Raw genomic sequence first — 576,716 nt, 5'->3', positions numbered from 1 at the left:
CCAAAAGAGTTCTTGAACTGCCTGTGTCAGCCAGCTCCCACTGTGTGTGTGCAAACTACATTTTCAGTTTTGTTTTGTTTTGTTTTGTTGTGAGACAGGGTTTCTCTGTGTAGTTTTGGTGCCTGTCCTGGATCTGGCTCTGTAGCCCAGGCTGGCCTTGAACTCACAGAGATCCACCTGCCTCTGCCTCCCGAGTGCTGGGATTAAAGGTGTGCGCCACCACCGCCCGGCACACACTGCATTTTCCTCTCACTTTAGTAATCTACGCTTCCACTGCCACTACGCTCTGCTGGTCCTCAGTCCCCACTCGGGAAGCTAGGGGAAGAAGATCACTTCAGCCTGGCACTCCAAGAGCAGCCTGGGTAACACAGCAAAGTCACATCTGAAGGAACGGAGGCCATGAAGGTGGCTGGACCACGTGAGCAGCACAGGTGAGGAGGAGACTAGGCAATGAGAGTCCCTGGCAGCTGTGACAGCATTGCTACAGCTGGGCTCCAATACCACACAGGTTTGACTCAAACATCCTTAGCTGTTTCTTAAAGCTGCATTCCCTCTGGCTGATGACTTTATAGCAAGTCTCTTCTACACGCGACCTCAAATTGGCCATCTGCACAAGCCTGGTGTTGGCAATCACACGTTGGCTCTGAAGTCATCAACACGGTCTCCACCTTTGGTAAGTTTGCTTTCCCTTGTGTGGTAATATAAATGAGAATGCCCTCCCCCCGCCCCAATAGACTCATATATTAAAATGTTCGCTTCCCAAGTAGTGGAGCTGTTTGAGAAGGATTAGGAGGTGTGGCCTTGTTGGAAGAGGTGTGTCACTGGAGGTGGACATTGAGGTTTAAAAAGCTCATGCCAGGCTCAATGTCTCTCTCTCTCTCTCTCTCTCTGACTCAAACTTGCAGATCAGATGTGAGCTCTCAGCTACTGCCCTAGAGCTATGCCTGCCTGAAACCACACTCCCTGGCATGATGATCATGTGCCATGATGATCATGTGCCATGATGATTATGTTGATCACCTTCTGAAACTAAGCAAGCTCTTAATTAAATGTTTCCTTTAGAAGTTGCCTTGGTCATGGTATATCCTCACAGCAATAAATAGAACAGTAACAAAGATACCTTGGAAGGTTTAGAGTTATGCTTTTATCACCTCACATCGAGGCTACATCAACTCAGCTTATTCTACTGAGACCCAGGTCATCCTTTGACCCACTGCATCAATGACAATAAACTACAGGACCTGTGCCTTGGAAGTCACAGACACCCCAATGCCCTAGAAAGACAAGGGCATCCTGTGAGGAGACTGAAATACAACTAGATGTAGAAATCTTCTGTAAATATTCTGACCTTTCAGCAGTCCAAGAATGTCAATATCTTTGTTACAAAGAAACCGTTTTCCACATAGTAGGTCCCTAACACAATGCTCAGTAAGTTCCTTGAATACAAATATATAAGGTACTGTGGCCTCTTCCTGCAGTAGAAGCATTGTAACCCATGCTTTGAGTCACAGTGTAGTGGGAGATATTTCACAGCTTGCCCAGCCTAAGTAGCTATGTGCTTGGCCCTTATCATTTATGATCTGCTACACAAGAATATCCTATAGGACCAGTGACAATAGAATAATTATAATTTTAAAAACTGAAAGATTTAGGAGAATCTTCAGCATGTCATAGTCTTCTTGCTGAGGCCAATGGAGAGCCAGCCCTCTTCAGATGGGACACTTCTTCTCAACTATCCAGTCACTAACATATATCTAAGGCCTTGCCATCAATACCACAGGACCCACTGATTGATAAAGAAGCTCAAGATGGTTCTAGAACACATGCTGGTCTTAGCTCTAAGCCTATCCCAGAATGCCTGGGAAGGAAAACAATTACATGTGGGCAAAATGTTGCAGAGGACACCTTGTTTATGTTGCCTCACAGGAGAGAGAACCACAGGTGACTCTCTTCAAATGACAGAGATAAATAGTTTGGTTAGCTGTATGAGTCTTGGGGGAAAAAAAGTGTGGTGGCCTGAATAAGAATGGCCCCTATAGGCTCAGATATTTGAATGTTTGGTCACTAAGGAGTGAAGCTATTTGAAAGGATTATAAGGATTAGGAGGTGTGGCCTGGTTGGAGGAAGTATATAACTGGGAATGGGCTTTGAGGTTACAAAAGCCCATGCCAGACCAGACATGAAACGACAGACCAGACCATGCCAGAAACAGACATGTTTCTCTCTCTCTCTCTCTCTCTCTCTCTCTCTCTCTCTCTCTCTCTCTCTCTCTCCTCTCTCTGTCTCTCTGTGTCTCTCTCTTTCTCTGTCTCTCTCTGTGTGTGTGTGTGTGTGTGTGTGTGTGTGTGTGTGTGTGTGTAGATCAGGAGGCAGCTCTCAGCTACTGCTCCAGCAGCATGTGTGACACCATGCTCCCTGCAATAATAATGGACTAAGCCTTTGAAACTGTAAGCCAGCCTCCAATCAAATGCTTTTTTTCATAAGACTTGTCTTGGTCATGGTGTCTTTTCACAGCAATAAAACAGTGACTACGACAAAAAGAAGTAAGTAATTATCAACAAGAGAGGTTGAAGAAAAAAGTCTAAAGGCATACTATTCAAAAATATACTAAGAGAATGGAAGGACCAGCAAGATGGCTCAGAGGTGCTTGCCACCAAGCCTGACAACCTGAGTTCAATCTCCAGAATCTACATGGTAGAAGAAGAGAATACTTTCTCACAAGTTGTCCTTTGACCTCCAAACAAGCCATGCAACACACACACACACAATTATTTTAATAAGAGAATGCAGTTGCATTCAGTGGAAATCTCCATAATGAAAGCACTTGATAATTAGGTTATTAAGATCACCTATTATTTAAGATTTTTGCTCTTCCCTTTACTGAGCCAGTAAGAGGTCACAGGTATGATGCTCTAGTTTTCAAGGAGCAGAAACCGGAGCTGAAGCCCTAACAGGGCAACACGAACATGGCAGAAGTAGTCCAGATCAGATGCACAGGCTTTCATGCATCCTAAGAGAGACAGTTCTCTTTCAACTTTCAACAACCTTCCTTTGGGCTACACATTTGACCACAGTGCCTGCAGCCAGTTCTTTGTGCAATAACTGGTGTGTGCTAAACGAACATCTGCATCTCCAACATGGTACCCTACACTTGTCATTTAACCAGAAGAAAATGAACTGGGGAAAAATGAGAAAGGTCCCCTGCCCTTAGAACTCACTGGGCCACCCTCCTCCTACCCCTAAATAGCTGGCTTGGTTAAAGAAGACACACCGTGGAATGGTCTCCTAAAGACTCCGGAACTAGGTAACATCTACGTTGGACACATGGGCAGCTGCCCTACAGGGGATGTTGGGATGACTATTCTTGGTTATCAACTTGACTGCATCTGAAATTAACTGAAACCCACATGGCGGGCACACTTGTGAGGGATTTTTTTTTTCTTAATTGAATCATTTGAAATGGGAAGACCCACTTCTAATCTTTGAGGTAGGAAGATAGAACTTTAATAAAAATCTTTTGAAGACCCACCCTTAATCTAGGCCACACCTTCTGCTGATAGCCTATATAAAGGACATGGAAGAAAGAAGTTTGCTCTTTGCCTGCTTGCTCTCCCTAACAAGTTCATTCCTTTACTGGTAGTAAAGCCTACTTCTTTGGGATTCCAGCATATACTGAAGACCAGCTAAAGCCTCCAGCCTCATAGACCAAATAACTACTGGATTCATGGACCTTCCTTTGGTAGACAGCAATTGTTGGACTAGCTGACCTAGAGCTGTGAACCATTCTACTAAATCTAATAGACATACTTATCATTCTATAGATTCTGTTCCTCTAGAGAACCCTGACTAATCCAGATGCCATATTCTCTAAATAAGAGATGTACTAATTCCTCAGGAATCAGGACACCTGGGTCCAGTAGCAAAGGAAGTGAAAAACCAGCCTTTCTCTGTTAAATTTGTTTCCAGTATAATTTGCATTATCTCTAACTAGTTTATAGGTTTTATTAGTCAATGATAAAATATTTTATTTCCAGGGAGAAATAATTCCCTATCAAACTAAAAGTTAACTTTGCTACCTGGGACTTGTAGGTACCAGGATTAACACACATTTTTTTTTTCATATCACAATGGCTACAGTGATTATTTCAAAATGCAAAAAGAATAAAAAAAAAAGATATCTGCTACATAAGGGATATATATGGAATATCTGAACCCCTGCATTGATACCCAGAAAATACATGGAATATATTTTACATAAACATCACCACCAAATGATTGGACTCACCAAATGAGAAACTCACAGTGAAAAAGCACCTAGGAAGAAGGAAGGCCCAGGTTGGAACACCGCCTGGAGGCTCCTACTTTGATGCATGGCCTCCTTGTGTTTGTAGAGTTAGGGAGAAAGACCAATCCACCCAGTGATGACCTGGTGGGGCACTGCTATGGGCTATCAACACATGTCGTTGTCCTTGAAGGCCACATGGAAAAGGGTCTCTGCCTCTAGTAGAAACAGAGAGTATTCCTGTTTTATTCCAGTATTAATGAAGAATTGGGGCAGGAGGGACAGGAGCAGGAAGCATTTAGTTAAGTAGAAAAATAAGAAGGCAACGTAAGAGAAAAAACCATAAAAGACACCAACAAATAAGCTCTGATAAAGATAAATGTGGCCGGGCGGTGGTGGCGCACACCTTTAACCCCAGCACTCGGGAGGCAGAGCCAGGCGTATCTCTGTGAGTTCGAGGCCAGCCTGGGCTACCAAGTGAGTTCCAGGAAAGGCGCAAAGCTACACAGAGAAACCCTGTCTCGAAAAACCAAAAATAAATAAATAAATAAATAAAAAGATAAATGTGACTGGGCTGGAAAGATGGCTCAGTGGTTAAGAATACTTACTGCTTGCTCTGCAGAGGACCCAAGTTCAGTTCCCAGCACTGGTGTGGGTGGCTCACAACCACCTATGACTCCAGCTCCGGGGAGTCCAGTGCCCCCTTTTGGACTCTGAAGGCACTGCACTCACATGTACATACCCTCTACTACACATACACACAACACAGATAAACATAATTTTAAAATAAAGAACTACTTTTTGTTGTTGTTGTTTGGGTTTTTTTTTTTTGGTTTGTTTGTTTGTTTGTTTTCAAGACAGGGTTTCTCTGTGTAGCTTTGGAGCCTATCCTGGAATTTGCTCTGTAGACCAGGCTGGCTTCGAATTCACAGAGATTCACCTTGCTCTGCCTCCCGAGTGCTGGGATTAAAGGTGTGTGCCACCACCGCCCGGCTAAGAACTACTTTTAATGACAAACGTGACAACAATCGCTAAGGGCAAATATATTAAATTCATCTATTAAAAGATGGAGACTGTCAGGTTTCAGAAAAGTCCACGTACAATGTATTCATCCCAACAGTTACACCTGGAAGTTAAGAAACTTAAAGTAACTTTGTGGAAACATCAAGACAAGTAAATATTAACACAGCTCCATTGATAGTAAACAAACAGACTTGGAAACGAAAGGAATGTTTGGAAATAAAGACAGATGCTATATAATGATAAACATCATTTTAACATTTGCATTTGGGTGAAACAGTGAATAAATAAGTTGCCTCTAATATATAGTAATTTTAAACTTGTATGTACTTCATAATCAGTCATAGGAAGTATAATGTGTTTCAAAGAGAAATCAACAAACCCACCACTTACTGAGACTGGTACATCACACACAAAAAACCGGTGAATCAATCACACAAGAGCCATTGAGAGGGAGAGGCTGTAGTTCAGTCAGCAGTGTGTTTGTCTAACATGCACAACACTGACACCATGGGTCAGTGCCCAGCACAGCACAAAGTAGGCACAAACCTGTGATTCCAGGTTCTGAAGGTAGAACCCCAGCAACAAAAGCTCAAGATCCAGCTTCCACGCCTTCCCCACACTCACAAGCAGGCATCTCTGAGTTCACCAGCCTGGCAAATGAGTTCAGAAAGCAAACTAAAGAGAAACCTGTCAAAAAAAAAAAAAAAAAAAAAAAAAAAAAAAAAAAAAAAAAAAGCTCAAGATCATCTTTAGCTTCCTAGAGTTTGAGTCCAGCCTGGAATCATGAGACCCTGTCTCAAAAACAAAAACAGGATTACAAAAAAAAAAAAAAAAAAAGTAGTTTTTTGTAGCAAAATGTTCTAAATCTGACTAGGGTGAGTTTTACACAGTTCTTTTAATTTTCTAAAACTTTAAACTATATGTTTTAAGTGAATTTTATATTAAAAGATTATACTTCAACAAAGGTGCTAAAAATCAATTCAGCATGAATACGAGAAACATGTGAATCTACATATTAGCCTGCACCAGCCTATTAAGAAAAAACTCAACTTAAACACAAATGAACTATTTAGAAAGTTCTGCTTCACAGGGACCACCAAGTACATCTAAACTAATAAAGAACTGGTAACAGATAGATCATGTGTGCTAAATACAAATAAAATGAGAAAGTTAAAAGTGATTTTTAGGCCGGGCGGTGGTGGTGCTTGCCTTTAATCACAGGCAGATCTTTGTGAGTTCAAGGCCAGCCTGGTCTACAGAGTGAGACCCAAGACAGGCACCAAAACTACACAGAGAAACCCTGTCTCGAAAAAAATCAATAAAAGAAAAGAAAGAAAGAAGGAAAGAAAGAAAAAAAGAGAAGAGAGAAAGAAAGAAAAAGAAAGAAAGAAAGAAAGAAAGAAAGAAAGAAAGAAAGAAAGAAAGAAAGAAAGAAAGAAAAAGAAAATAATGATTTTTAAAAGAGATACGAATAAGAAAGGAAAAGTTGGGGCTGGAGAGATGGCTCCATGCTTAAGAGCACAGGCTGCTCTTCCAAAGGACCCAGGTTCAATTCCCAGCACCCATATGGCAGCTCACAATTGTCTGTAATTCCAGTTCCAGGAGATCCAACACCCTCACACAGACATACATGCAGGCAGAACACCAAGGTATATACAATAAAAATAAATAAGTCATTTTTAAAAGGTTAAAAATATAGGAAAGTTCCAGCTCTACTGACTTGCAGGTGCTAGGATCCTACACTTAAGACATCCGGATGACTCTACCACAAAGTGCTTAGAGCAGCAGTTTTGTACATACCAATATTGTACGTACTAAATGATCCCATTCTTAGTGTCACAACAACAAAAAGAACTAGGAAGAAGTCTAAGCAAGGAGGTGGAAGTCTTTTTAGAACAACACACATTTTAAGACATTGAAGACACTAGAAGATGGAATCATCTCTCTGTTCACTCATTCATTCTAAAGCTAATATAGTAAAACTGGCTAATGTACCAAAAACTATCTACAGATCCAATGCATTCAATTCCCATCAAAATTCCAATGACTTTCTTCACAGAAGTAGGAAAATATACAAACAAAACTAAAATTCATGCATAAGCACTTAAGACTCTTACTAGCCAAAGGCGTTCTGAGCAAAAGAGCAATGCTGGAGGAATCCCACACTAGATTCCAACTTATACTGGAGTTATAGCAACAAAACCACCATGGTACCAACTCAAAAACAGACACACACATCACAGGAATACAATGGAGGATCCAGAAGCAAACACATGCAGCCTGCCTGGCTTTCAACAAAGGTGCCAAAAATGTACACGGGAGAAATGACAGTGTCTTCAACAAATGGTGCTGGGCAAACTGAGTATCTCCATGTTAAAGAGTGAAACTCTCTAACTTTGCAAAGAAGCCAACTCAAAATGCAGCAAAACTGTTAATGTAAGACCTGAAACTCCAATGGTTGCAGAGGAAACACTTCAAGGTGTAGGCATAGCAAGGCTTCCTAAGAGATTTCACCAGGTCAGGAGAACCCCCAAGAGCAGACAGGGTGGGGGAGGGGTTGCATGGAAGTTAAAGCCTCTGCACAGCAAAGGAAAGGGTCAGCAGGATGAGGAGACAGCCTACAGCCTGGGAAGGGCAGAACTTGGCTGGGTACATACCAGAAGGAATTAATGTCTAGAATTTATAAGGAACTCAAATAGTTAACCCCTCCCAAAAAAAGAAAAAAACAAATAATACAAATCAGTAAATGGAAAAACAAATTGAAGAGACCATTCTCGAGTGAAGAAATACATAAATATATGAAAAAAATGTGAAGCATCCCTAACCAGCATGGAAACGCCAATCAACACTACCCTAGGAGGTGGTGTTGGGAAAATGACCCTGTAAAGAGTACTGGCTACTCTTCTGGAGGATCCAGGTTTGGTTCCCAGTACCCACATAGTGGTTCACAACCTGCAACTCCAAACTCAGGGAATCTGACACTCTTTTCTGGCCTGTGTGAGCACAGCCTACACACGGTATGCATACATGGATACAGGCAAAACACACATACACACAAAATAAAAATAGAAAACACACACACATACACACACACACTGAGATCCCACCTCACTCCACTCAAAATGGCTGTCAATGGGTGACTTAGTTTCTTGTCTATTGCTGTAAAGACACCATGACCAAGACAACTCAGAAAGTACTTAACTTGGGGGTTCACAGTTCCATAATGTGGAGAGCATGACAACAGACAGGCAGGCATGGTGCTGGAGCAGTAGCTGGGAGCTTATTTCAGATCCATGAGTACAGCAGAGTTAACAAGGAATGATGGGCTTTTGAAACCTCAAAGCCCACCCACACAGTGACACCTCCTCCAATAAGACCCCACCTCTTAGTCCTTCTCAAATAGTTCCACAAACTGGGGACCAAGTATTCAAATATATGAAGCAATGGGGGCCATTCTCCCATTCAAACCACCACAGTGGGAGTGTAAATTGATGCAACCACTGTAGAAATCAGGATGGAGTTCCTCAAAAAGCTCACAGGAAAGTAGGGCAATGTGGCTTACACGTACAATCCTCACAATTAGGAAGCTGAGGCAGAGTGACCACTACAAGTTCGAGACTTTGTCTCCAATTTTTTAATTAATTCAACTTACCATATGAACCAGTATCCCTTTCTTTGGCAGACACAGGAAGGAATCTATCAAGGTGCCAAGGGTTGTCTGTTACATATTTCCAACAGCTAAGCTATGGCATCTGCCTAACCATCCATCAACAGATGAATGGGTAAAAGAAATGTGGCACATATGCCCAATGGAGTTGCATTCAGCCATAAAAATGAAATTATTTCATTTGCAGAGAAGTATATGGAACTGGAGATCATGTGATGTGAAATAAACCAGACTCGCGAGACAAATGTTGTCTGGATTTTATCATATGCGGAATTTAGATTTAAAACAAAACACATCTGTATGTATTTACACATACATGCATGCCATTTATACGACATGAAGTAGAAGGAGGGGTAGTTGGGGGAAAGAAGGGCAGTGGGGAATGGGAGGAGAGAAAGCAGGAGTCACGTGGGCAGTGAGTGAGGACAGCACATGACATGACAGAAGGGAAGCCAGCATTCTGTACCAAGAGTATGTGCTGGTAATGAAAACATTTTCAAACGCTTTCCTGCAAGCCTAAAAATAAATCTAACTCATGGACTTAAAAAAAAGTTCCAAGACAAATGAGTTGATTTAGTACCGAAAGAGAATAGTACTTTTACATAAGAATCAACTGGGATAAACCACGGATGTGAAATGGAGAGGTGGGTGTTAAGTGTTCACATTTAGAACAGATGAAGGGGGCAGAGCTGAAGGGGCAGTGGGAGTTTTTAATCTTGGGAGAAAATAGGAATTAAATCTACTTCAAAACTTAGACACAATGGAAACTGTCTAGAAAGCACAATAGATGCTATATGAGAGAAACTCGTACAAGATCTGTGAGGAAAGCATTTAGTATCTGATGCTTCTTCAGCCTGTGTGATAGACCCCAATCAAGGAATCTGACAAATGTCAGGTTCACATGGTCTCATAGAGCAGTCCACCAAACAGTTAAAAGTCCATGATCCCAAAGTCACACCAACTTTTCCTAGAAGGAAGAAGAGGGATCAAGACCTCACAGTATTTCATGAAGCTAATATAACTGCAGTATAAAACTCAGACCCACACAGTGTGAGAAAGGAAAATTACAGACCAACCCCACTTACAAACCTAGGTTCCAATACTCTGAATGGAGTATGAGCCACTGAACTCAGCTGGAAATTAAAAAGAAACGTCAGTGAGCACAGTTTACTGGCTCATGGCAAAAAAAAAAGTTTAACATTTAAAAACTTCTGGCGAGCCGGGCGGTGGTGGCGCACGCCTTTAATCCCAGCACTCGAGAGGCATAGACAGACGGATCTCTGTGAGTTCGAGGCCAGCCTGGGCTACCAAGTGAGTTCCAGGAAAGGCGCAAAGCTACACAGAGAAACCCTGTCTCGAAAAACCAAAAAAAAAAAAAAAAAAAAAAAACTTCTGGCAATACAGATTAGAGAAAAAAGCCTCCTCAACAGATCTAGGCAAGCATTCAACACAATCCAACACTCACTCATGATATCTAGATATCTAGAAAGACCTAGAAAGCAAGGGAGAATCCCTGAACTTAATCACAAACTCTAACAAACCTAGACAGCAAACATGGGACTTGTGGGCAAAATAGGAAGAGAAGGTGGTAGAAAGTCCAAAGCAATTTCCCCTATTGCTCTTCTTGCTCAGAATTACACAGTCCAGGCTCATACATGAGGCACAGACATTTAGTGTAGGACAGGCCACTCCTTCCAGCTCCAGACCCCTGCCAATCGTTTTTAATGTGAATAAATAACCTGACACTATGGGCATACACCAGTCTCTAGAGGATTAATGAGTTGGTTTCTGCAGAAGAAAGCATTTCACACTAGGATGAAGTCAGCTCTCTAGCTTTACAAGGCCAAATGATGGGACTCGTGAAAGTCAACGCAAAGCCGAGGGGCAGAAGGCCACCAGTTCTCACAGGTGGCAGAGTGGCTTTTCAGGGGGCAAGCCTTTCTCGCCACATTTGAATCCTTCCATTTGACACTAATTCCACTCCCATCCTTCTATGTTGATCCACTGATCCCCTGGTTTCAAAGGTGAGCTTCCATATTGATCTACATGAAGATACTTCTTCAGCCTGTGTGATAGAACCCAATCGAAACCACTTAATCCAGCAGGTCTCAACTTGTGGGCCATTTGGGGGTCAAGCAATCCTTTCACAGATGCCACCTAAGATAATCAAAAAACACAGATAGGTACATTATGATTCATAACAGTAGAAAAATTAGTTACACAGTAACAACAAAATAACTTTATGGTTGGGGATCAGCACAGCATGGGAAACTGTATTAAGGGGTTGTTGCAGCATTAGGAAGGTTGGGAATCACTGACTTAACCCATGCTATACACTCTGCTCCACTTGGAGAGCCAGGCACTGGGGTCTCTACATACATTTCAGAAAAAGGCAAGGCCCCCCAAGATACCTGAGTGCTATTGTGTGGCTTCTTGGGGATGGTGCCATTTTCACAGGAGGACTCAGCACATGGCAGTGAGCTTTGCCTGGAGAGGTAGGTGATCAATATTTTGATTAATTGGTTGTCTCCACAGATAACAATCACAGTAATCCACAGTCTAAGGGTTTAAAATTTTTCCAGAGTCGTTTCCCTAGTGCGCTGCTCTTCCTTATGCCTGGCAGGCGCTGGTAAGCCAACGGGGGAGGTGGGGTGTGGCCCCTGTGGCTTCAGAGACCCGGAGCACAGAAGGCATAATTTGCCAGAGTATGCTCACAGTCCTTCTCAGCCTTCAGAACATCCCATCATGACCTGTAACACAACTCAGTGCACCTTGGACTGATGTGGGGAGAAGCATGCAGGAGAGCGAACAATATTTTTTTAAGAAATAGTTTTTTAAAAAAAATCAAGGAGAACTGCAGTTTCATGCTCTGGTCCCCTAGCCTGTGACTGTGGAGATCCTTGCAACGGTTCTTTCCTGTGATGTTGCCCTGATCAGCTTTCTTCCTTAGAGACATTACATAAATCAATACTCAGAAGACAGTTAACAGCATCAGCAGAAAAGAAGGTGGGGAGAAGAGAGGAGAGGGGGAGGGGAGGAGGAGAGGGGAGAGGGGAAGAGAGGGGAGAGGGGAGGGCAGGGCAGGGGAGGGGAGGGGACGGGAGGAGAGGGACAGAAGGAAGGGAAGCAGAGCACACCTCCTGGATTGCAGCAAGCCCTGGATTTTTAGAGTTCCCAAAAGAAAGAAAGCAGAGGACTGAGGAACTCAGGCTGCTGTGAGGACCTTCCTGTGTAGGTGACAGTCAGGGAGAGGTGAGGAAGGGGACAGAGGTGACAAAGCACTGCAAGGACCCAGAACCAGCTTCTCAGCAGGCTCGCCCTTGACTCCGACGCTGTCCCACGCAGCAGTGAGTTCCAGGCACGCAGACAGCTTGCTACCAGGGAACTCCACCATGGAAGCAGAGATGGTCTCACCACGTTTCCACTGAGACTTGGTCTAAAGGACTAGAAACTTCACCGGACATAGTTCCCATTCAGATTGCCTCAATTCTGATAACATTTGAAGAAGAATAAAAGACTATAAATCCCAATTTGTAAACAACCAGCAAGAAAAAATGTACTCATTGCATGACCCTATTTTCCAGAAAGATATGGACTTACGTATGAGTGAGCACGTACTGTTCATGTGTGTGGGCACATTTGGATACAGCACACTTGGAGACCAGAAGTGACCTTGTCACCCCTTATTTTTTAATTTTATTTATTTATCTATTTATTTTGGTTTTTTGAGACAGGGTTTCTCTGTATAGTTTTGGTGCCTGTCCTGGAACTCTGTAGACCAGGCTGGCCTCGAATTCAGAGATCCGCCTGGCTCTGCCTCCCAAGTGCTAGAATTAAAGGTGTGCGCCACCACTGCCCAGCCACCCCTTTATTTTTTAAGACAGAGTCTTTCATGGAACATGGAGCTTATCTGTTGGCCAAGTTGACTGGGAGCAAATATCAGGGGATCCCCTGCCTCTGCCTCCCCCAGCACTGGAATTGAGAGCGCACACTAACACACCTCGCTTTTTAACATAGGTTCTGGGGATCGAACTAAGATCTCCATTCTTGCATAGCAAACACTTCCCCAACCCAGCCACCTCTCCAGCCCCAAGACATGGACTCCTGTCTGACATTGTTTCAAAGTTAACTCTAAACACCCCTGCAATTTTTCCCCTACTGCTCATAAATCATGAAGGACTGCTCTACTGGCGACATCAATTACTGCTCTCATTCCAACTTTTTATTCTGATGAATCCAAGCTAAAGTCTGTTCAGAGTTTAGAGAGCCTTAATTCTTCCTATTCACCTCTTTGGGGAATCAGAACCCTTGGTGGAGAAACCTCTCCAGGAAGATAATGTCTGTGTGGGATAACCAGACACCAGGGTTAGCATGCACTGACTGGCTTTCTTCTGGAGCTAACTAACCTGTGACCCCGCCCTCTGCACCTCAAAGGTGAGTGATTTGATTAGAACTCTAAAAGCTAGAATCCAGGCTGAAGCCCCAGGTGCCAACAAAGGAATCAAGGAACGCATGAGCAGCCTGGCCACACAAACCAGCCACCTTGTGTGGAAACAAAATTGCACTGTTTACTGCCGGTTCCGAACTCTGGCCACAGTGTCCAACTCAGACTTTTTTTTTTTAATCTCTACTTGCCTACTTAGCACAAGACTCGTAAGAAAAAGAAGTAACCTAACTGTCCTGTTCCCCAAGCTCTTAAAGTCACGCCAAGGACATGAGAACAGCATGAGGATTGGGTGTCATCAAAAGTCCATGTGACTTGGCTCTCCTAAAACCAAACTAACAGTCTGAGGTTGACCTGAAGCCTTCCAGGGCACAAACAGGAGATTAGCACAATCTCCATTTGCACATGTATATGTGCTGAGAATTACAAAAGAGTCGTGACAGCTTCCTGTTGACTGATGAGCAATGTGTTAGGGGGTAAACCAATCATGTGGCTGCAGTACCTACAGATTCACAGGTGGGGCAACACCTGAGAACAGGACTGCTAATCTGCATCTTGGTGTTTGTTTACATTTCTCTCATCTGGGACTGGTCTAACCATATCTGTTAATTTTAACTTTTTATGTGTATTTTATGATAGTCACAGAATAGACTCTCTATATATCTACATATATTTGGTACATTTATAACACATCCAACTCAATTATTTTTCTATTTCTAGGTCATGTAATTCATCTGGTTTGTTCAAATTGTGGAAACCTCCCCGCAGCTGCTCAACAGAACCCATGCAGTTCAGATCTGTGTTGACCAAGCATCAATTTCCCCCAGGTATGTCTAATTTCTGGTAGAGACCTTCCCATCAGCATAAGACACCCCTACACCATTTATTCCCTGCACATTATCACAAGATCAAGTATCTCTTGTAAGTGTTACTTGCAGATTAACTGTCTCCCCAACCAGAATGGCTGAGGATTTGTCTTCCCTGGTGAGAAATGTGGAACCTTGCTACTTAAAGTAAGAAACAGATGGAGTAAAAATATGTCATTGGTATTGTTGGCCGGATGATGGATGGATGGATGGATGGATGGATGGATGGATGGATGGATGGATGGATGGGAGAGCAGGCAGGTAGATGGATGGATGAACAGAGGGACAGAAGGTAGGTGGTGGGTAGATGTATGGATGTATGGACAGATGGGTAGGTCAGTGGGTGGATGGATGGATGGATGGATGGATGGATGGATGGATGGATGGATGGGCAAGCAGGTAGGTGGATGGATGGATGGACAAAAGGACAGAAGGTAGGTGGTAGGTGGATGTATGGGTGTATGGACAGATGAGTGGGTGGATGGGTGGATGGGTGGGTGGATGGATAGATAGATGGATGGATGGATAGATGGATGGGTGGATAGGTGGATGGGTGGATGGAGGCTGGGGAAGGAACCCAGGGCTTTAAGCATGCAAAAAGAAAAATGCATTGTACCCTAAACTATACTCTCCACCCTCCAAGGATCCGTTTTCTTCGACAATTTTCATTAGTTTAGAGAAGGTGGCCTTCTGAACTTGGTCATCTAACAACTTGCCATGATCAGTGACAGCTTTGGGTGCAGGGACTCCCCGGTGGGGATCCAAATGAAGGGATGGGACCCAAACTGGTGCTGGGAGGGAGCAGATGGTTCTGCACCCATGCAGGCAGACATGACTGTCACCCAGCAGCCCAGGACCATGGAAGAAGGCTTCCTAGGGTCTTCCAAAGTTCATCTGCTGCCATCAAGGTCTTGAAAACCACTCTGAGTGTTTGGGGTTGTAGATCCTTCTTCTGACATTTTGGGGAGTCCCCCAATCTTGAGGGCCAGCTTTATAACCCTGCACTGGGATATCCCTTTCCTGAGTACCTAATTCTAGATTAAACCCGATCATCTAAATACACAGGTGTCCTCTATCATCCTGACCACCAGCCGCTCATTTAAGGAGTGCCAGGCACCCAGCCCCTACAGAGGGTCACAGTCAGGCAAAATGTCTCTGGGGTTTCAAAGGACTGTTCCTACTGTACAAAGGAGCCAGACTACACAGAGACAAAGCTTTGCAGCCCCACATTAAGCTGGGAGAATTTCAGCCAATTATTCTTTACGATATCAAGCTAGCTGGCTCTTTACAACTATTCTGCTCTTATAAAGAATAATACATCTTAGTTTTATAATCACACTTTTGTTGGCATCCCCAGTAACTGAAAATGAATCTGTATCTCTTCACAGGTGTCTTAAATTCCCATTTACAAGTGGAAAGGCTGACTGAAGGGCTCTGGCTGACATTACAGTTCTTACTTCAGATTTTTTTTTTTTAATCCACCATCATTTGAAATTGAAAGTTTCAAAAATAATGGCAAGATTTTATAGCCAGCCTCATGAATGTTATAAGGGGATAAGGGGCCACACCTTAAAACTTCATTTTTAACTTAAAAATACAAGCCACACATATTCAAGTGATTAGTTTTAATTCTTAGGAACATTTTTATTGTATTTTCCTGAATATTTTTACTCAAATTTTCCATTTCTGGCTTTTCCCACTGTGTGTCCAGCCTTTGACAAATCCTCTAAAGATCCTATGGATAATGGGGAGGGGTTGGTTATTGAGAGAGAAACTGTGGGAGAGAGACTGGAGGAGACAATAGGGGCTCATGCTGTGCTGAAAGCTTCCCTTCCGGGATGTTCTGGTTTTCCTCCTGTTGCTGTGATAAAACACTAACCAAAAGCAACTTAGGGGAAGAAAGGTTTATTTGTCTTACACTTCCAGGGCACAGTCCATCACCAAGGGAGGTCAGGCCAGGAACTCAAGCAAGGACTTGGAAGCAGAAACCGTGGAGGGACCCTGCTTGTTCTCAGGTCTCACATTCAGCCAGCTTTCCTACACAGCCTATGACCTCCTGTCTAGGGATGGTACCACCCACAGTGGGCTGGGCACACCAACATCAATCAACAGTTAAGACAATTTCCTACAGACAAGCCCACGGACCAATTAGATCTGTGCAGTCCCACAATTGATGACTCCCTTCTCTGGTAACTCTAGGCTGGGCCAAGCTGACAAGTAAAGCTAACTAGGGTGAGCAGACTTTTCCAGTCAGGATGTCAAGATGACCGGGGGATTAACCACACAGGCTTACACCATGTTGAGAGTCTGCTTTCTCTGGAGTTGGATTTATACTGGCCTCTTCTCTGGAGAGCCAATGTGCTTACTACAGACCATTCATGTCCTCTCTCCTTGCCCTAGCTGCATGGAATGACCATGCATGACTCTTAGCCTCATATGGACAGCCCTGTGACAGCCAGACCACCACCAATGTGCCACATGCTCTCCTCTCCCTGTCTCCTCCCCTCCCTCTGTCTCTTCTCCTTTGTCCTGAGCCTGGGCCCATCTTAGCAGGTGATATGGGAAGGAGGAGGTGGAGACACAGGCTGCTGCCCCTGGTGTCCTATACAACACTTGGGTGGAAGTCCTTCCTCTCTGAGTGCCGTGGCCTTACCCACTCGCTACCCTTCACAGTGTCTGTGCTATCCCCTCATGACCACACTGGAAGTCAGATGAGGAGGCCTGGGAGCAGGCATGCACACCCCCCACACCCCCAAAGCACAGAGAGCCTGTGTGCGTCCTTTCTGACCCCAGGTCTGCTTTGGTCTTCAGGTGAGACCATAGCAAAAGAAGCACTGGGAGGCTCAGTAGGGAACAGTGACCTTCCAGGGTGGATTCAGGCACAGGGCTTTGAAGCAACTCATAATAAGGACTTCAAACTAAAAATAAATCAAGACATTAAACCCGGCTTGGCAATGAATGTGTGTGTGGATCCCAGCACTCAGAAGGTGAGAGCAGGAAGATCACAGTTCAAGACCATCCTCTGAAAAATAGTTAAGTTGTGGGTAAGGGAGGAGGGGGGAGGGAGGGAGGGACCCATGGCCAAAGACTCAGCAGGAAACAGAAGCCAAACCAAGTACCACTGCACGTGGTTATTAACCTCCTTTCCTGGGGCGGGCAGAGAATGAGTGAGAGTTCATGCCCCAAGCTGCGGGCCCCTTTACGCATGCCATAATAATCCCCAAGTTTCCTTGCAGTTCCCAATCTCCTGCATCTCCTCTGCTGCGAAAGTCTACACACTTAATGCATGCTCAGAGTAAGTGTATGTGGGAGAAGTCCCTCACTGACCAGTTCTGAACTGAGTCCTTTTAAGGCCTTAGCGAATCATTACCGGAGAAAAGAGTGGTGTCACCAAGATGTCTGAGAGGAGGGCGGGCGGGCGGGCAGCTGTGCGACCGACCGGCAGGCGGCACCTAGACAGGTAGTCAGGTTTCTGCCCATGGAAAGGAAAGGAGTTTCGATTGGACCCGGTTCAACAGGACACGAGCCCGGAAGGACGGCTTTAGGCTTCTGATGTAAGACGTTATGTAAGTCAAACAAATGTGCCTGTCTTTCAGGAATGCCCCACACAAGCTGCATGAACCTGAGGGAGACAGCCAGGGGTGAGAATGTTTGTCCAAGCGGGGTTGGCTGTATGCCTGCCTTGCACAACCCTCCCTGGAATCCATTACCACACCCTGCCCCCAGCTCCCACTGCGCTCAGTGCAGGGCACTGACCCACATCAAAGTGGAGCCTGGCAGCCCTTGTGCCCCTGGTGTGACGGGGAAGCTCGCCTGCTGCGTGGAAGTGCACCTTGTCCCCACGCCCGTCTCTAACTCTTCCGAACATTTGGAAGGAAGAAATCCCAGGGAGGCTGAACAGAGGGAAAACTAAAAGAGAAAGACCTCCGCTGGTTAGCACCCCACTCTTAGCAGCAGCTCCTCAGCAGGACAAGGTAGCATGTGTCCTCATTTCAACACTCCAGAGGCAAAGCAAGAGGATCACGAGTTCTAGGTCAGCCTGGGCTACATCGTGAATTCTGGTCCAGAATCAGTCCTCCACTCCCTGAAAGCTGCTAATGGGCGTGCCTCCAAATCATCCTCACTCACTGGTGCTCTCTCTCTTCTCTCCTCTTTGGGCTTGTGTACTTAATAAACATACCTATTCAATACCAAAAATACGACTAATGTGCAAAACAAGGACTTTTTAAAGGTTTTATGGCATGGATTGTATTTATTTTATCACACCAAGACAAGCTGGAAGGATGATTTGGCTTTCACGTTCTTGGGGGACACTTTGAGACAAACATGATTGGATCTGAAACGGGGCAGGCAACAGCACCCCCAGAGCCAACTTCTTGATGAGTTCAAACAGTGCATGACAATTTATTATAATGTCCATTGCACTCAGTCTGAAAGTCAACAAAGATTGATAGCCACATAGACCATCTCAGTGTCATTTAAAGGTGGAGTTAGATTGATCTTAGATCTCCCACCAAGTGGGGAGGGCTTCTCAGTGAAGTTCCTCCCTTCTCCTCAGTGGCTGTTGCTTTTTTCCACCTGGGGACTGTGGCCACTGAGAGCAGCAGCAATTGTGAGCAGGGCATTAGGTGCTCAGTGGTGCCACCTGCACCCTTAACCCTCACCTCATTGTAGAGGTGGCATGTCCCCAGCTTCTAAGTGACAGGGTCACTCTGCCTGGCATCTGTGGCTGTTATTCACAAGACTCAGTTCCCGAAGCAAGCCACGGGTTTCACACTGCTTTTCTGTGTAAGTCGGCACAGACACTATTTCTGGGGTGTCTGTCCAGGAATCCATATTTCTTTCTTTCTCTAGGCTGCTGGCATGCATAGTGGTCACTCATCTTCTGGCCACATGTAGCTCAGCTTGGAGAGTGGTTTTCCTGAACAGTGGCCAGTTATGCCCCAAGGCAGCACTTAACGGAAGTAGGGGAAAGAGACGGACACACAGACAGTGTTCTCCCACTGAGCTACACTAGATGCGGCAGAAGCATTTGAAACCACAGCCTCTGTCTTCAAGCTCATCTTGAGTCAGAATCCCAGCTTACTCATGGCTCCCCTGGGTATTTGGAAAGATCATTCATCTTCTGAAACACCAGTTTCCTTATGGGCAAAGTGGGAATGATAATGCAAATTCCACAGTCCAGATCTGAAACAGAAGTCCTAACGGCTACAAAATCAGAAATTCCTGAGCACCTGCATGAGGGATCTTGGGGTCAGTTTTTCACCTGTCTTTGGTAGGCTGCAGCCAAAACACATACTGAATATATTCGATCAGAACGTATCCAGGCTACGTGTGCAAGATGAACACACAGGGCTGCTTGGGTTCAAGTCCCATCCCCAAGACACCTCATGATACATATTCATATGTGCCTAAATCTCAGGTAGAGGGAACCTCAAATTCAAAACACTGTTCTACCAAGCATTTCAGGTAAGAGATGTTCAGTCTCAGACACTTGCCTCTGAACTCAGGTAATCAGGTTTGGCGGCAAGCGCCTTCACCCGTGGAACCATCTCGATGGCTCTCAAATTTCTGATTGTTTACTTTGAAGATCTTACTTTCTTCCTCATCGTTGTATCGAAACCATTTTCCTGTGTAATTTTCTGAAAACATAGTGTTCCCTCACTCTCTTTACACAGAGACCCAGAAGCGCTTCAGGAAGTCTTCCTTGGCAGGAAACAGACACCATGTTCACTACTACCTGAGCAGCCTGCACATCCGAAGGCACACTCTTCCTGCCCCTGGTAATCAGGAATGATAGATTCCATGTTGGTCCTGACAGAAAGGTCTGGATTAGTCACGGGCTGAAGCTAGGCGCACTGAGGTACTGGGTTGCCTTGGGGAAATGTATGGACAAGCACAAGCTGTCTTTCCCTAGCAAGCCTTCCAAAGAGACTTGGAAGCATTTGTGTTAGAGATCAAAGTTAGACAGTTGCTTTTATTATTACAATTAAAAATATTTCACACTCCATCCGTACCAGGAAATTACACCAGGTCTGAGAACTTCAGATTACTCGGTTCCAACATACAGCATTTACATACTCTGCCATTGTGTTTGTGTGTGTGTGTGTGTGTGTGTGTGTGTGTGTGTGTGTGTGTGTATGTGTGTGCGTGCAGGCCAGAAGTCAGCATTAGCAATGAGTGACTTCCTCCATCATGGTGCACCTTACTTTTTGAGAAAGGCTGTCTCACTGAGCCTGGAGCTCACAGGTTCAGGCAGGCTGGCTGGTCAATGACTCCGGGGACCTGCCTCTCTCGGCTCCCCTTGTGCTGGGCTTACAGACTCACCCTACCAGGCACCGGGGACCCAAAGCCAGGTTTTTACACCTGCAGAACAAGCACTCTACCCACTGAGACACCTCCCCATCCCCAAGCCCCTTTCTATTCACAACAGAATAAACTGGAGCAGCCTTGGACTGTCCACAGCCATTGACCGCTTCCAGGGAAAAACACATGCAAATTACAAACCACCCTTTTTATCCTCTAACAATATTCTGTGAAATTTCATAAAAGTGGGGTAGTTTTCTTGGTATGGATAAATTGAAACAAACTGTTTAATCAAAAATAGTTACTTTTTGTTTTAAAATATGTTTAAATGAATTAATGAGGACAAGAGACAAAATAGCCTGGAGAGTACATTATTTAAATTTAAACAGCACCCTAATAAAGTAATTGTTTTTGAAAAGTTAAAAATCCTAAATAACTACAAATGTTCAATAATAGGAAATAATCATTATTAATATTATTAAATTATTAATTAATATCATTAAACTGTAAACATTAGATGCAGTCTCTAGTGGACATTTTAGTCACCCCGACCTTTATTAGGCATCACTGTAGATGCTTTCTCTACTTGTCTTCCGTTTCTTTCTCTATCTCCTTCCCCCTCTCCCTCCCCCTCCTCTCCCTCCCTCTCTTCAATCTGAATGCAAAACCCATAGGCGCTTCTGGCCATGACGGTACAGCTGAACCAATGTAGCCCTCTTCCTTCTAAAATTACCATAAAATTAACAAAATAGGGGCTGGAGAGATGGCTCCGCGGTTAAGAGCACTGACTGCTCCTCCAGAGGACCCGAGTTCAATTCCCAGCACCCACATGGCAGCTCACAACTGTCTGTAACTCCAAGATCTGATACCATCACACACACATACATACATGCAGGCAAAGCACCAATGCACATAAAATTAAAATAAATGAATTTTTTTTTTCAAAATTGAACAAAATAGTCGTTTCCAGGAATGGAGAACAGGCAGCCAAGACTACAATCCCTGTGGGAACAGAAACTCAACACTGGACTCCAAGGATGCCCAGCTCTCCGTCCTGGGGAATTTTCCTCCACGGGGTGAGCTCATTACTTCTGTGTCACTAGGGACCACACACCGCCGGGAACAACCCGAGGGAGGAGGGGCTCATTTGGCTCCCGGTTACAGAAGGCTCAGTCCATGGTTGTTTCACCCCACGCACTTGCACAGAGGATCATAGCGGCAGAATCAGTGGCTGAGGACAGCTGTTCCCACCACAGCAGACAGGAAACAAAGACAGGAAGTAGCCAGGGGTAACATTCTTAAATACTCTTCTCTGTCGCCACCTCTCAAAATTTCCTCAACTTCCCCAATGGCACCACTTGCTGGGGACCAAATACACAAAACAGGATTTCATGGGAGATGGTTCCAATTCAAACCCTAGCATAAGATGAACAGGAAAACCAACCAGTGCGTGGTATTGGGGCTGCTTTGAGAAAGCTGAGATCAGAACTCAGGACACCCAGAATGGCGGGAGCCTGCAGGGCAAGCCAACAACTGCACAGAAAGAGAGCCAGGGAGGCATGAGGGAGCCTGACGGGGTCTTTGGTTAGAGGCAGCCTGGGTACACAGCGGTGAGGTAACCTGAGGCTCAGCACTAGAAGCAGCTGGAGTGTGAGCACAGTTTCTAAGTCAGCCACGCACTGATGGAGGGTGCCCCGTGAGAGCAGCACACTGTGAGCAGCCCATAATCGCCCTAGTAACACATCTGAAACACTGAAGGGCTGCCTCCGGAAGTTCTGCTGCAAGCCTGCCCTAGCTCACCTAGAACCTGCCCGGGCAGGATTTGTGGGAAGACAGAGCTTGAGAGATGGTCTAACTGAACTGTCTGCTGATTCAGGAGTCATCCTTCCTTGCAGGAAGGTAGCAGCCCAGAACTTTGACGACAGAGCGTGAGATGACTTGGACAATAGATTTAACACACAAAATTTGAAGCAACTTTCATAAGTATGCTCAAAGAAATAAAATCATCTTCATGAGTGAGCTGGACACAAAGTATCCCCCAAAGCCTCATATGTTAAAGGTTTGATCCCCAACTTGGAGCTCTAATAATTGACAGGCAATTGCATCGTGAGAGCTCTGACCTAATCAATGGGTTTTGTTGTGTGATATTTTGTTTGTGTTCTGACAAATAAAGCTTGCCTGGAGATCAGAGGGCAGAGCTAGCCACTAGTTAACCATAGAGGCCAGGCAACAGTGGCATATACCTTTAATTCCAGCATTTGGGAAGAGGAAGCAGAAAGATCAGGAGTTCAAGGTCACCCTGCACTACACAAGACTGAACCAGTGTAAAAGAGAACCAGAGCTGGGCAGTGGTGGCACACATCTTTAATGCCAGCACTAGGGAGGTGGAGACAGGAATATAAGGCCAATGGAGACAGGCTCTCGGCCGCCCATTTAGTCTGAGGATTTGTAAAGGTAAGAAGTTTCTAGTGGCTGCTGCTCTGATTTTTCAGTTTTTACCCCAATATCTGACTCAGGGTTTTTATTAATAAGACTAATAAGGGTCACTCTTCTGGGTTTGTTCTCTGATGGATTTATAGTTTGATGTCATTACTGAAAAGCAGCAGGAACCAGGTGGCAGGGCCTAGTTGGAGGAAGCAAATCACTGAGTATATGTTATAGAAGAGCATATCTTGTCTAAGGATCTAGACCCTCTGTCATTCTGTTTCCTGGTTGCTCTGATGTGAGCAATCTCTTCCATACACACTCCTGCCACTATGGCATTATGTTTCAGGCACAAAGCTATGGATCCCATTGATCCTGGATAATGTAAATCTGATATGTATATATATATGAATACTATTCAACTCTGAAGAAAAAAAAATGAAATTACAAAATTTGCAAGAAAATTGATAGACTCAGAATATATAACATCAAGCAAAGTCACACAATCTCAGAAAGAAAAATAGCTGCCATTCTCCCTCATATACTGATCCTAGCCAAAAAAAGTGTACAAACATGTAATATATATGGATACCACATAACATGTAGCAGAGAGAATGAGAATGGATAAATGCTAGGTGATGAAGAAGGGTTGGATGCAGGTGATGAACACATGGGTCACAATGACACAAAGTTAATTGTTTCTCCAGTTTCAACTCTGTCATAGATTTTTTTGGGGGAAAGGAGGTTGTGGTGAATACATGCATAAAAATATAATTAATGGTGAAAGTGTAAAATCCCATGTGAAGTTCCACAGCTTCATAATGGCTCTTCTGACTGTATTGAAGTTCACTGAAATGTATAGACTTTGGGTCTGGCTAACCTCACTGGGTGGTGGTTTTACTTTCAAGTGCTTTACAATAAAGTTTCATTTTTAAAAAGTTGAAAAATGATGATTCAAAACTCCAATATTTACAGAAAGACAGTAATCTACAAGGAGCCCAATAAATCCAAGCAATATAAATACATAGAAAAACACACTATATCCAAGTGTCACAAACCAAAGCTGCAGAGAAAAACACACACATACACACACTAACAAGACAAAATTGTGGCTTACATCTCATCAGAAACAATGGAGTCCAGAAGACAATGGAACAGAACGGTACTAAAGGGAAGAGCCATTAACTCCCCATGCCCCAACACAATATCTAGCAAGCAGTATGCGTCCAGGGCTGGGGAGTTGGCTCAGTCAGTAAAGTGCTTACCACAAAAACATGGAGACTTGAGTTCTATCACCAGAAACCATGTAAAAATGCCAGGTGTAGTGGCATACACTTGGAACCCCAGTGCTGGGGAGGTGGGAACACTTGGCTGCCTGCTGCTCAATGGCCAAACATCCTAGCTACTCCATGAGTTCAAATCAAGAGAGATCCTGTCTCAAAAAAGAGTGGATAGCACTGAGGATCAACACATGGCTTCCACACACATGTACACACATGCACAGACATATGTATACAGCAGAAACTAGTCTGCATCAAGAACGAGATGAAGTAGATATCAGGTAAGGATGACAAGGTCTGCGAAAATAAAAACAACTAAAAAGCACTCAGCTGCCCTTCAGGCCAATAATGCATGATGGAAGCTTGAGCTGCAGGTAGAGAGGAAGAGGCCAGAAAGGGAAGTGACTGTCCCTTTAACAAGACTGCTTCGCCCCTTGTGATTTCCTTAGAAGGCAAACATTTGAAACATGTAAGGCAACCATTATAGCACATGAATAATGACCATTTACATAAATGAGAGGAGGGGATGGAGCAGAGTGCTGGGATTTAATGAGCTCCGATGAAGAAATGGATCAGCAGAGAATGGAGATGGGGTAAACAGAGCAAACAGGAAAGTGACGGACATTACCCCAATCCAGCAATAACCAAAGCAAAGGCAAGGAGACTGGAAACCCCAGTTTACAAGAGGACCAAAAAAAAAAAAAATGCTTCAGAGACATGCTGTCTAAAAAAGATACATTACATAGAAAGAAATATAATAGAAACAAAAAAAAAATGGGTGAAAATATCCAGTGCAAATAGTGAGTGTGGAGTTACTAATATCAAACCAGTAGATTTCTATTAAAAAATGAAGGCATTATATAAAAATTAATGAAGAAATCTATGAGAAAGACAACAACCCTAAATATGTATGGACCTGAAGACTGAACATTAAAATTTATTAGAGACCCAAAGTAAGACACAGACCATAGCAATCAGACATTTCAGCAGCCCCAAGGGGTGTCAAATCATCATGAATCCAGGCCACGTGAGACAGCTACTTGAGAAGTTAAAGCAGAAAGAACTCAAGTTCAAAGTCTGAGTAGGCTACATGGAGAGTTCAAGGCCATCCTAGAAAGTTTAGAGGACCTTGTCTCAGAGTTCTAAAGGATAAAGAAGGGCTTTGCACAGCCCAGCAGTAGAGCACTTGCCTAGAACACGTCAGCACAGATCCAATCCTCAGTGCCACAGATGAGAGGGGAAAGCCACAGCGTTCTAAACAACACAGTCAGATTTCCTAAGACATAGAGCTAGCAAATGCTGTAGATACACTACAGTGCTCACTCAGACCGCCGGCTGAGCCAGCGATAGGAGCCAACAGATTTCAAGGCATGCAAACCTTATGCCATATGTTCTCTGACTATAACATAAAAGAAAAATATAACATTGAGTCATGTGAGCAGGTAATATATAAAAAATATAACACTGAATCATGTGAGCAGGAAATATATAAAAAATATAACATTGAATCATGTGAGCAAGAAATATATAAAAAATTTAACATTGAGTCATGTGAGCAGAAATTTCTCCTAGGAGACACACACCAATGAGATTAGGATGGGACTCACTATGGAAGCCTGGCTGGCCCTGAGCAGCATGCCTTTGCCTCCCAAGTGCTGGCATTATAGGCATGTGCCACCAATCCAGGATATATTTTTAAATATACTTGAATCTTTAAAGCTATCATACCACAAAATGGGAAAAAAAATAATGAGGAAGTGGGGAGGAGGTGGCTGAGGAGCAATTGATGAGAAAGATAAAACAGGGAGCTGAAGATGACCTTTGCACTCTGTATTTCACAGTGGAGACACCCCATGATGGGAAGGACAGTGAAGACTGAAAATTCTTAAAATCTGTCATAGGTAAGTGCTTTGGAGAAACCCAGAAGATGTACCCATAAGAAAAAGAATGTAAACTGGGCAGTAGTGGGGTACCCCTTTAATGCCACACTTGGGAGACAAAGGCAGGTGGCAGATCTCTGAGTTTGAGGCCAGCCTGGTCTCCAAAGTGAGTTCCAGGACAGCCAGTGCTACATGGAGAAATCCTGTCTTGAAGGAGGAGGAGGAGGTATGAGGCTGGAAAGATGGTCCCATGGGTAAGGGTGCTTGCTGTACATGATTGAGGACCTGCGTTCAGATCCCAGCACCCACATTAAAAGGATGTGGTCATGCATCTGTAACAAGAGAGCCTCTGGGGTTTGCTGGCCACCAGGTCCAGGACAGCCCCTGTATCAAAGTGAGAAGGTAGAAAGTGATAAAGCAGGACACCCAGTGTCATCTGCACACTCATCATTCACCCCGCCACAGGTGTGCAAACACTACACACACACACACACACACTACATTAGAAAATTCTTTAAGTAAAAATATTCATCTGGAGAGAAATGTAAAGCTACTAAATTCCTTCAAGACTGATGATGGCCAGCTAAGCAAGAAAAATGCCAACTCCTCTGAGGCTTCTAGAATAACCATGAATAAGGACAAGGCCAACATACTCTACACCACTGCACATATCAGTGACCACTGAGTGCGAAACAAAATCCGAAGTCATTGAACCTTTCAGCTGTGTCCTTCACCTAGTCACAGAGTCACTGAGACAGCATTCAACTCCACGCAGTGGCTGAAGTCATGGGACCCTGACAACAGTTCTTATCAAGAATAGACCATAGTCCTCGGAAAGCAGTGTTTTCCTAGTAAGATGATTTTCAAAATAATAGTAATAAATTAGTTTGAAAAAATAAATAAAAATTTCCATTTGAAAATAAGTTCAGATTATTTTATTATTCTGCTTGGGAAAAACAATCAGACCTAGAAGAAGTGAGAGCAATTCAAAGCACATCTCTCTGTCCTTACCTGGATGCTCAGTGTTAACACTTCACTCTATTGGCACCCACTGATAGAGACATGGGCACTCAGGTGTGTCACACAGCTATCCATCGGTCACTAACAGTGTGGTGGTACTTCCATCAAATGTGCCGTCTGTGTCCCAGGCCTCTCTTGAGTCACGTGACCCTTTCTTCCAGTTCCCATCCTCAATTCCTATGGGTCTTCAGCAATCATAATTTTGAACATTTTCCTTGACTTTTCTTTGTCTCTGATGACAGTAGCATACATTCATTCTCTCTTAAACTGGAACATGCTTCATTTACAGTCATCCAAGCCTGCCTCATGTTTGAACTCAGACTGTATATTCCTGGCAGGAACTCAGAGGTGTTACATTCTTCCTAGGGTATGGTATCTGAACAAGGTATCTATTTGTTAATGATTTGTTTATTGTTTATGTGCATGTGTGGAGGCCTGTGTGAGTTTATGTGCATCGTGTGCATTTGAGAGTCCACAGGGGCCAGGTGAGGACGTCAGGTACCCACGAACTAGAGCTGCCAACTGCTGTGAGCTGCTGTGTGGATACTGGGGTCAGACCTCAGGCCTTATGCAAGAGCAGCACATGCTTTTAACTGCTGAGCCATCTCTCCAGCCCAAGGACGATATTTTTACAGTTAAAATCAAAACAAAAAGCCCAAGGTATTTTAGTAGTCTGAACATTTGACTTCAATATAAGCTCCTGGTAACTTAATATGCTTTTTCTAAATTAAGTATTTTTGTTAAATATTTCTTTGTGTTTGGGGTTTTGTTGTTGGTGTTGTTTGTTTGTTTGTTGTTGTTGTTGTTGTTTTTGAGTCAGGGGTTCTCTGTGTAGCCCTGGCTATCCTACAACTCACTCTGGAAACCAGAGATCCACCTGCCTCTGTCTCCCAAGTACTAGGATTAAAGGCATGCACCACCACTGCACAGCTTTGTTGGTTTGTTTTTAGAACAAGTAAGCCACCAATAATCTGTGCATGTTCGCTGGGCAGTAGTGGTACACGCCTTCAATCCCAGCACTCCAGAGGCAGATGCAGGTGGATGTCTGTGAGTCCAAGGACCAGCCTGGTCTGCAGAGAAAGTTCCAGGACAGGCAGGGCTACACAGAGAAACCCTGTCTCAAAAAAAAAAAAAATCTGTACATGTATTCTAAGGTTTCCTACTAATTATATTGTCTGTGATCTTGTGTTCTGGTTAAGCATTTACTCCAGGCTTGGGTAGATGAGTGAAATATCCATAACCTCATGTATAATATTCATTAAAACACTTAAAATGACTTTTCCAAAGTTCTCCTTGCATGTAAAATGTATTTGCAATGCAGTTACACCCCAAAATGAAATCCATCTCCTGTTTTAATCTGAACCACCACTGGATGGAATCAAGGCTGCTGCTGGTTTTTTGCACATTGTGAAAGCCACCATTAGGGAAGGCATGACTTCAGTCCTGGTCATCACACTCTGTATAGATTAATCCTAGAGGAAAGCATGCACCCTAGTAGCCTTTTGCAGTTCACTGGGCTCTTTTTTTTTTAAAAATGAGCATTTGTTTTCAATTTATCTATAAGCAATAGAAGAAAACCCGGCTGAAAGGCCAGCGGTTTTTATAGAGTTCGTTTTTGGAAGCCTGATAATTGTATAGCCTCATATATCTAAAATAATTCTAGAAAATTCAGGACTTGAGGCGGGGATTCCTACTTGTTGGATGAGTCAATGTTTACTTGACTTACGTAGTTCTTGGTGCCATTTGCCAAACATTTGGGATTTAGACATTGTAGAACCAGAGTTTTAATTACACATTAACCCTAAAAGTGCACATTATAACACTGCAGCATGCAGAGGCTATCAACCAATCACACTTTGAGATTGTCAGGACCCAGGCAAAGAAGAACGAGTTAACAATGTCAAAATATGAGAGTCAATGCTTGTGCACATGGCCCCATGGAATCACAGCCGCAGGCACACACAGGCATACAGGTGTGGGGATATTTTGTTACGAGACTCTGTCTCAGATCATTCCTCTAGAAGGAAAAAACGTAGGCAAGCAAAGCAAACACAAGAGAAATGTTACAAGATCTTGAAGGTGAACTATGCTTTTCTATGAGATGCCAGATCAGCCTCTTCGTGGATGTATACTGTAAATTCTTACCTCGATAACAGCGAAACAGATCCTGAAAGATGGCAGACAGGAGACTTTGTTCTGCAAACTCGTAAGCGAATTCCCGCTGGAGATGAGTTTGCTGCCTACATTGATCATTCTGTGCTATAGTTTGAGCAATTCATTCCTTGGATGAGAGTAAACTGATCCTTCAGTGCTGGCCGAGTCAGTAGCAGGAATTTGCACGCTAGCTTTCAAAAGCCCTAGAGAAGTATTCTTCCAGATCAGTTTTGATTAGTTATGCCCCCTTCCAGGTGTGTGACCTTTTGATCTCACAAGATATTGCCATCTGCCAAGGTCACATTTGAGAATCACAAAATTTTGCCAAAAAAAAAAAAAAAAACCCACAGAACCCCCACAACGCTGTTGGCTCCTTTACCTATCTTATATGTGGTACTGGGGAGTCGACGTCAGCTCCTTGAGTACTTTACTCCTGAGCAGCACTCTCATATTGTGTTAAGGGTATGATTTGGGGTTTGATTCATAGTTATCTAGAGGATCATGCAGCCCACAGTTGGGCATGCCTAGAAGAACAGACTTTTAGAATCCAAACTTTACTTTCATTTCAAAACAGAATCTAATTTTCTCCTAGTTGACTCTGAGTGGAACATTTAGGACAGGAAGAAGCCATTAGTATCTAGCTATTGGTGTGAGAGTCACAGAGACAGGCCACCTCCCTTCAACTGCCTGCTCCCTTGAGCTTTTGGGCCTTGGGCACATACACACAGTGGGGTCTCCCCTAGAACTGTGTTGCCGGTAAATGCGATAAACTCCATTGTTCTCATAAAGGATTACTTCACTGTGGTCATCAGTTTGGCTCAGCCTCTCTGGTGTTGATGGGAAGACAGGAAAACAGTCTTTGAGGTTTTGAACATTTTCCCCGAGGAGTCACTTAGGTATAAACATCACATACTTGAGTAAGAAAAAGGATTTCCTTCAAAACACAATTGACAGCCCAGGTGATGAGTGAAAGGGAATTTATCTGACCGCCGAGGAAAGAGAACTGTGGGCCTGCTGGAAGAGCCTCCGTCACATTTCTCTGCAAACCCAAGGACACCGCCTGCACCATCAAGCAGAAAGGCCAAGATGGGAGAGTCGGCCCGTCCTTGTCAACCTGTGGGGCTTTAGCAAGGGAAAGATTTGAAAGCTGCAAAGTCTCATGGGAGACTAAACCTAGCCTCCTGAAGTAATTACTGAATTGGCCCTCAACCCCCTCTTTGGTTCCACCCTCCCTCCTTAAACTTCTTTCACCTCTCTAAAGTGAGGCAAAGCCTGCATTTCCACAGCCTCGGCTTTCTCTGGGCTTCTAGAAGCAGTGGAAGCTTACTGCCTGGATATCAGACAAGTTCAAGTTCATTCACCGTGGGTAAACCCTTGACTCTGTTCAGTGTTCTCCTCCGAGCCCTACAATTCCTCTAGCAGAGGAGCATGGGAGATTGGATGGGTTTGCAATCTAGAGAGCTGGAATTTTACTATAGTTTTCTGTAGATAGAATTCTAAACCATCTTATTAAATAAGAAACACAGAGCCAAATAAAGAGTTAAAAGCCCAGAGATCAGAACAGTAGCCAAGAGCTAAGACCACCTTATCTTACCACTCACTGCTGTCCTTCCCCTGAGAGAAAGATCTTCTTCCTGTGTCCTGTCTTTTTATTGCCTTCTGTTCTGCCTTCTCATTGGTTCTAAACCCAACCACATGACTTTCTCGTTACTGCCTGTCTATACAGACCTCCAGGTCTCTATGGTTGGTACTGGGATTAAATGCATGTGTCACCATGTTGGCTGTGTCCTTGAACACACAGAGACTTTGCCTTCCGTGTGATCGGATTAAGGGCATGTGCAACCACCACCTGACTCCGGTTTATGTTTCGCTGTGACTTCTGATCTCCAGGCAACTTTATTAACATACAAATAAAATCACATTTCAGCACAAATAAGATATCACCATAGTTTTCTGTGCTCACATCTACTTTAACCAGGATAGCCACGGCCCCTGGTGCTAGCGTGAGCTTGAAGGGAGTGTGGATAAAGTGACTGCTCTGTAAGCTCACTCACAGAAAACACCAGCATCCCCTAGGTCCGCCCGCCACTGCTCCACCTGGGGAAAGCTCTCAGAGGCCACATCCCTCAGGTGATGGAGACTGTCTTGCAAGAGTGGAAGCTTCCTTTGATGTCTCTGCTTCTCTGATCTCTTCCTACCTGGTAGGAAGATGCTGTCCCCTCTTGTCCAGAGAACCCTTCCGCACCCTCCCTAATTTATCGATTGCTTATTGTGTGCCAGGGGCATTCACTGCAGTTGTTCCTGGAAGGCAAGTGAGGGGCTCATGGGGATGAGTCAGCAAACACCAGGGGCAGTGTCAGCATACTCCTACAGAGGCGACAGAACCCAGACGAGGGGGAGGCAGGGACTGCTCTGCCTTGGGCCTGGCCCCTCTCGCCACAAAGCCTCTTGGCCTTCCTAAGCTCAGGCCAGGGGTTCCTTCCACCAGAGCCCTCCCTGTGGCTCATCCCCAAGTTCCCTCCCTCTGCTGTCCAGCTTCAGGCTTCCTCTGCACCTCAGGAGCCTGTGAGCCTGTGACATCCTGTAGAAGCCCCAGCATACACACCCCACTTTCTATTTCCCATAAACACTGGTGGCTTTACCTTTGCAAAAACTCACTTCCTCCTGTCACCTGTGATGTGACTTCTTCCCTGATGCTTTCAAAACCAGTCCTCTGGCCCAAGCACAGCCGGCCTTCCGTGTTTGCTTCAGGAATACTGTACAGACTTCCGTCTTCACTTCTGCCCTCCTCCTTTCTCTCAGCCCCCCCCCACCCCCACCTCAGAGGCGGCGGTCCCTGGGACCCTACCTTCTTTTACTCTGCTTCCCAGCCTTCTCATTGTTTTCTGAGCTCACAAATGCAAGAACTACCTGAATCTGCACCACTCTGCAGCCTTACCGTGTCCGAGGCTTTTGCCGGCACTGTTACAATTTCAAATGTACCTGTCTAGTTTAGAATTCAAATGGCCATCCTAGCCCACACTGTGGGACATTTTCATCGAGATGAACCTAAGCCCTCAACGTGCATCCAAAACCATCTACTCCAGCTTCTCCCAGCCCTCCAGTCCGAAACCAGGGGTGATTCGTTAATCCTGTCTGGTGGCTAGCCGGGCGGTTTCCAAACTGTGCAACCTTCCTCTTCAGGATCATCCCCTTCACCCCAGTGAAGACCTAGATTGCACCTCCTCTCTTCTAACCAGTTTCTCTGCTCGCTCTGAGGACTCTCCACCCAGCTACCCCACCCAATCTGCATTCCCTGTGCATTTCCAAGGAGCGAGTCTTGCTGGATAATATCTCTACGCTGCCCAAAGAGCTTCAGTTGACTCTCCAAACCTGAGGGACAAAGACCTGGAGCTGACAGTCCACAGCCCGGCCACAGCCACAGTTCTCTCCCTCTGGCCCTGCTTGCCAATCAAACTGCTGTGCTGGCCATGTGCCCAACTATGCTAACAGATAACGCTTTGTCACCTGCTGCCTTGACACCTCTTCTGGCCAAATGTGGCCAAATCTATGAGGCTCGTCTCGTCTTGTCTCAGGTCTCATATGCTTCCAATTCTAGGTCACTCCCATTTTCAATGTCCTCAGTGGCATGCTTATTCAGATCCAGGAAGTCTAACAATTTGGAAGTTTACGCTGTGAAACAGGGCAACCATATCTAGTCACTGTGGTCATTTGGAGGACTTCAAGCTGTTTCCACTGCCGCCTCCTTGTGTTAATAACTTCTCAGTGAGGCGCCTATGACACAGGCATCTCGTATTTTCTATGCGGCTCTTTCTTCAGTGCCTGAGCCCTGTCAGCTAAGAAATTCAAGGACCTGCTCACCCTGGTGTCTGTAGCCTTCAAACACAATGTTCTCACCCCACCCCACCACCCCTTTTCAGACTTGCTTGTTGTTGTGTTTATTTTCTCATGGCCTTTAAAGTTTACCAAATTCCCAGGTCTGGGATGGTTTTCTGTCACCGAAGCCAGTGAAGCGTGGTATTGTTTGCCATCCGGAACATCCTCTGGTTCTCCTCAGAGGGGAATGAGAGAGAAAAGGGGAGCAGGTGCAGAAGGGTCTCTTCACAGGGTGCTGACCCTCAGCGGGAGCGTGACAGGCCTTTAAAATGGGATTAGACACCCAAACAAGAAAGGCCACACTCCCAATTTCCAGTGGAAATGCCAACACAGACAGAGCTGAACCTGGGGGACTCTCACACTCCCGCCCTCACCTCACTGATTTAAGAGGGGAAAAAAATGATAAATTCCAGTGACCTGTTTCTTTAAGAGCTCACGAAAGCAGCTACAGGAAACGAAGCCTGGCAGTGAGTGGCAAACCGGAGTCATCTCTTGAGAAAGTCCTTCTGCTGTGTTTCTTACCTTGCTACAGGAGGGGTTGGTGGGGGAAGACCCATAGATAGAAAGACACAAAGGAAACTCTGTGTCGTCTGCAGGCTCTCAACTTATTTTTAAAACGTGGTCCGTCTCACTATAAACCCAGCCTCTTCCTGCATGCGTTTTCCATCTGCCTCTCTATGACAGATGCCAGAAAAGCACTGTGGCTCCTTATCTGTGTCCTGTTCAAAGGCAGCGGACCAGGGGCACCTGGAAGAGGAACTCTCACCTGTGGCTTCAGAATCTACAGGGAGGGAATACTGGGTCCCCGACTGACTGAAAACCAAAGGTTACCCACTGAATTTCAGAACCAGTTCTGAGAATTCTCAGGTCTTCCCCTTACAGACATGTGTCTCTTCACCAGCATGACTGAGGTGAGTGCCCATCAGCACTGCGTCTAAGCACACCAGACCAATGGAGGTTTGTTTCCAATGTGAAGAATTCCAGAAGGAATGGGACATTCTAGAGACCTACATGAATAGTCATGTGAAAAAGTCCCAACAAAATATATGTTCGTAGGCTCAGATTTTAAAACATTAAGAATATATGAGATACATATTCTATATTAGTAAATTGTTAAAGTACTTGAACACTGACTGTGAAAAAGTATGTCGAGTTTGGCATGGTGGCACACATACCTGTAATCCTAGCACTTGGAAGACTGAGGCAAGAAGATCTTGAACTTGGAGCCAATTTTGAGCTATAGAATGAGTTCCAACCAACATGGGCTACAGAATAAGGCCCTGCTGGGAGAGTGGGGGATCAAGTCTACCACAGAGAAAGTAAAATCCCCTTACTGAAGAATGCTGACTACTTGGCACAGTGGGACACAGAGTTGGGGTCGGATCAGTGCGTCCAAATCTCACTCTTGAAACTGTCTGTCAGGCTGAAATGACAGAGTTATAGTCTTTTGTTCAAAGACATGTATCCCAGTCAGGGTTACTATTGCTGTAATGAAAGACCATGACCAAAGTAACTTGGAGAAGAGCGAGCATAATCCAGCTTACACTGCCAGGTAACAGCCCATCATTGAGGGGAGTCAGGACAGAAACTCAAACAGAGCCAGAACTCAAGCAGTGGTTCTCAGCCTTCCTAAGGCTGCAACCCTTTAATACAGTTCCTCATGTTGTGGTGATCTCAACCATACAATTATTTTCATTGCTACTTCATAACTGTAATTTTGCTACTGTTAAGAATCATAATGAAAATATCTGTATTTTCCAATGAGCTTAGGCGACCCCTGTGAAAGGGTCTTTTGAACCAAAGGTTGAAACCCACACGTTGAGAACCTCTGAACTAAAGGCAGGAGCTGATGCAGATACCATGAAGGAGTGTTGTTAACTGGCTTGTTCTCCATGGCTTGCTCAACCTGCTTTCTTATAGAACCCAGGACCACTAGCCCAGGGATGGCACCATCCCCATCAATCACTAACTACAAAGATGTCTTACAGGCTTGCCTACAACCTGATCTTAGGGAGGCTTTTCTTAATCGAGGCTCCCTCCTCTCCAATGACTCTAGCTTGTGTCAAGATGACATGGCCAACACAACATGCAAACATGCCAGTGGATATGGTACGTAATTGTCCTGAGTTTCAACCGGAAGGAAAAGTTACACAAAGCTAGCAGCCTGTGGCAAAACATATGCTTTTGTTACATGATTTGAAATCATACAAATCAATTCAAAGACAGCCAATACCTTAGTTAAAACCCAGGGACCAATCTGTTAACCGGGAAGAACCCCCACAGACTGAAGCACCCTACCACAGAGCTAGACAAAATACAACTTGGAACACGTTTTCTCCCATTCTAGCCTAGAGAATGAAGAATAAAGGTCTAACTTAAAATGGCTTTTCCGAGAGGCCAGTTGCAGAGTCCTGACTGTAGCAGAGACTTTTGGCTTAGCGATATGATCTTCAGAACAGATGTAAAGTAACACATAGAAACCCCAGACAGTACCAAGTGGACTCGGATTAAACTGAATTTGGAAAAATCTTCCGCAATTGAAATCCACAAGTCTAGAGAGTTTGTGTGAACTGCCACCTAAAACATTCTGATAGCAAAGTATGGCTTTGCTATTACCTTCAGATGCATGCCTCTCTGTGGACCTGTGACTGTGGGAAGTTTGTTGAGGACGAGATGTTAACCAAGCCGGAGCCGAGAGCTTTAGATGGTCATATTATATAAAGCAGTTAAAGTAAACATTCCTAATTGCAAGGACGCACTTTTCCTTCTTCCAGGAGGAGATAGGGACTTGAGTAGTAAACAGAAATGTACCCTGGGAGATAAGAAGAAAGGCTAGGAGAAGGTTAGATAACGTAGCCAGGACTCTCAGATCGGGAAAGAGAACCTTCCCTCCAGATACCACGACTAGCCATTTTTCTAATTTTAGAAGCAATGCATACTGAATATACAAAATTTGAAATATGCAAACTTGAAATCTTGCCTTCTGGTGCTTCCATTGTGCCTGTGTGTGTTTGTTCTTACAGGGAATTATTGTCTGAGGACTTTGCTTCCTTCCTAGGACCTTTTAGCCTATTTCCCATGATGCCTTTGGGATCAGAGCTTTACTGTGTTAGGGTTTCCAAACACCTGCAGTGTATTGCACCTTTGCAGTTAGTTACTGGGCCGCACCTCAAGCCACGAGTGTGGTCACCAATGCCATGGTAGGTGCTTTATTGCAGACATATTTGACTAGTATATACATATGCACTTTAAGAACAAAGAGGTATTGCCTTAGCCTTAAGGTCTTTGACTTCCGGTGGGATTGAAGTGTCTGCCAGTTGACAGTCCTGGGTCCCTTACTGCTGCAGTAGCCCGTGGTACCCTTCATAACTGACTAACCTTATACCAGTGATGCTTTCTTCAAATATTTTCCTATTTCATCATCTTCCTTATACTCTCAGACATATCTTCTAACACTTCATTGTATTTGCTACACTGTTTTATGTTTAGAAAGCCTCTCTCCATCTCAAAGGTTAGTTAAATACATATCTATTTCCATATATTTTTTTTTTTTTTGAGAGGGCTGTTTTTCTCCAATTACTACTGGGTGAGATGCCTCAATCAACTTACCCTTTACCTAAGGCTGTTTTCTGGTTTTGTTTTTGTTGTTGTTGTTTTGTTTTTGTTTTTCTGAGATAGGGTGTCATGGCAGGCTCAAATTTGCTATGTAGCCAGTGATAGCCTTGAACTCCTAAACTTCCTGCTTCTGCCTCAAGTACAGTTACTCTGCCATACTTGGCATCAAGGCATTTTTAAAGGCTGATGCTCCACCACTATATATAAGGAGCTTCTAAGGTTCTCTCTCTGTCTTTACTCCTGATCCAGTCTCACATTAATTTTTCTTGCTTCCCACAGAAAATTGTGAATTTTCTTACTTCTCGTGGAAAAATGTGTCCATAACCATTCTTCAGAAAAGTAAGATAATATGTTTAGACAAACTTCAGAAAACTTTGGTCAAGTTCCTTAGGAAGAGGAACTGCTTTTAGAAACACACTTGATCTGCACATTAATTTAAAAACAATCATCATGTCTTCAGTGTCCGTGTGTCCATCCAGAAGTAATCCAGAGTCTACACCAGTTTTTAGTTTATTTTTATTTTTTTGAGAGAAGGTCTTAGTATGTGACCCTGGCTGGCCTGGAACCTGCTCTGTACACCAGGCTGGCCTCGAACTTAAAAATCTGCCTACCTCTTCCTCTGAGTGCTGGGATTAAACGCAAGTGCCACCAAGCTTGGTAAATTTATTATTACTATCCATTCTTTTCATTGCTGGACCACGCCAAGTAGATGCTTTATCCCTGAGTCATGCCTCAGCCTTGTTACTATTTTTGGTTACATCTTTTCCTACATTATGCCTTTGTGGTGGCTATTCCTGCCAAGTTAGAAAGCTGCCAATTTTGAGATTGATCTATTGTCTGGCCACCTTTCTATATAAAGTGTTTTAAAGTTCACTTCCTTACTCTCAAAATATATAGCGAGAAATACATATATAAAATTAAAGTACCACTAAGTGATATATTTACATACAAGCATATACATATATAAAATCAAGGCACCACTAAGTTAAATGAGCTACAGAGGCAACCCCTGTCTGATTCCTGGTTCTCCCTCTATTCCATTGGTGAGTTTTATCTTGACTCTGGCTTCAGGTGGGCCTTCTTACCACTAAGGGCTCCTGACAGGATCAGGACAGAAACTTAAGTCAGTCAGTCTGTGATGTCAGGCAACATTCACTCCAAGATCTCCAACTGTACCACCTGAACAGGGGCAGGCCCAGGAATCCCACGTTTTTATGTAACTCCAGGTTTTTACATAACTGAGGCTAACCACATGCAAATGAGGCTCAGGACTGGCCTGGCAGGAAGGGAATTTCAGCACTTGGAAGCTCATCCGAAACACTGTGCCGGCTGCCCTCACTCTCCAAATCTGTGTTGGGTATCTTACAGTTAGCTAACTGAACATCCCAATCATATCTTTAGCCGCAGAGGTCCGCAGCCATCACACTAGTGAAGAGCCCACCTCTCCTTCCCACACCCCTGTCCCAGTCCACAGACACACTGGAAACACAGAACAGCCTTCCACAACCAGCTCTGTCTAGTTTCCTCTTTCTGGAGCCTTTCTCTCCTGGAAGTTGTGGTGTGGTAGTCTAGTCTGTGAAGACAGACTCCAGTAAGAGTCCAGGTCAGGCTGAGGTGGTCCAGGGACAGGCCCTGCAGTTGGGTGAGGATTCTGGGATAAGAACACTAGGAGGCAGGGGCTGGGAGCATCTTGGACCTGCAGACTCTTGGCCCCTGGGAAAGAGGAGGTCAGAGAAAGCAGAAGAGGCCCTCTGTGGTGGGGAGGCCACCAGGATAAGGCCTGCTGCCTGGGTCCAAGGGCCACCCTGGCAGTGGATGCTGTGTATTAGTGGTAGAGATTGGCCTCAACCCCTGCTTGTCTAATCCCAAGCCCATTCTTTTAAATTGTATGGCTTACCTGAAGTTTAGATGCATTTTAGAGGTATGGTGATTTCAAACACTGGGCTGTGGTGTTCTAGAAGGGATTTTGAACTTCTTTAAGTTAAAAAGAGAAAAATTTAGACTGTGTAGGAAGCCCTCCTCCTGGGCCTGCGGGATGGCTGTAGGGATCACTTAGTACCCAAGTCTGAAGGTCTGATGTAAGAACTTCTTCCCTGGGGAGACAAAAACAAAGACCCTTCCACAGAAGCTCCCAAGACAAATGCCTTAGTTAGGGTTTCTATTGCTCAATGACCATGCAACTCCATGACCAAAAGCAACTTGGGGAAAAAGGGGTTTATTCAGCTTACACTTCCACATCACACTTCAACACCGAAAGGAAGTCAGGACAGAACGCAAGCAGGGCAAGAGCCCAAGGCAGGAGCTGAAGCAGAGGCCATGGAGGAGAACTGCTTCCTGGCTTGGCCCCCATGGCTTGCTCAGCCTGTTTTCTTACAGAACCCAGGACCACCCGCCCAGGGATGGCACCACCCACAATGGGCTGGGCCCTCCCCCATCAGTCACTAATTAAGCAAATGTCCTAAAGCTGGATTTATGGAGGCATTTTCTCAATCGAGGTTTCCTCCTTTCAGATAACTCCAGCTTCTGTCAAATGGATAGAACTATCCAGCACAAGAAACAAAATGGCCTTCCCCCAAGGTTCCCCATAGAGGCATATGGGGCCTTCTTATGGAGAAGGAGTGACCCACATGCAGCTCACTGTTATATTTTTATTTATTACCTGCTCACATGATTCAATGTTATATTTTTTATATATTTCCTGCTCACATGATTCAATGTTACATTTTTTATATGTTTATTGCTCACATGATTCAATGTTATATTTTTTATATATTTCCTGCTCACATGATTCAATGTTATATTTTTTATATATTACCTGCTCACATGACTCAATGTTATATTTTTCTTTTATGTTATAGTCAGAGAACATATGGCATAAGGTTTGCATGCCTTGAAATCTGTTGGCTCCTATCGCTGGCTCAGCCGGCGGTCTGAGTGAGCACTGTAGTGTATCTACAGCATTTGCTAGCTCTATGTCTTAGGAAATCTGACTGTGTTGTTTAGAACGCTGTGGCTTTCCCCTCTCATCTGTGGCACTGAGGATTGGGTCTGTGCTGACGTGTTCTAGGCAAGTGCTCTACTGCTGGGCTGTGCAAAGCCCTTCCCTATCCTTTAGAACTCTGAGACAAGGTCCTCTAAACTTTCTAGGATGGCCTTGAACTCTCCATGTAGCCTACTCAGACTTTGAACTTGAGTTCTTTCTGCTTTAACTTCTCAAGTAGCTGTCTCACGTGGCCTGGATTCATGATGATTTGACACCCCTTGGGGCTGCTGAAATGTCTGATTGCTATGGTCTGTGTCTTACTTTGGGTCTCTAATAAATTTTAATGTTCAGTCTTCAGGTCCATACATATTTAGGGTTGTTGTCTTTCTCATAGATTTCTTCATTAATTTTTATATAATGCCTTCATTTTTTAATAGAAATCTACTGGTTTGATATTAGTAACTCCACACTCACTATTTGCACTGGATATTTTCACCCATTTTTTTTTGTTTCTATTATATTTCTTTCTATGTAATGTATCTTTTTTAGACAGCATGTCTCTGAAGCATTTTTTTTTTTTTTTTTGGTCCTCCTGTAAACTGGGGTTTCCAGTCTCCTTTGGTTATTGCTGGATTGGGGTAATGTCCGTCACTTTCCTGTTTGCTCTGTTTGCCCCATCTCTATTCTCTGCTGTTCCATTTCTTCATCGGGGCTCATTAAATCCCAGCACTCTGCTCCATCTCCTCCTCCCATTTATGTAAATGGTCATTATTCATGTGCTATAATGGTTGCCTTACATGTTTCAAATGTTTGCCTTCTAAGGAAATCACAAGGGGCGAAGCAGTCTTGTTAAAGGGACAGTCACTTCCCTTTCTGGCCTCTTCCTCTCTACCTGCAGTTCAAGCTTCCATCATGCATTGGCCTGAAGGGCAGCTGAGTGCTTTTTAGTTGTTTTTATTTTCGCAGACCTTGTCATCCTTACCTGATATCTACTTCATATGGAGGTTGCTCTCTTTCAAACTACCACACCATCCAAAGTGTCTTCATTACAGACTGAAGAGTTTAAAGGAAACAAGATAGCTCTGCCGTGATCCAGAATCTGGTATCTGTAACCTTTGCTGCACCTGCCAATATCCCACAGAAATCTACCCTGTCCCTACTGCAGGCCAGATAGTTCTCAGTACAGAACCAGAGTTGAGGGCTGTTTGGGAAGAAGAAAGAAGAAACAAACAGTAGAAAAACTCAGAACCATTTTCTGACTTTTTCAAAAAACTCAAATGCCAGGTCTGGAGAGATGGCTCCGTGGTTAAGAGCATTTGCTGCTCTTCTGGTGGATCCATCTTTGATTCTCAGCACCTGCAAGGTGGCTCACAACCTTCTGTAACTCCGGTTCCAGAGGATCTGGCACCCTCTCCTGGCCTCCATAGGCACTGCATGCACGTCGTGAAGGGATACACATAGGCAAAAAACACTAATACACAAAAGATAAAATATCCTTAAATGCCAGCACTCAGCATCACTCTTCTAGAAACACACAGCCTCTGCCTCTGCTAGTGAATGAGCAGCCAGACTGAAAGAGGAGAAACTCAAACACTCATGTCCGTCATGTGTTCATACCACTCAGTGGCATGTCAACATCCGTCTTCCCTGCCATTCCTAAACTGTGACACGACTCAAGCAATCAGCAAATAGCAAGTTTGCTTCAAACCGTTTATCTTGCTTGCTAATAAAACCTATCCTCATAAAAACAGTATCCATTACTTAAAGCACATGTCAGATAGATGATAGAAAGGTAAATGATAGACTGATTGATCAACAGATAATAAATAGACAGGAACACATATTTATGTTTCACTATATTCTCAAAATTATGTATCAATTTTTCATGTTTCATGTGAATTTTTAGAAGAAATATATTTATTCAATAAAACACAAGTGGAAAACCTGAAAAAAGGTAGAGAACAAAAATCATTTTTCTCTGTAACCTCCATCCATGTGTACCATTAATGAAATATCCATTCTTGAATGAGGTTAGAAGACAAGAAGGTTTGGGCAGTGGTGGCACATGCCTTTAATCCCAGCACTCAGGAGGCAGAGGTGGACAGATCTCTGTGAGTTCGAGGCCAGCCTACAAAGCAAGTTCAGGAAAGGTACAAAGCTACACAAAGAAACCCTGTCTCAAAAAAAAAGAAGAAGGAGAAGGAGAAGGAGAAGGAGAAGGAGAAGGAGAAGGAGAAGGAGAAGGAGAAGGAGAAGGAGAAGGAGAAGGAGAAGGAGAAGGAGAAGGAGAAGGAGAAGGAAGAAGAAGAGAAGAAGAAGAAGAAGAAGAAGAAGAAGAAGAAGAAGAAGAAGAAGAAGAAGAAGAAGAAGAAGAAGACAACAAGAAGGCTGGAGTTGTTCTGGAACCTTCTAGAACACTGCCCTGTCTGAAGCAAAGCTGGACCTACGAATTCACCCTTTCATCTTTAATTTCCTTTGTTCACAGGCTCTACAGCTGTCTCCCCTTATACCAGGCACCTCCCCCCACACAAGCCTGGAGACCAGAGACAGCCCCACACACCTAAGGTAAGGTAGGAAAGCCACATTCCTTTCAAGCCACCACAAGGGACAGGCCACTCATAGTAAAAATCATAACAAAAATACAGGATTGCACAGAAGCTTGGAGCCAAGATGACAGTTGACGCCCCCCCCCATTAGGAAATGTCAAGATGAAGATGTTAGTGGGCTGATCAAAGTTACACTCCTTGAACTTGATTATTACTGAATAGTGGACTCTGCACCTTTACAGTGAAACTCTACAGTGAAAGACCCAACCTTCCTGCTCTTCTCCTCTGCCAGGTCTCACAGACATCCCCATAAATTTGACATCATGAGTATCTATGGATTATTCTGAAAGACACAAAGTCACTGGTTCTTCCTTTTATCCAGGCAGCAGAGTCATCCTGGATATCATCTATAGTAAAAAGAAAAAAAAATTAAAGAAAAGAAAGATTTAAGAGTCATCTTTCAAAGTCTAAACATGCTCCCATTCTGTGGCTGTGTTCACATTTTACTTAGAAGAATAGGGACCATCTGGAAAATTGTTCTTGGAGAAATCCAATCGTCCTTTTGATTAATATTGTGATATGGAGCCATGCACAGTTTATGGTTTATTTGTGTGCTCTGTAACATCACTGAAATCCTAGTGTGAGCTCCTATCTCTCTGAAGGGCCTGCTAAGTAAACAGAAGGTGTTTAATAAGGACAAGTGCATTTTTAAATATGTCATTTGTTTTTACAGCCTGATTACTCTCACCCCGCATCTCCACCCCCACAGGCCCCCTAGGCCTGCATTGTTCTCGGTATCACAACAGCCCACACAAAGAAGCAACTGCCGCCCGCGGCAGTCAGGACACAGCCTGGCCCTATCTAATCAAGGGCAGAAGGTCACTTCCGAACTACTGGGCAATAAAAGATTATTTCCAGCGACAAAACAGAGAGGCCCTGTGGCGGGGCGAAGTGCAGGGAGGGGGGAGGGAGGAAGGGAGGGAGGGAAGGAAGGTAAAGGGGCCGATCCGCCAGAGGAAGCGCATTGACTCTGGGCAGCAGACGGGAACCATCTGCCTCCCTTCAGACCTATGCTGAAAACAAGAGAGAAAAACCCCTTTAAGGGGCCAGTGATTCTGGGCTGTGCGACTCAAACTTGAATAACATAAAACCAGCTTTCCCAGGCAGAGAAGAATGAGAGAGAGAGAGAGAGAGAGAGAGAGAGAGAGAGAGAGAGAGAGAGAGAGAGAGAGAGAGAGAGAGAGAGCACTTAGCAAAGGCTAATGTTGGGGAAGGATCAGATCAGTAAATAACATTTAGAAGAGGAGCAAACGGCTGCTGTTAGCTCTCATTTGAAGTCAACACTCCGTTAATGCACAAGCATGCACACGTGAGCACACGCACACTGTTTTTGAGGAATATTATTTTCTTTTTAAATAATAACTGTGTTGACGTCTTCCCAGGTCCCACCAGGAATCAGTGCTCATCCATCGCTCCCCTCCCCCATCTCCAGTCCCCCAGCTACCAGAGTCTTCTCACTTGGTATTATAAAGCACCTCGCACTCCTGGGCAGGCAAAGGAAGTGAAATGCCCTTAGGCATCAACTAGGGTAAGTGCTTTGGTCTGGGGAAAGATGGAACTGCAGCCCGTAAGTCCTGTTCTCGCCACCTCTCCTTCCGGTCTGTCCCAAGTGAAGTGTCCTCACTTCTGCAGGCTGTGTAATTACCAGCTGCAGTAACAAGTACCTAGGCTTGAGACCAGGGCTGGCCACAGGGCTGTAAACCAGAGACCCTAATTACAGTAATCCACAAGACAGGAAGCCTGGCCCTCTTCAGACTTTTCTGTTTCTCTTCTTGGGGGTGGGGGCATGGTGTTACAGGGAGCCCACCAGAGATGACCACTCAGACACAGTTTACAGCCAACTGAAAGCCTTTATTCCAGCCAGCTAGGACTACACTCAGGTATTCAGGGCCTAAGTGTAGCCCCAAGTGTCCATCCAGCACACAGGGGTTTGGAAGGCAGAAACCACATCCTGGCATCCTGCTCAGCAGCAGCTGCTTTGCACAAGCAAGCAGCTAAACAGAAGCTAAGATAAATGGTTAGCTTTGGGGTGTGGGTGGGGAGGGGGGGTAGGGGTGAAGGAGGTGGGGGAACAGGGGGGGGGGGGGGGGGTACAAGTAGGCAGTTTAACAGAAGCTTGATAACAGGGGCATCTTGATCTTGGGTTCCTAGAATAGAGTTGGGTAATTTTCCATGGGATTCTCCATCAAGGAGACCAAACTCTAGTTAAACCTGAAATGGACTCAACAAGAAAACAAGATGGAGCCCGGTGGTGGTGGTAGTGGTGGTGATGGTGGGGGCGGCAGCGGCAGCGGCACATGCCTTTAATCGCAGCACTTGGGAGACAGAGCCAGGCGGATCCCTGTGAGTTTGAGGCCAGCCTCGTCTACAGAGCGAGATCCAGGACAGCTAGGGCTGTTTCACAGAGAAACCCTGTCATTAAAAAGGAATACAAGGTGGAGGAAACTCTGTACTGTCTTGCCCTGTCACATTGGCACACCAGCAGGTAGGACACCAGGGAAGAACTATCTCTAAGCATCTTTTGGGGGGAAAATTAGGATTTGACTGGAATGTCCATCAGACCACCCAGCAGCCTTGCTAGGAAGGAATCAGCACTCAAATGTTGCTCTGAGGACAGCTACACCTTTGTACCCCTAGACCATGGTGGAAGAAGGCTGGATAGAAAAGACTTCGTTGGAGCAGGAAACAGAAGCAGAGACCAGAGCTTCCTTTCTGACTGTCATGGAAGAGATATGCGAAGAATAGTGAAGTTTTTTCTAAATGTCATCAACACATTCTACACACAGGAAGTGCCACTGCCCATCGATAGCTAAGCAACGACTATGGTGGGATTGCCAAGATGGGTCCATTTCATCAAGGAGTTTGTCTGTGGGCAAAAGGCAAGAAGCTCAGATAAGCCCAAGGCTGCCTGCTCCTAAATGCTCGGGGGACACTAGAGAAAACATTCTCAGACTCTGTCAGGTTACTTCAGGGACAGCTGAATTCCAAGATGAATGTCAAACACACTCTGGCCAAGAGTAAACGAAGTATCGGTCTGTCCTCACCAAGGCATGCGGAAGGACAGCTGGACTGGAGGCTCTGAACTAGAGCTGTGGTGGCTCACAACTGCCTGTAACTCCAGCTCCAGGGGCTCCAACACCCTCTTCTGGCCTCCTCAGAACCCTCCACACACGCACGAATAAAACAGTAAGATTTATTGTATTATTTTTGTGTCTGTGTGTGTCTGTGTAGGGGGTATATGGAGGAAGAAGAGAGAGCATCAGATCCCCTGGGGCTGGAGTTCACGGGGTTGTGAGTCACATGACATAAGGGTTGAGAACTGAACTCACATCTTCTGTAAGAGTAATACATGCTTTTAACCCCTGGCCATTTCTCTAGCCCTAAAATAAATATTCTTGGGCATATAAAAAAATATGAGATGCAGTGATGCACACTCAGAAGGTAGAGGTTGGAAGATTGCAAATTTGATGATAGCGCCAATGCATCCAAGACCCTGTCTCAGAATCAGTAAGGCAGCCAAAGAGCTCTTGTGTCCTAAGGGCCACACCAGACAGAGTCCCAAAGCAGTGTCTAAAGTGCAAGAATCTGTCTGGTCAGTGAATTTTGTCTTCTGAAATTCTTGAATTAGCCTGAATTTTGCCAGATTTCATACATTTAGTTTTAAGTCTGGGTGGTTTTTTTTTTTTTATTCAAATTTTTACAATATTTTTACTATTTCTTCTAGCCTGGCAGAAATCGTGGATCTCATTGGAAGCACAATGCAGCAGATGTATTGTCTGTCCAGAGGTGTGTGTACTGGCCTCTCGTGGCCTTCTGCTCCTGTTTCTGCCTTAGTAATGGTCGTTGTTCATGTTTTAGCCACTCAGAAACACCTTCTAGAAGACAGTGATGAAGCAAATCAAAGTGAATCCTAAACAGAAGTCCTTCATAAGATTAAACCAGAGATTTAAAAATCAGATGGCAGTTATTTGGCTCTGTAAGCTCGTGCCTATATAATAAAAACTAGAGTTACCTCCAGAATGAAGACTCCTAGTAACCCCCACAGCAAATATGAAAATAAACCCTATTTCGAAACCAGTCTTTGCTTTTCATGACTTCCGTTAAGTAACCATTGCTCCATTGCAAAATCACAGTAAGGCTTAATCTCCCGAGCCACAGGAAGGAAGTGACTTCCACACTAACCAGACACCTTCCCAGACCTGCCCGGTTTGTGGTTCTGGATCCAAATTTTGTGGCCACACATGAAGACTCTAAGACCAAACTCCACAGCCTCAAGAAGTAAAATTAACTTGACAAAAAGCTTGGAAAGCAGGAAGCCCACTGCCAAGGAAGACAAAAAAAAAAATTCATCCCAGTAAGTGGACAGCTGGAGCCATTGCATGCAAATAAACCTTCAGATCATCAGGTAGTTTTGAAAGTGAACCTGTGTCTTAGTGTCTAGTGGAGCCTTGCTAAGCCAGCCCACAGTCCTCTGCACTGCCCTCTGTAAGAGGCAGGTGCTGTGGGGAACGGAGGCTGGAGAAGTAAGGCCTTGGCTCAGAGGGCAGGAGCCCCCGTCAGTAACTCCAGATGCATGATGAAAGACAAAGAAGTGTCGATTATCAGAATCTTGTAACTTCAAGAAAAAATCAGCTATTCTGATTACTGAGTTGTATAGACAAGTTAGTTTTATTGCGCAATGATTTTATTTGCAAGTTCTTTATAATGGAGTTTTAATAAATTTTACAAAAGAAAAATCAGGTATGTTTGGGTACCTGGCGTACCCTGAGGGCACCAGCGAAGAAATGGTATCCAAGTGTTCCCTGTATGCCCATCACCCAGGGATAGAAGGCACCTGGAAATCAGTGCTATGGAAACAAAAGAGCCAGGACCTCCCAATGGCTCCCACATTTCCCCTGTACATTATGACATGAAGACAGAATGAGGAAACGCCGTGGACGGCTCCTGTGAAGCAGCCCTGTGATGGAAGGGCCGTGGCTGTCCTGGGTCATCCTGAGCAGGGAATCATAGTGAACAACAAGGAGGGACACTAACCCAGACACGATGAGGAGAAAGGCCCTACCTCTGCCTCGGCCTCACTGCAGTCACTCAGTAAGCTAGATCCAAGTTCTCTGAATAAGTTTAACACCTAGCTTGCTGGGCTTTGGGAAAATCAGTGGTCCCTTTTCAGTGTTGTGAGGCCAGTACCAGGATTAACACAAGTGTGGTGAATAAATACAAGCAGGTATTGTATATAGCTGTATAAATGCATATGCACACACATATGTATATGATCTGATTCAAGACACTGGTAATAGTCAGAACTAAGAGACACAGCCGCAGGCCATAGAATGCACCATACTACAGCACAAATTTACACCAGGAACCTGTACAAGACCTTTCCTGGTTATTGCTGCCTGGAAAGATCAGGCATTGCCTGGCTAATCATTCATTGCCATCAAGAACAGTTTCTCAGATTCAAAACCGTATTAAAGATCATAGGAGGGCATATAGCTTGGTGGTGGAGCACTGCCTAGCATGACTGAGGGCATATGTCTCCTCGGTATTTACAAAATGGAAAAAAAAAAAGATTATGTTGTTTAGTATTGATATCAATGAAAGAGACCTGAAGGGCAGAGGGATAGTTCCGTTGGTAAGTTCTTGCCTTGCAAGTATGACGGCCTGAGTTTGATCCCCTGAATCCACATACTAAAAGCCAGGCATAATGGTTTGCACCTATGATTCCAGGGTGGAGAAGTAAACGCAAGCGGGTCCTAAAATGCTGAGTTCTAAATCAGCTCGAGGCCCTGTCTCAAAAGAAAGGGGGGGGGGTTGCTGATAAGATGCACTGGCCACCAAGCCTACAGCCTAAGAAGCCAATAGAAGAAGCCCAACTCCTCTAAGTTGCCCTCTGACCTCACAGCACACACATGCCCACACACATTAACAAAATGAATGTATAAATGTACAGTTCATGAATTCATTTTAAAAAGCAAGGTGGATAGCACCCAGAGGAACCACACCCTCATTTCCTCACACGAACACACACAAACACGCACACATGCATGTACACACACATAGCAAATCCAAATTATTGCAACCTACCACTTGAATTCAACTTTGGTGGATTCATGCTTCCTCTCTCAGGACTGAGTTAGTGACTTTCACCCCATCATGTCTAATTACATAGGTTTCAAAGAGGGCTTCTGTAGAGCAGTGTGTGACGTGGCTGCTTCTGTAAGAAGGTTTTATGTTGTCATTGTCTTGTGTGTTTTTATGTACAGAGTCACACGTTGGTCGGGGAGACAGCTTGACTGGTAAAAGCACTAGTGACCCAAGTTTGATCCCTGAAACCCACATCCACAGTCGGATCCAGTGGTGCACATCTGCAACACCAGGTCTCCTAAGGTGAGATGGGAAGTGGAGATGGAGGTGGAGATGGAAGCCGAGGGCCAGCTACACACACACATAAATAAATAAATAAATAAATAAATAAATAAATAAATAAATAAATAAATAAATAAATAGTGATATGTAATGCTAATTTTTTCTTTTAAATCTTTTATTGGTTTTTGTGTATGGATGTTTTGCCTGCCTGTATGACTGTGCACCATGTACATGCAAGTGCCCACAGATAGGGGAGGACAGCAGCGTCGGATCCTCCAGGACTGGAGTTACAGATGGTTGTGAGCCACCATGTGGGAATTGAACCTAGGTCCTTTGGGAGAGCAGTCAGTGCTTTTAATGACTGAGCCATCTCTCCAGGCACATAATGCTAATTGTTAAAACTTCCCACATACTGAAGAAAAGAGTTGATCACACTGTTAAACACTGTAGATCCATAGGCCATAGACTCTGTGAGAGATCAAGCAGCCTTAGAGAGCTAAGCATAAAAAAACAGTAAACATAAAGGCCAAGTTAGTTGCGATTAGGAAGCAAGGTCTTTAGACGGCCCACTAGCTCTTCTGAGAGACAGGATTACATAATTCTTTTTTTTTTTTTAAAGATTTATTTATTATGTATACAGAAGAGGGTGTCAAATCTCATTACAGATGGTTGTGAGCCACCATGTGGGTGCTGGGAATTGAACTCAGGACCCCTGGAAGAGCAGTCAGTGCTCTTAACCTCTGAGCCATCTCTCCAGCCCCTACATAATTCTGTCCATCCTTAGATCACCTGTTTTAGCATTTCTCCTTCTTCAAGGAAGAGAGAAGAGAGGTGTATCTTTGGGTTCCTCACCACTGGGTTTTAATTCTCTTTTACAGCCTCAAGACCCCACCATGGTTGGAAGCTCCGTTTTCTCCAACTGGCTTACTGTGAGTATGAAACAGGAAAGTGATGGCCTGTCTGGAAGCCCTGGGGTGCTCTCTGCTTAAAACAGAAATTGGGTGAGCTCATTGTCACTTTGCAATACATTCATTTCTAGCAGGACAAAAACCTGTCTGTCTAACAGTAGAATTCATTAAATAAAGTTAAAATGGGGCTGTGGCTGCCTCCAAAGGGATTCTGCTGCTTTAGGAAATGAGGTTGTTGTTTCTGCCCCCATTGGAAACGAGGAACAATGCCATTGTTTCAGGACAAGACTGATAGCCCAAGGAGAGGTCACTTTGCTTACAGTTTTAAAAAAAAAATCCCTTCGTGTGTGAACAGAAGTAGCAGAGTTTGATCTCTAAGCATCACGGGGAGGAGAGAGCATCACATCATTTTGACAGTGATAACTTGATGTACGTGTGACCACAAAAGCAGTCAGAGCAGTTAAGGCATACAGACTATCTCTTGAGGCTTTACCACGATAAACCCGTGTTTGCTGTCTAAGTCCTATTTCGAATGGGTGCTTTCAGCAATCACTTCCTGTGTGACTGGAATGGGGGCTAATGGTGGTTTTCACTACAGTGATGAGGAAGCTGGTTGTGTAATCCCAAACTGGCTGCCCTGGGTAAAGTAATGATGGAGATAGCGTTTCCTAAGGAAGATTACTAATGTGGGTCACATAAACTGGGGGTCAGATGGAACAGCCCCTACCTAGGCTCTAACAGCTAAACCTGGGATCACATTTTTTTTAAAAAGTCATTTGGGGATTATTTCACGATAATCAATGGGAAATAGTTATAGTTTTTTTGGGGGGGGTTGTTTTCGTTTTTGTTTTAAGTAAAAATTGTACATTGTAGCTGGTGCTGTCACTTAGCTGACAGAAGTACTCAAAGCCAACTAGAAGCCCTGGGTTTGATCCCCCACCCTGAACAAACCGCAAGTGGCCACTCAGGTCTGTAATCTCAGCACCTGGGGTGGAGATTACAAGAGGAGAAGATCAAGGCAATCCACGGCTACACAGCAAGTTCAAGGCCAGCCCGGGACACATGAGATCCCAGCCTAGGGGCAGACAAACAGTATCGTCTTGCCACGGGGCTCTTACACCCTCACCACCAGCCCACATGCCCTGAGTTATCATTTATCATCACTATACACGTAGTTCTCCACCGATACCTGTGATTAGCTGAACGAGAACTGGAAAGGGGTACAACTGAGTTTCCACCTTCTCAACTGATTCATTAAGACCAAAGAGGAATAAGCACAAACTCCTATTTCCAGCGTGGCTCTTCTCCAAAAGTCCACCCTGCTCTGGACCGTATCTGGAGAGTGTGTGTAAGGGTTGCACAGTAACGGAGGGCCTGAGACCCAACAGGGAAGAATGCCTCTGTTCTGGAAGGCTCTGTGGGCTACAGAAGAGGCAAGGACAAATGGAAAGAGTATTCTGCTTGTCCGTTCCCATGTTGGGACGTAAAGGCCCTAGCAGACTGGTGAGACACATACCGGGTGACAGTCACATGAATAGAAACATGATCACAGCTCGTGAGGGTTTCTTTTCATCCTTTGTGCTTTTCTGTGTTTCCCCAAAATAACATCAGAGTCAACAGCATGTGCCTTTTACCAGCAGAGGGGACTGAAGTCTTCTGCTGTGGTTGTTGAGTGGGTCTCCTGACGAAGCTGCCTGTGGAACTCCCCAGGCTGGCACAGTGAGTGTGGACCACAGAGAAGCTGACATGAGCCCTCCACCTCTGTCCACCTCTGCTCTTAAAACACTGCTCTCCATGGTGTCCAAACACACTTGCAAGGAGCCGCTCCAGCTCTAAACAATCTATAAATCCTCTGCTGAAGCACCTGCATCTGCTCATCTTCTCTCAAGAGCTGATGGGTAAGGCCAGTTAGAAGTGGCCTGGGAGCTGGCAGTGGTGGCACCCTCCTTTAATCCCAGCACTCGGGAGGCAGAGGCAGGTGGATCTATGTGAGGCCAGTCTGGTCTACAGAGTGAGTTCCAGGACAGCCTGTCTCGGGGGTGGGAGGTTGGGGGGCTAGGGAGTGGGGGAGTACCCTGGAACAAGAGGGCTGCTCACTTCTAATTATGTTCACTACAAAATAAATTATGCCAGCATGGCAGACATGACCCAGTCTTGACATTTTACCAAAAATGTCACCTACACATTTCAAACGGGGGTTAGATTTAAATGGTGATTATTTTCTGAAATGAAGAGCTATATTTGCCCTAAGGCCCAGACTGTCATCCACCTCTTCCCCCACCCACCCCCCACCCCGGGTGCTGAGGCCATCCCTTCAGATCCCTCGTAGAGCTGACACCAGTGCTGCTGAAGGCTAGGTGAATGTGTTGGACCTCCAGTGTGGCCACACACCCTATACCTACCTACCTTGCCAAAAGCAGAGACATGATGTTTGGGGGAGACTGTCTACAAAATATTATTTACTCAGAACATTGCTACCCAATTACCACAAAGACACAAAAAAGGACGACAGTATTGGATAGTTGAATGAGATGGGATATTAAAAAATTAAAGCCACCATGACCAAACATTTATAAAACACAGAAAGTTACCCTGAGTAAATGTCAACCAGTTATGACAATTGTTCACCACCTAACCTCGGACCAAAACGCATGACTTAAGGGACAATTTCTTAGCTACCGTTCTGGCACATCTTACAAGCTTCCTTAGTTACCACATTTTTTTTCTATTTTTAATATATTATATTCTTAATATATATATTTCTAATATATATATATTTAAATTTTGTCATCTATGTGACCCAGACAATCGATGTCACCTTGCTAAGACAGCTCTTGTATGTATAAAACCGCCAGTGTCTAAATGGGGCGCCTAATGCAATCTACCTTTTATCAGCTATTAAAAAAATGCAAAGCAAACATTATCTACTGTTAATTACCTGTCAAGTCAGGCCTTAGCCCCTCCCCTGTTCCTAAGAGCCCTGAAGTGAAACCCAAAAGAAGCTCCCCATTGTTTTCCTCAGCGCAAGGGCCAGGAGCAAACAGGGCTCAAATTGCAGCCGTGAAAGGCACAGGAAATTGGTCTAGCACTAATCTGTACTCAACTATTCAAAGAAACAAAGCCCAAATTCCTGCAGAGAAAAAACTTCTGCAGAATTCCACCGACCTGTGCATAAGGCAAGTTGGTCATTAGGGTAGCCGACTCTCTTCCTGCTCTGAGTGCAGCCCATGCCGCTGTTTAAACTTCTTTCTGCACTTCCACTCCCCCCAGCCCCCACCCCATGATAAAACTATAATTAGACTCTTCCGGCTTAGTAATTTGGGCAGAGCTATGGCAGGAGGGGACAGTTTTACAAGATCAGCTGCTCACTGGAGCTAGCTGAGTTATGATAAACTAAAAGAATTAAAAAAAAAAAAAAACCTAAGGCAATTTAAACTTACCTTTGTATATTTGTGTTACACCCCCTATAATAACACTGATTCTAAGCCATAGGAGTGGAATGTGATATAAAAAAAAAAAAACTGCTCAGATTTTCTTTCAAATTTAAAAGTAAATTTGAACTCTTCGTAAAATCCGAACAGGAATAGGAATCATGTGTGTGCAGGTGCAAGGGTGTGTGCAGACGTGCATACCCACAAAGGCCAGAGGACACCCGATGGTGGTGTTTTAGGGGCCACCTTCACCACCTTTTCTGAGGCAGGCTCTCACCAGCCTGGAGCTCATCAAGTAAACTAGCCTGTCAGGCCAGGGAACCCCAGGAATCCACCTGCCTCCTCCATGCTGGAACTACAAGGGCAAGGCCATACTGCCACACCTGGGTTCTGGGGACTGAACCCCGGGTCCTCAGACTTGTAGAGCAAGCATGTGACTACTGACTGAGCCATCTTCCCGGCCCAGGGATTGTTTTTCCTACAGAGCTCCCTAACAGCACAAGTCCTGTGCTGAAGCCTCAGCAGCAACTCGGATCCACGCTCTTCACCTCCACAGCCTGCCAGCACCAGGAAGCCGGGTCTAGTCCCAGTGTTCTAGATCAAGGTGAAAACTGTTCGACTCCTATCAAACTGCCTTATCTCTAAGACTATGCCAACCCTGTGGCCCCCCATTAACTTGTAAGCATGTCGGAATGCTAAAACTTAGGGGAAATATGATCAATATGATAGTCCTCCTTATTCCGAGACGATCCCATCCTAGACCACAGGAGCTATCGACCTGGCAGATAGGGAGGGACCACCACAGACATTTGGAGATGTGATCTATCCCCAAAGTACAGTGTTGATAGTCCTAGTTTGCTTGATGAAATGGGTATGTGAGGAGCCCTACTCCATGTTCAGAAGCATGAGCCACAGTAAGCCAGCAGCTGAACCACTCAGATGACAGTGGCCATTCCCAAGATTCCGTGGTTCCCAGATGATACTTCAGCTCAGTATTCATCCCTCAAAGATACCTAGACCCTTCACAGGAAAGACCAAGCGGTTTGCTTCATGATCAACTCAGCCCAGGGAAAGGAAGTAGTGGATAGTTACTGGTAGTTTCAAGCCAGGCCCATGTAGGCAGGTCTCAGAGAGGGGTCCCAGGTGAGGTGCTCATAAAGCCACCACCAACGCCCTTAACTATCCTCCTCTGGGAACATTTGATGTGACCAATGATAGGACAAAAATTCTCTACAGCAGAAATTAGATAATATTAGAGTTCTGTTTATGTTTGTAAGATCAAGCTGACTTTAAGTTGGATGTATATCATATCAGAATATGAACTTATGAATGTAGCCAATAGGCTTCTGATCAGAAAAAAACAGGAATCAAGTTTGCCTTTTATGATTCAATTGTAAAATATAATAAAATTATCGGTGAATATGTATCGAATGCCTATCGTGAACCAAGTATCTGAGGGTACAGGAGGATCGTTCCTGTAATCCCAGACTGCTCCAGTACAGGTTGGAGACAGAATGTAAGTATTAAGGGACTGGAGAGATGGCTCTGTGGGTCAGGGCACTTGCTGTTCGTGCAGGAGAACCTCATTGTAAGCTTGGATCCCACCACCCACCCAAAGCGCACGTGCCTCTCTCGAACACATAAGTAAACACGAGAGTGATGAACAGTTTACAAAAGTAGCGAGTAATAAAGAACTGCTGGGCGAAACTGCTTTCTCATGATGTAGCTAAAACTTTTTTGTGCCCTGCCTACTCCTGCAGTAGCTCAGACCCAAGTAAACACACACAGACTTGTATTAATTAAAACTGCTTGACCATTAGCTCAGACTAACTCCTGACTAGCTCTTACACTTAAACTCAGCCCATTTCTGTTAATCTATATGTTGCTACATTTTCCAGGGCTTTACCTATGTGCCATTACATGCTGCTCCCTAGATGGTGGGCTGACGTCTCCTGACTCAGCCTTCCTCTTCCCAGAATTCTCCTTGTCTGTCTCCTGCCTATACTTCCTGTCTGGCTACTGGCCATTCAGCATTTTATTAAACCAGTGTACAAAAGCATTATCCCACAGCATCATGATTCCATCAGAGAGAGGCTTAGATTTAGCTATAAGCTAATAAGATTAAAGAGGCAGAGGTAGCCTCTGAGGACTGGATTTGAAGGTGTGTTATAGGGATTAGGAGTGAAACAATTCCAGTAGATTTATTTATGTGTCAGAGAAGGGGGAGAGAAAACAGAGAGCACAGACTGGGAGGCCCACGAGCCCAGCCACCTACACCGAGCAGGGCTGAGCAGGACAGGGCAGGAGGCAGAGAAAACAGCTGGTGGTGTGATGAACTGGAAAAGACTGACTTTAATACGGTTATTTGTCTTGCAGTCATGCCTTGAGCCGGGAACATCTCATGATAAATAACACAAGCTTTCCAAGCGTCACTCATCTCTTTCCACGGGGCACACATTTTCCAGAGGGTCAGAGGGACCCAAGGTTTGATTTGCACACAGCAGTACGGTTGCCTGTGCGTGTGTGTTTTCCGCTCAGTAACATCTGAGCAGCAGCCTGTCACAGAATCTCCTGGGCTACCCAGGCCTGTGGGTTGCATTAGTCATTTGTCCTGCCCTGGGGGTGGGGGTGACAGTTGCCTCTGGGATCTGTTTGTAGGGCACTAGCTCAGGGGAACTTCCTCACACTCAGTAGTAGAAAGGAATAAATGTTTGTTTTGAAAGGTAAGCCTGGGTGAGTAGGGAGGAGGGCTCCAGGGCAAATACTTTGAAAAAACTGCTTCTCAAGGAATGTTGGGGGTTCTTTTTTCAAGACAGGCAAGTTGGAACAGACTTTTTTTTTTCTTCAAGGACTCTGCCAGCTTTTCTTCTTTCCAGAATTTGCCTTCTTTTCCAATTCACACAAAGGACATCCCCCCTGAAGAGGATCCCTACCCCATTAAAACATCCACCTGAGACCATGCACCCACTCAGTGTGGTGGAACGAACTAGCCACTGACCGGGCTGGAAAGGGAGAGCTGACCCTCACACTTTGAGATCCATCACCCCGCTTTCTAATGATCACCCTCCAAATGGGGCTTTCCAGCTTTCTATGTGGGCCTCCACACTCCACCACAAAACTGGAGACACCCAGTTCCAGCCCAGCACCTACAAGCATTTCAAACTCAAAGAAAAAAGGGACCAGTTCTAAACCCCTAAATTATTTTGCTTTCAATTGTAGCACACACACACTCACACACACACACACACACACACACACACACACACACACACACACACTCCTGCATCCACTTACTATGCTACGCTGTACCCCTCTCAGGAACTGTCAATTAAGCTCCCAGATTCCAAGTATGGGCAGGTCTGTGCAATGAAATCAGCAGCCTGAGGGTGGAGCGCACATGCACGTGTGGAGGCCAGAGGTCAATGTTGGACGGCTTCCTCTGTAGCTCTCCCCATTATTTTGGGGGACAAAGTCTCTAGCTGAACTTGGAACTCACCAGTTCAGCTAGGTGGCCTGAGCAGCAAGCTCCAGAGAGTCAGCCATCTGCACCCCACACAGTGCTGGGGTTGCAGGCGCATGCTACCATTGGCTTTGACGTGGGTGCTGGGAATACAAACTCAAGTTCCCATATTTACCCAGCAGTCCCACAGAGCCCGAGCCTGGCCACAGCCCAGCACAGGCCTCAGAACAGTTGCTTCCCCACCCCCCACCCCACCCCACCCCACCCCCACCCCCGTGCATGCTCCTCCCCCTCAAACACACACACACACACACACACACACACACACACACACACACACACACCGTGTCCAGTGCACCCTTTCTGTCGGGTCTCTTTCCCACCAGCTGTTTGAACACTGAAGAAAGAATCCAAGTTAATTTTAAAGTCCCTCCCTGGTTTAAGTCTGAGTAGCTTCACATTGTCTCAGGCCTTGAACTGACAGCAGGATAAGGAAAGCCAGGACCCTGAAATACTGGTTTTTATGGTTCTCCAGTGGTGGGAAGTGCAGGGGCTGGGTGAGGCCAGTGGGGATGGGCTCCGGGGAAGGAGAGGGTTTTAGGAAACTGGGAGGGCATGGTGACTTGGAATGTTAAAATTCCAGGATTTGATTCTGACAACAGGGCTCACACACCACACTTTTTTTGAGTACGAGGCAGGGAACTCCAGAGTGCTGGGGTAGAAGAGTAAATTGATAATTTTGTTTCTGTTGGGGTTGGCAGCTCTCCTCTGCCTTCTTGCTTCCTGGCCACTGGATTACTTATTAACAGTTCTAGGAGAGTAGTTCAGTTCAGCAGAGCAGTGGGGAGACAAGTGTTGGCCTTCCCTCCTCCTTATTCCTTTCCAGAAATGCATCTCTGCTTACAGGGAGCAGCGGCACCAGATTCCGCCTCCGCCCCCCTCACCAGTCATCCCGGCTCAGCAGAGAACTCACCTCACTCCCCTTCCACCAGCAGCTGCTCAGCTTTCTCCATGGCTGCCTGAGGAAGCACCCTGAAACTCTACTCTGGTCCCATTGTTCTGGGAGTGGCTCTGACTTCCCACCGCATGGAGCTCACTTTCTGATCTGGCTGCTGCCAAACCTGGTTCAGGGTGTGTGTGTGTGTGTGTGTGTGTGTGTGTGTGTGTGTGTGTGTGTGTGTGTGTGTGTGTGTGTTGGAGAAAACACCTCCATCAGATTGCCTGTAGGCAAGTCCGTTCAGTTTGGCCCTAAGTCTTGGCTTGTTTCCTTACACCAAAGCTTTTAGGGGTGAGTCTAAAAGTCACTGAAACAATAAATATTTCCTGATTTGTGTGTGTGTGTGTGTGTGTGTGTGTGTGTGTGTGTGTGTGTGTGTGTGTGTGTGTGTGTGTGTCTGTGTGTCTGTGTGTCTGTGTCTGTGTGCACACATGTGCGTGCATGGCAGGTATGCTCACATATGTATGAGTGCACATGTGTGTCCGTGTATGTGGATGCCATCATCTGTCTCCCTCCAATCAGTGATGTGCACCCACCATGCCTTGCTTCCTACACAGGTTCTGGGGCTCAGATGCCGGTCCTTATGCTTGTGTGGCATGCACTTGACAGACTATGTCCTGCTCCCTACAAGTTCCTTCTCTACAGTAAGAACAAGCACCGATCTGGGTCCTAGGAGGTTGACTGCAGTTTTTTAGCGTCATTTCGACTTTCTCTTCTCTCCTACTGAATGATATTTCCAGCATCAAAGACCAAAACAAAACGAACAAAAAACCTGACCAAAGGCGAATAACAAAGACTAAGTGACAGTCAGTGTCAAGCAGGCTAGAAACCATGAATGAAGTAACCAGCCTGAGCTCTGGAGAGATGGCTGACACCACAGGGTCTCTCTCCTGGTGGGCAGAGGCCATTCCCAGCACCCCAGAAGAATCAACTGTTCTTCTCTTAGGGAATCAGGTTTGACTGAAGCTTTTACTACTAAGCTACAGCACTCAACCCCACATGGGAGGACGGAATTCAGATGTAGGTGCCACCCTCTGCTACCCTCAGACACCCTCAGTCACCTCCAGACACCCTCTGCCACCCTCTGCCACCCTCAGTCACCCTCTGCCACCCTCAGACACCCTCTGCCACCCTCAGTCACCCTCAGACACTCTCAGTCACCTACAGACACCCTCTGCCACCCTCAGACACCCTCTGCCACCCTCAGACACCCTCTGCCACCCTCAGTCACCCTCTGCCACCCTCAGACACCCTCTGCCACCCTCAGTCACCCTCAGACACTCTCAGTCACCTCCAGACACCCTCTGCCACCCTCAGACACCCTCTGCCACCCTCAGACACCCTCTGCCACCCTCAGTCACCCTCTGCCACCCTCAGACACCCTCTGCCACCCTCAGTCACCCTCAGACACTCTCAGTCACCTCCAGACACCCTCTGCCACCCCCAGACACCCTCTGCCACCCTCAGTCACCTCCAGACACCCTCTGCCACCCTCTGCCACCCTCAGACACCCTCAGTCACCTCCAGACACCCTCTGCCACCCTCTGCCACCCTCAGACACCCCCAGACACCCTCTGCCACCCCCAGACACCCTCAGTCACCCTCAGACACCCTCAGTCACCCTCTGCCACCCTCAGTCACCCCCAGACATCCTCTGCCACCCCCAGACACCCTCTGCCACCCTCAGCCACCCTCAGACACCCTCAGTCACCTCCAGACACCCTCTGCCACCCTCAGACACCCTCAGTCACCTCCAGACACCCTCTGCCACCCTAAGACACCCTCAGTCACCTCCAGACACCCTCTGCCACCCTCAGACACCCTCTGCCACCCCCAGACACCCTCTGCCACCCCAGACACCCTCTGCCACCCCAGACATCCTCTGCCACCCCCAGACATCCTCTGCCACCCCCAGCCACCCTCAGCCACCCTCAGCCACCCTCTGCCACCCTCAGACACCCTCAGTCACCTCCAGACACCCTCTGCCACCCTCAGACACCCTCAGTCACCTCCAGACACCCTCTGCCACCCTCAGACACCCTCAGACACCCTCTGCCACCCCCAGACACCCTCTGCCACCCTCAGACACCCTCTGCCACCCTCAGACATCCTCTGCCACCCCCAGACACCCTCTGCCACCCCCAGACACCCTCTGCCACCCCCAGACACCCTCTGCCACACTCTGCAGTGCAGAAATTTGAGAAACAGACCTTTTGCTGCCACCTATTCCTCGAGTGAACCTACTGTTCCACCAGTTTTCATGAAGGTATTCTCTCTGTTCAGTAAGGATTTTATGCACAGACCGTTTCCATAAATAAGGCACACTCTACTTGCCATACATTCTCCCTAGTTTACTCCTGAAGACGACAATTCTTTAAGAAATCACACATCTGGGGCTGGAGATAAAACTCAATACATTTGCCTAGCCTGGATGAAACCCTGGGCTCCACCCCCAACATACTTTCTCCAGCAGAGCTGTACCGCCTAAATCTCCCCAAACACCACCACCAACTGGGGCCCAGGGTTTGAATACCTGAGACTGTGGGGCATACTTCACATTCAAACTACCACATTACTGAACTTACAACCACCAGCTTTAAAGCAAGTTAAAGCAGGATGGAGAGGTGGCCCACTGGTTAGAAACACTTGGTCTTGTAGAGGACCTGAGTTTGGTTTCCAGCACTCATCATAACCATAACCAACTCCAGTTCCATTGGATGTGATGTCTTCTTCCAGCCTCTGAAGAGAACCAGGAGCAGGGATGTTAAACACACACACAGGCAAACCACTCATACACATACAATAAAACAAATAAGTCTAAAAATTTTTTTGTTGTTGTTTTTTGAGATAGGGTTTCTCTGTGTAGTTTTGGTTCCTGTCCTGGATCTCTGTAGAACTCACAGAGATCCGCCTGGCTCAGCCTCCCCAGCGCTGAAATTAAAAACGTGCGCCACCGCCGCCTGGCTAAAAATAATTTTTTAAAAAAATCAAAGCACCTATAACTTCCAAACAGGAGAACCAGCTTCCGGGCTTGCTCTTCCGTCTGCATTTCTGGCGCTCTGTTGCTTACACACTCTTCCAGATCCTCAGCCTCACCTTCCTCCTGCCGCTCCTCCTCCTCAGACTTCCTCAACACAAGCTGTGGCTGCCTGCCAGGATCCTGACTCAGAGCTGCTGGGTCCACAGCTGTCTTGGCTGCTTCTTCCTCCCAGTCCCCCTGTGCCGCCCTCACTGGAACCACCCAGTCTTCTGGCCAGGCATCGTCTCAACAAACCCTTGAGCACTGTCCAAACTACGGCCCCCCTCCCCATGTGGGGAGAGGTAGCACTTCTCACTGCCCTGGGAGGCGGGGGGTGGGGGGGATGTGTGTGTGGGGGGACACGACACTCTGCCTTGCTGCTCTCTAACCTGTGCCTCAGCAACATGGAAGGCCCCTGGCCCCTCAAACACTCCTGCTCCATGAGAGCTGAGGTGCCGCTCCTTTGGGTATCTGGCCAGATCCTGAAGTACCTGTCAACAGGTCCATGTCTTCTCATCTTTTCTACAGCCTTCCCCTCCTCCCTCTTCATCCATTTGTTCTTTCCTTTCCTCTTTCTTTGGTCTTGCCAAGTTACTCTTTAATTAGTTTATTATGCTACTGCTACTATTTATTGTTAGTCTTTATGAATTTGGTTGCCACAGCTTTTGACATCTATTACTAATTTCCATCTGCAAGTCTCGTCTTCAGATCCGTGGTGGCTATACCACGTACCTTCTCCCTGTTGGCTTTGTACTGCTCTGACACCTAAAATGTGGGTAGTTCCCCAAACTCTGTAAGCTAAAGACAGCTCAGTCTGGAGCGCACGCTTGCCTCTCATGCAGGATGCTCTGGGCAGAGAGTGGCAGCACACACTTGTAATCCCAGCACTTTGGAATTAAAGCAGAAAGATCAGACAGTCAAGGTCATCGACGGCCACAAGTAAGTTCCAGGTCAGGCTGGACTACAGGAGACTCTCTCTCTCAGAAAAAAAAACAACAAAAACAAAACAAAACAAAACAAAACAACAACAGAACACCTCTCAGCTTCCTATCTCTAGGACGATAAGCCTTCACTACCTCCCTTAACCCCAGGCCTTTCCCACAGCCTGCGCTGGCCACTCTCCCAGCATGCTTCATGATCACCTCAGTATCTCTCAAAGCGTCTTCCAATCCACCCACAATAAAATCACACCCATTCAACAGAGCCTCCATCTCCCCTTTGCCCAGGCCCCAAACGTGTGTATTATTCCTAGGGTCTCCATCGCAAACCCACATATAAACAGCCCCACAGCCCTGCAGCTTCCTGTTCTTGGTATTCTTGCATTTCCAGTTCCTTTCACAAGTTCTAGACACATTCCTGCAAGCTAACTCTGGGAAATTTGTAGACTGAATGGTAGACACGTGGGGGCTGTTTCTGAGTCAAAAGCCAAGGTTCCTCACAGAGATTCTGGGTGGAAGGGTTTGGCCATCAGGGATGCGGCTGGTGTTTGTCCTCTCAGATGACTGTAACACTAGCATCTTCGGCTGGCAAACCTAGAGCTGATTTCCTTCCATCCTTTATGTCTAGTTCTGGTGCTTGTCTTTCTCAAACCACCACTTAATCCCCTATTTTAACAAATCTGCTTGATTTTATTGTAATTAACCAGGAACATCCATCAAGCCCCCCATCTTCCAGGTCGGCCTCTCTCACCTTCCTTCCAGCCTTTTACCATGAAGACAAATTTAGAAAGCATGGCTGTGTTTACTCATTTTCAGTAAAGTTGATTTTGACTACTAGATCGTGACTCTAGGCAAACTGCCGCTGGCCCTGGGCCTCTTGCTCCTAAGATAAAGACTGGTTTAGCCGACCGTTCAGTTTCTTTCTACAGGAAAATTAAGATTCTGTGATGACTTTTTCAAATAGCTTAGATTATCAGCAAGTGGTGCTGCTAGGACATATTGCTAACGAGCTAGTTCAAAATAGTCCCGGCTTTCGACTGGCTTTTTCAGTTAGAATTATTAGCATGCCTAGTATGGAGTTACCTACCTGACTAATAACATCAGTTTAAGGATGCAGAAAAGGACCCTTGATGTAGTTTTTGATTACTGTTTTCCCAACACACTTAGATGAAACGGTAAAGACCCACCACCCGAGTTCACACCTATACACCAAGCTGCCATTGCTTCTTGCCAACGTATGAACCTGTCTGGTCTATGATCATCACAGAAGCCGTAACAGGACAAATACAGGCTCAGCTTGAAGCTAATTTTAATGTTACCGCATTAAAAATAACCATGGCAACAAAGCCATTTGTCACTTGTTCTGGACACCTGAGCAAACACCTGGGGAAGACGGGTCCATTTCTTAACTCACAGTCAAGTATATTAACAATGAAGCAAAGACTGATGAAAAGAAAGAGACAGTAAGGCGGCGTGCAGCCAGAAGGCAGTGACAGCTAGCTGCAAAATGAAGGGAAAAGGCTATACCGCATGGAAGCGTCCTGGTCAGTCTCCAGACATCACAAACGTGTACCTTCGGAAGCCAGGGCTTTGCTTATGTCAAATGAAGATAGCAGGCAACCTGAGTCAGTTCCAAAAGTGCCTGATCAAGTCATCCCAGAAGCCCTTTGACACAGTGCAGGTCCCTTTCCTGGAGAGTCTTCAGAAGAGGCTTGGCCTACGACCTAGACCTATGAGTTTTAAAATGTTTAACGGGCAACCTGTGTGCCCTGGTGACCCCACCCTGTGCACCGAAGCATGCCCCTGCCCATCCCCCATCAAACACACAGTAAAATGAAATCACCTTTGGAAGAGGTATACACCGGGATCTATCTGTAGCTTTAACGTTCTACTGTGCATGAATAGGGCCTGGCAACCAGGGCCTATGACAGTAACTGCAGGTACATCGATGGGCATTTTAACTGTACTATACTCATGGATTAGTGACGGTGGAGAACAGGTCTCGACTATCACTTAGCCAAAAGAATTTAGGTTTAAAAGATGCTTAAATTTTCTCATGCACCTAAAAAACAACACTGAAAAAAGCCCAGTGGGGAAGCCGAAGGCTCATCTAGACACCTCTGATTCAGTAACTGTATGTTCCAAAAGGAGTCGGGGGTTGTATAGTTTTATATAAAATCTGCCACAAACTTCATCACTTTATTTTTTAATGGAAAGGTAATTTCAAAATAAAATAATGCCTCTTGTTTTAATGTTTCTTGATAATTTTTTTTTTCCCCTCTAGACTCAGAAAGCAGAATTTTTCAATTGGGTATTTGTGTTCAACTCCAAATCAGGATTAAAAAAAAAAACCTAGGTGATTACTTTCATTTCCTTTCCCATTAAAGACCACTGCGTTTAGGTCACAACTAGAGTGTTCTATGGTGCGGTCTATATTTACAGATTCACCTTAGGCCCTCATAGAACGGAACTGGTCTGCTTTGGCTATTTCCCCTTCCTGCTGGGGGTTACATCTTATAAGCTTTGGTACAGGAAATCACTCAACTCAGAAATCCCACATGGCCTCTGCGATTCACAATTAAACTATATAAATACTAAGTCTTTAAAATTTAAAAATACACTAGAAATGAACCATTTGCTCCATACTGAGCCAGCACCATGAGTGGTTGGTACATCTATGATCCTAGCACACTGGGGGGTGAGGCAGGGGGGTTAGAAGCTCAAGGCTAGCCTGAGCTACATGTGTTTTGTTTGCCTTTCGTTTTGTTCTTTAAAGAGTCATCCAGCATGCCATGTGTTCCTGCTGAAGTAGAACGGCCAAGTGTAAGAATGAAAAGCTCGGGCCATGTGCCCAGCATGCCCTTCCCTGCCAACATCACCAAGTTCAGGGCAGTGGTCAGGGTTAGTTAGGTGCAGCTCAGGCCTCCAGAACTTACCAAGGGACAACATCACAGAGGAGGCTGTCCGGTCTATGAAGTGTCAGATCTGTGCTTTGCCAACCTGACAGACTTGTCAAGAGGGCCCAGCTGCTAACCTATGCCACTTCTGAGTAGACTGGCGTTTATAGAGAATGAACTCCAGACATGCAACAAGCCATCTACAGCTGGTATTAAAACCCTAGAGCATACAGCTGGTGCTAAAACCCTACTTACATACAGTATGCTTTCTCCTAAAAAGGTCTCAACTGCTTTCAGACTAAGCCAATGCTTCTCAATCTGGTTACAGCTCAAGTTGGAATTCCCACCAGGTCCTAACTACAGTCTTACAGGGACGGAAAAAGCCAGAGCTTTGAGCAGCCTGCTGCTGACATACTTCAGTAAAGCTCCAGCTCAGGAGAATACTAAACACTAAGACACCAGTGAAACGAATACTCAAGTTCATATTTTGAAGTACTACATATTTCAAAGTAGTCTTTAAACACAAACATTCATTTAAAATTTCCCCTTGGGGGCCGAGCTGAGAAAATATTTTAACTATAAAGTATCATGCCAAGCAGCAGCTTTAGTGACCTAACAGAAAACTACTTCAAGTTTCTCCAGAGTACACCTCGACTGATAACAGCAAAGCTTAGCTATGAAGAACACACAAGAAACCACATGACAGGAAGCTGGGTGGCTTCCAGTGCCCTGGGTTTGAATTACCACCATCCTCTTCTCAAAAGCAGACCAGGTCAGTGACCTGATGAGACAGGTCTACAAACAAAACCTAAGATGCAAAAGTCTATCAGACCTCACGACCCCAGGTCCATAGTCACTTTACTAGTCCCAGTAATAAGGCATCAAAATCTTGTTTTCCCACGTGAAGCTTCAGGCTTCCAGAACACAGAACGGAACTGGGTAGTGTCCATCGAAGGGAAAGGCTGCCACAGGAAGCTTCCTGAACAGCTCTGGGGCACATGAGCTTTCTTTGGCAATCCTAATTCCTAATTATGAAAGTTTGTTAAAATGACAGTTCCAGAGGCTCTTGGCATGTTTACATTACTAAATCATTTAAGCCCTACTGTTGGAAACTAATCTCTGAATGGCCATAGAGTTAAGATAAACACTTTATAAAAAACGTAGTTTTGCCTCATCTCAAGAAACTATCAACAAAACCCATACTTACAAAATAAAGCGGGGACATTAATCTTAAACAAACAAACAAACAAACCCCTTTACTTTACAAAGTAACTCACTTGAGTATTTGATGAAGCAATCCAGACCATAAAATTCTGACTAAAGGACTTTGCGGGAAACATTCCGTTTCAAACTTGAAGGCACCTGTGCCTGGGCTTTGAAACCTTCAAGTCTGAAAAGGTTAAATCAAGTTCCATTTGCACAGCAGTACAGGCTAAAAAACAAAACAAAACAAAACGATGAACTCGAGACAGTTTCATTAATTGATATATTTTCTGCATTGTAGTTAACATATATGTACTTTATGTACTTTCTTCGAGTCACCTTGTTTTTCAGGAAGTAGTGATATGTTATAATCAGACATGAGTATATTTCAACAGTCTTTTGCAATAAATATCATAAAATAATAGATTCGCATAATAAATATTCTTTACAATAAAAAAAGTTCAACAGACTTTTGTCTTAAAAATAGCCAGGATTCAACTTTGTGATTTATACATATAATATACAAAGAGTACCACAACTTGTGGTTAAGGCAATGAAAACACAGGAAGGATTGGAAATACCCAGCTGTTAAGAGTCAAGAGGGCAGTCAGAGGCCAAAAGCACCTTCCGGAGCTGTAGCTCTGAGAGGCCCAGGGGCGGATCAGACAGGAATTTCAACTACAGTTACCAACAGCCCTCGGTGAAGTGGGGGTGGGAAGGGAAGGAAGTCCTTCACAGACAGGGGCGCTAGAGGTGGAGCAAGGATTAGCCAACAGCATCTCTAATGTGAAGACCCACGCTGCAGAGTGAATCTAGAACTATGACCAAAAAGGGGTGGTAAGGAGGGATGACCCGTTGGCATCTCCAGAGTGCATTGTGGGGAGAATCCGAGGGCTGGAAGGGGAGGGCAGGGCAGTGAGCTGTTGCGGAGCGAACTGTGTTCTAAGAAGTAGACCCTCCCATTGGACTTGGGGATGGGAGGCTAAGATAGCTCTCATCAGAGGCAGATTAATATATAGCTTATTTAAGCACTTACATGGTTACTTTTTAATAAACCAAACCAAGTCCCTGATCCCACAGTACCCGACCCCAAACATCTCTCAGCCAAGTCTGGGCGTGCATACATCCTCACAGACACAGTGGGAAAGCTGATGCAGCACACAAAGGCTCCAGAGGCACTCCCAGCTCCCAGAACCCTTGAGGTGGGGTGGGAGCAAGCTGGGCGCAGTTTCACAGTTCACTCTGACTGAGGAGCATCAGAGACCGACGGGAAGAAATACCACGTTTCTTAACAGCCACAGTTTGGAAGCTGGACATTCGGGAGGTCTAATCCACCTCCAGAAATCATGACGGCTTGCCCTGAGCCCTGGAGGGACAGCTCTCCAGCTTACAATAGACAGTGTTGGAGTTTCTACACCGGCAGCCAGGGCGGTGGGTCCAGTCATAACAACCTCTGCACAGCTTCAGGCAGCCCTTGGCGGGAGGGTAGCAGAGCAAGCAGGGTAGGCATAAAGACAGAGCTCCCATGCATAGGTATCGGAAACAGCAGTGGGACTGTGAACAGGAGCACGGGTTATCTGAGTAAGAGCCCCCATCGTCATCATTGGAGCAGTGGTAGAAGATGCCCTTGACCAGGCACATGCAGGTCCCATATTCCACCATGCTCTCAGCCGAGCAAAGGCACTGGCGGTTGCAGGCCAGGCAGGAGGGCAGAGCCCGAGGGGCTGTACACTCTCCACACTTGCACTTGCCACACTGTTCGCAGATGAACTTGTGCTGGGTGGGGTCCTCTTTCAAGGAACCCTTCAAGTCATCCACAAGCAGCTGCTTGGGTTGGGTCCGGATGACCCTATCTGACCTATGACCGGGGATGGGCCTGGTGGGCGGAGACCTTCCCAACAGGCCCTGCTCAGAAGTTGCGCTGCTGCTGCCGCTGCTCCCTGAACTGGCTGCGCTTCCGGTGCTGGTCGACCTGCTCAACACCGAGCCCCTGGCATTGGCCGAGTGGCTGGCAGGTCGGTGCTCGTAGCTGTTGTTCACATTGGCTGGTATGATTTCATGAGTCCTTTCCTGCTTTTCGGGTCTTGGTGCAGTGCGAGGAGGCGGTCTTCTCACCACTGAAGGTCCCTCTGTGTATTCATTGCTGCCTCTGATGGCCTTGATCTGGTCCAGGGACAGAATCGCAGCAGGCTGAGTGTCCCTGTCACAGTCTACTCTGTGCCGCCCTTCCAGAGCCGGTGGCTGAATCACCACTAGCGAAGTGTGGCTGCCATGCTGACTTGGGGGATCCATGTGGAGTGATCTCCAATTCCGGCAGTCAGCGGAAACCTGGCATGCATCGGAAATCCTAAAGAAGGGTGAGAGAGAAAATAAATGAGAAAGCATTTGGGGGAGGGGGGCTCCCGTCAAGTAACAAATTGCCCAAACCACCTGGTAATGATCGCCTCCATCGGCTGATTTCAATGATGCAGAATCCTGGCAGGAGTCCAACTCCAAAAAAGATTGTAGAGGACCACATCACAGGAAGCAGGCAAGCAAAAGACCTCATGCCATAAAAATTAAAAGTTGCTCTCCAGCTTCTAAAAAGCAGAGGAAGTCATGTCTTCCTGTTTGCAAACCTAACAAATAATTAAAATGAAATATGCCTTCGAAGGGAGCATTCAGTGTGCACCCTGGAACTGTTCTCGGAGAGTTCACAATCAGTTCACTGGCAGTTCACGTAGGGAAAATGTCAGCTACTTTTCAAAGATTAAGAATGGCTTTAGTGCTGTGGCCTCTTGGCCATTTGTACGCTGTTAAGAGCTTTAGATTAATGAGAAAATTAATCAAGGCAATTTCCAAAACACTAAAGATATTCCAAGCTCATGTGGAATCTCAAATGGCCGTTTTCGGCAGAGTCAGGATCTAAAGCTCATCACCGATCTGTGAGATAAGAAAAAGAATCTACAAGGAATGAAGAAGGCTGAGGCTCTGGCTGTCTTCCTGGCACTGGGACACACACACACACACACACACACACACACACACACACAAACCTGGGGTTTAAGTTTCTTGAAAGGTTAAACAAGGCTCACTCACGTAACAAGAATAACTTTTATGCACAAGCATCAAGCCTATAGAGCAGGGAGAGGAACCCTGGTCTTTCTGCATTATCTTTATTTCCTTCCATTCATCTACACAGCAGACCTTGATTTTCAACAAGCCCTGAATCGACCTGCTTTTTGTGATAAAATACACTAATATCCTGAGACAACGAACATTATTTCCACGTCAAGGAATAATTTCCAATGTATAACGTATTCTTCCTAAAACAGATCAAACGCTGAACGTTTCCGTTTCTGGACAGTGGGCATGTAGGATATTTTTCACACAAATGTCCTCCAAACCCACAGAGGCATCCTAATTCAAGACGACACCCCTCTGCATTTTCCCAGTGCCAATAGAAAAAAAAGTCTCAAGCAAAAAGACAGCTTGCTATGGATGCTAACTAATGTTCCCAGACTACATATGTATTAGCTTCTTGGGGGCCCTCTAGTTTATTGTACCTTCTCCTCACACGAGAAAGATACGTGACAACAGGCTTTAGTGCCGAACGATACTGGAAAACGGCCAATCGTTACTCCCGTGCCATATCTATTTTTAAAAAATTTAAAACTCCAAAACGAAGACTTTAAATGTGCCAAGTCTCATCCACAAGAAAGGAAGACGTGGGAATGGCTTGAGTAATGAAACCCCCAGGCATGGCTTTAATTCGCATTTTACAGGGCATTCCCAAGCAAGTTCGCTCTGGCGGAGCACCTAGGCGCCCCACACCCGCCCAGGAAGAAGCCGGTGCGCGCAAACAGCACTGTGGGCAGCACCGCCGGGCGCTTGGGCCCCGCGCCGAGGCCTCAAGGGCACGGAGCCGCGGCGGGTCCGGCCGGGGAAAGTTATGAATGAAAACAGCTCGCGGGCGGGAGGAGGCAGCGCCCTCTCCCCGCGTCCCGAGGCACTGCGCTCGGAGCACAGGCAGGCGCTGGATCCCCAGCGCCATCGGGTGCCGCGCGCTTGGCACGGGCTGCGCGAGGACCGTCAGGATCGCCCGGTCCGCCCCGGCCCGCACCTGCCGCCCGCACTCACCTCGGCCTCCGCGGCGCCGGCCCAGGGCGCCGAGCGGGCGGGGTGCGCGCCGCATCAAGCGCGCCGGGGCGGCCGGGCGCTCATAGCCCGCGCTGCGGCCTCGGCGGCCCCCGGGCAGGGGCGCTTCTCCGCGGTTGGCGGCGGCCGAGGGCGGCTCCGGGACATCCGCCGGGTGCGCGCGGCGCCCGCTCCACAGCACCGTCCCGTCTCGGTCGTCAGGCGCGCGGCCCGGCGTCGTCCCGGGCGCTCGGGTCCCCGCAGGTCCGCGTCCCCGCAGTCGCCACGCCGGCTGCAGACGAGCAGAGACAGAAACACGTGAGTCCCTTGCCAGCCCGGGACGCTGTCCTACTCGCCGTGATGGATTGCCACGAGCCCGGGACACACGCGGCCGTGCACGTTTGGCCCCCCACGGAATACCCAGCAGTCAAAAGCGCGTCCGAGCGGCGCGTCTGCTGGAGGCAGACCCGCATTCGGGGACGGGAAAGTCAGGTCTGGCACCAGCGCCCGGCGGATCGGTCGCCAACAATGCGCACAGACACGCGGGTGCGCTGCGATGCCAGCCCGCGTCCGCACACGCGGAACTCGCTGCCCGGCTACGGGAAAGCGAAAGAAGCCAGCTCTCCAGCTGTAGGGCCGACCGCAGAGCGCCGGGCACCGAAGCTACAGCCAGGTCCGAAAACGTCCAGGTCCTTGAAAATCAAAAAGCACCATTCTCACCTGATCTCGCCAGGTCCTCGGAGAGAGGGCAGGCTCTTGCCTAGTGCAGAGCCTAGGGCCGGCCTTCCCGGCACATGCACGCCGCCCGCAGCAGCTCCTTAGCCCGCAGAGCTCTGGCTGCGGGGCCACCGCAAACTCCTGCGTGCTGAGCACTCGCGCGCGGGCTCCGCAGCATTTCAGCGTCGCCGCCACCTCCACCTCCACGCTGGGACCCGCCCCCGGTGATATCATGTGTCAATCACGCGGGCTGCGCGAAAACCCGGAGCAGGATTCTAGCGATCGTGGATGTGGACTTGGGGACATTAAAAAAAAAAAAAAAAGTTGCCTGCGAGCGCAACTGGGCAGGAACAGAAGAAGTTCCAGGGCCCCTGTTAGTCCGTGAGCTGTCAACCTCCAATTTTAGGGAACCGGTGGATTCAGCCCTAAAAGATTAGTTAAAAGAGTTGTGAAGAACATTAAAAAGCAAAGCAAAACAAAACAAACAAACAAACGAAAAAACAAAAAACCTTGTACACTACTCCACCGTGCCCCAGGAAGAGGGAAAATATGTGTGGATACAGAAAGATGGTAACGGCAAAGTTCAGAGCATATGAAATATGAAAGTTCCAGGAAGGACAGTCACTTTTGCAAATGCAATATAATGACACCACAGGGTGGGATTTCCTGCTATGGGATCTTAGTGATGGCTCCGTTTCGGTTTGTGATATGATCCCAAAAATTACATGAAAAAAAAAAAATCCCAAGTTCTTCCTGTTTTGTAATATTTGTATAATTTTGTCAAAAACAACAACTTTTTAAAAAATCAACTAAAAACCAAGTAAAATAAGCGTAACTCATGAAGAAGTTTTAATTTTAATCATATTTTGTCACAGGGTGGGGGAATGCTTTTTGCTGTTTTACAAACTGTGGGATTTTGGACATTTATTATCGGAAGATGTAGCTCAGGATGCAGTGAAAAGAACTGTATGTGGAACTAAAAATTCCATAGAGGGTTTTTTAAAATAGCCTAAGACCCCAAAAATTGTTAATAGGAAATATTTTCCCAGGGAACTGTATCAGGAATAGTATTTGATAAACAACAAAACTCCAGGGTCTAAAACATCCATGAATGTGAGTTTAGCTATTTTGGGCTCAAGGTAATTTTTTAAAGCCTTAACAATTAGCAGCGGGTTTTTAAAAACTGTTTTGTTGTTGTTGTTGTTGTGTGTGGTGGTGGTGGTGGTGGTGGTGTTTGCATATTTCATTTTCAAGAATTTAAGTGCTTTTAGAATTTACAGTTGTGTGTGTGTGGATGTGCATGTAAGAAATCCAGGACACTCCCTGCAAAGAGCACCATCAATAAGAAAGTCCACTAGAGGATAATAGAACATACTGGAACCAAAAAGCTGTCTGTTCACCCTTCATACTAGGACATGTGTTAAAGTCATATTTTCAAGTGTAAAGTTGGTGGGGATTTTGTATCTTGTCTATTTTTCCACAGATGATCAATGTATTGAGGCTGGACAGCAGCAGGTCTGTTTCTTGTGGCTGGACTGGAAGGGTCAAGTCAGAAATACAGCGTCATACCAGAATGTTATTATCCAGTTCTCCCCAGTTGTCTGCACAAATTTGGGAGAGAGGTCAGTTCACCAATGTGATAAAATAAGGACAGGGAGCAGTGAGCAGTTTTAATTACACAACACTTACAAAAATATAATTTCAAAGATTCCTATTAAAATACACTTGAGAGTATTTCAGCCAGAGATGTGCTAAAACAAATTTCCTAAGTTTAAAAAAAAAAAAATAATCCATGAAATGTTGTCGAGAACACTATCATCATGGGTCATGTTCTATTTCAAAATCAAATATGTTGCACAAAATTGGTTCTGCTTCTGTGCCTCCCCTGTGTACCTCTCCCATGTCACATTCCTAGTGAGGATCAAAGTGGCCTTGCCGCCTTGAATCTGGAAGACATTTAATGAAGTCTGCTTCACTTTTTACTCCTGCAGTCATACAATTTGAGAGAAATTATAAATTTTTAGCTCGCAACAGACTTTGCTTTTTATTTAGTAAACTTAATTGCAGTGAGTTAGTCTAGGAATAAAAAACTGGTGTAGGAAACGTTTCTGAAAAAGAGGAGATAAGGGTCAGTGGGGAAATGGCGTAATTTTTAGTTCCCTGTATTAGGATCTGTCTAAATAGAGTCGGATGGGAAGGGGGGCCCAGCTCGTTCTTCAGTGTCATGGGAAAACACAATTAGCCATCTCTTTTGTTGAAAGGGAATAAAGTGACAAACTCATCTGGCAAATGCTTCAGAAGTGCTGGTGACTTCAAAGAAATTAGAGTACTCAAAGACTTGTTGATTTATTTATTTGCCCAAATAAAAACATCAGAGCCATTGTGTGTGTGCGTCCAGGCTGGCAAGCAATACCTTCTACATTTCCTAGTATTTAGTCAGAAGTTACGTTATTAATGGTGAAATTAACTGTATTATCATTCATAGCCTTGCATCCTATTGAGAAACAAACTTGAAACCAAAACATCACAGAAGTTGACGCATTAGCAGACTCAAGTCCATTGATAAGGAGCCAGTAATGGGAATTTTCTTTCCTTTCCTTTTAGGGCAAAAATCACTATTACTGAGAGTTCTCAGAGAAGCTGCAAGGATGGGTCATGTTATTTTCAGCTTCCTTTTGTGAACAGCTTTTGTAGAAGACAGAAATAGACTAACCTAGTCTGTAAGATTTCCATAAACATCCCCCTCGTTTTCAGAAGCATAGTTCTCACCCTCTAATACTCTTCTCAGTTTTAAATTCTGCCAGTGGGAGAGATGAAGTCCTGCAGTGAAGTAAATGACACCGAATGCTCTAGACTCTTGGCCCCACCGTGTCCTTGGTCTCCAGTGATTTGGCTCTTCTGAGCTAGAGCCTCTCTCTTTATGTGCAGGCGCATCCAAGTGACAAGTGTTCACACAGACACGGCTCTCACGAGAGCCACTGTTCATACAGGAAGCGACTCTGCCTCAGTATAAAACAGGCGTTTTGTACCTAGCCAGCAGCACACAGAATCCTGATCCCTGGCCTGGCTCCCTCTTCGTTTTCTTAAGAAAGCAAAAGGAGCCATTTCTTCTGCTCTTCTGACTTGGAATGAGAAGCAAAGGGTCCTTAAAGTGGTGAATGTTTTTCTTCAATCCTGGTCAGCAACAGTCCTAATCTGAGTACTCCCACCACCTTCATCACTACAGGCGGGGAGCACTCCCCACCACCTTCATCATCACAGGTGGGGAGCACTCCCACCACCTTCATCTCTACAGGTGGGGAGCACTCCCCACCACCTTCATCTCTACAGGTGGGGAGCACTCCCACCACCTTCATCTCTACAGGTGGGGAGCACTCCCCATCACCATCATCACTCACAGGTGGGGAGCACTCCCCATCACCATCATCACCACAGGAGGGGAGCACTCCCCATCACCATCATCACCACAGGAGGGGAGCACTCCCCACCACTTTCATCACTACAGGAGGGGAGCACTCCCCACCACCTTCATCATCACAGGTGGGCATAAGAGCCTCATCTGGTTTAAACCTGAAACTGCACCCCTTCAAGACAGAACAGTAAGAAAACCAAATTATCTTTTCATTAAAACAAATGACTTGACACATCTCCTAGGGCTTGCCTACTTTAATGTTTGTTTCCTAATGAAACAACTGTCAGAAACCACAGTTTGTCCTGTATTTATGAAAAAGTAGCATATGGTAGGTCACTATAGGCAAAAGTCACAATAAGATTAATAATGTATACTTAGTTTCTTTACTTTGTAATTGTCAGGGCATTTAAAGTAATCCCATTAACAACAACAGAAAATTCAGATGATCACATACAAGCACATACCAAAGCCTAAGTTTTGACTGTATCCTCCTTCTGCTCCATGGTCTCACATCTCAGGTGTGTTCTGTCTACCCATAGGCCCTCTGTCCAGTATTTAGGCAGGTAGGAAGAATATTGTGTCCTGAAGCAAGCCAGATGGTGGATCCAGCTGGTAGAAGTCCCAACTCTGCCACACGTAGCTAAGTGATCTTTGGTTTCTCCTGAAGCTAATAAAAACACTGTGGACTAATGATGCCCTGATGCTCCAGATGGAGTCAAACACATACAAATGCTTTGCGAGCTGGGAAAAACCTGTATAAATAATTGGTTGGTGTTGTATCAACATACTGTATAAAGAAGAAATGTGAAGAGCCCCCTTCTCTGGAGTTTCATTCCTAAATAATAAGCTTAATTTACCTCATAACTTATTTCAGGGCAGTTGGATTTCATTTTTGTTCTAAGACAAACTTTTAGGTTTGACCGATTGCTTTGCTATATTTACATCTCTGTGTGTATATGTCCACATGTACACATGCGTATCTTGACTGGGATTTTGTGACAGTTGTCCATTAAAATTAGGTTAAGACATGTAACTTTGACATTTATCTGGAGGCTTTTTAGAGATTTAACTTTTACTTCCAGTTAAGACAATGAACATTATAAACATTAAAAATCATCCCAGGGGCTGAAAAGACAGCTCAGTGGTTATGAGTGTTGGCTCTTCTTCCAGAGGACCCAGGTTTGGTTCCCAGCACCCACGTTAAGTGGTTCACAACCTCTATAACTCCATCTCCAGGAGATCTGAAGCCCCTGGCCTCCCTGGGCACCTGCACTAATGTACAAACACCTCACATAGAAAAATACACATAAGCATAGGATTTAAAAATAGAAATAGAAAAATTTAAACCCTTACTATAAAATTTTCAACTCTTATATTATTAAGAGTATAAAAAACAAATAAATACCTTAAAAACAAGTTGAAAAGCTGTAAAAGTTGAAAATACAAAAAATTTGAAAAGCCTGAAGGAGTTTCTGCTTGTTGTCATAGTTTACTGTGGACTTTTCCAGCCTCTTAGAATGTTAGTTTTGGTCCTCCGTAACAAACATCAGGGTCAGCAGTAGATACAGTCCATCAATTATGGAAGCATTTTGGAATCCTGAGTTTTTGTGCTGATTTTGAAAACCGAAAGCAAAGGTCAGTGGGCGGTGCACTTCAGTGAGCAAAGACTCCTTGAAGCGCCACCTGTTGTTGGAAACAAGTCATTTCAAATTTCAGTGAGGATGGAAGGCTGGGGCTTGGACTCCAGTTTGGACAAAACAGCAGCAACAACAAAACAGTGCTTTTACAAATCACCGTATAACTCTGGGGGTTAGTCTTCAGTGAAGTTACAGAAATGCAGTCTGTATACACGGATTCTGCAGTTGAGGAATCCCTGTGAGACCCCGCATTCCCACGAAGTTACGAGATCGTATAAAGGAACTAAGTACATGTGAGAACTTGTAACTAACACATGAGAACCAACATAACCAAGAAGAGGACTTCCCTGAAAATGTACGCACTTTCTCCAACCATGACCTAATTATACAAAGCTTCCCTAGTTGGGAACTTAACCCAAACCTAGACCTACCTAGGAAAAGGAAACCTCAATGAATCTGCAGGTATTTTCTTGATGAATGACTGACGTGGGCAGGGCCAGGTCACTAGAAAAGTGGTCCTGGACTATTTAAGAAAGCAGAAGGAGCAAGCCAGTAAACTGTTCCTCCATGGCCTCTGCATCAGCTCCTGCCTCCAGGTTTCTGCCCTGGTCTCCCTGGGTGATGGACTACAAATTGAAAGATGAAATAAACCCTTTCTTCCCCAAGTTGCTTTTGGTCATAGTGTTTTATCACAGCAGTAGAAACCTAACTGAGACAAAGGCTTTCTTTACAATCCTGTAAGTATCAACTGGGCTGACATCACAGGCTCTTGAAAGACCGAGTACTTGCTATATGGGATGTTGTACGGACTGAATAACTTCAGTATTGAAGCACATCTCCTTCGGAGGCTGGGTTTGCGTTTTGTTAATGGATTCAATAGCATCAAGTATACTGAGTTACAAGTTCTCAGGCCGAGAAACAGTTTGGGAACACGTCAACAGAAAAATAACAAAATCTAGATTGTTATTTTGGTTACTCTAAATCAAACGAAGGCACTTTTGAGACACAGGGTTCCAAAATGCTTTCTGTGGGAGGTGAGAGGGCTCAGTGGGTAAAGGCACTTGCTGCCAAGCCTGAAGACCTGAGTTCAATCCCCAGGATCATAAGTATTAAGATCTCTCAAAAGATTAATAGAAGGAAAGAACCAACTCTCACAAGTTGTCCTCTGATCACACACACATGCACATACACATTGGCATGTAGATGTACACACACACACATACACACACACACACACACACACACACACACACACACACACACACACTGAATTTTAAAGTAATGACAGTGTCCTGAAGTAAGCATGCTGCACCCTGGAGGCCAGAAAGGGAGCTCAGATGCAGGTACCCTAGGGTTCATTTTATTTAAGGAACACCCCCCCCCCAAGGGCTCACTGACCAGTCAGCACAGGGTACCCAGCAAACTTGCCTAACGAGAGAACCTGTCTCTAACAGGGCACAGCTTCTGAGGAAGGAACCCTAAGCACACTTACATGCATGACACCTGCACACATACACACATCATAAAATTACTAATTAATTAATATACTCATCTGCTTATTTATCTAATGTGTATGGCTGCGTGTATGTCTATGCAGCATGATGTGCCTGGTACCCACAGGGAACAGAAGGCGTTAGGAGCTACAGGTGACTGTAAGCTTCCATGTGGTGTTCATCCATTAGTTCTGAGATGGCTCAGCAGTTAAGAGCACTGGCTGCTCTTCTACAGGACCCAGGTTCAGTCTCCTGTACCCACATGGTGGTTCACAACTGTCCATGATTCCAGTTCTAGGAGATCTGGTGCCATTTTCTAAGATATAACAGGGTACAAGTTACGTATTACTATAAAATAGAAAGCATTCTTGTAGGATGAAGGTCTTGAGCCTCATTGCAGAAACAAATAGGGCTTATGGAACAGGAAAAGAAAAGGACAACCCATTAGCAGGCTGTAGTCACTTTAGGACTGCAACCAGTCTGCCAGAGCAGCGTGAGGGCACCGGAAATCTCCTTTTGTAAGGTTGTAATTGTCAAAATTGGGTAAGTAAGCTAAGGACAAATTACATCAGAGTTTCGGTTGGGCTCTATCCCAAAGACAATGAAATTTTACTACAGTACAAGGGACTTAGCCTATGCAAGGGTCTCTTCCCAGAAAATTCATCTGACCACACCATTGCACCAAGAGGAGGCTGCTGTCCTGGGGCTGGCTTAGGGATGCCGCGGTAAGCCAAGTGGGCTGAAGGCGAGACTCCGGGGCAGCTGGGAGTGGCGGTGTCAAAGGAGGAAATTAACTGTCCCTTCCAAATGATGGCACGGCAGAAGGTTGAAGTCGTCCCCACAGGTCTTAGCAAAACCTAAAAGAAAAGGCAGGTTTACCTACCTTCGTCAGTCACACTAAGGGTCCTTACTGGAAGTCACCAGCCACAAAGGAGACTTGGACACACAGAGATGACTTGGCACTGGGGTCTTCAGGATGAAAAGGAGACTCTTCATCAAAGAGAAGGATACTGTTCGTCTCTTGCATCCAGCGTCAATGTCTGCAGGGAGATTGATGGTGATGAGAGCCCTAACGTTTGCAGCTATATCTACCTACTCCAGGAGTCACAGTTGAAGGTTTCAGGCTGTTACACTGCATGAGTCAAGCCCTGATGATGGTCTATTGGAGTTAATCAGGGCATCAAAATGATTACCCCACGTTCTCCGAGTCGGGGCATGAAGGTGTAGGAAGATATTCAGCCATAACATAACTCAAGCCCTACATTTATAGGAAATCAAAGTGAGATGGATACATATCTAGTAAATTAAGAGATGGTGCTGTGGTGAAACTCTTTTAAATTTTGTCATGTGACACAGAGTGCTTGTGAGGGGTCAGAGGACAGTTTGTGGATTGTCTCCCAGAGAAACGCCTTCTGCTGTGTGGATCCTAGGGCTCCATCTCAGGTTATCAGCCTGAGGAGCAAGCTTCTTTACCCACTGAGCCCCCTCTCTGCCTCCTAAATTTCTTTTTAAACTTTACAATTCACTGTCCACTTGTGCGGGAGGGGGATGGACCTTGCTCACTGGCTGGGTTCTGTGTGTGTGGCACTGTGCTCTAAGCACTGTGGCTACAAACACACAGACAAGCTCCTGGCCTGGAGGTGCAGCTCTGTTGGTACAGTGCTTGCTTGGCGTGTTCAAAGCCCTGGGTTCAAGCCCCCAGCATCACATAAACTCATAAACTTCCAGGTGGTCGGGCTTGCAATCCTAGTACTCAGACAGTGAAAGCAGGATGATCAGGAGTTCAAGGTTATCCTTGGCTACACAGTGAGTTCAAGGATAGCCTGAGCTACATGAGACCATATCTCAGATGAAGAAAGGGAAGTAAGATGTGAGGGGGAGACAAAAAGAGAGAAAACAAAACAAAACAAAAAAGAAAGCCAATCTATAACATACAGCTTCATCCCACAGCTGTTGATTTGAAGGGGGGCGGCAGTAGAGAGAATTAACTGGTCCAGGCAGAAAATTATACAGAGAATAAGCAACTACTGTATCAATCTGAACCTACCAAGTAGTATTCAGGAGGCAGGATAGGCTTCTTGGCTGATTCTTGCTCTGCCCTGGCTTCTCACACCAGTGCTCCCATAGGCAACATGGAACTGCTGAATGGGAGATGGTACCTACAACCCACCAAGGTTTTCAAGAATGCACACAGGAAGGAACAAGACCATGTTACCACTTACCACTGCAGAAACTTCACGTCAGGACTGAGAGCACCACTCCTGATCTCTGGGAGACAGGTTTGAAGAACTTGGAGCTAATGGCAGGAATACAGCTGGCCTGCAGCTATTTAGCGTGTGTGCTGGACGGACACCTAGAGTGGGTGTGGTGCTTAGAAAGAAAATGGCCCCCAAAGGGAGTGGCACTATTAGGAGGCGTGGTTTTGTTGGAGGAAATGTGTCCCTGTGGAGGCAGGCTTTGAAGTCTCATACATGCTCAAGCCACACCCAGTGTTTCAGACCACTTCCTGTTGCCTGCAAGTCAAGTCACTTGGCTACTTCTCCGGCACCTTGTCTGTCTGCATGTCTCACCGTGATGATAATGCACTAAACCTCTGAAAATGTAAAATGAGATGTTTTTCTTTGTAAGAATTACCATGGTCGTGGTGTCTTTTGACAACAATAGAAACCCTAAGACAGTGGGGCAGGAAAGAAGGGCTGTAATCAGGAAACAGAGAGAGAATACATGAATGATGTCACCTGTACATGAGTCTGTAAAAGCAGAATGTGTGTGTGTGTGTGTGTGTGTGTGTGTGTGTGTGTGTGTGTGTGTATATATATATATATATATATATATATATATATATATATATATATGCCATCATGATGTGAGGCAGGAATTAGCTGTGAGCATGCTCCACTCCACACTGCTGCTTGCTTTTATCTGTTATTGGGATCAATCATCTTCACCACAGTTATTTTACATGCAAGTATTTTATGTGCTGGTTTAATGAGGATAGTTTCTTCGGTTAGTAAATGTAGCTAGAGTTTTCCTGCCTTGCCCACAGTCAGGACAAATCTTTGTCACCCTCCAGTCCCCCAGCCGCTCAGACCCAACCAAGTAAACACAGAGACTTATATTGCTTACAAACTGTATGGCCGTGGCAGGCTTCTTGCTAACTGTTCTTATAGCTTAAATTAATCCATTTCCATAAATCTAGACCTTGCCACGTGGCTCGTGGCTTATTGGCATCTTCACATGCTGCTTGTCCTGGCAGTGGCTGGCAGTGACTCCTTCTGCCTTCCTGTTCTTTCTTTTCTCCTCTCTGTTAGTCCCGCCTATACTTCCTGCCTAGCCACTGGCCAATCTGTTTTATTTATTGACCAATCAGAGTAATTTGACATACAGACCATCCCACAGCAAGTAAATAAGCATTTGTGTTATTAAAAAATGTCACAAAGGACAAGAGCAAATGAATGTTGGGAGCATGATCTGTCCAACATGGATGCTTGGGAACCAAACTTGGATCTTCTTCAAGAGCAGTGTGCACTCTTAACTGTTGAGGTGTATCTCTCCAGCCCTTTGAAATGACTTCTAATGCTGGCTTAAGCACAGATTTTCACCATATATCATTGCTGTGTGTGGCTAAAAAGGAAACTGTAGGTAAAGAAGATTGATCAATGTCCCTACACACCCTTGCACTCAGAGTCTGGTTCATCTAGATTATCTCTAGGGCAGAGTATCAGGAGGCCATTGCATTATTACTTTTCTTCTTCTGGGTCAGGAATACCTGACCATAGAGTCTTAAGGGAGAGAAGGGTTGTCTTGACTCATGGTTTCTGGGGCATGTAGGCCATCATAGTGGGGAAGGAATGGTGTCACCAGCTGTCTGTGTGGCAGGAGTGTGGGGCTGAGACCTATTCACATGAGGGTTAACCAGGAACCAGGGCAGATATATTTTTAAAACCCAACCCTGAAGGGCTAGCGAGATGGCTCAGCAGTTAATAGCACTGGCTGCTCTTCCAGAGGACCCAGGTTCAATTCCAAGCACCCACATGGCAGTTCACAACTGTCTGTAACTCCAGTTCCAGGGGATCTGACACCTTCACACCAATGCACATAAAATAATATATATATATAACCAACCCCAATGAGCCAGGATCCACCTCCTAAAGAATCCATACCCTTCAAAATCAAACCACAAGTTCATATTTGGCCCAGACAGAGAGCTGGGCCACAATTCTGAGCAAAGGGGATTGTACACTGTTTCCTGGTTTTCTTTCCAAACCTCTAAGTTTTAATGTCAAGATGTCAGAAGGTTTTCAAATACCATCCTGAATTTATATCCCTCCCTCAAATGGTCCTTGGGCAGTGTCCCTGGTCAAACACAGTAAGGATGCAATGGTCCACACAGCCTGGATGAATGATCACACTTACAGACAGACAATAACAACTACCTTGCCACTCAGCCCTGATGACCAGGCAGCCACTGTCAAAGGGCCGAAATGAGGATGGTGCTGTGCACCTTGGCACTGAAGACACAATAACTGTTAGCGGCAGTGACTGGAGGAGTCTCCTCCCTCCTCAGACAGTGATGACTCAGATACCCATCAAGTGGCAGGGATAAGGGTGTGAGCCGTAGACAAAGCAAAGGGTGAGGAGGCAGGTGGTAGGAAGGAGAGGAGATGGAGGAAACAGATATTTGGGCTGTGGTGATAATCACAGGCCGCTCCCACCCTGAGGAGCCACCAGCAGCCAGTGCCCTGATGAGCTCAGACTCCTGAGCTGTCATGGCCACACCATGGACACAGATTTGGATTCCATGCAATTCCTTCCTCTCTTTTTACCATCTTGGCTTGGGGCCAGATTTGGTTCCTGATAACCAATAAGCCTGACAGACATCAAAGAATATGCCACCATTTATTTAAAGAATCCAATAGAAGTCTTTAAGAAGAGAAGCATCAAATTCCTTTTGTTGCTGGTGGATCTCCCTCTGACTCAAGATTTGATGGGCCTGATTTTCTAATGTCCTTAGGGGTACTTGCTTCCCAGAAATCCTGGTTGTTAGGCCACACACGACCCAGAGGGCTAAGTAACAAGGAGGGCTCTACAGGGATGCATGGGAAGGGGAAATAGAATCGATTTTGTGGGTGGACTGGAGGCAGGTGGGGATGGGAACAGGAGGGATCAGGTGGGGAGGGGAGTGTCTTAGTTTGGGTTCCCATTGCTGTGAAGAGACATCATGACCATGGCAACTCTTATAAAGGAAAGCATTTAATGGAGGCTGGCTTACAGTTCAGAGGTTTAGTCCATTATCATCCTAGCTGGACATGGTGCCCTGCAGGCAGACATGGTGCTGGAGAGGGAGCTGAGAGTTCTACATCTTGACTTGCAAGCAACAGGAAATGAACTGTGACACTGGGTGTGGATTGAGCAGAGGAGACCTCAAAGCCCACCCCCCACAGAGACACACTTCCTCCAACAAGACCACACCTCCTAATAGTGCCGCCCCCTTTCCATACTCTTTCCATCAACCACCGGGGGAATGGAGGGAAAGAGTAGTGGGAGAGATGATTGGAATTGGGGGGCATTTGGGGGACAATGTGAAAACTTAGTGCAGTGAAATCTTCCAGGAATCTACAAGGGTGACCCTAGCAAGGACTCCCAGTAAAGGAGAAAATGGATCCTGAACCAGCCATCCTCTGTAACCAGGCAAGACTTCCAGTGGTGGAAATAGATCACCAACCCAGCAACAAAACTTTTTCGACCTGTAATCTGTCCTGCCTGCAAGATGTGCTGGGGCAATGGTGGCACAGAACCTGTGGGAGTGGCCAACCAGTGATATCCTGAGGTCCACGCCATGAGAGGGAGCCCATGCTTGACACTGCCTGTGTGACCAGGAACAGGAGGCTGAATAGCTCAGGGACCTAGGGTAGAAAAAAAAATCAATGAAATGATTCCTAATGGTATTCTGCTACACTCATAGGTCAGTGCCTAGCCCAACTGACATCAGAGAGGCTTCCTCTGGTGGCTGATGGGAGCAGATGCAGAGACCCACAGCCAAACATGAAGCAGAGAAAGGCCTAAATTGGAGATCTTCATCAGGTCCCTCCCTTTGGAGCTCAGGGAACCCCACGGAAGAGGGGGAGGAAGAATTAAAGGAGCCAGAGGAGTCAAGACACCAGGAGAACATGGCCCACAGAATCAACTAAGCAGGGCTCATAGGGGCTCACAGGGACTGAAGTAGCAATTGTGGAGCCTGCATGGGTCTGTGCTGTGTCCTCTGCATAACAACTATACATTATGGTTGTTAGCTTGATATCTTGTGGGACTGCTGACAGTGGGAGCAGGGGCTGTCTCCGACTCTTTGCCTGCTCTTAGAACCCTTTTCTTCCTACTGGGTTGCCCTGGCTAACTTTAACATGAGGCTTTGCGCCTAGTCTTGTTGTATCTTGTTATGCCACGTTTGATATCCCTGGGAGGGCTGCTCTTTTCTGAAGGAAAAGGGAGGAAGAATGGAGGGAGAGGAAAGATGGAGGTGGAGAGGCTGGGAGAAGTGGAGGGAGGGAGGGGAAACTGTGGTTGGGCCATATTGCATGAGAGAAGAATTAAAAAAGAAAAAAAAAAAAGGAGATAGAGCCTAATAAGAGGAAGCAGGTGATCAGGGGCTGCTGCTTTCCTGTCTACCATCATGCAAACAGCCTCAACACACTCCTGTGGCTGTGACTGCTGCCATCATATCCTCCCAGCCTTGATGGACTGAAATCCCTCCGAGGCTGTGAGCTAAAACAAACCTTCCCTTCCCCAAGTCGTTTCAGTCGGTCAGTATTTTGATTACAGCAGTGCAAATGCTAACCAATGCAATCAGATACAGGAGATGGAAACCTAAACCATACATTAGAGACTGAGTGAGAGTGAGACTCCCAGAGGCAAATGATTTGCTTGTTGTGATGGCACATATTGATTATCAAATTGGATGTGATCTGGAATCACAGGGTGGCACTATTCTCTAGACTTGGGTCCTGGACGGAATGAAAAGGTGAGAGCTCTCTGCCTCGAGCTACAGATACAATGTAACCACTTGTTCCTTGCTGCCAGGACTTCCCTGCTGTGGTGGACTGAACCCTCAAACTGTGAGCCAGAATAAGCCCTTCTCTTTTAAGTTACTTTTGCCAGGACATTTCATCACAGCAACAGGAGAGAAAGGAAGACGCCAGCCCTCTTCCTGTTAGTGGATCCAGCCAGGAGAGCAATGTGCAGAGCCAAGCTAGCCATCTGAGAGCTGGGCAACGGCACTAATGCGCACAAGAAACCTACTTTGGTTTTTCACTAAAGTGTACACTACACAAAGCCCCGTCCTTGCGCCTTCCCCAGTCCTGTTTTTATGCATCTGTGACTGAGGAAATGTGTCTGGCATCATCTACAGCAGAGACCCTCCTTTCCCAGCTTTGTGTTCTCAACAGAAGCAAAGGCTAGGCATTGCCTTTGAAATGCTTTTCATTCCAGGATCTGCCAAACAACAAACATTTCCTGTTTCTAAGAGACTTAATGCTGAATAGTTGAATATTTATCAGGTAGAAATGCCTATTAAAAAGCAGAGCAAAGCAAGTGTCAGGGTGCAGGTGAGTGTGTATGTCTGTGAGTGCAGGTGAGTGTGTGTCTCTTGTGAGAGCAGGTGAGTGTGTGTCTTTGTGGGAGCAAATGGGTGTGTGTCTCTGTGGGAGCAGGTGAGCGTGTGTCTCTGTGGGATCAGGTGGGTGTATATCTCTGTGGGAGCAGGTGGGTGTGTGTCTCTTGTGAGAGCAGGTGAGTGTGTGTCTCTGAGGGAGCAAATGGGTGTGTGTCTCTGTGGGAGCAGGTGAGTGTGTGTCTCTGTGGGAGCAGGTGGGTGTGTGTCTCTGTGGGAGCAGGTGGGCGTGTGTCTCTGTGGGAGCAGGTGAGTGTGTGTCTCTGTGGGAGCAGGTGGATGTGTGTCTCTGTGGGAGCAGGTGGGTGTGTGTCTCTGTGGGAGCAGGTGGGTGTGTGTCTCTGTGGGAGCAGGTGGGTGTGTGTCTCTGTGGGAGCAGGTGGGTGTGTGTCTCTGTGGGAGCAGGTGGGTGTGTGTCTCTGTGGCTTTGGGTTCAGAGGTGAAGAAAGTGAGCATGGCAAGAAAGAAGGAAAGAGAGGCTGGAAGCAGTGAACAGTGTCCCGAGGAAAGGGCTCAATAAAACAAAATGCAGGTTTATGCAAAGTTTGCTGCCTCTGCAACAACTCCAGATCCCAGCTAACGCGAGGATTCGTGTTGTTGCCCGACTCTTACAGTCCCCCTAAGTTGCATCTTCTCCTATGAACTGTGAACTTCCTCTTCCAGAGCTGAATTATTGCCATTTCCTAAGTTGGCTCTGAAATAATGAGATTAATGAGATTTTTAAAGAGCTACATGGGTAATTTGATCCTGGGATAGGAGCTTTATTAATGAGGTGCCTCACTCTCAACGACAGTGCGCCATTCGATGGGTCTGTTTTTGTAAGAGCCTGTGCAAACATTACTAATTGGGTTCTCCCTCAGCTCGAAGAGACAGTCAACACCACGGGCATACATCACCGCAGCAATCCTCATCAGTGCATGTGAGTATGGGTGGGACAGTTCATTATGGAGAGTCTGCAGGGCTTGGTTTAAAAGATATGATTCATCTGTGATGAAGTCCTAAGAGACACACAGCACAAAATGGTTTTCTAATTCATGAACAGAGATGAACTTAGAAGCAACTGTTGAAAAGCTCACAATTTATCACCATTATCTGTTCAGATTCACAACACAATTTGATATTTCAGAAAGACTGTATGAGGGTTTATGAGATGGCTCATTGGCACCTACCACCATGCCTGACAAGCTGAGTTGAATCACCGGATCCCACAGGGTGGAAGGAGAGAACCAATTCCTGAAAGTTGTTCTCTGATCTACACACACACACACACACACACACACACACACACACATACACACACAGGTGGGGGAGGGGAGGGGAGGGGAGGAGGGGGCTATTGTACAATTGCCTTCCCCCCCAAATAAGTAAATGTAATTAAAAATAAAGTGAGAGTCTCTAAATAAACAAACAAACAAATAGAGACTATACGATTGTTCATCTGGCTATCCCAGCTCTCTGAAGTAAGCTGACTAAACCAGCATACTGAACTTCAGAACAAAAGCATAAGACAGTCACTGGGAATACATGCAACATGCATGTACTGGACACATGCTTATACCCAGAATTGTAAGTAGGCATAAATCGGTAACAAACCAATAACCAAATGTTTAAATGAACAAAAGACATAACACAGTATAAAGAATATACAAAAAGTGTTAAGGGGAGGATGTGGGAAGTCCCCCACAACCTCATGTGTTTGAACACTTGGTCGCTGCCTGGTGGTGGTGCTCTGGGAGGATTTTTTTTTTTTAAGTGTGACCTTGATGGCGGAAGTGGGTCTCTGGCCACGGTTGTATCTGCTTCTAAGTCCTGGCTAGCAGCTTCCAGTCAGAAAAGACATGGCAAATACATGCTGCCACCATGGTTTCCTCAATGTGTTAAACTACAAGTCCCTCCCCGATATTATCCACCCAAGTCAATCCTTCCTGTCTCATGTTACAAATAGTAATAAACTCACAAAAACCTGATCAATCGCATGTGTCCAGCAGATAAATGGAAATAAAGGATGCTATTTTATAATACTAGTCTTGCTAAAACTGCACAAGCCAGCCAGCCAAGAGACCACGAGGAAGAGGGAAGGTCAGAGTTCATATATACATATATTAGCTTCCTGTTACTTATTGAGTGTGTACATGTGTGATATGTCTGTGAATGTGCCCACACACACAAATAAAAAAATGTAATTTTAAAATGAAAAAGAAAATGGGTCCAACTTCTGTCTTATACTTTTCTAACTCAGCACTTGATAGAGTTTATAACACACACAAAATGAAAGACAACCTCTCCAACATTAAGGACTTCTAAAGTGCAGGAAGGAAGCTTTACAGGCCATGACCGTGGCCTGTGAGGCAGGCGAGGGTGCCAGCCTCAGAAATGGTCTAGCTTAGGAGAGGCTCATAGGGAAGGTGATCCAGAACCTTCTTACTGTCAGAGTGGAGGAGATAGAAAGGCCGGGAAAACCAAGGTGAAAACATGAAATTCAAACCTGCCACAGCCTGACTGAGGAAGCAGAAACAACTGCATCATTCTGAGCACCTGATGCTAACGCTCTTTGTTTGTTTGTTTGTCTGTTTATTTGTTGTTTTAAGGCAGGGTCTCACTCTGTAGACCAGGCTGGCCTTGAAAACAGAGACTCACCTGCCCCTGCCTCCTGAGTGCTGGGATAAATGGTATACACCACCAGGTGCAGCTGATGTTAACGTCTTAAGTCTCTCAACTCATTTGCCAAGAGAAGGTCTTCTTGTTTTTAAGTGTTGAAGCTCTGTGTGCTTGATTTTTTTCAGTAACAATTATCTGGCTCCAGGGCCAGCCTGTCTAGTCCCATCCTGCCTTACCATTCCATGTCCCTCTGTATGTGTGAAGACACACTCTCTCTTTCTCAATCTCTCTCTCTCTCTCTCTCTCTCTCTCTCTCTCTCTCTCTCTCTCTCTCTCTCTCTCTCTCTCTCTCTCACACACACACACACCCCACTGCTGAACTTCCGAGCTAATGTTTGTTCCCTCTACTCTCTTCCCTGAGGTTTTGACTGCCATGCTCCGTCTTGGGAACCCAAGAAGTGCTGTGAAATTCTGCAGGTGAAACCTGGTACTCTGCGGTGTCCTCCTCTGCCTTCAGCATGGCCGGTTCCTGGTTTGCCATCTTGCTTTTGGTTCTTTCATGATTTGCTCTGTTCACACTTGAAACATTGTGAACAGAGTTCGTATGTTCACAACCAAACCGTCCTTTCTCATGCCCTCTGGTTCTCTAAGTGACCCCATCACTCACTCATGCGGCTTCCTTTTTCCCTCTGATGGCGGCCACCTGCTGGCAGCCTGAACTTCACTTCTGAGCGGCAGACCCACGCAGTGAGTTCTGGCTCCGCCTGAACAGACTGGTAGGCAGCTCAGTAACTACAGGAGAGAACAAGTGAAGTAGCCTCCAATCTTCTCCCTTGCTCCTTGTTCTGGCAGCTCTGTTTCCTGTGCTTCTCTTGAGCCCCACCACACCCTGTCTCCTGGAGATCCCCATTCACTACAGACAGGGTGCTGCCCACATTCAAAAGGAGTCTTCCTACCTCAATTAAGTCTATTAAGAAGAAAAACAAACCCCAGGCTTTAAGCATTGTGGTGCACACCTTTAATCCCAGCACTTGGGAGACACTAGGAGACATCTCTGTGGGTTCCAGGGCAGCCTGGTCTACATAGCAAATTCAGGCCAGGCAGGGCTATGCAATGAGACCCTCTTTAAAAAGAAAAAGAAAGAGAAAGAAAGAAAGAAAGAAAGAAAGAAAGAAAGAAAGAAGGAAGGAAGAAAGGAAGGAAGGAAGGAAGGAAGGAAGGAAGGAAGGAAGAAAGAAAAGAAAAAACCCCTCACAGGCATACCCACAGACCAGCCTGCCCCAGGCAGTCCTTCACTGAGACTCTGTTCCCAGGCTGTGTCAAGTTAACAATGGTGTCCATCACACTAGACTGGCATGTATGGGGGTGTGCTTCCCAAACCCACATCTGCACATTCTTCTTAAATCTAAACATTCTTCAATCGTGTCGCACTGTGCACAGTGTCTGATCCCAATGCTGAACACAGCTGTGATCTAGGAACTGGGCCCTGCCCTCTCTCCAGCCACATCCTAACCCTCAGTGCTGTGGCTACCTGGAAGTCACTCCTTAGGTTTTTGTAACCTCTGAAGGTTTATGCATTATTCCTTTCTCAATTATGTGATGTTTTTCAATCACTCTGTACTTCTGTATACAATTGTAATTACTTATTAATACTTTGTTTAAGATTCTCCTTCCTAAAGCCAGGCGGTGGTGGCACACACCTTTAATCTCAGCAGTCTAGAGGCAGAGGCAGGCAGATTGCTATGAGTTTGAGGCCAGCTGGTCTACAGAGTGAGTTCTGGGACAGGCAGAGCTACACAGAGAAACCCTGTCTGGAAAAAAGATTCTCCTTCCTTTCTGATCTGTGTAGAGCTCCAGAATGCATGGATGCATCTGCTAATGTCCACAGTCCATCCCCAATGCAGGGCACCGACCTAGGGCTCAGTAAATGGGCTTGATAGCTCTCTTCCCCTCCTCTTCTCTCCTTAGGGAAAAACTTATGCACCACCAAAGTGGGAAAATTCAAATTATGTATCTTTTGTAGCAATCAATTCAACAAGCTCAAAATAAGGGTTGCTTTTTTATTCAAGCATATTTTTGTGCCTTACTTTTTTAGTGTGGGCTTATGTTCCCACCGGACAGAAAGAAGGGGAAGTTCAATGCAGTTTAGCTCACACACTGTCTGCTCATGTGTGAGCCACAAATAAAAAATATAATTAAAAATAGTAATAAATAAAGTGAAAACAGAGAGGCAGAAATGGGGCAAACCACAGCGTCATGTCTGGGTTCTGGATTTTCTCGAACAGGAAGAAGTAGACTTAACGCAGTGATTTACGTTGGCTGTTTCCTTTCAGAACAGAGACACATCACAGGAATAAATGCCCGAGAAAAATTTCCAATCAAACATTGCTAATCCCATTGATTGCTAGATTCAAAAAACCCAACAGTGGAGCCCTTTGTATTTCTTCTTTAATGAGTATTTGGCAAAACAATGTGGTGGAGAAGACGTCTCGCAGGCAGAGAATCCAACGCCACTTGCTTACAAAGCGACCATTGGGATGTGAAGTAACTGAACATCTGTTTTTAATCTTGGGTCAAAATTTCTTTTAATCCAGGATGTAATTAAACCCTTGTTCTGTACATAGATACTGATTTCACATATACAAGTCCCTAGATGTTTAATTATAAAATAGTTGTAATCATTTGCACAAATCAGTTCCCGTTTTGATGTCCTGGCATCAGGTTCGTGTGTCTTGGAAGGACATGCGCAGGCTGAGGTGGCAGGGGAGGGGAGGGGCTCATGCCCTGTGTCCTGTCTGGTTGTCTACCCTCAAGGCTGGCTTCCTGGGGTGCTGCTGCTGGGGGAGAATCCCCAACTCTCTGAACTCTATATCAGTGAGTTACATCCCTGGGTCTTTATTGCAAAGAAATCTCTTCAATTCTTTGTTAAAAGTACGATTACTTCTTTTAAACTATTAAGTATATGGCAACAAATATTTGCCTTAGGAACAACAACAGAAATACCTTTAGGCGGGAGCCAATAACCATTTATTTGTCCGAATTGCCCTGGATGACAGACCCTTCAACTGTAAGTCGACTTAATATCTTGAGTTCTTCCCAAAAGAAAAGTCTGAGACTGTTCCTCCCGACTTAGGTTTCTGTAAATCTGAAGTCACATAAAGGAGTACCTGCCTTCTCTTACTTCCCATGGGTTCCATAGTATCTATATCTATGTATCCTCTGTATCTATGCAAAGGCTGAGAACAGCGTGCTTATCACTAGGATGCTTATAGTGTCAATAAGCCAGCCTGTTCCCGTGACTGAAGAAACAGAAGGAAGAAATGGAAGCCAGTGTCTCAAGCTTCTTCACATGTTACCTCCGAAGCCTGAGCTCACAGGTGAAACTTCCATGAATGGCTCTCCATTTGAACATTCATAATGACATTACTTTCTACTACTGACTAGATTACCTTCATAAAAAGACTGCAGGACGAGAGCTCAGGAGGCTGCGGCAGAAAGACTGATGCAAGTTTGATACCAGCCTGGGCTACAGAGTGAGATATTTTGTCTTAAAATAAAAACAAAAACCCCTTTATATTCTAGGTTAAATACAGAACGCAGAACAAGAAATTCTTAATTAAAATGTTTAATTTTCAAGAGGTAAAGAGACCTGTATTTTATTGTGGGAAATCTGTCTCAGTGTGGCAGTCACTCTGAGACTGCCAATAAAGTTAAAGCTTGACTCAGAGGGCAGAGTTCATGTTCAGCTGGCCAGAATAAACCATAGAGGTTTTTGGCTGACCCAGATGAGGATAGAGAGACACAAGAAGGAATAGGGAGGGGCTTAGAAAGAATCCCCTTTTTGATCTGGGAAGGTGGAGAGGAGTGTCAGCTGATTGTTTTTCCATTGCTCTGTGGCTCTATCAGGTTTCTACTTTAATATCTGACTCCTGAGTTTTATTTATTAATAGAACAATGAACGTAGTCAATCTGGCAACCAGTACGGCCTTAGATCACACCAAGGGAGGCACTGGAGCCACCACCTTTCCCCCACCCTCCACCCCAAACCCTCCTGCCCTTTCTCATTGCATTCTCGTCGCAGCCATCTCCAGCCACTGCCCGGCCCTGGCCTCCAACACCACAGGTGGCTGGGCCCCAGTCAACAGGCCACAGCCAGCTGGCTCTGTCATTCACCACCCCCCATGCCCTTGCACACTGTGAGCTTTCAGCCTTGATGCTGCATGAGTAGGTGCCCTCAGCCCAGCCATGCACCACCTGCACCCTTTGCCCAGCCCTGTAGCACAGTGATAATTATTGGTGGGCTCCTTGCATCCCCCAGGTAGCCGCTGCTCATGGCCAGCAGCCTGGTGACCTCCCACACTGCATCCCAGCTGTACAGGGTTCTCCTACCTCTCTCCCAAGGTCTCTTTCTCAGGCAGCTCACTCTCCTTCCCCTAGCAGCACATGACCAGCTGCAGTAGCCCTTGGTCTGGCAGCACACCTAGCCTGGCTCTGGGCATTCTGCTGCACCTGCCCTCTCTGCCCACACAGCCAAGCATCGTCACTGCTCATCACTACAGCTGGCTACCCCTGCACAGCTCTGCCTATGCTGTCATTGTCAGCAGATCTGGTGAGACACCTGGGAATTCTTAAAGGGGCAATTAGGTTTTTTAAAAAAAGGTTTAATGCTGATCATAATTATTATCAGTTTGGTAATTCATGTTTTATCCTTTAAAAAGTGGTTTGATATCAGTGCCAAATATGAAAAATTGACTGATAAGATACAATCCTTAGAAAGACCTACTAATCAAACTTAAAAAAATATTCACGCCGGGCGGTGGTGGCGCACGCCTTTAATCCCAGCACTCGGGAGGCAGAGCCAGGCGGATCGCTGTGAGTTCGAGGCAGCCTGGCTACAAGTGACTCAGAAAGCGCAAAACTACGCAGAGAAACCCTGTCTCGAAAAACCAAAAAAAAAATATTCACACAGAAGAATTTAGAGCAGAACCTACAACACTATTGAATTATGAAACTGAAGAGGAGTGGCCCAAGGTTATTAGAAAACCAACCTTAATTCATCCAGTTACCATACAAGAACAACCAGCAGATGATAGGCACCCAAATGGGTATGCAGAAGTTAACTGGGATCCTGTAGAAATGTAATGTTTAAAGATTTAAGGAAGCAGTTGTTTCATATGGAAGCAGATGTTTTTGACGCAGATGTTAAATTTATGGGCAACTTGGAACAGAATTATCCCATAAGATCGGAAAGATTTAGCTAAAGCAAATTATTGAAACTGATCCTCAGTCACAATGGAAAACATGGTGGAGAGAGGAAGCTAGGGTCATAGAACAACAAAGCAGGGCTAGAGGTATTGAAATTTCCCAAGATCAACCTCTCAATGATATAAATGAGTGTTACAGATCTGGAGGGAAAGGTATCCTGACTATTCAGGAAATCAGGCTATGCCTGGAACTGCTTGGACAGCTCTGGAGGCTGGAGCTGCAATAGGACAGCTCAGCTCTGGAGGGAAATGTAGCCTGACTTGTTGGGAAGTCAGGCTATACCTGAAGCTGGGGTGTGGTGAGGGATGGTCTCCCCACAGGTTAAAGCAATCCTACTCTTCTCCTGGAGAGAGCCACTACAGTTGAGCTTTTTTCTGCATCCCCACCCCCAAGGGGTCTTCCCAGCAGAGCTCTGCTTCTTCTCTCTGACCCAAATGTTGCTTCTTCTGCTTCACTCTGCTAAAGGGAAAATCCCTGTAGAAATATAGTAATCTCCTCCCATTCCAGTGGAAAGTTGTTACTTTTTTCTGCTTCCCTGTGCTCAGTCCCCTAAGGGGCATCTCAGCAAGGTTCTTCTGTTCTGCTCCACCTTGCTCAGCCCCCCTAAGAAAACATCTTAGCAAGTTTTTTTTTTGTTGTTGTTGTTGTTTTTTTTTGTTTTTGTTTGTTTTTTTTGTTTGTTTGTTTGTTTCTGCTCAGTCCCCTAAGGGATGTCTCAGAGAGGATCTTCTGTTCTGTGCCGGTGAATGAAGATCTTCATTCAAGACTCTTTTGAGAAAGAGATTTATTTGGAAGGAGGAATTTAGGAAAGTGGATACCTCTGCCAGGGTGGGAAAGGACAGTCAACAACTGAACAGGCAGAGGGGTTATATAGGGCTTCTTAGGGGTGGAGTTTTTCCAGAAAGAAGATTTTCTGCTCAGGGATTGGCTAGTTTCATTGGTTGGGTGTAGAGATGGATCTAGTTTCAGGGCCAAACTGTATTTCTTTCACTGGCCCTTTTTAACTTTTTGGCTCTAATTCTAAGGCCAGGGTGTATTTCTTTCACTGGTTCTGATTCTAGAGACAAAGTGTGTTTCTTTGGCAATGGATTCCGGGTCAGGGCATGTTTCTTAGGTTCTGGGTTCAGGGCTAAAGTGTTTCTTTCACTGGCTATGGTTTCAGGGCCAGAGTAGATTTCTTTAGCTGGCCCCTTTTCCCTACAAATGAAGACCATTATGCTGGTTTGCAAAGACACTTTGGATTTGATGACCACAACTTGGCCTATGCTGTATAGCAGCTTTGAATGCTTAGGACAAGATTAAAGAGTCAGGAAAGAAGACTGAGTCATTTACTAAAATTATACGAGGCCCAAAGAAGCCTTCACTGATATTTTTTTTTTTTATAAAGATTGACTTCAGCTGTAAATAGAATGGTATCAGATCCAGAAGCTGGACAAATATTAATTGAATCTTTGGCTTTTGAAAATGCTAATTCAGAGTTCAAAAGGATGATTAGGCTTTTAAAGGCAAGATCAGTACCCATAGATGAATGGTTCCAAAATTCAATTGATATTGGATGGCACATTTATGATGATACTTTGATAGGAGAAGTGATTTCTAAAAGTTTTAAGAAAAATCAAAACATTGGATGTTCTAATTGTGGTAACAAGGTCATCTGAAAAGGGACTGTAGACAAGGCATTCCTAGAAACAATGTTTTTTTTTTTTCCTAGAGATAATCAAAACAGAAGGCTCAGGCCTTCTGGAATATGCAGAAGGTATGGCAAAGGCCAGCATTGGACTAATGAATGCCGATCAACAAGGGGCAGGCAAGGTAACCCTTTGCCATTGGGAAATGGCTTAGGGAGCCTCTTGCAGACCTCAGTGTCAAATTTGGTTCAATCATTCCCTGTCAGCATTAGGGAAACCCCTCCACAGAGCAATGAAAAGACTTAATGCCTGTTGTGAAAAACTACACTGCTATGGAGGACAGAACAACTTCAGTAGATAAACAAAAATTTTTAGGAGAAACCATAAAAAAAGTATTTTGGCAAACTATAAATGATCAAAGACCAAAACTAAAAATACAAATAAATGGAATTATAATTGAAAGTTTACTAGGCACAGGAGCAAATGTAACAATAATTTCACCAAATTGGCCCTTCAGGAGGTAAATATTTAGCTTCTAGGGATTGGAACTTTATCTTAGGTAAAACAAAGTACTAAGCTGGTCAAGCATAATGCCAGAAGGACAGATAGGGAAATTAAAGCCATATGTGGCTAACATAGCAATGAATTTATGGGGATGTGATTTGATAGAGCAATAGAAAACACAGATTAACATTTCTCCAATCACATACAAACCATAAAATAAAAAAAATGCTTTTGAGAGAAATATTAAGAGATATTATCAAGAACAGTCACCAGCTGTTCAGGTTGTACATAAACAAGGTACAACAGCTGTTGATCTTTCAAAGGTACCAACAGCTCTACTTTTAAAACAGTTAACTGACAATGCTGTCTGGGTGGAACATCAGAAAAATTGCAGGAACTAGAACAGCTGGTACAGGAGCAGCTAAATGCTCAACATATTGAAGAACTGACCAGTCCTTGGAATTCTCATTGTATTTCTCATTAAAAAGAAATCTGGAAAATGGAGAACAGTAACAGATTTGAGAGCTATCAATAAAGTGATCCAGCCAATGGGCTGTTTACAGCCTTGTTTGCCTGCCTTCTTTATTACCTAAAGGAGGATCTATTATAGTGATTGATTTAAAAGACTGGTCTTTTATTATACCTTTACAAAAACAGGATAGAGAAAATTTGCCTTTGCAGTGCCTACTTATAATAATTCCTAGACTGTTAAAAGGTATCAGTGGAAAGTTCTTCCACAAGGGATGTTAAACAGCCCCACATTGTATCAATATTTTGTACAACAGCCATTGGAAATAATTCCCAAACAATTTCCTCAATCTATAATTTACCATTATATGAATGATATCTTACTAGCTGATTTGGATGCAACTACCTTAAAAAAGTTTGAATAAGTTAAGAACATTTTTGCCTTGTTTGGGATTACAATGCTTCTGAAAAAAATACAAAGAGGAGATTCCATTAATTACCTAGGATGTAAGATAGCTTTACAAAAAAATTAAACCACAGAAAGTACAAATCAATAGAGATAAATTATAGACTCTTAATGATTTTCAAAAATTAGTGGGAGATAGTCACTGGCTATGGCCCACAATTGGATTGACAACTCAAGAGCTAAATAGTTTATTTCAAACCTTGCAAGGTGATAAGGACTTAAATAGTCCAAGAAAATTATCTGCTGATGCTGAGAGAGAATTGGCTCTTATAGAAAAGAAAGTATAGGATACCCACATGGATAGCTTTGATCCAGAGCTTGATTGTATTCTAGTTATTTTAACTTTTATGCATTCTCCTATGGGAATTCTAATGCAGAGAGAAGATAATATTTTAGAACAGATATTTTTTGATACACTAACACAGTAAAAATTAAAGACCTATGTAGGAAAGGTTTCTGAATTGATTCTGAAAGGAAAATTGAGACTTTGTCAATTAGCAGTAATAAACCCAACAGAAATTATTGGAGACTTTTACTAATACTGAAATTGTCTTGTTATGGGCAGAAAATGAACATTGGCAAAGAGTGTGCAATAATATCTTGGGAGAGATTAGTAATAAATAACACCAAAACAAGAGAGTTCAGTTTATAAAAAGAACTAATTGGATCCTTTCTCCCATTGTATGAGGAACACCAATTTCTGGAGCCCCTACATTCTATATTGATGCAAATAAATCAGGAAAGACAGGTTATAAGTCAGGAAAAACAAGTAAAGTGGCTCAAAGCCCTTATGGTTTAGCTAAAAGTCAGACTTATGTGCTATTCTCATGGTATTAATAGATTTTCCAGAACCTCTTAATATAGTTACTGACTCAATATACAGAAAGAGTTGTTTTACATATTGAAAACAGTGAACTTATTCCAGATGATTCAGAATTAACTTTGTTATTTATTCAATTACAAGAAATAATCAGAAATAATAATCATCCCTTATATCAGATCCCATATAGGGCTATCAGGCCCTCTAGCACAAGGTAATAACGAAATTGATCAGCTATTGGTAGGAAATATGCTAGAATTTCATAAGAAACACCATGTTAATAGCAAAGGTTTGAAGAAAGAGTTTTATATCACTTGGCAACAAGCCAAGGAAATTATTAGGAAAATGTCCTATTTGTTCCTTGTATAACCAAACTCTACAACCTGCAGGAAGTAACCCAAAGAGTACTCAAAGAAATGAAATTTGGCAAATCGATGTGTTTCATTTTGTGGAGTTTGGAAAATTAAAGTATGTACATCATACCATTGATACTTATTCAGGACTAAAATGGACAACTACTTTGAGTTCTGAAAAGGCTGATTCTTTAATTATACATTTATTAGAAGTTATGGCCATCATGGTAATACCTATATAATTAAGATGACAATGCTCCACCATATGTCTCTAGTAAAATGAAACAGGTTTTTTGCATATTACAACATAAAGCATATTACAGGTATACCACACAATCCTACAGGGCAAGAAGTTATAGAAAGATCTAATTGCACTCTAAAAGATATGCTCAATCAACAGAAATGAATAATAAAGACCCCCAGGAATAGATTACACAATGCTTTATTAACTTTAAATTTTCTAAATGCTAATGAGAAAGGAACGACAGCTGCAGAGAGACACTGGATAATAGAAAAAAAAAACTGCTGAATTAAATCAGCCTGTATATTTTAAAGATGTGATGACCTCAGAATGGAAACCAGGATGTATGTTATGTTGGGGATGAGGTTTTGCTTTTGTTTCCACAGGAAAAGAAAAGCTATGGATATCACTGAGATTGATAAAGATTAAATTTGAACAGGAGAGACCTCTTGATTAGAAGAGGTGATAGTTCATCAAAGAGCATGGCCATTCAAACTAAACTAACTTATAAGACTAATGAATGACTTTCATTTGATCAGATATAACCTGCCAAAAAGGGAAACTCTCCAAATTTAGGGTTGGGGCAGGGTTTTTTTTTTTTGTTTTGTTTTGTTTTTAATTTTTTAATTTTTTTTTTTTGTTTTTTGTTTTGTCCTTTTAGGAGAATGAAGACATCCAATTAAGGAATTTAAAGACCACTGGACAAATGAGACATATGAAGAAAAAAGATGAATCATCTAAAGAAAATGTCCCCAGAAAAAGAGTAAATTGGCCTATTGATACATCATATTTACAACAGGATAAAATTTCATAAATCTTTCCAAATGTTTGTTTCTGCTATTCTCTACAGACATATAAAGCAAATGGTCTTTTTGTAGTCCCAGTCCAATTAAAAATTAAAGCTGACTTTGAAGTTAGAGCATGGCTCTCTTTTTCTCTAAACCCAAGTATGCTTGTTAAAGTAAAATCCAAAGTCTCTGGTATGGGACATAAGAAAACCAAAATTAAGGGACTATTTTATTGTCACTAATCTCATAATCCTTTGGTTTTATTTTGACTCTTTAAAAGTTTTCTTAAGGTATAAATATCTCAAATAAGATAAATACATATATATTTAAACTTTCTGTTATGATATTAATTGTCATATAGAGTACTAATTCTAGAAATAGCCTTTATCTATTTCTAGAATTCTAGAATAGCCTCTATCTACAAGATTTCAGGCTTGAATCTGAAGCAGGTAATTAGGAATTAGGTTTGCGCAGCCTGAGTGTATTTAATAGATTGTGGTCCTTTAACCTCTCCGACATCTGCTATACATGACATTTAAAATGTTTAAGGTTTCTACATAACCATGACCATTCCTAATAATGATTTCTGAAGTCTCAAAGAGGATGATGGGGCCCCACAACGATGATTCCACCTCGATGGTGGTAATGCCACTAAGCTAACAAACACCACCCAAAGACCACCTTTGAACTACAAACTGCTCAGGCCAATTTCAAGGTGGTTAGCTAAGATGGTCCAACCCTGTAGACGATTCCAGTCAGGAATTCAGATAAGCCTTGCATTTTCCCATCATACCAAGACTGAACTACAGCCAGGTCTCCTCGGACTTGATCATAATCTCAATTTTCTCAGGGTCCCCCAAAGGTGACATTACCCCCAGATAACAGGAAGCAATTTTAAAAACATAATGCCCACATTCACAAGAAAGAGGTAGGGTGGGTGGTTTTTGGTTGTTCAGTGGATGTTTGTCATTGTTTAGGGGGTTAGTTGCAAGTTGTTATTGGTCATGATCAGGGAGGAAACTAAACAAAAGGGGTTAGACTCAGGGACTTCATTCTGAAAAGAAAAAAGGGGAGATATATGAATGATAGGATAAAAGGGTAGATTATTTTTAAACTAAAAAAATCAACTACTAGTCTTAAATATTTTACACTGGTATAGATTTTTGTATATTGATACAAATTTAAGGTTATTTTTGTTATATTACATATGTGTTTCTATTCTTGTTTAAGTTATTGCACCTATGCAGCTCATTTAAAAATGTAATGTAGAGTGTGTTTCCAAAATGGTGGCAGTGATGGATGTGGATACCCCCAGCGGCACCAACAGCAGCTCGGGCAAGAAGCACTTTGAACTGAAAAAGTGGAACGCAGTAGCCCTCCGGGCCTGGGATATTGTGGTTGATAGCTGTGCTATCTGCAGGAACCACATTATGAATCTTTGCATTGGATGTCAGGCCAACCAGGCATCTGCTACTTCCAAAGAGTGTACTGTCACATGGGGCATCTGTAATCATGCCTTTCATTTCCACTGCATCTCCCGATGGCTCAAAACGAGGCAGGTGTGTCCGCTGGACAACAGAGAGTGGGAATTCCAAAAGTATGGGCACTAGAAAAGACTCTCCCTAAAGCTTACCTGTTTGTTACTTGTGTGGTGACTTGCCTTCCTGTTACTTATAAATTAGATAGAGCCGTAGTTTTTTTCTTTCCTTTGTCTTGGGAGTTTGCTGTTCCCACAGCCATATTGTATGTTGTGTCAAATAAAGTTGCTAAGTTCGGAAAAAAAAAAAATAATAAAAAAAGTAATGTAAAGTTCTAGTCCTTGAAAGCGATTTAGAAATTAATTATGTTTAATTAATTTCTATTTAGGAATTAATTAGCTATTTAGAAATTAATTAACTAATTATTTAAATCTAATTAAATAATTAAGAAATGTGGGTTAGTAGTTAGTCATCTATAACATTCAAACTTGTGGTTATGTTAGGTATATTTTCAAGGTCAAACAGAGATATATTTTAAATAGATAGATGGTCTTCAAATACTTCAGAGACCTACATAATATGGCATTTAAAATGTTTTAATAACATATGGCTTTTCATGACAGGAAGACATGTCTGCTCATGGCAGCACCAATTTACTTAGAAAAAGGATGATGGGCATTGAAGAACCTCCAGATGGAGTTTCTTTTCATTGTAGTAAAGCTAGACAGCAGGCAAGAAACTGCCCTTACCTCGACTGCTGACAGTATGCTGTCCAAAGTGAACAAACAGGACACAAAAGAAGACTACTGGAGAACTTTGACAAGACAAGGTAGGACAGTCTTTCAAAATTTCCCACTTCACAAGAAAGTCTGTCAGATATTCTAGACATGTATGCTGAAGATGGATGCCCCGATGTTGCAAAGGAACCTTGGGTGACTATGCAGGCAGCCAGTTGTTTCTGTCATTTCTAAATTTTGGAAGTTGTTTGCTCTGCACTTCCTATTTACTCAGGTAATATTATATCCTTCTCAGGTCTCAGATGGGGTTGAAGTTACAGTTATAATTATAGTTAAAATTGTCCTTAGTTGTGATAGAAAGTAAATTAGGTACAAAACTTTGGACTCACCAAGACACAATAGATAATGGAACATTTTTCTGAATTTGACAAATACAAATGGATTGTGTACCAGGCATTTTTTCTTTTGGGCCACCAACAAGTTCCCAAATCATGACACAGAGACTTATTAGTTTTGAATGCTCAGCCTAGCTTAGGCACATTTCTGCTAGTTCTTTTAACTTAAATTAACCTTTGTCTCAGGGCTTTTTATCTTCTTCCTTTCTTTCTGTGTATATAACTTTCACTGCTTCTCATGTGTCCTGGCTAATGGCTGCCTGGCTTCTGGCCCTGGGTGTCTCCCTCATTCACTCTTCTTCTTTTATTTCTTTTTTTCCAGCCTAGATTTCTCCTCCTGTTTATTCTCTCTGCCCAGCAGCCCCACCTATCCTTTCTCCTGCCTAGCTATTGGCTGTTCAGCTCTTTATTACACCAATCAGGTGCCTTAGGCAGGCAAGGTGAAACAAATGCAATACATCTTTACATAATTAAACAAATGCAGCATAAATAAAAGTAACACATCTTTACACAGTTAAAGTAATATTTTACAACATAAACAAATGTAATACATCTTTGCCCAGTTAAAATAATATTCCACAAGCAGGACTGGACATTATGAATTTAATTCTTACTTGATAATTCTTCTTATTGTATATAGTTCTACTTTGTTAAAGTTAATACCTTTCTTTTTTTATTTAGACAATACCTGGTAATTGTTCTTATTGTATATAGTTTTACTATGTTAGAGTTAAAAATCTTTCCTTTTTATTTAAACAAAAAGAGGGAAATGTTGTGGGAGATTTGTTTGCACTGTCACTCTAAGACAGACAATAAAGTTAAACCTTGATTCAGAGGGTTGAGTTCACATTCAGCTGTCCAGAATAAACCATAGAGGTTTTTGGCTGACCCAGATGAGGATAGAAAGACACCGGAAGGAATAGGGAGGGGCTTAGAAAGAGTCCCCTTTTTATCTGGAAAGGTGGAGAGGAGGGTCAGCTGATTCTTTCTCCATCACTTTGTGGATCTATCAGGTTTATATCCTAATATCTGACTCCTGAGTTTTATGTATTAATAGGACAATAAAAGTAGTCACTTTATTTTACTGCTTTTTTTGAAAAGCATATTATCCCTTTAGCTTACAAGTGGTTTTTCTTTTCTTATTCATTGCTGTGTGTGTGTGTGTATTCATTGTTTGCTCATGTTCACATGGAGGGCACAAGTGGATGTTCGTTGTCTTCCTCAGTTGCTCCACCTTATTTTTTGAACTTAGAACTCACCTAGGCTGGCTGGCCAGAAAGCCCCGGGATCCTCCCATCTCCACACCCAGCACTAGAGTCACAGATAATGCTTCCGTTCCCTGCTTTTTAAGCGGGTACTGGGGGCTGAATGCAGGTCCTCATACTTGTCAGGCAATTACTTGATGAACTCCCGAGCCGCTCTCATTTATTTTATATCCTTCCATCTATCAACCCATCAATAATTAATTAAACAAGAGTTTGTTAGTGGCTCCTATGTCAGATAAATTGTTAAGTCCTGCCTTCTTCAGAAGACCCTGACATCCCTACTGAGTAGTTTACATTTTAATTCCAAAGTAAGGGAGCCAAAGAGGAATGTGAACCAGGCATGTGACAAATCTGACTGGCCTTTGTGGACTCATTTTTGGGAAGCAGCCTCAGAGTTTCTGACTATTAGGTCTTGCTTTTCTAAAGCCCTTAGGACCATCTTCCATGCTTTGTGGTAACAAGACAGCTCAGGTGGACATGTAGTCTTCGCGCTGACAGACTCAGGGCTGGGCCAGGACACTTATAGTATCAGCAGGCAGGTTGGTCAGACCAGAAGTCCCAATGGGGTGAACAGGAAGAGGGAGGAGGAGCCACAGTGGCTGTCAGTCATGAGACTGAAGCCTCAGCAGAACCCAGGACACCAAAGCCTGGGAGTTCCTGAACAGGCAGCTCCATAATGGATGGCCACACAATGATGTCCAGAGGGGACACTATGCCACTGAGGATACACATCTTCCCAGTTCAAATCTTCCCAGCTATGGCTTCACTCTACTCAGCTCTTCCTTCAGCTTTGTGTAAGGAGGAAAGCATTGCCATAAACATGAGGACTCTAGGATTCACAGCCAGCTAGACCAAAGTGGGGTGCTTCTTGCAGCCCTCAAACTTGAGGTTTGTGTCTTGGGTAGAGCTGGTCATCAGAGGGATGAGCACCAGGTCAGACTGACTTCTGGGAATAAAGGCTTCATGGTGAGCTCATATCTGTGTGCAGCTGGGGGGTTGGTAATTCTAGGTTGTTATGATCATAGGCTGGATTAAAAGGAGAGCACTGGAGGCTGCTGAAGTGATGAAAGCCTGACATGCCAGAGGAAATGAAGAGGGGAACCAGGGAGCTGAGCATGGAACTGACTGGGCAGGTGACTTAGATCTAGAAAGGAGCCATGCAAGGCTAGAGCTAACAGTGGGTGAAGGTAGTGTGAAAATTTTAGCTCAGCATTCAAATAATTAAAAAAAAATATATATCGTGAGTCCTAAATGGGGTTCATTTGACAAGACCATAAGGACTATTTCCACCTGGTAAGTTCTGTGGTGAGTTCTGTAAGAACAGAGATCCTCTCAGGAGACACAAAAGACTTGAGAGAGGAATAATGTGTGATCTGGATACTTGAGCCCGGTGTGCAGAACACATGGTTGAAAATACAGACAGAATCCCGAGGCCCAGAGCAAGGAGAAGAACAGAGAGGCCCGAACACAAGCTTTAGGATCTGGGACCTTTATCATCGCTATGACAAACACCTGAAGCATTGTGTTGGCCCACAGCTCCAACGCGCAGTTCCGCCATGACAGGAAGTCAGTCAGGAAGCAGGGAGTGACGATGTTGGTGCTCAGCTCACTTTCTCCTCTTCATTCGATCCGGGACTTGAACACATGAACAGTGCCACCTACCTTCAGGGGGGTTTTCCTACCTCAGTGAAACCTATCTGAAAACATCCTCACTGATAAACCCGTGGGAGTGTTGCCATGGTAACTCAACGTGTCGAGGTGACAAAGATTATCCATCACAAGGGCTGTTCCCGTATCGAACCAAATCTTACTGGATGGCGGCTCTGCTTCAGGCATTGGGCCAGGCACTGACTGTACAAAGGGAACCAGAGTCTCAGCTTCACCACCTTGCTAGGTTAATGGAGAGACTGCAGCTGGGTCTGAGTCACTGCCAAGTGCTGAGCGAGCCTTGTTCAAAGGCCCAGAGAGATGGAGGGACTATAATCAGGACAGGGGTCAAAGAGTCAGGTAGGAGGAGGGAAGGGCTTCCCTGATTAACAAGTGGGCAGGGAGCAAGTCCAGGAAAAACATGTGACTTTGAAATGTCTGATGGGCTCGGGACCTCCAAGGAGAGCTCTTCTGATGAAAGGAGGCATGAGATTCAGCTGGAAGAATGAAGGGCTTGCACGGAGTACCCAACCCAGGAGAGAGACTCTGCTGTAGCGGATGTATCAATACTCCATAATATTGAATCCATGTGCTAAGGTTTTCACAGCCATCTTTGCTGGGCTGGCAGTGCTGGTCTGAACGCCTAGCTGCCTGGAAACCTGAGGCGGAAGAGCTGGGGGCACTTGGCTTGTCTAGACTCAAGAATGGATTTACAGCCAGCCTGGACAATTTAGTGAAACCCTATCTCAAAATAAAAAGTAAAAATAGGGCTGGGTATATGGTTCAGTCGTGGAGTGCTTGGCTTTGCCTGTGTGAGGCCTGGGCTGAGTCCTCAGTGCTGCAAAAAAAGAGGGGAAAAGAAAAAGTACAACACTTGCACATACCACTGAGGTACAGAACCAAAAATCCACGTCCTGTTCCTGAGCCTCTGAGTATAGTATATTACATGGCAAGGAGAAGTTAGGCTTGGAGGTGGTCTTCGGGCAGTTTTTCAGCTGCTTCTGTGCACGGAGGCTGCCTGGGCTCATCTGAGTGGCTGGGGCAAACACAGCATCCTTAGGTGTGGATCAGGGATGCAGAGGAGTCAATGTGGAAAGTGTTGCAAGCCTCAAGCAGTTCCCACTGACTTTGAAGACTGTGCCATGAGCCCACACAATGCACAGCATCTTCCAGAAGCTGGGAAAGGTCAGAAACAGATTCTCCTCAGAGCCTCCAGCCCAGAGCAGAGGCTGCTGGGCACCCTGACTGCAGCTGGCAACTCTCGTTTTGAACTTCTGACCTCCAGAGTGTTAGGTAATAAATTTGTGCTGTTTCTAGCCATTGGATTTTGTCTATTTGTTGCAGCATCAGTTGGGAGCTAATACTACCATCTTATAGATAAGATTTTTTAATGTATTTATTATTTATTTATGTGTATGTATGTGCACCTACATGAAATTATGTGCACCACCGGTGTGTAGTAGCCCAAAGAGATTGGAGGAAGACATTAGCTCCCCTGAAGCTGGAGTTACAGGTGGTCACAAGCAGCCTGGTGTGGGTACTGGCAACTGAAGTTGGGTCCCCTGCAAGAGCAGAAAGTGCTGTTAACGACTGAGCCAATTCTCCAGTACCAAGAAAGATGTTTTTAAAGGATCCAAAGACTGAAGATGCAAGGAATATCACCCTAGTTCCCACACCCTTAAAAGAAATACAAGGAACTCCATGAGAAACTTCTTGGGAGAGACATACCACTTTCAAAAACAAAACTAATAAAATCCAGCCAGAATGAAATAGATGCCTAAACTGTTTTGTGTCCTTAAAACTAAACTTACAATTTAAAAGCTCCACAAAAAGAAGTCTCTGCAGGACACTGATGCTCAAATAAGCATCAGCACCAGTGTTAAAACATCTCTTCCCAACACCAAAACCTGATGCAGAACAAGAGGGAAAAACCCAGCCTAAGAGCTCTTGTAAACTCAGATCAGAAATCTTCAAAAGAGACTGGCAATGAGAAAAAAGAGTTATACACCACGACCAAGTGGAATTTGTTCCAGGCCAACAAGATTGGCTCAAACTTTGAAAAGTATTCCATCAAAAAACCTTGATTAAAGAAGGACTAGCATGCATGGGAGGGGCTGGGAGGAGAGGAGGAAGGGAACACTGTGGCCAGGATGTAAAATAAATGAATAAATTTACATATAAAAGAAGCCATAAAAAGAAGGAATAACACTCCATCTTATCTGCTGATGTAGAAAGAATATCCAACAATATCTACCTTCCATTTACTGTAAACAACTGGCGGTCAGATCCTCGGCTTGGACAATCACATGGTGGTAAGAATGAAGAATGATTGACAGCATGACCCTTGGAGAAGGGTTGATGCTGAGAGGGGGATATGTATTCAGAACTGGGACTGAAGGGACCATGACATGTACAGAGAAGGACTTGGAAGGCCCCAAAGTCCCAGTGGGCCAGAACAGGACTGGAAAAAGGCGTGCATCCTTTCCCAGGTGCCCTGGGCTTATCTTGTCGAGGCTTCCTGGCTTTATTTATGTTATTATTGTAAATTGTCTGGAATATTACAGATGTTCCCGACACTCGGTGCAGTTACTGTAGACAAAAGCAACAAGCTGAGGTAGAAATCCTAGGACAATCGTGGCACTGACATGGTCACCGGTGGGCCAGTGAAGTCACGGTCACTTCCCATATTCAACGCCCACAATGATAGCACAACCATTATGAGATGATGTCATTGGCATGAAATGTTACTCTTCTTCCAATTTGGGCTAGTGATGACTCAGCAGATAAAGTCCAATTGCTACCTGGCCTGAGTTAGAATCCTGGAACCCACATGGTGTAAAGAGAGAACTGACTCTTGAGCCCTGACTTCCACATGGGTGGGGTGGCACGGGCACACGTTTCATAGATGAGTAAGTAAATGTAAAAGGGCTTTTGGCTTTCTTTTGTTCATTTTCCTATGCTGGCAGTCAGACTGAGGGCGTCATACATGTTGGGCAAACAGAGTACGGCTGAACTATGTTCCCAGACCATCACGTGCAGTCTTCTTGTCCTGGGATGGACTCCTGTGAACTTCATAGCTGTGGAGATGACAGATGCTGCCAGCACACCCAGCTTCTGCTGCAGACACAGAAAAGCCCTGTTTCCTGTAACTGATGAAGGTGACAGATGAAGAAAACCTCCATCCCCTGGAACACAGTGTTCATTCTGCCCAGGAGGAGCAGAGAGGCTGCCTGCTGTAGTCACTCTTCCTCTTGCTTGTTTTGGATGCAAACTCTCATAATGCCCAGCTGCCCTTCACTCTGTGAGTTCCATGAGCTTTCTCATATGGCCACCTCACAGACTCACCAATGGGACCACTGCAGTTCATGTGTCAAAATCAAGACGATTGCAGGGCCTTTTCCCCAGCACTTGAGAGACAGAGGCAGGTGGATCTCTATGAGTTTGAGGTCAGTCTGGTCTACAGAGTGAGTTCTAGTTCCAACAGCCAGAGCTACATGGAGAAATCCTGTTTTGGAAAACAAAAACAAACAAACAAAATATATTATATATAGAAATATAAATATATAAAATAATATATTATAATAACATATTATATATTACAGACAATATATTATAGATAAATATATGATTTATAAAGACTTTGAAAATATATGCTTAGCTAAACTATTAAGGCTTCATGAACACTTTATTTGCATGGCCCGGTAACACGGAAACATTTAAACCGAAATGAATAATGAATAACACTATTTTTGATGTTTTACTCATCTGGGCACAAACCTGCAATACTTTCCAGTTACTTCAACCATTAGTGAGAAATCATTCATTCGAGTTATATAGAGTCTTACAATGAAGACCTAGGTACAGAAGTTATTGCAATTCTGTTGTCCTGTGAATGAGATTACACTGGCTGGGAGAAATATTATTGACTTGTTCTTCTTTGACTCATTATTACATAGAAAATTTAAAGCTGAGGTAGAAATCCTAGGACATTTATTTATTTTTACATTTTTGATTAGATAATGCTTTTTTTAAAGTGTAAAAGTTGGGGTTGGAGAAACGGCTCAGTGATAAAGAGAGGACCCAGTTTCAGTTCACAGCACCCATATGATGGTTCATGGTGTTCTGTGACTCCAGTTCTAGGGGACCTGGTGCCCTTTTCTGGCCTCTTTGGGAACTGCATGCATGTGGTGCACATATACATGTGCAGACAAACACTCATACACACACAATAAAAATAATGTTTCAGAGTGCAAAAGTGCCCAGCTTCCTTGCCCTGAGGTACTGTTGTTTACTAGCTAGGTTCTTGCACACAGAAGGAATTATGACGAATGTATGCTCTTGTTTCCCTGTATGCCACCTTATGAGGTCGTCACATGTTTGTTACACATCACTTTTTACCTCCCTTTCCAGGCAGCATCATGTCCTGGGTGTACCTTCTATTCTCATGTAACCTCCTCAGTCTCAAGTGCTGTTTCCTCAGATATTACAGTCTCACTGACCTGATCTCTACTTACATACAAAAGCGTCTTCTCTGGCACAAGCAATGCTTCAGGGAACAAGCATGCTTACTCCCTGAACAGATGTATGGAATAAAGTCCTGGCAATGGATTGGCAAGTACTTATAAATGACATTTTTCTAGATCTTTCTAGATGCCCACTCATAGCCATGGCAACCTTTCATACTCATTAGAATTGTCAGAGAGGGAGGGGGAGAGAGAGAGAGAGAGAGAGAGAGAGAGAGAGAGAGAGAGAGAGAGAGAGAGAGATCAATTCCCTCACCTCAACTTGTAGCACAGAGTCAAGGATTTGAATCTCCAGCAATCATCTGTGTTTTTTAATTTACATTTTTCTATTTGTTGAAGAAGGGTTGGATGCCCATTTGTAATATAGATCATAAAAATTTCCTTTTGGTTGAGCTGACTGTTCTTTTATTGTTTTTGTTTTGCTTTGTTTTTTTCGAGACAGGGTTTCTCTGTGTAGCTTTGGCTATCCTGGAACTCACTCTGTAGACCAGGCTAGCCTTGAACTCACAGAGATCCTCCTGCCTCTGTCTTCTGAGTTCTGGTATTAAAAGAGTATAGCACCACTGCCTGTAATTTTATTGTATTTTTATAGAACTTGTTGTGCACATTATATATTTGCTATTTTTATATTTTGCATTTTAAAATTTTATTGAAATTTTATATTCCTTTCTTGTGTATTCTGCACAAGATACAGAATTTGTACTCACTGTTTTTTGTTAGTTAATAATAAGCGTTTAGGACTGTCAAGTTTCCCTTCTACAATCCTCAGCAGCAAGTCCCAGAGCCCTCCCTTTGAGGCACTTCATGGCAGCAAAGAGTGTGCATTGACAAGCAGACCCCACAGCATGCTCCCAACATCAACTCAGTATCCAAGTGTCTCTGCACAGAACCTACATACAGCCTGCTCCCAACAACAACTCAGTATCCAGGTGTCTCTGCACAGAACCTATAGCATGCTCCCAACAACAACTCAGTATCCAGGTCTCTCTGCACAGAACCTACAGCATGTTCCCAACAACAACTCAGTATCCAGACCTCTCTGCACAGAACCTACAGCATGTTCCCAACAACAACTCAGTATCCAGACCTCTCTGCAGAGACCCTACAGCATGCTCCCAACAACAACTCAGTGTCCAGGTGTCTCTGCACAGAACCTGCAGCATGCTCACAATAACAACTTGGTATCCAGACCTCTCTGCACAGAACCTACAACATGCTCCCAACATCAACTCAGTATCCGGGTCTCTCTGCACAGAACCTACAGCATGCTCACAATAACTCAGTGTCCAGGTGTCTCTGCACAGAACCTACAGCATGCTCCCAACATCAATTCAGTGTCCAGACCTCTCTGCACAGAACCTATAGCATGCTCCCAACAACTCAGTGTCCAGGTCTCTCTGCACAGATTGCTCCCTGCTCATGGAGCCTCTGTACAGACCTGTCTCGTTGTTGTTTGGAATCAGCCCAAACGAACTCGTCACTGCCACACCCCCTTCCCACTGAATACACATAGATCACTATGCATGGATGTTACATCATGGGGAAAAAATACCCCAAATCGTGGTGGCTTTTCTTTCTCACCTGTTTCAGTGGCTGTGCGGAATAGAGCGCATGCTTGCTGAATGGTACTTATGAGATTTCAGACGTCGCTTCTTTTCGGAGGTTCCGATCGTGGCCATTCAGACTCTGACTGCAAAAGTGGAGGCTTTCCTAAAAAGAAGTCTGATGAGCTTGAGCCACCTCCATTAACTAACGGATGTAGACTTTTGGTGTCAGCTGGTGTCACACGGTGTGACAAATACCTGAGGAAAGTGGCCCACAAGAGGGTTTGGTATCAGCTGGCGTCACGCGGTGTGACAAATACCTGAGGAAAGTGGCCCACAAGAGGCTCACAGTTTCAGGGACTTTGTCACAAAGTCCTTGGCTCCATCCATTCTGGTCTTACGGTGGGGCAGAGCATCATGGTGAAGGAAGTGCCTAACACCATGGCAACCGGGAACTGGCAGGAGGCCCCAGTGACTACTTCCTCCAGGCAACCTTCACTTCCCCAGTTCTGCCAGTCCCAACAGTCTACTTGGGTTTTCAATCCTTGGCTAGATCGAACCTCATTAGGTCGGAGCCTCAGTACCTGAGGGTGAGTGGAAACTCCCGCAGACAGGCTGTGTTGAGCGTTACTGATTTTTTTTTTTTTTTGGTCTAGTCAGGCTAAAAGCTGGGACAGACCCTCTACATAGTCTTACATCTGTGTTCTGAGTGCTTGCAGTCCATGCGGTTGGCTGAAGTTAGATAATTGACAATGTGTGAGACAAGCTTTCAAATTTGTGTTCTGCACAGCCTTCCTTTGGTCCTTTCTGGACAATTCTTTTTTGGATTCACACAATTTCCTGACTTTTGTACAATGTAATTATGATAACATGTGTCTGGCGCTTGTTTATTGTGAGTCATGTACCATTATGTTCCTGTCCAATTCATTTTTTGTTTGTTTGTTTTTAAGTAGAAAATGTTCAGACAGCTGGAACTTTTAAGTCCTGTTTTCTTTTTTCTTTTAATCCAAGGAAGTTCACAGATTGAGGCAGGCCATTTGCAAATGACCCCAGTCTAGGAAATGTTGGTTACTCACCCTACCTGGCTCTTGGCTAGACTTGGGGACTCTCTGGTGGCACTGCATTTGGGAAATTGAGAATCTGGATAAGGACCACAGAATGCCCAGCGGTGACACATCAGTTACAGGTGCTGCTGTCGATATGGTCCTCTATCAAGTCGCTGGGGGCGTGTGTGTGTGTGTGTGTGTGTGTGTGTGTGTGTGTGTGTGCACACGAGTGCACAAGCGGAGGCTATGGGTTGCTGTCAGGTGTCTTCCTCAATTGCTATCCATCTCCATTTTTGAGACATGGTCTCCTGTTTAGGATAGAGATTACAGATTTGCCTCGACTGTTTGGCCAGATGGCCCCTGGAGTCCATCTGTCTCCACCTCCCAACATGAGGTTACATGTTGGACTGCCATGCCTGGCTTTTCCATGGATTCTGGGGGTCTGAACTCAGTCCTTATGCCTGAACAGCATCTTTACCCACTGAACCATCTCCCCAGTCCCCATAAGGAGCCTTTACCTTCTAGATGTTTTAATAGACTCACACTAGCAGCCTGCTTTCCTGCTCCCTGGCTCCTGCTCTTGGAAAGTACCTCCCCTCCTCCCTGGGCATAGGGGGTTAGAAAGCCCGTGTGAAGTCTCAGTGGGAAAGAAGCCAGGAGCCTCCCAGCCATTATCAAACTCAAAAACATGTTATTGCCTGATACACCCCAAAGTCACGGATCTAAGAAACACGGGGCACAGGTGGAAAAGCTTTGACACCATGGGCGTCAGAAGGGGGATGTTGGCAAGTGTTTGTCCACCCTTGATTTCCAAAATTATGGAGAAGTCTGTTAAAAAATAACAACAACAAAAAACACACATGTCACACATTGAGGGATTTCATCCTACAAAGTTACATGCATTTCCCTAACATGGTTTCATTTGGGTTTTAGAGCTAACCACCACTGCCAACTGAAACCACCTTGCATGGCTTTTGATTTTGGTCTTGGATTTGGTTTTTAAAGATAGGGCTTCTCTGTGTAACCCTGGCTGTCCTGAAACTCACTCTGTAGACCAGGCTGGCCTCAAACTCAGAGATCCATCTCCTGAGTGCTGGGATTAAAGGCTTGTGCTACCACCACCCAGCAGATGTGGTTTGTATTTGACACAACCTTGTTTTAATAACGTCAGAGCCACAGACATTCCATAAACATCTACAGCTGCTGAGGGAAGGAGGAAATGAGTGGCACAACAGTAAGCCCAGGCCAGAGGTTCTACGTGCGCATGTCACGGATTTCTGCTCCTGCTCATGGTCTAGGCTGTGTTCCCGTGGACCAGAGAGAAAACATTGTTTTGCTTGGTAGTAGGATCATGATGTATCATGATGCTCCACATGCTTAAGTGGACATTATCTCCGCACACAGTACCCTAGTGTCCCTGTAAAGCCTCTCCTTTCCTACTTAGGCCTTCTTCCTGCTTGTGTGTGAGTTTCTGTGAGGTCCTTGCGTACATACTCTTGCCAGGGTTTGTGTGGCCACCCATTCATTCTCTGTGGTCCACAAATGGGCAGGTGAGTGATGCTGATGATGTCCTGTGTCTCACTCTGCAGAACCTCCAGTACCAGCTGCCAGGGGGGCCAGGCACGCTCCATGAAATGCAGATATGCTGTGGGTATGCCATGATGGGACGGAGTGAGGACCAGTTAATGCTATCTCCTCCCAGAGAGACATGGAGAACATCAGAGAAATAGGCCTCTGGGAAGCAGTCATGTGGGAGGGGGCAATCAGCCATGCTGATACAAAGCTGTGACCTCCTGATGGTATAGTAGACATCTGTATCTTCCTGCCCATCTTGCTGTCCTCATGCTTCCCAGTACTATACTCCCCATGCAAATGCATCCACGTGCCCTTTTCCTAGAACACTGGGCTAATCAGCTACATACATTTTCCCCAGAAAAGCATATCTAAGCAGTGCTGAGAAATTAAGTGCTCATCATCTCCATTTATAGTGGTAAAGATGAGTCGTGGGTGTGAATGACTTAGATTGGCTATTAACGTTTGATCAGGCTGCACTCAGCCATGATCACCAAATTCAGAATTACTTTTTACGTTCAAATCTTCCATCTGGGAAATGGACCCATAAAAACAGTGTGCCGAGTACTCAAAAAGTTAACTCAAACAAACCTGAGCATCTGCCCTATGAGTGTACCCAAGTGTCCTCAGGAGACTTAAACAAGGAAGGAGTCACTGTGGGTGCTGGCAGGATTTCATCCCTTGTGGGCAGTTGACTGTCCTCAGCTCCTTGCTGTGTGGAAGCTGGTGCTCATGGAGGGCACACTGTGTGACTTGATGTCACAAGTGAATTAGTCACAGGCCATTCGGGACACAGAAACAGCTCCATTGTCTTGTGATTCAGAAGGGTCATGGTGAGTTATAAATAACAGCATTGCTCCCTTTTCTTGCTGTTGGAAATGTAGAATTAGCCAAAAGTGGAACATGTGACAATAAGGAACAGGAAGAACTACTTCCTGGGCCTGGGAAGGAAGAGATGGTGCCCAGCCACCAGGAGTGTGCAGGTGTTCTCACACAACAATATGCCAGCACGGAAGTACTCTGCCTCCAGCAACCATGACAAAGCTCTGTGATGTCACCATAGGCAGCACCATGAGTTTCTCATACTATTATATTTAGCCAAATTGTTTACATAGACTAGGACCTGGCCACACAGATGTCAGTGTCTGACTCAGTAATGTCCTCAAGCACATTTGTGCTCCAGTTTTTTAGTCTTTATTTCAAAACATGAACAAGATTGGAGCCGGGACATTATAAGTTGAGGTCGTGGGTTCAATCACCAAAAACTAAATAAAAAGCACAAATAAGTTAAACATCTAGATTAGTGAGAAAAAAATCAGAACTTTGTTTAGAACTGTAGAAGTAAGTGACAAAGTCCTTATAGAGATGTGACTGTCAATTTGGGGATGAACAAGAGGTCCTTCCAGATTCAGAAGAGAATCCCTCCATGACTGTCCATCTCTGGACCTGAACCAGGGACCTCCAAGGATCATTTCCGGTGCTCTGCACCAGTCTACCAACTTGGACACTGAGGACTTGGGAACTTTTTTCCTTTCACGTAGTTCTTATAAAATGCTTACCCCACAGAAATAATCACTCAGAGACATAACTCAATTCTGAAACAAACTCATTTGCAGCATGGATCCCAGGCATCTGTAGCATATGCTTGCCCCTGGATTTCAGGACAAAAGTTCTTCCTCTAGCCTCCTCAAAACAAGGCAACCTTGCAATTAGCCTTGCCTCTCGCTGTCTCTAGGCATTCCCCACCCCGCCTTCTAAAACAGCAATTCCTGCAGGGCTGTGTCCAGACAAGCACGGTGGAGACGGAACATGCACTGGGGAGCTTCCCTCAAGTGGGTCAGGAGTGAGCGTGTAACACGTTAAGCACATGCTCCGTTTCCAGACTCAACTGAACCTTTGCCAAAACAGCTAACTGCCTGTCCTTTTTACTGACCCAAATAAAACCCGGTAGATGCATCACAGCTTTGAAGGGCTTGCTAAAAAACAAAATACCACCACAAACCTGCCATTCAAATGACATCACAGCCTCCTGTGACACACCAGACTCTCACCAAAGAGTCCTGGGAAGGTGCCCAACCACTCTTAGGAAAGTTGGGGGAGAAAAAAAAAAGGACATAGTGAAATAAGGAAACAGAACTAGCAACAAAGACCTCCTTCCCTTGGCCCACTGACTTGATCCCAATGAAGAAAATGAGTAATTTGAATAAGCCACATGAGCTCTAGAACAGTCATGAAGACAGGCCTGTGTCCATGTGCCTGCAGGCTTAAGAAGAAGCAGCTTTACAATTTCCTTCCTCCCCTCCCTGTGTGGTTTGCAGAGCTCTGATTTTAAATGGGAAAGTCAGCAATGTTCCACAGAACACGTATACCCCCAGCACCTGTGTGGGAATCAGGTCCGCTTGGAGGAGGCCAGTGGTGTGAGGCAGCTGACTCAGGTGTGTGCAGCTCTCCCTGTGTCCCTTGACCAGAGACTTCCTCGGGTAGCTTGAACTCAGCCTGGAGATTCACCCCGTGGTGATGACAAGCAGGGCCCATCATGGTGCCTGCACTTGAAGAGACTAGGAAGTACTCATCAGCTCACCACTGAGCAGCAGTTCAGGCAAAATCCAAGATAGTTAGACAGACAGACAGCTCACTCATGCATCTCTAACACAAGCTAGCTAATCTTTGGGCCTCAGCACCAACAGAAAAGGTGTGAGACAAACCCCTTGTGTTCTGTTCTGGCTCACTCAACCTGGAGTGCTGTCATGAAACTTGAAGGTTAATATAGAAAGGGGAGGGACTGTCATGGCATTTTAAGGACACAGCCACCCTTGGCATCTGCAGAGTATTGGTTCCAGGCCCTGTGCGGATACCTAAGTCAATGATCACTCAAGAATCGATGTAAAATGGTGTTGTATGTGCATATCCACGCACATACACTCTCATTTACTTTAAATCACTACCATCACGAGACTAATTCTACAGTAAGTGAACTGGACACAAAGAGAGTAATTGTCTGATGAGCTCTGGAGAGCAATGGAGGGTCCATAACGTGGCAGGAGGCTGCACGTGGCTCCATTTGCACAGATCCAGTACAGGAATTTCAAAAGACATGCCCATAAAGTCTCACCAACATGACTCTCTAAACATGAGCTGAACATGGACAACAACAGACATATTAACACGGATAGGGAAATCCCAGGAGGTCTCAACTCTACACAAAGAACTACAGGTAATTAAAGAATGTTGAGATGGGGAGAAACAGTCTCCAGGGAAGAGCACACCAGTTGCTTATCCAATACCAAATGGTCAGCCCTGAAAACATACATACAAGTGACATTATACAGACTAAGCAGGTTGTATTTATGTAGTATTTAGGAGCATGTATGTATTTATATATGTATGTATGTATGTATGCATATATGTATGTATGTAACAACAATTAATGAAAAAAGATACTATGGATTTGAAAGTGAGCAAGGAAAGGTATGTAGTAGGGTTAGAGGGAGGAAAGAGAAAGGGAAAATGATGTAATTATAATCTCAAAAAAGAAATGATTTCAATACAGAGTTTCTGCAGGACAATGTCACCCTGATGTGTCATCTGTTACTGACAGCAACTCTTTCCTCCTCCTCTTTGTCCTATCGAATCTGTTCCACCCTTGAGCAGAGTCAAGGCAAGTGCTCACTCTCCCCGACTCGATTTGTGTGAATGAAGACCTGTTTGTTACAGGGGAGGTGGTGCACACCTTTAATCCCAGCACTTGGGAGGGAGCAGCAGGCAGATCTCTGAGTCTGAGGGCAGCCTGGTCTGTAAAGCAAGTTCCAAGCCAACCCCTCTAACTGGTGTGTGCACCACCCCACACCCCACCAAAAAACAAACCCCCCAAAACCTGTTTGTTTCCACAGAGGACCATTCTACGGGCGTGTGAAATGTGAGCATGTTGAACATTTACTTGTCCTTTGACGGGATGGATAAAATCGGGGGCACACAGCTCACAAATGCAGCCAACTTAAATGTCTCTAGAATGTCTACATTAGCCCATGACTTGGAAAGTCACCTCATATAGCCTATTTTATAATAAACTTCCAAGTATCTCGCGTAATTCATGGAGCACTTGTGTCTAAATGAACTCTGGCAGCACAGTACCCTTTGATCCTCTGGTTGCCTGAATGCGGTTCCATTGCCTAGCAACATGAGATGGTAGCATATTGGGTTTAAGCATGAAACATCTCGCACTGACATGTGTGTTTAAGGCTTGCTCTCCACCTGGCCCTGCTGTTTTTGCCGTGTGGAGACTTAGGAGATGGGGCCTGCCTGGAGGAAGCGAGTCACTTGGGAAAGTGCCCTTCAAGGGGTGTCTTGTCCCTGTCACACATGCTCTTTCTCCCTTTCCCTTCCTGCCCTCCGGCTCCCTCTGCCCTCCTCCTTCCTGGATGCCATGCAGTGGGCCGGCCACTCTGCTCTTCACCCCCTTCAGCCTTGCTGTTCTCCCTCACCACAGTCTTAACAGTGTTTCCTCAGTGATGAAAAAGCCGTTACATAGTGTATGTCACCCACCCAGGGAAAAGATCAAAATTCAGCATAGTTCTCACCGACTGCCCAGCATGGAGAAGTTGAGAACGAGTTAAGTCACTTTAAACTTGGAGGCCATCTGAACTGGTAAATTCAGGAAATCAACAGAGCCCTGCAATACGCATCTGAATCCCCAACTGCTTCCAAATCCTCCGCAATGCAAGGGAAGGACTTGACAGACACACCTTCATTTCCGGGAATTAACAGGAAGTGCAAGCGACTGGACAGACACTTGTAGGGAAGCGCATGCGTGTGCCCTGGGCCTGAGGTCTCCCATCTCCTTACATGTCCCATGGCCCAGCTGTGCACTCGGGGTGACAGGATGCCTGGACAAGGGAACGCTTGCGGGAAGATGCAATTCAAAAATCCAAGTAAGTGTCTCCTTGCTAAGACTCGCCACATTTACTTATAGGCCAGCCGCACAGGAACTCCTCATTTCAGAAAAGCCATGCCTTCCAGGCTCTTTTGTGGACTGACTTTTAGGCCACCTGTTTCTTACGTATTTGTTTGCTTTCTGGCCATAGGCATTGGTGTTGATGTAACCAAGCTGTGTCTCTCGGCCCTTGACCAGAGCAACGTCTACCCAAGCTTGACCTTTATCTGGTCAGGACAACTAGGGCCCCTCAGCAAGGCAAGCTTCCTGAACACACTGACTGTCTTATAACGTGCCACCCAGCTATGTGCATTGGCATGTCCTAGTGGCTAGCCAGGTGTGGAAGTGTGCACGCTCACACATGCTCACCCCCAAACCAGGGATGAAGAATCTGGAGAACAGGTCCAAACCAGTTTTTCTCTTCTCCCTGGGGACTCCTCAGTGGGAGTGCAGCTCAGTGGCCCAGACAAGTGAATGTTTCCTTTGCCTCCAGGGACACATCTCTGCAGAGCTGTGGAGGGGAGCAATGTGGGAAAGGGGTGGCTGCCTGCTTCCTCTACCCTTGTCTCCCCAAGGAAGGGAAAACACCACCCATCACAGCTGCCTGCCAGTTCTGGCCCACCTAATACCTGGATGAAGGAAAATGCATTTTTTACTGAGCACAGCATGGGATGGCTGACCGTGTTTGCTAAGTGAATACCTGTAGCTCCCAGGGGTTGCTCCAGTCTGAGAGACCTGGGGGCTGGGGTGAGTGTTGGGGGGACCTGGGAGCAGCCAAGTAATGCTCCTCTCCTCAAGTCACAAGCAAGCTGAGTGGGCCAGAGAACACAGTGGGAATGACATATTTTCTCAGCTCCAATGCTGGTACGGAAAGACAGCTCTTCCAGTATGGAGCATTGCAGGGGTGCAGCGAGCTGAGCCTCACCAAGTGCATGGACCAGGAGATAGACTCCAGCTGTGCTGAAGGGGACTGGGGCAGCTGGGAAGCAGAGCTGTGGTGACTGCAGTGACAAGCTGATGCTTCTGACAGAGTCCCATGGTCTCCATGACAACCCCTAGGACAGAGCTGCTGTTATCCTCATCTTTACAGATGCAAACTCAGAGGGCTGATTCATCATGAGCCCCGGTTGGGAGCCAGGTTCTGGGCTCAGGACCCTTGCTTTCCTACCAGCACCCAGTGCTGCTTTCTGCCAATCACATGATCTTCGTGTGCTTGGGTTTCCCTGTCTGTAAAGCAGGGCTGACGACAGAACTTGGCCCCTGGGGTTGGACAATGGAGAAGGAAGGACTTACCAGTTAATGCCCCTGGGTAAATGTCGGCGGTGTGGGCCGTGCTGTTTTCTCACTCTGAAGGAACTCAGGAAACACTTCGCCAGTGCTGGGTACAAACAAGCAGGACAGGTGTGCTGGGACAAGCTTCAAAGATGCAGATTTTACTGGCCTGTGTAAAGGAAACACACACTCTTGCCAGTTTCATGGTGCTCCCGTCACCAAGGCGGCAAAGCAAACAACAGGAACTTCTATTCTTGACTGAGGTCTGATGAAAGAGAAGTCGACGGGTCCTGTGCTACTTCCAGGAACTCGGAGGAGAGATGAGCAGGTCACTGTGGGTCTGGTGACGAACGGGACATCAGGCTAAGTTGACCTGAGGTCTGGATGAGCTTCAGAAGGTTCAGAGAAATGAGCACTTGGACCCCTCTGCCTGGAATACAGTTCACAACAGAGGGAAACTTGGAAACAAACAAAAAACAATGAGATTGCATGAGTTAGCTGTTTGAAACCTGGAGCTTATGCAGGGACACTTGGCTCAGTCTGGGAGGAGGGGACTGGACCTGCCTGGACTGAGTCTACCAGGTTGATCGCAGTCCTCGGGGGAGGATTTGCCCTGGAGGAGGTGGAAATGGGGGGTAGACTGGGGGTAAGGGGAGAGGGTGGGAGGGGGGAGAATAGGGGAACCCGTGGCTGATATGTAGAACTGAATGGTATTGTAAAAAAAAAAAAAAAAAATACAAAAAAAAAAATGAGAGAGACAGAGAGAGACAGACAGAGAGAGAGACAGAGAGAGAGGTGTTAGGTTTCAAGCCTGGGACAAATGGCTGAGGTGCCTATGTAACTTATCAAAGAAGATGCCCGCTGCCAGGTTCTCCCTGCATCCCTCTGACTCTACCTGTTATGGGATCCCCCAGCTGGCATACCCACCCCCTCCCTACCCTGCATTCTCCAGGCCAGAGGCTGGGCTGTCCTTCCCCAGATGTCCTTCCCTATATAACGAAACCATTTTGGTTATCCAGTCCTTTGTGTCTACTCTGGGCCTCCTGGCTGCTGCACCTGGTTCCCCTCTCCCTCCCCCTCCCTTCTCCTCACTGAGTGGCCCAGCTCAGTCTGGTCATGTCCACTCTGGACTCTCCCAGATGTCCCTGCCTCTGGCCATGCTCTCCCACACATCTACAATAAACCTTCTTCTCCATGATACCTAGGGCCAGTCATTTCCTTTTTCTTTTTATTTCTTTCTTTTTTTTTTCATTCAGTGTGTACCCCTGAACATCCATAAAACAATTTCAGTGAAAAAGGACACGGGACAGTGGTGACAGAAAAGCTCCCATCTGTCCTGACTGCCAAGTACTATATGTAAGGGACAAAGGAGCAGCCCTGGACTGTGCCTGGGCTAAGCCTCTGCCGGCCAGTAGGCCATGGGCTTGGGCTAGAACGACAATTCAGTGGGGAAGCACACACACTGTTTGGACGAAGGACCTGACTGCAGTTCTCAGCACCCATGTCAGGTGCCCTCGGGTGGCTCACAACTGCCTGGAACTTCAGCTATGGGGGGGTGCTGACTAGCCCCTCAGGTCCCCAGGGCACCTGTACTCATGTTTACATACCCCCAAACAGACAGACAGACAGACACACACACACACACACACACACACACACACACACACACACACACACGCACGCACACGCACACGCACACATAACTAGAAAATATTAATGGCACTTTTTAAAAAAAGAACTGGGCTGGGGAGACAGCCATTCAGTAAAGCGCTTGCTCCGGGAGCAAGAGGACTTGATTCAATCATCAGAACTGAACCGAGTCCAGGCTGATGTGGTGGCCCATGCTTGTAATCACGGTGCTGGAGCGGCAGAGGCAGGAGGATCCTAGGGACTCTGGCCAGCCAGACTAGGCAAATCGGTGAGCTCCAGGCTATGCAAAGACCCTTTTCCCAACAAACAAGAAGAGAAGATGGTGACTGAGAACCACAGTGGGGGTTGACCTCTGGCCTCCACACAGGTGTCCACAAGGGCATACACACCCACACAAAGTGGATGTTACAAGTTTCATGTTTTGCAAGTAAGAAATGTATGCTCAGTGTGTCTATAACTTCCTGAGGATCACACAAATCACCAGTAAGGCAGGATTCAAATCCAGAGTCATCTGTGAAGTCCTTGCTGCTCAGCAGGGTGACCTTGAGCCTGAGGATCTAGAGCAGAGGTCAGGGGTGTTTTTGATGCTGGGAGACTGCTGTCCCCATGACTTGGCTGGTGCCCTCTTTGTGCCCTATCCACTTGCTAGGGAAGGTCAAAGAGACCAAGTCTCGGGGCCCAAATTGGCATTCTAGGTGTGACCAAGCAGAAGGTGCCAACACCAGAGAGCACACACTGGAAGTCACACTCCCTTCCAGGTACCAGTCCCTCCACACCACCATGTCCCCAGACTTGTAACCTAGAGCTTGTGCACTGTGGCACCCTGGAGACTATTACTAGATGAAGGACTAGATGAGACACACTAAGTGAAATCCACCAGCTGTCAGCTCTGAATTCCCACCCAGATCCCTTTCATACGAAGGACAAGGCTGTCTCACAGAGCACACAAGATTGGCTCCACCCGGCCTTGCCCATCTGATAGCTGTCTTAACTCCATCGGGATGGTTTCTTGTTTGCCTTGAAGGCTCTCCAGTAATCTCTTTTTCAACCTTTAAAACCTTTTGGACTCTTTCCTCTGAAGTCTAACTGAGGCCATGGGCCACTAGGGTCTCAGAAGGACGTGGTTCAAATGCTGGAAAAGGGAATGAGAAATGTGTTACTTGAGACTTTGGTCGTTTTCTGCTGTGAATCCCCGAAGGGGTGTGAAACCAGGAGATAAACCCATGTAAGGAATGCATACATGGTGTACAAGTAGCACCTCAAATGTGATTTAGGTTCAAATCAAGTCGAAGTTCCCAGGTGATCTCTCAGCAGAGCGTGTGGGTAGCTCCATATAGGTTGCAGGCAGGAGGTGGCCTGGGGAGACCTGGCAGCAGCATTGGTCACAGGAAAGGCCCAGTCCGTTGTTGGGGCGTGGGGAAGTGGGCAAGAAGTTTGTATGCTCCTTGGGAAGAAAAGAGGATCAATTGTAGGAGACATCAGGGATGCCAAAGTCAACAGGATACAACCGCTTTGGGCTGCTAACCCCTGGCCATCTGCTCCTTCTACTCGGGACTGCTCCTGACCACCATCACGTTTACTGAAGGAAGTACATCACCTTGTAAATCCACTCTGCCTCAGGCCAACATCCCCATAGGCTAAGGCATTTGAACCCTTGGCCCTCCGTTGATGGCACTTCAGGAGGTGGAGTCTTGCTGCAGGAAGTCAGTGGGGGCAGGGCTTGGGAGTTCATAGCCTCGCCCACTCTCTGCTTTCTTGAAGACTGATGCTCCCCTCCGGATCCAGCTGCCTATTGCCATGCCTCCCCTGCCATTACAGACCGGTTACCTCTGGACACCTTGGCCTAAGCAAACATCCTTTTGGAGGTTGCTTTTGGTCACAGTGTTTTATCACGGAACCGAAAAGTAATGAGTGCAGGATCTTACCTTCAGGTAGTTGTCTTTTTTTTTCTTTTCTTTTTTTCTTTTTCTTTCTTTCTTTCTTTTTTCTTTTTCTTTCTTTCTTTCTTTCTTTTTTTTTTTTTTTTTAAACAGAAATGAAACTGGATCGAACTGGGAGTAGTGGGGCCAAAAAGGAGGGAAAGGATGTGCAGGGAGACAGCACTTTCCTTTCCTTTTCATTTCCCAGAGTTTTCCTTCCCTTTCTCCTTCCTTCCATCCGCAGCCCACCCACTCTGAGAATCTTTCTCTGAGAATCGTCCACATTCCCGCTGCTTCCGCCTCACAGCCGTGTGCCCATCTTGGTGCACTTCGTCTCTCTTGCTCCCATGCTTCTGGTTAGACTCCCAGCTCTGCTCTGGTACCAGTCGTGTATTCTTTGGCAGATCACTTTACCTCTCCAGTCTCCCAAAGCCCACTTCCCTTAGCTTGTCTAACATTACAATCCACTTCGTTTAAAATAAACAGTATAACTTATGTTAGTCCTCTTAGTGCGCGTGGCTTTTATCTAGTTCTCCATTGCTCTGAAAATGCTTGCAGAGCATTGGACAGATCCTAATCTAAGCACTTGCTTCTTCTGAATACACACCCAGGAAATGTGCAGTGTTATCTCATTCTCACTATATATGCAGCCTTGTTTATTGAACTTTTAAAAAAAAAAATGTGTTCCTAAGATAGGTTCCAGAAAGAGAAGAGTAGCACCATGATTGTGGCACATTTTTCTTTTTGTTTTCATATGTGTGGTATGCGTGTATATGTGTATTTGCATGTGTGTGCACACATGCGTGTGAAGGCCTGAGCTTGATGTTCAGAATAATCTTCCATTGATTCTACCTCACTTATGGAGGCGGGGTCTGTCAGTCAAACCCAGAGCTCACCATCATGGCCAGCTTGCTAAGTAGAAAACCCCCTTTCTGCCTTCTCAGGCAGGGATTGTAGGTGGAGCTCCAGGCTGACCTGGCATTTACATGGGTCCTGGGGATCTGGACTCTAGTCCTCACACTTGCATGGCAAAGCACTTTAACCTACCGAGCCGTGTCCCAGAGTCTGGATTCAGCACACGTTCAGTGTGACAGAGTCACAGTAAGAAAGACAGCTGGGACGCAGTGACGGCTGCAGGAAAGAGGAGACTCCAGCTTGGCTTAAAGACCTGCAAACAGTATCTATAATCAATTAAAAGTTTCCTGGGTGACCAGAGTCGTATTCAGAAAGTCCTTAGCTGAACCCATAACCTGAAGTATAATCCCCACTCTTTCTTCTAGGAGTTTCAGTGCTAACACTGAGGTCTTTGATCTATTTGGAATTGACTTGTGTTCAGGGTCAGAGGCAAGATTCTAGCTTCATCCATCTACACACTGAGATCCAGTTTCCCCAGCACCAAACAAACAAAAGCCATGTCAAAACCTGTATTGCAGGAGGAGAACATCTGCCTCTTGCACTTCCGGTGTATGGGCCGTCAAAGTCAAGTACTCAGGATGCTGTTAAGAACTGAACTCCCAGAAAGAGAAGTGTGCTGGCCACAGGTCCCTCAGACTGTGGCTTTACTTAGGGAAAAGGCCTTTTCAGAGGCGGTTTAGGTGAAATGAAGGCAAAGTGTGGCTTTAGTCCTACACGGTATATCTACCGCCTTTCTTTTTTCTTTCTTTCTTTCTTTTTCTTTTTTTTTCTTTCTTTTTTTTTTGGTTTTTCGAGACAGGGTTTCTCTGTGTAGCTTTGCACTTGGATCTCACTCTGTAGCCCAGGCTGGCCTCAAACTCACAGAGATCTGCCTGCTTCTGCCTCCTGAGTGCTGGGATTGAAGGCGTGCGCCACCACTGCCCGGCCCTGTCTACCTCCTTTCTAAAAGAAGGGGATGTCAACATAGACAGCTGAAGGCACAGGAGCCAAGGGGCTGTCTGGCTGCAAGCTTCCCTGCGGCTGTAGTGGGAAGCAATCTTGGGGATCCTGGACATGTACCTCCAGAGCTGTGTGGCATGCATGCTCCCTTCCCGTTGTTTGAACTATTTGCTTCATGGTCCTTACTTACATAATTGTCATTTGTGTGTTGAATGTGCAATGAATATGGGTCAGTCAGGATCTTCGAGTCATCCTTTGTCATTACCGGGCAGGGAGCATTCCATTTGTATTTAGTTACAAGGTCTATGTATGTGTCCCGGGCTGTCCCAGTTGCTGTGTAGACCAAACTGGGCCTGGACCTCACAGAGCTCTGCCTAAGTCTGCCTCCCGGGATTAAGTGTGTGTGCTACCACACCCAGCCTCACTTATTTTAAATGTAATGTACATCTGTGTGATCCTCTTCCCTGACAGGACCACCAAAGAATCCACATTGATGGGACACTATTTTCTGCTTTTGCCTTAGTGTTTCTTTATTCCTAAGGGGCACATACTGTTTAATAAGCGTTAGAACATGCAAAGGGCACGGGGTGCAGTCTTTGGGGGACTCTCATAGTGCTACACTACTGCCTTGCTGCTTTGCCATACAAAGCTCCTCACTGTTCCCCAGCAATGGATCTGAGTTCAGGCCTCACCCCGTTACCCCTACTGCTTTAGTGCAGAAGCCTGGTGGAGGTCCACAACTGAGGGTCTCCCGGTTTTATCAACCATAACCAGAGGACCTATGAATGTCCAGGGACCCATGTTGTCCAACTTCTGAGGGAGAGAAAAGGAAGCATCAATTTGAACCAGAGTTTACAATGAAGGTTTCATGTAAATGACACAAAATAGTCTTTTCTCTCCATGCTTCCCACAGGGAGGTACCTGGCTGGTGGGAACAGCCTTATTGGCCTAGTGGCTGGAGCCACCCCTCTGACTGGGTGACTTTGGGTAAGTCACTGGGTGACATGTGTTCAGAGACACTCAGATTCTAATGCTAGGGTCAGAGACCACACGATCTGCCCTTCTGTTCACCTCAAACCCAGGTCCATTTCAGTTGTTAAAATGAGCCAGTGGTGTCTGCAGAGGAAGGACAGATTCCCATGATGCCCATGTTGATGGTGGGTGAGCACTCACTGTGGCAGCGTCAATCCTCACCCCCTGCTTCGATGCCTGGGCATCGGGAAGGTGGTGCCTCCTCTGTGTGCCACCGGGTGCTGTTTCCTAAAGGTTTTGTAGAGTGCATCTTCAGAGATAGGAAACGGAGGAAGAAAGCCTAACCAATCAATACAAGCATTAAAATAACATGACCTTTTGGCCATGAAGCAGGGGGGCCAGAGAAATGGCTTTCCACAGCCAGGATATTTGATGTGCCAAATTAGCTGGGTTGGTTGATAAATCACATTCGGGTTGGGAAAGTATTTCAGGACATTAAAGGATTTATTTGTTTGCTAATCTGCTTCAGGACCCAGAGGCCTTGTTACAAAATAAGGGGGCAGAAAGAGAAGGAAAAGGAACGGAAGGAGGGGGTGGGAACAGGACAGGGTTTCTTCCCCATTGGGCGGGCAGTTTTGTTAACCCAGGAGGCCAGACCTCTCAGACTCCATAGGAACCGCCTGACCCCGGCCCGCTGTTTATAAGATGGACAATGGAGGAGTTGGCTTGTTCTTTCCCCAGCGTTAACGTGGTCTTTCTTCCTCTGCAAACACATAAGCAGGGTTACTTCTTCCTGGTTTTAAAAACTGGGATTTGGAAGTGCCTGCGTGAGAGACAAGCAGATGGAAAAATACACGAGAATTCTGTGAGATTTCCTGAGGAGGACTGCAGATGGATGGTGGCTTTCACTTGAGGCCGTTCCCTCTCTTCTCACACACACACACACACACACACACACACACACACACACACACACTCACTCTTTCCCCTCAAATACAAACAAACATTTGCTTCCCTGTTGCCCCCCCCCCCCCCCAGGACAGGCTATGAAGTGCACTAGCCAAACAGTCCCTTAATCTCTTTTCCAAAGACTCTAACCTTCTTTTGGCAAAGCAGTGATTTTATTTTGTTCCCCAGCATCTTGACAATGCTCAGAAAACATAATCCTCCCCTTACAATGGAATCTGAGCTTTGCTGTTCTACCCCCGGCGATCCAAGTGACGGTATTAAAGGACAGTTAAGCTTTTTCCAGCGAGGCATTTCCTTCCTTGCGGTCCTCACAGAAAAGTCTGCTTTATTTTTAGTAATATCCTGGCTCCTGGTATTGTGTTTGTGCACATAATCCCTCCACAATAACCCTAGCTGTCTGGTGGCACGTCCCCCCAAGGAACTCAAAGGCCTTTACAGACCTTAATTAATTCTCCCAGCACCCGGGTGAGATGGGCGAGGGTTCCACTCCGATCTCTGTATTATTATTCCCATTTTGTGATTTTGCCAAAATTCTTTTGCCGTCTTCCCCAGCGTGTTTCCGAATGGAATTCATCCTCAGTGCTAGGCCGCTTGAGACCACAGGGAAGAACCAGAGTAAAATGAAACAAAAGAGTAATGTGAACCGCTCTGTCAAGAAGAAGGCTGGGCTGCCGCTGGCCGGTGCTGTCTGCCTGGCTTCTCCACGGATGCACCAGGAAGTAAGGGAAGAGGGATGTACAGACCTCCCATTCCCCCAGACCAGACCAGGGCGCAGCCTGGGAACAATGGTAGACAAGGTGCTCCTTGACACTAACAAAGTAGCAGGAATCAGAAAGACTTCTTGCATTCCCAGCCCCCAGCAAGAACATTTGGGGAACTGCTGTTTCAGGGTCTCTGCCCAACCAGAGCAGTTGATACCTCCCGTTCTCATCAGTAATAGGCCCTCCTAAGGTGGAATGTATTTCTGGAACCCTGGTCATGTGAAACATACTGATGCTGTTGACTTTTCTCACGAGAGAAAAAACTCTTTGGTGGGCAAGGACAGTGGTTAGAAGAACGCAGTGCAGGGCCGGTTGTGTGATGGCTGAGCTGGGGAAGGCCTTTGCCCCGCAAACCTGAGTTCAATGATGGGGATCTCCCGAGAGAGGAGACAACAGATTCTCCAGAAAGTTGTCCTCTGAACTCTACATGCCCACTGCCACACGCAGGCTTGCATTACACAGACACAAACACAAAACTAGGAACTTTCCGTTTTTAAAAAATAAAAGCAAACTCCTCTACACTGGAAACGGTTAAGACAACCAAATGAAGTGATATCAGAATGGAGGGCACAATGGGCTCAGGTGTCCCAGGGAAGGTCACAGACTGGGTCTTGCTGCAGAGTGGCAGGGCCTTGGAGACACACAGAGGAGCAGATGTGTGAGTACTGATAGCCAAGATGGACAAATCAACCACAGGACAAATCCTTTGCAGGGTTCAATAGGGAGTCTTGTTGCTAGAGGGCTTCTCTCCAGGTTCCACCAAGCCCTGCAGTCTACAACTTCCTGATTTTACACTTTCTCTTTACTGTGTTTCATTTTTCTTCTAATTTTATTTGTCATCTTCTAAAGGTCTAGCTGGAAGTTGTATTGCTTCCTGTTTTTGCTATCATGTATTGCCACTTCAGTGGATTAAAGCGACACAAAGGGACCATTAGCTCATAGGATCTGACATGGGTCGTAGAGTTATGATTAACCGATGGGTTACTAAGTCGTTCTGAGGACTCTGGAGTGCCCTGGCCTGTTCCGGAGCCCTGCTCTCCTTGGCTTGCAGCCCTTCTTTCAAGCACAAAGCCAGCTGTGCTGCTTCCCACCTCTTCGGAATTACAGCAGGTCTACCTAGGAAGTCCAGGATTGTCACTCGGGCCATGTGAAAGTGATGCCACACATCCAGTTTAGGGATAGGAGGGCAGACACATTTGTAAGGGCTCATTCTAACACACACAGAGGAGCATGTTTTGGGTTTTTGCCTTCCAAAGGCTGCACTGACAGCTCAGTCATTTCTATTGTTTTTCATGTGTTAATCTCTACTTTAATGTTCATCTCCCTGGTGCTAATTTGCGTTTTTTGTTGTCCCCCCCCCCCCCAGTGGAATCCTTAGTTCAGCTAATTGTGTCAACCACTGTGTGGTGCTCACTAACACACTGATATTCACGTGGTTTTTCATATCTACAGAGTGGCTTTTTCTTTGACCAAGGAGTCATTTAAATTCCTTATGTATTGCTCCTATACTGGGTTTTGGTTTCTCTACTATGTAGTTAGAAAGCATGAATCACATGGTTTCTGAATTGCATCATTTCTGCAAACAGCTGTGCTGGAGACTACTCATAACTGTGTGAGATGCTAGTGTTTGTGTTCAAACACATTTGCTGTGAATTGTTACTCTACCTTGGGACAAGAAGACCTTTCCTTCCCTTTTTAATGGCAGCATAATGTTTTACTGTATGGATTAGATACATAGATTTAAATCACCCCTTACTGTTAGGTAATTGAGCTGCTTAGAACACTGTTATTCAAACAAGGCTGGAAGCTTTCTCTTTGCCATTCTCCCCAAGGATTTGCAGAACAGAGTAGGATTTCTGAATCAAAGGGTAGTGCCTGGAGGGATTATCTTTGTTAATTCCTATCCTTAGTTTAGTCTATTCTTTTCCTGTTCTCAGAAAATGTCACCCCCCCCCCCCCCCCCACAGTGTGTTATAGCTTTTTTTTGTCCCTACCAGATTACTGGCATGGTCTCTGCTTCTAGGTCCATGTGGGGGACTTTAAACTGTGGTTATTCCCCATTCCAAGATCTTAACTCATCTGTCACACCTCTCATCATGAGGATTGTACTGGTCCAGTATTTTAATTGCTATCTTGAGTCTATTACTTTAGCCCTATCCTTCTGGTATTCCTTCTATTCCTTCACTTAAGTAACATTCAACTGACTTTTAATATGCATATTGGTCAGGCTTTCATGCTTCTGGGGTCCAGAAGCTACATGTAAAATGCTACTGAAGTATCACAGTACTCTGTGGTTTTCAAATAAGGAATTTATTTGTGTTTTCTGAGATACACCCAGGTTGACTTGGGAGGAGCAAGCAAGTAAACAGAGCATTAAGCTGTCAAACATCCCTGAAATCACTCTAGTGTAAGCCACTCCTGATTCTAGAGAGTAATCAGGTGTGTTTTTGCACTTCCAGGCAGGACTCCAGAAGGAGGAGAAAACAAGCAAGGACCCGAGGGCTTCACTTATGGAGTGACAGACCAGATGATAATTCCATTCTGCTTCCTAGAGTTAGCTTCTGATCATCATACATTCAGCAGATACTTAAGCCTGTGATCCCAGGACTTGGGAGCCCGAGACAACAGGCTTGCCTTGAGTTTAAGACCAGCTTGGGTACAGAGTGAGACCTAATCTTAAACTGAGCAAAAACAAACTATAGATTTCCTTTGAAAACTGTTTCACACATTAGAGATAAAATAAAACTGAAGCATTTTCAAGAAAGATCAGGGCAAGTTATCAGCCATGAAGAGACAAAAGGCAGAAGCCATTCTTCAAAAATTTCAATGTCAGAAAAAAAAAAAAAACAGACAAAACTCAAATTATTTAACCCTTTTGGAACCCTATGATATCAATATCTGTGAAATGCCCCCCACCCCCAAAAAAAATGTAGAACAAGGACAAACTCCTGACCAGATGCCAAAAAGTAAACCATATGAGGACAAGACGCTAGCCATTTTCTTGTTAAATAGACCATGACCTGTACTATGCATTCCATCACAACAAACACAAATAGCACGATCATGTACCACTTGTCCCTAAACATGAGCCTTTGGTATCAGAAATGAAACCCTTTAGGCAAAGCTGTAAACAAGTAGTGTTGACATCTGACCTGGTCTTTTGTGTGTTTTGTAACAGTATTGGTATAAAAAGGGCACAAGTCAAATAAGAGAAGAGCTTGATTTAGGACTAAAGCTTCAGGGTGGATTACTGCAACCCCTGTGTGCAGCCTGGGTCCTGGAACCTTGACTAGGGTGAGGGAGGGAATGGAGAACAGACAGGCACACAGACACAGGTACAGGAAAGCTGGGGCCAGGTGGGGCTCTGCACACTGACAGAGGGCACCCACTACTGTCAGCAACCCAGAAGCTCATTGTTTATTATGTACAGCACAAGGGGAGGGGTTGGCTAGTCTTCGTAGGAGGTACCTAAGAGGCTATCAGCTCAGGCTGTAAATGGGGAGGAGAAAGGGGCAGCTGCTAGCTTTTGTGCACACTGGTCACTTGCTAACACTAGAACCCCCAGCAGAGTTTTGCCACTCCTCTTGAGCCTGACCCATATGGGGAATGGCTTTGCCAATTTACAATAGGGATGAGGCTTAGGAATCTTTGTCATGGCTGTGTCATGTCAATGATACAGTCACTAAGAACTTTACCACTCAGAACTTCTGTTTTCTACAACTAGTGCTCTAAAATCTTAAAGGCATAGGCCACCACTGCCTGCCCCTAAAATCTTTTTGAACTCTTACCTTCCATCTCCTTTCTTTGTGATAACACCACACCACCATGGAAACAGATCTACTCCCAGGTTCAGAGTGTTTCTAGCTGCTAAGGCATTAACTTCCATCAACACATTTCTTTCCACTGGTCTCCTAGGTCTCCATCTCTTCTTGCACCTTATTTATTTACTCTGCATTTTATCCTTGAACACGGTGCTCCTGAGTCTTTAGACAGGGTGTAGGCACCCTGGATTGAGATGTAAGTCCATGTAATCAAATGACTGTGATGTTTAAGACTTACTTATAAAATTAGCAACACATATTAAGGCACAACTACAAAAAAAAAATGACACCTGGATTCCTGTCACTCAGCTAAGAGCTGAAGCAACTAACACATTATAAGAACTGCAGCTTTTGCCTCTTCGCAACACCTATTTGATGTCTCATTTTTACTTGTACAGTCTCCATAAACAACATGTAATTCTATTTGAGACAGGGTCTTGTCGTGTAGGCAGGCTTAAAACTACAGTCAGCTTCATGCTTTACACCCTCTAAGATATTTCTTCTTCTCAGCTTTGAATTCAACCCGTCTCATATGGATCTGTAATTATTCTCAATTGTCATTGTGTTCTATTGTATGCCTTCCCTTGCACTTCCTCAACTGCCTTTACAGGTAGAGGCCCACTCTTCTAAAGGTCTTTGAATTGAAGTCACTGTGCATACCCAGAGACCTAGGACTCCTGAGCTGCTTTCTGAGGTAGCTGCACAGGATTACATGGCATTGTCCGAGGTTCTCCTGCTCATCCTTGGGGGATCACAAACGCCTCTCTGTGGGATGTCATCTGCTCAGAACCTCCAGTAGCCAGGGTGTAGGCATCTTCACTATTGGGGCTGTTAGCCACCCTAAGACAGTCCTTTTGTGGATGTATGCTTTTGTGGGAATCTGAAGTAGTGTGAGTTCAAACATCAATACTGTGGTTAAGTCTGTGGGCACAATCCCTAGTAGGCCTTTTTCAAATATCCAAGGCACAGGGCAAGTATGAGGTGCCTGTGGTTCCCTCTGCCAGGGGAAGAACTCTTCTAGTCTACTCTTGAATTGAGGGTGTGGGGATATGGGGTGTGTGTGTGTGTGTGTGTGTGTGCTCAGAACTGGGTAGTATGTAGAGCTGAGGCTCAACTCCAGCTTCCCATGTGCTGACAACACCCACTCTCCTTTGTTCGTCAAGATCAGCATCTTTCTTTGCCCCATCTGACTCAAGTCAAGTTCTAGTTTGTACTTCATGAGGTGAGGTGTTCTCTTCAGATTCTTGCTCAGTCCTTGGAAAGTTAGCTTTTCTCTTATCTTCTTATATTCTGAGTCATACGTGGGAAGAAAGTGAGGTCCTTCCTTTCCATAATCTTATTCACAAATAACTAAAATGAAAGTGGAGAGCACGAAAGTAGTTTTGAGGCCTTGTTTATCTCAATGTGTAAGCCAATTTCTTTATCCTAACACCAGTGTCTCACGTAGCCCAGGCTGGCCTTGAGCTCATAATCCCTTCCCCTACTTCTACCTCCCCAAAGCTGGGATCATAGGTATGTACGTACCACTGTGCCCAGTCATAAAGGTAATTTACAAGTTATCAGTATCCAACCAAACTGTCTGAATGATGGGATTTTTCTATACGGTCACATTTTAAAGTATACCTAATATGGCTGATGAAAATTTGATATTATTTCATATATAATACTTATATTTGACAGCACAGTAGTAAATAGTAACACTTTTCTTCCTTAAGTGGTGTTATGAACTGGTGACCAATGCTGTCTTGCCAAGTGTATCAGACAGTGACAGGATGAACAGCTGTGATGTGGCTTCTTCCCCACTTCTTCAAACTATCTTCAGTCACACAATTGTCTTTCTGATTTTCAAACACTAGCTGCCAGGTTCTCATTGATCAGGGGATCACCTGGACAGAGTTTTGTTCTGTTTTGTTGTCCCCACTCCCACCCCAAGATGGGTTTTCTCTGTGTGGCCCTGGCTGTCCTGGAACTCACTATGTAGACTAGGCTGGCCTCGAACTCACAGAGATCTGCCTGCCTCTGCCTCCTGAATGCTGGGATTAAAGGCACGTGCCACCACTGCCTGGCTCTAAAATCTTTTTAAACTCTTACCTTCCATCTCCTTTTTTTGCACTAACACCACACCATCACTGCCTGCCTGGCCAGTTTCTTCAAGAGGGTTTACACAGTATTAAAGTGTCAAAGAATTTTGAGGATATTTAACTAGAGGCATAAACACACATATTTAGAATACAACATAATCCAACAGAATTCAAGGTAAAATTTGTAATTTTGTTGTTAATTTTTAAATGGCATTTATTTGTATGTGTGTTCATGCTATGGTGCACATGTGAAAAGGTCAAAGGACAACCTGATGGGTTCTCTCTGTCCACCAGAGAACAAACTCAGGTTCTTAGGGTTGGTGGCAAATGCCTTTACCTGCTAAGTCATCTCGACAGCCTTGTTTGATTCTTAGATTTTCTTTTTAACTGAAACGATTAACGGACAACTTGTACACAGGTATACATTAAAACTGGCATATACTCTGATTTCCTTACAGTATTGTAGCAAAAGCTGAGGGTCCATCCAGTTCTGGCCTCAAACTGGACTGACCCACACTTTTAAATTTTCTAAGCCTATCCCTGTATGTGAAAATTTCATGCTTTCTGGCCACAAATGCAGGTGCCAATAGCAATGAGAACTACACCTGGAACTAAACCTGGCTGGCATTTCAGAGTGCAGATTTGGGAGGGAAACATGGCTTGGCTGGTAGGGCACTTGCCTAGCATGTGCTGGGCCCTGGGTTCAAGGTCCAGCACTACATAAACAGTACTGCAAAATATAGCTGTGATGCCAGCATTTGGGAAGTAGAGGCAACAGATTCAGAAGATGAAGTTCACCTCCAGCTATACGAAGTTGGAGGCTAACCTAGGCATCATAAAATCCTATATATAAGCAAAGACCTGGTGAATTCTGCAGTAAAGAAATAATACAAAGGATGAATGCATGTTGTTGAAAATCAAAATGTAAAACTTGTTTGAACTCATGCCCAGAGATATGTTTATTGTACTTGAATGATTCAAAAACATTTAGGTGAGGCTCTTCAACTCCAGGGAGGATATTTCAAACATTTACCGATTAAGAAACTGTAAACACTCTCAAGACAAAATTTGCAAACAAAACTTTTCTCTACAAAATATATGCATGTAAGTATGTATTTCTTAGGCTGTGTGTAGCCCACTCTTCTCTTGGTAATCTTCATAAAAACGCATCAGTGACTCTGGGATTCTAGGTGTCACAATGCTCAAGGCTTGAGTGAAATGCCTCTTCATAATGCGGTCAGCTTTAATGTCTTCTTCCAGGGCCAGAAGAGCAGCCTCCTTGCAGAGAGCTATGATCTGAAATTGAACAAGGAAAAGGAGGGAGAAAGCAGTCAGCACTCCTTTGTTGACAAACTATTTTCAACATATTTATCTGTGGTGTGACATTTAAAAAAGTCTTTTATTTTTGAGGTAATTACATCTTTCCCCCTCCCTTTCCTCTCTCTGAAACCTCCCATGTATTCCACCACCCTCTTTCAAGTTCACAGATTCTATTCTTTCTTTGTTATTATTGTGTGTGTGTGTGTGTGTGTGTGTGTGTGTGTGTGTGTGTGTGTGTGTGTGTGTTGGGGGTGTGGGTGTGGCTCTAAATATGTATGTACAACTTGCTCAGTCTGTATAGTCTTATTTGTACGTAGGTTTTCAGGGCTGACCATTTGGAACTGGATGACCAACTGGTGTGCTCTCAGCATTATTTAGCTCCTTGTGGGCCTTCCATGTTAGCATGTCTATAGGTGTTGTCCTTGTTCAGGTCATACTCAGGCAGCCATGTTGGTGAGACTTTATACTGGGTGTAGCTTCTGACACGTGGTGTGATTCTGCATCATGAGCATATCCCTGTGGGAGTTACTCAACTTAAAGTTTGTTTTTTTTTTTTTTTTTTTTTTGGTCTGGTAGATTACGTAATTAAGTCTATAAAAAGAAAGCCCCATGAGATGAGCTTGTGTTTGAGGTCTGGACTGATCACCTGACCGTTTCTACAAAGCACACATGCACCACCCGTCATGCCCCAAAGCAGACAAGTCTAGGATTGTTTCAGCAACAGGGATTCATTTCACTTTTCCCCCTTTCCCATGAGGCCACAGGAGAACTCTACTGAGAAGATGTGTAGATAAATGGGTCAATTTGACTCACAGACAGTTGGGAATATTAGATTAACCTGCTCAGAAACAAAATCCTTGGTCACTTGAGTTTAACTTCTTTAGCAAAGATGATTTTCAAAGCCAGCCTGAATTTCTTTAGCACCCCCTCCACCCCTGCCCCGACAGTGCAGGCTACATATTCTAAAGGAGTTATCAGCAAGCTGTCAGAACGGGGTGGTGGGGGTGTGGGGGAAAGCCTCTTTTGCCAATAGGCTATAAACATAAGTGTATAATATTCAGTTTTGACTAAATAATCAAAACCTAAACTTTCATATGTGCCTTGCTGTGAGGCTGAAAACATGTTGGTGGGAATAAGAAAATGAGACAAAAACTATTGGATTGTGCCAAGATCTTACTGTCAGATCCAGACTAAGATATTTTTACTTCAGTGGCTATCATATACTTTATTTGGTGTCTATACATCTCAAATTTTCTTTTCATTCATTCAGCAGTTAAAATATATCTGCTGACCAGTTTCCTAACAAAAACACAAGACCAACAGGAACACCATGTAAAAGAACGAATCTGAGATGGACACCTAAAAGGAAGTGTCTGTTACTAAAAACATCTACAAATCACCAGGTTCACCCAATAGTGAGTCTTTTTAAGTGAGGAAAGTAGTGAGCAGTGTAGACAGAGGCTCAGAGAGTGAGTATGAGCTGCATTTTCTGTGTGTGCTTGGCAGCAGCATGAGGAAGCAGCGTCCCAGGATAAGAAGGCTGCTGACAACTGAACGGGGAAATCGAGTTATTTCACCTCTATGCCAAAGGGCAGAAGAGGCAATTGTGTGCAATTCTGAACACCATGAAGAACAAAGTTGGACTTGCACCGTGGAAAACAACAGGAAACCTCTTACACATAGCCTATGGTTCTTCCCTCAATCCACCAGAGAAGCAGGGTTTGAACAGGTGTCTCAGCATAGCAAAATAGAAGCAGGACAGCAGCAAAAAACAGAATCAACAGGGCTTCTGAGCAGACAGCAATGCTTTTAAAAACCATGCTAAAGAACAAGCCAAGGCCATTGCTGTCCAGTAAGAAGTAGTCAATAGGAAGGAGAACTTGACCATGCTTGGCAGTTTCCTGGACTTTATCTTCTGTGTGCTAGAACCCCCTCCCCCCCCCAGTTTGTTTCAACTTCACACTGGAACTGGTGCATTTAGCATCAGAAACAGTAACAAGTAGTTGCTTCCATTTCCAGGCATGGCTGGGTGAATCTGCTTTTTGCTACCAGACCAGCACAGTGACAGTGACAACTGGGAAGCATGCAAACAAGTGGCTGGAAGTGTGTGTGTGTGTGGTGCGTGGGGGGAGAGCAGGAACTGCTTCCTGACTGTAAGCATTAAGTTTTAGCTAACTTTTCTGGTAAACTAGCTCAGAGAGCAATGCTATCCTCAAAATGACACAATCAATAGGTGAGCCACCCTGCAGACCTTAGACTGGACAGAGAATAGGTAGGTGTAGAGATAACAGAGCCAGGTTTAAATGGGCCAGAAGAGGACTAGGTGACTTTAGATGCACCCCACCCCCACCCCCAATTTTTTCCCCCCTCAAGACAGGGTTTCTCTGTGTAATAGCACCCTGGTTGGCCTGGAACTCACTCTGTAGACCAGGCTGGACTGAGCTCACACAGATCCACCTGCCTCTTCCTCTCCAGTGCTAGGATTAATTAAAGGCATGCGTCACCATGCCCGGCTACTTTTTTTTAAAGGTTTATTTTATGCTTAAGAGTGTTTTGCCTGCAAGTATGTATATGCACCAAGTGTGTGCTTCGTGCCTGAGAGATCAGAAGAAGGAGTTGAATCCCTTGTAACTGGAGTTCTGGATCTTTGTGGGTGCTGGGAACCAAACACGGCAGCAAGCGCTCTTAACCACTCAGCCACCTCTCCAGTTCCTTTAAAAAAACAAATTAACGAACTTATATTTTGGTGGTGGAATGGAGTACCTGTGTTTCATGTGCTCTACTACCAAGATACACATCTTCAGGCCATCCAAACGATCCTCCACCCACCAGGATCTTATGTATCCTAGCTGGCTTTGAACCTGCAGGTATCTTAGGATGATGCTGATTCTCTGGCCTCCACCTCCCTTGTGCTGGGATCACAGGCAAACCCCATCATGTCCAGCAGTGCTGGAGGTCAAACCCTAGCTTCCTTCATGTAGGGCAAGCACCGTACCAATTGAGCTACATCTCAACCACCACCCTCCTCCTTCGAAAAAGTATTTCTTGATAGCTGAATTCATACCCTGCTTAACAGTACTCTCCAGGATGCCTTAAAACATTGTAGTTCAACTTCCTGTGCACCCAAGAGATGGTTATTTCAGGGCGCAAAGGCACAGACATACTGTTGCTCCTTGCTGGAGCTGGTGAGCTACCCACTCAGGCTTCAGACTGCACTGACGACAGACCTCTCCTTTCCTTGCAGCTGCACACTGAACCCACAAGGGCACAGAAGCTGTCTGTGCTACTCCTGCTGTTTGGCAGGAAGAAATCACACCATCCAGTGAGGCCTAATCTCAGCTTCTTTGTATTTCAAGTGTAGTAAATAGCTTTTTAAAAAATCCACCAAAAGAAACGGGCCTCAGTGCTTTAAAAATTCTTAGGTATTCTCAGAAAGGAGTTTTGTTAAAAGAGTCTTCTGTTTGGAACACCTGTGACCTGTTGAGCTTAATTGGGCTGCAGCTGGCGCCGATTGTGGGGCAGCACCAGCGTGGACATTGTGCTGTCCTGGCCCGCCCACCCCCCTTCTTTTTTCTTTTCCCTTTCACAGCCCTGTGACCTCCTTCCCCTGTGTGTTGGAGGGATTAGGAACCGAGTGAGAGCGGTGTCTTGCTGTTTGTGAACAGCATGCTCTGGAGGTGCTTCAAGGAGGTTACCTGGGAGATTATGCTCCTGTGGATGGGAGGGAGGGCCATTGAGCTGCTGAACCGCAGCTGAAAGACAGCTTGAAAGGTGGGTCTGGGGCAGCGCAGCAGGCTGAGTAGGGACAGATGAAGTAGGACCCTAACAGAGGCAAACCGGCACCACCAGCAGCAGCTCAGAGAGCTACACTGTGTTGCAGAATGGAATTAATTAATTAGGGGTCGCTCACAGCACTTATCCTTAAAATGTTTCTTCACTGAAAAACTTCTAAGTGGTGAGGCAAGAACTGAAGTCTAGAGCTTTTATTACCTAACTATGTTTGTAGGCTGAATTCCCTTGCAAAACAATCTTCACCACAGTTACTCCATCTGGGCTTAAATTCATATACTCTAGAATGCCATGCATAGCACTCCGCTCAAAATAAAACAAAAATTTCTGTAAACACACATTCACACTTGATGATAGAGATGGGGAAAACAATTGGTGGCTTAATTTTGCTAAGTTACTCTGAGGTCTTTGGGATGTGGTTAAATAATTTTGCACAAAGAAATGCCTACAATAGTTTTTTTTTTTTTTTTTTTTTTTTCAAATTTACACATGATCTGGGCACTTGGGAAAGGCTGAGGCAGAAAGACTTAGTCTGAGGCCAGCCTGGGCTACAGTGAAGACCGCCCATCTCAAGACAAAAGAAAACACAAAAGAAATTTACACACAGATCAACTATCCTGTAGAAGTTCTGGGCTGGAAAGATCTGGAATATTATTTGTTCCTATGGAATTTTAACTATTACTATCTTCAATGGAACCATCATAAGATAAAAAGGGGATATTTTTGGTTTTGCAAAGAAAACCATCACAGAAATGAACAGGTCAGGAACCACTCCAGTGCAGTGCTAAAATGGACCAGTTGGCAGGAGCCCAATTCTCTGGTCACTCAAGGAATCTGACTGCTTACAAGGTAGCCGGCTCCAGGGAACACAGCAGTAAAACCCCAAGCTCATGGCAAGGCACAGATGTGCACAGGGCCGCTCCTCTAGTCGTCCTTCAGTGTAGGACTAGTGTTTCAGTGGCAGGTGTTTCATGGCCCACACATACCTCTGGTTTCAGAGGCTAACTAACTGCCTGTTGCTTGCACTGTCCCAACTATCACAACTGTCAAGGTTTAGTTATCTGTGCTAAATGGCTATTCCCTACTGTTCTGTGAAGTCCTTGCAGATTCAGCCCTGTTCTACTTCCCAGACACACTAGGTTAGCATGTTAGACCTCCTGCTGAAGTTCATTTTCTCTGAAGACACACATGAGCTAATTTTTGCCTTTTTAGTTGTTCCCAAGATAACTCATTACCTAGAGTAAAAAAGCACCATCATCCTGGGCACAACAACCACCCTATGATGCTGTGTCATTTATGAGACCTTGCTGGCTGAGAGCCCTGAAATAGGCACCATAGTTTTTGAGACAGGGTCTCTTTATGTAGCTCCAGGTCTCCCTTATATATTTGGGGTGCCTGGTCCTCTGTGCCACTATTCTGGAAGTATGCATGGCAGGGGCTGCTGTTGAGGTAGTTTTAATGTGCACCACATGCTCCCATCTTTATTGCCAGTCATTCTCTTGCCTGTGGGCTGGCCTGATGATCAGCTACTGACTGGACATCACTCATTACATTCAATCAAGACAGTTTTGCTATGCAGCCCAGGCTGGCCTCAACTTCATGATTTTTTTTCAGCATCCCAAGTGTTTTAGTTAGAGGGACATGCTGCCCTACCCTGAAATCCTTTTTTAGCATGGTATGGTATTTATGGCTATTTTTGTTAAGCAGGAGGAGGAGAGAAGCTGGATAACTCATATAGAGTCAGCTAAGAGGGAGCTATAGATAGGTCCCGGAACAAGTAAATAAAGTATAGCACCAGCACCCGTCAGCAGGAGAAGGCAATACCACTACCTCATACTTACTTCATATGTATCACTCTATTGATAGTGTAGTTTTCTGAAAGAAAGGATGCTCTCCCAGGATAGAAATACATTTAAATTACATGAAGGTACACAGTTTTCATCAGATAAGATATCCTCAAATATCCAGGATATATTCCATACAGCTTTGCTTTTGGACTTTGTTTTTCCTCTGACTGGTAATGCTTATAATGTTTTACAAGACATTTGTATAGAAGCTGACACCATGCTGTTTAAAATTCAAATAATAGCCATGCGGTGGTGGCACACGCCTTTAATCCCAGCACTCGGGAGGCAGAGGCAGGCCGGATCTCTGAGTTCGAGGTCAGCCTGGTCTACAGAGTGAGTTCCAGGACAGGCTCCAAAGCTACACAGAGAAACCCTGTCTCGAAAAACAAAAAGTTCAAATAATAAAAACAATTACCTTTCTAAAATACACTTATCAATATTTCAAGTGGCATCTCACCAGCTTTGTGTACTACTGTTGACCATATACTAAAGTCTTCTAGGGTCCATGGATATCTAGATGGGCCTTAGCATATAGCTGAAGCCTGTGAAAACACCCACTAGCAATAAACATTGCTACTTGTCCAGACTCCAGTGTGTTCAAAGCTCTCATCACAGAATAAAAAGATGTCATGACCTAAAAGAGGTTAAGAACTACTACACTGTTTTATAATAACCACATTTCAAACCTCCTTAAGTCTCACTGAGTCACACAAGAAAGTCAGGGAGAATTATGGGGACATGAAGGAAAAGGAGCCCATCACCCTTGAGTCTGCTTGGAGCCTCTCTCCAGCTGAGAAAAGAGAATTTAACATTTGCTGTGAAGGTTGCTGACACTGAGAAAAAATACTGCTTTCATATACTAGCCATTTCACTTAAGATATTAGTGAAACATACTTAAGGCCTAAGTCTGCATGACCTTCCAGTATGGCTTTACTCCTCTCCTAGACACTCTTGGGAATCTCCAGCAAGACTGTGAACCTGGCTTACAGTGAAGAGCCCTGATGTTTCCTTCCTCATGACCTAGACTTTTGCTTTGTCACCTGTAATCCTGTCAGGTACACCACAGGGACCACTTTATGATCTCATTTAATTCCTCAACAACCCTTTGAAGATATCAACTTCAAAACCAACCAAAAATCACCCCAAATCCTATATATGACTATTATAAAGACACTGAAGTGAGACTCATCTTAGAGAAACCAATATCCATGCTCTGGGGTGTGCCTTATTTTCTTTCAGAGTGCCTCGCTTTCTCTTAACCCTTGTGCTTAAAATCTGTATTGGAACTTCTTTATGTATATGAGTGAATGATGTATTATGTGTTCATGTGGGTGTGTGCAGATGCATGTGCCCATGGAGGCTGAGGCTGATACCAGGTGTCCTTTTCTATTGCTATTCAATGTTGTGGAATAATCTTTTTGTACACTGAAGATGTGTCTTTGCCAAGGCTCCTTCTGATTGGTTTAATAAAGAGCTAAATGGCCAACAGCTAGGCAGGAAGAGGTTAGGCAGGACTTCCAGGCACAGAGAGAAGGAGGGGAGGTGAATCTAGGCACCAGGGAGAGACACTAGAGGACACGGAGAAGAAGAGGTGCACCGCAAATACAAACAGGAAAGTTGTACTAAAAAGGTACTCAGGAGTGACCTCACACTGCACCTGCACGTGCCCCTAAGGCAGCTACTCTAGTTTCTGCTTCAATTTCTTTTATTTCTCCAAATATATGCAATTGGCTGTTATATCTGTGGTTTACTAGGACTCAACAGCCAGGGACAGAAATGTAACCTAAATTAAAGAAGGAATTTTTAGGACAGACTGGGTGTATTAGAAACTAAGTATGGGGGAGGTAGGCTTCAGAGGGCCAACTGGAAACAGAGCCCAGAATGCCATCAGGCATTCTTTCAAGTTGTTTGTCTTCATGGGGACAGGTCTGTAGATGCATGCCATCATCACGAGCGACCCTCGTCTTCTGCTCTGTGTACTTTGTGTGGTGCCCTGACATTTCCTTCCTATGTATGTGGTTATTATAAAACAGTGTAGTAGTTCTTAACCTCTTTTAGGCAACCAGAGATGTCTACATAGAAAGGAAACATATACTACACAGAATTCCAAAGTTCTAATGTGAGGCTCTTCAGTTTGGAAGTTTATGAAAATTTTATATGGAGACCGTCTCTAAAGTTAATTAAGATTATACATTTAATCGGAAATGCATGTTGACAGGGATTAAAAAAGAAGGATGAAGTGGACAGCATCCCAAGATAAAGACCTCTGACTACATGGAAAATGATAGCAAATGTCTTTCACAACAGCTATATCCATTCTAGAAGCTGACCCTGCTGTGGAATAATCCTTCTGTACATTGTGAAAATGTGTTGCTCCCATTGTTAATAAAAGCTGATTGGCCCATAGCTAGGCAGGATTTTCGAGGCAGAAAGAATGCTGGGAAGGAGGGCGGAGTCTGGGGCATTGGGAACCAAACACCGAAGAAGCAACATGAAAAGTTCATAGATGAGGTAAACAAGCCTTGGGGCAGCACATAGATTAATAGAAAATAGGTTAATTTAAGTTGTAAGAGCGGGCTAGAGACAAGTCTAAGCTATTGGCTGAGCAGTTATACTTAATATTAAGTCTCTTGTAGTTATTTGGGAACAACTGCCAGGACACAGAAAAACTCCATCTACATTACCCACTTTCTCTCAAGAAGAGGTGAAAGGGGAGATGGAGGAGATTTAAGTTACCAATGACCATTTAGGGAGAGAATAATCATACACTCTATGGAAACCTAGATTTAACTATGGAAAACTTACACACATCCACACCCACTGGGGCTGGGAGGAGGAGAAAGAGAGAGAAAGAAAGAGAACATAGCACGAGTTCATTTGCTTTTACATTGACATACGACTGATTTTCATTCTCCTAATCCCTAGGAACACATCTGATTAAAAAAAAAATCCAGAATCAGACTATCTAATTACTAAATACTTTAGTACACACCTTTAAAATAATTAAAACAATACTTTTCCACGTTAAAAACTGTAAAAAGTCCTTAATATTATCAATAATCCGTGGGTGCTAAAATCTTGCCAATTAGCAACAAATGTTTGAGTTGGGATTAAAATACTTACAGGTACTGCATTGAATGAGTATAGCTCCCATCTACTGAATTCAGTTATCACAGCTCACATCTTTCTCTTATCACTGTGTTAAAGGGACTGATTCATGGCCTATGCATTTTCTCATGCCTTCATTTTTTTTCACATTTATTTATGTGTGTTTTGTACAAACATGTAGAGGACTTTTGGGAGTTACTTCTTTTCTTACATTGTATAGATTCCACCTCCACTGCCCAAGTGCTGGCATTACAAGTGTATGGCACCATGCCTAGTTTTTGGCCATGGTCTCTAAAGGGAAGCTTTCCTAGTCCTGAAGCCTAAGGTAAATGGTAGTATACTATCTACCTTTTCCTCCGCCTTAGAGAACAAATGTATCTAAGAGCCCACTTCACATAATATGTAGAACTGTTTCTCATTCCCTTCACAGTTGCATAGTTTATTAAACCCAGTTGTTTAATAATACCTTTAATAAAAAGGTATGTGAGCTGTTTCCAGTCCTTTCTTTCCCTTTTATCTTAAGACTTACTGATATGACAAAGTGCTAAGACAGTAAGACAGGACAAAGAGCCAAACCTAGTTAAATGTTTCCTTTTACTGAACATGAATATGACTATACAACGTTCCCCTTCCCTAAGACAGGGTTTCTCTGTGTAACACTGGCTGGCCTGGAACTAGCTCTGTAGACCAGGCTGGCCAATAATTCATGGAGATCCGCCTCCTGAGTGCTGGGATTTAAGGTTTATGTCATCATCACCCTGCAACCTGCACCCCTCCCCATAACATTTTTACTGATTCTCTTGGAGTTTCACATTGTGTACCCTATCACAATCCCGTCACAGTCTTTCCATGTCTGCCCTCCTTGTGACTCTCTCAAAAGATATAAAAAATTAAAATTAAAAAAAAAAAAAATGAGCCGGGTGGTGGTGGCGCACGCCTTTAATCCCAGCACTCGGGAGGCAGAGCCAGGCGGATCTCTGTGAGTTCGAGGCCAGCCTGGGCTACCAAGTGAGCTCCAGGAAAGGCGCAAAGCTACGCAGAGAAACCCTGTCTCGAAAATCCAAAAAAAAAAAAAAATGAAGTTCACTTTGTGCTGCCTGTATACTTGCTGGAGCAGGGTCAAATTCTTAGTGGCCTCCCCCTTCAACAGAACTGAGTCCTTTTCCTCCCACACCTCCACCAGAAGCTATCAACTGTGGAGAGCTACTCTTCATTGGCTTCCTGTCTAGGCTGTTATTTTGGTAGTGGTGGTGGTGGTAGTGGTGGTGGTTGTCACAGAGGCCTTCCCAACCTGCATCTTTTTTTTTTAACCACTAAAAATTTAAAATTTTGGAAAAGGTAAATTTCAAAAATCATATTCTCACCACTTGCCTCTGCTCTTTCATTTTCCTCTTACTGTTACCAGCTTTCCAAGGCTTCATGCCTTTGCTTGCTCTAGGCACAGCTTGTCTCTACATTTCTCCAAGGAGTTTCATGTAATGTGGCACTGACTTGGCCTTTCTCCTAGCATGGCTACTAGAGTTTAGTCAGTCTTCTGGGGCTCACCATGCCTGCAGATGCTCTGCTGCAGGAGCCGTGCTAATAATGAGGCTTGTCTCAGGTCAGCTCAGTCTTAGCTCAGAAGTTCTGGAGCAGCAACCATGGGCTTAGAAAGCAACAATCGGAAGCTCAGAATGGTCTTATTTAGAGGTTATTAGAATCACTGTGATCCTACCACATCAACTTATCATGTACATGGTAATGCGCAGGTGTATCTTCTAATTCCCAGATGATTACATACTTACGTACCACAGATATGAACAACATAAGTAGGCATGTGGTGCACAGACAGACAGACAGGGAAAACACCCAGACACACAAAAGTAAAATAAAAGTAGTTTAAAAAGAGAGATTTGGCAAAAACTAAAAAAACTACCCACAGCCTTCAGCACCATTGAACTGTACAACACTGTGCAAATTTAGGTTAATAATAATAATAAATAAGAAGAGCTGCCTGTGACTAATTATTTGATGCTTGTGGTTGGCAAGAGTTCTACAAAATTGGGTTGCATTAAACATAGAAACCAAATAAAAATTCTTAGCGATTAACTAGGATTAGACTAAATGAATGTTAAAGATCTCAACTTTGACACCATTTTATACTCCACAGAAAGTATACATAACTTCTCAAAGTGTTCCAGTGTGGATTCAGTGTGAGTCCTGAGTAGGGCCCACATCCTGGCCCACAACTTTGCTGAGTGGCCTTTCTGAGCACTGATCAGGATGGTCCTTCAGCAGGTCCTTTTAAGAAGGTACTCCATGTGAATATGTGTGTTTGCTAAGGCTCTGAACTTCTGTCTGGTCTGTAAGCTAAATCCAAGCATGGCTTTGTTGTAAGACAGAGATTCAGACTGTGAGGAACAGAGCCACGCCTTCACTCTATGAGCCTTCAAACTAACAGCAGAGCCTAATCTACAGACATAGTTTTTAGGATGATAAGCTAGCTGGCCATGTGTTACTTCTCAAAAGCAGAAAAGTTGTGTTTCAGAAATATGCTAAAGAGAAAAAGGAATATTTATTTAAGAAAAAATATGTAGATGGAAAAACTGCTGGTATTTTAAGTGCAAAACTTTGCTGTTGGCTGACCTTATAAAGTAGAAAAAAACAACAACTAAAAAGTAGCTTAATGCTTGGATATATCTTCTCAAATATTTTACTTCTGATAGCATTTATAAATCAACTACAGAGTAGTTCTTTTAAAAATTCTACGTATTTGAGAGCGCGCGCGCGCGCGCGCGCGTGTGTGTGTGTGTGTGTGTGTGTGTGTGTGGTGTGTATTAGAATGGGGAACAGGCTCACAATAGTGGAGGACGACTTGCTGGAACTACTTTTCTCCTTTAACCACGTGGGTCCCAGGAATTAAATTTAGATTCTCAGGCTTGGCAGCAGGTGCCTTTACCAGCTGATCCATCAAACAGGTACCGAAGTAGTTATTATTAAAGAAAGAATTACTAGTTGGGCATGGTGGTACATACTTTAATCCAAACACTAGGGATGCAGAGGCAGGTGGATCTCTGAGTTTGAGGATGGCCTGATTTATAGAGCAGTTCCAGGACAGCTGGAGCTACACAATAAGTCTGTCTCCAAAGAAAAACAAAATTATTCAGACCAGATATAAATATACAAGCCCTTTAGTCTCAATAACTGCAGAACAGTAAATTAAAAAGCTGATTTGTTTTAAGCTTCAGTGTATTAACGTAAGAGAAAAATGACTTTTGAAGATACAATTGTAAACTTTGCATCTCTGAATTCTACGAACACTGTATTGCCAGCATTTCCCTTAGGGGAGAAGAAAAGTTACTCTACTCACCTGAACTCACTTATGAAAAAATTTGGGAAAAGTCACTGTGTTACACACAGGGAAATGGATTAGAAGGAAAACCTCAACATTTGTGGAATGCAGATAGGAAAATAAGCCACCAATGCTTTTTTAGAATGTGCAAGGATGAGCTGACATGAGAAACATGGAACACTGGCAAGGGAGAACAGTAATGATGAAAGTTAGGACCACTAATAGCACCACCATTCAGTGTATAGGGCTGAGGAGCTTCAAGGGCTCTGGGCCTTCATTTAAGCTGCCAAACAATCCATCATGCAGAAAACATCTCCTCCAGATATAAACAAAACTAATAAATGAAAATCAACAAACCAGATTTTAATGTATTTAAACAGATGGCCCCAAATCACACAAAAGCTAAGATTTAGATGCACATATGTCCAACTATAGTAACTGTTCTCTATCTAGTCCATTAGACCACCTTGAGGTAGAAGAGTAGAGAGCATGTGCTGGGAGCTGAACAACATTCAAGGAGCTCTTTAGGGCCTGAGTTTTAAAGGACCATGATGATGTGCAGGTAGTGTTCACTCCCTGGGAAGCTGGTCTGTGGGAAGACACAGAAGTAGTAGAGCATAGACCACTTTCAAGGGAGTCAGAAGCATCCTGTTAGGACTCAAGTAGTTTCCCAACTATGCTTGCCTGCAGCCCTCTAAGCTTCTAAGGCGCTGGCACTCAGAAAAGATGAGCTGCCACCCGGGTGTGTTCAATCTGTGGGTGATGGGTCACATACAGCCAAAGACTGCTATGAATGGGGTTCAATACAAACTTGTAAGCTTTAAAATATTTCCATTTTGTGTGTGTGGTGTATGCATGCTTGTATAAGTATGTGCATAATGCATGTGTCTTCTTCAATGGCTGTCTTCCTCAATGGTTCTCCATCTTATCTTTTGAGATAGGATCTTTCAATGAACCTGGAGCTCACCAATTAGCTAGCCTGGCTGGCCAATCTTCTCCACTTGTCGCTGCCTCCCCAGTGCTGGTTAGGACATGGACCACCACTGTACCTAGTTTTATATGGGTCCAGGAACTGAACTGAGCTCCTCATATTTGCACAGCAAGTACTTTACTGACTGACTCATCTCCCCAGCCTCCATCGTTCTTTTGTTGCAAAGTGACTGAGCAGCTCTCAAGTGGGACCTTTGTAGATGACAGCTCTGTGACACAATGTCAAAAGTCTGAGCACACCCGGGGGAAAAGAGGTCCAAGAAATGCCCTTGGGAACATTTACGCTCATCTCCACACTAGGGAATGAGGTCTGTATGAAAAGAGGCAACAAAGGAACAGGAAGCCTGAAGGTTTTCAGAAGGGTTATCTGGCAGATAGGGTGAGAACAACAGGGAAACTAAGGCTAGTTAGGGCTGATTACCAGGAGGACAGAGCTACAGTGAGATCAGATCAGCAGTATGGGGAGGGAGGTGTGAGCAAATAGTCCCAGCAAGGAGGGGCAGGAAGCAGGTGCACCAGATCCTTACGAGCTTAGGTATTGAAGAGGAGGTAGGCTGTAACCTCAGAGGAACATGTCAAGAGGACTATACTACCCCCAAACCCTATGAAGCACAAAATGTTATTTCTAGTATGAATCACTAATATAAAAATTTCCAATCATCTTAGTATTCACATACACACTGGCATGTGCAGTTGTGGAGGTACAGGCAGTTAGTAGTGGTTCTGAGGAAATGCTCTGGAACTGCAACTTAACCCAGGCCAGAGGGCACCCAGTGAGCACACCCCATGTGTGGCACAGACAACCCAGCAGCAGTGATTCAGAAACCTCAGCTCTTCTCTACTGTCGTGTACTTTTCCTTTGTATTAACTTGTATTTGTTTCACCTTAAGTCGCCCTCAATCATGATGACATCTACTACTGATTATATTAAATCTAAAAGTGTTCTTAAACAAACGAAAACTACTCACTTCCATTCCTGAGAGTCCTGCTTCCAATTTTCAGGAGGAAATTAAATAATGTATAAATCAAATACTGGGCCCAGGCCCAGACAGCTGAACATCGTTTTGTCCTTTCAAGGCAAAGAGGAAGTGTCTGCTGAGGGAGGGATAAGCCAAAAGAAATAAAGCTTAACCTCAGCCCATGTGAAAGCGATCTCAGATAACTGGGGCATGTGCAAGTAGGTTAAAAATGAGACCACATACTAACACAGAACTTTCCATGGAAGTGAAAGACTGTATCCGGATCTAACTCCCACCTTGAAAACAAAAACATACTGGGGAAAAAGCCACCTTAGAAATTCTCCATAAAGATAGAGGGAAGGAAAGCCACAGAGAGGGAGGCAGAAAGCGACTCCCCTGAGCACTTACTGCAGACTCACAAAGGATTTCACTCTAATTGTAAACAATGTAAAAAGAATGAGCTGTGTCCATGTGTGTGCATATGTGAAGCCCAAGGGAGGGAAGAAGGAAGATCCAGTGTGTAGGTGAGGGTAGAGAATGGTGAAAAGCATTAGATTAGTGGATGGCAAAATGATTCTGTGACTTTTACACGGGGCAGATCTGGCTTAGGGAAGAAACCAGCATCTCCTGTAGGCCCTTAAACCTGCCCCTGCGAGTGTCACTGCTGAAGGCTAAGGATGCAAAGACCAAGTGTGATGTGTTCCCAAGAAACTTGATGACACTGAAATTTGAACTTCACATATTTTTTAACATGTGTACTGGTTAGTTTTGTGTGTCACCTTGATACAAACTAGAGTCATCAGAGAGGAAGGAGCCTCAGTTGAGGAAATGCCTCCATGAGATCGAGCTATAAGGCATTTTCTCAGTGATCAATGGGGAAGGGCCCAGCCCATTGTGGGTGGTGCCATCCCCAGGCCAGTGGTCCTAGGTTCTTTAAGAAAGCAGGCTGAGCAAGCCATGTGGAGTAAGCCATGTGGAGCAAGTCAATAAGCAGCACCCTCCATGGCCTCTACATCAGCTCCTGCCTCCAGGATCCAGCCCTGCTTGAGTTCCTGTCCTGACTTCCTTTGGTAATGAATAGCAATGTGTTAAGTGTAAGTCAAAGAAACCCTTTCCTCCCCAACTTGCTTTTTGGTCATGGTGTTTTATTGCAGCAATAGGAACCCTAACCATGACAATGTGTCACACAATCATCTGTTGACTTTTCTCCACTTACTTAAAAATGTAAATGTGTTTCTAGCTTTTGGGCTTTACAAAAACAGGCTTTGGGCCATATTTGTTCCTCATACTGTAGTTACCTCCCCAGGATGTAGTAAATCTTCCTATGAAGCTCGCTTGATCTTCATTTGGGATTCTGTATAAGAAAAATGGTTCTTTTAATTCTTCTAAAATTAGCTGAATGAAAAGATGGCAGTAACAGGAGGAAAGAATTATTTGAAAGATATGAGTTCCTCTCTAGCATCTCTACTCACTAACATAAACATCAAAGTATATGGATGAAAGATTATGATGTCAACTACTAACCATTAACACCATGGCATCATTCAGGGACCAAGACTGACTTAAACTGCTCCTCCCTTGAGCAGAATCTCACATTGCTCCAGCATCCTTTGTAGTCCAGTGCTGGGTAAGAGTAAGTAATACTGTGTCTCACTCTACAGAAACCAAAAAGCTGGTGCCCAGAAAGATCTTCTTGAGCCCATGCTGTGCCGATTTCAGGGTGGTAAAACCTTTGACTTGGCTTCAGAAACCAAGCAAACATAAGACTGTGACACACCTATGTGATTATAGTTCTTAGGAAGCAAATAATTGTTGTACATTGTCTCTGATTTAAAAAACCCCAAAGAAAAACACTGTTTTTCTTACTCTGTCCAAGTAGAAAATCCTGTAAAGCACTCCACTAGGTGCCTCAAAACTGTGACACAGAAAACATGGTGTCATTCTTTCTTCCCTTTCTTTCCTCTCTTCCTTCCCCAATCCTTTCTGTTCTGACCTTCCACTCATTTATTTTTAAATAATCCTAGTAATTGTTAGCTCCTAAACAAATGACTCTGCCTTCTATAAGAAACTGTCCTCAGCTCTTCTTAAAAGACCAGCCTTAAAGCCCTGTTTTGAAGGCCCATCTGAAGGATAACAATGAAAAATGACTTTCCTCGGCTGTTTTTATAGCCAATCACTCACGGCGTAGTGGTCCTCCGTGGGTGGAGTATACTTGCATTCCAGAAGAAGTAGACTATACATTAAAATGATAGCAAGTTCTTCCTCAGGAATGCAGTTCTCAGTTATGAGATAGCAATTACAGAAAGATAGGATTCTTTTCATTAGAATCAACTCTGCAGTCATCTATCTGCTTTGTGGCACTAAGAAACCCAAAGGGCAGGGAAAAGCTGGCTTAATCAACTACACTGAAGAGATAAAGCTGAACGAGAAGACTGGGAAACTGGTAGTGGAGATGAGGACAGGCTCAGAGAGACATCTTTAACTCACACCCACCCCTTACATTAAAAAAAAAAGTGCTTTTTAGGGTAGTTTCAACTCCACAGTTTAATCATTAAATACAGAATGCTCATATCTCCTCTGCCCTATACACACAGCAATCTTCATCACCTATCCTGCCCAATTAGTCTGCTGATTCTATCTGAGGCTATATTGACTGTCCCCCAGGCCCATGGCTTACATCAGGGTTCACAGTGCACTCTACTACACAGCATTAGCTTCATTGTTTCTATTAGTCATACTTTCTGGCCCTGTGCAAAACACCTAAGAGAAATCATTTCAAGAAGGAATTATTTGTTTAGTTGCCTAGTTTTGAAAAGTTCATTTCAGTCAATGGCGAGGCAGAATATCCTGGTGCTAAGGGCACCTGACTGGAGCCTACAACCAGGAAGCAGAGAGACCTATAGGAATGGGCTAGGAACAACACAACCTCAGGTGATCTCCTTCTTCCAACCAGGCTCCACTCCCTATCCCTTTCTTCCCATATCATCAGACTACAATCCCGCCCATAGATTAAAATCACAACCCAATCATCTCTCACTGATTGGCTCAAATGCCTGGGTACATCTGAGCTTGGGGCTAGGGGTATTTCACATTCAAACTGTAACAGTGTCCTGAAAAACACTTTTTCTCTGGCTTCTCACCCTTTCCTTCCTCTAACCGTTTCATTCTTTTACTTTTATCTTTTCCAGAATGCCATATATTTGGAATTATACAGTATGGCCTGCTCATGAGGGTCTTCTGTGTATTTTCTTGGCATTATAACTTCCTTACTTATAATGTATAATGACAGTGAACAGTTTGTGTGTATCACAGGTTGCGTGTCTGTTCACCTACTAAAGGACATCTTTGTGGTTTCTCTGTTTTCAGTGTTGTTTCTGCTTTGTCAGTGTTGAATCAAAGGGTATCTAGATATAGTCCTAAGAGTCTTAATGAGCTTTAGAGCAGGTCTGAGGAATAAGCCCAGCAGCTAAGTGACTGGCCCACAGAACTGCTCTCCTCACAACCTAATTGTCTGAGCCCGGCCTAACCAACACCTCATGGCATTCCTTTCTCCTTGCTGATAAGCCTGGCCGTCTAAAGGCCTTACTAGTCTCTGAGTTCTGACTGTGCTATGGTCTAAGACAAGGGAGTCACAGTTATAGGTGGAACTAAGGTTGGTCATCATCTGATCTGACAGAAGGATTAGCTCAGTTTATCTGGACAGATTTCTATAATTAGAAAGGGCCTCTGAGTGGGAGAGATGTAAGAACAATGCCAGCCAAGCAAATGCGGGGGGGGGGCGCCCCCCCCGGGGAGGACGACGACGCTCAAGATAACAGCAAAGAAACAAAAACAAACAAACAAAAAACCCAAAATAGACTGTTCTATAACCTAGAGGAAGTAGCGCAGGCTTGCAGATATATTGCATTTAGTTCAGTGGCACCCTGAACACCCGACTTTCAACTTCCAGAATTACAGTATCAAAACACATGTATTGTCTAAGGAGCTATTTTGTGTAACTTGTTATAGCAGGAATAGGAAACGTTTATATATGTGAGAATCTAACTTTATTAAATGAAAATAGTATTTCTCAATAATGAGAATAATAAATAACAGCTATTTTGTATCAAGTATCCTAAATATTATTTATAATCTTTAAAACCTGTGAAAGTATTATTATTGCAATTTTACAGTGTCAGCAATAACTAACTCACCAAATTAAATGTATTGCAGCTTGTAAACAGCGGAGAGAGGATTGGAATGCAGTGCATGAAATGTCACTGTCCACACTTCCTCTACCAGACAAAAGACTAGCACAGAAATGCACTGTCTAGTGAGACGGTATGACTCAGCATTGTATGTCCTCTTGTATTAACCACTCATAACTGTCTTTCTTACTCATTTTGTGACCCCAAAGAGATCAAAGTGGTACATGCTTAGAAGAGCAAACGAGGGGCTGGAGAGATGGCTCAGCTCTGGCTGCTCTTCCACAGGACATGGGCTACGGTCCCAGAACCAACATGGTGGCTCTCACAACTGTCCAGAACTCCAGCTACCGGGGATTCTGGCCTCTATGGGCACCCAGGTACACATGTGGTTCACAGACATACAAGTAGGCAAAACACAGGACAGAAAACTTAAAAAGAAAGGTTCAAACAAACAGAACACGCTAAAGGGAAAGCTATAAGGATGGTGTGCAAACAGTGTCTGCAACCTCTTCTGCCAGTCTCAATATTTGGTTTCTTTGCAAATTAATGAGCACAAACTCTAGGGAAGAAGCAGAAAACTGTACAGAGTGTGGTTAATTTGTTCACATTTAACTGAGACACCTAACAGGTAAGAATGGAAACTGGAGGGGGTTAAAGAAAGAAATAACTATCCAAAGGTTCACCTGAACAAAAAATACTACACAGAAAGATGAACACAGTTCAACTAAAACACAAATAGTTTCCAGCACACTTGGATGTGAGGCAGATATCAGTACAACACAAAACAACAACAGCAACTAGCCCCGCCCCCAGAGCTAGCCTGATTAGCCGTGCAGTAGTGCATGAAAGGTGTTTTTATTCCTACCCATTAGATAAGTAACTTGCTTTAGGATTCTTCTTACTAAAAATTAAGATCATCAGTAAACCTGACTTTGACCACTGCTTCATATCAGTGCTGCCTGAACTCTGCTCAAACAAACGGGTCTCCATTCTAATGATATCCTCTCATTACCAGACAGCCTCTTGAACACGGGCTATTTACTGGGAGTCTAATTACCATTTCCAGATTAAATCAGCATCTAAAGCTTTGGGCTAGAGAACTGGGTAATAGGATACACCAGGGCTTAACAAATCACAAATTCCTTTAAATAAGTGATGTGAACCTTGGCCAAGCCAGCAATTATCCAAACTTGTTATATAATCAATCATCAGAACTATAACCAAGGCAAAAGAAAGTGACTATGCTTTATTTTTTTTAGAAACTCTGCAGCCTTGGTGAGTATCCAGATGTCACAAAAGAATAAATAAAGATGCAAGAGTATTCTATGTGGATGCCAAGTATCAGATAGGGCTCCAGTGTTAGTGGTGTAGTTTGCAGGAAGGCACTAAGAGGCAGTAGCATGGTTCCGAGGTGGGGTCTAGGAGGAGATCATAAAATCAACGAAGGTGTGTCCATAACAGAAAGAGTAATGGCCTGCCTCTTCCTCTCTTTTGCCTCATGGTCACGAGGTAAAGGAGCTTGGTTTTGCCACGTTTCTGCCATGATTTCCTATCTCATTATAGGCCAAAAAGCGATGTGGCCAAATAAACTGAAACTACCATGCTGGGAGCCCAAATAAACCTGTTTGTTAAGCTGAGCACCTCAGGTATTTGTAATGACAGAAAACTAATGTGAATGGCTACAGATGTTCTAAAAAGAGCATTCTTCCCTTCTTTATCATCATAGCCTTGAAGGAAGCAAATTACAAAGCATGTTCACTCAAGACTGATGGAGAACACTGCATCGCGGTTTCTAATTTGCAATATTTGAGGTAGATATTAAAGTATGTGTGGCAAATCTTTTAGTCACAATCAACCTGTGGTCCTTATATTCCTTCTGTGGCTCTTGTCATTTTCCATTGTGCTTTCACTCAGAGATAGATATTTTTCTGCTGCAATGTATAGAATGGGATGTCTATCATCTATGTAGTTCATTGTTTATTTAAATACCAGGCAATGTTTTATCATATTTTTCATGTATGGGTGTCTGTGAAAGGGTTGTACTCTCTGTGAGTTCGAGGCCAGCCTGGGCTACAGAGTGAGTTCCAGGAAAGGCGCAAAGCTACACAGAGAAACCCTGTCTCGAAAAACCAAAAATGTTAATGTTAAAATGCCTAAGAAAGGAGAATAAAAGAATCATTAAATAAAAAAAAAAAAAAAAAACAGGGTCTCTCTACATAGTCCTGATACTTATTACGTAGACCAGGCACATCTTGGACTCAGAGATATCTGCCTGCCTCTGCCTCTCAAGTGCTGTGATTAAAGGTGTGTACCACCACACCTGTCGAAATTATAATTTTTAATGAGAAACTTACACAAAAAAGAAACTGCATCCATCCATTCATCATCAAGCATCCATGAAGTGCAAAATATGGGCCAGACTTTCAGTCTTGTCTCTTCTTCCTTTTTAAAGACAAGGTCTTGTATCCAGCTCCAAACTTGCTATGTAGACAAAGAAGATACCCTGAGCTCACAAGTCTCTTGCTGGGAATCTAAGTGTTAAGCCACCATGGCTGGTTTTATGTGGTGCTAGGGAGGACACAGAGCTTCTAGCATGCTAGCAAGCACTCCACCACACTGAATTACAGCCCTACTACTTGATCAAGCAATTTTCTTTGAAGATTCTGAGGTATTAACATTGTATTACAAAGACATTAGGTCTGGAATGTGGAAATGGTTCTCAGATGACTGCAGAAGGTCAATCATTAAAATAATTAGACAATTTTTAAACCTTCTTTGTGATATATATGACTAGACTGCGTAACAGGGAAGAAAACAAGGACAAGCTAAAGCATGAGTTTAAATTCAGCAGAAGCATTACGTGGACAAGGTCTCTAGCACAGAGGGTCCCGAGGAACTAGTTACTAAATAAAGCCAAAGTCTGGCGTTCACAGTATATCCACTCCTAATTAACTGTAGAGAAACACCGTACACATTTGCTTGAACAACTCCCACCAGTAGATTGCCACCAACATACACAGGACTGCTTTCTCTTCTCTTCCTGGAATAAATCTATATATTGACTAAAATTCCACAGATTGGATATTTACAAAGGAATGGGGAAAAGGAAACAAAATGTTGGACAGCTGGGGATATAAGCTCAGTAGAATGCTTGTCTATCGTGTGAAAAGCCATGAATACAATTCCTAAGGCCACACGCATGCATATGAAGACATATACACAGATGCATACACACAGACACAGGCATAGATCTGTACATATACATATATATACACAGAGTATGGAAATCATCTCTAAGATGACTCACAGGTACTCCAGACTCAGAATGATTACCCTTCTAGTTTTGACTTCTGGCTATTATTAAAAAGGAGGGATCAGCCTCTCTATGTATTGTACTACACACAATACAAAATAAACATCTCAAGGATGGATTCAGTATTAATATGGATTTAATATTAATATGGGTCAAACAAGACTTGATGGAATAGACTTTCAAGTTGAGAGGAGACAACTAACTCCAATCCTGACTCCCTTCAATCTTCTATCCTCTACCTGTGAAATCATCTATATTTACAATAAATTTTCTTTCATAATATGAAATAGAGCCACACTCTTTCAGCTGAAAGCAAATCCTTCTTTTTGACAATGACCCTAATCCCGTGATCTTTACCAGCTGTCCTTTTCCTCGGATACTTCATTCATTCTCTATGTTGTCCTACTCCTCCTCAGTCTATAAGTTCCTCCTATTACCTCTGAGGCTCCTACTTGAACTTTTCCTCTTAATTTTTAAAAAAATTAGCTGAAAATTTCAATTTTTTGTTTATATGTGTGTATGCATGTAGTCCATGTTCATGTGTGAGTGTGAAGGCCAAAGGTCAATGTTGGGTATCTTTTAAGACAGGGTTTCTCACTGAGCCTGATGCTAGATGGTTGGTCAGCATGTGCCAGGGCTCCTCCTGCCACCCCCCATCTCCCGTACTCCTCCATCCCTCTGCCCCGCCAAAGGCCACAGTTAGAAATTCATATAACCATGTGTCCAGCTTTGTATATGAGTGCTGCCATCTCAGCTCAAATCCTCACTCTCAGGCAGCAGGTGTTTACTAACAGAGCCATTTCCCTAAGCCTGCCAACAGTCATTTCTCTCTATGGCTGGTTCTACTCCCTCAGCTTTCCATGGCAAATACGCCATTGTTCTGGCATCTCTAACATCTAAGTGTTTCTACTGCAAACCCAAGTTTCACTTTCACTTCACATAATGGCCACTCAGGGCTTTCATGCCTTGGTACCGTGACTAGGTACTGAATATAAAGATAACTTGTGAGTTCAGGGAAGAGAACACATATACGTTGAATCAATTAGATAGGGCCTGACTGACAATAAATTCTTTCTTGCTCAGATATGCCCTTAAAGACAGTATTCTACAAATTCTTATTTGTAAGGTATAATTTTGTCCCTTAAGAATAATTAGAAGAGGGGCTGAAGAGATAGCTCAGAGGTTAAGAGCACTGGCTGCTCTTCCAGAGGTCCTGAGTTCAATTCCCGGCAACCACATGGTAGCTTATAACTATCTATAATGAGATCTGATGCCCTCTTCTGTCCTGCTGGTATACATGCAGGCAGAACACTGTATACATAATGAATATTGTATACTATTATAATAATAATAATACGTAATAAGTAAATCTTTAAAAAAAAAAGAACATTTAGAAGACAACCTTTTCCAATCATCATGTAAACCAGGGTGCTTGTTATCTAATACTATGTTAGAATCACTGTCTTCAAGGTTTTGAAGGAAAGTTTCTACTGTTAGTACATTTGTCACCTGAAGGCAAAACCACTCTAAATATACAATACACACCAAAAAATGCAGACTTCTGGACACAGGCTTTGGAATTAGACCTTGGCTTACATCCTTGTTGTGGGATGGTCTGTATGTCAAATCAATAAATAAAACACTGATTGGCCAGTGGCCAGGCAGGAAGTAGGTGGGACAAGGAGAGAGGAGAATACTGGGAAGCAGAAGGCTGAGGCAGAGACACTGCCAGCTGCCGCCATGACCAGCAGCATGTGAAGACGCCGGTAAGCCACCAGCCACGTAGCAAGGTATAGATTTATGGAAATGGATTAATTTAAGCTATAAGAACAGTTAGCAAGAAGCCTGCCACAGCCATACAGTTTGTATGCAATATAAGTCTCTGTGTTTACTTGGTTGGGTCTGAGCGGCTGTGGGACTGGAGGGTGACAAAGATTTGTCCTGACTGTGGGCAAGGCAGGAAAACTCTAGCTACACATCCTAGTTCTACAAGTTAGCTATGAGAACTTAAGTTACTCTAAGCTGTAGTTTCCTGTTCCATAAAACCAGAGTATCCCAATTTTGTACCCTAGATGTAGTAAGTTGGATAATTTACAAAATGCATGTTAAGTGTACACTAAGATTGCAATAAACATCAACAGTATCTATTATCAACACAAACATGAAACACAGTGGCTGTGGGGTTGATTACAGTGTTTTCCAACAAAAATCAGATATGAGTGAATTTGAGTGGATGTCACTGTGACTAATGAAAAATGTTTCTATCTCATGAGCTATGTTTTTTGGGGGGAGTGTGGGGGGAACGACGACTGTTTTTTCAAGACCCCGTTTCTCTGTGTAACAGTTCTGGCTATCCTGGAACTCACTCTGTATACCAGGATGGCCTTGAACTCACCGAGATCCACCTGCCTCTGCCTCCCTAGTGCTAAGATTAAAGGCCTGTGGCACCACTGCACAGCTATCACGAGCTATTTTGAGACCTGGTAGGTGGGTATGTTCTTTTGTTTGTACTTCAGGATCTGCTGAAGTCTTTTCCCCACCAGAGAATGAAAGAGACTGCTAAGTGGAAACTCTGGGTTAAGATGACTACAAGATACACAGCAACACCAAACCATTTTGTAGTCACACAGCATGCACTGGTGGGAACAGAGAGTAAGCAATACCAGAAACAACAAATTAAAACAAGGGATGGAGGGAAGCTGAGGTCTAAGATGCAGTCGTGTACACCAAGTTTTGCAGCTAATGAAAGTCCGGATAGGTTGTGAACATATTTTAAAGGAGGTCTGCAGAGCTCAAGGCAGCACTTGGCCATCAAGCTTGGTGGAACAGGCCTATAATCTCCACTATGCAAGAGCCAAGTTCAGGACCAGCCTGGGTGACTGGTGAAGCACCGTTTAAGAGCATCCTTGCCAACTCCTCAGAGAGTTTCACTTGTAAAACAGTGTGACATTGTTCATATCATGAGTCTTAGCATGTAAAATGCTGATTAAGCCTTTCAAAATCAATATTAGTAAATCTTATTCATGTGTCAATGAAAAACTGAACCCTGTCCATACCTCCTGTGGATTCCTCAGACCATCCTATCCCACCCACCACAAAACATTTTCCCCCGGACTCACTGCTATGTCCCAGCCCCCAACTCAGGCAGAGACCCCCAGATCAACCACAGGCCACATCTGCCAGAAGACCAGGTAGGCTGCACATGGACCTTCTCCACTTTCTGTTCCCCGAGACCCAATTTTCAACCCTGGCATCCCCTTCCGCCAGCCTCCAACACCAACAAGAATTCCCCACAAACACACAAATAAGCAGGCTATTAAAATAGGCAACACACAGCCAACATACTCTGAAAATCCAGAGAGAAAACAGAAACCAAGGGACAAAACACCCGCACAATAAAAACAAACCCAGAAATCAGCACCAAGACTTACAATCACCCCAAATCCAGATGCCTAGACTCCAGTGTAAGAATACAACCAGTAACAAACAGGGCAAAGTCTCCACCAGAACCCAGTTAGCCTACCACACCAGGCCCTGAATATTCCAACACAGCTGAAGCACAAGATAAAGACCTTAAAACCAACTTTATGAAGATGATAGAAGTCCTTAAAGAGGAAACATAAATCCCTCAAAGAGCTGGGCGGTGGTGGCGCACGCCTTTAATCCCAGCACTCGGGAGGCAGAGCCAGGCTGATATCTGTGAGTTTGAGGCCAGCCTGATCTACAGAGCAAGATCCAGGACAGGCACCAAAACTACACAGAGAAACCCTGTCTCAAAAAACCAAAAAGAAAAAAGAAAAAAAAAAAAGAAAGAAAGAAAAGAAAAAGAAAAAAAGTCTCTCAAAGAAAGCCAGGAAAACAGAAACAATTGGAGGACATGAATAAATACCTTATGGAAAACAAACAAACAAACAAACAAACAAACAAACAAACAAACAGTTGAAGGAAACAAAACTGTTCAAAACCTGAAAATAGAAATAGAAACAATAAAGAAAACAAAAACTGAGGGAATTCGGGAAAGGAAAAATTTAGGAATGTGAACATTAACTACAGAGACAAGTTTGACCAACATAATACAAGAGATGGAAGAGAGAATCTCTTTTCTTCTTTTAGCTTTTATTTATTTATTTATTTTTTTGAGACAGAGTTTCTCCATGTAGCTTTGGCACCTGTCCTGGATCTCGCTCTGTAGACCAGGCTGGCCTTGAACTCACAGAGCTCCGCCTGGCTCTGCCTCCTGAGTGCTGGGATTAAAGGCGTATGCCACCACTGCCTGGCTTTTTCCTTTCCTTTCCTTTTCTTTTTGGGTAAGAAGAGAATCTTAAGCATTGAAGATACAATAGAAGAAATGGTTGGTCAAAGAAAATGTTAAATCTATAAATATCCTGACACAAAACATCCAGGAAACCTAGAACACCATGAAAAGACCAAACCTAAGAATAATAGGAATAGAAGACAGAGAACCTTAGCTCAAAGGCCCAGAAAGTATTTTCAACAAAATATAGAAGAGAATTTTTCTAACCTAAAGAAGGAGATGCCTATGAAGGTGCAAGAAGTATATAGAACATCAAATAGATTAGATCAGAAAAAAAGTCCCCTTAAACATAATAATCAGAACACTAAACATACAGAACAAAGAAAGAATATTAAAAGTTGCAAAGGAAAAAGACCAAGGAACATAAAGGCAGATCTATTAGAATTACACCTGACTTCTCAATGGAAACTCTAAAACCTAGAAGGGCTTAGACAAATGAGATGCAGACTCGAAGAGACCAAAGATGTCAGCCCAGATTAATATACCCTGCAAAACTGTCAATCACCATAGATGGAGAAAATAAGGTAGTCCATGATAAAATCAAATTTAAACAATATTTATCTATGAATACAGCCCTAGAGAAGGAGCAAGAAGGAAAAATTCAAACCAAGGAAGTAAACTATACTCATGAAAATACAGGAAATACTCTAATACCAGTAAAACCCAAAGAAGGGGAGTACACACACACACACACACACACACACACACACACACACACACACCCTACTTACCAACAAGAACAAGAACAATAACAACGTAACAGGAATTAACAATCAATGTTCATTGATATCTCTCATTATCAATGACCTCAATTCCCCAATAAAAAAACACAGATTAACAGAATGGGGCAAAACCAGAATTCATCCTTCTGCTGCATATAAAAACATACTTCAACATTAGGGATAGACATTCACTAGGGTAAAGGGTTAGGAAAAAATACTACTACAAGAAAATGGATCTCCAAGGAGCAAGCTGGTGTAGACATTTTAATATCTAACAAAACAGACTTCAAATCAAAATTAATCAAAAGAAATGGGTAAGGACACTGCATATTCATTAAGGGAAAAAATCTATCAAGATGAGATTTCAATCCTTAACATCTATGCCTCAAACACAAGGACACCCACTTTTATAAAAGAAACACTACTACAGCTTAAATCACATATAGGCCCTCACCCACTGACAGTGGGAGACTTCAATACACCACTCTCAAATATAGGTAGGTCATCCAGATAAAAACTTAACAGAGAAATGCAGGAGCTAACTGATGTTATAAATCAAATGGACCTAACATATATTTTCAAAACATTTCATCGAAATACAAAATTACTCTCTGTACCTTATGGAACTTTCTCCAAAGCTGATAACATGTTTAGAAAAAACAAGTCTCAACAGACACAAGAAAACTGAAGTAACCTCCTGCATGGTTTAAAGTTGGACATCAACAACAATAGAAACAAGAGAGAGCTTACAAACTCATAGACACTGAACGACTCTCTACTGAATAAAAAAAAATGGGTCAAGACAGAAATAAAGAAATTAAAGACATTTTAGAATTCAATGAAAATGAATATACAACATACCCAAATGTATGGAACACATGGAAACTGGTGCTAAGAGGAAAGTTCATGGCACTAAGTGCCTACATTACAACAACAACAACAAAATTGCAGCGATCTCATACTAGCAACTTAACTCTAGAAATCTCTAGAACAGAAAGAAGTAAGCACACCCAAGAGGAGTAGACGGCAGGAAATAATCAAACTTAGGGATGAAATCAATAAAATAGATAATACAAAGATAAAAAAAAAAACCTCACCCAAACAAAGAGTAGGTTATATGAGAAAAATCTACAAAATAGACAAACTCTTATCCAAACTCACTAAAAGATGGAGAGAATATCCAATAATAAAATTAGAAACAAAAAGGAGGGCATAATAGACACCAAAGAAATCCAGAAAATCATAGGACATAATTTAAAAACCTGTAATCTAACAAATTGGAAAAATCTAAAACAAATGGATAATTTTCTCAATGGATACCTCTTACCAAAGTTAAATCAAGATCAGAAAAAAAATTTAAATAGACATATAGCCCTAGTGAATTAGAAGCAGTCGTTAAATGTCTAAGCAAAAAAAAAGAAAAAAAAAAGCCCAGAACCAAATGGTTTTAGACAAATTCTACCAGACTTTCAAAGAGTTAATGCCAATACTCCTCAAATTATTCCACAAAATAGAAACAGAAGGGACATTGCCCAATTCATTTTATGAGGCCACAGTTACCATGATACCCAAACCACAAAAAGACTCAACAAAGAAAGAATTACAGACCAATTTACCTTATGAACACAGATGCAAAAATTCTCAATAAAATACTCGCAAACAGAATCCAAGAACACATCAAAAGATCATCCACTATGATCGGGTAGGCTTCATCCCAGAGATGCAGGGATGGTTCAACATAGCGAAATCAGTAAATGTAATCCACCATATAAATAAACTGAAAGAAAACAAAAAAACCCACATGATCATCTCATTAGATACTGAAAAAGCCTTTGACAAAACCCAACCCCCTTCATGATAAAAGTCCTGGAGAGTTTAGGGATACAAAAAACATACCTAAACATAATAAAAACAATTCATAGCAAGCCTCTAGCCAACATCAAATTAAATGGAGAGAAACTCAAAAGTTTCCACTAAAATCAGGAACAAGACAAGGCTGTCCACACTTTGCATTATCTATTCAATATAGTACTTAGAGCAGTAAGATAACCAGAGGAGATAAAAGGGATACAAATTGGAAAGGAAGAAGTCAAAGTATCATTATTTGCTAATGTTATGATAGCATACATAAATGACCCTAAAAATTCCACTAGGGAACACCTACATTTGATATACACTTTCAACAAAGTGGCTGGATACAATATTAACTCAAGAAAATCAGAAGCCCTCCTACATACAAATGACAAACAGATTGAGAAAGAAATCAAGGAAACAACATTGTTCACAATAGCCTCAAATAATATAAAATACCTTGGGGTAACGCTAACCAAACAAGTGAAAGACTTGTATGATAAAAACTTCAAGTCTCAAAAGGAAGAAATTGAAGAAGATATCAGAAAATAAAAAGATCTATTGATCATTAGAATTAACAGTAAAATTGGCCATCATACCAAAAGCAATCTACAGATCCAATGAAATCTCCATCAAAACTCCAACACTTCTTTACAGACCTTGAAAAGACAATTCTAACTTGATGCGGAAACACAAAAAACCCATGACAGCTAAAATAATCCTGAAAAATAAAAGAACTGCTTGAGGTATCTTTGATTTCAAGTTGTGCTACAGAGCTAGAGTAATAAAAACTACATAGTTCAGGCATAAATATAGGCACATTGATCAATGGAATTGAATACCCAGACATAAATTCACATATGTACACACCTGATTTTTTTCATAAAGAAGCCAGAAATACACACTGGAAAAAAGAAAGTATCTTCAACAAATGGTGCTGGTCAAACTGGATGGCTGTATGTAGAAGAATGTAAATGGATCCATATTTATCAATCTGCACAAAACTCAAGCCCAAGTGGATCAATGACTTCTACTTAAATCCAGATAAACTGAACCTGATGGAAGGGAAAGTAGGAATAGCCTTGAACGCATTGACACAGGAGACAACTATCTGAACAGCAAACACTGATAGCACAGGCACTAAGATAAATGATTACTAAATGGGACTTCATGAAACTGAAAAGCTTCTGTAAGGCAAAGGACACTATCAATTAGACAAAGAGGCAGCTTAGCGAATGGAAAAAGATTTTTTACCAAACTCCACATTGAACAGAGGTTTAACATTCAAAATATATAAAGAACTCAATAAATGAGATATCAAAAACACCAAATAATCCATTTAAAAATAGGGTATAGACTTATCTAAACAGATAAATCTTAATAGGGGAAACTCAAATGGCCGCAAAACACTTAAAGAAATGTTCAATGTTCTTAGCCATCGGGGAAATGCAAATCAAAATTACTTTGAGATTCCATCTTACACTTCTCAGAATGTTAAGATCAAAACCACAAATTTCAGCTCTTGCTGGTGAGGATATAGAGCAATGTGAATACCCCTCCCTTGCTGGTGGGAGTGCAAACTTGTACAACTACTATGGAAATCAAAATGGTGGTTCCTCAGAAAACTGGGACTTGATCTACCTCAAGACATAACTATAACACTCTTGGGTCTAATAGGCAGAAACTGGAAACAAACTACATATCCTTCAAATGAAGAATGGATAAAGAAAATGTGGCACCTTTACACAATGGATTATGTCTCAGCTGTTAAAAAATTAACACCATAAAGTTTGCAGGATACAAACTAGATGGATACAACTAGAAAAAAATGACTGAGGTAACTGAGACTCAGAAAGACAAATACGGTATGTACTCACTCATAAGTAGATTATCAGCTGTTAAGTAAATGATAATCAAGCTACAACCCACAGACCCAGAGGAGTTAGGCAAAGAGGAGGACTGGGGTGGGGAGAGATACACATGGATCTCACTGTTAATAGGAAATGGAATAAATTTTGCAGGTAGATTGGGTGCAGGTGGGGATAGGGGTTGGAAGAATCAGATGGGGAGGGGTGGAGGGAGTGAGTATGGGGAGACTGCTGGAATTGGGGACCATTTGAGGGTGATGTGGATATCTTCCTGGAATCTATGAGGGAGACCCTAGTGAGGACTCCTAGTAATGGAGGATATAGAATCCGAACTGACCATCTTTTATAGCCCTACCTAAAATTTTTAAGAATTACAACGGTGCGGTGGTGGCGCATGCCTTTAATCCCAGCACTCGGGAGGCAGAGGCAGGCGGATCTCTGTGAGTTTGAGGCCAGCCTGGGCTACAGAGTGAGTTTCAGGAAAGGCGCAAAGCTACACAGAGAAACCCTGTTTCGAAAAACCAAAACAAACAAATAAACAAACAAACAAAAGAATTACAACTTTGAGCAAGTGCCTATACTTTAACCTGAAGCTTGATCAAAGTACAATGAGAACAATGAATCATAGTTTCAGATGTTACTATCTATGTTAAAATGAAAAGTGGAAGTACAGATTAACATTTCAGCTGAATATATAACATTCAGAATACCATGAAAAGTTGAACACATAGGAAAAGCAACAACCAGTATGTTCTTTTCTTTCAGTCTCTCTTTGGGCTGAATATTTGGAGAGATACCTGTGAAAATAACTATGAGGAATTGTATAACAAAGCAGCCTTCTGTCCTAGCATCAGCCTGGTTTCCTTAGGGATCTCCACGGGACCCTCCTGGCCAACAACCCAAATAAAGGCAACTGAGTCTCACCACTGGAAGCCTTGCCAGGCTACAAAAGATGGCCAGTTCAGACAATGACACCCGCCCCTTACAATAACCACAGACTAACAAAAACCCAACTACCAGTCATGAGAGACCTCCTCTCAAGTGGTCAGAGTATCCAAATGGCTCCTAAAACAATATAGGGCCTTTGAGGGCCTTTGGATGCCTCTCAGAGGTTGAAGGTAAGCCCCTATTGCTGAAGACACCACACACTTAGGAAACAAGACTTGGATCATTAGAGCTCTATCTAACATGAAAGTCTCCTTTCCATTGTATAGCCTCCCCTGTAACAGAAAATACTATGTAAGCTGCCAAGGGAGGGCAGTAATTAATAGTCCTACCTAGTTGTGATAACTATAAACCAGTACAATGACCAGCATGGCAAAATATCCACTAAAGTACAATAGAGGCACTCTGGTAACCAACCACCAGCTGTCTAAGTAGACTTAAATCTTTAAGGCCCACTTAACAGGAAGGAAATCATGCCTGGTACTAGAAACATAGCCAACTCTCCAGGGCTAGTGAGGTCATGGATCTTAGAAGAGAATTTACTACTACCACTTTGCTAGATCAGTATAATTCCTTAACTACATTCTAAATTTTATCCTTATACCCACAAGTAAGTGTAGCCATTAAATCTTGTTGAAGGATCTCCTCTCTACAGCAAATGGAGACCACTGTAGAAAACCACAACTGGACACCACGCAAAGATGAACGGAATGTGGGGAGCCCAGTCCTAATGGACACATCTCCTAATGGACATAGCTCCTGCATCTATGGCTTGGGGAACATCATGTAAGCATTAAAGAATGATGAATAGTGGTATCTATTTTAGGCTGCAGATGAACACAGATAGCTTTCTGGGAGGGAAGATGTGTGTGTGTGTGTGTGTGTGGGGGGGGGAGATTCAAAATCAGAGTTCCATGAAGCTGCAATGTCTCTAAATATCCCCGTGTTCCTCACCCAATAAAAAAAACTAACCATATGTGGATCAGGGTGGTGGTACACATCATTTAAAATGTTACAGAAAAACATCAGCGATCATGATGCTCATCCACAGTGAAGAAAGAAATGCAGACTGCCTTAAAAGTAAAGCCAGCAGAAGTTCCCACCTTTAATGTGCTATGGAAGTGAAAGCTATCTTCTTAAGGCAGCAACTGAACTCTGAAGATCCTAAACAAAGCTTATTAGAGGAGGAGCAATGAAAGTCATTATCAAGAGGTGCTGTCACTAATACTTCTCAATTCTCTTTTAGGTTTCAGTAAGTAGAAGATAAAGTACTTCCTTTAAATATCAGCACCCCCTTTTCTTTCTTATTCACTATTACTATTTCTAAAAAAAGAGACTGGCCTCAAACTCAATAGGTACTTGAATTCATGTTCTTCCTGCCTCATTCTCTTGAACATTAGGATTTAAGTGTGTACCACCCTACTTGGCTTGACCTTATTATCTTAAAATAGGGCATATCTAGGATTTCTGTAGACAATTCCCCTAACATTAGCTCTGACACTATTATAAAAAACAAATAATGCATAATAGAAGAAACAAATACTAGACAGAAAAAATTGTATATATGTAACAATAATTATCAAAAAGGTCATGAATTCAAGAAGGAGGAATCTGGAAGACTTAGAGGGGAGAGAGGGAGAGATGAAAATGATATAAATACTCCTGTAGGAAATTTGAAGAAAGTAATAAGAAGAATTCAAATTAAAAACAAGACTGAGAATTCTAATGGTTCTCAGGGATGATTTCGTTCAAGACAGAGACGTTGAAATACAGAGTGTTAAGAGTAAACCAGGCCTTAACAGGTACAAGTCAGCAGAGCTTAGAGTGCCAGCTTCCACTGTGTCACCAAAAGGTGACACAACATGGTTCTCGGCTCTAGTCCCCCCCCCCACTTCCTCTCTCTCTATAATGTACCTAATTTAAAATCCTCTTACTGTTGCCCACTAGAACAATTATTCTGTATTTTAAAACATGGCTGCTCTTGTGCAGAATGTGATCTATACACAAAGCATCACATTTGCCTAATTTAGAGACCCAGTGATTTAGGTAGGTAGAAATGCTTGCTCTATACAGTAGCATAGTTAGAAGGGAAAAGAGGGAGGTGTGAAGGTTTACTTCTCAGGTAATAGTTCTTCAGGTGAAAATCAGTTTCCTTAACATTAAAAGCTATAAATTATCACATTTATAAATGAAGAAAAGCTATGGGGTAACTACAGTGATACTAAAATTAATTTCCCCTTTGAGAAAGACTAGATAATAAAGGAAGCCAGACTGGGCTAGAATCTGTACATTATATATTCCTGATAAAGAACTGGAATATGAAATACAAAGTCTAAAACTCAACAAGAGAAGAAATCTCATTTAAAAAACAGGCAAAATCTCTGAAGCGACCCCTCACCCAAGAAGACACACAGATGGGAAGCAGGCAAATGTAAAGATGTTTCACAGCATGTCACTGGAGAACGACAGCCAACAATACCATAGCACTAATCAGACACTTACCATCCAAGTCACCACAACAGCAAAGGTGGCAAGACCTGGAGCAAAAGCAGCAATTACTGCTGCTAAAAATGTAAAATGGTGCAGGAATTTTGGAAGACAGTTCATCAGGAAACAACCGCCCTCCTCTATCATATAACCCAGGGACTTCTTAGCATCTATTCCCAAGAGTCCAAACTGTAGGTTCAAAAACAGGCCCATACACAAGCATTCAGAACAACTTTATTTGCCTGTGTCCAAACCTGGAAGCAACCAAGTTGTCCTCCAATATGCCAATGGACAAACTGGTACAGCTAGATAATGGAATGATACTACCCACAAATAACACAGAAGATCTTCAAGTGCAAGCGACTAAGTAAAAAGATTCTAATGATGACATCATACAAATGGTGGCGCCACCGACATTTAAAGCCAAAAAATGAACACCACAACCGTTGTCTGGGATCGGGGCAGGTGAAGGATGACAAATAGGCATAATGCCATAATGCAAGATTCTCACAGCAGCAAAGCTGCTCTATATGGTGCACCTGTCAAGATCCTAAGGATCTACAACACCAATAATGCTCACCAACTGTAATAAATATAACATACAGATTAAAAAACTTACAACTAGGGAAAGGTGGGAGATTAGAGGTTCTCCGTTAATTTTGTGGTAAGCCTAAACATACAGCCAATGCTACCCAATAATGATCTATCTTTAATGTAAGACTGAAACTCTAATGTTTCAGTGTAACACATGTTTTAGAGATAGGAATCTCTTACAGAAATTTCAAATTACAAAAGCATATCAGTGGGAAAAAGGGGTGGTGGTGGATAATTTCTTGTCCTTTGCTGATAATAAATAGCATGGTGATAGTTGGAATCTGGTGCCCTTGTTCCCAGTTAGTGCTTTACTCAGAGGCTGTAGGTAGAACCTTTAAGAGGTGGGAGCTCCGCCTGGGGAAGCAGGTCACTGGAAGACCCAGCCTCTCCCTCTAGTCACTCTGCTCTCTCTGTAAAACCATGAGCTACAATAAATATTTCCCTGCATAAGTTGATTCTGATTGGCATCACAGTCACAGAGGCACAAAAGGTTAACTATTACAGAAAACCAGTAACAGAGAAGCGGTGTTGTGATGGTCACTAAACCTGACCACGGTTCTTCGGCCTTTAGAATTAACCTGCAGGAAAAATTTACAACTGTTTTTACATGTGGACTGGAGAAGCCTCCAGAGCTTAATGGGCCATTCTGGTGGGAGCTTGTTAGAGCAGAATGTTAAAGAAATATGGACATTAACACTACTGATACAGTGTCTGGTGGGAACTGGATTAGAGGTCCAGGGATGTTATATTCTATCTAGTAATTTGTGTTTTGCCTGTGTCCTGAAAATCTGAACGAGGCCGAATTAAACAATAATGGACTAACTGACATGAGAGAAGAAAATTCAAATCTACAGAATAGTTATTGTTTGAAGCTTCTACGCAGGTTTACTGTTAATATCAGAAGTAAACAGATGTGGGGGGAAAACAATTCTATTTGGTTAGACAAGCATCATGAAAGCATTAAAAGTTGTGTCAAAGCAACTATGGACAAAGTGCCTTGAAAGCTAGATATGCATTAAACACTTCAGGATGGTAAAGTAGAAAATTCATTTAGGAAACTGTTTAAAAAGAGAGCACTTTGCCCGTGGTGGTGGCACACACCTTTAATCCCAGCACTCAGAAGGCAGAGGCAGGCAGATCTCTGTGAATTCGAGTCCAGCCTAGTGTACAGAGTGAGTTCCAGGATAACCAAAGCTACACAGAGAAACCCTGTTTCAAAAAAATGAATGAGAGAGAGAGAGAGAGAGAGAGAGAGAGAGAGAGAGAGAGAGAGAGAGAGAGAGAGAGAGACAGACACAGACAGACAAGAGACAGGGGTTGGGGGTTGGGGGAAGGAGAGAGAGAGAACAGAACACCGCCCAGGGAAGTGCTTTCCCAGTCCAACCACACAAGCTCTCAAACCGTGGTCCAAGAGGGCTCTGGAGCTGATGCCATTCCCACAGTACTGGTGTTGAAGGCATCACATAGCATACATACACACAGGGTTATTAAGAAGACTCAAGAAAGGCTTAGGAGCTCAGACAATATGGAGCAATGTTAGACTCCTTACAGGAAACCTGCAAGCAGGTTATACATGAAGCTATGACAATAGAGTGAAGCTGAATTTGCAATGGAGATTCTATTGAATCTGGAATGTTTTCCAAGAAAAACTGTAGGCACTGAGTGGGGCTGTCCTGGGAGAGTGTCCACATATGTTACAAATGCCAGAGCTATAGGGATAAGGCTGCCCAAGCCTGTCACAGCTCTCAATATCATCACATTCCCTGGAAGCTGGACACGGTGCTTCAGGATTTAATGTTTTCCTGGCTTTTTCAAGCCTTGCTTTGGTCCAGTCTTCTCTTACTACTTTCCTGTTTGTCTCTATTGAAATAGAAATACTATTCTATACCAGTGTACACCGGAAGTAGGTATTTATTAATTTTACAGAGGCTCACAGCTAAGTTTGCCGTGAGTCTCAAAAGAGACTTTAAACTTTAGGCTTTTGAACGCTACTGGAACTGTTCAGATTATGTGAATTTGTGATGGCTAGTGGCAGAATGCTATGGTCTGAACCTGTCACCCACAAGCTCATGTTTTAAAGTCACATTCTTCTGTTTGTGGCACTGTTTTCAAAGGTTATGCAGCCTTTACAAGGTGAGGTCAGTTTGGTCAGCTTCAGATTACCTATGGCAGGCCTTCAAAGGTTATATACTAGCCCATGATCACCACAATGATTTGTGCTTGTAATTCTCTTAGTTTGAACAACTGTCACGCCTACGAGGCGGGGCCAGGGGAGGCGCCGGGAGACCCGAGAGCTGGATGGGCCAGCTCTCTCTCTGTGCGCTCTCTCTGTGCCAGGACGCTGAATGGTGAAGGTGGACTGTACAGAGTTCCGGAGAACACCGCTGGACTGCGATACACCTTCCCCAGACCCTGCGACCTACCTATTACTTAATTTGTGAGTTACGCCATTAAATAAATATCCTTTTAACTACGTGGAGTGGCCAAAATAATTTCTCCAATAACTGGCGACCACGAAGGGACACGAACCCCCAATCTTCTGAGGTCTTTGATGTGGTTGAAGACTAGATAGCTGTAATTTCCTCAGTTATGATAAAAGACAAGTTAGATATAAAACCTTAAACTTACAAATATAAAATAGATAGGACATCTTTAATATTGTAACTGTAATTCTTGCTCAATAATTGTTTTGTTATATGTAATTTTACCATGTTAAAGTTAAAACCTTCCTTTTTTAAAAAAAAAAGAAGAAAAGGGGAAGTGCTATGGATATCATTCTATATAAATAAAACACTGATGGCCAGTGACCAGACAGGAAGTATAGGCGGGACAAGGAGAGAGGAGAATTAGGGAAACAGGAAGAAGGGGGAGAGACACTGCAGCCACGGCCAGGACAAGCAGCATGTAAAGACGCCGGTAAGCCACCAGCCACGTGGCAAGGTATAGATTTATAGAAATGGGTTAATTTAAGATATAAGAACAGTTAGCAAGAAGCCTGCCACGGCCATACAGTTTATAAATAATATAAGCATCTGAGTGATTATTTTATACGTGGATTGTGGGACTGCGGGGCTTGGTGGAACCTGGAGAGAAGCCCTCCAGCAACAGGGAGCCTTTGAGGTCTGCAGATCCTTAAGGTCCTTATCAAAGCATACTGTTTATACATACTCTATGCATATCTTGGATAAGTTATCTCTAAGTTACTTACAATATCTAACATGATATACAAAATTGTTAATATGGTGCTGTTTTAGAGGAAAATTACAAGAAAAAAGTTTGTATGTGTTCAGTTATAGACACAACCATACTAGGTCTAACAACACATGACACACGCAGGAAATCAAGAAATCACTGCTCAAGCAAACACTAGAGGAAGTCCAAGGCTCTGTGGAGGGGCAGAAGATCATAGCAGGTATGCCTCTATTATTCCATTTAGAGTCAACACAGTGCCTGGAGCACGATGAATTCACGTTTTGCATTTTGGAACTATTTGCATGTCTTAGGGATCTTTTTCCAAACTGCAGACACCGAGGACTGCCTATCATTGCCAAGGTGACTTCCACAGCAGGAATTTAATTTCTCATGTATCTTGGGGCTGGAACACTGAGATCAAGTGTGAGCATGATCAACTTCTGGTCAGGCCTCCCATCTGGCTTGTAGAGAGCTTCTTACTGACTGTATTCTTCCAAGTGCTGCTTTGATGTCCCTTATGGCTTTATTTAACCTTGGCACCCCTCTATAGGTCCTATGTTTAAACACAATTAAGAGAAGGAAGAAGGGCTTCAGTACAAATTCTGTAAGGGTTCAATTCAGCCAACAGGGAATTCTTAGGAGCAATTACCCTTAGGAAGATAAAAGGCAAGAAAACTTCGTAATTAGGTACTGAGACCTCTTTTTTACTCACCCTGTGACTTTCCCTGTGAAGTACTACATAAACATTCTCTTTCACTTAACTCTGCTTTTGTGTATCTATTGTATAACTATAAACATAAAGGACATGTATCTTAAGTATTCATTGCCAAAAAAGAAAACGTATGATGTTCCAGGGTGATCAGCTTATAAGGACAGTTGACACACAGAGTTCTATTTAGACAGAGCTTTATAGACAGATTAGGTTTCGGTAAATGTACGGAATTCTCCACATCTACAGTTATGTTTCAGGTCATTACCAGAGTAACAAAAAAAGTTCAACATACTACAGCTCACAGTGCACGGATCATAGTGAATCTTTTACTTAATTTTGCTATGTAAACAACAAACCTTTGTTCTGTTTTTCTTAAAAAAGAAAGCCATCTATTTTTCGTTTTCTTAGGACTGTATCAGACTGGGCCTTGTGCTTGGTTAAGAAGTGTCCTGTCACTAAGGCCCTGTGTGCAGTTCCTGTAGCTCCTTTTAAGTGAGTGAGATTATGTGAAGGGGTAACTTTTGCAACAACTGAAAGAATACCTTGCTCAAATGCCAAAAGGGTGACAACTTATGCACTCTGAAAAGAGACAGGAAAAACCTCGTTCATGAGGACTTCCCATGACAGCAAAGCAGCCTGTGCACTGAATCTAATGGTCCAGTTAACACACAGAAACTATTACAAACACAAATAATATTTGGTATTCCCAGGCGCCCCAAGCATTTTAGAACAAGGATACCCAACCCGTGTTAAAGAGCACCAGAAATAATATAAACAAATGACAATGAAGAAACGTAAAAGGAAGCTCTGTAAAAGGAAATAAGCCCAGTCCTTACTAGCTCAAGGCAAAATTACATTCTAGAGTAAGTAGATACAACTCCAAATGCCCGCTGGAGGAGCTTCCTAACACTTCGATGGAATGCCCCACATACAAGGGGTAACCACCACACAACGGGGTGTTTTCTCTCCTCAGCACTACAACTCTGTGCCTGCCCCTGGACATAGGGTTCAATCCCAGTCTAAAAGAAGGGTGCTGTAACTGAATGCTTATTTTCTAAACAACCATTTTAGAATCAGAAATCCTCAGTTTTCTAAAGTTAATAATTTTCTTAATTTAGAAAGACTTACATAAAAAGAGAACTAAATTAAACTCCAAGTCAGTAAAATGGAATCCCTGAAAATATGCTGAAAGAGGGATGTTTAATATAGTTTATAAAGAAACATTAACTTTTACTTTTGAGAAATAAAATATTACTTTTTTTTTTTTTGGTTTTCTGAGACACAGTTTCTCTGTGTAGTTTTGGTGCCTGTCCTGGAACTCACTTTGTAGCCCAGGATGGCCTTGAACTCACAGAACTCCACCAGGCTCTGCCTCCCAAGTGCTGGGATTAGAGGCGTGCGCCACCACCACCCAGGAAAATATTACTATCTTTAACAAGGAAAGACTAAACTAGGCATCAAAAGTATTGAAAAAACAGCTGAAATAAATACTGCATTCAACTATGATATATAAGCTTAATGACTTAAAACAGAAAATAAAATATATAAAATCATAAAATCATTATGAATATTTAAAAATTCTAAGATAAAATATGGAAAGCTTATATAAGTTGTAAATGTTTAGTATTATAGAGATCAAATGTGATTTGCTGATTATAAAAACATTAGTCCTGGAACACTTGCCCTGTGCTTACAAAGAAGAGCACCTCTATGTGAACTGTGCAGCTGAATCTGACAAGAGCCCTGTGGGGCAGGTTTGGTTGGTGTCTGGTCTTACAACTTCTTCATTCCATAATCTATGTATTTACAATTTCACACAGTAAAAAAAGTCTTCTTAACACAAATATCAGTTTTCATATAAAATGGGGGCCTGCATTTCATATAAAAAGATTAGAAATGCAATTGAAAATTAGCTTCCCATCACCTCAGAAAATCAAATAAAAAGAACTGATCATACAAACGCATGTGTCACAGAGTTAACACAACTTTATAAGTCATAAAAGAGAAATCATAGGGTCTCAAGTTGAAACAATTCCCAAATTTTATAATTCCTCTAAAGATGAAGAAGCAAGTATACATTAAGTGGTTTGTTCAAGAATTTTGAAGACCCAGCATGAAGAACTAGGAAATCTGGCACAAAATAAACAAGAGTGAGTATTAAAAAGCTAAGTCATTATCACCACAAGTTTAATCCTCCACAGATACAGGTTTACCTTGGACACAAGCCTTGAGGTAGCAGCCTGTCGGGTAGGTTCTGACTAATTTGTTGCTGGGATAGACTTTCCTACAGAGGGGTTTCTATATTTGGTTATAAAATGCTGTTTTCAGCTTGTTGCTCATTCGACATCCACTTCCTTTCTGACTAATGCTTCTTGAAAGATGACAGCAGTTTAAACACCTGCCAAGCAGTCTGTAGTCCAGGTATAGCAGCACAAAGTGTTCTGGAAGGTGACTTGCTATGGTATAAACAGTCCCAGGAAAGTTCAATTGGTGTGTTCTTTCCAAATTAAGTAAAAATTGAGATGTGGAAATACAAAAAAGTCTCTAAGAACTGGGCATTAATCACAATATATTAAGTTTAAAAATGAAGTTATAATGAACAATATAATAACCTTCATTTACTTCCTAACTAAGAGACTATAAGGAAAAAGTTGCCTGCTGCATATTTCTATTTTACAACATTGTTTATTCCAGTATCTTTCAAACCATAGTGTGAAAGTGCTGAAGTTTCCTAAAGAGACTTTCATTGAAGTATGAGTATAGAGCACTGTCTCTTAAGTCTCTCACTCGCCTGGTGCCATAATGGGGATCGAAAAGCTACACAAGAAATATTTACAACACTGGTTTCCAAAAGCATCTTAAGATAAGCACAGCCATGTCAAACATCCTTCAGTCAAACTCCTAATGGATTCCTACACATGAATGACAATCTTAATCATGGAATCATATTTTTAACACTAAAGAAGATCATATAGACCATATCCTACTCTCCTTATTAAAAGATGAGAAATCTTAGAAGAGAGAAATGATTTAAACTCATACTATAGTTAACATCTAAGATGGGTCTTAATTTTTACCATATTTGTTCACTTAACATATAGACCATAAAGTATGAGAGAAGGGTGAGTGAGGAGAGGAAGGCAAACTGGCTGAAGTCATTCTGACATATCTATCCTCAGTATGCAAGCATACTGAAATGCTGCCTTCTTACGCCGAAAAATGCTTTTGTAATTCTTTTACATCAAGGCTTCAAATAAAGTCTTTGCCACAGACATACTCAAAGTTTGTGTTCTATACATATTCTATACACATGTTCTAAAATAATCTGACAATCCATGGCGGTACTATGTACCCAAGACAGGTTTGAGGTGGTAATATAGTTACGATTTCTTTACCCTCAAGGGCTGAGAAGGCAAATTTTATAGCCACAGTGTATTTTTATCCACCTGAAATATAAAATATAAATCTGCTCAATGAACACTGATCATTTCTATACAAGGTAATGTGCTCAGTAATATGATTGACATGAAGGTGAACAAGACAAAAATGACAGCGGTTTCTCTACACATGAAGTCTGTGCTTATACAAAGGTGTCAGCTAAAGGCTGAAAAGAACTGAAATACACTACATGTACTAAGTGATAGATAAGCTTTCTGTTTTCCAAGGAAGCTGTCACAATAGCTCCAGCAACAAAACAAACAACCACCATCCCCTCCATGGCCAGCTCGTCAGTCCCCCTTCTGTACTCCTGCAGCACTCACTGTGCACATCTCAGGAGCTGGCCGGCTACAAACGTGTCAGTACAGAATTGTTTGTATATTCTGTCTTCTCTGAACTGAATAAATAGTAAATCCATTTCATATATGTTAAGTTTGTTAAATTGCTATCACAATAACAGGCAAAACTTCATAAAATGTTTGGCTAGGCCAAAGGGTACCAAACAACTGCAGAGATTCTTTTGTTGAGGCCTAGGCATGAAGAAGTCATGAATCTTTCAAAAGCAAGGCAAGATCTAATTTTTGGTTGCTTTTGCTTAGCTCTGGTTTCTTTTTTAATAGATTTACTTATTTATTTTATATGCATTGGTGTTCTGCCTGCATGTATGTCTGTATGAGGGTGTTGGATCCCCTGGAACTGAAGTTATAGGCAGTTGTGAGCTGCCATGTGGGTGCTGAGGACTGAACTTGGGTCCTCTGGAAGAGCAGTGATCTTAACCTCTGAGCCATCTCTTTAGATTGCTTACATGGAGGCAGGGTACTCAGATAACGTGTGAGAAAAGACAAAACCACAGAGTGTCATATTCATAAGTGATGAAGCCAACCAATATTTTTTGTTGGAAAATGAGGTAAGATTCATCCATACCGAGAGGTACAGACCTAGCCTCTGTCCAGAAAGTTCAGGGGCGATATATAAGGCTGTGAACAAATGAAACAAGAGTACAGCAGCTGAGAGGAAAGGCCACTGTGGGGGAGGTGCTCATAATGCTCTGAAGACATACTAGTGACGTCAGCAGACCAAGCGAGGAAAGAACACTGAAATTCTGGTGTCAGGCTCTAGGGTAAAAGCTCCAGGAAGAACAGACAGGATTAAAGGAGATCTCAAATGTTGGTTGGTTATGGCAGTGAATCTTCACAGGGCTCTTCCCCAGGGCTGGGAGAAGATTCAGAGAGAGGGCTGATGGGTGTTGCACTGATGTGTTTTGAGCGTTGTGGAGATGGGCCCTGAAGGCAGCTGTTTTCTACTAGCACGAGTGGACAGCCTGAGACACACAAAGGCTTTCCTGCCCTGATGCTCAATTCTTGTTTCAATTTTAGATGTGTTGTTAGGCAGACTGGCCAGATAAACAGTAAATGCATCCCAGATTCTCAGATATGGGTTCTGACTTAAATGTGGTAAGCAGTGCTACCACAGGAGACTTCTGATAGGGTAAGTACATCTATTCCGACTGGCAGTTAACTGTTCCTATTTTCACTCTATGAGAAAGAGGCTAACAGGAACATCAGTGAGACAGAAAGTTAACTCCAGGCTCTCCTTTTGGCAGCTACCACAGCTTATTCATGGTGAACAGAACCATCTTGAAATAATGACGCCCACCCATTGAGGCCCCCACCCATGTAAAGTAGGTATGGAAACTTAAGGAACCTTTATTAGACCCCAGGGGAGCATAAACTACAAAACAGATTCTTAGATAAGATATATCATTTAAATATCAAAACAAGGATAAACAGCTTATTAAAGAAGTTAAAGCTTTAAAAAACTATAAAGTGAATGATGCAAATAGTTATCATTTTCAGAAAAGTTTGTCTAGGTATGTGTCAACACGAAATATATTACCATGTAGTAACAATATCATTTCACATTTTAGCGGTTGATACAAATACTAAACTGAGAAGCAGCAGAATGAGCAAAAGGAAGCCCTCTACTGAGTGCCAGGCTTGCTTCTTCATGCTCTTACATTTGTTATCCCATTTAAGCCTCAAAACAATTTCAATCATGCAAAAGTTTTATAATTGAGGGAACAAGGAGTTAATAACATCCACTGGAAGCCAGAGTCAATTCATAGGTAACATAACATCCAAACTTTCACAAGCCATCCTGCCACTTTATTATCTCTGAAGAAAGTTGAAGCTGTAAATCTTGATAAACACTGTCTATAGTATTTACAAAACGAACAGCTGATACTTGACTCAGAAATACAGATGCTCCCTGACTTATCACAGTGTCACAGTGATAGGGTTGAAAAATGTCTGTCACCCAGTCCACCTAAGCTGCTGCCTGTTAACAGCTGGGCAGTCCATGAACCACCAGTTCAAACCTGTGATCTGTTGGATGACTGGGAGCTCAGAACCTCAGAGAGGGTAACTGGAGCTTAGTACTAGCTTCAGCCTGGGAAAGATCAAGTCAGGCCTATAGTGAGGCTAACACCTGCAATTCAAGCACTGGAAGGCAGAATTATTATGCCCTGGAGCTATCCTCGGCTACATAATGAGTTCCAGGCCAGGCCAACCAGACTATATAGCAAGATCCTGTTTCGAGAAACAAAAACCCCATAGCAGATAAGCAAATGAATAAATAATCAAAACTTAAGACTGGAAGCATGCTTTGTGGCTTCTACTAAGTGCTTATCATTTTTACCATCAATCAACCCGAAAAACCTTGAGAAGCCATTCTAACTTGGGAAACCATTTTTACAAATGCCCCTTACTGGGACAACCACTGAAAAGAAGGTGACATCTAAACACAAGTAAGAATTCAACCAATGCCACAAAGCCAGTGGCCTTTGGTCTGCACTAGCCATTTCCAAAAACAGAGGAAATCATCTCTTATCACAAACAGCAAAGGAGGTCAGCTCTAGTTTACATGTCAGAGATAAAAGGTTTCCAAAACTAGCCAAATAACTTCATAAAAGAATGGCTGACTGCTACAAACCAACTTTAAACAAAATCAAAGTGAAAGAAAACAGCTCGGCCCTCCGCCCCCACAGGAAAAGCATTTCTTCCTTCCAAGCTTAATTTCCATCTGCTTAAGGCAACACTGTCCCATGAACCAGAGGGCAGCCAAAAGCTAAACAACACACCCTTCCAGAGGAACTTAGCAGCTGGAGACAGACTCCCAGACAGCTGACCATGTCCCATTTCCTTCTGCTAGCACAGTAGTTTTCAACCATCCTAACGGTGGGACCCTTTAACACAGCTCCTTGTGTGGTGACCCCCAACCATAACATTATTTTTATTGCTACTTCATAACTGTAATTTTGCTATCCTTACAAACTGTACTGTGAATCTCTGTGTTTTCCAATGGTCTTAGGGGACCCCTGTGAATGGGTCTTTCAACCGGCAGGAGGAGAACTGCTGTGCTAGCACTTCCTATAGGATCCTCTGTGGCTTCCAATAGGCTTCATTTTGTATGTCCTCTCCAGGAGGGAAAATGAGTGTCTCAGAGCAGTTACAGGGTCTGCTTCATGACAAGGCTTTTAAGGGATCGACACTGATTGGGCAAATGAAGACACTTGTTTCAAAGTAACCTTGCCCAATCCCAGTCACTAAAAGAGAAGCATCTTCACTTCAACCACAGCTACACTGTTTAATTAGAAATGAAACGAAGAAAATGTTAACAGTACTTAAACATTTTCAAAAATGCAACTTAAGTGTCAGGAATTTTCTCATCTCCACCTCTCATGTGGCTGATACACAGTCAAATACAATCAATCTTATTTAAGTTCAAATTTCATTGGGCAGCTCCCGTTGACAAGCGGAAGCCTTTTTTCCCCCTCCCACTTTAGCAAGCATCTGTAAACACATTCTGTACTGTACCATGGCCTTACCCTAGGGAGAAAATCAATCACAACAGAGTTCACAAAGTACTGTCTGCAGTATCAGATGACTGAGGTTATCATCTTAAATTCATTTTACTATAAAAAAAAATCAAACCTAATTTTGGCCTTCAAACACTGTAGCACTGTTGTCATTCTGATGAAAAGACAGACAAAAAAAGAGAGAGAAAGAGAAAGATGAGATCTTACATTTTGGTCTACATTCAAATTTTGACTGTTAAATTTCCTGTTTATCAGTTTTAAAACTTAAAAAAATATTTCTTTTTAAATATGTCTGTGAACTGCTTAACTTTTTAACCAACCAACCAACCAACCAACCAACCAACCAACCAACCAACCAACCAACCAGACATACAGACAGACAGACAGACAACCTACCTTCCCATCCCACCAAATACCCCATTGTGGAAGAAGCCAGTCTCTTCCAAAATGGATACCTCAGAACTAAGAGGGCACAGCTGTGAGGTAAAATTACTATTCCTTAGAAGTTATAATATACACCTAAATGAGGTCAGAGTGGCCTTCCCAAAGCCTGAGCACTGTGGGACATCATAATATAACTCAGGAAACATAGAATTTACTATTGTTTTTCTGTGTCAATTTATAGAAAATTGGATATAAAAACTGATCACAAATGTGCTTATGTTTTAGACAGAATAAAACATGTACTATATGAGCACTTGTTAGCTAGTACAACTGCTGGAGCCAACTTTTTTTTCCCAGCCAGATTAAATCTCACATGCATTTACTTCTGTTTTATAGCAAAGTCTGACTATCATGAATTAGTTCAATATGAAAGGCACATTAACACCCTGTTAACTACTCTTCCACTTTGCTCAAATGAGGGATTTATAGTTTCTTCTCCTTGTTCTTTGTTATAACTTGACATGTTATATACTCAATGCCAGCCCATTTAGAAATGCTGGAGTACTCCATCATATTAACTACATGCTCACTCTGACTTTATGACCATGCAAAGGGGTGATCATAAAGACTGCTGTTTCAAATGGGACTAAGGTCAGTGCACTCAACTGCTTCCTAAGCTGCTTTCCACAGCTCGTAAGACAAAGCATAAAGTAGATGTGACATTTATGGTGATATTTGCTATGACTGCATGAGACACTAAAGATAACTCTATGGAAATTTGCCTAATTATGTGTTTATCACTTCGGTTTTTACAAAAGTTAGATGAAAATAGCAGATAAAACAGAGTATGGAACTCCTGCCTACTAGCAACCCACAATCAAAAGAATATATAATTTCTTATTTAAAGTATTAAATTACTAGTAAAATCCACTTCAGTGGTATTTTGAAGCTAAATCTGTGCTGCAGTATATGGCATATACTTTTCATAAGACATCTTATATATATATGTCTGGGGATATGGTTCAGTGGTAAAGTCCTTGCCTAGTGTGCATGAGGACCTGGGTTCAATTCCCAGTACTGGGGGGTGGTGGTGGTGCATGTAGAAAAGTTACATAATTACTTGTTAACAGGAAGATTTTCTAAGGAGAAGAAAAATGCTTATCTTCCATACATAAAAGTGGTCTTGGGCTTTTAGGTCTTGCAGTTATTGCCAAGAATTCATTCAAGGTTAAGAGCAGATGGTCTCTTTCACTGTTTTTTGAGATAATCTTTGTGATCAAAAGTAGATCAGAATAGTTGAAATTGTCCACAATGATATTGTCCACAATGATAAAAAATAATACTATTTCTTTACAAAGTCCTTTATGTCTATGATATCCTAATATCCACTAGAAAATAGCTGTAGAATCTATTCTACTCTTTCAAATGGTAATTTAACACAAGGAACCAAAATTCAGTAAAGTATGTTAGCTGACTAGCTAGAAACTGGAGTCAGAGAGCCTAATGGAGTCGGCTTCCTCGAGTAACAGTGTTCCTCCTACTGTGCTATATGGTACACTGAAGACCAGTTTGAAAAAATCATCAGAGCCAGGTAATAAACAATGAGATTCAACAGAGGTCAAGTAAAGTGTAATGTGATTTAGTGGTTTCTTGTTTTAAGAGTTGATGGTTCACAGTAATTTAAAACAGGTGTTAGCAAGCAGCTTCTGTTTATGAGCTACTGCTTCCCTTCCACCACGATTTTTTCTTTTTGGGGAATGTGGGGTGTGTGAGGTGTGGGTGTGTGCTTGGGGACTGAACCCGGGACCCTTTGCATGCTAAGCATGTGTTCACCTCTGAGCCACACCTGCATTTAGGGGAATTATCTTACCTCTGCTCCTGAATAAGTGTCAGTTTGGAGGACGAGTTCATCCAGATCAACCTCATTACTGACTGGCATTGAGTGGAACTGTAGGTTCAGTATTTCCCTTCTTGTTGCTGCATCCGGTAAGGGCACGTAAATGATCCTATCAATTCTTCCAGGCCGCAGCAAAGCCTATACAGATGAAACAGCGAGGCTCAGAAATGACATTCCATATCAAAAGCAGTCAGAGAAAAAGAACACCTACTTTTTCAGAAATAGCCACATAACTATTATCCTCAATTAACAAATAAGACAAGTACTAGCTACTCTATAATCTATTTCAAGATATAAACAGTGTCTAGCTGATTTCTGAAGATAGGAAAACAGTAGTTCTAGGAAACTCTCTTTCTGTACATCTGCTAAGGTAAGCAGAAAATGATAACATTTAAGGAAATGTATGACTTGTACTTATATGAAAAACCCACATACTTAAAAAAAACTTCCTTCAATAACTCTTAAAAATACATATTAGGCTATTTGCTGTTTCAGAGAGCCTTAAAAATAGCACAGCTATGATAAGGGAACAGGCCCAGAGATTAACTTAGTTGAATGTTTTTTTAGCATTTTATTGGATGGAGGCTAATGCCTCCAATATATTATGCCAGACTTAATGAACTAACTTACTCAGGAAGTTTACTGAGCACATGTTACTCACCAGACAGCTTTGGTATTATGAAAAATAACAAATGTGTAAAGCATAGATGTGTAAAACTAATGTGGTAACAATTACACATACATAAGAGCAAGATGTTTTAAATGAGTGGATTTTATGGTATATGACTATCTCAATAAAGAAACTGAAATAGATGTATGTCTTTTGAGGGAATAGGGTAGATAGAACAGTCAGAAGGTAATTTATATAGATACCCAAAGCAGCCACACACAGAGATGTGGGAAGACCACTCAAGGAAAGAGAAGATCCAGTACAAAGGAAAGCAAGTGGCACATGGTGGAAAAGAAAGAAACCCAACAGATCTGAAGCATAGTGAATAAAGGAAACAAGAGGTAAGAAGTGAGGTCAGAGAGACACACAGACACACTGTAGAAATATGGAGTGATAAAATTTACATTAAAAGCATTCTTTTGGAACTATACACACACACACACACACACACACACACACACACACATATGTACACACATGCACATATATAAACAACCAGAAAATTTGGCACCAATAAACAAACAAACAAACAAATAAATAAATAAAAAAATCCATGCAACCAAGGGCCTCAAAGTTTTCCCAAATAGGCAAGCAAAACACATTCACGGTCAAGAAGCTGCAACAGGATACAAAAGTTGTTTCAGTCAAATTGCTAAATCTCAAACTCAAGAGTACCTTGAACACAGGTGCACACCGGAACCACTGGAATCACTACTGTCAGAACACTGTCCAAGAATGGAGTTGTTCGAGAGGTATTCTGAGCACTTGTGAGAAAATTCCAAGAAAACAAGGTGTGACCTCAGTTTCCTCAAAACACAGAATTGCTCTTGGAGTGGGTTTTCATGCTCCTCCCAGGTGCAGCAGATAAGAGTGAGTTTATTTCAGCTATTATGCATATGCTTCTATGGAATAACTTGTTCTTGACACATGCAGCTGTCCTTGAGAATCTACACTTTACTCGAGTGACTCTTTGTATTGTAACCATCAGAGTATAAACTGTCTGATGCTCTGAATAAAGTTGGCTATTGGCTGAGACTTTAGACAACCTCACTTTTAGGCCTGGCTCTCCTCGGTTCACACTGCCAAGTAGAGTGGTAAACAACTAATAACTCTCCAACCCAACACACAGGCAGTAATCAGCAGAGCAACATTTTTAAAGTGCTAAAACAAAAAAATAGGATATATATCACAAAATCCTATTCCTAACCAAAAATAGCCTTCAATAATGAAAGATAAACAAGGTTATTTTCAGATAGAAGAAAAACAACAACAAAGGTTCCAGGAGATCTATGTCACAGAAATGGCCAGTAAGCTTTCAGATTGAAGGCAAATGATACAAAGTAGAAAATAAAATCTTCATCAAGAAATGAAAAGCACTGGAAGTTAAATAATTAAAAAAAAAAAAAAAAGCAGACTTCTTTCCCTTTCAAAACCATTAAAAATATCATACTCTTCCTGCTGGTATCATCAGCAATGGGAGCCAGGGCAGCACACAGAAGTTCAAGGCCCATCTAGACTACAGAAGAAGTCTAAAACTAGCCAGGATAACTTAGTAAGCCCCATGTTAAGCGAAATGAAAGCAAGCTTCAATGCCCAGAACAAAACAACAACAAAACCAAAAAATAAAAACCAAAACCAAAAATAAAACATTAAAATTATACAACCATTTCAGGACATAGAAAGAGGCATACTCATTAAATTGTTTTATAAGGTTAGGCTATAAACCTCAAACTTGGCAAAGATGAAAATTACAGAATGGCATTCATAAATATAGACCCTCATATTTTCAAAATATCGTCAAACAGAATCTGATTTACAAAACAGATAAATAATCAAAACCACAAGTTATCTCTAGAAACAAAGGCTGGGTTAATATTTAAAATTTAATCAGAGTACTTCACGTTATTGATTAAAAAAGTAGAAAACTAGGATAATTTTGATATGTGCAAAGAAAAGTACTTGACAGTCAATTCAAGACTTACTCATGATGGTAAACTCTCAACAAACTGAAAGCAGAAGGGATCTTTATTATGACAAAAGATATTTACTTACTGAACACTTGTAGCCAGCAGTATATTTAACACTGAAATACTGAATGCTATCTACCGTCTCTTATACTGGAGATTCTAAAAGAGCAGTAAGGAAGAAAGAGGGAGTACAGAACATGTAGTGAAAAAGTACATTAAAAAAAACTTCAGTAGACAGAGTTATATGGAAATTCTTAAAAAAAAAAAAGTATAAAACTATACCAAGACCACACAGTACGAGTTTAGTATTTAAAAAAAAAAAAACCAACAAAAAACAACCAATTGCTACCATATAATAAACAGCAAAAGCTCTCTTACTTGAAATACATTATATAACTCAAACACAACCTGAAATAAAAATAAGCAAAGAATTCTTCACTAAAAAACACAACACTTGAGAGAAATTAAAGAAAATCTAAATAATTAGCCCACGTTGGTAGATTAGAATATTCAATGTTACTAAGATAATTATTCCAAAATTTATCTATAGGTTGCATGCAATTTCAATTTGATGTTTTAAGTAAGAAACTGATGCCGGATGTTGGCACACACCTTTTATTCCAGCATTCAGGAGGCAGAGGCAGGTGGATCTCTGTGAACACAAGACCAGCCTGGTCTACAAAGCAAGCCCTAGGACAGCAGAGCTCTTACACAGAGAAACCCTATCTGGAAAAACCAAGGAGAGAGAGGAGGAGAGGGAGGGAAAGGAGGGGTAGGGAAGAAGAGGGAGGGAGAGGGAGAAAGAGAAAGGGGGGAGGAAGAGAAAGGGGGAAGGAGAGAGAGAGAGAGAGAGAGAGAGAGAGGAGAGAGGGAGAGAGGGAGAGAGGGAGAGAGGGAGAGAGGGAGAGAGGGAGAGGGAGAGAGGGAGAGAGGGAGGGAGAGAGAGGGAGGGAGGGGGAGAGAGAGGGAGGGGGAGGGATAAGTCTTTCCCCATCGCCCAATAATGACTTGAACTGGACCTTATTTAGTTGTTGGGGACACAGCTGTAAATAAAATAGGCTGCCCTCCCCTTTAAACCTTTTCTTCTAGAAAAACCCATAAATTCCTTGGTAGTTTAAAATTTCCTTTCCAATGCTTAAAAAAAAATACAGCCAAGAATACAGAGCATAAACATTGGCTAGTGCTGGATCACCCAGCATGCACCTGTGCTCTGTTCTGTTGAGGCTGCTCCAGGGCAGCACAAGCTGAGTGCAAGTCAAATTGTCTGGGCCTACAGCCAGAGAGGCCTTTTCTGGTCTGATCTTGTCAGTGAAAGTCATGCTTTAAAAAGAGCAGGAAAGAGCCTTCCTTCCTGTAGAACTATGAATGAGTTAACACCCTTCCTAGATTTTTTTTAAGTACTGTTCTGGAATATGATGGTAGATAGATACATTGAGGGTGATGAGTACTCTGGGAAATCAGCATGGTACTTGTTGAAGAACTCTTTTCTAATGCTGAATGAACCCTTCCAGCTGCAAAGTCACATTGGATACTGTAGCCTCTTCATCCTAACAGCATTAAAGAAACAATCACAGGGAAAGCTGTTTTTTTTTTTTCTTTTTCCACTTTGCATGTACATGTGTGTATGCATGTTTTACAGGTATGTAGTCATTGAGGAAGGGTCTTCCACTCAAACCCAGAGCTTGCTGATATGGCTAGCTTTGTTAGCCAGCTTTCTTGGGGGATTTCATGTTTCTACTCTCACTGGATAGGGTGACAGGAAGGCTATCACAACAACCCAGCATTTACATGGGTTTCTGTAAAGGCAAGCTTACTTTAACTGCTGAGCCATCTCCTCAGTCCCTAACTGCATTTCTGAGAACTCATTCAAGCTTTTGGACAAGTCTGTACAACTCTAACAGCTTTGGGGTCTTTATGTGTGAGAATAAAGAGGCACTAATCAGACGGGCAGTGTGCATCTGACAGGCATCCTCAAATATTTAGCTATGCAAAGTTCTCACTTTTGTAAACAGTTTGAGAGAGTCACTGAATTCTGCTTCTGTGTCCAGATAAGGAATTACAGTATCACACATGACCCTCTGTATTTATTCATGTGTGTGTGTTTATGTATTTTGTAGTACAGGGATGGAATCCAGGACCTTGTACACTTTAAGCAAGGGTTCTCTAGCAGAGCCAGATGACCTTTAAAATGGGCTTCCAAGAACCCAGTTCTAAGGGTCTACATGGCATCCTACATAGCTTACATTACATGACCACTAAAGAAAACATGTTCCTTATAAAACCAATACTTGTTCTTCTTCTGACTTGTACATAAAGAAATTCAAAACATTGCAGGTATTCTTGTGAAGCCTAGTGGTAATTACAGGGCTTCAATTTCTGTTTCACAAGTTCTAAAATTTAACATTTGCAAGTTTGGATTTTTATCAAAAATTCAAATTTAATTTAATCAGTATAGAACTACTCATGTAGCCCGAAGTATTAAAACAGATACTCTGAAATCAAAAATGGTGTTATTACATCTGTAATCTCAGTACTCATGATGCTGAGACAGGAAGACTGCTGTGAACTTATGTCAGCCAGGGCTATATGTAGATACCCTGTCTTGAAAAAAAACAAAACCAAACCAAAAAGCAAAAGAATCAGGCTTAGGTTCACTGAACATGAAAAAGAGCATGTGAGTACAGGGTGTGCACTCCTCTAGTACAGAAGGGCAGCCAGGCCTTCACCTCTCAATCAAAACAGACCAATGAGTCACTCACCATTCATGGAGAAAACTTCCAGAACAGGGAAGAAAGTAAATGCTTGGTAACAGCTCGGGTGTGTTTCAAAGAAACCTTAGCGGCATCCTAGTCACTTCTCTTTTCCTCTAGATCTAGCAGAGTAGTACGTGTGGTTAATGCTACTTCCACCATACTTGACATTATGGCTTCTACTGGGTCCTTCATTATATTTGCGTGTTTAATTATGGTCTTTCCTAAGAGACTGCAGGCTGAAAGGAATGGCAGAAACCATATTCACTCATCTGTTCAAGCATGGCACACATGAGCCACTTAATAAATGCTCTCTCAGTTAAGCAAGCCAATAAAGCCTCTTGGAACAGTGTCTTGCCAGACACTTTTCTGCCTGCAGTCTTTTTTTTTTCCGTCTCTCCCTTCTCTTTATATGCATCACTGCGTAAAGCTATCATTTTCATTGATAACATAAACTTCCTGTTTTCTAATCAAATCCCAACCTGCAGCTCCTTTCCTTTTTTTCCTACTGAAGCTCCCATTTCATAAGGATTAAGTTTACAAATTCACCATGGGGTTTTTTGTCTCCCTGTCCTCACACATACTTCTCTATTCAGAATGACACCCCCTTTCTCCTACATATCATGCAAGCAAAATCTCTTCTTCAAAGCTCAATTTTAAGTGTTCTCCTTTGTAAAAAAAAATGTTCTGAATAATTTTGAGTATATAACTGGACTTTAAACTTATAATTTGGCATACTACATTAATAGTTAGGGCAAAAGATCCACCTAACTGAATTAACATTCTAATCGAATCATTAACAACTCTATGTTCAGAAAACTCATTCCAACCTTTTTCTAATTCTTCACTTATAGCTTTTGGGTCAGGAGTCCTTCTCTCAAGTGCCAAGTCTAACTTAAGAGTGTGTATGTGTTTGTACTTTTCTTGGAGTGAGTATATTTGAAAATAATGGAAAATATCATTTATGAGAGAAAGATGTTTCTTACTTCTTATAACTCAAGGCACTGCTCACTATAACCTTGTCTTTTCTAAAAGTATGTAAGTAGGCCACATAGCTCAGCAGGAAAAAGTACTTATTGCAAAGCCTGAGGACCTGAGGCTCCTCAGGTGAGAATGGAAGGAGAGAACTGACTCTTGTAAGTTGTTCTGTCCTCCACGTGTGCCCACATTTACACACACACACACACACACACACACACACACACACACACGGAGTCTTAATTACCTTTCTATTGCTGTGACCACGATCAAAGCAACTTATAAAAGACAGAATATTTGAGGCTTATGGTTTCAGGTTCGAGTTCATGACCATCATGGCAACAGGTGAGGTACTGGAGTAGTCTGAATATGGATATGAGAGCTCACATCTTGAGACACAACCACAAGGCTGAGAGAGACACTGGGAATGGCTGGATTCCTTTGAAACCTCAATGCCCACCCCCAGTAACACAACTCCTCCAACAAGGCCACCTCTCTTAACCCTCCATAAATAGTTCCACCAACTGGGGACCATATATTCAAACATATGAGCCTATGGGGATCATTCTCATTCAAACCCCCACCATCCACACTACCCACATAAATAAATATAATAAAAATTTAACAAGTATATAATCATTATTGGTATAGTAAGTAATTAACATTAAAACCATATTATTTATTATTATATATTATTATAACAGGCTCAAAAAGTGGCAAGTAAGAACTTCTAAGTTAAGATTTATTTATTTTAGGTAGCTTGGAAACAAACAAACAGGTCAAGTAGTTTTAAAATATCCACAAACATTTCCTAATGCCAAGGAGATAGGTTTTAAATCACAAAGTGAAGTTCACATGTTGAGAAAGGGAGGTGCTGCAGGGGGAATACTGTGAGCAAAGGAACTGTGGAGCAGCATGCATCAAGCCCATTCAGGGAGACATTCCACACTGACAATGGTCAGTCAGAGCAGAGGTCAGAGCAGAAGCTGCTTACTTCAGCTTCAGGAAGACCAAGACAGAAAGGGGTGGTGACTTCATCTGATTTTTATTCTACCTATGACGATGAACACATCTGGGGAACACTGTTGGAGGACACTCAGGACCAGGGAGATACGTTGTAGGCAGGTGGAAAAAGTCCACAGGCATGAATGGCATTACACATTAGGCAATCTCACAGTTCACAGAAAATTGTGGAGGATTTTTAATCAGGTGAGGTTTGGTTTTTGGTTCTGGATGCAATATGCAAGAAATACAGGAATGTAGCACAATAGTTTCATGGCATGGGGCTTAACTCATTACCAGACACTCCTTTCTGACAATACCTCTTCATGGCACAAAAGAAGGCAAAGACACACAAGCTTTCCTTCCTTTAAATGGGCCTATAATTCTGCAAAGACAACAATGCCTGCCAATCAGAACCTGAACCCTCACTAGCCATTTCACTTTCAAATGCTAGTGAAGCTTCCTTCTAATCATGAAACAGCACTTCAGGCAATAGCTCTGTCCAGCCTGAAGCTTCCCAGAGCAGATCTGCTGAATGTTTACAATGTGCCAGGCACAGCATCAGGAGGTAGGGTGACAATGTTCTTTGAAATACAATTTTAAAAAAAGGATTTCTACGTGCCAAATACATTTCTATGTATTTGTATTAAAACAAATAAATCAATCAATCTGCATGTTTCTGTCTAATGCTGGGCTTGCTCATGTCTGTAAAACTCCATAGTACTGTGCAAGAAAAGACTTGATGCATGTGAGAGCAGGTGTTCGGAAGGAATGCACCTCAGAGCACTGCAGCCTTAAGGGTGAAAACTGAACAAGAACAACTCCGTCTCCTACCTTCCTTTATTAGCCTGAAATGTCCTTACCTACGTCTAAAGGACAGGTCCTTTTATAAAGCCAAGGTAGTATTTATCTAGAACTATTCTAATTCTCCCCCTTACAAAATGGGAATCTGATTTTTAAAAAGTTATAGGAGGAGGAAGAAAACAACGCAACTAATCTTTCAAGTGTCCCTATAAACTTCACTTTGTAAAAAGGATATCCAGAGGTAGGAAGGAGCAGGAAAATTCCTCTTGTTTATGTTTTATGATATTCCAAATCAATACATCCACAGGTTGTTAATGGAATGAGTGGATGGTGGTGGTGAGCAGGTTTTCTCTCAGTTTAGTTCTCCTCCACCCCGCCTCCATGTCCTTACAGCTCCCAGAAGACAGGACTATTTTCCAGGAGTCTGCTACAGCATTACTGTCCATATTCCATGGCCTGTACACCAGATGGACTACAGTTATTCCTCAAACCAATGATGCATACACAAAGAAATTGCTTTTCATTTTCAGAATCTCTTGTACACGTTGGTCACATTTCTATTCTACATGTTACAGAACTGTATTTGTTCATGTTCAAGGCCCCCACTGGAGAACACTTATTCAAGGGACATGTTTCTTTCAACTTTAAAAGCTAGATGAGGTTGCATGCATCTGCAATACCAGCACTCCTACAGGGTCTCTTTATTTCTGTGTCCATAAGCACACATAGCTGAAGATCAGCAATTAGTGATATCCTTCACTACAGCCATTCACTTTGTTTTCTGAAGCATGGTCTCTTAATGGCCTGGAGTCTGCAAATTCAGCTATATTGGCTGGCCACAAAGCCAAAGAATTCTCCTGTCTCTGCCTTCCCAGTGTTGAGATTGCAAGCAAATACCACGATGTTCAGCAGTTTTTGTTGGTTCTGAGTATCAAACTCATGCTCCATGTGCTTCTGTGGCAAACACTTTATTGGTTGGGCTCTCTCTCCAGCCCCCAAATTTTGATCTAACTAAATTTTAGTATATTACTTTTTCTGATAGTTTGTTTTTAATGTTCATGTCAAACTTTTGTCGTATTAGCAAAAATAATTTGAGTTCTTTTTCTTGCTTTTATAATAATTATTCAGAAAATATACAGATGTATCCTCATATTAACATATGTGCATAACATAGAGGTACACATAAAAATGGGTGCTGCCTAAACTAATCACAAACCCAAGTCTCTGTTTTTCTTTACCCTACTGTGTGCACATTCAAGACTCAGTTCCCAAGTGGAACATAGATCAGAGCAAATTGTAGTGGGTAGTCCAGCTATGACCTTGAAGCACTGCACCTAGTGAGGTTAACAGGTAATTGTTACATCTGCCTATGACCTTGGCCGCTTGGGACCCTTCAGACCTGAGATGCATGTACGGGGCTCTCTTTGCCTCCTCATGGTATTGGATGCTGAGATCTTGAACCAGGTAAATCAGTGTGGGACATAGCTCATCTTTTCTGTACCCTATGATAAACCTCATTTGGTTGTGAGTTAACCCTCAAATAAATCCTTTGCTCATTAAACAGACTCCATGGATTTCTCGAATTATCTAGCGTTTAGGAGAGCCATGCCCTGACCCACACATTCTGTCATATTCATATGCTCTGGTTAAGAGAGAAGATGCTCTGTAGGGTTATGATAATGGATAGCAAAAATATTATCTGGGTATGAAAATCTTCAGATTCCTGATACTATTCTAAACATTTTACAAAGAACAGCCACTTAGGCCTGCTAATAGCCCCAAGGATGGGGCACTATTATTACTCTCACTTTACAAAGTGCCTAATTTGCCTAAATGATATTTTAAGTGGTGAAGCCAGGACTGTAGTGTGTCTGTCTTGCTCAGGAGTCCATATTTAAATACTGCACCACAATACATATTGAGTGAAGGCTCAAAGTCAAATGAACAGAGAATCTTACACAAGCAGCAGTGAGATCTTTAACTCAAGGGAAAGTTCCTTTCCTTCACTTGAAATGAAGGTCATTACAGAACCACAGGGCATTACTTACTCTAAAAAGCTTCTACACCAGCTGCGAAGAGCAAGGGCCAGAAGGCAAAGCTAACCACACTTGATTTAAGTAGATCAAGCATGAACAATAATTATAGTAATGCCACCAAGCTTCCACTATATATTCCAACTGTGTTAAGTTCTTTCCTATGGTGTTTATGCAATTTTCTCCATAACACTTAGAAGTAGTTTGTAAGACAGGAAATGGAAGCCTGAAGAGGTAAATTGTCAGAAGTCAGAGGACATGAACAAGAGACTAAATGCACTTTCATTCTGTGCCCTCAGTCCTTCATTGCTAAACTGTACCTTCCCCATTCCACACAGCTGTCACCTAAGACTGAATGTAAGGTTAGTTAAAAATATAAGAAGGTCATAAAAATGGGGGAAGAACTGTTTGTAGATTAGTGTCTTCCTCTGTTTTATCAAAGACGTTCTATACATTATGAATTGCACACTTTACCCTTTTTAAAGGTGAGGGCTAATAAAAGACCATTTTTAGAAAAGGCAACAATCCTAAGTGTGGAATACAGACCCAGAAGCATCTGGCAATGGATCACCTGCTGCAAACCTATGGGCTGCTTCTGTCATGTATCTGGGCTGCTTAAAAAGTCTTATGTTCAAAGCCTTTTCAAGTATTATTATTATTATTATTATTATTATTATTATTATTATTATTATGGCTTTTTGAGACAAGGCTTCTCTGTGTAGCCCTGGCTGTCCTGGAACTCAAAGAGATCTGCCTGCCTCTGCCTCCCGAGTGCTGGGATTAAAGGCGTGCACCACCACCACCTGGCTTCTTTTAAGTATTTTAACATATACACACTGGTGTGTATATATGCAGAAACAATGACAACAGATTTTTTGCTATATACATATAGAAACACACCCTGTATGTGAAAATTGTAAAAAAAAATGTACCTACCAGTACAATGAATCTTTCCAGCAACAGGGAGCTATCTACCCTTTAATAGAGATGTTTCCTGTTTTTAAAGCAGTTGGGAAGGAATGTTTTCCAAACTAAATACTCAACTTGGCATGCTGGAAAAAAAACCATTTTTTCTTCTTTCTTTAAAATTAAAAAAAAAAAAAATAGGAAGTGTAGGCGAGAGAACAGAGTGAAAAGGGGAGACAAGTATTACCTGAAGGGACAGATGCTATAGAGGCCAGTGCCATTTTGACAGAAGTAGTGGCATTTAAACATCTTCGGAGGTTGGAGATAGTGATTTCTTTTCGTGTGTGTGTGTGTGTGTGTGTGTGTGTGTGTGTGTGTGTGTGTGTGTGTGAACTCTAGACAAATACTTCAAATCTTAAAAAGTTTTGGAAGCTTTGAAATTGTAAGTGTTATAAACCTAACCCACTCTCCTAACAAGACATTTAAAAATATCTTCCATGTGGGCCATTAGATTAACACTGCTTCCAGCACTAAATAAGAGCATAGATATGAAAGTTCCCACCAGATAGTTCGACTTCACTTATTTGAAATCCATGAATGGATTTGTTTCTCATTATTCATTCTTCTTGATGTCAGTTCAGTGATCATTTACTTTTTTAGTTGGCTTAAAGAAGGTTTTTTATAATTTCAGTGTGATATTAAAAACTAGTCTTCAGACTTAAAACTACAAGCTTTAAATATTTAGCCACCTTTACAGAAGGCCAAAAATTTCTAGCAAAAGCATTCCTTTATATACCCACTAATTACCAGATGGACACTGAACACTGCTCCCTCAGCTGTAGCAGCTCTCAGCTTTCCAGATTGTTCTCTATTGGTGTCTACTGCTCATTAGAAGCTTTGTTCTAACACCTCATCTTGTTTCAGCTACTGCTCAACTTACTCTTGCACTAACAGCTGAAGAGGTGATTAAGTGGTACTTTCTCTAGACTCTTCACTCATCCAATGCAATTTCTCCTTGGAAATTGTAGACCTGTGTATCAAATTGCCTATCTGACACCTGCACAGTTACTATAAACACTGCTCATAATTTCTCTCTAAATCTGTGCCATTTTTATCTCCATTTTCCCCTTTCAGAAAGCTGTCATTTCCATCAATCCACCCAGGAACTGTGCATCTTATTTTTCATTTTTCACACCCAAACTTTATAGATTTTAGTATCTCTACTCACTTTATTCCATTTTTTCCCTTAACATCGTTCAGTTGTCTATTCTTGTGCCACATCCTCTAAAGCTGAGTTATAGCACTGCTCAGTGCTTAAATAATATTTGAATGCAGACTTCCAGCAATATATATCACTGTGCTAACATCTGTCTTTTCAAAAGCTCATTCTGAGTAGTGTTATTCTTCACCACACTTTGCTCTTAGCCAGTAGTTTGTTTATATTTCAGATTTTGCTTTAAATCCATCAAGAAAGTCCTCCTTGTTTAGAGGTCTCCAGGTTTTGAAAGGACAGAGGTTAGTCACAGTGATAATCACCTGAAATTTCATATTCAAATATTATTTAATTATTTAAGTACTCCCAATTATATATATATAAGGAGACAAGGACAAATAGTAAAATATTTCACTTGTGTGAGACAAGGCAAGCTTTAAGAAAATCACAAAGTGAATGGTAGTTACCAAGGGCTAGGGAAGAAGGAACATGGAGGATCAGTAATCAATAGGCACAAAATTTCAGTCAAACAAAATGTACACTGACCTTGAAGTCATCAACACTGTATCATAACCTTAAAAATTTAAATTTAAAAAGTTAGACCTCATACCAAGTGATGTGTATTACAATAAGTTAAGCAAAAAAGATTTCTCTTTTTCAATGGTTGTGCACAATCCATTCTAATGTGCCCATACAACTTCCTTCATATAAGTTAAGAGTAATGTTTGTTGAAGAATCTCCTTTTTATCATCTCTGGAGATTCTGTGGCTATTAATTTATTCGATAAATCTGTGCTCTGAGACACTGGGAAAGCTTCAGGTTCAGTGAGAGGCTCTGTCTCGAAAATAAGACGGAAAAGTTTGAAAAATACAGTAAAAATTGGTTTTTCTTTTCTTAAAAAAGGCAACTGGGAAAAAAGGATGGAAAGTGACAGAGAAAGACTCTTGACATTATTCTCTAGCCTACACATGAATATGCACGTGTGGATGCTCCATCCACATGTGCACATACATGAACATGTACATATATACATGCAAAAAGGAAAAGGAACTAAAACACCAAGTTTAACATGAATTTGGTACTAGATTAACAAAACTACCTTTGTCCGAAGAGATAATGGTATAAAGATAAGCTCTTAGAGAAACTGGAAGTTTATCTCTCAAGGCCCGAATTGGTAATTTTCCTTAACAAACACCCTTCGACACTTTGTAAGCATATTGAGATAGACAGTGTGTAGCTCAAAAGTGGAACCCCTGTGTTCTTCTACTAGTTGCCAGCTTTTATCACAGTGACACAGAAGCCAGATCATACAGAAAATCTACTTACTACTTTCTTTAAGACTCACTAGTGTACTAGTGTACAGCCAGAGTGTTACAGAAAGCTTCCAATCTTCAGGGGCAGATGTGAAGATGGTAATCTTAGCTGACATCTAATGCAGCATGCTGCTCCCACCCTTCCTTGCTTTTGAAAAGGAGGCACTTTAAACAAACTTCTTCAAGCACTTGCACACACTGAAGGCCACCCTACACGGGATTTCAAATTTTATTATCTTAGGTAAAGGAAGTCTAGTGTCAATGCAGGTTCTAATTCCAAGTCCGAGGAAACCTCTGCAGCTCCAGCTGTGAACATGCTCCTTTCTCTTTTTCAGTAATTCTGAAATAGACTTTTATTGCACCATATTACCAAAGATGAGGTGTGGGAGGCAATAAATGCTCAAAGTCACATGTTGCATAGCAGGATTTTTTAAACCCTTTGGAGTAAATGAGTGTATTACTTTAAGAAGGTGATGATTTCTAAGAAGAGTCAGAGAAAAATCACTGCTGTTTTAAGGTAGGGATTCTGGGGTGGGCAAGAGGGATGTGACTCACATGGGCATACCCTCGACTCAAACACTCAAACACCATTTCTGTCAGCTTCGCTGTTGTAAGGTTTTCTTTTATTATTTTACTTTTTGTTTTTTAAAGGATTTATTTGGCTTACATTTCCACACCACTGTTCACCATAGAAGGAAGTCAGGACAGGAACTCAAACACAGCAGGACTCTGGAGGCAGGAGCTGATGCAGAGGTCATGGAGGGTACTGCTTACAGGCTTGCTCCCTATGGCTTGCCTGCTCAGCCTGCTTTCTTATAGAACCCAGGACCACCAGCACAGGGACGGCACCACCCACAATGGGTTAGGTAGGCCCTGCCCCATTAATCACTCACTAAGAAAATGCCTTCCAGGTTGGCCTCATGAAGGTATTTTCTCAATCAAGGTTCCCTCCTCTCAGATGACTATAGCTTGTGTCAAGTTAACATAAAACTAGCCGGCACACAATCTGATTATCTATTTTGTGAAACTGTTATTTCACTTTCAACCAAGGGATCTTCTCTTCTGTAACTTGCTGGGAAAAATGCTGTAAATGAATAGAGCAATGCTTTTCTTCCCTGACCTCAGTAGGACAGCTCCACTGCAACCTGAGATCAAGACGACAACCTGCAGACAGGCCTGAGGAGGTAGTTCAGTGGTTATGGCACTGCTATGCAGAGCTGGGGGCCTGAGTTCAGACTCCCAGAACCCAATAAGGTGGATACTATAGTGCAAATCTCAGCAAGCCCAGCATGCCTCCAATGGAGAAAAGAGGTAGACAATCTCAGGAAGCTTGTAAGGAAAGTGAGGACTGACACCCGAGGTTGTCACATGATGACCCCTCTCTATGAACATACACCATAAAATAAGACTGAGACTAAAGACAGTCCTCAATGGCCGTATCACTCTCTCCTGTACCAACCATGCTTTCATCATCACACTTCTCACCGAGGCTGGTCCCCTTTTTGGGTCCCTTGATCTTTTCCATTCTTGGTCAGTATTTATTGCTGACAAGAAGTCTAGGCCTCTGTGAAAGCATGGAGGATGATGGTAGAATGGGAATATGCCCGACATTTACACTCCAGAGTTTATCATTACCTTCCTCTTACATGCGCAGAAGTTAAAAGTTATATTGTTAATAACCAGCAAGGCTATGCACAGTTAATTTTTTTTAATCTATTGAAAATCATACTTGTACAAAGACATTTCTTTTAATTGTGTATATGTCATAGTTTGAACAAGATGTCCGCGGTTAAGTCTCAGGCATCTGAATACTTGTTCCCTAATTGGTGTGCATGTGCTTGCTCTGCTATCAAGGATTCTAACTCACAAAGAACCGGAAGGTCAATTAAACACTTTCTTTTATAAGGTGACTTGGTCATGGATTTTTATCATAGCAACAAAAAAGTAGCTGTAGGGTATGTGTGTTGTGGGATGGTCTGTATGTTAAATTGCTCTGATTGGTCAATAAATAAAACACTGATTGGCCAGTGACCAGGTAGGAAGTATAGGCAGGACTAACAGAGAGGAGAATTGCAACAGGAAGACAGAGAGAGTCATTGTCAGCCACCGCCATGATAAGCAGGATGTGAAGATGCCGGTTAAGACACGAGCCACGTGGCAAGGTATAGATTTATGGAAATGGATTAATTTAAGCTATAAGAACAGTTAGCAAGAAGCCTGCCACAGCCATACAGTTTGTAAGCAATATAAGTCTCTGTGTTTACTTGGTTGGGTCTGAGCAGCTGTGGGACTGGTGGGTGACAGATTTGTCCTGATTGTGGGCAAGGAAGGAAAACTCTAGCTACATATGTGCATATGGGTACATATGCCAGAAGAAGCCAGAGGCAACGAGTCCCCTGGAACTGGAGATACAGGCAAGCACCTGACCTAGGTGCTGGGAACCAAACTCTAGTCTACTATAGGAGCGGTACACATTCTTAACCATTAAGCCATCTCTTTAGCCCCCCTTTTCTTTATTTTAAAGACTTATTTTTAACTATATGTGTGTTTGTGTGGGTATGTTAACAAGAGTGCAGGAAAATTATTTATTCTTTTTGTGAGTGTGTGCACATGGAGGTCAGAGGACAATTTGTGGGGTTGGATTTCTATTTTTACCTTTATGTGTTTCAGGGATCAAACCCAGGTTGTTGGGCTTGTGGTACAAGCACGTTTAACCCTGAGCCATATCACTAATATAACATTTGGTTTTAAAAGAAAAACAACTTCGTGGTTACTCTGAAGATGAAGTTAATTCATATTTATCATAAAGAATACCAACACATGTGGGTTAACTAAAAATAAAAAAAAAAGGCTCCATTAACATTTTGAGGAAGAATTTTCCAAGCCATTTTAACATAGTTTTACATAAATGTATTTATGACTTTGTATGACATGTTTGTGTGTACCTGCATGTGGAAGCCAGATGTGTGGCTTCCTCAATTGTTTATCACCTTACTTTACATAGGGTCTCTCACTAAACCCAGAGATCATATGATACAATTAAGGCTCAAAGAGGTATAATGACTTGACCAAGGTGAAGTGTAGGGGACTGAGAAAGCTCTGAGTGAGTGAAGTCCTCTACAAATATATACCATTGACACAGGCACAGCCATAACAAAGACCAAGGGCTCGGACCTATGGCAAATAGGCAAAGCCATTCCTCTTATGGGGCAGGGTCAAGAGAGGTAGCAAAGCTTTGCTGGGGGGTCCAAAAGCCAGTGAGTGACCATTATGTATGTACAAAAACTAGCAATTGCAGCTTCCACCGTTCCCTGATGTTTACAGCTTCAGAATGTTCGTTTATACATAATGTACTACCAAGACAAGCCATCCTCTCCCCCTGTACTTAATAAACATGCTGAGGTTCCAGGCTGCTAGCAGGGGTATTAGGTGCCATTTCATCAGAGTGAGTACACCCCAGCTGTTCTGTACATACCTCCTTGTGTCTGTTCTTTCTTCATTACCTCGCTTCCCTATTCAGGATCTTGGACCCAAGGTTGCAGTAGTCAAGTACACTGAAGTGGAATAGTGTGGATCCAAAGCAGGCACTCAGCTGCAGAGGCCATGGTGTTCTTATATGCAAATGACTTTCTGGGTTGATAATTCTGCCTAGTGTAATATAGAGATTATCTCAGAAATACATATTTATGTATACAGGCCTTATTTGGGGGATTAAAATGGCCACCTATAACTTTGAGTTCTTGCTGAATGACTCACCATTCACACTGAAAATATCAATCAACATAAAATTTGATCATTCCTAAGCTAAGACTGGAAGCCAATGTCTCTGTTATGTTTAACGCCTTTCAGTGGAATTTTGCTTTTCTCTTTGGTGCTCACCTTTGCCTATCATCTCAGGGGGTATTTTTTTTTTTTTTTTTTTTTTGAGATCTGAGTTCTTTGTAAACAATAAATATTCAAGGGCACAGAACAAGAGTAAAAGAAAACTGGAATGCTTAAGAGAAAGACAGGTAATGCATGGGGGGAGTTGTGGGCAGGTGATGAAATAAACAGGAATACTATTAATCAAACAAGAGAAAGGATAAATTGGGCAGAACAAACGAACTGTGAAGAAAGGGATGTGGAGAGAGACAATGTGTAGCAACTACAGGAAGCTATTGTTGTTGAGGAACCTGACAGAATAAAGCGAAGAGCCAGTATTATCAAAATACAGAGACAATTAAAGTCATTGGAGAGATGAGGAGGGGGCTCATAAGGACAAGGTCACAAAGGGCACAGATAACGCCAGAACTGACTTCGCACGACAGGGTTATATGCGCAGAAAGACATATCCAGACATTTTGTCACCTTCTAGTCTCCTGTTGACACTTCCCACTGGCTGACTCCAACATAATGGAATCCAAAGCTGTATAATCTATAGGGTTACCGCAACCAACCTTGACCTTTTACAGAGATTCACAGGTAAAATTCATAAAGGCAGGAGTAAATTTGAGAGCAGGAGGAGAGCAGCACAGTGAACTATGAAACAATGGCTATCTCTTATTATTGTCTGATAGCAGTAACTATATGTAACACATAGTGGCACATGCCTGAAATCTCAGAATTTGGAGCTGGAGGCAGGAGAATCAAGAGGTCTGCCTGGGATACTCTGTATTGTTCTAGTACTTTATCCCAAAGGCTCTAGGATCTTTCAGCCACAGCACTAGCGGCTAGCCCTGTGAGGCCCATCAATTCCAGATGAAGAGAGATTAGTAGCAAGAACAACAGATACAATTTTGATTTCACATACTTAACTTGAATTAGTTATAGAATGTGCTTACCTAATCTGCTTTTGAAAAATAATAGTTTTAATACTGTGGTCTGGGTATACAGTTTATAATCTATGAAGCTCCATCTAACCTATTCATTTCTGTGCATTTGATGTCATGCCTAACAATCCAGCCTCAAACCCAAAGCCATTAAGATTTTATCTTGTGCCAGGTGGTGGTGGCACACACCTTTATCCCAGCACTCAGGAGGCAGAGGCAGGCGGATCTCTTTGAGTTGAGGCTAGCCTGGTCTGCAGAGTTCCAGGGCAACCAGAGCTACACAGAGAAACCCTGCCTTGAGAAACAAAAACAAACAAGATTTATCCTCATTTATTCTTCTGAGTGTTAGTTTTATATATGGTGTGACAGAAGGGAACTTTCTTCACACATGGAAATCTACTTGTTTAATATTTCCTCATTAAATGGCCTCAACACTCTTGTCAAAATGCAACTAATGGGCTTGTTTCTGGACTTGATTCTATTCCATTAGTCTATACAAAGTCTATCTTTATGCCAGTACCCAATTCACTCATAATTTTAATATTAGGAGGTATAAATCCTCCAATTTTGATCTTTGTTTTCCATATCATTTTGAACATATGGGTACCTTTATATTCCATATTGATTTGAAGATCGGCCTTTCTAATTCTGCAACAAACATCATCATTTTGGTAGTGAATATATCTTATTACTAAGTTTTGCAATCCACAGATGTCGGGTATTTTCCCATTTAAGTCTACAATTTCTTTCAGGAATGTTTTGCAGTTCTCACTGCACAGATATTTGATCTCCTTGGGTAAATTTATTATTGTATATTTTACTTTTTTGGTTATTACTGTAAATGGTATTATTTTATTTTATTTTTAAATAGTACTGGGGTTGAACCTAGGGCCTCAGACATAAAAGACAAGTGCCTAATCACAGACTATGTATTTATCTTTAGAATTCTTTTTTGCCTTCATACAACTTTGAGACCAGGTCTCACTGAGTTGCTACACTGAGCCTGAAACATGATCCTCCTACCTCAGTTTTCTGAGTAGCAGCTTGGAGGCCAACCTTGGCTACACGATATAAAGCAAGATACAAACAAAAATCCCAAAATAACTTTAATGTCCTTCTAAAAACCCATGTTTTCTGAATTTTATTTTCAAATAAAATACATTGCTTGTATATAGAAACACAAATGAAAATAATGTGAGTGAATGTATCTAGGAAACCAGAAGGCCATAATGTGACTCGATACTGGACAAATAATGTTTTTGTTTTATTTTGCAATCTAGAACTTTTGATGCACATGTGAAGTCAGAGCAGATTTTCAAGAGAACTCTAGGATGCACTGTCTTAATTCATGTTTTCCTTCCCTATCACTCATCTCCCACTAACACATGTTCAAAGACTCCCTTCTTCTGTAACCTATGCCTCCAGCAGGATGACATGCTGGGCTCAACACGTAGACTTCCTTTTGAGTCAAGTTCTTCAGTACATGAAATGTATCAGATAGTGAAAGAAAAATGATCTAGCAAGCTTTTCAATACTTTTCATCATCATCATCATCATCATTTTTCAGCAAATACAATAACATTTATAAAAGAATGGGCAAAAAATAATAGATGGGGTAAATGACTGTACACCATAAGAGAAGAAAGCTTAAGTTAGACTAAAAGTAAGAATTTGCTAATTCTGTGTCACACAATGGCACTGACAGACAGGGAGTAAAGGCTCCAGTAAGGCAGAGGGGCAGGCAGGACACTAATCTACCACATATGATATTGGATCTGAGACACTGAAGAAGTTTCCTTTGCTGTGTTTCAAGTTTTCTAATAGCTCTTCCATACTATCACTCAGGACAAAAGGCTTTAAGAGCAACACAGAATTACGAGCAAGAACTTTTACAAAATTAAAAGTCACTGGCTTCTATTTTCTCACTGAAGATTTCACGAGAATAAGTACATTTTTAAATCAGGCAACATCATTCAGGCATTTTTTTCAGTTATACTGTACTTCATCCAATAGGTAAACAAGAATACAACAGACAGGTACATGTAGTATATGCCCTGTTATCCTCAGAATAGAATGCCACCTGAACTTAACACAATTATCCCAGAGAGTCCATGTCTCTAACTCAACACTTTCCAGCTGTCAGGAAACAATTTATACTTATATTACTCAATTTTAACATAACACTTTAAACAAAAGGACTTATGGAGAAACATCTCAAGTTACATTCTCAATAGAATTGGAAAGGTTGGTTCACAGGTATTCTGGAAAGTCCTGCCTGTCAACCAAGCAAATGTTCCTTTACTGTTAGGATCTGTATTTTATACAGCCTCAAAGGTGCCCATAATAATTGACAGTGGCACTCCAGTGAGTTCAAGTATGTTAAATGCTTCATGAAAACCACCCCTATACAAGCTTCACAGCCTATGAGGGGTATACTATCATCACCACAATTTTACATTTGAGACTATATTGCCAGTGTCACATGCCTACCAAATTGAATGAAAAGTATCTGATTATGAAGTTCATGGTCTAATATATACCACTAAAGTAAAGTACTTAACATATTCCTATACTGTATTATATTCTGAAAAATTGTCATCTGGAATGAACTGAAAAAACACAAATACAAGTCAATCAAATCACAAAGAAAGAGGATGCTGCTGCAATTATAAGTGATTTTACTTCAATGGGCACTTACAAAGAAAAAGAAACTTCAATTTTCTTCTTTCTGTCTTTAAAAATTACTTTTAATATTTTGTGTGTAAGGGCATTTATTTGAATGCCTGTGTACCATGTGTGTGCAGTAAGTACCCTTGGAGGCCAGAAGAGGGAATCAGATTCCATAGAATTGAACCAAGAAGAACAGTCAATGTTCTTTACTGGCCCTCAAATTTTCCTTGCACAGTTCTTGGCTCTTTCCACTAGTACAGAGGTATGAATATTATTCTACATAATGTTTTTCTCTGTAGGGAAGACAGCACTGATTCAGAATGAGTGCCAGCTCTCATAACATAATATTCATCCCAACATGGCTACTAACTGTTTAAAAAAAGACTTGCAGAAATTTCTCAAAGTTTAAAAAGTGCACCTTGCAATGTAGAGGAAGCAGCTTAAGCACCTAACTGGGTCTGATTTTAAATGCATCTAGATACTCACAGAACTTGAACAGCTCTAAGTCATTCACGACTACTTCCCAAGCAACTGGAAGGTCTATACACTTATGAGAAAGTCACTATTGTAACAATGTAGTATAATTTAATGAGTAATGAGTTCTTACTGTTTAGAACAGTGGTGTCTAACCTGTGGGTTGTGACCACTTTGGGGGTCAAACAACCATTCACAGGATCTCTTATCAGATATTTACATTACAATTTATAACTGTAACAAAATTACAGTTAGGAAATAGCAACAAAAATAATTTTATGGTGGGGGACCACCACAACATGAAGAACTGTATTAAATGGTTGAAGCATTAGGAAGGTTGAGAGCCACTGGTTTAGAAGATAAGGCAAAGCTATAGATGGAAATATTGAAAACCTGCAAATATCCAGCCAAGGGTGTACAATTAAAATACACAATGGACTCTCAAAACAACAGTAGATGAATACCAGTTTAATTAGAAAATGAGCCAAAGCCATAAAGAGATGTAAACAACTAGGAAATAAAGTGGTGAATGGGTACTTGAGAAAGCACTGAAATTGAAGCTATGAGGTACCACTGCTTACGTACTGGAACTTTAAATACTGGCAAGGATAGAAAGAAACCGAATTTCTTTTATCACTAGCAGGAATATGAAAAAAAAAGATGCAACTTTGCTAGCTCTGAAGATGCGAAGGGAGCCTCTAGTCAAGGAGCCAGTGCTCTCAGGAGGGGCAAGAAAAGGAGAAGAGACTCTCCCCTGAAGCCGAAGAGAAGTACACAGTCCAGCCAAAGCCTAAAGGAAACTTAATAGAGAGTCTAGTCAATCCCAAGATGTAAACTAAGAAATGTGCTGTTTAAGCTGTTAGATCTGCAGTATGATGCCTACCATACCGCTCCCTTCCAGGCTTAGAGAGCTATGTGGAAGAGGGAGTCTTATTCCATTAATTAAGGCCTAGAGGTGGTGGATGATTTTAAGGAAACAGCATTTTCCAGACAACAGAGCACATTCACGTGTGAACTCAGAGACTGTGACAGCATGCACAAGATGTGTACAAATTCAAGCCAGACAAAATTCCAACAAAGTGGAGGAGAAATGGACACAAAGTCCCACCCGTAGCAAAGATGCTGTTTGAAAATGACAGGTGCTGGGAGAAGGAAAAGTGTTCTTCAATTGAGTGACACTGGGTATATCAACTACATTCCAGGGCAGGCTCCATGTTCAGGAGTATTTGGTCAATATAAATCAGAATCCATTATTTTTTAGAGCATGAAGTTGGGTGGTGGCAGAGTTTATAGAGAACCTAGAGTTGATAAAAATACACTGTATAAACTTTTCAAAGAACAAACTAAAAAACAAAACAAAAAACTTCTCATCAAATTTATGAGTACTGTTAGTATAACGCATTGTGAATGTGTGTGTGTGTGTGTGTGTGTGTGTGTGTGTGTGTGTGTGTGTGTGTATCTTACTTTTTGCAGATAGGTCTTAATAGTCCAGACTAGCATCAAAATCATGACAAACCTCTTGATTGAGCCTTGTAGCAACTGGGATTAAAGGCCCGAGCTACCATGTGGCTTTAAAAACAAAAAACAAAAAACCAAAAACCAAGCAGTCTGTATGACTCAGGATTAATGCAGCCAACAGTTCTGGAAATTAGCAGAACATACAGAACTAAAACTGAAACACCCATGTTTTGCTCAGCAAAGCATGTTTGCAAAACATACTTGAAGAGCCCAGAGTTAATTGATAAACATTGGCAAACTTAAGTGCAAAATATTTACAGACTATTTTATTCTCAATAAAAGTGTTTTTATTTAACCAGTGATTGAGCAACTCTATTGCTTTAATGAAAAAGTACAATTTATGATTTTGGGATAGAACCTGCCAAATATAGATTACTGTTAAATATTAGTCAATTAATAAGGTTAAGCTGCAGGTGTGTCTATACTTGTGAGGAACTGCTCAGAGTAAATTTATTCTAATTCCCCCAAATTTCTAACTCATGGGTGAACATATAGCCAGAGTTAAACTGTCTACAACAGTGTTTCTTGAAACATTTAAACTTACTTCTCAAATATAAAAATGCTCACATTATGACCTATATATCCTGATCTGGTAAAGAAAATATAGGTAAAAGGTAAAATTTCAAATATATCTTCATTTTCCCCCCTTCAGCTCATTTTGTTAAAGACAGATCAGTGTTCTTTTACTGTATATTAATAATTTCCCTCTGGGTACTAGGCTGTCTAAACTGTACTTTTAAAATGTTCTACTTTGAAGGTACAGCATTCACCAAAAAAAAAAAAAAAAAAAGATTCAAAATTATGGAATGAGAAAATCATGTGAAGATACTGGATCAATGCTACTAGAATGAAACTCAAAGGCTGTGATTTATTTCCTTTTGAAAGTAACTGACACCTTGTCACAGCTCCCCTGCCTTGGAGAGGTTAACAAGTTATCCGAGGTGCAGACACGAAAAGAGCAGCCTCTGTCAAGAGTACAGCGTGCTTGGGCAGGAACTTTCCTCATACATGAACTAACAGGCTTGCTTTCTCATCACAACCCAAGTCAAACAATGAAGGAGCCATTCCAAACCCAGAGTCACAACAGACTGAAGGCCCAGCACTCTCAAGTGCATAACCAGTGGCCAACACATCCGCAAAGAAATGTTCTAACAGACTGCCTATGTATCAGCCCCCAGACGCTCTTAGTTGTTAATTCAGAATCTGTAAGGCTGTTTAAAATATGAGCTGATAAGTAACAGACACTGCTATTCTGAACACACAAGTCCCCCAGGCTCTCAGATGATGCTCAGGGAAACTAGGGAAAACAATGCAATTTCCCTCATAACTCAGTGCCACATGCAATGCTTCCAACAGAGCTGATGAAGAGGACGCCAACCTTGCTTCTGAAACAGAAAAACCAGTCCCATGTTTCATTCTCATAGAATCACCATATTGTTCCTTCAACAAACAAACCTGACCCTACTTACAACATTCACACATGAAACTATTTGGATTTTATAAATAATGGTCTTAGATGAAAAATATATGTTTTACATTTTTTGTGATGTGCTCAGGAAAACTATACTAAGTTACTATAAGGACTCCTGTGTACATGTAAGAGGTAGTATGTGTTTTAGATAGGCACAGAGGAACTGGGGATGGTGAGATAAATTACCAGCATTTCAGGCTGAGAAGGAGTATGGGTTTCTGTCAGGTCAGACTAGCTGTCGCCACCAATACTGACAGGAAGAGTTAGTGGACTGATGCTCTAGCAAAGAGGAGAGATGCAGAGAGAACAGCAAGAGACGGAAATCCTACCCCAAATGCCCCGTTGGTAGGGCTTTGCTTTGTTTTTCTTTCCATAGAGGACTAATATGTTCATCTGAATAAGATATTGTTCAACTTGAATTTTATCAGTTTTGGAATGCAGATTATAAAACTGTGAGGACATATAATCCCTCTCTTTACAAATATCTACTGTTGATTCTTTCACCTAGCAAGAATTACTAAGAGTTGAATCTATAATTTTTAAAGGAAGTTTTAAATAATTTATTTTAATGTTAGAAAAATATTAGAAATTTATAATACTGACTTGATAGCACTTTGTTTTTGTGACAGGTTGTAGAGTGAATCTCATCAGTCAAATAACTTTAACCACAGAGATTATTACATTCTGAGAACAGAAAGCAAGTGCAAAAAAAGACACCATTTTCATCACACCCTCAGCAGTTTTCCATGTTTATCTCTTTGCTTTTTACCTGACTAACTGGCATGATTTAGGGAAGAGAACTGTGCCAACTGTTCATGCATTTGTGTTAGCTTCTCAACTATCTACTCAAGCCACCATATGATGTTTTAGAAACGAGAAAGTAGAAAAATAAAAGCAGCCAATGAATGGAAAAATGACAAAAGATAAAGTTACTTGCCTTTGGGTTATTTCCCCATTTGCTCTTTAGGAATATCAGGGTTATGGGAAGTCTCAAGAAAGAAGGTGGGGAGCAGATGGGCAAGTAAAGAACCTTATTCTGAGGTCAGGTTTCCCATTTTACTACGTCCACAATTAGGCCTCGGAGCACACAAACTGGTCTCGCCACCACCATGAGGTGATTTCATTGATTTGAATTGAACATTAAAAACTGAAACATCACTCACAAATTCAAATAACTGAGACTATAATGAAAATGTAAACAAAATTCTTATGTATTCTTTATTTCCTCACAGAGAAGAACATCTTTTACCAAGTGGCTCAACTGTACACAAGCTCAGGTATCCTAAAGGAAAGGGACTAGAAAAACTATGATAGGGATTTCAGTGCGTTTGTTCTTCAGGCTGCATCCACCCTTGCTTTCTCCCTCCTAGCCCTGCTGTTTCCTGCAGCAGCAAAAAGATGACAGAAGCCACTTCACGATGTTGCTCAATAGAGCCGTATGATTCACTAAGTACAGAAAACTCTTTCCTTGCCCAAGGAAGAAGAGAAAGTATGGAAGAATGCCTGCTTTGTTCCACTGTGTCTTTCAATAGACAGGGAACAGTAACTCTGTGCCACTGACTTTTCCTCCCTTTTCATTTTAAAGCCTTCTTGGCTTAAAATCCTGAGTGTTTGTGTGGTCTGTTCTCAGGAAAACCTAAGGTGGACTACACATCTGTTACTTCTTTCTTATTTGTAAGATGACATTATCTGTATCCAATTCTTGAAGCACATTCTGAAGATGTTAAAAGTGTAGTTTAAGTTCTGAAGTTTTTCACGCTTTAAGAAAGAGAATGCAGGGGCTGGAGAGATGGCTCAGAGGTTAAGAGCACTGGCTGTTCTTCCAGAGGTCCTGAGTTCAATTCCCAGCACCCACATGTTAGCTCGCAGCCATCTATAGTGGAATCTGATGCCCCCTTCTGGCATGAAGGTATGCATGCAGAACATTCATATATAAAATATAAATAAAATAAGAGAATGAGCATAGCATGTTAGACATTAAGCTAATCTTTGCTTTTACTCTGACCTAATGAAGCTCTCTGTAGTGGTACACCAGAAAATAGCTTAAATTAATTTAACAGTGATGTCTGCTGTATACTATTCTCTTGTCTGTGGTGCTTTAAGAATAAGCTCATGAAAACACTCAGCACACAAAAGTTCATTAGGACTAATCTATTAATAATTTACTGGTAATCTTATACTTTGTGTATTAAACACATTGTAGCTCATCATTTCATGTAGATAAATACATGAAAGCTTACATGTTAGAGATGTTTAGAAAGAGAAGCTTTAAGAATACTGCTTACAGTTTTCTGGGTACAGTAGGTAAACTGATTTGAAGTGACTTTTTTCTTTTGAGACAAGTTCTCAGCCACACTGGTTCCAAATTCACTAAGAAGCCGAGCATGACTTTGAACTTCTTGATCCTTCTGCCTCCACCTCCTGAGGGCCAAAATTACAGATGTGCACCACGAGTCTTGGTTTATGCAATTTCGAAGCTTGAACTCACAATGTTGTACATGCTAGAACAGCACTCTACCCTGAGAAGTACACTGCTTGTTAAAAGCTAGGCACAGTAAAATCTTAAGTGCATTTACACCAATGACAACCTTACTGAAAATCAGCAACACTGTGTTTATCTGCAGATCTTATAACTCTCTCCATAGAATCATGTTTCAGCAAAGTTTTACTAAAAGCTTTGGGTTTCTGAAACTTCTATTCACATGAAGTTTATTGGTATTCTCAGAAGAATTAAAGACTGAGCAAGCAAAGCATATAAAAATAAATGAACCATGCACTTTCCAGATAATGACTAGATTTATTTCTTATTTACTAACATGAATAAGATAAACATTACAATTTATGTTTGAAGTTAATGCTGAATTCAACATTATTTAAAATGTTTTCTGAGACAAGGCTAATCAAAGGTAGAATGTAAAAAACTGGATTTGCTAAGATTCCCTTAAAAATAAAATCTAATTTAAATTAGAGTAAGCTCAAATAATAAAATAAAAGACTCAAATTGTTAATATACTTTAAAGTATATAAACTTGAGGCTGGGGAATCTGGCTTAGAGTGCTCAGCCAGAATGCAAATGCCCCAGTTCGATTCCGCAGTGTAGTGGTACTACAATCCGAGCTCTCCAGAGATGGAGCAAGCTGACAGATACATTCAAGGCTAGCCTCAGTTATAGTGCCAGGAACTTGGAGGCTAGCCTAGACTACATGAGACCTTGTTTCAAAACAAAAATAAAAAAGAAATAGTAACAACAATCCCTGATGAATTAACAAAATAAGGAAGCTAGCATGTAATGATGTTATCCAGGACTAGAGTTCAGGGCTATCTTTTGTGTGACAGAAGTTCTAATTTTTGGAAAGAGCTATCAAAGGATGGAAAACTACTTGCCTTTCAATACATTTCTAGGTCCAGGAAGAAAGGAAGGGGCATCACTGCCCAAGAAGGCTAAGTAAGAAAACAAAAAAACAAAAACCAACAATACCCCCTCCTCCCCTAATCAGGCATAGAGAAGACTCTGCATCTGCAGTGCAGAGAGCAGACACACCCCTGTATTCTATAGTCCATATCTGCATGGGGAGATGTGTGAATAAGTTAGTAGCAAAAATCTCCAGACTGATTAAGAACATAAAAAGGTAGTACTTTAAAGAGGTTTTTTTTGTTTTGTTTTGAAGTCTAGCTCTGGGGCTGTTTGTTGCTTTCAGAGGGCTGGAGTTCCATTCCCAGTACCCACATCCAGTGGCTCACAACTGTCTGTAATTCTGGGTCCAGGGTATTCAATACCCTATACTGGGCCTCTATGGGAATGCATGCATACACACAGACACATAAAGAAGAATTGTTTAAAAAAAAGTATAATTTTAATGTAAAGAGATTGCTTATAAAGACAAAAAATACAAACTACAAGGGAAAAGATTGTTAAATTTAAATACAGCGATGAGCTCTTCTATAATAAAAGACCATATTAAACAAAAACAAACAATAGGATACAAGAAAACATTTACTACATATAGCTGGAAAAGAATTACTAACCATTAGTATATAAAAAAATTACAAATTGAAACAAAAAGTCATTGGAAAGATGGAAATAAAAATGCCAAAGGGAATGGGTAATGTTTGGGACAGGAAGCATAAAATAATCCTATCTTCCCATCCAGCAGTGGTGGTGCACACCTTTAATCCCAGGACTCAAGAGCCAGAGGAAGGCAGATCTCTGTGAGTTCAAGGCCAGCCTGGGATACACAGAGAAATTTTGTCTCAAACGCTCTCCCCCTCAAATCCTATGTTCCCTATCTGAATAAAATAGTAAAAATGGGGGGAGGCAGGGCAGACAGACAAGGAGTGGGCTTGATGTGAGAGATATGGATAGATACTAGGATGAGACTCCAGATGTGTAAGAAGTGTGATCAAGCATTAAAATACTATTGTATTATTGGCAGGTGTAGCTCACATACATAGTTATGAGGGCTTGCTAAAATTTTACCTTCAAATTACATCATCACAGGGGATCAGATAGTAGGAATCAGTGAACCTCTCTGGCTCTAGGTTGCTCCAGAAACAGGCAACAATGGGCCAAATCGGGCATGACCAAATCCTTTGGCCAACACAATCAAAATAAATAAATAAATAAGTAAATAAATAAGTAAATAAATAAATAAATAAATAGTCTTGCTATGTAGTCCAAGCCGGCCTCAAATCCAGGATCTTCCTGCTTCGGCCTTTTAAGTGCTGGAATTCCAGGCATGTCCCACCACACACACCTAGCTGAACATTTATTCTCATAGTTGATACTTAAAGAATGGAGATGGTTAACATGTGAAGACAGGCTTATATTTTTTCTGCATAGTACCACTTTTATGAATTACAACAATGTACTCTCACTTTGAATAGTGTATGTACTACTCTAAATCACTTGGTGGCACTACCTACAATTGATGCAGCCACACAAGAAGTGAGTTCATGAAAGTACTTTCTGAGATTGCTGGTGAAGGCATTGCTTGGTGCGATTTTTCTACAAAGCATTGCTTTTTGGAAGCTGATTTTAAAATCTACACATTCTAGATGATTTTAGGTAATGGACAGAGTTATTGGCAACAGGAAGAGAAGGGAATGAATGGTGACTTGTGAGCATAGGTCTTCAAGAAACCCAGGCTGTCCTTATGTGTAAACAGGTTTACCTTCTCATTACAAATGATACTTTGTTTAAAAAAAAAAAATCTGAGTAGACTCCTCCATCTTGACTGTGCATTATAAAAAAAAGACTGATAAATTCATCTGTTGCACCTAATTTCCTTTAACGCTAGTAATTCCTCCTTTATTCCTGCGTATACTGGAATTATTAACCTCATCTGAGCACTTATCACGAGAGGAAGGCCTTTGAGTGGAAGAGAGAGAAAAGATAGAGGCACCCCTGAGGCTTGTCTCATTTTGTTGTTCTATTAAACAAACACAAAAAAAGATAGAAATCTAACTAGAAAACTGATACTTCAAATCTTCTATTCACCTCTGTGAAATCTGGCCTGATTATGAAATCAGGTGAGTTTAATAAAGAATGCAGATTGCTTTATTTTAAGTCCTTTATCATTAGTACTAAGACAAAAAGTAGACAAAACAAAACATGACATCTACTTTTCTGGAATCAATTTTAATGCCAAGTGTAATTACTGAAGGAGAGATGTATCTCGCACATTAGCAGCAAGAGTGCTACAAAGAACAATGCCAAAAACTGCTATTAAACATTTCAACCAACGTGGACTTTTGAAAGAAGAATGAATAATCAATATGGTGATAAGATGTTAGGACTAAGAACGATTTATTTATATTATTCAAATAATCTTAGTAAATTAATAAAATATACTCAAATCAAATTAACAGAAGCCAAGTAGGCAGTAAGTCAGTGCAGAGAAAGGAAGAGGAGAGTTATAAGTCCAAGGAGGGGTCAGGGATATGAGGAGAACAGTGGAGGCAACACAGCAAGCAACAGTGGCATTCTCAATATTAAGAGACAAAGCAAGCGTTTCCTACCTTGTGGTTTAAAACTAGAAATAAGTAAGACCAGTATAACTTGGTCACTAGGTGGGAAAAACAAATCAGAGAAAACACTGAGTTACTAGGTTCATCATTATAGAAAATCTAGAATTTGAGAAGATGACAAAGAACAAACAAAGCAGACATAAATATTTCCAGGTGAGTGAGTCTCTCTAAAGGCAGGAAAGTAAGAAACCAGAAATACCCAGGAGCCATCTTTCTCAATCCAACAGTATTGTGTGGGCCAGATAATCTGCCTTGAGAAAGGCCAGCTTGTCTGTGCACAGAAAGATGCTCAGTAGGTGCCAGGATTACTCTATTTTGACAGCTAAAAATATCTCTAGACATTCAAGGGAAAGGGGCAAATCCCTAGTTAGAACCATTTCAGTAAAAGAAAAAGTACTAATTTTAGATACCTCTTCCTCTCAGATATGATGCTTGTACTAACGATTTTCTTAGTAATTCAGTAAGAATAACACCAGACCACCAGAGTCAAGACTGCTTCTGCTTCTGGTTTTAAGGTGATGTGTCAAGCAATCTGGCATTTCTTTCAGATCTCTTATAGTGAAGTGAGACACAAGCATTTAACCATTCCCTATAGCTTCACATTCTGTTTCTTTACCTAGTCCATAAGCTTCTTCACAATATACTAGACTTATACTTGTAAGCTTCACACTAATACCTTGCTCAAAATAGAAGCACTTGCAGTTTGAAAATATCTTATATTCAATAAAAGTAGCTGTATTTCATTTTAAAAGAATACTTTTAAAATTCACTTATTTAAAAATATTTTATTTACTGCGTGTGCACATGTACACAAGAGTCTAGAGGACAACTTGTGGGAATCAGCTCTCTCTTTCCACCATGCTGGTTCCACTATAATGGTTCCAGATTTTCAGGTTTGGTGGCAAGTGCCCTTACTTGCTGAGCTATTTCATTGGAGCTTTCCTGAATTTCTAAAATTAAATTATCATTCTCCCTTCCTCCTCCCTCTATGTTTCTGTCTCTGTCTCTCTCTGTGCATGTGCAGGCATGCATGACAGGATGCACATTTCTATTTTTTCGGTTTAAAACATGCCTTACTATATCATGATCTTTAATCTCAAAGTAGACCAGCTCTGATTGCCTCCTTCATCTTACCTCTGCAGAGTTTGCTCCAATAACCCTGGTGTGGATGATGCTTTATACAACGATGACTGTAAATGGATGACCATCTAAAACACGCCTGTACAGAGAAACTGTGTTTTGGAATCTGGGGTAGGAGCACATTCAAAGCCCTTCATTTATCTGTGCACAGCAATATTAAACTGAACACATCCTATATGCAAGCCAAAGTATTAAGGTTAATAGGTGAAGACAGATTTGGTCATTGCCCACAGGGTGCACGTACCCTTAGTGACTGAGACATGTAAGAGAAATGGACAAGAAAAGAAGCAGCACAAAGAAAGTTAGCACAAATCTATTCACAAGGTATGAAAAGGGAAGGGTGTTGCTATTGAAGTATAACACTTGGGAGCTGTTGAGTAGTGGTATACACCTTTAATCCCAGCACCATGGAGAAAAAGGCCAGTTTGGTCTACATAGTGTGTTCTGTTCCAGCATAACCAAGGATATATACAGAGACCATGTCTCAAAATACCAATAATAATAGAAATATAAAACTTATAAATTTTATAAAATGGATGAGGCTTGTTAGACAGGCTGAGGAGTAGGACATTCATGGAAGGATAGTACTGTGAACTTAGGAAAAGCGAGGAAGATGGATTTGCCATTCTTTCCTGAATTCAAGGACAGGGGATTGAAGATTTAATCTCTCTTATGTGGCTCTGGAAGGCCTTAAGACTCACTTAACACAGGGAAATAATAAAATCAAGAGAGACTAAGATGTATTTAGAAACTTTGAATTTTAACTCCCAGTAATTAAGTATTTAATAATACTTTCTCTGGAACCCAAATTTAAAAACAAAACAAAACAAAACAAAAAAAACATCAAACTAAAGCACATTCCAACCCCTGAATGGACTCTGAAACAGGATCTGTATCACGAAATAAATATATAACTCAAGGCAGGAAAACCTGTGGCAAGAAAATAGTACTGCTTTTCTGTTCTTTTATTTTACTATGGGTTTATACTGGGTTATGCCCAAAAACCAAGTGAGAAAACAGTCAATAATTTTTTCTTTTATTAAAAAATACATTTTGTGCCGGGCGGTGGTGGCGCACGCCTTTAATCCCAGCACTCGGGAGGCAGAGCCAGGCGGATCTCTGTGAGTTTGAGGCCAGCCTGGGCTACCAAGTGAGCTCCAGGAAAGGCGCAAAGCTACGCAGAGAAACCTGTCTCGAAAAAACCAAAAAAAAAAAAAAAACATTTTTTTTCATATAATATACCCTGATTACAGTGTCCCCTCCCTCTATTCTTCCCAGTTCTTCCCTACCTCCCCTCCCACCTGACCCACCCCTTTCCTATCTCTCATTATAAAACAAACAGGCATCTAAAGGTTAATAAGAAAATAAGATAAGCCAATCAACTGTCTCACCTATTCAGAGGGCCTGATCCAGCTGGGGGCCCTTCAGCCTTTGGTTCATAGTTCATGTGTTTCCATTCACTATTTTTTTTTTTTCAATAATTGAGTAAAACCAAAATTTATTATAAGCCACAGTCGTCCTAGGGACCTCCATGCTATATATATAGCCTCCATGGTTCTATGGGTTGTGGTCTGATTGTTCTTTATTTTATATCTAGAATCCACTTATGAGTGAGTACATACCATGACTGTCTTTCTGGGTTTGGGTTACCTCACTCAGGATGATTTTTTCTAGTTCCATCCAGTTGATTGGCTTGATCTGTTTGGGAGGCAATTAGGCAGTGGGACCGAGTCCTGTGCTCATTGCATGAGTTGGCTGTTTGAAACCTGGAGCTTATGCAGGGACACTTAGCTCAGTCTGGGAGGAGGGGACTGGACCTGCCTGGACTGAGTCTACCAGGTTGATCAAAGTCCTCAAGGGAGGCTTTGCCCTGGAGGAGGTGGGAATGGGGGGTGGGCTGGGAGTAAGGGGATGGGGTGGGAGGGGGAAGAACAGGGGAACCTGTGGCTGATATGTAGAACTGAATGGTATTGTAAAATAAAATAAAAGGAAAAAAAAAAGAAGTAAAAAGAAAATAAGATAAAACAAAAAACACTGGAATAGGACAAAAAAACCGAAGGAACAGAGCACAAGAAAATGCACAAAAATCAGCTACAGATGCAGAGATCCATTCATTTGCACACACAGACATCCCATAAGAACACAAAGACAAAAGTAATATATTCACAAAGGACTATAGTATAGAAGTGAGGGGGGGAAAAAGGATAATTTTTGAGAGAGAGAAGGTGGGGAGGGAGGGAGAGAGAGCCCCTGACACAACTTTATGAGACAAGGAACCTCCAAAGATGCCACTGAGTTTCTGTTGGCCATCTACTGGGCATGCAGCCTGCCTTAAGAGTAGTTTGTTTTCAGTGAGACTCCCTTGGAGAAAACTAAATTTTCATTTGTAAGTAGTTACTAACTTGGAGACACCTTTCAGCTCTAGGACCCCATCTGGTGCAGACCTGTGCTATGCATGCTTGGACAAGCAATTTCTAAGATTTCCTGTATCACCTCTTCTCTCCAGAGGTTTCACTTTGTGTTTACATTTAAGTGGGCTACAATGAGATGACGAGAAAGACAAAATATAATGTGGGTTGATTTGTGCAGCTATTTCTTAGGTATTTGGTAACAGCAGCGAGAAAACCAACTAGTAACTAGTGCCTATCTAAATAATGGAGAGAAAACAAACATGGATTTCATTGTTCATGCTGGAAGAGACTGAGTTTCAAAAAGATGTCAGTGAAGTTGAAGGTAATTATACCAGATATCAAAATCAGTCTGGAGAGAGGCTTTATTAGGAACTAAGGCTTCAAAACAAGTGGCTAGAACCATATTATAGCATACACAAGTTTAAAATGATTCTATTTTAGAGGGTTATAAAAAATATATGGGTCAGAAGAAGAGAGAAGCTTGGAGAGAAGATTCTGCAGAAATCATATGTGGTCCACACAGCCTCAAGTATTTGCTTACTCAACCTTTTTATTAAGAAACAAAACAAAACAAACAAAATCCCCTCAGAGTTTCTATGTGTAGCCCTGGCTGTCCTGGAACTCTCTATAAACCGCGATAGCCAAACTCAAAGATGGGCCTACCTCTGCCACACTTTCTGGTATGTGGTGTGTGTGTGTGACCATGACTGGCTCTTATTTATCATGGGGCCCTTTAGAGAAAGAGTCTGTTGACCTTTGTTTACCAGGAAGACAGCTTGTGAAGGGTGAGAAGACAGAGGGAGAGGGCACAAGTGCATGTAAACTGGGGCTGTAAAATGGTTTCAGAAAATATCAACTGAGGACCAAGTATTCAAATGTCCGAGACTAAGGAACATCTCATTCAAACACCCACAACTGTTTTCTTTGTAATATTTTAAGAGATAAACATACTGGCATACTACATATATAATCTGAGCACTCAAAAGCTAAGGCAGAAGAATAGCAAGTTTGCTGCTAGTTGGACTATGCATTAGGTTCTAGGCTATCCTGCGCTACAGGAAGACTCCTCTCAGTAACTTCCCTCAAAAGTGTTTTCTGAAAAAAATGTGAATGTGGGTAATTTATTCACAAGCCAATTTTATGAATGCAGTTCCTTCTTAAGCATAAGTACACAAAACAGATCTAGAATTTACAGCATGTATTTAGATGAAACAAAATTATTTTGGAGATCAAACCGTGGAGTGAGAATGAATAGGTCGTTCTTTTTAAAAAATTAAATGAGCACCTACTCTTTTCCTGCTTCACTTTTTTCATTATATTTAAAAAACTGATATACACTAAGTGCATGTATGTGCATGGCTGTGCCAAGTGTGGAGGCCAGAGGACAATTTTTGGGAGTCAGTTTATTCCCCATTATGCAGGGCCTTGGGATTAAACTCAGGTCATTAGGCTTGGCAGCAAGTGAGTGCCTTTGCCTACTGAGCCATCATGTTGGTCCATGAATAGATTTTTAAAAAACAATATAATGTCTCAAGAAAACAGACATCTTGGGTTGAAGACATAGCTCAGTCAGGAGAGTGCTTGTCTTGCATTCATGAAGCCCTGAGTTTCATCTCCAGCAGCCTAAAAAAAACTGGTCTCAGTTGTCCAGCATGTGTGTAAACCAAGCACACTTGGATGGCAGAAGTAGTTCAAGGTCACCCTCAGCCACCTGATGAGTTTGTAAGTTCAAGGCCAACCTGGAATATATGAGATTATGTGTGTGTGTGGGGGCGGGCACAGCTCTTATAGCTTTTATTTTAATAGACAAAATTGCAGAGTAATTCACCAATTACCAATAAAAAGTACTGTTGAAGAATATGAATAAAGATATAAGCAAGAGTAAAGCAGAATACATATTTTTTTCTTTTTAAGATTTATTTCTTTTTACTTCATGTGTACATGTGTATTATATGTATGGGTATTGTGTGCATGGCTGGTGCTCAAAGAGGCCAGAAGAGGTCACTTGGATCCGCTGAAGAGGGTTCTCTGGAAAAGTAACAAGTGCTCTTATCTACTGAGTCATCTTTCTAAGCCCTAAATAGTTTTGAATCCTCACATGGAAAGCACTGTTATTTGCTCCTATATATTATCAATTAAGCAAGGTTTGAAGAAAAAAAAAAACTAATACGGTGTATTTTCCACTGTCTAACTATAAAACGATACAAATGAAGAGGGAAAAATGTTTAAGGGACTAGGGAGAGGGCTTAGTGGATCAGAGTACTAGCTGTGCAAGCATGAGGACGTGCATTTGAATCCTCAGCACCTACGTGAAAAGCCAAGCACAGCCATGTGTGTTTATAACCCCAGCACTGTGGAGTGGAGAGAGTTGTAGCCCTGGAGTTAACTAGCCAGCCAAACTAGCCAAACTGGCAAGCACTGGGTTCAATAAAAGATCTTGTCCTGTCTCAAGGGAATAGACAGTCTCCAGGGACTTAATTAGAGAATAAAGGAATTCACCCTACATGCTCCTCTGGCCTGTGCATGAACACCCACAGGTGTGTACATCTCCCTCCTTGACATGCAAACATCACACATACACATAAACAGTAACAAGACATCTTTTGCAAAACACCACCAATGAAGAATAAGCAAGGTACTACAGGAAGGCAGCCTGGACATTAGTGAGGCCAGCAGTCATTATGGCTGAGACACCAGAAAGCCAAAAGGAAGCTAATGAGGATCCACAGTGCTGGAAACTCCATATTACCTTTGTAGGAACTGAGTAGCTGTATTCAACTTAAGATTGCTTTCTTTCCTGAAGTAACAATACAATTACTATCCACAACCCTGACTCTATTTATGAAGGAAGCGAAAGGCAATTCATTGGAGACATTAGAACCTTAGTTTTACACAATCACACCTAAGACCAGACAAGTTTTTCCAAAGAAGCAAACAATGACATAACATGAGTACCAGCACTAATTTTAAGTTTTATGAAAAGATCCTTTACTGAGTTGTAATAAACTATGTTTCCCTGAAGCTGAGTTGGTTTACTCTTCTTTCTTCATTTGATTCTAAACTTTCAAAGCATTCGAGTATGGTTAAAGCTACAGTCAAGTTCCCACATGAAATATTAATGCTCTCATTTTTTACTGGTGGGCATGTTTTATTTCAACAAGCATCAACATGCTATCATTACTGCAGCTCATTCCTGCTAGGGGAAATGAGAGATTTAGGAAAAGCTAAAAGCATGCTCCTCTTCCCCACTAGGCAGGAGGCAGTAAATGCAGCATATGCTAGGCCACAGGAACCTTACTTTTCTGTAGAAGTGATCAAAAACTGGCTTTTGATCTTGGCTGCTGAGATGGTCTTACCTCTGTAGTACAGAATATTATAATTACAAGATTGATACCAATCCCATTTCCATGTGATAGATGAAGAAACTCAAGTACAAAGAAGTTCCTATGGTCACAAAAGGTAGAGCTACAATGTTATCATTATGGTGATCTTGAGACCATATAGTTTCAGCTTGACCGCTAATCATTCTATGATCTCATTTGAACCTCACTATGTACTCATTAGACAGGTGATAATAGGAGATAATCTCAGCATAAGTATACAGTAGCTGAATAAGCTAGGAGATGTCTCCTTGCAGAACCAACAGCTAGAAAAGGAGTGAAAAAAAGTAAGAAATTCAATTTCAAGATGAGAAAACTAAAGTATATTATCTTTATTTTTAGGAGATGACATTCTCCTGGTCAAGTGTGGAGAAAAAGAAATCTGATCAACACAGTGTCACCAGTCAAAAGAGATGGTGTTTTCTTTTTGCGTTAATTGTTCTTTTTCAGATGCACTCAACAGTTTAATGAATCACTTTCCCATTAAAATTCATTTTTATTATCTTCTCTGTTAGGACTGCCACAAAAATTCATGTAACAGCATGTCAAAGAGATCCAGGGTCAAAATATGATTTGTTCTTTGCAGATTGAATCTGACAAAATGAATCCTCTTTATAGTGTTTACATTTTCTAACTAATTACAAAGTATCTTCAAATTACTTTTACTTGTCTCTTTATATACAAGCAATGCTTATTGGGTTTCATAAAAATAAAGACACACCCATTTGTTTGTGTGGTCATTAAATTACAAGCACCAAAAACTCCTCTAAAAAACATTAATTCAAGATCCAGTTTCCTGCATTATGAAGTAAAGGCCTTCCCAATGATTGCGAAGGCCTCTCAGAATACCACAAGAATCACTAGTTCAAAGGCACATCAAATGCAGATTAGGGGAAGAAGGTAATTAGTGCCTGCAGCTTTGTTTAGGGTTCTCAGTGCCAAAAACTTCGGTCAGAGCATATGCAACCAGTTCTTGCACATTATAATTAGAAGAGGGAACGGATGCAACTCTGTATTATGATTACTAAAAACAGTAAGTGTCATAACTGCCGAAAAGAACTTACAAACTTTCCCACCAAATCACCTTACTGCTTTGTTTCTTTGTAAATACTTTTCCTAAACATTCTTTAGGAGAATATTTCCTGGGTATTTTGATTTTTTTTTTTTTTTTGCTCACCCACTGTTCAATATGAATGCCTAGGACACATATAAAGCAAGGGCTTGTAACCTGAAAATAAAGCTTGGCACCAGTAAGACTGATGTATTAGATTGGAAATGGTGAGCATTAAGACATAATTATTTGCTCTGACACTTCAGATTTTAAAACAGAAAAACTGTAATAGATACAACTCAAAATGACATCTCAAGTTTCAACTTGGTCTTTGTTACTTATGATTCAGTTGATCTTTGAAATAATCTATTTAATTGGCACCAGTGGTTCAGAAACCCCTTCACTATCCTCAAAGCATCATGCCAAATTGCATCCTTCAAAGTCAGCTGAGGGCACCTTGTGTTGACTTATTTATCAATGGCAGGGGCAAGACAGTCCAAATAACATGGTCAAGCTAGAGCAGCAAGTGGCAGAGCTGTGTCTGAATTCAGGTATGCCTGAGTTCAGCCAATTGTTTTATAGAAGACACCATGATGACCAATTATAAATGCAGTTTGTGGCTATTTGGTATTCATTTTGAGACAGATTTACTATTAAATACATGAGCATCTAGAATTCTAGATGTCTTTATATTATGTTTATTAGAGAACTATAAATCTGAAATACCCATGAAATAATACAAGCCAGTTTAAAGCTATTAGTGGTCCACTGACCATATTTTTTCTCTTTTTATTTTTATTAAGGACTACCAATAGATCGAACACATTCATAGTTTGATCTTTTAAAACATTTGGCACTGTCAACATTCTCTTCTAATATACTGTTTCTGCATTTCTGATAGCCAGCTTACATTGAAAGTGACTACTTAATGTTAAAATGGTAAGAGAGCTAGCTTAACATTATTAAGAGAGCTTGCTGTGCAAGCATGAGGATCAGAATTACCCCAGCACATACACAACAAGGTGGACACAGGTCCATGCACATCTTCAATCCCACCATGGGAAGGGGACACGGACAAGACTAGACCGGACCTCAATAACAGAGAGCCAAGTGCTTGTTTGCTTTCAAGATACAGGTTCAAGGAGAGACTCTGCTTCAAAGGAGATATTGGATCTTTGGCCTTTAGCCTCTGTGCATGGTATTCTACATCTCACTCCCACATGCGCACACAACATACTCAAATGTACACTTAAAGAAACGAAGGAAGGAAGGAAGGAAGGAAGGCAGGAAGGAAGGAAGGAAGGAAGGAAGGAAGGAAGGAAGGAAGGAAGGAAGGAAAAAAGGAAGGAAGGAAGGAAGGAAGGGAGGGAGGAAGGAAGGAAGGAAGGAAGGAAGGAAGGAAGGAAGGAAGGAAGGAAGGAAGGAAAGGCTGGCTAGAGAAGTTAATTTAATGTATTTAAGTCTTTTTCCACATGGCAAACCTTGCAAGTACCTAAAGATGAGAATTCAAATTTCTAACAGGTCTCCTTTAATATAAACTAAATATCTCAAAATACTTCCTGTTTGGCATTGACCACCTATCAGGTGGCATTTTGGCTCTCTGGAATTAAGTAAGAGGGTGCTGTCTCTTCTAGATAACTGTCCCAACACCTAGATCTGCTCATCAATCCTTTCTTCAAGTGTTTTGTCCCTTCTAGATACCTAAGAACTGTACATTTAACCAGGGTAAAGATGCTATTTCTCTTTCCCTCTCAAATCCTGATGACTCTCATTTGGATTTACTTTGAGCTGCTAGTGTCTCCCTTAAAATCAAGGAGTGAAATGTGAATTGACCAGCAGGGAGACACTACATATTACGCAATCACTCAAATGTATCCTTTGTTTAACTTCTTGTTTTCATCTTCTAAATTAACTACTAAAGGCTTACCTCTAGCCTTTAGTTTCTGCCTTTTCTAGTTTAGTATAAGCACTGAATACTTTTAATAAATTGTGAGTTTAGTTCAGAAATTATTTTTCCATGGCATACTAAATTTTGAACTGTCTCACAATGTGATTTCAGTTTATTTACCAGCTTTGTCAGCTATTAATAGAGTAACAATTTTGATCCACAAAACTCAGACTATACACCATTCTAACATTTCTTGCTTTCATAATAGTGTGATGACTAACCTTTTTCTCTTTGTATCTTTTAGTAGACACAGTGCTAATACACAACATGATAAATTAGGTCACACCATTTAGAAACAAATAAGTGATTCACTTTGGGTGAGTAGAGACCTGTCCCATGACCATCAACTTTTCTACGGCAAATACAATGCCTCCTCCTGAAAACACAGACAACACAACCTACTATGGACAGCTGCTGGGGTTACCACCTCATGGCAATTATATGCCCTTGTTTGCTAGCTTAACTTCTTAAAAAGTTACTTAATTTTACTCCTTTTAGAAGCTACAGTTGTCTAAAAAAAGTAAGGTTAAGTGCTTTATGCAGGCATTCAATCATTTCATTTCACTTCTAAGCTTCAAGATTTTGATAACTGCTCTCCCATTTACACTGTTCATTCTGTTTCTTTCTTTTGTGTGTATGTGGGTGGTGGTAATAATATTAGTAAGGATGGACCTCACAGCCTACACAAATAATCAATTCAGTTACAGCCCTAGCTCTTCACTTCTGAAACATGACTGTGCTCACTGTTGAACAGAACCAAAAGGCTAAAGCTCCAGACATCCTGCTCTCTTCTGCACCTCGTCCTCTGTCTTAGAGTTTCTATTACTGTGAAGAGACACCATGACCATGGCAACTCTTATAGCATAGGAAACCTAAAGCCTGCCCCCATAGTGACATTATTTCCTCCAACAAGGCCATACCCACTCCAACGAAGCCACATCTCCTAATAATGCCACTCCCTATGAGTTTATGGGGGGCAATTACATTCAAATTACCACATCCTCACTATCTGCACCTCCTAGCCCAACATCCTCCAACCTTTCATTTATCTTACTGTGCTCCCTCACAAGCTTGCAGAGCTCTTATTGCTTCTCTGCTGCTTTCCCTTCAGAAAGGATCTGATCCTGCCTAGTCTGCTGTGTTCTGTATCACAATGAAGCTATGGAGCACATTTGTAATCAACACATATCATAGTGTAATTAGCTGACTTTTTTCTTTATAAACAGTATACTGTACAAGCAATGGATCATGAATGAAAACACTCGGTGACTTCAACTTGACTAGACTATAGCTATTACAACACTTTCCTACAGAATCATGCCTGCTTATCAAAGCTGGAATTGAGAGAGAAATATGTACACTGGAGTTACCAGAAAAAATTAAAAGGAATACCTCTGATACTGCACAAATGACTGAACTGGGAAATTATGGAGAATTAAAAAGCTGTAGACCAGAGCGAAATTACTTCTATCTATCTTTAGTTACTTAATGAAGGCCAATCATGATCCACTTTTGTGTCTGACCTAACATTCTAGAAACTATCAAGACCTATAAACTGTATTCTTTGCAGAACACAAGATTTTGCCAGCTTAACAATAAGAATGCCATCAGGTAGCACTTGAACCTATAGTTTGCTCTGCTGTAACCCCATACCTATGGTCCCTACCAATGTATTTGGTAAATGCTTAGATTTGTAATTTTGTTATGTAACTAAAAAATTTCATATAACCACTCTCACAAGTGGAACATGCCCTTTGGGCAATCTGAATCCCTGTTCCCGGGCCATGGTTACTAATACCTGGTTCAAAAATACATTGTACTTATTCCCTTTGAGGTCAAGGTTGTTTTGCACTGAGAAATGGGACTCTGTGAGTAATGTATTTAGTAGTTCCCAAATATGCTTGAACACCGGATTAAAAATTTATAAAAACTTAAAAACAAAAAAATCACCTATTAACAAATTACTTGTAAATCTGTAAGAACTATCTCCTCAGAATCATGGAATAAATATCACTAAATGGCAAGGAAACTTCTTATTGGAGAATCAACTGCCTGAACTGTGAAAGCAATCTGTCACAATGAGCAAACAATTCTCCCTGATCCACTGTTAACATCAACTGAAAACAGAAGGGCTAAACAGGACTTCTAAAGTTTCTTTTGACACTACTGTCTACTTTATTGGTAGAAAACAAATTGTGAAATCTACACCTCTGTAATTTCAGCAGCTGAGTTTGAAGTCTGTTTTCTTATAGAAATCTGGTTCTCTTGCACTGCAGTGCTGAGACATCCTGGCATTCTTCCTCACTGACTTCCTTCCTGATTGCAGCAGACAGGTTATAGCAGGCAGTGCTTTCTTTAGGAGGTTTACTGTGCTAAAACACTGTCTGTGTTTTCTTCCACTGACATGATGTAACCATTGCTCGTTTATATTCTAACTGTGTACTATATTTCTTGACCCAGCTATCTTTGGGAAGCTACTGTACAAGTTATTACCACACCTTGAATTTGAAGATGAAAAGCTGAAAGGATGTTTTATTCATCCCTACTGTTATCATACTACATGGAAATTAAGATTACCCCAGTAAATCTACATTTTTATACTATGTTCATAGAAACTGGATCAAGACCCAAGATTGGTCTTTTGAAGAGACTCCCCAAATCAAAATATCAAAAGTTGACAGATATGGAGATAGATAGAGGACAGAAATTAATCTATGATCCAAGTTAGTCATTTTCTTTGCCCAAGTGGTTTTAGACAAGTCCTTTCATCTTCTCAAAGCTGTAATCGTCACACTCAGACGGGCAGCAATTTCAACCTGTTCTCTGCTGTGACACGCCAGCACCATCACCTATGACTGGTGCAGTCCCAGCAGTGCTGTGCAAAGAGACATCTGTGATGGGGCTGGCTCGTGGGTCTATAAGGTCCCCAGGTGTACCCTATAAACCTAGAGGAGTAAATGTCCTGGCTTTGGGGGTCTATTTGAACTCCTCACTGTTTCTACTGCTGGGGACTACTTCAGGTCCAGTTTCCATGACTGACAGGGAAGGACTTTCCATAACAGCATACTTCACTGTTTACTATGAATGAATGGGTTTTGCTCCTTCATAGATGGGTAGTGTTTACTTTCACTTGATGATAAAGGAAGCTGTCCTTTTTAGTAAAAACTACATAGCCTGTGATGTTGGAATGTGTGAGCTTGACTAGGGATTAGTTTTATGTTAATAGGATGTGCATGAGTAATACTTTGTTATATAAATCAGCAGTTAGAATTCTTTTCAGGGTGACCTAATCTTAACAGCAGCTTGAGAAAACAATGAGTTCATTACTATGCCCATCAAGCAGGAAGAAAAGTAGAACTCTTTCTAATAAATAGAAGGCTCTTGTAAAAAGTTCTTTATTCCTTCTTTTCAGAACATTCTTTCACAGGAGTTCTTCACCTTTTTATTGTAGCATGTCCTTTTAAAATCCTGGATACTGAAGAGTGTAACCATAACAGAATACAGCACAGCTAAGTTCAGGAAAGAAAACTCTCCATCCTTTTCCTGGGACCCGGAGTCTACTCAAGAGCCTCTGCTATACTAGTTTTTACTTTTAAGAGAAAAGATACAGATTGGGTTCCACACATCAAGTGGGCCTAAGGGGAGGGGAAGGAATATAGGCAGAGTTGATTAGTAGAGAGAAAAGATTCGGGCTGTTCAGTGTCAAAGTGCTCAGCCATACCTTCTGATCCCCTTTCCTGAGGTCTCTGCCACAACTTACTCTAATTTTTTACTCCCTTTACAACAGCAAGTGGCCACGTTAGCTCCAGGCTCAAAAAAAATTTTTGCTTTATTTATGTTCTGCTTTGTGTTCCTAGTTTCCGCTATAATTCTAACCCACAATAACTGTGCCACAGTCTAAATGCTATACTGATGTCAAAGTTCCTCCAACAAATCCAACTGTCACATCTTTAAAGGACTCCACATGGTTTCAGAATATAAAGCCTAGACCAATTCCTTGCCAGAATCTAACAGGAATGGCTCACTCTTCCTTTCTTAAATGTCATGAGTGCAGTCTTTTCTGCGTGCCTATCTACTGGTATTCTGGTCTGAGGCCCCACCAGAATTTCCCATTAAGCTCTGATTCTCTACTCTGACGCTGCAAAACCTTCCAAGTTCCCCCTGAAAACCAGTTCTAAAGGCCTAAGAACCACATGGACAGGTTTAATCACAGTGGTCTCATTTTGCTGTTTCTAATTTCTGCTTCAGTTTTTCTTGTTACTGTGACAAATGACCTCATGATGCCACTAACAACAAAACAACAATAAAAACCCACCTTAGGGCAGGAAGAATTTATTTGCTTATGGTTTCAGAGGAGAAGGTCTGGCAACACAGCTCCAGTCATGATGCAGAAGGCGGCCAAGTGCTTCTAAGAAGAGGTTCCTGTCATGGTGGTGTTTTTCTTTGTGTTTGTTCATTCTGCATATTCTTTGAGTTACAGTTATATACTGTGCTGCTATTTCTATGGAAACTTGGGGCATTATTATCTTAGGTTTGTTCTCTGATTTTACTCCCATTCCAGTGCAGGAATCTAATGTCATCTTTGTTAAATCAACTCTGTCCCAAATACCACCAATACTCGGGGGTTTTCTTGTTTGCATTTTGGAGGAGGGGTCTCCTGCTTTTATTATTGCTGTTTGCCTCTTCTCTGAGTGCCCCACTGTAAACAAGTTCATTGTTAAGAGCTGAATTGCTTACTGTTCTTTATTTTGCACTGTCTCATCTGCTATTAAACAGTGAATGTTTCCTTTCCAATTGTGATTTTTGATATCTAAGTGTCTGTCACATGATTCCTTTCCAAAAAGCAAGAGTTCTAGAAAATGACATTTCAGAAAAATAAAGGTAAAGGGAGAAAAACTCTAAAAATTTAGAAATTGGTTCATTTCATACCATAAAAATTGATGAATCCTGCCTTCTTTGTGGCCTTTCCTATTTGATTTTTTTTTTTTTTTTTAAAAGAAGTTTCACTTCATCTTTATAAAGCAGACAGTCTCTGGAAAGCACTGGAATAAAGTAACTGCAACCTCCCTTCTCTCACATTCCTTAGGTTGGCTTGCTTTAATGTCAACACTGAGAAAAGATTCCTGCATGATCCAAACTGCACACAAGCCATTTACTCTTTCTCTTCACCTCCTTACCACGCTCTCAGTATTAAAATGTTAGCCCATTATCAGCTATTCTTTAAAAACTGCCATAGGCAGGCACATTCAAACAGGCTCGTATTACAAGTAAAGTAGGAAAAGCAATGGCGAAACGAATCTAACATTAGTGACAGTGTGGGAAGCTACCAGAAGACATGGATTTCACCTCTCCTTCATCAGAGGCTGAGTCCGCTTCTTCTCTCACTCACTGGGGCCTACACTTGTGATCAAACACTTGACAAAAAATGGGCAAAATGATGGCACAGCTGCACAGTAGACTCTGCATGACCTGAAACTTCTAACTTCCAGGGTGATTTCTTTCTTTTTTTAAAAAATAAGTTATTTACTTTTATTTTATATGCATTGGTGTTTTGCCTTTAGGTATGTCTGTATGAAGGCATCAGATCCCCTGAAACAGGAGTGACAGACAGCTATGAGCTGCCATGTGGGTGCTGGAAACTGAACCCAGGTTCTCTGGAAGAGCAGCTCAGCAGCTGAGCCATCTCTTCAGCCCCCTCAGGGTGGTTTCTTATCATGAGAACCTTGGCTACTACATATAAACAGCAAAAACTGGACAAAGGTCATGTAAATGTGCTTGCTCCAAAGTGTAATGGGAAGTTGCCAAGATGAACTTGACACAGACGCAGAGGTGGATCATGACAGACATTTTAGCACACTCAGCTTCTAATAAAAAGAGAAAGTAGGAGCTGGGGGAGGGAGGGATTCAACTGGCAAAGCATTTACTAGCCAAGCATGAGGGTAGTTCAGAGCCTCTCATCCATGTAAAGGTAAGACAGGCTTGGTGACCACCAGCAATCACAGGGATCCCCAGGGAAAGCTGGGTAGCTAGACTAGCTGAATCAGTGAGCCTGGTTTCAACTGAGACCCTGCCTCAGTATTTAAGACAGAAAGTGACTGAGGAAGATACCTGTTAGCAATCTCAGGCCTGCACATGCACCCACATATGTGAACATGTATATAAACACGAATGTGACACACACCCACAAAGGAAGCTAAGATAGGGATTACTTTGTTACTCATACAAAAGTAAAGCTAATTCATTCATATTCTGAAAGATAAAAGCAAGCAGGAAGAACACTGGGAATATCTTTAGAAAGAAAAACGGGTATGTAGTCAATACTATGAAGACAATCCAACATTTGTAAGTTATTTAGGACAGCATACTTAATGTCTGCTTTTATAATTAACTGTTTTTAAAATTCTTAAACTATCCATTAAATTTATTATTTTATCTATGAAATGTCAGCTGTTATCTTACTGGGTGATTTGGCCAAAAGTAGCTTTCTCCTTTCATATGTGCCTAAATGCACCCATCAGTTTACACTCAAAGCATTCCAGCTCCCACCTTCCCTTCCCTTGAATGATGACAGAGATCTGGTCCAGGGAGATGGTTCAGTGGGTAGAGGTGCTTTGCCGCCAAGTCTGATGACCCACAGTTGATCTTTGGCACCCACATGGTGGAAAGAGAGAAATGACTCCTGCAATTCGTCCCCACATGTGCCATTGTCATGTGTGTGCACTGAGGCACCTAGATAGATCCCCTCTCTCTCAAATAAATAAATGTAACAAAAAATTGTTATAGATTATATATTTTATATAAATGCTAGGTTTTTTTCTTCATATGTGACATGAAACTCAGTTAAATATATACTACCAAAATTACTGTCAAGAAGAGAGGCATTTAGGGCATTTTTTTCCCTCAGAGCAGTTTTAGGTTCTACAGTAACATAACCTCCCCTATTATCAGTTTCTTCCAGAGAAGTGGACATTCACATGGGGTGCTCTTGGAGCTGTAGTCTACAGGCTTGGAGAAAAGCACAGTGACACGTATCCAGTCATGACACTATACAAAGTAGTCCACTGTACTACTAAAGATGCTCAATAGTACTGCTGACTGCTCCCCCCCCCCAGCTCCTGGGAACCAATCATTTTTCTACTGTTCCCACAATTTGTTTCACTATGTACTTTAAGCTACTCCCATGTATTTTCACAGCTTGCTATCTCTGTTTTAATGAGGGTAAAATGTAAACCACCATTATTTTTAAGTGTGTGTGTGTATGTGTGTTCTGCACTATCATAAGCTTTTGCTAAGACATACTTTTTATTGAAAATTAGGACTGCAAGCCTCCTCTCCTACATTAGAAAAGTATAGTAAACTAGAAAAGGCTAGGCTACAAGCAGTGAGCCAGTTCAGTCAACTCTGATTACTAGTCAGCCATTTTGGCAGAAAATAGAAAGAATAAAAAGATACTAATGGCATATACTGTTAGAATCCCTAGCCACTTTCCCAGCCACATGACCGTGCATGCGCTGTCCAGCAGCCAGGCAAGATGCTTAGTCATCCTAGGGCCTTATGCCCTATGTAATCTGCCCATAGCGTGATCAGGTAATCTGAGCATGCATGGTGTAGCTACGTAAGCCCATATGCATGTGTGCGTGTGCGTGTGCGTGTGCGTGTGCGTGAGAGAGAGAGAGAGAGAGAGAGAGAGAGAGAGAGAGAGAGAGAGAACAGACAACCTATAATAGCGGGTTCCAACTATTCCTTCTCTCTCTTCCACAGTCATTACATAGGCCTATGCACATCCTTTCTATTCCCTTCCCTTAATAAACTCTTATAGTGGGTTTTGTTGTGCCTCATGTCTTCTCTCTTATGGTAAACAGCGCTGCTTAATAAATAACATATATAGTATTAAAATTGAATTTAGCAGTTGTTCTAGTCTGGCCAGGGATCAACTGAATTGTTCTGTGTGGGTTATCTGTTTTTGAGACATCCACCTACCCAGCAGATCTGCTTCTAAAACTCACTTTGTAACAATCCACTCTGCACCACTCCTCAGAAAAGGCTCACTGCTGTTTAACAGTTAAGAGTATCTTTTGCTCACTTCATTCTCCAGAAACTCACAGTTCTGCTGGTAATCATTGTATAAATGTAACTTTTAGTAGTGCTGAGAAGGAACAGTGTGCATACCTAAACAAGAACACTGAGATTACTGTTTTTTTTTTTTTTTAAAAAATATGTACATAGTTATGTAACTGTAAAGGATGTGATTTCCAGCTTTAACATTGCAATTTAAATGTAAGAGTCTTCCCAATGCATTCAGGAGATATAAGTCCACAGTGACATACCATCTTAGCATTATCCATTTAAAACCCGCTTTGGAGCCGGCCAGTGGTGGCGCACGCCTTTAATCCCAGTACTCGGGAGGCAGAGGCAGGCGGATCTCTGTGAGTTCGAGGCCAGCCTGGTCTCCAGAGTGAGTTCCAGGAAAGGCGCAAAGCTACACAGAGAAACCCTGTCTCGAAAAACCAAAAAAAAAAAAAAAAAAAAAAAAAAAAAAAAAAAAAAAAAAATACCCGTTTGAAAAATTTTAAATTGCCTTTTCTCTTTTTCTTAAATTTGTACTTTTTCTACCCTAATAAGACTTTCTTGCTTTGCTGATCATCTTGTGATAAGTCTAAAGAATAAATTTTTTTTTAAAAAAGGCAAATAAACTGGAAAAGAATTTTAAATTTTAGTCACATGAATACAGATCTCTAAGAGTTCTGTTTCTATTGGACTGGGTTAGCATTAGACTTAATCACACAATTATACAAATATATTAAAGACTTTAAAGAACTATCATTAAGGACAAAAAGCACACTGAAACTCATTTTTAAAGAAGAGAAAAATGACCCAGTTGCCTATTCCCTAGTGAGTTCTTGTAAAAATAAGATATTCTACTTACTGCTATGGTCAATTTAAAAATTCTATTTAATTTTTGAAATTGTGAAACAAGGTTCAAAGAGACATTTTTACATCAATTAAATCAGAAAAAGAATTATAATATCCCTTATTTGCTTGAAACTTTAGTCATATATTAGAAAAAAATGACAACTGAAAGTCTGTTTTCATTGTAACTACTAAGAAAATTAAGTACACCAGGCAAAGAATAACTATTCGAACTTCCAGACCACACTCCGAATCTCAGGCCTGTCACCTTCCCATACCTGCTGCCTGGAGTGCTAGAGGCACTAAACAGGAGTCTCTGGGACCAGACCTTCCTCAGGAGTAGGTTATTTTGGAAGGTCAGTTTAGGTACTGAAAATCCAGAAACGAATTTCTCTAAGCTATCACTCTTGTGTATGTCATGCACACCTCCCCCAGGAAGCATCCTCACTAAAAGTAAGCTGTCCGAGAGAAGGCTACAAAGGAGTGAACCACAAGTATCAGTAGCAGGAAAACAGTAAGTAAGTTTATTCTATTGCAGATCTTGGAATTACCAGATGGAGGGAAGGAAAAGCGGTTCTGGATCGAAGAAAGCCTGAAGCTAAATTAGTGTTAAGGGCTTCCTGACAGACAACCCTCCTAGGAACAATGTTGTATGACAGTCCAGAATGTGTCAGCTGCTCCGCAGTTATGCCTGAACAAATGGCATCCATTTCCAACCTTGTGCTGTTCAACTTGGGGTCTCACAATGAGGTAACTGAACCCTTTCTTGTTAACAGACATATTTTTGTTGTTGTTTCCCCTTAAAAAGTAGAGTTTCATGTAGCCCAGGCTGCCCTCTGGCAGCCTTGTAGGGAAGGATGTCCTTGAATATCTCCCTAGTAATGGAATAATAGGCATGCACCACCATGTGGTTTAAGAGGTGTTGGAGACCAAACTCAGGAATTCATGCATACCAGGCAAGCATTCTCCCAACTGAGCTAGCCTCCCTTGCCTCAGCATGCAGTGCAGAACATAGTATGTACAACTGTGACCTAGTCTCAGGTTCCAACAGAACAATGCCAAGGAAGGCAGTTATGAGCCTTGTGCTATGGATAGTATGTAAATTTAACTAAGCTTTGCTGGCCAAGGCAAACCTATCCATTTGAAAGAAAATTTAAAAGTAAATGAAACCAACAAACAATGAGCTAAACAATTATGAAGATACAGTCTTTCCAAAATTTCTATCCTATCTATGCTCAGTATACTGAATCATGGCTTTCCATACAGGTGCATTGATTTATTCATCATTTATGAAAGCTTACAGGATACAAAGTTAGGGGGAAATACAGCTCTACAAATCAGCAGTATCCAATCTCTAGTGAAATTTGACTTTCTGAACTACTCAAAGGGGAAAAAAAATTAGCTTTTAAAACATGCTCTCAAATTAAAGAACAAAAAGGAGAAACTGATGCCTATTCCTGGACAAAGCCAGGCTCTAGACTCAACAGTATTTTATTTTCTTTGCTTCTTTTGAAATGGTTCAATCCTTTTGGTCTTGCATCCTCTGAAATAGTCAAGGCACTGTATTCTAGTGTGCATGCTTCCAAATACTGGAGGTCTGTCCTCACTCTCCTAAAACTCAAATTCATTAGTGCTTCCTCATTTCCCATACTGACAGACCATGCATGCTTGCTCTTACTGCAAGCACAGCACAAACTGAATGGGGTTCTGGTACCAATCTTCATTTAGGACTTACAATGAGATGCTAATATTTCAGAAATGAGAAACAGTTCTAAAGAAGAAAACTTGTAAGTCTCAACCATGTTTATTTTGAACTCAAATTTCCACACATTTCTACAGCGCTATACAGATGCTGGCTAACAATTAGAATAGACAAAAAGTATAAATAGTATTTTAATCGGTACACATTATAGGTTGTATGGTAAGTATGCAGACATAAAGCAAATCATATGACAAAGGGAAAGACAGGAATGGGAGAGGAAGAGAACAATCTTGTTGCTAGTCGGTATGAAGTTACTAATATTTAGAATTAAAACCCAGAAAAAAATGTGGACAATGAATGGGATTCTTCAATTTTCAGTCTTCCTTGTTTCTAGCTAAATACTTTCCAGCCTATTCTACTAAAAGTAGACCCACATCAACACAGACTGGTCAAAAAATAATAAAAAAGTGATTCATAAAGTTAAGGTGATCAGAAGAAACAATCCACTGAAGCACTTGCCAAAAATTGAAAAGCTCAAATGAAACTGGACTTCTGATATGATGAAGAACTGTGTAAACACCAAACACATGCAATTCCAGATCTCAGACAGTCTGAGCAGCCTGGCATTAACTATCAAGCTGTGAGAGAAAAGGGTACTGACAGGTCCCAACGGAATCGTTATAATTTACTAACAGTGATTGCTGTGAAAATAGTTGATGTATTATGCACACGGAGAGGAAAACTTTCAATAACACAACTGAAAAAGAAAGTGAAACGTAAGATAATTAAAAGTACAATTTAAAATTCTAACAAGCATAAAATCAGGTATTTAGCCATCATGATATTTTTACTGCTGCCACCTCCCCTCAAGGAAATCAATAACTACTATGGAATGCACTCTTTAACAGTCTCTAGGCTCACTGATTTACATGAGTTGCCCCCATGCAATTCTCTAACTCCCCAGCCATGGAGCTATTCTTATTTTATAGACAGCAACCCTCTTCTCACATAAGAAAGGCCAAACTGGAATTCAGATCTAACTTCAATGACTGAAAGCCCACTTCTAGCGCAGGCTATCTAAGAAAGAAACAAGCAAACGAAGCTAGGTCATGCTGTACTGTGGAAAGCTATAATGTTCATTATCAGCTTTGGCTATTTAGTTGGTAGGAGGTTTACACTAAGAGGCCATCTAAATAAAGAATGAGCATTACTTGTTCTTTGGGACTACATGAATAAATGGTCACAAGAATAAAGACTGGCTATTTATAAAGTACATGGTGACACTGCAATGCAGGAAAGACAGGGTCCCTCAACCCCAATCGTCCTTTAAGGAAGTTATGACAGAATAGACTAAGTCACAATCCTATGAGAATCAGTTAAAGGACCATTCACATCATTTTCGGTTGTGGAGCTCCATGGGAAGAAAAAGGAAATCAGAATTCCAACTTAAAATCCACAGGCATGTAGAATCAACATTCCCAACAACAGAAGCCAACAGCAGAGTGAATCTGAAAAGTAGAATTTAAGGGCAGTTGACAAAAGGAGGATTTCCCCAAATGTGCACATCCTGAAGCCACAGTACAAATCCTAGCTCTCGACATTTCAGATGAAGACCTGGAGCAACAAAAGCTTTGCCTCTGGGTTTCTTATCTGTAACAATAATCTCACAATGAATTAAAACAAATCTTAAGAAGGAAGACATGGATCTAAAGTATTTCCATATACTTCTATACTATAGGCTGAAACTAAAACTACAGGAATTACAGTCCCTCACAGAAATCGAGGGCAGGGAGGCTGAAGAGCATAGTGGACAGAACACATCTAGCTCTCATTGCACGTTCTCTTCCTAGTTTCTTGACCTAGATGGTTGTAAGGTTTTTATACTTTATTTCAAATAAAAAATTCTTAATTCTAAGTAGACCTTGAAAGCTGAACTACGAACATAATTGCTAAAATTAATAAAAGCACAAAGACATGAGACAAAAAGAGTAACTGAAAAGTAGGGAGATGAAAATTATTTTAGTCATTCAAAAGAAGTAGAAAACAGAAAAATCTGAAATAAGGGGACAAGCATAAATAAGTAGTACTATCTCAGACATACATAGACAGCTATCCTAAATATTAGCATAACACCAATAAAACTGCAATTACTAGATTGCAGAATATACAAGACACAATTAAATCTTACCTATGAAAGGCTACTAAGATAAAACAACAGGGATGTGCTAAAGAAGAATGTAAAACAACACACAACTACACTGAACTATTGAGAACCAATACAAACGAAGACCACATGGGTGACTGCTAATAACGGGATTCAGAGCATGGGGAAGAGAGAAGATGCCCACGTGACACATGCGTAGGCCCTTCGGAGGGAAGCGCCATGCCAGTGCAGCCAGACTGACGAAAGTGAGAGGAGAGATCCGAGAAACCCACAATCATGGGACGCAATCTTCTCCCCAAAAGTAGCAGAGCAAAGGAAAATCAAAAAGAATCTGGAGGTAGGAAGAGTGTCATCAAATCAAGTGAGCCCATGACTTTGGCAGAGCACTGTATCCAACAGAGACACTTTAAAAGGGTGTGGGGAACAGTCAGTGAGAAGTCCACAAACTAATTCCCAAAACGACTAAGGTATATGTAGAATTCCAAATATTTAAAAATTAAGCAACATATTTCTAAATAATTGGTCAAACACTTGAACTGACAAAAATAAAACACATCTGAGAGTTTGTGAAATGTAACGACAGTGTTCCTAGAGGGAAATCTACAGCACTTCAAAAGAAAAGTTCAAAGTAAATAATCAAAGTGTCAGTCACAAAAATAACAATAAAAAACAAAATATTCACAAAGGAAGTAATAAGAAAAAGAAAATTAAACATAACAAAGCAATAGAGAAAACTGAGTGATAGCACAGCATAGTGTTGAAAAGATGAACAGAAGAAATCTATGACAGAAGGTCCTTGAGAGGATGGTCTGATAAAATGGACAGAGCAGGAGAGAGACACAAACTTCAAACATGAGAAAGGAAAGAGGAGACAAAGCTACGGACCCTTAAACAACAGGAGACCCTGACACACTGTGTGTGTGTGTGTGTGTGTGTGTGTGTGTGTGAGAGAGAGAGAGAGAGAGAGAGAGAGAGAGAGAGAGAGAGAGAGAGAGAGGAGGGGAGTGGAGGGGAAGGGAGGGGAGGGGAGGGGAGGGGAGGGGAGGGGAGGGGGAGAGGAGAGGAGAGGAGAGAGAGAAAGAAAGAGAGAAGTTACATCAAGTGGCTAACATTCCCTGAAAGACACACTTTAACAAAACTGATTTCATAAGAGAAAGGCAATGAACCCACAGAAGAAAAATAATCTTGTCTCACCTTACCAAGCAACCACTGCTCTGAGAGAAAACTACAGGAAGTGTAATAAAAGACAACTACACAAAAATACCGAGAACTGATACAAAAATCTTCAGTATTAGCAAGCTGACTTATAAGTACACCTATATATTTGTGTACATAAAACAATTAAGAAAGATTTGTCCTGAGAATTCAATGTTTCAAAATAATTTAATGTTTCAACATCAATCAATATGGTCTATTAGTAAAATAGAAAAGTTCCACAATCACCCGACAGTTGCACAGCAGCATTTGATAAAATTCAAAATTCACTTAGGATTAAAAACTCAGCCAACTAGGAGCATTCAACCTAACGGCTAACACACAAAGCCTAAGCCACTATCAGAGTTAATTGTGAAACCCTGAGAGTTCCTCAAGCAACTCCTTAAGATCAGGAGGAAAACAAAGATGTCCACGTTCAACTCTGTTCAGCATGTTATTAGATATGCTATCCAGTAGAAAAGAGCACAAATAATAATAGGTGTATAGATTACAAAAAAATAATCCTTTCATTCACGAATACCATGAATTCCAAAAAATATAAAAAGTAACTCCCCGAACCAATGTATGTAAGAAGTGGACAACAGATAAAAATATCATGACATATTAATAATTAATTACTAGAATGAAAATCTAGAATACTGTTATAATCCCATGAGAAATTACTATTATAGTATAATCTTAAACAGGTACAGGATTTCTACACCACGAACTATAAAACGCTAAATAAAAGAAAATATAATAAACATGTAATGTTCATGACAAAGACATTATTATATTAAAATTTCTCAAATTGATTTAAATTAAAAACAACCCCACAAAGTACCAGCTGAATGGTTCAGAGACATCAATACTCTAATTCTAAATGTTTATATGCAAGAGCAAGTGGCTGGGAATAGACACCATAAACTGAAAATAAGGATCAAAGTTGGAGGATATATATAAATAACTACAACAGTAAAGACAGCACAGGTTATCAAAGAATAGACAACAACAGAAAACAACCAACCATCCACACAAAAAACCCAAACTGACAATACCAAGTACTAGCAAGTGTAAGAATATCAGAAACTCTTTAATTGTTCTTTTTTTTTTTTTTTTTTTTTTTTTTTTTGGTTTTTTCGAGACAGGGTTTCTCTGTGTAGCTTTGCGCTTTCCTGAGCTCATTGTAGCCAGGCTGGCTCGAACTCACAGAGATCCGCCTGCCTCTGCTTCCCGAGTGCTGGGATTAAAGGCGTGCGCCACCACGCCCGGCTTCTTTAATTGTTCTTAAGAACACATCAAAGTTTAGGTAATTTAAAAAGCAACATAGTAATTTCTTAGGAAGTCAAGTACAGTTGATTCTTCTGACTCTGCATTCCTAATTAGTATTACCCTAGTGATAAAAACTTATTTACATAAAATTCTGCCCATAAACATTTACATTGTCATTATTCATAGCAAAACTGAGAGCAGTTTAAAATGCACTTCAACAAGTATACAGTTAACTATACCACACAATTTTTATAAAAACTGAACTTCTTATATGCACAGCAATACAGACAGCCAAACCTCATGACTTGAAAGGAGCTATCCTCAAGAGACTGTATGTACACTGCATCTATCCATCTCTGTGACATTACAAAAAGAGCAATGGTAATGGAATGGACCGATAACTATCACAAATAGGAAGAAAAAGGGTGGTGACATAAAGGAACTCTTTTGGAGTAAACAAATCATTGTACACTGTAATCCTGGGGCTGCCTCACAAACTCTGCATTTGTCAAAACTCTAGTTCCTGGCTCTATGACCTTGGTCAGGTTTCTTATCTGTGTATATGGTCTTCTTTGTAGGATCAGGTATGATAATAGAACATAACTCATAAATACTGAATGACCAATAAGATATACAATATGTTATAGATGTCTCACTTAAAAATCCTAATTGAATGTGCCACACTTCAATGGTCAAGATGGCATTCAAAAGAGAAAATGTATTTCAATATACTTGTTTTACAGAATTTACTTACAGTGGAAGAGTAATCTTGTAGTCAAGTTCATGGGCAATGGCCACAAAGAGAGGTGATAAAAATTCAGCTCAGCGGTAAGAGCCCAACATCATATCACTGTGTTTTAGCAGTCCTGTAGCAGCACAGTCTTTTCTTTCAAAGACTTAAGAAAAAAATACTGCAGCCCCAACACTCAGAATTCTTTGTAACAATTTTAGGAGAATGGGAGTAATAAATAGGAAGAATAATGTTCTACATATTTTAAGCAAATAAAAGGACATAAGGCAGTGGTTGTGACCCCTTTGGTAAACCTCTATCTTCAAAAATATTTAATTATGGCCCATAACAGTAGCAAAATTACAGTTATGAAGTAGCAACAAAAATAATTTTATGGTTGAGGGTCACGACAACATGAGGAACTGTATTAAAGGGTTGCAGCATTAGGAAGGTTGAGAACCACTGGTATAAGGTAAAATATATACATCACTAAAATTATCTGATCATATTACGTATGTAATAATTTTCTAAAATTATCAACAAGCATTTAAAATACTGTATTTGGACATTATTAAAGCTCACTCTATTTTGCTATGCTTTTGTTTTCTATTTTTGAGACAGGACCCTTCCTGACTCAGCTCCCAGAGAACTGGTATTATAGGCATGAGGTGCATCCCCAGGCCTGGTATATTTTGCTGGGGTTTAGAGAAAGGGTTAAAGTAGAGAATCATTATTAAGTAATGAGGTAGTTAATGATGAGAGTTCATAAGAAAGAAGAAAAGAAACCACAAACACAGGAAACTGGACATAATTTTAGTCTACGTTTTTGTTTTTTTTTTTTTTTTTTTTTGCTAATTGCCTAAAAGGTCTAGCCATAACCATTTTTCAGTCATTAAAAAGAAACTTCAATACAATCCTAAGTGAGTTATTAACTATTATAATTAAACACATAAAAAGCCATTCATTAAATATTCAAGGTTAAACTTACACAACTAGTTTTAATAACAAAATAAAATCCCATCACATCTAACTTGAAAAAAACTACAATCTCTGTTAAAAACCACTTTCCCATGTTATTTCTTCAGTGCAAGTTCTCAATGGGAGTGGTAGATCAAAAGTTTTTATGCCAGGAGAACAAAAAGTGGCATTTATTTACTAAGTGTTTTCATGTTTACCCTGACATTTCTACCAACGATTACCAAAAAAATAACAGGAAGATGCGTTTTCAAACACAATGTTTTTTCCCAATTAAATGCATTTTTGAACTACATGCAAGCAAAGTTAATAAATAGAAGGAAACAAACACAGAGCTGTCATTTTAAAATGACATTCTTAAAAAGTTTAAGGCTATCATTTGTGGAACACAAAAGATATTTCCTTCTCAGCAACATTCCAGGACAATGCTCTTTCCTGCCCACCACAGACAGGACTGCACTTGTCTGGAAGCAACTCCAGTGTTTACACAAAGGCCGTTTTCCTGAATCATCTTCTTGTGGACACAAAACAGGAGATAGGGATACCTCCAGTATGTTTAGAATAAACTCTCGTTCCCTCAGAAGAGCCAGGCCAACACTATGGAGCGTTCTCTATAACACTAGTAGATAGCAACTGCTAGGAAAGCCTTACGGCCAAGGATCTGGCTATATTTTACAGTGTTCTGCCACAGCCTGTCCCCAAATTCACCAGACAAAGTAAAGAAATTCTATAATCATCTTAACAAAAAACTTAATAAAAGAAAAACTGCTAAGCTACAAAATAGTTTTCTAAGTAAAATGGTCACCTACCCTCTCCCAAATAACCCCCCAAAACAAAACCAATCAACATCAAAATCCAACAAATAGCAGGCTTTATGTGCCAATTTCCTTTTTTTTTAATTTAACAAGAAAAAAAAGGCTATTTACCTTTTACAGCTAAACATATTTATTACAATTCCAAGAGACCCACCAATAAAGAGCTTTGAATTCTGCTTCTAAATGCAATATAAAATGCAGTTTATGTCTTACATAGAACTCTTACAGAAATAAAAATTCACTATTTTCATAAGTTAGCCGAATGAAATTTGGTTTGACTGCCACCTGCTGATACAAAATTTCTACAACTATACAACAGATAAAATTATGAGACTCTTTTTTGAAACAATTCTTCCTAATTGTTGGTTTCATTATAATCCCTAAGAAAACTAAAAAGGGTTAAATATTTCATATTAAAAGATTACGGTGGCACTAACAGCATTTAAATGTTTGTATGTCTTTTCATTCAGTGGGCAAACAGCCACATGATCACTGTTATCTGAGAGTTATTCAAAGTGATTTTATGTCTTCTGACTCCAGTTATCAGACAGACTAGGGAAAAAAAAAACAGCAAAGGATGGACAACTTCAGAAAGTCACTGACTGAACACCACCACAGAGAAGCCAGGCAGAAAACAGCAAAGAAATAACAAAATCTCAGGACAGAAAACACGGTTAAGTATGAACAACAGCGGACGAAAAGTAGTGCAAATGGCCTTCAAGATCATGGGGAGCAAATACATAAGCTCAGCAGGCCCAGGCGCTGACTGCCAGACACAATTGCTAAGGGTTGGAGTTGGGCAAGGACAGGGGTGGTGGCACTTCTGTCAACAGTGAGAGCCAAGAGGGCTACACTTCAACAGTCGAAAGAGCATTTTCAGTTCTTCAGCAGGCAATGCTGCTATGGTAGACATTCCTTTAGAAAGAATGATGTAAAACAGAATCATGATAAAGTGGAAGAGGAAGAAGCCAGTGTCAGAGAAACCAATTCAGAGCAACCACAATAACCCTGGGAAAGAACTGAACCAGAACAGTAGCATGATGGGGAAGAATAAATGGTCTATGTTTTAAATTAAAAAGCACAACCAGTGGCCTGACTGGATTCAAATTTGTGTCTAATTCCTACATCATAATGATTAATAATAAATTCAATTGAGATCAAGAGCAGAGTTCACAGAACAGAAAACAGTGTCACTGGAGCCAATGACAATTCTAGGGGTGGGTGGTAAGCAGAACTCAATTTTTCTGTAATCACTGGTGTCCTTGCAAGTATACTTTTAATATAGTTAGGAAAATGAAAGATTTTTAAATGGACATAAGCAACAAAAACTAAACGATGTGATTGATCTTGAGGGGAGAGTGTCTTCAGGGACAAAGGAAAGAGGAAGACAACAAGAAGCAGGCTGGGCTGCCATGTTCTACAGAAGACATCATGCTTAAATAGTAGTGTTATACATAAATGGAAAAACTGTTAAATACCTGTATCTAGGACACAGAGAACACGAGGTATTAGCACAAGCTTTACATATGCTGATTAAAGGTACATGCTTTGTTGCTTCTCTCAAAGACAGCCCTGGCCATGTTCAGCTTACTTTCTTTTTTTTCTCTGCTCTGGACTCCTCATATGCCTCTAAATATTCTTTTCCTTATTCACAATAAAGACCTTCTCCTTAACCACACCATTGAACAGCCATTTCTGTAGTTTCTTTAATGTACTCCCTTGCATACAGAGATGCATATTTCCTGGAGAGCTGAGATAGTCACTGATCATAAAGTTGAAGCTGGTTCTAATGAATTTTGATTTACCAAGTATTTCAAGATTGGGTTGTATATACAGATCTATTCTTCCAACCATTCCTGCAGAGTAAAAACTGTAACTTTTAAAAAAGTAAAATATTCTCAAAATATCATTGAATTATAATATACATATCATGGTATATCTTCAATAGTTTTCTTCTCATCTCTTAGTTCATGATATACAAAATATACTCCTTTCAAATCTTGCTCCATGTTGGTGGGAATTATGGTCCATCTGGACTCTCAAGACAGAAGTGTACTGTTATCCCTAGGCTAACCTGATCCATTGTTCAAAAGTTTTTGGGTATCTGATACAGTGATCACATTGGCTTCGGTTCCTAAATTAAAATCATTCAGGGGTCAATTTTTACTCTGGGATTAAACCAATGCATGAGCCAATAAATTGAAAGAAAATGTCTGTGCCCTGTGGTTTTTTAGGGAATGATCTTTGAAACTGTATAAACACAAGATAAATATGCTAATGCTTAGGAATTAGAAAAACTAGAAAATGAATTGTTTTGTATATAAGGTTTTACCCTAATACTGTGCATGTTTAGCCTACCACTCAGATATAATGATTGCTTATCATTAGTCTCTGCTGGGAGGGAAACTGAACTTTGAAACAGAAATAACTAAGACACACATGACTTAAATGTGATACATAAACAATATAAAGTATAAAAACCTTCAAATCTTTCTTGGTAACAGACATCTATAAGAGGAAGACAGTAAGTTAAAAGCCAGTCTGGGTTAAAGAACATCAGCCTGTCTCAAAAACAAACAAAATTAACACCTCCTTAAAATAAACAGCCATCAGTGTTTTCTGATAAGAGACTCTTCAAAATAACTAAAGAAAAAAGGACTATACTGTGGTATTGTAGTCCCCCAAATATTGTGCATGCTAATAAACTTATCAGGGGTCAGAGACAGAGCAGCCACAATATTAAACATAGAGGATAGGCAGTGGTGGCACACGCCTTTAATCCTAGCATTCCAGAGGCATAAATCCATGCGTTCAAGGATATAGACAGGCATGGTGAATTCATCATGCTTTTAATCCCAAAAAGCAAGCCTTAATCCCAGGGAGTGGTGGTAGAAAGCAGAAAGGTATATAAGGTGTGAGGACCAGAAACTAGAAGCATTTGGCTGGTTAAGCTTTTAGCTGGTTAAGCTTCAGGCTTTCAAACAGCAGTTCAGCTGAGAGCCATCGGGATGAGGACACAGAAGCTTCCAGTCTGAGGAAACAAGACCAGCTGAGAAGTTGGCCAGGTGAGGTTAGCTGTGGCTCGTTCTGTCTCTCTGATCTTCCAGTATTCACCCCAATAACTGGCCCTGGGTTTGATTTTATTAATAAGAACTTTTAAGATTTCTGTTACACTATATCTACCTGAAGAGTGCTTTTGTGCAGGCGCGCACACACACACACACACACACACACACACACACACACACGCACGCACGCACGCACGCACGCACGCACGCACGCACGCACGCACGCACGCACGCACGCACGCACGCACGCACGCACGCACGCCAGCATAGGGCTTAGGTCCGCAGAGATGGGGTTAGATCCTTTGTGGGATGCCTGACATACGATGCTGAGATAAAAACCGAGGTCCTCAAGATCTCACAGGAAAACGAAACTATGCCATCTTTCTTGCCTGTCTACATTTTAATCTCAATGACCTTTGGCACACATAAAGCAAAATTAACAACTTAATTCAGCAAGATACTTATTTTTTTTTCTTTCTTTGGTTGTAGGAGGACATCATGATTTCCTTTTCACCATTGTGTATACACACACACACACACACACACACACACACACACATTCTGCTTGCTATCTTTTAAACTAAGAGGAAAATTTCCACTCTAAAAGAGGCTCTAGGGTTTGGCCAAGCTCTGAACATAGTTATTTAGTCAATAAATAAGGACTTAAGGTGATCTTTGGTATTAATGAACAGTGTCTACAAGTTCCTATCTGTAAAGTTACTATGATAAACACAGTGTCAATGTTTTAAGTCTACTGAAAAGACTCTTACTACATTATCGTAGTACATTATTTCTTTTCTGGCTGTAAACTCTACTATAAAAAGGAAAAGTTAAATTTGTGAAGAATAAATGTAAAAAATGAAGATATTTGATTAAAAAATAGAATTTAAGTATAATACTGAGAAAAAATCTCTTAGTTTTTCACTGTATCATTTTCATACACTCTTACAGACATTCATATACAAACTTCATGACCAGAAATGCTAACTTCTTTCTTTCTCTGTGGTTTTCCCTCATTTTCATAATGAATAGTAACGAATCCTCTCTATTATCCTGTTAAACATGAAATCTGGGGTAGTTAAAAACTTGAATGTCCATTAACAACCACAGAACACCAAATTCTAGGCTAAATCAGAACTCAAGTATTCTCTGGTCACATACCTATAAATCACAATGAAGGAAACATATTATAACAATTAATGTCTTAAAACAATCTCTAAGGAAATTACTACATATATATCATATAACTTGATAAAAGAGAGAAATTAAAAAATAGGAAACACTAGTTTTTTTCAATGAAGTACATAAAAGAAAAATTAAAGCTGACACAATTTAGTTTGGTAAAATTATAGCTGATGTGGAAAGCCGATGCTTTCCAAATGCAATAAACTAGGAAGAACATGAAAGGCAGATCTCTCTCACACTAACTAGTGCTATGTCTTTTAGGACTAGACATATCAGTGAACACAAGAGATAACAGTCTTTCCAAGTCGAGTCAGATATCTTGTATGGTAACAAACAGTTTAAGAAAACATGTCTGAACACCATTAAAAAGCAAACAAAAACACAAACAAGGAGAACCAGAGAGAGAAAAAAGGTTGTAGCATCTACACAATGCCAGGCACTTGGCTGTGTTTCAGACAAGGAGTGCTGCTACGTGAGCATGCCCCAGCTCTTTTCCTAAGTATCAGCTTTCTGTGAGTTATTGTAACTGTTTAAAAAAAAAAAAAGGGTATGCTTGGCTTCTACTCTCTATAACCTTATTTAATACATGGCACATACAGGTACTAAACAGATATTTGGTGAATGATCTAATAGCCAAAAATTAAACAGTTCTCCCAAACAGTTATGGTCCACAAGGCTTCACTTTCTTTGGTTCAGAAAATGGTATTTTATTTTCCTTAAAGGGCCAACAACCACGTAACTTTAGCTGTCAGCTATATAGTCTATATAGTAACTATTCATCAGTGTCATGATACACGAAAACCAGATACAATGGTATATTAAAGGGTGTGTTTGGGGTCCAAAAATACCAAACATAGGCACTAAGTACAGTGGTGTGCCAATTTCTACTTAGCTTGTTTTATATGTAGCTCATTGCCCTCAGTCTTCTGTTAAATTTTCCTGCGAGCATAAAGAAAACTTATGAACTATTTTGCAAATGCTTACTCTCTTTTAATTGTCAAATACATAAAGTCACACAACTTTACCCTCCCTCTGCCTTCCCCATCCCTCCTCTTTTCTCCTTTGCCTCACACCGTATACAGGTCATCAAGTAATAATATGTAAATATTGAAGATAATATTATGGATTTCAGCTATGGATAGCAAAAAAAAATATTAAGCACGTAAGACATTTTACAGAAGTTGAGAATAAGCCTCACAAAGTTATTACACTCTTAAAATGTCAGGCCTCTGCCAATGTCTGAAATAGGGGCAGAAATTTCATTAAAGAGGAAGCAAATGGAGTGTCAAGTCCTCAAATATGGTATTAATGAAAGAACCTTTTTAAAAATCCAATAAATGTACTTGAAAATATCTTGCTCACCTTGCTCAGTGCTCTCTATTGTGTTCACATCATTAATTACATAATACCTGTTTTTATGCACTATCACTTTTCTGCACTTTAACACCCAAAGTGAAAAGTGGGGGACAGGATAAGAACAGACATCTAAAAGGCAATCTTCACAACTGGTGTACCGTTTTGTTTTTTAGAACAAAACATAGCACTGAGTAAGCTTGCTATCAACTCATTCACTGTGTAACTTTAGGTCACACACTTCACTCTTGATCACAGACTGAAACCCATGGAAGGTGACACTGTTTGTTACTCATTATTCTGGCTCACCTGTCCTACCTGTTCTATAAAATTAGAAGATGAGCCGGGCGGTGGTGGCGCACACCTTTAATCCCAGCACTCGGGAGGCAGAGCAGGCGGATCTCTGTGCGTTCGAGGCCAGCCTGGGCTACCAAGTGAGTCCCAGGAAAGGTGCAAAGCTACACAGAGAAACCCTGTCTTGAAAAAAAAACTAGAAGATGATCTTGCAGTAAGGTAGTGAGGGAGAGAAAAGAGAGATACTTTAGATTACACTGTATTATACCACACACAACATACTAATCAAAACCAAACTAAACAAACTGACTCATGTTACTGAATAACATCTCTCAAAAATTGGCAAAATCTCTAGTTCTAGTCCAATGTGCTAACAATGCACACCATTCTCTAAGAATCTTTGTAGTATTATGACTCTTCCTACATGAGAGCCGAATGCCAGGTAGTACAGTTTGAAAGAAAGCGCCCTTTTAGTAGATGTACCTTCAAACTCAATAAGGCAGGGGTAATGTGAGGTCTGGGTAAACAGGTTACCAAAAAAAATTAAAGGCTTGGAGAGAGGTGAGGATTACAAAACCTCAACTCCACTCAACTTGCTAAAATTTTCTCTAGCTGTTTAAATTTAAGACATTTATTCTGTGCAAGAGTATTTTCTTACTGATCAAATTTATTGATATAATTTGTAATATTAGAAAGTCTGCACATTCTAAGGATTTAGACAAGTACACATGGCTTGGAAATCATCTCACACCCAAGTAACAGGATAGTTATAATCTCAAAAAGTTTTGGTATACCACTTTGACACAAATTCTCTAAGACTTTCAGATCTATTTTTCTGTTTGTAGAGACAGAGTTTCACTGTATAGCCCCAGCTGTCCTAGCTCCACAAACCAGGCTAACCTTGAATTCAGAGATTCACCTGCCTCTGCCTCCCGAGTGCTGAGATGAAAGGTGTGGGCCACCATGGCCCAGTGCCCAGATCTATTTTTTCTTAAAAGATTTATTAATTTTTACTTTATATGCATTAGTATTTTACCTGCATGCATGTATGTGCACCACAAACATATCAGCACCTGGAGATCAGAAGAGGGCATTGGAGTCCATGGAACTGGAGTCACAGATCTGTGAACTGCAGCATAGGTACTGAGAATTGAATGCGGGTACTCTGGAGGAGCAGCCAGTGCTCTAACTGCTGAGCCAGCTCTGCAGCTCAACTACATCTATCTAATTTTTAACACTAAAGTCCTGCTGTTTCATAATGTGACATAAATAGAACAAATATTGGTGCCTTTTACATCTAGATTCCTTCATTTAGCCTAACATGTGATTAACTGATTAATCACTTCATCGTTCATCTTTCCCCTTTCTTAAAGCTCTCATCTCATTTATCTCTAATTCAAATAAATCTAAACTTAAATTTCTTACTTTCTGTTACATAAATTACACAGAGGTATTGACTATTCTGAAAGCAGAGCGGCTTTCACTCAAAGCATTTCAGGTGAGCATCACCATCTTGTGTCAAAAAAGAGTAACTGCAACACCAAATCTATTGTCAGGAACAGACTGATCTGTTCAGATGCACCCACCACTAAAATATTGCAAAGTCTGGATCACTAACATTTTATGATTACAGTGCATTAAACTGTCTAGACATTCAAATTAGAATGTAGGTATTAAAAGAAGCTTTTTAAAATTATATGCTTACCTCTACTAATTCAAATACTCCATACCACACACAATGAGTACCACACAGAAAAATGGTACTTTATTACTATTAATATTCTATTAAGTTTTAAAACATTATCAAGTTAATTCTACTAGTGGTTCTAAAATATTCAATATATGACTTTGGTTCCTGACTAATTTCAATATCAATTCCAAAATTCAGGAACCTAAAAGTATTTGCAATAAAAGAGTTTTATTCAAATTTAAAAGTGAGTTGACATTAAACAATTATACAACTAGATACTTTAGATCTAATTAAAATTTGTTTTTATATTTGTAGTTTTCAGGAGCATATTAGACAGAATCTAAATATTATAAGCTCAACAAACAACCATGAAAAGAGAAAATATGTAGCTTGACAAGTCATCTTTGTAATAATTTTTAAATAAAAAAGTTAAGGTGTTCTACTGTCAATCAAAGGTTTTTTTTGTATGGTTGGTTTTTTATTTTACACAACCAACATCTTAAGGGTAATTTATTGCCACCCGCAACCCTGAAAAACCTCTCAGTTAAAAAAAAGAAAAGTCACTTTTCTACCCCTGGTTATGAGGTGTTCAAAAGAAATTTGTAGTAATATGTGTAGGAAGGTAGTATCCAAAATGAAAACCAACAAGCCAATACATAACTACAATGAAACTGAAAGCAAAAACTTTGCTATACAGCACTTTTTTGGGTAGCATTTGGAATGCTTTATTATTATCTGTTTCAGTAATTAAAAAAAAAAAAAAAAGAAACTGTAGACTTTCCCAGATTGTCTATTATATCTTCAAAAGACACAGAAAACTAATAGGCTGAGTATTTTTCACGAATACTGGGCGATATGTTCACTGCATGTCTTCCAATTCTTCCATCACTGGTGTCTTTTGTTAATTTCAAGCTATTCTACTACTGTCCTGGTCCTGGTCATCTCGGTCATATACATTATCTGAATTTTGCTATTTGATTATGTTAAGGCCCTGTGGTGATAGTGTACATCTTCTAAAAACTTATCTAGAAAGACTAAAATTTGGGAAGGGCTATATCCAAACTATAGCAAAAGATTTAAAGAAAATGAAACGTCTCACACCTGTAATCTTATCACTTGGAATAATGAAACAGGAAATGTGAAGTCAGCTTGAGTTACACAGATACACAGCTCTGTGCAAGCTGGGACTGTGGAGTAAGTCCCTTCCTAATAATGCCTTAACAAAACTAAACACTACAAGATACCCCTCTGAATTAGTATTTTGAAAATGGCTGTTTTACTGAAATTAATATGTAGGTGTCTACAGAGCCAATGCAGTAAATCCCTACCAAAATTCCAATGACATTCTTTACAAAAACTGAAAAGTAAAACAACAATCATCTAAAGCACAAAATACTCCAAATAATCAAAGCAATCTTCCAGCTGAAACGGCAACTGCTAAAGGTATCAGGATACCTAACTTCCAATTATACCTCTGACAACAAAAACAATGTGGTACTGGAAGAAAATAAGACAAGCAGTTCAAGAGAAGAGAATAAAGGGCCCTCAAATAAACTCCTGCAGCTACAGTCACATGACTTTTGAAGACAGTGTCAGAACATCTATGGGAGAAAAGGTAGCCTTCTCAATAAATAATGCTGGCAAGCCTGAATATTCAAATGTAGACTAGTGAAACTAGATTCTTATTGCTCACACCATCCAAAATACAATTAAAAAATTAATCAAGACACAAAGAACTACAGGTAACTAAGAAATGCTCAGAGTGGGAGAAACTCTTCTCCAGGGAAGAGTACACCAATTGATTATCCAATACCAAATGGTCAGCCCTAAAGACATACATGTAAGTAACATCAAACACACTGAGAAGATTGTATTTAGAAATATGTATGAATATACATATACATAAATACATATAAAAACAATTAACAAAACAGAACAAGAATGGATATATGGGAGGGCTTGGGAGGAGAAAAGGGAGGGGGAAATGATGTACTTATACTATAATCTCAAAAATTAAGCAAATAGAAACAAAGTTTCTACACAGTAAATAATCATCAGAATGATGGGCCAGGCTACAGAGTGGGAGAAAATCTTTGCCAACTATAAATCACAAAGGGGAACATAAAATTTGTAATATAAAAAACGCAGAAACATCACCTTTGCTCTAAACCAATCAATAAATGGCCAATCTGAGTGGAAAACTCATTTCTCAAAAGTAGTACAAAAAGCCAATAAATCAATGAAAAGAATCTTAAACATCCTTAACTAGGAGGGAAACACATCAGAACTAAACTAGAGGTCCACCTCATACCAGTCAGAATGATAATCGTAAGGAAACAGCTGGAAAGGACAAGGGCAAAGGGACTTAAACCCTGCTGGTGGGAATGGACAAGGAGCAGAGGCCACTTTGGAAATCAGTATCCAGGCTTCAAAAACCTAAAAGCAGAACTAGCATATGACTTGCTTCACACTTGGGAATATACCTAAATGCACCCAAGTCGGCACTGCTCAGAGATAGCTGCACATCTGTCCTAGCTAATTAAGGTTTCTATTGCTGTGGTGAAACACATGATCAAAGCAACTTGGGGAGGGAGGAAAGGGTTTATTTGGCTCACGCTTCCAAATTACTGTTCTTCACTGAAGAAAGTCAGGACAGAAACTCAAACAGGGCAGGAACCTGGAGCAGGAGCTGGTGCAGAGGCTATGGAGGGATGCTGCTTACTGGCTACCTCCCTCTGGCTTACTCAGCCCACTTACAGAACCCAGGACCACCAGTCTGGGGATAGCACTACCAGTAATGGGCTAAGCCTTCCGTCATAAATCATTAATTAAGAAACTACCCTGTAAGCTTGCCTACAGTCCAATCTTACGGAGGCAGTTTTTTTTGGTTGTTTGTTTATTTTCGAGACAAGGTTTCTCTGTGTAGTTTTGGTGCCTATCCTGGATCTCACTCTGTAGACCACGGTGGCCTAGAACTCACAGAGATCTGCCTGGCTCTGCCTCCTGCATACTGGGATTAAAGGCATGCGCCATCACCGCCCGGCTCTGGAGGCAGTTTCTTAATTAAGGTTCCCCTTTCTCAGATGACTTTAGCTTGTGTAAAGTTGACATAAACTATCATAACATCCATGTTTACTGCAACACAACCCAGAGTAATCAAGATATAGACCCACCTAGCAATCTATCAATATGTATGGATAATGGAAACCATGTCTACATAAACAAGGGAGTTTCACTCAACTTTAAAAAAGAAATGTCGTTTGTAAGACAATGGACAGAACTGGGGATCATGGTGTGAAGTGAAAGAATCCACACTCAGAAAGACAAATGACAATGTGGCATGCAAATTTAAATACAATGGAGGGACAGGAAACAAAATAGGGCAGTAAGAGTTAACATGACCAAGTATTCAACATGATTATGAGAACACACCATAATGAAACTTACTATTTTATATGCTAATTAAAACAAATGCAGCCCATTTCAATAAGCTTATATATGCATTTCAAAAAATAAAGAATGCTGAAGATAGAATAAAAATGCCATATAAAATAACCCAAGATGTTAAATCTGAAAAGCCAAAGACTAGTTAATGAGATGGTCTAAAGAAAAGAAATATTTTTCACAAACAAGGAAGGGGAAGGGAAAAGGAGAGAGTGAATGAGAACAATTCACACAGAATGAGTTAAGGACAAAAAGAGATTATCAAAAGGAATCAGCCTTATGTGCAGAAGCTCTCAGACTTTAGTAGAAGCACAAGCAGTAGTTATAGTAGAGTCCAGGAGGTGAAATCTACATGAATGAACACCTATCAGGAAAAAGAGGATGGAGCTTTGAGTTGGAACTTTACATTAGGGCTCAGTGCATCAGGATAGCTACCCAGCAAAAAGCCCACTTACCCCTGTCTTTAAATATACCTCTATTTGCCGGGCGTTGGTGGGTGGTGGCGCACGCCTTTAATCCCAGCACTCGGGAGGCAGAGCCAGGCGGATCTCTGTGAGTTCGAGGCCAGCCTGGGCTACCAAGTGAGCTCCAGGAAAGGCGCAAAGCTACACAGAGAAACCCTGTCTCGAAAAACAAAAACAAAACAAAAAAAATATATACCTCTATTCATCTGTTGACATCATGAGATACTGCTCACCAAGACAACTAAACACAGAATCTCAACTTTCCAAACTTAAATATCTAAATGCCAAAATCTCAGTGATCACAAATGTCAAAAAGTGAATTCCACCAACTCCCAATGTAAGTCCCAATGCCACTCTAAGATTAGGAGCCATTCATAAACATTTATATTTTCACATAATAAAATTACAGATGTAACAATTCTGAGGAGCTGCCCAGTTGAACAACTAGCCTAAGAAACTATATTGTAAAAAGAGGAAGTGCTAAGAGAACTCCCAGAAGTGGTGTAGTGAACTTGAAACTGTTACAGCCTTCCAGTATAGCACCGTATCAATGACTTCTACTACAGCCACTCTTCTCTACCTAGATAGCTTACTGCAAACAGAGCACTGTATCACCATTCATATCAATCATGACTTAGCTCCAGAGGCTGTACACAATAAACATATTTAAATAATTCATAGAAAAACTGATTTATTCAGCATAAAACATGGTAAAGGTTTCAACGTGAGACTTATAACTTCAAAAATAGAAATGATAGAGGTAAACAAAAAGGGAAGGTAAATGGTGACTTGACAGCTTGTTACACAAGAAAATCTTAATGAAAGCTGTCACCAGGCTAAGTCATTTAGTTTGATTTAGAAGAACTCAGAGAAAATTTACCAAACACCCAAAATCCTTCTTCATGAAACAGAATTAACATTGAAGGCACTCAACATCAGGGAACCAAAGGTGTCTCTAAGAGTTGGCATTGAAAAAATGGAAACTTTAACAGGATAAACAAAAACCACAATATTCCTACTGGGGGTGGCGGGAGTGAGAGTGGATTTGAATGAGGTAATCTTTTAGGGTTTCATCATCATGTTCTATACTCCTTAACAAAATTTATTCCTACCTTTCATACAAACCTGTGAGATGTTCAGCACTGACTCACACCCTACAAATGTTCAGACCTCCGCTGGCTTGTGTAAACACAGCAGCAGTAAGGGAAAGCAAGAAGCCTTCACCACATGGCCAAACACCTATTTGAACTAAATAAAGATGCTCTTCTAACAGAAAGGATTCTTCTTATCTTCAAAAGGATCTTTTAAAAGTCACAATTTAAAAAGTGCACATACACCCACACAGAGAATGGCATCTAAGGTACATATTGAGAGAACAGAATCCATTATTATTTTCATTCTAAACAGTGAAAGTGATGGCTAGGACAGCGCTTCTGTAAAGTTATGGCAGGTGACATGATTCTCTCAAGTATAAAATAGTTTAGACATTTGCCATGGCATAGATGAAAATGCTAAAAAAATTCTCAAGAAGCCTAAACTAGACAGAAACAAATCAGTTTTAAATATTTATTTTTCTAGTGAAATACAAGGAAAGTTTCTGGCAGCAGTGAGGGGGTAGGGAGGATGCTGGAGAGTTACAAAATACTTTCCTTAATAGGGTAGCTCCCTGGGTGGTCTTGGACCCAGTCATCTTCCCCATTTCTCATTGTAATTCTCAATAAAAGGGTATGACACTCTCAGTTAAGAAGAGGCTGGCTAGTCCATTCCAACTCGAGTTCATCTGTACTCAAAAACTTCACTGTAATGGTTCCAGCTGCCTGAGAATGAAACCTGGGACCAGATTTTTCTAGTACCATTATTAGAAGTACAAATGGGTCATGCACAGTCAAAATTCCATTCAAAACTTTCCTCAACACTGGAAGTCTGGTTCACCAAAAATACTAGGTTTCTCTTGTCCTCGAACAGGAAGTAGTAAATATATAGCACATAACTAAAATGGTGAGCTTGTTCCACAGCCTCCAACATCCTCTTAATGAAAAACTCAAATGAGATACGACAAAACAAACTTACCAATAACACAACAAGACATAACCCAATGACTACAATACCCACACCACCTTATTTCTTACCTTGTCTATTCTGTCTGGGCGATTAGTAGCTGCCAAAACTGTTACATCTTTTAGCTGTTCAATCCCATCCATCTCCGTTAACAGCTGAGCCAAAACACGGTCTGCAACATTCCCAGCTCCTGAAGAACTGATATTTTGAAAACAGTTTAAAAAATATTCTTTCCTATCCTAAATATTATTTACTATTTTAAAAGTTCTTTATTGCAAATGTGTGTTTGACAACTTATTAGTAATTGAATTATCGTATCAAATACTATATTCAAATAATTTCCTTTCCTATTATAAAACATGCTGGCTTTTCTAACACTAAAATGGTAAATGACACTAGGATTGGAAAGTGAGACATAAGATTACTTCAACCAGTGCCTCAAACACAAAGAATTAAAGACAGTCACAACTTACATCTGCCATATTGACAGGGACAGGCAGTGAAAGAAAAATACCTTATGATACAGACTCATTGCATTGTGTATATGTATATTAACATACAGATACCCAGTGAAATGTACTTGGGAGGGGCAGGAAAGGACAAAGGGGTTTTCTGTCCTAAGATGAATGTTTTCTTTACATTGGCATCTGTGACAGGACACCTAGCATAACCACCACGTACAGTGGTAACAAGACTCAGATGTCACCATCCATAGAATAGAATCCTCTGACCCACAGCTTACAAGAGGACACAAGATACACATAACCACTGAGACCTAATTTGAGAGCAATTTGGTGAAAACATTTCATAGGCCAAGAAAACAATTTGACTGACTTTCAAAACATCAATAGGAAACAAAAACCATAAAACTGAGATCCTAGGAAATCAAAGCCAACATTAAGAAAAAGCTTAAATACAAATATTCACTAAAATAATGAAATGTCATAAAACTTGACTATCTGCTAGAGAAAAGCAACAGAACTTTCAAAAACATTTAGCAACAGAAAATACTAGTTAGACATTTATAATATAGTAATTTCCTTTCATAAGTCAAGACCCCTGTCCAAATTATTCTCAAAAGACACACAATGCCATGAGGCATTTAATATAATCAAAGGATTATACTAAAACACAAAACTGGCAAACTATACACAGATGATGTGGCTAGCCAGCCACTTTTCCACTAGTATGTGTCTGTTGTGGATGTCTTTGCACTACAGCAACTTAAGAATTCACTAATGGGGGCTGGAGAGATGGCTCAGTGGTTAAGAGCACCGACTGCTCTTCCAGAGGTCCTGAGTTCAATTCCCAGCAACCACATTGTGGCTCACAACCACTTGTAATGAGATCTGGTGCCCTCTTCTGGCCTGCAGGGACACATGCAGGCAGAACACTGTATACATAATAAATAAATAAATCTTTAAAAAAAAAAGAATTCACTAATGGGTTCTGTTACAGAAAACATCTGCTGGACAAGAGGTTTAATTCAGGGAAAGAACACATGAACAGCAAGGTCCAAGTCTTGGGTTTGGTCCCCAGCACCAAAAGCAAAAGTATAGAAATGATACACTGAAATCTATCTTCAAAGAATGCTCATGCCATGATAATTATTATGCTGTATTTTAAAAAACTGATCATGTCACAACAATAACACATCTGAAATGCTCAGGACTTAAAACTCTTTGAGTATCTTGTCATCAATGTCTAAGAAAACATCCCAAAACTTAAAAATTCTAAAATTTAAAGCACTTTTGGTCCAATCATTTAAGATAATCTACATTCTATTTTATTTTAAGTTTATTCTAGAGAATCCTAAAATCTATACAATAACCTTTTTTCTCTCTTTCAAGCCTTTTATATTTGACACTGTCTAAAGAGGAGACCATTTTGCTTCATCAACACAAAGCTAGAAACATGAAAATAAGATTTTTGTGTGGATCATTTTAGTAACAACTTTTATAATTTGCTTCTACTATACTAAATAATTATATCTAATTAAACTTTGTTTTCACTTTTAACTATATGTTTATATTAATACTATTACTTCTAATATATAGTACTAAGGGACCTTTGTACATAAACTAAAAATTAACTCAAATCCTTCAATTTTATTAGTATTTTTTCCAATTGTATAGGAAATGATTATACAAAGTAATTAGATTAAATAAGTGGGTAAAAGAGAAATTAACTGCACAGATTCAAAAATAGTTTTTTCTAGAAAAATATACTAATAGATAAAATTTGCATAAAAATGATACTGTTATTATTTAACGTTCTAATATTTAACATTTCTTACCTGCCTCTTTCAACTGCCAAAGCATCAAGTTCATCAAAAAAGATAATGGAAGGTGCCACTGCTCTTGCTTTACGGAATATCTAATGGAAAGAATACCACAGTAGATAAGATTAACAAATGCTAGAAAATTCCAAAGTTGGCTTCTTTCTGAAAACCATGTAAAATCAAATCTATCATGTACAAAACTACCAGCCTGATCACTTCATTTATACCCTATAGCGGGTGCCCAAAACACTGAGTGCTTTAAAAGTAACTTCTTTAGTGGTGAATAGACTACTCATTAATACAGTACAGGGAAGACCAGTTAAGTAATCAGAGAAATTCAGCTAAATACCAGCTCCAACAAGTGCTGTGTGAGCTTCAGCAGGCAAATTTTCTTCTTCAGATCTCAATTTCCACATCTAGAAAAGGATGGTGGTAATAATTCATACAGACCTCAGAAGAATAGGAAATGAGTAACAAATAGGGCCTAAAACATTTGGCCCAATATCTGGAACTTAATAAATAATACTATCATAAAACACAAATAAAATCCATATAAAATGCTCATATTATATCAAAGTCATAATCATTTTCTGTTAAGAATGTACAGGAAAATGGTTGACATAAAACCCAGGCAAGAAAAATGTCATATAGGACCATAGACTGACTTGAACAGAAGCCAGATAAACCATGAAAAGTCAGTGTTTTACACAATGAACAGCCAATGGAACAATGTATGAAAATGAGCTTGGAAGAAGGCAGCATGGGCAGAAAAACATCTAGATATGTGTCTCTTATAACTTAGACCATTATTTTTTCTTCATGCGTCACATGATCATAAAGATACAGGAGCCAGTTCAATATAAGTAGATATTGCTGTTTCTCATGCTGTCATTTCAACTAATACTTTACAAAATTACCATCATCTACATTTTAAAGAAGAAAAGACAAAACGTCATTTTAAATAGTTTCTTGTGACAAATATGTGAAACCCTATTTTTCCTGATTAGCACTAAAGTCTTCACAAGTAAGAGCCAATATCCCATTGCTATTTGTGTGTTCTATGAACAGGTGGGCACACTGTGTGAGGCAGGTTGGTGACTCTAGTTGCCGCAACTTTAACAGCTAAAATGAAGAAGCATTACCGTCAGGAGCTGGCATTAAAGGTCTGACTTTCAAAGTCAGCTGACAGAAGGAAGATACACTGTCTAAATCATCAAGCAGAAGTAAGATCAAGTCAGTAAGGTAAAAATTTCAAGTATGATGCTTATTTAAGATAAAAAGGCTATCTAATATAAAAGTTTAAAATTCCATACAATACTGTCCTCCATAAAGATAGACATTTCCTTTCACAAACATGGGGAGGGATGGTAGTTATTAAAATTAATTTTGGGTAAAAATAAAAGTTAGGATAGTATGGTAGATAGGAACAAACACAAAATATTAAAAAGTACTAAAAGTTGCATTTTAAATCATAAAATAGTATTTGCTTGAAGAAAACTTATGCCACTTCTCAGTACTGAAAACTAAGTAAAAGTACACAAAAGGGTGGAGTATGGTCCTCTTCTTACCTCTCTAACTGCTCTTTCAGATTCACCGACATATTTATTCATTAACTCAGGCCCCTGTAAGGAAAGAAACCAGTGAATTGGTGTCTTCACAGTCACCCATATTTTCCTTGTATTAAGAAGGGGGGAAAAAAACAAAAAGAGTAAGAACAAGATCCATGCAATCTATGACAAAAGTCCTTGAATGTTTCCAGTGTCAATGCTACACTCAACATGACAAGGCCATGCCAGAGGAGTCTCAGGATCATCCACACTGTTAACCATCCCAGAATCCCATTCTCATAACCACTTTTTGGTAAAGCTCCATAGTGCCTAGTCACAAGCTGCTGCTCCTGTCTCAACTGCCTTTTGATTATCTATTTCTTTCCTGTCTCTAGGTATCATATAAGAGGAATCGAATTCTATCAAACTGTACTAATCAGCTTTAACGAGAATTCTTAGCTTGCCCGTGCAAGCAAAAATTAATCACATTAAAAACAACACAATATACACGGGCGGTGGTGGCACACCCCTTTAATCCCAGCACTCGGGAGGCAGAGGCAAGCGGATCTCTGTCAGTTCAAGACCAGCCTGGACTACCAAGTGAGTTCCAGGAAAGGCACAAAACTACACAGAGAAACCCTGTCTCAAAAAACAAACAAACAAACAAACAAACAAACAAACAAACAAAAACCCACAACATAAAATCACCACAATATTATAATTATTTATATATTTTGGGCTCTGTAGATAACAGACTTACATATTATTCTTACTCTTCATTTTTGAAAAAAAATCCTTAAAAATTGTGGAATTCATTGTTAGAATTCTGGAACAAAACAAGCTGCAAATTAGATTTGGTCTGAAGACTATAGTTGTCTGAATCTGCTATAGGATTTATCTATTACAATTAGAAGAGCTCATTTCTGTCTGAAATACTACAAACCATCATAGTATCAGTGGTCTGACTACTGGAGAGTAAACCTAGATTTCAATATATCAAGAAGATTCATGAGACACTGAGAAAAAAAAATCAGTAACATACAAAAAATGCAATTTCAAATTATCTAGTACTATTGAGAACATCCTATCCAATTGTCAAAACTTCTAGGTACATACATACCCTAAGGAGACCATTACATACACACAAAGAAGCACATAAAAGAGTATTACTAATATACTAGTTAGAGCAACAGAAACAAAACCTGGAAAATCTCAAAATGTAGTAATATAAAATGGGTAAATAAATTGGTAAAGTCCTCATCAAGTGGAGACCAGGGTGTCGAGGTCTGAGTGTAAGTCCAGAAGAGAAAGATTCAAAGTAAAGCCATCAAGAAGCTGCCCTAAGACCAAAACAATGCTGCCTCGTACATGTGCAAGCAGTGAGTGTTCGGAATGTCTGATGGAAAATTTAAAGATGGAGTGACATTCCTAATCACTCCACTGATTAGTAAGACCATTTTGCATGGTTTCATCTGGCAAGATTATTTCTATAGTCCCACAAAATGATGAAGAATAAGGACTGTCCTTTCACAATATGGCAAAAAGTGTTTTTCACTCACATGTGCTAATTAGACTTTCCTAAACACAACCACAGAAAGGCATTACGGAAGTCAATCAAACAAGCTTTAAGCCCCAACCAAAAAAACAAGCTTTAATGAACACAATTGGTTTTTGTTGGCAGCAGGATACAGTAAGGAATTTTTATGCAGATTTTATTCAGTTTAGGTCAACTAATTAGGCAACTTGTGTCCTGACAAAGATCAGAAAGGAGAATGTTGGAGTCATCATTTTTATTGGATGTACATGCCAACTCAGTACTACTACTGTTATTCTGGTAACAACTATCCATAAAATTGAAGGATATGGCATAAAATACTAATATAATGAAGACATACTACACACGGCTTTTTAATCATCTCGCTTAAGAGCAGTTAGAGAATATAGAGAAAGGTCTTCACTCTTTTATAGGTAAAGGTTCTAAAGAAGACAACTTCAAATCAATACTGGAAAGAACATGATGCTTTTGAGATGTCTCCTCTGTTAAGTAAAATGTCCATCTCTTAGCATTGCTAACAGAATTATAAACATGACTTAAATTCACTGTATAAACAGACTTGATGACATATAGGAAATGTGAAAGCATGCCAAATAGCTGAACCATCTGAGGATCCATGTAGAAGTAGATTACCAGAAGCCCAGGGAAGAAACAAAGGGAAGGGGAGAGAAGACAAAGGAGTGGGGAGGGAGGAAGAGGAGGGAGATGAGGTAAATAACACAGATCTGAAAAGTTAACCTGATTATTTAGCATTATGAGAAAAACTGGGCCAGAATAACTCAAGTCAGACTTTACTAACAAGTAAAGGCAATAATGGAAGTTGGTTAGGCCAAAGATTGCATGATTTTGGACTGAACTACAAGCTCATGAACCTCACCCAGATGAGTGGCCAGTACAATGCAACACATAATGTTAAACTGTCATGTTGCACTGCTCTGGAATTCAATATACCAGAGCAGTTTCATCACCAAGGAAGGTAACTTTGAAGTTGAAATTCAAGCTGTTAAAATTCACTATATTCTAGTACAGTTTCAAAAGTTTATATTCAGTTTTAAAGACAGCTCTTACATTTAGAGAAAATAGTTCGCAATCTGCTACCATACTTTTTGATCAATGCGAGTGTGAGTGGTGTATGTGTGTGTGTTTACACTTCTTAAACATGAAATCAGCAACAATGAGCATGAGTTAATTCTGTGAAGTCTTGCTAAATGTCTGATGTGTATTGTCCCTGGTGTGAATTGTATACTGTTTGAATGTGTTCCCAAAGGGTTCTTGTACAAAGCTTGGTTTCTAATGTGGTAGTAGTGAGAAATGGTGGGACATTAGAGAGATGGAGGCAAGTGGGAGATTAATGAAGCAATTAGTCTCAGAAAGAATGTTAGTTCTTGTGAGATTTGGAGTTGTTACAAGAGGGAGGTCATTCTCTGGCTACCTGCTTTGTAATGAACTCTTGCACCTACCTGTGCTTTTACCAAGATGTTATGTAATAGGCCCTCCAGAGTTTTAGCCTCCAAATTTGTGTGGTAAATTAGGCTATCAGCCTGCCTCAGGCACTTTGTCATAGTAATTATAATCTTTAAAAATGGAACATAATCCTGCTTTAACCATGTTTTAAATACATCTATATGTACATATAATATCATAATTTTAACTAAAAATATTAGATACAAAGAAGTGAAATAAATGGCCAAAATCACACAGACTAAATGGCAGTATGGGGTTCACGTCTCATAAATGCTACAGCTGACAGAGAATTGCCCCAAACTGCTCACTGAAGCAGGTTTTACTGAAGCAAACAAAAGGCCGCAACAGCTGAGTTACAGGCTCAAGGTTCTACCTAGCAAGAGCTAAAAGTGACAGGGTGCGGGGCTGCACTTTCCACATCAGTGCTGTTTCTGTAACTATGCTGTCTTTATTTTCTTCACATCCAGAAAGGAGAAAGGTAATGGCCCTTTCATTGCATAAAGTCCAGCACTGCAAATTAAAAGGTACTGAACAGATCAAGTTGCAAGGTGACTTCTAAATCTTCTTAAATAAATAACTACATGGCCTAATTTGAAAATACTGTGCTATATATAAATAAGACACCCATCTGTACCTCACTATCCAGTTAGGATGAAAACAGTATATGATATTTTAAAAATAGACCAATTCCTAGAATGGATACTGTTAAGACCACAGGAGGTTTTTGCTTAACAATTTTACTTATCAAATAACCTCAGCAACTTGGTCCTGACACATTTTACCCACTAGACAGCATGTGTTACCTAGATAAGTGTGATCAAGAAAACTATTAACTTATTTGGACATATATTATTTCTAACACCCATGGCCAAGGTTTCCACTGCTCAATTTTGCAAAACAACAAAATAATGAAGAATATGTACAAGTATTTGCCTGTTTTATTAATCTGGGGAACTGAACTTGACTTAACCCTGTTTTATTACTTTACAGTCACAAATTTAAGTTTGAGCTTGTCACCTCTTGCTCTTGTAGTTCTCTGTAATCATTTCTGGGATTTCTCCAGTCCTCCCAGGAGCTGCTTAAATGTGTCTGACACCTGCCTGGTATTTCTGGGCTATTACAATTCAAATCAAGTGTTTAAGTTCGAAACTGTCTGGAGCAGGCAAGTTAACCAAGGGTTGATTATGGTGAATATGAGGGATATGCCCACAAAAAGCCAAACATCCAAGTGATAGGTTTACACATAGGCACTGTGAGGAAAGGATCTTGAAAATCACAAGTACAGCATCCACACACATAGAAGGCCATTCTGGAGACACCTCAAAGAGCAGGAAAACAGACATTAAGTATGAGTCAGATATGCTGCAGCCAAGTAAAAGCTCTAAAAAGGAAGAGGGATTGGCAGCAAAGGGAAGGAATTTAAATCACTCTTCTCAAAAATCTATACTTCCCAAGCATTCACTTGGGGGAGGGAGACCGGGAAAGACATGTCTCTTCAGAATTTTGACTGTACCATGATAGCTCTAACTGGGTATTTGTACCAACTTATTTCTTATCTTCTCTACTTATAGTTTACTGTTATCTCTATCTCAGATAAAGACATAAAAATCAAGTGTTCCTTACAGAACAGACATCATACATGACATAATGGAAAGCAGCCAGAAGAGAGTAACCATTGAAACTCCAATATCCTACCTTTATAGCTAGAAAGTTCAACCCGCTTTCACTGGCCAAAGCCTTTGCTATCATTGTTTTGGAGCATCCAGGAGGACCATACAAGAGAACTCCTTTAGGTGGCTGAATACCCATTCTGATGAAAGACTTAGGATGTTTCAAGGGCCATTCCACAGCCTGTTTCAATTTCAGTTTGATATTTTCCAGTCCTCCAATATCTGACCAGGATACCTACAAAACAAAATGTTTTTTTTTTTCTTTATCATTAATTGTAATTTGTCTTTAAAGGACAAATGAAGCCTCTTTAAGTAAATGTGTTATATTCACTGCATTAGGTTAATATGTGCTTAGTAAGTACAGCATGACCTTTATGGTGCTCATCTCAGGTAAGTTAACACAGGACTCCTGCTCAAAAATAAAAGTAACACCTCATCAGAATATCTGATTTATTTATTGGGAATTCTGCATAAGTACTGTAGTTATATCATTTCTCCCTCCCTCTTCACTCTCTAACTTCTCCCCCCATGCCCATTATTTCTCAAATTCATTGCCTCTTATTCTTTACTCATCATCACATATACACAAATTTATAAATATAACTTGTTGAGTTTATATGGTGTGAGTAATATACATATGTGTTTAGGGCTGACCATCTCAGAGCCTACTGATTCTCCTCTTAGCAGCCATTAACTGCCTGTAGTTCTTCATCTAGGATGGATCCTTGTGTGATTTCCCTCCATTCATATGAGCATGTCAACTGGTACTGTTACTGCACAAAGTACCAGCAAGTTTGCATAAATTCCACTGTAGACCCAGAGCCATATAGGATAGAAACTTGGTAGGCTGTGTTGGCATGTAATGTCCTATAAGCAATCCATAACAAATTCATTTTATTCATGAGGCTGGACTTGTATGAGTAATCCTTTGGGCTGTCAGCTTACTCCTAGTTCAAAAGCAAGCACTTCTTTTATGCCTCCCTTTCTGGTGGTTTGAATACCAATGGCCCCCATAGACTCATATATTGAAAATTCAGTCACCAGGAAATGGCACTATTTGAGAAGGATTAGGAGGTGTGGCTTTGTTGGAGTAAGTGTGGCCGGAAGTATTTCACTGGAGGTGGGTTTTGAGGTTTCAAATGTCCATGCCAAGTCCATTCTCTCTGGGCCTTCTGCCCAGAGATCAGCTCTCAGACATACTCCAGTGCCTACCTGAGTGCAGCCATACTCCCCACCATTGCAAAGACTAACCTTCTCAACTGTAAGTAAGGCCACAATTAAATGTTTTCTTTGGTAAGAGTTGCCTTGGTCTTGGCACCTCTTTACAGAAACAGAACAGTGACTAAGACACCCTGGAAAACTCATTAAACAATATGCAATGGACTTATTTTTGCCTCCCCCACCCCCATTTGCTGATTTCTGATTTTATCAATTACTAAAATTGCCTTGATATTGATGCACATGAGCCTAGAACCTTGAACCACTGACCAATGATGCAGAATCATACTTACTGTTTACCAGAAAAGCCAACAATAATTGTATAAAACAGTATGCATTTGGCAGAAATACAGCAGGGCTATTACACCCTTCTGAGCAGTTCCATTCTGTACATTCTAATTTCTTTGATTTACCCTTTTTAATTTTATTCTAAAAACATTCAAACATACACAAAAGATGATCAAGTACACACAAGAGCTATACTCTGAATGATTCACCAGCTTTAGTATTTCCCACATCTGATTTACTGAACACGTCTTTCTCTATACACTTAACAGTACACAAACTGGCATAATCAGTTTTTGAATTTTCTGCCGATTTTTTTTAACAGTAAGCTGGAGAGATGTCACTTTTTTTCTAGATACATTAACAACATATCTCTCATAAAAAACATTCTGGGAAGAATTTTAAATGGTAGTAAGGAATGAACTAGGGATCACAAATTACAGAGGATTCAGGAGAATGGACAGTTAATTTGGTAGCAAGGCACCGAAAGGTGGACTCATCAGAGTGCTTTTCAGTGGAATGCTTTACCAGTGGAATACATATGTATGTGCATGCCTCTCCTCATATGTACACACTTGATTAAGAGGTTATCCTATAGAGTATGAAGAGTAAACTAGCCACACTGCAGCAGAGCATAGATGTGGAAGTCAGAGAAGCAACTTCTTCAACTTGCAAGAACAAAAATGATAATACATTCTGAACCCCGCAAGTTATTCACTTTTGACTCGTAGTTACATGTACACAGCAATAACATACTACATAAACATATTCCGGAGCCAAATTCCCATGCCTTGCAGCACAGGAGTTAGACATTAAGTTTACTAGCAGTGCAGCAGAACAAGAGCTTATGCCAATTTAAGAAGTAGATAAACAGATAAAAGATTTTAATGGTTAGTAGAGAACAGCCTGCTTTGTAATGGATACGCTTAAAAAATTCAGTTCTACACTCATAAATGGATAGGGAGAGTGTGTTTACTCCTGTCTATAAACATAATTGACTCACAACCTGAGAGTCTCCAGTAAAATTTAGTATTCAATATATCCTCAGGATGTATGGTTTCCAGTAAGTCTTTAACAATTTGTTACTCCAACCTATAGTTTCCTAGCAATCCTTAGTAACTTCCCCTTTTATGGCCAAATACAAATTGCAGCATGTCTTGGAACTAGGAGGAATATGCAGATGAGTCTGGACTGGTTTTGGATATATGCTGTGCAGAAAGGCAAACTGTATCCTTTAAGTTAACTTTTAAAGAAAATTTCATTTATCACCTGATGCCTATGCATAATTGGGCATACATATGATTAAGTCAGATTATCATAGGAAATGATACAGTGAATAAGAGGTTTACTCTATAACCCAAACCTATCAATGAAAACATAAAATTACCCTTACCCTACCCCTAATTATTATTACACCTATGATACCTTTATATTCTTCCTAATTGTATTATGACCAAAACTTACAAGTGAGATAAATTCAATTTTAAAGAATTATCTTTTACATGTCCCAAGGATCACAAGGGCACATATCTTTAGAAATCTACACTCTACAAAGCAAAAGCTGAATGTACCCTTAAAGATACAGTCTTAGTCTAAATAAATATGTTTTAACTCTAGTACTAACCAGCTTAAAATCTTTTTGTAATTGTGAACTATGAGTATGTATATAGTTGAAAACTACCTGTATAAGACTTTTATATAAAGAGATCAGAATGTTAAAAGTAACAGTAATATCCAATTTCTTGTCTGACCACAAGGACAACTGACAGAAGAATAAGCTTTAAGAAACTATGAAACAATCTAAGAATTATGTGTATAATTTTTGTCTTAAAAGTAGTCATTGCCAGTGCTGGGGTGTAGTACACATTCACAATTTTGCCTTTTGTTTCTTTTAGTTTCATGCCTTTTAAACACAATATTCTTTAAAATTCAGAATGGTTAAAAAAATGAGCTTAAATCTCAGATAGACTACTCAATGTGACTTTGGATCATTTACTCCATCTCTTTAAATTTCTTCCTAATTTAGAAGATAAAAATAACACCTCAGATTCATTATGAGATTTAAGGGCAGTATATATTAAATTAATTACATATGTGATCCTATATTTAGATGTCCGAGAGACAATCACCATTATGTTTTAACAGAGAATGGCAAAAGATTAAGAAGTCACTGCATTTGTAATTTCATGAGTAATATTTAACTGTTATAATTATTCTCCATCTTTGAGGCTTTTTTGTGTGTTCTTTGTTTGTTATTATCATTCAATCTTTAAACTAAAGGCAAACCAGTTTCGTCTTTTGATTTTAGCACTTGAAAACCAAAACATTGATTAGCCTTTCTATGTGCTAAGAAAATAATTTAAAAATAAAAAACAATCTTAACATAAAATTTCACAGTTTACTCTTGCAGGGGCAAAAAAGTCCTAAGGCACAGAAGGAACTTGTGGGAAAAGTTGGTTGGGCTACAAGGATTAATGCCACCATGAAATCATAAAGTACTGGAACTGGCTGGCTGATTACCACCTTAACTTCAGACAGTATTAGCTTTCAATATTTCATCTTTCAATAAATACTGTTAAGCTTTCTAGGATTGTCTTAGTAAGTTAAGTCTACCTTATCCAGGAGAAAACTATTATAAATCTAACAGGATGCTCTATGGCTGGGCCCTTTCTTCTTTTGTTCCTATCCTGGTCAACGTGGCTTTAAAATGTCTTTTGAATGCTAATACAGTTAGAAATAAAGAAAGAGCTGTTGTAAAACAAGCAGATAAGGGAGAGAAAATTTCACCAGGAAAATGCAACATTTTTCTTCTTAGATGAGCACTCCAACAGAGCATTTTAGTTACATATCCACACAAACCCAAGAACTCAATGATCAGATTAAAAACATAAAGTAAATACATTAAAAAAAAAATTTAAAGGACAAGTTCCAAAAGGGAAATGAAAACTAACAAAGGGGCTTCAGAACCTTGGGGGTTACTGAGAGGACCGTGTCAGCTCCAGCATGACAGGCAGTACCTGTTTCAAAGCTTTTAGAGGGCCAACATTAACTTTGAAACATTAAAATACACATATTTTCAAAAAAAAGAAAAAGAAAACCTAACTTTTGAATGGGGAAGGGGGAGAGAACAAGTGAATCTCCAGATGCTTCTTTAGTAGAGATAAAGCAAGAGAATGGAGGTGAGAAAGTATGCTCTCAGACATCAATGGAAAAGGTAAAAAAGAAAAGCATCACACACCCACATGCAGAGCTTTCTATGCCATAAAGATGGTCTATGAAGCTTCCCTAAAAAGAGCCTGAGTTTAGATTCACTGTGATGCCAGGAGCCTGTAGATCTCTCTCCTGTTCTTAAAACACACACACACACACACACACACACACACACACACATCTCTCTCCTGTTCTTAAAACAAACACACACACACACACACACACACACACACACACACACACACACACACTCTCTCTCAGCAACAGTCATTAAGAGTATGCAGAGTATTGTAAATACACATACAGGTGTAGTGTATGCCACCTGTACTTCAACACTTGTACAAATACAAGGGATAACAGGAACTGAAAAATAAGTTTTTCACTTATAATCTGGAGGGAAAGTTATTTAATTGTAGCACAGTAATCAGGATTGCAAGCAACAGTAACAATCCTTCCACTAACTTCTGTATTGTCTCTCATTTCACCTAAAAGGGTATTAAAAAAAGCAGAATGAAGGTGTTAAACTCTAAAATATTTCATAAGATTGAAATACTTGGTTTTGGCAGTGTATATTTCCTGGTTAAAATTAATCTATTTCCCAAATGTGCTTTCCTGTTCAATTTTATTACTTAAAACCATAAAAACAAACAAGACAAAATGCCAGGAAGACTAGGATCTTGGGAGTGATAGAAGACACTTTTCTGTCTAGACAACAAGAAGCAAAGTCAAAACAAATAAAAATAAAATAAAAAGGTTTGCCGAGAAAACATGGACTTAACAGTACCTACAGGATGTATCATCGAATCCAAGAAAAGCAAATCTTACTTAGCAACGTGTCATAAAAACCTTCAATCCATGGAGTCTGAAGAAAGAAGAAAAGAAGAAAGGAAGGAAGGAAGGAAGGAAGGAAGGAAGGAAGGAAGGAAGGAAGGAAGGAAGGAAGGAAGGAAGGAAGGAAGGAAGGAAGGACGAACATTCATGGTATTTAAAAAATAGAAACTCAAGATTCCTCACAATTATCCTAAGGGTATATGAAGAATGAAACATAATTACAGTCAATTAAACTGTTTCACTCAAACTTTTACAGCAGGAAAGAGCTACTAATGAGTTTACCTGATGAAATGCAAATGACAAGTCTCATCCAGAGGTAGGATCTCCTGAAAAGGAGCCAGAAGACAACACAGAAGTACATTCTGAATATCTAATTAGTGAAACAGAGTTCTGATGATTTATATAAGTGGTGTGTTACCTGTAAGACAGGACTCAGCAATGTTTACTTCCTAAGTGACATTAATTTGATGGCCATCTCCCTCAAGTTGATGTGAACTTATTGAGGTGTTGGAGCTTTACAGTTAGCCTAAAGGCACTGATGTACTGGGCTTATGACCACAGTCCCCTACCTCAAACAGCTCTCACAGACCCAGGTAGGCCTTAGGTGTTGAGTCTTTCCCTATAGTTTTATTCTAGACTAGCCCAATACCAGGTCAGTCTTCAGGACTCAAGATCCAGTCCTATAATCACATCAAGTCCAAGCCCCGCAGACTCAGGTTCTAGGCCAGAACTCCCAGAACAAGATGTTAGATCTACTCATCTGCTGATCCAGGAACCAGGCCAGACCATGTGAGGCTTGAGCAGTAAGCCAGCATGCAGAACTTGAGACCCCCTAAAGGGCTATCAGTAAAGACATTTTTTTAAGAAGCTAATCTGTAAACAATCTGACAACAGCAAAAGGTCACAATGATCACAGATAATTAGGAAAACAATACCACCAAAGGAATAAATTTCATCACTTCCACTATATCTGAAAGAACTGGGTATCAAGGACCACAAGATGGTTTAATGGGTAATGGTGCTTGTACACAAACACATGCACACTGAACAAAACTTTAACAATAATAATACTGGGAAACTACAAACTGATAAGCAAAAATCTCATAATAGTCACGCTAAAAATAAAAAGATCAGGGAATTACAAAGGACCACAGATAAACAATTAAGTAAAATCAGGAAAGTAATATATAACTAAGGGAATTCAAGAGAGAAACAGTAAGAAAAAAACCAAACAGAAATTCTAACACTGAAGAACATAGTGACTGATAACCAAGCTACAATCCATACACTCCGAGAGGATAGATACAGAGGAAGGGTCTAAAGTGGATACATGGATTTCCCTGGGAGAGAGAAATAGACTAGACTTTACAGGTGTACTGGAGCAAATGGGAAGGGAACAGGAAGATCAGATGAGGAGGTAAAGGGGAGAGAGGGTAGAGAGGGAGAGAATGCAGGGAGATACCTAGAACTGAGAGGCATTTGAGGGATGATATGGAAACCGAGTGCAGTGGAAACTTTCTAAAATATATGAAGGTGATCTTAATGAGATTGTCTAATAATAGTCTCGAATGGCCATCCCTGTTACCAAACAAGGCTTCCAATAGTGAGACTGGGTTGTATTAAACTGAGTTGCTGGCCAAGGGGGTCACATGGAATCCCCCAAAAAACCAAGGCTGTTGTTAAGACAATGAGTTGCTCTCCATAAACTGATAGGACATCATTGATAAGGACAACACCCACAAGACTCATTGAACATGAAGTCTAGCTGGTGCCTACATGGAGCCTTCACCCCTACATTCTAGTGTCTTTGGTGCAGGAAAGTACTCTGTACACTACCAAAAGAGAAACATAAACAAAGAATAAATGTAAATAAATGTAAACCCAGCCACAAAATCTTGACCTACAATCTGTTCTGCTTGCAAAGTAAGCTAAAGCAATGGTGGCACAGAACTTGTGGGAGTAATTAATGTCTGATTTGATTTAAGGCCCACTCCATGAGATGGAACCCATATCCAACACTGCTTAGGTGAGCAAGAATCAGAAACTAGATATCCCAGAAACCTAGGGTAAAACCAAACACTACTGGTCTTAAAATTTAAAAAAAAAAAAACAAAACACTAAAATGATTCTTAACGATACTCTGCTATACTCATAGATCAGTGCCTTATTCAGTCATCATCAGAGAAGCTGCCTCCGACAGGAGATGGGAACAGATAGAGACCCACATCCATTTTAGAGAAAGTCTAAATGGGATGTCTCTATCAAATCTCTCTCCTTAGAACTCAGGGAACCCCGTGGAAGAGAAGGTGTAAAGTGTGTAAGAGCCAGAGAAGATGAAGGAGAACAAAGACTTTTGAATCAACTAAGCAAGGCACATAAGAACTCAGAGACCAAAGCAGCAAGCACAGGACCTACATGGGTCGTCATCAGGTCCTCTGACTAAATATTATAGCTTTTAACTAGTATTTTTATGGGACTCTTGAGTGTGAGAATGAGTGGGTCTATGATTCTTGTGCCTGTTCTTAGGACTCTCTTCCTTCTGTTGGGTTGCCTTGTCCAACTTTGGTATGATGGGTTTTGCTTCATCTTATATTTTATTTTTGTCATGTTTGGCTGTTATCTCTTAGAAGTCTGTTCTTTTCTAATGACAGAAGAGGATCTGGCGGGGAGAGGAAGGGAGGGAAGGGAAGGGATGGGAGGGAAAAGGAGGGAAGGGAAGGGAGTGGATAGGAGCGAAGAGGCTGGGAGTCCCGGGGAGGGGGTAGATTAACTGAACAGGGGGAAGAGATATTATAATCAGGATATATTGTATAAGAAAACAATCTATTTTCAATAAAAGGAAAAAATGAAAAAAAGAGAAATTCTAATGTTGAAGAACACAGTGACGAAAGTAAAAATTCAAAACAAAAATGTCAATAGCTCATCAAGCAGGTGACACACTAGACTACAGATCTTTTGATATTGCCTAACATGGTGGGAAAATGAAGTGAAAAAAGCCTATAGGACTTGTGGAATACCATCAAGCAAACAAACATAAAGAACATGAAAAGTCCCAGAAGGGGCAAAAAAAGGGGCAGAAAGTTTAGTTAATGGTTAAAGAGATAATGGCAGCAAACTTCCCCATTGTGCTCAGGCACATACAGATCCCCAAACGTCTGAAGACTCCAAATACAATAAATATAAAGATTTCACCATTCACTAACATGCACCACCAAGTTTTCAAATGTCAAGGGATGCTGAAGCAGCTAGAGAAAAGCAGCTCACCATGCACACTGCACCCTGCATCCCCAATGACAATACTCAGCAGAAACCTTGCAGGCTAGGAAGGCTGAGATAACCTTTTTCCTTGTGGAACTGGAGATGAAAACGGGGCCTTGGGCATAGCAGGTAAATGCTCCACCACGAGCCAGATCTCCAGAACTAGAAGATATATTTTAAAAATAATCCACCAAGAAGGCTATATAAAAAAAAAAAAGGAAAAAAAAAAAAAAAACCTTCAGAAATGAAAGAAAATGAAATGTTTTACCAGACAAGCAAAAATAACTAGATCTGCCTTCTAAGAAATAGCAATCAGCATTTTTTCAACTTGAAGTGAAAGGATGCTAACAATAAAATATATACTCCCTATTATAGTAACAACATACTAAAATCCAGATAGCATAAACTGTTAACAATGGTACATACATCACCTTAACTCTACTATAAACCTAAAGGACAAATGTGTTATTAGTTAACTACAGTAACTTGAAGAGACAGACAACATATAAATGATGTGAAGTGTGATATCAGTATTATTAAAGATGCAAAGGTAAAGCATGTGTGCCGCTGCATTTATCTGTTTAAAATAATCTTTGCACTATTAGAAATCAGAGGTAAGCATAATCACAAAAAAGAAATCTGTAACAGATACAGAAATCATGAGGAGAAAGGACAAAAGAATAAAGGAACCATAAAATAGAAAACAACATGGCAGTAAGACACCCATGTCTAGCAATAATTATTATTACTAATCATCCAGATCATGTTTTTCTTGAAGATCAGGCATAGCTAGGTCATAAGGGACATTAACAAAAACACACACATAATTGGTACTTTCTGTTCCTGTGAAACTGTGTGTAATAAGCCCTGAAGAAACATTAAATACCATTAGTTGATAATGATCAAATTGTTTGTTCTAGAAAAAGGTTCACTGATTATTTTCTAATAAAACTAAACTTACTACAAAATGCTTTATATAAAACGCAACCTACCAATTAAATTTTACTTTTGGCCATCTATTCAAGAGAAAGGAAAACTTACATTCATAGAATACCAGTCCATACCAGCGTCATTCACAGTAGTAAAAAACTGGAGGAAACCAAGATACCATCAATAAATGCATTTATTATAGAATATTGCTACAGTCTGGATCTTAAAACCTCCTTGAAAGGCCAATGTATTAACGTTACAAAACAGAGCCTCATGAAAGGTTCAAAGTCACAGTTATGTGCCTTTAGGGTGGACTGTGCTTCCTCCTTCCTCACTTTCAATCCCCAACTTAAACAGGTGAGGAACATTCTCTGTCATCACTCCTACCACTCTGCCTCATCAAGGTCTTAAAACAAAAAATGAAACCATAAAACCTGAGGCAAGGCACAAAGAACTGGCTAAAAAGATCAAGTATATATGAGACAAGCACGAGGACCTGAATTTGGACATCCCTTGTGACACCTACTCAAATAAAAAAGAACAAATTGAAAAATGTAACTATTTAGAGCAGTGGTTTTCAACCTTCCTAATGCTGCGACCCTTAATATAGTCCCTCACACTGTGGTGACCCCAACCATAAAATTGTGTTGCTACTTTATAACTGTAATTTTGCTACTGCCATGAACAATAATGTAAATATCTGACATGCGACCCCTGTGAAAGGGTCGTTTGACACCCAAAAGTCAAAAGTGAAGAACTACTGATTTAGATGAATTTCAAGGGAATTATGTTAAGTCAAAAAGTTAATTCTAGATTCAGGCCCAGCGGCAGTCCACAGAGGTAGACAGGCCCGGCGGCGACGGAGACAAGCAGACGCAGGTAGGCCTGTGGCGGCGGCCTGTGGAGGTAGACGGGCCCAGCAGCGGCCCGCTGAGGTAAACGGGCCCGCTGAGGTAAACGGGCCCGCTGAGGTAAACGGGCCCGGCGGCAGCCCGCTGAGGTAGACGGGCCCAGCGGCGGCAGCCGACAGGGACATTAAGGCCCGGCGGCAGCCGGCAGAGACATTCAGGCCCAGCGGCGGCCCACAGAGGTAGACAGGCCCGGCGGCAGAGACAAGCGGACGCAGGTAGGCCTGCTGCGGCGGCCCGTGGAGGTAGACGGGCCCAGCAGCAGCCCGCTGAGGTAGACAGGCCCAGCGGCGGCAGCCGACAGGGATATTCAGACCCGGCGGCAGCCGGCAGAGACATTCAGGCCCAGCGGCGGCCCACAGAGGTAGACGGGCCCAGCGGCGGCCTGCTGAGGTAAACGGGCCCGGCGGCAGCGACCGACAGAGACATTCAGGCCCGGCGGCAGCCGGCAGAGACATTCAGGCCCAGCGGCGGCACACAGAGGTAGACAGGCCCGGCGGCGACGGAGACAAGCAGACGCACGTAGGCCTGTGGCGGCGGCCTGTGGAGGTAGACGGGCCCAGCAGCAGCCCACTGAGGTAGACGGGCCCAGCGGCGGCAGCCGGCAGAGACATTCAGGCCCAGCGGCAGTCCACAGAGGTAGACAGGCCCGGCGGCGACGGAGACAAGCAGACGCAGGTAGGCCTGTGGCGGCGGCCTGTGGAGGTAGACGGGCCCAGCAGCGGCCCGCTGAGGTAAACGGGCCCAGTGGCAGCCTGCTGAGGTAGACGGGCCCAGCGGCGGCAGCTGACAGGGATATCCAGTCCCGGCTGCAGCCTGCAGAGACATTCAGGCCCAGTGGCGGCCCCCAGAGGCAGACAGACCCAGCGGCAGCGGACAGGGACATACAGGCCCGGCGGCAGACTGCAGAGGTAAACAGGCCGAGGGACGGAGACAAGCAGACGCAGCTTGGAACAGGGACGCCCCTAACCCCAACATCTGGGGAAGAAGCTATCTCGGTGGGTCAGAACCAGAACGAATCTGAACACTCCGTCTGAGGACAACCCAGGGCCCAGCTGCTGATCCTGTGAAACCCAACAACTTGGAGGTGTTGGTGAGACTACCCTGCTCAGCTGAAACCCATCTGGGAGAGGATTCAGATGCCTACAGTTTAAAGTCTGAAGAAACAAGATCAGCTGAGGAGTTGACAAATGAACAAAACGTGACCTGGGAACACAGAAGAAGGTGCTACCCAGACACCAAACCAGATCACCAGAATCATAAGTATATAATTCACCGATTGAAATCAGCTGCCCCTGAAGAAATAGCCCAATAGCACCAATTTAACCAAGAACCACTACTAAACCAAGACTAAAAATTAGAACAAGAGAGGCACTCTCAGACACAGACACCACCTGCACCTCACAGAGGAAGAGATGAGTAGACGCCAGTGCAAAAATACAGGCAACAACATAAAGACCTATATGGCAACATCAGAACCTAGTGATTCTACACCTGCAAGACCTAAACATACCATGACAGAAGAAACAGAAGAAATCAACCCTAAAAATGACATTAAGAAGATGATAGAGGCCCTTAAAGAAGAAATAAAACATTCCTCAATGAGGAAATAAAAACTTTCCTTAAAGAGGAATTGAAAAACTACCTTAAAGAGGAAATAAAAACTTTCCTTAAAGAGGAAATAAAAAAACTCCCTTAAAGAGGAAATAAAAACTTCCCTTAAAGAGGAAATGAAAAACTCCATTAAAGAGGAAATAAAAAACTCCCTTAAAGAAATGGAAGAAAAAACGAACAAAAAATGGGAAGAAATCAAATCAAGCCAAGAAAAAGCAATTAAACAGATGAAAGAAACATTCCAAGATCTGAAAAATGAATTTGAGACAATAAAGAAAACACATGCTGAGGGAATGCTGGAAATAGAAATCCTGACAAAACGAACAGGAACTACAGAAACAAGCATAACCAACCGATTGCAAGAGATGGAACAGAGAATCTCTGACACTGAAGACATGATAGAGAAAATAGATTCATCAGTCAAAGAAAACAATAAAGACAAAAAAGTCCTAACACAAAACGTCCAGGAAATTTGGGACACCATGAAAAGACCAAACCTAAGAATAATAGGGATAGAAGAAGGAGAAGAATACCAACTCAAAGGCACAGAAAATATATTCAACAAAATCATAGAAGAAAACTTTCCTAACCTAAAGAAAGAAATACCTATGAAGATACAAGAAGCTTACAGAACACCGAATAGACTGGATCCAAAAAAAAAGTCCCCTCGCCACATAATAATCAAAACACTAAACACACAGAATAAAGAAAAAATATTAAGAGCTGCAAAGGAAAAGGACCAAGTAACATATAAAGGCAAACCCATCAGAATAACACCAGACTACTCAATAGAGACTATGAAAGCTAGAAGATCATGGACAAACCTCATGCAGACACTAAGAGACCACGGATGCCAACCCAGACTATTATACCCAGCAAAACTCTCAATCACCATAGGCGGAGTAAACAAAATATTCCAGGATAAAACCAGATTTAATCAATACCTATCCACAAACCCAGCCCTACAAAAAGCACTAGAAGGGAAAATTCAACCCAAAGAAGCTAAACACATCCATGAAAAATCAAGCAATAGATAATCCTACACCAACATACACCACAGAAGGACAACACAACACAACCAAAAAAATAACAGGAATTAACAATCACTGGTCATTAATATCCATCAATATCAATGGTCTCAACTCACCTATAAAAAGACACAGGCTAACAGAATGGATAAGAAAACAGGACCCATCCATATGCTGCATACAAGAAACACACCTTAACTCCAAAGACAGACACTACCTCCGAGTAAAGGGCTGGGAAAAGGTTTTCCAAGCAAATGGACCTAAGAAACAAGCTGGTGTAGCTATCCTAATATCTAATAAAATAGACTTCAAACTAAAATCAATCAAAAGAGACCAGGATGGACATTACATATTCATCACGGGAAAAATCCACCAAGATGAAGTCTCGATTCTAAACATTTATGCTCCAAATACAAAAGCACCCACATTCATAAAAGAAACACTACTAAAGTTTAAAACGCACATCAAACCCCACACATTAGTAGTGGGAGATTTTAACACACCACTCTCACCAAAAGATAGATCTACCAGACTGAAACTTAACAAAGAAATAAAGGACCTAACAGATGTTATGACTCAAATGGACCTAATAGATATCTACAGAATATTCCATCCTAACACAAAAGAATATACCTTCTTCTCAGCACCCCATGGAACCTTCTCAAAAATTGACCACATGCTTGGACACAAAACAAACCTCAACAGATACAAAAAAAATTGGAATAACCTCCTGTATCTTATCAGACCACCATGCCTTAAAGTTAGAACTCAATAACAACAAAAATTATAGAAAACCCACAAACTCATGGAAACTGAATAATGCCCACCTGAAACATCAATGGGTCAAGGAAGAAATAAAGACAGAAATTAAAGAGTTCCTAGAATTCAATGAAAATGAAAGTACAACATACCCAAACTTATGGGACACTATGAAAGCAGTGCTAAGAGGAAAATTCATAGCTCTAAATGCACACATAAAGAAGATAGAGCAATCCCATACCAATGAATTAACAGCACAACTGGAAGCTCTAGAACAAAAAGAAACAAACTCACCCAGGAGAAATAGACGCCAGGAAATAATCAAATTGAGGGCTGAAATCAACGAAATAGAAAACAAGAGAACAATACAAAAAAATCAATGAAACAAAGAGTTGGTTCTTTGAAAAAATCAACAAGATAGACAAACCGCTAGCCAAATTAACCAAAAGGCAAAGAGAGAGCACCCAAATTCACAAAATCAGAAATGAAAAGGAGACATAACAACAGACAATGAGGAAATCCAGAGAATCATCAGATCATACTTCAAAAACCTGTACTCCACAAAAAATGGAAAACCAGGAAGAAATGGACAATTTTCTGGATAAATACCAAATACCAAAATTAAATCAAGACCAGATAAACCATTTAAATAGACCAATAACCCCTAAAGAAATAGAAAAAGTCATCAAAAGTCTCCCAAGTAAAAAAAAGCCCAGGACCAGATGGTTTCAGTGCAGAATTCTACCAGACTTTCAAAGTAGAACTAATACCAATCCTCTTCAAAATGTTCCACACAATAGAAACAGAAGGAACACTACCAAACTCTTTTTATGAGGCTACAATTACCCTGATACCCAAACCACACAAAGATACAACAAAGAAAGAGAACTACAGACCAATCTCCCTCATGAACATTGATGCAAAAATACTCAACAAAATATTGGCAAACCGAATCCAAGAATACATCAAAACAATCATCCATCACGACCAAGTAGGATTCATCCCAGGGATGCAAGGATGGTTCAACATACGGAAATCAGTCAATGTAATACACCATATAAACAAACTGAAAGAAAAAAACCACATGATCATCTCCCTAGATGCTGAAAAAGCCTTTGACAAAATCCAACACCCCTTCATGATAAAGGTCTTAGAAAGAATAGGAATACAAGGAACATTTCTAAACATAATAAAAGCAATTTATAGCAAGCCAACAGCAAACATCAAATTAAATGGAGAGAAACTCAAAGCGATACCACTAAATTCAGGAACAAGACAAGGCTGTCCACTCTCCCCATATTTATTCAATATAGTACTAGAAGTGCTAGCTAGAGCAATAAGACAACAAAAGGAGATCAAAGGGATACAAATTGGCAAGGAAGAAGTCAAACTTTCACTATTTGCAGATGATATGATAGTATACATAAGTGACCCCAAAAACTCTACCAGGGAACTTCTACAGCTGATAAACTCCTTCAGTAAAGTGGCAGGATATAAGATCAACTCAAAAAAATCAGTAGCCCTCATATACACAAATGATAAAAGGGCTGAGAAAGAAGTCAGAGAAACATCACCCTTTACAATAGCCACAAATAATATAAAATACCTTGGGATAACACTAACTAAACAAGTGAAAGACCTTTTTGATAAGAACTTTAAATCTCTAAAAAAAGAAATTGAAGAAGATATCAGAAAATGGAAGGATCTCCCATGCTCATGGATAGGTAGGATTAACATAGTAAAAATGGCAATCTTACCAAAAGCAATCTACAGATTCAATGCAATCCCCATCAAAATCCCAACACAATTCTTCACAGACTTGGAAAGAAAAATACTCAACTTTATATGGAAAAACAAAAGACCCAGGATAGCTAAAAGAATCCTATACGATAAAGCAACCCTTGGAGGCATCACCATCCCGGACCTCAAACTTTACTATAGAGCTATAGTAATAAAAACAGCTTGGTACTGGTATAAAAACCGACATACGGACCAATGGAATCGAATTGAAGACCCTGACATTAATCCATGCACATATGAACACCTGGTTTTTGACAAAGGAGCCAAAACTATACAATGGAACAAAGAAAGTATCTTCAACAAATGGTGCTGGCATAACTGGATGTCAATATGTAAAAGATTACAAATAGATCCATATCTGTCACCATGCACAAAACTCAAGTCCAAGTGGATCAAAGACCTGAACATAAATCCAGTTACACTAAACTTAATAGAAAAGAAAATAGGAAGCACTCTTGAATGCATTGGCACTGGAGACCATTTCCTAAATAAAACACCGACAGCACAGACCCTGAGCACAACCATTAATAAATGGACCTCTCAAAACTGAGAAGCTTTTGCAGGGCAAAAGACACAGTCAATAAGACAAAAAGACAGCCAACAGATTGGGAAAAGATCTTCACCAACCCCACATCTGACAGAGGATTGATCTCCACAATATATAAAGAACTCAAGAAACTAGACATCAAAGCACTGAACAGTCCAATTAAAAAATGGGCTAAAGAGCTAAACAGAGAATTCACAAAACAAGAACTACAAATGGCTGAAAGACATTTAAAGAAATGCTCAACATCCTTAATCATCAGAGAAATGCAAATCAAAACGACTCTGAGATACCACCTTACACCTGTTAGAATGGCTACGATCAAAAACACCAATGACAACCAATGTTGGAGAGGATGTGGAGCAAAGGGAACACTCCTCCACTGTTGGTGGGAATGTAAACTTGTACAACCACTGTGGAAATCAGTATGGCGGTTTCTCAGAAAATTAGGAATCGAACTACCTCAAGACCCAGCCATCCCACTCTTGGGCATATACCCAAAGAATGCTGATACATACCATAAAGATACATGCTCAGCTATGTTCATAGCAGCACTATTTGTAATAGCCAGAACCTGGAAACAACCTAGATGCCCATCAACAGAAGAATGGATGAAAAAAAATGTGGTACATATACACAATGGAGTACTACTCAGCAGAGAAAAACAATGAAAGCATGAAATTTGCAGGCAAATGGATGGAACTAGAAAAAATCATCCTGAGTGAGGTAACCCAAACCCAGAAAGACAGTTATGGTATGTACTCACTCATTGGTGGATTCTAGATATAAAATGAACAATCAGACCACAACCCATAGAACCATAAAGGCTATATATATATATATAGCATGGAGGTCCCTAGGACGACTGTGGCATATAATAAATTTCAGTTTTACTCAATTATTGAAAAAAATAGCCAAATGAATGGAAACACATGAACTATGAACCAAAGGCTGAGGGGCTCCCAGCTGGATCAGGCCCTCTGAATAGGTGAGACAGCTGATTGGCTTGATCAGTTTGGGAGGCATCTAGGCAGTAGGACCAAGTCCTGTGCTCATTGCATGAATTGGCTGTTTGAAACCAGGAACTTATGCAGGGACACTAGGCTTTGTCTGGGAGGAAGGGACTGGACCTCCCTGGACTGAGTCTACCAAGTTGAGCACAATCCTCGGGGGAGGACTTGTCCTGGAGGAGGTGGGAATGGAGGGTGGGCTGGGGGTAAGGGGAGGCATGGGAGGGGGAGAATAGGGGAACCCATGGCTGATATGTAGAACTGAATGATATTGTAAAATAAAAAATATATATCAAAAAAAAAAAAAAAAAAAAAAAAAAAAGTTAATTCTAAAAAGTTGTATCCAAATGATTCCATTTATATGTATTTTTAAAATAATAAAATTTTAGAAGTGGGATGAGGACTGAGTTGAGTATGACATTGAAAACAGTGTGAGAACTGTGTGGTGATAATTTGAATACGATAAACATAAGTCTTTCCATCTGACAAAACCCCATATGCCTAAATTCATCTAACACTCAAAGTCCAATTGAAAGTGAGGAAGTTAAAGTCAAAGCAGCAGAGTTTAGCAGTGTGCATATCTCATCTGGTTTTGCAGGACTCTGTCACCAGAGAAAACCAGGCAAAGGATATATAACACAGGGCCTCTCTGAGTTACCATAGAACTTCACTGAATTTATAACTATCTCAAGAGAACGTTTTTTGTTAAATGTATATATTAAAAAAGGTTAGTCTAGTAAGTCGGTCATCTTGGAGTCTCAATTTTCTTAAGAATATTATTCAAATAGTAAGGCTTGCATAAGTATAAATTACTTACATTTGGGACATCAATCGCTACCTCTCTCATAGCACTAGGTCTGATGTCATTCATCCCTTGTAAGAAATCATTCAGGGTAATTTTCACCATGCCAGCCACCTTGCTATCAGGGAGATTAGGCTGTTTCCTCAGGATTCTTCGCAAGGCATACAAACCTATGAAGAGGAAAATAATACAAAACTGATCACGTATTCCATAAATACCAACTGGGTAACATATGACTAACCCCAAAGTCTGTGGGTATTACAGCATTTACAGTATTTTGCACTTACAGGAATGTATAAAATTGAGTGGGATTAATGGTGAAGGGGACAGTAATATATGGCAGATTAAAGCACAACTCAAGTACTTAAGCAGTGGAAAGATGACAAACTGACAAAACAATTTACAAACAACATTTAAAAAGAAAATCAAAGTTTATCAAAATAGCGTTGATAGGGTGTCATTAAAATAAGTACAATAGCAATGTGCCTTTTGCTATTGCCCTTTTCCTGAAAGCACTAAAACCAAGCCACAAGTTTAGAGAGACTAGGAGAAGATCTGAAAGAAGACAGAACACAAGAGAGAAGATGACTTGAGAATTAGATGCACATATGAGGTCTGTAATAAAAGATACTTTTACTAGGGCACTGAGGGAGACTGGAGATGGAAGAATGGAGGTAAAAGGCTCACTCAAGGAAGTTTATGGTTTGGAGAACTGGAAAGAACTGTTTATTTGTTTTTCACAGGAGTAGTATCACAGTAGTAATGCACTTTAAAAAAAAAAAAAAAAACCCAAAAGACCCTTAAAATAAAATTTAGAGAATAGCTTAAAAGACAGCTCTAACCAGAATAGTCAAATATGCTATAATCTCTGTTTTTGACATTTGTTTACAGTTCAAACACTGGCAAGACTGAATGTCCAACTACCTCCTTCAAATACCAGGTATGAAGCTTCAAGTGCATAGAGCTGTAGCAAAGTCTAGAGGCCAAATTCTTAACTGTTGACAGGAACTCCATATAAAGTCATATAACTGAATGTGGGGTTAACCAAAAAGAATCTGGCAATGGTTAATTCAAAATTCAATGCACAATCAATTGGTGCGGTGTTTCCCTGCGCTGCAGAGCACGACTACACTGTAGCCTTAGTTCTGAGCACAGAATGGAAGCACTTTATACTTCCTAAATTTGATCCCCACATCCATGTAAAAAAGGTGTGTCATGGCATGTCCTATATTCCCAGTACTGGACCAGGAGGATCACTATGGCTTGCTGTCCAGGCAGGCTTGGGAATCAGTGAGCTCCAGGTTTGCTGAGAGATTATCTAAAATAAGGTGGAAAGGGATAGAAGACAACTAAAATCTACCTCTGGCCTTCACACACACACACAAACATGTACATACATACCCAGTTATCTACCTCTGGCCTTCACACATACACAAACATGCACATATATACATATACAAATAACAGTACATACAAACATTTAAAAAATAGACTTTTCTGCTATCTAAAAACTGTAAGCTATTTGTTTAGGCTTATCTTTCAAATTTGTTTTACTGCCTTCTAAAATGTTGAAAGGTAATTGACATCTCATGCAACCTGATTCATAAGGCCAACATAATCTTACTCCGTAAAACTTGAAAGATTATTATAAGAAAATGAAATTATAGGTCAATCACTCCCATGAGCACTGGGCAAATAATCTAAACAAAACATCAGCCTGAATTTTAAGATATATTTTAAAAAAGCTGTATCCATATCCAGAAAGATTCATCTAACATGTGAAAATGCATCAATATCATTCTTCAAATTAACATATAAAGATGACATAGAACTATGTAAACAGACACAGAAGAACTGTAACAAAAACAAATTTTTAAAAACAAGACTGCATGGGAACTTTATAAGTTCATCTAGAAATACATAGCAATAATATTGCCAATAAAAAATTACTGGTAAAATTCTCCCATTAAAATCAGTAAGATCACTAGTACCAACCTTTTCGTAATTATTACTTTGGAGGTTTTAGCATCTAGTACATTAAGTCAAGAGAAAGAAATAATGTTGTAGAGATAAAGGAATGAAATAAAACATATTATCTATTTTATATATAGAGAAAACTATAACACAATATTATACATAGAAAACAAAGGAATTTACATACAACTGAAACAAGTAAATGCTCCTGGATTTGATCTCCAGCACAATGAGAGAGAGAGTAAAACATTCTCTTTTTCAAAACATTTTATGGAGTTATAGAGACTACCAAATTAAATTATAAAATTCTATGGATGCTTCCCAAACCCAGAAAAAAGAGGTAGGCAGGTAGATAAGATACACACATGCATACATCTAAATATTTTGTGTAAGGATAACAGATTGATAAACACAGAATCCAGAACAGATTTAAACTGTTACAGCGCAATAGGATGGATCATCATTTCAGTGAATTGTGTTGGCTGGTTAAATATCCAAATGGAAGAAGTGAACCAATTTCAGGTGGTGATATGAAAGCAAAAAAAAAAAAAAAAAGGTATCCAGAAGTCCTGGTAAAAGAAAATAGCCATGACAGTACACTTGACCACCATTACTATCTTTATTCAGAGGTGCTGTAGATGGACCCAGGTCTTCATACATGCTAGCCAAGTGCTCTACCACCAAGCTACACTCACTGACCACAATTTCTTAAATAAGACACGATTGATAAACTGAATGTATTATATTAATAAATATATAAAATAAATGTGCCTAATTTCAAATTTCTGATCCTCCAAAGATATCATGAAGAGTAAATAAATACTTAAGCCATAAAATAGACTTGACTGTTCTGTAGGAAATAAAACATGCTGTGGGATGGTCTGTATGGCAAATGTGTTGCTCTGATTGGTTAGTAAATAAAACACTGATTGGCCAGTAGTCAGGAAGGAGGAAGTATAGGTGGGACAAGGAGGAGAAGAATTCTGGGAAGTGGAAGGCTGAGTCAGAGTCACTGCTAGCCCCCGCCAGGACAAGCAGCATGTGAAGATGCTGGTAAGCCACGAGCCACGTGGCAAGATATAGATTTATAGAAATGGGTTAATTTAAGATGTAAGAACAGTTAGCAAGAAGCCTGTCATGGCCATACAGTTTGTAAGCAATATAAGTCTCTGTGTTTATTGGTTGGGTCTGAGCGGCTTTGGGACTGGTGGGTGAGAGAGATTTGTCCTGAATGTGGGCCAGGCAGGAAAACTCTAGCTATAAAAACACACATCCAACTAGGCCTCACATGAAGCTACATATCAAGAATCCCTACAAAGCAACAATATTTAAAGGAACACTGAAAAAAACTGAGAATTTAAATAGACACAGTATGAAGGAAACTATCTACATAGTAAATTATCATTATCATTCATAACATCTGTATAATGGAATACAGAAATAAAAATGAACTGCTACTCAGAGTAAAATACTGGAACTCTTGAATCACACACTATGGGTCAAAGATGACAGCAGCAAACAGAAAAACTCATCCACAGTGTTAAAAGCCAATAGTGATTGTCTCTTGAGCTGATAGTATGATATGACCCAGAGAGAGTGGTCCAGACAGTTACTATTTTCCTCCATACTGGTCTAAGCACTGCTAAGTTCACTTCAGAAAATTCATTCATCTATGCTATGGTTTATGCACTTTCACGCCCATGTGGAATACTTCAGTAAGTTCATTTAAAAACTGAATGTGTAAAAGTAAGATTGGGGGCGAATGAATAACAAAGCTACACAAAACAAGTGGTTTTAAATAACACTAAGACGGTACTTTAAGAAATTATAAACTAAAGTCAAAATAAAAGTGTTTTATCTAAACTCTAAAAACTGGATCTTATTCCTTAATATTTTATTACTAAAGCATGAAAAGATTATTGGGTATCTAATCCCACCCTCCACGATAAACCAGGAAGCAAAGTTCTTTGTAATGGTTCCCTTATGTGCATGCTTATGAATGAAATGTATGGAAAATATGTTGGCAACTCTCTTTCAATTGAGGACCAAATTAAAATACTGTGCTAAATTTAAAAAGTGACTTTAATCAAAGTATTTAAAACCATGACGACTTAGGAAAAATCCATAAATAAAAAAAAGCTTTATGAATTATCTATATAGAAACTCTGATTACTATAGGGCATTTCTGTAAAGCTGTCTAATGTATAAATATACTATTAGACATAATATGGTTTGCATGACTGAGTCCTTATAAAAATATTAATTTCTAAAATATATTATACAAATAAATACATTATGGAAGGTGGGATGAGTAAAAGAGGAAACTCCACAACTTTAAGAGGGGGAGTAAAGCTATTATTTTGGAAGTATGTTTTTAAAAAACAATTTTCAATAAGGATGGCAATCACTACCATTGTTGTATATATATATACTACCTGCAAGTTCAGTCACAATTTATATTAAAGAAAAGCAATTAAATGCCAAGGTCAAGTGGATGGGTAGAGGTGCCTGATGATAAGCCTAACAAACTGAGCTCCATCCCCAGTACCCACACGACTGAAGGAGAGAATGAACTCCCTCAAGCTGTTCTCCAATCTCCACAAAAGTGCTGAGACACGTGTGGATACAGACACACTGAGCAAATAATTTTTTAAAAGAAAATACTGAGAAGTTATACTCATGGACTACAGGCTGTCTTCAATATTGACTAACACAGTCTGGGAGGCCAGCTCTTAAAACTATTCCAGGGTTGTATACAAAATGCCTCAGAGTAGCAGGACTTTGGGAAAAATTTTTTATATATCTGGAGGCTAGACTTTTTTATCTGAGGGGAAAAATAGGAAACATGCACACTTTCTGATGGTAACTTTCTCTTTAACTTCATCTTGAAAAATCCTCTAACAATCTATCTCCACACAGCTATATTCTTTACATACATCTATATATCTCTCTTTACATATATACATCTCTCTCCTGCACAGCCATTTATTTCTACATAGTTACATCTCTTTTTTACATAGCTCCACATCTCTTTTCTTTTTTTTTTTTTTTTTTTTTTTTTTTTTTGGTTTTTCGAGACAGGGTTTCTCTGTGTAGCTTTGTGCCTTTCCTGGAACTCACTTGGTAGCCCAGGCTGGCCTCGAACTCACAGAGATCCGCCTGGCTCTGCCTCCCGAGTGCTGGGATTAAAGGCGTGCGCCACCACCGCCCGGCTACACATCTCTTTTCTATATATATTTCTTCTCTCTACTCTGCTACATTCCTTCACACACTACTACATCATTCACTCACTCTTTACTCATCTTCTCACTCACTCACTCTCTACACCTCTTTTCTATACAGCTTCATCTTCCTTGTCTACACACACACACACACACACACACACACACACACACACACACACTTCTGCCTCACAGCCCTACTTCTGTCTATCACAGCCAAACTCTAGACAAGTATATGTTACATTTTCAGGGTCTGACCCATTCTCCTAACACATAAGTCATACAGTTTTTCTCAGGCTCGGGGGCGGGGGGGTCCATATTGACCAGTCAGTGAGTAACACTTGGCAGTGCGCACAGCTCTTTCCCAAACAGAAAGAGACACTGAAATTCAGGACTTAACAATAACAGTTAGTTGGCTGAATCCTGAGTCTTGCAACATAAACTGAGGCTGGGAGTACATGCAGAAAGTCAATTGCTGCAGGGGGTTACGTCATGTCTACCAAAGTTGCTTCAAGTCTGACCTTGATTCAGCAATAAACACCTGAGAATTTGCATTGTGAATTCTCTGCAGGGGAAGCTACTCTGTTTTGAATTTGTTCTGAAGTCTAAAATTTGCTGTCTTTATGATAGAGAATACTGTTACTTTCCTATGTCAGTTATGAAAAATATTCTAGTATTATTGCAATTCACCCGAATTATACAGCTTAAACAGAAATCATCTTCCTGGCCATCCACAGCTATAAGTGTACCTAAAGATGAAATATTTTCACGAGATATATACACAAACAGTGGGAAAATACACAGAGCTGTTATTAAGGGAGAAATGGAGTGGCACATGAGAAAAACTACAGACAGCAGCAACAGGACATTTGCAATCAGTGATCCCACGGCCTTGCCAGGTGGGGATTCCCACCATCAGAGTTATTTGTCTGGTGTGCCGACCTGTTGAACACTAGTTGTTACCTGCTGTATATTCCCATGGCCTCCTGCAACTGACATTGCATTCATTTTGATATTCACTGAGAGCCTCTTAAATAATCATCTATTCAACAAACACATTGAGCTCCCGTGTGTCTGGATATAGAAGGCAAGTCTATCTCTTCCAGCATAGCACTAATAGTAAATAAAACAGATACATAAAAAGAGACTATTACTGTGACATCTTAAGACTATTTCCCCTGTTTAACTTCTAAAGAAACAGAAATCAAGGGGCAGAATGGACTGCCTTACTTCTTAGCTGATAAAGTATAAAACTACCATTTTAACCCAGAGCTCCGCAAGCTTTCTTCTAATAAACCATGTTATTTCCCTGGTCTTCAAAATACAGAATTTTTATAGACTCAATAAAATAGTTCAAATAAAGTTGGTAGAATTCAAAATTTGGTGAAAAATATCAGAAACCGATCCTTTCATAACAGACTATTAGATACAAAGCAGATGCTCCAAAAATTTCTGCTAAAAAAAAGCCAGTTTGGGAATGCAGGGAGAAGTGGCAAGTATGAACATCTCACAGCTCTGGACACAATAGGTAAGAATTTCTTTGTGACACAAAAATCAGATTCAATATTGTTATTAAACCAATTTAAGTGCTACAACAATAAAATCAACAGGTAAATAAGTTGGAATTTCTTCTGTTCTGTGACGCTATCTTAGAAAGACCTGTTTGATATGAATATGTTGAAACAATGTTTAATTAACATGAATGCTAAGATAAACTCTCAGCGATACAGAGTAAATTCTTCCTTTCTCTATTAAAAATTTGACAGCCCACCCCCCGAAGAAATCAAGTTCTATTTCATAATATAATCAGGCAGTCTTAGAAGGTAAATTTATAATAAATCCCTATATTTGGGAAACATTACTGCTAAGAATCTTCCAACATTCATCACAGTTTACATAATTAGCATTTCATGTTTTCCAAGAGTTCACTCTGCTTGTCTATGTTACTTTAAAACATAAAACAAGGGAATAAAAAGCTATGCAACTAGTTAGTCAGAAAGGCAGTCGAAGCCCAGATGATACTCACTGACTTGAGTGTCAGGCAGGATAAGACAGTGTAGGTTGTAAGCAGTATATCCACTTCAGATAAAAATACTTCAAAAAGCTGCTCTTTGCTTACAAAGGTGAGCTACAAAACAGAAGTCTCTGGAAAAGTTGTGCACAGCACATCACTACCTCAAAATCTAACATCTGAAATAAGTCTGACTCCCGACTATCAACATTAAGTATTATAAATGGCTGGACAAAGATCTAGTTGCCAGGTACATCCTATTGTAATATTTCCAATTTTCATATTTAGATAGCATCAAAATTAAGAGACGGATACAGAGACGAACTAGACCAGAGGTTAGAGCAAGTGTGGCATAAGTTCATCAAAAAAGATGCAGCCTCAGTCCTACACACTGTGGGACAGCTTGGAAACCCATACTCTGGGAAAACTAACCAGCTGTATCTATCCACTACAGGGATTCTGTATGATGAGGCCACAGAAGGCTTAGTGAATAACTGAGTGTCATCTTCTCCCTTTCTCTTATCCAATCAAAGTCATGGTTGCAACAACACCCCAATGTCATCTCCCTTAAGCTACTCAATTCACAAATGGAGAATAAGGCTCAAACCTGATTTTAAATGTAAATCTACCCAACTCTTCCTCAAAACCTATTCGCAAGGCTGGAGAGATGCCTCAGCAGTAGAGCACTGGCTACTTTTCTAGAAGACAGAGGTTTGATTCCTAGCATACACACAGGGCTCACAACTGTCTCTAACTCTAGTCCCAGGAGATCTGATACCCTTTTCAGGCCTCCACAGGCACAAACATGCATGCAGGCAAAACATCCATCCATATAAAATAAATACATTTTTTAAATTTGAAAAGCTATTCACTTGCTATCCTGCCTCATTAGAAAATTCCTTGTAGCAACATTCTGACACCCTGTTCTTAAAAGTTAGTTTATTCTGCTATATGAAGATTAAAATGATACCAATATTGTAACATATATTAGCATTCAGGACAACATACTCAAACCATTAATTTAACATACTGGACACTAATTCTATCACCAATCTTTCTAAAATCTATCTTCTTCTCACAGTTGAGAAAGTAATTGTCTATAGTAAAACAGATCAGGTCCTGGAAAAGATAGATCAGAAAATACTTGTGTATTTTTTCTTTTTTACTTTATACAGATTTTATAACTAAACTGTAAAGCCATCCCATTCTAAACACGTTTTATTACTTGACCTGCTTCTCTCACAGGACTGGTGAGAGGGGTGAAGAGACATGTTCTCTTCCTTAATTAATCCAATTGAAACTCTTCTTTTCTCTTTTGGCTTCACAGAAGCCACATTTTCTATATAACCACATTTCCTTTCCTTGAGAAAATCACCGTATTCCCCCCATCTTTATGACTACTTCGTTACGGAACTAGCAGTTCTTTACACATCTCTCTCCTTTGTTAGACTCTTTCTGAAAAGTAAGAATCATAAGTCTCTCTCAGTACAGCTGAATGTAGTATAAAGTCAGAAAATATCTGTTAAAGGACTGAAGACTAGATCCTGTCCAGGCATCATGGGCAAGTCCACAGATCAACACAGTAATCCAGACTCTTAATTACCACTTAGTAGACAAAAAGAAGCAAAGTTATCCACTGATACATCTGTTTCTTGGATCACAGTAAATTTATTTCTACATTAAGACCCATTGCTCCCTAGGAAGCTAAAAGCAGCATAGAAAGAAGACAAAAAATGACCTATCCTCATGCTCTATTATACTAAATACTGTTTTCTATTCACCACTTCCCCCACCCAGTAGTTCTCCAACTTGGAAATTAATGGTAATTGTGGGAAAATGAAAAAATTTTTTCCATCAAGACATTCAAGCATTCTTATATATATTCTTATATATATCATCCGAATCTATTTCCCTGTATTTCCTTCTCTTCCCATACTCACATGGAGGCAGATAAAAAGGATAAAACAAGGGGCTGGAGAGATGGCTCATCATTTGAGCATCTGCTACAGAGGACCTCAGTTCTGCTCCCAGCATCCCCATCAGGTGGCTCACAACTACCTGTAACTCCAGCTCCAAAGGACCACACACCCTCTTCTGGCTTCAGAGGGAACCAGCACTCATGCACATATGACAAACACACATACACAAAATTAAATAAAAAATAAATTGTTTCTTAAAAAAGGTTGAAAGGAACAAAGAAATCTTCAAAGCATAATAAATTATACAAATATAAATTGGTTATTTAGGCACAAAAGTTGACGGTCATTCAAAATTAAAGCTCTAAATGAAATTTCTCATTTAAAAACAGATTTCTTCCACTATTACAAGAATTAAACCTTTTTCAAAGTGTAATATAAAAATATAAGATGGATGACAAACTGTAATCAACATAATGCCACAGTAGAGAAAGAGAGCCCAGCATATGAAAGGACATGAAAACACGTCATACAGAGGCCTGGGAATACGTCTAAGATTACAGACATGTGCCTGATTTTTAAAAGTTTAAGAGGATAAAATCCTTCAGGAAAACAAAATGGGGTTTTTCAATAAATTGGTTGCTGAATCAACTATTTCAACAGCTTATAAAAGCTACCTTGTTTTAAACATACTTCCCATAGTTGAAAATACTCTAAAGTACTGTCCAGAAGAGCTTCAAAAGTACAGGGGCTGCAAACATGGTCCAGTGGGGTAAAGGCCGTGGCATTAAGCATGAGGATACAGCTAGAAGCAATGCAGTAGCACGTGTAGCATTTACAGCAGCATGAGGCAGAGAAAGGAAAAAAACAACCACCAGAAACTCAAGGGCCCTCTAGCCTGATGTACTCGGGCAAAAAAGGAGACTCTATCTCAAGTAAGATTAATGGCAAAGAGAAGACACCTGACATCATCCTTTAAACTCCTCACATGCACTATGGTACATGTGTACACACATATTCCATCATGTCCTCATACATTTGCAGTTAAAATGTCACTGTAACACATTCTTGAGTTTTGCTATGTTGGTTCCAACACAAACACTAAAAAATAAAAATAAAACTAACTTCCTGAGTTCCACAACACAGTAATAACACTGTCATCAATAATAACATCTGCACATTTGGTTATGTGTACATGCACACATGTGCTGAGGAAAAATCTGAGAGTATGTTCTACTAGAGGTGGTGAGCTTGAAAAGGTAAAAATAGAGTGGTTTCCGTTCTTCATAGTTTTCTAAATTACATACATTTTCAATACATATATTTTATGACTAAACAAAATAAAGCTATTTCTATTAAGAAGTGACAAATTATCAGTATATACATAAACTGTCAATACAGACTATCAAAGATAGTCACTCTCACCTGCCTCATTACACAAAGCCTTCAAGTCTGCGCCAACATATCCATGGGCATTATTTGCCAGCCTCAGCAGCTCAGCTTTAGTGAGTAAGTGTGGCACCCTTCGGAGAAGCTTCTGGAGAATATCAAGCCTGTCCTGGGCATTAGGAACCCCGATCTCAATCTCTTTATCAAATCGTCCTGGTCTTCTGAGTGCAGCATCTAGCGCCTGAGGGCGATTAGTAGCCCCAAGGACTAATACCCGTCCTTCACTTCCTTCCTAACAAAATAAAATAAAAATAAATTACATATTGGTTTTAAAAAATTAGAGAGGTGAAAACTGACTCTGTGGAAAAGAATGAATAGGATGGTCTAGAGTATTAAGAATTAATCCTTATACTTCTACAAACCAATTTTCAAATTTTATTTGCAATAAACTTTTATTAAACATTTATTAACTTTTAGTACAGCTATTTCAAAGTTTAGCCTAAATGCTTTCTACCTGAGAAAGGTTTCCAGTCGTTAAGCAGTTCTCCCCCTATTTAGAAGTGAAGACTACAACCTACATAGTATTCATACAAAACCAGGCTTAACTAGCAACTTATCTAAGAATTCTTTCTCACACATCAACTGTTTTCTTTCAGAGGCCAAAATTTTCAAAAGTGTGCTGTGGAATAATCTTTTTGTACACTGTAAATATGTATTACTCTCACTGGCTAATAAAGAGCTGATTGGCCGATGGTTAGGCAGGATTTTCGGGACAGAGAGAACACTGGAGAAAAAGAGGATCAGAGTCTCAGGAGTCAGGAGAAGACCACATTAGGTGCAGAGCGAACAGGATGGGAAGTACATACATGAGGTAAACAAGCCCCAGGGCAGCACACAGCTTAATGGAAATGGGTTAATTTAAGGTATAAGAGCTAGCTAAAAACAAGCCTAAGCTATTGGCTGAGCATTTACAATTAATACTAAGTCTCTGTGTGGTTATTTGGGAGCAACTGCCAGGACACAGAAAAGTCTACCTATAAGAGTAGGTCCTTTCCTTTTACCATGTAGGTCTTGGGAATGGAACTCAGGCTGTCAGGCTTGGTGGCAAGTCTTTACCTGCTGAGCCATCTTGCCAATCCTGATATTTTATTGTAATGATTTTTAAATTCCAGAAAATATGAAACTATAACCAGTATCCTTAAATACACAAAGATTTTTTTACTCCCTGAAGATGGGGTTAAGAACAACAAATTGTAAAGAACTATGATCACCATGTTCAGCAGCCATCAGACATTATCCAGTGTTTTAGTCAGATGATCCAAGTGTAATTTCAAAGATAAGCATTAATAGAATCTAGTGATTTTTCATAAGAAAACCAAAACATCACCAATTATGAGTATACCAGCAGAAAATGTATAATCTACTATGAGCTTATAAATTTAAAAGCATACATCCAGGCCCCTTAAATGTTTTCAGATTAAAATATCAGTGTCACATGGTTCTAGTCCTATCAAAGACAAGAATATATTCCACAGATGGCTTGTCCCAGTGGCAGAGAAAAAGCCACCAACCGCCCTGATGTCTAAGACTCTCCAACACTGATCCTAACTCATCTTTCTCACAAAGGACTTTAGAACCAATTATAATGTGGCCCTCTGTATCAGTCATTCAGAATCAGATCTGGTCTGCTTAAAGACCAGATTAACTGAGTGAATACCAAAAAAATCACATTATTTTCACATATTCATTTCCCACAAAAGGGAAATAAAACCAAACACTCCTGTGCAAAAGGGAGGTATGGGACTACGTACTTTCTAAAATTTCTCTTCATGCTAACATACTGTGAGTCTAAGAACTTTGGTCATTTTCAATCTAATCTAAGAAATACACTTTTCTGGTTAATGGATGTTAAAAGTCTGAGAAAAATTTTCCTTCCCCTATTCTATATTAGTCCTGTTCATAATTAGCATACCACAGTTTTTACTAATATACAAATATATAGCTGACTATAGCCATAACCCTTGAGAGGCTGCAGAAGAAGAACTGAGATTTTAGGCGAACTGAGATTTTAGGACACCTTGCATTACACACCAAGACCTATTTCAAGGGGAAAAAAAAATAGACTCATGAACTTACTAAATTTAGTTTATTGAGACAAAATCTCACATAGCCAAGGCTGGCCTCATATTTACTATGTACCTGGCCTTGAAATGATCCTCCTTCCTCACCCTCCTAAGTAGTGGGACTACAAGCATATACCCATACCCAGGGAGAGTTAATAAAATTAACTAAAATTTAATAAGGAATCTCCCTTATTGACTTTTGTCTTGGGTTTTAAGTCAGTATCATGTCTCTCTGTCTCTCTCTCTCTGACTCTCTCTCTCTGTCTGTCTCTCTCTCTCTCTCCCTCTCTCTCTCTCTCTCTCTCTCTCTCTCTCTCTCTCTCTCTCTCACACACACACACACACACACACACATTATGGTAAATTATTTTATGTAACAGAAAAACATGCCAGGCTATATGGGCCTCTCAGTCATTAAGCAAACTACTCTGAGTGGTAACCTAGCTTCATGCTTGATGATTTTCCCTCATCCTGAGATACTCATAGACCCAGATATATTTGGTAGGTTTTGCTATTCCAAACTCAAAATGCCAGTGTTGTACTTACTGAGCCTATGCCGTCCATCAGTGTTAAGAGTGAGGCTACAACTCTCTTTTCCACTTCATTTTGGGCTCCTTCTCTTTTAGGGCAAAGTGCATCCAGCTCATCAATAAAAATAATTGATGGGTGCCTAAAAACAAACATATTACATTTGTTTTATTTATCAATATTAAAAATAAAATCACTAAAATGCTAAATCAAAAAAAAATCTTAGATTAATTCTAATGTAAAGTTATCAACCTCACACTCTAGCCTATCTGCCTTCCATAAAAGACCTCTGTGTGACCTGGGGAAGGGTATGAGTCAGTAAAAGAAAAAACTTGACTACTCCAAAGAAAAAAGTTCCAAAGATTCAGAGTAGTGGAAAGATACTTCAAAAGCATAAATAAAATGACAGGAGGTACACAGTCTCCCAGCCAAGGGAGGAAAAACAGAAGAACCACCTGCCACTTCCACTCTCAAAGGCAGACTGGTGAAAAGACACATCAACAAGCCTACACTCAAAATAAGGCCAGAGCTCTCACAAAGCCTCAAGGCAAGTTGTGGTTTTCAGCGAGATAGCATTTCTTCCAGCAGATGGCTCAGCAAAGAGAAATCCCATTTATGTATGGGACTTAGGGCAAAGGCTGGTAAGATCTTGAGAGAACACCTATTATTTGAAACTAACCTAAATTGAGACAAAGCCCTAAAGGGCAGTTATGGAGAACCTGAGGCCAAATACTGACAAGCTGAAGAAGCTCTGCTCTGGCAATGGAGTGCACAGAGAAAGACAGGCCTGCCCTCGGGGCCAAGAGTAGAACTTAGAAACTTAGAATAACTCTGGCATGTGATACCATAGCCCTCAGTCTAAGTAGACCAACTCACAGCCAATAATAAAGCCTAGATAGCCCTTGGTTAGCACAACACAAGATGGAGAAAAACTGAAAGCATTTCCTCTAAAATCAGGAAGAACACCCTCACCACTCCTTTTCAATACAGTACTCAGCCACAGGCATAGCAGTAAGGTAAGAAAAATAAAAGGAGCTGCTGGAACTAATTCAGTGGAAGTCTGTTTGCATCCATGAAGCCCTAGGATCAATCCTCAGGATTGTCAAAAAAGAAAGGAAAAATGCAAAGGAAAAAGAAAAGAGGTGCAGACAGAAAGGAAAAAGTTCCAATTATCCCTACTCCCAAATGACACGAGCCTACATATAAGAACCTAGAAACTACAGCAGGATAAACTTAGACATGGTGAATAAGTTCAGCAAAGTAACAACACAAAATCGACACGAAAACAGTACTTTTCTATATAATGATAACAAACTTTCCCAGAGAAAACAGGACAAATAATCCCAGTCACATCCATTCACGGTGACTTGAACAAAGGAAAACAATCTAGGAACAAATATAACCAAGTAGGTGAAAAGACTGCATGAAAACTTCAAGACACTGAAAAAGACAAAGAAGGCAAGAAAAAAATGAAAGACCTCCGATGCTATGGATTGACAGTTAATACCATTAAAATCATTACAAGTTACTAAAAGTAACCTATGGATTTAATGTACTCTCTATCAAATTCTAGTGACATTCTTCACAAAACTAGAAAAAACATGCCAGAATTCATACAGAACAAACGAGTCCAGAATGGCTAGATTTAAATGTCAACTTAATACAACCCAGAATCACTCTAGAATTTCAATAAAGAACCGTCTACACTGAGTTGGTCCTAAGGCATGTCTCTGAGGGACTCTATCTTAAGTAAACTGATAGGGAAGACACCATTCCCTACACATCCTTAACCATTAAGAGAGGAAAAAATCCAGATGAGCACAAGCAAGTGAACATTTATGCACTCATTTCTCTTTGCTCTTGACCATGGACGTGATGTGACCAGCTATGTCGAGATGCTGCCGCCTTGACTTTTCCACAATAACAGACTACAACCTAGAACTGTGAACTGGGGAAACAAAACAAAACTTTGCTCCACTTAGTTGCTTTCTATCAGAGTATTTTATCACAGTAACAGAAATAAAGTAAGGACAGACCCCTTTGGCACAGTATCACATCTAAAACCATAGCAAGCAGAAAAAGGAATGCTGGAGCTACCAGTTTCTGATCTCAAACTACTAAAGAACCACAGTGAGAAAAACAGCATGGAGACTGCAGAGATGGCTCAGCAATGCAGAGCACTTGGTAACTCTTGCAGATGGAACTGGGTTCGATTCTCAGTACCCACATGGGGATTCACGACAGTCTATAATTCTAGTTCCAAGGGATCAGACACCCTCTTCTGGCCTCCACAGGCACTGTATGCATGTGGTGCACAGACATACACTCAGGCAAAATACACATAAACATAAATAAATCTCAAAAAGCAAAACAAAACAACAAAAAACCCACACAGGACTGACACAAAGACTAATGGAATAAAGGACATAGCAACAGCCACCTAATTTTTAACAAGGGTATCTAAAACAGTCACTGTGGGGGGAAAAGGCTCTTCAACAAATAATGTTGGAAAAAGTAAATACCCACATGTAGAATGAAGGTATTTCTCACACTAAACCAAAATACATGCAAAGGTTTCAAAAGTAATATTAGACCCGAGTCCTGAAACTGCTAAGAGAAACACTTTAAAGATTCAGAACAGACACAGCCTTTCTGAAAAAGACAGACAAATACAGTCTATTCTCATGAGGTAAATCTCCACCAAGCCTAAGTTTCCTACTAATGTCTTAATTCTTCTACTTTATGTCATTAAGTAACTTTTTAACAAACTTCCAAATGACTAGATAACATTTCCTTAAATCTCCCATCAACTCTATCTAAGGCCATCACTTTTTGTTATTCCTTCGTTTTGCAGAAACTGACACTATTTTTCACTTAAATAGAGCCTCAATTATTAATTCCAAAGCATCAAATATTAATAATACCGTAGGGTGGCTTCAGCAAATATCTGGCGTAACCTTGCTTCAGTCTCACCATAGAATCTGTAATGAATAAAAAACATGTACTGTTTTACACTTCTTACTATTTATAAAACTTTTTTTTATAAAAGGTGGTCTGAATTTTCAAGTATTTCTAAAATACTTAAAATTACTTTCAAAACTTATTTTCCTATTTTGTACACATTACAAAGCAAATTTAGAAGGACATATAGTCTCAGGATTCTGGAGGGGTGTGAAGGTAAAAAGACTGACAGTAGAGGTCAGGCTGGGCTACATAGGTAAGACCATGCATCAGAAAACAAGGGAAAATTTAACATAGTACAAAATAGTTTAAAGCATCAACTATCTAGGAAGAATATAACACAACCATTTAAGAAGCCACCACTGAGATATGTAAACTTAGTAGTAATGAACATTTACTTAAGTAATATACCTACTTGCTTATAATTTCGGGACCATTAATTACAGAAACATAAGCTCCAACTTCATTCGCAACAGCCCTAGCAATCATTGTCTTTCCAGTGCCTGGAGGACCATAGAGTAACAACCCTCTAGGTGCTGGAATCCCTACAAGAAAAACAAACACAAAAACCAGTGCTTTCAGTATGATTATTAATATTCTTGTTAAGTTGCCATACAACTTCTAACCTAAGCTAGAAATGGAAACTTACCTTGTACAACGAAGTGAGAATTCCACCTTTCCCCTACTTCCCAGAAAGATGTACTATCCATCCCAAATCCTGAATCTAGCAATGACTTCCTCTACCTCTACAGATCACAAACCAAGGAAAGTATGCATATTTTTTTGGTGTTTTTTTAAAAAAAGAGCCCTTGTCTTGTGTCATCTAAGGCAGCACAATTCATCAATCAGAACACAACGTAATTTTTTCCAACTTGAACTCTTAAGGAATATAAAAATTACTAACAAACACATAAACTCATGAGTTTCTTTTATACATATAAAGATTTGTAAAAAAGGGAAAAGGGAGGGTAATATACAGAAAACAGAAGTAAAGGATTTGGACAGCAACCATGCAGGAGTAGCTCTGAGTTTCCTGGGAGTTGAGTTACTTCCTTAACTACTCGCTTCTAGGCAGACACACATTTCTTAATAATTTTAACTAAACCATGACCATCTTTGGTTTATTTCTTTAAACATTATGGCTTATCCAGCATTAACAAGTCTACCAACAGTGGATAATATGCTATAAGAGACAAACCTGCCACTCACATGAATCATAACTTAAAGGACCAAGCATTGAGAAGAGCCATTTAATTATTATCTCCCAAAGCAACTGTAACACACGAGGCAGAAAATGACAGGAGGGTGAGAAATTATATTAGAGAATGGAACTAAGTGCTTTTGAGTTTGAATGTAACATGAACACAGTAAACTAAAGGTAACATACCATAACTCTTGAAAAGTTCAGGCTGTTTGAGAGGCAGTTCAATTATTTCTCTTATTGCTTTCAGCTGACTGTTTAAGCCTCCAATCATGTCATAAGTTACTTTGAATTGGCTGTCGTGTTCTTTTGAATTTGTACAAATTTTTTTAAGGTTGATTCTTGTTGTCGAAGAAATAAAATAAAAAGTATCAGTATTCCTCTTTGCCCCTGCACTGGTAGACTTCAGTACTTTCTCTTCACTGACAGGCTGTGTATTTCCTTCTCTGGATGAATCAAAACTACACTTAGGACCTGTGACTTCCTCTAGTCCAAGTCCACTGCCATCCCTGGGGCTCTGTGTAACATCTAACAAAACTTCACCAGCTTTATTCATAACTCTGTCTTTAACGGATTTACAGGGAGTACTCTGGGATGCTGGGCTCTGAGGCTCTTTCAGATCTAACTGGCTTAGCTGGAAGGATATATCCCCGTCACTGCTTTCCATGCTAGAGTGTTCAGAGGCCAGGCCCTGGCTATCAGTAGCAGAGGCACTCTGAGGTTTGCCCAATGTTGTGCCGTCTGTCCCTTTTACTTGCAACACTTGTAACTTGCAGAGTCGTCCATAGAATGTACAGTACAGGAAGTTGCCTGGTAAAACAATCTTGCCATCTAAAAAACAATTGATTAAATATACATCAGCATAATTTGCCCATTTAACAGTTTTAACAGCAACTTATTTGCTATTTAGTAACAAAACTGGAACACTAATAAAGTAACTGTCACAAAAAATGAGGAGGGGCATATTCCCGATACAGTATCGGCTGTATAAAAAAGCTCATTCTTTTAAATCCTATTTGTCAGTAAATCTAAAATTCTATAAATCATAGCAAAAGTCCATTTTTATCAACTAAACTTAAATGACACACTCAAACCAACACGGCAATGTTCCTCACTGGAAAACGTGCAAGCACAAAGGTTTAAAAATTAGCAGTTTAGTCACTCATGTGGTGTACATACGTATATGCGACAAACATTCATACACATCCAATCAAAATAAATTAAGTTCATCTTAAAAATAAGTCTCAATTCTAAGGCTGTGGCAATGGCTCAGGTAATCCAGTGCTTGCTGAACAAACACAAGGACCTAAGCACAGATTCCTAGCACCCTTATGAAAACCTAGGTACACTGATGTGCCCCTGGAATCTTAGCCCTGGGGAAGCAGAGACAGGAGGCTGCCTTCAGCGTACTGATCAACTAGTCTAGCTGAACCCATGAACTGCAGGTTCAGTCAAAGACTCTCTGTAATGAAGAAGGCGGAGACTGAAGCACCCTGTGTCAACCTCTGGCCTCCAGGTACACTCAGGCACACACACGCATGCACACAATCATGCACTTGTGTATAGAGTGGAGCAAGACCCAAGTGACTGAAGTCTTGAGTCAATGTGTATTGCTGACATGCACAGAGCTATGAGAAGGACTCCAAAGCCTCAAAGCCATTATAAATTAACAAAGCCATTTACCATGTGGGCCACGCTCAAAAGGAGGATAGCAAAGCTTTCCTAGGGGTGCCGGAAACCAGCAACTGTAGCTTCCTCCTCCTCCTCCTCCTCTCAGATGTTTACAGCCTGAGACTGTCTACCTACAGACACTTCTCCTGAGATTAGCTAGCCCTCCCTCTTTGCTGTACCTAATAAAATGCTGAGGAGGTTCCTGGTTGATGGTAGTAGTAACTGCCACTTCATTAAAGTGAGCACACCCCATTTGACCCCAGCTTTTCTGCACATGTCTCTGTGTTTGTCTTTTCTTCATTCCTTCACCCCTAGCTGGGGGGTCAGGACCCAAACCATTTGGGTACAACACACACACACCCACAAATGGGGGGACGGACACGTGCACACGCATGCACACAGCTTTACTTCTACCACTAGCTTTGTCTTCAAATGGGTATTTGAAAAATGAGAATAATCTGGGCTGAAGAGATACCTTAGCCATTAAAGGCTCACAAACAAAAATAAGAGACTATTCACTTAGCTATTAATAAAAATATGTCTACAAGCACTGTTTGTTGCTCCTTTGCTGTTTAGAATTGAAAACAATTTAAAATCTAGTCTCACCTAGTTTTCTCAGAATACAACCAGTCAGTTCTTCTTCATTAATTTCTTTATCTTTGTCACTACAGAGAGGAAAGAAAAGCAAACAAAAATCAGCATTAGGTACGCTAAAAACTAAACCATGGAAAAAGTGCCATGCATAGCTATTACAGACCAGAAAGATAATTTGTTTAAAACCTGAAAACAAATGGTTTCCACAATTTTGGCAATTTACACTTTTCAGATACACATTTCCTGCAGAAAAATATCTTCAGTTTGATGCCAATGAGGTTTAAGGCAGTGATCTTCAAAACATAAGGTATTATTCATTAGGAGACCATGAAACCATAAAAACCAATCCCATATAAAACGTTCAGCGTATGCTGCATAGTAATGGTCAATCCTGCTATGTAAAACATTTTCTCATACACATATACTGCATGTACATGTAGATAAATACACATACATGTATATGTATAAATATCCATCTATCTATACACATGAACACACATACTGCACATGTTAAGTCATAACAAGAAGGGTATTTCTGTGCAATGTCAGTCAAACACATCTGAAAACACACTTGCCTAAACTAACCACTCCCATTCTGAAGTTGCCTAGCACAGAGAAAGGCTTTTATTCATAGCTAACTTCATTCCCTTTGTATAATTACCTCTTCAGAAAAATCAAATCCCATACAGTGCATTATCTGAAGAGGTGAAAGTAGGGTGCAAGTAGGAAAAAAGAGAGTACTGGCTGCAATGGAAATTGGTTCTGAGGGATATGCCTAAGGAAAAAAGAGAGCTCATGTATTTGAACATTTTCTATCTGGTTGGTGGAACTATCACTGTCTCCACCAGAAAAGTAGTATACAGGAAATACAGGAAGTAGGTACATCTAATATCACTGCACCTACTTTTTTTTTCACTTCGAATATTTTTTTCTTTATTAAGAAATTTTCTACTCACTCCACATACCATCCACAGATCTCCCCCCCCCCCCGCCACCAGCCCTCTTTCCCGAGCCATCCTGCATCCCCACATCCCCCAAATTGAGGTCTTCCATGGGGAGTCAGCAGAGCCCAGCACACTGAGCCTAGGCAGGTCCAAGCCCCTTCCCACTGCACCAAGGCTATGTAAGACGTCACACTGCAGGCACCAGACTCCCAGAAGCCTGCCCATAGACCAGGGACAGATCACGATACCCCTGCCTGGGTGCCCCTCAAATAGTTCAAGCCAAACAACTGTCTTCCATATCCAGAGGGCCTAGTCCAGTCCCACGGGAGCTCCACAGCCACCAGTCCACAGTTCATGGGCTTCCACTAGTGCGGCCGGTCATCTCTGCACGCCCTCCCATCATGATCTTGACGTCCCTCGCCTACAGAATTCCTCCTCTCTCATCAATTGGATTCCCAGAGCTCAGCCTGGTGCCTAGCTGTGGATCTCTGTATCTGCCTCCATCAGTCACTGGACAAAAGCTCTATGATGACAGCTAGGTTATTTGCTAGACCGGTCACCAGACCAGTCAAGGCACCCTCTGGACCACTGCCAGCAGATCAAGGTGGAATCATCCTTGTGGATTCCTGAGAGCCTCCCCAGAACCCTGCCTCTTCCTATTCCTCATCTATCATGGTATCTTCCTCCCTACCCTCCCACTCTGTCCCTGTTCCAGCTCTACCCTCCCAATTCCCTGTGTTCTCATCCCCACTCCTCACCCTCTGCCACCCCCCCACACCCAGTCTGCTCATGTAGATCTCATCCACTTTTCCTTCACAGGGTCATCCATGTGTCCCTCCTAGAGTCTTTCCCTGTTAGCTAGCCTCTCTCGAGTTGTGGGTTGCAGTCTGGCCATCCCTTCTCCCACATCTAGTATCCACTTATGAGTGAGTACATACTATGTTTGTCCTTCTGAATCTGGGTTACCTCACTCAAGATATTTTCTAGTTCCATCCATTTGCTTGCAAATTTCATGATATTACTGTTTTTTACTGCTGAGTGGTAAGTACTCCATTGCATATACGTGCCACATATTTTTAATCCACTCTTCAGTTGAGGGGCATCTAGGTTGTTTCCAGGTTCTGGCTATTACGAATAATGCTGATATGAACATAGTTAAGCATGTGTCCTTGTGGTATGATTGAGCACTCCTTGAGTATATGCCCAAGAGTGGTATAACTGGGTCTTGTGGAAGACTTATTCCCAATTTTCTGAGAAACCACCACACTGATTTCCAGAGTGGCTGTACAAGTTTTCATTTGCACCAACAGTAGAGGAGTGTTCCCCTTGCTCCACATCCTCTCCAACATAAGCTGTCTTCAGTGTTTTTGATCTTAGCCATTCTGACAGGTGTAAGATGGTATCTCAGAGTCGTTTTGATTTGCATTTCCCTGGTGACTAAGGATGTTGAGCAATTCCTTAAATGCTTTTCAGCCATTTGAGATTCTTCTGTTGAGAATTCTCTGTTAAGCTCTGTAGCCCATTTTTTAATTGGATTGTTCAGTATTTTTAAGTCTAGTTTTTTGAGTTCTTTATGTATTTTGGAGATCAGCCCTCTGTCAGATGTGGGGTTGGTGAAGATCTTTTCCCATTCTGTAGGCTGTCGTTTTGTCTTATTGACCATGTCCTTTGCTCTACAAAAGCTTCTCAGTTTCAGGAGGTCCCATTTATTAATTGATGCTCTCAGTGTCTGTGCTACTGGTGTTATATTTAGGAAGTAGTCTCCTGTGCCAATGCATTCCAGACTACTTCCTACTTTCTCTTCTATCAAGTTCAGTGTAACTGGATTTATGTTGAGGTCTTTGATCCACTTGGACTTGAGTTTTGTGCATGGCGACAGATATGGATCTATTTGCAATCTTCTGCATGTTGACATCCAATTATGCCAGCACCATTTGTTGAAGATGTTTTCTTTTTTCCATGTGCCCCTACTTTTAAAAGCCTGCTTTTAGACAGTTTCCAAAGGGCTAGAGAGATGGTTGAGAAGGTGTTTGCTACCCAAAAAAGAAGATTCTACTCTGGATCTCTAGCACTTACATAAATGCCAGATGGGCTTGTAACCTCAACACTACAAAGGAGGACATAACAGATGAAGGCCCAGAACTTGCTACCCAGCAAGTTTAGTCAAAATGGCACACTCCAGATTCAGTGAGAGGGAAATAAATAAACAGATAGACACAGACAGACAGACAGACAAAAATAAAGTAAGATGTCTTGAGATCAACCCCTGGCATTCACACTTGTACACAAGTGAGCACACCCCCATCCCCACATACATTTGTATATACATGCACACACATCCACAAAAGAAAACATTTGAAATAGTTAAGTAAATAGTCTTCAAACACTCTCTTCTTCCATGTGTCAGCAGCAATGTGTAAACAGAAGAAGCCACAATTGTCTAGCTCTGTCGGTAACCCACACAACAGAGGTAGTTTTGCACCAGGGGACATTTATTAGTAAGCTCATTTAATCAAAATATAAACTATATCAATATGGCCAAAACTCCTATCTGTGAATGCTGTGTTACAAATTCATTTCACTAAAAAATTATTTTTAACATCCAGAATCCACAGAGTAATTGTGGTTGTTATGGATGTACCACAGCCCTCCACCCTCCAAAGTTTGGGTCAGTATATAGTCCAGTAACTATATTGTCTATTGAGGAAGACTAAAATGATACTCTGTCTTTTGTCTCAACTCTGACTCAGAGGTAATGCAGGACAGATGTGGTACAGTACAAACTTTAGCTCTGGGGCCAGAAGGAGGGGATCTGAACCCAACTCCACAAGGAGACAGTCTCAGGCAAATTTCTTAACATGTCTGGTGTTCTTGTTCCTTGATGCAGCATAAGCAGAATCTTACCAGAAAGAACTAGTTTCTTCAAGTATTCAAAATCAGTCTAGGTAAGAGATGCATAGTTGTATAAATTCCTCACTAAGAACAATGGTTCTGTTTTCTCTGTCAGTGTGACAGCAACCTCAAGAGAACATAACTACCACAAATAAACAATGAGAATCAACTACATACTTAATTTAATGTAAATTGAATTCCATTTGTAAAACACAGAATCAAGTTATAATTACATTATTTTTAAGATTTGTTTTTCTGTATATGTGTATTTTGCCTGCATATATGTAGAGACACAATCTAAGTGACTGATGCTAGTGGAGGCCAGAAGGAAAAACAGTGATTGTGAGCCACCATGTGGGTGCTGAGAACAGAATCCAAGTCATCTTGTAAGAGCAGCAAATACTCATACCCTCTGAGCAGTCCCTTTGGCCCTTACTTAAACTTTATTAATTGAATAAGAGACAGTTACAAATTTGAAGAACAGGTATAGATTTCCACTAGAAAGAACTCCAATATCACTAATGAAATTCTCCAGTTACTATGATTTAAATGACTTATTTTCCTAACTGGAAATTAACTTCCTTGTTTACACCCTGCTGCTCTACTTTTAAAATGCAACTTTTTTTTAAGAAATTAAAATTTAAAAACCAAGATTTCATTTAAATCCACTGTCTTTTCTAATCATTCAACACTACTCAGCCCCAATAAGATGAGACTAGCCGGGCGGTGGTGGCGCACGCCTTTAATCCCAGCACTCGGGAGGCAGAGCCAGGCGGATCTCTGTGAGTTCGAGGCCAGCCTGGTCTACCAAGTGAGTTCCAGGAAAGGCGCAAAGCTACACAGAGAAACCCTGTCTCGAAAAACCAAAAAAAAAAAAGATGAGACTAGTTCCTAATTCCAGCCAACAATGACTACTACTTCCTGTATCACTGTTTCAACACATTCTGATGATAACCTGCTTTAACAGCAACAGTGCTGCCAAGTATTTCATGGAATATTCAACTTTCCCACACTAGACCATTTCATTTGCTAAAAAGGGGTAAGGGGTAAATAAACCAGTCACACACTTATGAGCCCAGCAATTGAGAGTAAAACAGGAGGATCATGAGATGGAGGCCAGCCTGGGCTACCTAGTGAGATCCTCAATCAGGGAAGGGATGGTGCACAGAAGATGGGAATAGATACCTTGGAAGGTATAAAAGGATATAAAAATCTAAAGGATAGATGCACATTTGTTCATTCTTACAAATGTGTGCATGTGATGTGGTCTGAACTACCTTTTTACTGTGGTGATAAAGCATCAAGACCAAGACAACTTCATAAAAGAAAGCGCTTAATTTGGGGGTCCCAGGGGGTTAGAGTCCATGCCCATCATGATAAGGAGCACAGCAGCAGGCATGGCAGCCACTGTGCTAGAAAAGTGTCTGAGAGCTCACACTGATCCATAAGCACAAGGCAGAAAACGAGCTAGCTGGGAATGGTGTGGCTCTTGAAACCTCAAAACCCACTCCCATGACACACTTCCTCCAACAAGTCCACACCTCCTAATCCTTCCTAAACAGTTCTACCAACTGGGGACCAAGCATTCAAATATATGAGACTATGGGGGCCGTTCTCATTCAAACCACCATACATGTATAAGCATCTAATATATAAAACTGATTCTCAACATTATATTCTTTGATTTTGCTCTGTTTTTCAGTGTTCATTAAATGGTTACTGTTTGTTCTGAAAACAGTTTCCTGTTTTCAAAGGGGGTAGAGGGATGATGCCAAAACACAAGCTTGGAATATAAACAAAAGAAAACATTTTAAACTCAAGATGACAACTAGAAAATTGTTTTGAATTCTTACACATGCATTCCACAAATTATCACTAAGGTGGTATTAAATTATCAAAAGGTACTTTTATCAAAGCAAATTTGGGCCCGACTTTTATCAGCAATCAATCTAACTCAAAATTCTATTGGAGGATGGGTGAGACACTATACTCACCCTTCAGTAAGAGCTATTTAAAATTCTTGGTAATAATAGGACTTTGTTTTTACTAGGCTGAATGTGATTTAAACATACAATCAAGTTCTTTTCTTGAATTATCATTAATTGAAAATTATATCTTGAGCTACCTGCAGTGGCACAAACCTAAAGTACTCAAAAGGAGGAGGCAGGAGCAAGTCAGCCTTGGGCTACAAAGAGTAAAACTGCTTCAAAACACAGATAAATAAAAACACCCAGAGATGGCTTGGTGGTTAAGAGGACTTGCTACTCTTCTAGAGGACCTGGGTTCAGTTCCCAGTACCCACAGGGCATCTCAGAACCATCTGCAATTCCAGTTTCAAGGAACCCTATTCTTTCTTCTGGCCTCAGCAGGCACCAGGCACAGGCATACACATGATGCACAAACATACACACAGCAAATTCTCATACACGTTAAAAATAAAATAAAAAACATTCTATTTGTAGATAATTAACAAAGAGACCCACAACAAGCCAAGGTGCAGAAAAGACGAGACAGCAGAATGTTCAGCCATAAAATGGGACACATACACTGAGTCCTCTCCTCCGAAGACTCAGAGATCATTGTGGGAGAGGGGGCAGAAAGAGTGTAAGAGCCAAGACAGTGGAGACAAGGAATCAGTGTCTTCTGGATGTGAACTAACTGCCACTGTGACAGCATGCACAAGACCTGTACAAGAACAAGCCAGACCAAATCCCGGCAGAGAGAAGAGAGTTGGGCACAAAACCCCACCCCTAGACCCTGCTAGCTGCTAGGAGGGGAAGAGTCAATTTTATCTAAGAGTATAGACCCTGGTTAATCAATCTTGCTCCAGTAGAAGGCTATACATCCAAGGACATGTGGGCAGCACAAATTAGTCTTGATAGGTTTACAAAAAGAATATAGAGTTAGGTAGATAGGCAAAGAGGCTTAGGTCTGAGAAGAGTTGGTAGAGGGGAGGCTCTCTACCAAATACAGTATGGCTGAGACATACTGTATTTAATTCTCAAATAACAACCAAAATTTTTTTTCCCAAGTTATCAAATTGCTAAGACAGTTTAGAAAATGCTGATACCAAAAATGTAAAATGATCTGTACTAGTTTTTCTTTTTTTCTTTTTCTTTTTTTTTTTTTTTGCCATCTGTAGAATTTAAAACTCGCCTCCTGCAATATTTCACAGTAATCTCTATATCGTACTTTACATCATTCACTTAAATAATAAATGCTCAGGGAAGGAAGGGCTGGCTGGAGCCCAATTGCACTATCTCTTTGAAGACTTGTCTAATTTGCTGGCAGGTGACTTCCTCTGGGGCATGGGGATTTTTGAAGGCTTGGCTGTGGATGGCCGAGAACCTGCTCGGGGCACAGGTCTGTGCGGCTGTGGGACAGTCTCCACGTCTGAGCACACAGACTGGATTTCGGAAATGTCAAAGTCTGACGCGTCAGTGCCTCGGCGGCTGCTGGCCCTGCTGCCAGCTTTGCTTCCGGCTCTGCTTCCAGGGCGGCTGGGAGTCTTCCTGGACTCAGCGAGCTGCGTTCGGACTGGGCAGCTGCGGCCGTGATCAAGGCTCTGTCCTCCCAGGAGTGGAAACCTTTCCCTGACAGATACCCCGGAAGTCGCAGCTTGCTTCCCTGGATTGGAGTTCCCTCTGCAGACGACACGGGACAGTCTGAGCACTCTGCTGCTTTACAAGGAGTTGACAGTTTGCTGTTTGTCAACCACGGTTTACCGTAATTGCGTGTTAAAGGGTGAAGAATCTTGGGTGTGCTGGTGGCAGCAGGCACCTGTGGGGAGGCTGCCTGGCCAGCGTGGCTGGACATGGAAGTGGATCTGTTCCTCATGGCCAGAAGGCAGCCATGCCCTGACTGGCACCCTCTGCTAGGATGAACTTGTCACGGAGTTCCATGTTGGTCCTTCCTTTAGCCCTGCATGGATCATTTTTTCACTAAGAACTCATCCAGAGCCATCCATCCACCTCCAACACGAACCATCACCGTACTTCACAGGATCCGAGCGAGTCACAGCTGCTGGGATGTACTAGTTTTTCAATGGAAAGTACTACTCTTAAGATTTCTCTGACTTATATAAGATATGAATATTGAGTCTAAAGACATCCAGACTATTTTTTCTGTCAGCCACTGACTCTAATTTCAACATTTTACTAAGTCTTTAACATCAGACTATGACTCAATGTGGACACAGTTCTTTATCTTGCTGAAATATTTCTGGGGATTATTTCTCAATAAGAAATTAATTTTTATACATTTTTAATTATGAAGTGCTGACATGTTCATACTGGAATATTCTTCAGTGGCAAAGAGAAAAAAACTGTATTTCTTAGCTACTCACAACAAGCTGTAAGTGCCCTGACTTAACTGCAAGTTAAGATGAAATACACTGCTAAGTATTCATCAGTTATGATCCCTTCACTTCAAATGTAGGGCTACTTAACTCCAGGGCACCAGAATCCCTTGTACGTAAATTATAGTCACCCATTTAGCTTACACTATTATATATAGTGTATCACTACTCATTTAACATATGTGGTTATCGTGGCTAGAAATGGAAGTACCAGTAGGTGCAAAACCCTGGTTTCTCTCTCTCTTTTTTTTAAAAGATTGTATTTATTATGTATACAGTAATCTGCCTGCATGTATGCCTGCAGGCCAGAAGAGGGCACCAGATCTCATTACAGATGGTTGTGAGCCACCATGTGGTTGCTGGGAATTGAACTTGGGACCTCTGGAAGAGCAGCCAGTACTCTTAAACTTCTGAGCCATCTCTCCAGCCCAAAACCCTGGTTTCTATCCCAAACACAAAGGAGAAATTTTCCAGTATCTATAGGCTATGGTAGATGGACCATAAGTTCAAGGCCAACCTGGACTACATAGTAAGATCTTGTCTCAAACAGACTAATGTGCTACAAGTATAACATATACTGTTAGATTTTAAAGATTTGATCTAGAAAAAAAGCTGGGGGGGGATAAAATACCTCAATAGTAACTTTTTATAATTATGTATTACAATAGTATTACATATAATGGGTTAAATAAAATTTGTAAGAATCCATTTCTCCATCTGTTTAGAAAACCCAAATTGAACATGTTTATACCTCTCTTTATTTTAAAAGATTTATTTATGTTTTGCTAGCATGTATGTCTGTGTACCATATTTGTGCCTAATGTTCATCAAGGTCAAAAGAGGGCTTTGGATTCAATGGAACTAGAGTAATGGATGGTTGTGATCTATCACGTGGGTGCTGGAAACTGTTGCTGGAGGGCTTCTCTCCAGGTTCCCCAAGCCCTGCAGTCCCACAATCCACGTATAAAATAATCACTCAGACGCTTATATCACTTATAAACTGTATGGCCATGGCAGGCTTCTTGCTAACTGTTCTTTTATCTTAAATTAACCCATTTTTATAAATCTATACCTTGCCACGTGGCTGGTGGCTTACCAGAGTCTTTACATGCTGCTTGTCCTGGCGGTGGCTGCAGTGTCTCTCCCCTCAGCCTTCCGCTTCCCAGAATTCTCCTCTCTCCTTGTCCCACCTACTTCCTGCCTGGCAACCTACTTCCTGCCTGGTCACTGGCCATCAGTGTTTTATGGGATTGAAGACTAGCAGTTATAGTTACAACTTAGTATATATAATATCTTAGATAGAACATATTAAGTATTAGATTCAGGTTCTTTAGGATAGGACACCTTTAAATGATCTTTATAACATGCCGTTTACCTATGCTCTATACTTCTCTGGATTTTAGTATGTGTTTCTTTTTTTTTTTTTTTTTTGGTTTTTCGAGACAGGGTTTCTCTGTGTAGCTTTGCGCCTTTCCTGGAGCTCACTTGGTAGCCCAGGCTGGCTTTAGTATGTGTTTCTTGCTTGATATTGTTTGCATTGGTTGTAGTTACATCTTATCTAGGTCATTATCCCTCATTATTTCTGGACAATATTTGATAATCATTCCTTTGTATATAGTCTTGTATTAGTTTAGAACCTTCTTATTTAGACAAAAAGGGGGAGATGTAGTGGGTAGCCATTCCAGCTTGGATCTGGAAGTTCCAACCCCCATTGAGACTCTGGCAACTGTCACGCCTACGAGGCGGGGTGAGGGGAGGCGCTGGAAACCCGAGAGCTGGATGGGCCAGCGCTCGCTCTGTGCGCGCTCTCTGTGCCTGGACCCTGGACGGTGGAAGTTGACCGAGCAGAGCTCCAGAGAACACCGCTGGATTGTGATACACCTTCCCCAGACCCCCGCAACCTATCTATTCCTCCATTTGTAAGTCATTCACTAAATAAATCTTCCTTTCAACTACGTGGAGTGGCCTTTATAATTTCCCCAATAGGAAACCAAAGCTGGGTTGGGTCTCTGCAAGGACTCTTGACCACTGAACCATCTCTCCAGCCCCCTCACTACATTTCCTTTGGGCAGCTCTGAGCTACAAAGTCACTAAAGAAAAGAGCCAAACCTCAGTGCCAAGTCCATTTCCTGAGCCTGAAGCACAGCTCCCAAAAGAGGCTGGACCTGGATGGTATCACCAGCTCTCACACCGACGTTCTTCTGTGCCATTTCACTCAGGCCAACCTTGCCTCCAGGAAATCCTGCAACTGGCCAGGCTGTATAAACCTACTCAGAGAAATAAAATAACAATATCAGAAAATCAGTACATATAATACCATCAATTTACAAAGAAAAGAATGTTAAGCGTATCTAATACACAAAACACAATCATTATTCCCAAACAATATCTGACACAATCTGTAGTGGGATAAACTGCAGTTAAAAAATTAAAATTAAATCCTATAAGTTCACAAATTACTTTTAATGACTATTACAACTTCTATGAAGATCAGGAAGGCGCTCATAGTGAGATGATGAAAGGCAGATTTAAAAAAAGACAAAAACATTAATAGATGGTAAGTAAGAAGGAGAAAAATATTAAAAGCAAGATAACTTGTAATGAATGCAGCCTCATACTTCCTATCCATGATACACTGCAAAACAGTATAAGAGTCTCTTTAATACCTGGATTTTAGGGCTGGAGAGATGGCTCAGTCTCTAAGGTGCTTTCTCTGCAAGCATGAGGACCTGGGTTCAACCTCCAGAACCCAAGAAAAAAAGCCAGGTGTGGTGGCTCACACATGTAATCTCAGTGCTGAGGCAGAGATAGCTGGTTCCTGGGGCACACAAGCCAAACAGCATAGACTAATCTATGAGTTCCAGGCCAAATGACAGACCCTGTCTCAAAAAGTGAGGTGGGGGAGGGGACCTAAGAAACATGTGAGGTCCCTACATACATATGAACACATGTACACACATCCCCATAAAAGAACACAAAAACATCCTCCATGGATGAAAGGGGGGGGGCACTATGTCACAGGCAGGAACTGGCAACAAGGAGAGAGCCAAGCTGCTAAAAATCTAGGAAAAGCTCTCATCTTGGAGTCTTCAAATCCCATGACATCAGGGAGAAATACAGCCAAACCCAGTGAGAAGTATTTGTGTGAAGGGCAGGTGCTCATCTTACCTCAAGATCACATTTCTGCACAGAAATGTTTTTAACAACTGATTAGAAGAAACAAAGCTTAAAAGGACATATGCTACTACCACCCTGTTTAAAAAAAAAAAAAAAGCAATGGCCCTTTCTCTTGGAATTTCAGTGACTACTATGTGCATGACAGTCTTATTTTTCTGAAGATTTATTACTTTAATTATGTATATGTGCATATGTGTGGTGTTAGGGTATGTGCACATGTGCTGGTGTCCACAGAAGCCAGAGGCATCAGGGTCCCCTGGAGCTAGAGTTATAGGCAACTGTGAGCTGCCCGATGTGGGTGCTGGGAACCAAACTCAGATCCTTTGGAAGAACAGTGCACGTTCTGAACTGCTGAGCCATGTCTCTAGTACCCATTCGACTGTCTTTAAAAGTACTTTTTTTCTGGAGTAGGCAAGATTGTTCAACAGGTGAAGATACTTGCCACCAAGATTGTCGACCTGAGTTTGACTCCTGAAATGGACATCATGGAAGGAAAGAACCAATTTCTGATCACACACACTAACTGTTCACCAACTTGTATTCAAAGTTAAAACCAGAATGACTCCCAATGCTTCTAGTAAAAGGATAAAGAATTTTACCTCCTGCTTTCCATCCAAACTGGTAAGGAGCACTGGTCGGCCTATACAAATGTTTGCAGACTTCATAGTATTAAGTCCAAGATGAACAAGGGAATTCTGGAATGTCTTAGGAACTTTGCCATCTACTATAAAAAGAGAGAGAATTTATTTTATACTATTTTATAACAGAAATTCAGGCACTTTTAGGGTAAATGAAAATCCTATATTCATGTAACCGTACCAACGAATTTATCATATCCTGAAGAAATCTTTTTTAAACTAACGTAAAACCAAACCTTTTGGAATGTTTACGGACAATGTGTGAGTATAACCTACAAAGTTTAAAGTAAAGACAAGAGATCTCTTGGTTTATTAAGAACATACTGTGGCTGGGGTTTATTAGCTCAGAGTAAAGCTAGCATACTTCCCTAGCATGGCCAAGGCCTTGGGTTCTGTCCTCAGCATTGTCAAAAGCAAACACAATTACAAAATCTAACTACACTTCCAACAGTCTCTGCACTTTCTGCTGAAAGATTCTGAGTCAGCTACTAGGTTTCAAAGACAACTGGAATATTTATCTGGCTTTAGAGGCTTGTTTCCACTTCAGAACCACATAATCCAGGATTTCAAAACCTTCCCTAAAAAACCTCCCTGTTAATGGAGATCAGGTACAAATTTTCATCCAAGTCCTTGTTTCTCAATATACCACCATTATACAGTTCTCTGCTTATAACATCCAAATCTCCACAGGCTGTCCACAGAATTCTACCAGTCCTCATTTCTCCACATTTAGTGTGTGTGCATGCATGTATAGAGAATCCATTCTTTCCTTTATACCATGCAAGTTCCAAGGATGAGATTCATACTCACAGCAGTAGGCACTTAGAGCAGCTAGTCACATTACATTCACATCAAAAGGAAGTAATGAATGCATGCAAGAACTTACTTCTCTCTACTCTGACTGTGGATGTAATGTGGCTAGTTCTCTCAAGGGCCTGCCACTGTGACTTCCTATAACAATGAACTAGAACCTCAAACTGTGAGCCATAATAAATGGCTTTCTCAGGGTATTTTCTCACAGCAATGGAAAGGAAACTGAGACAGCCCCCCATTCATCATGGGTATGCATCACTACACTGTAACTCTGGGTTATGTGCCTTACTCAATCAGGAAGAAGCTTGATACCTTTTGGCTACTCTGGACCAGAGAGCTCTAAGGAGACACCTGTCTCTAGCTCCCAATTACTGAGTTACAAGACACATCCAACCATACTGGGCATATAAAATCGGTGCTGGGGATTCAAACTCAGGTCTTCATGCCTGCAAAGCAAATGCTCTTACCCACTGAATGATCTTACCTGCCTCCATACCCAGCTTTTTACATGGGTGCTTGATATCTGAACCCTGAACCTTATGTCTGTGCCACAAGACCTTCATCCAAAGTCATTTCACCAGCCCATAAAGTCAATTTCAAACAACCATCCACCCTTGCTCCATTGCTTCATGGAGTTTATAATCTAGGACAAGTTAGCCAACAAGTACTGAATAACTGTATAGTTACAAACTAAGACTATACAACAACAAAATGATTGAGACCTAGCAACACCTATTCTGTGTAATCTAACCTAATTTGGAAAAATTACAGAATGCTACTCAAAGAAAGTGCTGTTAAAATTCAGGTGTGGAGGAAGAGAAAGAAATAACTAAATGTGAAGAAGAGATATTATTTTTCTGAACAGAAAAAGCATGCACAGATGTTGTGGATAGATAGGAGTATGATGCATCCTTCAGAGACTTTTTAAGAGTGATGAGAGACAAAGAGAGTTGCTTAAGAAAGGCAAAAACCATGCAGGGCAGGCAGTGTACTTCATCAGGATACCAGTTATAACCCTGAAAGCAATGGAAGGAAGCCTATGGGAAAGAATAGTAGTATCACCATAGGATTTTCATTTTAAAAGATCATTCTGACCTTAAAGTAGAAAAGAGTAAGAGAACAAAATTGCAAGCAGGGAAATCAAACAAAGGCCATTGTAGCAGTTCAGGTGAGAGGTGATGGGGTCTGCATTTGAAACGGAAGCAGTGGAAATGCTGTGAGAAGGAAGACAGAAACTACCTGGATAATAAACAAGATTCGGTAATGGTGCAGATATAGATGTGACAATGAGCCATTATGCCTAACCCCTAGATTTCTGATGTGTTTGTTGTTGTTTGAGACAGGAGTTTCCCTGTGTGGCCCTGGCTGTCCTGGAACTCACTCTGTAGCCCAGGCTGGCCTCAAACTCACAGATTCTCCTGTCTCTGCCTCCTGAGTGTTGGGATTAGAGGCAGGCGCCACCACCCAGCAGTTTCTGAATTTCTTAAGAACTAAAGTTTGTATTACTGAAAGAAGTAGACTCAGGAAGTTGATTCTACAGTGACTTTGAAAAATTAAAGGGAAGAGGTAATGGACAATACTATTCAAGATATAGTCTACAAACTACTTGTTACAAGTTCACAATAAGGTTAAGTACCGAAAAAGAAAAAAAAAAATCACTTAGAAACTTTTACTGCAAGCAGATAAAATTTTGTGTCTATGAACCCAGTATTTTGGTTTTTAAATTTATTTTTCTAATTGCACTAACTATTTTACAAAACTGTCGATATGTGACCCCTTGGCCATTTTTTGTTTGTTTGTTTGTTTGAGACAGGGTTTCTCTGTGTGGCTTTGGAGCCTGTCCTGGAACTCACTCTGTAGACCAGGCTGGCCTCCAACTCAGAGATCTGCCTGCCTTTGCCTCCAGAGTGCTGGGATTAAAGGCGTGCATCACCACACCAGCCCGCTTGGCCACAGGAAATGTTTGAGAAATTCTGATATAACACACTGAATCAAGACTTAGAAACAGTATGTTTTACAAAAAATAATCAAAATTGAAGATGATATAAATGAGAAACTTAGCTTTGGATATTCTTGCCATAAATTATATTTAGGGGGAAAAAAGAGGTTATCAGACAAAGAATTAAGAAACTTCAATATTTCACAATCAGATGGAAGAGGGTAAACCTGCAAAGAAAATGGTTACCAATGCACGTGGAGAAAAAAATCATCAAAGTCTAGTGACAAAGTCTAAAGTAAGTAGTGACATGCTTAAGAAAAGATAACAAATGCCAAAGGCTATGGGCATCAAAAGGCAAGTAGTGAAAACCATCGACTGGATTTGCCAATAGAGATGAGCTGTGACCACTACAAAGCAGTTCCCAAGAGACGATGGCATGCAAGTCGAATAGGACTGGGGTGTGTGACTGTCAAATCACACACTCCATTTAATGAGTAGGCAATGAAAAGGTGTAGAGAGGGTGGTGGCAGGAAGAAATGGTGAAACTTTTGCAGAGTTTTGAGATAGAAGAAAAATGAATACATGTAAATGGCAGTGGGAAGGATCTACTTGAAAAGAGGTTGAATCTGCAGAACAGAACAGGCTGTACTTTGATTTCTAGGTCAGAATAAAAAATGCTAACGCTAAAATTGTCTTTAAAGTCTTATTGGACATAAAAAACCAGAAGGTCAAAACAATTACACATCAAGCATGCTAAAAGACTTACCAAGTAAATGACTTTTCAGATGTTAAGTCTGTCACCCAAGCCAATAAAACTCATCTAAGACAACGGCTCTGGAATCGAATAGATCTGAACTCAAACATGGATTCTGCCACCTGGTAGCTGTGTAACTCAGATGGCACTCCGTTAGCTTTCTCTACTCTGTAAAACGGGTATCATTACGTACCCGTCCATCACCACTTCTACGAAAACTAGACGAGCTATACATGTGACAAGGCTAACTGACTATTAACACTAGTGTGCAATTAACCACTAGCCGTAACTAAATCTCTGGACCTCGGTGGTCAATGAAAACGCCTTCCTTCCTAAAGCCACAACGCTGTCTGTCTGGCAGCACGGATTCACCGTCAAAAATCGATATTTAGCGTTTTAGCGCAAGCTAGGCCTGCTGGGCACAGCTAAAGAGTAAATCTTCAAAGAGCCAAGGCCATCTCTAGTGCGGCCATAACTCCGGTGGTCGTCTTGCTTGGCGTACGCCAGGCCCAGGGACTCAATCCGCAACACTGCCAGGGTAAGTGAAGAAAGACTAAACAGTAAAAGGAAAACTCGGAGCATTCTGCAGAGGGTCGGAGCCGCCGGCGCGCCTCGGGCCCGGGGCTGCCGTGTCACGCCCACCTCCACTCGCCGCACCCCCCTCGGGCGCCTCAGCCTCGGCGCTGCCCGCGCTTGCCTCACCTTTCTCAAGGAAGTTGGTGACCACCAGCATCCCCGGCGCCGCCACGGCCGGCCGGGCGAGAGGAGCCGGAGTCCCCGAGCGAGACGAAGCAGCAGACAGCGAGGGCGAGGTGCCCTCCGCGCCCTCTTTCTGCCGCTTTCTGTTCTTCTTGGAAGACATGACTGCAGGCTATCGGAAGAAGGCAGACCCAAAGCCGGCTCAACGTGCGCGGCTCGGGGAGAAAACTTCCGGGTCACAGGTCAGCGGCTCAGTGCGCGCGCCGTAATGATCCACGTAGAGCGCAGCCCGAGAGTCCGGGTCGGTTAGCGAGGGGCTCTCAGGCAGCTTCCGTTAAAGGAGTCTGGGCGTGGCCTAGGAACCTCCGTTTACGTTATGAACTCCTGAAAAGTGGACTTCGGTTGCTCCGCCGCTTTGCCTAGAGCCGAAGCAAGTGTCGGTTCACTTAAAGCAGAAAAAACAAATCCAAAATTTCTCCCCTCCGGCCAGAGCCACCGAAGACAGTCCACGGGCAACTCCACCGAGCTCCCGGCCAAACGGGAGGCCCACCTCAACCTTAGCGGCTGGTGAGACTTTCCGAGAGTTTACGGTCAGCCCTCCTCCGGGCGAGAAGGGGCGGAGCGAGCGCCGGAAGACGCCGTGAGAGTGTACGCGGCGAGGCGGGGCGGGGCGAGCGCCGGAAGACGCCGGAAGATTGTTCGCGGCGTGACGGGGCGGGACGAGCGCCGGAAGGAGAAGCGAGGCTGTGTCAGACGGCAAGGGCGGGGAGGGAAGGGGCGGGACGTGCTCCGGAAGCTGAGACGCGGCGGTGCCTGGGGACGTGGGCGGGGCGGGGCCAGACGTGGGCGGGGCGAGGCGAGCGTCGGGAAGGTTAGGTGCAGCAATGAGGTGGCTGAAGAGTGCCGGCTGTTGGCCGTCAGCGCTGCTCCTTGCAGGCAGAGTCGGGCTCCGCGCCGGGCCGCGCACAGCCTCGGGCAGCCCGCGAGACTCCGGCGAGCTGCAAGGCGAGCTGGACAGATTTGGGGGCGTCTCGGTGCATCTGGCGCGGCACCGCGCGCTGCACGGGCTGGACGCTGCAGCCTTCCGGAGGCTCTTGCAGGGCAAGTGCGGGTCTCGGGCCCCGGAAACCAGGGCGGAGCGTGCCAGGTGAAAGCTGAAAGGACACCCAGCGGCCCTCGAGCTTTGACCTGGAAGTTCCCTCAACCATGTCTGGGTCTAAAGCCTAGATACTCGCCCTTGCGATTGCCCCGGGTTCGCAGCGCCTTGCACGCGGTGGGCCACACGTTGAACTCTTAGGAAACGCTGATAACCTGTTTGCTGCCTTGCAGCCTTCGTTTTGCTGGCACTTAGTTTCTGCCACAGTCTTTGTTGGACAAAACTCTTAATGGGGGCAGATAGGAGCTGGCAGGTCAAGAACCAGTGCTTGTTTCTACCCACAGAGCTTTGTAGTTTTCAATAGGAACACATCACTGGCTTTGAACATTGAGCCTAATAATCTGAAAGGGAGCTTGAGTGAAGGAGCCCTAACTTTGGGATAAGTGTCTGGTTTATTAGAGCGGTCTACTTTCCAAACTGAAGACATAGCATGGAAATTTAGCTATGGAAAGGTTCTTTCACATAGCCAGGAAACCACAAATGATCTTTATCCTGTGAGCAACATGGCAAGTAAGCGTCTCTAATGCCGTTTAATCTTCATCTTCAAACCAACCTACTTCACATCTCTCCTGTTTGTAAGTGCTGAAAAGCCCCGCCTAGGCTCCATCAATATTGCCAGTAGGAGAATCGAATCCTTTCATCCTCTTGTTAGGTATACACATTTGGATGGGTACGGGTGTTTGGCATACCAGTGACCAATGATAATCTAAGCACCACTCCAGAAAGTGTGCTTCATTTGGAAACGTGTCCAGGGTTCAAGTCCCAGATTGTGCCACAAGCTTTGCCAGGCATTAATCGAATGACCACTGAATAGGTGAGTAACGCTAGCCAGCTCTAGTTACTGGATAAGTATGATCAAAGACACCCTAAATGAAATCCCTCAGCTATGAAGTACAATTTTTTACATATCTTTAATTAAACATTTCACTGTAATTTTCGTTTTAAGAATCTAACAAATATAAATTCATTTCATTTTCATAACCTGATGGTACCCACAGAGGCAGTGGGTACCTTCCCCTGGCTCTGGGTCTGTACTTTCTTCACACTGCTCTAGGAGTTGCTTCTAGCTCTGTGGTGATGGAATCAAACAGAACTAATGGACAGTGCCTGTAAAAGGGCACTAGTCAGAGAAGAAAGCCTGACAGGACGTCAGTGTCCTCGAGATTAAACATCATAATGTGTTAGTAATGACTGCTGAGGCGGGTTTGCCCGTGTGCGCCACTATTCATTTACTGCTGTTTTGTTACTGACAACCCAAATGTCAGGATTATAGTGTACCTAGCCCTCCGTAGACTACTTGGCAGAGGGGATTTGAGGCAGGTGAATGTTATAGATAGCTCAAGCCGATTCACACTCATGGTCCTTCGACCTCTGCTTCCAGAGCACTAGGATTGCAGAATAATTACCATGCCTGGCATCACATTTGCAATGGTGGTGAAATAGCCCTGCTTCTAGGGAGAGGATTACAAATTATGACATTTTAACTAGAAATAGAAAACTAGTTAGTAGGTTAGGGGATGTGTGATACATTCTAGTGAGTCACACAGACAGCATGTGTTACTACGTTCACATAATAGTAGCACCTGCACTACTATGGTTAAGAAACCCTTTGTTGAAGAGGTCATATAGGAGCTGAGCTTCCAAGAACTGGTACAAGATGTGTAGATGGGGGAAGGGACCACGTTTCTTAGAGGGGGAAAAAGAGGAAGAAACTCTTGATAGAGTTGGGTCTAAGATTTCAAATTCTGTTGTGAGGAATGAACATGAACAGGCCTGTGGATGAGGCTAGTATGGGCACTGGATTCAGTTTTGAGATGGTTTGAAGTAACAGCTGGAGGGAAAAGTTAAGAGTTCAGTGAGGTCAGAACTGGACAACCTCATGCTTTAGCTGAAGCGGCGGTAACGTGAATGGTCCAAGGTAAAGAGTGGAAAGGGAAAATCAAATACCATTGTTTTAGAAAGCAGCATTTCATTCGATTGGAAGGATTGCCTGGGAAGGAGTGCAGGAGACCTACTGCATGATAGAAATGTTCTGGAGTCTTAATGGAGGCATTGCTTAGGGGTGTCTACATACACTTCAACTGCTCACTTAGGATTTGTGCATCTTCCTTTATGTCATTATACCTCAATTAAGAATGATTCAGTTAGGGAAAGTGAGGTAGGAAAAATCTAACCCTATAGCCACAGTGCATGCCAGACCAACAACTTAGAACTGTGCTAAGCAAATGGACCTCCAGAGATGGGGAGCCCATGGTCCTTAGCAGGTAGGAGCTTACATAAGCAAGGCCAAGGAAGAGAAGAGAAAGTCAGGTGACCAGGAAATGGATGAAGACATCCTTGGGTACCAGGGGAGAGAGGGTGGGATGCAGGGTCGGGGGTAACCAGTGGTTGAGAGGTTTTGTTGAAGTCTCAGCTGTAACAAGGCATTTCCCCACCCACAAATTAAAGCTTACCTGTCTTTCATGGTGTGAACTCTTGGATAATGTTAAGCATTTGAAACATCTGAGGTTCAAATAAGTGAGCACCCTCCCCCGTCCCACAGAAAAATAAAATGTAAAGATTTCTAAAATAAAAAACCAATCTTTATTTTCAGAATGGTGTTTGTAATAAATTTGTAAATACTATGAATGTCTAGAGTAGAATTTGGCTGGGTAGTGTGTAAGATACATGAGGGAAGCTGCTACTATTGAGAAATCTACTTTCATTGAAGGAATTATAATAATAGAGTGTTTAATATGTAACTATTATAAAAGGCCTAATATAAGCTGTAGTCATTATGATAATGGAAAAAAATCACAAGAAAAAAGAGAAACTAAAAATTTCTACAGGCTAGTAATAGAGAATTCTGGCTTATTCTTTAACCACTTTGCAATGTGTAAACCAAAAATAACATCAGAACTCTCTCAGGAAGAGTTAAAACAACGACAAAAAGACCCACCCTTCATCATCATTATGATTGTTGAACGTTAAAATTGAGGGCATTGGCCGGGCGGTGGTGGCGCACACCTTTAATCCCAGCACTCGGGAGGCAGACCCAGGCGGATCTCTGTGAGTTCGAGGCCAGCCTGGGCTACCAAGTGAGTCCCAGGAAAGGCGCAAAGCTACACAGAGAAACCCTGTCTCGAAAAACCAAAAAAAAAAAAAAAAAAAAAAAAAAAAAAAAAAAAAAAAAAAAAAAAAATTGAGGGCATAGAGAGGAACAGAGTGGGCTGGGGATGGGGCTCGGTAGTGGAGTGCCGGACCGCATATAACAAGCCCCCGGCTTTGATCCCCAGCACTGGAAAGAGGAAAGCACGAAACCCGAATTTGCTGAAAGTCGGTTCCTTTGTCCATTCTCCAGTGACTGAGCAGCTGTGTGCAGGACCTGTGTGTAGGAGGCATGGTTATAAACAGCAGCACGGTGGTGGGCTATCGTAATGCCGAGACAGGGACTGCCAGGGCCACAGGAAGGCCTTACACGTTGTCGTCTTCCTCCCCTGCATTCTAGCTGCCCTACAACAGTGGCGGTCAGAAGGAAGGGTGGCTGCATGGCTGCACATCCCCATCCTGCAAAGCCACTTCATCGCCTCTGCGGCCTCCCTGGGCTTCCGCTTCCACCACGCAGACTCCCACTCCTCAACGCTGACGCTGTGGCTGGGAGAAGGACCCAGCAGACTGCCGGGATATGCTACGCACCAAGTCGGGGTTGCAGGTCAGTTTCAGACCAGAAATACCTCTTCTTGGGTTGACATGTCTTCTTGCAGCTGAGCTGCTAGCCTGTCAGTGGATGTTGGTTCGGTGAGCGGGGAGACTGTGGCTGGCTGTCTTGGGAACCCACACAGAGCAAGTGGAGAAGCAAGCTTCCCAAAGGCCACAGTTAACCTGCTTCCCACATGACTGAACTTCACCTCTCAGTGGTGGCACTGAACTGGGATAAAGAAATAAAGCATATGTCACCCCAAATAAACAGTGACATTCTCCAGAAAGTGATTATTTATTTATTTATTTATTTATTTATTTATTTATTTATTTATTTATTTATTGGTGATTCAAGTGTATTGCAATCAGAAGACATATGTCAGAGTAAACTTGAAGCATATTCAAGGAGGCAAGAAGTTTTAAAAGATAAAATGGAGAGTATTAGAGCAAGTACTTCAAAGAGTAACCCTTGGGCACAGACATTAAGGGTAATAGTGGCATCAGTCAAAGACTGAGCATGTCCTCGTGGAGTTCTCTGTCCTGGCTTCAGCCGGCTGGGGTCCAGCAGTCCTTTGTAATCATTATTATCAGGCATCTGTCTTCATAATCTCCCAGCTTTATTTCGTTTTGTTAAAAGTGACACAAGGAACTCCATTTTTATTCTGACGAAGTTCATGGTTGTTTCACACATACTAGTGCTAAATATGCACTAAATGTATGAAGTCGTACAGGAAAACTTGAGGCAAGGCAAACTAACCATTCGATTATTTGACCATTACTTCTGAAGACTTTACATGGTTATTGTGCCAAATGGTAGTGGTTTAAGATAGAACAGTATAACTAGTGTAGAGGCTTGAGCGCCCCCAGTTAGCTTCAGAAGCAGAAAACTCTCATTGTTTGAGGGCATTGAAACCTCCTAGAGGGCTTGCCAAAATGAGCAGCTACTTCCATCCCCAAGGGTCTGATTCCTACTAACTTCTCTGTGCCAGCCGTTGTTGCTGCTGCTCTCAGGACCATCCTTTGTGAACCAGAGTTAAGGAAATTCTTAGGTTTCCAGAAAAAAAACACACCTGAAATAGTAAGGAATCCTTAAATAAATGAAAAAACAATGCAGGTTAATTATTACCCTAGTAATTTGTGCCTTTTCATATAATTCATAGGCAGCTTTAGGCTGGTCTGTGTATCGAAGTGTTGTAAGTGAGCTGATGGGAATGTCCAGTAATATGCTTATTTGTGGACTTCTTCCCTGCCAGGAAATAGACATTCAGAAACTTTCTCTGGGCTCTACCTCCGTAGACTCTACCGAGTAATTTGGTGATAGGCTGATGCTTCATTGGAAGTCATGCAAAGCCAGCGTGCGTGCGTGCGTGCGTGTGTGTGTGTGTGTGTGTGTGTGTAGGCCACCTTGGCTGTCATTCCTCAGGTGCCATCTGCCTTGTGTTTTATAACCTAGAGCAACTGATTTGGCTAGGCTGGTGAGGTCGCAAGCCAAGGGGATATTCCACCTCCTAGCACTGGGTCCACAGATGCACTGTGCCTGGCTTTTTAAAGTGGGAGCTAAGGATCTGAACCCGGTTCCCCATGTTTGCATGGGAAGCATCTTACTGACTTCAGAAAAGCTCCCGAACTTCCTAAGATAGGGACCTCCTCCATGCCTATTCCACCAGTCTGTGACTCTTTATCCAGATGTTTTTCTTTATAGCATCCAGTGCAACCCAAAGTTATATGTATATCTCTACTTACTCTCCTCAACAATATGCAAACTCCCTGAAGCCAGACATTTTGTGTCTTGTTCACCATTGTTTCCACAAGCTAAATACAGAGCCAAATACAAAGGAGGCACCCAGTATACCATGGATGATGGATAGATGGCTGGCTGGCTGGGTGTAAGGATGATGGATGGATGAATTATGGATAGGTGTAAGGATAATGGATGGATGATGGATGGGTGGGTGGATGGATGGATGGATGGATGGATGGATGGATGGATGCATTGACATCTTTAATTACAGAACAGTTGCTGTGTCTTGGATGGAACAGTGCTGTCCACAAGAGTGCCCATTTGGAATGAAGCCTGGCTATAAGCCCAGCTCTCCCACTAATGTCTGTGTGAACTCAGTCACTCCTACCTCACAAGAGCCACACACTGCCTAATGTGCTAGAAAGGAACTTCTGTTTAATCCCAATCTTGTGTTGCTTCAGCTTTATGCTGCGACCAGCAGGGGGTGCTCCAATTGTGCTTAATATCTTTTCACTGTGTTATTTTATGCTGTTGGTGAACACATTAAAGAAAAGAGATGCCCGGTAATCACAAAACCTTCAAATCTAAAAACAGGATTCTTGCCATTCTAATCCCATGGAAAGTCCAGTTAGACTCACATCATATGATACCTCCCTCACTGGAGTTAATCACAGTTACGGGTATCCTTTCTTGCCCCAGAGTACCAAGTACAGCGTTTCATTTCAGGTACTTTTTAACATTTGAATTTTTAAAATAAATTTTATTTATCAGCATGTGTGTGTGTGTTTGTGTCGTCATGTGTGTGTGCAGGTACCTAGAGACCAGGAAAGGGCATCAGCTCCCGGGAGCTGGAGTCTCAAGTAGTTGTGAGGCATCTGAAGTCAGCTCCCCTGCAAAGGCAGTGTATGTTCTTCACCCTTGAGCATCTCTGCAGCCGCTCAGTTACAAACAGCTCCTTTCACACGTGTTGCACACATTTCTTTTTTACCTCTTCCTGACATTCTGTGTAACTTCCCTTTAATTTGTCTCCACTCCACACACAGCAGGATATGATCGCAGGACAGCGAGTTTTGCTGTGTTTTCTGCATCCCCAGTACCTGATCAAATGTCTCATATATAACAGGAGCTCAGTCAATACATAAGGGACTTCCATATGTTACATAAAAAAGACTCAATAAAGAATGAGTAAGTATATAGAAAATATCTTCTCCTATGGTTATGTTTAAGTCAGCCCATTTTAAGGAATTTAGTACAGATGATTAAAGTGTTATTTATGTTTTTTACGCAAGATTGCCCAAACAACTACTAAAAAGCTACCCACATGGTAGCTCACAACAATCTGTAACTCCAGTCCCAGCGGATCCACTGCCCTCTCTGGCCTCCTTAGGCACTGCATGCCCATGATACAGACATACATGCAGGCAAAACACTCATACAAATAACATGGGGAAAAAAAACTTTAAATACTAGAGAAAGATTTGGTTTGGGTGTAGCAAAGTCCTCAGTGTACTGAGCAGTGTGTATGATGAATGAGTAAATGAAAGTGCTAGATTGGAACTTTAAGCACATGCAGAATAAAGCCTTCCAAATGGATGAGTGTGCTATAGAATATATGCACACACAGTAAGGAAATGTAACTGGCCTCAGACAGCTCTTGATGGATATTGAGATAGCTGGGATTTCTGTCAGGAAGCCGAGGCCTGCACTGTGCTTCAAGGAGTAAGAATTAGAACAAGAAGTCCAGTTGTGTCTTTAGTGCTTGGAGCACTGAGGTATGAATGTGTGCAGCATGTTAGAAACCTAATCCCCAGGGTGATGGCATTAACAGGTGAGGCCTTTGCAGGTGACTGGGTCCTGTGGGCAGAGCTTTAACAAGGCATTGGAGCCCCATTGGCAGAGGCCTAAGGGCCCACCCTTTCCCCAGTGGGCATGCTCTCTATGAGAAGTAGCCCTTCAAAGACACTGTGTGTATCAGCGTTTTGATCCTGGACTTCTTAGCTTCTAGATCTGTGAGAATGAACTGTTCTAAACTCTCAATAGACGGCGTCTCTTTAGAGAGCCAGATGGACTGCAGCAAACACCCATGACTGTTTGAACACCAAAGATGTTATTAAAGTCTAAAAAAGATGCTCATCTGTGCGATGAGGCATAGACAATCTAAAGAAACATTGTATGTAGATGATTCTTGTACAGGTTTAACATGTGCTGTAACTACCCTTTGAATTCCAAACTGTTCAGGGAGAGGGGAAGGGGAGGGGAGGGGAGGGAAGAAGGAAGGAGGAGAGAAGAGAAAAGAAAGAAAACTGGTCAACTGAGCAATGCCCTCCTCAGTGGAGAGGTGTTTTACAGTCTTCTTGGCTGAGGTATCTGGACTAGACCTTCAAATATGGGTGGGATTCTAATGATCACAGGTGACTATGGAGGAGTTGAAGGTGAATGAAATTAATACTTTGCAATCCTCTTTTCCCCCCAAAAGGTGCTGTATTTGATGATAGCACCAGGAAAGTTCTGGTTGTACAAGATCGAAATAAAGTAAGTTGTTCCTGCCTTACAGATTGTTTTCCAGATATTCTCCCTAGAGAAAAATAACACATAGAAATGTTGAGACAGCTAAGGGAATATAGGAAGATGCTTTAATAGCTGTTTCTAAGCAGTTATGGAACACTTAGATACTTATTTAAATAAGGTTGTGATGGAGGCCTGAAGCTGCCAGTGTGAGCCTCAGTGTCGTGCTTACTTCATGACTGTAGAATATTACAGGTGATGGTGTTTAACAGGGAAGACACAGTGTTGAGGTAGCATTCTTAGGTTGCCAGGAGCTCTGCTCCCAGTACAGAGATTGAAAACCTGCTACCCGACAGTCCTGCACAGTCTGGACAGTCGTAGAAGGGATTCTTTGCCATAGAGCTTCCAGAGATGCTGCAGAGGAGGTGACATTTCAAACTCAGACTAGGAGAGTTTCTTACAGGTAAAGGAAGGGAGGGGAGAGGAGGGGAGGGGAGGCCAGGTGCTCGAGAGATGGTTCAGCAGTTAAAAGCACTTGTTACCCAAACCAGAGTGTGGCTCACAACCACCTCTAACTCCGGTTTGTGGGAATCTGATGCCTTCTTTGACCTCTGCAAGTGTTCTCATCCATGTGGCGGGCGCGCGTGCGCGCACACACACACACACACACACACACACACTCACACTCACACTCACTCACACACACACTCAACCAGGGCCTGCCACACTGGACGCCAAGCAGAACCGTCACTGTGGTTAGGAATGCTGGCAGTAGGGTGTGACCTGAGAGACTGGCAATGCTACAGACAGGCCACAAGAGGAGTCCAGGCTACTAGAAGCAGCAAAGATTAAGAGAAGAACCACAGTTAGAAATGTTTTCATGCTCGGCATTGGTGTCAAAGTGAAGGAGAATGCCTTTTCTACTTCCGTGGTGCTGGGAATCCAAGCAGGGGCTAGTGCTGCCTCGGAGCAGTGGCCAGCTCAGCAAGGGTGTTTATCTTTACACTTTCTGACCCTTCATTAATGTTGCTGGACAAAAGTAAACATTTTCCTCAGTGCAACATCATAATTTCTCAGAAATGCTATCCAAAATTATTCTAAGTAAACTTACAGGGCCTAAATTAAGGTCCTATCTCTGACTTGAACAAAACTTTCTACCATTAACATAAACTCATGTAGCACCTAAGTTTTATGTTTGCATTGGGACATAAATATATACATTTAATGGTAATGACTAGAGAGTGGGGAATATGATGTGACAGACATGTTAGGACCCACTGTGAGGGGTCCTGGGAGCCAGATGTGAGTTTAAGCTTGAGATGCAGATCATAGCTATTGACAGGCTTTACTGTGATGACAGAATGATGGTGTATTGGAAGGTTAATGTCATAATAATTCCAAGTTCTCAAGTGCCCTGTTACATCATTTTTTATTACAAGTGGAGTTTATGATGGTAGTATCCAATATCTTATCAGTTTCCATAGAAAAAAAACTTCTAGAACCATATCAAAATGTAACCGAAAAGACAATGCATCCTTGCAGATGAGGTAGATTTCTATGCTAGTAAAGTTAGGCATAATATGCTTTGTAAGTTAATGTCAAGCCTGAGTTGGATACAGAAGGCTGGAAAGCCTGGATTCTGTACTGAGTAATCAACAGTGTATGGAAAGCAGAAATCCTGCCACTGGCCTCCAAGGGCACATAGCTGAGAGGTGATGCATGCTCTCAGAAGCATACTTCCAGGAAGCCAAAGGGTGACAGTGCACAGTGGAAAGTCCATAAAGGTTTTATGAATGAACAGTATGAAATCTGCTGGTTTATGAGGTCACTTCTCATTCTTGAGATTTATAGTATGATGAACACATACAGCAGAGTTCTACAAAGAGACAAATCATGTCAGCCATGAGAAAACTGTCTTGTGCTAGCTCATAATTATTTCACTCTATTCTTATTTCTTCCAGAGGTCAGGTTTATCCCCTTAGCATCCTCCCACCAAAAAAAGAAAGAAAGAAAGAAATGATCAATGAGAAAAATACAAAGAAATGATAGCCAAGAAACCAAATTAATTTTATTTACACTACTCATAAAAAGCAATAACATTTTACATGAAACTATTAACACACAGAAATCTTGAGTAATATCTGTGATTAGAGACAAAATACAGTAAATGCATATAAAAATCTAGAGTAGCATACCTCGGTGGTTACATTTATTCTGTACTCTACTTATAGCAGCATATGTAAAATCCTATTTGTTCATATTTAACTAGCAGCCAAGTTCTGTAAAGTACACAAATTAATAGATATTTCCCTCCAAAGGTTCATTAATACAGGTTTTATCACATTAGCTAAATAACACCACTTCTATTTCCTGAAGTATAAGAGGAAAAGACTTCATCAATTACCATCTCCCTGAAAAGAGAAAAAAAAACTGTAGTAGTGAGAAAGTTGGGAGAAATAGAGTAAAATTACTAAAAATAAGTGTTTACTGCTGTGACTAGCTGTGGGTGAACTAGGGTAGAAGAAGATGGAGAGAAACAGGACAGAAAGAGAGTGAATCATGACATCAACTATTCATTTACTCTGCACTGCAGTTGAAAAATATGTGGAAGTTTCCAGGAGGCCTGTCAGAGCCTGGAGAAGATATTGGTATGTATTTATATATTTCTGATAAGCTTGAAAATGTTCAGAGAGTTAATATGTTTCCTTCACTGCTTTATAGCTTAAGAATAAGAATTTAAAATTTCTAATTGGTTCAGACCAAGTCAGAAAATTTCAGGCAGATTTCTGGAGGGCTGATATACATTAGCATGAGTTTTCTAGCACAACTCATCCCTACGGGAGCACCCTTTCCAGGGGTGCTCTGAGGTCATCTGAAAAGGAGCAACTTGAGACCTTCATCAGTAAAGTTCACTATGAAGATTTTTTCAAATAAGGCTATAATTACTAAATTTTGAATTTGTGATCATATTACAGTCACATATGGGTGGATAATAATTTTAAATGAACTTTGAAGTATAATAAAGCGAGCTACAAGGAAATAGTGATATGATTCTCTTTTGAAGATTTTGCCAGCTCTTTATTATGAATAATCCAAAACATAATAAAATACCTTACGAGGAAGTCTCAAGTGGGAAATAACATGCCTCCCCCTCCCACCACATTAGCTCATAGGGAGACAGGATGGAAGGAAGCTAAGGACTTGGTCATTGGTCCACAAAGTATAGAACGATGCTGTGCCTTAAACCATTAGGTTAAATTCAACATCATCCTGATCAATAAATAATACATTAGATATTCATATTATTTCTCAATGACCTTTGCTTTAATGTGTACATTCTCATTTCTCCTTAGCCAGTCGCTGTATTAGAACAGTCTCCTATGTTAGTTTATATTTGAGTTCATGTTCATGAAGACTTGAGTTTTTTAAATATTACACAGATCCAAATGCCCTGTCTGTATTTACATGACCAGCTCCTAAAAACCCATGAGCATGTGGATAACATTCAGATATGTAAAACAAACCTTGGTTTTAGGGTCTCACTGACTGCTTAGTTCGGGGGGGGGGGCGGTAGTCTGTTGACAGTGTGTACTCTAGGGATGTTGGTATGATGGCACACACCTGTTTATCCCAGTACTGAGGAGGCTGGTGTTTCAGGCCACACTGTGCGACTCAGACCATGTCATCAAAAACATCCGTATTTTGTAGGGTGCCAAATACTGAGAGCAAAGGCCATGTTTTCTATAAGACTATCTTCATTTTCTCCCATTACCTGTGTGGTATATGAGGGTGTGTGAACAAGGTAACTCAAGTCCAGCCTTCTCACCCTGCACACTGAGGGGAAGTTATCTGAGCCCTGTGTGCCTTTCCTTCCTGAGACATGCCTTTTCAAATGAATTAGGGTGGGTTTTTTTTCTTTTGAACTTCAGTAAATCCTAAGAATTTCAGACAGATGTAGATGTAAATGGAAAAACACATTTTCAAGTTAAGTATGTATAAATTCAGGTTTAAGTATAATTCCAGAATCTTCCTTTAAGCCTCGATAATTTTGAATGTACTAATTTTTTTAAGTATCTGTGGTTATCAAAATAGCCTATCAGGACTAAAACAAAGGCAGCAGTTGGCATTCACCATAGCCTTAGAACTTGCTCTTCCACAGCCTGTTTCTATTGATAGCCAATACAAAATAAAGACTAATGAGAAAGCCAGGGTCTTTAGACCACCAGGAAATTATATTCTTGAAACCTTTGTTTAGGAAAGTATGAAACACGCTTTTGGAATGTTGCCATCCTGAACATTTCGACATTCACTGGCTGTTAATTAGCCTGCTATTAAATACCAATAAATAAATGCTAATTAATTTGGAAACTCATTTGTTTGGAATCTTTTATTCTCTGATAATGCTAGGAAGGTGAAACATTGATATGACAAATGTTTTTAAGAAATTTAGTTGGGAAAATGCAGAGCAAATTGAAGTCCTTAAGGCTTGAATCTAAAGGTGTCTTGAACAGTTCAAAGGTACAAAATGCCTTCCTAAAACATGTCATTACCATGGGTAAAAACCATATCTTGTTTCAGCTAGCCAGGGATGTTCAGCAGGGCCAGAGGGAGCTCGAAGAAACGCACATGCTGAAAATTTCCCATCATTTTTATTCCATCTCAAGACATCCTGTCAGTACATACTACAGAACAGAAGAAGCTTGGAACCTCGGTACTGTCCTACTGTTGCAGTCCAGTCTCACATTCAAGCAGCAAAAATGAGCTGCTAGATTCTTCACACACAGTAATTGTTATCTCGGCTGAGTTTAAAGTCTGTTTAAATAATTGGAAATAAACAACAGTTTATCTTGATAAATTTAAATTCACGTTGGAACTGAGGGAGAGGCTTCCTTTTGAGGTGGAAGGGAAGGATGTCCCGCATCTCTAAAACAAAAGCACTGGATTGTACTCAGTTTCAGTTAGTCAGTGATGTACTGATTCGAGTTAAACTATTCAGTCTACCCAGGCAGTGTCTCTTCTGTCTCCACCGTGGTACTATAGTGACTGCTAAGCAGGACACTCACGCTCTCATTCACCCTGTCCTGTTTCTGTGATTTACAAACAGCTGGTCACATTAGTGGTGCTAAGAAATGAGCAGGATCCCCAAAGTTATTTTCCAGAGCATTTAAAGAATATATATGTATATATATATGTGTGTGTATATATGTGTATATATACATATATATTTAAACAAGAGTTAGAGGCCACTATATAAACATTTAAGACTAGTGCCACAATTTTTAATAATAAATTTAATAATGTATCATATGCTAGATGAAAACTATTTTCTTACTAGAGAAACATTGTGAGCCTAGAATGTTCTTTGATGCCTCCATTCCCTCCTTCTCATTGTCTGGTGCCAGGAACTGAACTCAGCATCTCACACAAGCCGAGGCAGGCATCTTCATGGTGAGCTGTATGCCCTGTCTTGGTGCCTTCAGTTATGAGATGTAATGTCTGGCCATGCTTAACCTATGGACAAATCTTAGTCAAGGGAAGTCAGTACACAATTAAAGAATGGTGGAGAAAAAAAGAAAAAGAAAGAAAAAGAAGCCGGGCAGTGGTGGTGCACACCTTTAATCCCAGCACTCAGGAGGCAGAGCCAGGCCGATCTCTGTGAGAAATAGGCTTCGAGGCCAGCCTGGGATACAGAGTGAGTTCTAGGGTTCCAGGAAAGGAGCAAAGCTACACAGAGAAACTCTGTCTCAAAAAAAAAAAAAAAAAAAAAAAAAGGAAAGAAAGAAAGAAAGAAAAAGAATGGTGGATATATGTCTTGCATTTTAGACCAAGTTACTGTTCCTGTGAGCCTTTCCAGAACTGTTTCTTAGAAACAAGAGCATATCTTAGGGGCTGGTATGTGTCCAGGGAGCGGGAAAAACAGTCAATGGTGTGAGTGCGTAGGAACTATATGCTCCTGATAGCTCCTCATACCCCAGGCACTATCAGTAGAATTACTAGCAAGACAAACTTATGTGCTATTTGGCAAACATCCAGAGAGGCATCAGAAGGCGTTATAAACAATCTATAGCAATTCTAAAGATTACCAGAAAAGCAGTCAAGGCAGACAGCTATAGAGCATCAGAATTAATCAAGTCCATTCAGACAGTCTTCCTGGGTGTCTAGAAAAACTGGACATAAATGTATGTTAATGGCAATAAAAGTCCTGCCATGGAAATTTGTATTTTATGAAAAATATTTATAAAATGTGAAAACCCTTGTTGCATTATAAAATTATATGCATTATGAAAATGTTTGATGAAACAACTATTGCATTTTGGGATTGAAAGAATGGACCCCAAGTTCTACGGAATCTGCTCTCAAGAAAAATCAGTTTCCAAATCAGGCTAGGACCCACTGGCAGCTGGGAGAGGGGCATAACCATGGGGAGGACCTCGCCCTGTGGGGCAGTGGGCTTGAGATCACCAAGAAGTCAGAGTCATTTCACAGCTCACTCAAGTACGTTCAGCACTACAGATTCCTGTAACAAGGGATGGGTCCTTTCTCTCCATTCTGGTGTTCACAAACTCAGGCAGTTTGACGAATGTTCAGGGCAGGACAATAGTGAAGGATTTATCAGAATGTTAACTGCAGCTTTGTTTGCAAATGTGTTCTTGCCTTTGGGAAATAGAACAGAAGAGAGGTTAAGAAGATGTGGCTCCCACATATGACACACGAATAAGCCTCCAAAGAGACCCTCGGCGTCTCAAAAGCATCTTAAATACAAAGTGCTTTTCACAACATCCAGAAAGCAGCTTGAAGACAAAGTTTTGCTTTTAAACTTCCAGATTTTAACTGAAACCCTTGATGGCATCTCTAGGAATGAAATCTGTTTGTTTCTCTCTCTTTCACATAGGCGACACAGCAGTCCGAGAGGTTTTTGAAGAGACTGGTGTGAAGTCAGAATTCAGGTCCCTGCTAAGCATCCGGCAGCAACATGGGAGTCCGGGAGCCTTCGGGAAGTCGGACATGTACCTGATCTGCCGCCTGCAGCCATGTTCCTTCACTATCAACTTCTGCCAGCAGGAATGCTTGAAGTGTGAATGGATGGATCTAGAAAAACTAGCCAGGACTGAAAATACCACCCCCATCACCCGGAGGGTGGCTAGGTTATTGCTGTATGGACACAGGGAAGGGTTTGACAAAATTGACCTCAGCATGGAGGAATTCCCTGCAGTGTACACAGGCCTGTTCTACAAACTCTATCACAGGGAACTGCCAGAGAGTTACAGAGACACAGCGGGAACAGATTGAACACAAACACTGGAGTGAACCAAAGATGGACATGGTCTGCGCCTGACACCTGGCGCCAGTTTTCTCACATATATGATTTTCATGATGGAAATCAGTAAATGTACATACTTTTAAATCCTCTTCTCAAATAAAGAAAATAAATGAAAAAGATTGTGGCTCTAGTCATCCCTGGGTCACAACCAAAGCTCTGTAAAAGGGGGAAGTCTAAATTTTTTCCAAAACTTGTTTTTCTTTACTGAGGTAATGGTTAAGTGTTTTACTGTTACACAATGAGTTATCAAACCAGGTGTCCAAACTTAGTTGTATACATTCTTTTCTCTCCTTAACAGTTTCTAAAGTGAATCAGCTCTTAGCAGACATCGGGAGAAACAGTATGGCCTTCTGCCCAGGTCCTGTTTTGGATCCAAGTTTATACTGCCCAGTCCGCTTCAGTGCCACATACCAACTGGAGTATTTCCGGGACCGGTAAGTGTTGTAGTTATTAGATTCCAGCCGTTCAAAAAAGAAACACTCCTCTGTAACACACTTCTGGAAAAGAAAGGAAATGTTGTTTTTATGCTTCTCGTGTCAAACACCCGTGAGAGGACAGCAAGATAACCAAAATGTGACAAGACAGTGGCACAGCCCCTCCTGGACACAGTAGCCCAGGGACCATACCAGCCCTATGATCAGCCAGCAGGGTAGGCAGCATCCCACACAGAGGTAAAGGACCATACTACCCTAGACTCAGAGCTTTACAGCCTAACCACTCAGGGACCCCCAGCAGGGCCACATGCCGTACTGAGAACCATACCAGGAGGGCCACATGCTATACCGAGAAAAACACGGAAGTTCCTCCAGGTGTGGCTCACACGCCCCCTTCATCCCTGGGACAACTTTACAGTTAGACATTTTCCCTTTTACATTTCTCATAGGTTTCAAGGGAAAGTGTCAAAAAGGTAACCGAGAGTACTCTTCCCACAAAGAATGGGGGACAGAATAAGTTACCTGAAGTTACAAGTGTTGGCTACTGGCTACAGTTGCTTGTAGTTTGCCCTGTAGAAAACATCTAAGGTTGCCTGCCAGCTGCTGCCTGTGGGCTGGAGCCACCAGCATGCTGCATGACAGGTTTGTGGTTTGCTTATGCAGACAGACAAGGTTACAGATGCTCAGTAAAGACAGATCCAGATGGAAGAAAAAAACCTCTAAATGGGTTACAGTGTGTTTAAAAATGTACAAAGGCTTGGGAGAGAAAGGAAAAAGGGTATAGACAGTCTGTGTGTGTGTGTATGTGTGTGTGTGTGTGTGTGTGTGTGTGTGTGTGTGTACGTATTACGTGTATATATATATGTGTGTGTATATATATATGCATATATATATGCATACATATAGTTTAAAAATAATGAAGTCCTTTAAAAGTTAATAAAGTCCTTAAAAATGGAGTAAAGTAATATTTTAAAAAGTCACATAAAGATGGAAAATACACAGAATCTAGATGCTGTATGTTACTGTGTTGTCTTTAATTTTTTTTTTTTTTTTGGCTGCTAAGAGACACTAGATTATGAAAGCTGCTAGATTAAACCAAACTTTATATTTTAAAATGTCTTGACTTCAAAATGGAAGTCAAAGGTGTGTTGCTTTGTGGGAGAGGTTATGGTTTTATTTCCACAGGAAATGAGAGGCTATGGATTCATTCCAGGTTAGAGATGATCAGGTTTGATCAAGGAAAACCCCCTGAAAATCCTGGCTATAGATATAAAGAAATAAACCTAGAAAAACTATAAAACATGTAACAGATACTTTATCAACTCAAACATAAAGCAAACAAATCATCTTTTACTGACTTGTACACCCACATATTCCATACTTGTAATGTATGTAATGTATGTGACCTTAAAAGTTTATGTATTTTCAGAACAAGGGGACCATACACCAATGAAAAGGGATAGTCCAGGTGATCCAGCCTCTCAGAGTGCCTCTGTTGCAGTTTCCTCAGAGTTCTGCATCCAAAACAGCTTCAAGGCTGTTGGCTGAGATGATCCAGCCCCATAAACTACTCCAGCTAAAACCTAACAATTATCCTGATTTTCTTAAGTTTCTCCCAAAGACATCAGCACCCACAAACAGCAGGAAGTAATCTAGAGAGTGACACCCACATTCCCAAAAGATGATTATAGAAATTTATTATCATTTAAAGGGGGTTAGTTACAAGTTGTTATTGGTCATGGTTTAAAAAAAAAAAAAGCTAAACAAAGTAAAATTCAAAGATTTCTTTCTAAAGGAAGAAAACAGGGATATAATATAAAAATGATAAAAGGACAGATTATTGAATATACCTTAATCCAAAAAGCAACTATTAATCTTATATATTTTATATTGGTATGGATTTTAGTTTATTGATACAAATTTAAAGTTATTTTTGTTATACTGTATGTATGTGTCTACTCTTGTTTAGGGTATTTTGCTCATTTTAAAATGTAATGTATAATTAAGAAATACAGATTAATAGTCATCTATAATAGTCAAACTTATAGTCATGTCAGGTATGTTTTCAGAGTCATACACAGATATTCTTAGATAGATAGATAGATAGATAGATAGATAGATAGATAGATAGGGTCTTCAAATACTTCAAAGACATACAGATATGGCATTTAATATGTTTAACAATCTAAGGCTTTTTATGGCAGTGAGACACATCTGCTCCTGGCAGCACCAGTTTACTTCAAAGAAGATAATGGGCATCAAAAAAACTCCATACAGAGTTTGTTTTCTTTATGGCAAAATCTAGCCATTTTGGCAAAGAAATTTCCCTTACCTCATTACTGACAGTATACTGTCCAAACTGGACCAACAGGATACAAAAGAAAGCAACTGCCAAACTTTGCCAAGACAAAGGACAATCCTTCAAAATACCGTGCTTCTCAGAAAAGTTTGTCAGATATGCTAGGCCCGTCAGATATGTAGGCCAAAGATGGATACCCCAACATTACCAAAGAACTTTGGGTGACTGTCCAGACAGCCTGATGTTCCTGTTGTTAGGTAACATTTTAGCCTTCTGGGGTCTTAGCTGGAGTTAAAGACTAAAAAATTCAATGTATATAGTTTTGCTTAGTTACAATAAAAAGTAAATTAGGTATAAAACTTTAGACTTGCAAAGATAAGATAAATAATAGAATATTTTCTCTAAATTTACCAAATACAAATGGACTGAATATTGTAACTGAGTTCCTACTTGATAACTGTTTTGGTCATACATAATTTTACTATGTTAAAGTTAAAACCTTCCTTTTTTATTTGGACAAAAAGGGAGAAAATGCTGTGAAATAATCCTTCTGTACACTATAAAAATGTGTTGCTCTCATTGTTAATAAAAAGCTGGTTGGAGCCGGGCGTGGTGGCACACGCCTTTAATCCCAGCACTCGGGAGGCAGAGCCAGGCGGATCTCTGTGAGTTTGAGGCCAGCCTGGGCTACCAAGTGAGCTCCAGGAAAGGCGCAAAGCTACACAGAAAAACCCTGTCTTGAAAAAACCAAAAAAAAACCAAAAAAAAAAAAGCTGGTTGGCTGATAGCTAGGTGGGATTATTAGGGCAGAGAGAATGCTGGGAAGAAGGGCAGAGTCTGAGGAGTCTCAGGCCAGACACAGAGGAAGCAGGACATGTAGAAAATGAGGTAACAAGCTGTGAGCCACATGGTAGAATTTAGATAAGAAATATGGGTTAATTTAAGTTGTAAGAGCTAGTTAGTAATAAGCCTGAGCTATCAGCTAAGTATTTATAATTAAAAATAAAATGCTTTAAAACGGTGGATGGTGTGAGATTGACAATCACCAAATGCCAGTCAGTAAGAAAGAACAAAGTCTATAACATACTAGTTTCTGAAGAATATGCAATCTGGAACACACTGGTTTCTGGAGAATATGCAATTCAGGATGTACTGGTTTCTTTTTGCTTGCTTGCTTGTTTGTTTTTTGTTTTTTGAGACAGAGTTTCTCTGTGTAGCCCTGGCTGTTGTGGAACTCACTCTGTAGCCCCGGCTGGCCTCAAACTCAAAGAGATCTGCCTGCCTCTGCCTCTGAATGCTGGGATTAAAGGCATGTCCACCACCGCCTGGCTGGATGTCCTGGTTTCTGAGGAATAAGCAATCTAGAACATACTGGTTTCTGCAGTTTTCATTTTAAATAGGAAGGAGGGACGCTGCCTTTTAGTTTCTATTTGCCTGTATGAGAAACACAAAATGGCTTTCAGATCTCTGGGTCTGTAAATAATGTTGTAAGTAATAGAGTCTAAAAAAGCTATCACATTATTTAGGGAAATGTTCAGAAATCAACTTCACAGTGTCCCCTTGGGCCATGGGGAATCAACTATTCACTTTTAAAGAAAACAGGAAAAAAATTGCTGCCTTCTTAATAAATATATATGTCAACAAATGGTACTTATATAGAAAACCATATCCCTACCATGTATGTTAAGACACAGTGGGCTCCATTTTCTTTTTAGTTAACAATGTTAGACTGGTTCTTCCTCAATAATCTTGTGAATTACACATTATAAATTGTTTCCACTGTTCTTAGAATTAACTGACCATAAGATGTTTTGTGACATGTTAAATGTCTGGCCATAAACCTATAACATATACATTTCCCATGATCATAAAAATAACTGCAAAATTCTACTTTTAATCTCTTGCTTGCTTGGCATAAAGAGACTACTCTGCCTTTAATCTGGGCCATTTTCATTCTCCTACAATGGGAGACTGAAAATATGGCCTGGCCATTATTAAATTTTTACTTTGTAGTATCTCAGTGTTAGTTCCTGGTTTTTGACACCATAACATGGATATTTTAAAACATACAAATAAATTCAAGATGTATAAATATATAAATATGTGATTTGTATTAATAAGTATACTAGGTTCTACTTTAATATTTTTTGTAGATTTAGTTATTTTATGTATATGAGTGTTTTGCCTGTCCACAGAAGTAGAAAAGGGCATCAGATCCTCTGGAAGTGAAACTACCAATGGCTGTGAGCCACATATGGGTGCTGGGAATCAAACTTGGGTCTTTTGAAAGAACAAATGCTCCTAACCACTGACTAATTTCCCTTCACTAATAAATACAGAATGGGATTTTGAAAAACACTAGTGAATTTGGAATGCCATAGAGTTCTACAAACAATAATTCCAAGAAGCCATTTGTCTTAGTTACTTCTCTGTTGCTGTAAAGAGATGCCATGACCAAGGCATTGTTGGAGTGGGTAAGAGCCAAGCAAGGAAGAGGGCTAAAATATTCCAGATCATGGCTAAGACTCATGTTTCTTTAGTATAACACAGATTCAGATGGCTAGATAGATATTTGTGTGTGTGTGTGTGTGTGTGTGTGTGTGTGTGTGTGTGTGTGTGTATAAAGTTAGTAACGTACAAATCTCTGACAGAGCTTGGAAGCAACAACAGCTCCAAAAGCAACAAGCATACTAATCATGTATAATTCCACTTTCTAATAAAAGCAAAACACCTTGGAGAAATGTATCACTCCAGGTTACAATGGGGATTTACATGAGTCTTGGTACCCAAGAAGTGATGGAGTGCTCAAAATAAATACATTGAGAGGTATCAAGAGCACCGAGCCAAATGCAAGAGTTTCCAAACATTTTAGCAACAAAATCAGTCTTTGGCTAAATATTTATAAAAATGATTGAACTGAAGAGTAAATGCAGAATAGACAAATTTCCAATGTAAACTTTAAAAAATGTATCTAGGTAACACTCCCACCCTCAGCGACATAAAGCAAAACCACCATAGTCCACCCTATAAGAGTAATATATATAGTGACACCCTGTCTGCAACACACCATCCTCTAGGTGTGAACAGCTGCACGGTGACATCCTTCCTGCAATGCACCATCCCCTGGGTGTGAACTGCTGCATGGTAACATCCTTCCTGCAACATACCATGCCCTAGGTGTGAACAACTGCATGGTGGCTTCCTACCTGCAACACCATCCCCTAGGTGTGAACAGCTGCATGGTGACATCCTTCCTGCAACATAACATGCCCTAGGTGTGAACTGCTGCATGGTGACTTCCTACCTGCAACACACCATGCCCTAGGTGTGAACAGCTGCATGGTGACATCCTTCCTGCAACATACCATGCCCTAGGTGTGAACTGCTGCATGGTGACTTCCTACCTGCAACACACCATGCCCTAGGTGTGAACAGCTGCATGGTGACATCCTTTCTGCAACATACAATCCCCTAGGTGTGAACTGCTACATGGTGACATCCTTTCTGCAACACACCATCCCCTAGGTGTGAACAGCTGCATGGTGACATCCTTTCTGCAACACACCATCCCCTAGGTGTGAACAGCTGCATGGTGACTTCCTACCTGCAACACACCATCCCCTAGGTGTAAACAGCTGCATGGTGACATCCTTCCAGCAATATACCATCTGCTAGGTGTGAAAAACTGCATGGTGACTTCCTATCTGCAACACACCTCCCCTATGTGTGAACAGCTGCATGGTGACTACTTTATGATGTTCCATCCCTTAACAGTGAACTCCTGCTTAGTGACTCCCTTTCCAAGGAGAGGAAAGACTAACTTCAGAGTGCAGACACTCACTCTCTCAGCCAAATGATGAAGTCTGTACTTCTGTGGTTGTCCGCTCAAACTTTCAGAACACTGTCTAGCCACAAGAAAAACACCAGGAAATCCCAAACTGGAGGATCCTAAAAATGCCTGAATGTCAAAGTAATGAAAAATAAGGAGAGTCTAAGAAATGGTCACTGTCTAGAGGAAACTACAGAGACAGGATGACCAAAACTGGCCCAGAATAGGATCTTCAGGAGAAAATTAAAGTGTTATAAGTCAGTATGGACTTTAGCTCCTGGTATCACAGGGTGACAGGCAGCCAGCCGCCCTGAATGGAGAAACATAGTAGGCTATCTTCCTGACTTTCCTGCAATCTTAAAACTGTAATAAAAGCAAATGGTATTTTTAAGAAAAATGTATTCTGATGTGATTATTAGACAGTATATACCTGCACCAGACATGCACTGTCCACCCTAAGTATGGAAAAGTGCACGACAAAGACAAAACACAAGGAATGCAAAAAGACTAGCCCTAGAACTGCTAATGGTACCCGAAAAGAACCCCTCCATCTGGAGAGATGCCTTAGTGGATAAAGTGCCTGCTATGCAAGTATGAAGATGAAAGCTGAGGTACCCAGAACCCACATAAATGCCAGGTGGGCGTGGTGCTACCTGCAAGCCCAGCACAAGGGAGACAGACAAAGATTCCCCAGAGCAACCTGGCTAGCCAGACTAGCCCAAGTCGCTCCAGATTCAGCAAGAAACCTTGTATCTTAGTTATTGTTTCTATTGCTGTGATAACACACCATGGTCAAAGGCAACTTTTGGAGGAAAGGGTTTATTTTAGCTTACAGTTCCATATTACAGTCCATCACTGAGAGAAGTCAGAGAGAGGAATCTAGAGGCAGGAGCTGATACAGAGGCCATGGAGGGGTGCTGCCCACCAACTTGCTTCCTCATGGCTTGCTCAGTCTGCTTTCTTAGAGCACTAAGGACCACCAGCCCAGAGGTAGCACTGCCCACTGTAAGCTGGGCCCTCCCACATCAATCAACAACCAAGAAAATATACCATAAGCTAGTACATGGGCTGATCTGGTGGAGGCATTTTCTCAGTTAAGATTCACTCTTCCAAAATGACCATAGTTTGTGTCAAGTCCACATGAACCTGCCAGGGCATCCTGCCTTGATACATAAGGTGGGAAGTGGTCAAGGAAGATGACAGATGTCAACCTTGGACCTCTACATGCACCTGCACACACACTTGCACACCCTACCACCACCTCCATCACACATACATGTGCAGAAAATAATTTCTCCAGGGGCTGAATGTGATCTCTAGTTATAAAATAAAAGCAACTAATTGATTTTTAAGCTGTTTTTGAATGTTTTTGATCTCCACCACCCACAGATACAAGCTGTTTATATGTATTATAATGTGTATGTATGTCCCTTTAGTTTATGTCCTTAAAATGCATCATCCCTTAAGAGTGAACTGCTTTCCCAGCTGCTGCTGTTGCCTGCACAAGAGTCACACAAGATCAAGCTAGTCAATGTTCTAGGCACAAGGTGGGAGGGGCTCACCAGCCTCCACCCCTAACTGACAGTTGATGGCTTCTAGGGGAGAGAATCAGTTTTCCTAAAGGGTGTGGCCTCTGATAGGTCAACCATGCCCCATTGTATGACCCCACACCCAGGAGTATATGAGCAGCATAAATTGAACTGAGTGAGTTTAAAAAAAAAAAGCAATATAAAGTTGGTAGTGGGTGGGAAGGTGGGGATGGATCTTAGAGAAGTTAGGGGAAGGAATGAGGAATGAATATGATCAAAATATAAGGAATGTTCAAAGAATTAATAAAACTAGTATATTAAAAGAGTAAACTGCTATGCGGTGACATCTTTCCTATAAATGCCATGTGAAAAATTTGATTTAGTATATCTGTTGCAGCATCCATGCCTGCCACATAGTAAGTGATCAATAAATATGTGCTAAATTAATGAGCAAATAAAAGAAATGTTTTAGGTAGGTTAAAGCTACACTGATGTTGCAGAATCTGAATAGGAGAGAAACAGGGCCAGAGAAATCCAGCTTTGAGTTGAAATATGACTGTGGTTTCACTGTACTGACTACAGACTCTCTGAGGAAACTTAAAAGATGGCGCTTTCCAAGAGTCTAACTACCCTGACTGCACATTCATGACACGATGACTTCCAGCCAGGCAGGAAGCCAGGGTTCCAGCCTTGCCTCACCCCCTAATGTGCATAGTTTCTGACCAAGTTCTGTCCCTTCTCTAGGCCTCACTGGGCCATACGAGCTCCACAGTTAGAAAAGTCTGTGCCACAGCAAGATGCCCCGCGGCTTCCCAGCACCCGCCTCTCCTATTTGCATGCTGGCTCTGGTCCTCAGCTCAGTTTTAGGTTTGAACCTTAGGGCCACTTCCCCATGCTCTGTTTTCTGAGTTGTTTACTCATTTACAGTACTTTGATTTCTGCACTTTTGGCTTATGAAGGAGTTTGCTCAATAGGAATCTCAAAATGCATTTGATCATACCACTTCTGAGAATTAAAAACAGATGTGATGTAAGTATTCATGTTGAGCATTTCAGAACCAAATAAAAACCACAAATGGGCAAAGTTAAGAGCCAATGTGGTCTCAATCTTATAAAAAGGCTGTGGAGAATTGTTGGAAATGGCTTCTAAGGGCAGTAATTCTCACTTGGTCATACTTTCTGCATTCAATATAGCATTTCATCTTTTTACAGTGATGCAGCTTTTTTAAAGCTATTTCTGACAAATTTGATCAGTGCAGATTTTCAAGCTTCATACTGAACCCTAAAACACTCTTTCCCTACTTTTCTATGTTGTAGAATTCATTTCGATGTTAAAACCCCTCAAATAGGTTGGGTGGTGGTGGCTGCAGTGGCGGCGGCGTATGCCTTTAATTCTAGCAGTCAAGAGGCAGAAGCAGGTAGCTCTCTGAGTTCAAGGCCAGCCCGGTCTATAGAGTGAGGTCCAGGGTAGCCATGGATACACAGAGGAAACCTTGTCTCAAATAAAATAACAAACCAACAAAGAAAGAAAGAAAAGAAAGAAAGAAAGAAAGAAAGAAAGAAAGAAAGAAAGAAAGAAAGAAAGAAAGAAAGAAAGAAAGAAAGAAAGAAAGAAAGAGACTGAGTAAGAAGCCTGTCCTCTGTCAAAGAACTCCAACTCCAAACTCCAAATACAGGTCTTTGCAGTGAGGTACAGCTACTGTTTGGACACTTGTATTCCTTAGCTTTGAAAAGAGGAAAGTCTCTTTTAAAAATGTTTTCAAGAGCTGGAGAAATGCTGGTAAAGTGTTTGCCGTGTGAGCATGAGGACCTGAGTCTGAGCCCAGACTCACATTTAAAAAGCCTTCCATGGACAGGCATGATAGCACATGTCTTTAAGCACAGTACTAAGGAGGCAAAGGCAGGTGGATTTCTGTGAGTCAGAGGCCAGCCTGGTCTACATAGGTAGTGCCAGGCTATCCAAGGCTACATAGTAAGACCCTATCTTTTAAAAAAAAAAAAAAGTAAAAAAAGCATGATTTCATGTGCATGCAATCCCAGCATTGGTGAAGTGGAGACCAAGGATCCTGGGGCTTTCAGTTCAGCCACCTTAGCCTACTTGGCAAGCTCTAGCAAGAGATCCTGTGCAAAACAAACAAACAAAAACAAAAAACAATAATGGCCTATTGACTCCAGTTCCAGGAGATCAGATGCCCTCTTGTGGCCTCCACAGGAAATGCACACATGTAGTACACATATAAACAAGCAGTCACACACATGTAAATAAAAAGAAATTTGAAAAAGAAAGTAAAGTGCACAGCATTTGAAGAACAATACCAAGGTTGAGCTCTGGCCTCAACAGCATGTGTATCCACACATATGAGAACACACACACACACACACACACACACACACACACACACACACACACATTTTTAACTCATGAGCAATCTTTAACCTAATGCTTTCAGACCACTGTCCTGTAAAGGTGCTACAGTACACGCCAGTCCTTTCTTATACCTTCAATCAGCAGTAAAGTCAGCACAACTCTCTGAAGTTGTCTCCAAGAGGATGAGTGTTTGGGAACCACTACAGGAATCACAGAGTGGGTGTTAGGTCCCAAAGAAACTCAAGACAAATGGCCGAGGAGCCTATTAACATATCAGAATGGACCCTGACTACCAGGCTCTCTCTGCACTAGATACCTGTTACAGAGTCTGGCTCCTCTCAGCACTTCTCACCCTACTCTAACCTCTCCAGCCTCTGAGCTTCCCTTCCCTTCCCTTCCTTTTCCCTTCCCTTCCCTTTTCCCTTCCCTTCCCTTCCCTTCCCTTCCCTTCTTCCCTTCCCTTCCCTTCTCTTCCCTTCCCTTCTCCTTCCCTTCCCTTCCCTTCCCTTCCCTTCCCTTCTCCCCTTCCCTTCCCTCCCCTTCCCTCAGCTTCTCTTTTATATAACCCAGCCACTTCGACAGTATGCTCTGTCTTGGCCTCCTGGCTTCCTTCCAGATTCTCTTGGTCCTCTGCTCTTGGCTCCTGATCCCCTCACTTGCTCCCCTCTCTCTTCTCTTCCTCTCTTGATTTCTCTCCCCTCCCTCTCCTTACATGGCCTGGTCTATTCTGCTAGGCATGTTCAGTCTGGACTCCTCCAGATGCCTCTGGCTGTTCTCTCCTTGTATCTACAATAAACCTTCTCTACTATACCCAGAAGTAGTCATGTCCTCTTTTCCTTCAATGGGTGACATTCACAGCAATCCTGTGTTGCCATTACATACTGGGTGATGTGGGACCAGCTAGAAGGTGGGCAGACTTAAGCCTGGGCAGGCACAAGCTTACAAACAGCTTCTCTAGACATGAGGGACTTCAGATCCCCAAATGATGGCTCCTGATCAGCACACTGGAGTTCCTCCAGAAGTCACTACTGTTGACAGCTCAATCCTGGCAGATCTGACTCAGGGAGAAAGGCCCTTTGGCAAGGCCATCTGCACCTCTCCTGCTGTGAGGTACAGCACTCACTTTTTCAAGGAATGACAGTCCACCCTGACCAGCAGAGAAGAGGGACTTGCTGAGAATGCATGGCAGCCAGTCAGCCAAACTGAATGCTGAGAACAGAGATTAGCTTGTGACTTGGCAGGACTGGGCCCTCTAACGGGGGCTGGAACACACACTGGCTGTTACCACAGCTGATCTGGCTGGTGCCTGCCTCAGAAGAGCCTGACAAATCTTGAACTGTCCGTGTGTGTGTGTGTGTGTGTGTGTGTGTGTGTGTGTGTGTGTGTGTAACAGTTGGACTTTGTCCCAGCTGAGAGTCTGTGACAAATGTCTAAATTTTACTGAACTGACTCTTCCTCTATCAATTTGGTGGCAATCTGTTGCATCATGAAGAGTTGGCATGCACTAAGGGGATAGAAATCCAATGAGACTCAGCAGGGCAGGATGGCCTTCACCTTGCAACACTGTCCTCTTTGCTGAGGAAGGAACTGGAAACATTGCCTCGTTTTTAGTACATTATGAAGCCTGACACCTATTTGTCAAGAGAAAAGGTCAGAAAATGAACAGCTCCATTTCCACCTCTATCATCTTTAACTTCTTTCCTCTCCATTGTAACCCAGTCACCACAGAGATGGCGGTGGGCAGGTGGGCAACTTCCATCTCGGAGCTCTTGACAACCACGGTACTTTCTAATCATTGCAGATGGACCAGCTTATGTTCGCTGAGACCCGTTCCTTTCATGATTGCCATATAGGCTCCCTGTGATCATCACATCCCTGTAAAGTGTTCACTGAGCCAGGTTAAAACAAGAAAAAGGATGGAGCCTCAAGGCTACAGGGCTAGTGGAGTCCACAGCCAGCTATGACCCAAACAAAGAGAACACTGCTTGGGTTTGGGTGGGGTCCAGATAGTCTGCAGTTCCTTTCTCAGGCACAAACCCTGCCCCAGATGTGGCCCTGTGACTAAGGAAAACTGCAGATAAAGCCTAGGAAAAATGTCCTCCAGCACAAAACATGGCCACAAGGCAGGAAGGATAAAATTCAGATGAAGAGGGGGAAGATGGTTTGCTCAATGGCTGCTGGCAGTGCTCTCTAGCAGCTAGCTACACCATGTATGAGCAGCAGTGGGAAACATAACCAGTGCTCATTCCTAAAGTGAACCCAGAGTCCTGTGTCTCTGTCCACCGTTACCCTCCTTCCCAGGTCTCTGTGATGCCCACGGTTGTTCTGGCCATCGCAGTGTGTCCTCTTCAACCCTGATCAGCCTCCGCACCACCCGCAGGCTCCTGTAAGGCACTCTGCGATGCTGTCAGTGTGCTCTCACCCAGAGTCAAAGCCTACTGGCCTTGGAACTCTGCAGACTCACAGCGAGAATGCTTAGCATGATGTAAGACTTGAAGGCAGGCCTGGCTGTTTGCCTTTCCAGCCTTCTTTCATCCATTTTACTGTGTTTTGTCCTTTCCAGTTCACACTCCGGCTGTGCTTGTAATTTTAGAGATGTGCTAAGTGGCCTCTTGTATTCACAGCTTCAGCTCTACCTCTCCTGGGATCCTCTTCACTTAACACCCTATGTAGAAGTCACCTCCCTGCATTCTACACAAGCTGGCCCCTTTCTTCCCTAAATTACTCCTCACATCATAATACTTCCAACCTTCTCATGTATGTATACTATGCATATATGTGAAATACAGAAGGAACCCAATAAAGTACCTCCACACTACACCAATACTTCCTCTGCCTTCCTTCACAGTGGACCCATTAGGGGCAGAGAACACATGATACTTGGTTCTCTAAGGCTGCTGTCTAACACATCTGGCATACTGTACACTATGAGCATGGGCTACTCTTGTAGAGGGTCTTACAATGCTTTTAGTTACCAAATGGAAGTTATGGGCCTTGCACACAATTTTGTCAATTATCCTGCCAAGTCCAACTTGTAGTGACTTGGAGTCAATGTGAATGCAGGATGCTTGGCCTTGACCTCACATGTACTGTGTGTCCCTTCTTGAGCCCTAAAGTCTATGAAATGCAGAGAATGCTATTACCTAGGGGAATATGAAGATTAAGTGATGCACATAAAACCTGAACAAAGACTCAGTACCAATGCTAGTAAAGAACTGCACAAAGCAAATGAAAGAAAGCTGTGGAGGCCCACATAGATTTCCTAGTAAGATCTGAACTTGCTTTATCCAGCAGGACTGCATAAGGGATGACTTGACCACATGCATGATTACCAGGTGTTTGGAAGGGTCTGCACTTGGCTATGCAGTATTCCTTGATCTAGCAAGGGGGAGGTCTTTTGCCCCACCCCTTGGCATTGTTATAAAAAGCCCTTTTGAAGAAACAGAAGGTGCAAGTGGATATTGATCCAGGTCTTCTCAAAGCTGTCCTGTGTTTCTGTTTGTCTCAATTTCTGCTATCATTCTATGTACAAGTTTCTCATCCCTCTCTCCTCAAGAGTACCCTGGGTAAAAGTGGGAGCTGGCCTCCACAGGTGGTGCCTGCACTAGGGACTTGAGGAAAGGAGAGTAGGAGGCATTGAAGAAGCAGTGGGACATGTCCAGTTATGAAATATGAAAAAGTAAAGGTGATGGTATTCTATTTTGGGGAGTAAAACTGTATATAGATCAAGCAAAACAGTTGAAAGAAAAGACGAAACAAGTAGGAGAAGTCACACTGCAGCAAGTGTCTCTGTCTAGGTTTCTCTCTCTCTCTCTCTCTCTCTCTCTCTCTCTCTCTCTCTCTCTGTGTTAATTTCTATCTATGAAAATTAGGAAAAATATAGGGCTTAGGTATAGGTATATAGTGTAGGAAAAAAACAGGGTAAGGTAGAAAATCAGCAAGTACAGAGGAGCTGTGTCCTTGGTTTTCTAACTGTGGAATTCTGGATGCAAACTCCTGGGGGAGAATCGAAGTCAAAATGCAAAAATACTATGAGGAAAACAGGATGGAAAAGATTCCTGTGGAGGCTTTTGGCCTGTGGACAGCTTAGATCTGAGTCCTGAGCAGCAGAGAGAGAATTTTCCCTGAGGTGGACAAAAGTGAGACAAAACCCTCTGCTCCAGTGCCACTGGAAAAAAACTGCTTGTTGGTAACATCATACCACCAGGGTCAGTTTCCTCTTGGCCATGAAGCCAAGTTTAGGGAATGGAAGTCTTGGGGAAAACTTAGTAAGTTCTCTTACTCAAAAAATTGGAAGCTTTTCAGGTCTCTTTTTCTTCTGTAGAGGCAGAATTAGACTCACCTGGAGGGAACATATATCAGAATGGGAGAATCCCCTATAATTGCCCTAGTACACAAATCCCCTGGAGCATTGCAAGCCCTCAATGTTAGAGATGTGTCTCCTCTTCAAGCCAGCATTCAGAAAGCAATTAGTGGAGGGCCAGGAAGTAGGCACCTCTGAGTTTGAGTGTGTTCTGGGGACACCAAAGTCCCTGCAGTCACCAGGAAGCATCCCCAAGGGCAGAGGCATGGCAGAGGGACCTGGGGGAAAGCTGATGGCTGACAAGACACAAGGGGGTGAGCCCTGGCATGGAGAAGGTAGAGGAGGCTTTGAAATCCTCCCTGCAATGAAAACAGCAGGGTCTAAGTCCCTAGCAGTAGCTGCAATGGCAGCACGGGGAAAAGCTGAGGCTGTGTTTGGCCATACAAACAAGGCAGAAATGAATGCAAGCCCCTACCACGAGAACAGAAAGTGACTAGCAGAGAGCCTGAGCAGCAGTAGTGGTGTCAGGGACTCTGCATCTAGGGGGAGGAGACAAGCAAGGACTAAGGAGATCTATGGGGGGGATCTCTCTGAAAAAGCTCTTGTTTCATTGTTTTGTTTGTTTATTTTTTGGCTTTTGTTTGTTTGCTTGCTTTTTATTGACCAGTCTATACATGTGTACATGTGTGCAGGCAGCTGTAACCAGCTGTGCAGGCAGCTGTGACCCGCTGTGAGAATGATGTCAGATGAAGAGTTTGATTAGAGAGGTACACCTGTCAAACAGTAATACAGATATCCTAATAAGAGCTCAGGAAAGAAAAAAACCTCCCATAGCAAAGAGCAAGAGCTTGATCTTGACTTTCAGTCCAAATACAGACCATGTAAACAGGCAGGAGTGCGGCAGCAGCAACTGGCCATGGCTGACTTTTCTCCCCGACTCAGAAGGGCTGCTTGAGAACAGTAGCTCATAGCAGAGGGATGACGTTCAGCCATGCAGCATGAGATAGGAGAAAGCCCTCAGGGACTCAGAATGCCAGGGTCTCTAGGCAGACAGGCCTAGAGAAGGGAGGCACAGACAGATTGGGACAGTAAAAAAGCTGAATGAAGCCAGAATCCAAAGTCACACAGTTTCTGTTTGCTGGCTGAGTAGAAAGCTTAGAAGCCTTACCTCCTGAGGCCTGGAAACAGATGAACAAAGCTTGCCTGTTAGGAGGCAATTAAAATGCTAATGCCATCTGTCAAGAAGCTTTGAGACCCTTTAGAAAGCAAGGGAAAGTGGTCAGTACATTGGGAAGTTGCTTTGGGTATGGAAAAAGCTTAAGGGTGAATAAGAACTTGAGTTGTCCTTGAGATGCAAGAGAGGGAACCATTGGGCTAATAGCAATCTATTAAAGACAAGGCATCATTGAAAGAGCTCATGGCAGTCTTAAGATGCAGGTTCAAAAAATTAAAAAGGGGGAAATTAATTGTACCCTCAGTCATCAAATGAAGCTTGGCCTGAACATTTGGTATGAGGTGTAGAATAGAGGAATGTCAGCTCTGATACCATAGCTGCTGACATTCCTCCAGAAAAACTGAAATGAAATAAGGCCCAGAGCCACACTGCTTCTAGCACCAAATTAATGCATGGCCCCTTTAAGAGGTTTCCTGAGTCTTACCAGTGAAGCAGAAAAGGGGCTTGGTTACTATGGTAACCATCCTCATCCTGGAAGCAAGGTTCCCAGGAAGGATTGCCAAAAAGTGCTGCTATAGCTAGGAGTGAATTTTCAGTAGCGCTTTGTTTGAATTGTGGCACTCAGGGGAGCTGCAATGAGTAAAGGGACAGCCCCCTGGCTAGTGACCATCTGCCATTGTGTGCCCTTCTGCCAGTTCCATAATGGCTGGAATGGCCTGGCAAGAAAGGTGGCTTTGGGGGAATGGCATTGTCCTCAGTGTTACAGCCCCCTAGGAACAGCACTCACCCATTCCCAGGGTCAAGGGAGCTGGATACAATGACTCTAGGGCCATTAATGAATTAGGCTCTGGTTTCAAACTGTCAATTGAAAAATTGACTCTAAATTCTGAACTTCAAAAATTAAGCAGTTTTGAGTTCATCTGCAATTTTAACTGTGGTGACTCATGATTCATGTACTCTCTGTCTTGTTGGAAGAAAATGTAAATAGTTCAGTTAAGAGGTCTTTTAGATGTTTGCTTAAGTTTGCGAAGTAGTCCTATAGAGTTTGCTTTTGAATGTAAGTTTGTAAGAAGTGTAAACATGTATCGTAACTATTCATCCTAGTTGTAAATATGTATAGTAATGTTCATACTAGAATTATGTTGATATTAATGAACCATGGTTTGGTGAAGTTAAGGGAATCTTTAAGTTTGATGCAGTTTATTTGATGTGTTTGCATTAAGAGTGTATTGATTTTAAAGTACTTGGAACAGGTAAGGCTGTTATAGACATCTTAGACTCATTCAAAAAAGAACATTCCATCTTTATCATCCTCTACTCCTTTACTGGGGGTGTGGCAACCTAGGGATCACTGTGGTTGTTCCAACTGCTTGCAAGCTCTTAGAGACCTGAGTCAGGTCTGAATTAAACTCTGTACCTCCTCCTGTCAGAGGCTGATAGTCAGAGACGGGCAACACTCTTCTTGCTAGCTTCCAACCTAAGACAGAGAGAGTACACTTGGTGGAAAGTGTATCTCTTTGACAGGTAAGGTTTGTCAAGCTGAAGATGACCTAAAGAAGACACAGTATCTGAGGATCTGAGGATCTGAGGAGCCCTTTATTATATTAAGAGGGGAGAGCTGTGGAGGTCCAAAGAAGTTTCCTAGTGAGATCTGAGCTTGCTTTACCCAGCAGGGCTGCATAAGGGGATGACTTGTCCACATGTATGGTTACCAGGTGTTTGGAAAGGTCTGCACTTGGCTGTGCAGTATGCTTTGATCTAGCAGGGGGGGGTGGTCTTTTGCCATGCCCCTTGGCATTGTTATAAAAAGCCCTTTTGAAGAAACAGAAGGGGCCAGTGAATATTGGTCCAGGTCCTCCTGAAGCTATCCTGTGTTTCTGTCTGTCTCAATCTCTGCTATCATTTTATATACACGTTTCTCATCCCTCTCTCCTCAAGAGTACCCTGTGTAAAAGTGGGAGCTGGCCTCCCACAGAAAACCCCTTACAGAAAGTATTACTCACAGAAGCCAGCAGCCGTCCATCTTCCTTCATAGCAAGGTACCGGTTTGCACACACTCCCTTGATAGACACAACCCCTCTCTCTTCCGCTTGGAGTTGTAGTTTGACTGTAAACAACAGAAACAAATTATCTTTATGGTACCAGAGAGCAAAGAGGCAGCCCCACAATACACAGAATACACACATAACATACCATACACCACACACACACACCATACATACACAAACACATCACACACACCACACAAACACACACACTACACACATACCACAACACACACACCATACCCACAAACACATTACACTACACACACAACACATACACACACCACAAACACACTACATACACTATACACACACCATAAACACACACACCACTCACATATCACACACAAACACACACATACACTACACATCACACACACAAACACACCAAACACACAAACACACAACACAACACACATTACACACACACCACACCACAACACACATTACACACACACACATACACACACACACACACACACACACACACACACACACACACCTTCCTACCAAGGTGCTGATTCAGTGTGCAGCTCAGCAAGGTAGAGAAGGAGCTGGGTGGACATCACTTGAACTTAGCTAGAAATAGAAAGGAGGGGATGCAGAGCCCTCATGCCATGCCCGATCTGCACAGAGGACAGAGGATGGAAAGGATGGAGAACAATTACCCTTGCTGGCTTCATTTGGCCCTGTTCACCATTCATGTTTTTGAACAGTTACATATTCCACTCCTGGGCATATACCCAGAAGGCTTTACACCTTCCCACAGAGAGACTGGCACGTCCATGCATAAAGTGCAGTTCTACCCACTACAGCAAGGAAACTGACCCAGCCCAGGTGTCCTCAGCAGACAAATGGATATTACTCCTCTGTAAAGAAAGAATCATGAAAATTTCAGGAAAACAGGCAGAGTTTTAAAGTAAAATATTAAGTAAGGTGGCCTAAACACAGATGAGGACAAAACTCTCCTGTTCTCCCTCACATGCAGATCCTAGTCTATAATATATAAGTGTGTGTGTACAAACAGGAGCAAGCATGGGGATAGTGTACAAAGAAGAATGGGAGGTATTAGGTGAGGAGGAAAAGGATGCACGGGACACCTAAGATGGTAGGAGGCTAAGTTTTCTAATTTCAGTTCTGTCATAGTTTTTTCCTGTGGTAGATATGTGAATAAAAACACAGCTGATAATGAACATGTAAGACTCTAAGCAAAGCTCCCTGGCTTCAGAATGGCCATCCTAACCATAAAGAGTTCACTGAGTTTGGACTGGGAAAGCACTCAAATGCCTTTCTTCTTAAACCAGCCAGGTGGTGGTTTTATTTATGAGTTAGTTAGAAAAAAGTTTTGGTGTTTTTGTTTTTAATAAAATAAATGCAGTTTAAGGCTACAGGGGAATGAGGACATTTGTAAGATGTCTGTGCAACTGCTTAAACATTCTTAAAGTCGTGTTTGACCAATTTTTTCACAAATAAAGAGCAATCCAGTCCACAGCTGTTCCTGGAGCTGTCTTCCTGGCTTCCTCACATCTTCTTTCTACTTTACCTTTCCATTTTCCAATGCATTATCTTTCCTTTTGAGGGACTTTCTGTTTAGCTATTCTTATTTCATAATTATCTTGTGGAAGCCCAACATGGTCACACACGATTCATTCATACAGTGAGACCTACCACACTACATTAATATTAAGTAGACTTCAGGAAGACAAAACCACGTATTACCTGAATATCATAATGTGATGTGGACAAAAACTTATCTAATTAATAAAGAGTAAAATGAAGTTAAACATTTCTATTTTGCTACTTCAAGGGAGCATTTACCTGCTAGGATAACCTTCCCCAAATGTATTTTGGATAACAAATGTTACCTAAAGACAAGCACTGAATGTTGGCATTGTGGCCCACCCCTCAGGGACCTGCTCTGTATCTTGATGTAAAGCCCCTTTAAGAGGACAAAACTCCTCCCCCTCCTTCGTCCCCTTTCCCTCTCTCTTCTCCATGAGGCTGCCTGCTTTCCTTTCTCTCTCTCTCTCTCCCCTATTATAATAAACTTTCCACATAGATGTGTGTCTACACAGTGTGAGTGACTTTCCACCACTCCACGCCACAGCCCACCATGTGCCTCCTTCACCCACCGGGCACCCCAGCCCAACCCGCCAAGGCCTCCTGCACACAGTATCATTACATTGAAGCCAAACAAACTTTGTGAATTCTTTTTGTTTTTGTTTGTTTGTCAAGACAGGGTTTCTCTGTGTGTAGTCCTAGCTGTTTTGGAACTCTTTCTGTAGCTCAGGCTGGCCTTGAACTCAGAGAAATCCACCTGCCTCTGCCTTCTAATTACTGAGATTAAAGGCATGTCCACCACCACCCAGCAATTTTGTGAATTCTTAACAAAACCCAAAGCATGACAAAATACTGATGGAAGCAAATTAAAGGAAGAAAGGTTTATTTTTAGCTCAGGGTTTCCAGCATGCAGTCCATTGCAGCAGGGAAGGCATGGTGGGCGGTTCAGTGGGAGCAGGACAATGTGACAGCACACCTTCCATCTTGGTAGATCAACAGGATCAAAGACAAGACCAGGCCCAGCAGAGTCCCCAAACAGCACCCAGCTGGGGACAGGATAGTCAATAGGCAAGCCATTGAGGCCCATTTCAAACTCAGAATAATACCCAACTTTACTGCCAAACTTCTCACAACGTTGCCCAGTAAAATCTATGATGTAAGTCATTATAACGGGGTTGAGTACAGAGTGTTCAACAAATATGTTTGGTCCCAGAAAAAAGGAAGTCATTAAGTCCTCTAGTACAAATAGCCCATGGGTCCATCTGGGCACTACCAACAGGAGTAGAAAAACTCGATGAAAGTTCAAAATTTTGGAAGCCAATGAAATATAATTATAAGGTAAATTTAATTTCCCTACAGTTACAAGCAGTTGAGGAAACAACACAGAACAGCTTCTGAAAGACTCTAAAATAATTATTAAAATTGCTAGATATGACTTCAGGAAATAATTATATACATAAAATGAGACCTAATATAAGAGATTAGCATTAAAAATACTCTGGCAATACAAGTGTCTGTATGGAGTAGGTAGGATAAATAAAACACAATGGATGTGTTTCAAATCTATGTGAAACATGATATTTCATGATTCTACTCTATCTTATGTATGTTTGAGAATTCACATTAAAAAATAAGAGTTCTTCTGGGCATGTCATTTCCAGCTGTCTTTGTACAAGTCACCCCCGGCTCCAGAGACCATTGGCCTAGTAAAGGACACAGTTACCCTGGCCAAAGTCTTCTACTGAATTTAAAAGATAATATAAAATGAAGAGAACACAATCAAAACACAGAATCTAAACAAATAGTGGGAAATCTCACACTAACACTGGGAAAAGCAAAGGAGCTAGATTTTAATACTATTATGTGCCAGTCACCAGGGCAGATCCAAGGTACTCCAGAATAGGTGACCTGAAGATGTAGGCCTCTCTAGCTTGTGTTGTGTGCAAGGCCATGGCAGGTACACAGCCTGTCACCAATCCTCCCCTCTGCTCTGGTCAACAAGCTCTCTCTCAGTTCCACCTCACCCTTCCTAAAGTGCATTTCCAGTTCCAACAATGACTATGGTGTCAATGTGTGGATAGATCAGTGTTAGCCTCAGGATAAAGGTCATCATTCATGGTTCTTTACAGACCTCTCAGGTGACATGTGCCTGGATGCTGTCAGCCATTTACCCACTAAGCAGTGGGCATTAATTGTAGAGGCTTAAAAAAAACTGGAGTTGGATATGTCATAACGACACTCAAACCGAAACATATTAATTCCATGCAGTTGATCTATTCTCAGAAGCTGATGCACAGCCATGATTATCCCTTTTACCCTAAGGTGATATCTGTCTTTGTCCTTGATGATGAAATATGTTTCTTAGATTCAGCTGAAAGATAAACCTTGTTTCCTAACCTGACCTGTCAGTTTGTGTCTTTTAATTAGGGAATTGAGACAGTTAATATTGAGAGTTATCAATAAGCGATGTTTCTTGATTCCTGTTATTTTGATGTTACAGTGAGGGTGGAAAGATGCAGGCAAGTTGAAAGTGAGAATAGATGGGGAAAATGTGAACTCCTTAGTGCATGCTGGTGTGGCAACACATGACAACCCAGACCAAAGCAACAGGTCCAAGCAGAGGTGACCAGCACAGTCCACGGTGGCACGAGGTCAGGCGTTTTATACAGGTAGTGTATGGCAGAAACAGAAACTGACACAGAGAATAAATGCATCAATAATATGGCATTATCAATATGCTTGGCCTTTTAGATAGGGTAGACATCACATAATATATCTTTATCCTGTTAGCACCACAATCATTTGTTTCAACAGAATGTGTAAAAATACTAACCCCACCAGTATGGCATACCATTCTTATTGATGTGCCCACTGTACTTGCATGGTCCAGACACACGATTCTCCCCAAGAAGTTTTTTTCTTAAAATCAACATGATAATCAGTGACATTGAAGGCTGAGTAAATGCTGTCAGTAAAAGAGTTTAACCTAACATAAGGACCTGCGCTCCAACTCCAGAACCCACATATAAAGCAAGACATGATGCTATGTCCTTTTAATCCCAGTCCTGGGGAGTGAGAGACAAGCAGACTCCTGGGCTTCATGGCCAGCCAGCCTACTTTACCCAATGAGATCCAAGCCAGTGAGAGACTGTCTCCAAAAAAGATGAGAAAACAACTCATAGCAGAAAAGATTATAATTTGGCTCATGGAGTCAAAAGACTGAGTCGGTTGATGTCCCAGTGTGAATTTCTGTCACTGTCATAAAACAGACCCAAACAACTTAGATGTGGTGGTTTGAATAAGAATGGGCCCCAGAGACTTATAGAATTGAATGCTTGGTCACCAGGGAATGGCACTACTAGGAGGTATGTCCCTGTTGGAGGAAACGTGTCACTGGGGGTGGGCTTTGAGGTTTCAGAAGCTCAAGCCAGGCCCGGTGGCTCACAGTTCTCTTCCTGCTGCCTGTGGATCAAGATGTAGAACTCTCAGTTACTTCTCCAGCACCATGTCTGCCTGTGTGCTGCCATGCTTCCCGCCATGATGATAATGGATTAAACCTCTGAAATTATGAGCCAGCCTCAATTAAATGCTTTCTTTTATAAGAGTTGACACAGCCATGTGGTTTTTTCACAGCAATAGATCATTGACTTAGACATTAGAGAAAGGAAGGGTTTACTTCAGCTTACAGCTTACAACTTAGTGTCTATCTTTGAGGGAAGCCAGAGCAGGAGCTTGAGGCAGGAACTGAAGCAGGGACTATAGGGAAACATTATGTACTAGCTTTCTCTCCTTGACTTGCTCAGCCTGCCCAGGGGTGGCACCACCCATGTCAGTTATTGATAAGAAAATGCCCCATAGACTTGCCCACAGACCAATCCAACGGAGATAATTCCTCAACTGGAATTCTCTCTCCCCAGATTGCTCTAATTTATATTAAGCTGACAAAACCTGACCAGCACAGTTGGCTCTGTTGCTTTGGGTCTGTGGTGAGGCAGAATATCACAGCATGGGAGGCAGGATGGAGCAGAACTGCTCACCTCATGTCAGCGGAAAGCTGAGAGGCAGTGAAAAGGGTGAGTGAGGAGACACATGTGACCAACCTCCTGTATGTAACTGGGCCCCAGTCTCCTAACAGTCCATTCAGTCGTGGATTCATTCATTGGTGAAGTTACAGCCTTCAAGATCCAATCACCTTTCCTGGAGTCCAAGAGTTGGTAACTAAGTGTTTGATACATGAGCTGACATTGCTGGGGAGTTGTGGGGAGAGTTATATCCAAGCCATGATGTGAATAAGAGATATATGCACATTGCACATCAGAAGATGCACCTAACCTAGCCTGAGAGGTCAGAGGTTTCCTGGGAACAGGGAAAACTGGATGGAAAAGGAAGTAGCAGTTGCTCAAGAAAAGAGACAACAAGAGGGCATCTCATATAACATCCACAGCAGAAAGGACAAAGCTGGAAAGCCTGGCCCACTGATGGAGCATGAGGCGGACAGGTATAGCTGCATGAGTAGATGTGTGCTGGGGACTGAGGGTGCCCTAGATTCTATGTCAAGGAGCTTGGTAGTACAACATGAGATCAGAGAAAGAGAATTGGAAAGAAACAGCAAGGCTGGACCGTAGTCAACACATACGAGGACACAGGTATGTTCTGTCTTGGGTAGCTGGGAGACGACTAAGGGCTACGTTGACTAGAGAAGGCAGGAAGACATTCTCAATGGACACATTGACATCAGAGCACCTACAGAAAATCCAAATGGCAATTTCCCGAAGATGATCAGTTATAGAAATGTGCATCTCCAACACGACATGCTGTAAGTGAAAGGGAGATGTCCAGTAGTGGGTTTCTGGGGAGCACAGGCTGCACCCAAGGCAGAGGGGGAGTGTAAAGTGGGTGAGATCTCCCAGGAGAGGGGAAGCACACACTAATCAAAGGGAAGAATCCATGGTGCTTGTGTGTGGAAGGAAAAGAGCAAGCTGAAAGAAGCTGTTCAGTTAATCTGGGGCAAGAGTACAGTGCACACCACACAACACACACAGTGCACACCACACATACATATACACACCATACACACACATACACATACAGTACATACCACACACACACCACACATAAAGTACACACACACATACAGTGCACACCACACACACACAGTGCACACCACACATACATATACATACCACACACACACATACACATACAGTGCACACCACACACCCCCACACAGTGCACACCACACACACACACAATACATACAACACACACACACACATACGTGCACACAACAACAGTGCACACCACACACACATATACACAAGACACACACACACGTACACATATGTGCACACCATACACACACATACATACACCATACCTACCACACACACATACACATACAGTGCATACCATACACACAGTGCACACCATACATATACCATACACATACCACACATACATACATACACACACCATACACATATATATCACAAGTATACCATACACAATACTTCACACACTACACGTACACTCTATACATATACACACATACCAAATACACACACACACACACCATACATACACGTACCACACCATGCATACAGATTTGGAAACTAAGGGAAAAGTGTGACTATTTGCAGATGGGAGCATTTTCTACATTAAAAATCAAGAGGCTCAATACAACACGATAGTCTGGCCTGGGTCCTAGAACAAAGGAGAAAACACCAGTGGGAAGTGGTGACATCCCAGTAAGACTGCGGTTTAGTTCACTGTACTATAGCCTTAACTTTTAGTTTTGAAAACAGTCATTACGTGAGAAACCAGTCTAGGGGAAGGGTTAGGGAAGGGCGCAAAGCAAATGTGAAATCACGTGACTCCATAATCTAACATCACTCCAAAGTGAAGCTTTTCAAGATCAGGTACAGAACTACGGAGCTGGTTAGCAAAGCTACCTGATATAACAGCAGGTGACGGCCATTCTCTGCACAGACCCCGGAATGCCGGTTAGGAAAACGATAGCAACAACGGGCTGATGAGAGGACAAAGCTGCCTGCCACCAAGGCTGAGGACTTGAGTTCGAGTCTAGGACCACATGATGGAAGGAGAGAACTGACTCTCAAAAGATGTCCTCTGTCTGACTGCCATAAGCACACTGTGGTTTGTGTCTTCCTACATAAATAAAAGCAATTTCTTTTAAAAATAAAAATGGTAATAGCGAAGTGTCTAGGACTTGCATGGAGAAAATTGTTACTTAAAATTACTTCTCTCCCTAGGTAGCATCAACCTGAGAAGTCAGAAGTGCGAGTCAGTAGCTGTAAGGAGCCCACTGGATCCTGGGAGACGTCAGAGACCTTTGTCATCACAGCTCAGAAGTCTGGTAACAGGCTAAAAAATACCTGCTGGCCTTTGGAACTGTGAACAGAAACAACCCTGGGGGGGAGATTAGACTTCAACAGCCAGAACGGTAATGGGAAGGATGTAGACACATAAAACTGGATGAAACAATGATGGTAGCTTTTAACAAAAGACTGGATGTTACAGCCAGGCTAGACTCTACAGCAGCATTACCACTTAGCAGTGGTACCCTCAACTTACCCTCTCACCTGCACAGAGAAGATACTCACTATAGCAGAAGACTGCCTGAGGAGCTGGGAGAAGGGGAAGAAGAGAGACAGAAGCTGAGTTTAAGCACCACAACCTCCTATGTTACCAACTTTGCTTTAAGATTTGAGAAATTGCCTATTTGTTAGGAAACCTTATATTTAATCAGGGGCAAGAGACTTTCCAGGAGAGAACATGTATGATGTATAAAATACGTCTGGGACATCTTTTTTAAAGTTTCATTTCTGGCCAAATATGGTGGTACACATCTTTAATCCCAGCACTCAGAAGACACTCTGTAAGTTTGGGGCCAGCCTGGTCTACATAATGAGCTCCAGGCTAGCCAGGGCTACATGGTAAAATCCCTCCTTCTCTCCCACCCCCCACACCAAGAAAAAGTGTCATCTCCCCTGTATATAATCTTATCATAGTAAGCCCTATTCTCTGTATCATAATACATTCAGTCTCATTGTTCCCAGAAGTATCCCAGAGGCAATGAAAATCCCACACAGCCTCTCAGGTTCATTATCCTAGAACTAACTTGTTGGCTCATTCAGCAGCTTGGGGTCAGATGTCTCTCATGCACCCGCAATATTTCAAGATCTGGAAATGGAACTGTGACCCAGACCTAGGAAGTCTCTCCCTTCACACACTTACATTCTCAGGGCAGCTGTGTGGGTTTTCTTTACTTGGGCCAGCAATAATGCCATTTCTTAGCCAAGACCTTTGAAACCCAAGAAAACTTCTCACCCTGAACACAAAGAAGTCTGAAAGCAGCTAAAACTATACTTCAGGGTCACCATATTGACCTTCAGTGACAGGTGATATGTCACAAGATATCCTTGCCTCAAGGCACAGCCATACACTCTTTCCTTACTCATTCAGAAAGACTTTCTGGTCAAACTGAGTGATGGCATGGGCTGGCTTTCTAACACAAGTGTGTTTGAGTCAACAGATAACTAACCCAGGTCCACTTGTCTCCTGGGAACAAAAGTTCACCAGTCCCTGATAACCAAATTACACACCATGACCACAGTTCACCTGAGACTCACTGCGTGTCTTTGATCAGGAGCTGCCACTGGGGTCCCTTGAACACGTGAGTGCCAAACCAAGAGATGTGAGTGACAGAAGCGTGTCACTGCTGCAAATGAAAGCTGTCAACTTTCTGCATGTGTGTGAGTTGATCTGGCTTAGAGGCTTCGCAAAGCTCCTCTCAGTAAAAGGCTTTTGAAAAACTCTTCGCTGGTTTACCGTCCCAAACCCCTCACTCCACTCTATTAATAACTCAACCAGAAAATTAAATTTTATCAGACATTTTATTTTAAAAATTGTGTTTGCAAACAAGGATAAATTTGGGTGTCACAGAGGAAAGGAAGGAAGAAGGAAACAGAGAAAGGGAAAAGGAAAACAATAGTGGAGTGGGCAGCTGTTTTGTCTGTGACCCTGAAGCACCGCCCCAGAGATGCAGCAGGTAACCGCTCCACCTGCCTATGACCTTGAAGTACATGCCCTGGGGCGTGGCCTCTTCACTACCCTAAGACCTGAGGTGCAGGTAGGCATGCCTCTCCGCTCCCCGGTAGGACTTGGATGTAGGACTGCTCAGGTGGCCGGAACAGTGTTCCAGAACCTGTGTCAATTCTGTCCTGTACAGCGAGTTTTTCCCCTTAATAAATTCGTTGCGCTTTAAACAGACTCTGTGGATTTCTCATTATACAACAGCTTAGAAATCTGAGTTCTCCCAGCACTGCCCATGAGGACATAAGCTAAAGAGTCCATTAAATCTTTCTATGTATCAATCCTGATATTGACAAAATAAAATATTTTTTTACATTCAGACTATCAGTGATAATAAGTGATAATAAACTATGTGAAAATTTAATAAAAATTAGTGCAATATAACATGCTTGAAATCCTGAATCTCAGGCCATAATTATCCTACTTCTAGGGCATGCCATTTAATTCATACAATAAAAAAAAGTGACATTTTATCTGATTCATGCCAAGAACAGGGCCATTACAGGCCACTCTGATCAATAAAAATCCACAAAAAGTCAGTTTCCTACAAGAGCGCCTCTGTTAGACTGTCACTCCATTCCCTACAGTAGACACATCCGGGCTGTCTACAGCGAAAGGCCAGTGCAAGTCTAGGAACATGTCAGATGAGGCCTGGCTCTTCATCTTCCACCCTCCTTCTTCTTCAGACAAGGTCTCACTATGGTGGCATTCCTCTACTAGCACAGTGGCTTGTATGCTACGGCAAAGGCTCTTGGATCTCCAGTGGCATCATCTAAATCAGACTGTGGTATTCTGAAGCTCTGATTGCAACCTGGAGGCAAGTGGACACAGCACAGAGATAGATGAGAGAACCCTGGTCCATGCTCAGTGAACAAGCTGATGGAGAATCCTTCCTTTGCCTGTCTTTTCTGTAAGTTTGGGTTTTTAATCATGTGTATATATGGAGAAGGGATTTGCATGTACATGCAGGTGCCCACAGAGGCCAGAAGAGGGCATCAGCTGGACTTATAGGAAGTTGCGAGTCTCCCAACATGGGGATAGAACTCAGATCTTCTGTCACAGCAGCAAGTGCTCTCAACCACCAAGCCATCTCTCCAGCCCTTCTCCTACCCTTTCCTTGGTGACTAGTGCAGAGACACAAGAGCTCCAAATGCAACCACCATGGACTCTCTCTAGCCTGCTTTGTGGGGATCATATAGTTCAAGTAAGAAAGTGCTGTCAGCCTCTGGCAGGGACATTTTATGACAAAAATAGCTGCAATATTGATGCCTCAAGAATCTAGACTTCAGGACCCCACACTGTCTTCTGGCAGGGCCAAACGAGGCAGTGCTGGGCTCATGAAGCTATAAATAAACACCTGGCTTCCCTTACGAAAGTCATTAGTCCTGTATGTGTTCAATGGAGAAATGTTCCTAAAGGGTTTCTAAAAATACATGGCCTGGGAATCACTGTAATGGAAAACAGACTGTAACTGCCAGGCATGGTGCTGGGAAGTTAGGAGAGCTGCCTCACAGTGAGCGGAGGATCCCTGTGATGGTGGAACTGTGGTTTGAATGCAATGTCCCCATGGGCTCCTGTGCTTTTTAAACACTTGGTCCCCAGCTATTGATAAGGTCGTGGAACATTTAGGGGGTGGAGCCTCACTGGAGGAAGTCAGGACTTGCGACTTTGGAGCCTGGGCACACTTCCTGTTCACCCTCTGTTTCTTGAGGGTGGCTGTCATGTGACCATCCAGCCTCTGGTCCTGCTACCATCTTCTGCCATGTCCTCCCTGGCACATGGACTACACCTCCTTGAACTGTGAGCCAAAATAAAGCCTTTCTCCTTTGAGTTGCTTATTTCAGAGTAGTTTATAACAGCAACAGGAAAAGAACTAAGACAGAAGGAGTCTATGTCTTCACTGTGTTGGTATCAGCATTGTGCCTGGGATACAGGACTACAGCTTTATAAAATGTTAACATGGGAGGAGCTGGAGGAAGGGAGATGAAATCTACGTTATTTCGTACTACTGCATCTGAATTAATCATTAGCTCTCCTAAAGTTTAAAATTTAATATAAAAAATTAGTCAACTGCTCAAAATCTCTCCTTACAGTTTTATAATCAACATTTTCAGTCTGTGCACCAAGGTCTACAAATTATTTGAGAGAAGCTTTGTCACGTGAGGAAGGGAGTTTCCTCTAGGTGTTTTTCTATTGGCTTTGGTTTCTGTGTAGAATATGAATGGAAGGAACTCAGAAGCCAGGGCCGAAGCCACACATAGACCAAAGGCTTTACCCTCAGTGCCTGTAGATTTCCTCATCCTATAGCCATGGCTGCCCAAAGACCTTGGCCAAGTTCCGTCTAGGTAGATGGACTCTGCTCCTGCAGAATGAGAAATCTGAATGCAGCTTCTTAAAGTTAAACACAGGTTGTGCCATAAAAGCACAATATAATACAAAACTCAGATGAAAGTCTTAGTTGAGTCAATAAATTTTAATGATTTTGTCTTTCTGACCATCACAGGAATATATACAAAATGAATGGGAGTCCTTGTGGTTTTTATTCCCCCTGATGACTTATTCTGCTTGTTAATCTCTCAGTTATTCAGAACTTACCATGGATTCTTAACTTCCTTTGTCTCTGTTCTGTGGCCTCTGTTTTCACCTGAAGCTGTGGTTCAGACCCTTCTCTGCCTCCATATGTTGCTATGTTAGTATCAGGAGATGTAGGGTCGGGGTTAAGGGTCAACAAGAAGACTTCCTGTGCCTCAGACAGCTGAATGTTTAGAAATTCTCATTAGTAACCAACCCCGGGAATTTCTCTGGTGACTCCAGAACATTGGATCCCTGCATATTCTTCATGTAAGTTGCTGGTATTTCTAAAGTTTCATTTTATGATATAAATCAAGTCTTGAAAGTTCCTTGCCAACTCCTTTGGTTTTCTCAGCATTCAAAGACATGAAAGTACTTGTACCAAAAGTGAGCACCTCCAAAGAAGTTGAAAACTTTGGGATACTCACTGCAACTTTATTTATGCTACAACTTGGCTGCAAGCATGCTATCTCTATATTAATCACAGCAAAAACTGGCACATCCAGGCAATAGCATATAACTCAAGACTAAAAAGAAATGAGTGACCAACTATGGAAAGGCAAGAGAACCTTGTGGCTATTGGAGGCAGGGTGAATGTGTAGAGCTCAGGACTCCCTGGGCAGTGAGATGACTGAGTGTCACACAGTGACAGAAATGCTGTCACACTGCCTCTGTCCAACCCCCTGAAATGCACAGCGCCTTCACTAACATGAAAGGCAGACTCAGTGTCAGTGATGAACGAGTGTGGGTTTACTGTGACAAAGGCATGAGTGTAATGCAGGATACTAACGATGGAAAGGCTATGGATGGAGGGAGGGGATTGTGGGACATCTTAGCTCTTCCTCCTAATATAAACCTGAACCCTCTCCTAAAAAGAAATGGCTCTTAATTAGCTAAACTATTTACTTAATTAACTATTTAAAATAGGGCAACAAAAGCACAGATGGTGTGACACAGGAAACATTTAACAGTGAAGAACGTCTGTGGTTAACACCTAAGAGTAGGGATGCACAGTGGGGACTGGGACACTAGAAAACAATCCCCAAACGACAGATAGCCCTCATAGGGTCCAAACACACATACATACACACACACACACACACACACACCTAAACACACACACACACGCACACACAAACACACACACACACATAAACACACACACACACGCACACACATAAACACACACACATACACACACACACGTGTGCGCACACGCACACACGCACACATACATACATAGACTCATGTACACACACATATATACAAAGACTCATACACACATATGTGTTGTTGGTGTTTAGCTTGTGGTCACCAATATGAAACCCCTTCATCAAAAGCCATTAACCAAGCTAGAATATCTTAAACGCGCAAGTGGCTCAGAGAGAGATTAGCCAGAAAAGTAAGCTGCAAGTATTTCTGCAACGGTTCCAATGTACCCAAGAGAAGACTGCCTCCCGACTCCAGTCTGTTCCTGGCAGCTCTTTCTTCCCTTTTGAAATGCTCTTGGACCCTTCCACAGTGCCTGACTCTTCTCTCAGTGTTAGGTAAGGGCCCGTGGAGATAATGCAAACGGCTTGGCTGGCCCCAGAACTCCCCTCGGGTGAATGCCAGTTAGTGGGGGCTGTTTGTGTTCCTGGCACTTATTTCTGGATTAAAGAGTCAACATTCATCTACAAAACTCAATGCAGGCAGTTCCAGAACAGCAGAGTGGTGTGTGTGTGCAGGAGGCAGGCAGAGCCCAGGGTAGACGGGAAGCTGCCCAACATGTTCCAGCAACTGAACAGCCATTCTGTGTGACTGGGGAAATCATTAGGAAAACACCTTCCAAAGCAGCCTGGAGACAAGAGAGTTTTATTTGAGTCTCATGAAAATAGCCTTGCAGCACGTCCCTCAATCACTGACGAGCTCCACTCTGGAAAACTCTGCTCCCTGCCAAGAGCCTGAGGTCCTGCTCCAAGATTTCCGAGGCCCTAGCAGGGAAAACCTCCTTGTCCTTCCTTTCGTGAGAGACACTGGGTAGATGCAGGAGAGAGCTTGAAAACTGCTTTCTTGCTTCCCTCTATTGCAGTAGCCTAGGATTGGCTGTCAGCAGGCTGACTCCTCATGGTGACATCTTTAAAGGAGCCGCCATCTTTTCACTGGCTGCTCCTGAGTTGAACACACAGCTGACACTCACAGACTAGGACCAATACCTGATGGTTAAGTTTGTTAGACTTATACTAGCCTTTGTAGGTCTACTATATAAAGTTTTGTGCTGTCCGATATTTAAGATCTTGTCTGATCCAAAAGTCTCAGAGATCTACAAAAGATATACTAGATTTCCTTTCCCATGATCCACAGCACCAGGAAGAGGCACTCCTGTCTGGAGCATCACTAGCCAAGCCTTTATGGTTTCAGGTACATCCTCAGTACCCAGTACATAGCAGAGGTGTGTGATGATGAAGAGAATTCACAGACAAGGAAACCTCCCCTTGGTTTGACTCAATGTTGTCTACTTGTGTTCACAAGAGTTGGACTCTAATTTGGTTTTGCCTATATTCTTCACACAGCATTGATGACACAGTCTCTGTGCACCTCACTCAGTACCACAGCACACCCAGGCACACTCCCCCACCCAGAAATGATAGCTCCAGAAACAGATCCACTGAGGCAGGAGTCCGGCAGTCAGCAGAAAATAATAAAGGAATGCCGGAGCCATCTTGCTTCTGGCCTCCTCCAGTTTCCTCCTTAAGCCTCAATAACATGAACAGCCACAAGAGAAGCTTTCTTCACCCTCAGCCTTCAGGGTTTTCAGCCAGCCTCACAGTATCGCTGTGTTCTAGCATATTCCTGAACGTGGCTGCTCTTCAACTTTCTTAAGTAACTTCGTTCCTGTTGTGGTTGGAATGTGAAATCTCCTGTAAGCTCACATTAGAACACTCGGTTCCCAGCTGGTGGCGCTGTTTGGGAGGTAATAACAGAACATCCATGAGGTGGAGCCTTACTTGGGGACTAGTCACTGGGGGTGAGCTTTGAGGTCTTACAGTCTGGCCTTCCTGTTCTGCTTCTTGTGTGCAGACGAGGTATGATGTCTCGTTCCTGACTGCGAGGCGAGGCCTCACACCCCCGCTGCTCTGCCTTCCCCACCCTGGTGACCCTGTCCCCTCTGGAACTGTAAGCCCAAATAAACCCTTTCTCCCCTACATTGCCTTTTGCTGAGGTACTCTATCACCTCCTCATTCTGGCTCTGGGGGCATGGATGACAGGCTCTAGTGTAGTGGGTACCTGTTCCACCTATGGCCTTGAAGTACCAGCCCCTAGGGTGTGGCCTCAGGGCTAGTTTAAGCTGAGGGGTACTTACACCTGGTCCCTCTCTCCCTTGTGGCCTTGGATGGTGTAGACTGACTTAGGCAGCAGGAGCAGTGTGGGATAGGACCTCAGTCTTCCAGGACCCTGTGATGATTTGTATATTTTGTTTAGTGAGTTGTTTTTTTCCAATTTATATTCTAATAAACTCCCTATACCCCTTAAGGAAACTCCCTTGGATTTCTCACTATATCTGGCACCCAATGTGGGGCTCAAACCCATGACCCTGAGATTAAGAGTCTCATGCTCTACTGACTGAGCTAGCTGGTAGTTCTATAAATGGAGTAGAAAAAGACAAATGAGGCTCCTGAGGTGTGGAACAGGAAGAGTAAGATGTATATAATCAGAACTAGGAAGACACTGCAGACTCTTCAAAAGAACTAAAAAGCATTTGAAGAATCAGTATTGGGGATTACAATAGTTCTGCTCAAGTGTTAGGTAACACACATGATTTTGATGGTGCCAGAAATCATCCAACACAGGAAGAAATGCCTGGCTTTCATGATGTCTGCATTTTGGTAAAGAATGACATGGCAAAAGGGGAGTTCAGGCTGGTCACATCAAGAGTGATATAAAACAGCCTGGTGGTTCTGCTTCAGTGCCAGCACTGCTCATTAGTCCTTTGTGCATTTGGTAGAGCCTATAATGGAGCTAACACGGGTATACCCACATAGAGATGCTTCCAGACAGGAGAGGAGGTTTTTGAATGGAACTTGACAGTCTTGCCCTGTGGCTGCATTAAACCAGAACCCCTGGGCTCTGTACTGTTGTAGTCCTCCCCACACTAATCTGGTCTTGACACACTGAGGGGTTTAGTCAAATGAATGAAAGCAGATGCCATGTGAGTAGCTCACTCACTCCTGAACCTTTGCTATTCGGATCAGTCACTCTGCAAAGAAGACACTCGAACCAACCTCAGCAAATGGAGACTTCATGATCAAGGAGAGCCTTGGGCTCCCATTACCCTGCCAAGGTGCCGGACATAAGAAAAGCCATTTCAGATTTCACAGGGGAGGTCATGTGTATGTAGCTGTGTAAGAACCCTCCCCTAGCAGAGATGCACCTTGCACAACTGAGCGTCATCCACCCAGGAACATGGTTACCATGAAATACTTACTTTAGGGCTTTGGGATTAGAGATGTCTGTTACACAGCAATAGATAAACACAGCACTGGAAACAATGAGATTCAGTCTCTGGAAGGGAGGTTTCAGGATAATAAAAGTCCAAAAACTATGCAGTATATGACAGTATCATCCTAAGAACTCTACTTGAAACGTTATCTTACTTTTCTATTGCTATGAAGAGTCACCATGATGAAGGCAACTCATAGAAGAAAGAATTTATATAGGGCTTATAGTTTCAGAGGGTGAGTCCATGACTATCATGGTGGGGAGCATGGCAGCAGGCAAACAGGTGTGGTGCTGGAGCAGCAGCTAAGAACTCACATAATAAGATAAAACCATGAGGCAAAGAGAGCTAACTGAGAATGTGAGTCTTTTGAAACCTCAAAGCTTACCCCCAGGGATACACTGCCTCCAACAGGGCCACACCTTTTAATCCATCCCAAACAGTTCCACCAACCGGGAACCATGCATTCCAATGAGCCTCCAGGGCGTCATTCTCATTCAAACCACCACAGTTATTAGGCTGATACAGTGGCTGCACAGATGAAGAGGTGAGCAGTGACAGCCTCACCAGAGGAAAACAAGTGAGGCCAGGCGGAGTGTGGGCAGAAGTGAGGGCGGTGGAAGCAGGGCCTAGTTAGAAGTGAGGACGGGGCAGAGGCAGCACCTGCAGTCAAGGAGTGCATTCCACCTCTGCCTCCCCAACTCTGCCAAAGGTAGCAGCTCCCCAAGTCCCATAAACCCACATTGGAGATGATGGTCTAGCTTCATGGCTTTCCAGGACAGAAGCACACTTAATACTCTCAGGCCAGCACCAGTGCCCGTCTAACTTAAGAATATTCTTTTCTGTTTTTCATGCCTATTTCATTTCTTTCCCTACAGCTGTGAGCCCTCAGAGTCAAAAGTCCTTATGTCCCAGTCCAGAGAGTCATGCAGTCTTGAGTTCTTCCATAACTGTTAAGGAAGCAGGGGCCAGTTTGGTAGATTACCATGCCCAAGGCCATAATATCCTGGGGTCAGAGCTGAGCATGCCATGCTATCCTTCTTGAGATACCATCCATTAAGGATTAGGCCACCAGAAATTGCAAAAATTATGTCTTGACTTCTATCAAAAGGATAAAAAGTATTAAGGTTATAGAAAACGTAAAGCTCATATACTGCTGAAGGGGATATAAATTAGCCCCGCCATATGGACAACTGTATGGGAGTTCTCCAAACTCACAATCCCAAATGATGCAGCAATCCCACCACCAGACCTATGTCCACGGAAGTCAGTATGTCAGAGATGCCGTCACTACCCCGTTTACCACAGCACTGTTTACAGCAGCAAGATGTAGACTCGCCTCAGGGTTCACTGGCAGATGAATGGATAAAGATAAATAGATAACATAGTCTACACATATGAAACATTCAGGTAACAAGATCTTGATATTTTAGACCTTACTTAGTGCAAATGAAAAAAGTTACATGCGGCAAGGCAGGTGACAACAGCCAGCCGAGATGTGAAGATGGAGAGTAATGACTGGCGAAGCCATCACTTCACATAGTTAATTATTGTTCTTTTCTATTAGGAACAATCAAATTTTCTTTGCCAGACAGTTGGGAACATGCAGTTAATTTGTGCCAGTCACGGGTATTCTAGAAGCTATCCCTTCCATCCAGCTTTACCTCCATCATCCTGTCATCCATCCTCCTCATCTTCCATCTTCTTCTGGGTCTCATGACCATTGTCCATCTTTATGTCATGAACATGTACTAACATCTCACTATTAACTCCATAAATAGGCACAATTATGTGCCAATTTTAATATGCTTTCCAAAGAATTATACTACAAAGAAATACAAAAGTGTGCTTTGACCCAGCAGTTGCTTGCTTTGGGCTTTGGCTGGGGTTGGGAGAAGGATGAGAACACCAAGATTTGAGAGGCATCCTCCCGCCAAGGCAGTCTGCTTGACCTGACTCTTTCCATTTCTATAGTGGGCAGAGGCAACTGCTGGAGCTTATAAAATGTTCTTAAAATGCCATAAAATAGGCACAGGAGGAGACCGGCAAATAGCCTCTGGCTCCAGTACAAACACTTCCACCCTAGCTGAGGATGCTGAAACCACAGGGGAGGTGGGTGTTTCTAGAGAAAAACAAAAATAATGTGAAAGCAGAATGGGACTGTAATGGAAGAGGAAGGATAGCCCAGGGCTGGGGGCCGTGTGTGTGTGTGTGTGTGTGTGTGTGTGTGTGTGTGTGTGTGTGTGTGTGTGATTTGCTGTGAGAACAAATGTTTTCTTTCACTGCTCTCCTCTCGTCACATTTGGAGCCACTGAAGACAGTGCCAAGAGCACGAAACACTGAAGGCTCAGGAGCCGGAGTATGCATGCTTCCACCCTAATCTCTCTTGCTCGTTCTTCGGTTCTTCTCTGTGTTCCCAAACCCCGTCTGCTCTCTGGTCCACTTCCCTTAACCTGCTTACTCCCAACTTCAATGATCCTTTCTGATTCCTCCAAACAATATGTCTACTATCCGTAAAATGCCTCTCTACCCTGCCCCTCACCCCAAATCCTTCTGTCAGAGATATCTGAGTTGAAATATTTCAGGCCTGAAAGGAAATCTCACCCCTGCAAATAAATTATCCTAAGACCAGAAACAAATATTCACACATGTAAACTGTTGCTCAGCTCACACCTTGTCTCACTATACCTATTTTCTCAAGACTGTCCGGAGCATTCTGCTGTCTGGGTCTAAGGCAATGATCCTTTGTACATGAAGAAAGAAGCAACCAAGAGAACGAAACACCAACAACAGATGGTGATAAATGGGGGTGGGGGGGTCACACTGCTGTTTGGAATGCAAATTAGTCTGAACAACAACAACAAAAAAAGCAAACAAACCTCAAAAGATAACTACCATATACCTAAAGGGATCAGAATAGGTTTATCTTAGAAAGTTCTGTGCATCCAAGCTCTTGATGCAGGGTCCCTGAGACTAATGGGATCTTCGGCTGCTTAGCTTAGGTCACTGAACAGAGGACCTGAGATGCCAGACACTGATGGTCCGTCACCAAAGATCAACCTGGGACAGTGGATCTAAGTTCATTTTCTTACACAAAAGAAAATTAAAGAGAAGGACTCTCGTGGGTATATGCAAAGTGGGGGCAAGCTTTATTAAGAGTTATAGAAAAAAATAAAAGGAAAATGTGAAAAACTCCTGAGTGAGGGTGGATAGGAAAAGGCTGCTGGATTTCTTTTGTCTAGGGGTTTTAGTAGGACCATGGCAGAAGCTGTCTGAAGGCCGAGGTCATTTCCACTGAAATTGTTCTTTTCCTCTGAGCTATCATGGGCTCAGCCAATGGAAGGTTCACATATAGTAGGCCTGTCTGTCCCCCAACACAAGGGCATGCTCATTCATGCATTATTCATGTGTTAACCACCCAGTTATGGCTGGCTGCAGCCGCCGCCTCTGCCCATCTCTGACTCTGGTTTATTGACTGTGACTATCTGTTGGCCGTCAGTCACCTGGTGAGTGTTCCTCCCTTCCCACCTTGCATGTAGCTTGCTGTCAATATTAAGCTCTCTGGCATTGTTAACCTTGACCTTGACTCTCTGCTGGCCATTAGACTCTGGCTGGTGCTGCTGTCTCTGGCTTTGCAGGTACCCCCAGTGCTATTAGCTATATGAAGCTCTTTGGTCTCACATTTACCAAAAAAGGAGCCACAGGGTTCTTGGTTATCTCTTTGTCTAGTATGGTCTGGAGTTCCTGAAATAGGGCTGGCTTGTTATCAACCATCCTTACTCCATTGCTGACTATTGAACTAGCTGCACCAGAAGCAATGTATTAAAGCAAGAATATGTGATAAGAAATAGGACCTAGAATGTGTTTCTCAAAGGGGAAAGTTCGCACGGAAGCTAGCCAGCAAGCCTGCCATCACTGGCCTTCTTCTTAAAGCCTGTTTGTCTTTTATGGGCCACTTGGCCATCTCACACCCAGCTGCAAGGGCCTTTGTTTCTACCCTCAGTGTTCCTGGAGTCACTGTTTTAACCTTTCCATTCCCCTTTTACCTAAACATCTATTTACACTCTCTTCACCACAAGCCCTTTTCTACTGAGATCTAACCCTGCCTCACCATCACAGCACTGCTCCTAACCACCACCATGTGGAAACAGCCTACAGGTCCATCACTACATGAATGGATAAAGAAAACATGGAAAATGGACACGATTGGGATATTATCCAGCCACAATAAAGAACACAGGATATCTGCAGGAAAATGGGTTGAACTGGAGATACTCACAAAATAAATCAGATTAAGGTGAGCATTGTATTTTCTCTCATTTGCTGAATCTAGAGAAAAGCAAAAGTAACGTGAAAGCAGAATGGGATTGTAATGGAAGAGAAAGGATAGCCCAGGGCTAGAGCCATACCAGACTTCTGCCTGTGACACTCCAGATCTATAGTGTTTCTAGTCAGAGCCTCTTTCTACAGCTGTGTCCCTTAACTCCAAAGGAGACATGTACAGTCTCTGCTCCTGTCCATTCAGTGTGATTCCAGTTCCATCTTTCTCTTAGAAGCCACTGCCCTCAGCTTCTTGTCCCTGCAACCTAACTGCCGGCTGCCACTCCACCCCTCTGCTTTATCAGCACTCTGGGTCCATAAGGCTACCTGGCCTTTTCTGTCCTACACTGACACCATTGAGTATAGCAGAAACACATCGGCAGGTAACGGGGTGTCCAGGCTGGTGTGATCAGCAATGCGGGAGATCTTCAGGCCATTGGGTACCTTGCCCTTGACAGCATCAGGGCTTCACAGCTCATCAGCCCACTCTCTTTCCACTCTGGCCTAAGGAAAACAGCTGTAACCTCACACACTCCCACCACAGCTACCTTCCCACAGCATCAGGAGCAACAGAGCCAACCAACCCATTATGGACCAAACCCTCTAAAACTGTCAGCCAAAGCCAACCTTTTTTCCTCATATGTTGACTGTCTCTGATTGTTACAGGAACAGGAAGCTGACTAACATGGGGAGCCTGGGGTTACTCAGTTTCCTCTTGGGACACTCAAGTCTAGGTCTATTCTGACCTTATGTGGGCTAGCCTCATTCAGTCAATGACCTGAATAGAAGGACAGGCTCTGACAGCAGTGGCTTTGGGCTTGGACCACATCAGACCTCCTCTAGTGTCCTTCCCAGGATGCCTCTATAATAACATACACCATTCCTTAAAATTAACCTACCTATTCATTAATCTATTGACTGACCAAGTCTCTTACTGGTCCTGTCTCTCTGCAGGACCATAATTAATACAGACTCCCTGTAAGCAGAGCTGCTTGGCAATCAGGTGGCCAGACATGGAAGAGACGAAAGAGCATGAGGTGGGCTTCTTGTCTACTTCTTGGTCCCCTTCACCAGGTGACTGAGGACAGAAGACTTGAACCGAAACTCTACTTGTTCAAAGACAGGAACACTGCTGTCTAGCTCTCCACAGCACATTCCAGCACTCCAGAGTTCAGTATATAACGCTTCCCCCACCACTCACCAGTCATTCATTCATCTCAGAACACCCCTCACATATATGGATATATTCTTTCTTAACAGTCACACATCTGTTAGCATAGAAGATTCCCCCTCAGCTCTTTCTCCCTGATCCCAGCTCCCTCCAAAGTCATCAGACCTTGTTTGCAGCTCAGTATGCATCCTTGCAATGACTCCATCTATGAACTTATTGCGTGAGCACATAGCTGGAATGTATGTGCATTTTGTAACGGGGTGGTGTTTTTGGTATTAATCAACAATTTCCTTTCCTCCCTTGATAAATGGAGAGCTTTCTGTTCCAGAGCAGATGCATGTGAATACACAAATACTCTGCAGTAAGCAATGACCTGACAGACATACGTGTCTCACCTGGACAGCCACAGTAACTTCCTAACTCTGCAGCTCCCGCCCTCCATCCAAAAGCCCAGATCTGATTGGCCACCCCTCTGACTAGACCGCCCCCTCACTGTAGACTATTAAGAGTATACCTCCTACTGCCTTAAGATGAACAGCAAGTCACTCAGCAAGACTTGCAGGACCCATACCAATCCAGTCCGAGGCTGGTCTTGCTTCTCACTTTACTTCGCCATTCCAAACACAGCTTCACAGCTCCTGGAATACAGCACACTTACTTAACCCTGCCCCCTGATCCTTCATGCCCTCACCCACCCTGCATGCCTGGTAAAACCCTGCTGACTTCTAACCCTCTGCTCAGAGGGAGCTCCTATCTGAATCCATGCCTAACTTCCCCTACTGAAGTGTGCCCTCTTAGCTGAATGTGCACTTTTAATCCCAGTGCTTGGGAAGCTGAGGCAGGACGATTTCAAGTTCAAGGTCAGCCTGGGCTCTATAACACAATACTGTCTCCAATATTTTATCATCTTTATTGATTTAATCTCTTTTCTGCCCTGCCAGACAATACATATAAGTCATAAGGCCCTCATCTTATTTGATTTTTAAATCCCAAGCACCCAGTGATGTATGCAATAATATAATGGACATTTTATGGCTACAATAACTAATTTATTTTGTATTTTTTAATTGAGGCATGACTTGTTTGGTCCCAAACAACAGTTGAGGTGAATTGAAAAAGATATTGACACTATACCGATATCAACACTCCCCGCACCTCTCCCTGCCCCGGAGCTGAGGACCAAACCCAGGGCCTTGCGCTTACTAGGCAAGCGCTCTACCACTGAGCTAAATCCCCAACCCCCAATATCAACACTTTTAAAAGTAAATTTTCAATAAGGCAGGCAGAAAATGAAGGGTTGGAGACGGGGAGAGCCAGGGTGTCATTATTACACTCCCTGGGAATAAGCCACATGCTTGGATTTCTGTCAGCCAACAGCCAAAGCAGACACTTCCCAGAGACCGTTAGGTAAAGGAACCCAGCTGCTAGAGGTACGAGGAGACCTGATTTGGTTATAAAACAGAAATCTCTCCCCAGGAACCTCGAGGGGCATTACTATGTGATGGAAGAAGTAACAGCTGTAAATGTCTTTAATTTCTGTGGACTTATGCAGAGTGATGCCTCTCTTCGAGACTGAAGCATGTAGCATTAGCTCAGGGAAATTGGTATTATACCTGTCACCTTACCATCTTTCATCATTTTGTGTTAAGAATGCAAAATTCTGCTAGGCAGTGGTTGTGCATGTCTTTAATCCCAGCACTTGGGAGGCAGATCCCTGTGAGTTCAAGGCCAGCCTGGTCTATGAGGGAGTTCCAGGACAGCCAGAGTCACACACAGAGAAACTCTGTCTTTAAAAAAAAGAAAAAGAATACAAAATTCTGCCTCCCAGCTCCTCTGAAATGTGGCACTGTGTATTCTTAGCCACCATTACCCTAATCACTATGAACACTACAAGTTGTTCCTCCCATGCGACTGCACACTGTACCCGAGTGTCAGGCCCCTCTACATCCTTTCTAGCAAACACACCTCACAATTGACAGAGAACCACGTTTCCTGGAGCTGTTTCTCATGGACTCACACCAACACGCAATCCAGTTACTCCATGTTGCGAGTGATGCAGTTCAAAAAGATTGCCAGTGACAGCTGGCTGGGTCATGAGAAGACAGTTTTCCCACATCTATGACTCTCTCCTCTTACCGTATTTTGGACTATGGATGACCATGAGAACCTGATAAGATACTATGCACCTTCTCAGGAAAACAGCTTGCATCTGTTTTCAAGGCAATGAGGCCCCCTGAGGTGTACCCATGTTAAACTTCTCAAGCTGGGAGAAGATGCCGCCTCCGGGGCGGGCCACCCTATGGGAGGACTCTGTAAAGGTCCTGTGCTTTGGCCACATTGGAAAGCAGATCGAGTGCTTCCCTGTCAGCCAGGGGTGTGTTAGGCTCCTTCCAGAAAAACAGAGAGCTCAGAGAACACCCGGCCCCTTGTGGAAGCGGCACACAGGCCCAGGTTCTCCAGAACTCGGAAACACAAAAGCTCTCCAGTTCTACATCATTAAACACAGCCAAAAGTAGCTCAGGTCTGGAAAACAGTCAAAGTAGGTGTAACCAAACAGATATCCCAACTGTTTTTCCTTTTTCCCCAGGGGAGGGCCTGCCACACACTGTGTTCAAGGATGAGCTATGAAAGGGAAGGGAGTTGGGGTGCAGATTGACTTCCTGGCGAGGTGTCTGAAGGTTTCTGATTGGTGGATGAGAAGAGCTTCCACTCAAGAAGGAGCAGATAGCCTCCACCAGTGTCTGAGCTTTTTTCCCTGTTGCTGTGATAAAACAAAACACAACTCAAGAGACAAAGGGTTTGTGTGGCTCACAGTCCCAGCTTGTAGTCAGTCCACTGCGGCAGGGGAGTCACAGTGGCAGGAGCCATGTGCGCATGCTCAGGCATGCTAGTGCTCAGCTTCTCTCTCCATTCTGCACAGTCCTGGCTCCCCTGCTCAAGGGATGCCCACCGGTCTCCTCACATCACTAACAATCAAGATGATCCCTCCCAGACATTCTCAGAGCTGTGCTGGAGGTCTGCCTCCTAGGCATCCAGTTAACAGTTAACTATCTACCACCACAGCCAGTGTGGAACTATCGGAAGCCTGACCTAGGAAGAAGGGTTCCAGTTTGGGAGTGAATAGAGAGTAGAGAAAGAAAAGAAAAAAAGAGAAAAGTCTACTTCTGATTTCTACCATCTCCCAGAGTCTGTGGACCTGGCATGGGACAGAACTCAAGCCTTGGCACTTCCCCTCAGCGACACTCCCATACCTTCCCTGCAGTGATGAACTATACTCTCAAACCATGAACCAAGATAACCCCTCCCCCAAAAGGTGCTTCTTGTCAAATATTTGGCCACAGAAAAGTAATATAAAAATTGATACTAGTAAGTGGAGCACACATGAAGTCCTAGCACCTTGGAGGCAGACACAGAGGGAACTGCTGAGCATGAAAGGCCAGTTTGGGACACCTAGCAAGTCAGTGAGCTCCAGGCAAGCCAGGGTTGCATAGAAAAATCCTGTCCTATAAAAACAAGTGGGATCCTCACTGTGATAAACCTGGCCGTGTGGTTCACAGGCTCTGGAACTAGTTTGTAGGAATAATAAGGCAGAGTCTGAAGCTGTAGATTCAAGAAGCCCCAGAATGCTGAAAGCAAAACTTAATGGGTCATTCTGATAAGGATAAGGGAAACCAGAATGCCAACTAGGCATGAAAAAGTCCATGAGCTCTCAGAGGGAATAAGGACTCTACTGGAAATTCAAAGCCATTTGTGTTACCTTCTGGCAAAGTATCTTGCTGCCTTATAACCAAGCCTTACTAAAAAAGTCAGGTAAGGCTGAATTAAAAAATAACAGGCCAATTTGTTTGAGGAAGGAATCTTCAAACAGTATAGCATCCAGGCTACGCACAATATGGTTACTGCTCGATGCTTTAAACCAGATTTACATCGAGAAAGAACATACAGGAAAAATTAGCAATTTGGCACCAAAAAGAGGGTGGCTGGATTTAAGGCAGGGGACAAAGTGCTGTAGATACAGCCGCAGTGACCACAAGAGAGATTAATGCAAGGAGATAGCGTTCAATCGGCGGCGCTGCGACAAAAAAGAGGCCTGCAGGGCAAGACTATGGCCATCAAACGCTAGTGCTGCAGCAGAGACTCCAAGTTCCAGCACAGCCTTAAGGGAAGTGTTCAGCCAGTAGGGCACACGAAGGCCACTGCAGCTTTAGGGAGGGCGGTCAAGCTGCAGCCCTGGCAGCACAATTTAACCACATGCTACTAGTTTTGCAGACATGCAAAATGTAAGGATTACAAGATCACAGAGACCTAAACCTCCAGAAAGCCACAAAGGCTAGGCAAGGTGTAGCTGGGCCAGATTCTTCGTAAGGTGGCCCCGAGAGGCCACTGTGTAAAGCTGTGTGTATGAAGCCTAGTTGCAGTGGAGATCCTAGGAAGTAATAGATGCCAGGGATGTGGGCCATCCACCAAGGAGAGGTGCAGGTACTAAGTGTAGCCAAGAGAAAGGTCGCATGCTTTGGGCAGCAGAGCAGGACATGTGGGGCCACACTGGACAGGGTTTGGCAAAGCATAGAGTTTGTTCTCTCTGCTGGGTTTTATCTTGCCTGAGTTCAGTAGTTCCTTGTTCTGCCCATTTCTCCGTTTTGGGCTTTGGAACTTTAAACAGTGTTGGAACAGTAAGACTATGATGACTTTTGATGCTGGACTGAATGTATTTTGTAATCTGAGATGGCTGTGAGCCTATGGGAGCCACAGGTAGGAGATTATGGTTTGAATGGGAAATGCCCCCGCAGGCTCATGGGTTCGAATATTTGGTCTCCAGCTGGTGACACTGTTGTGGGAGGTTGTGCAACCTTTAGCAGGTAAAGTATCATTAGACGATGTGGGTTGCTGGGGGTGGAGTGCGGGAAGGGGCATCTTATGGTTATAGCCCTGATTTTGACCTAACCGTTCTGTTTCCCCACGGGCCTCCGAGTAAGCAAACGGCTTCACTTTCTTGCCGCCACAGCCACAAGCCACTGCCTCCAGAATGCTTCCTTCCCACGGTGTACTGCTCTTCCTGAAACAAAGAGCCAGAACAAAGCCTTCCTCCCTTTGGTTGCTTCCGATCAGGTATTTTGTCACAGTGAGAAGCAGTCAATACACCTAGCACGCACAAGGCCATGCGTTCAACCAATCCCTGTGTAGTGGTTTGAAAGAAAATGGCCTCCAAAGGGCGTGACCCTATTAGGAGGTGTGGCTTTGTTGGAGTGGGTGCGGCCTTGTAGGAGGAAGTGTGTCACTGTAGAGGCGGGCTTTGAGGTCTCATATATGCTCAAGGCACGCCCAGTGCCTTAGTTCACTTCCTGTTGCCTACTGGTCAAGATGGAGGACTCTCAGCTCCTTCTCTAGCACCATGCCTGCCTGCATGGCGCCATGCTCCCTGCCATGATGATAATGGACTGAACCTCGGAGACTGAAAGCTGCCACCTCAATTGAATGTTTTTCCTTTATAAGAGTTACTGTGGTCATGGTGTCTCTTCACAGCAATAGAAACCCTAAGACACCCCAGGATAATAAATAGATAAGTAAATTAGTATCACCATTTTCTCTTTTATACTATTTAGTGGGAAATGTGCTTCCAATGTATTACATGACATTAGATAATTAATAAACATTTAAAAATAAGAAATCAGCCTGGAGATAGCAATTTTGCTCAAAAGGCTGAGAAGTAAAAGTCATGATCATATTATATCAGATTTAATAGTGGGAACAGCAGTAACACTGTGATCAAGAAGTAAAAATAAAAACAGAAATAAAGCCGGAACCAGGTATCAGTGAACACTCTGTAAAGGGCTAGACAATAAAAACTTTAGGCTTTGATGGGCATTGCAGCCATTGCTGTGAAAAACAGCCATCGGTAACATCTAGACAACTGCGGTGGGCCCTGGCCTAAGAAGCTGACACATGGAGTTCTCCTGAAGGAAACGCAGTTCTCTTATCAGGTACGGCTCTGGGAAACGCTCATGTCCCATCACAGCTGACGGATGTCACCACTCTTCCACCAGAGTGCCTCAGTTACTCCTCATGCTCTGCTCTTTCCTCAGGATTCTCAATCCTGTTTCTGGAGCATTTGCTATTTACTACTAGAACCTGCATTCTAAGTTTCCTATCTTATGCTTTCTGCTTCCTATGGACCACTAGTGGCTAGGGGATTGTACACCAGGGCTCCCCTTGAGAAGTTCGTCTTGTTCTTCTGAACAGAAGAGAATAATGCTCAACTGTATCAACTAGACAGGGTATCTGAATAAATTCTCCAGCAAAGCATAAAGCCCAGCTGATAAGATGGTCTTAAAAGCCAAGTCATGTTTGTGAGCTCAAATGTTAGCTCCCAAATAACCCCTAAAACTGACTGTATTTGGAGAGAGGGCCTCTAAAGGGGTGCTTACATTCAAATGAGGTGGTGGTGACAGGACTATGGAGCTGCCTGCTTATCTTGGTGGCCCAAGAAACAGAGGCCAGGATGTAACTGAGGCTGGCTTCCCAGTGACTCACTTCCTTCACCGAGGCCCCACCCCATAAGGTTCTAGCACCACCCAGAAAGTACCACCAGATGGGAGCCAAGTGTTCCAGCACATGAGCCTGTGGGGGCATTACAGAGTCAAACCACAGCACCTAGAAAGTGCTCTACCACAGAGCTGTTACATTCCCAACCTTTTTCTGTGTTTTTAAATGTTGAAACAAGGTCCTGTTCTATGGCTCAGGCTGGCCTTGAAGATGCTGCATAGCTCAGGAGGACCCTGAACTGTCTCAGCCTCTAAAGTAGCCAAGCATGAAGGCCTGTGCCTACCTGCCTTGCCAAAACTGGTAATTTTGAGGAGAGCAAATCCTCATGCTACTGATGACATCACCTGAGTAAGTGGAACAGCGAGAGATAGCAGGAAGCCTTGTTCATAGGGTCTGAGGGGTAGAATGCTGTTGTGGAATATTAGTTTAAGATGTGTTACATTCGTTTATGCCGTGGAACATTTGTTTAATGATGCAAAGATGTGTTGCATTCTTTTATGTTGCATTTGTTTAACTCTGTGAAGCTGTGTTACTGTGCCTGTCTAAAACATTTGACTAGTCTAATAAAGAACTGAACAGCTGGGCTGGAGAGATGGCTCAGAGGTTAAGAGCACTGACTGTTCTTCCAAAGGTCCTGAGTTCAATTCCCAGCAACCACATTGTGGCTCACAACCATCTGTAATGAGATCTGGTGCCCTCTTCTGGCCTGCAGTCATATATGCTGTATACATAATAAATAAATAAATCTTTAAAAAAAAAAAAAAAAGAACTGAACAGCTAACAGTTGGGCAGAGAAAGGATAGGTGGGGCTGACAGGCAGAGAGAATACGTAAGAGGAGGAAGGGTTGAGAAAAGGGGCCATGGGGTTGGGGATTTAGCTCAGTGGTAGAGCACAAGGCCCTGGGTTTGGTCCTCAGCTCTAGGGGAAAAGAGAAGAGAGAGAGAGAGAGAGAGAGAGAGAGAGAGAGAGAGAGAGAGAGAGAGAGAGAGAGAAGGGGCCAGCCACACAGTCACAAAGCCAGACACAGAGTAAAAAGGAAAGAAAGATATACAGAAATAGTGAAATGTAAAAGCCCAGAGGCAAAAGGTCGATGGGATAATTTAAGAAAAGCTGGCAAGAAACAAGACAAGTTAAGGCTGGGCATTCATAAGAAAGAACTAACCTGCGCGTGTGTGATTTATTTGGGAGCTGGGAGGTAGGGCCCACAAAAGAGCAAAGAGTGAAAAAACAACGGAATGCTGTCTGCAGAACGGACTGGTTCCATGTCCAGAAGATTCAAATGCACATCCCCTGAGCCTTTTCAAGCTCTTTAACATGGATGCATTCTTCAGTATGTCAAGCAAAATCAGAAATTTGGATCTCGCTGCCACAAAACCAGCGAGATTTTCACATTTCTGTCCACGTGGAACTCTGCCATGAGCCTGTATTCAAAACAAAAAGACTCTAGAATTCACAATCCATTGCTTGTTATCATAGACAGAGATTATGGCTTGAAAAGCCTAAAGTAAAAAAAAAAAAAAAAAACCAAAACTTTTCTTACCTGTAAAATGAGAAATAATCCTTGACTTAGAAGTTTGTCTTTGAGGTTTAAAAGATTCTATTTCTAAAGATGAAACGGAGCATGCCCTCAAAATTTTCATTCATTCATTCATTCATTCATTCATTCATTTATTCATTCTTGCAGTCAATACTCAGTTATGGTCCTGAGATAGAGTGCTGAAAGCTGAATACCTGGCCTCTAATCTGCCGCTCAGTGTAGGACTCTCCATTATCTGGACAGGGCTAGATGGATCCACGAATCCATTATGGCTTTCGTATCAACCCGTTCAGAAATCAGCATGTGCCTTTAACACTTTCCTGCCTTTAACAGTTGAAACTATGCCACTGCGGTTTGTTATTTTTAATCCCGACACCTTCTGTAGACTGTTTCTTCACATATGAGTAAACTCAACCAAAGCAAAGCTGCCTTCACAACCCCTCTCGAATTAAATTCCAATTCTATATTAGTGGGTTTTGAATAGCTGAAACGAATAAATAAGAAATAAGGTTAAGAGGTCTCACATTCAAAATGAAAGCTTTAAACATGACTTACACAAAGCCTCTCTAAGCATCTATTTCCAGTAAACTGAAAGGTAACAGAAAACACCAACCATGTAAAATGCAAGGACATACCACCCCCAAACGAGAACCTCCAAAGTCAAAGGGGCCTTTCCTCAAGCCCCCCCCCCATTCATTAAGAAAATGACACCTTCCCCAGCATAGACAAGCACATGCAACACTCACGTGCATCCTATGCACACACCTTTTTAAATGAGACCAAGGCTAGAAATAGCTGTAAGAAAAATTTAAAACTGCATTAAAATACAATAGAAAAAATAAGGGTGAAAGAAGACACATGCCAGGTACTGTTCTAAGGATACTATATATGAGATACATAATACTTCTATGTAGTAGAGAAATTGATTCTATTTCTAACTCATTACAAAGTCTGCTCACCAGGTAGTATGATACCTAAAGTGATGTTTGTTTTCTATTCATTTTAATAAGTATATAAAATACTTTTCCAGCTTGTTTTCTTTTTCTTTCTTTCTTTTTTTTTTTTTGGTTTTTCGAGACAGGGTTTCTCTGTGTAGCTTTGGAGCCTGTCCTAGAACTTCATCTGTAGCCCAGGCTAGCCTTGAACTCACAGAGATTCATCTGGCTCTGCCTCTCAAGTGCTGGGATTAAAGGTATGTGCCACTACCACCCGGCCTTTTATTTATTTTTATTTTTTATTTTATTTTATTTATTTTATTTTTTTCAGAGCTGAGGACCGAACCCAGGGCCTTGTGCTTGCTAGGCAAGCGCTCTACCACTGAGCTAAATCCAGCTTGTTTTCACATACCCCGGCACTGTCCCCTGAAAAGGAACTTTGTTATGGAGGTGCTGCTCCTCTCTGTCAAGTTCTTCCGGTTCCTATTTGTATAATGACCGTGACAAAACCTGTGAATTGTTTCCTGTTTGTAAAGTGATTCAGCTTGGAGAGGAGGCAAAGGAGACAGTTATTCAGCGCTCTCTCTCCACCCTCCCCTGCAGACATCCCATCACAAAGAGTCTGACTCACTGTCACACAGTGAGTTTTGCAGATTGTTATGATGAATACTGCCTCATAAATCTGAGGGAAGCGCTCTGTGCCATTTCCTCACAGCCAAGAAGGATACCAACAACGGTGCCAGACATCCTCGGCCCTCCTTTATAAAGTGGTTCTGGTTTGCCACTGGGAGGAAAAGTGACCTGGGCATTAAGGTGCCTGAGTCAAGTGTGCACCCCCGGGTCTGCATTCCTCCGTGAAGTTATGGGGAAGCACTCTGGCTTCCTCTGTGAGAGGACAGTGGAGCAGAGCATCTAGATCAAATAGAAGCAGGGAGTCCTCCCCCAGAGCCGAGGAGAAAGTCTTCCTCAGGAGCAAGTGACTGGGACAGAGGGGCAGGGTCGCTGCAGCGTTGCTTCCTCAGACCGATGAGAAGACCAACGCTCTTACAAAAGAATGGGGGGGGGGGGGCTCTCATGGCCACTCTCATTTCACGTACGGCACACGCCGCAGCATGCTTCTGAACGCCCCGGTACTTCGTTCTGACAGTTCTCACCTAGCATGAGGTAAAGAAAGATGAAACAGAAAAGGGGAGAGAAAGGAGAAAGGGAAAGGCGGTGGAAAGAGGACCAGGAAAGGCAAAGAAAGGAGGTAGAAGAGAAGGAGATGAGAATGGAGGGCGGGACGGCAACAGGGAGGGGAGGCAAGTCGGTTGGCTGAACCCTCATACACCTCACACTGACCCTGCAGCCAGCTGCTGAGCCACAGGGAGCCTCAAGTGAGTAACAGCCGGACTCCCAGAACAGAGGAGGACATGTGGAGCTACCAGGGAACAGCCAGTGTCTAGGTTACCTTCGTGCTTTAAAAATCCCATATCAGCTCAACCCAACTGGGACAAGTGATGATAACTTAGTGAAGTGAGTTATGGACAGCACACAGGACCTGGGCTGGGAGCAAAAGAAGACAGGGTTCCAGCTATAGAGATCATCCTGGCTGAACCTGGGGCATGACCAGGAGGCTGGATGGCGGGTGAAAAGCCCTGGCTGGCTTGTTGGGCAAATGGTTAACCCAGCAAACATTTTTGAGTGACCACTGTGTGTGAGGGTGGACTAAAAAAATCTGACCTAATCCTTCCCCTCAAGGAGTTCATAGACCCAGTTCAATAGACAAACACATAAACCATCAGATAAAGATGAGGCGCCAAGCACTATGGGAAAACAGATCCCTTAAGCTCCCCCTGTGAAGGCAGAGGAAAGGGTGACAGAGAACTCTTGAGGTCGTTCATATAGGACCTTCCCAGAGAAAGTTAAGAATGGGAGGGGAGAGGGTGAGAGAGGGGAACTGAGAAGAAAAAGAGTTTGGAAAATTTGAATTACATTAGGAAAGACCAGCTGTGGAGAGAGGTGAACATGGGCAGCTGACAGGGAAGAAGATGCTGAAGGATCTGGGGATGGATGGTAAGGTTAAACTGTCTATTTAGATTGTGAAACAAGTAGGAAGGGAGTCTCAATGAGGAACTGTCTAGATCAGATGGGGCTGTGGGTGTGTCTGTGGGCTTGTCTGTGGCCTGTGGGACTACCTTGATTATGTTAACTGATGTGAGAGGACTGGCCACCATTCTCTGGAGCTAGGTCCTGGGCTGTATTAGACTGTCAGGAAAGTGAGCTGAATAGTAAGCTTGCATGCCTTCACTTCTCTCTGCTCGACTGTGGATGGATTTGATTAGTTGCTCTAAGTTCCTGACACCTTTAGTTTCCTGCTAACCTGGAATTGTGAGCTAAAGTCACTTTTTTCTCCTTAAATTGCTCCTCGTTGGGTATTTTAACACCACAACAGAAAGGAAACTAACACAGCCATATTTGAGACTATCAACAGGTTTACTTAATGCTTCAGGGAAGTAGCAGGAGAAATGAAGAGTGGGACAAAGAAGAACCACAAAGACTGGGAGACAGACCCAAGTATGTATGCATACACATGCATATTGAGGAAGTATGCAAGTGTGTGCATGCATACACATGTATATTGAGGAGGTATATAAGTGTGTACATGCATACACATGCATATTGAGGAAGTATACAAGTGTGTGCATGCATGCACATTCATATTGAGGAGGTATATAAGTGTGTACATACATACACATGTATATTGAGGAGGTATATAAGTGTGTACATGCATACACATGCATATTGAGGAAAGGGCAAGGCGGCTGCTATGGGTCTCTGGCATCTAGAAAAGCAGCTTAACTAGACTTGGAAACTTGATGGGGGAAAGGAGCCAGTATGAGGTAGTGACACGTGACACTGAGGCTGTGGTGAGGTGCCTGTCCTTAGACAGGGGAAGCACAGGATCACAAGAGACTAAAAATGATGTGCTGAAGAAATTCTAGAACATAAACAGAAAGAAGAAGGGAGGGAGAGCATAAATCAGAGAGACAGGGAACAGACAAGTGAAAGACCAGACACAAGAGAGCATGCAGGGAAATCAGCTGGGCAGGAACACCCTTAGTGTACTGAGACCAAAGGATTCCCAAGAAGCCAGAGGCAGGCAATAGTGCCATATGTCATAGGAGGGTGGCATACTGGGAGAGGCCACATGACTGAATGTAGTAGGATATTATTTTAAGGTGTGTTACTTTTGTTTGTGCTGCATTTGTTTAACTCTGTGAAGCTGTGTTACTGTGCCTGTCTAAAACATGAGATTGGTTTAATTAAGAACTGAATGGCCAATAGCAAGGCGGGAGAAAGGATAGGTAGGGCTGCAGGCAGGGAGTACAAATAGAAGGAGAAATTTGGCAGGAGAGATCAAGGAACTAGAGAGGAGGAGGACAACACCAGGGACCAGCCACACAGTCAGCCATGGAGTAGGAGTAAGCTTTATAGAAGTAAGAGAACAGGAAAAGCCCAGAGTAAAAGGTGGATGGGATAATTTAAAGAAAAGCTGGCTAGAAATAAGCCAAGCTAAGGCCAGGCATTTATAATTAAGAATAAGCCTCTGTGTGTGATTTATTTGGGAGGTGGTGGCAGATCCTCCAAAAGAACAAAAACAGCACCTGAACTGGAAGCAAATCTCCCAAATGATGGACACAGAATCCTACTGCCAGGATGCGGTTAAAATGGGTTATTACAAAATGAAAATCAGGTAAAGTGGAAGGAAGTACAGGACTTCAGGGTTTGAACCACTGAGAAAGAATTAACAGCTCTCAGAACCCCAAGGAAAAGTTATCCTACAGCACATAGTGCCTAAAAAAATTCTGAATGCTCCTGGCCATGGTGGCTCACAGCTGTGAATGCTCCTGGCCATGGTGGCTCACAACTGTAATCCCAGGACTCAGGAAGCTGAGGCAAGGAGATCACCAAGGGTTCCAGACCAGTTTGTGCTACAGGGGAAGACTCTTGTCTCAAACAAGACAAAACACTGGGGCTGGAGAGAGACCTCAGTGACTAAGAGCATGTGTACTGTTACTGAGGCCCAAAGCTCAGGCCCCAGCACAGGGTCACTCACAACATCTGTAGCTCCAGCTCCAGGATCTATTCTCTCTTCTGGCCACAATGGGCATGCAGTTGTAAAACAGACAGACAGACAAACAGACAGACAGACAGACAGACACACACACACACACACACACACACACACACACACACACACACGATTTTTCCAAATCTAAAACAAAAATTGTAAATGCTTTTAAAGAAATCAGAACTGCTAATAAAAGTTGTACGGTTCATTCTTCCTGAGTAATGACTCATCTTTCCATTGACTTTCCTTAGAAAAACCCACCTCCAAGATTCCCTAAGTTTCCCAACTATAACCGGGTTAGATATAATTATCTCAAGTGAAGTCTAAGGGAGACACCAGAGTCTAGACCCCTCAGCTGAGGAGCTATCCATGGGGATGCTGTCATTCTCCAACACTCAGGGTGCACGGAGTTCAACTCATCTCATGGAGATGGCTGGGTTCCTCCAGAAGCCCCAGCATCCTCTCACAGGGCCTGAGTTACCAACAAAGGACAGGAATCCCACGGAACCTAGCTGGATCATCACTCCTCTGCAAATATTTCTCATAAATAAACCACCTCTTTAGGGGGTAATTTAAACTATTACTAATAAACTTCTATTATAAATTAATATAAGATTAATTTTTAATTAAATCAAAATTATTCTTAATAGTTCAGTTACACATGGGATGTAACCCTTACTTTCAACTCATCTTTCTTTATGCTGTTAATATCCACAATACCTTGAAAACCTGGAACTTTTACTGAGGAATTCTACTGGACAATCCAGGACAGAGGTTAGTGTGGGGTCAATAACCCTCTGAAAAGACACACACATATATTCCAGGTTTCTATAAACAAGTGAGCAAGCAGCAGGGTCACAACAGGCAAGTCACCTTTTGTAGGAAGAGTAGCAGGTCGCCTAGGATGAGACATAAGTTAAACACAGGCTATCGGCTCACTGTTGCTGCACTTCTGACTAAAAACATCAGACGAGGGGTAGAAACAGTCCAGTGTGATTTCTAAGAGCCACAGTGTGTGGCTCAAAGGGGAAATCACAACCTGCTCTTAAGTCCTCCTAAGTTCCAGAAGCATCTGTAACATAGCTCAGAGGGTCCCTGGACACAATTATTAACAATAACTCTGACAGGCAGTTATTAGTTGCTGAGCTGACAATGGGCAGAAGAAGGAAATATCCCAAGTTACAGCCAATTCTTACTGTCTAGTGCTTGCCTGGAGTTCTGTAGGTATACGAATTATTTCTAATTTGTTACTAACACAAGTGAAACCATTTCATATAACCTGAAAACCATTTTGTGTGACTTGAAATAATGTAATGCTTTCAAGAGAGGAGGAAGCCACAAAGCAGCTCCAGTGTGAGCCAAGCCCAAGACAAACATTGGTATGTATGCTAATGCACCAGCTCCAAGGCTGGGAGGCTCAGTAGCTAGCCCAAAGCTAATAACTACTAGAGTAATACAAAAATTGGAACTTTGTAGACAGTTCCCAGGATTGTACCACCATGTTCCTGAGACACATCTCAAGCCCCTTTGCTGATTTCCATTGGCAAGAGGATCCTGCAACTGCCACTGTGTGACTCTGGCTTACTTAGTTCTCACATACCTATCTGCCAGCATTAGCCCCTTGTCCCACATCCTCAAGGACCTTCTGGGACCACCTCAGTGGTGCCATCCTCCTGGCCCACTATAGCTAAAGGACCTTATGGTGGCTTTCTCATCGGAGAGGATTTCCCAGTGAAAACCTGCAGTTTGTTCTGCCTAACCAACCAACACTTCCCTACTTGGTGAGATGTCTACTTACATGAGATCGCCACAACCTTTATAATAACATGGTATTGTAAGAAAGGTTTATGTGAATAAAGTAGCCCATATTCGACAGGCAAATCTGCTATGAACATCCTAATCACCAAGCACATTGCAGCTCACTGGCCCGGACTCTGCATAATTGCTTTGCTAAAAAATAAATAAATAAATAAATAAATAAATAAATAAATAAATAAATAAGCACACACACATTTGAACAGAATATGCTAATGAGGTTAAGATGTATGCCCCAGATGTGCTCATTCCAGAGTCACAGGCTTTTACCCAGGCCAGCCGCCTTACAAGTGTGTGCTACAGGCTGAAGAGGCCTGGGAAGAACGTTGGAAAATCAACAAGGACAGGAACTGGGAAAAGATAAGAAGACTCCCGGCATGTACAGCCACCATCCCTCTGTCAGCATCTTCTGTAAGTGGAAGGCAGTTTCCCCTAGCAGGGACCCTAAATGCCTGGGCCAGCCCTGCTGATGACAACTTCCCAGCATCATTGTGGACTTTCGCTTGTGAAGTACAAAGCTTGGTTCTGGTTTGTTGACTGTATTTACAAGATTTTGTTTTCAAGTTGAACTTTAAAATCATATCTGTCCGTGTTGCATGACATAATCAGAGAATACTCAGATCGTCCCAGTGTCAGAGGTCTGGTTATATAACGGATGTTTTATAAACCCAACAAAAGCCCTCAGGGCACATCAGAAGGGGATGTTGCCTTCTCTAGGCTGATGTCACTTGGCATTGAGTGCATCTTTAAAGACTCCTAAGGTGTGGTAATATCTGTGACTCATGAATTGTCCTTTCTCTCTGTACAGATTACATGATTTCCAGGATTAATAAGCTCTGAGAGTCTGACCTCATTTGTTTACTGCACACAAACAGCATTACAGTAAATACCATGCTTATTAAGGCAAATTGGCAGGAACCACTTGCCAGATATGACCAAAGCAGGGAAAGGCCGAAGCATCGAGAATCGTTTAATGAATGGATGCATTTACACAGGGCAATGGAAAAGCTAAGGCTGCTTTGCCTGGAATCCTCAGAAAATAGCAATAGTAGGCTCACAGAGCCCTTGAAGCAACTGGCCCTCAGTGTCCCGAGGAAGCTCGGCCACAGGCATCCCCAGGGCACCATGACTACGGGATGGGAGAGTGCAAGGAGGCTGCAGAAGCAGGCCCAGCAGGCTAGCGGCCAGGTGGGCAAGAAGCTGGGTCAGGAGAGTGAGTCAGGGGAGTAACTCAGGCAACTGGCTACCACTCTGAGCCTCTATAAAACGAGATCTGTGAATTTCACAGCCCATGTTTTTATTTTTGGCGCTGTGCAGAATGTGTGCAGCGGCAAAGTGTAGAAAGCAAGCTGACCTGTCCATCATCTCCACTCCTCATGGGTGTGGGCTAACCATCAACCTCTGCCAATCCCTGGTTCCCCGATGCCTGGAAGCAGAGAATTGTTACCAATGAGCAGTTAGGGTTAGCTCGGGGTAGATCCAGCAGTTCTAACTACCTTCCTTTCCCCTAAGTAAGAACATCTGGAATAGATTTAATGCTAGCATGTCTGTAAGCAGCCCACATCTCACACTCCTCCACATGCCGTACATGCTGCTTGGGATAAAAAGGTTCTCTCCCTTGGGACATCTCACATCACCCCCTGCTCAAAGCTTCAGAGCAGACACAATGTAATGCATCCCCAGGGGCATTGGAAGAGGCTTGCTGAGATCCAGAACAAGGATGCCAAGAGGAAGGTGTGTGCACAGCACATGCGCTGGAGAAGCAGGCTACAACCACTTGGAGCACCTTGTTTTGATCACAGCTCCCCTGTCAGGTAAAGATCTTCTAGGCCTGTAAACACAAAGGTGCAGAAAATGAGCCCCTCTGAGTGAAAAGAACTTGAGGATCAGCCAGGAGTGGAGCACCACTGACCATCAGCAACTCTGCAAACCTGGAAACACCTGTGTTTGGTTGTCCTCTCTGGCCTCCCTTCCAGAATGTTCACACCTGCCCCTACCTTGCTCCTTCTGTAGCTGAACTTCACTACTCACCTAGCCAGCACCCACTATGTGGATCCTAGGCTTCCAAGCATGCTTCCCAGAACTCCCTGGCACTCATGACTTCATTCAGAGTCACAGTCTTACTTAGGCTTACTGTTGCTGTGATGAAACACCATGACCAAAAGAACCTTGGGGAGGAAAGGATTTATTTGGCTTACATATCTTGGATCACAACAATTCTTTGTGGGAAGCCAAGGCAGGAACTCAGACTGAGTGGGAACCTGGAGGCAGGAGCTGATGCAGAGGCCATGGAGGGGTGCTGCTTACTGGCTTGCTCAGTCTGCTTTCTCATAGAACCCAGGACTACCTGCCCAGCATGGCACCACCCCACCATGGGCTGGGCCCTCTCCCATCGATCACTAAGACAATGCCTTGCAGGTCTGCCTACAGCTGATCTTATGGAGGTATTAGGAAAGCACTGTGCTGACTCCAGCTCCTGTCACGCTGACATTGACACCAGCAGAGGTGGAGCAGAGGCATCATCGGATTATGCCTGCCTTTCAGAGCTTTCTGCACCTTGGAAGAGATATGAACAGAAAGGAATAAATCTCAGGTGATAGAGTTCTGGGTCAACTTGACACTTTGAAGATTAAGACCACAAGGAGCTGAGAATCTGAGCCATTAATGCAGTGGGAAAGTGGCTGCTTTTATTTCCCAGTATGTTTAGGGAAGTGTGAGGTTGAGGAGATACTGCCAATTTGCCCTCACCTACAGTTTCCTGTATTTTTCCCTTGAGCCTCGTTCTGACCTGCTCAGCCATCAGTGTACCTTTTTCATGCTAGGAAAACACACTGTACATAAGGTTATGTCTATGGGAGACTGCACAAAAATGATCAATGATCTCTTTGGTATTCTTGTCGGGAAAAAGATGTCCTCTAGGAGAGTTAGTTGTTGGCACACATCTGGATGAGTTATTCTATTCTTGACTGTCAGCATCCTCTCTTTGCTAATGATCGTCAGGAAAATCTTGGACCTAGTTCTAGAATGTTTTAGTTGTGTGCATGTTCTGAAGACTGTAGGGTGTTTAATATCTTGGGCCCCTATCCACTGAAGACCCAGGAATTCCCCCACTAAACAGCCAGGAGTGTCCCCCATTGAATGCCCAGAAGTATCCCTCACTAAACACCCAGAATGCTCCCCACTAAACACGCAGGAGTTCTATGCTTTAAACACCCAGAGTACTCCCTCACTTTAAACACCCAGGAGTATCCCCCAGGAGTGCCCCCCACTAAACACACAGGAGGGTCCCCTACCAAATGCCCAGGAATGCTACTCATTAAACCCCAGGAACACACCCCATTAAAGACCAGGAGTGTCCCCAATAACTACCAGAAGTGCTGTTTTAGGTTATGGTGTCCACAAATGTCTCTAAGAGTTACCAAATTACTCCACTTGAGAATCATGGAGTGATAGACTACAAAATTGGGGGGCTGGAGAGATGGCTCAGCAATTAAGAGCATTCGCTGCTCTTGAAGAGGACCTGGGTTCAGATCCCAGCACCCAGGTGATGATGGCTCACATTAATCCTAATTCTAGTTCCAGGAAATCCAGCACCCTCTTCTGACCCCCATGAGCACTGCTTGCAGGTGGTGCACATACATCCATGCAGGCAAAACACTCATACACATAAAATAAATCTAAAAAGTAAAATTTAAGAAAAATTACAAACTGAGCTGAGCATCATTACACATGGCCAATCCCATGATTATAAGACTTATAATTCTATAAGCACTCAAGAGGCAGGAGGCCAAGGCAGGAAAATCTCTAGTTTGAAATCAGCATAGTGAGGCCCTACCTAAAAAAAAAAAAAAGAAAAGAAAGAAAGAAAGAAAGAGAAAAGAAAAAGAAAAAAGGTCCAAAATCACACTCAATATTTGTGAAGAATGCACAGTTGTTTTTACAGTATAGCAATATGTTATGTAACTCAGAATTATCCCCACTCACCTCTGTCTTATTATAAGGTAAATGACTTCAAAGAAAAAATAATTCTGCAGCTAATACAGCATTCAAAAACAAGAGCATTAGGTAAAGCTCTGAACAGAGCCCAGACTGGAAGATGATTCTTCTGCCCTTAGTCATGAAACAGGCTCTTCAAACAATGCATGCTTTAGAAAAGAATAAAACCACCTGGGATGCACATGCCACTTGGCCCAGCAGTTGAGCCGTGACAGACAAATCTCAAAGACAAAGACACATTTTTCTAACATCGGCTCTACACTAAAAGAGAGAAACAGTGCTAACTCATATTAATAGCTTTCAAGCATCTTTTCAATTGATAAGGTTTTCCAAATTAGAGCAGGCCCAAAACAAATAATAGACGTACAGTCTCTTAGTGGTCCCTATGAAGCAAGAGGTAGCAGCAAGATGCTGGGCTGTGTGGACACAGCAGCTATACCAGCAGTGATGACAGAAACCATGGTGCCACACTTTAAAAGAAGAAAGCATCGGGATAAGGTTTTACCATAAAAAAAATGTGAGGAGATAGGTATTTTTTTTAAACCCATTTAAACATCACACAGTGTGTGGAAAATCACCCTACCTCATTCATATGTACTTCTTTTATATTTTATGTCAGTTAAATTTTCTATTATGCTCTAAAAATACTCAGCAATATGAAAGTGTATGTCACATACGTAGGACAGCTCCTTTTGTTTGTGGGGCATTCTGGTCTTTCTGCTCCTTAAATAGTGGATAGAGTTCCCTGGGCAACTTAAGATAAAGAAAGAGCTCCTAAATGGAAAACTCCAGGACCCCGGAACTCAGGTCTTGACCACTCTTCTCTCAGGTGAAAAAAAAGAAAGAAAGAAAGAAAAGAAAAGTCAGACCTCTACCAGAACCCTTAAAGATAAAGGCAGCCTTTTAAGCAGATGTTTTAACTACTTGTTTTAACCGCAGGTCGTCTCTCTCACCTCCACCCTTAGATACCTAAACCAGCCCGCTGGGGCCTCTTCTAGCCAGTGGCTGTCCAAATGTAGCTTCTGGAGGAGCACTGCTGAGAATACAAACTCAGAAATGCAGGTGTTTCATCCCCGACTCTGGGGCTGGGTCCAACCTGGTACAGCCAACGCTGCAGGTGATAGCCTTAAAGTGGAGCCTACTGATTTAGGACAGTTTCTATATCCACGATCGGGTATATTTTTATTACATAAATTGAAGCTGTAATTTTTATCTCACCCTCAATCCACCGCAAGGTAGGTACCCCCACTTCAGCGCTGTCAAACGATCTGCTCTTGACTTCACACTGAACCGAGGTCTGTCGCGCTTTACTAAGGAAGTCAAAGGTTGGTTCGCTAGTCTCTTGTCTGTTTTGACTCCCTTAGCTTTCCTCTTTGGAATACCCTGGAGAAGCTGGGTGGGGGAAGAGTGTGATAGCTGTGAGGGTAAGGACCACATCCCTCTGGTCACCAAGTCCGAACTGAAGTGCAAGGCTCAGCTGAAGAACAATTCGGCCTGCCTCCGTTTCCCCGGTGACTGCAGAATGCCAAGGAGTTCCAGAGTCCTGCCTGAGACACGCCTACCCCCCACCCCCACCCCACTCCCAAGAGCAGCGGACCCCTGGCCTCTAGCATCCTAGCATCCATGCTGCAGCAGGTGGCCTGTGAGGGACCAGAGACTAGGGAGCCAGCCCACCTGGAGCTGAGGGAGGAGGTGCAGGGCGAGGACCCTATTCCTGAGGGCTCGGGAATGGAGCTGCTCCCCGAGTCCCTGGGTCCCCGGTGCCTAGGGGCTGAAGGGCGCCTCGCCTCAGTGTCCCCACGTCCTCGAGGGCTAGGGAACGGGTGGGAGGTGACGGCTCACCGTGTGGGTCGCTCTTCTCGCGGACGCCGTCCACGCGGCCGTCGGGGTGGATGCGCAGGAAGAAGCCCCCGTTCTTGCAGTAGAGCCGTTTGGGGTCCTTGAAGTGGCCAGGCGGGAAGACGGGGTCGCCGTCCTCCGGCAGTGCGGGAAGCGTGGTGATGCCGCCGGCGGCCATGGTCCCTCCGCGGCCCCGGGACCCCGCTGCGGCGGCTCGCGGGGCTCCCCGGCCCCGACCCCGGCCTCGGCCTCCCAGCGCGGCTCGCCCTCGGGCAGCCAGCCTCCCGGTTCACGTCCCGCACAGGACTCTGCCAAAAAGCCGAGAACCCCTGTGTGGCACTGTGGCCCGGGACCGCGTCACCCCAAGTCCCCGCCTGCACCCTAGCCCGGAGCGCCCCCGCCCCGCGCGCCGCCTCCTCCCCACGCCCGGGGCCTGAAAGCTGCAAGGAATCTGTCCGTCCGGCTCGGCGGAGTTTTCTCCAGTCGACTGCGGTGACGCAGCTCCTAAAATTTAAATGCAACTTTCTCTCTCGCTTTCCACACGTCTGTCTGCCTTTTAACACAGCGACGCGCCTTCCAACCCCGAAACAGTAGAAAGGGTCTGATCTAGGGAAGGATCGAGTCCGGCTTTGGAAATCTACAGTCCCCGCAGAGCGCAGAGGCCGAGAAGGGGGCGCCTGAGTTTCCTCTCTGGGCGCCCAGCCGGAGACAGCGTGGGAAGATGAAAACGGTCCTCAACACGTAAAAAAAAAGCCCGGAGCTGGTGCTTGCCCTGCCTCAGTTGTTAGATGTTTCTTGGAAAGAACTGACTCTCACAAAATTGCAGTTAATTGCGGTTGGTGATTTTTAGTAGACCCTAATAGGCTGTATGTACATTGAGATTCTCCGCATCTCTGTTTGGAAACTAGGTGCTACTCTCCCCTAGGTCCTTCTAGGTCCTCCTCTCTCCTGGGAGCACACCTCATCAGTGAGGGTGATTACCAAAATACCAGTTGGAAAATCTGCACACATTAAGTGTCCATGCTCAAAGTGTCTTGAGATGTGCAGTCCGTGTCAGGGTAAGGCCAGGAGGGTGGATTGGAGTAACTGCTCTGAGGAGTCAGACACCGCAGAGTCCCCCACCTCGGGGAAATGCAGACTTACGGAAGCTTCTAGAAGTGCCATTGCACGTTAGCTGGAAAAGGTCATCCTGAAAGGCATCTGCTTTTAGTCTCCACGGAGGTCTTGACTCAAGTGTGTGATTAGCTAATTAGTAAGTTCCCCAAAGCTTTAAGACCAAGCCTTTTCTCCCGCCATCAGAGGAGTTTGTGCATGTTCATTTCCCCCTTGTCTCCGGCTAGGCTCACGGCGGAAGCCCCTACGACATGAGACAAATGAACATATAAATCTGGAATCTTGGAAAGGAAACAAAGTCCCAAAGCTACACAGGGACCTGTATCTTTCACCTGGGGGAAGTTGTGTGTAATTGTGGAGAAGAGTGATTGAAGGGGATACCATCTATGGGCACAAGCTGGTGTTTTTTTTTTTTTTTTTTTTTTTTTTTTTTTAACTCTTTACTCTTTGGGGGGCCCACCACCCAGCTCCCAAAAAATCACATGGAGACTTATTCTTACTCATGAATGCCTGGCCTTAACTTAGCTTGTTTCTAGCCAGCTTTTCTAACTTAAATTATCCTGTTTCCTCTTTTGCCTCTGGGCTTTTTAACCTCCATATATATATATTCTATATATCTTTCTTTCCTTCTTACTCTGTGGCTGGCTGTGTGGCTGTGTGGCTGGCCCCTGCTGTCCTCCTCTCTTTCTCCTTGTCTCACTCTGCCCCTCTTCTCTTTCTTCTATTTATGCTCTCTGTCTGGTAGCCCCACCTATTTCTCTCCCCTGCTTAGCTATTGGCCGTTCCGCTCTTTATTATTAGAGCATGTAGGTGTTTTAGACAGGCAAAGTAACACAGCGTTACAGAGTTAAACAAATGTACCTGAAAGAATGCAACACATCTTTGCACCGTTAAACAAATATTCTGCAGCATAAATGAAGGTAACACATCTTCAACCAATAGTCCACAAGAAGCTGGTGTGAGGAACTTAGCAAGTCTTGGTTGTTCTGATTCTCTGTGTCCTGTCCTCAGAGTGGGAACTCCGACCTGTAGGTATAGGGTGGGCACTTCTCAAATATGGGGTTTACGACCTGAATACGAGAAGACTAAGGGGTTGTGAGAGCACCTGTCCTGCTTTTTTCTTGTCTTTTCCTTCCATTTGTTTTGGTTTTGGTTTTCAAGACAGGGTTCTCTGTGAAGCCCTGGCTGTCCTGAACTCACCCTGCACACCAGGCTGTCCTGGAACTCAAAGATCCATCTGCCTGTGCCTCCTGAGTGCTGTGATTAAAGGTCGGAGCCACCACCGCCTGGCCCTGCTTTTTTCTTAAATGTTGAGGTACCATTTGGGGACAACATGTCCTCGACCCCATCAGTTCTCTGACATCGGTCTCCAGAATGCATCACTCTCGTCACACAATGCTGAGTAGTTAACTGGCTGGCATTGGCCAGGGATTTATGGAACTATTCCATTCCACACCTAGTTCCTCCAAAGTCAGGAGACGGGGGAGTATCTATTCAAATCTTTCCTCATCCTAAAAATCTCAACCATATTGTAGAAAATGCTTAAACTGATTCTATGAAAATCCAGGTTTCCAAGATAGCTTGCTTATATATAGTTGAAAACAACTCCAAGTTAAAAGCATGAATGGTTATCAATAGGAGCACATTTAACAAAATGACTCATGTAATAACTGTTAATTAGCAAGAATAGTAATTCACTTAAGAAATTGTGAGCCTGTCATTACCAGATATAATTCTACAATGAATTATTGCCAGTTTTTTAAAAAAATGATTTCCTACATGTACTAAGAAACTGGGAAACAAGTGAAAAATATAAGGTTTCCCGCAATGAATCCCATACAATTTGTCTTTTGAAGTGACCATCTTTTCAACAAATGCACACAATAAGTCAACTGCACAGATATGTTGTGTTCCAGGAACACCTGTACCTGCCTCTAGGCATCTTCAATCAGGGGAAGGGGTCTCCTCAAACTGTGTTTATACTGTTTGGCTTTTTTCCCCCTGAGACAGGGTTTTTCTGTGCAGCTTTGCACCTTTCCTGGAACTCACTCTGTAGCTCAGGTTGGCCTCAAACTCACAGAGATCCGCCTGCCTCTGCCTCCTGAGTGCTGGGAGTAAAGGCATGTGCCACTGCCACCTGGCTACAATTTGGCTTTTTAAGCCACACCTAATACATGTACAATTGTTTTCTACTTACACAGCTGATTTTAAAATACACATAATAAAGAAGTAGAATAATCTGATATGAAATCCTCAAGAAAAGGATAAAGTGCTTACCCCCCCCTCCCCAGGGGACAGTGTACAGAGACACTCAGAAAGGACCAGTCTAGACCTCCCCACAATACAACTTCCAACAAAAGCCAGGTTGATGGATTGGTTACAGAAGTCTTTATTGTACAGCAGGAAGGTTAGAGAGCACTAGTATCCTCAAACATCCTGAGCTCAGGAAAACCTGGAGAGATTTACCAAGAGCCCTACGGTGATTGTGAGGTTCTCTAAAAGAAATAAAGGCACAGCAGCATGCTGAGGGAAGCGTGTGTGTGTGTGTGTGTGTGTGTGTGTGTGTGTGTGTGTGTTAGAGAAGAAGACAGCAAGCAGACAGTCCAGAAAGTAAAGATGCCACGAGTCACCTCTGGCCATGTCCTATAAATTACCAGGTGTTTTCTCTCTCTCTCTCTCTCTCTCTCTCTCTCTCTCTCTCTCTCTCTCTCTCCTCTCTCTCTCTCTTCTCCCTTTTCCCTGGACTTCTGCACTTCATCTTATCCTTTCAACTAGAAAAAATGGTTCCCCTTCATTTGCTTTTTGCCTTGCTCATCGTGGTTCATGTGTTTAGTGTTCAGTTCCATAATTAGAGGTAAAACAGAAATACATGTGAATCCAGGGCCCAGTACATACAAGGACAGGAAGACTCGGAAACAAGAGATGATGTGGGGTGGCTTAGTGCCCAGCCTCAACTTTCACAAGGGCACACGGGACTCCTCAAGTGGGCAGTGCCCTGGCCCTTTTCACGTACCTAGTATTGTAACATGGGTTTCTTGTTTTTAAATTTAGTATTGTATTTATTTTTAAAAAGATTTATTTCCTTTTATTTTGTGTATATGTGTGTTTTGTCTGAATGTCTGTCTATGCAACATGTATGCTTGGTGTCCAGACAGGCAGTTGTGAGTCACTGTATGCGGGTGCTCGGAACTGAACTTGAGTCCTCTGCAAAAGAAATATGTGCTCTCAACTGCTGAGTGCTCTCTTCAACAGCTCATAAAGTTAGCATTTTATTAAAGAAACCATTTAAAATATAAGTTTAAGGCTGTGTTCCTTTTAAATACTTCGCTGATAACTTGAATTAGTTTTATTTTTGTCTTTTAAACCAGCTTTTAGTTACTTAAGATATAATATTTTTGCTTAAAAACACACAGGCAAAAAACAAAACAAACACACACACACAAAAAAACAAAAAACAAAAACTCTCCAAAAGTTAACAAATAATGAGGATGCCCTTGTTCTCAGTCCATCTCTTCCCTTTGACTGAGCTCATTTTTCCAAGCTCACTTCACACCTTTTTCTGTGCGTTTGCAAACACGCCTGCTCCCACAGGAAAGAAGCTGCATTGGGTGTGTCCGGATGGAGATGGTCCAGCTGTCGGCATCTCTTAGCAGCTGTCACTCATTCCAGCTGTGTCCTGGATGTTCTGTGGTGGTTCTATGGCTCTGCTTGGCTTTCGTTAGCTGCCAGGTACCTAGAGCTCCAGTGCTGATGCCCATGTGGGTTACACATGTTTGCTGCAATAACGTTCTTGGTACTGGTCTCCATGTGCATGTACGTAAGATATTCTTCCCAAAACTTTGCTCAACAGAATTATTCAATCCTAAAGACACTGTCAAGTACAGCTCCAAGACATCTGTACTGGGCCATAGGCCCACCAACAATGAACACAATTTCACGTCATTCTTGCTCACATATCCACACTAGAAAACTGAGAATGCTAATAAGTAGACAGATGAAAAAATTAAAGTTGAAAACCCATTCCACAAATTGGAAGGATAAACTAAAATTAACAGTGTAGATCTAAGAAAGGCTCTGCATCTAAGGTTAAAAGAAAATGGTCGGGGGAACATGGCAGACACCTAGTTAGCAGAGACCAAGAGTGGCTGCCACACCTAACTACGCAAAGGGCTAACATGAATCGGCTCCATTACTGTTGTTGTGTTTCCAGGGCTGGTTATGAACTTGCTGAAGATGACCTTAAATTCCTGATCCTGCTGTTCCCACCTCCCACGTGCTAAGATTACAGGCTTAAGCCAGCACTCTGAGGTTGATGTGGTGCTGGGGGTTGAACTCATGGCCTCTGGCAGCCTTTACGAGCACTCACCAACTGAGCAACATCCCCAGCCAGTGCAGAAATACAATCGGCTTTACAGAGAGGGGAGCCACACTGCCGCCATGCAGGATGAAGAGCATGCACAGATTCCTGTGTACCCGCAGAGTCTCCTTCAGAGACAGAGTGATGCTGCACAGAGCAAGAGAAAGGAACCCTCCTCCTACAGGCCTCCAAGTAGAATACGCAGTCACCACAATCCTTCCACAGCTTAGCTTTTCTGGACAAAAGGATCCTGACCACCGCAAGTATCTTCCATCTCTATAGCTCAAAGTTCTGTTCCCTGAGAAATAGTCCTGCTTTTCCAGACATGTCCCAGACATCAGTAGCTTCACCCTGACCACACATGGGCAATCAGTGATGCACACCAGGTTCAGGAACACGACAAACCCTAACCATCCAGACGGGTGATCATGCCCAGTGTTTGCGTTGACACAAGAGAAATGGGAACTTTTTCTTTCATCACTGAGGAAGCACTGGCTTTGTCGGAAGTCCAAGTTTACTTTCCCTCAGCCAAAATTATGACTTTGTAACTTTCCAGCCAGTGACCTCAATCCTGACCTCCAGCAGTCACCCACTCCCCACCGGAATGGAAAAGGTCATTTAGTCACCCCAGCCTGCAGTCCTCAGGAGAACACAGCATTCCAGCTCATTGCAGTGTTCTGAAAGGCAATGTCTTCTCTCAAAGTATCAGGAGAAACACAGAGTAATTTTTTAAAATTTGGAATAAGATTTGGCTACATTTGAAAATTTCGTATTTTTTTTTTTTTTTTTTTTTTACAATGTTCCTCTTAGGTAGGAAAATACATGTCACTAAAGTGTCCAAAACAATAATATACTGTTTGGAAAGTTACTGTTTCCATCAGTGATTTCTTAATGAAATTATAGTAAAAGTTCAATAAGAGCCATAGGCTAGGCTCACACAGTAAGAGAATAAATACACAGGAAATTCTGATGGCCACAAGGGCAACTGTTTAGGCCCAGATCTTATAAATACACATGAACAGCTAAAAGCACTAATTTCCCAATTTTGTTATTTATTATAGAATATTTGGAAGTCTCGGAACTTACCTGTCTAATTGAGAAGTAATTTGAGAGGAACTGACTATCAAAAACATGACAGAAGACGTAAAATTTTAAAGCAAGAGGCTAGAGAAATGGCTAAGTGGATAAACTGCTTGCCATGCACATGCAAGTGTGAGGACTGGAGTTCGGACTCCCATCACCTACATGAATGCCAGGGGGTTGTGGTGGTCCTCCTGTAATTCCAGTGCTTTGAAGGAGGACAAAGAGGACCCCTGGAGCAGGCTGGCTAGCTACATCAGCCATATCAGTGAGCTCGAGGTCTAAGGGAGATACCTGCCTTAGTGAGGAAGATAGAGAATGATGAAGAAAGCCTTTCAGTATTAGCCTTGGATTTCCACATGCTCACATATGCACATGCACCCCCATGTGCCCACACATAACGAGCACAATTTTTTTAAGAACAATTAAGAGTGAGTAGAATGCATCAGCTAAAAGGATAGCACCTAAATTATACAAGATCCATAGCCAGCTCTTTACATGTATTAATCCAGGCAGTCAGGCAGGGTGATGAAGGAAGAAAGACGTGCTCTTAAGATTCATGCTCTTGCTGGGCGTTGGTGGCGCACGCCTTTAATCCCAGCACTCGGGAGGCAGAGCCAGGTGGATCTCTGTGAGTTCGAGGCCAGCCTGGGCTACCAAGTGAGCTCCAGGAAAGGCGCAAAGCTACACAGAGAAACCCTGTATCAAAAAAACAAAAAAAAAAAAAAAAAAAAAAAAAAAAAAAAAAAAAAAAAAAAAAAAATTCATGCTCTATGATGAAAGCTCACTACAAAGTCATCTGGTGTCAACGCTCCTGAAACCCTGGTTAGCAGCTCTTTTCAAGAGTGGTGAGTGGCAGAGAGGCCAATGATTATAACTTTGATCTTGCAAAAGAGAAAGAAAATGTTCTTCATTTCATCTTAAGAAAAGCCAAGGCTTCAATATTTACTCATAGCTATGCAACAGCATTACTTCAGGGGATTAAACTGCTGTGTGAGAACATTACTTTCTGTTGATCTAATCTAAGGGGACAGGCTTCAGATAAAGGGGAGGGCAGTCAATGTGTCCCCCAGTTCCTCTCACCGTCAGCTCTCTTATGTCCAGTTATAGGATTTTTACGCTGATAAATGAGTGATCATGAAGATGGCAAACTAAATACTTCTGGCCAAAATTGTCATGGATACATTTTGCTGGCAAAGAATAGACAATTACAGAAATATATATGTAGATTTTATTTTGCCTTGTTTCTACAAAATTTAGTCATATGAAACATATTATTTTATAGCCTTATTTTCCATTTATCAATACATTATGAAGATAATATATTCTATATATTGTAACATAGTTTTCTGGGTTGGGGAGATGGCTCAGTGGTTAAGGCACACAATGCTGTTTCACTCCCAGAGGATCTGTGTTTGATTCTCAGCTTAAATCAGACAGCTCACAAACTACTTATAAATCCAGGGAATCTAACACCCTCTTTTGGTCTTTGTGGGCACCTGCACTCACATGCCCATACCCCTCCCCCACATACTTAAACATAATTAAAAATAAATATAAATCATTTTTAAAATGCAGTTTTCTCTAGCTTTGTTATTAAATCCACTCCATTGTTTTATTGATTAAATATGTATATTTCTTGTGTGTGTGTGTGTGTGTGTGTGTGTGTGTGTGTGTGTGTATGGGCACATGCATGTATGGAGGTCAAGAACAGTTTTCTTACAAGCTGGGTTTTTGTTTCCATGGTGTTTATACAGGGTCTCTCGTTGTTTCTGCTGCTGTGCGGCATACTCCAAGCTAGCTGGCCCATGGGTTTCTAGATGATTCTATCTCTGCCCCCATCTCACCAAACAGATGCTGAGATGATTATAGATTCCTGCGACCACATCTGGCTTTTTACATGACCCTGGGATCCAAATCCAGGTCATCAGGCTTGTGTACCAAGTTTTTCATCCACTGGGTCTTCTCCTTGGCCCTCAATAAATGCTTTTGATTAAATAAATGCTTTAAGACTTTGGAATCCATTTGACCAAGTTAGTATTCATCTGCATCCTCAAGCTTTACTCAAAAGCGTAGTGTGACTTTGCCTTCCTCTGTTTCCCTTCAACACTAGATGTTGTCCTAGAAGCCACCTTTGAACAACTTCACACACAAACAGTTGCAGCTCTTTATTGCTTTCATATAGATTTTCAAAGTACCATAGGGAAAAAAAAACATTTTTCTCATACATTTATGTAGATTTTGTTTTGTAGTGCATTAGGTTTAAGTCTGGCTAGTTCCAGGAAACAGCTCTGTTACCCACAGAGCTAAAACAGCAGTGTTCAGAGCAGTGCTTTCTAAAGCAAGTCACCAGAGAGACAGGTATCACTTCAGGCTAAAATCATTCAGTGTTAAGTTGCTGTATGGAAGGGAAAGACTGCCAATTCTGCACAGAGATGGGCCGAGATGGATATTCAGGAATGGAAAGGAAACCCAAAGGAGAACTATATTGGCTGTTTTTTCATTGCTGGAACCACTCACTTAAGGGAGGAAGGAATTATTCTGGCTTCCAATTCAAGAAGATATAATCCATCAAGCAGCCAGGGCTGGTTGCTTGGTTCTCTCTGAATCCCCTCCCACCAGCCTCAGCCTGTGACCCCATTCCAACAGCTACAACCCCAAGTCAAGTCCTTGCTTCGCTTATGCCACTGAGACAATGGAACCAGCCAGGGCAGAGTTTCCTCAGCTTTCTGCTGTCAAGAACCCAATCCCCTTGCATCCCTTCAGTACTCAGAGGCCAGCCCTGCACCTACAAGCTGGTGACTTTGCCCCTCTCCCTTCCTGGAGCCCTTGGCTCCTACAACTCTGCTTTCTGTAATACCAGGTTCCTCTCCCAGCAGATCATTCTCATCAGCATTCAAACATGTATCCAAGTTGCTTATCTCAAAACAGCCTTCCCCTTCCAGGAGCCCACTCCCCTTTCCGGACAACACCCGGTTTTCTGCTTCCTTCCACATCAAAATTCCTCAAGCATTCTCTAATAGCTATTGTTGCTGGCACCCATTTATTTCCTATTTTTAAGTGTTTGATTTCATTTACTGCTTAAGCAATTTCATGACAACAAAATAATGAATACAATGAATACTTCACTCATATTCCACTAGCCTAAGACACCAATTATTCCTGTTCTGTTTGTGTACTGCTGCAGCCATGGCTAAGATTAATTTTATAAAAGTATTTTGGAGCCCGGTGGTGGTGGTGCACGCCTTTAATCCTAGCACTCGGGAGGCAGAGCCAGGTGGATCTCTGTGAGTTCGAGGCCAGCCTGGGCTATCAAGTGAGTTCCAGGAAAGGTGCAAAGCTACACAAGAAACGCTGTCTCGAAAAATCAAAAAAAAAAAAAAAAAGTATTTTGGTACTCTTACTTAGCCTTATAGTGTCCTAGCTTGCTATATAAATTATAGAATTAGTATTTTAAGGATCAAATTTTAAGTTATGTTGTTTATAGGAGAATTGATACAACTGGAGATAATTGATATGAAGTGACTTAAGTCACTCTCAGAAAGATAAATAGCTCACGTTGCCTCTCATTTGTGGTCTCTTGACAAATACATAAAACCATATATGTACATACCATCTGAGAATGTGAGTGAGATTGTCTAAAGCTGTGCTGGGACCCTTTGATACAGTTCCCCATGTTGTGGTGACCCCCCCCCCAAACAATGAGGCATTTTCGTTGCTACGTCAGAGCTGTAATTTTGCTACTGCTGTGAATTGTAAAGTAAATATCTGTCTTTTCCCACGGCCTTAGGCAACCCCTGCGGAAGGGTGGTTTGATCCCCAAAGGGGTAGCGACCCACAGGTTGAGAACAGCTGCTCTAGGGGAAGAAAGAGGACCAACAGGAGGTGGAGATAAAGGCCAGGGTGGCAGAGGATGGAGGAACAAGCAAAGCACAGCGTATTTGTGCAAAAATGTCCTAATTTATCCCAGTACTGTGTACAATGAAAACAATAGATTTTTGTAGGACTTTTTGTTAAGCATTAAATTTCATCAGATGAGTGTGTGCACAACTCATTTCCCCATCCTGATATCTCTGGCCATTCTTTTCCCTGAGATGTATGTACTTTAGGTACAGAATTTGTCAAACGGCATTTGCTTTTTCACACATATTTTAGTGGAGTCTTATTTATTTTGGTTTGTTTTGTTTTTGAGACAGGACCTCATGTATCCCAGGCTGGTCTCAAACTTGCGCTATATAGACCCAGGGTAGCCTTGAACTTCTGATCCTCCTGCCTCTGTCTCCTGAGCACTGGGGTTCCAGGTATGTACTATTGTGCCTGGTTTATGCAGTACTGGGGAATCCAACCTAGGGCTTTGTGCATGCTCGGCACATGAGCTACATCTACAACCTACAACCTTTCAAACAGTGGTTTGCACCTAAGCTGTGAGAGCCAACAGTCCACTGCTAAAAAAGGTATTGAGAACCCCAGGCAGTGCCACACTGGAGCCAGCACCAGAAGCGCTGCCCTGTCTTCTTACATGCTTCCTCCTGCCCTAGCCTTGCTACTATGGCTCATCTTGCTGTCTCAGCCTTAACAGCCTCTAGACCAGAGGCTGTCACTATGTCCATGGTCCTCATGGCCCACATGAGAGCATGGTCCTCTCCCAAGAGCTCTCTGGCCAGCACTGCTTTGGAAGCATCCTTTGGTCGAACCTGGCTATTCTCACTTCAATAATCATGCAGCCATAGAGCAATACAAGTCCCACCTTCCAGGTATTCTGACCTCCTTCAAGGGCCTCTCACCCAACCAAGGCCCACAAATCACCTTCCTCCTATTTTCCCTTTCATATGGACTTGGGCAATGGGTATTGGTTGATGTGCCCAAAATAGTCTAGCTGCTAGATTCTAACGGTCTATTGAGGCTGCTTGGTTTGGGAGTGGTTATTTTATGAATGGACACTCAGTAACGCCACCTCCAACACAAATTCCATGACTTTTGACTAATAGGAAAAATCTCACATGCTGGTGAGTTCTACTCACAGTGTCTTCCAGTTTCTAATCATCCTGATTGAGTCCATGCACTTCTGGCCAAAGGAACAACTATGACCACTTTGGGTTTTGACTATATTTCTGGTTCTGTGCTTCTTTCTCCACTTCTGCTGAAATAAGACCTCAGATCTTCCCACTCATTCTCTCAATTGGCCAGATCTGGAGTTGATTACAGGACTTCAATCCCAGACACAATTACAGGGTGCCAATCTTTCTTAGAAAGTCAGAGTGTAATTCCCAGTAAACCATGATCCCCCACTTACAGCACTGCAAGTTTCATTGTTCACTGTTGTTTTGGGAACTTTTCATTGATTGACGAGACTATAAGGAAAATCTCCTTTTCTTCACCCATTTATCTGTCCACTTACATACAGAGTAGACTCATGCTGTTTATTCAGTTAGGCAATGTCTTTTCCTATCATTGTTTATAGACAGCTGAATTATGCCCAAATTGCCTAGCCCTTCAGGCTGGCTTTGTGTTCTTTTAACACATCTCCATCATCCATTTAACATGGTCTGCTAGTTTCTGACACCATGAAACTGTTCTACATTTATTTTGCACATATCCTGCCCCAACCCTGAAAGTAAGGGGTTTGTGTTTGTGAGATCTAGAGATGTTTGTTCTTATTTGGGGGGAGTTTGCACAGGACAGAATTTAGACACAGATTTGGATGCAAGATCGGCTCTGCACTATTGAAAAGATTTTGCCCTCAGCTTTCTTAATGGAGAATGCATGCATCTACACACACACACACACACACACACACACACACACACACACACACAGACACAGACACACACAGACACACACATTTTACAGAAAACACTAGGTAAGTGACATATCCAGTTCTGATCTTACATAACACGAGACTTGCTACCAGTTTTCTCCCTTTCTAGACACGCCGTTCTTTATAACAGTGAGAAACCTTACTCCTCTGCTGTTGTGTGCTTGCTCTTTGGATCTATCTGCAAGGTAAGCAATCTGGTCTCCTCACTGCTGCTCACCAAATGTGCTTCTTCCTTGCCTCATTGTGCCTCCATGTGCCAGCTGGGGGACGTCCCTTCTATAGGTGCTTTCTCCATCTAGCCTGGGCACCACTGTGACATCCCTGCACCATGTAGAAGTTCTTCTCTTCCCTCTCAGATTCCAACTCCACAACTCACACAACTCCCCGGTATGAATGCTTTGCTCAGACCCTCTTGCTGCTTTTAGGACCAAATTATTTAAGCAATGTCTCTTATTAATGTCATTGTTTTTACCTTTATTGACTATTTTTTATTTTATTTATTTATTATTGTTCTTTGTGAATTTCATTTCATGCATTCTGATCCCACTTATCTCCCCATCTCCTCACATCTGCCTTGCAACCTCCCTCCCAAATCAAAACCAAATTTCAAAGAAAAACCAAAAAAAAAAAAACAAACAAAATAAAGAAACCAAAGAAGAAGAAGAGGAGGAGGAGGAGGAGCAAGAGGAAGAGGAGGAGGAGGAGGAGGAGGAGGAGGAGGAGGAGGAGGAGGAGGAAGAAGACTCTTGTGGAAACTGTAGTATGGTCTGTTGAGTCACACAGTTTACCCTTTAGTCCAAACATCTTTACTTGCAAGCGTTCCTTGCCTCAAGTCATTGGTCAGGCCTCTGGCTTCTGGTGGCTTCCCACCAGTTAAGGGCTCTCTCTGGGGCTCTTCTTGGACATCCTGTTGTTGCCCTGTGTCGTGGAGATCCTGCTGCTTTGGATCTGTAAGTTTGTCTCCTTCACAACAACAGTTCATAGATGAGGTGGATGTTGGGGTGGGCCCACTCCTAGCCCTGGTTCTGGGCCTGGCTGGTAGCTGTGTTGGTGAGCTCGCCAGCTTTCCCCAATTGTCACCACCCAGGTGAGCTCTCCAGAGCTGCCTCAGCCAGCCCGCCCAATGCAGCCTGCAGCAAGGAGCAGGGCCAGTTCTCCTGATCTCGGGCCCTTATATCCAGGTCCCCCCGGCCAGCTCTACTGTTTGCCCAGGCCAGGTGCAGGGCCCTTTTTCCTGATTGCTGCAGGGGGAATCTGAGGGGATGGCGGGGTCCGTTCTCCTGCTCTCCTGCCCTCAGGGCTGGCTCACCTGCATGACGCCCCCCCACCACCACAACAGGGTTAGCTCTAGTGTGGTACCCAGGTGGGGTGCAGTGCCTGCTCTCCTGTGTGCTGTAGCTGGTGTGGGGCAGGGCTAGTTCGCTCACTCTAGTGACCCCAGGGCCAGCTCTCTCGCCTGCCACAGGTAGCAAGGGGCAGAGTGGAGAGGGCATCTTTCCTTCACCCATGCCACTGCAGGGGCTGGTCAGCTCTGCTGCTCTCTTGCTCTCAGGGCTGGCTCACTTGTGTCCCCAACCACAGGGTCAGTTCTAGTGTGCGTCCCAGGTGAGGTGCATGCCTATGGTGAGCAGTGGGGCCTTTTCCAAGTGCTGGGGCGAGCTCTCCCCTGAGGGGCAGGACCAGCTCACTTGCTGCAATATCCAGCAAGGGGGAAGGCTCAGCCATCCCAGGAACAGTGACACGGGGCATGGACATTATCACAGACCCCAGCTGCAGCAGGACCATGGACCCAGACATGGCCCTCAGCAGCAGCTCAGGCCCAGACACCACCATAGCCTGGTAACAGCACAGGACACCCAGATCAGGACAGCCCAGGCAGAAGCATGACCTTTGGGAACCAACATGGTCCCAGGTGATTGACCAGACCCAGAGCATTCTCAGAGCCCTTGGAGGCCACTGGAGCCACAGACACCATCCTAGACCCTGGCCTCTGCAGGGCCATAGACCCAGACATGGCCCTTGACAGTGGCCCGTGCCTGGACATCTCATGGCTCCAGGTGGCAGCACTAGCTACCCAGATCAGCATAGGCCCCAGTGCAGCACTGTCCTTGGTCCAAAGTGGCCAACCAGACCCCAGTCATCTGCATGGCCCTCAGTGACAACAGGAACCCCAGACATCAACTCAGACCCTGGTTGCTATAGGGCCACAGGCCCAGACACAGCCTTCTGCAGCAGCTCTGACCCAGAAAACATCATGGCCCCAGGTGACAGCACAGGCCAGTCAGATCAGAATGTCCCTGGTGGCAGCATGGCTCTTGGACACCCCTGTGGCCATGGGTTGCAGCCCAGACACGAGGCATCTATGTGGCCTTTGGTGGCCACATGGGCCATGGACATCAATACAAACCCTGGCTATGACAGGACCATGGACCCAGACATGGTCTTAGGCAGCAGCTCAGGCCTGGATGTCACAATGGTTCAAGTGGCAGTGCATCCCGTACCCCACCACTGGCCCGGCATAGCCCCCAGAGCAGCGTGGCCCTCAGACACCAACATGGCCCCAGGTGTAGGCTCAGACCCCTGACATGGTATCAGGAGCCACAGACCCAGATATGGCCCTTGATAACAGCCCTAGTCTAGACAATACCATGGCCCAGTTGACAGCCCTGGCCACTCAAATTGGCCTGGCCCTGGCAGCTGCATAGTCCTCAGTCACCAAGATGGCCCCAGGTGGCGGTCCAGACCCCAGGTCCCTGCACAGCCCCCAGTGATCACAGGAGTCACGGACATCAACACAGGCCCCCTTAGCTGCTCCAAAGCCGGGGACCAAGACCTGGCCTTGGCCATAGCCAAGGCTCAGACATCTCCCTGGACTCAGGTGGCCAGCTGGCCATTCATGTGATTCCATTCCAGACCACCTTCACCTCTCAAGATCCACCTCTCTCCAGCCCACAAACCATTTCACCCCTCCCTCTCTTCCACTTCCCCACCCTGGACTCTCTCAACACAATGATGCCTGACTGCCCAGGGCCGGGGCATTGGTTGGGTGACAGTGGTGCTTGGTTAGGTACTGCCCGCCCCAGCCATAAGGGACGGCTCGAACTGTTGCTTTTCCTCCATGCCTGGGCCTAAGACTAGGGCAGCACTTAGTATGGTGGTACCTTGGTATGATGGCTCCTGGTTGATTGTGAGCCCATTCCCCCAGCGCCATATGTTGCTCCACTGATTCCGGGCCGGGGGGTGGAGAGTAAGGGGCCATCAGTGGCTCCTGGTTCATTGTGACCCTCCCAGACCAAAAAATCTGGGGAGCACCATCTGTGTCCCCTGTGGGGCCAGCGGCTCCTGGTTGACTGTGACCCCCACACACTAAAAAGTCGGGGGAGAGTATTTAGGCAATGTCTTAGTCTGCCTTGTGTTACTGTTGCAAAGCACCTAAGGCTGGATAATTTGTAAAGCTCACAGTTAACTATGCTGACATCGGCATTTGGCAAGAGCTTCATGGTAGAAGGTACCACACGGCAAAATCATGTATGTGAGATAAAGATGTTGTGTTGCCAGAAGCAGCATGTATTGGGTGAAAAAGTCACACCTCTGTACCGCAGCCTGCTCTCTCCTAACCAGTCCAGTCCCAGAAGAACTAATGTCCCCAGAAGGATGTTCATCTCTCCCAAGGTAACCCAATCTCCTCTCCTATTGGGTCTTAAGGGTTCCCTCACCTCCCAGCACCCTTAAGCTGGGACCAAGCCCTCAGCATATGGACCTTTGGGAAACCAGCAGTGTTCACACTAGAGTAGCAGGAGAGGAAGGAGAAAGGAGGGAGGCAATGAAGAAAATAACGGTGCTCACATGGATACCTGCGGCCATATACATGTGTTCCACAGCTCCCACCCTACTTGACAACTTTTATTCTATTGCTTATTGCTTTGTTATTACCAAGGCAGGAAGCACAATTTATGTAATAGTGACAAACAGAAGAAGGATGTAGTCTCACAGGCTCTGTGCTCAGGATAAACACCAGCTTGTGGTTGCCATCTTGAAACTAATTTTGAGCAAGAATGTATTTTAAGTTTGTTTCTATGTTCTTTCCTAAGTGAGCATGTGTTTTTACTGATTTTAATATAAAATTATACTATACATAGTCTTTGCTTATATTTTTATATATCAGTATATCTTCAACATCATTTGAGTGGTAGCATAATATTCTATAGTATGGATATATCATAACTGAGATACTGTGAGTAAGGCACTTGGTACCTGGAGTGCAGTGTTTAAACTTCCTTAGTTTCCTCATTGTAAAATGGGAATGCTACACTAAATAAGCTATCACATTTACAGTCAGCATTATAACCCCCCAAAATGCTAATGTGATCAACAGCTAACAGCCAATTTAGAGAGCTAACCTACTGAAGATGAACTACTAAAAAAGGACAAAACATTAAAAACAAACAGCATTTGTTTATAAGCAAACAAAAATGCTTATGTAGAGCTAAATCAGCAAAGTCTTTTTGACCCAACTTTCTAGAGTTCAGAGGAGTTTTGTGACCTCACTTTATCCTGGTAAGTTTCTGGAATGCATTGTTCATTGAAACATCAAAGCCAGTTCTAAAACATACAGTAATTTCTATTTATGAAATTGGACTCAAATAATGTTCCCTCATGGTGAGTGTGCTGTGTCAGGAACATAGACAAACATGTGTGTGTGTGTTTCTAACATACAATGTTAGAATTTATTTATTGATAGATATTTTTAAAGATTTAAAAAATATTATGTCAATGTCTGTGTTTCTGTGTGGGGGTGTGTGCATGTGAGCACAGGTACACACAGAGGCTACAAAGGGGTGTTGGATCTCTTAGAGCTGGAGTTATGGGAGGTTATGAGCCACCTAATGGGGGTGCTGGAAACTGAACTTTCCCCTACAAGAACAGCAAGCAATCTTAACCAATGAGCCTTCCATAGTCCCAGAACTTACTGAATAGTAATTAATTTAAAAGATACAGTAGTTTTATTGGCTGTAATTTTTCATATAATCCTGATTTTCTTGATAACTAGTATAGGCAAAAATATCCTCATTTATTCAAATCTTAATTACTAATATTAACTCTCAGATCATACATTACTCATCACACAGTAAATATATCTGTATCTACATTTGTAGGATTCAGAATGGTTACAGTGGGTTAAAGAGGCCTCAGCAGAGTTCAAAGAGCTCCAAGAGGCCTAAGGAGCAGAAGAGAGGAAGCTGACAGAGACACCAGAGTCTCTGTGGGGAGTAAGGCCAACGCATCCTGCTGGACACTGGCCAGAGATTCTGCTAGGGTCTAATTAGACTGCAGAATCAAGGTGTAAGACTGTGAAAGTTATGGAGGTAAAGGGCAGTACGGGGTCCAGATGGACAAGCTGGTAGACAGATGGACAGAAACTTGAGTACACCACATCAACAGCAGGTATGGAGCCAGCCAGAGCTCTCTGCCTGTTGTTACTTAACAAACACACGGAGTTGTTAGACGATACATCTATGTGGAAACTGCCATTGCACGTCCACATGTCTTCCTCTTCATGAGGTCCAGGTGAGGGTGCTGCATCCCTTCCTTGGTCTGGTACTATAATCGGACATTTCTCTCCTACCCACCTGTTCCCAAACGCCTGGCAGCCACTTCCCACTTTGTGGATTATTCTACAGAATTTCCTCCTTTTTGTCTAATTAAAAAGGAAGGTTTTAATTTTAACATAGTAAGATTATATACAACAAAAAGTTATTAAGTAAAAATTACAGTTACAATATCTAGTCTGTTTTTGGCAAAATTAGAAAAAATACTCTATTATCTATCTTATCTTTGTGAGTCAAAAGTTTTGTATCTAATTTATCTTTTATCATAACCAAAGAAAACTATAACTATCTAGTCCTCAACTCCATCAACACCAGAAGGGTAGATTGTTACCTAATGACAGGGACTTCAAGCTGCCTAGGCAGTCACCCAAAGTTCCTCTGCAATGTTGGGGCATCCAACTCTGGCCTATAGGCCTAGCATGTCTGACAGATTTTTTGCTGTGAAGCAGAGAATTTTGAAGGTCTGTCCTACCTTGTTTTGGCAAAGTTTGGCAGTCACCTTTCTTGTGTCCCGCTGGTCCAGTTTGGACAGTAACTGTCAGCAATTGAGGCAAGGGCAGTTTCTTAGCCCACATGGCTAGCTTTTGCCATTAAAAAAAACTCCAAGCCGGGCGGTGGTGGCACACGCCTTTAATCCCAGCACTCAGGAGGCAGAGCCAGGAGGATCTCTGTGAGTTCGAGGCCAGCCTGGGCTACCAAGTGAGTTCCAGGAAAGGCACAAAGCTACACAGAGAAACCCTGTCTCGAAAAACAAAAACAAAACAAAACAAAACAAAACAAACAAACAAAAAAAAAACAACTCCATATGGAGTTTCTTTGATGCCCATAATCCTCTTTGAAGTAATACTTTTTACTTTTCAGGAGCAGATTTCTTTCACTGTCAAGAAAAAGTGTAAATCTAAGTTCTTAAAACATTTTAAATGCCATATCTGTAGGTCTTTGAAGTGTTTGAAGATTGCCTATCTATCTGAAATATATCTCTGTATGATCTTAAAAACCTAACATAAGTTTGCTATTATAGATGACTATTAATCTGTATTTCTTAATTATATATTACATTTTAAAATGAGCTGCATAAACATAATATCCTAAACAAGAGTAGAAATACACATACAGTATAACAAAATTAACTTTAAATTTGTACCAATAAATGAAAATCCATATAAAATATGTAAGATTACATATAAATCTTACATGTAAAATATGTAAGATTAACAGTTGTTTTTTGGATTAAAGTAGATTCAATAATCTACCTTTTATCCTATCATTTCTATATCCCCCTTTTTCTTTTCAGAACAAGATCCCTGAATCTAATCTCCTTTGTTTAGCTTTTTTCCTGACCATTATTCATAACAACTTGTAACCAACTCCTCTAAATGATGACAAGCATTCATAATTTATTTTGGGGAATGTGGGTGTAGTTCTCTAGACTACTTCCTATTGATTGAGGGCACTGGTAATCTTTGGGGAACCCTGAGAAAATTTAGGATTATGGTCAAGTCCTGACTGGAGTATTCTGTGAGGCTGGATCATCTCAGTTAGCCACCTTGAAATTGTTCTGAGCAGTTTGTAGTCCAAAGCCGATCTTTGGATGGTGTTTGTCAGATTGGTGGTGTTACCACAGTCCTGGTGGAATCGTCACTGTGGGACTCATGCTCCTTTTAGAGACTGCAAAGTTCACTGTTAGGCATGGTCATGGTTCACTGCAGAAAACTTAAGCATTTTAAATGTTATATGCAGCAGATCTCAAAGAGGTTAAAGGACCATAATTTGTTATGTATATCCAGAGTACAAAAACTTAATTGCTAGTTACCTAATAGAGACTCAAACCCAAAATCATGTACAGGAAGCTAGATGAACTCTTTTTCTAGAATTAGTACTCTATATGACCATTAATATCATGACAAAGACTTTAATTTTATATATATATATATAAATTTTATAAATTTTGAGATAATATTTATATCTTAAGAAAATTTGAAACAGTCAAAATAAAACCAAAGGATTATGAGATTAGTGGCAATAGAATAGTCCCTTAATTCTGGCTTTTCTCTGTGCCATATCAGGTGGCTTTTCTGACACGAGACAGAGATTTTGGATTTTACTTTTAACAAGTATGCTTGGGTTTAGAGGAGAGAGCCACACTTCAACTCCAAAGTCAGCTTTAATTTTTAATTGAACTGGGACTACAAAAAGACCATCTGCATTATGTGTCTGGAGAGAACAGCAGAAATAAATATTTGGGGAGATACATGAAAGTTTATCCTGTTGGAAATGTGATGTACCAATAGGCCAATTTATTCTTTTTCTTGGGGCATTTTCACTGGGAGATTTGTCCTTTTTCTTCAGATGTCTCATTTGTCCAGTAGTTTTAGCTGGTTGCCTTCATTGTCCTGGAAAAACAAAAACAAAACCCTGCCCCAACCCTAACTTTGGGGAGTTTCCCTTTTGACAAGTTATATCTGATCAAATAAAAAGCATTTGTTAGTTTTATAAGTAGTTTAGATTGAAAGGTCACACCAGTTGATAAACAACATCTTCTAATCAAGAGGTCCCTCTTGTTCAAATCTAATCTTTATCAAGTTTGATGGTATTCATAGTTTTTCTTTTCCTGTGGAAACAAAAGCAAAACCTCTTTCCCAATGTAACACATATCCTGGTTTCCATTCTGAGGTCAACACATCTTTAAAGTATACAGGCTGATTTAATCCTGTAGTTTTTTCTATTACCTAATGTCTCTCCACAGCTGTCATTCCTTTCTCATTAGTATTTAGAAAATTTAAAGTTAATAAAGCATTATGCAATCTATCTCTGGGGGTCTTTGTTACCTGTAGCATGAATCTTAAAGGTTCTTATTAATAAAATCAAATCCAAGGCCAGTTATTGGGGTCAATGCTGGTAGATCAGAGAGACAGAACAAGCCACAGCTATCTCACCTCGCCGGATCCTCAGCTGGTCTTGTCTCCTCAGACTAGAGGCCTCTGAGTCCTCATCCAGAATGGGTCTCAGCTGAACTGTGCTGCTCGAAAGCCTGAAGCTTAACCAGCCACATGCTTAACCAGCCAAATGCTTCTAGTTTCTGGTCCTCATGCCTTATATATCTTTCTGCTTTCTACCACCACTCCCTGGGACTAAAGGCTGGCTTTCTGGGATTAAAGGTGTGTGTCACCATGCTTGGCTATTTCCAATGTGGCCTTGAACTCACAGAGATCCAGAGGGATTTCTATCTCTGGAATGCTAGGATTAAAGGTGTGAGTGCCACCATTTTCTAGCCTTTGTATTTAGTGGCTGTCTGTTCTCTGACCCCAGATAAATTTATTAGAGTACACAATATTTTGGGGAACACAATACCACCACAGTTACCCCTTTCTATTTATTAAGTATCCTTTAGAGTTTGATTAGATCTTTCTTTAACTGCGTGTCCTGTTTGATTATGTGGTATTCCTGTAATATGCTTTATGTTGGGTGCCATATGTAATTGGACGTTTCTCTTCCACCCACCTGTTTCCAAATACCTGGCAGCCACTTCCCAAATAATTGACTTAGAGGCTACATATAAATTATAAATGCTCAGCCAATAGCTCAGGCTTATTACTAACTAGCTCTTACATTTTAAGTTAACCCATGTCCCTTATTTATGCTCTGCCATGTGGCAGTACCTTTATTAGCATGGCACATTTATCTCCTGCTCCCTCTGCATCTGGCTGGCAACTCCTGACTCTGCCCTTCTCCTTCTCATCGTCCTTAATTTGGTTGCCCTGACTATACTTCCTGCCTGGCTACGGGCCAATCAGCATCTTTATTAAACCAATTCAAGTGACAAATCTTTACAGTGTACAAGAGGATTATTCCACAACATGGTACACTTGATAAGTTATCAGGCCTGGTTTTTCTGATAAGACTGCAATACATCCATGTGCTCATATGTCCCTAATTGACTTAATAAGTTTATAAAGTGCCAACTTATTCTAGAAATAAGTTATCAGTCTGTGCCTCCTGGGTGGTTCTAACAGATGGTAGTAATTATGTACTCTCTAAGGTGCAGAGTTGTCCTGTCTCTATGTTTACACTGGAAATGGAGCCATGTTGCTTGTAACATGGAGTCACTCAGGGCAAGGTGCAGCCTGAAAGCCAGAGATGGTTCTGATCGGAAGCGTTACAACAGCAACAGCAGCCTAACTTGGTGGCAAGCAGCTAGGGAGGAGTCGAGTCATCGATGCTGGCAAATCTCTGAAGAGAGTAGTGGTAGAGAAAAGAAGAGAACTGGGTGGAAGAAGGTGGTCTGCAACACTGGAGACCCAGGTGTGCTGTCGGCCGGGGAGAGAGCCATAGGGAGGAGAAAACACACATGGAGCCATCAGCGAGCAGGGAATGGCACACGACGCTGTTGCCTACAGCAGCCTGAGGACTGCCGTTTATTTTTTAGGGATCTCAGTTCAGGCAGAACCGAGTCTTTGGCTTCAGAGTAGAAGACTATTTCAGGACAAGCCAGTATGAAGCAGAGACTTTCAATGTAGAGGAAGGGTTAAGAGGAAGGAAAGTACTTAGGAACACACATCTGAGGGTGTGCACGCGGGCTTCTCTAGCTCTAGTGCCCTTTTAGATTTCTATTCCTCACCCTGATTCTCTGGGTGAGACGTAAGCCTGTGAGCTAGTCTCTGTAGCCAAATGATGTCTAAGCAGTAATCTCTTCAAAGATTCAATGTGTCAGCTGAAGGCTCTCCAAGGAATCTGCACTGTCTTCTGAATAAAGGGGGACTTTCTACAGTGGGCTCCACTCCATTCTCTGGCTCCTCCCACCCTTCCTGCCCACCAGCTACTTGCCACTTTTAACACTGCAGCTGAATAGGGACTGTGTGTAACTCTCCTATGAATGGAGCCTGAGTCATTGCCCATGATACAGATCTCACACCTAGCCTCACATTTTTTCTGCCACTTGTATCCAAACTTCAGCCTCCTGCAGAGCCCACACTAAACAATACTTAATCTGTCAGAGATTTTCCATGTCTCCAACAAAATGCCATCATCTCTTGAACTTCTATACCAAGGTCTTGTGGCTTCTATTCTCGTTTTCTGTAACAGTTAGTAATTTCCATCACTACCCTGCAAGTTCTTGGAAGCAGTGTCTTGATTAACTTGATAACCCTCTTCCTCTATATAACTGGCTATTCAGAGGCCACTGAAAAACACTGGTTGAAGGAAATTGAATCAGGAAATACACCCAAGTACACAGGACACAGGGAACCTGAGTGTGGGAGTGGGGTGGGACAGATGCATGTTCTCACAAAGACCTTTCACACACATTTGAAGCAGCAAGTTAACGCCCACATCACACATTAATTCAGGATGGAGTCTGACCCCCCCCTCCAATGCCAATTTAGCCTCAAGCTGCTCCTTTTTGTCATCACTCGGAGAAACTGACTGAATTTTTCTTTTTACTTCAGTTCAAATTTAGTTGTCCTCCAGGTTTCTGAGTTTTATTTTTATTAAGTATTGTAACTTTAAAATTCAACCCTCTACTTTAAAAAGTAACATACAGCATTTTTTCTAGCTTATCATGTGCAGTCCTTGATAATATAATAGGAACAAATTGTGCTTATAGTCAAAATCTATTTTAACAACCCCAAACTTCTAGATCCTGTTAGCATCACTGACACATGCTCAGTTTAGTTCAGCAACTGATGACTAGGAGTGCAGGTTTTCTATCACTCATGCAGTGCTGATCTTCTCTCTCTTATGTAGCATATTCAAGATCAACTGGCCTTGGTTTTGTGATTTTATTTTATGTGTATGAGTCCCTGTGTGCACAAGTATGTGGAGGCCACACAGTCCCTCCCTCTATTCCTCTCTACCTGAACCTGGAATTCACTGATTGGCTAGACTGGGTGGACAGAGAGTCCCAGGCCCCTCTCTGTGGCCCCTCGCCTCCCCACAGCACATCACTGGGGTTAGATGTACACCAGGCTCAGCTTTTACGTGGGTGCCAAGGATCCAAACTCAGGTTCTCACGCTTGCACAGCAAACACTCTGCCCACTGAGGCATCTCCCCAGTCCCCAGACTGTTCCTTTTCATGACAATTTTCAAAAAAGAAAGTACTTGTATTTAAGAAATTTTAAGGTATTATTAAAAGTAACTGCCCATAAAATAACTTTTTGTTTAAAATATGAGAATAGTATGTCTTTTCCAATACATACTATTTTTCAAAAGTATTGATTTCTACATAGCAAATATTAAGCAGATGAGGATGGATTACTAACAGAAAATCTGGCTATCAGATTATATAAAATCCGTATGTGAAACGTGTATTTCATTTTATTGTTTTGTGGTCTTTAAACATCTTTATCTCACTTCCTGGTGAGTCCCTCCCACTTTACTTCCCATCCCTGGCAGGCAGTAAAGCAAAAAACAAAGAGTAGAAAGCAGAACCATCTAGAAGGTGAGATCTTGATGACCACAACCTCAATCTTCCCAGAATGCCTTCCTGATGTCTTGAGAAACAGCAAAGCATAACCAAAATGCTTTAAACCAATTCTGACACATGAGCCATCGAATCATGTCAAGGCTTGCTCCAGTGTGGACACTGATGGATCTTTAAAGTTGAAGAGATCAAAATGGCCAGACTTTAGGAAAACAACAACAAAACAAAACCGAAGGACTTTTACAGGAAAGACTATTGTAAGCAGGAGAACACTAGTACTGTTCTTCCATACTAGTCTAATCAAGACAAACAGAAAATGGGTGTAGATGAGTTGAGGCCCCAGAGCTGATGGTGCAGTGGGTCTTTTTTTATGTATATTTTCCAACGAAAAGGACAGATTTCAAACTCTGGCTCTGTTCAATACTCTCAAAGTAATATATACCCAGGAAGCAGCAGGGAGAGAGGCCAATCTCCAGGAGAATGTAAAACAGTTTTTGATAAACCAGAAAGAAAAGCATAAACCTGGGATTACTGAAATAGCTCAGCAATACAGAAATAAGCCAATTTCAGATGTTGGCTTTCTCCTTTTGCATGTTTAATATACAGTGTGTGTTTTCTGGAATCACTACTAAGAATCCTGTAGGTCAGTGGTTCTCAACCTTCCTAGTGCTGTGACCCTTTAATACATTTCTTCATGCTGTGGTAACCTCGACCATAAAATTATTTTCATTGCTACTTCATAACTGTAACTTTGCTACTGTTACAAATAATAATGTAAATATATGATGTGCAGGGTATCTGATATGCAATTTCTGAAGGGGTCATGACATAGAGGTTGAGAGCCATGGCTCTAGGCATTAGACACAAGCCAGGTACACACTACTACCCGTGTCTGTGGTCATCTGACATGCTGTGGATTTTGTTATCTTCTTTCACCCACATACACCCTGTCTGCCAAAGATCTGTGTTTAAATACAGTAAGAACACTCTTAAAGTTGTGCTAATACTGTATTATAGGGTACCTAAGTGCTTAGCTTGAACAACTGGTACTAAAAAAGAAGATAAGCACTTTGCTAAAAAGTTTTAAATAAGAGAAAAGCTAAAAAAAAATCAAACTCTCAGAGTACTCATTTTAGATGTATTGTTAATGTGTTTATATTCCTTAGAGAAAGAAGATAAAGATACAATTATGTGGTGATATTTTATTTGTGCACCCCAATAAATCTTATCTGAGGATCAGAGGGAAAAGCCAGCCACTATATTAAACATAGATGTCAGGCAATGGTAGCACACGTCTATCTTAATCCTAAGCATTAGGGAGGCAGAGATTCATCTGGATCTCTGTGAGTTCAAGGTGACACTGGGAACAGAGCTAGGAATGGTGGCATACACCTTTATTCAGCACTAGCTGACCATAGAAGTCTGGAGGTCTATACAGATGGACAGGAAGTGATGTGACTGGGCAGAGAGAGGAAGTAAGGAAGCAGAGCACAGAAAGGCATATAGGAAGTGGCTGTCTCTTTGGCTGAGGATTTCCAAGTGGTAAGAACTTGTGGCTGTGGCTTGTTCTCTGATCTCTCAGCTTACACTCCAACATCTGGCTCTGGGTTTTTATTAATAGACCATTTAGCAATTTGTCTTACACAATTAAGGGATGCAGAAATGTGGATAAAAAATGACCTAATTAGGAATTATAGATTTCTCTAGCCTCAGTTTTCTTATCTGTAAAGTGGGGAGATTAAAGAAGGAAAATCTAGTTTCTTCCAGCTAGAAAAGTATGGCTACCACAGGAAATCTGATCCATTACATGCATCTGAGAAACAAGATGTACTCCTCTTTATGTGACTTTGTTTTCCTTAAATGAAAATAAAATGTATCATTAATAAAAGATTTGACAGTTTTGTCAATCAATGATAAAACTATTGGGACAATTAACAAGTAGAGTTCTTATGTTGATATCCTGGCCAGGTGGAACAGAGCAACTTTTAAAAATTGCCATGCCTTTTTAATAAAATAAGTAAAAAAGTATACAAGTGGTTGACAGAAGAAATAGTTCTGGAAATTCATGATATTTCAAAGGGAATGAATTGTATTTCAATAGATTATGAAATCAGTGGCAATGCTAAAGAGTCAGCCCCACAGACGGAAGCAGGAGTTGGTATTGAGCAAGGTTGAAGCATACTCTGTTAGCTTACAAACACATCTGTAGAAGGAAGCTATTTTCCAGAACTCAATGATAGTCATTTCTGGAAACAGGAGGGCTAAGAAATATGAGGAGAGCTAAAGAAATATAAAAGGCAGTATTAAGTTGGGAAACCCTGAGCACATGCAGAAAGGAAGTAGAAAAAAGCAGTCACACAGTCTGGAAAAGCAATCAGTGAAGACAGAAGCGCAGCATCTAGGACTCTTCTTTTAGCAGTAAGTGGGGAAAAGATATTGGCAATAAAACAAACAAAAATAAAGCACTCTTATGGGAAATTAGCTTGTGGTTTAGCACTACTAAATCACAACAAAGTTTGCTGGGAGTTTCTACAGCAAGAACCCTGGTGTTCTGTATGGCTGTGAGATACCCTCACAGGCTTGTCTGTTACACACTTGGTCCCTGATGGTGGTGCTTTTTGGGAGGTTGTAGAACCTTTAGGACATGGGGTACATCTGGAGGAAGTGAGTTGGCTGGGAAGCTAGCCTGCAGGGTTATAGTTCTTACCCCATTGCTAGCCAGTATCTCTGGGTTTTGTTCAGAAAGATTGAGTTCCAGCCACCTACCACCACCACTATGAACTCCACCGTATTTTCCCCACCATGGCAGAGCCAAATTAAACCCTCCCTCAAGATGCTTGTCAGGCCTTTTTGGTCACAATAATGAGAAAAATAATCCACATACCTGGTGTGAGAATCCAAGGATCCCTGAGTTTTATCTTGTTCTTGTTTTGATTTATAGAATTGAAAAAGTAGATACAAGTTAAAGACAGGCTAGATTAAGTCTCAAATGTTATTTGACCAGTTGCCATAAGGTCCTAAAAGAGAATTGATTTTACAGAGCAAGCTGTTTATCCAAGTTCAAAGACATTCTGCAACCTTCTCAGCCAAACATTCTGATATTACATGTTATCTACTATCAAAAGTTCCTGTCATGTCTCAGGAAACTTTCTGTGTTAGAGGTTAAGATGGAATCTTGGTCAGTCTCTCCATTATCAAGAGAAGGCTGAATTTCTTTTAACCATCTCTCGTCTTTCCAAAGGACAAGCCATAGGACAAACTACATAGGGCAAAATGATCACAAAGTTAGTTCATCTTTTGCCCAACACCAGGTAAGGAGTCAGGCATACCAGGCAGTTCCTAGAACTTGTCCTGCACTCCTAGTTCCCTTCTACCCCAAGACAGCTGCTGACCCAGACTCTGGCCCTTTGACTCAGAAATGAAATTATAAAATGGTCTTAGTGTTTTTATTAAGATATATTATATGTACTATAAAATTCTCCACTTTAAATGCACACTTCAATGGTTTTAGCACATCTACTGTTGAACAGCCACCGTTAATCCTAGAATGATCCCATCTCCCTTTCCCCCCTGGAAACTTGTATTTATGAATAGTGGCCATCATTACTGGGTGCTCTTCTGGGTGTTCTGCCTAACCTGAGGCTGGTGCCCTCCACACACTGTCAGCAGCCAGCATGTTACAAAGCAGCCTGAGGAGCACAGCCAAGGTTTTCCTAACTGTGTTTCCAAACACAACGCCAGGGTTGTTTGTTTGGATGTTTTTTTTTTTTTTTTTTTTTTTTTTTTTTTTTTTTTTTTTTTTTTTTCAGTTACACACTAGTATTAGCCATGGAAAGAAAATACTGCTGTGAGGCTAGGGATGTGGCTCAGTTGGCAGAGAGCTTATCTGGCAGTAGAGCACCAACTGGACTTAGTGGTGTACCCCTACAATCCCAGCATGGGGAGGCAGAGACAGGAAAACTAGCTTAAGGTCATCCTTACCTACTCATCAAGTTTGAAAAGCCCAGGATACCCAATGTCCTGTCCTAAAAACAAACAGGAACAACACCCCCATCAATGGTGTGTATTCCCCCTAGTGTTTCAGAAGAAGAATCTGGTGGGACAGCATCTGTCAACCTTCAGGTCCCAGACCTAGAACCTGACCCTTGAACTGGAGCCTCCTCCTGGGCCAGCTTCTAGGAAACCTGTGATGATTGGATTAAGAGATAAAGAAAAATGTATTATATTGGTTCCCTTTTTCCCCCTTGGAGACAAGATCTTTCCGTGTATCCCATGTGATCCTCCTGCCTCAGCCTCTTGAGGGCTGGGATTGTACTACTGCACCTAACTTGTCTTAGTTCTAATTTGACATTTATTCCAAAGTGGAAACATATTAGGAAGTAGCTTTTCCCACCTCCTGCTCAAAAGGTCAGCACAGGAAACAGTTCTACCGTTTCCGGGCATCAAACCACACTGCTCAATGCTGTTAACAGGTCAGGAAATTCCCAGTCTTCTTTAATTCATAGACAGTGTATAAGGAATCGTCTTCACAACACCAGACAAACACACTGGAAATTTTTCTAATGCAATTACCAAGAACGGTGGAAAAAGAAAAACAATTCAGAAATGGCCAACAAACGTCAGAATAGTCTGAAATCGACTAAATGATGTGTTGCAGTCTAATATGCACAACTTCACATTTTGACAAATACAAACATTACGTGGAAGTCAGAGCTGGCATTCTGTCCTTAGGAAATATTCCTGTCATTTGCCACTATGGGAGACAACAGCCAAGGGGAAGCTTTAGCTCTTTACACAGTATGGACGTCCTTAACTTACAGTGGGTTACATCTCAACAAACTATGGTAACTGGAAGCTTTGCATGCATTTAAACATCTAGCCTGCTAACCATCATAATTGAGCTCTGCCTAACCATGCTCAGAAGGCATACATTACCCCACAACTAGCTAAAACCATTTAACACAAAATCCCATTTTATGGTAAAGAATATATCATGCAATTATCAAATACCTGCTGGAGGGGCAGATATGGCTCCATAGTTAAGAGCACTTCTGGCTCTTCCAGGACCCAAGTTCAGTTCCTAGCCTCCAAATTTACTAGCATTAAGTTCACTCATATTTTCAGGTCTGGCTTTATCTCAGGGAAAAAATGCTCTATTTTTTTTTCCTTTAAATGAGCTTTACTCTAACTCTAAATCACCAACATTAGCGCTGGAGATTATAGCAAGAGTGATGCCATTCAACTGTTACTTAAAAGCCTGGGAGTAGTTTGAGAGAATTTGAACAACTTTCCCAAGCCAACACTTGGCAACAGCAGAGGAAGGCTCCAGGGCAGGGAACAAAGAAAGAACTGTCCACAGAGGCCTCTGTGCAGCAAATGCCCCGCAGACTGGTGCTACCCTGCTCAGGAACAATCTCCTTCCATTTTGAAGGTTTTCAACTTGTGCATATTTGGGGACCACGGGAGAGAAAGTCTGCCACCTACAGGTCAAAGAAAAGAAGGCCTCACTAGTCTTTTTTTAGAGCAGAGTGCTGACTGACCAATGGAGTCAAGTCTTCTAAGTGGGGCTTTAGGAGAGTAACTGGGAGCAACACAGGAAGGGGCTTTTGGAAATGGATGCTGCCTTCATGTTTCTGCTGTGTTAACCTTTTCATTAACATGATGCATGTGTTTTGTGCTGCACTGCATTTGTGGTAGCCAAAAAATAAAAATAAAAAGCCGAACCCTGATACCCCAGCCAGAACAGAAATGAGAATGAGAGCTCTTCCACGCCTTCAGCATGCCCTTCTCATTGCTAAGAATTATCTGAATGAACAACGGAAACTTAATACTGTGGGTAAGTACTTAGAAAAATATAGTCTATCAAGATACAAGTCCAGATGAGTTACGTATATACAAGCTTGGGAGAATTAACAGCCTTTATGAGACTGTCTTTCTTCATCTTCTGTTGTGGGATATTTGTACACTGTGTGAGGCTGTATTAGGTGTGATTAGTGTAATAAAAAGCCCAACGACCAATAGTTAGGCAGGAGGTATTGGTGGGATTTCCAGAAAGAGAAAAGGAGGAATCTAGGAGTGCAGGAGAAGCCAGAGGACATGGAAACAGGAGGTACAAGATGGAAGAGAGGTAACAGCAAATGATAGAATATAGACTAATATAAATGGGTTAATTTAAGTTATAAGAGCTAGTTCAGAACAAGCCTAAGCTATAGGCTGAGCTTTCATAATTAATAAGAAGTCTCCCTGTCATTATTTGGGAGTTGGCTGTCAGGACAGAAAGACTCATTACCATCTCCCAAACCAGGACTAGCTGTAAGGTGGAGAAGAGCCCCCCACAAACAGGTGGTGGTGAGTCACAGTGTAGAAGTGATGGTGACACCACTGACCTCTTCTTAAGAATATTAGGTAAGATACTGAATAGATTAATCTACAGAAGTAGATAATTTGGTGTTATGTTCAGTGATGCCCCTTTGGGGTCAAAACATATTTATATAGACACACACATTTAAGAGGACTTGGAAAAACATCCCTAAATGTTAATAGTGGTTATACTGGTTGTAAGGATTGAAAAAGAAAGACAAAAGAAAGGACCAAGACAATCCTCTAAAGATGTGCTTAAATAATGGAAAGATGGCAGACATGGTGGAACTATTTGGGATGGACTAGGAGGTGTGGCCTTAATGGAGAAGGTGTGTTACATTGGGTGAGGTCTTTGAGGTTTCAAGACTTACATTATTTCCATCCCAACCACCCACCTCCTACTGGTGGATCAAGATGTAAGCTTCTCAGATGTTACTGCCACCTACCTTTGCTCTGCTATCATGGGCTCCAACCCTCTGAACCCATAAATCCAAATTAAACTCTTCTATAAATTGCCTTGGTCACAGTCTTATTACACCAATATAAAAGTAACAGAGAGAGCATCTCTATACTTATAGATGTAGAGAATAGAAGGCTTGACCAATCTTTATCTAGTCCATGTCTGGTTTGACTTAAGTAATGTTGAAGGATGTAATCACTCCTGTTTGACAAATAAGTGGGTTTGTTTCTGCTTAAGCAGTAAACATCACAAGTTCAGTGTTTGTCTTACACGAGAACACCCATTGTTTCAGGTCTTGGCATTGGCCCTCTGTGCTGCTCTTGTGGGACAGAGAGGCCAAGGAATTATCAAAATCTACACAACAATCTGAATGCAGATTCTGCTGTAGAGCAAAAGCTCTCTGCCTCTGATCCAGGTGTATCTTATAGCATCTGTGATACAATAACAGGCTAATTTGTGAGCTTATAAAAGGGTAAAATTCAGAACTACAGTTATTGATAGACATCAACTATTTCATTCTTGGTAACTGCTAGTAATGTAGACACTACGATTTGACTATAAAAATTTATTAGGGCTGGAAAAATGGCTATAAGGTTAAGAGTGCTTGCTGCCTTTGCATAGTTGGGTTGCCAGCATCCATGTTGGGCATCTTATAAACCCATTAACTACAGCTCCAGGGCATGTGGTGCCATCTTCTGGCCTCCTTGGGTGTGTGTGCGCGCGCACACACACACACACACACACACACACACACACATCTTAAAATTTATTAATATGATACAGCTTATTTCCCAAAGATTTGGCTAACCCTACAAAAATAAAACTCCATCTAATTCCTGTGAATTTATCTGTGTGTGTACAAGTCCAGTTATGATTTCACTGTCAGTCTGAAGCACTAAGAGTACTAAATCCAATGCTCGGCGCCACGCTTCAGTCTTTGGTGTAACAGTATCATAAACTCTGGGAACTAGCTCCAGGTTATCTGAAACACCTGAATGAAAAACTCCACCACTTAGTTGACTATATTTACTCAAGATGTAAGTTGAAGGAGAGCCAGAGTTGGTAGCATTTTGTACATGATGTTGAATGAACGTGCTGGCTTCCACTGCTGATGGGTGAGTGGCAGTGTTAGACATGACAGCTGACAGGTATTCATGCCACCCACTTGCCAAGCACTTCAACACAGTAGGTCTGTAGACTGACAGAGATGAGGCCATCCAAGAGGAAGAATCAGGAAGCCATCCTGAACAAGCATGATTTTCTTTATTTATAGATTGCTTGGCAAGAATTTGAAGATGGCTAAGACATAAAAATTCAACAGCACCACCTCCAAGGAAGACCTTCTCCTCTTTGAGGGCATGATATAAACGATGTACACAGGACCAGAACCTGTCTTCCTTGGTTTCCATCTGAGCACTTACTGGGCAGGTGAGTACTGCTGTAACCAAATTAATTCCTTCTGTTTTTAACAAGATTGCCATTCTGTCGTTCCTGTCTGTATCATGAGGACTCGTCCAGAAGGTTACAGAGACCCCACTGCCCACACAGTCTTCATTCACTTGGGTAACATAGGCTACAGGCATTGCTCTCGTGGCCTCTGCAAAGGCTCGCAACACATTGCCACTCACTGACCCCATTACCAGACGCTTGCTGTGCGCGCATTTTTCAGTCAGATGTTCAGATACATTTCCTTGTGCCAGGACGAGGTTCACATCGAACTGGACTAACACCTGCATCACACTCTTTGTCCACAGTTCTTCTGCACTGTCTCCTGGAAGCTTCCCACTATCTAACTCGGTCTTCCTATTTCCAGACTTATTGAATCCCAGGTGGCGGTAACTCTGTGTGAGGTCACCCTCGATGAGAATCACTCGGAAAGGCTGATCCTGCAATTCCTTTATCAGAGCACTACTAGACGTGGGGACAGCAGTGACATATCCTGAACAAACACAAGAAGAAGTTTCAGGTAAGCCGGGGAGACAGCAAGTGAGGAGTCTTGAGAGGTCGAACACAAACGGTGCCACGGAGTTGGCTTGCTGCAGACACACACTCCGCCACTGCAGCCTCACAGCTGCCTCTGCCAAGGCCATGCTGCTGCCGTCTCCATGGCTCAAGCCAACTGCTAACTCCACCAGATCATTGCATCTCCAAGTTTTGGGAGTCGATCCGCACTGTTCTAGAAATCCATCAGGTCTGCTTATCCAGGGGCTATGCTCTGTCCTACTAAAATGCCTACTGTGAGTTAATGCTGACTTCCTGCAGAAAGAGTCTGTATGGCGGCTGTGTTGCAGAGCTTGTGGTGTGTTTTTTTCCGTTTCAACCTTAGCCTGAGTTTTGAAGAGTTTGGGTGATTGTACATGTCTCCCAGAAAGACTGTAAACGGACAATAACTGAGATGTAGCATCTTTGAAATCATGCTTTTCCTGTAAGGACCCAGGATCTGAAGGGACTTGGAGAAAAGGACACAAGCTGACATCAACTGTTTCAAGTTTGTAAACTGTACTTGTGTTGTCCATGTGGTCAAATACATTGTATATGGGTACTTGAAGGGAAACTACTGCTTCAATGCAAGAGTTCAAGCCTTCTGACATTACTGAAACTATTGCTGGAGTGGGAACACCCAGATGGAGACATTCTTCAATAGCGCTGCTCCATGCACCAACAAGAAACAAAAGAGTGCTGGTTCCAATTCTGTATGTGCCATTCTGTGCTTGAACTGCTTCGTTGAGAAGCTGCCCAACTGCACAGGTTAAATCCAGACCTTCGAGAAGCCTGACTGTTGAACTGATTAACATACTTTCATGACACTCTGCATCTGTAATAAACTTGGAGGCTTTTACTGGGCCTAGGAAACTTCTTCCTGTTTGTGCAAATGATGAAAGCTGCTGTAGTCCCACATGCCTTCTTTTGTTTACGACTCTGTAAGCCATCACTACGAATAATTATCTGCAAATAAACAAACACTTGAAACTTTACTGAGTGATTGATGATAAGTGCTACATAAAGTGAAGAAAAAACAGCTCACACTTCTGGATATAGTTTCAACTAATGTGATCAGTGTGGTGATACAGAAGAGTACATAAGGGTGTGGGGGACAGGGTGGTGTAGAGAGGGTTGACCACTCCAAATGGCAGAGGAAATGGAGAGGAGTACAAGGCAACAAGCAAGGTTTCCAGAAGGCAATCTTCAGAATGAGACTTGAAACATATTTGTGCTGTGACTTTTTGAGACAGGGTCTTTCCAAACAGCTCAGGATGGTCTTAAATCTGTGATCACTGTCTCCATCTCGAGAGTGCTAGAATTACAGGTGTGTTCCATCATGTCATCTACAGGGTAACTGTGCAAGCCGAAGGGGGTGGTAGTGAATGTACAAATATGTTACAAAGAGAAGGAGGGAGAGAAGGAGGGAGGGAGGGAGGGAGAGAAGAAAGGAAGGAAGGAAGGAAGGAAGGGGAGAAAGGAAGGAAGGAAGGAAGGAAGGGGAGAAAAGGAAGAAAGAGAGAAAAGGAAGAAAGAGAGAAAAGGAAGAAAGCACTGTGAACTAGGAGCTATACAAGAAGCCTGGTATTGCAGGAATAGCATACATGGCAAGGAGCTGAAGGAACTAAGGCTCCAGTAGAGGAGTTGGACTATGAGGACATTTCATGCTATGCCAAAAAACTTAAGCTTTATCCTATAATGGAAACCACTTGTGTTAAGATTAAAAAAATCACTTGATGTAATGTTTGAAAGTTTGTACTTCTGAGTCTAGAGGCCTAGGCTTGAACTTTGCTCTACTGTTAATTAGGTGGCTAAGTGGGTAGCCCTTCAGTATAGACATCTGGAAAATGAGACTAATCACAGAAGCTACTTCACAGCTACTCTGAGGAGTACAGTGCTCAGGACAGTGCCTAGCATACAGTTTTATGTGTGTTCAGATATATTTTCATTCTGGTAAGTTTGGACTGACTAGCTAAGTACCAGACTGAAAGGAGAGTAGCCACTTAATCTTCTCAGAAACATGGACAATGGGGAGAAAGATTTGAGTAATGATTACATGATGAAGGAAAAAGGGTGCTATTTAAAGAGAGATCCAAGGACAATTGAAATTATTCAAGCTAATACTTTAGAAATCACATCCAAAATGAATACCACCATGAGAAAGACTATTCAACTAAAAAGCTTTTAAACAATGGTACTTTCTTTCTTCTTGTTTTTTTGTTTTTATTTTTTGAGACTAGGTTTCTCTGTGTAGCCCTGGCTGTCTTGGAACTCACTCTGAAGACCAGGATGGCCTTGAATTTACAGAGATCTGCCTGCCTCTGCCTCCTGAGTGCTGGGATTAAAGCTAGGATTAAAGGTGTGTACCACCACATGGCTAATAATGGTACTTTCTAACTGAAAAACCATCTATACTAAAACTACTGCCTTAGGAGGTGTGAACTCCACTAGGTGAGACTGAAGATGTGAATACTATACGACTTTATGATTCTATGAATATTTTAATCAGAATCTTGTTCTAATAAAGACCATAACTATAGTAAATTTGTTTCTGAACTAGCTACATTCATCTGTGAAAGTACAATTCCTCCAGAATAGCGTCTTACAGACTTTCAAGGACTAACTAAGGTAGAAAGGATGGGCAGGCCCAGCAATAATTAAGGTACTACATGAACTCTGTCTCAAGTCCTTTTTTTTCAATGAAGATTTCAATCTTACATAATGAACACTTACAATACATATTCCTTGCTAACATCAAAACATAATATTAAAATATACTCTAGGACTCAACAAATTTGAATGATCATTAGATTCATGTCTTACATCTATCTATCTGGTCTTACTTTTTCTCTTTCACCTCATTCTCCTGTTATTACCATCTCCCTACTAAACTCTTGACTCTATTTATGAATGGTTTCAATCACTCCATCTAGCACATCTTCAAATCCTCTGCCTCTCTCTGATTCCATCTTACTTACCTTGTAAAGCTACTAATCTTGATTTAGTACAATTTAGATTTAGTACTTTCACAATGTTATCCAAACTACCACCTCTACCTTGCTCCAAAAGATTTAACAACCACAAAAGAAAACCTGGAAGCTACTAAGCAGTTACTCTATGTTTCCTTCTGTAATTGGTAATTGCTAATTTGCTTTCAGTCTGTTTTGACCTATTCTTGGTATTTCATATGAATGGAATCATGAAATATGTGCATTTTATTTAGATTATTTTGGGGGTTCTTCCACATGTATTAATTAACAATAATTCACTGCTTTTCATAGTGGAGTAATATTCCTTGGTAGGTACCATGCTTTATACATCTATTTATCCACTGCTAGACATTTGGGCTGTTTCCACTTTTTAGCTACTGTGCTTGTTTGTTTGTTTGTGCTACTGTGAACATTTCTGTACAAGTATATTTTTGAATCTGCTTCCAAATCTTTTAGCTATAAATCTAGACATGAAATTCCTGGGCCATATGGTAATTCTATGTTTAGCTTAGGGAACTGCCCAGATGTTTTCCCAAACAGTGGAGCATTGCTAGTAGCAATGAACAAAGGTTTTGATTTCTCCACATTCTTACTGCATTAGTTTTCCAGGGCTGCTACTCAAAATTACAACTGTCAGGAGGCTAAAACAATATACATTCAGACTCTGAAGATGATGATGTTGCAGGGCAGTGCTTCCTCTCAGGACTCTAGGGAAGGATCCCCTCTTCCAACTCCTAGTTACTCCTGACATTCTTTGGCTTTTAGTTACGTAACTTTAGTCTTTGCCTGTTTCAACTGTCCTGTTTGTTAATTACAACATCAACTTACAGCCTACCCTAATCTAGTATGACTTCATCTTAACTAATTGCATCGACAAAGACTACTTTCAAATAAAATCACATTCTGGATGGATATGAAGTAAGTGTGTGTGTGTGTGTGTGTGTGTGTGTGTGTGTGTGTGTGTGTGTGTATTTGCACTATTCAGTCACTAGTACATTCAACAACTTTGTTTTGCTTTTGCAAAACTATATAAATACCCTAGCAGATGTGAAAAGATAGCTCATCATGGTTTTGACTTCCATTTTTCTAATTACTAATGATATTAAACATCTTTTCATGGGCCTACTAGAAATTTGTTTATCTTCTTTGGAGAAATGCCTATTGAAGTTTTCTGTCTATTTTAAGGTGGGTGTAGCTTGAGAATTTCTCTCCAGCTCCCACCAAGCCCCACCAGTCCCGGAGCCCACTTATAAAATACACACACAGACTCTTATATTATTTAAACTGTTCAACCATTAGCTCAGGCCTATCATTGTCTAGCTCCTACTCTTATACTAAGCCCATTTCTGTTAATCTATATGTTGCCATGTCTTCCGTGGCTTTACCTGTTGCCTCTACTGATGCTCCCTGAATGGCAGCTGATGTTTCCTTTCCTCTACCTTCCTCTCCTTTTCTTCTCTCCTCTCTGCTAGTCCCGCCTATACTTCCTGCCTGGCTACTGGCCAATCAGTGTTTTATTTATACAGAGTGATATCCACAGCAGGTGGGTTATTAAAGGTTTGTGTTGTTGAGTTGTAAGAATTCTTTACACACGTCAGATAGTAAATCCTTATGAAACAACAGCCAACCTCACCCAACCAACCGCTGATAAGACAATACTTGAAAAACAACACAAAAAAAAAAAAAACAAACTCTACATCTGTTTCAAACATGTAACATATATTCTATCCTCGTTCTTTAAGCAATGTATTATAACAACTATTAACCCATTTTAAGAATACTATATACCTAAGTATGTGTGTAGGCTAGATTTAAATACTCCACCATTTTATGTAAAGCACTTATATATGTGTGGACTTTAGTTTCCATAGTGGAGTCTTAAACCATTCTCCTAAGGACAAGGAGGGAGCTACCCTATTTGATTTGCAAGTACAACCTATTGTTCTATAGGAAGTCTTTTCTGTTTTGATAATACAGTTTGACTCAAAAATTTTCAATTTTGGTAAAATTTAACATTTATTGATGCTGTTGCTCATGCTCTTGGTGGTTAAAAATCCTCTGCCTGTTGAGACCCTTGACTTGCAGATGTCCATGTCTTTTACGGGGGTGAGGGTTGTGATAAGAGTTCTGCTATGATCTCCTTTCTGGTTCATGATTAAATAAGACATCACTCTGAGTGGAAAAGAACCTAGAACAACAGGAAAAACCTATAGATATCTCAAATTCAGTCTGTATTGAATTATGTTACAAAAGGTTTTTCCAGACAAAGGATGGATTTCAACCATCTATAAGGAAAAAGTCATATATAACAGATAACAAAATTAATTCTCAAAGAGATCTTTTAGCATTTGAAGAATCTATTTCAAGTTTAAGTAATAACTGAAAGATTGTTTTAGCTTCCCTAACATCGGAAGAATTTCTAAATGGTTTCAAAGAGGTTGAAAGGGGCTAATCACTAATGCAAACTCAAAATAAGAATGCCTCATTTTCTAAGAGGATGGGTATAAAAAAGACAGTGGAGAGGATGGAAAAAAGGGTAATTTCAGAAGTGATTAAATACCTCTGGTAACTGTTCTTGGCATTTTCGTTCTATGGTGCCCAGCAATGATGCTTTCCACAAACAGGTCAACGTTGTTACTTGTCAGAATAAAGTTTCCTTAACTTTCAGTCTGTAATTGGAAGGCAGAGTCAGATCATTTAACTGGGAGGTTGACTTTAGAAGTTTTCTTTCCAAAGATTGTAACTTGTCTTGGCTAAATATTCAGGTTAGAACACTCAGACATGCTTTTCAGGGGTTATATTTTATTTCTTGATGGGTATACCTAGAATTTTCATCATCAGATCCAAGTTTGTTTGCCTCCAGTCTCGACCTAACACCATAATCTCACCATAACACTCCACTGTGTAGAAGCTTCTCAGGCAAGTCTTCTCTCCTTTGTCTGGCAGAGAGTTCCCACCCTTCCACTTCTGTGCTCAGAATCTTAGTCTCCCTAACTCACTTCAAGTAAAGGCCATGTCCTCACACAGCACTAAAATCCAAGCTTCTTCCTTTCTGACTTGTCTAGTCTGCTTTGCTCAGGCCTCCTTGGTACTTTCAGAATATGCAAGGCATGCTCCCTACCTCAGTATTTCTACATGTCCCTCTTTCTAGAATGCTCTTCCCTAGGAAATCTACTGCCTTAACTATCTTTAAATACTTCCCCAAATTTCCTTTCAGGGAAACCTACCCTGGTCAACCTATTACAAACCACAAATCTTTTTTTCTGTCATATGCTAAATACTATTTACCTGCTCCACTTTCTTTTTATTCTCTGGAACTTGGCAGAATGAGCATAGTACGTTTATTCTGTACAGGCCATCATTTTTTGTTGAACAATTTTCCAGATGACAATTCTAGCTAGCCCAAGGATCTAGACCACTGCCTGACCCTTGAGCACAGGCATTTGACAGATAGTTGTTAAGTGCCACCTTATCCCAAATTTGAGCAAACATTAAAGGAGCAAAGAGATGTTACTGTTAGTATTCCTCTTTCAATCCCTTAGTTGGGGCCCGTTAATTGCTTTTAAAGGGGGTTCCTCCTTCAAATGATAATTAGAATTGTCTCAAAAAAAAAAAAAAAACCAAAAACTGAAATGTAACTAAATGATTAACTGCCCCAAATCAACATTTACTTTTTCCTAAGTTTCTTTTAAGCTCACCAGTGGCTGCCGTGGTATATGATATGTGGAGTGCACTGGATAAATTCGGTAGTTTAATACTGTGTGTGGCTTTACTATCTTTATGTACAGAATAGTCACTTTTCAAGACTGCATTATCCTAACCAAGTCTAGAAATTAGCATCCGAACTTACTGATAGATTCCTGGCCACTCCCTCAGCTACATGACTGCACATGCGCTGTCCAGTAGCCAAACAAGAGGCTTTGTCATCCCAGGGCCTTATGTCCTACGTAATCCGTGTGCTGCGTGGTCATGTGATCTATGAGCATGCCTGATGTAGCTATGTATGCCCATATGCGCACGTTGCGGTGAAATCCATAAAAAGAGGGTCACAGACCTTCCTCCTCTCTCTCCCTGCACCATCATTTCCCATAGGCCTAAGCACCCGCCTCCTGTCTCCTTTCCGTAATAAACTCTTACAGTGGGTTTTGTTGTGCCTCCTGGCTTTTCTCGAATGGTAAAGTGCCACTTAATGGGTAACACAGCACAGCATAATAACACTTATTATTTTTTTTAAAGCTGGGCATAGTGGCAGATGGATCTCTTTGAGTTTAAAGCCAGACTATTCTACCTAGTGAGTTCCAGGACAGCCAGAGCTACATATGGAAAAGATAATAATAATAATAATAATAATAATAATAATATAATAAAATTTAAATCTAGAATATCCAAATTCCTAAATCATAGTGATGCAAAATTGGTTTAACTGTAGCAGTCATATATATGTATATATTATGTGTATATATGACTTATATTCGTTTCTGTGCTTCAGAAATCTCTTTTAAATTAGTGTTATATAAGACTTTGAAAACTGGCCAACTTTCCAGACAAGATACATGACCAGAAAAACAATAGATTATAGGTAAATGACTTAGCACTCCTTCATTCACAAAACGTTTTGAATGTGCATCATTTGCATTCCCACTGGGAAAACTTAAGACAGGAAAAATGGCTTCTAATGCAAAGGCAAACTTAGCTATTCCCCAGGAGCCTAGGATTTACGGACTACAACGTGTGTCTGCGAGGTGAGGAGCAGAAAGCCTGGCTCAAGCCACCCTCGGTCCACGCGAGGACATCGCCGGCCAGCACCCCGCCCCCACCCGCCCACCGGCGAGCGCGTGCCCTCGAGCAGCTCTGAGGTGGAAAGGCCGCAGGACGGTTGGTCCAGTGCGTGGAACCCGCGAGACACCGCTCTCGTCCCCACCCTCCCTGCCCTTCCGGCCCACGGGGCCCACGACCCTCCTCACCGCGCGCCCCTCCAAACATCGCGGAATCCCAGGCAGCCCTGCGCTCAGTCCCAGCACTCTTTTCTTCCCATTGGGCGCAATAGCCGTCAATCACGGAAGCTGGTAGGCGGGCTTGCGCTCCGAGCGCGGCCTTAGCAACGGCCGGCTCCCAGCGCGGCCCTAGCAACGGCCCGCCTGGAGCGCCAGCCAGGACTGGGAGGGCCGCTGTTGCGCTTCGCGGGCTCGGGGGCGGGGGAGCGGGTTGGAGACATGGTGAGTGCTATGGGACCCGAGTGTGGTTGCCAATTTACTGACTCTCGTGCTAGGATCCTTGGATACCCTTAGTGACTAAGCCAGGGGACAGCGGGCCACTGACAGCCAGAGGGCCATCAACTCAGCGGCAGAGGAGAAGGGACCACTGACTGAGCCACTGAGGGTCAGGGGGCCACCAACTCAGTCACTGAAGAGGGCTACCTAATTAGCCACTTAGGATAAGGGGACCACCTGCTTAGCAACTGAGGGTCATCAACTCAGCCGCTGACAGGAAGCGGGGCGCCTAGTTAACCACTGATAATTAGAGGGCCAGCAACTCTTTCACTGAAGGGAAGGGGCCACTGACTCAGTCCTGATGGTCAGGGGTCCACCAACTCAGGCCACTCACAGCTAAGGGACCACTGACTTCTTGCTGAGAAAATGCAGACTCAGATGGCTGCCCTAGGATCTGGGACGACCACAGCCAATAACTAATATAAAGCAGGCCACTTAGATCCGCAGTCACCTCCAGGGCTTCCTCACTTCCACCTGCAGAGAGAAGAATCTGTAGTGGTTCTGTGACCCGGCTGGGTGACAGAGAGAAGTGAACAGCAGAAAGGACCTTCATCTTCCACGCATTAAGCCAAAAGTTCTCATCCAGATCTGTGGAGTAGCTGTTCACCAGAACCACGCTTTTTCACTTTTGTGCTCCTGTAGAATAGGACACTTGCTAGTGGAGAGTGGGAGAGGATAATTGTGTTCTAGGAAGCATCCCCCACCCCCACCCCCCGCATGTACTGTGATAGTATATGAAAGACACACATTCCTTAAGTTAGTACTTTCCTGATAAACCAGGACTAACTGCATTCTGATACAACACCACACAGCTCTCTGCTGTCTTCCTTCGCTGCTTCTCTCTTCAAAGGCGCTAGTTTTATAAGGAAAATCTAAAAGAAAAAAAGAACACCACACTTTCAATCAAGAGATGAATAACCATACTCGGGAGACTGAGGCAGGAGGGCTGGGAGTTCCAGGCCAGTCTGGGCTCCATAGGGAGACCCTGTCTCAAAAGACAAAACAAACAAAAAAAGATAACCAAAAGCATTAACAGGGGGTTGGGGATGAGCTCATTCTATAGGAGGAAATGGGATACTTGAACATGTGCACTCCAGTTATATAGTTTTCATCCACATGTGTACGTACTGCAGGCATCCAGCCATCGAACAACTTTAGACCAGTGGAAGAAAAAAGCAGCGAAACTTGAATTGAGTGATGCCCAAAAACAAGAAATAAAAGAGGCCTTCGACTTATTCGATGTTGACAGTTCTGGAACCATAGACGTGAAAGAATTGAAGGTTCTGAAATTATTTCTAAGACATTTGAAAAACCACACTACTGTGTGTGTGTGGCTTGGGGGGGGGGACAGAATCCAGGGCTCTAACACTAGACTTGCCCATAGCCCATAATCGTAGTCTTCTGAAAGGTATGTATGTATACCTGCCCCAAGTCAACAATACAATATCTTTTAACATTTTAGATGTGTCCTTGGTTGATGGGTAAGTCAAGACCCAGAATCATCAAGGTTATGGACTCGGTCACAGTAAGATCAGCTATTTATCCTCTGATTGTGTTAGAGAACAAAGAAGCTATTAATTAGTAATTTAAAAGTTCAAGGTGAGATCATGGCATACTAAAATATATCCCCTTCCTGTTGCAGATTGCAATGCGGGCCTTAGGATTTGAGCCAAAGAAAGAAGAAATCAGACAAATGATAGCGGAAATCGACAAAGAAGGAAATGGCACCATTTGTTTTGAAGACTTTTTTGCCATTATGAGTGTGAAAATGGTACAGTCACTCTCCTTGTCAAAGAAATGCCTTCAGAGCCTTGTTCATGGCTGGGGCTGGAGCATTGGGATTTCTTGAAGGAACTGGAACTAGTTCTTTAAGGGCGGGTGGGATAGAATAGCACGGCAAGAACACATGTTTTCAGAGTGGTAAAGATTGTAGAGAGGGTTCTATTGGAGGATTATTAACTCCATGTAGTTAAAAGGGAGGTTTATTTTGGGGGATAACTTACAACAAATAAAGGGGTAGGTTACAGGATCTGGGAGAGGTGAGGTGCAGCCCAGCAGGGTTCTCTGGAGAACTCCACTCAGTCTACCATCAGGCATCCAGGATCACCAGGAACAAAAAGAAGCCAGCACTTGTGGATCATGGGTCTTAAGGGCTCCCATCTTGGCCCCGCCTCACAGGCAGGTCATAGGTAGGCGTGACAATTACCGGAAGCATCACTGAGGCTAGTACTTCTAGGTCAAAGCTGGAACAGCTACCCCCTAGAGGGTTCTGTCAGGACGTACTGACATCTGGCAAGATGGAAGGAGCACACACCACGCCTTGGACCTGGCAATCACTGAGTGCCTCCTTTTGCCACTGTTCCTGAGAATACCCCTGGCTCTTGGAGCTTGCTGTCTTACGTACCTCAAGGGCAGGTGTGAGTATGTTGAAATAATTATTACCAGGGCAATAGACTGAGAACTCAGCCTCCTGATACAAATGTGCACATACAGCTCTAGAATCAATAGACCTACTAAGTCCAGCTTGATGGAACAAATAAAAAAATTAACCAATGACATTTCATTTTCTAAAGAGTGAAAAGGATGAGAAAGAAGAAATACTGAAGGCTTTTAAATTATTTGATGACGATGCTACTGGCAGCATATCACTAAATAACATCAAGAGGGTTGCCAAGGAACTAGGGGAAAACTTAACAGAAGATGAATTGCAGGTAAATATTGTTTATTTTATAATTACGATGTGTGAATAATTTTATATGGCTTATATAACTTAGTTGTATTTACACAGTAAAAGCAAAAAAATCCTTTTGAATTTCCATTATTATATATTTTTTTTAATAGTTTCTGTCTATCATGTTACATTTTTGTGTTCCAGGAAATGCTCGATGAAGCAGATCGTGATGGGGATGGAGAGATTAACGAGGAGGAGTTTTTGAGGATGATGAGGAGGACCAGTCTTTATTAGCTCTGCTTCTTGCCTTCTAGGAAGTTTTGACAGCTTGCCTGTTAAGCAGTTCAATAATGTGATACTTTGGCTCATTCATTTCCATTTTTAGTTTATATGCTCAGCTTAGTCTCTTGGTGTCTAATCTATGCAAGAACGTCATTTAAGTCTGTAGTAGCAACAATAAAAAAATGCATGACTTATTTGAACCTTGAACCCCAAAACAGTATTTTTACATGCTATTTTTAAAGCTCTAGGTTCCAAAAACATTCAAAATTTATTTTTCAGTTAATAAACTTGGCTTCCACATCCAAATGAAATTGTTTATAAAAAAATCTGAAAATAATATTTTTCCATTATATCCTTTTGTATGACTTTAAAAACACCAACAAACTTGTTTTGTTAATCATTTCTTCAAATGTGTAAAGTATTAATAAAATTGACTTATGTAATTACTGGTAGTTACTACTGTGTTTTGAAGGAGGCAATTTGGTGATGGATTCTTTAAGAGGTGAGGCCATTAGAGTTCCTCCTTTATTAATGAAATTAAGACCCTTTTAAAGAGTCTTCAAGGCTTATGAGGTGACTCAGCAGGTCAGGCACTTGTCACCATGCCTGACAACCTGAGTTTGGTCCCACGTGATGAAAAGTGAGAACTCGCTCCCACAAGTTGTCCTCTGATCTCTACAGGCTCACACAATACATAAATGTAATTTAAATTTATTATTATGTGTATGAGTGTTTTACCTACATATATATTCATGTACCATTTGGTGTCTGGTGCCCACAAAGGCCAGAAGAGGGCTTTGGAATTACAGAAGGTTGTGAGCTGCTATGTGGGTGCTGAAAATTGAACCCCTGGCCCCAGGAAGAGAAGCCTGTGCTTTTAACTGCTGAATTGTTCATCCAATCCCCATAAATGAAATTTTAAAACATTAAGTCTACTTAAAAGTGGTGGCTTTTTTTAAATTAAAGCTATCAGAGTTAGTCATATTCATAGTGTATAGAAGGGTTATTTCACAGAATTTCCCCTTTTTTTGTCTAATTAAAAAGGAAGGTTTTAACCTTAACTTAGTAAAACTATATATAACAAAACAGTAATGAAGAATTACATTTGCAACAACATCCAGTCCATTGTATTTGGCAAAATTAGAGAAAATATTCTATTATTTATCTTATCTTTGTGAGTCTAAAGTTTTATACCTGATTTACCTTTTATCATAACTAAAGAAAACTATGACTATCTAGTCTTCAACTCTGTCAAAGACCCCAGAAGTGTGAAATGTCACCTAATGACAGGGACATCAGGCTGTCTGGACAATCACCCTGGGTTCTTCTATAACATTGGGGCATCCAACTTTGGCGTACAGGCCTGGTATATGTGGCAGATATTTCTGAGAAGCAGAGAATTTTGAAGGACTGTCTACCTTGTCTTGGCAAAGTTTGGCAGTCACTTTCTTTTGCTTCCTGCTGGTCCAGTTTGGACAGTATACTGTCAGCAATTGAGGCAAGGGTGGTTTCTTTGCCCAAATGGCCAGCTTTTGCCATAAAGAAAGCAAATGCCATATGGAGTTTCTTTGATGCCCCATCATCATCTTTGAAGTAGATTGGTACTGCCAGGAGCAGACATGTTTCAGTGTCATAAAAAGTCTTATGTTATTTAAACATATTGAATGACATATTCTGTAGGTCTTTGAAGTATTCGAAGACCATATCTATCGATATCTGTGCATGACCTTGAAAACATACCTGACATGACTATAAGTTTTACTATTATAGATGAGTATTAATCTGTATTTCTTAATTACACATTACATTTTTAAATGTGCTGCATAAGCATAATACCCTAAGGAAGAGTAGAAACATATATACAGCATAACAAAATTAACCTTAAATTTGTATCAATTAACCAAAATCCATACCAATGTGAAATACTTAGGATTAGTAGTTGTTTTTTTAGTGTAAAAGTAAATTCAATAATCTATCCTTTCATCCTAGTATTTCTATCCCCCCTTTTTTTTAGAATAAGAGCTCTGAATTTAACCTCTTTTCTTTAGCTTTTTCTTTTCTTTTCCTTTCTTCTTTTTTTTTTTTTTTACTATGACCAGTAATAATTTGTAACCAACGTCCCTTAAATAATAATAAACATCCATAATCCATTTTTTGGGAATATGGGTGTTATGCTCTAGACTGCTTCCTGTGGCAGTATTCTTGCTGAGCTACTCTTGGCCTGGTTCCAGAGAGTAGCACTTAGCCCTAATTCTTCCTTTGCTGAACCACACCTTTTGTTTCTCTTATATCTTTGTTTCCCTTATCGCCCTATATGAATCTTGTCTGAGAGTCAAAGATCAGAAAGTCTACCAAGGATGGAAGACCTATGCAAAACTGGGTTCAGGAAACCCGGAAAACTGGTACCTGAGAAATCAAGGAATTTGCACTTGGCATTTTATCTCTGGGAGCTCCTCTCAGGTTGCTTTGAAGGTACAGATATTAACTGGCTAAACTGTAATTAGAGAGAAATAAAAATGCCCTAGGCGAAGGAAAAGTGCTTCAGTCCTTCTGAGGCTGGACCCCCCTGCAGCCATGAAAGGCTAGATTCATTCTTAAGATGCCTCTGAGTCTTCTTTCCATGGATTCGTGTGAACCCACACACCCATGTCCCAACAAACAGTGACAACTTCCTGTTGTCTGGGGGTACTGGTAATCGTTGGATGCTGAGAAAATTTAGGATAATGGTTAAATCTTGGCTGTAGTAGTCTGTGAAGCTCGATCATCTCAGTCAGCTGCCTTGAAGCTGTTTTGGATGCTGGATCACTTGGGCCATCCATTTTTATTGGTGTCTGGTCCCCTTGCTCTGAAACTACATAAACTTTTAAAGGCAACATACATATCTGCATTTATACAAGTATAGACTGTGCATTATACATGAGTCAGCCAAAGATGAGTTTTTGTTATGTGTTTGAACAGGTAAAATATACATCATGTGTCTAGTTTTTCTAGGTTTATTTCTTTGTATGTGGTCAGGATTTTCAGAGGGGTCTTCCTTAATCAAACCTGATCATCTTTAACTTTGAACAAATCCACAGTCTTTTATTTTCTGTGGAAATAAAAGCATAACCTCTTCCCCAAAATAACGTATCTTTTGACTTAAAGTTTGAAGTCAAGATATTTTTTTAAATATATAGGTTGGTTTAATCTAGTACCTTTTATAATCCAGTGTCTATTAGCAGCCAAAAAATTTAATGACAACACAATAACATGTAGGATCCAAACTCTCTGTGTCATTTTCATCTTTATGTGGCTTATTTCCTTTATATTACTTTACTCCTTTTTAAAGAACTTTACTATTATTTTAAAACTATATATTTATTTTTATGACTGTTTATACCTTCTCTTTTCTCTTCTAAGCCTACATATATTTTTTAACACACTGTAACCCATTTAGAGGTTTTTCCTTTTTATGTCTGAATCTCTATTGCATATCTGTAATCTTTTTCTGACCACATCAGCCTCTAAACTGTTAATCAGCGTGGCTAGCACCAAAGCCTCTGATTTTGTGGCTGGTTTCACCCCTCTTGGTTCCCTGTGAATCTAGTTTCATGGCAGAAGTACCAAAGAGAGTAAGCCACATTTATGGCCCCAACTCTGGGGAGTTTTTGGGTCCACATTGCCACCAAGTAGTGCACAGCCTGCGGATCATAAACCCATTTAATTGTTCAGTAGCAGGGCCTCTTAAAAGAGTCATGCCATTTTTGTGACTAGCACTGAGCTAGGAAGCTGTCTCTTAAAAAGAGCCATGTCTCTGCTTGACACTAGCAAACAGAGACTACCCTATTGAAGACTATTAGGGTCCAGCCCTTCTATAGTTTTCTCCCAGAGTTCCAGAAGAGATGTTACCAGTGGTAGATAAATTAATCTGAGGGATACTTGAATGAATCTAAGTACACCGAGCTCTTTAGTCCATTCACTTTATTCTTTTAAGTCAAAAATCTCTCCACATAGCTTCAGTTCTGTTCTCATAGCCCCTTTCTGTCCCTTCCTCTCCTGTCCTCTCATTGTTCTAAGTTCTTTCCATCTTTGTTCCCTTCCTCTTTCTCCAGTTCAGTTTACATACACATACTATCCTCAATTCTCTGGCTCTGACACTTTCTGCTTGAGCAGGGCAGTCTGCCTCTAGGAAGCTTGTGTCACTGCTTGATGTACCTGGTCTGTGAAAGTTCTTTTGTTCTGAATTAATTGCTAAAGGGGAAGTTTAGAGATACCACTAAGGCTATGGAAGAAGGGAGGGTTAAGGCTTAATTTGCACAAGAAACAAAACTTTGTACCTAACATCCACCTGAACTTGGCAGTTGTCTCCATATGGGTATTTACCTTATATCAGGAGAGTAGTGTGTGGTCTGGAATGTTTATGTCTGCAGTCTGTCCTTGGAATTGAGAAATGTCTCAGATAAAATGCTTTTGTCCAGAGATGGCCCTAGCCGGGTTTTGCTAATGACAATAATTACAGAAAGGCCTGAAATTAGGGGTCTGTTTGTGTGACTGCTTTTAGCACAGTTGGGAGATGTATATCCAAATACTTTAATTGTATAGGGAAAATTGTGCCCATTGAATCATCAAACACACTGTTCTAGAAATGGAAAAGCTACAATAGCACATGAGAAATTCATAGCTAATATTCAAAAGCCAATATTACCAAGACTCCTTAAGCCTCGGCTTTATCCTCTGGAAAGGCCTTTGGCTTCTTCCAGGCACAGCTTTGCCATAGTCAGCTGAATTTCTGCTTCATATTTCTATGTCCCACAGCACTACACTAGAAAATGCTGCTACCAAGAAGCCATGCTTGACTCTGTTTTTATGTGTTTAGAATCCTTTTAAAGCTTTGTCAGGTCTTATGTGGAAATTCTGGCCCCACATTGGAACACCATTTGTAGGAGGAAGTTTCTGTCCTGCCAGCAGTTCCCAAATAAACACACTGAGGTTTATATTAATTATAAATGCTTGTTCAATAGCTCAGGCTTATTACTAACTAGCTCTTACAACTTAACCCATATTTCTTATCTATTCTCTGCCATATGGATTGTTACCTCATTTTCTACACATCTTTATTGATGTAACTACCCGTCTTATTAAATAAGAAACACAGAAACAATGTAAAAGAGAAAGCCGAGAGGTCAGAGCTCAGAGCTAAAATCTCACCCTTCCGCCTGCTGTCCCAGCTTCCTGAAAGAGACCTATTTCCTTTCTGTTCGTCTATTTATAGTATTTTGTTCTGCCTTCTCATTGGTTGTAAACCCAAACGCGTGACTGCCTCGTCACTGTCTGAATGTACAGCCCCCTAGGTCTTAAAGGTATATGTCTCCAATGCTGGCTGTATCCCTGAACACACAGAGATCTATGGGATTAAAGGCGTGTGCCACCACCGCCACACTCTTGCTATGGCTCTAATAGCTCTGACCCCCGGACAACTTTATTTATTAACATACAATCAAAATCACATTTCAGTACAATTAGATTACCACCACACATCTTGCTTCCTCTGCCTCTACTGATGTCTCCCCTGACTCTGCCTTTCTTCCTCCCATCATTCTTAATTTGGCTCTCCCACCTAACCTTGTCCTGTTCAGCTATTGGCCAGTCAGCTTCTTTTTTGGGGGGGAGGGGCTCGAGACGGGGTTTCTCTGTAGCATTGGAGCCTGTCCTAGACTAGCTCTGTAGACCAGGCTGGCCTCGAACTCACAGAGATCCACCTGCCTCTGCCTCCCTAGTGCTGGGATTAAAGGTGCACACCACCACCGTCCTGCTAGTCAGCTTCTTTATTAAACAATCAGAGTAATACATATTCACAGTGTACAGAAGGATTACTCCAGAGTAGAGTTCAGTCTAAATTTTTTACTGGGTTCAACTACCAGCCAACTTAAATTAGATCCATGTCATTCTTTTCAAAGTCTGGTATAATATAACACAATAATTTTCTTCATTATATAGCCTAGTTTAGCTTTGGACTCATGATCTCCTCCTGCCTCATCCTTCCAGGCAGTTGCATTATAAGTTTGTGTACCACATTTGATTTTGAAGAGACTAAAATGATTTTTCTTTTAGTGCCCAGGATTGATCATTATTCTCTTTCTAGCCTTTTTTATGAAGGTTTGTATATTGACCAAGTAGTATGGATTTGATTTTGCTCTTAAGAGAGGAAGGGAAATGCAGAGAACTAGACAATATGCACTGATTTGGGTAAGAACAAGTAAATTCTGAGACTTTTGTCTAAAATACCCAAGCCTCATCTGGCATGGAAGGCAAAATCTCATCATTTTATCTATTTTTTTTTTCTGTGAAAATCATAAATACACAGAATTTCCTTTTAAACAAAATGTATAAATCTCATAATTATTTTGTATAGGGAAACACGTTGAGACACAAACACTCTGTCATACTTTACCTTCTGTGGGGCAGACACAGAGACCGGAATGCATTTCACAGTAGCTCAGCACTTCTGGAGGTTTTTCTGTGCCAGCAATATTCCCAGGATCTTAGGGGTTTCAAGCACTTTTGGGGTACCTGAAAACAAATCCCTCAAACAAAGCAAACTCCTATCAAATGTTGATAAAAGTGTTTCAGCCTGGGATGAAGTTCAAATCATCTCAAAGAATGAAAATGTGTTTCAAAAAAAATTCAGTGGTGATAGAAAGAGCCCCCTTTTACTTTATCATCAACTGCATTCTGTTAAGAGTAATGTAATCACTGTGAGAACAAATATTAAAAGATAGGGTATCATTTTTTTTACTGCTACACAATTTGAACACCTGTAGAAATTATCTCATCAATGTACGTTTATAATTTAATGGATTATCCATACTCACCATCAAAGGGAAATAGGAAATGGGAGAATACGTATGGAACTTATGCAGATGAATTTATTTGAAGAACCCTCACAGAAACTTGTGCTGTCCCAATTTCCAGTCTGCTTCTCCTCATGGGGCAGTTATCTAGTCCTGGCCTTTCCTTCTCTATGCTGTCGAAGTGGGCACTTCTTCATCCCCTTCCACAGTTGTGTTACAAGTCAGTTTTAGTAGATGTTTTCAACAGGAAGATTCCTTCAGTATGTTCCGATCCAAAGAGAAATGTAAATGTCTTAGAAAAATAATTTGTCTGGAGGCAATGTTCTGGAATTGGGGGCGACTGCTCACAGAAAACCCTGTAAGGAGAGCGTCGACCACTCCAGAGGTGGTGGGACCTGGGGAGGGGAGCCTAAAAGTGAGGCAGACTGAAGTCTCACACAATAGCCAACATTATTCAGAGCATCAGAGAATGTTCTCTAAGGGTTAGGAAGAGCCACCTGAGTAGAGTGAACAGTCACAAGAGCAAGTTGAACATGGTGGGCAGGCCACATGTGGCGAAAACACTTTCAACAGAGGCATATAAACAAATAAGAATAGCCAATTGTAATGAGCAATCTGAAGTAAACTCATTCCTATCTGCTACACCTGAGAGGAGCATGGGAACATATCCCGAGAATGATTCCATGTTTCAAAGAAACTGAAGTCACAAAACTCTTGTTCTCTTGGAGTTTTCTTGCAAGCACTCAGAAATCTTGCACGATTCCATTCTTGGACCGTGTTCCAACAAGTGAGGAAGGCAGGACTAAGTCACCTTTGCTTAGAAAATGAGCTTCCATTCAAACCTTCCCTCACGTCGTCTTGTTTTCCTTTAGGCTGAGGAAATGTTCCTTTAGTCTTATCAAACAGCTGACAAGAAGAAATGTCAACAGTTGAGTGCTGACAGCTTAGCTGGATGTCACTTCCTTCCCACAGGTCTTACTGAAGAAGATGTGGTTGGATGCTGTTTTCATCCCGATCTTACAGAGGAGAATGCTGAGGGGTTGGGGTCAGTGAGTTTGAATGACTAGAAGTCATGGCCCAGGTCTGCTGCCTTCAGGGCCTAACTCTACTGCACTTACCAGGTCCCAAATCTCGAGTTTTCCTTCAAATGAGAAATGCCAATAGTTTACACTTTCAAGGAAGAAAAAACCAGAATTTTTGTTATTTGGAGCAATGAAAGAAGGGGGACTTGAAATGCACTATAGTGAAAAAATGAAGCTAAACAGAAGCACATTTTTAAAAAGTATTTGTAAATTCAGTGGTAGGGAGGTGTGATGTGGCCAGTAATAGTCAAGACAAATAGATACTTGGAAGATCAGTAATGTATCCTCTTAAGAATATGAGTTATTTAACATCTTGTATAAGAACATTCTCCCTCAATTTTACCTGACTTTCTGGAGCTAGTTCACTTTGACTTAATTTATTTTAAAAACAAGTTTAATATTTGTCCAATGAGTGAACCATGGAGAGCGATGCTAACAGCAATTGGGTGCTCACAAGTTTCGTCTCTGGAATTAGTGGCTCTTTTGTGCATGGTGGGGGACCAAGCTCTCCCACTAGAGGGCGTTGAGGTCGTGTCTTGCAGTTGGCCTAGCGAGGGTGTGGTCTGATTTATGATCATTAGGATACTTTTACAGAAAGTAGTAATGGTTTTAGAGACAGTTCAATGCAAAAGCTGTAACTTATCTAGTAAGTTGTATTATTCTTTAACGCACTTCCTTGATAACTAATCACTTATGCAAATGTAAGTCAATGGTTTCACTTAAAACCCTATCCTATAATTATAGTAGCTGAATTTTCAGGGAAAAATATTTGAAAGTTTGAGGCAGACTTTCCTTCCTAACATACTTGTAAAGATGTCTGATGTTTCCTCTGACTATAAGTAGGAAGAACAAAATTATTTGATATAAAAATAGCTTTAAAAGAGTCTTATCAAACAGTTGACAAGAAGATGACTTGAGAAAGCAGGGAGATGCGTGAGCTTTATTTGCTACACACCTCTGTGCTATTTAAATTTTTATGAACATAATTTTTAAAACTATAAGTTAAAAAGAAAAAAATAAATTGCATGTACAAATGAGGCGAAAGCAATACTTATTAAAGTGAATTTTAAATGTCTAAACATATAATCTGCCTAGAGATGGAGAAATCATCTACGTGTCACTAGTAGGCATTCAACACACAGTCTAAAAAAGTGAATGTTATATTGCATCTTTAGAGAGGGCTTTTATCTTACTTTATATGGCATTGGTTAAGAAGAGGAACTATTCATTTTTCATTCTAATCTTGAAATAGGGAGTAAGATGAGAACTATTTTTGAATAAATAAGTTATTTATTTAATATAAAATTTAAAATGGAATATATTTGATTTGGTGTTATTCCAAATATACCAGTCTAATTGACAATTAAACATTTTTTTCCACATTTAACAAAAGAATTAGAGCCAGGCATGGTGGCACATACCTTTACTCCCAGCACTTGGGAGGCAGAGGCAGGTGGATCTATGTGAGTTCAAGGCCAGCCTGGTCTACAAGGTAAATTCCAGGACAGCCAGGGCTGTTAACAGAAAGAAACCCTGTCTTGAAGAGAGAGAAGGGGAAGGGGGAAGTAAAAAGATATATAACTCAATTTGGAGAAAGTTAACATATACAAAAGAAATAACAATATAGAAATAAGAAAACATAGTCAAAATATATTATGTCCAACATAAGGTTCTTCATATTAATTTTAAGCTTATGGAAAAATATATACATATATTATATATTACTTTTTATTAGAAACCTGTAAGTACTTTTTAACTTCTCTTAGCTATGTATCATGAATATATTAAACGCTAAACCATATAAAAATGATAAAGTAAAAATCTACAAATGAAAATAACTACCCCATAATACCACCCACAGACATCCTGCAGGGGTATTTAATGTGAATACAAGAAGTAATAGTGCCTGACTATTCTCACGTGTAACCTGAGTGACATGCCTTCTTCCCAAAGTATTAAAGTTAAACCATCCTTGCCAGAAAGGGTTTATCATGGCAGTATCTGGCTGGAGAACACAGGGGATCCTGGGACAAGAGTGTGTCTTAAGAATGTCTACTTACCATGATGGGATTTTAAAATGAAGTTTGAATAAATAGTCAGATAAGCAAGAAACCAGACTTATTTTTCTCCCATAAATAAAGGTTCTGATGATGGAAGCAACCTATGATAATAGTTTGAGACATACTAGAAAAGCAGTCAAACATGGACAGTAGAAAAAGATAGTGATCTAACTTGAGCAAGAGCACATTTTTTATCCACATTGGCTAAGCATGTAGTATGTGTGACAGATAATAACATCTAATGTCATCTTCTCAATGCTGTATTCTCAGTAAATTTGTAGTATGAACTTATACCTGAGATACATATTTAGATGTAATCTCTTAGCATAATCATTCTTTGGGGCCTCATTCACTTAGTTCATGAAACTGAGTTAAAGAATCCCAGGAGATATCTTACATGACTGATTCTAATTAACAGCAAAATTCTGTTGTGTCAACTACATTAAACATGATAGGATAGTATTATACTAGAAAGCATATGTTTAAAATGCTTGTGGGTTTTTTTGCCCATACAAGTCTGAATCTAGAAATTATAAACTATTATTTCATTTATGTCAAATTTTACACAATATCATAGCTCAGAATCCCTTACATTTTCCTTTTTCTTGATTTTATTGTTTCAGGATTTCTTTACAGGTATATGTGTTATTGGGGTCCCTCTAAACTGCTGTTCAGAATTGTGTTTGGTGAACCACAGTGCCTCACTTCACACCATCTGATCCCCTTCCTCTGGTTTACATTTTGTTTTCTCATTTCATTAGGACTCAAGAACCTCGTTTCCCTGTGGTTAACAGGATTTCTGCTCGTGACAACGGGGAGGGTTTGTGAATCAAGACAAGATGGTTTCTCGTGTTTCAATCCTGCGGACAGTCTATGAATCAAAGGGATTTTTTAAGATGAGTTGACCAATCTATTTTCATTCCCATGTGTCACCATTTTCCTGGAAACTCTTACTTGCTAGGTGAGACTTTAACTTAGGGAGGTTCTCTGTCAGCTTGGTCTGACTCTGCAGGATCTCACAACCAGGCCAGAAAGCTGAGAGTGTTGTTCCTGTGTCCATGGCAACTATTTGAAGGGCCAAATACAGGATCATTGATTCATGTAGGACCAGGCAGAGAAGGAACTGAGTGGTTGAGGAAAACCCCTTTTAGTCAGAAACTTTTCTTGAGGAGGTCAAGCCCTCTGAAAATTTAATGGAAAAGTACCCGATAGTACCTTTATGTGAAAAAAGGCCATGAGTGTTCTTAAGGAGGGAATTCACACTTGTGTGTTACCATGGATCCATTTCCACTTGCGTGTCATCGTAGGTCCATTTCCTCTCTTCCCCTCTTCCTGCCTCTGTTCCTGCCTGCCAGCCCACCATGCCTTTATGCCTTTTCTTTACACTCACCGTGACATTTTTCTGGGTTGGCAGGAACGGGTTCAACATCTGCCAACTAGCAGGTGAGGCTGTTTTGGGGTGATCCACATATGTATGATCTTAGCGAGGGGCCAATAGGTGCTGCCAAGTTGCACTATGTAGCCTCCCGGAGGTACCTGGGAAAAAGTGCCCTGCATCGGAGTTGGCACAGGGAGCCCACGCTCCTCCTTAGCTCCATCTACTTGAAGCGCTATGATTTAATCACTGACCCTGAGCAGATGTTCAAAGCACTTCCGCCATACTCGAACACAATTGTACCATGTTAAAGAATCAAGCGGTGCTCTTCTGAGAGCCCACTGTCATGTCTGACATAAAGAATCTTGTCACCGTGATATTGTCCTCTGGGGGAGAGAAGTGATGCTCCAAACTGTCAGGCAAATGTGTGCGGCTCTGGCAAAGACACAGATCTAGGCTGTTGCACCTTGAGAGGAAAATTGGTAAACAGGAACATTTTAAGAATGTTTAGGTCTTTGGCTGTTGGTGGCACCTTGGTTTCTACTCAAGTTGACACTATAAAAAGATCTCAGAGCTTTGAAGAATAGCTAACATACTGGAGATGGTATTTTTGTTACACTCATGATTAAGAAGTTTATTTTCAAGTCTCCAAGAAGCCAGTTAAAATCTGGGCCTTTCATCATTTCCTTCATCCAGGGGAGGTCAGAGAGATAAGGAGAATAAGGCAGTTGCTCATTAGAGTGAGCTGCTTGTTACTACAACGCAGTTGGTTTTTTATTATTGACATAATTTTTAATCTATTCCTTGGGAATTTTACATCATGCACCCCAGTCCCACTCATTTCCCAGTCCCTCCCTATATCCACCCTTCACCTTGTAGTGTTGCCCCCCCCCACAAAGGAAAACTAAAAAAGAAATAAAAAATAAACACACAGCTTTATCTGCTAATGTTCTTTATGTAGTATGTTGCTGGTCAGGTTCAAAGCCTCTGGCTTCTGGTACATCATCAATACTAGACACCAAACTCCTCTCAGAGTCATGGAGGTCCTGGGGCTATGGTTCTGTAGGCTAGACCCATCATGTGCTCCAGCAGGTTATGGATGGGGTAGATGTTGGGGAGTCAACTCAAAGCAAACTCAAAGCCCTGGATGTGTGTCTGAGTGGTAGCTGGGTTGTTCTGCCCCCCACTGCTGGGGCCACCCCCTCAAGTGAGGGGCGGAGCCAGCTTCCCACACCTGTGGTGAAGGGTATGGCCAGCTTTCCCAAGTGTGGGGGTGTGGCTCTCCTATTAGGGATAGGGCCGGCTTTCCTGTGCCTGGGTCATGGGATTGTGTCAGGGCCCGCCAGGGGAGGGGTCAGCTCTCCAGTGAGCAGGGAAATCACTGGTCCAGTGAGGGGTGGGGCCAACACAGTAGGGTCCTCCTACTTCAACATGTGATTCAACACGTGGACCCCTGTGGTAACACGGGCAACAGACTTCAACACAGATCCAAGCTGCAGCAGGACCACGGACCCAGACATGGCCATCAACAGCAGCCTGGGCCTAGTTGTCAGCACGGACCCAGATGGCAGTGCAGGCCTCTCAGATCAGAATGGGTCCAGCAGAAGCATGGTCCCCAGATTTCAAAATGGCCCTAAGTAACAGCCCAAACTCTGGGCAGTCACATGGCCTTCAATGGTAACAGGAGCCAAGGACCTCAACACAGACCCTGGCTGTGGTAGGACCACAGAACCAGACATGGCCCTCAGCAGCAGCTCAGGCCTGGACAACACAATGGCCATGAGGGACAGCACAGACCACTCAGGTTGGGGTGATTCCAGCAGCAGCACATCCCTCGGACCCGGACACGGCCACACGGGGCAGCCCAGAAGCTGGGCATCCTTGTGGCCTTTGGTGGCAACTCGGACAGTGGACATCAACACAGACCCTGGCTGCATTAGGATCACAGACCCAGACATGGTCCTCGGCCTGGATGTCACCGTGGCCCCGGGCAGCTGTGTAGGCCACTCAGATCATCATCACCCCAGCTGCAAGATGGCCTTTAGATAACAACATGGCCCCATGTGGTAGCCCAGACCTCCAGGATCTGCACGGCCTTCCAAGGTACCAGGAGCCATGGATATCAACACAGACCTTGCTGTTCCTCACCGCCCTCACCTCTTCAGATCTGCCTACAGGACGTGGCCACTCTGCCTCTCGTTCATAGCCTGCCATATCTTTGCTCACCTGAATGGCACCTGACTCCCCTCCGCCTTGTGGCACCAGGTGGCCCCATGGTTTCTTCTTCCCCAGGGCAAACGGCTCTGGGCAGGGGTGTTCGTCTCCATCTTGTTCTGCTTGGTCCTAATGGCTCGGAGCAGGGTTGTGGATTCTTCCCCCCATCGTTGATTTCTAACATAGGCTTTAACCTCTGTTACTACTTAGGATGGACTGACTACATTTCTTAACTTCATTTCTCACAGTTTACAATAACTTTCTAGGAACATTGAATAAATTGACTTTGTAAGCCCCAAAGGGAAGTTCCTACATAAATGGACCAAAATTATGTCTGTACGTGGGTGAAATTCTTCCCCAAAGTTACTTTCTATGAAGCAGTTAAGTTGGTGGATGCATTTTTCTTAAATGCTAAATGACTGTGACATCAGAAGCAAACCTGTCCCCATAGCCTCATGTGTTGTGCACCTGGTCCCCAGCTGGAGGCTCTGTCTTTGGAGGTTGTGGGACTTCTGGAGGTGGGGCCTACCTGGAGGAAGTGGGTTGCAGGGAAACCCACCCACCTTGAGGTTTGTAGCCAGGCCTTGCTCCTTGTCCCTCTGGGTTTCCAGAAGCTTCAAATGCCACATTCATATTCCTGCTGCCACAGCTGTGAGCTGTTTCTGCCCCCATGCCTTCCTGGCCATGATGAGCTGTACCCTCAAGTCACGAGCCAGAATACCCCATCCCTTGCTTAAGTTCCTTCTTGTCAAGAATTTGGTCAAGGGGATGAGAAAAGGAATGAAAGTTACTAAAATGGAATTGTGTGCTTATAGATCTCACCCTCCTGGTGTGTTTTGATTGATCATATGGGCATGTACGTACGTGCGTGCACCTCTGTGCACACACACATATCCCCGAAACAACCTGCTTTTACTTCATGCTCTCAGTGCTGTCTTACATGGGCACATCTTTTGCCTTTAGAACCCCAAGTGTCAAATATTTGACTAATTTTCCTAGTGTTTGCAACTGTGTGTTGACAGTCACCAGAAAGTCTTAGTTTAATGGAAATATTTATTGGTTAACAGTTTCCTTGTAAAACTGCATTCTAAATCCTATAAGGCAATGGAAGTGAGTTCACTGTGATATGCAAAGTATTTCTGTTACAACCAAACTCCTCTAGGATCCGTGCCCCACACCAGTCTCTCGCTGTCTTCCTCCTGTGATGCTGGGGATCAAATTCAACACTTGTTACACACTAGGCAAGAGCTTCACCTCCAGCCCTTGATGTTTTGGAACAGTGCCTTGCTGTGCAGCCCAGGCTGGCCTCCTGCCTCGGTGTTCAGAGTGCTGGGGCTCTGCAGCCACGATCAGATCCTGCTGTGTTCTTTTCTCCCCTTGTCCCTGCCCCTCTTGGGACACTTACACTGTCCCACAGCAGGACGGGTGATCTGTGTCCACCACATCAACACCTTCCACTCTGACTAAATGGAGAGAGAGCTAGGACCCATACAATTATGTGGCTAGAGACAGAACTTCAGCTGACCCAGCAGTGGGTAGGTTTTAAGTTTGATACACTGAGCTGTCTCTGTCCATCTCAGAATTGTAATGGATAGAATAAGCCATGAACTCTCCCATCAAGTCAGGTTAAGGGGAGGATGGACGCCCAACTGAGAAATGTGTTGGGGGTAATGGGAAATAGATACACCCTGATTAGCTTCAGGGAATCCCAGTGCCTGGGACTTGCCCTGGATCTGTCTTTTCCTCCTCTCCTCTCTTCTAGCTGTATTTAAGTAGAAACAAGGGAAGCCAAATATATAGACTTCTTCTTGACTGACCATGGCTTCCATTCATTGTCTACATAGGCTGGTGAGGATGCTCCATACCCTTTGCGAATGAGGGGCTTATTCTGGTCAAGCTTTTCAGTAGAAGCTTTTCTTAATGAGGTTTGGCCATTTATTCTTGGTGTCTCCCAGTTGGTGGTATTGAGCCTGCCATGCACATGTCTTACTGTGAGCATCCTTCTTCCCACTGCACACACTCATTCATTGCAGACAGCACCCGAGAACGTAGTCCCACCCTCATTGTTCAACAGCCAAATCAGCAGGCCTGAGAATCCACGTTCCAATTAAAAAAATGACAGATGAAGGACACCATGGGCCTTGGACCTTGAGCTTTTGTCTCTCTCCAAATCTCTGCCCACATTTGGATCTCATGGGGACTAAGCAACAGGTCCATCTGGGAAGCAAGTCTCCAACCGCAGGGATGAGAATGATGGTCTCTTCTTGGAGGCAGAAGAAACTGCAATGCTTTCCTTTCCATTGGCTTTGGAGGGGAAGTTGCTCCACTTTCCCTCTCAGTCCTCTTGGTGGAAGGAAGTGGGGTGGGGTGTAGCATGGGCAGAAGGAACAGCTCAGCTACGGAAGCCTGGCAGGACGTGCTTGGCTCCAGCGTGGGACAGGTCTTGGATTTTAAAATGTGGGGTACTTGCTGGGTTTTAGCTTTAGCTTGAGATTCTAGATGCAGCTCAAGGCAACAGGGAAGTCTTATGTTGGTTACTAGAGTTAGCGTAAGATCCTGAGCCCTGGCGGCTCCAACAAAACAGATTTGACCACTTGTCCTCAGTAGGCCAGGTAAGGAGAAAATTATTAGGGAGAAACAGAAAAAGATTTATTCAATGTGAACACATTGGGAAGAGGGACAGAGACACTGTCATCCTGCCCTCCCCACCAAGTCCATCTTCAGGGTTCTAGATTAGAATAAGTTTTAAACAAAAGGCAAGAATTATGCATAACTAAGCAGTCAGTCCAGGTGAGGGCTGTCGTTCCAACAGCTGACAGTGGGAGGAAGGCGTGCAAGTGTTCCTTAAAAATGTGTTCATAGCTGGACAGTGGTGGCACCCCTTTAAATCCAGCGCTGGGGAGGCAGAGGCAGCTGGATATTCGTGACTCCGAGGCCAGCCTGGTCTACAGAGTTCCAAGACAGCCAGGGCTACAAAGTGAAACCCTGTCACAAACAAACAAACAAACAAACAAACAAACAAACAAACACAATCAAAACACCCAAAAAAGCAAAGCAACAACAAACAAATGAGAATATGCTCACTCCTGACAGGACAGTCACACTTCTATCTACTCAAGGCTCCAGCTGCTTCAGAACTGGGCTCTGCTACTGACAGTCGAGACACACTTTCTCATCTGTGAAATAGTCACGGTGACTGTTCCGGGGTTATTTCAATGATGAGATGGATAAATCAATGCCATCTGGCATCCACACCAGAGGTGCTGATCACTATTAATTATCTTCTCCACACCGGTCCTTCACCCCCACCCCCTCCTTGGCTTACTTACAGTCATTACGGTGCATGTGTGCACCCACACGGATATAACTGCGTGTGTGCACGTGTGCAAGCAGAGGCTAGGCTTGCCATCTCCCCCTCCCCTTGGATCCATACATTCTGTTACTGCTGCAGCAAGCACAGTTGAGACGAGATCTTCAACATTAGTAACACCAGTCCTACATCCTCAGATGACTCATCAAGTTGTGAGCTGTCCTGGCCACCAGGTACAGGCTCCGCTTCCTGAGATGCACGGTGTAGGTGTACAGTTACCAGAAACCCTCCACAGCCCAGTCATAACAGCCTTCATTACTCCAGAAATGACTGGGATGAAAGAAAAGAAAGACCGAAACAAAGAAATGTGATTGTTTTTATATTCTGCCATCAAGAACACCCTTTGAGTTAAAAAGAAATCATTCAACTGAGAACAAACAAATTTAAATAAAAATAAAACTTTTGATGCTGATTTCTAAACTCAACTGGGTTTAGATAAAATCTATGAAGCAGAATATTTACCCTCAAAATTGTCGCCTATACATGCATATTCATCACTCGAATTTTCACACCTTCAAAGAAGGTGGGATTTTTATGACCTGAATACACTCAAAGCTCTTTGAGGCACGTAAAGTCTATGGCTAGAGAAAGAAAAGCATAGTTCAATTTTTCATTCAATGAACATACAGAAAAATATTTGTGTAGCTAAAGAGTTTCTGATCTTCTGTTTCATTGCCTTAAAGTCTAGAGGTTAAAGCCTAATAGATAAGAAACTAAATTCTCTCTCTCTCTCTCTCTCTCTCTCTCTCTCTCACACACACACACACACACACACACACACACACACACACAACCCCCTCCCCCACTTTCAGTTTCTTCCTCTACTCCATAACGTGGCCCGTCTCAATATCATCATTAGTTTTAACACCCCAACTGTAAAGTAGCTTCCCTGGGCAGCAGTCACCAGCTTGTCTGAGCACACCAGCTTGTCTGAGGACAGTGTGCAGAACTCTCACACACAATGAGCTTTACCAAATGAGCTTACATTTAGAGTTAGACAGCAAGAACAATAGAAATCAACGACTCACTGAGAGCTGGTCTCCAAGACTCAGAGAAACTGCCTGGATAGATGGTTCTTGACCACAAGTGTCTAAGTTGGACCCCAGTGAAGGGACCTCAAAAACAGCCTGCCTAAGATTATATATCTCAAGGCCACATAATTGGCTGGGCTGAGGCATCAGAGAAAGTCTGCTCTAGATGTTGGAGGGAAGGGCAGAAAGAGCTTGGCTGTTCCATCTGCCATCTCCCTGTCCCAGGATGCTAAGTGCCCTGCGCACCCTACTGTTACTCTCAAGAACACCTCCAGAAAGAGAACGGGCCAGCCTGAGACCATGTTCAGCACAGTCCTGCACCCACTATCATGACTACTATCTCCATAGTTACAAACCATCTCACAAAGTTCTACTGTATTTGCTCTCCAAGAATTAGGGGAGTCTTCCCCCAGTTTTTCCATCTGTAGAATCTGCAGAGTATTTTCCTGGCTTGCTAAGTTACTGGTAAGCAAGTAGGCTTGCTTCCATGACTTCTGCTAAAGTTCTGTTTCCTTTGTATGTGTGTATGTACATGTCTATGCACACATACAGCCTGTCTCAGTTACGGCTACTATTGCTGTGATAAAACAACATGATCAAAAGCAACTTTGGGAGGAAAGGGTTTATTTCACTCACACTTCCATATCATAGTTCATCGTCGAAAGCAGATAGTGCAGGAGCTCAAGCAGGGCAGGAACCTGGAGGCAGGAGCTGATGCAGAGGCCTTGGAGGGGTGCTGCTGACTGCCTTGCTCTTCATGGCGTGCTCAGCCTGCTTTCTTATAGAACTCAGGACCACCAGACCAGGGATGGCGCCACCCACCATGGGCCGGGCCTTCCCACATCAATCACTAAGAAAATGCTCTAGCCCAATCTTGTGGAGGCATTTTCATAGTTGAGGTTGCCTCCTCTCAGATGACTATAGCTGTGTCAAATTGACATAGAACTAGTCAGCACACAGCCTAAAAGGATCCGTGGAGAGGCAGAATTTTTATTTTGTGTTCAAGCGGGGAGCACGAGAAAGTGAGCCACACTTACAGCTACGCCTGATTTTAAACCAGCACAAAGGGCTCTTGCTGTTGCTCCAGCAGGCCACTATTCATAGACACAACCAGGGAGTTGGGTAACGTGTTGGAACTCAGGGGCCTCGTCAATTACTGATTCCAAGGAAATGTAGTTCTTTGTATCAGGATAACTTTCTTAAGGCGACTGGTGGGAGTGGGATCAGCAGGCCTCGTTGAGCAGATGTTTCTAAGTGGTGTGCTGCCATCTCTGAGCTGCTTAATAACTCAGGAAAGAAAGTTAAATGTTTCCATATAGAGTAAGCTGTAGGCCATGACACTGGCTGACCAATCCTCTCCATTGGCTTGCAACTCCATCAGCATTCCTTAAGTGTGTGTCTGTGTGTGTGCGTATGTGTGCACTCAAAGGGCGTCATCTTCCTGATTTCCCCCTAATGAGGGAGCTAATTCTCTGACACATTCTCATTTTACATTTGTCAAAGAATAATAATTCTATACATCAGAAAATAGCCTTCAAAAATTACCTGCAATGTCCTGACATCAACGCAAATGCAGGGTGTTGACTGTAGTTGGCAAAGCTGAGACTGCCTGTAAGTGTTGCTATATTTCTAGGTGCTGCACATATTCATTCCCTCCCTCCCTTCCTCCCTCTATTCCCCCCTCTTCCCTCCTCCCTCCCTTCCTCCCTCTATTCCTGCCTCTTCCTTCCTTCTTACTTTCCTATTTGTTTTTGGACAGTCTTGCCATGCAGGTCAGGCTGGCCTTGAACTTAATAGTTCAAGGGCCAGAATTACAGTCGTAGGTCACCACACTCAGTTCTATGTGTTTACCTCGTAGTCATCTGTAGCTCTACTAACATTACACCACTACAGAGTCTGATGTATTTGAAGTAGGACTCTCCACGGTGTTCAAGATGAGCACTGAAGTAAAGGAGGCTGTGCCTGAGGAAGGTGCCTCTTTGATTTTACAGAGGCAAATCTGAGTTAAAGACCACCAAGGTGCAGCAGATGGCTCCTGCAGACTGCACGATTCTCCTTCTGGGGACAGCTGAGCCCAGAGGTTGCAGCAGGTGTGGGAAGCCAGCTGGGAGACAGGCTCCCACATTTTACCCAGAGTGCTCTTGAGAAGTGAGGGAGAAGAGATTCAGATAGAAGGATAGAGGGGACAGAAACAGATAGAAACACGGGATAGCCTCGGGAGGGCCTGGATCATTATCCGCCGGCCCCTGCTGTCTCTTCTGAAGGGCTGTTTATAGGACTGCCAAAGGGTGGAACAAAAGGCCTCCTCCTAGTACAGCCAAGTGCAGACCCTTCAATCACCTAGAAAGCATGCACATGGTCAAGCAATCCTCTAGTGCAGCTCTGCTGGGTAAAGCAAGCTCAGAGGTCACTAGGAAACCTTTGTGGGCCTCCACAAGCAGGGGCATCCACAAAGACCTCATTCTTGGTTCTTTCCATCCATTCACCTTCTCACATGTCCCTGCCTCTGGGAGCTTAAAGCCACTTTCCTTTGCCCTTATTATCTCTACAAATTTGTGTGCCAGAGGGTTTTTAAATTTTAATTTAAAATTTTTATGTGTATGTATTCATGTTTGTCCTCCATAGATATGTGGGTACCTGCAGAGGCTGGAGGAGGTCAGATTCCTGGAGCTAAAGTTCCAGGTAGTTGTGAACCACCTGGTATGGATGCTGGGAACCAGCTCAGGTTCTCTGAAGAGCAGCAAGCACTCTTAACTGCTGAGGCAGCTCTCTAGCCCCTGTCCCGCAGAGTGCCAGCCAAGCCGCTGCCTTAAATGCTCTTTCACTGAGCAGTCTCTTATACGGAATGTGCTGGATGGAGTCAAATAAACTATACGATTTCTTTCATTATAGTCATCTGTCCCAACTATGAACTTATAAGCCCTAAGGAAAAATTATGTTTCTCCACAACAAAGTGTACTCTCTTTGAGACATGTTAATGAAAAGGAAGTGCTAGGGGAGCAGAGGGTGAGAAAAGTACAAAGATTATTTGCCGAAGATCTTTTTGGACTCTCCACACAGCATCTTCCCCTAGTGATAGCAGACGTGTGTCAAGACCAAATCTTACTTACAGACTGTGTTTTCAATGTAAATTCCAATTTGGAAATTTTATAAATCTTATAAGGATTAAGTGAATTACTATTTTGCTGTCTTACAATGTTACAAAGTGGGAAACATTCAGAATCTCGATGAATTGTCTCCAATTCTGACAGAGAACATGGAATATGCTGTTACAGGCAAATGAAGATTTAAAGTCTGTTTTAATTTCCCTGTTAACTTTTTTTCAAATATATATATTTTAAATGTCGAATGTCATTTCTTGAAGGGGGTAGGAGGTTAAATACAGGCTTACAGCACAATGGGAGGACCCCGGAGGGCAGAAGTTCGCTACTGATGTTTTACAATCTTGCATCTAAGCTGTTAACGCCCATTATTCAGGATACACAGACAAGGAACTTCCTGTAAGCATTCAGGCGGGTGGAACCTGGCAGGGAATTAGCATTGGGAGGATATCAAGGTCAAGGTCCGCAAGCAAGGCAACAGTTATCCAAAACGGGGGCCAGGGCCCTGTAGGTCCCCCTTTTACTATAAATGAGCTTCTCACTTAGGTTGTGTGGGATGTCAGCAGGTCATCTTACCCGTCATGGAGATGCCTGCCCAGGCCACACAGGTGCTCTGTCTTAGGTTGGTGAGTGCCCCCCAGGCATTACCTGTCTCTGAATACTCATTATCATACCGGCTCAATCGTGTGTGAGCTGCATGGTTAATTGCTGCCAAAGATCTCAAACTGGCATTGGGCTTGCAATCTGTGTGTTTGATACAGAGAAGACCAACAGAGGTCCTATCTCACCCATAGCCAGTAGGCTAAAGGCAACTGAGCCATTCCCTTCCTTATCGAGCCATACTGTACATTGGAGTCCTTGTAAGATAGTATCCCAAAAGCAATTGGAACTTGAGTTTATAAGTTTATAATTTTCAAAGCCAGTCAAGATGTATATAACTACTGCATTAAATTTATCATGCCCAATAGGATGAAAGATTAACTAACTGTAGTAGCTACTTTTGTTGCCAGGGTCTCCACTGTGCTAGCTGTAGTAAGCAATTATGAAATGGTAATCCCAGAAACAGTAGCAACAGTGTGCACCATTGTTATAACAGCAACAGCAGCAGCAGCAATGTCAAATTCTCTTCTGGCCATGTTAATTTTTAAACTACTACTGCAAAAATAAAATTACATTTCTTGGAAAAGTTGTATTAATTTTCAAACTGATGCCTGGGAGTTATTTTCTGTCAAGGCAATGTTTGGATTTAACCCGAGCTTAATTGTCCTTAGGGGAGAAGCATGCATCACTACCTGAAACATGCCCTGAAAGACTATGGTTCAGAGGGGGAAAGAGAATCAGCAGGCCTCTTCCTGCAGAGAGGAGAGAGGGAAAGGGGTGGGAAGTGCACCTGAAATCTCAAGAGACTCATCAATCAGATTAAGTCTGGATCATTATCTATTGCTGTTCTAAAACCACCTGAAAATGTGGTGGTTTCCCACAACCTCCATTTTACCTGTTCGCAGTTCTGTGGGTCTATAGTCTGCCATGGGCCCTCTTGGCAGTCCTTCTGCTGGTTTTATCTGGGTCATACCTGTGCCTGCAATCATTTGAAGTTTGGGGGTCTTAGGGGTGGGGGTGGGGCTTGCTTGTGTCTGTCTGGTGGTTCATTGGAACTGTTGGCTGTGCCCTTCTCTCGGGCAGTCTTTCATTAGGAGGCCTTGTCTGGCCTAGCTCCCATAGCAGGAGAGGAGAAAAGAGAAGCTGTAGGTGCGCTGGATGCAGAGAAGTTCATAAGTTGCAGCCCATCTCCTGCATAGTGTTCTGTTGGGGAAGCATGTGGTAATGTCAGCCAAAAGGAGAAGTGACTCCATCACTGGAATCAGGTTGTCAAGACCTGGGCAAGGAGAAATGGATTTACGGCTACAACCTTTGCAAACCATCTTGCATGAAGTCCTTGTCCTCTGTAGGATAGAGGAACTCAAGGAGCAGAAGGCGCCAGCCATGCAAGGGCTCTCTTTTCTCTACATCCTCACCAGTTTCCTAATTGTGTCTTCTGATTTCGAAAAATCATAGTCAGTGTACTGAATCACAATCCTGGATTATATATGGCATAATTATGCATATATGGTATAATTCCAGAATTTTAAAATAGATTTGCTATAGTTTGTATCTTAAATGTCTCCCAAAGACCCATGTCTAACAGGCTTGGTCTCTGCCCCAGTGTTACTGGAGGAGGGGGAGGAACCTATTAGAGGTGGGTTGTGGAAAGTTAGGTCACCGGGGCCTGCCCTTGAAGGGGGGGTAGGACCTTGACTCTTGCTTCCTGGCCTTAGTGACATGATCCAACCATCTTCCTTTGCTGTGTGTTCCCACTCTGATGCACTGTGCTGCCAACACCCCAAAGCAACCGGAAACCCTGGGGAATGAATCCTCTGGAACTGTGAAGCAAAGCAGACCATTCATCTTTACAAGTTGCTTGTGTGTGTGTGTGTGTGTGTGTGTGTGTGTGTGTGTGTGTGTGTGTGTGTATGCGCGCGTGCGCAAGTGAATGCTCATGTGTGGATGAACTCCCTGGGTGTTGTTTCTCAAGAGCCATCTAGCTTTCTTTCTTTCTTTTTGAGATATGATCTTTTTCTTAGGAGTAGGCTAGGCTGGCTTCCCGAAGACTCCAGGGAGCTGGCTGCCTTCAAAGTGCTGGGATTACAAAAACGCACCACGCACCACCACTGCCACTACCACTTCTTCCCCTCCCCGGCTCTTTTTTTTAAACCTGGCTTCAAACAGAGTTAACCTCTCTTCTCAGTAATAAAAAAGACTTCTAACCCTTCCAACTCCATTGTTGAATCTGGAATGCTTCCCACAGGTTTGTGCTTTGAGTGTTTTGTCCCTGGTTTATGGGATTATTTTGAGGGCTGTGGTAGCTTTAGGAGATAGGGCTAGCAGGTGGAAGTGCTCAGGAAGGGCCTTTGGGGGTAATACATTCCTGGTCCCTGACCACTCTGTCTCTTTCCTGGTCCAATGTCATGTGAATGCCCAGTGCCTCACACCCCTCCTGCCGTGGGTGGAATGGCCTCCCCTTGAACCTCCTCACTGTGATGATGGAAAGCCCCTCAAACTGTGAGACAAATAAATCTCTCCTCCTTGAAGTTGCTTCCATGAGGTATTTGTTCACAACGACGTGAAATGTAACAGGAAGTCAGCACAATGAAGAGTGGGTATTACCGTGACAAAGGCGACCTCGTGGTTCTTAGACCTCTTGAGCTGGCATGTTGGTGGAATGTGAAGGAGCTTGGAGATCTGGATTAGAGAAGCCCAGAGAGCTGCGGCTTCCACTGACTGGGCCATGCTGGTAGGGGTTTGGCAAGCCAGCAGGCTAACAGAAATGAGAGCAGGAAAGACACCGTGAGGCCTCAGACAGGAGTAAGAATCCACAGGAATCGGACTATAGGTTATCAGTGTTACTCTGGGAAAGAAGTTATCTGTTTCCAGCTGTGTTCTAACATTTGCATGAGGATGAGTTTAAAAGCAATGAGCTAATGCACCGGGCAAAGTGTTCTAGCATGTTTCTGCTACAAAACTCTGATTTCTGCTCCTGTCTGGTCAGCTGAGACACTGTTATAACTTAATAAAATAATATCAATGGCAGAAGTGCACCTCATCCCTCTTAGGTAGGTCCTACTATTATCCTACAAGGAGGACCTGGAGCAAAGACAGACCAGCCAAGCAACTTTCCCAGCATAAAACGTGGTAAGTTATGAAGCCGTGGACTCATTACACCGTGCTATGCCTTGTGACAAATCAAGCCGTGGAGAGAACTCTACTTCCATTATTCTTGAAGTTAACAGGTATTCATGCATGCATATCAAAATATTTGAAAACTGTTGAGAGGTAATTTAAAGGAGTGTACTACAGCAAAAGTCCAGTGTAACTGCCTGTGATATGCCGCATCCCTGTTTCAAAATCTGTTACTCCTTACCGTCCTACACCTAAGTGAGTGATCAAACATGGCAACAAAGTGAGCAATCGTGAAACATGCTGTGTGAACACCCTAACTTGTGTATTTGGCTGCCATGCGTGTGCTTGGAGCCGCAGCCTGCTCTGAGGCAGTGGCGTCTGTGGATTCAGAGGTGTCTAACCACACTCAAGCTGCATCATTCTATTTCAGAAGCCTCATTGCTTTAAAGTGGATAAAACCTTAAAGGGTTTGTCTTCTTGTGAAGAAATCTAAGCTCAGAAGCTTCCTGGAGCTTTGCATACTTTATCTCCCTGCCCCCACCATGTGTGTGTGTATGTGTGTGTGTATGTGTGTGTGTGTGTGTGTGTGTGTGTGTGTGTGTGTGTGTGTGTGTGTGAGAGAGAGAGAGAGAGAGAGAGAGAGAGAGAGAGAGAGAGAGAGAGAGAGATATCAACCTTGGGTGTTGTGTTGGATGGCCATCTTCCTTTGAATATAGTCTTTTACTGGAACTCAGAGGCTACCCACTAGCCTAAGCTAGTTGGACACTGAGTCCAAGAATCTGCCCCTGCTCCACCAGGCTGGGATTATGAATGTACACTACCATGCTGGCTTTTTATATGGGTACTAAGGATCAGACTCAGGCCTTTCCTGAACTTAAAGGTGGGAGCAGAAATGCCAGACTCTGTGCTCTAACACAGGAGGCATCAGTGAGCAAATTTCATTAAGGGAATGAGAAGCATGGACTACCTAAAGGAGCTCACTGATTGGTTATCCATCAATGATGGATGAGCTTTTGTCAAAATCCCATGGTCATCTCTCTACATGCAAAAAGGCCAACTTCTCTTCATGATTAAAGTCCAGACAAAACTAGGAACAGAAGGAATGCACCTTAACCTAATGAAGGCTGTGTACAGCAAACCTAGAGCCAACACCCTAGTAACAGAGGGACCACGGAAAGCATTTCCTCTAAAATCAGGAAGGAGACAGCGATGTCTACTTCTCCACCCTTATTCAACATATTAGAAGCTCCTTGACTAAGTCTGTTAATTTCTGTATTCCCAACACAGAGTATGGGGCCAGTCTCTAGCAGGACCCCCAGATGCCTGTGGAACTGAACACCCTTCTCTTGAGCCCTGGGCCCCGGCCCTTCTCTTTGTCTTTGTCATCTCTAGGCGTGGACAGGATGTCCACAGTCCCATTCTCTCTCTCTCTCTCTCTCTCTCTCTCTCTCTCTCTCTCTCTCTCTCTCTCTCTCTCTCGGGAGTGAACACAACCTTTTGCTTGTAGACAAGGAGAAAGGATGAACTAAGCCAAACATAAAATCCATTTTGATAGATTTAATTTTGTGATGGAGTATGTGAAGCTTTGGGTGAGAACTAACTTTAATGACCCCTGCAATGGAAGAACACAGAGGAGGAAGAGAGGACAGAGAAGGGAAGGAGCCAGAGAAAGCAGTAGAAGATGGAGACAGAGGGAAAATGATGAAAATGTACAATAGGTCTTCAAGAAAAGTGGTGTCTCTCCAGGGTGAATCAGGGTTTGTCAAGCCCTTTTCTAGTAAGATGCTCTTCTGTTGAAAGAAAAGTAACCACAAAGGTTTTTTATTTCCCCTCTCATTCTCTTTTGTTCTCGGACACCTTATCATTTGTGCACAGTCTATTTCAACCTTACTTAAGCTTTCTAAAGCTAATCTTCTCCCAGCTTTCTTAGTAGTGGCAGTAAATCACTTCTCCAACTTTTCAAGTCCTTAATGTTCCTCAACATTCAGCATCTAAGGAATTGGCTAAAAGCTGCTATTCATGAATGCTGCAGAGAATCATAGCAAGATAAGCATTTTCCATGGACTTATGTGATGCTTTAGTGGGGCAGAAAGGGATACTGTCTACTATGACACATCAAAAAGTCCTAAATTTGGAGTCACAAGTGCAAGCTAGAGCCACAGCTAGGAAAGCTGTTTGTTGTCTGTGACCCTCAGCCATCATCTCATCCACAGTGACAACTGTTTTTGTGAGCAGGAGAGTGTATTTTATGAGGAGTCTTCAAACATTGGGGCTGTATCTGCATGGATGGGACTTAGGAAGGTGTGGCAGCCACAGAATTCATAAAGTTTGTGGGAGGAAGATACGAGAGAGTCAAGGGGACAGCACAAGGGTCTTGTCCAGGAGACCTCATAAGAAAGAACTAGTGTCCCTTTCGACAAAAGAGAAAGGCTAGAGAAGGGTGTGGGAGGAAAGCACAGAAGGTGACTGACCCAAGTGAGAACTCACCACGTAGCCTGGAGGTCAGTTCAGACCCTTTGGTGGCAGATGGCTGCTAAGAGTGCAGGAGCTGCTTCTGACCTGCAGGGGATGGAGCTCTGGTCTGCATATCCAGATCTCCCAGGTGGCTTGCTTCCAGGGAGGTCCACCTCTTCAAGAACTTTGTTGCAGAAGAGATAGCTCTTACTATCAAGAAACACTCAAGAGCTGGGCAGTAGTGGCGCACACCTCTGATCCCAGCACTTGGGAGGCAGAGGCAGTTGGATCTCTGTGAGTTTGAGGTCAGCCTGGTCTACAGAGTGAGTTCCAGGACAGCCAGGGCTATATGTGCTTTCTGTCTCAAAAAAAATGTGAATAAAAGTACAGCTTTCCTGAATTGTGGGAAGGATAAATGTGCACGAAGGACCTGGTCCAGTACCTGGTTTGCAGTGCCATCAGTAGCTGTCACTGGGCTCTCTCACCATTATATTAATAATTATGAAGAAAATCGGAGAACATGGGGAAGTTAAAGGCACGGACAAGGAGAACTGGGTTACTCCTGAGTTACTCTAGAGAGGATAGAATTTCTCTGGATATGAGGTACATGGTCAAAAGTTGCTGTAGCCCCTAACAGGGTGCTTTTTCCGCTGCACCTTCCAAACTGTGACTGGTGGGAGCCGGTAGCACAGCTGGGGCATCCAGCCTGTGGGGCGTTTACCCACCAACCCCACAGCTCCCCAGAGTTTTCTGAGTGTGAGCAGCAGGAAATATTAGATAGAAGGATTTATTGCAGAGAATATTGCGGAGATAAACAGATAGAAAATAAAGAATAGCCTCGAGAGAGCCTGGAACCTATTCCAACGGGCCCTGACTATCTCTGGCCCAGGGTTTTTATAGAGACACCAAGGGGTGGAGCAAAAGACCTCCTCCCCCAGCACAGCCAAGTGCAGACCATCTCAGACACCTGCACTCAGGCCCATGGTCCTAATCATCCTCTATGCGGACCTGCTGGGTAAAGCCATGAGGAACCCGAGAACGGGCTCCCACACCAGCCCACTCCCAAGCTTGAGGGTATTTCCAGTACACACTAAATTAGCTGTTCCTGTTGAAGAATTTTACCTGCATGCACATGTGTATTAATGTGTTTTACTGGAAATACTAGGAAAGGAGGCTAAGGAGTCCTCCTAAAGACTGGGCAAGGGCCTGGCACTCAGTTCTCTTCCTTAGTCCTCCCTGGTGCTGGTCTCCCTCCTCCCTCTGGTCTCCTCCCTGAGCAGGCAGGCACAGAGACCTGGCAGGCTTCAATCAGCTGAGTTGGAAACCCCGAGGTGTCACCCTTGGAGTCCCCACATTTATCCTCACACCTTATCATGCCACTGACAATGTCACAGCTTTCTGTGACACCCTTCAAAAAGTATCCATCCATGTTTCCTAAACGCCCCCCCCCCCCAGCCATTTGGAGGCAAAGTTTATTCTGCATGGGGCTTTGGGGTAAAATTGTCCTCTTGGGACGATTAACCTGAGCTTTTGGAGTGATTTTCTTGTGAGTACTCACCATTGGCTCCCAGCTGCACTTGTCATAGTTCTGAATACGGGTGACAGGCACAGAGTGGCCTAGCCTGTGTTTCTATGGCTGCAAATCACTCTTCCCTCCCTATAGGAGAGGGAACAAAGGGAAACTACATAGATGTTAAAGGCAGAAAACTGAAAATGTCTCATCTCCCTGGGTGGTGGACACTCTTGTAAGACATGATCTTCTTCTCTGTCTCATTGACAAGTGGATCGTGTCTCATACACTCACTAGCATACAGCCAAGTCATTAAGTTGGATTATCTTTCATTTGAAAGAATCACCCAAACTTAACATGATAAGATATCCATTGTAGTGCCAATAATCTCTCTAGTTCTGAGTATTTAAAAATGCACCGCCGGGCGGTGGTGGCACATGCCTTTAATCCCAGCACTCGGGAGGCAGAGGCAGGCGGATCTCTGTGAGTTCGAGGCCAGCCTGGTCTCCAAAGCGAGTTCCAGGAAAGGTGCAAAGCTACACAGAGAAACCCTGTCTTGAAAAAAAATCAAAAAAAAAAAATGCAGCTAGTCAGAAAAAAAAAACTCTAGTTAGATCAGTAAGGTATGTGTCTTTTTTTAAAGTGAAGATGTTCAATTTATATCTTACTGTTTTTTCAAAATTTATTCTTATTTCAATACTACAATTCATTGGAAAGTATCATTTAAGCATTCTGTCATTTCAAAATATATTCACCTTTGATTAGAAATATTTCCAGTTAACTAGAATTAGGTCATGCTAAAGTTTCCAAAATATTACACTTGAAGTTTTAGTTAACTATTGACATTCCCCAAACATTAATATACAAAGTGAAGAACAATCTTGATCAATACTTTCAGTCATTTTTATTCAGAAAAGAAACCTTCCCACAGTTACTGGAGGTCCTGATGGGCCCTAGAGGTTCACAAAATAATTGCTTTCAGAGAGAAATGTTCAGGGAATCTATGAGTCGATTTCCACGCAATCACCCACTCCTTTCTCTGATGGTTAGCAGGTTCAGAGTTTCACAGGTGAAAACATCACTCTTTCTTCTTATTACAGAACCTGGATTGTGAGCATCCAGACTCAGGGCAGCAGAGAACTGTAGGCAAAGAGTGAGATGCCAGAAACCACTTGGCCACTTTCATTCAGTGTCTTCCTTCCCGCCACTTGCTGGTCGACGTGGTGTGTGCTCCCAGACAGCCACCTGCACAACTTTCCACTACGTGGAATCCCATCGCTTTAATCAAAACGAAACAAAAGGTAGTGTTGAGGTCCTTGGACCTGAAAAGATTTCCTTCCTGATACATTATCTTGTTAATCCATTGCATCATTCAAAAAACCAAATACCCCAGCTCAGCACACAGGAAGTGTAAGAAAAAGAGGAAATAGAAAATACAGTGTTATACACATGTGTGTACCACACACAGGGAATATAGAAAAGTCAGTCATTTATTAGACATGTCTAAGGACATTTAGTATATTTTGAAATTATAAAGCTTGACAATTAATTTCCTAATTCTTCAAAGAAACTAATAAATGATGATATAATCCTGAATTGGTGGTAGAATTATGTAACAGAGGTCTACATTTACATGCACAGAACGTGCAGCTGGTTCAGTTCTTCACCACAGATGCCATCTTCCTGTGAGCCTGGGTTCTGCTGGAACAAGGGAGGTTTAGACACACGGGTGAATAATTAGGCACTAACACAGTATCCTTAGGGCTTAACTCCCAGCCTGTTTAAATACGTGATAAGTGGCAATCCCAGCTGGATCTGACAGTTGCTTTGGTAAATTGAGTCTCTGATACATGTCCAGCCTTCAGGACTTCCCTCTTCTGGGTGATGAGGGCCTCTCCTACGCTCTGAGGTACCACGATGGACATCCTGGTGTCCGAGTAGCTGGTATCCTCTGAGTTCGGGCTGCCTGGGTGCGTGCCTGTTCTGAGATCTGAGGCTGGGTTATCTGGTCTGGACTCTCTCAGGTCCGAGCTTATCTCAGTGGTGTCTTGGCCCCTAACAGTTGGCTTCAACCTGACTTCAGAGTCCTGTGGGACAGTCAGCACCATCAGCTGCCTTCTGTGGCCCTTTTCCTGCCAGCCGGTATTACGGTATTACTGAGCTTCGTGCTGTTGAGTGCCAAGGGAAACTCAAAAGGGTTAGTCCAGCAGGGGCCGCACGCCACAAGGACAGTGGGAGGCTCAGAGGAGACAGCAGCCCTTCCTTTCTGGGACTTCAGCCAGGGAGTCACGACTCCTCCCTGGCCTCTCTCCCTCAGCCCAGCCTGGTTCACACTTCTTCCCACCTTCTGCAGTCTTCTGCGGAACCCCTCTTCCCTAAGCTAAGCCTCAAGAGAAGGTGCTTCTTTCGTTAGGACAAGAACGCGCTCAAAGCACTGTTCGGTTCACAAATAGCAGGTTTTCTTGCCTCAGCCAAAGAGTCTTATTTCTACTCTTATTCTGAAGTAGAATAATGAATTTGCTATTTGCCCCTCTGCACGCGAATTCCTAATCTAATCCTTCCCATTCCCTTGCCCAGTGGCATTTCAAGAGCTTCTTGGCCAAAAAAAAAAAAAAAAAAAAAAAAAAGTAATAAAGGAACCACATTTTATCTTGAAAGTTAGCAAGTCTTAAAATTGGACCCCTCTCCACACATGGCTCAGAGTCGCTCTGATAAGTATGTGGAAGGCTCAGGGTCACTCTGATAAGTATGTGGAAGCTCTGGGAAGGGTTTGAAATTTTGATATCTGGTGGAATTGTTTTTCACTGTATTTTATAGGATTGCTTTCCTTTTCACTTCCTGTTCGGATGTCCTAAAATAGCCCATGACCTAGATTCAGCATCACACACTTGACTTTGCCATAGACTTCTTATAACTAAGAATACTTCAGAAAACCCAGCACCACACCCTGCATTGGGGAGGTGAGCTCAGAACGTGATGTTAAAATGAGACTCTGAACTGGTTCTTTAGAACTCAACAGGTTATAGGTGAGTCCCCAAGGCTCTGCGCACAATTTCCTTCAAAAAGAAAAAAAAACCCAAATTTGTCAAAACAAAACTGCCAATTGTTTACTTCTATAACCTTTAAATTCAGGGATTTTTTTTTAAAAAAAAAGAGTCCCGTAAACTTCCTGGAATTATATGTGATACTTTATATCTACTTTAAATTATTTTTACGTCTATTTACATGTCACAGCATGTGTGTGGAGGTCAGGGGACAATTGTCTCTTTCCACCATACGGGTCTTAGGGACGGAACTTGCTTGTCACTTTGGCAACAAACACCTTTATTCACCCAGCCGTCTTGATGGCCCTATATATTTACATTTTTATGGGAGAAAAACCCCTAGTTTTCATCAACTTATCAACATGGGACTTTGATTTCTAAAAAACCTGATTTGCTTCTATATTTTCTGCTCAGTTACTGAATAGCAAATTATTTTTATCAAAATAGGTAGATAAACATAAAAAATTCTAATTTGCAATTAAAAAAAGAGTGAGAAGGCTTCTGGTGGCTGGGAATAGCTTAGTTGGTAAAGTATTTGCTTTGTAAGTATGAAGACCTTGTCTTGAGCTTGAGAACACACTTTAAAAAATAAAAAAATGAAGACCGAGTATAATCCTAGCTGGAATGTGGAAACAGGCAGATCTAAGGGGTTCACCGGCCCCACCAGCTACCTTACTTAGTAACTTCCAGGCCAGTAAAAACTGTCTCAAAAACAAGGTGAATGATTCTCAAAGAATGACACCCAAGGTTGTGTAGCTGGTTTACACACACACACACACACACACACACACACACACACACACACACATTCACACACATATTAAAGGTAATTATTACAAGTAAATTATTAATTTGTTAAAAGTTAAAAAATAGTTACATGCACTTTTCTTTAAATGTCTTTCAAATCGAATGAAACTCTGACTCCCTGTACGTTGTTTGTGACTGGACAGGGAACAGCACACTTTCTGTGCAGCTTGACCCCTCCTGGCCTTCGTAGGTTGATCTTGGCTGCTTGATCCTCCCTCTCTACTCAAGCCAAAACCCGAGGACTGACATGCTCGTGAGTGTCTGGTGCGTTTCCAAGCTCATGCTTGCACATTGCTGCACTGTTGAGAACCCTCGCTGGGCCAACGCCTCCCTTCCCTCGGGCTGGTTCTCCCTTCTGTGGGGCCAGTTATGGTCACCACACTTGTGTGACAGTGACCACGTTGGATTATAGCTGTTCACGTCTATGTTCTAGCCAGACAAACATACCCATCTCATCTCATCAGTCCAGAGCTGGACAGATTGACGGAAGTAGAGCGACACCATGCAGATGTTGGGGAAAAGCTACTGTAACTTGAACTGAGTGCAGCCTGGAATAGACCTAAACTCTGTACCATGGAACTCATCTCAGAGGAAATGTAGACAGATAATGGCTGCTTAGCAGAACCAAATATTATAAAATATTGTATTTTATATAATCATATAACTGCTATAAAACTATTTTGTTGTTATAAGAATAAAAACCAAAAATGTAAGAGAGATAGTAATGTGAAATAGAAATGGATCCTTTCCTAGGTCCCAAGAATCCATCTGTGCTCTTCTAAGACTGCAATGGAAGATTTTCCCTGTATCTCCAAAACCATCTGCAGCGTCTATGTGTGTGTGCACATAGACATCCATGTCACATTAAAATACATATTTAAGATCATGCAACTAGAAATAGGTATATTGTAAATGTATTATATATATATAAAGCATAAGACTACTATAAAACATAAAACAGATAACTTCATATAAAAATTTATTTCTAAGTGGTCTCTCCCTCTTTATACACACACATATATATACACATATATGTGTGTGTATGTCTATCTATCTATCTATCTATCTATCTATCTATCTATCTATCTATCTATCTATCTATCACAGTTATCCTTTCAGATACCCTCAAATGACCAGATGCTCATGTCCCTTAGACACATTCATACAGTTGTCATATAATTTGTGTATAATTTATGTGCATCTTCTTGTAGTTTAAATCATCTCTGGATTATTTACACCTGTTGTACTGTTTTATATTGCACTGAACTACACCTAGGGGACAAGGCAAGAAGAACTTCAGTGGTGAAGAGTGCGTGTTGCTCTTGTAGAGGACCTGAGTTCAGTTCCCAGCACCCATCTCAGTCAGCTCACAACTGCTTATAAGTCCAGCTCCAGGGATGTGATGCTCTTCTGGCCTCTGTGGGAGTGCACACAGTCACATACACTTAAATAAAAATATAAAAATCTTTAAAATCTGCATGTGTTAATACAGACTCAGTATTTTCTCAAATATTTTTGATTGGTGGTTTATTGAATTCATGGATGCAGACTCCATGGATAGAAGTGTATGTGTGTTTGCATGTATGTGTATGTATCTGTGTATGTGTGTTTTTGTGTATGTGTTTATATGTATGTATTGCATGTATGTGCTTGTATGTGTGTATATGTTTGTATGTGTATATATTTGTGAGTTTGTGTGTGTGTGTGTGTGTGTGTGTGTGTGTGTGTGGTTAATTGTGGATCTCGCGCTGCACTTAATACTGGGCATTAGTGGCAGGGTGGCTCTACACAGATGTTAGTGTTTTTGATCACGTGCTGAAGCAGGCGAAGTGAATCAGGCATGGGTCCTTGCGTGTGTAAAGATGACAGCTGGTGTGTCAGTGGTACCCAGAACTACCAAAGCTGGCTGAAACTGTCTAGGTCCTGGTGAGAAGTTTTCAAAGGAAAACCTGGCCTCTTTGCCCATGACTGCAGGCTAAGAACAACATCCCGTTATCTGTTGTCCCAGCACAGCACCACTGGCATCTGCTGAGCGGGTCTGAAGCTGCAGTTTCCACCCACGTGGAAGAGATGCCCTTTCCTACAGAACCCAACACTCAGAACCTCTGTTCTAGACACCATTTTTAAGTCCATCATTCATCTCCAGGGCTTCTAATTTCCCCCTTTTATGTACAAAATGCTTTTGAACTGTGGAACTAAAATAAACCACTTAGAGATTTCTACGCTTAGACCCAGGGGGAAGATGAGGGTGGTTGTCTTATGTCTGGTACAATGACACACAATCTCCTAATTGTTGCTTTGCTGGAGAAGACATGGGAACGCTCTTCAGGAGTTTGCAGTATAAAAAGAATAAAGCAAGGGACTGGGGCATAGCTTAGGAGGTTTGATTTCCATCAAGACACACACACACACACACACAGAGAGAGAGAGAGAGAGAGAGAGAGAGAGAGAGAGAGAGAGAGAGAGAGAGAGAGAGAGAGAGAGAGGAGAATAAAACAAGGGCCCACAACAAAGGAAGAGGAAACGCAAGACTAAAGAATTCAACTCTACCCCCCCCCCTTTTTATTTTCAGTGCTGAGGACTGAACCCAGAACCTCACGCCTGCTGGATAGCATTAGACCACTGTGCCACACTCTGAACTCTTAGAGGGAAGAATCATTAAAATTGCCCTGTGCATATGGTGTGTGTGTGTGTGTGTGTGTGTGTGTGTGTGTGTGTGTGTATACAGGAGTTTTGATTCCTTGGGAAGAACTTTCTAATATGAAGTTTTCCAAGAGCGGAGTGGGCCACATGGTAAGGTCAAGTCCTATGGTACTGGAAATACTTGAGTGAACTCAGACAGAAGAATGTCTAAATGTCTCCCTCCCAAGCTCTCTGTCGTTTCTATGAGGCTGGTCAGCATGCGGGCAGACTGTCCTGTGGGCTGTCTGTAGTGATGGGGTTATTCTGCTCTATGGTGTGAGGTGGCTGTAGCCAGCCACCGTGCCTCCTGAGCACTTTCAAGCTGGGAGACTGACTTAGGAATTTAACATAATTTGCATTAATTTACCCTTAGACAGTTGCAGGCAGCTCTTCAAGATCTAGAAGTCTGACATATTCCCACAACTATCATCACGCACACCACTGCATGCTCTGTGTCGGACACTGCATTAAAATTGTTCTGCCTAGAACATGTTTCCTCTTTAGAGGAAATATCCTTCAGAGAGAGAAGGGCTCTCAGTACTTCTACTTACTCTGTAGAAATCAGATAGAGGACTAAGCCAGCAAACAAGCTCATGTCCAGTTAGGAAGTGAGTACAGGCAGAGATGCCACTGCAGGGCCGTGATAGGAACCCCGTGTGTTTGGGAAGCAGGTAGATGCCACCGAAGCTCCTGTCCCCTCCTGTCTGGGGTGGAAGGGAAGCAGCTCTGGGCTCAGCCACTGAGGCAGGGTGCTGCCCTTAAAGAATGCTGCCTGAGTGCTCCCTCCGTGGTGTGCTAAGTTTTTCAGTAATGGTAGAGATTTATTCTGATGCGATAAAGTAACCTCAAGATTCATGTCGCTTTGCCAGAAACAGGAAGTTATTCTAGAGTTTGTTGTTTCAGATCAGAAAGAGACTTCAGAGATTATATAATTGAGTCCTACATTGTATAGAGAAGAAAACAAAAGCCTGAAGTCCGGAGCAGATGCTTAACTTGCCAAGGTCGTTATGAGTTTTTCATGGAATATTTCATTTGTATAAATGAAGAGGTAGCACATGACGGATAACCATTCATCAAAAGCCTGATCTTTTCCTGAAAAATAAAGACAAACATTGTGCCTCTTAAATGCCGTGAGAGCTGAAGAAGGGTCAAGGGTGCTCTTGGCTCTGGTTCTGGGGCACCAGAGACCTTTACTGGAATCCAGGTGTTTACTGGACTGGACTTCAGCTTGCTCCTGCCTCAACAAGGGCATCACCAGATGCGGGCCAGGAAACAATGCACGCTATGCGTTATTCACACTGGAGTCATGTTCTCACCAAGAAACCCAGTGTGCCCAGGAAGGAACCTCCCGGACCCTGTGCTTGCTAGGTCAGGGCCCTAGCACTGAGCGACACCAGCTGCCAAGAAGAAATGCTTCTCTGTGGTGCACCTAACCACCCTTACACCTCCCGGAGAATCGCATGATCTAAACAAACAGGTTGTGTTTTCAGTTTGTCTACTTTAAAACCAAACTTCACCCACGTGAAACTGGGTGGCATGCTTCAAACAGTGAAGGCTTCTAGGTGCTTTCTGAGCTGGGTCTGACTCACGTCTTAGCTACCTATTTATTCTCTGAGACACGAGGACTCTCCTTTCAATGTAACCAAGCGGTTCTTGCCACAGCCCCATCATTTCTCCATTACTACGTAAAGCCTTCCCCCAGCTCCTGGGATGGTTATAGAACCTTGAAAACACTTCTTTGGAGGATTGTTTAATGTGGCACTCAGATTTTTGAAGTTCAGAAACTTGGTAATAGGCATCATCATGTCAAGTGCTGTAACGTACTCAGATTTCTTCTTTCAATTACCAGTTGGTTTTCATGGGGCCACTGACTTTCTGCTGGGGTCCCTTGGGTCTGGTCCAACTCTCTAAGACTGGCAGCCTCTCACTGCCTTCCCTCTCCCTGGCAAACTTCATCTTAGTTTACTCCTGGCCCTACCTAATGGATCATCTTTTCAGGCAGTCTTCTCTCCTCACCGTGCCCTCTTGTTTGTGGTGATTTCCAGAGCATCCCTGTGTAGCTTCCCACACCTCTTCCCACTCGCCACAGCCATTAGGTCCTCCAAGAAGCAATTTAAGGGTGCTTCACAGAGAAAGCTGCCCCATCTAAGCTACCAAGGCATGGGATGATTGTATTTCCCATGTTCATCAGCTGGCATGCTGAGTCGCCGTCTCCAACCTTTCAGTAGCCGATGGCACTCTGCCACTGAGATCTAGCTAACCGTGTACTGTAGAAATAGTGCATGTGCTTCTAGGCCTGGCCCACAAACACCTCTTTTGCAAACATTCACACCATTTCCTACCCTTTCCTCCCCAGGCTAGCATGTTAACATCCTAGGCAATTTGGGAAGTTCAAGTCGAAGATGGTAGAGTCATTGGAGAGAATGATATTTGTTCTAAGTCACATCTCAGAAGAGAACTGACTGGAATTGATCACCACTGAGATCTGGATTAGCATTTAGTCAAATTGGTATGTCCTATTATTTAATTCTCATAACATCTCTACGAACTACACAGAATCCCCATTAAAGACGGGAAACAAAGAGTGCTTAGTTACACTGGTCCTGCTGATATTCGAACCCTCTCTGATTCTGCATACACTTGGTTTTTCCTTTCTCTTCTCTCCTTGTTGCCCCCCTCCCCTCCTTCCTTCTGGCCTCACAGAGCTTCCCATCTTTAAGAATTTGCCTAGAATGAACCATTTTGTGCACCTAGGAGGAAACGCGTCACTTCCACACACTGCCAACAGATGGCAGTAATGGCTGCTCGTAGGTAAGCATGCCCAGAGAACGGAATCAGGAATGCCTTGGGGTGGACAGAACCTGTTTCTGCACAGAGCTGCACAAAGGGCTTTGTCTATGCTTTGATAATGAAAGATCTCAGGTTATTCAGGCGACTGGGATATCTATAGGCCTCTCTTCTCAAATGAGTAAGTTGGTTCAGAATCCATTTAATAATCTATTACATTGTGTGCACATGAAGACATATAGAGAGCTGGAGCCCTGGAAAGAACGATGCATTTATCATTCACACTGGTCTGTCCATCTCTCCCAAGGGGAACAGAGTAGGAAACACAGGACAGTTAATCTCAATAAAAGGTACCATACTACACTAAGGCCAAATTTAAATGGTGGTTTTGTGATTCTTTATGTTAAAAAAAAAAAAACCTCCAGTAAGCACCTGCAATTGTATAATTTAAAAATATATAGATATAAAAAATGATAGAAGCAGACACTCCAGACTACACCAGTGACGCCAAGGTGGTGGTGAGGGCTGGCTTGGCAGAACAGAATGGCAGGTGAAACGGTCCCACTCTGCCTTTCACCCACATCGGGACTTTTGGAGACCATCTTCCATGTCACCCATCTGCAAAGAAGAGAAAGTTAATACATCCACACCCTAGGGTTTTATGACAAGAAACCCCAGCATGAACCAGAGGACTTGGGAATGAGATATTGGGGGGTGCAAACAGGTAATTTATATGGAATTGTGTTGAAACGGTCCCCAGTTGTCATAAAGAGGATTTATGTGATAATTATTTACCACCACTTACTGTGTTTACATAAGTTATTTTCTGTGTGCATGTAATAACATGTCATGAAGGAAAGACTGGCGAGGGCCAGAGCGGTAGCCCAGCTGGTAAAATGCTTGCCTTGCGAGCACAAAGACTTGAATTTGATCATAGAACCCCGATGACAAACACAACCAAAACCCATTTGGGTTGAGGGTACTTGCTTGTGCTTCAGCACTGGGAAGATGGAAGCAGGTGGATCCCTCTCTGGAGTTTGCTGCCCAGTTAAGTCTAGAACTTGGAGAGTTCTTGGTCAGTAAGACTGTCTCAAAAAAAGAATGCACGTGAATGTGCATGCACACGCACATGCACACACACACACGAAAACAGAAACCAGGAAGAAATTATTCCTGGATTAATCGCCCCTGGGCATTTACCCAACTAGCTCTGGCTTCATGAGCAATGGCCCCTGCTTCCTCGCTGTACCTATCGGGAGCACTAGGTAAAAGTGTATGTGGGTTTTGCTCTCTTCAAACACCGGTCATCCCCCTCCATTTCCTCTCTTGCATGTATTCTTCTACTCCAACTTCACCTGTGCATGGGGCTTACACGCCCACACGTAATTCATTGACTCAGTCACCCACACAGTTACTCTTTGCACACCCTTGGCATGCCTATCTCTACAGGTGCCTCAGCTGCCTCTTGCTTGGTTTTCCATTTCTCAGCAGCCATGGTCTGCAGGTCTGCGCACACCCTCAAGTCCAAAGCAGTCAAACCAACCCCATGACCAAGCTGACTTGTGGCCAGTCTGCCCTGCAGTGGCACTTGGGTGGACATTTGGAGGAGCCTGCGATGGCAGAAAGGCAAGGAGAGAATTTGGATGCGGCTTTCTAAGCCAGGTCTGTTTAGACCATAGCATCTCAAGCATACTGTTAGGGCCACACTATACTTAACAAAAATATTGACCTAACATTTCCTATTAGAAGAGATCACAACCTCTTTCATGGAATACTGTGTCTGCACTGAAGCCAGATGATGACTGGCTACTGTGCCCATTAGGTAGAAGACGTATCCCTGTCCGCCAGAGTCCCCATTGTCCTCATTTACCCCAGCTCCCTGTCTACTTGCCATTTATGATTTCTGGGCAGATCATGGAGGCATCTGTATTGGTCATCCACTTTAGAACTATACAAGGTGCCACCAGCCCAGCTGGCAGTTATGAAACCCACAAGGAAGAATAACCTAGACTGTGTGCTGTCCTGAACTTTTGGTGTAATCTGCAAAGGACCTGCCTTGGGAGAAAATCCTCATGGATCTCCCCTGCTTGCTGGTAGTTTAACTGAGCCACCCCCTTGGCTGCTATCAACTTGAGTTTTCTTTTCATGAAATGGAGGCATTCACTGACGCACTGAGGTGCAGTTCTGGGTTGCCACATACAACACATTCGCTACATATTAGCTATTAGAATTCTTTCTGCTCTCTCCTTGCCTCATGCACATTCTCAAGAACTAGTGCGTTAGCATGCAAAGCATGCACGAACATCTCAGCTGGGGACAGGGGGCAATGCCAGCCCTGCTGACCAGACCAGTTCAAGAGTCTCCAAGAGATTCTTGGTATCCCAGTGAGTGAGGGCGACTTCAGTACTTGGTAGAGTGAATGGCTTTCTGAAACATCTACACAGGACTCTAGCCTCATCAAATGTTTTCTTTCTCTGCCATGATAAACTGAGAGTGGCCGGGATCTTAATCAGCAGCATATCACTCTTTCAGTGGGCCTTTGTCTTCAGGGCTGTCCACCTCCAGCGACCCAATTCTCCACCCATCTGGGAACTACAGGAGGCCAGTGGAGGTTGAATGCACATTCTGAAACTTCTTTTTTCCACTTTGTGAGAGCAAATTATGCAACTTGAGGTAATGCTTACATGGTGGATGTGCAGCTTTCACATCGTGAGGACGCAGGTGCTGAGAGCCTGGGGTTGTAGCACTCCTACGCAGAAGGCAGCATCGGGGCAAAGCAGTCAGCTAGGCCAGCACATTCTGATCTCCACGGCTATGGAGGGAGGGTCGTGATGAGGGTGGATGCACAGAGCAGTGGTCAAGCCCTGGAGTCAGTACCGGGAGGTTCCAAAACCTGGATGACAATTAAACAAGTATTACTTAATTTGACATTCCACTTCCTAGATTTTACCCTTTCCCAATACCCGTCTTCACACCCTAATGAAGGAAATTCTAAAAACTTATTAAGGTTATGTTATATTTTAAAAGGAAAAGCTTGGTCCTAATTTTCTTGGCTCAGGAATGTTTTCAAACACAGACAAACCTTCCCTGGCTCAGCATGTGTTAATTTACTAGTTCATTAAAATAACCCAGAGAATCCTGGATCCCAACAAATAGCAATTAATTTTTTTTTGGTTCCCAAGAGGGAAGGGCATGGTAACTGTGTACACAGTGAGGGCTGAGGTTAGGCGCCTGTAATGGACCACAGTGGAGAAGCATTAGATGGAAGATTAAAGAAACTTTGCTCCCCAGACGACCAACAGAAAACACGTATTCTAAAAGCTGAAGAGATGAAGGGTGAGGAGGAGGAGATGTCAAACAGCTTGCACCTGATTGCTGATGCCAGATTATTCTTGTCCTTGCTCGGAAAATTAAATGTGCTTTGAACTGGATGCTGCAAGGCTCAGACAGGACCGCTTTTCCTCTTACAGTTCCCCACCACCAAAGTTCCTTCCCCTCATCTCTTGAAAGTTTAGTTCCTAGGACATCACGTAGATATCCCAGCTATCTCCACAGCACTGCTCCTGACAACTGTTGGTGACTTAAATGTTCACACAATGCTAGTGTTCTAACCTGTCAGTCCCCTGGCCTTGTCTCTTTCCAAGGCTTTGCCCACCAGGATTGTCCAACCTTTTGGTACTGTGACATGATGCTGTCATCTAGAAAGTTCATATGTGAGAACTGTACAATGAAGTTACCAAAAAAAAAAAAAAATTGCAAAAGAACCCATGTTTAAGTGAGATTACAATTCTGTCTTGAGCTGCATTTCTAAGTATCCTGTGTCTCATGTGGAAGCATGCCCAGGCTTCCCAGGACCCAAACTACTGCATGATTTTCTTCTCCACCGTCTTAGGCCCTTCAAACCCAGCTCCAGGGAGCCAGTTCACTGCCACAGCCTTCTATCTTCACGACTTCTTTTCTCTAGTGTCCCATCTCCAAACACCCTCCAGTCTGCTTTCCATGCAGTGATCCTCCTGCCTGAGGGGCGGTTCTTGCCTTCCTATCTTGCTACTCCACCACCACCCCTCTCTCTTCAGCATTATTATCAGCTCATTTCTCAACCATTTTCTCTCCTTAGTAAAGGCATAACCTTGGTTAAATCTGTCTCACACCTACAGCTGAGCTTGACGGGAGAAAAATATGCAGCTATGCCAAGTGGTCTCCATAAAATGATGCAACCACCATCCTCAAATGGATGGGAGGAACCATGAGTCTGTTGTATGGTTGTCTCACATTCTGTCTTCTCTTTTTCTTCTTTCAATTTTCTTTTGGGAGATAGGAGCAAGCATAATGTCTTCAATTTTAAAAGTTTCTAAAGATAAGGTTGCAATCTAGAGCCCAGAATGGTCTTGAACTCACAGTGATCCTCCTGCCTAATCCTGGGACTGTAGGCAGGAGTCCTCACTCCGAGCTGCCACGTAGCTCCACCAGCATTGTGTGGTCACTGCTGTCCTTACCTGTGCTCTCAACTCCCTCTTCTTGTCCTTAGATGTTTCGAGAACTCACCACCATTCTTTTATCTTCCTCTTAACCACTTCTTGCAGTCACATCCATTAGCACACAGGTGCTGCTTTCCCATCTTGAAGAATTTTGATTGCTTCGCCCCCTCTAATATTTTATCTCCGTGCTCTCGTTCCAGCAAACTCTTCAAACCGACACCTCCCCAGAGGTCTCTGCTCCTCTTCTTCTAGTCTCTCTTGACTCTCTCCCCACTGAGTTTTGTCCTCACCAACTCACTGACAAAGCCGCCCAGGGGACTTCCTATGTCCAGGTCAGTTCCATCCTTGTCCTTAGTCTCCCATTGTTATATGCTGGCTCACACAGTTCTCTGCTTGGGTTCCTTTCTTGATTTTTTTTTCCTGTCCTTGGGTAATCCTTTTTCATTTTCTTTGCTGATTGCTCCTCATCAGATCCAACTTGGAAATGTTTGAACTCCGAGGGTTGATATGAATATCACCCCTATTCATATCCACACTGAGTCCTCTGGTGGCATCAAAGCAACTTAGCTTTGAACAGCAGATGCAGGCTGCTTACATTTCCTTTTCCAGCCCCAAATTCTCCTAGACTTGAGACTTGTGCATCTAGCTGCTCCCTCAGAACCTCAACTGTCAATCCCTTTGTCAGGGATGTTCTCCCAGCAGATTCCACACTCTCACTTTCTGTCTTCATCCAACTAGAAAATAGCACCTAGCTCCACACCCCATTCCCTATGCTTCTGTGCCATTTTATTCTAGACATTTGACAGTTTCTGGTATACTTCCTATTTTGTATTATTAATGATTTATTTTCTGTCTCTACCAGTCAGACAAAAAGCTCAAATGGACTTGGATTCTTTGTCTATTATTCTGGCACAAAATGTGTATTCAGTGAATATTTGTTGAATGAATGAATGAATGAATGAATGAATGATGTAAAACACTAGATTATGAAAATTGTCAAGAGAAAATGTAGTTTGTGCTTGCATGCTAGGTAACTATATTAGTTAATTTTCTCATTCTTGTAACCAAGCACCTTCCTAATAAGCAATTAAGGGCATTGAGGGTTATGGTGGCTCACAATGTGAGGGATTACAGTCTGTTGGTGGGGAGGCATGGCAGCTGGAATCTGAGACAGCTGTCACATTGCACCCTCAGCCAGGAAGTACGATTTCTACTTTTTAAGTTCAGTTTGGGAATTCAACCCATCCACGAGATGGTGCTGCCCATATTCAGGGAATATATTCTCCCTCTGTTGATCCTCTCTGGAAAAGTCCCAAAGCGTGCCTCGTCCATGCCCTAAGTAAGCATTTCTTAGTCTGATCACGTTGATGACTGAGGGCAACTGGTGTAATCACTACTAGCAGAGAAATGAACAGGCACTTACAGAACCTCCTCACTTGCCTTGAGTGACAGAAGCTAAAAGAGATCCTGAGACCCAGTGGCTGGAGGAAACCTGGCTGGGTGAAGTTTGTTCTGTTGAGCATTGGCCCTTGAAGAGAGGCAACAGCCTGTGATGGGGTGAGACTGGGATGAGTTGGATCAGAGTTCTCAGCATGGATTCCTTAGGACTGTCCATTCCAGCTCCATGAGAGACTTGTGCGGGGTCACATGCTCACTTTGGAAAGACAACAGCACAAAGCATGTTGGATAGACTGGAAAGGACCTCAGTGGACTTGTCTTCATTCTCTTCTCAAGCATAAGAAACTGCACCGAACAGGGCTTAATGCAGGAGCAGAACTGACAGAATATATATTATGTATTATAAAGGGCTCTATTAGATTATCTTACACAATAGGGTGGATCAACAATGACCATTGGATGCTAGAGAGGCCAAGAACATGGTAGCTGCTCAGTCCATAAAGACTCAGAAGTCCCAGCCTGGCAGTGAAGGCCTGGAGCCCCAGGGAGAGCTTCTGGTGTTCAATCCACATTGGAAGGGCAGAGACGCAGGTGCAGTGGCGTGGCAGCAGCTGTAGGACACCCAGGTGTTTGGAGGAAAATGCAGGCAGCCAAGCCAGCATTTGCTTGAAAGTGGACAGTTACAAGCTGCTACTCAATTTGTGGTGGATCCCCATCACCACCACCACCACCACCACCACCACCACCACCACCACCACCACCAGTTGCTCCTCTTTGGAAACACCACAGAAAGTATGACCCTAATCTAATTCTAAAACTTGTCAAAATGAGACCAACTTTCACAGGATGACAGAAAACTTTTGTGATCACTCTTTTCTATGCAATACAGTTTCAGAAACTGTAATTTCAACAGAACAGGCTGAAGTAACAGAGTTATGACATATAGGACTGGAATAACTGCTCTACATGCAACCAACCCACCCAGGTACTTTTCTGAAAGAATGCTCAGGTTTGAGTCACGAGAGAAAAAAAAGAGAGAGTATGAGAGAGACAGACAGAGATAGAAGAGAAGAGAAGAGAGGAAAGGAGATGAGAGGAGAAGGGAGGAGAAGGGAGGAAAAGAGAAGAGAGGAGGAGTGAGGAGAAGTGAGGAGAAGAGAGAAGAAGGGAGGAGAAGAGAGGAGAGGAGAGGGGAGGGGAGGATAGGGGAGGAGAGGAGAAGGGAGGAGAAAGGAGGAAAGGAGAAGGGAGGAGAAGAGAGAGGAGAGGAGAAGAGAAGAGAAGGAGAAAAAGCTGAGGTTGGATAGTTCAAAGCTGAATGTGAGCTTTGATCTAAAGGGAAACTGAGTCAGGCTGCATTATTTAAAGAGCCACCAGCTGAGCTGGCACATCTCCTCATTGGCTTTGACATGGTCAGAGTCACAACAGGCTTTGGTTACCACTTGGTATTGTATATCAACTTCCTTCACCTTGAAACACTCCCTCAAGGAAGGAGGGCAGAAGAATCGCACTGGCCATGGGTACATGAGCAAACCAGCTGAGGTCAGCCAATTGCACTAGCAAGCCACCTACAGTCTCACGGGGCGGCGGGAAGGATAGTGAATGGTGGTTTTGCTTGTTGCTTTCAATGCTGGAGATCAAACCTAGGAACTCGTGCATGCTAATCAAGGCCTCTATCACTGAGTTACACCCAGGCCCTGTGATGGTTGATGTTCTCATTAGGGTTACTATTGCTGGGATAAAACCAACCATGACCAAAGCAACTTAAGGAGGGAAGGATTTATTTGGCTTACACTTCCACATTACTGTTCATCACCAAAGGAAGTCAGGCCAGAAACTCAACAGGCCAGGAACTTGGAGGCAGGAGCTGATGGAAGAGTGCTGTTTAGTAGCTTGCTCATCATAGCTTGCTCAGTCTACTTTCTTACAGAACTAAGGACCACCAGCCCAAGGGTAACACCACCCACATCAAGCACTAATTAAGAAAATGTCCTAAGGCTGGATCTCATGAAGACATTTTCTCAATTGAAGTTCCTTCCTTTTGTATGATTGTAGTGTGTGTCAAGTTGACAAACTATCCTGGACAGTTGTTTATAACCGCTAGGTTTTGGGGTCACTGGCTACAGAGAAGAGGCTGGCTGATGTTCTGTCTTGTGTAGAACATACACCTGGAATCTACCCGAGAGATTGTTTCTTAAGAATCTGTAGGGACTATTGTTGAGAGCTTATTGAAGCGTTCCTATAAGCACCCATCTTTTGATTCAGGCAAAAGCACTAACCCTTAAAAAGGCAGCGAGTGTCTGCCAGAGTATTAAAATAGTGTCTGGCAGGAGCAGCCTGGGTAAAGCGTACAAGATGAATTTTTATTAATAAGACTGTTTAGCAATTCATGTTACATCCAGCAGGAATTCACCCCAATATTTGGCTCTGGCAGGAATTCACCCCAATATTTGGCTCCTGATTTGTTTTTTATTTAATAAGATCTTTTAAGATTCGTGCTACAGTTAAACCCAAAGAAACACACCTAAAAGGCGCCCTATTTTTCACACATGCAAAAGCACAGGCATAAGGACAATGAGCTGTTAAGTGAATAAATCTTAAGTAAACAAAGACATCATCACTGTGCACAGACACATAAGACTCCAGGTACAAGGGATACACAAATGTGTGATGAACCCAACTTCATGGTACCAAGTCATCCATGGGAGGTGACTGACACAATCACTTCATCCATGGGAGGTGACTGACACAATCACTTCATCCATGGGAGGTGACTGACACAATCACTTCATCCTTGGGAGGTGACTGACACAATCACTTCATCCTTGGGAGGTGATTGAAACTCATTCTGATTCAAAGGAGGAAAGGGAACACAATCTATTTTCTGTACATATTCAAAAAAGAAAAATGGTATTCTTAAGACATCACTTTACTTCCGTAAGTTAAATTTTCATGAGATTCAAATTCTGGGTTGCTAGTCTCTGTTTGAAGCACTCCCCAGTGACCCTTCTCATCTAGAACAGAAGAACCCAGTTGCTCTTGCCAGGCTAGGTGGCTTCTTGCATTATAAATTTTACTGCTTCACCCGAAGCAGAGGCCGGCCAACACCCTCCTCCTCTCTCACATCCTCCCCGACCAAGGCCTCAGCCCTGCTGACTGCAGCTGTCTGAACAGAGCTCCCGAAGGCCATCCTTCTCTCTGCTTCTAATGAGCAGTGGGACAACTAGGGTGAGTAATTTCCTTACTGCTTCTGCTGCTAACAAATGCTAATAGCATGCACTACCCAGATCAAGCTGCTCCCGAGAAGGAAACTACCCACGTTCTGTTCTAAAGCAATCTTCAGAAACCGCTCTTCTGCAGGAACCGTTTTTCAACTGTTCAAGGCACTTGCCTAGCCTACCTCAGTGACAGCCTCTTTGTTAATTAGCAGGGTGTCTGGCTCATACATGGAAACTTTGTTTTATCTGGAATGCCTTGGTGAGCTTTCTGGGTGGATGAGACACAGAGGAGCCACCACCCTGTATTTTCTGGAAGCAGCCTATGGTGCTGGGTTAATAGACACTGAATCTGATCACTTTGCGGGACTCAGCAGTGAGCTGGAGACTATTTTCTTGCCTTATCTATATTTCTTTGTATCCTAAGCACTTGCCATATTGATTATACAAGCTGATCATTCGTTCAATTATTTGCACACAAGGATTGAAGGTTGCCTCCATGTTGGGCATTGTACAGAGCAGTAAGATGGGTCCTCACATCACACTGTGACATGAGGAGGCTCTCCTGCCATGAACCAAGAGAGGAAAGGACTGCAAGATCTTTGCCAACATTGTCAAGATGGATTCCCGCAGCTAACTGATTACACTCTTGTCCCATAGTGGTGCCTCACTGGGTATCTCCAGCTAGGTGAGTTCAGAAGTAATGAACTCAAGTTTCCATCCACATCTTGCCAGTATTTTACACTAAGACTTTTTTTTTAAATTAACCTTTCCCCAAATTCTTAAATCTTTTTTTTTTACATTATTTTTACTAAAGTTTTAGCTAAAGTGCTAACTAGTGGTCCCGATTTCTACTGAGATCTTGAAAGCCAAAAACATTTGATGTACTGAGATTACACAATGATGTGAGTATTGGGCTGCAAAGTAGGCAGTTTGTTATCATGGGCTGCAATAGGCAGTATGCTGTCATGGGCTGCAAGTAGGCAGAAGTGAGGGAAAGATGAACGGGACTGAGAACCACCTCAATTCATCTGGGGCTCATTTCAATCATCATTTCACACACAGACCAGCTCACTTTCCCTTCCCCGGCACAGACGGAATGCACTTTAGTTTGAGTCTTTCACAGAGAGTGGCCTGATAGCATCTAGAGACAGACCAGATTTACATGGCTCAATACACACTTTTTTCTGAGGATGCAATGCTTCTTATTTATTGTTTTAGGTAGCAGGTTGCTTTTTTATTTCAGGGTAGTGCCAAGCAACGAGTTCAAATCTTCAACTCGCTGTTAGAGAAATTCCTTGAAAGCATTGACTTGTGATTTTCAGAATGGCACTCAGTCTGCCCATGACTGAGCTGTTAGGTAAGGGAAAACCGGCGGAAGGAATGAGGTCTGGTTTGGGTTCCCCTCCTGATTTGGCTTGTCAGAGGGGAAAGAGGACATCTCAGCCTCCCAGTCGGGATGTGAGTTGGCTCAGAATTCCATTTTTGGGGAAGTCCTAAGTAACAAATTGACTCAGTATGTTCCTAAGCCACAGACATCTTAGGTGACAAACGCCATCACACGTCATTTGCCCATTTGCTTTTGATAGGTGACAGGGAAACCATGTATTTTCCCCACCTCGTGCACACATGAATCGGAAGTACACCATGCTTCCCTGTCAGTCTTGATCTTAATCATTTTTCTAACAGCCAAGGCGCTCTGTGTGGCCTGAGCTTTTCACTGAAATCTTCTCCTCTTTCCCCCAGGGCCTTCCTGTGAAAGTAAAATTATCCTTTAACTTTTTTTTTTTATTTTTTTCTTTTTTTTTATGCTTTCCTGGATTATATGTAAAAATTCAAGCTCACACATCTATGGACATTCAACATCAGAGGTGACAGCCATCACTGTGACACTTAAAAAGTGTGATGCATGAGAAAGATTTTTCTTTTTAGAATTCCTGTCAGCTATTTCACTGAAGGTTGATAATTTTGACTGTGAATAATGCAGTTAGAGAGGCTGAGAGGATAGAAGATATACAGAAACGGCACATGATAGGTCATTTTATATGATGCCACCAATGTATTGACTAGGAGGACTCTTCCTGCTGGTCATTGCCTTGAATGCAGAGTGACCAGAAGTGACCTTATACAAGCTCATTAAGCTCTTTGAACCTCTGGTTTTTCGCCGCGCGTGCGTGCGTGCGTGCGTGCGTGCGTGCGTGCGTGTGTGTGTGTGTGTGTGTGTGTGTGTGTGTATGTGTAGGTTCATGCATATGAATGAAGGAATGTGCATGTAGAGACCAGAGACCAATATCGATGTCTTCCTCAGTTGTTTATCCTTTTTTTTTTTTGAGACAAGGTCTCTCATAGAAACTTAAATCTTACCAGGGTTTAAGAGACTAGCCAAATAGTCCCAGACATCTTCCTGCCTCTGCCCACTCAACACTCAAGTTACATTGTTGCTGGGCCTCTCTTTCATGTGGATGCTGGAGGTTAGACCTCAGGTCCTCATGTTTGTGGGGCAAGGACTTTATCAGCTGAGCCAACTCATAGTCCTCTGGCTTCTTATCTTTAAAATGGATGGTGATTACGACTGCTCTTCCCTCACATACAGCAGGATTGATTGGCTTATTGTACTTCATTGACCCAATATGTACTGAGTGCTGGAGGCAGCCTGGCCTCAAAGACAGAAACAGATACTTATGGTGCTCAGAACTAGAGAAACACAGCAGCAACCAAAACAGATGTGGGTGCGAACAACTTCTGCCATACTGCATGTGACCAGCAAGTGGGAAAGTGTCTTGTCAGTAACCCAGGCTATACGATGCAGAGGAGGCGTCAGGCCCTGGTGGCACCAGGGCTTGGCCTTGTGTGGTTACCCAGAGCAGACAACTCTATCATTCTGGTGGGCCTCTGTAAATGGGCAAAATGAGTCACTCTCTAAGACTTTTTTTTTTTTTAATAGTAAGTAGCCCTCTGAACTAAATCTTACACAGGACTTGGTGTGTAGAGGTAGAAGGGATTCTGATGTGATTTGGGCTTGGGCAGGAGGGAGGAAGACACAGATCTCTGCTCATGATCTCTCTTGGCTTCTGCAGGGCAGCCTGCAGAGTCCACTCACACAGCGATTCCCTGGCTGTTATGGTAAGAGAAGGAGACTCATAGTGTCCTGTTGATGCTGGTCACCACCTAGAGTGGAGATGCCTCTTATCCAGTGTAGCTAGGGCACAGAACACGCCTTGTGCTTTCTCACTTTCTCCATTTTCTGTCTCCAGTGTCTGAAAGAATCTTTCAATGTGACTAAGACCATTCTTCCATCTCACCGAGGTGACCTCAGGACCGCCACAGCCTATGAGAACACCCTCTTAGAGAACACCCTCGAAGGATGGTGACTGTATCCCCTCAATGGGTTGCCAGCTCCAGGGCTTTTTGATCTAATGCCTCCCCCACCCCGATCCCCTACCCCACAATGAACTCTAGTGCAGGAAGTCGCTATCCAGTAAAAACTTCAACTGTAGTAACTATTTTATATTCCAACTATGAGCCTGTGGGGAGCATATACCTTTCACATAAGTGTCTCTTTCGAATTATATAAAACTTAGCAGATAAATGAAAACAAAAGCATGCTCTTACTTAGCATAAGCAAAGTGGTATGAAAATGTTTCCTCCCTGTGGTCCCTGCTGGACTTATGTGAGAGTGACTGAGAGCTCTAACGTGTGTCTGCAGTGGAGAAGCTGTGTGTAGCAGTGTGCAAACCGCCCACAGTTAGAGCAACTCAGAGTTTTAAATAGCAACTAGTAGAGGACAAGAAATGCTTTCTAAAGAAGGGCTCCTTAACAGATTCAGTAGCTAAGATGTCCCATGCTGTCTTACTTCCAGAGACTCAATAGACATCACTTGCTTGCTCTCGCCAACCTGCATCTATCTAGACAAACAGTCTTTTTTACTTTTCTGTTAAGAGATCATTAATTCAAGGTGGACAGAGGGAACCCCACATCTCAAATCAAAGCCCTATCTTCTTTAGAGAAGATAGTGCTCAATTAATTTTACTTTAAACAAGCATTTAAGGTAAATATTAGGACGTTATCTAATCAAGCAGTGGCAATTCAAATGTGTGTTGGTTTCACACTGTGAGGATTTGAAGAAGAAACAGAGTAGAGGGAGCATAATCTACAGGAAATCTGGAGGCAGGGTATGGGAGGGGACACCAGAGCTTCCCAGGCTTGTGTGTGCGCACGCGTGCGTGCGTGCGTGCGTGCGTGCGTGCGTGCGTGCGTGCGTGCGTGCGTGTGTGTGTGTGTGTGTGTGTGTGTGTGTGTATGGCGGTGGGAAGAGATTAGGGGCATGCTTTGCCGCCCGCCATCGTTTTATCATTCTCCTTGATTACAGCTGGCTTTCCTCAGCTGTTGGAATCATTATATGTGATGGACTAAGTAGCATTTTTTCAATGCTGACAGGAACATCCACTGAATTAAAAACTGCTCTCTGAGATGGGAACACATCTCAACAGTGCAGTGTGTGACCTTTAGTACAAGTAAACCAGAGTCCAATCCCAAGAATGTCAGGTAAAAGCAGTTCTCTGAGAACAGTAGGAACCAACAGATGGAGGGTCTGAGAGGTGCAAGACCAGGGTCTCTCATCCCAGTCTTACCATTAAAGTTGCTGGCTGGTGCATTCAGATGGCTGAAGTGGCAGGTCAGCTTTTGCTAAATGAGTGACATGCTATGGGGTTTGGTGACCAGGACTTCAATCCCAGCACTTAGCAGGCATTTCCTTTCATGGCTGCTACAACCAGACACCACTGTAGGAAAGGAAATGGGCCATTCTCGAGACCAGACAGAGCAGGATTAATGTTGCTTAGGAGGCTAAGAGAGGTCAAGACCCACCGTGTGTGTGTGTGTGTGTGTGTGTGTGTGTGTGTGTTGTGTGTGTGTGTGTGTGTGTTGTGTGTGTGTGTGTCTGTCTGTCTGTCTGTCTATCTGTCTGTCCATGTGGATCTTTGGATCTTTTTCTCCATAAAGACATTTGCTTCCAGCCTCACTGAGATGTCATTAGACACTAGGCACATGTAACTAAGATCTAATGAGAGAGGTCCATGTAGCTGCTGGGGACAGTTCTCTGGACCCAGATCTTCAGCAGCAACAGGAAGAGACTTGTAAAAGACCTGTCCCCAGAGAGCCCAAGCCTAGTCCATCATTGATGTGCCCTCCTGAGGTCACCACGAGAAGAAGGGCTCCAGCCCAGGGATGTAACTGTACTTGAACAGCTGTAGAGGAGGGGCTTCTACCATACCAACACCAGCACCGAGTAGCATGGTCTCTCGGCAATAGGAGCTAGAGAGTGTGGGCACTAGAAAAGACCCCTGCTCCCCTGGAGATAACCGTGAAGGGAACTGCCTCATTGGCCTGCTTGGGATGATCCCAGGAGACCCTGGAATGGAAAGGGACGTCCTGGTGTCAATACAGACGATAGTATCCAGACCTTTGAATCGTATGCACGTCACTTGCAAGTGTACAATGCACTTTTTAGATACTTTCTATAAGAGAGATCAAGTCTGTGATATGAAGATGCACAGGATTTGGGGTGAGGAGAGAAGAGAGAATGAAGTATATAGGAATGATAGAGCATGTGTAGAGTATAGCTAGAACCTCAGCAAATCCTGGTGGGCTTGTTGAGACTTGTCTCCCTCCAGTCAAACAAGAATATTTCAGGGGTTACTTGAATATTGTTGGGAGATATGAAAATTGCCTTGAATTCTAGAGAAAATGTTTCCAGGCGGACATAGGCCCACAGAAGGCTCAGGCCTGCCTAGGACAAGGAATTCCTCACTGTGCAGGGTTGACCCACTGTGCAGAATCATAAGGTTGGATCACCCAGCCCTCAGAAACCTCTTTCAGAGTCGGGAAAGCAAAACACAGGTCCACCCTGAGGGTCAGTGTAAATAAATGTAGAAATGGAGTCTTCGGCAACCAGTGGTGAGGGAAGAACTGGCAGACAGGGTGCAAGGAGCCGGGTGCCAACAGCCCAGCCCGGCATAGATCTATGCACACCACCCATTTCCCTCACTCTCCCTAGATGGGGCTAGCCTGGCACATTCCCTTGGCTATATGTCTGCCCTGTTCGCTAAGCATAGGCTACCACTGGAAATGCTTGAAATGTGGCCATGAATCTCTTCATGTTTTCTTTTTCTCTTTCAAGCCTTTGCAGTGACATCCAAGGAAATTTGCCACCTGACACTGAGGTTCTGAGCAGGCATAGGAGCAGAGACATCTTTGGCTGTGCATTTGACGCCCAGGCTGGACTACCCAGGCCAGGCTGCTCCAGCTTCTGCTCTGTCAGATCTCTGGTGAGGTTGAAGTTGGCAAAGGCTCTGGAGTCTGGGAGATTCAGGATGATTTTTCTGAGAAGCCAGTTGATGAAACTGAAGACCATTCTCTCCCTACAAATAAGAACACCAAATTCTGCAAATGGGTTCAGGAGGCTTGCGAATGACAGAGAACACCCCAGCCAATACTGCCAGTGAGGCCTGTAATCACAGATGCTCGGGAGGCTGAGGGGAAGAGGATGGCAAGTTCAAGGTCAGCTTGGGCTGGCTAGTGAGTTCAAGGCTAGCCTGAACTCAGCTAGCCAGGACAACTCAGCAAGATTACATTTCAATTTTAAAAAATTTGAATGGGCCTGGGTACGGCTCTATGGACAGTAGAGTGTTCATGCACAAGACCCTGGATTCAATCTCTAGACCTGAAGAAAACAAACAAAATCCCTGCTTTTGATCTGGATTTAAATAGTTACTGATAAGGCATAAGTGTGATACTTGAAACAAAATACAGTCAGTTCTACTATAATATGACATTTATGTATAAAAATTACTACACCACACAAAAAGTAAACAATAAAAACCACAGGCTTAGGAGAAAATGGGGTTAAAGAGCAACATTGAAACCTGAGACTGAAAGAGAGCTAGGAGTCTGATATAAAAGACTGTCATATAATATAAAGGATTTAAGTGCATTAAACTGTTATGAAAGAGTAAATGCTGCAAGTATAATGTGCTTTATCTAGAAGACAGATTTTGCCCCCAGGCGCAGGCATTGGGAAGGGTGCCACCGTGGTTTACTACGCTTGTGTGACACCAAAGCAGACAGGTATGGCTCATCACATTAGGGCTGGAGCCTGAGGCAAGGGCACGTGGTGCTGTTTTCTGTGCTGTTCTCTGCTAGCAGTATTTGCTACTGTCACCCTGAGTTTCTTATAGACAAGGAGCACACACAAGACAGCGCAGAAGGCATGCTGTATTCAAAGTGTTCTCTGATATGCTCATCCCATTGGGATTCATTTTCATTTTTAAAGCAGGTGTTGTAGCAGGCCTACATGATACAAATGCTTCCACATGATACAAATGACTGTGACTTCATGAGTAAAAGCCACTGAGATGTGAAGAGAAGCCATGGGCTACATTTGAAGCAGAGAATCATCTTCTTTGCCCTTGGTAAATCTGGCCTTGTCACTCAACCTAGTGTTACCACTTTTATTCAAATAAAAGGTGAGGTCATCTCTGTGGCTCTGAAGTCACTGTGGGTTCTGACTGAGGGCTTCTCGGGGCCAAGAACTCCAGTCTCATGTTTTAATCTCCAAAGTGCACACTGCAAGACGGCCGTGCTCATCTTTCCTCTCTCGTGGCCACACTTCCTTGTTCCTGTCTGCACACTCCAAAAGGTGTCACATCTATACTCCTCCCTCCCATATCATTTTTCTACCTTTTTCCCAAGAGGAAACATTCCAGGGCTGGGGATATAACTCCTTTTTAGAGTGCTTGCCTAGAGTTCAGGAGCTCCGGATTCCACACCCAAAATAACACATGCCATGTATGGTAGCCACACCTGTTAATCCTGCTGCTTGGGAGGTGCTATCAGGAGGATGAGAAGTTCAAGGTTATTTTGGGGCTCTATGACTAGTCTGAAGCCAGTCTGAGATGTATGAGACCCCATTAAAACTAAACAAAATCCACACCTAAGCATTTGACTTTCCTATTGCTTTTACAACAAATTCTTATATATTCAATGACTTAAAACAACCCAGGAAAAAGACACAGAGGAACAGAATGGATATAAAAACAGGATCCATTCTTCTGTTGCATCCAAGAAACATACCTTAACATCAAGGATAGATATCACCTCAGGGGAAAAGGATGAAAAAAGATATTCCGTGCAAATGGACCTAAGAAGCAAGCCAGTGTAGCCATTTTAACAACTGGAAAAAAAAATAGATTTCAAACCAAAACTGATCAGAAGAGATGGGGAAGGACACTCCATACTCATCAAAAGCAAAATCCACTAAGATGGCATTGCGATTCTTAACATCTATGCCCCCAAAACAAGGGTGCCTAAGTTCATAAAAGAAACATGACTACAGCTAAAATCACATAATGATCTTCACACGCTATTAGTGGGAGACTTCAATACCCCGTTCTCACCAACAGATAGGTCATCCAGACAAAAAAACTAAACAGAGAAATGCTGGAGCTAACGGACATGGTAAACCAAATAGACCTAACAGATATTTACAGAACATTTCACCCAAACCAAAGAATATACCTTCTTCTCTGCACCTCATAGAACTTTCTCCAAAACTGACCACATACTCGGACACAAAGCAAGTCTCAACAGATACAAGAAAATTGAAATAACTCCCTGAATCCTATCTGAGTATCAATAAGAAAATCAATAACATCAATAAACCCTTATCCAAATTGACTAAAAGGCAGGGAGAGAATATCGGAATTGACAAAATTAGAAATGAAAGGGGACATAACAACAGACACCGAGAAAATCCAGAGAATTATACTTTAAAAATCCGTACTTCATCAACTGGGAAATCTAAAAGAAATGGATAATTTTCTCCATACATATTACTTACCAAAATTAAACCATGATCTGAAGAGCCATTTAAACAGACCCACAATGCCCAGTGAAATAGAAGCAGTCATTAAAATCCCGGGGCCAGATGGTTTTAGTGCAGAATTCTATCAGACTTTCAAAGAAGAGTTAATGCACATACTCCTCAAATTATTCCACAAAATAGAAACAGAAGGAACATTACTCAGTTTATTTTATGAAGCCACAGTTACCCTGATACCCAAACCACACATAAAGACCAAACAAAGAAAGAGAATTACAGACCATTTTCCATTATGAACACAGATACAAAAATTATCAATAAAATACTTGCAAACTGAACCCAAGAAAATATCAAAAAGATCATTCACCACGATAAAATAGGCTTCATCTCAGAGCTTACAAATCAATAAATGAAATCCACCATATAAAGAAACTGAAAGGCAAAAATTACCTGATCATCTCATTAGATGCTGAAAAAGCCTTCATGATAAAAATCCTGGAGAGATTAGGGATACATGGGACACACATAAACATAATAAAGGCAATTCTCAGCAAGTCCATAGCCAATGTCAACTTAAAAGGAAAGAAACTCAAAACAATTCCACTAAAATCAGGAAAAAGACAAGGCTGTCCACTCTCTCCACATCTCTTCAAAATAGTACTTTGAGTTTTAGCTAGAGCAATAAGACAACTGAGGGAGATCAAGGGAATACAAACTGGAAAGGAAGAAGTCAATGTATTGTTATTTTCAGATGAGATGATAGTGTACAGAAGTGATTCTAAAATTTCTATTGGGAAGCTCAGTCAGTAGATGATGCAAAATTAACTCACAGAAATTGGTAGCTCTCCTATGTACAAACGACAAATGGACTGAGAAAGAAATCATGGAAACAAAACCTTTCCCAATAGTCTCAACTAATACAAAATATTTTTATATATAAAAAATATAAAACTCTAAGCAAGCAAGTGAAAGACTTAAGTGATAAAAACTTTAAGATATTAAAGAAAAACACTGAATATATCAGAAGATGAAAAGATCTCCCATGTTCATGGATCAGTAGAATTAACATTATAAAAAATAGTTATCCTACTGAAAGCAATCTACAGATTCAATGCAACCTCCATCAAAATTCCAACACAGTTCTTCACAGATCTTGAAAGGATAATCTTCAGCTTCCTACAGAAACACAAAAACACAGGATAGCTAATTCAATCCTGAATAATAAAAGAACTTATGGAGGTATCACTATCCCCTATATCAAGTTATACTACAGAGCTATACTAATAAAACCACATGGTATTGGCATAAAAAAGGACATGCCGAATAATGGAATTGTGTTGACATAAATCCACACACCTATAGAAACCAATTTTTGATAAAGAAGGCCCAAATATAAATCCATAAGCCTATGGAAACCAATTTTTGATAAAGAAGCAGGAAATACACACTGGAAAAAAAAAGCATCTTCAACAAGTTGTGCTGGTCAAACTGGGTGGTTGCATGTAGAAGAATCCAAATAGATCCAAACTTATCACTCTTCACAAAACTCAACTCCAAATAGATCAAAGACCTCGGCATAAAATCAGAAACACTGAACCTGATAGAAGAGAAAGGTGGAATAGCCTTGAAGTCACCAGAACAGGAGAAGACTATCTGGACAGAACACCAATAGCACAGGCACTAAGATCAACAATTAATAAACGGGACCTCATGAAACTGAAAAGCTTCCATAAGGCAAAGGAAACTGTCAATCAGACAAAGCAGCAGCCTACAGAATGGGAAAAGATTTCACCAACCCCACATCTGATAGAGGACAATATCCAAAATATATAAAGAGCTCACGAAACTAGATATCAAGATAAAATAACCCAATTAAAAATGGGCCACAGAGATAAACAGAGACTTCTCAAAAGTGGAAAGTCAAATGGCCAAGAAACAAAGTAATTTTCAGCACCCTTTATCATGAGGAAAATGCAAATCAAACTGCTCCAAGATTTCATCTTACACTCATCAGAATGTCAAAGATCAATAAAACAAGTGACAGCTCGTGCTGATGAGGATGTGGAGTAAGAAGAACACTCATCTATTGCTGGTAGGAGTGCAAACTTGTACAGCCCCTATGGAAATCAGTGTGGCAGTTCCTCAGGAAGCTGGGAATCAATCTACCTCAAGATCCAGCTATACTACTCTTGGCCATATAACCAAAGGATGCTTCATTCTAACCATAGAGATACTTGCTCAACAATATTCATTACTGCTCTATTCAGAATAGCTAGAAACTGGAAATAACCTAGATGTCTCTTAGCAGTCTAGTAGATAAAGAAAACGTGCTGTGTTTACACAATGGAATATTACTCAGCCTTTAAAAGGAATGAAATCATGAAATTTGTGAGTAAAAGGAAGGAACTAGAAAAAAGTGATCCTGAATGAGGTAACCTGGACCCAGAAAGACAAATATGGTATGTATTCACTTATATATAGATTTAGCCATTAAGTCAATGATAACTAAGTTACCATCCATAGAAACACAGAGGTTAGGTATAAAGTAAGGGACTAGTGGAGATCATACAAATTTCCCTAAGAAAGGTAAGCAGAATAGATGGTTATGAATGTATGGAGGGGAGCTGGAATGGGAGGGGCAAGTGGGGAGGGAGAGGAAAGAGGGGCACAAGGGACGGAATACAGGGAGAGACAGCTAAACTTAAGGGCCAATTGAGGGGTAGTATGGAAACCCAATACAGTAGATGCTTCCTAATATATATCCTAATATATATACCTAATATATATACCATATATATATATATATATATATATATATATATATATATATATATATGAAGGAGATCTAAATGAAATTGCCAAATAATGGGGTAGATGGAATCCCAACTGGATATCTCTTATCACCAAATGAAGCTTCCAATATGGCGATAGGGTTACATCTATTTGAGTTGTTGGCCAAAAGGTTCCCACAGGAACCCCCAAGCAACCCAGGCTGTTGTTAAGACTATAGTTTGCTCTCCACAAGCTGAGAGCAAGGCTCCATGGCTGAAGACTACCTAAGTCATTGAACATGGAGAAGTTGAGCTGGTGCCTACATAGAGCCTTCACCCCTATGTTCTAGTGTCTTGGTACAGGAAGGCACTCTGCATGCTACTAAAGGAGAAGCAGAACACCAACCCAGTCGCAAACCCTTTGATCTACAATGGTGTCCTGCCTATAAGATGTGGTAATCCAATGGTGTCACAAATCTTATGGTAGTAACCAATCAATATCTGATTTGATTTAAGGCCCATTCCAGGAGATGGAACCCATTCCTGATATAATGCTTGGGTGACTAAGAACCTGAGACTAGATAGCCCAGGGACCTGGGGTAAAACCAAATACTACTGTTCTAAAAACAAACAAACAACAACAACAACAAAAACACCTAGCAGTCAAATGACTCCCAATGACACTGGAATAAAGCTCTAAATGGGATGTCTCCATCAGGTCCTCTCCTTAGGGGTCAGGGAACCTTGTGGAAAAGGAGGAAAAGGAGATAGGAAGAATGTAAAAGCTGGAGAGGATGGAGTACAGCAAGAGAACATGGCCCCCTAAATTAACAGGACTGACAGACATATGAACTCAAAGGCTGAAGCAGCATGCATAGGGCCTGTGTGGGCCTGCACCAGATGAGGTCCTAGGGCTGAAAGGAGAAGTAAACACATGCCCCCATCCCTAACCCAGAAGCTTTGTCAAATTGATAACCACTTGCAAATGAAAATTTAGTTTTCTCCAAAGGAGTCTCAGTGGGGAAACAAATACTCTTTAGGGCAGGCTGCATGCCCAGCAGTAGACGCCACAGAAAAGGAACTCAAAGGATTCTTTGGAGATTCCGTGTCTCCTATTGTCATGTCAGGGCTTTTCTTTTCTTTTTTTAAATTTTATCTTCTCCTTCTTTTCTTCTTCTTCTTCTTCTTCTTCTTCTTCTTCTTCTTCTTCTTCTTCTTCTTCTTCTTCTTCTTCTTCTTCTCCTTCTTCTTCTTTTTCTTCTTCTCCTCCTCCTCCTCCTCCATCTCATCGTCATCATCATCATCATCACCATTATATTTCCCCCTCTCTTTTTACCCTACAGGTCCTTTTGTGTATATACCATTGTTTCTAGTTTAGTGTTGTTATGGGATTCCTAAGTGTTCAGACAAGTGGGTCTCTGTGTCTGTGTCTATTTCTTGTGCCTTTTCTTAGGCTCCTTTCCTTCTGTTTATTTGTTTTGACCTTATTATATTTTATTTTCTCATTATCCCTTAGATGCCTGTTTGTTTTCTAATAAGAGATAAAAATGGGGTAGATCTGGAAGGGAGGGGAGGGGAGGAGGAACTGGGAGGAGTAGAGGGAGAGGAAACCCTAATCAGGATATATTATATGAGGAAAAAATTTATTTTCAATAAAAGGGGAAAATAAAATAATACCATATTTGCTAACCAAACAAAAATAAAACAACAACAACAAAAACCAGAACAAGGTAAGTGACTTGCAGTTCAAAAGGTCAGGAGTGCAAATGAGCCCACAGAACAGTCAATGCATGGTGGGGCTGCATTCCTTCTGAGTGCTCTGTTTCAGTGGTGTGATCACTCAACACAGTTCCTCATGTGGTGGTGACCCCCCAACCATACAATTGTTTTTGTTGCTACTTCATAACTATAATTTTGCTACTGTTAAGAATTGTAATGTAAATATCTGTGTTTTTCAATGGTCTTAGGCAAGCCCTTGGTTTTCCAAGCCTCAGAGGACTAGTTTCCCATGACTCTGGCCTGTGTTTCTGTCATCATGTCTACTTTGACCTTGACCCTTTGCCTTTCTTTCTATGAGTCCCATAATGCTAACATACTCAGTGCTACAGAACTCTCTCTAGGGATTCCCATGAGAAGGACCTAGGTTGGGATGTAGCGCAGGGCACTTGAGACTTGATCTTGACAGGTCTTGTAGCAAGAGCTGGGAGGTCTTAGGATGTGACGGAGGGTTTGCATTGAGATCAAGAACAGCACTTTTTATAGGCAGCATGACTTCACCACTAAAGCCATGCCATGCGTGTGGCTTAGCATTGATCTAGCCCTTCTTTCTGTGGGTCTGTGTGTTCTTTCCACCCTCATCTAGGATCAGTCAATGTCCTGGGACTTTATCATGTGTTATACTTAGCCCTTTCCTCTGGCTTGTAAGCCTTTAAGGCTCCTGTCTTCCCTTCACCAGAACATGCCCAGGTCATGAGGCAATTCATTGTTAGAGTCTGGATTTGAACTCGGGAACTATGAAAAGTTCTGCTTTTGAAAATGAACTTTTAATCCCCACATGTGTTCAGGAATGGACATCCATTTAGATGTATAAGGAAAACATGTAGAAAAGACCATGTGGGCAAAGCAATGGGTTGCTTCAAGGGGAGAGCCTTAGTCCTTATTGGTTAATAAGTTTACACAGCAACTTCCCTTATGGAATTTAATGATTACAGGAAGCACCACTTCATCACACTGTAAGAATGCTCATATCTTGCATAAGATCATAGCTTGAATAGGTATTCTATGATAAAAAAACTTCACAGTCCAACCTTCAGAGTAAATCAGATACAAACTCTATGGTGGCAGCATAACATTCTGGAATACAGGATGGTTGTAAGCATGTGAAAAAATAGATAAACAAACAGATAAGTCAAAATCTATAGTCAAGAGGATTATTTGTAAGACATGCCTGACTGTGGCTTAAACATCTGTTGAGCTACAGTACTATACTCAACTTTTTCCAAAGGGTGAAGGGTCATAGGACAAGAAATGCAGAAGAGGCAGATGCTGAAAATCGCTTCTGGTCTCTGAGATTTTTTATCAGCCTCTACCTGGTCACAAATGCACTTAGAAGCATGTTGCTTAGACCCTGGAGACAATGTCCAGCAGAAATACTTTTGCTCTTGGTGTTTGAAGATTTTTTTTTAACTTGGACAGAAAGGAGCATTTGCCCTGTTCATGTATTTAACTGATGGGTTAAATACAAGCAGTAGACACTACAGAATTTGTGGGTCCTTATTTTAATGAAGATAGAATAAGGTCTTGATGGAGCGTGCACTGTCTACAGAGTTCATCAAAGCAGTTTATTATATTTACAAACCAGATTATTACACAAAGTGTCTGGAGGCACCATTAGTGCTGTCTAAAGATGCATTGGTGAAAATTGGAAGCAAATCCTATTTTAACATTCTGAAACCTGATAAGGATCTAAAATATTGTCTTGCTAGTTAGGAAACTACCTTATCTCAATTTTCCTAAAAGTTAACCTAGTCCGGTTTTGCAATGGAGTACAGGATGGTTCAGTCAAGAGGTATAGTCATTACCCTATGAAAAGTTCCTGCAACAAAGGACATACCAGCTCTTTACTCATTGTAGAAGTGTCCTTATGACTGTCAGACAGACCAGGTAAGGTGCCAGGGATCAAAGTGTTTGTGTTTACTTCTCTGAAACCTGGTGGTGCCTCCTGTGTGCCACACACACACACTTCTTGGTGAGTGCTGAAAACTGGAATTCACCCATGTCTCTCTTTTTCCTGTCTAAGATGCAGATGGGGCACATTCTGTGGACTCTGTCCATCCCTGCCCCCACACGCACACGTATGCCTAGCCAATGGAAAAGAAAAACGACTTACTCACAGTCATCCACTGTACGAAGATTTCCAGCTGCAATGGGAGGGCTTTGCCTCTCCTTGAAGGATGAATAAATAGGTAGCTGAAGAGACAACCTGTCCACAGTCAGGCTGAAGTGAAAACCAGACCCAGGTCCTGCTCATCTGGTAGTTGGAGACCCAGTTCTGGTGGCATGGAGAGGACCCTTATCTGTCTGATAGTCATCTTCTTGGGGACAGTGGCCCATAAAACAAGCCCCCAAAGGCCAGATCGCCTCCTGATTAGACTTCGTCACCTTGCAGACAATGTTGAACAGCTGAAAATTTATGTGAATGACTTGGTAAGGCCATGTTTGCACAATGAAATTTAAATAATATTTTTCAACTAATGTTAAAGGAATCTTTTGACTTATATCACTAACTCAGAACTAATTCTCTTTTGGCTAGGATCCTGAACTTCTGCCAGCTCCACAAGATGTAAAGGTAAGATCAGCTGAATTGATTTCTGAAAATGTACTCTATGTAAACTTTAAAGTCTAACAAAGGTCTAAAATGATGATTTAGGTGTATGCTTCTTTTCAATGACTTTGGGGATTAATAATTGGTAAAATATTCATTTTCATTTTGTCTATGTATCCAAAAATTTACCAGCAAACTAAACAATGACATATCATATTGTATCCTTATAAAATGCATGTTTACCCTTTAGAGCCTCTAAGAATACTAAGAATCATTACTAAGACAAATCAACAAGGATATAAATCTGTGCTGGGAGCAGTTTCTGAACGAGAAATAGATAATCACATTTTCAGGGCCATAGGCATGAAAGCTCTATAAGTTTCTTTGTAATCTTATTGAAGATAAGAGGTAATATTTGAATTTTAATAGCAAATCTTTAAAAAGAAAGAGAGAAGTAGATTGTAAGGAAGGCACAGAGTATGGAAATCAAAAGTCTCTGAGTGTAATTCCCATGTACCTTGGCCTCAGTGAGTCCTCTTGTCTTTGGCCTTTGGCGAGGTCTTTCAAAAGGGTCATTTTCAACAGATGCACATTCCAACTCCTGCACCATTCACAGCCGAGTCCCGTGGAGGAGAGGTTTGGCATACAGTGCAGAGGGGCTTCTGCCAGGCTCTCTTTCCCCCAAGAACTTCTTTGATCTGGTCTTCTGCTTGGCACCTTAACATTGTGAATGAAACTGGGGAAGTGCGCACACTGCTAGACCTTTAATCGCGTGAATTAGGAAAACCAGGAAAGTGTTACCAGTAATTAGGGCACCACACAGATACATTCAAAGAAAAGAATTATGGTAAATGACAGTGTTAAAGTTTAGAAAGTGAATGAGTCACAGCTTCTGCTCTGCTCCACAGTTCACTCTCTAGTTCTAGCTCTGAACATGACCACTCTTGTGTTTACTAGATCCTTCCTAATAGACAGCCGCTAAAATGAAAGTAGCACATTCAATTTATTGAAAGGACATTTCCAATAAGCAAGAATATTTTTTAGCATGTCTATTTCTCAGCATCTTACACACTGTGTTGATTGCTGTGGGTGAAGTTCTTTCCGGGGTTTCCTACCTACAGTCTATACTTTGCAAAGTAAAAAATAGGAAAATCCCTCGTTTTCAGCGGGTTGAGCCAATGACTACTTCTTATATATGCTTTTTAGTGAATTTCTAAATTCACTAAATGTCATTTTAAGTCTCAATTTCCCAGTAGCCACCTTAATGTTTATCCCATTCATTGCTATACACATTACTTATACAAGTTGACTGTATATCTGTGATTGTGTACACCCATACATCTTGTCCACCTGCCCTCTGTCCTCCCCTCTGCCCCCTTCCCAGTCTCTAGGGATCCATCTTCTCCTGCAGGATGTTTCAAAATCTTACATCTCCAGGAGAATATGTCTCAGTGAACTGACATCTTCCTGACGATCTGATCAGGCAGTGCTATCTACGAAGCCATGAGCACAGCTCTAACTAACATCTCCAAGCTCTGCTGGCAGGCAAACTCAGGACCGTTTGAGGAAGAGGAAGGCAGTAAGGGCCACAGGAGCTGTAGATCAGGTTTTCAGAGCTAGATCCAAAGCAGGGTCTGTAACAAATTCCACAAAGCTACACCCCCTCTTCTGCTTTTCCTGTCGCATCTCTCCAGGGGTTTGCCTCCCCTCCCTAGGGAGGCACTTGACAGTATGTGGGGAAACTTTGGTCGGCACCGTTGGGAATGGGGGTGAGTGGGCTACTGGCATCTGGCTGTTAGAGGCCAGGGATGCTAGTGAATGCTCTAGACTGTAGAATGGATCTGACAGCCAAGTCACCAGTGGGAAGCTTCCATCTGTGAGTGAGTGTGACAAAGGTAAGTCGCCTAACACAGCCGGTGAGACACTCCACGCTGACAGGCGATGTCTTTCCTTCCAAAGGATGAAAATACAACCGAGTCAGAAACAGGTTCAAGGAATTCATCTTATTTTTTCAGATATCCAGTTGCAGAACTAGCAAGGCAGGTGTGCCTTTTATGAGAATCTCTTTTCTGGCTGAAGAGAGAGCTGGCTTTTTAACTCCTCTCTTTGGCTTCTTTACTGTGCCTTCCATGCAGAAGCCATGCACGTCTAGAAAATGCCTCACATTCTCCAGCGAGGCCCAGCTGAGGAAGCAGCCAAGAGCACCTGGCTTCGTCATCCTCTAACTCTGAGCCTCCTGGGAGCCCGGAGGCTCGATCCCCTCCATGTTCCCACTCAGCTCTGCATCCCTCAGGCAGGGCCTGCTTCCTCACCACTTTTCTGCCTTTGCTGTGCACTAAAATCCAACCTGAAGATCCTTGTCCCGGATCACACATTTCCAGAGACAGGCTACTGTAGTACAAAAACCAAACCAAGGCCAGTGTCTGTCAGTGGTGGACAGGGAAGGTTGGGGACAGTGGTGCGTCCATATCCTGATGTCATATCTCTCTTCTAGTCTGGATGTGAAGCTTTGATGGCTGGGCCTGACCCTTCCTGACAGGATAGTCTCAGGGAGGTGGCTCTTAGGACGCCTCCCCAAGCTTCTTTGGAACCTAATTTTCTTTCAGTGTACAAATGAAAATGTTAACTCAGCAAAATGAACCTCTGTGAGAAATGCTGGTTTCTCAGATCATCACGGATGAAGCAGTTAGCGTTTTCAGTTTCAGCTGGAAAATTTACCTCTTTAAATATGAATATTATTTTTTTCCAGTAAGTTAAGCCGGTTGTGGTCAAAAAGAAGAGAAAAGAAAAAACTTCAACAAACATGAACATGTGGTTTTCAAGGAAAAAAAAGTGCTATAATTAACATTTATAAATAGTTTCTATTAAATAAGCATTTTGGCAAACATGGGAAGGCCGGCACCTCGCACTGGTGGCAGGCAAGCTACCCTGATAGAAGGAACTAGATAAGGCCTGCTGCGCTTGCGGCTACCTATGCAAAGCAAGGCTGATGGGCTTGTGTTATTAGTCAACATTCACATTGGGCAAGTGTACGCGTTGGAAAATGCAAAGCAGGCTGCTCTTTCAGCTGATTGTCCCTGAGAAGGTTCAGGCAGCGTCGCTGGGAAGGAGGGAGGCCTTTGGTTGGAAGCTGGTGGCTTCTGTGCACACCAGTGAAATGAAGATGTGACAACTCCAGGGGGAGAATAAAGCACACAGACATTTGCTAAAGGAAACGGCGATGTGGGTGAAAGCCGCCCAGACAGGAGCTCTGGGATGAGTGAAGCGTTGCAGGTGTTGCCCTTCCAGAGCCGAGGCTTTGACTCCATGGAGAAGCAGCACTGGCCTGGTGTGTCCTTCCAGCGCATTCCATTGCCAAGAGTTGGGCTTCTCCTCTGCCCGGTAGTTATGTGGCCAAACCAAAGGAAGGCTTTGCTTCTCATTCCCTCCACTTTCCCAGTCTCTGTGACGCGACTCTGCTAAAGAGGCCGTCCTTCCGCTGGCTAAGCAAGTCTTACCTTCTGGATTTTGACTCTTGATTCATGGGAAACCCTGCCCTATCCAGACAAGGATGTGACTGGGGCTTCACAAAATGTTTGATGGCCTGAGCAGGTGCAGTGATTCTCAGACTGAGCTACTGCCGTGGTCTTAACTCACTCACCTCATTGATCGACTCCACAAACAGTAACTGAGCACTTGCTGATGACGGCCTGTGACAGGCACAGACTAGAGCCCTGCTCCAGGCATATCACCCATGAGACTCCTGTGTGCATGGTGGACAGATGTGGCAACAAGTGGAACAGATCTGCTAGATCACTTTCCCAGAGTTGCCACTGGTCACAATTTACAGCCTCAGAATTCAGCAACTGTGCTCTTACACTAAATTCTCTGTCACAGATAGAAAGGCTGGTCTATTAGCTCAGTGGTAGACTGCTTTCCTGGGTTTTCACCTCCCCCCGACACATACACAAATATGCCTGTGTGCACAGTGCACACACACACACACACACACACACACACACACACACACACACATCCAACCCCACAAAGCTCATGCCCACCACTTTAACCTCCGAGTGGCATTCAGCATAGTACCGGGCATAGGAAATTGTGAAGGGTGAAGCCCCTGCTCATCTCTGTGCAGCAGGAAGGGGCTCCTTCTTCTTCTCCTAGATACGGAAGCTGTCTGAGTGGAACTTCTGTCTTCTGCAGAGTTTAAGTGGAGATATGACCAGACCTAATGCAGCCACTAAAACAAATGCCCAAGACGAGATAATGCAAACAGAAATTGGGGTCTGGAAGGTCATTTTTAACCTTTGGGATAACATTCATTAACATATGCTCATCATCTTTTTCAGGGTATTAACAAATGCTACTTATCTCTTTCAGGACATTGACATATACTAATTATCTCTCTCCGGGTATTAACTTATGCTAATTATCTCTCCTTCAGGAGCATTGTGAGCACTCAGCTTTTGCCTGTTTCCAGAAGGCCAAACTCAAGCCAGCAAACACAGGAAGCAATAAGACGATCATCAGTGACTTAGTCACTCAGCTGAGGAGGAGGCTGCCTGCCACCAAGGCTGAGAAAAAGAACAAGAGCTTAGTTGTAAGATTGCCTTTTGTTATCTCTGTTTGCAGTATATTACCTATCTTACTTTTACTTGAGTACTGTAACATATTGTGCTTTACAAACACACACAGCTAGAGCCCCTCGTGCCTTCTTGAAGAGTTAGTCCACATCGTACAAGGTACATTTTGAGAAGTGGTGTCACCTCTCAGGTCTTCCCATTCTGTCTAGAAACCCAACTTGAACTGGCTACCACCCTGGCAGTCTGTTAATGGAAGCTTCCAGAGTGAAGAAGCCATTAGGGAGAGAATCTAATGGTTAGAAGTGAATGTTTTCCTTTCATTCATGTGCTGGAGTTACTCTTGTCATTGTTATCGGGGAATAGATCCCAATTCTCCAACAAGAAAAGAGATAACCTATAAGATGCCAAGATTAGAATATTACTGTCCCAGAAAAAGCAGAGTTAATATTGAATTTAAGGGGAACAACCTTTTATGAGGCTGGAAAACTTCCGGGTTCCTTCTTTGGGACTCTGAATTTTTCTTGAATATCTTCTCTTTGACCAACTCACTTGCAATTCAGAGACTCAAGAATTGAGTAACTCAAGCATTAACCAAAACCAGCAGAGATAACAAAAAGGAGTTGCTCTCTTTTGTTTGCCAGTCTATCCTTCAAGAAACTCTACACGGACTGAAATGAAATAGTAGTTACATTATGAGTGGGGGTCTGGTTTCTTTTGATTGCTCCTCGAGGTTAGTATGTGAAAATGTCCCTCTAAAATGTTCTTCACAAAGAAAGGAACTGCCTGAAATGGTAGTGCATGTCTGTGAGCTCAGCACCCAGGAGGCTGAAGCAGGAGGATTGAGAGTTCCAGGACAGCCTGGGTTATGAGGGTGAGACCCTGTTCAAGAAGCTGGAAGGAAGGAAGGAAGGAAGGAAGGAAGGAAGGGAGGGAGGGAGGGAGGGAGGGAGGGAGGGAGGAGGAGGGAGGGAGGGAGGGAGGGAGGAGAAATAGAGGGAAGGAGGAAGGGGGAGAGGAAGGAAGAAACTGAGGAACTGAACACAGCTCTGAGCCTCAGGGCCAGGGACTTAGGAAATGGTGGTGTGTGGTGCAGACGTGGAGCCTAGCTCTCTGGGTTAAGCACCCTCGTTTCTAGGGGAAGAAAGTGAGATCTACTAAAAAGGCCAACTTTCTCCAGGTTTCAAAAACAGCTGTGTCGAGCAGAACATAGCTATTGTGTTTCCACAGGATGTTCTCATTGTAACAACACGTGACTGAGCAGCTAGAAACGGCCTGCTGTTCTGGTATCAGAACGGGAATAGGCATGAAGCTGAAGGAGAAAGGGAGAAGGAGGGAAAGAGGAGGGCGAGAAGGAAGGAGGAGAGCAAGCAACACTCATAAAAAGTTGTTCTACTTGATAAACTTGATAACTTCTAGGAATGTATCAAATCAAACAGATACATATGAAATATTATCTGCAGAGATGTTCTCTGTAGATTTCACATAAGGGGAAAACTAGACACCACTTCTGTATCCAAAAATAATGAGAGCACCATTCTGTGTTGGAAAATAAAGTGACTGCCATATGTCCTGTACTGAAAGCATAGCTAATGCCTAGGAAATACCTGTAACTGGCTAAATAAAAAATTAATAGAAATAACGACAAACAGCTTGTATCAACCAGTATAACAAGAATGCAAATAAAACAGAATAAAAGGAGCAAAAAGATACCACCATATTTTAAACACCAAAACATTGTGGAGTCGTCTCTGAGGATGAAATCACAAATGGATTCCAGAACAATTTTACACAATTTTCCTAATGTTTGTTAATGGACATGACTTATGTTTTCAATAGAAGAAATATGCTTTACATAAATATTTTACAACATAGAATTTTTTTAAAGAACGTAACCTTTTATTTGCTTATTTATTTGATTTCCAGAAATGTCCATCCTGTGATTCTTATGAGAAAAAAGCACCCAAAGAATTCCTAGAAAGACTAAAATGGCTCCTTCAAAAGGTATGTGCCTTAAATGTGTTTATTTATCTCCTTCATTGACTCTTGCGCCTGGTGACTCACGGACCATTGTTTCCACAGATGATTCATCAGCATCTTTCCTAGAACACACAGGACCTGAAGATTCCCAAGGACTTGAGGAGACACTGCACACTATGGAAACTCACAAACGGGAGTGCCTCTTGCTTCCTGGGATTGTGAATGGAGAAGTACAGTATGTTCCTATAGGAATGACTCAAACACTGAAGGCTAAGATCCATTGCCAAATTACTACACAGACATTGCAGTTCACTGACAGACTCCGGGCTATCAACTGGGAAAATCTCTCTTCAGAGAGCTCAGCTTCCCGTGTCATGGATTTCTGTGACTTCTCAAGTTGTGACGTCTTCATCTTGTTGCCCAACTGTGACATGCTTTGACTGGAAGGGGAAAACTAAAGATTTTAACTAAAAATACAGCTAGAGAAACTGTTGGTCTGCAAGAATAAGACCTTTTGTGATCCTAACCGAATGATGTAAGCTGAAAATACAGAAGAGTAAGATGAAATCGGAAATTGAAGTCTTTATTCTCTAAGGAAAATTGTACTTGAAAGCATGTCTGAAGGGCTTGCTCCTTCCAAATGAACATCCAGCATACAGATATCTAATCTATTTATGCTACAGGGGAGAGTTTTCCTAGATGGGTACAAGCAATTTTTCTTCTTTATTAGGTCTATCAAGATATTTAAATACAGTAGAATTTAGCCTATTTATAGACTTCATTCCTGGTCTTCACTGTCTTTCTAAAGTGGTAATGGCATATTAAGAAGCAGGGTTAACTTCTCCCAATGTCAAGTCTTTTTATAAGCTAATATTTTAAACTTGTGAAGATGGCAACTAAAACCTATGGTAGGGCAAACATCAGCAGAGTCTTCTGGAGCAAATAGAGTTTTAAGGTTTTGTAGCTCTCATCTCAAAGAGTATGGGTGTGTTGGATCTTCTAATCCAGTCATTAGTGTCCTTTCCTGTGTCCATTCTTTCCTTTCCTCTTTGTACAATGGGACTTCTGAGATAAAGACATTTCAAACGTTGAGCATTTAAGACACATTTCGTGCACACTTTTGACAAGTTAAATTTAACCATCTATTTAAGATCAAAATCAGGAGATTAACCAAGAGACCAGAGGTTCTGTCCCGGTTTTAAACAGACATTTACTTAACATTCCAATCTTTTAACCATAGATGGTAAAATAAACAAAGCATTCTGCATTTGATATAAATTCCAACAGTCTGTTTCAATGTGAGGTGAAAGTCTAGAAAGCTATTTTCCCTGGAATAGTATAATCTCTTCGAGAATCTCTTCTTGTTAAAATGGATCTGAGAGCCCAAGAACATGTACTGGACTGGGTGTAGGGGCTTTGCTCCGAGGCAGAAATGTCTGTACTTAAAAGTGCTTTTAAAGCAAACACAGACTTAGTGTACAGCTCTAACATATCGCTGATTATTTCATTAATTCCCAGCAAAGTGTCACAACCAGAAACAATGTACTCTCTCAAAAGTTTAAAATATATTATTGTAAAGAAATTATGTAAATGTGCAAGTCCTGATGATATTCTATACACATTAGCCCACCTGAGTGTTGAATGGTGCTAGCACAGGTTGTTGGGTTTGAGGGTCAAAGTTGAAGCAAAGACACAATCCTTCAGAAAGCAATGATGGAGAGAGATGGTGTCTACAAGTTTTATTTGATTGTTTGTTTTCTGGCTTTATAATTGTTGACTTCTTGACACTGTGGTTTTATATTTAAGACAATGTATTTATTTTGGTGTGTTTATTGTTTAAAAATCTGTTCTAGCCTTTTAGATCATTGAGCATGTCTACTCTAGAAGTAAAAATAATTCAGTGGTGCCCAGGCTAAGAGCTTGAATAGTTTGGAAACTCCAGTAAAGGGTCCACCACTAGCCAAGAAAAAGTGATACTTTGAATAAACTAGACGAAGTAGGTCTTGCATAGTAATACCTCCACTTCTCTGCATCTAAGACTTAGTCAGTCCTTGAGAGGGATGTAAGGAAAAACTGTGGACACCATTGTTCACCTGCCGGTGACAACAAGACAGACCTGACATGCTGTTGGCTATGAAATGTGGCCACTTTCTTAAGCCCTTTTGGTTTTCATTTCCTTATTTGTACAATGGGGGTGCTGGGCTTTCCTACGTCTATTCTGTATTTTTGTTTTTTGAGCTTTGTATGTCTGAGTTTCAATGACCTGGGTACTCTTATAGGAACACCTGACCACACTTCTTAGTTAAATGTCATCCAAGTGTGATATTCAGTTGCTCAATAAGGAAGGAAGGAAGGAAGGAAGGAAGGAAGGAAGGAAGGAAGGAAGGAAGGGTAGGTCACGAGAGTTCAGATAAAATTAGTTATGACCGTTAATATTTTAGCTGAAAGTGTCTTCTTTGTACTTGTGAATAAACTCATAGCATTATTAATCTACATTATTGCTCTGTTTTATTTACAGTTACACCTGAGAATTTACTTTTAATATGAATGATGTACTTTATAACTTAATGATTATTTATTATGTATTTGGTTTTGAATGTTTATGTTCATGGCTTCTTATTTAAGACTTGATCATATTAAATACTACCCAGTCAGTACAACTGTCTGTTGTGATTCTCTGAAAACCCTTAATCCAACCATCCCGGCAGAAAAGGTGAGCATGCAGTTTTTATATGGCTGTGATAAAGATGATGTTTTCTTCTTATCCACTGTCACCAAAATAAAACTGTCCCCAGTTCTAGCTCAAAGGTCCCATTTCCTTTGCAGACTCCCTCTGAATGCCCAGCAGGTTTGGAAGGGGTTGAGAATTGCCTGCCTCTGCCATCACACCTGTGCTCCATGCAGATAACACTCCTGGGTTCACGTTGGTCCCACTGGCTTTCTGTCCCTTGTTCTCAGTGTCCCTTGTCTGTGGGTCACTATGCTGCGGTCACCAAGGACTGAGCTATGTTCCTTGCTAAGGTGACCTCGGTGGGGAGGGCTCTCATTGGGAAACTCCCCAGACCCCCGAATGTCTGTCTGAGTGCTTGTGCTTTTCAAGTGGCTTGTGACCCACTGTCACTCTCGGCGGCAACCCTGAATCCTTCTCCCCTGGAACTATTGCACGTGTAAAGCACCACCTGCTAGTCAAGCAGCTTGAGAAACGTCCTGTTCCCTCTGCTTCTATACCCAAAGCCAGGCCTCCTCTCTTCCCCCGTCTCTCAGCACTTTTCCTCATTCCTGTAGCCCTGGCTGCTGCTGAGTCTGGAGCTCCAGGCCTGGCAGCACATGGTCTCTCCTCCATTCCTGTAGTCCTGGCTGCTGCTGAGTCCGGAGCTCCAGGCCTGGCAGCACATGGTCTCTCCTCCATTCCTGTAGTCCTGGCTGCTGCTGAGTCCGGAGCTCCAGGCCTGGCAGCACATGGTCTCTCCTCCATTCCTGTAGTCCTGGCTGCTGCTGAGTCCGGAGCTCCAGGCCTGGCAGCACATGGTCTCTCCTCCATTCCTGTAGTCCTGGCTGCTGCTGAGTCCGGAGCTCCAGGCCTGGCAGCACATGGTCTCTCCTCCATTCCTGTAGTCCTGGCTGCTGCTGAGTCCGGAGCTCCAGGCCTGGCAGCACATGGTCTCTCCTCCATTCCTGTAGTCCTGGCTGCTGCTGAGTCCGGAGCTCCAGGCCTGGCAGCACATGGTCCCTCCTCCTGCTTGAGAACCTGCCCACGAAGTCGCCACCTATCTGTCTCATCCTTGCTGTTCTGCTTCAGATTCAAACACTGACTCATTTTCAAATCCCCCACAGCTATTGGAGCCACATTCTCTCTCCAGCTTCACCAGCATCAGCTCTTGCTTTGAGGCCACCCAGAACTCTCACTTGGATGGTTGTAGAGCCTTCCTAAGCAATTTCTCTGCTTCTGTCCTTTCCCTTCACCAAAATCTATGTGTAACAAAGCGACTCATACAGCCCCTTTAAAACCCAATCTCAGGGGCCCAGGAGATGCCTCAGTGGGTACAGGCACTTGCTACCAAGCCTGGTGACCTGAGTTTGACTCCTGGGACCCACACATGGTAGAAGGAGAGAAATGACTCCTGAAAGTTGTCTTCTGACCCTCCACGTGTACACTGCGGTGCATAGGTATATAGAAAAAAAATCACAATCCGTCGTCACTCCCTCAACTCAAAGATTCCAATGGTTCCCATGCCGCCTAGGGCTACTTGGTTGCCTTGCATCTTTACACCCCATTTTACTTCCCAATGGACTCCAGGCACATTGCTATTCTTTCTCCAACATCCCAGGGGCACTTCATCTAAGGTATTTGCACTTTAAAAATTTGGGGTTTTCTTTCTGGCGACAGGGCCTTACTCTGTAGCCCAGGCTGGCCAGGTACTCAGTACGCAGCCCATGCTGTCTTCAAACTCATGGCAATCTTCCAGACTCAACCTCTCAAGTGTTGGGATTACAAATTTTTTTTCTAAAGAAAAGTTTTGGATTTATAGTGTGCAGAGTTCTTTTATGTTAGATAAAGCAATTTAATGTTTTCTAATCATTTGATCAAAACTGCTTGACATATCAGAAAAATGACTCTATTTGGGTCTTAAAATTTTCATAAATGAGAGAGAGAGAGAGAGAGAGAGAGAGAGAGAGAGAGAGAGAGAGAGAGAGAGAGAAGAGAGAGAGAGAGAGAGAGAGAGAGAGTGCACGCGTGCATCTATATATCTGTCTATCTGTCTGGTTCCTCTGAAGAACCAGGAAGCAGCAATTCTTGAGGGAAGGGAGTGTGAGTACAGAGCTGACTAGCCAGTGCACAGTCACAGCTGGTGAAGCCGCAGATCGCCCTGACTCTGCTTGGATCCTGAGGGGTGTCTACTCCCCTGACAGCCAGTCATGCCTGCTGAATTTCAGGTGTGGTGAGAGCACTCCAGTGTCAGAGAATAGTCTTCTGAATTCCCTAAGTCTGAGATGCCAGCACACAAAACTGACACCAGCTTTCACTGCTAAGGCCACAGTGATTTTTTTTCTCAGTTTATTTTTCAAATAAACTTTAAAATAGACTTTTCAAATAAACATAAGAGTAGGGAAGAGATTGATTTTATAATCATCATGGGAGGCCTTTCAGTAATGGAAGGGTATGTCTGGCCTCTGGAACGATGTGTAATTTGTGTATCTATTATGTTTTATCTAGATAATTCCCTTCTTCGTCACAATTTGATTCTCTTTAAGCTTGCTTAACTTAAAGGAGCCCAATTTCTAGAGATATATTCACACCCTAAAGAGAGAATTCTTAGTAATGGAATCTGACACTACTAATGTGCGTCCCAAGTCCTTCACACCCAGGGGTCCACCCTCCTCCTTTCTAACCCACCCTGCCGGCCACAGACACAACTCCCAGGCGGCATACAGATTGGCCCCCACACAAGCGCTCATGCTCTTGGAAGTCAGTGGTTTCTAGGCTTCCAGTCATCCTCTCCCTTTCTTGTTCGACTCACTTGAGGCCAGTCATTGCTTGGTGGAGGCCTGGGGGAAACATGAATGGAGTTCACACATTAACGTCTGCTGGTTGATAAAGCCGTCCTGACAAGAGAGAAGAGACGGAAGCACCAGTCATTTAACAAGCTTTTATCCGTCATCAGCCACTTTAGGACAAAGCCGTGTCGTGAAGCTTCCTCCACTTCAAGCTAGAGAGCACGGTGTGCTGGAGAAGCTGTGACCACGGTGCTACATTCATGGCGTCTCACAGGGATGCAAGGCGACGATTGCGTCTGCTACTGACACCTTTGCCGATTTCCTCCCGAGAGCAGGCATTGGTCCTCCACACCGAGACTATGCTGCCACCTGTCGGGAGCACGCAAACACTTCAAGTGCCCAGGTTCCAACCTTGTCACCCCACACCTGCAAAAACAAATAGCTTATAGTCTTGGATATACTTTCTGCTGTTCAAGCTGCTCCGGGGCCAGGGAAGGGGTGTGGGAGAAGGCTGGCATGCTGGCTCAGTTGGTAAAGTTCCTTTTGTGCAAGCGTAAAGACCAGAGTTTGACCCCCAGAACTCACATTTTTTTAAGGCTTATGTTTGTAATCCCAGTACTAGGGAGCAAACACGGGGATCCCAGGAGCTGACTGTCAGCCAATCTATGAAGCCAAATTGTTGTGTCCAGGTCTAGCACTTGTCTCAAAAATCAAGGTTCATGGTGAGCTGAGGATTGACACTTGAGTGTGTCCTCTGACCTCCATGTGGATGCAAGTGCATGTGTGTCCCACACATATGCATGAGTGTACACACACATGTGCTTCTGTACACACACACACACACATGCTTCTGCACACAGGTAATTCTGTACATACACACATGCTTCTATATATGCACATGTACTTCTGCACACACAAATGCATGTTTGCACACATGGACATGCTTCCACACACACATGCATATACACTCACACACACATAACCCTAAATAAGTCCTTGTGAAGAGGGAGACACAGGTGTGGAGGATACTGCTGTCATGCAACGTGTGAGCTCTGTGTGAGCACGGGACTCACAGTTCCTCACACAGGCAGAATGCCTGGCTACTGGCTTTCAGCTCTTTAGCTGGAGTCCTAAGCAGGAAATCATCATGCGTCCTCTTTCATTTTTGTGAAACCAGAAAGGTACTGCAAACCTCCTCACTTGAGATGGTCTTGAGGTCTCAAGCCCCTGTTAAGACCACAAAATCCTCACAAAGGTGAGATGGAGCAAGGCGGGGAAAGCCTTGGACATGTCCACACATCTGGCAGTGAACGGCTTCCCTCAGACTGGTTCTTTCTCTGGCAGCAACAGCTTGTGATGAATTTGCGCTTACTTCATTCTCAAATCATTTCTTCCCCAGCAGAGCTCTCAGGAGAAGCCCCTTCTTCTGTGCTGGCTTCCTGGGGTTGTTTTCATACAGCCTCCTATGAAGCAGAACTCCATGAAGGTGTTCCCAGGGTTACTAGAAAAGACAGGTTCGAGGATGCCGTGCCTGAACTAAACACACCAAGCAAGTTTTCTTCTGCAGATGCTCTGATGGTGATCTGCTGTTCAAAGGGTAGTCTTTATTTTCTGTATGATGTAGGTTTCTTCAACATTGTTTCAGTGTCTGGAACACTTCAGTATTATTTATTTATCCTGTATGTTCTGTTTTCTCTGTTTGGGGGAATTAAACCAAAGGCCTGGAATGAAGCCATTTTCCCAGCTCTATTTCTTTACAGAGTGGGGAGCAGCAAATGAAATCCCAAGTCACCTCCTGCTGGCCATGTCCTGCCTCCGGTGTTGGCATGCCACTTTCCTTACAAGCCTCCAACTCACCTAGGGCAGTCTTTACCTCAGCTCAACTCAGCCAGAGCAAAACGAAGCCTTCTGTTTCTTTTGTTCCATTTCTGTCGAGAGAGAAGTTCTTTCTCCCCAGCCTGCTAAGATCTGGGCTTACCAGTGTGCACCGACACATGAATTGCTCTCCTCTCTTCTTGTCTGACTGCATAGGGGAGAGCCATGACCACCTAACCAGGCATTTCAAGTGAGAGGTTTGTTCTAAAACTAAAATATAAAACACCTAGCCGGGCGTTGGTGGCGCATGCCTTTAATCCCAGCACTCGGGAGGCAGAGGCAGGCGGATCTCTGTGAGTTCGAGGCCAGCCTGGGCTACCAAGTGAGCTCCAGGAAAGGCGCAAAGCTACACAGAGAAACCCTGTCTCGAGAAACCAAAAAAAAAAAAAAAAAGCACCAACAATGTGTCATTATTTTTATTTACCACATTAACTCATAATCTCAGAATAATTGCTTCCATCTGGGAGTACTGGGATTTGTTATTACTTTTGTCCTATTAGGACAGCATCTCACTATGTGTCTTAGGCTGGCCTTTCACTCAGGATCCTTCTACTGCAGCCTTCTGAGTTCTAGGGTTACAGGTGAGAACCAGCCTTAGCTGGTTTTACTGACATCACTAAAAGTGATCAAAATGGAGGCTAAGTGGGTGGGTCAATTGGTAGTGTGCTTCCTAGTGTGTGTGAAGCCCTGAAGGTTCAGTCTCCAGCGCCACATAAAACTGGGCATAGTGGTGCACATCTGCAATCCCAGAATTCCAGAGATGGAAGCAGGAGGATCAGAAGTTCATGGTCATCCTTGGTTACATAAGGAGTTTGAAGCTAGCCTGGGCTATATAAGATACTGTCTCAAAAAACCAAGCAAAATAAAGAGACAAAGCCTACCTGGCCCCTTCAGTCCTCAGAAGACTCTCCAGTGATTGGTCAGAGGATCGATGAGCTGCTCGTAACTGCTCAGGAGCATTGTATCCTGCCCCGTTCATCAAACTTGTTAGTTTTACTATGCTCATTTATTCAATAAATATTTTCCTCCATACTGTACTAGATACTACTGTGATAAGTATTAATGATCCGTGCTAAAGCAGATTATGTTCCTAAGAGTTGACAGTTGAGCAGGAGAGACAGGTACTAAAATTCCTTATGATGTGACCCTCCCTGTAGGCTCATGTTCACAACATTGTGGCAAAACTCTAACTCCACCCAACTGTCCATCCACAGGCAACAGTGATAAACTTTGGACTGAATATGAAAAGCCATTATTTGTATTTTGATTAAAAGTAACCCAAAGTAGACAGATCAGTAGGCAAAGTGCTTGAGTTCAATTCCCAGAACCCACATTTAAAAGTCAAGTATTGTTGTTCAAGCGTATAATCCTAACACTGCAAAGCAGATCTCTGGGCCTCACTGATCAGCCAGCCTAAATAAATTATCAGGTTCCAGGCCAGTGAGGGACCTTGACTCAAAAACTACAAGATAGATGATACCTAGGGAATGATAGCTGAAGTTGTCCTCTACATGTCTGCTCACATGTGTACCTACACGTGAGAACACAACACACACATACACACACACACAGAGATAGATAGAGAGAGAGAGAGACAGAGACAGAGACAGAGAGACAGAGAGACAGAGATCAAAACTGGGCAAAAAATAAGAGGATTTCACTTTTGAAAGACAATTGTATTAAGAAGTACATATTCATGGCTTTACCTTGGAGGCCCTGTCCAAACCATCAAGGGCAGGGTGATCAGATTGTAAGTAGACCACTTTGGTCTACAGCCAGAAAGCATCAAAGCACATAGTTTACTGGGGCAGAGTATCTGGGGACTGAGAAAGTGTGGGAAGAAGTTTCTAGAACTGCACATACCCTGTCTCAACGCTTGATACAGTCCCTGGGCACAGGAGACAGCACAAAAGGAGTGTGGACAATAAGGTCTGGAAGGGCAGACAGAGATTTCAGCTGGTGTTTGCATCTGTAGAGACAGCTGGCATATGATTTCCCCAAGCTGAAAGGTCTTGGTGAATACCCTGGGCTTTTTGTTGAAAACCTGAAGAGGCTAGACCTTGGAAGAAAGACTTACAATCCACTCAAGATGCAGACAGACAAAAGCAAACCTGCCAAGTAAGATAGAAAATCAAGTCTCTACAAGTTCAAGCAATGAGTCAAAACTCAAACATTCAATTTAAAAACACCATTCCCCACGGAAAGACGATAGAAGGCGGAGCTTCTATGAAGTACTGTATGTAGGTCATCCCAGAATAACCCTCCTCCACCAGAAAGACAGATGGACAAAGACAGGAGAGAGAGAGAGAGAGAGAGAGAGAGAGAGAGAGAGAGAGAGAGAGAGAGAGAGAGGCATGAGGAGGGGGAAGGGAGAAAATACTACTTATCATGAGGAGAAAACGCCCAGGAGAACTAGATGCCAGAGTAACCTGAACAACAGTGCTGGTAGCAACTAATAGGCATGTTTCAAGAGGCAGGGGAAATGGTCACAATGAACCAACACACTCAGCAGAGAACGTAGAGCGCTGTGGACCTTATCCACCCAAAGCTACAGCACCAGAGGGAAAAGTCTTACTGGGTGGACTTAGCAGACTGAAGATAGCAGAATAAAAAGCCAATGAGCTTGGATTTGTTGATGGGTATTGAACGGTTCCTCTCTGAGAAACAGCGGGGAAGAATGAGTGGACCTGGGTTTGTATAGACGCCAGCTGGTCTGATATGCGAAGCTGGACTTCAGGAGGACGAAAAGGGAGGAAGGCAACAATGAGACAGAAAAACAAAGTCTACAGACTGGTGGCCACAGCTCTTTCAAATTGACTGGAAACCCGTTTACAGACCCAAGTAGCTCACAGTAGAACAAACACCTAAATGTCTCAGTCAAACCACTAACACTCACACAAGCCTTCAGATGGAAGATGGTTTTATACCGGGCAAAGACGATGGGGTCGAGGGGAGGCTGGGTTTCTCATCAGAAAGCCATGGAACATAGATGATAGAAAGTACTTCTTTAACACACTTTTAAAGGTCTCAACTCCAAACTCTACTGTGAAAATGTCCTATCAGAATGAAGAAGAAACAAAAAAATTCCAATTTAAAAAGGGCTAATAGAATTCCCACAAGGACAATGAAAGGAAGTTCTTCAAGCTAAAGGAAATAATAGCAGATGGAAACTCAGACATCTAGGAAACGTTAAGAGATGGGGACCACTAGAAACAGATACACGAGTATATGTAGAATAATATCTATTTTCTTTATCTTACTTTTAGTCAAGGACAAGTACCTGTCAAATGCCCAAAAGTATAATGAACTACTAATTAAATTACTTAAAATACATATATTTATGCTGGGCAGTGGTGGCTGGGCGCACGCCTTTAATCCCAGTACTCGGGAGGCAGAGGCAGGTGAATCTCTGTGAATTCGAGGTCAGCCTGGGCTACAGAGTGAGTTCCAGGAAAGGCACAAAGCTATACAGAGAAACCCTGTCTCGAAAAACAAACAAACAAACTGTGTGTGTGTGTGTGTGTGTGTGTGTGTGTGTGTGTGTGTGTGTGTGTATTTACAATGCACACAATGAAATGGTGGTAGTATAATTTGGTTCTGTTGCTGTGATAAAATGCTCTGACCCAAACAAAAGTAAGTTAGGGGAGAAACAGGCTTATTTCAGCTTGCAGGTGCACCAGTAAGAGAAAGCAGGGCAGGAACTTATACCAGAAACCATGGAAGGATGCTGCTTGCTGGCTTGCTCACAGACCCATGCTTAGCTAGCTTTCATAGATAGCCCAGGACAACCTGCCGAGGGAATGCTGCCTCCCACAGTGGGCTGGTGCCTCCTACATGAATTAACAATCAAGACAGACCCCCACTTACATTGCCATAGGCCAATCTGAACTGAGCAGTACTTCAGTTGAGACTCCCTTAGGTGACTCTAACTGAGTCACATGGATAGTTAAAGTTAACTAGGACAAGAGAAAAATCAAATTACATTGTTCAGGGTTGCTAAATTCACATGATAAATTAATTCATATTATTATTCTAGCAGTAACTAATATACATTTCAAACAATAACAGCTAAAAATTAGGGAAGTTAAAATGGAATATTGAAAACATTAATCCAGATGTAGCATATCAGAACTGTCGGACAGTGGAAATAGGATGTGAAGGAAAACTTTAAGTATTAAACACTCATATTTGAAAGAAAAGCCCTAAGATGACCCAAGATCCATCCTAAGTTAGAGAAAAATAAATAAACCAGAAGTGAATAGAGAGAAGCAAATGGCAAATGATAGACCAGAAACACGTAAAAAAGAAAGCAGGTGAATAGGAAGTTCTCTTTGAAAGTCCCAAATTTGTTCTTTGAGGAGATGAATAAAACTGACAAATCACAAGAGGAACAGGAGCTGACCAATCGTGCGGAAGAGACCGCCCCACAGAGCCCGCAGCCATTGACAGCACAAACGAGCATCACCTGAAGACGTTGAACATCAGTATGCTCACAACAGACAAACTGGACACGCTCCTTAAGGCATAAATTAATAAAATTGACATGAGAAGAATGAGGAATTTTGTGTCTGCAGAGGATTGGAGCTCAGAATTTTTCTGCATCTCCCACTGATCTCGCTCAGCTCAAATGGCTTCCCTGGTGAATTCTAGATCATTTACGAAAGAAGGAAAGTCAAGATCACACAGGCTTTTTCTGAAGACAACGAGTTGGGGCGGGGGGGATAATTCCAAATAATTTCACAAGGTATTGTAATTCTGATATAAGAAAATCAGAAGCTAACACCCTCCAAAATGTAGTTGTAAAAATTACTTTAGAATCATCAGACATTACCTAGTGGAACACATAATGCTTATTATTTCCAATAATAAATTATGGTTTGTGTAGTTAATATTCAAAATCAGCTGATTAAATCTACTGTATTCACAGTTTAAAGAGGAAATTTATTTTAATAGATGCAAAACAAGCATTTGACAAAATTTAACATTATAATTTAACATTGACAAAATATTAACAAAATAACAAAATTAACATAAACATTAATCAAGTTTCTGCATTCTGATTATGGGCAAACACAAGCGCTACTGTGGGAACTAAGTTACTGCTGAGGCTTCTCTCCAGCAGGATCAGGAGCAATGTGAGGGTGTGTCTTTGGCCACTTTCACCCAAAACTAATGGAAAACCCAATCAAACACAATAAGGCAATGAAACAGACACAAAGAAAAAATATTAGAAGGAAACAAAGTTGTATCTATGATGTAATTTACCATGTGAAAAATCTTATGGAAACTAAAATCTTACTGGCAGTAGTGAGTAATTATCAAGGTCACAATATGCAATGTTAGCATAAAAACTAATCCTATGTATGCCAGCTGAAAAAGTAGGTAATGAAAAATTTTAAATCCTATTCAGAAAATGCTCAGGAACACACTTAATAAAAATCATGCAAGGCCTCTAAACTGAAAACCATTCAGTTTGGCTGATAGAGTCTTAAGGAAATGTAAGCAAATGGAAAATAAAATCATGTTCATGGATTAAAAGACTGAAGACTGCCGAGTCAATTCTCCCCAAATTGTTTTAGACATTTAGTGCAAATCCAATCATATTCATGATTCTCACAGGCACTGTGAATGTTTTCATCTGTTCTGTGTCGTGTGTGTGCCACAGTCCGTGTGTGGAATTCAGAGGTCAACTTGAGGCGGGTGGTGTTCCCCGTCCACCACTCGAACCTCAGATCCAGGCTGTCGGGTGACAGACAGTAAGTACTTCTACTGCCAAGCCACCTTACTGCCTTTCTCCAGGCACGCTTTGGTAGAGATGGTCAAATGGATGCAAAATTGATATAGAAATACAAAGTAGTGATAGCCAAAAGCTTTAGAAGAACAGAGCTGAAAGTCTGTGACCTGGATGCAGTACTTAGTGTACAATGGCATACACAAATCAACATAGCCTTGGCTCCTGCCTGTCGTCTGAGAGTTGGAAGGCTGAGGCAGGTGGACAGTTGCAAGTTCCAGCTCAGCCTGAGCTACGTTTAAGTTTCACGCTAGCCTGGACTATGGGGCGAGGTCCTGTATCGTAGCAGCACACAGAGCAAGAAGATATGGTCCTAGCAGCCTTACTCATGACAGCCAAGGCACTAAGGAATTCAAATGCCCATCACTAAGCCACCACAGGTTTAAACAAATTGCAATGTGTCTAGAAGACAGAATTTAAAAGGGGCACAAGCTACTGAAACACAACATGGGCATGGTGTTCCCTTCTCAAAGTTCTCATCTTTAAGTATAAACCACCAACAGATACATTAACAGGAGAGAAGCATAAAACCTTACTAACATGTGCATAAAGTCTGAAAATTCAAAGGGTGGCCAGAAGGCTGAGACTTATATAACCTCTTCATGAGGCAGGGAAAAGGGGCCTGTCGGCAGTTTTAGAGAGGTAGCACATGATGTTTAGGAGTATGAATGTGCCCCAAAGCTGACATTGACATGGGACAGGCTCCAGGATCCAGCTGCATTTGATGGCAGTCTCCCACAATGGTTAGTTCCCTCCTGGCTAGTGAGACTTCAGAACAAATGCTTTCTTTGTGTGAAGGGAACATCTTTAATTGAGAAAGATTTGCCCTGTACTTCAGAAGAGAAAAAGGATTAGCGAGGATGGGGAGACAGGAGTGAGGATGAGGAGGGTCATGCAGACATGTTCTGAGACTGTTCCTCAGTTCCAAATCCCATGTTCCATGCTTTGGAGTTTCATCTTCTGAGTCTCAACAGATGAATTATAGTGCGCTTTATTAAACTGAATAGACACACAGAAGTATATTCCATATGATCCCATTTATATGAAGTTAAGAACAGGCAAAAAACATTCCAAAGCATGGCGTGGCAGATAACTCATGCCTGTAACTCCGGCACTCAAGAAGCAGAGGCAGGAGGATTTCCATACATTTGGGATCAGTCTGGGCTACACAATAAGATCTTGTCTCAAAACTATAACAAAACTAAACCCATAAGAGGTGATAGAAAACAGGAAAGTGGATGCCTATGATGGGTAGAGCTGAGGTTGACTTAGAGCAGACATGGGGGAGTTTCCTATATTTTGACTGGTATAGTGGTTACATAGATATATATAAACTTATTCAAATTATTTGGATTATAAACCTAAGATTGGTGTACTTCCCTAAAAGCAAATTTTCTTCAGTGTTGGGAATATACAAACGCTACTGTTGGAGGCTGGGCAGTGAAGAGAGTTTCCTGCAGAGGGGTATTGAAGAAAAGTGGACAGAGCTGGGGAGGTGAGGTAAGGACCTGACTGTGGAAAATCAAGGGGCCTCTCCCAGAAAGGAGCTCAAGAGAGACACCAGGGGAGGAACTAGGTGCTAAACCAGAAAGGGACTCAGGGGACAAGGGTTTGAACTTCATCTTGGAAGCTGCGGAAGGTGACTGAGGCACTCACTGTGAACAATGTCAAACTGAGTTCAGAGTGGAGAGGGTGCAAAGTGACGTTATCAGGTCAGGGAAGTCAGTTTCTCCAGTGGTATTGACAGCTGCTAAGAGTATCATCCAAGGGGGAAAGAGTTTGTGGGTAAATAATAACATGAGAGAGAGAGAGAGAGAGAGAGAGAGAGAGAGAGAGAGAGAGAGAGAGAGAGAGAGAGAGAGAGAGAGAGAGAGAGAGAGAGAGAGAGAGTGTCACGGTACGGGGCTTCAAGTTCAATGTAGGAGAGGGTGTTAGCCTGGGTGATGGGTGTTAGCCTGGGTGATGGAGAGGGTGAGATCTGTAGAGGAAAAGGACCCCATTTCTCTCACGTCCCATTAGCCTGTCATTCTATTTTGAGACCTGGTCGTTCACAGGGTAGGGGGTTGTGAGTAAAAACTGGATATAGTAAGTTCTCTTGATTCTTTATAACGTCAACCAAGAGGAAAGACTTGAAAAGCAAAACATATTTTGTCTTGCAAAGTTTTCACTATGAGAAAGAACAAGGAACTTAATTTTGGCATAAAAAGTCCAACTTACCAAGAAAAACAAAACAAAAGATAACATCAACAGTCTAAACACTAATGTGCATTGAATAATCACTGTGTACTGAGTGCTCTGCTAAGAACATGTCATACTTAGAGAAGTCCTGGGGAGGAGATGTTTAAATTTAAATTTCAGGCTGATGGACTGCTAAGCATTACTAGAAGGTGGTTCTCACTTTGACACCATTGACACTTTAGACTTCATGAATGAGAGCGTCCCTGTTTTCTGATTCTTGGATGCCACCTGCACCATTTTGCCCTAAGCTGTGACAATCAAAAGTCTCTAGATACTTCCTCATGTCCTCTGAGAGACACAGTCATTGCCTGCTTGATCTGGTGGGTGGGAAGGCCTTCTAGTTAGGGGGACAGTCAGTAGGATCAGGCCACAGACAGTGCAGCCCTTCTTGAGCTCTTCTGGCCACAAAGAAGCTCCAGCTGAAGGAGAAAAAACTCAGTGACTTGTGAAGGATGTGAGTGGATCAGGCTCCAGAAGAGCTGACAAAGGCCTGAAGAATCCCATGTTGTGTTTGTGTGTGTGAGTGAAGAAAAATACGTCTTTCTTGGTCAGGCACTGGAACCTGTGTGTCACCAATACATTAAGGATTTATTTCCAGTGCTGGGACTAGCAACATCTCTAAGGTCTGGACTAAATCCAAAACTGTGGGGCCTGTGGTCCCCAGGAACATTTTCACAGAGCATGCTACAAGTTATGCCTTAGGGACTACTTACTAATGACCCTATAACCCCAAGCCTGTGTGTGTAGGGGAGCACGTGCCCACGTGTGGGCAGAAATGTCCCAAGTCATCTGCCCAGGTCGCCGGTGTGTTGATTGGCATGGTTGAAGAAGAGATTGCCCCCCTGCACCTTATGTATACCAAGGTGCTTTGAGCCACATCAACCAGGAATGAAAGGACTCTATGTTCTCCATTCCTAGCAAGACTCACTGGACACAGATGGCCTGGACCAAACGGACCTGCTACCACACATAATACGCAATTTTGACGGACAGAACACTTAACGGTATGAATGATGTCAGTGCAGACCTGCTCCTGTTGGCTCTTACGGCATGAAACACCGCACGAGACTTCCCAGGTTCAAGTTGTAAGTGCGGGCTACAGCAGCACACTCCGATGAGGAATTGCAAGCCAACACCCCCCCACCCCCCAACCCCCCACCCACCCCCGCACCACGCGCACGCGTGCCCTAAAACTGTTCTTTACACGCGCCACACTGGCGTTCTGCTAATGGGGACAAGGAACACTTGTCAGGCAGGCAGACACTATGTTCACTTGTTGTGACGGGGACAGAGTGCAGCACTCTAAAATATGCTACTTGGGCACAAGTACCTTCGCTGCCAGCCTTCCTTCCAATAGCTCCGGGTCCTGTACCTACATTTTGAAAACTGGCCCACAACAATTTGCCAAGGTTTTCTATTACTCTGACATATTTTTATTTATTTATTCTTGAGACAGGGTTTCTCTGTGTAGTTCTGGCTGTCCTGGAACTCACTCTGTAGACCAGGCTGGCCTCAAACTCAGAGATCCACCTGCCTCTGCCTCTCAAGTGCTGGGATTAAAGTCATATGCCACCATGCCTAGCCACTCTGACATTTTTGAAGAGCCCTTTGCTAATTCTCATTTGAGGCAGGAATACAACATGGCTGACACTCTGCCCTTCTCAGTAAGAAATAGTAGAAAGCATGTGACCTTAAATAGCCAATGCCTGTCTTCTTCTGAGTGCCTAACCCAAGCAGTGTCAAAGACCAGCCAGGCACTTGGCCTGCAAGACAGAGACAGTGAACAGGGCACTGGGACGCTGATGTCCCTCAGACAAGTCTCTCATCTCTTTTCTCACTCAGACCCCAGTGACAGACACAAAGATGTCACAGCTTTGTTTGTGCGAGTGGCACCATACTACAGGTGAATCACTGGTTTATCTTAGAAATGAAAAGAAGACTGAATCAGATACTTTGTTGTCAAAAATACTTCACAGAGGATGTTACAATCAAGAACAGAAAGCAAGGCAAAGCCTGCAGAGAAACACCAGTGTGTTATGAGAAATCTACAAAAGTTGTTTTGAAGATAAATATGGTAACAGCACTTGAATCACTTCTGGAAAATGTCAACAGTTCAGGACAAAGCATTAACTCTCTCTCAAAGACAGTCTCAGAATAGAATGAGACTCTTTAGGTCTAAAGACGTGCATTTTACTGAGAGGGTCTGTGGAAAACGCTGGCTGAAGATCAAAATGAATACGATTATTGTGATGGGACACTATAATAGAATAACCAGAAAACACCACATTGATTGACATGTTAAAGGAAAACAGAGAGACAGAGAGAGAGAGAGAGAGAGAGAGAGAGAGAGAGAGAGAGAGAGAGAGAGAGAGAAGAGAGAGAGAGAAATGTAAAACTCAAAGCTAGTGAGAGGGCATGCAGGAGACACATAATCCTCGTAGGTTGTAACCAACAAAGCCACAATCTTGGCCAAGCCAGTTTTCTACCGATATTGTTGTACTGCCATTTTTTGGACATCTTTCAAAAAATATTTATTTATTTATTTATTTATTTATTTATTTATTTATTTATTTATTTATTTTGGTTGGGAAAGAAGGGAAGAGGCTGGCGCAGAAGCCAGTTCTCTCTGTCTCCTCTTGTGTGGGTTCTGGGACTGGAACTCCAGTCATTTCGGGGGGGGGGGTCCGGAAAGCCCCTTTACCTCCTGACATCTTGTGTAGCTAGGCTTGCCTTGAACTTGCATGCAGCTGAAGCTGGACTTTAGTTTCTGATTCTCCTGCCTCCACCTCCTGAGCGCTGGGATTACAGGCGTGTACTGCCATGCCCAACTTTATGATATCTTACTTTAATACATTTTGCCAAACTCTTCTGTCAATGTTTTATTTCATCAATTGTTTAGGAAAGTGATTGAACCTTTGTTTAAGGAAAAAAAAATCTCATTTAGCATTAATTGCTAGTGAGTTGCACATATTTAAATATTGACTAGCTGAAGTTTTCTTTTTGGAAGTTCTGGCTCAAATCTTAGGATATTTGCCTATCACAGTATAAAGCATGCATCCATCTTTGCCTATCTGATGCCTGGTGCATCATCTCACACACAGAGTTCACCTCGTGCTTTTTGAACCTCCTTCACACCTGCATCTCTTTCCACAGACAAGAGGCCAGGGTCACACATTTGAACCCCAATTCTGACAAGAACTTGAAATGAATTTGTTGAAGTTTCAGTCGACCTCACACATATGTCTGCTCCTTTGGCCCAGGATGTTAGGAGGAAGAGCTGCTCTGAAACACTTTCCTGAAGAACACACCGGGACACCACGGTGCTCTCTTCCTGCTCTGCCTGAAAGGAACTCCCCTGAGGTGGGACAGCAGGGTAGAGAGTGAGGTTTGGAAGGCCTTACATAGAGACTGTAAAGTTAGCATTCAGGAAAAGCCTATTGACAAAGAGAAGGCTGGAAAGTAATTCTAATGAAGCTAACCATTAGCACAGGAGCAGAGGCTCTCCAGGGCGTCTGGAGGTGACCTGTGGATCCTGACAGTTCTAAAACACATCTGAGTTAAGATGTCATGAGACATGGGATGCGTGAAGTTGTGTGTCAAACTCCATGTAACAGGCTGTGCAAGGAAGCCTAGGCTATGCGAATGAGCTCCAAAGCCCAAGAAAGGACACAATAGCCCCGTCCTCTGTGTGGCAGGATGGTGAGCTGCCAGACTTCTCTCTGCTCTGATCTACCCCCTCCTGTGCAGTATCTTTTCTTAATAAATTCTCTTATTTTGCCTGCTACCATCCACATGTTTCTGTCCAACTCCTTGTTCTGGGACACAAGGACACAGAACTCCTCTGAAACTTCCAACTGACCCCAATATCCACCAACATCAACAAGTTGGCCTGTCCTTCAAAATTCCTTTTTCTCTATCTTTCAGAAACCTGCCATCCATTATGTGCTAAGTAAGCATGCCCAACCTATAGCCCACAGGTCAAGGAGAGCTATAAATGTGGGCCAGCACAGAATTGTAAGCTCAGTTACAAGATTAGAAGACAGGTTCACATTTATCATAATTAAATTATGTGATTCTGAAGTGTGCGTTTCATACACAACAATGTCAAAGGTTGGACATGCTTGTTAGCAGATCCCGGAGCTATAAGAACTCCTCCATTCCTTATTTTCTACCAAAATCTCACAAGATCATATTTTAAGGAGGCTTAGTTAATCCATTTGTAAATGTCTCCTTAAATGTGTACACCAGAATTTAAGGTAGGCTAGTTAGAAAGTCTCAGGCTTGAAAGTCATTGAGGATGAACCCCCTCCTTCATAATTGGGCCCCTCCTCCGGGGTCCCTGGGAACACACTAATTTTAGGAAGAAGAAAGCTTCACAATTGCCCCTCAAGATTGAAAACTGTGTGGCAGGGAGGAAGGTCCAGAGGCCAGGCTTTATTGAGGCTCCTCAAGCGAAGGTTCATTTCCTCCAGTAAAATACAGCTCTTCTTACAGATTCTTTTTTGTCTTTAATTCTCATGAATCTACTCTATTACATGATTTTTGGTCAACAGAATGGGATCTCAGTTTTATCTCTGGCCCTGGGAAGAATTGGGGACTTCCTGGTAAAGAACAAAGACATGTCATCGTCCTTCCCCTTAAAGAGTTAATCCAAATGGACCTGTCAATCACCTCAACAGTAAAACGTCCCTCCGGAAATGGTTCAGAAACTTTTGAAGATAGTGTAAAGCCTACATAAACATGCCTGTCTACTGTCCACTTTCACACTGTGAGCACTTTCTCGGCCACTGGCCGCATTAGTCCCTTGTTCCTTTACAATAAACTCCTTGTCCTGTGTTCTATACTACACTCTACGCCTCATCTGAATTCATTCAACAGAGAAAACAAGGCGAGTGAGCTGAGCTGAGAGGAGAGATCTCATGACAATACGATCTGTAACGCACACTTCATGTTTAGTGTTTGATTTTCATGTCGCATTTTCTCCCTTTCCGTTTTAATTTAAGATCCCCAGTAGCTTCTGATGCTAAGGTTTTCCAATTTTGGAACTCACCCTTACAGCATGAACCTGTGAAGAAGAACAAAAAATTCTTTATTTTTCACTTCTGGGAGTCCATTCACTGGAAGAAATAGAGTTATATAGAACACCTTCTTGAGATTAAAAAAAGAGACATTAGCATGTTAAATGCACAGATTTAAAGATGATTCAAGCTTTTAGATTGTTAAAATGCTAGATTTTTTTTTTTTTTTTTTTTTAAGAATTGAGCAACTAAGATGTGGCATTGGCTCCATTTCACACAAGAAACAGAAAGAGGTGGACTGCCTAACCCCAAGAATCAAGTTGTAAACACCCGTTTTCTTGGTCCAGTGGTCATCTGACAGGTCTGACTGAGAAAGGGGCTAAAAAAAGAACTTAAATCGTGAGGTTAAACTACTGAGAGGGAGGAGGAGAAACCAAGGTTGGGTCACACCCACAGATGCTTTACACTTGGCATTTTGCATTTGTGTAGGAAATCCAACTTGGCCTTCATTCTCTAGCACCTGTCTCTCCGGCATTCCTTCCCCATGCTCAGATTCCTGCCATCCCCACCGCCCCATCTCTCTCCAAACAGACCCACCCATGTATTTGGAGAAAGACTCAAACACAGATGGACTTCCACTTGTATACCGTAGGAACCATGAGCGTGGCAGTGATATCTGGGGCTGTCAATCAGATTTCTGTTCATCCATGTGAACGGAAACGGTCTTCAGGATGGTGACCGGGCAGCTGCGTTACAGCCCCACTACACCAGGTGACACAGAAACACCACCTGACTTCCCTCCTAATGAGGTTTCCGACCGACACACCAAAGTTTCCAAACCTTGTCCTCTAAGAACCAAGTTGGTCATGTGATTGAGAACATGGTGGCTACCCCCTAGCCTTTGATCAGGAGCCTGGCTGACTTCCCCACCCTGGGCCTCCCGGCAGTTGGAGGCCAGCCAGCCGGTGACAGGGGCTATCTGTGAGGCATCTCTAGCAGCCCAGAGGCCCCTGGCAATACGAGAGAACTTGCCAAAATGTGATTTTGTTGTTGTCAGTTCTGCCCTGATTGTAGCCCGACTTCCTCCCTCTCGCCCGGCATTTCAAAAGCACAGAGACTTGTCTGGTAAATCTTCCTTTGCCCACATGAAAGCACTGCGTTTGTCTCTGTGGAACGATCTCAAACTTGCTGAAGAGCAGCTGTCTCCGAAGGCAACCACAGCTTGTGTGCGGGGGGCCACTGGTCCCTTCACTGCCCTTCTTCCTACCTCTGTTTGAGCAGTGCTCTGTGCAAACTCCAGACCCCCAGGATGTCACTTCTTCAATCACGACAGGACCCTTAGGTTTCCTGAGCAAAGTGTGTGGGGCAGAGAGCCCAGAGGTTCAGCTGGGCCTCCAGAAACCACAAACTGCTCACAGAACAAAGCCCCCGAGTAGCCAAGCACCTGGTCGTTCATTGGGCCCCTTCTCAGAACAGGAAAATGTCTGCTGAGAGTGTGTCTGGGGACGAGTGGGACCCGCTGTCTCTGCTTGGTGACACCATCTGTTTGCATCACCTGCCTTTTACAACCTTCAAACAAGGATCTATTTGTAGTATCTGATTAGTTAAGGACTGCATTTTTAGTAAAATTTTCTTAAGAAATAATACAATATCCAAAAGCTAGTTTGCATTCAGCAGTTGTCTTTCTAGTTCTGGCGTTTTCCTATTTTTGAAGAATATGAGTACATTTGCACAAAACGTTATTATTTTTTGCTCCTGAAACAAGATCACTGGTACTTTGCAATATTTGTGTCCTCCACAAGAGGTCTCCCTGAGGGTGGGGACCACCCATTCAGGGAACTTGCTCCCAGGGAGAACGCCCTACACATCAGATGCTTTCCACCCTTGTATTTATGAGTTCAGAGCTGCTGTGATAAGCTGATTTTAGAATACAATGTCCAAACTGGACTTTCCAAATCAGTTATCCTTGGCGTTGCAAACGACACAGTTCCCTGTCTTTGTGGATTTTCCCTAGTGGAGGAGGCAATCAGAGGTAGGCCTTGTACTGTCCCCTCCTGGCTTCCATTCTTCTGCAGAAATGTTTCTGCTCTTCCTCTTTGGTCATGTGATGTTCACTGAAGCTGTCTGTGTCTCAGTGGAGACTGGTGGACATCACGAACAGCAATAGGGCCTTCTCTGGGAGTGTCCATGGCCGCTGGCCAAGGAAAGGCTCCCAGGCAGGCGCTTCCTGCCAGCCCCTGAACTCTGCTGCTAACGTTTCTGCCAATTGCCTGCTGTGGATGGTGCCGTCCATCCTAAGTTACGTTGCTCAGAACTGACAGAGTGCGAGGGTCAGTGTGGGGCAGCAGCAGCCGCCTCTCACAGGGCCACAAAGCAGAGAACAGGAAGCTCTTGCAGGGCAGGGTTTCCCACGAGCTCCATGGAGGCTGGCGGCTCCTCTTAGGGGCCTCCACCTCCCTTTGCTGTATTGCTGCCTCTTGTTTCTGGTTCTCACTGCTCTTCCTTACTCCCATGTTTCCACCAACGCACCGATGGCTTTCCACCACCAGGGGGCGGTGCAGGGGAAGAAACCAGTCTTGTTGCTTCTGTTAGGAAAATTATTCTGTACCTCACAAGCTTGACATTCTTTTGGGCCTCCCTCCCTGCCTCCCTGCCTCCCTCCCTCCCTGCCTCCCTGCCTCCCTGCCTCCCTCCCTGCCTCTCTGCCCCCTCCCTCCCTGCCTCCCTGCACCCCTCCCTCCTCCTGTATTCAAAGCAGTGTTTCCATGAAGAGGTTGTCTGCAGCCCTGCCAACACCACATGGTTCTGCAGCATGTATTCTGAAATAGAGACTTGCATTTGACTAAGACTTCTTTTGGATACAAGATACAGAACACTTATGATTATGAGGTATCTTTTAGAATCAACTGTTTCAGGTAGTATTGTAAGGGGGCCAGTTATTCTCTGTATAAACATATGTCTATTGAGTAAATTCCCCTGTCTGCTGTGAGTTTGGTTAGCAGAAGTTAAACCCCCTAAGTCCACATGTCTGGGTGTTCCCTGAAGACTTTAGCTGTAGGATATGGAGGTGACATTCTGATCCCCAAGTGGCTGCTCTTGGGCAATGGGCAAAGTGTTTGCATTTGTTTTAAGTGTTTATCACTCTCCCAAATGGTGCGGGCAAAGATAATGTGTTAGGACCAGGCAAAGATAATGTGTTAGGACCACTGCTCAGCCACAAGAGCAAACTGTAGCTGTTATTTAGACTTTAAAGAGCAAACATGGCTACCTGGCATTTTATAGAAAACAGCTTTAAAAAAAAAAAGTTTGCAAGCTTATTTTTAGGTAAGAACAAAGCACCAGTAGCAAGTAAAGAACTAAAGTAGCAACTAAAGCTTTTGCTCTTTAGAAAAAAGCCAGAACAGTGTCACCAAGGATCTCACCAGGGAGGGATTCCCAGGAAAGCAACAGGAAATACTCGAAAGAAAGAGGCGCTAAAGATGCTTGGATGCCCTAGCAGAGCAGGATTTCCTTCTCCTGCATCAAAGATTCACAAAGAGAGAAAGGAAGTGTCGGAGTTGCACAGAGAGGAGAGGGGAGGCCAAGCAGGGCACAGTTACAGAGGGGACTGTGTGCTTCAGCGGACTCTGAAGTTTCTCCTCAGCTTATGCGCAGAAACACCCATGAGAATGCACCCTTAGCCCAAGGAAAGAAAAACACCAAGTCAGAGATCCGGAAGAGGTGGGTTTTGGATGTAGCTGGTTTGACTGATGCCTGCTGGGCAGACCCTGGGTCTGCATCCTTTACTATATTGCTGGCCTCTCAGGGTAGGTTGTATTTCTAGAACAAAGTAAAGAAAGCAAGACAGGGTTCCACTGGGGTCATTTGGCTCTGCCACTGAATGGTGAGTATAATTTATATTTCTCCTCCCTGGAAATACATTCTGGGGCTGTGTCTTGGGTCCCTTCAGGCCAGCTATACCATCAATTCTCGAGGGAGCCTGACCTCAGTAGAGCAAAGCCCTTAGGCAGATATGTTGAGATTTGCAATCTAAAACCTGGGAATAAGAAAGTCCATTTACAGTTTAACGGCGCGTTCATCTCCAGGAACCGAAATTAAGTAACAGCTGCTTTCACGAGCTCAGTCAAAATTATGCAAATAAGACCACACATAATAAAAGAAGACGACTGTTTGATGAGACCAAAATGATCAGAATTTGTGGTTAAAAACGATTGCAGTGATTCAGAATAGGTATTAGAAATAACCGAGATATGTACAGTGGAAGAAAGAAAGCTTAATAGCGAACGCCATTCACGCAGAGAGATCAAGGGACGTGCGGACGGGAGCTGAGTGGCTTTAGGCAGCATAAGTCAGTGCAGAAACAGCCACATGTAGTTTACACGAGTCAAATTTCAGTTTAGTAGAGAGACACTAGCTAGCACACCGTCCAGTCATCAGGAGCATCTACCAAATGCGGACCACTGAGGTACTGTCCCAGCTCATCACTGCATGCTTACACTCCCATGTGTCTTGTAACTCCTTTTCCCCCTCTATGTTGACAGGTCTCAGCACTGTGATTGCCCCAGCAGCCACTGCTTGTGCAGACATGTAGAGTGACAGCTGTGTACCTCCCTGTGAATCCTCACACCAAGTCCCTGGAACAGCTGGTCCCATGAAGTGTTGCGACTTAGTTCTGGTCATGTGGCGTTTGGACCCAGTGAGAGTTAAAAGTCCTCTGTGTGGGTAGCTGTAGAGTGTGAACTGGTAACTACTGGAAGCTCTCTTTCATGGAAAATGGCCTTGGCCTTTTCTCTTTAGGAAGACAAGCAGACAAGAAATAAGACAACCTTATTTCTAAAAAGAAGAAATAAGCAGGGAGCCAGTATGCCAAGACCGGTAGTGGAGCACTCAATGTCAGATCCGTTCTGTCCTGAGTCAGAACATCCCCAACTCATCACCATGTCCTGATAATACACTTGCATGTTTCCTTTTATTTTTACAACCTTTTTCCTAACACCACCTTTATAGCCATATGTTTTCGGTAGACCTGACCTCATGCCTAGGTTCTGGAGAGGGCCAGACTGAGGTTGATTGGTCTAGCCTGTTCTTCTGGACAGCTTTGTGCAGAATCGGCCACATGGCCTGTTGTCAGATGATCTAGCTGTTGAGAAAAGTTTCTAGGAGCTTTTGAGAAAAATGTTTCCTTTTTTTATTCTTAAGTGACACCAAATAAAAGAAAGACAGAAACTGGATTTTTTCCTAAAGCCATGCAATGGGCATTTCCTATATTTTAAGTTATTTTGAGTTAGACTTCTACTTACAATTAAAAGAGTCTGAATTTAGCTGGGTGGTGGCAGCTGTCTTTAAGCCCAGCACTCGGAGGCAGAGGCAGGTGGATCTCTGTGAGTTCGAGGCCAGCCTGGTCTACAGAGTGAGTTCTAGAACAACTAAGGGTATTACACAGTAAAACCCTGTCTTGAAAAAAACAAAAAAGTGTCTGAATTTTCAAATCACCACTTTAAGGTGATTTCTGTCATCTTTCAAGAAAAGAACACTAACTGTTGGTAGCATTCATTGACTTGGCTCTGCTGTGAGCTCTGCATGAGAAGCCAGAGCAGCAGGACCCCAGGAGAAAGCCATGTGACTGCTGAGTGACTCGCTCAGGGCTGTGTGCTGTGCCAGCATGTGTGCCCGTGTGTGAGGACTCCTGTCAGGTCACTGAGGGCTTGGTTTTCTCTACTTGCAAGGCTACTACATAAGGGAATATTTAGGTAAGTCTCACAATACTTTAGTAACGAAAGTAGACCTCAGGAAGAAGAGCAAATAATCCAGATACTGCAAGCTCTTTGGGTTCCACATCTACAGTCCAACCAATTCCAGATTTTAAAAAACAAAACAAATGTTAAAAATGTAAGACTGGGCATGTACAGAACTTTCCCTTGTCACTGTTTCTTACACAATAGAGCATAGCAACAACTTAAAAGAATTTGTGTAGTATTGGGTGCTATAAATAACCCAGAAAGTATTTCAGGTGTGTGGGAGGCTGCAGACAAGGCTCTATGCAAACAGCACCCCATATCACAAGAGACTGGAGGCTTTCAGCATTCCTGGGTGTTTGGCCATCCTCTGTGGATATCAGGGTAACTGAAATCTACTTCATAGTAACCTATGGAAATTATAATAATTTTGTGTGCCAATTAATAATATAATTATATACTTTTATACTTATAACAATTTCCACATTACATATCCTCAGGTGACTTCTTCCATTGTCTTAAAATTTTACACAAAGCTAAGGATAGTAGGTGTCCCAGATTCACCACTGCAGCGCTGGAAGATGTGAAAAGAGAGACATCAACCTAATGCAGTGGCTTTCACCCCTACAAATTTATTCTCCAGCTCACAGGAGGGAAGGCATTTCTTCTGCCCTCCAAGTGAAGAAGCAACATGTTCCCTAAGCACCAAACTAGGTCATGACATCCCAGGGCTTTGGCACTCATGTGAAGAAGAAACCAGAATATTTGAGGACATCAGGGCCAGGAGAGGGGTCAGAATGGACCAGACAGAGGCAGGAGGATGAACCTCGTTAGGCTATTTCTGGGTTGAAAGTGGTAGAGAGCCACAGAGAGTTGTTGGTAAGGGAACTGTTAACTTGACACAGCCTAGAGCCATCTGAGTGGAAAGCTTTGATGGGGAGTGGTCTAGATCAGACCGGCCCGTGGGAATGTCTATGAGGATATTGCCTTGGCTACTAATTCATCCAGCCCACCGTGAAGGACTTCATCCCTGGAAGGTGGTCCTGGGCTGTATAAGACAGTGTTCCTCCATGGCTTCCTCCTGGACTTCCCTCAACGATGGGCCATGACCTGGCAGTGTAAGGTGTATAAATCCTCTCCCCTCTGAGTTGTGTTTGGTCAGAGTGTTTTTGTCACAGCAACAGAGAGGAAAAGTAGGACAGGTTCCAACCCAAAAGCTGCTGAGGGGAGAGGGCAGAGGCAGGCTCAGGGGTCACCACTGAGGACAGGGGATAAGTAGCTTGCTGAGACGTTGCCTGGAGGCCAACAACAAGAATGCACATGGAGGGGAGGTCTCTGGGGGATTTGCCAGTCACACACACACACTACAGGGTGTGAACAACACTAGCCTTTGCCTTTGAAGGAGAAAAAGGTGACAGAGATGTGCAGTCTGAGGGAAAAGAGAGCAAGATGGCAGCATGCAGGCTCTCTCTCCACAAGGGTTTTGTCAGGTCCAAAGGAAATTCTACTCCCCCAAATTCTGGGGCCTCTTCCCCTCCACCAAAGGAGCTATTTCTTTATCACTTCAGAAGAGGTGCATGACTGACTATGGGGGGGCGGGTGTTTATTAGCATACCAAAGTGCATGCTAGTTGTGGTGGTTTGAATAAGAATGGCCTCCAAAGGGTCACAGATTTGAATACTTGTTCACCAGAGAGTGGCACTGTTTGAAAGGATTAAGAGGGGTGACCCTCTACCCCAGTAATCAGATCAGTGAATACCCTAACTGTCATCCATCATAGAGCCTTCCTTCATCCAGTAACTAATGGAAGCAGATGCAGAGATCTACAGCCAAGCACCAGGCCAGGCTCTGGAAGTCCAGTCAAAGAGAGAGAAGAGGGATTCTATGAGCAAGGGGCATCAAGATCATGATGGGGAAACCTACAGAGACAACCGAACCAAACTAGTGAGAACCCATGAACCAACAGCTGTGGAGCCTCCATGGGACTGGACTAGACCCTCTGCATAGGCGAGACAGTTATGTAGCTTGATCTGCTTAAGGGGTCCCCTGGCAGTGGGATCAGAATCCAACCCTGGTGCATGAGGGGGCCTTTTGGAGCCCACTGCCTATGGTGGGACACCTTAGACAGCTTTGGTGCAGGGGGGGGCGCTTGGACCTGCCTCAACTGAGTGTGTCAGGCTCTACTGACTCCCCATAGGAGGCCTTGCCTTGGAGGAGGTGGGAATGGAGGGGGTTGGGGGGGAAGCCTAGGGGGTGGGAGGAGGATGGGGAAGGGGATCTGTGGTTGGTATGCAAAATAAATAGAACATTTCTTAATTAAAAAAAAGAGAGGTGTGACCTTGTTGGAGGAAATGTGTCTCTGGGAGGTGGGCTTTAAGGTTTCATAAAGTCCATTCCAAGCCCAAAGTCTCTTTCTTCCTGCTGCCTGTGGATCTGAATGTAGAACTCTCGGCTACTGCTTCAGAAATGTCTGCCTGCACGCTGCCATGCTTCCTGCCATGACAGCAATGGACTAAACTCTGAACTGTAAGCCAGCCCCAGTTAAATGTTTTCCTTTATAAGAGCTGACACGTTCATGGTGTCTCTTCACAGAAATAGAACAGTGACTGAGACACTGGTGATACAGAGTTTGAATCCATCAGGACAAGACCACAGACTCAATTCAAATTATAATTACAGGAATTTATTAATTATTATTAGCAGGACAGCAGCCTTAAAGCCACATTGAAGGTTTGCCATAGAAGGGGGCAGGTAGTTTTTCAAGATGGAGATCATGATTATGGTTCCTGTGGAATGTGTAATTGAGTGAGAAATTGCCTTTACTCCCCTCTGCTAGGGAGGATCTCTCTCTCTCTCTCTCTCTCTCTCTCTCTCTCTCTCTCTCTCTCTCTCTCTCTCTCCCTGGTCACAGAGATGGAGAAGAGGTCTCACTCTCTGGTACAGTGATAAGCAATTTTACAAAAGCAAGAGCAAGCGGTTATTTATCTCAGCAGATTTACAATTCTGGGAAGGGGCCAAGGAGTCAGAGCTGCCAGGAGCTTATCTGTTGGGAATGTAGAATGAGTGTCTAGCACAGTGCTTTCCCTTGCCACCACACTGGCCTCCGGCTTTCCAGTATCACAGCTGCCTGTGGTTCTTCTCAGTTCTCAGCCTGCCCCACCCTAAATGTCTCCAGCTCATGGGCAGCCCTCCTCCGGCTCTTAATTTCCATAGAAGCCCGACATTTTAGCCATGCCTTTCTTTTGTCTTCCCTCCTGACCCCCCTTGCCCTTCTCTCTTGGTCTCCTTTGCTTGCATGCACCCCCTTTTTGTCTTCCTCTCCCTCCCCTCCCACTCTCTCTCCTCTCATGGTCTGTCCAGTCTACTGGCCATGTTCAGTTTACACTTTCTCTCCCTGCTCTGGACTCTTCTAGATGCCTCTGGTGTATTCTCCCTCATATCTACAATAAAACCTTCTCCTCAACCAGACCTCAGAGCATTATATGTCTGATACCAAACCTTCAGTTTGTACAGGGTTAGCATCCTGCCTCAGCTCCAAGCTGACAGAGATGAGAAGGGAGAAACTGTAATTGGATAAAAAAAATTACATTTTGATTTTGGATTAAACTGGCCTTCTTAACAGTATAAAATAGGTCATTATGTTATCCCACAAAGATGGAAAATGGTTTGGAGTCTACTTCAGATATTACCAAGATATGGGCACGAAACAGACCACACATTATTCAGGGGCAGTATTGGGAGGGAGGGATCTGCTAAGCTTGCTAAGTAAATTGATAACCATAATATCATCAGTATAAGATACAACAACATAATGTATTTGGGGACAGAAATAAAACCAGATGAACAAATTCAGGCTGCAGGCCTAATCTACTAATTCATAATATTAGTAAAATAGAATCGTATCAAAATGCCCAATCAAACAGATCCAATCTCGGAGTGTGAAGCAGGGTGCACACACCTTTGAGGGCATCCATATTTTCAATTCGTGTTTTCTCTTATCCCCAACTCTGATTAAAAATAGTTAAATGACTGGACCTGCCTGGACTGAATCTACCAGATTGAGCTGAATCCCTAGGGGAGTCCTTGCCGTGGCTGATATGTAATATTAAATCAAATTATAAAAAAAAAATAAAGTAGCAACAACAACAACAAAAATAGTTAAATGATGTGAGCATTTAGTATGGATTAACAGCCAGGGCTGTCCCAAGAGACGCCCAACATTACAGGCTATGCTCTTGCCCCCTAGAGGTGGAAGGTAAGTTTCTATTGCTGAAGACACCATGCCCTTCAAACACAGGAGCCAGAGGACCTGAGCTGGATCTGACCGGAAAGCCTCCTCTCTGAGGACTAGCTTTAATGGTACCAGAAAGCTCCATGCAAGTTTCCAAGGGAGGGAAGCAGTCAACAATCCTACCCAGCTGTGAACCACAACAACAACCAGCAGGACATGACAACTCTAAAGACACAAGAGGGACGCACTTACCTTGGTGGTGACCAATAGTTTTCTAAGAGGACTTAAGGCCTGCTCAACTGGAAACCTAGCCAGCTACTCAGGGCCAGTGAAGTCACGGATCTCGACGGGGAGAACCTACTACTGCCACATTAGTGAACCAGGATAATTCCTCCTACCTTATAAATATTTGTGGTTGTACCCACAGATCAGAGTAGTTCTCACCCTCGTCAAAGAAACTTCTCTTTGCAGCAGATGGAGACCATTGCAGAAAAACCATGACCCATCAAAAATGCAGAGAACAAGAGATCGTGGGGTTTCAGGTCCCAAATGATTTATATACAACACAGCTCCTGTACCTAACTTGAGGATGATTATGGAAGATGGGGCAGAAAGATTGTAAGAGCCAGAAGAATAAGGAGTTTTCTGTGAGATTGTGTCTCCTAGGAATGTCAGAAAAGTCTCATCAACATGGCTGCCTAAACAAGACCTGAACAGTGGTGACCCCATGCTAATAGGAAAGGGGACATCTCATGGGGCTTCAACCTCAGTCAGAGAACTATGGGCCACTGGAGGATGCTGAGAATGGGTGGAATGTTCCTCCCTGGGAAGAGGCCCCTGATTGGTTATCTAATAGCAAGTGGTCAGTCCTAAGGTCATGTAAATATCTGTAGCATTATATGGACTCTGCAGGTTGTGTTTGCAAATATATCTAATCTGTATCTATATATGTAACAACAATTAAAGAAAAAGCGGCCATGAGTTTGAGAAAGAGCAAAAAGGGGGTGCATGGGAGAAGCTGGAGAGAAGACAGGGAAGGAGGAAATGATGTAATTATAATTTCAAAAAATATTACTAATAAAAATAGTTAAATGAATATTATAAATTTTAATAATTATATTAAACACAGGTCTGACTTTGGCTCTCCAACCTCCTTACTGTCTATCTAGAAGGTTCTTTGGGACTTTGAAGTGCTGTAAGTTGCAATGTTGGAGTCTATACATATGACCTATGAGCAAATATTGGCTAAATGATGTAAAATAGGATAAATGTGAATCTTTAGTTATTCTTGTTGTACCAGGGACGAACCTGGACCTCACACCCACTGGGAAAGGGCTTACCTCTAAGCTCTTGACTCTTGTCTGTATGGATTGAGAGAGGAAAGGTCATAATTACTGCTTAAAATCCAATCTCTGTGTTTGGTATTTTATTTTAAACTTCCTTATTTGAAATCTTACATTGTAAAGATGATAGTAAGTATCTTATAATTGGGCAAAACATACCTTATTGTGGATATATATTGGTATTGCATGCATATAAGTATGTCTCTTAATTCCTAGGGCTTTGTGTCTCACCTGAAACACAAAATGTTGCATCCAGAGATCTGACCCACCTTTGTTTTGAATTCTGTAGCTCCATGTGAGCAATCTTAAATCACTGAAAATTAAGGATCAAGAGATGCAGTTCCAGAGGCCATGGCAGAGGGTCTCGTGACTCCCAGGCCAGCATGAGCTGCGTACTAAGATCCTATCTTAAAAGAAAGAAAATGACACAAGACACAGGCACAGATACAGTGTGTCCCCTGTAACTACGGAGCTTGGGGACACACACAGTTTATCAAGCCTTTCAGTGGTACTAATTAAAACCAAAGGCTGCTATTTCATCTTGTATTATGCCGAAAATTCGGTTACAACTGGAATGTTCTACAGTTTAGTATACTTCTAGAAGTTGGTAATATTAGCGGAATGAATTTTTACTATAGTAACTCCGTATTAGTAGAGAGAGTAAGAGGAGGCTGGGGAGACAGCTCCTTCGGTAACGCTCTCGCTCTCCAAGCATGGGGCCCCGAGTTCCTACCCTAGAGCCCACTCACAAAGCTGGGCATGGTGCCAACAACTGTGAGCCTAGTGCTGGGGAGACAAAGACAAGAGGATCTCTGGGGTTCACTGGCCAGAGTCTGGCCTAATTGGTGAGCTCCAGGCCAATGATTCTGACCTTCCCTCCCTCCCTCCCTCCCTCCCTCCCTCCCTCCCTCCCTCCCTCCCTCTTTTCCACTTGACCCTCTCTCTGTCTGTCTCTCACTTTCCCAACAGTGGACAACGCCTAAGAATGACACTAAAGGTTGGCTTCTGGTCTCCACATGCACACACATGTGCCCCTGCACACACATGAATACACACACATGTGCCCCTGCACACATGTGCCACACATGAATACACACACATGTGCCCTGCACACACATGAATACACACACATGTGCCCCTGCATACACATGAATACACACACATGTGCCCCTGCACACACATGAATACACACACATGTGCCCCTGCAACACATAAACACAACATGCCCTGCAACACATGAATACACACACATGTGCCCCTGCACACACAAAACACACACGCCCCTGCACACACATGAATACACACACATGTGCCCCTGCACACACATGAACACACACACATGTGCCCCTGCACACACATGAATACACACACATGTGCCCCTGCAACACATGAACACACACACATGTGCCCCCCCCCCCCCCCCCCCCCCCCCCCCCCCCCCCCCCCCCCCTGCACACACATGAATACACACACATGTGCCCCTGCACACACATGAACACACACACATGTGCCCCTGCACACACATGAATACACACACATGTGCCCCTGCACACACATGAACACACACACATGTGCCCCTGCACACACATGAATACACACACATGTGCCCCTGCACACACATGAATACACACACATGTGCCCCTGCACACACATGAACACACACACATGTGCCCCTGCACACACATGAATACACACACATGTGCCCCTGCACACACATGAATACACACACATGTGCCCCTGCACACACATGAACACACACACACATGTGCCCCTGCACACACATGAATACACACACATGTGCCCCTGCACACACATGAACACACACACATGTGCCCCTGCACACACATGAATACACACACATGTGCCCCTGCACACACATGAATACACACACATGTGCCCCTGCACACACATGAACACACACACATGTGCCCCTGCACACACATGAACACACACACATGTGCCCCTGCACACACATGAATACACACACATGTGCCCCTGCACACACATGAATACACACACATGTGCCCCTGCACACACATGAACACACACACACACGTGCCCCTGCACACACATGAACACACACACACACGTGCCCCTGCACACACATGAACACACACACAAAGAATAAGGGGAATTATGCTTTTGTGGACAGTTCTTGCTGGCTTATAAAGTATTCTAACAGCATTGCTTTGCTCTGTGTCTTTTTGTGCAGTTTTGGAGTGTAAACGATCAGAAACACCCCAGCACTGGAGCCTACTCTTGTGGGCATGCTCCTTTGCACTGATGAGCTAGGCTCTGAACCAAATTCTGAGTGTAACTGAAGGGAAACACAAAAGTAGTGTGATCACATAGTTTGAAATCCATGGAAACCCAGCCATGAGCTTCAGTAGAGCCTTAGCAATTCAGTGTTTTCCACACAGATTTTTTTTTGTACTACCACCCACAGTCCTTGTCAAAAATCAGCATGAAACAATTCATGAAGGTTTGTGGCTTGGATTAGTCTCAGATCAAAGAAAATTAGAAAAATTCAAGCCCCAGATTTTCCAAACCATTAAGTAAATATGCAAAATCCATGGGGACTGATAGATGGGTTTGTTTTCCGTGTGTGAGCGGCCAGTGCTCGGGCAGGAACTTAACTGTCATGTCATTGGTTAATGCTGTGTTCCCCACTTCCAGTTCCCTCCCAGTGGGCTCCCTGGTGTTGACTTAGCCCTCTTGTTACCTCTGTGGTTCTGTCTTCTGTGTTTGTGTGTCTGGCTTTTGTTGTTGTTGTTGTCTGTTTTCCCCACCTTGAGTTTCTGTTGTTTAGATTACGTTCAGCTGAAAGTCAACCAACTACACTACCTTATATATACAAGGGTTTAGTCTCTCCAGTAACAGAAATATGAACATCCTACTTCACAGAGTCAACAGACTTCACATCCTCTGGTCAGTTCATCTAGTATGGCCACCACATCACCTAGTCACAGCCAACACAACAGCCTGAGCTGTCTATTACTTGTCCAGCAGGAGAAGGACAATGGAGAAGTGCCCCTGCTTTCCCAGCTGTCCTGTACAGCACTTAGAGGAGAAATAGCTGGCCAGATTTCATCCAGTGGACAACACCCACACAGCAGGCTGAGAAGTACAGCCATTCACTTCAGCTTGTGCCTGGCCAAAACGTTCAGTCAGCTACTGAGGAGGAAGGAGAATGGGTGTTGGTAGACAGGCAGCAACCTCTGCAGACCCTGGGATCATTGTAGAATATGCACAGGTAATCTTAACCAATCCCACGTGGAAGGATCAAGGATTGTTGCTGAGTTCTCAGATCTCCAGGGCAGAGTCTCTTTAGCCTGAGTAAGTGGCTGTAAGAAAGGGAGCTTCCTTAGTCATGCATCCTGCAAGAATTTTACACACAGTTCCCACTGCTAGTCAGAATCTCAGCTTCAATATATTATGACTAAATCCCTAAGCCGAGTTGCCCTGTCCTCTGATGTTTGAGCCTGCAGCATCTCCCGGACCTCCCAACCATGCCAGAGCTTTCTGCTCAGCCTGATCAGCAGAGGATGGAATCAGCCTTCCTAAATAAGTAGGCTTCTCAGCTAGGATCCCTATGGCATTTCCTAAAAAGATTTTTTCCCCTGTGTTTCTTGGTAATTCTTCTACATTTCTCAACAGGTAGGATTTGGTTCACCATGTGCTTTTAGGAAAGTCTCTCTGTACAAATCAAATGACTGAATGTTCAGTTTTGCAACTATTTGTAACTATTACCAATTTGTCTTTTCTACAATTTCTTTGAAAACTAGGACCATCTGTCACATTCTTCATGGTCCTGTGGGTGTGCCATTTGCAAAGCTCGTTTATTTGGAAATGCTAACATGGAGTTCCTTTTTACCACAGCATGATGTTTAGAAGCCAGGGAAGCCCTGTTTAGGAGCCAGGGAAGCCCTGGATGGCAAACAGAAACATGGAGACGAGAGCAGATGATTTCCATAAGAGGAAGAGAGTGTGTTCAGGGTAGAGAATGAAGAAAGAAGGAAAAAGAAGAAATAAATATACTTCTGCTGGTCAAGAAAGCTGATAGGCAGAGGCCACGTAAATAGGTAGAGATCACATAACATCTCCATATACGGTCTGCCCTTCTAACAAAGTTACCAACTGCGAAGTCATTCGTACTGAAGACGGAGACTTCTCTAATCCTTCTCCTGCCCTCTTGGTTGCAGTTTGTGAGCCTCCTCCCCAGACCTCTGAGAACCAAGAATGCTCCTATCAGAGTCCTCTCCTACCTCCCTGTCATCAGACCTATGGCTTGCCCTTGTTTCTTTCCCATTTTTCGATCTGTTTTCTGGGGTTTATTCTCCACTTGTTTTTCTGCCTGCCTTTTATTTGCTGATTAAATGTGACATCCCCGTCTTCCATCCCTGCCAAGAGCCCTGTGTCTGCTCCGTCCAAGGCTGCCTGGGCATGCTGAGTTGCTCCTGATGTGAAAAGGTGGCTAGCTCAGAGAAGATGTCCAGATGCCCATCCCCATCCCCTTGTCACGGTGCCATCAACAGGACACCTTGTGTGCCAGCCAGCCTGGGGTCGAATCTTTCATTACATTCTCTCCATTTGTGCTGTGCATCAGCTCACTGTTCCCCAATCTACTGGCTGCTGGAGTTCCCACCCAGCCACTCTGTCTGCCCCAGCCTGCTCACCCTGTTGGCATGGTGGTGATAATATAAAACAGGGAAGGAGAGGCCCAGAGAGATGAGAACCCCAGTCCAGCATCCCTTCTCAAGTGCTGATCAAAATTGACCTTTCTTGGCTTTCCTAAAGGCAGTATGTGTTGATGACCCCACAACCTGCCCACAGGAGAGTCAGAAGGACCCCAGGACCCAGAGCTATAGCAGACGCAGAAGCAAAAGTCTTCACACAGCATGCAGAAGGAGGTTACTTGGCTCGCTCTTTTGAAATGAGCCCACTTTTTTGTATCCAATCCATACAATAAAATTAAGAATTAAATTATTACATTTGAGGATTGTTTTTTTTTTTAAACCAACAGTTGATTTTCCTCTAAGGAGAAACCCCTTAAGTCACAAGGCAAGAGCCAAAGACTTGTGTGCCTGAATTTCCATGGGCCACTTTGGAACCAATTCTCCCTTTCCTGGTATGGGCTTCCCCCTCGTGTAGGAGCAAGTTCTTTGAGAACCCAGGCAAGGAAATTCCAGTCACTTGTCACCCACAAGGATTCTAGTCAAAGGTAGGTCACATTTAGGGGCTAAGCAAGACCTTGCTCAGTGGGTCTGTGGATCATCACTGTTTTGTTCTGGTTTGAGCATCTTCCAAGGTAGTTGATGCCACTGAATAAGTAATAATCTTCAGATGGAAATGGAAAAGTCCTGTTCTTTTGCAGTTTATGGACCAACACGGTATTATATGGTAGGCAGTTTCTGTTTGGTTACTGTAGAGAGACAGCTTCTCTTTTGAAGACATTGCCTTTTACAGTAATTAACACTCCTGGTGTTTTTGGTTGGAAGGCTGAATGAGTCATGGGGGCCTCAGGTCACAATTGAAGCAGGTTCCAAACCACATGGGAAAAACTTTTTACCAAGGAAACTGAGCACAGAACTATCCATTATGACATCACTGTCCAGCTACTCACTGAAATCATAACTAAGCACCCACTGGGTGCCAAATCCCATGTGCTGGATACTGGGACAGGATGAGTAAGATGGACAGCTGTCTTTTTCAGCTTATAGTGGATCCAGATAGGATTCGTGGTTAAGTGTGATTATACAAATTAATAAAAGTGTAATTATAATGAAACTAATAAAATACTGTGTCTATAGCATATTCAAATACAGTCTGAGAAGCCATGAATTTGAGAGGGTGAGGTGGAGACATACAAGCAGACCACCACACAGCACTTGGGAGAGATGTGTACCAACTTGAGAGTTCCCCACATGTCCTCACTCACAATAATCGCAATGCCAGGAAAGGATCAAAACTACGAGAGCTGGCATCACCTCATTTATTCTAGTTAATGACCTTTCTGAACAGCACAAATGCAAGTATTTCGGAAGGGGACATGGATGAAGGAGGCTGTATTACATGATGGGAACGACACAGGCCACACACACAGGCCACACACACACCACGCTCATTAGGAACATAGTGTGTCCTATGGCTTTATAATCATGGGCATTGTCTATATTAGCCCTTGTGTTCATAAATACTGTAAATAAGAGTTCTTATGTAAACAGGAACACAACTTACCAAAGACAGAAGTGTCTTATGAGAAATGACTTGGGGACTGAGTAAGCCAGGCGGAGCTACTTAGAATTTCAGCTCTCACTTTCTTTTATCTTGGAATTCTTTTTAAGTTTCCTATTTTAAAATGTTCCGCTCTCTCCTACATGGAAAAAAAATAAAACCTGCCTTTCTATTTTAAGTCTGCAAAAACATGTTCAGTGATCTTTTATATCTCAGGAAACAGTCCCGGTCCTGGGCTCATGAGTCGCAACACAGCCATGTCAGCTGGGCTTCCTTGCTCAGAGACCAAGTGGTTCTATGAGACCCTATTGATCCTCACAATGCATTTGGTAATTACAGTGTCGTCACATAACATAACCATTCCATTCCATTTTCCTTTAGGGCGTAGAGATAAATGAAAAGCTACCAATTCTATGTATAGTGTTACCTTCAAACGGTCACTATTTCTGCACACTGGGAACAGCTTGAGCGCACTGCTATTTTCTGTCAAGGTGTTTATACAATGAATTTTATAAAGGTTATTTTTTCAGAGTTAAGATTATAAATTGATGATTTACTGAGGTTATTTTCAATTATTTTAAATGTTTTCAGACATTATGTAATACAATCAACACTTCACAAAAAAAACCCTCCATCTTTAAAAATATAAATTTATTTAGAAAATGAATTATCATGTGTGAGAAGCCCATACTCTTGAAGTACCAGGAAAGAGGAGTGTGTCTATAGGCTTCTCGGCCTTTTCTAGGGTCTTGCATCATTCCGTTCTTTGGGCCTGCCGTGAGGGAGAAGAATGCCATCACATCACGTTTGCCTGGCATGCCGCAGAGAATCTGTTTGGACCCTTCCCTGTGATTTTCCCCTTTTCTTCCCTGTGATTTCAAGTTGGCACCAGCCCTTCTGGAGGACTGAGGAGTCTGTCCTGGTGTCCACATCTGTTCTCTCCTCCCAGCTGATCCTGTCACATTTCGCCACGGAGACAGAGACATTGGAATGGTGAGAACGTTTAGGAGGACATGCTTTCTCACAGGGGTGATACTGTGATAGCAAAAAGCACTCTTCTTACACATAAAGCACAGGTACAGACAGACACACGCACAGCTGGGCTAGCAACATTTCATGGTGGAGTGAGCGGGGAAAGTGTAAGGGTGTTCTTTGGGGAAGGCTGATAATGGGAATGGTCTGAGACACAGTGGAAATTAAGCTAGAAATGCACTTAGTTCAGGAGTGGCCCATACCAATGCTGTTTTATTTATGGTTAAGTTATATACTCAAGCACTCAGGAAATGTTCCTCCACCCTGTATGCTGGCTGCTTGTTCAGTCTCTCTCTCTCTCTCTCCTCTCTCTCTCTCTCTCTCTCTCTCTCTCTCTCTCTCTCTCTCCCTCTCTCTTTCTCTCTCTCTCTCTCTCTCTCCTCTCCCTCTCCCTCTCCTCCCCCTTTTTTTTTCTTGGTTTTTTGAGACAGGGTTTCTCTGTGTAGTTTTGGTGCCTGTCCTGGATCTTGCTCTGTAGACCAGGCTGGCCTCGAACTCACAGAGATCCTCCTCGCTCTGCCTCCCGAGTGCTGAAATTAAAGACATGTGCCACCACGGCCCAGCTAGGGGAGCGCTTAGTTGAGTATTTTAAATGAACTAATCGTTCCTCTAACCCTTGGGTTGTCACTGATGGGACAAAGTACCTGACTAGAAGCAGCTTGGGGAAGGCAGGCTTTCTCTTGGTTCTTAGTGTGAAGTGTAGTCTCCTGCTGGGAAAATCACAGCAGCATGAGTGTGAGGCCACTGGGCAGTAGGGGAGAGGTGAATGCTGGCACTCAGTTCACTGTCTCCTTTTAACCCTGACTCGTGGAATGGTGTGCCCACAGTCAAGGTGGGTCCTCCTGTTACAGAGTTATCCGACTCGGTCCAGAGACCACCCTCCCTCCAGGAAATCTAATTCACCTGAGGAAGTGTGCCCTCCTGAGACAATTGTCTTCCCAGAATCCTCTCCCTCTGTGCAGCCCATCAGTGCTTTCATAAGGCAGTAGGGACTCAGCCATCGCTGACCTGCCCCTTTCCTGAAGACAGCTCTCTCCCTTTCTCCACCTCCCTCCTCCTGACAGCCGGCAAGATTCGCAGCCTGCCTGCCCTGCTGCTTTTCTCTCAAACTCTAATAAAACGATCTTCCTGATTCCTTCCGAGTCCATTTTTAAATTTTATCAATGAGTTTAAGAACTCCAAAGGCAATTCCAAGTTTCCCTGGTAACATTCCCGCCTTACTGACCTCAATTAGAGACTCCCTCAAAAGCGTGTTCAGAGCTCCTTTCTTGGGAGATTTTAGTCTGTCAAGTGGACAATCAAAATTAACCACCACAGCCTCCCTTTCTTTAAATGTCGCCTACATGATCACTGAACTTTAACCTTACCTTACACACTCTGATAGGTCTGACTTCATAACCATTTCTCTGTGGGCACTTCCCCAGCAGGCTACTGCTATGGAGAGGCAGGGGCCACAAGGAGAGGTGACTCTAGCCCACCTCTAGAGTTCACTTCCCAACGACAAAAGGAGACTGAGCACGTCGGACTGTGGGGAAGACACGGTTTTCTGGCTAGTTTTTCTGGTTTTCTAGCACAGTTGGTGGACTGCTAATTTAGCATGCACAAGGCCCAAGACTTACTCCCTGGCAGTGCACCGCGTTAAGTGCCTGTGGTGGCAAAAGCCTATAATCCCAGCACTCAGGAGAGGGAGGCAGGAAGATCCCAGGCTCAAGGGTGTCTTCAGCTGCAAGGGAGTTTGAGCTTAGCCAGGGATACATCCAGTCTTGTCTCTAACAGAACAGAAACTACCATAACAAAAAGACAGGGTTTTCCTTAGAGAATTAACCTGTTCTTTTTCAGATGTGACAATTGGGGAACAGCAAGAGGAAAAAAAAATCCCCTTTCAGGGAAAGTTAGTCTACGGCATGAAAATAAAAGGCAGTCACTGACTCTTAGTATAGGTTTTGCAAGTTTGGAATTTTTTTTTTTTTTTCATTTTCAATTGTAAAGATTCAAGATAAAAGAAAAAGCAAGAAAAGTCTACAAAAACCAGGGGGGAAAGTGTTAAGATAAATACTGATAAATAATGATTAATAACACCTAAGAATTTGGGAAGTGCCTTATTTTTCACATGTGACTTTATTTGTTCGATCAACTTATATGTTTTTAAGCATATGACTCACACAGAGATTTTTCTTTTGCTTTGTGTTGTTCATTCACATCACGAATTTGAAATGGTGTTGTAAGCATTGTGCTTTCATGATTCATACCTGTAGAAAGCCGAGCTATGTGAAAGTCACCGATACATCAAGATTCTGCTGTTTGGACCTGTGACCACACTCAGTCACCATCCCTCTCCTGACAAAATAGTTCAGTTTGAAGGGCTTTGTCCACAGGACAGAGAGAGGAATGGTTAGTGCATTAGATTCCATCAAAACTCCTGAGGAAACTAACTCGTCTGAAGAAAAGATTATCTTACGGAGAGCAAAAGCTGAGGTGCTCCTGAGCAGGGCAGTTCCGTGAGCAGGGACCTGGGGTCCAACACTTCCCTTCATAACATCCCTAACCACCTAAACATCCCACTTGACTGGCCTCTTAAGTTTCTCCCATTTTCTAATAGCATCAACACCCCTTGGAGGATGTTCAACATCCAGAGGAGAGCAGCCAGGCAGGAAGTCTATGAATAAGTCCGGAGAGGCACTTCCTCCTGCCTCCTCTCACTTCGCCGGATCTCATCCAGTTGTGTTCTGGCATTCATTCTTGAGTAATTGCAGTCAACAGTGTAATAAATGCACACCTCTGTGCTGGGTAGATTCACAACAAAACCACACAGTGGAAACCTGGCTGGACCCTCGCTGTGACAATCCTTTCCTTAATAGATGCAAAGCCACAGCCTTCAGGACCCTTATTCTAGACCTTTCCTGCTGAATATGCACCTAGTACACAGTTTCTGTGAAACTTACTGTGGGCAATGGGTGTTCTGTAAGAAGTCTTTGGGCTTGTGCTACCTGAGGGCTGGTGGCCTAGAGCGTTCTTGTGCCCTCCTGTCCCCTCTGGGAGGCTGACTCACTGCATTTTTCTCAGGGTCTCTGACTGCTGTGGCTCCTTCCTGTCAGCAAGAACACAGGGGAACCCGCTTCGTTAGATCCATCCTTCTTCAAGGCTCGCCGCTTGACTCTCACTCCAGCCACTATCTCTCAAAACACTTTCTTCTTGAGTCTTTAGCACCTACCCACATATTTTCCTGTATCGGCAGTATGCTCTAGCACCTTCCAGTCCTAGGAAAACAGCCATTTATAATTAGCTCACGTTCACCTATGGGCTTAGTGTGATGTGTACACCTTAATTCTACAACTTGGAGATAGAAGCAGAAGAATCAGAAGTTCAAGATCAACCTTGGATTCATAACAAGTTTAAGGCCATCCTGGATTAGATAAAACCCTGTCTCAATAGTTAACAAAGAAAGTGTTGAAATGCATGCAGGACTTTCGTCCTTTAGTAGAGTGAAAATTTGTTAAGCCAGGAAAAGTGAAATGTAAGCTTCTCTGTCTCTTCCCTAGATGCTAACATGGTCTTATCTACAATATTGCTCAATGGTTGTGTCCTGGGTGAGCACATGGGTAAGCCTATCTAAGTTAGTACTAGGCTTTTTCCATGTCTCTGGGAAAATAAAATAAAAATAAAAATAAATAAACCCCAAACAAACAAAAAATAAACAAAAGACCATCTGCATAGTTCTCCAAAGTCAGCTTGGGTAGACTTCAGTCAGGCTTTAAAATGTCTGAAGACTGCTCTGCACCCAGTGTGGGGAGCACCTTACTAGTATTTCCTTCCTGGGAGAGGAGGGAGCACCTTCCTAGTACTTCCTCCTGGGAGAGGAGGGAGCACCTTCCTATACTTCCTCCTGGGAGAGGTGTGACCTCATCACTCTGATGCCACCTCTTTGTTTCCTGATTCTGGAACCTCCCAGTTAGAAATTAGTTACTTTGACTTATGTCGTTTTAAAACTTGCAACTTTGCCTGGAAGAGGTAATTCATTTAGATTAAATAATTTTCCTGATAGAAGGAAGAACAGAAATATCACCTTTTCTCCATGGGGCCATAAACAGAAGCTGCCAAGGCAGGGTGGCATGCTGCCCAGTCTCTGCAGGGCCCATGGCAACCTCAGAGCTTCTCAGCACATGTCCATGTTGCCTGGCTTTCCCATGGTCTGAAGGCCCAAGGCCAGGTGCTCTCCATACCCTGCTTCCGCCTGATTTCTGATGGTAGCGATCTAAGAGACAAATGCCCTGCAGTTTCTGAACAAGCTCAGCCTCTCTTTCTCTGGCACTCTAATTCTAGGCTATGCTTTTCAAAATGGGCCCAGAACTGGTAGGTCTCAAACCCGGGACAAAAGGCTAACTGGGGTGCCTATCAGCACATCAAAGCCATTCTGGCCACCAGATCCTCCCAGCACCCCTCAGTCCCTAGCTGTTACAGGGTCCATGTACTCCACCAGCTATCCTAAAGTTCTCCAGCCCAGGGGCTGGGCCGGGCTGCCCTTCCCTATATAACTCAGCCATTTTAGCTACACTGGTCTCCTGGCCCAGGCAGTTTCTCTTGATCAGGGGATCCTCTCTTGCCCTTCCTCCCCATCTCTCGTCTCATAGTGGGGTTTAATCTGCTGGCCATGTTCAGCCCGGACTCTTCCCTCTGCCTGCTTTCTCCCTTATATCTACAATAAAAGTCTCGGTACTTCAGGAGTAGTCATGCCCTCCTCCGTTTATTTCATTTTTTTCATTCAAGAATAATGTATGGTCATGATATTTTCCCTCTTCTAAATCTCCATATTTCCAAACATTTATCACTTCACAGCTTGTACTTTACCAGAAAAAGTAAAATGAGTCTATTATCTATAAACTGTATGGGTGGTGATGGGGGAACAGAAATATCTTTCAGTTTAACAAGTTTTTTCTAGAATAAGTTTTGCTGGAGTACTCTTAAATGGTTTATAATCTTATAATTACACCCTGTCTCTACTCATTCATTATCCCCAGAGGTCAAGAGTCTTAGGAAATTACCTCCAGAAAGACCAGAAAGAAGAATGCTGATGGGAAGTAAATAAGCCTTCCCCTACACACAATCATACAGGAACTCAAACCCTGACTACCCTCTGTACACAGGCACACAGTGGGCCAGGATATTTCTGCTTTTCCTAACAAACAGGCATCAGGCTTCCTTGGAATCTTAAGTTGCTGTGTATTAGCTGCTTACATATCACCATGACAGAGGCAGCATGAAGGAGGAGGTGACCCCTCAGTCTCAGAAGGTTCCAGTCCATCATGGCAGCACAGGTGTGGCAGAACAGTTCAGCTCTTGGTTGCAAGAGCATATGATGAAGAAGATGGCAGGAACTAGGGGCGGGGTCTAGCCTTCACCCCTCTGACTTACTCCCACCAGCCAGGTTGCTCTTCCTGAAGGTTCCACAGCCTCTCAAAACAGCACCCCTTGCTGGGAACAAATCACCTTCTTTTTCTTTTCCCCTTTTGAGACAGGGTTTAGTGATGTAGCCCGGGATGGCCTTGAACCTGCCATCTTCTGGCTTGGCTCTCTGGGTGCTAGGGTTAGAGTTATGCACGTCCAGCTCCAGTCATGCCACTATTCCCAGTCAGAGTATTTCATTTCCCTGTCCTGATTCCTCACAGTCAGGTTTGAGTAGCTGTGCAAGGTCGTCCTTCACACTGACGCCATGGTCTGTCATACCTTCTTGTGGCGTCTGCAGCCCAAGGTCCACCGGTAGGAGCTTTACTGTACTTTACAGTGAGAACACCAAGGTCTATGGTGAGGGTGTTTCTCTGGGGCTCCCCAAACTGAGAGTTCTTGGGTCACCAAGGCTGTGCTGAGCTCTGCTGGACAACAGTCTTCTCTGTGACTTGGCACACATTGCCACCCATCCTGCCCCAAACACAGCTCCTCTGCTGAAGGCTTTTTCTTCTTTCTCAGTCCAAAGGACAGAGATTTCTGTTTCCACTCTATATTCAAGGCTCCAACCTAGGAGAAAGAGTCGGGACAGACAGCTGTGCATTGGTACTCCACGCTCCTCCGAGTCTTTCTGCTGTGCTCAGACCCCAGAACATTCCATCCTCCACTCTCCAAAATTCTCTTGCATTTCTGGGGCTGCAAGAACCAGCTCCAGAGGTTGGCAGGAGAGGATGTCATACGTGTTAGAGTGCTGGAGGTCCCAGTCAGTTGGCCAAATCTCCGAGCATAATTTAAATATCAGGACGATAGTTTACTCCTTAGTCGCTCAATCTTGTTCTGAATTCTGTGCCTTTCCAAGAATCATCTCAGGGAAGCTGGGGAGATGTGACAGATTGTTTCCAAATGTGTTTGTTTGTATCAAAGACTGGGTTTTCATAAGTCCATGCAATACAACCAAAGGGACTTGTCACCTACCAGACTTTTTTAAAAATGCCAATGTAGGCTGCTCTGGCTTTAATCTTAGAATCTTCCTTCAGCTTCCCTAGTGCTGCATTTACATATGCACACCGCTGTGTCCAGCTCTTTCCCATTCAGCCCAACACCAGGTCTTTGAGGAATGGTACCTCCACTAGCTGGCTGCTGCTGAGCTTTCTCTCAAACTGATCTCAAACAGAAAAGTAATCTTCAGTAAGAAGCTGAGCAACTAATCAGTGGTTACATCACTGAAAAAAAGTGGCTCCCTCTCCTCTAGCAACAATTAACTGCCAAGATCCTCATGAGCACTCCACACTATTTATAATAAAATGTCAGCAGGCCCCAGCTTGTACAGATAATCACAGAGCAACAAGAAATTTGCTATGAGGTTATGTCTCTAGTAATGACAGGGACGCTACACCCTTGATACCTCAACAATATGGCTGCCTAAACAAGACCTGAGCCATCATATCACAAAAGACATGCTAATGTGTCGGGGGAATCTAAAGGCGGCCCCAACCCATAAACAGAAAATTACAGGCAACCAACAACTATTGAGAAGGGGTAAGTCTTCACAGCGGGGAGTCCCCTATCTGGTTATCTGATGCTAAGTGGTCAGCCCTGCAGTTGTATATGTACAACCAACACTAAACAGATTCAAAAAGTTGTGTGTGTGTGTGTGTGTGTGTGTGTGTGTGTGTGTGTGTGAATAATAATTGGGGATGAAGAGGCCATGAATCAAGAGGAAACTTGAGGGGCCTGTGGGAGAGGGAGGGGTTGTGAAAAGGAGAGGGAAATAATTATATTTTAAACTTAAAAGTTGTAAACAAACAACCCGTGGCTCCTGGGAGCAGCATTGTTTACCCACGTAGAGTACCTCTGTTCAAACTTTCATAAAAACTGTATTTTAAAATTAGATTGAGTCGGGTGGTGGTGGCACACACCTTTAATCCCAGCACTTGGGAGGCAGAGGCAGACAGATCTCTGTGAGTTCGAGGGCAACCTGGTCTACAGAGTGAGTTCCAGGAAAGGTACCAAAGCTACACGGAGAAACTCTGTCTCGAAAAACCAAAGGAAAAAACAAACAAACAAACAAAAAAAAAAAAAAGATTGAAAATAACAGGTTTCCATATGGCTTTGTCATAATCCTTAGTTAATCCTTCTCCTTGCCCCCCCCCCTCAGTCCTACCTCCACTGTCTTCGCTCCCATCTCCCCTCCCTGTCCTTTCATCTCACTCACACCCTACTACCCTCTCCTGTATAGTTCAGCTATGCGGCCCTTGGGCATGTACTCAAAGGACTGTGAATCCTGGTGCAGTGATACCTCGCATCCCTATCCATTCCTGCTCTCTCCACCAGAGCTAGGAAATGGACTCAGCCGAGATATCCAGCCACTGACAAATCAATAGTGAAAATGTGGTACAGATACACAGTGGGATTTCATTCATCTGTAAAGGAAAGTGAAATTATGAAATCTGCAGGAAAATGTCTGCAGCTGGAAAATATTATATTGAGTGAAGTCACCCTGAAACAAAAGACAAACCATGAATGTTCTCTCTCGTATATGAACCCAGGCTTTGGATTTTTCAGACTTGCATGTTTAACGTGGAGTACCTATAGAGGCCAGGAAACTAGAAAGGAGCCATGGTGGAGGGGAGGCCTTCAGAGAAGGGAATAATAGAATCGGTCTGACTTCCTAAAGGGGACATGGGAACAGAGCATGAAGACACAGGCAGAAGAAGATGCAGTGAGATAAGTGCAGCGTGAGAAAGAGAAAGTGAGGAAATTTAGAAGACAACCACCCTAATCTCCTTGTGGAGAACAAAGTCCCCACGGTGCTGCTGCAAACACTCGGGGATCACTTAGGAACCATTCCAACGGTGGGGCTCAAGGAAGCCAGGGCTTCCATCTCCGCTGGTCGCCACAGACATCCCTCTTAACGGAATCAATCTGTTCTGCCTGCTTCCCCTTAAATCAAATTACTCCTAGATTTACACATCTCCCATAAGTGGGACTCCAATACAGCCTTGAATTGGGATCTGGAGAGAGTCCCTAGCAATGAGTAGCCCTTTTCAGTGGTAGTTAGCACCTAGAAGAAAATGCTCTTTGTTTGGTATTTACAGTCTTGGAAAGCAATCAGATTAATAAAGCAAAATAGAAACTCTGAGAACATGTGCACCTGGCTGAAGTCCAGAAGGGGTTTCTTGGGCATTCCTTACCAAAGAAAGTTGATAAGTTGTAGAAGTCTCCCACGGATATCTGAAGCCAAGAATGAATCACAAGGTTATAAATACTGTAGTTGTAAAACTGCTCATTTCCTTCTCTGGGCTACATTCTCAAGAGGAGAGGAGGTCCTTACACCAGAGGTGAAAACAGGAAGGGCCATAGAGCCCCTGAGAACGTGGGAAGTTAGCACTAGTCTCAGATCTGAGCTTTATCAGCTCTCAGGTCACACAATGCAGACCAGCAAGTTCCCAGATGAGTGGTGATGGTTGTAAATACGAGGGACCTTAGCTGAGGAGGATTCACTGGACTCCAACTTCTGTCCATGACTGCTTGGCCTTTTCTAATCGAGTCCTAGAGACAGCACACTATACGAGGGCTTAGTTGCTCCAAAATCTCTGCACTGTTGCTGAGAGCCCAGGACTGTGTGGATCAGTAGATCTGCGGTGGCACTGGGCATCAAGCCCAGGGTCTTGCTCCTGCTAGACAAGCACTCTAACCCTGATCCACCCCCATAGCCCCATTTCTGAGCGATAACACAAGTCATAGGGATTTAAAGAGAATTGTATATGTAGTGGGAAGCTCGTGTTGCTGAAGCGTTTTGCCAAAACATGAAATCTTCAGGGTAACTGTTCATTCCCAAATTGAGGTCACAGTCTAACCAAATGCAACCCAGGTACAAGAAGCTCACTGACTCCACATATATAGATGCAGTGGGCAGTTAGTTCTGGGGGGTGGCGTTAGCAGTTGTCCATGACTTAACTCTGTGTGTAGCAATCAGGAGTGACAAGTGTTGTTGCTCTCCTGGCTTCCTTCTCAGACAACCTTCATTGAGGATTTATATGCTTTCTGGACCCTGAAAGCCATGAAAGGCAATCCCAGTGTTGGAAACACAAGTCTACCTTTAGAACAGAAGGCTTCCATCTGGTATCAGATAATTGCAATGTCGTCCTTGCGGTTCTTGCTTTGATTGAATTAAGTGTGTTTATGAACTCTGATTTAGTTACACTTCTCTTGACCATATGGGTCTCAGGCAGTAATCACGCCCATAATCGCCCCTGGTGGCCGATTCTTTTTCCTTAGTTCTTCCCAGTCCAGACTGCGTTGTTCAGTTGTGAGGTGAAATGAGTGGGCTCCGTTACGATCTTGGCCTGATTCTCCATCCCTCCTTGACTAATTCCTCCTCTAATCAGAGCTCTTCATAGTACAGGCTGTGTCTACAATGCTAGTATGTTCTTTTTGGGTTCATGTTTTCGTCAAGATATTAGCCTAAGGACTCCTGCAGCCTTTTTCTTTCCTCTGGCGTGGCCAATCTTCATCTCTTAGGCAATGCTGGCTGTGTGATTCTCCTTCTACCCTAGTCTTAAGACAGGAAACCACAAATTACCTCATTTTGCATGGTAATTCTGGGCTCTGACTCACCTAGAGGGAGCGATTAGAATCACAGAATTTCAGTCTTGAAGGGAACAGAGAGGTCACCTCAGTGACTTAACATGGGAGTCACCAAGGCTGGTTCTCTCTCTCTCTCTCTTTTTTTTTTTTTTAAACACACAATTCCCTTTCTCCTTTCCCCACCCCCAGAGACTTTTCTGGGTTTGACTGGTCTCCAGAATCTGTATTTTTAGAAGGTTCCCTGGTGATTCAGATAGGCTCAGTCTGTGACCCAGTGGCACACTTCAGATGGAGGAATATTTGCTTGGACATCCTGGGTTTACAAGCATCTGGCTGGTGTAGGGTGTGGGGAACAAAGCCTGTCTGTGGCCTCAGAGCATTCCCCTCTGAGCTGACCCTATTTTACATGGGTTATTTACCTTATTAGACCATGTTAGTGTCTATGCAGAGAGCCAGGCCTGCTCATCTGAACAACTTTGGAGTGTCCCCATGACCAGACTATGTAGAACATATTTTACAAATAGGCTATTTACTCTCCACAACAGTCTCACAAGACATCTCAGACAGTTAGAGGTGCCAGGGTTTAGACCCACATCTCCCAAGGGAGCTGTGGCTCACATTTTCCATCCAGTCACACAGCAGTGTGCAACAGCTAAGTTATTTGCTGTGCTACTCATTAAGAAAAGCTAGTTTAAAAAAAAAAAAAAACCCAAACCTCCAAGACACTTCCTTCTGCTGACACCCTGAGATTAGAGAGTTCAATCTAACAGAGGAGTCCTACTCCCCCCCATCACACACACACACACACACACACACACACACACACACACACACACACACGCTCAAGGGTGTGGGAGCACCCAAATGTATATATCAGGCTGACCCTTAATTCAAGTGCACCAACTTGTCCAATGGTAGCAAATTAGAAATTGGTCAATGAATATTATTTACTGGTTACAACGCCATAAGCTCTTTTCTTATTTTTTGTTTTTTGTTATATTGGAATTCAAACCCAAGACCCTGAGCATACTAAATAAGTATTCTGCCATTGAGCTATATCTCCAGCCCTTGGTTACTATTTTATGATATTTACCCATATTAACTCATTTAAGTTTAGTTTCTAAACAAACCGCATTAGATTTTATCATCATTCCCAATTTGTAGATAAAAAAAATTAAGGTTTGGGAAAGCCAAACAACCTGCCCAATTTCAGCTCCAATTTGAACACAAGAAATCTTTAATTTGGAAAGTTTAATCTCCAGCTGATGTATAGCTCCACTGTGGAGCATGTGAGCATCTGTTGTTACTCCATGCACAGTGGAGCATGTGAGCATCTGTTGTTACTCCATGCACAGTGGAGCATGTAAGCATCTGTTGTTACTCGCTGCACAGTGGAGCATGTGAGCATCTGTTGTTACTCCATGCACTGTGGAGCATGTGAGCATCTGTTGTTACTCACTGCACAGTGGAGCATGTGAGCAGTATTGTCAGCTAAGTGAGGCTGGAGCTGGTCATTGTGGATGAAATAAGAGCATTGTTATTTTTACAGTGATGTTGCTCCCAATCAGTGTGTTCATACCCTCAGATACAGTGGCTGGAGAAGAGATGGACCTAGTTTATTCACTTAAATATTCACTATTTAATTTATGCCCAAATCAGAATGAAATGTACTTTTCTGGTTTTGTAGAAACTAACTTAAAATATACTTAGCATATCTCATTTTCAAAAGAGAATATTGGCAAAGATGATACCGTCTTATGCCCAATGATGATTTAGAATAATTTCTAGTGTATTTCAGCTCAATTTACGAAATATACTAATATATTAGTGTATTTCACAAATATAAATACTAATATAACAATAATATAATGACTAATATAGATAGTAATATAATTACCAATATAAATACTAATGTAAACATTGGTATAAACACTAACATAAATACACTAATATGTTAGTGTATTTCAGCTCATTGAATATATTATAGCTCATATTGTTGAAAAAAGCACCCCCTATAAATCTGGACTACACCCACCCACACATTTTCCCCCAAATGACCCAAGTTTTTAAATAATTGAGATGGATCTAGGACATAGATATGAAATAAGACCTTTGAATTTATCCTGAATGATCAAAGTCTGGGATGGTGATTGGGTTTGGGCAATGGTTCACAGAGACTTCATGACATAGCATGGCATGCACAGTCATGTGACTAATGCAGCAGTCTCTGGACTCTCACACCAGGAACAGAAGAGGTTTGCCAGTCAGCTGGCCAAACTGGAGTCATTAAGTTTGAGTCCTTATCCAGAATCAACCTTTTCCAATAACTTCAAAGAGGCAGGCTTTCATGTCCTTACCGGAAAAGAAGGTTGATCTGAGACATTGAGGGTGGCTCCCCAGATCCCATTTTTCCATGCCAGCAGTCATTTTTGGTCCAGAATAAGATCTAAGATCTCTAAAAGAAAATTGAAAGTCTTCTTTCACATAGGAGAAGGCCCATTAAGTCATAAAGTATCTTCGTTTAATGTCTCAAATACCATTTTTCAGGGATCTAGGCTCTGTGCATGTATAGATTTTCTCTCTTTTTTCCCTGACTACAGCTTCCCCTCCCCTCCACTCCTACCTCCCTTCTCACCCAGATCCACTGCTCCTCCATTTCATTTCAGAAAAGAGCAGGCCTCCAGTGATGTCAACCAAACATGGCATGACAAGATGAAGCAAAACCAGGCTCAAACCCTCATATCAAGGCTGGACAAGGCAACCCGGTGGGAGGAAAAGCAGCAGGTAAAAGAGTCAGAGACGCCCCCACTCCCACTGTTAGGAGACCCACAAACACCCTAAGCTAAAGAATTACAGCGTGTATGGGGAGGTCATGTGCTGACCCACGCAAGCTCCGCGATTGCGGCTTCAGTCTCTGTGCGCCCCTAGGAGCCCTTAATTAACTGATTCTGTGGGTTGTGTTCCCCTGGTGTCCTTGACCCCTCTGGCTTGTACAATCCTTCTCCCCTGCCTGTGGGGTTTCCCAAGCTCCACCTAATGTTTGGGTGTGGGTCTCTGCATCTGCTCCCATCAGCTGTCTGGAGGCACTGGTCTATGAGTATAGCAGAATATCATTAGGAATCATTTCATTGACTCCCCCCCCCCCCCGTGGTCTAATTAGGAAGGGATTTAATGAACTTTTTTTTTCTGAAACTCTTTAAATTTTCTGTATTTTTTATTTTATAATTTAATTTAATTTTACATATCAGCCACGGATTCCCTTGTTCTCCCCCCTCTGTCCTGCCCCCCACCTTCCCTCCAGCCCACTCCCCATTCCCATCTCCTCCAGGGCAAAGACTCCCTTGAGGACTGAGTTCAACCTGGTAGATTCAGTCCAGGCAAGTCCAGTCCCCTCCTCCCAGGCTGAGCCAAGTGTCCCTGTATAAGCCCCAGGTTTCAAACAGCCAACTCATGCACTGAGTACAGGACCCGGTCCCACTGCCTGGATGCCTCCCAAACAGATCATGCTAATCAACTGTCTCACTTATCTAGAGGGCCTGATCCAGTTGGGGCCTCCTCAAGACGCAGGGATCGCCCAATGACAGAGAAATGGATGAGATCTACATGAAAAACATGGACGTGAGTGGGGGAAATGAAGGGCAAGGGTCCAGGGAAAGAGAGCTTAGGGGAGCAGGAGATCCCAGCTGGATCAAGAACAGAGAGGGAGAACAAGGAATAGGAGACCATGGTAAATGAAGACCACATGAGAATAGGAAGAAGCAAAGTGCTAGAGAGGCCCACAGAAATCCATAAAGATGCCCCCACAATAGACTACTGGCAATGGTCAAGAGACAGCCTGAACTGACCTACTCTGGTGATAGGATGGCCAAACACCCTAACTGGTGTGCTAGAAACCCCATCCAATGACTGATGGAAGCGGATGCAGAGATCCATGGCCAGGCCCCAGGTGGAGCTCCAGGAGTCCAGTTGGCAAGAAAGAGGAGGGTTTGTATGAGCGAGAATTGTTGAGACCAAGGTTGGAAAAAGCACAGGGAAAAATAGCCAAACGAATGGAAACACATGAACTATGAACCAGTAGCTTCATTGATTTTTTTTTTTTTTTTTTTTTGTCAGTTGTGCTTGGTTCTACCCTAGGTCTCTGGGCCATCCAGCTCAGAAGCTGGCCATACAGGCAGAGTTGGGCACTGGCTCCCTCCTGTGTGTGCTTTGGCCTCAAGTTAGAGCAGGCTCTGTACAGGCATGGATTCCTTTTTTACTTAGTGCAAATTCCTCAGGCCAGAGATGCTGCTGAGACTGCTCAACAGGTGAGCGCTTCTTCTGTTAGCAATGGTCAGGTTGGGATGCTGCCTTCCCTCCTTTCTCCCTGGTGGTCCTCTGGAAACAGTGGCTACAGGATCTCTGAGGTGACTCTTTGCTTTCTTCCCTGTAAATAGTTATCGATAAGCAGAGAAAGTCTGGGAAGGCGGCCGTGGACCAGCATGGGTAGCTCAGAACAACACACAAGAATCATACTTCAAGCTGAGTCACATTCTGTTTCAACAGACATGCCCATAAAATTGGTAAATCTCTGAAAAATCAAAGCTGTGATAAGTCTTAGCATTCTCCGTGAAGGCAATTCTATATGATGGGCTTTGTATGTTTGTATGTATAAGTAAATACACTGAGGTCTAGACCTTTATACATTCATACCAAGCACATAGACTAGGGAAGTAATTCCTAAAGCTGGAGTAATACTGCTGCCCAGGGGTATTTGGGATGGGTGGTGGCATCGTTTTGGTTGTCATAATAACTAAGAGGAGTTGTTAGCACTGAGTTAGCCCTGAGCTGCAGCAAGGGATATTACGCAACACAGAACAGTCACTCAAAATGCCAGGGTGTACTCTACTGAGAAAATGCTGTGAGAAACCACAGACAAGTCACCCATCATGTTCTGTATGACGGTGTGCACTAACTTCTACCCAAGAAACAGTGTGGTTTGTCAATCACCACAAATAGTGGGAGTGATACACATCCACATGTCTTTAGAATCATTCTGAATTTTCCTTCCTTCATGATGATCTTGGCAGGGACATACACAGAAATACAATTCTGGTTTTAAAATTCCCACTGTTTCACAGATCTGTTTAATACAGGGTAGATTCTTCCATGCTGAGGGTGGTTTTGGCATTTAGAGATTGGATGAACTGACCTCCACAAGTCCCTGCTGGCCCTTCAAGCCAGCTGGCCTTTCAAGTGGGTGAGTGTGTGATAATGAGTTCAGAGAGATTATCTGCTGAAACACTTTCTACTTCCTGTCGAATTCAGACATGTTTCCAGTACATTCATGGATTGAACACTGATTACCATGGCTCACTTTTCCCATGAGTTCAATAGGTTGTATTTTTAGCATTTTTCTGAGGCCAGAAAGTTACCCCAAAATCCCAGCAGTACCAAAGTACTAGTTTCAAAAGGGAGATTTACCCACAAGCAGTGGACTATTTTTCAAATAATTATTTGGAAGAAAATTTAGTTGAAATTAAATTTATCTGCTGTTTTTCTATTCAAATTAAGGGTACTAAAATATCTAGATAAGCTAGAAATACCTCTTAACTACTAAGAATAATTGCCATTTCGAGTCTTTAATCTTTTTATATACACATGTATTTTATTTTTTGACATAGGCACTCACCACAGTCCAACTGACCTTTGAATTTATTTGTGATTCTCCTCTAGCCTGTAATGCTTGGATTATAGGCAGTATGTCTGGCCTGACTTAAATCTTTGAAAGTAATTCTAAAATAGGATGATATTTGAGTATATAAAAAAAGAACAAAATCTAATACAACAAAACTTCACAAAATACTATAGTGTTTTTACTTATTATCTTCTAATACATAAATGATACGTTAACTCAGCAAACACTGCTGTAGGACCTGAGATGTGGCAAAATTCATGCCAGCCACTGACTAAACCAAGACGAACAAGACAATGGCTCTGCTCTCAAGATGTTTCAAGCATAGTTCATTTTTTATACTATTGGGTTAAACCAAATCATACTTTACCAGTTTATTTCTTTGATTTACAAATAGGGCAGCTCCCTATGGCACAGAGTCATTAGAGTGAGGACTCCACATGGATGTCCTTCCAAGGATCACTGCTGAGGAGACGTGCTTGAGAGACAGTGGGAGACGAGCTGTGCTGGGCATTGGGCAGCCTGTGAGAATGCTGGAGGCACCTTGACAGAAAGCCAGAGGTGGGGAAGCACTGCTCTCCCCATGATGGAGGCAGTTGGAGAAGTGAGTGAGAAGAAGGGGAGGAGGCAACCAGGAGGTCAGCTCCAAGTCCCTCACTCAGGAGACTGCGCCCAGGGATACACGCATGCTAGGCAAGTGCTCTTCACGGAGGGCTAGCTCCACCCTCCATTTAACCTATTCTACAAGTATTTTAGAAAAACTAGTAACAAGGTGGTTTAGGTAGTTTTTTTATTGTCAGAGATTATTTCCAGTGTGTCTGTGAGGCTATTTATGGATGGGAGTGAACTTTTTAATTATTGGCCTGTGTTAGGAGGTGGATCTCTTCAGTCATTTGAAACCTGAATAATGTCTTATGTCTATTGCTGTGAAGAGACACCATGACCATGGCAACTTTTATATATGAAAACATTTCACTGGGACTTAATCCATTATTGTCATGGCAGGAAGCATGGCGGCATGCAGGCAGACATGGTGCTGAAGAAGTACCTGAGAGTTCTGTATCTGGATTGGCAGGCAGCAGAGAGAGAGACAGAGACAGAGACAGAGACAGACAGAGAGAGAGACAGAGAGAGAGAGAGAAACTGGGCCTGGCTTGAGCATTTGAAACCTCAAAGCCCACTTCCAGTGACAACTTCCTCCAACAAGGCCACACCAACTCCAACAAGGCCACGCCTACTCCTTCAAGGCCATTTTTTCCTAACGCCATTCCCTAAGCCTTCAAATATATGAGCCTATGGGGCCCATTTTTATTCAAACCACCCACACCTAAGCACAAACTATCTTCATAGGAAGAGACTCTGGTATTAGGATGGAACGTTGGTCTTTTCTGGACTTTGGACTCCAACTGAGATGTTGGTATATCCTGGGTCTCAAGACTTCTGGCTTTCGAATGGCAACTTATATAATTAGCTAGCTCTCTTGAGTCTCTGACTTCTGATTACAAATTGTGGGACTTAGCACAGGGCATGAGCTAATTATTAAACTACAGTAATATAAATATACACATGTGTACATATATACCATCCTATTTTTGTTACTTCTTTGAAGATTGTAGGATGCTGATCAATATGGCATTTGCCATTCCCCTGGTGAAATGAATGAAAACTTAATTATATGCTCTACAATTTAAATAGAAGAAGCTACCTAGTCTGGCAAATTGTTCAGTTAGTGTAATCTTTCAAAAACTCTGAACTACATATGTGTCCCCAAAATAAACTCATAAATAAGAATCGAACTCTCACAAAGTTGGGTATGGTGAAGCTGAGGCAGAGGGATTCCCCGTTCCTGAGAATTACTGCAAGTCTACCTTCACACTAATTTGGGATATACTTCTTTTCCGTCCAAGAGCTATCAAGTGAGAAATTAATTTAGACCTCAGCTGTGGCATATTTGGACCAGTGGCAGAGTAAATACAAATGTCGCTCAAGAGTCACAAACATGGCCTGGTCCCTGTTTAAGATACAGCCATCACTGGAATTCGAAACCACATGAGAAAACCCTCCCTATGAGAACAACCAGTAGATATAATAAATGGCCACATTATAGATGTTCCTGAAACTGAAGGCTAGAGGAGGTTCTTGTCCAAGGTCACTCACCTGGCTCTGAAGACAAACAATACCTCCCTTTAAGGATTCTACCACACATATTTTCTAAATGTCCACAGGGCAAATGTTCAAGGTGTCTCCTTCCCGACGAAATTTTTAGGAAACTTAATTTTCTCCTTTTGGAAAGGAATGAGTGTCAGAGGAAGGGCAGAGAGATGAAATGATGTCACTATAATCTCAAAAAGAAAAGAACTAATTTAAAAGCCACATAGAAAGTTATTTGAGATTTTTCACTGGCTTTATTCTCAGCAGGCAGGGCGTGTTCATCTTTGGAAAGCACTAGAGCTTGGGTTTAGAGAGTCGACGGGAAGGAGCTTGAGTAAATACATGGGTGAAGGGTTCCAAGAGAAAGCAGACAGTGTGGGTGTTCTGTGCATTCTGTGTGGGTGTCCATGTTTTTCTTGCTTGTTTCCCGCCCTCAGGTCTGTTCTTGTCACTCTGGGCTCCTGATCACATGCTTCCTCCATCCTTAGCCCCAGCTGCCGCTTTAGGCTTCCCAGGGACATCAGGCCTTTGCCTCCTCTCCTTTATGGCTCCACCTGCCGCTCTATTCTTCAGCTGTTTCTTCTAGTTTACCAGGGCCAGCTCTTGATTTTTTAAGGCCTGCAAAGGGTTTTGAAGTTGTGTTCATGTGGCCTCTCCTCAAATGTGCAGTGTAACTTTATCTCTGTACTCCATGACGAGCTTTACCCCACCTCCAGGGCAGCGTCCCTTCCTCTCTGCACCCCCAACTTGCGCTTCCTTGGTAGCTTCTCTGCCTTTTTCAAAGGCTTCTTCCACGTCCTGATAGACATATGTCCAGAGAGCACCAAGGGTGTGGGCAGGCATCCTGAGCAGAGCCAATGTCCATTCTGTGCAAAAATGTCATTTTTTCCAAAATCATACCTATTATATTCATTTGATATAAATTTATGGCATCCTTTACAAGCAAAATTACCTGTCTCTCAAAATCCTCGCGTAAATTTTATGATCAGGAAGCACTCTAGTGTGTGACTGTGAGGGGTGGACATGTACTTTGAGAACACCTCTGTCATGGTTGGTGTGTACCTGGTAGATGGATCCTCACGTGCATTCTAGGCATGCCCCCCCCCCCCCCGCTTGCTTAATGATTTACAGAACTTCCGGCTCCCTGTACCAAGCTCTAACTCCATACTATAATTGAGTGTGTCCACTGCTTCAGGAACCCCGCTCCCGGGGTTCACACCACCCTAGACACTTTGTGCCCTCGAGTCTCATATGGGGCTGCACTTTTATATCCTGAACTTTGTGCTGTTCTCTAAAATGTCACATTTCTTCTTAATACTTTGAAGACCAACTCACAGTTCTCCCTTTTAAAAGAAGTTCTAAGCTGGTATGCTGGTGCCTGCCTGGAATTCCAGTCCTCAGGAGGCAGAGGCAGAGGCAGAGGATATAATGTGAGTTTGAGGTCAGCCTAGGCTTCACAGTGAGACTGTTTCAGAATAAAAAAAGAAAAAGAGAGGGAAAGGGAGGGAGGGAAAGAGGGAGGGAGAGGGGGACTATTAAGAAAATGAGTAGTTGCCTCCTTCAGCTGTCAAGAAGAAAAGTAGCAGAGCATCCCAGAAGTTGATGCTTAATCATTATCTGGATAATAAATATCAAAGACATGTTAGCCCTACTTGCTAGCAGACATTCACTTCGTTCCTAGATAGTAGTAGTCTTGATGACCTTGTGACTTGATTTACCAAGGTGTTAAAGAGCTATAAAAAATGAGTGGTTAATTTTCCTTCCCTATTGCTTGGTAGCAAATTAATATCTGAAAAACCCCTAAAAATGAAAAGGAAAAGTGAGAGGAAGTACCTAGTAGCTGAAAAAGGAAAGAGGGATTAGTGAAACCCTGGTAGCATTGAGCAATTGTGACTCAATGCGCACAGAGAAGTGAGTGAATAATCCTCTACCTGAAGAAACTGCCCCTGCTTTGTAAGGTTGCTGCCTCGTTAACTTTTACTCCCATAAGAGGTTATTAGATACATTACATGGTGAGAGACCCTGCTGTTGTCCATTAAACCACATTCCAGGCATGTCCGAAAGGGAAAGAACCTGCCATCTGTGCCCTGAAATATGATCCACAACATATCCATAACATAACAAATAGGGTCCACAACAATGGCTCTCTTCTAAAGAGGTCACAGTGGTAACCCCTTTAGTGCTTCGGGCCGTTCCTTCCTTCCTGAGCAAGATCCATAACCTCTCTTTTATCTCAATGCTCTCATTATAAAATGAGACCATGCAGGGCTAGGATGAAACTCCTCCTACACAAGGCCTGGTGTTAATCCCCATCGCACACATTCCTGATAGAATTGGTATTCATAGGCAAAAAAAGCACAAGTGCAAATAAACACACAAAAGAGGTTTCAACTCACTGATAGTGAAAGACATTAAAATCAGAATAACAGTGAAACATTTCCTCCGTCATATTGATGAAGATTGGAAGAATGAACAATATCCAGTCTTGTCAGACTTGGGGAGCCCTCATCTACTGGTCACTTATTGATAGTCAGCAGACATGTTTTGAAGAGGACATCTCTGCTAGACCTGTCTTCACAGACTAACTGCCCCTCCCCCACAAAGACGAACAGCGAAAACAGGTCTTCAGGTTTGAAATCTCAGAAAACTTTTTTCAGTTTGGCAGCTTTGTCCTCTAAGCAGGGCACAAGCAGCCCTGACTTAGCAAGCCCTTTGAGAATTTTACTATAAAAACCTCGCCACAAGCATGCACACGGGGCAGTTTTCTGCGTGACTAAAATAGGTATGTCATGGGGGAAAAGACAGCTTTTGAGTATGGGCTAGGATCCCTATATGAGCAAATCGCCAGGCTGATCTCAGGGTTTTGAGTTGGGAGGGAATCTCAGCTCCCCTGCAGTGAGTTTCCTGCCTTTGTTGATCGCTTTCGATCTTAATGCCATTGAAAACTGAACTTTTTTAGAAGTGATTTCTGAATGTGGAAAAACCACATTGCTTGATCACTCTCATTCCAGTGGTGGAAGGTATGATCACAGTCACAGTGAGCCTCCGCTCCTTGACTTTGAGTTTTCCCCTTTGAAGACGTGGAAAATAGCAGATGCTCATTTAAATGAGGGTGGGAGACCAAATCTCAAGCGCATCTCTCCACAGCACTGAGCAGCTCCGAACAAAAACTCCAGTCCTGAAAGGTGAAGTGTACGTCAGGCCATCCACGTCTTTCCGCTGTACCAGGGCTGTTATCCACCTCTGTCTCCCCACTCTGAAGGGGGAACACACAGCACGATTAGACACAAGTGGTGCAACTCACTCAAGTTTTCCATTTTTTTTCAACTTTTTAAAAACAAACCCTATGTGTCATGGTCCTGTCAAGCAACTATGAGTTATGAATACTCTAGGGCAAAACTCATGTTGGGAAGAAAAAAATTAATACATTTATCTCAAAAGTATTATAAATACTACCCATACCAACAATAATGTTCGTTTCTTAATTCATAACATGTTGGTTGTAGGACTACATAGTTCAACCCTCGCATCTCACAGCGGAGGAGCTGACTTTAAAACAACTTGGACTAGTTGCAGGAGCATTAACAGGAGCCCTGCAGGGAATGGCAGGCTGTCAATCAGGCTCCAGGGGACACCCTTGGGCTCACTTGACCTTGGAGACAGTAGGCAGGAGAAAGTGAGTGTGGCCTAGCCTCCGGGCCGGAAAAGGACTGTCTCTGTGATGAGATGATTTAGAATAGGTGGATGAGAACCTAGGAGGGCTGGGAGACAGCGGAGCTGAGGTCTGAAGACCAAAGGACTGGAAGTCTCTGGCAAGCTCAGGTGAGCAGAGGCAGAAAATGACAGGAATCAGCGTCAACAGCCTGACTCCAAGTCCAGCTCACTGAAGCATCCAGTGCCCACACGGGTCTAGTTCACTGACATATCAGGGCTGGAGAGTAATCCTCACATTCACTTGTACTTCTGAGAGTCAGCAGTATGTAATGTTCGGGAAATTGCAGTTTCACTATGAACATTAAATTATAGAGGATAATAATCTTATTCTATAGGGAGGGGCCGTTCTCTCTGCTCACAAAACCCATATGATCGGCTGTCTCAGAGAGAATTTTCTTCCTTTTTTGTATTGCCTGTTGCTTCAGTGAAAGCAACAGGCCTTGCTAATATCTACACATCAGGACCCACCACTTTGAGCCAGAGAAAAGATGAGAACAGAAAGCAGAAACAGAGGTAGAGCTTAGACACCCACCCAGGTGGCCACCCCGCTCCCCACCCCCCTCCTCCACCAGGCCTCTGCTAAGCACTGGGGGCGCACAGAGAGAAATCACACCCACCTCTATTCATATAACACCTCTCGGCTGGGTAACACAAAGCCCAAAATACAGGAGAATCCTGAGTGTGTGTTCCCTGGAACCCCACCGGGTCTTCTGTATTCCATTTGTTTTCTACAGATAACAATCTTACAGAACTATTTCACGGGAATCCTTACATATCCCAGAAGCTCCCTGGGGTTGCAGGCAGGAAAATCAACCTGCCAACTGGGTGGACATTATTGAGTGAAAATGTACTCAGCCTAAGATTCACCCTCAAGTTTCTCGCCGAGTGAAAATGTTGAAATACAAACTTTTGAGGATATTTGCATACAAATTTATCTTGAAAAGAGTTTTCATAAGCCCCGGGTTTACACAGTCTATTGTTTGTATTTTATAGCTTGTAATTTAACCCAAACACTTGCCTATCCTTTTTAAAAAGAGTGCAGGGGCCTTGAACCTACAGCCTTACACAAGCGAAGCCAGCACTATACTACTGGGCTACATTTCTAGCCTTGATTGTTTTGCTGAGACAGGGTCTTAAAGACAGCTCAGGCTGACTCAGGTTCACAGTTCATGTGCAGTCACCCTCAAGTGCTAGGGCTACCAGTGGCCTTAAATCTTCACACACTTCCTAAGGAGCATCACGACCGCAGGTGACATGCCATTCTCCCGATGGGCTTTCTGTTTTGAGTATTTGCATTTTTACTGACTAATCTATTTGAACATCTATCTATTCCGTCTTCCTCTTCAGTCTCTCTCTTGTAAGGGAAGAATAGAAAGTAGCAAAGGGGGGCGTCATATATGGAGACAAGCCACAGTCACGAAAGCAAGGCTGAAACTCTTCTTCCAAAGGAAAATAGTTTTGCTGTTGTTTTTAGTACTTGGTTAAAAGTACTACTTATGCCAGAAATTAAATTAAAATAAACACAGAAAGACATAAAGGAAAATAAAAACCACTCTCAAATTATAACGCTTAGAAGTCAATCATCATTAATGTTAAAGACACATCATAGTTGTGTCTCTTTATATGGACATTAATTTGGGTGGGGTGGAGAGAGAGACAGAGACAGAGAGAGAGACACAGAGAGAGATTGATTCTGTCTCTAAGTCCTCATGCCAAACGCCAAACCTGGTACTGTCCCTCGATCTGGTTGTCACCTAGGACAGACAGACAAGTACACCCTTGTTTCAAAATTACCCACAGCGTAGTAGCTCCACAGATCAAATTAACCACAGGACAGCCCTAAAGATCACTCAGGAAAATTGCTAGAACCACACTGTTATCTTGTTTCCAGAACAATTCAGAGCCTCTCTGAGGAAACTGGTGAGCTATGAAGCCCTGTCTGACGTACACAATCATCTGATGGAGCCACAGCTCCTGAGCGGCCCAAAATACCACAGTAGTGGGTGGGGAGAATCTCTGCAGCATTTTCCTACATCGGACTCAGGAGAAAGCCTGGTTTAATACCTTCAGTTTCCCTTTACTTAGGGAGGGGGGCATCCTAGAAAACCCCAAACAGAACTTTTGGAATTCCTCAGCAGCTGGCTCAAGGGCTGAGCTGTTTTCTGACTTTTTGTTGTTTTGTGTTTGAGCCAAGGGTTTCACCATGTAGCCCAGGCTGCCTTGAATGCAGTGTTCTCTCATCTCCATCTTGGGTGCCGGAGTAACAATGTACTCAAGGTTCTAACACTGCCGTCTGCCCTGCCTGTTCCCAAACATGAAAATATCAACCTTTGGGGAAATCTGTTTGTAAGTTATGATAAACATACAAAATAAAACGGTTCTAACCAGGGCTGAGGCTCAGGATTGGTTATTATTTCCAAGCAGAGGTTCAGGTAGGTCCTGGCTTCTGTTTATGGGTCTGACAAACCCTCCACCAACTCACTGATGCTGCACAGGCACTTTCTAGAACCTTCAGCTCCGACCCTGTCTGGCCCAAGAAATGACCAGCTGTGTGGTTACTGAGGAGCAGTGGTCATCCATTAAGCAGATGTTCATGGAGTGCTGGTCACTCAGGAAGTGGCACCCATCCCCCACAGATGACTGCTGAACAGCACCTCTCTCCTTCAATGGTGATTAGCATAGAACAGCAGACGCTCTGTTTGAGAAGATCAAACAGATCCTCTATGACATCCTTCTGTGATAGACAGCTTCATGGTGGTGACTATTTCACCATGTATGCATGCAAGCATCAAAATACTATGTAGCATAAATACATACAATTTTCATTTGTCAATTCTATCTCAAATAAATCTGAACAAAAATATTTGAATAAATGACACCTGAACTTTAATGTATATACCCAAATGTGTGTCCTTGTGTACTTAAAATGATGTCAGTTCCCTATCCCTCTACACCTGCCCCCCCCATTTTGTTTTGTTTTGGACACATGGTCTTGTCCAGGCTAGCCTGGACTCTGTGGCCTTGAACTAGCAATCCTCTTGCCTCGGCCTCTGAGTGGTGGATACCAGGTCCATGCTGTCTTTTGCTCCATGGTCTTAGCCCTCCGTTATTGGGGCACTTGCTACTCATTGATTGCCCATGTGAGGGTCCTGGTCATTTTAAACTCAATGGGAGTTTATTAGTTATGTTTAAAACAAGATGTTTTACCTCTCATCTCTGTTCCCTCTTCTGTCACTGCCTGTGAGGCTCTTTTGATACTGTCCTAACCAGGCGGGACACTGCAAGTCCCGATCCTTGTGACTCTGTCACTCTGGGCCACTGTAGTGCTGTGTATCTGTATGCTATTCAGGCTGTGACCTCTGCCTGACCCGCCTTCCTCCTCAATAAACCCTGTCTTTCAAGACTGTGTATGGTTTCCTCCAGGAAGTCTCTTGTAGGGGAATCTAGACAAGGCTGGGGCTTGCTGGTGATGCTGAGTCCATTGGGAAAGTCTCAGAGTTCTGGGCTACCATGTCCACTAGTCCACATCTACCATCTTTGTTAAGGTTAATTACACCAGGGAGAGCCACCAGACTCGAAGACTTCCATAGGTAGACCGGTCCTACTCATGAATTCTGTTCTGAGATCCACTTGTCTTCAGCAGAGCAAAGATGGCCCAACTCTCTTGGGGAGTTTGAATGGAACAATCAGCCTCAATGCCAACATTCAGCAAGAGTGGGAGGCACAGGACGGAAGCAGGAATGGAGCTCTGATGAAGAACTGTAATGCCAGATGAGGCATTAGTCTTCATGAGACACTAGACCTAAAAGCCCTTGGCTCCCCATATGTTTTTCTAGAAGAATTGTTATTTCTTTGTGTGTGTGTGTGGGGGGTGGGTGGGTGTGGGTGTGTATGGCCTCCCATGCATATGTATGAGGGATTAAAAAAAGGAACCCCAGATACTTGCTGTGTTGGTCAATTTCCCATCTCCATGAGAAAAATACCTAAAACAAACAACTTCAAGGAAGGAAGGAAGATTTATTTGGGCCCATGGTTGTTTGGTTCTGTTGCTTTGGGGCGAAGGGGGTGTCAAAGTACATGTTGACAAGGTCTGGCTCTCTTCTTTGAAGACAGAATTGTTCCATTTCACTGGCACCCCTGAAAGAGGTAGGCTTTGAGACGCCAGCACTACTCCAAGTGTGGACTCTACAAGCAGGGACTACTGTCCATTAAACGGCAGCCAACCTGTACATTGTGATTAGAGTCGGTGTGATGTTGACATTGAGAGGGAAGCTACCATGGGAATCCTCCCAGACTGAGCATCCCTGCATGGACCAGAGAAGAAGCCGGTAGACCAGCAGAACCTCCTGTGAACAACCTAAGTCCAGCTGCACGGACTGTGTCAGTGCCACCATGGAGCTTGCCCAAAGCTCATCCCTAGCCTCAGGCTGTGCAAACAGAGGCACAGTCAAAGCAGGGCGAAGACCCCAGGGCTTCATTGATGCGCCGTGTAGGCAATACGAGGTAACTGCTGGGAAGCATTGAATACAGAAAAAGGGACCAGGCAACAGCAAAATGCTGTAAGAAAAATGATTCCTTACACAGCTCTTATAACAATGGGTGGAGAAGGCAGTGGTGAGAAATGTTCTATCACATTATGATATTAAAAGGTTATGTTGGGCTAAAGGCTGCGAACACAGTGGGAGGCGAGGTGCTAACTGGAAGGAGCCGGTCAGAAGTGGACGCTACTACGGATGACTTTTTATCTTCTTGGCCATTTTCCCTGTTTACAAGATATTTTACAAGGAATGAGCAGCACTCTCTAATGGTAAACCTCTGCTCTCTTGATGGGTATAACCAGAGGTTCGGCCAGACTCTTACTGGAGACAGGGCTAAGCGAAATAGTTCCAACGTTCCCCTCTCTGTCCCCCTGTGGTGCCTTAAGATTCACTCCTGGGCAGTAGATAACCTATTCAGGGGCATCAGAACTGTTTTAAAAGCAACAATATCCCACATCTTCCCAATACTAGACAGTACTGAGATGCCTGAGATGGCAACTATTAAAGAGCCTGGAAAACGTGGAGCTGGATGTGCCCAGCACAGGAGAAAAATGCCTGGTAAGAATTCAGCCCTTCAAGATGTCACAGAATCAAGCCAGTCAGCATTCTAGCATGGAGTGCGAAGAGGTTCACAGACCTGCCCCCGCCCACCCCCCAACTGAGGAGCTGTGGACAGCTAGTGGATGGCACCTGTGGGAACGAGTTTGTTTTCTTCAATGGTGTGGCTTTCAGTAGGTCAATCAAACTCCGGTGGACAGCCCTGCATCCAGGAGCATATGGTCAGCGCCACTGGACTTGGCTGTAGAAGGAGGAAGAGGAGGAGGACAGGAAGAAGAGGAGGAGGAGAATGACAGGAAGAGGAGGAAGAGATAAAGTATGGGAAAGTTGGGAGGTGGAGGTGGGGCAGGTCTGGGAGAAGTTAGGGGAAGAAATAGGGGGTGAATATGATCAAAATTCATTGCATGAAATTCTCAAAGGATAGATACTTTCTTCTTTTTTCTTTTCTGTTTTTCTTCCTTTTTTTTTATTTAAAGAATTCAGTCCTTCGAAGAAATTTGTGTCTGTTTTGAACTCAAATATCTTGTCCAAAACTTGAAATGTTTTCTAGCTTCTGGGATGTCTGGATTCTGTCCCCCGACATCTCCCCTGAACCTGGGCGCTTCTTACAGCCTGGTCCTTACTACACTGAGCAGTGAGCTCCTAAGGGTGTGTGAATTTCCTGGGGCACCTCGGGTGTTGACTTTCTACTTACAAACCACATCTCATTAAAAAAAAAAAAATCAAAACTCGGAGAACAGATAGCATTTTCCCCTCAAGATCCATCGTGAAGCACAACTAGCTCGTTCTCCAGATTTGGAGATGTAGAATAATTTCCCATTTCTGTTTTTGGATCCTCTGGAGGCTGAAGTGGGTAGCGTTTTATGGCAGCACCCTAGAAGCCAACTTGGAAGGTTTGTTCCTTTGTGGGGGTGGTGGTGTTCTTTTCCAACAGGGCAAAGGATGAAAAAAAAAATGCTAGAGAGAGCTGCTTCCTCTTGGCTGCCTCTGGGATTCCAAAGATTCTGGGCAGTTTTGACACAGTAAGAGAGTCTTAATCCTTACTCTGCTTAGATAAGGCTAGCCTGGGAATTGTGGCGGCTGGCAAGCAGGTCTCGTTGCTTGCCCTGTCCTGTGATGCTATCCTAGGTGCTATGAGAACCAATCAGGACATAAGGCAAAGCTGGAGCCTGTCTGCTCTGCTCTGATCCTTCTTCCCTCAGCTGCACTTGCTTCAGTATCTGAGAGAGAGAGAGAGAGAGAGAGAGAGAGAGAGAGAGAGAGAGAGAGAGAGAGAGAGAGAGAGAGAGAAGCAGGAGCCGGAGCAAGAAGAGGACAACCCCACAGGAAGGCAAAGCCCTTCGGCAGGCAACTCTCTGAGCTACCAGAGCTAACACAAGAGAAGTGACTGACTCCCCGGAGTGAGGATGAGACACTCGTCCCCACACTGGACAGTGAGAAGGAGCTATGACAGCAGACCTGTAGGCTGTTTGTGGAGTAACAGGAAACCAAATTAACCACAGCTTCCTGCACCTCTATTACGACTTACTTCAAACCAATTGGACTTTTCTGGACAGGAACCCAGGAAGTTTGAAAGCAAACCACAGGGCAGCAGAGACCCAAGCCCATGGTCTATGGTCCTGGGGAAATACCATCAATAGGCGACACAAGGAATTCCAACCAGATTGTGTTATATTCTCATATTTACTACCACAAACAAGTTCATTTCCAGATTCTGAAATTACTTTACACTAAACTAAACATGTACTTCACCAGTTTGATTTGTATAGCAGATACCATGTTTGGCTTACCCAGACCTTGTCTCACAGCCACGTACCAACAAGAGATAGTCATGGGACATTACTCTCGGGCTCACAATCTGTAAATAGAATCACTAGCCCTCCCTCTTTCTACCTAGAATATAAACTTGATATCTTGAGTGGCAGCATTCATTTTGTGATCATGAGGTAATACGATATGCACATAGTTTATGTGTGTATGTATAAGAGGCCGAGAATCAGAGATACTAATTATGATGTGGAGTTTCGGGGCTAACACAGCAAATACATATGGTCAGACTCCTTATGTGACACAGATACATTTTGTTTAAGCCACTACATTGATGTTCTGTTACTTTCAACCTTAAACATCTCCTAACTGGTTTGGGGAGTGTAGCAGCCTGGGTGAGGTAGTTAGGTATTGGAGGTTTCACTTTCTATTGTCTCTCTTACCCACAGTCAACTGTGCTCTGAGAGTATTGAATGGAAAATTCTAGGTGTAAACAATTCAAAGCAAGGCTTCTGTTGCCACTGAGGAGCATCCAACTTGACACTAAATTTGGACATGAAACTGAAGTAATGTTAAGTCTCAGAACTAAATGTGAGGTGCAGTTTTTTTGAGTGGGATGATGAGGTGGATAGCAGTGAGCATCCCTGGCTGAGAGGTTGAAACTCAGCTGGGAAATAATTGGTAAAAACAAGGACCATAGTGGATAAGCATGTGCCCACTGAAGCTGTGATGCTGGAAAAATGATATGGAAATGGGTGTTGGAGCTGGTCTGCAGCTTTCTGCAGATGGAGTCAAAAGTTCAGTGACACACAGAGAGCTGGGGCCACGGCGGCCCCGCTGACAGCAGAAAGACACAAGCTTTCCTCTCTCCGAGGAGACATCCTTTCTGTGATCCACATTTGCTGAGAATCCAGTGTTGTCAGGACTGCTTGTTGAAAAATAAAGACAAAAAGAGAGAGAGAGGCAGGAGACTGGCATCCAGTCAGCTCTGGCCTTCACTGTGGAGGTGGTAAATGCCTGCACTGCCTTACCCAGCTTGATTTCTCTTGAAGCAAAAGACACAATCTAATAAGAAAAAAAAATGCTTCTTGTCTTTACAGGGGAGGAACTAAGTTCTTACTTGTCTATCCATCCTATTGGTCGATTGGCTAGAGTCTGTGTAGTAAACTAGCAGAAACAAAAGGAAAGCAAAGAAACAAGTTAATTACCAAGTGCATTGCTTATGCACACAGGCACTCAGGAGCTCTTCGTGGCTTAGAAGGAAGGCAGTACAGAACCTAACAAACAGTGATAAATTTACAGAGAAGTTGAACTCCTAGGGATAGCAAATTGTAGGAGGTATAAATATTGGGAAGAATGGATAGTAATATTTGTCTTCCTTGCAAATGTGTGTGTATATGTCTGGCTATGGGGTGAAAAGGGCCTAAAATTGTCTCTAACAATTAATATCTGCCATTCCTGGCAATGATATGTTTACAAATTCAGGAAAAGGAAGAAGATGAGCATGTTCCTGCTCTCTATTGCTTGTCAGCTTGCTTTTGGCTCCAGATAACTAGTAAGCATGGTGTCGTAAGTTAGGACAGCACATGGCACAGTGACATCTATCAGCCTTTCCCCAGAGAGCCTTACCTGTACCATGAGCCAGCATTTCCTGAAAGCACTCTTAGAAATCAGGTCCTGATACAATCGAATTAGTCCATAAGGTATCTAACCATCAAATGAAACAATGTTTTTAATTAAAAAGCAAAGTGCTTTGTCGTTTCCCCATGAAACAATGCCCCCAGTTATGCAGCAGGGGAGCATCTGGAATGGTCTCTTGCCTGCCTCTCTTTCCCTTGCCTCCCCCTGTGTTCCCAGGCCCTGTGCATGGAAGAGAAGCTCTTCCGGCTGTCTGGAACCCAGCTGCAAGTCGGGAAGGTCCACTGTGAGGTTCTGGCCGGAGAAGGAGACTTACCACAAAAGAGGGAGACCTCACCCAGTGTGTGGTCTTCCTAGACATGCTGTCTTTCTAGAACTCATTTCTCTCTCTCCCATTTAAAGCTCTTTGTACCCCAAGGTCCCCAGAGATGAGGTTTGAGGTGGAGAGTG

At 42.6% G+C, this 576,716-nt stretch overlaps 8 protein-coding genes and 1 long non-coding RNA gene across 17 annotated transcripts; 4 read left to right on the top strand and 5 right to left on the bottom strand.

The window, feature by feature from the left end:
- Positions 1 to 65,905: 65,905 nt before the first annotated feature.
- Positions 65,906 to 70,639, bottom strand: Spry1 (sprouty RTK signaling antagonist 1). Of its 2 annotated transcripts, XM_028889849.1 has the most exons (3): positions 70,482 to 70,639; positions 69,765 to 70,053; positions 65,906 to 67,992 (listed from the first exon to the last, which is right to left on the bottom strand). In XM_028889849.1, exon 3 carries the CDS (start codon positions 67,935 to 67,937, stop codon positions 66,990 to 66,992), a length of 948 nt encoding a protein of 315 aa, XP_028745682.1. In that variant the 5' UTR covers positions 67,938 to 67,992; positions 69,765 to 70,053; positions 70,482 to 70,639; the 3' UTR covers positions 65,906 to 66,989. The 2 variants fall into 2 exon arrangements, with proteins under 2 accessions (XP_028745682.1, XP_028745683.1); XM_028889850.1 differs by lacking the exon at positions 69,765 to 70,053.
- A 28,454-nt stretch (positions 70,640 to 99,093) lies between these two features.
- LOC114707186 (E3 ubiquitin-protein ligase RBX1-like) lies at positions 99,094 to 99,592 on the top strand. Its single transcript, XM_037207316.1, has one exon. The coding sequence runs from the start codon at positions 99,101 to 99,103 to the stop codon at positions 99,425 to 99,427; it is 327 nt and encodes a 108-aa protein (XP_037063211.1). The 5' UTR covers positions 99,094 to 99,100; the 3' UTR covers positions 99,428 to 99,592.
- A 5,125-nt stretch (positions 99,593 to 104,717) lies between these two features.
- On the bottom strand, positions 104,718 to 106,813 carry LOC119088156. The gene is made up of 2 exons (XR_005091747.1): positions 105,594 to 106,813; positions 104,718 to 104,901 (listed from the first exon to the last, which is right to left on the bottom strand). It is a non-coding gene; the product is annotated as an uncharacterized LOC119088156 (long non-coding RNA).
- Positions 106,814 to 133,187: 26,374 nt separating this feature from the next.
- Positions 133,188 to 316,364, bottom strand: Spata5 (spermatogenesis associated 5). Of its 5 annotated transcripts, XM_028889824.2 has the most exons (17): positions 315,751 to 316,364; positions 311,504 to 311,628; positions 309,837 to 309,994; positions 299,547 to 299,605; positions 297,456 to 298,100; positions 296,484 to 296,613; positions 296,032 to 296,088; positions 293,126 to 293,249; positions 290,493 to 290,748; positions 279,961 to 280,115; positions 261,774 to 261,983; positions 257,081 to 257,134; positions 255,528 to 255,607; positions 253,303 to 253,429; positions 181,353 to 181,517; positions 179,214 to 179,252; positions 133,188 to 133,549 (listed from the first exon to the last, which is right to left on the bottom strand). In XM_028889824.2, the coding sequence occupies exons 1-16, from the start codon at positions 315,908 to 315,910 to the stop codon at positions 179,214 to 179,216; spliced, it is 2,544 nt and encodes an 847-aa protein (XP_028745657.1). In that variant the 5' UTR covers positions 315,911 to 316,364; the 3' UTR covers positions 133,188 to 133,549. The 5 variants fall into 5 exon arrangements, with proteins under 5 accessions (XP_028745657.1, XP_028745656.1, XP_028745655.1 ...); XM_028889823.2 differs by lacking the exon at positions 179,214 to 179,252 and having other exon boundaries at positions 311,504 to 311,625; XM_028889822.2 differs by lacking the exon at positions 179,214 to 179,252 and having other exon boundaries at positions 315,751 to 316,363.
- Positions 316,365 to 316,600: 236 nt separating this feature from the next.
- Positions 316,601 to 332,267, top strand: Nudt6 (nudix hydrolase 6). Of its 2 annotated transcripts, XM_037206557.1 has the most exons (6): positions 316,601 to 316,848; positions 320,391 to 320,594; positions 324,799 to 324,854; positions 327,421 to 327,475; positions 329,410 to 329,538; positions 331,720 to 332,267. In XM_037206557.1, exons 1-6 carry the CDS (start codon positions 316,632 to 316,634, stop codon positions 332,115 to 332,117), a joined length of 1,059 nt encoding a protein of 352 aa, XP_037062452.1. In that variant the 5' UTR covers positions 316,601 to 316,631; the 3' UTR covers positions 332,118 to 332,267. The 2 variants fall into 2 exon arrangements, with proteins under 2 accessions (XP_037062452.1, XP_028745661.1); XM_028889828.2 differs by lacking the exon at positions 329,410 to 329,538.
- On the bottom strand, positions 330,579 to 393,785 carry Fgf2 (fibroblast growth factor 2). 2 transcript variants are annotated; one of them, XM_028889832.2, is made up of 4 exons: positions 393,126 to 393,785; positions 350,087 to 350,190; positions 332,560 to 332,645; positions 330,579 to 331,481 (listed from the first exon to the last, which is right to left on the bottom strand). In XM_028889832.2, the coding sequence occupies exons 1-4, from the start codon at positions 393,298 to 393,300 to the stop codon at positions 331,448 to 331,450; spliced, it is 399 nt and encodes a 132-aa protein (XP_028745665.1). In that variant the 5' UTR covers positions 393,301 to 393,785; the 3' UTR covers positions 330,579 to 331,447. The 2 variants fall into 2 exon arrangements, with proteins under 2 accessions (XP_028745665.1, XP_028745664.1); XM_028889831.2 differs by lacking the exon at positions 330,579 to 331,481 and having other exon boundaries at positions 332,352 to 332,645; positions 393,126 to 393,781.
- A 31,258-nt stretch (positions 393,786 to 425,043) lies between these two features.
- On the bottom strand, positions 425,044 to 434,361 carry Bbs12 (Bardet-Biedl syndrome 12). Of its 2 annotated transcripts, XM_028889825.2 has the most exons (3): positions 434,273 to 434,361; positions 431,869 to 431,977; positions 425,044 to 427,284 (listed from the first exon to the last, which is right to left on the bottom strand). In XM_028889825.2, the coding sequence occupies exon 3, from the start codon at positions 427,266 to 427,268 to the stop codon at positions 425,148 to 425,150; it is 2,121 nt and encodes a 706-aa protein (XP_028745658.1). In that variant the 5' UTR covers positions 427,269 to 427,284; positions 431,869 to 431,977; positions 434,273 to 434,361; the 3' UTR covers positions 425,044 to 425,147. The 2 variants fall into 2 exon arrangements, with proteins under 2 accessions (XP_028745658.1, XP_028745659.1); XM_028889826.2 differs by lacking the exon at positions 431,869 to 431,977 and having other exon boundaries at positions 434,273 to 434,348.
- A 56-nt stretch (positions 434,362 to 434,417) lies between these two features.
- On the top strand, positions 434,418 to 437,738 carry LOC114707185 (centrin-4). Its single transcript, XM_028889851.2, has 5 exons — positions 434,418 to 434,524; positions 435,712 to 435,858; positions 436,221 to 436,349; positions 437,152 to 437,289; positions 437,454 to 437,738. The coding sequence occupies exons 1-5, from the start codon at positions 434,522 to 434,524 to the stop codon at positions 437,541 to 437,543; spliced, it is 507 nt and encodes a 168-aa protein (XP_028745684.1). The 5' UTR covers positions 434,418 to 434,521; the 3' UTR covers positions 437,544 to 437,738.
- A 62,452-nt stretch (positions 437,739 to 500,190) lies between these two features.
- On the top strand, positions 500,191 to 508,140 carry Il21 (interleukin 21). Its single transcript, XM_028889838.2, has 5 exons — positions 500,191 to 500,541; positions 500,648 to 500,683; positions 505,092 to 505,247; positions 507,154 to 507,231; positions 507,310 to 508,140. Exons 1-5 carry the CDS (start codon positions 500,395 to 500,397, stop codon positions 507,331 to 507,333), a joined length of 441 nt encoding a protein of 146 aa, XP_028745671.1. The 5' UTR covers positions 500,191 to 500,394; the 3' UTR covers positions 507,334 to 508,140.
- The last annotated feature ends 68,576 nt before the right edge of the window (positions 508,141 to 576,716 follow it).

This window comes from Peromyscus leucopus, chromosome 6 (genome assembly GCF_004664715.2).
Source record: "Peromyscus leucopus breed LL Stock chromosome 6, UCI_PerLeu_2.1, whole genome shotgun sequence".
Taxonomy (NCBI): domain Eukaryota; kingdom Metazoa; phylum Chordata; class Mammalia; order Rodentia; family Cricetidae; genus Peromyscus; species Peromyscus leucopus.
This window is presented reverse-complemented; position numbering and strand designations above follow the sequence as displayed.

Coding starts and splice junctions, on each gene's coding strand:
- Spry1 (XM_028889849.1), bottom strand. CDS start 67,937: ATGGATCCCCCAAGTCAGCATGGCAGCCACACTTCGCTAGTGGTGATT.
- LOC114707186 (XM_037207316.1), top strand. CDS start 99,101: ATGGTGGCAGTGATGGATGTGGATACCCCCAGCGGCACCAACAGCAGC.
- Spata5 (XM_028889822.2), bottom strand. CDS start 315,910: ATGTCTTCCAAGAAGAACAGAAAGCGGCAGAAAGAGGGCGCGGAGGGC. Junction 261,984..279,960: donor TAGCGATTGATGTCCCAAAT/GTAAGTAATTTA, acceptor TTTGTTTTGTAG/GTATCCTGGTCAGATATTGG. Junction 255,608..257,080: donor CTGAAAGAGCAGTTAGAGAG/GTAAGAAGAGGA, acceptor TCTTTCCATTAG/ATATTCCGTAAAGCAAGAGC.
- Nudt6 (XM_037206557.1), top strand. CDS start 316,632: ATGAGGTGGCTGAAGAGTGCCGGCTGTTGGCCGTCAGCGCTGCTCCTT. Junction 316,849..320,390: donor CTTCCGGAGGCTCTTGCAGG/GCAAGTGCGGGT, acceptor CCTGCATTCTAG/CTGCCCTACAACAGTGGCGG. Junction 329,539..331,719: donor AGAAGAAGCTTGGAACCTCG/GTACTGTCCTAC, acceptor TCTTTCACATAG/GCGACACAGCAGTCCGAGAG.
- Fgf2 (XM_028889831.2), bottom strand. CDS start 393,300: ATGGCCGCCGGCGGCATCACCACGCTTCCCGCACTGCCGGAGGACGGC. Junction 350,191..393,125: donor CGAGAAGAGCGACCCACACG/GTGAGCCGTCAC, acceptor TGTTGTTTACAG/TCAAACTACAACTCCAAGCG. Junction 332,646..350,086: donor ATGGACGGCTGCTGGCTTCT/GTGAGTAATACT, acceptor TTTCTTTTCCAG/AAGTGTGTTACAGAGGAGTG.
- Bbs12 (XM_028889825.2), bottom strand. CDS start 427,268: ATGGCTTACAGAGTCGTAAACAAAAGAAGGCATGTGGGACTACAGCAG.
- LOC114707185 (XM_028889851.2), top strand. Junction 436,350..437,151: donor CCATTATGAGTGTGAAAATG/GTACAGTCACTC, acceptor CATTTTCTAAAG/AGTGAAAAGGATGAGAAAGA. Junction 437,290..437,453: donor TAACAGAAGATGAATTGCAG/GTAAATATTGTT, acceptor TTTGTGTTCCAG/GAAATGCTCGATGAAGCAGA.
- Il21 (XM_028889838.2), top strand. CDS start 500,395: ATGGAGAGGACCCTTATCTGTCTGATAGTCATCTTCTTGGGGACAGTG. Junction 500,542..500,647: donor AAATTTATGTGAATGACTTG/GTAAGGCCATGT, acceptor TCTTTTGGCTAG/GATCCTGAACTTCTGCCAGC. Junction 505,248..507,153: donor AAAAGAACAAGAGCTTAGTT/GTAAGATTGCCT, acceptor TTTGATTTCCAG/AAATGTCCATCCTGTGATTC.